This window comes from Homo sapiens, chromosome 11 (assembly GCF_000001405.40).
Source record: "Homo sapiens chromosome 11, GRCh38.p14 Primary Assembly".
NCBI classification, from domain to species: domain Eukaryota; kingdom Metazoa; phylum Chordata; class Mammalia; order Primates; family Hominidae; genus Homo; species Homo sapiens.
In genome coordinates, this window is record NC_000011.10 from 18230567 (window position 1) to 18795428 (window position 564862).

The 564862-nt window shown below is 43.8% G+C and overlaps 16 protein-coding genes, 4 long non-coding RNA genes, 1 other non-coding gene and 6 pseudogenes across 111 annotated transcripts, besides 52 other annotated features; 14 read left to right on the plus strand and 13 right to left on the minus strand.

Moving 5' to 3' along the window:
• Positions 1-788: 788 nt before the first annotated feature.
• Positions 789-6236, minus strand: SAA4 (serum amyloid A4, constitutive). The gene is made up of 4 exons (NM_006512.4): positions 6151-6236; positions 5270-5364; positions 1829-1967; positions 789-1098 (listed from the first exon to the last, which is right to left on the minus strand). Exons 2-4 carry the CDS (start codon positions 5358-5360, stop codon positions 936-938), a joined length of 393 nt encoding a protein of 130 aa, NP_006503.2. The 5' UTR covers positions 5361-5364; positions 6151-6236; the 3' UTR covers positions 789-935.
• SAA2-SAA4 (SAA2-SAA4 readthrough) lies at positions 789-18102 on the minus strand. Its single transcript, NM_001199744.2, has 6 exons — positions 18037-18102; positions 17355-17449; positions 15344-15482; positions 5270-5364; positions 1829-1967; positions 789-1098 (listed from the first exon to the last, which is right to left on the minus strand). The coding sequence occupies exons 2-6, from the start codon at positions 17443-17445 to the stop codon at positions 936-938; spliced, it is 627 nt and encodes a 208-aa protein (NP_001186673.1). The 5' UTR covers positions 17446-17449; positions 18037-18102; the 3' UTR covers positions 789-935.
• SAA2 (serum amyloid A2) lies at positions 7670-18102 on the minus strand. Of its 12 annotated transcripts, none has more exons than NR_169749.1 (5): positions 18037-18102; positions 17355-17449; positions 15344-15482; positions 9623-9721; positions 7670-9403 (listed from the first exon to the last, which is right to left on the minus strand). NR_169749.1 is itself a non-coding variant. In NM_001385667.1 (5 exons), exons 3-5 carry the CDS (start codon positions 17443-17445, stop codon positions 9382-9384), a joined length of 252 nt encoding a protein of 83 aa, NP_001372596.1. In that variant the 5' UTR covers positions 17446-17449; positions 17890-17950; positions 18037-18102; the 3' UTR covers positions 7670-9381. The 12 variants fall into 12 exon arrangements, 10 of the variants coding, with proteins under 10 accessions (NP_001372596.1, NP_001372601.1, NP_001120852.1 ...); NM_001385667.1 differs by lacking the exon at positions 9623-9721 and adding an exon at positions 17890-17950; NM_001385666.1 differs by lacking the exons at positions 7670-9403; positions 9623-9721 and adding exons at positions 14674-14949; positions 17890-17950.
• Positions 13216-13510: an enhancer, noted in NCBI's record as "tiled region #9378; K562 Activating DNase unmatched - State 12:CtcfO". NCBI's record gives its function as "activates a minimal TATA promoter and a strong SV40 promoter by Sharpr-MPRA in K562 cells {active_cell/tissue: K562}" and the evidence as "EXISTENCE:reporter gene assay evidence [ECO:0000049][PMID:27701403]".
• Positions 13216-13530: a biological region, named in NCBI's record as "Sharpr-MPRA regulatory regions 9378 and 7495".
• Positions 13236-13530: a silencer, noted in NCBI's record as "tiled region #7495; HepG2 Repressive non-DNase unmatched - State 12:CtcfO". NCBI's record gives its function as "represses a minimal TATA promoter and a strong SV40 promoter by Sharpr-MPRA in HepG2 cells {active_cell/tissue: HepG2}" and the evidence as "EXISTENCE:reporter gene assay evidence [ECO:0000049][PMID:27701403]".
• Positions 13641-13690: an enhancer, noted in NCBI's record as "active region_4492". NCBI's record gives its function as "activates an Ori minimal core promoter by ATAC-STARR-seq in GM12878 lymphoblastoid cells {active_cell/tissue: GM12878}" and the evidence as "EXISTENCE:reporter gene assay evidence [ECO:0000049][PMID:35858748]".
• RNA5SP333 (RNA, 5S ribosomal pseudogene 333) lies at positions 17823-17940 on the minus strand (annotated as a pseudogene).
• ST13P5 (ST13, Hsp70 interacting protein pseudogene 5) lies at positions 31319-32935 on the plus strand (annotated as a pseudogene).
• Positions 35698-39401, plus strand: SAA1 (serum amyloid A1). 3 transcript variants are annotated; one of them, NM_001178006.3, is made up of 5 exons: positions 35698-35730; positions 35817-35877; positions 36318-36412; positions 38629-38767; positions 39151-39401. In NM_001178006.3, the coding sequence occupies exons 3-5, from the start codon at positions 36322-36324 to the stop codon at positions 39287-39289; spliced, it is 369 nt and encodes a 122-aa protein (NP_001171477.2). In that variant the 5' UTR covers positions 35698-35730; positions 35817-35877; positions 36318-36321; the 3' UTR covers positions 39290-39401. The 3 variants fall into 3 exon arrangements, with proteins under 3 accessions (NP_001171477.2, NP_000322.3, NP_954630.2); NM_000331.6 differs by having other exon boundaries at positions 35698-35877; NM_199161.5 differs by lacking the exon at positions 35817-35877.
• On the plus strand, positions 35830-35946 carry RNA5SP334 (RNA, 5S ribosomal pseudogene 334; annotated as a pseudogene).
• Positions 46947-47147: a silencer, noted in NCBI's record as "peak1223 fragment used in MPRA reporter construct". NCBI's record gives its function as "represses an SCP1 promoter by STARR-seq MPRAs in K562 erythroleukemia cells {active_cell/tissue: K562}" and the evidence as "EXISTENCE:reporter gene assay evidence [ECO:0000049][PMID:32103011]".
• On the minus strand, positions 48104-91608 carry HPS5 (HPS5 biogenesis of lysosomal organelles complex 2 subunit 2). Of its 39 annotated transcripts, none has more exons than XM_011519864.2 (24): positions 91567-91608; positions 87185-87341; positions 81348-81458; positions 80821-80885; positions 80175-80367; positions 78380-78513; positions 75569-75781; positions 74856-74927; positions 70262-70350; positions 68226-68404; positions 66993-67151; positions 66232-66418; positions 65433-65556; positions 64454-64603; positions 62333-62410; positions 60876-61453; positions 57327-57447; positions 56969-57124; positions 56025-56144; positions 54780-54893; positions 53229-53335; positions 51384-51654; positions 49943-50076; positions 48104-49376 (listed from the first exon to the last, which is right to left on the minus strand). In XM_011519864.2, exons 2-24 carry the CDS (start codon positions 87290-87292, stop codon positions 49369-49371), a joined length of 3471 nt encoding a protein of 1156 aa, XP_011518166.1. In that variant the 5' UTR covers positions 87293-87341; positions 91567-91608; the 3' UTR covers positions 48104-49368. The 39 variants fall into 39 exon arrangements, with proteins under 39 accessions (XP_011518166.1, XP_047282280.1, XP_016872640.1 ...); NM_001440903.1 differs by having other exon boundaries at positions 48110-49376; positions 91511-91574; NM_001440907.1 differs by lacking the exon at positions 49943-50076 and adding an exon at positions 83838-83953 and having other exon boundaries at positions 48110-49376; positions 91511-91574.
• Positions 52027-52086: an enhancer, noted in NCBI's record as "active region_4493". NCBI's record gives its function as "activates an Ori minimal core promoter by ATAC-STARR-seq in GM12878 lymphoblastoid cells {active_cell/tissue: GM12878}" and the evidence as "EXISTENCE:reporter gene assay evidence [ECO:0000049][PMID:35858748]".
• Positions 52127-52186: an enhancer, noted in NCBI's record as "active region_4494". NCBI's record gives its function as "activates an Ori minimal core promoter by ATAC-STARR-seq in GM12878 lymphoblastoid cells {active_cell/tissue: GM12878}" and the evidence as "EXISTENCE:reporter gene assay evidence [ECO:0000049][PMID:35858748]".
• Positions 80261-80340: an enhancer, noted in NCBI's record as "active region_4495". NCBI's record gives its function as "activates an Ori minimal core promoter by ATAC-STARR-seq in GM12878 lymphoblastoid cells {active_cell/tissue: GM12878}" and the evidence as "EXISTENCE:reporter gene assay evidence [ECO:0000049][PMID:35858748]".
• Positions 91072-92021: an enhancer, noted in NCBI's record as "H3K27ac hESC enhancer chr11:18343185-18344134 (GRCh37/hg19 assembly coordinates)". NCBI's record gives its function as "activates a minimal SCP1, AML or CMV promoter by ChIP-STARR-seq in primed H9 embryonic stem cells {active_cell/tissue: H9 hESC(primed)}" and the evidence as "EXISTENCE:reporter gene assay evidence [ECO:0000049][PMID:30033119]".
• Positions 91072-92358: a biological region, named in NCBI's record as "BRD4-independent group 4 enhancer GRCh37_chr11:18343272-18344471".
• Positions 91159-92358: an enhancer, noted in NCBI's record as "BRD4-independent group 4 enhancer chr11:18343272-18344471 (GRCh37/hg19 assembly coordinates)". NCBI's record gives its function as "activates an origin of replication core promoter dependent on BRD2, P300/CBP, MED14 and CDK7 cofactors, and independent of BRD4, by STARR-seq in HCT116 cells {active_cell/tissue: HCT116}" and the evidence as "EXISTENCE:reporter gene assay evidence [ECO:0000049][PMID:35650434]".
• Positions 91249-91548: an enhancer, noted in NCBI's record as "active region_4496". NCBI's record gives its function as "activates an Ori minimal core promoter by ATAC-STARR-seq in GM12878 lymphoblastoid cells {active_cell/tissue: GM12878}" and the evidence as "EXISTENCE:reporter gene assay evidence [ECO:0000049][PMID:35858748]".
• Positions 91559-91978: an enhancer, noted in NCBI's record as "active region_4497". NCBI's record gives its function as "activates an Ori minimal core promoter by ATAC-STARR-seq in GM12878 lymphoblastoid cells {active_cell/tissue: GM12878}" and the evidence as "EXISTENCE:reporter gene assay evidence [ECO:0000049][PMID:35858748]".
• Positions 92001-136479, plus strand: GTF2H1 (general transcription factor IIH subunit 1). 5 transcript variants are annotated; one of them, XM_024448457.2, is made up of 17 exons: positions 92001-92174; positions 93670-93730; positions 95381-95587; positions 102494-102662; positions 105188-105380; positions 107543-107708; positions 108998-109091; positions 110695-110844; positions 110962-111041; positions 117022-117149; positions 117266-117353; positions 121315-121403; positions 121763-121880; positions 127386-127476; positions 127959-128074; positions 130049-130141; positions 135217-136479. In XM_024448457.2, the coding sequence occupies exons 4-17, from the start codon at positions 102509-102511 to the stop codon at positions 135301-135303; spliced, it is 1647 nt and encodes a 548-aa protein (XP_024304225.1). In that variant the 5' UTR covers positions 92001-92174; positions 93670-93730; positions 95381-95587; positions 102494-102508; the 3' UTR covers positions 135304-136479. The 5 variants fall into 5 exon arrangements, with proteins under 5 accessions (XP_024304225.1, XP_006718271.1, NP_001135779.1 ...); XM_006718208.4 differs by lacking the exon at positions 95381-95587; NM_001142307.2 differs by lacking the exon at positions 93670-93730.
• LOC105376577 (uncharacterized) lies at positions 118551-121313 on the plus strand. The gene is made up of 2 exons (XR_007062611.1): positions 118551-119921; positions 120029-121313. It is a non-coding gene; the product is annotated as an uncharacterized LOC105376577 (long non-coding RNA).
• Positions 153786-153845: an enhancer, noted in NCBI's record as "active region_4498". NCBI's record gives its function as "activates an Ori minimal core promoter by ATAC-STARR-seq in GM12878 lymphoblastoid cells {active_cell/tissue: GM12878}" and the evidence as "EXISTENCE:reporter gene assay evidence [ECO:0000049][PMID:35858748]".
• On the plus strand, positions 157221-157294 carry MIR3159 (microRNA 3159). Its single transcript, NR_036116.1, has one exon. It is a non-coding gene; the product is annotated as a microRNA 3159 (primary transcript).
• Positions 163292-163956: an enhancer, noted in NCBI's record as "H3K27ac-H3K4me1 hESC enhancer chr11:18415405-18416069 (GRCh37/hg19 assembly coordinates)". NCBI's record gives its function as "activates a minimal SCP1, AML or CMV promoter by ChIP-STARR-seq in primed H9 embryonic stem cells {active_cell/tissue: H9 hESC(primed)}" and the evidence as "EXISTENCE:reporter gene assay evidence [ECO:0000049][PMID:30033119]".
• Positions 163603-163692: an enhancer, noted in NCBI's record as "active region_4499". NCBI's record gives its function as "activates an Ori minimal core promoter by ATAC-STARR-seq in GM12878 lymphoblastoid cells {active_cell/tissue: GM12878}" and the evidence as "EXISTENCE:reporter gene assay evidence [ECO:0000049][PMID:35858748]".
• Positions 163957-164622: an enhancer, noted in NCBI's record as "H3K27ac hESC enhancer chr11:18416070-18416735 (GRCh37/hg19 assembly coordinates)". NCBI's record gives its function as "activates a minimal SCP1, AML or CMV promoter by ChIP-STARR-seq in primed H9 embryonic stem cells {active_cell/tissue: H9 hESC(primed)}" and the evidence as "EXISTENCE:reporter gene assay evidence [ECO:0000049][PMID:30033119]".
• LDHA (lactate dehydrogenase A) lies at positions 163997-177859 on the plus strand. 6 transcript variants are annotated; one of them, NM_005566.4, is made up of 8 exons: positions 163997-164070; positions 166253-166402; positions 168865-168982; positions 170271-170444; positions 172274-172447; positions 173128-173245; positions 174883-175006; positions 176551-177859. In NM_005566.4, exons 2-8 carry the CDS (start codon positions 166277-166279, stop codon positions 176713-176715), a joined length of 999 nt encoding a protein of 332 aa, NP_005557.1. In that variant the 5' UTR covers positions 163997-164070; positions 166253-166276; the 3' UTR covers positions 176716-177859. The 6 variants fall into 6 exon arrangements, 5 of the variants coding, with proteins under 5 accessions (NP_005557.1, NP_001158888.1, NP_001128711.1 ...); NM_001165414.2 differs by lacking the exon at positions 163997-164070 and adding an exon at positions 165785-166044; NR_028500.2 differs by lacking the exon at positions 168865-168982.
• Positions 164003-164092: an enhancer, noted in NCBI's record as "active region_4500". NCBI's record gives its function as "activates an Ori minimal core promoter by ATAC-STARR-seq in GM12878 lymphoblastoid cells {active_cell/tissue: GM12878}" and the evidence as "EXISTENCE:reporter gene assay evidence [ECO:0000049][PMID:35858748]".
• Positions 164853-164902: a silencer, noted in NCBI's record as "silent region_3191". NCBI's record gives its function as "represses an Ori minimal core promoter by ATAC-STARR-seq in GM12878 lymphoblastoid cells {active_cell/tissue: GM12878}" and the evidence as "EXISTENCE:reporter gene assay evidence [ECO:0000049][PMID:35858748]".
• Positions 165357-165858: an enhancer, noted in NCBI's record as "OCT4-NANOG hESC enhancer chr11:18417470-18417971 (GRCh37/hg19 assembly coordinates)". NCBI's record gives its function as "activates a minimal SCP1, AML or CMV promoter by ChIP-STARR-seq in primed H9 embryonic stem cells {active_cell/tissue: H9 hESC(primed)}" and the evidence as "EXISTENCE:reporter gene assay evidence [ECO:0000049][PMID:30033119]".
• Positions 181752-221497, plus strand: LDHC (lactate dehydrogenase C). Of its 3 annotated transcripts, none has more exons than NM_002301.5 (8): positions 181752-181896; positions 182143-182277; positions 184618-184735; positions 199171-199344; positions 204174-204347; positions 207962-208079; positions 215644-215767; positions 220397-221497. In NM_002301.5, the coding sequence occupies exons 2-8, from the start codon at positions 182152-182154 to the stop codon at positions 220559-220561; spliced, it is 999 nt and encodes a 332-aa protein (NP_002292.1). In that variant the 5' UTR covers positions 181752-181896; positions 182143-182151; the 3' UTR covers positions 220562-221497. The 3 variants fall into 3 exon arrangements, with proteins under 3 accessions (NP_002292.1, NP_059144.1, XP_047282890.1); NM_017448.5 differs by having other exon boundaries at positions 181752-181842; XM_047426934.1 differs by lacking the exons at positions 181752-181896; positions 184618-184735 and having other exon boundaries at positions 182188-182277.
• Positions 225290-249035, plus strand: LDHAL6A (lactate dehydrogenase A like 6A). Of its 7 annotated transcripts, none has more exons than XM_011519923.3 (9): positions 225290-225512; positions 226106-226240; positions 233395-233512; positions 235071-235244; positions 241691-241744; positions 244900-245073; positions 245818-245935; positions 247054-247177; positions 248140-249035. In XM_011519923.3, the coding sequence occupies exons 2-9, from the start codon at positions 226115-226117 to the stop codon at positions 248302-248304; spliced, it is 1053 nt and encodes a 350-aa protein (XP_011518225.1). In that variant the 5' UTR covers positions 225290-225512; positions 226106-226114; the 3' UTR covers positions 248305-249035. The 7 variants fall into 7 exon arrangements, with proteins under 7 accessions (XP_011518225.1, NP_001137543.1, NP_659409.2 ...); XM_011519922.3 differs by lacking the exon at positions 225290-225512 and adding an exon at positions 225522-225660; XM_011519925.2 differs by lacking the exon at positions 225290-225512 and adding an exon at positions 225667-225733.
• TSG101 (tumor susceptibility 101) lies at positions 249745-296376 on the minus strand. 2 transcript variants are annotated; one of them, XM_005253108.5, is made up of 11 exons: positions 296209-296376; positions 295095-295136; positions 288953-289037; positions 285533-285598; positions 284112-284275; positions 278976-279099; positions 276291-276357; positions 271920-272011; positions 253304-253506; positions 251064-251303; positions 249745-250069 (listed from the first exon to the last, which is right to left on the minus strand). In XM_005253108.5, the coding sequence occupies exons 4-11, from the start codon at positions 285567-285569 to the stop codon at positions 249980-249982; spliced, it is 1017 nt and encodes a 338-aa protein (XP_005253165.1). In that variant the 5' UTR covers positions 285570-285598; positions 288953-289037; positions 295095-295136; positions 296209-296376; the 3' UTR covers positions 249745-249979. The 2 variants fall into 2 exon arrangements, with proteins under 2 accessions (XP_005253165.1, NP_006283.1); NM_006292.4 differs by lacking the exon at positions 295095-295136.
• Positions 255572-255781: a silencer, noted in NCBI's record as "fragment chr11:18507685-18507894 (GRCh37/hg19 assembly coordinates)". NCBI's record gives its function as "represses an EF-1alpha promoter that drives an FKBP-Casp9 reporter gene in an ReSE screen in phorbol 12-myristate 13-acetate-treated (for megakaryocytic differentiation) K562 erythroleukemia cells {active_cell/tissue: K562(+PMA)}" and the evidence as "EXISTENCE:reporter gene assay evidence [ECO:0000049][PMID:32094911]".
• Positions 255572-255791: a biological region, named in NCBI's record as "ReSE screen-validated silencer GRCh37_chr11:18507685-18507894".
• Positions 255742-255791: an enhancer, noted in NCBI's record as "active region_4501". NCBI's record gives its function as "activates an Ori minimal core promoter by ATAC-STARR-seq in GM12878 lymphoblastoid cells {active_cell/tissue: GM12878}" and the evidence as "EXISTENCE:reporter gene assay evidence [ECO:0000049][PMID:35858748]".
• On the minus strand, positions 259492-260526 carry YWHABP2 (tyrosine 3-monooxygenase/tryptophan 5-monooxygenase activation protein beta pseudogene 2; annotated as a pseudogene).
• Positions 296536-296645: an enhancer, noted in NCBI's record as "active region_4502". NCBI's record gives its function as "activates an Ori minimal core promoter by ATAC-STARR-seq in GM12878 lymphoblastoid cells {active_cell/tissue: GM12878}" and the evidence as "EXISTENCE:reporter gene assay evidence [ECO:0000049][PMID:35858748]".
• Positions 299043-358168, minus strand: UEVLD (UEV and lactate/malate dehyrogenase domains). 8 transcript variants are annotated; one of them, NM_001040697.4, is made up of 12 exons: positions 358047-358168; positions 348158-348242; positions 344781-344846; positions 339648-339811; positions 335781-335916; positions 334326-334444; positions 327662-327764; positions 316314-316484; positions 314057-314230; positions 305840-305903; positions 303764-303887; positions 299043-301921 (listed from the first exon to the last, which is right to left on the minus strand). In NM_001040697.4, the coding sequence occupies exons 1-12, from the start codon at positions 358086-358088 to the stop codon at positions 301754-301756; spliced, it is 1416 nt and encodes a 471-aa protein (NP_001035787.1). In that variant the 5' UTR covers positions 358089-358168; the 3' UTR covers positions 299043-301753. The 8 variants fall into 8 exon arrangements, with proteins under 8 accessions (NP_001035787.1, NP_001248311.1, NP_060784.3 ...); NM_001261382.3 differs by lacking the exon at positions 344781-344846; NM_018314.6 differs by lacking the exon at positions 303764-303887.
• Positions 348462-348643: a silencer, noted in NCBI's record as "fragment chr11:18600575-18600756 (GRCh37/hg19 assembly coordinates)". NCBI's record gives its function as "represses an EF-1alpha promoter that drives an FKBP-Casp9 reporter gene in an ReSE screen in HepG2 liver carcinoma cells {active_cell/tissue: HepG2}" and the evidence as "EXISTENCE:reporter gene assay evidence [ECO:0000049][PMID:32094911]".
• Positions 357216-357325: an enhancer, noted in NCBI's record as "active region_4503". NCBI's record gives its function as "activates an Ori minimal core promoter by ATAC-STARR-seq in GM12878 lymphoblastoid cells {active_cell/tissue: GM12878}" and the evidence as "EXISTENCE:reporter gene assay evidence [ECO:0000049][PMID:35858748]".
• Positions 357726-357875: an enhancer, noted in NCBI's record as "active region_4504". NCBI's record gives its function as "activates an Ori minimal core promoter by ATAC-STARR-seq in GM12878 lymphoblastoid cells {active_cell/tissue: GM12878}" and the evidence as "EXISTENCE:reporter gene assay evidence [ECO:0000049][PMID:35858748]".
• Positions 357916-357975: an enhancer, noted in NCBI's record as "active region_4505". NCBI's record gives its function as "activates an Ori minimal core promoter by ATAC-STARR-seq in GM12878 lymphoblastoid cells {active_cell/tissue: GM12878}" and the evidence as "EXISTENCE:reporter gene assay evidence [ECO:0000049][PMID:35858748]".
• Positions 358036-358330: an enhancer, noted in NCBI's record as "tiled region #13786; HepG2 Activating DNase unmatched - State 1:Tss, and K562 Activating DNase unmatched - State 1:Tss". NCBI's record gives its function as "activates a minimal TATA promoter and a strong SV40 promoter by Sharpr-MPRA in HepG2 and K562 cells {active_cell/tissue: HepG2 | K562}" and the evidence as "EXISTENCE:reporter gene assay evidence [ECO:0000049][PMID:27701403]".
• Positions 358236-358285: an enhancer, noted in NCBI's record as "active region_4506". NCBI's record gives its function as "activates an Ori minimal core promoter by ATAC-STARR-seq in GM12878 lymphoblastoid cells {active_cell/tissue: GM12878}" and the evidence as "EXISTENCE:reporter gene assay evidence [ECO:0000049][PMID:35858748]".
• LOC112268073 (uncharacterized) lies at positions 359527-368981 on the minus strand. The gene is made up of 4 exons (XR_002957242.2): positions 368865-368981; positions 363875-363961; positions 359970-360275; positions 359527-359714 (listed from the first exon to the last, which is right to left on the minus strand). It is a non-coding gene; the product is annotated as an uncharacterized LOC112268073 (long non-coding RNA).
• On the minus strand, positions 364026-365838 carry MTCH1P2 (MTCH1 pseudogene 2; annotated as a pseudogene).
• Positions 368982-369222: 241 nt separating the features above from the next.
• Positions 369223-379308, plus strand: MISFA (mitochondrial sheath formation associated). 2 transcript variants are annotated; one of them, NR_038360.4, is made up of 5 exons: positions 369223-369431; positions 370526-370614; positions 372592-372629; positions 373206-373303; positions 378672-379308. NR_038360.4 is itself a non-coding variant. In NM_001355570.4 (4 exons), exons 1-3 carry the CDS (start codon positions 369363-369365, stop codon positions 372611-372613), a joined length of 180 nt encoding a protein of 59 aa, NP_001342499.1. In that variant the 5' UTR covers positions 369223-369362; the 3' UTR covers positions 372614-372629; positions 373206-373317. The 2 variants fall into 2 exon arrangements, 1 of the variants encoding a protein (NP_001342499.1); NM_001355570.4 differs by lacking the exon at positions 378672-379308 and having other exon boundaries at positions 373206-373317.
• On the minus strand, positions 375837-403776 carry SPTY2D1 (SPT2 chromatin protein domain containing 1). Its single transcript, NM_194285.3, has 6 exons — positions 403632-403776; positions 386309-386423; positions 383997-385532; positions 381748-381922; positions 380911-380988; positions 375837-379388 (listed from the first exon to the last, which is right to left on the minus strand). Exons 1-6 carry the CDS (start codon positions 403689-403691, stop codon positions 379295-379297), a joined length of 2058 nt encoding a protein of 685 aa, NP_919261.2. The 5' UTR covers positions 403692-403776; the 3' UTR covers positions 375837-379294.
• Positions 377876-378170: a silencer, noted in NCBI's record as "tiled region #7651; HepG2 Repressive non-DNase unmatched - State 15:Elon". NCBI's record gives its function as "represses a minimal TATA promoter and a strong SV40 promoter by Sharpr-MPRA in HepG2 cells {active_cell/tissue: HepG2}" and the evidence as "EXISTENCE:reporter gene assay evidence [ECO:0000049][PMID:27701403]".
• Positions 385047-386246: an enhancer, noted in NCBI's record as "CDK7 strongly-dependent group 2 enhancer chr11:18637160-18638359 (GRCh37/hg19 assembly coordinates)". NCBI's record gives its function as "activates an origin of replication core promoter dependent on BRD2, BRD4, P300/CBP, MED14 and CDK7 cofactors, with strong dependence on CDK7, by STARR-seq in HCT116 cells {active_cell/tissue: HCT116}" and the evidence as "EXISTENCE:reporter gene assay evidence [ECO:0000049][PMID:35650434]".
• Positions 402761-402940: a silencer, noted in NCBI's record as "silent region_3192". NCBI's record gives its function as "represses an Ori minimal core promoter by ATAC-STARR-seq in GM12878 lymphoblastoid cells {active_cell/tissue: GM12878}" and the evidence as "EXISTENCE:reporter gene assay evidence [ECO:0000049][PMID:35858748]".
• Positions 403777-403782: 6 nt separating the features above from the next.
• On the plus strand, positions 403783-405427 carry LOC105376578 (uncharacterized). Its single transcript, XR_931097.3, has 2 exons — positions 403783-404395; positions 405314-405427. It is a non-coding gene; the product is annotated as an uncharacterized LOC105376578 (long non-coding RNA).
• Positions 403997-404266: an enhancer, noted in NCBI's record as "active region_4507". NCBI's record gives its function as "activates an Ori minimal core promoter by ATAC-STARR-seq in GM12878 lymphoblastoid cells {active_cell/tissue: GM12878}" and the evidence as "EXISTENCE:reporter gene assay evidence [ECO:0000049][PMID:35858748]".
• Positions 418480-419200: an enhancer, noted in NCBI's record as "H3K27ac hESC enhancer chr11:18670593-18671313 (GRCh37/hg19 assembly coordinates)". NCBI's record gives its function as "activates a minimal SCP1, AML or CMV promoter by ChIP-STARR-seq in primed H9 embryonic stem cells {active_cell/tissue: H9 hESC(primed)}" and the evidence as "EXISTENCE:reporter gene assay evidence [ECO:0000049][PMID:30033119]".
• Positions 419201-419920: an enhancer, noted in NCBI's record as "H3K27ac hESC enhancer chr11:18671314-18672033 (GRCh37/hg19 assembly coordinates)". NCBI's record gives its function as "activates a minimal SCP1, AML or CMV promoter by ChIP-STARR-seq in primed H9 embryonic stem cells {active_cell/tissue: H9 hESC(primed)}" and the evidence as "EXISTENCE:reporter gene assay evidence [ECO:0000049][PMID:30033119]".
• SRSF3P1 (SRSF3 pseudogene 1) lies at positions 434364-435918 on the plus strand (annotated as a pseudogene).
• Positions 436462-436662: a silencer, noted in NCBI's record as "peak1228 fragment used in MPRA reporter construct". NCBI's record gives its function as "represses an SCP1 promoter by STARR-seq MPRAs in K562 erythroleukemia cells {active_cell/tissue: K562}" and the evidence as "EXISTENCE:reporter gene assay evidence [ECO:0000049][PMID:32103011]".
• Positions 437890-438391: an enhancer, noted in NCBI's record as "H3K4me1 hESC enhancer chr11:18690003-18690504 (GRCh37/hg19 assembly coordinates)". NCBI's record gives its function as "activates a minimal SCP1, AML or CMV promoter by ChIP-STARR-seq in primed H9 embryonic stem cells {active_cell/tissue: H9 hESC(primed)}" and the evidence as "EXISTENCE:reporter gene assay evidence [ECO:0000049][PMID:30033119]".
• Positions 467920-468421: an enhancer, noted in NCBI's record as "H3K27ac hESC enhancer chr11:18720033-18720534 (GRCh37/hg19 assembly coordinates)". NCBI's record gives its function as "activates a minimal SCP1, AML or CMV promoter by ChIP-STARR-seq in primed H9 embryonic stem cells {active_cell/tissue: H9 hESC(primed)}" and the evidence as "EXISTENCE:reporter gene assay evidence [ECO:0000049][PMID:30033119]".
• Positions 468015-468324: a silencer, noted in NCBI's record as "silent region_3193". NCBI's record gives its function as "represses an Ori minimal core promoter by ATAC-STARR-seq in GM12878 lymphoblastoid cells {active_cell/tissue: GM12878}" and the evidence as "EXISTENCE:reporter gene assay evidence [ECO:0000049][PMID:35858748]".
• Positions 468213-474219, plus strand: TMEM86A (transmembrane protein 86A). The gene is made up of 3 exons (NM_153347.3): positions 468213-468341; positions 470367-470631; positions 471007-474219. The coding sequence occupies exons 1-3, from the start codon at positions 468321-468323 to the stop codon at positions 471441-471443; spliced, it is 723 nt and encodes a 240-aa protein (NP_699178.1). The 5' UTR covers positions 468213-468320; the 3' UTR covers positions 471444-474219.
• IGSF22 (immunoglobulin superfamily member 22) lies at positions 473746-495622 on the minus strand. Of its 3 annotated transcripts, NM_173588.4 has the most exons (23): positions 495508-495622; positions 493562-493703; positions 491344-491475; positions 490969-491105; positions 489620-489719; positions 489498-489537; positions 489150-489327; positions 488049-488162; positions 487365-487527; positions 486162-486434; positions 484866-485150; positions 483934-484058; positions 483711-483852; positions 483286-483582; positions 481516-481818; positions 480089-480262; positions 479761-479889; positions 478821-479117; positions 477641-477729; positions 477238-477430; positions 476348-476647; positions 475251-475580; positions 473746-473972 (listed from the first exon to the last, which is right to left on the minus strand). In NM_173588.4, exons 2-23 carry the CDS (start codon positions 493668-493670, stop codon positions 473902-473904), a joined length of 3981 nt encoding a protein of 1326 aa, NP_775859.4. In that variant the 5' UTR covers positions 493671-493703; positions 495508-495622; the 3' UTR covers positions 473746-473901. The 3 variants fall into 3 exon arrangements, 2 of the variants coding, with proteins under 2 accessions (NP_775859.4, XP_047282786.1); NR_160413.1 differs by lacking the exons at positions 477641-477729; positions 481516-481818; XM_047426830.1 differs by lacking the exons at positions 481516-481818; positions 483934-484058; positions 484866-485150; ... (8 more) ...; positions 493562-493703; positions 495508-495622 and having other exon boundaries at positions 483711-483902.
• Positions 475915-511321, plus strand: IGSF22-AS1 (IGSF22 antisense RNA 1). The gene is made up of 3 exons (NR_186353.1): positions 475915-476583; positions 476712-476827; positions 509858-511321. It is a non-coding gene; the product is annotated as an IGSF22 antisense RNA 1 (long non-coding RNA).
• Positions 491065-491254: an enhancer, noted in NCBI's record as "active region_4508". NCBI's record gives its function as "activates an Ori minimal core promoter by ATAC-STARR-seq in GM12878 lymphoblastoid cells {active_cell/tissue: GM12878}" and the evidence as "EXISTENCE:reporter gene assay evidence [ECO:0000049][PMID:35858748]".
• Positions 497362-562155, minus strand: PTPN5 (protein tyrosine phosphatase non-receptor type 5). 12 transcript variants are annotated; one of them, NM_001278236.1, is made up of 15 exons: positions 560959-562155; positions 541373-541460; positions 535241-535317; positions 513440-513633; positions 512756-512767; positions 512426-512509; positions 511696-511937; positions 510037-510226; positions 507314-507398; positions 502990-503069; positions 502669-502806; positions 502026-502136; positions 499092-499252; positions 498887-499000; positions 497362-498461 (listed from the first exon to the last, which is right to left on the minus strand). In NM_001278236.1, exons 2-15 carry the CDS (start codon positions 541390-541392, stop codon positions 498368-498370), a joined length of 1602 nt encoding a protein of 533 aa, NP_001265165.1. In that variant the 5' UTR covers positions 541393-541460; positions 560959-562155; the 3' UTR covers positions 497362-498367. The 12 variants fall into 12 exon arrangements, with proteins under 12 accessions (NP_001265165.1, NP_116170.3, NP_001035059.1 ...); NM_032781.4 differs by having other exon boundaries at positions 512756-512863; positions 560959-561232; NM_001039970.2 differs by having other exon boundaries at positions 541373-541505; positions 560959-561232.
• Positions 500914-500993: an enhancer, noted in NCBI's record as "active region_4509". NCBI's record gives its function as "activates an Ori minimal core promoter by ATAC-STARR-seq in GM12878 lymphoblastoid cells {active_cell/tissue: GM12878}" and the evidence as "EXISTENCE:reporter gene assay evidence [ECO:0000049][PMID:35858748]".
• Positions 501024-501163: an enhancer, noted in NCBI's record as "active region_4510". NCBI's record gives its function as "activates an Ori minimal core promoter by ATAC-STARR-seq in GM12878 lymphoblastoid cells {active_cell/tissue: GM12878}" and the evidence as "EXISTENCE:reporter gene assay evidence [ECO:0000049][PMID:35858748]".
• Positions 501349-501468: an enhancer, noted in NCBI's record as "active region_4511". NCBI's record gives its function as "activates an Ori minimal core promoter by ATAC-STARR-seq in GM12878 lymphoblastoid cells {active_cell/tissue: GM12878}" and the evidence as "EXISTENCE:reporter gene assay evidence [ECO:0000049][PMID:35858748]".
• Positions 518543-519425: an enhancer, noted in NCBI's record as "H3K27ac-H3K4me1 hESC enhancer chr11:18770656-18771538 (GRCh37/hg19 assembly coordinates)". NCBI's record gives its function as "activates a minimal SCP1, AML or CMV promoter by ChIP-STARR-seq in naive H9 embryonic stem cells {active_cell/tissue: H9 hESC(naive)}" and the evidence as "EXISTENCE:reporter gene assay evidence [ECO:0000049][PMID:30033119]".
• Positions 530943-531443: an enhancer, noted in NCBI's record as "H3K4me1 hESC enhancer chr11:18783056-18783556 (GRCh37/hg19 assembly coordinates)". NCBI's record gives its function as "activates a minimal SCP1, AML or CMV promoter by ChIP-STARR-seq in naive H9 embryonic stem cells {active_cell/tissue: H9 hESC(naive)}" and the evidence as "EXISTENCE:reporter gene assay evidence [ECO:0000049][PMID:30033119]".
• Positions 531444-531944: an enhancer, noted in NCBI's record as "H3K4me1 hESC enhancer chr11:18783557-18784057 (GRCh37/hg19 assembly coordinates)". NCBI's record gives its function as "activates a minimal SCP1, AML or CMV promoter by ChIP-STARR-seq in primed H9 embryonic stem cells {active_cell/tissue: H9 hESC(primed)}" and the evidence as "EXISTENCE:reporter gene assay evidence [ECO:0000049][PMID:30033119]".
• Positions 539643-539692: an enhancer, noted in NCBI's record as "active region_4512". NCBI's record gives its function as "activates an Ori minimal core promoter by ATAC-STARR-seq in GM12878 lymphoblastoid cells {active_cell/tissue: GM12878}" and the evidence as "EXISTENCE:reporter gene assay evidence [ECO:0000049][PMID:35858748]".
• Positions 539944-540445: an enhancer, noted in NCBI's record as "H3K4me1 hESC enhancer chr11:18792057-18792558 (GRCh37/hg19 assembly coordinates)". NCBI's record gives its function as "activates a minimal SCP1, AML or CMV promoter by ChIP-STARR-seq in primed H9 embryonic stem cells {active_cell/tissue: H9 hESC(primed)}" and the evidence as "EXISTENCE:reporter gene assay evidence [ECO:0000049][PMID:30033119]".
• Positions 540062-540111: a silencer, noted in NCBI's record as "silent region_3194". NCBI's record gives its function as "represses an Ori minimal core promoter by ATAC-STARR-seq in GM12878 lymphoblastoid cells {active_cell/tissue: GM12878}" and the evidence as "EXISTENCE:reporter gene assay evidence [ECO:0000049][PMID:35858748]".
• Positions 540446-540945: an enhancer, noted in NCBI's record as "H3K4me1 hESC enhancer chr11:18792559-18793058 (GRCh37/hg19 assembly coordinates)". NCBI's record gives its function as "activates a minimal SCP1, AML or CMV promoter by ChIP-STARR-seq in primed H9 embryonic stem cells {active_cell/tissue: H9 hESC(primed)}" and the evidence as "EXISTENCE:reporter gene assay evidence [ECO:0000049][PMID:30033119]".
• Positions 545116-545410: an enhancer, noted in NCBI's record as "tiled region #5421; K562 Activating DNase matched - State 12:CtcfO". NCBI's record gives its function as "activates a minimal TATA promoter and a strong SV40 promoter by Sharpr-MPRA in K562 cells {active_cell/tissue: K562}" and the evidence as "EXISTENCE:reporter gene assay evidence [ECO:0000049][PMID:27701403]".
• Positions 562156-564862: the final 2707 nt, after the last annotated feature.

Consider the following 564862-nt stretch of genomic DNA (forward strand, 5'->3'; position numbering starts at 1 on the left):
TTTTATTGAGACAGGGTCTCACTCTGTCATACAAGCTGGAGTACAATGGAGTGATCATAGCTTACTACAGCCTTGACCTCCTGGGCTCAAGCAGTACTCTAGCCTCAGCCTCCCAAGTAGCTGGGAATACAGGCACATGCCATCATGTCTGGCTAATTTTTTTGGTTTTTAGTAAAGATGAGGTTTCACTATGTTGCCTAGCTGGTCTTGAACTCCTGGGCTCAAGCGATCCTCCTGCCTCAGCTTCCCAAAAGGCTAGGATTACAGGCATAAGCCACCACACTCAGCCCACAATGTACCTTCTCCATAAGGAAAGAGCTCACTGGGGGACAAGGCCTAGAGGCAGAGAGTGGACAGGATGCAATGAATTGGGCAGTACAAAGTCTGTATACAGAGAGGCCTGGAAACTGCAACAAAATAAACTGTGAGGCCCTGAAGAAGAAGTGGGAATTTGGGGGTAGAAGTCCAATCTGAGATACAGAGGAGACTGATGGAAGACTGCCCAGGGCTGTGCCAGAGCCATGACTCCAGCCACTCAGAAGCCCAGGATGATGGTCAGTGCTTTGCCGGCTTAGGCTTACTCAGGAGGGGAAGCTGGGGCCGAAAATGACCAGAGAAGCTTGGCTTGGGTCATGTGAGGAGCCTGCATAGTTACAGGCCAGCTGGGAGTCCTTGGTCCCCCTCAGTCACAGGCTCATCTGCCATGGTGCTGTTTATCTTCCATATGGCCTCAGATGACCATTCTTCCCAGAAAGTCTGCCTCAATGTTCCCAGTTTCCACCAACAAATTCAATTTGACAAACATTTATTGAACACCTCTAGGTGCCCTATACCAGTTCCTGGGGACACAAAGCTCAGTGACCCTGTGTCCCTGTCTGGGGGGAGAAGTGTGTGGCTCACAGCCCAGTTTCCCTGAGAGCAGAGGAGCAGGAAGCTCAGTATTTCTTAGGCAGGCCGTCAGGTCTGAAGCGGTCGGGGTCTTTGCCACTCCGGCCCCATTCCTCAGCTTTCTCGTTGGACTTCGAGTCCTCCAATACAGTGCTGCTGTTTCCAAATAAATAGCAGTCTATTAATCCCTGAAGATAGACCCTGGAACGGCTGCAACCCAAAGAAAGGAGACAGGAGATTAATCTCTTGACTCACCTGCTCACCTGAGACAGCTCCACCTGCTAACTCCCTCCTCTTCTCCCACCCAAGTAATGACTGAGAGGAGGCTGGAAAACTCAAGGAAAGGGGAAGAAAACTATCAATCTTCTTGGGCAAAGGCCTAAGTCTACTGATACTTGCGCTCTGCAACAGAGTGCTTTCCCTTTTTTTTTTTTTTTTTTTTTTTTGAGACAGGGTCTCATTCTGTTGCCCAGGCTGGAGTGCAGTGGCTCAATCATGGGTCACTGCAGCCTCGACCTCCTGGGTTCAAGGGATCTCCCACTTCAGCCTCCTGAGTAGCTGGGACTACGGTGCATGCCACCACGCCTGGCTAATTTCTTTTATTTTCTGTAGAGATAAGAGTCTTGCTATGTTGCCTAGGCTGCTCTTAAATCCCTGGGCCCAAGAGATCCTCCCACCTTGTCCTCCCAAAGAGTTGGAATTACAGGTGTGAGCCCCTGCACCCAGCCCCTGCAACAGTGTGCTTTCAAGACCTCTCCTCAGTTCTTACTTTCCCTTGTGGGTGAAAGGAGACATGTCTTCACCAGCCTTGCTCTGGCTCTGCCAGCCACCCAGACCCCAGGAGTATGTGGAGGAGGGGAAAGAGCCACAGGTTCTCCTGACTCTCAAGACAGATAGGCACTGCTGGCCTCTCACTGGAGTCCCCGGGAATCTGTGTTACCTGATGAGTTTAGCAGCCCAGACACCCCCAGGTCCTCTTTGGGCAGCATCATAGTTTCCCCGAGCATAGAGATATCTGTTTGAATTTTGGTGATTGGATATCATTATGTCCCAATAGGCTCTGCCCATGTCCCCAACCCCTGGAAAGAAAAAAAATGACAAAAATGAACCCAGTGACATACTGGAGAAATGTAGAAATGAACATTTTCCACTGATTTCCAGATTTTGGCCCTTGACAAAATAATCCTTTGAAATCATACGTGGAGATAAACATTACTTCCTGTGAACAGCTTCCCTGAGTAACTGTAAGGAAGGTGCTTTTCCATGGATTACATTGAATTGTATTGGTTGGCAGTTGTCATGCCCTGGGCTACATCTTACATGGGTCTGTGTGTGCTGTGTACAAAGAGGGGACGCTCATGTGAGGAATGCTTTTCCATGGATTACATTGAATTGAATTGGTTGGCAGTTGTCATGCCCTGGGCTACATCTTACATGGGTCTGTGTGTACTGTGTACAAAGAGGGGATGCTCATGTGAGGAATGTCACAATGGAGAATAGTACTACAGATGTAAGATCCAGGGACATTACAAGGGACTTGGTGAGAAGAGGAGGGGGCTGCACATCTACCATAGCCCATAAGAAAAATACATCCTTACCAGCTGAGTGAGGACAACTAGGACTTGAATAAATCTGACTGCTATGGGCATAAATGGCACAAGAAAGCCGAGGGAATGGGCAGTACGTGATGAGGTGGAATGACCTGAGAGAGCTTCATAGGACCTGGATAATCAGACTTATCATGAAGGGCATGAATGTAAATGTTTAACTCTCTGCCCTGACAATTAAGTGTCAGTTTCCACATTCTTCAGTTGGGGGGAATCATACCTACCTCCCTGGTGGACTAAATGAGAAGATAAAATGAGGTAACATACATAAAATGCCTAGCATATTGGAATACTTGATGCAAATTGGATTCCTGTTCCTATTAGTGAAGGGCAGTAGTGACAATAAGATACCACTATACACCCAACAGAATGATAAAAATTTTTAAAACTGACAATATAAATTGTGGGCAAAAATGTGGAACAACTGGAACTCTCATAATTGTTTTGGGTTTTGTTTTTTGTTTTGTTTAGTCACAGTCTCCCTCTGTCACCCAGGCTGGAGTGCAGTGGTGTGATCATGGTTTTCTGCAGCCTTGATCTCCTGGGCTCAAGTGATCATCCCACCTCAGTCTCCTGAGTAGCTGGGACTACAGGCACCTAATAACACACCCAGCTAATTTTTTTTTTTTTTTTGGTAGAGATGGGGTCTCACTTTGTTGCTCGGGCTGGTCTCAAACTCCTGGCCTCAAGTGATCCTCCTGCCTTAGCCTCCCAAAGTGCTGGGATTACGAGTGTGAGTCATCATGCCCAGCTCTCGTAATTGTTCATGGAAGTGTAAATTGGTACAATTTTGGGAAGCTGTTTGCTGGTATCTACGAAAGCTAAATTGACATGACTATACCTTATGACTCTACATTTCCATTCCTGAGTGTATACCCACAACAGAAACGAGGGCTTATGTACACTAAAGTACATGTACACCAATGTTTATTACAGGTTTAGCCATGATAGCATAAAACTTTAAAAAGCCTAATTATCCAATAATGTAGGATAAATTGTGATATCAGTATACAATGGAATACTATGTAGCAATGAAAAAGAACAAAATATTAATACACATGACAAATGCTGTCATGTATATTAGTATGTCGTAATGTTGAGTGAAACAAAGCCGGATACAAAAGACATATTCTGTATGATTTCTTTTATTCAAAGATCAAACACAGGGACACTAATCAACAATGATAGAGGTAAGAATAGGAGTTACCTTTCGTGAGGGTTGTTAACTGGAAGAGGGCATGAGAGACCCATCCGGGGTGTGTGAAATGTTTGACATCTTGATCTGATGGTGTAATATGGATGTTTGTATGTGTAAAAACCTCATCAAGCTATACTGTGTACTATATGTAAGTTATATATCATTTTAAAGTTTTTAAAAAGATTAGTGGAAAAATAGATGTTTGAAACAGGTCTAAGCCAGGAAGAGCTATAGAAAATGTCTATCAGTGCCTGTGTTGTTCAATCAATAAATATTTTTGAGTTCTGCTGTGGTTTACGTGTTACCAAGTTCTTTAAACCAACTCACTTGGAAAAAAGAAAAGCTGTGATAAATAGTTTTAATTGTTACTTAGGTACTGTGTTCTAAGGGATATTTCTCACTAACTTCATGTATTATTTTGTGTCTGTAATTTTGTCAAATAGTTTATCTCTGGCATGGCATGACTGTCCTTTCTCTGATGCATGCTTTATGTTCATTCTATGTTTTCCAGATCTACTAGCAAGAGTTTTCTCCAAGCATCTGACAGATTCTGTCACTGGGTGACAGAAAAACCCAAGACAGTTGTTCTCATTGGCATTGTGCTTAAAGTAACCTGGGGAGTTTTTCAAATGCTATTCCTAGTCCCACTTCACTTCTAAGATTCTGACTCAGTAACTATGAGAAGAGGCTTCAGAGTGTACTTTTAAAACAAACACCGGCCGATTTAAATGCTGGTGGACCATACAACAAATTCTGAAATACACTGACCTAAGGGAAAAGATATTCTCTACTATGTGCAGAAAAACTTAGTACATGCTACCAAAACTTTTTAAAAACTATTTATAGAATATCATTTTTAAAAGCACAAAATGCAGAAAAAATGAAAATTTATAAAATTTCAATTGAAAAATTACAAAAAATTCAACTACAAAATTAATAACAACACATGAAGTTCAAAGTATTGCATAACCTGACAAACATAGTTTTCCCATTTTAACAGCTAGTCAATAAGATTCGTTTCCCATCCAGAATGGCAGAAGTCAGTTTCCCAGCCGTATCTCAGCCCTCCTGTGGCTAATCAGTAGAAATTTGCTCTTTTTATTTATGGATAGAAGTTAGGGCTTAATTTTCATAAGCTCTGCATCCCAAGCATTGGCCATTTGCTTGGGTACAGGATGGGATTTCTCTACTCTCTGCTAGGCATGTCTCAGTCTTGGAGTATAATTGTGAACTCAGTATATTCCCTGAGGTGGATGAGCTAAATAAACATCATGCCCTGAGAAATCTGCCATCTGTAAATTTCCGCAGTGGGAGATAACCCCCTGGAAGTTTTTATCCTTCTGCACTCTACACCAAGAGTACAGGCTGGGCCCAAAGCATCTTTAACCTCTCGTCTGGAAACCCCAAGGGAGGGTGATAAATCAGACCAGCCTAGAGGAAGAAACAGATACAGAAAACCACACTCCTGCTCTGACCTCTGTGTGGCTTCTCTAAGGAGCACTCACATCCAGTGAGTATGTGGCCCCTGCTCAGAATGAATCCTGGGTATGTGCCCTCCATCCTCCAGAGTTCTTACCTTGGAGAGCCTCCTTGAAAAACGAACGCCAGCTTTCACTGGTGACTCCCATGACCAAGGAGCAGAAAACAATGCCTGTGAAAAGCCTCATTGTGCTGAAGAGAAAGAAAGACAGGGGCAGAGGATCATAAAAAAAAACACAGATCTATGTTTTGAGGACTGAATTTCTTTCCTTTTTTTCTTTCTTTTTTTCCTTTTCTTTCTTTCTCCTTCCTTTCTTTCTTTCCTCCCTTTCTTTCTTTCTTTTTTTTTTCCTATTGCCCAGGCTAAAGTGCAATGATATGATTAAGGCTTACTGCAGCCTCGACCTTCTGGGCTCAAGTGATCCTCCCACCTCAGCCTCCTGAGTATTAAGGACTACAAACGTGCACCATCACACTCAGCTAATTTTTTTTTTTTTTTTTTTGGTAGAGACAAGGTCTTGGTATGTATGTTCGGCCCAGGCTAGTCTCGAACTCCTGGCCTCAAGCAATCTTCCTACCTCAACCTCCCAAAGGATTACAGGCATGAGCCACTGTGCCAGCCAAAGGACTGAATTTGAAAGACTAATTCCCCATTTCCATTTGTTTGTATGAGAATCATAACTGCATGAAAGATTGAAACGGGTTTTAAGAAGAAGCATAAACCCTTAATTCTCAGCCCAGATCTCTAGAAAGAATAAGAGGATTCCAACGTGTTATTTGGTCTGTGGTCAATTTGTCACCCAATACAGCAGACTAAAGTCAATCAAGAAGCATTTCCTGAGTTCCTACTCTCCTCAGCACTGACCCCGTAATGAGGTAGAAAACACAGTTTCTCTCCAATTGAAATTTGACAATTATGTGAGAAAAGGATCTCAAAAGAGTCAAATAAGAGAAATTACTCCTTGGAAGAAACCTCACCTGTGGACCTTTCTCCAGATGAAATTTCAGTAAAGGCAGAGCTGCTGGTATCTTCTGGCCGTGGAGCTATAGTTGGTACCTCTGCTGGCTTTGGCATTAATGGGAGAACGGTTTTAAATCCAACAACCTGCCTTGCCAAAGTCCTTTTTGCTCAATTCTTTGGGTATTTTAAAAATTAACATATTGGGTAATAGTGTTTCCTTATCTAGAAGTAGTTTTCCAAATTGGGTCATCAAGGTATTTATTTTCTGGCAGTTTTTCTTAATTGCCACTTTTCCCTCTTTTTAGTTTCCTGTATCACAGAAGAGTTGTATTTGCAAAATCCAGTGTGGGAAGACAGAGGTCTTTCTCCACTTTCTTCTCTTTGTGTCTTTCCATTCTTAACTGTTTAGTAGGAGGTCTTCCCAAAAAATTGCACATAGATATTATGCTGTAGGAAGTGATCAATATTATTAGCAAAAGAGATGTTTGCTTGTCTCTTGTGACTTCTCTCTAAAGAATGTAAGGACACAGAACAAGCAAGACTTGACTGTACCATTCATGGGATGAGGTAATGATTCTGGGAGAATACAAGGACAGGAATAACACCAGAAGATCAAGGGTGAAGGCCTTTGAGGCATAAAAACTCTTTTTTCATATAAATATGTATTATTCTGCACTTTCTTTTAAACTTACTATTTATTGGAAGTCTTTCCATGTCGGGCTTGTTGCTTTTTTTTTTTTTTTTTTTACAGCTACACAGTATTCCATTGCATGGATGGACCATAATTTATACAATATTAATGGCTGTTTTGACAGTTATTAACCTTTTGATATTACAAATAATGGTGCATTTATTAACCTTGTACATATGTCTCTTGCACATGTACAAATATATCTCTAGGATAAATTCCTACAGAAGAAACTCCATGGTGAAAAAGTATCAGATTTTATAAATTTTTTGTTTGTTTGTTTGAGACAGAGTCTCACTCTGTCCCCCAGGCTGGAGTGCAGTGGCATGATCTCAGCTCACTGCAACCTCCACCTCCGGGGTTCAAGAGATTCCCCTGCCTCGGCCTCTTGAGTAGCTGGGATTATAGGCACATGCCACCACATCAGGCTAATTTTTCTATTTTTAAGAGAGACGGGATTTCGCCATGTTGGCCAGGCTAGTCTCGACCCACTTACCTCAAATGATCTGCCCACCTCGGCTTCCCAAAGTGCTAGGATTACAGGCATGAGCCAACGTCCCTGGCCCTAGATTTTATAAATTTTTATATGTTGCAAATTGCCTTCCATGAGGGCTGTATCAATCTCTACTCCCACCAGAAATGAGTGAAAGAACTTGGTTCCACATTGTCTCTCACACAGTATACTCTCAAACTTTTTGGTCTTTGAAATTGTGAGTAAAATAAAACTCAAAGTAATTTTAATTTACATTTCTCTTATTATGATTTTGGTTTCACATCTTTCCACATGTTTAAGAGCTATTTCTATTTTCTAGGAATTGTGAATTCATACCTTCATATCAAAGTAGTCATTTTTTACTGGTTTATTGTGTTTTTATTTATCACATTAGAGAAACTTTTTATATACAGGGAAAATGAGTATGTTATCTAGGATATGAGTTACAAATATTTTTCCCAGCTTATTTATCTTCTGATTATGATGGCTTATGTTCTGCCAAAGAAATTATTTATGTTCTTGTCTTTATTAATATTTTCTTTAGTTGTCTTCTCAATTTCATAGTATTTGAAGAGCTTTCCCTACTTTGTTTTTTTGTGGTTTTCTTAAACTCAAATGTTTTTATTTCATTCCTTTTTAAAAATTTTTTGTGGGTACATAGTAGGTGTATATAATTATGGGGTACATGAGATATTTTGGTACAGCCATGCAATGCGCAATAATCACATCATGGAAAATTGGGTATCCATCCCCTCAAGCATTTATCCTTTGTGTTACAAATAATCCAATTATACTCTTTTGGTTATTTTACAATGTACAGCTAAATTATTACTGACTATAGTCCCCCGTTGTGCTATCAAATACTAGCTCTTATTCATTCTAAGTATTTTTTTGGTACTCATTAACCATCCTCACCTCCCCTCACTCCCCCCCTCCCCACTACCCTTCCCAGCCTCTGGTAACCATCCTTCTATTCTCTATCTCCATGAATTCAATTGTTTTGATTTTTAGATCCCACAAATAAGTGAGAACATGTGATGTTTGTCTTTCTGTTCCTGAATGATTTCACTTAGCATAATGACCTCCAGTTCCATCCTTGTTGTTGCAGCTTTCCCTACTTTGGGCTATAAAAGAATTTTCCATGGATTCACCAGATAATGTTAATATTATTATTATCATTTTCCTTATTTGTTTATAAATATTTAGCATATTTGGAATTTGTCCTACCGTAATATATACAGTATGTTTTCAACATGATGTTATTTTAGATGGTCACCCAGTTGTACCAATCCCATTTGTTGAATAGTCCGTCTTTTACTTAATACGTTAACATACAACCTTTATCACATACAAAATTCTCATATGCACTTATGTCTAATTCTGAGGATTTGGTTCCACTGATCAGGTTTTTTCTATATATAAGTCAGTACTACACTGTTGTACTTATTGAGGCTTTCTTCAATGTATTAATTGCCCTCATTACTTTTTTTTCAGAAGTAGTTGGAGTTCATTTTCTATTATTTCTTCTAACTGCTAGTTTTTGTATCCACACCTTCTTGTCTGTGGTGTTTTGATTGATGTCTGGGGTGTCCAGGAGTCCTATCATACCATCTCCCATTCTCTCTTATCACTGCTCCATTTAGTTCTCCAGACCTTCTCCTGCAACCACCTTCACGAGATAGTCAATGACTCCATGTTGCTTAAGCCAAAGGTGAACTCCTCAACTGCTAAGCAGAATCTGATACTACTAATCAATATCTCCATCAGGGATTCTGGAACACCATGCTTTCCTAGTTTTCCTCCTTTCCCAACAGCTGCTCCTTCTCAGTCTGTTTTGCTGTATCCAGCTTCTCCTCCAAACTTCTTAGAGAATGGAGACACCACACTGAGCCTTCAGACCTCTCTTCAGTCTCCATCCACATGCTGAGGGAGCTCATCCATGCCTCTTAGCACAGGTTCCAAAGGCCATGGTCTTGTTAGTGGTGGTTATTTACACTGAATCTTCATTGCCTGGATCAATGCCTGGGTCATGTAGGAGTGAAGAAAAAAGGCTTCTTCCTTCACTCTCTACAGTTCAGCTGAAAATAAACTGACAAAGGCAGATTAATAGGAGAAAAAGTCATATACACGTATTTTAACATGCAAGGGGGAAAATCACAGGAGGGTGATTTCCCAATAACCCAATGGGGTACCGGTGATTATATACTATTCTTCATAGGGGAGGAGAAGATGGGGAATGTACACAAATTTTTTGAAGTCATAAATGATTATTAGGAAGAATGAGTGGACCTGGGGAATAGAAATTAACCTGTAAATGATTCTCTTGAAATTTGAATGAGGCAAATAAGCAGGTGTCATCTTTTGAAAAAGTCCATCCAGTTGTGGTTGTATTCCTCAGTCATCTTCTCTGAAATAATGAGATTTCATGGAGCAGGTGGAAGGCTATTGTTTTCTCTTTCATGGGATGCAGCCATAAGGCAGATAAAAGAAGAGCAGAGAATAGCCTCTTCCAGCATCTGCTGCCTTTCAAAGGCCTTTAAAATAATCAGCCTACCAGGGTACTGTATTTTGGGGTGACATTCCCTGGGTTCCTTTAGTCACATAGCTACTTATTTAATAAATGTTGATGGTACTGGTATAAAAATAGACACGTAGACCAATGGAACAAAATAGAGAACCCAAAAATAAAACCCCATACATATAACCAACTGATCTTTGACAAAGTCAACAAAAACATACAGTGGGGAAATGATACCTTATTCAATAAACGGTGCTGATAAAAGTGGATAGCCATATGCAGAAGAATGAAATTTTATATCTCTCATCATATATATATATACTCAAGGTGGATTAACAACTTAAATGTAAGACCTGAAACAAAAAATTCTAAAAGAAAACCTAGGAAAATTCTACCAAACATTGACCTAGTCAAAGAATTTATGACTAAGATCTCAAAAGCAAATGCAGCAAAAAAATATATACACAAGCAGGACTAAACTAAACTAAAAACTTCTGCACAACAAAAGAAATAGCCAACAGAGTAAACAGACAACCTAAGAACGGGAGAAAATATTTGCAAACTACTCATCTGACAAAGGACAAGTACCAAGATTCTACAAGGAACTCAGACAACAAGAAAAAAGGAAATAACCCCATTAAAAAGCGGGCAAAGGACATGAACAGGTATTTTTCAAAAGAAAACATACAAATGGCCAACAAAATATGAACAAATGCTCAACATCACTAATCATCAGAGTCACAAATTTAAACACAAATTTAATCACAAATTAAAACCACAATGAGATACCATCTCACACAATCAGAATGGCTATTACTAAAATGTCAAAAAAACAACAGATGTTGGTGAGGATGTGGAGAAAAGGGAATGCTTATACACTGCTCATGGGAATGTCAATTAGTACAGCCTCTGTGGAAAGCAGTATGGAGATTTCCCAGAGAACTAAAAATAGAGCTACCATTTGACCCAGCAGTCCCATTACTGGGTACTACCCAAAGGAAAATAGATCATTATATAAAAAATATACCTGAATGCATGTATTTATCACAACACTATTATTCACAGTAGCAAAAATATGGGATTAACCTAAGTGTCTTAGGTTAATCAACGAATGATTGGAGGGGTGTGTGTGTATGTCTGTATACACATATATACACCATAGAATACTATTCAGCCATTAAAAAGAATGAAATCGTATCTTTTGCTGCAACATAGATAGAACTAGAGGCCATTATCTTAAGTGAAATAACCCAGAAAGTCAAATATCACATTTTCGCACTTATAAATGGGAGCTAAATAATGTGTACACATGGACATAGAAAGTGGAATAATGGACACTGGAGACTCAGAAAGATGGAGGGCAGAAGGGGGCCGAGGATTGAGAAATTACCTGACAGGTACAATGAACTCTACTTGGGTGATGGTTACACTAAGAACCCAGATTTCACCATTATGCAATCTATCAGTGTAACAAATCTGTACTTGTACCCCCTAAATCTATAAATAAATAAATGAATGAATATTTTAAATAACAATAATAAATGCTGAATGAACACATGGAAGCACATTTCTGAACGTTTGAAATAATTCCTAATTCAATGACATGTTTAAAAATAACAAGCAGCTCAATTTGCATGTAGCATGAGGCACATTAATTAGTCATAGGAGATAAGACTGAAAAGCTTGGATACCCTATTAGTCAGGGTTCTTGAGAGACACAGGACAAATAATTTATTTGTGTATGTATGTATGTATTTATTTATTGTAAGGAATTGGCTCACAAGATAATTGGGGCTGAGAAGTCCCACGATCTGCCCTCTGCAAGCTAGAAACTCAGGAAAGTGTAATTCAGTCTGAGTTCAAAGGCCTGAGAACCAGAGCAACTGATCACGTAAATCCAATTTGAGGGCAAGAGAAGATGAGAGGAGATGTCCAACTCAAGCAGTGAGGCAGGGGAAAAGGGAGGCAAATCTGTCCTTCCTCTATTTTTGTTCTATTCAAGCCTTCAACAGATTGGGTGATGCCCAGTTGCATTGAGAATAGCAATCTACTTTATTAAGTCCAATTCAAATGTTAATCTCCTCTGGAAACACCCTCACAGACGACCCCAGAAACAATGTGAATCTGGGCAGCCTCAAACCGACACAAAAATAAATATAACAGTAGGCTGGGCTCAGTGACTCATGCCTGTAATCCCAGCACTTTGGGAGGCTGAGGCAGGCAGATCACTTGAGCCCAGGAGTTCAAGACCAGCCTGGGTGACACGGCGAAACCCCATCTCTACAAAAAATATAAAAATTAGGCAAGTGTCATGGCGCACATCTGCAGTCCCAGTTATTCAAGAGGCTGAAGTGGGAGGATCTCTTGAGCCCCGGGAGGTCGAGGTTGCAGTGAGCCATGATCATGCCATGGCACTTCAGCCTGGATGAAAGAGGGAGATGCTGTCTCAAATAACGAAACAAAACAAAACACAACTATAACAAAGAGCAATGCAATTTCCCTTTCTCAAACTTTTCTAACAGAGAGAAGCATGTTAATTCTTACTGAGGAAAACCAAGTAATTAATAAAAGGTATTTGGGTGTGCCAGAGCATAGGTATTAGGTGTGACTTTACAAATTATAAATTCCTGGGTAAACCAAGCACCTTTTTCCTTGGATACAAATTTCGATTTAAAAATTTTTTTCTTGTTTTTTTTATACTTTTTCTTCCTCTGAACCTATGGACTATATTGAATTAAATTTTTTTTCAAATTATAGATTTCAAGAAGGGGAGTGATTTGGTCCTTTACAGACGGATGAATGAATTTCTGTATCCAAATGTTGCTTCAGTTAATTATTTCTAGTAATAATATGTTGATTGCAAAGTTTTGAATATCTACAAAGACTAGACTTTGAAAGCTTGCTTTATTTGACTTTGAAAGCCATTCTTTCTCTCATCCTCCCTTTCTCTCCCTCCTGCCCCCCAAAATCTACAACTTCAGTACTTGTGACAGAAATCTAATTGTAAGCATTTACAATTGCTATTGTAATAATAGCATTACAGTCTTTTTTTACAACTTGGGGTCAACTCAGACTTTACTAGACTGAACACTAATCTCAACAGTGCATTGAGTCTGCTCCCATGAGCCAATCTTCCACGCCTCTCTCCATCTTATTTATCTTGCCCTTGCCTTGTTTTGGCATTGGCACATCTTTGAGACTCAGACTCAAACCTCCTATACCTCCTATACCTACACTTCTATTAGTGTCTTTTGATGAGAACTGTATGAGAAAGTTCTGTTGTAAATAGTTCTACTTTATATCCATACATTTTCTTCCTCCTTGACAAATAAATTTGTCTTTACTCTGTAAATATAATTTTATAACTAGTCTTCTCACCTTAGGAGTCCTCCTCAATCCTTTTTCAGAGAAAAGGGGTATGCCAGTTATCAGTTTCTTTATTTTCAGCTCCACACCCACCCCTTTGTCCTATTTGTGATGCTGGAGCTGGACCCTGTGAACATTTCTCCTTTGCCAGTTGGGCATGATGTTAATCTTCACCCATAGAGGGCGCTAGAGGGCCAAGCAGGAGATGAAGACATCTTTTCCTGTTCTTTTGTGCTTTGCTTCCTTTCAGCTCCTGCAGTACTCTTCTCCTGTACAGGACAACCAGTGGCACTTGCCCCAGAGATCTGAGTGGCATCCCAAGGCCAAGACAGTTTCCTGACAATTTCTGTGGCACCTCAGTAGGATGTCCATGATGTTTACCAGCAGCCCACTTATTTTAATCAGCTTGGGCTGCTGTAACAAAATAGTACAGCCATGCTGTGAGTTGGGGTTTCAACATATACATTTTGGCAAGATACAGTTCACTCCAGAGCACTGCCACTTCCACAGCTGGCTTCCCAGGGGTTTTGATAACCTATCTCCTGCCCCCAAGCAGTTTCCCAAATTTGTCACAGGAACCCTAGCTGCATTCCCAGAGTTAAGTTACACCCTGGGTAGCTTCCTGCCAAGTTTCATTAATACCTCAATGGAGTTCTTATATGTCAGTTTTGGCTTGAAGGACCCAGTAAACTATTTGCCATCCAATGTCAGTCTTGTGAGGGGCCCAATCTCAAATTTATACCTTCTCATATTCTGTACTCTTAGAAGTTAATGCTGCTCTCAGTTAATAATTCTTTATATTAAAATTTCCCTTTTCAAATTACTGCCTGGTTTCTGTCTCCCAAAGGGACCCTGACTGATAAAACAGTTCTTCTCTATCTGGCTCTCTCTCCACTGCCACCACTTCCACAACTTTGATCTAGTTAAGCTCCAGAAACTCAGAAAACATTCATAAAAGGAGTCGCATTACATATTTAGACTTGAAAGAAGGCAATGAAAATAGAGTGGAAGAGAACTGCATTGGAGGTATTTTTTAGATGGAGTGGGTAGAAATTCATTAATGCCTGGATTTGTAGGTGTTGCTGAGAAATGAAAGGAAGACTCGGGTGGCAGTCGCTGAGGCAGGACTTCACAATTCAATTGTCTGTAGCCCCTGCCTCCAGAAACAGAGATCACTGAGGAATGAAGAACTGAGGGACAGAGAAGGTAACAGGAAATAATTCACAGGAGATGAGAAGCCTGGGCAAGGAAGGGACTGGAAATAGCAACAATGTAACCACAAAGGTCTGGAAAAAAGGAGGTCTAATTTGTGGAAGGGTTGATGCAGGTGTCTGCACTGTGACTACTAAGAATGTCTCCTCACATCCAAACACATAGGCCTACCTAGGCTCACCCTTCATGTGGGTGTGCATTGATTTCCCTTTTGTACCAAACAGGCAGTCAGCACCAAAAGAAGAACACACTGTTTCAACAAATTCCACCTCTTAAGCATTTATTAGATGCCTATTATATGCCATATCTCAGCTTCTCTGGACATAGACCTCACTAACTTTGTATCCCTGCCCCGAGGGCCTCATAGCCAGGTCTCCTGAGAGCAGAGTGAAGAGGAAGCTCAGTATTTCTCAGGCAGGCCAGCAGGTCGGAAGTGATTGGGGTCTCTGCCACTCCTGCCCCATTTATTGGCAGCCTGATCGGCCAGCGAGTCCTCCGCACCACGGCCTGTGAGTCTCTGGATATTCTCTCTGGCATTGCTGTAGTCCAGGCAGGCAAGAAGGAGATTAATCATCAGGCCAGTGAGCAACAGCTCACCCTCCCATTCTCCCCGTTCCAAGGGAGGGCTCAGAGAGGAGCCCAGAAAGGCCAAGGAAGGAGGAGTGAAAACACTGACCCTGCCTGGGCACTGCCCCATTCAGACAGGCTGGGCACCCCTAGGCTGGATGAACAGCACCCAGAGGGGGAGGGGGAGGAATCACTCACTCCTACCATCCACTCAGACCCTCACACTGAGCACAGAGGCAGAGAGAGGGCAAGAAGAGGAGGGACCACAGCCTCTAACTTCTCCACAAGGAGCTCGTCTCCCTCCTGACTGTCCAAGGCAGGCAAGCTCTGCTCACCCAGCCCTAACGTCCCAGGAGCTCCAGTTACCTGATCACTTCTGCAGCCCAGGCACCCCCAGGTCCCCTTTTGGCAGCATCATAGTTCCCCCGAGCATGGAAGTATTTGTCTGAGCCGATGTAATTGGCTTCTCTCATGTCAGAGTAGGCTCTCCACATGTCCCGAGCCCCTGGAAAGGAAAGGAAAGGCAGAAGGGACATCAGGAGAACATAAAGACTCCAACAACACCTTAGAGGGGAATGAAAGAAGGACAAATCTTCCACTGACTTCAAGCTTTCAGCCTGTGATCATAGCAGCCTTGGATACCATGGGTTGAGAAGCACATTCCTTTATCCTAGTTGGCTTCTTCAAGTGCCCTGGTGAAGAGCCACTGCTATAGAATGAAGCTGCCTATGATAAGATCCAGGAGTGTATATGAATGAGGTGGTGACATGGAATACTGATGCTGAGAAAGGTGGCAGACACAGAGTACTTCTGCCCTGACTACTAAAGTATATATTCTTGCAAATGGAATACATGTCATTGTGACCTGAGTTCCAGTGACTGTTAGGAGCATAAAAGTCCCTAAACACTTTCTCAGTAGGCTGTACTGATACTGTGGGTTGCTTGAGGAAGCAATAGAGCAGCGGTTCTCCGCCGTGGTTGCACTTTCTTTTTCTTTTTTATTTTTTTAGACGGAGTCTCACTCTGTCACCCAGGCTGGAGCACACTGGAGCAATGTAACTCACTACAACTTCCGCTTCCCGGGTTCAAGTGATTTTCCTGCTTCAGCCTCCTGAGTAGCTGGGATTACAGGTGCCTGCCACCACGCCTGGCTACATTTTCATATTTTTAGTAGACACAGGGTTTCACCATGTTGGCCAGGCTGCTCCGGAACTCATGACCTCAAGTGATTCATCCACCTTGGCCTCCCAAAGTGCTGGAATTACAGGCGTGAGCCTTGGCTGCACTTTCTAATCACCCAGAGAGAAACTGAAAGTCCCAGTGCCCAGGCCACACCCCAGGCCAGTTTCTGCAGACTCTGCTGGGGAGTTGAAGGCATGGGTAGTTCAGGTGATGCCAAGGTGTGTCTGAGATTCATAACCATCAACCTCTGGGAGGTGGTCAGTGATGCGTCTACCTGGCAAGAGCCCTGACCTCAAGCACAGCCGGGCTCAAACCTCTGCCCTGCCACCTGCTGACTGGCAGTAAGTCCCTGGGCATTGGCCTCAGCTGCTCTAAGTCTCAGCTTTCTCACCTTCACAGAAGGGATGCCTGCCTCACAGAGTCATTCTGAAACTAGATGAGAAAATGCTGTGGTCCTTGTGGGGGCTTGAGGCACGTTAGTTCCCAGCTCTTGTCAAGAAGGCTGGAGAAGGAAGAATGGAAACAGAACAAACCAGGAAGGGAGCCCCTGACAGAGCGAGGCTAAAGAGCCCTGTACATTATCCAACTAGGAAATCGAAGGAGGAAGGAGAAAGAAGACAGAAGAGTCAACAGCCTTAGTCATACTCCTATGCGATTTATGCTGAGGGACATTTTATACCAATTGCAGGCCTTATTTTGCATCTTCTACTCAAAACAAACAGCTCAGGTGCTCCTGGAAAGGATGATTGTTCTTTCTCTGAGTAACTGACAACAATCCTCGACTCTCTAATCTGTTTAGCAGCTCCCCAGGCACATTGGGCAGCACAACCTAAGGCAGCGGCTCAAATCTTAAGGAAGCCCAAAAATACCCCGTGTGCGTTGTTACTGGATGCCCCGTCCCTTACGGCTCAGGAGATGTGTTTTTGATACACCTTGCAGCGGCTTCTGAAATGTGATCCATCCACTTAACACATCCTGAGAAGCTGCACTACGGGGAAAGGGGATATTCCCAGCAGCTCTGAAAGACTCGAGACAGGCAACCCAGCAAACCCTAGTTCCTGGCAGGCCTCAGCAACGCAGACACTAGCAACTCTGTGGTTCAAAAGCAGCCTTCCGAAAGCATCATTTTCCCCAGTTTATCAGGTCCAGGGCGATGTTTCTCTTCAGAAATCCTGCAAACCTTCTGAAGCCTTACCATCAAAAGCCTCGCCAAGGAACGAAAAGAAGCTTCGGCTGCTGACACTCAGGACCAAGGAGCAGAAAACCAGGCCCGTGAGAAGCTTCATGGTGCTGAAATGAAAGGAGAAGTCAGGCAGTCGCCCACAAGACTGGCACAGCTTCCCTTGGGACTTATATTCCGACGAGAGCCTGGTTATTTCCACTGGATCTTATTAGAGTCTCAGTGGCTCATCTAGGAAACCTTGCAGCAGGACCTCACTCAGAGCCAGAAGCCCTCGGTTCTGAACCCATCAGCCCTGAAGCCTGACTGCATAAGAGGATGCCAATGTGGCACTGATGGAGGAAGGCAGGAGTTACCACCAGACTGTCACTCCCTCAAGTAGCCTATAATTCCCCATAACGCATTTACCGTGTGTTCCCTCTGCCCCGCACAGAACTCAACATGGGATAAACACAAAGCAGGATCATTATTTTTTATTCTTAAAGCCTTTAGCACCTGGTATTCCCAGGTGTTCTCCCATCCAAGTACTACCAGGCCCGACCCTGCTTACCTCTCTAGATCAGAGGAGATAAGACACCTTCAGAATGGTATGGCTGTATGCCCCAGGATAACTATTTTTTTTAAAGGAAATGATAATCTTGTTGGGAAAGAGAAAACAGAGTAAGTTTTAAAAATCACTCCTTGGTGTGCTCCTCACCTGATCTGTGCTGTAGCTGAGCTGCGGGTCCCTGTCTGCCAGGGAGAGGTGGCTGCTATTTATAGTGAGCCTTGCTGGTCTCTTGGGAGGGAAGAAAAGCTGGATGTGGTCCCTGGGGAAAGTCCCTGCAGGTCATTTCCCCTACAAACTGGTCTAAGACAAGTTCCTGGATGCCGGTGGTTTCTTCATCCCGGGTCATTTATCCCAGTTGTGTAACCTATGGGAACAAGAGAGGTTTGCTGTGCCTTGGCAATGGACAGGGTGCTAGATCAGCTCTGCTCCTCAGCATTGGGGGAAGTGCAGCTGCAGAGATGCCAGTGGGAGCCCCGTGATGGCGGCACCTGGGCTGCTGGAAGGTGTGGAGTGAGGGCAGCTCTTCAGCCAGCTCCTGACTATACCGGTCATTTCCTCAGGATGGGCCCTGCTGGGCCACATGGCAGATGACCCTGACTGAAATCCCTGTGAGTTCATGTCTAAAGCTTTAAGCTTTAAAACGGACAGCCTACCCCTGCCACATCTCATGTGTGCCCTGGAAGCCTCCTTCCACCCCTCTGGATGTCCTGATATTTCTCAGCACAGAAAATCTCTGCTCCGCTGGCTTAGCCAATTTGGAAATGCTTTTTCTAAGTTGGCTCCTGAGCCAAGGACAATGTAGAGAGGGGGACTTTCTGCTGCCCCAGCCTAGTCCTGGAGCCCCACCTTGGGAGAATGAGAGTGTGGTGCGTTAAATAGGCAGCCCAGCTGGGGACGTGCCCAGCATCCAGGCAGGGAAGGGTGGGAGAGCTCTTGGTCTGCTGTATTATCACGGAGGGGTGCAGGGGGCATGCAGATCACTCTCTCATGAGAACATCAACAGGGTCAGATTAGCTCTGCAGAGGCTTATGGAGGAGCATGGTGGCCAGAGATGGGTCAGTACCAGAGCCCAGGGGGGCTGAGGCCAGGACATGCAGAGAGGCTGGTGGACATAGCAGCAACTCTGGTTTCTTCTTCTCCAGTCCATGTTCATACCCTGAGGGCTAGGCATTTGTAATAACAAACAAACAAGCAATTTAGAAATGGGCCAGGCATGGTGGCATGTGCCTATAGTCCCAGCTACTTGGGAGGCCAAGGCAGGAGGCCTGCTTGAACCCAGAAATTTGAGGCCAGCCTGGGCAACACAGCAAGATTATCTTAAAAAATTTTTTTTAATCTCTGAGAAATGGGTAGGGCCAGGAAGTAAAGGATGGCCAAATACTCCATAAGCAGCAAATGCGTGGCTCCAATGTGAACAATGATATTATAGACTCTGTTCTGAGACCTATGCATTGACACCTCCACCTCCCCCACTACATCTTGCCACCTTAAAACCACTGAGAGTGGTACCTGCTGGAATGGGTCCACACACACAGTCACACATATTTTAGGCAGGGTAGTTGACATCCCCAGGGAAAAAGAGCTCACAGAGAGAGGCTGAATGTTTCCAACTGGGTAGCAGTAATAGTACATCATGCTGTACATGGTACAGCACAGATCAGGTGAAAATAATAGCACATCGTGATTAACCAGGGCTTATTCCAGGGAGTCAAGAAGAGTTTCATATCAGAAAAATCTATCTTTGTAATTCACTATACCAGTAATCAAAGAAAAGGATTGTACATTTATTTTACTAGATGCAGAAAATGAATTTCATAATTGTCAACATCTACTGATGATAAGGAAAATGTATAACAAAATAAAGAGACCATTTCTGACTTGAGAAAGGATAAATACCAATATGTTATAGCAACAGTTCTCAAACTGTTTTCCAGGGAACCCTAAGAATCCCTCCTTAGGGAGGCTTTGATCTCAAAATTATTTTTAGAATAGTGCTAACACACTATTTTCATGTTTCAGTCTCATTTTCTCATGAGTACACACAATATGACAAGTTAGTTGATATGAGTGTGGATTTCCACATGGTAACTGACTTTTCAGAAGCTACCACTTGTTGAGTTTGGTATAATATAGAATAGCCACAATTATCTAAAAATACCATTAAAATACACTCCCCCATTTCAACTATATATCTGTGTGAGGCTGAATTTTCTTCATATACTCCAACCTAAATAACATATTAAAACAGGTTGGATGATGAATCAGATAGGAAAATCCAGCTATGAAAAAAAAATCAGACATGAAAAATTTTCAAAAGGGTAAAACCATAGTACTCTTCTTACTTTTTTTCTTTTGGAAGATGGTTATTTTTCATAAAAATATATTATTTATGTTAACATATAGAAGATGGATAATTTTTTGAAGAATTGATAAATGTTTAAATTTTTTCTTTCTATTATGGTAAATACTGATGAATAGAGTCCCCATAAATAAAAGTTCTTTGGGGTATTCAATAATTTTTAATAGTGTAATGGGATCCTGAGACCAAAAGGTTTGAGAATCATTGCTCTACAGCAAACATTATGTGTAATTAAGACACTTCAGGTGCATTCTCAAGAAGACCAATAAAGAGGCCACAATGGCAGGCGTGGTGGCTCACACTTGTAATCCAAGAACTTAGAGAGGACGAGGCAGGTGGATCACTGGAGGTCAGGAATTCTCAACCAGCCTGGCCAACATGGTGAAACCCTGTCTCTACTAAAAGTACAAAAATTAGTCGGGTGTAGTGGCAGGTACCTGTAATCCCAAGTACTTGGGGGGTTGAGGCAGGAGAATCACTTGAAGCCGGGAGGTGGAGGCTGCAGTGAGCCGAGATCGTGCCACTGCACTCCAGCCTGGGCAACGGAGTGAGACTTCATCATGGAAAAAAAAACAAAGAGGCCAGGATGTCTGGTTGTTACTGCCACTGTTTCACATATCCCTGAAGGACCTGCCCAATGCTAAAGAAACACAAGGAAGGTAAGAGGTGAAAGAGAAGAAATGAAACTATCATTGTTTGAAGATGACACCATCTTTTACATAGAAAACCTGTTAGAATCAAATGGCAAGCTATTAGAACTACTAAGAGAATTCAGTGAGGCTGCTGTATTCATGGCAAAATTTTAACAATTGATAGCATTTCTCTGCAACATTCCTTAATAGTTATAAAATACAGCACAAAGTAGTACCAAAAATATTAACTATCTAGGAAATAACCTCTTACAGAGAAAATTTAGTCTGTTAAAGGATAAACAGTGGCAATGTACGTCATGTCCACAGAGATTATATTTTAGCTTAGCAAAGATACCAATTCTCCCAAATTTATTTATAAATTAAATGCAATGTGAATCAAAATTTCCCACTGGAATTTTTATCAGGAAGGCAACAAATTCTTTCTTTCTTTCTTTCTTTCTTTCTTTATTTATTTATTTATTTATTTATTTATTTATTTCCTTCCTTCCTTCCTTCCTTCCTTCCTTCCTTTCTTTCTTTCTTTCTTTCTTTCTTTCTTTCTTTCTCTCTCTCTTTCTCTCTCCCCCCCTCTCTCTCTCTCTGTCTCTCTCTCTCTCTCTTTCTTTCTTTCTTTCTTTCTTTCTTTTTAAGACAAAGTCTGGCTCTGTCACCCAGGCTGCAGTGCAGTGATACAATCTCAGCTCACTGAAACCTCAACCTCTCCGGCATCAGGTGAACCTCCCACCTCAGCCCCCCGAGTAGCTGGGACTACAGGTGCACACCACTGGGCCTAGATAACTTTTTGTATTTATTGTAAATAAACACAAAAAATAAATATTTTGCTCAGGTTGGTCTGGAACTCCTGGGCTCAAGCAATCCGCCTGCCTTGGCCTCCCAAAGTGCTAGAATTACAGTTGTGAGCCACCACACCCAGCCAATAAATTAATTCTTTATGATGAATAAGTTATCTATGAAAATTAAGTCAGCTGGGTGCGGTGGCTCACGCCTGTAATCCCAGCACTTTGCCGGGCTGAAGCAGGTGGATCACCTGAGGTTGGGAGTTCAAGACCAGCCGGACCAACATAGAGAAAACCCGTCTCTACTAAAAATGCAAAATTAGCTGGGTGTGGTGGCATATGCCTGTAATCCCAGATACTTAGGAGGCTGAGGCAGGAGAATTGCTTGAACCCGGGCGGTGGAGGTTGCGGTGAGCCAAGATTGCACCATTGCACTCCAGCCTGGGCCACAAGAGCGAAACTCCATCTCAAAAAAAAAAAAAGAGAAGTTAAGTCAATGAAAAGTTAAGTCAATTAAAAAAGTAAGAGCTGTAGTGTTTAGATATATACACACACACATATATATATATTTATCTTTATATATGTATATATATCTTTTCCTTTTTTTGAGACCGAGTCTGTTTTTGTTGCCCAGGCTGGAATGCAGTGGCGCGATCTCTGCTTACTGCAACCTCTGCCTCCCAGGTTCAAGCGATTCTCGTGCCTCAGCCTCCCGAGTAGCTGGGATTACAGGTGCCTGCCCCCATGCCCGGCTAATTTTTGCATTTTTAGTAGAGACGGGGTTTCACCATGTTGGCCAGGCTGGTCTCAAACTCCTGACCTCAGGTGATCCACCGGCCTCAGCCTCCCAAAGTGCTGGGATTACAGGTGTGAGCCACCGCGCCCAGCCATATATTTTGCTTTTCATCTGCAGCTCCTGGATCCTAACTCCTTGTTATATTGTTGGGCACTTTAGGCCTCAGTAAACAGAATCTCTGTCTATGACCTTCTCCTGTCCTTCTTCCACCTGCCCAAAGCAGGACTCTAATTTGATTGTGGGTCAAAAGACTCTCATTCCAGAAAGGGCCTTGCCTCATACCCTAGAGGAAGGAATGCTGCACAGAAACGCCAAGTCTGAACAGACAAGCCTTGCTGGGTTTATACCATATGCTTTTTGTCCAATCACATTTCTTCATGGTTGCCAATCATGCCTATGTAATGAAGCCTCCATAAGAACCCAGAAGGACAGGGTTCAGAGAGTTTCCACATAGCTGAACACTATCTGGAGAGTGAACACTTCCTAGAGAGTGGCACACCCAGAGAGATCATGAAAGCTCCACGCCCCTTTCCCCTTACCTCGCCCTCCACATCTCTTCATCTGTATCTTTCATAATATCCTTTATAAATAAACCAGCAAATGTGTTTCCCTGAGTTATGTGAGTCACTCTAGCAAATTAATCGAACCCAAAGAGGGGGTCATGGGAACCCCAACTTGAAGCCAGTCAGTCAGAAGTTCCAGAGGCCCAGACTTGCAACTGGGGAGAAAGAGGGGGAGGTCTTGGGGACTGAGCCCCCAACCTGTGGGATCTGACACTGTCTCCAGGTAGGTAGTGTTGGAACTGCATTGGAGGACACTCCTGGTGTCTGCTGCTTGGTGTGTGGGGGGAAAAACCCACACCTTTGGTTACGGAGGTCTTCTGTGTTGACGATCATTGCTGTTTGAGGGCAGAGGGAATACACGGTTTGAGAGAGTTTTTCCCTGACATGAGCGAACAGGGGACATGTACTGGTCTCTGAGATGGGGGATCATGGGATCTGCCACAAGTGGGGAGACCACTGTGACCCCTGCCACAGTCTTTGGGGCAGAGGGTGTCTCGGGGGCAGAAGAAGCGAGAGTTGTTTGCAGTAGCAGTTATGTCCAAAGTGGGCGCCAGGAAAGTAGGGCTGCCCAGCTTTGAAGAGCCTCCTTACTCCCAGCCTGAATGAAACCATTTCCTGTAAAGCGCTAAGCATAAAGTTTGCCAATGGTGATCCACGGAGAAGTGAGTGTACCCCACCCCGCCATCCCACAGGGAATGTCGGAGTGATGTTGATCTGCACCTAGGGAAGGAATGGTTCATGAGATGTGGTGGAGATGCTGAGGGCCCGTGGACATCAGATCCTACCCTACCTGTGCCAGGACAAGCCATGCGCATGTGCTTCAGACCACCAGGCAACAGGAGTGTTGCATGAGGTGTGAAGCAGGCACCTGGGAAAGAGGAGTGTGAACAGCAGATGGGACACACTGGGGGCAGTCATAGGAATGAAATGTCCCAGGATGGATGCAGGCAGGTTATGGAGGACTTAGTGAGGACTGCTCTCCTGGTGGGAATTGTGGAGTGGGAGACTGGATGGAGACTGGAGGTGTTTTAAGTAGGGAAGCCAACTTGCAAGGGTGACCAGGGAAACTATGTCGGCCAAGGGTGAGACATGCACTGGCAAGACTCTCAGACAGCCTGGCTTATCTAAGCAGAATGCTTGAGCCATGCCAACGGTGCCTCGCAAGTTGTATTAATCATGTCCTTTCATTTTGTGTTTTTGGTGCTTGGCATCTGGGCCCTTGCTGACCCTAAGGGACCATTTCTCTCAGAGCTAGTCAAGTCCTAGACACAGTAAATGACTCTCCTGGGAGCATGCCTTCCATGTGCAGACCAACCAATCAAGAGTCCACACTCCCACCCACCTCCTTTATCGAGCTCTCACATCCTGGGGCACCATCCACCTGCCCTAATCACTCAAGGACCACGTCCCAAACAACTAGGGACAGCCTCCATGCCCCTGCACCCATTGAAATTATTCATGCTAGCCAATCCTAAACCTGTGTATGCTGCCACACCATTCCTTCCTGCAGAAACACAGTAAGGACTCTTCCTACACCTCCCCTACTTCCTCTGCTCCCTGACTTACCCACTTACTTCCTGGTGCAGTCCCCTGTGGCATAGTTCACTCTCTTCTTTTGGGAACTGTGAGGCTATCTTCTCAATGGCAGTCATCTCCTGAGCTGTTGGCCTTGCCATACCTAACTAATAATAAAATCTATATTCTAAGGTAAAAACAAAACAGATAGGGTCTCACTCTGTTGCCCAGGCTGGAGTACAGTGGTGTGATCATGACTCACTGCAGCCTCAAACTCCTGGGCTCAAGCAGTTCTCTCATCTCAACCTCCCGAGTAGCTGGGACTACAGGCACACACCACCATGCCTGGCTAGTTTTCTTATTTTTTTTGTAGATACAGGGTCTTGTTATGTTGCCAAGGCTGGTCTTGAACTCCTGGGCTCAAGTGATCCTCCTGCCTTGGCCTCCCAAACTGCTGCAATTACAGGCATGAGCCACCATGCCCAGATCAGAAATCTTACTAAAAATATTTCAAGGAGAAGAGAAAGCCAAAGATGTTGAATATATATATATGTGTGTGTGTGTGTGTGTATATATATGTATATATGTGTATATATGTGTGTATATATATATGTATATATGTATATATATATGTATATATGTATATATATATGTATATTGGGGCAGGCGTGGTGGCTCATGCCTGTGGTCCTAACTACTTGAGAGTCTGAGGTGGGAGGATTGCTTGAGCCTGGGAGATCGAGGCTGCTGTGAGCTGAGACTACACCACTGCACTCCAGCTTGGGTGACAGAGTGAGACCCTGTCTCCAAAAAAACAAAAAGAAAAAGAAAAAAAGATGGAAAAAGACATGAAAAAACAACAACAGAAATACCCACACATCATCAATGGGAGGGAAGCATCTTGAGGCAGCAAAGCGGGAGTGCTAGTAGAGAGGCAGATAGGGCGTTGGACCTGAGGCATTAAGGAAAGTCAGGATTTGGAGCTTACAAGTCTCTCATTGGAGATGGGATGGGGTTGGAATGAATGTCTGAGCAAACACAAAGCATTTCCTTCCCTAATGACTCCCCACCAGTCTAAAGAATCCCACATTAGGTCGAACACGGTGGCTCACGCCTGTAATCCCAGCACTTTGGGAGGCCAAGGCGGGTGGATCACGAGGTCAGGAGATCGAGACCATCTTGGCTAACATGGTGAAACCCCGTCTCTACTAAAAATACAAAAAAATTAGCCGGGCGTCATGGTGGGCGCCTGTAGTCCCAGCTACTCGGGAGGCTGAGGCAGGAGAATGGTGTGAACCCGGGAGGCAGAACTTGCAGTGAGCCTAGATCGCGCCACTGCACTCCAGCCTGGGGGACAAAACGAGACTCTGTCTCAAAAAAAAAAAAAAAAATTCCCACATTAGAGTTGGGGAAATGGGCAGTCCTGGTGGAAGTTAGGGAACAGATCTGGGACACGTTATAGCCAGCTGGACTACAGGAGGCCATAAGCTCAATTCTTCCTTGACTCTGAAACCTTCCACTGGTCCTAATGCCTAGTAATTCCAGGCCTTTCCCAGTTGTGCCAGGCTTGGAGGTGAACACATCTATGTGCCAAGAAGGAAAGGTATGCCAAGCAGGGGCTTAAGTCATCCTTATCCTCAGTCTGTCTATGAGTGGTATGTACCCCTGTTCCCCTTGCAAGATCTGCTGGGCTTAGGTCTCCTGGCTGTGAGTTCCCCATACCTGGGCATAAATGTAGTGAGCCTGAGCTCCCAAATAAGGTTGGGGGCTCCAGAGAGGTGGAGAGCCCTGTGTCTGGGAAGTGTGCCCACCCAGCAGGTCTGACCAGGAAGATACACTGCTAGGGTTATGGAAAAAGACTATGTGTCAAGGTCTCTTGATTCTCCATCTAGGCAGAGAATCATCTTTAATTAATGGGAAACTGGAAGGCAAATTACTTGGACCTGAAATTACTTTTTGTTTATTGAACCACTGTGTTGTAAATCACATCTCTCTGAAGGCAAGAGAAATCAGGGAGTTACAAAATGTTTAGGAGAACTAAACAGGACTCCCTGTTTTGCTAACTAATCAGATTGAGACAGGCTCTCTGGTAAATCTACAAATTTGATGTTGTTCAACCATAAGCAGTAAATTTCCTATGCTGGATTTTCCTGACAATGAATGTAAAAGGAAAAGGAGTCTTTTTGACAAAATATTTTATTGTTCATCTAAACTGAAAAACTTCTCTATTTTTCAAAATTGCTATACGTGTTTAAAGATGTAGATATTTGAATAGCCTAACTGGTACAGAAGGTTTAATGATGATTCCTAAGACATACCTATAAATTACTTGAAATTGAAACGAAATTTAAGAAGAATTATTGGAATTTTCCCCTTCTCAAATGAGTTCTTAGTTTCATAAATACTATACAAGTCCATAAGAGATTTGGGGTTTTGAGATGTCTTTTTTTTTTTTTTTTTTTCAGACGGAGTTTCACTGTTGTTGCCTAGGCTGGAGTGCAATGGCGTGACCTCAGCTCACTACAACCTCCACCTCCCAGGTTCAAGCGATTTTCCTGCCTCAGCCTCCCAAGTAGCTGGGATTACAGGGACCTGCCACAACGCCAAGCTAATGTTTTGTATTTTTAGTAGAGATGGGGTTCACCATGTTGGCCAGGCTTGTCTGGAACTCCTGACCTCAGGTGATCCACCCGCCTATAATTTATTACTCCCTTTTGCAAATGTTTGAAAAGGAATAAAGTGCAATATTTTTAAACAGAATGCAGAGTTCTGTTGTCCTTTGGCAATACCAGTTTCAGACTCTGAGAGTGGCTCTTGCTGTTGCCGACAGTGGGCTGATGACCAAATCCCAACATGCCCCCGCTGCGAGTCCTTCATAACCTGATTCAGTCATCACTTAGAGGCCAGCAGGCTTCAGGGAGGCGTGAGCCTCAGCCAACAACCTATAGGGGAAGAGACGCAGAACTCAATGCAGACAGGTTTGGATTCTGGTGCCTAGAGAATGCAACTTGGAAACTCTGAGCCAGGAGAAAAGGGTTCTCTCTCCATGAGAGAGTGTGGGCTTTGTGAGAAGCGACACACAGCAAACACAATTAAGAGTCCACCCCTCAGCGGGGCGCAGGGGCTCACGCCTGTAATCCCAGCACTTTGGGAGGCCGAGGCGGGTGGATCACGAGGTCAGGAGATCAAGACCATCCTGGCTAACACAGTGAAACCCTGTCTCTACTAAAAATACAAAAAAATTAGCCGGGCGTGGTGGCGGGCGCCTGTGGTCCCAGCTACTCGGGAGGCTGAGGCAGGAGAATGGTGTGAACCCGGGAGGTGGAGCTTGCAGTGAGCCGAGATCGCGCCACTGCACTCCAGCCTGGGCGACAGAGCGAGACTCCATCTCAAAAAAAAAAAGAAAAAGAAAAAGAAAAAGAGTCCGCCCCTGAATTAAATAGTTGGTCCTTTTGTGTTCCTGGTGATTCACTTGCTAAGTGGAAGAAACAGGAGGGAATCTTTTCTCCTGCCCTCCTGGTAATCCATAGCCCATGGCCTGGCTTTACTTCTGTAAAGTGGCAGGAGACCTTTTGACAGCTGAGCCATTTCTTATTTTATTTATTTTAATAAGAGATGGTAGGAATGAGCAATGATATTAGTACCTGGGGACTGTTGTTCTTAAGGAGAAACAATCTTAGAATGATTAGTGATACCCCTTGCTTTCTCTTTTCTTTCATTATACTTTTTGTACACATATTTTTCCCATTTATTTATTGGAATCTTACTGATTTATTATAAGTATAAGCTTTATGTCTACACATGTATAATCATTTTTCCCCAAGTATAAGTCTCTTTTTCATGGAGGCACAGCCTAGACCTGGTTAGCCGCCATCTCCCCTCATTGTATGCCCAATATCTATTGTAGTATCTGCTGCATAGAAGGCACTCGATGCGTGAATGGATAATGACTGATGATGAATCAATAAATAAATGGACATGTCATTGTAAAAAATTCTAAAAATCTAGAATAACACAAGCTGTTGGCACTACCTAGAAACACAGATGTAAAACTTCCTAGGTTGTGTTTCACCATGGGAACATGTCTTTGAACAAAAATGGGATCATATTCTATTGCACTCTTTCCCTTAAGAGATACTTCTCCAGGTCATTAAGTGCTCTTCCACAATATCAGTATATGGCAGAGGCAAGGTCATACCAGGTCTGTCTGAAACCAGGGCTTGGCTCTTAACTTGCAGCCATACTGCCTCCAAGTCTAGGTGGCTGGGTTTTAGGATCTGTAATGGGAACTCAGTGTCACAACCTCTACTGGGAAGGTATTCTGGTGTTGCATAACAGGACTTTCTGTTAGAGATAACCATGGCAAAATGGAATAGAGACAAAGTTCAGGTTTCTGCTGCCAGGAGCTGAGATTGCTGTGACCAATGGCATTCTCCCAAACCAAATAATCCAACCTGGAATTACCATAAACCACTCCTCATCTTTTCAAGGGGTGTCCAAGTTCCCAGAAAAGAACATTTGTTAAGGGATGGAGGCAAGGAGGTGGAGAAGAAAGAGCACTGGCCAAGGTATCATGAGTGTCCTGGGTTCTGGTCCTTGAATAAGCCATTTATCTTCTCTGCAGCTTCTCCATCTGATAGGAGTTTGGAGGCAGAGTTTTTTCTTAATGAGCAAAAGACAGTCGTGCCTAGGAGATGTGGTGTACATGTTAGAAAGAAGGGACTGGCTGTGACTCTATAAAAGATGAATTCATACAAAAACAAATTACCCTTTCCCAGGGAGAAAGTTTGGATCCAGTAATTAGAGATCTCAAAAAGTAGAAGACCTGCCCTGTGAGGCCTGTGGCCTCCAAGTTTGAATGCTGTGTGTCAGCTTTAAAAACTAGTTTCTTGCTGATAAATGTTTCATATTAAGCATGTGTTGAGAGTACTCCTTGCCTACCTTCACTAGCCACTGTTTCCTTCCCCTCCTCCCTTGTCCCTTCATTCTCTCCAGAACTTTCTGCTAACTTCCATTCTCTTCAGGACTTCAGCATGGTTGGGAGAAGATCAGAAAGGCATCCTCACTGTTTTTATTTTAGTCCACTTGACCTTTGGGGAGTAGTTCCACTGGCTCATAAGTATCAGCCCCCCATAGCACAGCACCCCACACTGAGCCCGGAAGCAATAAAGAATCCCAATCTGCTGTCACTAACCAGCACGCTCAACTGCCATGCCCTTTACTCTTCTCATCTCCCTGCTTTCACGTCACACCAACTAATTTCTCTATGAGTCAGCCTCAACTCTCCCAACACTCTGCCCACCCTTCTTCTACTACCTTCCAGTGAGCTCCTCGAAAGAAGGGTCTGCGGTGAGGATGCCCCTTTATCTCTGCCTATTTCCTTCCCATTACAAAAACTTGAAACCTGCCTTTCCCATGTTGATTTCACTTTATTCTCATCTTTACCCATGGGGTATGCCTCCTGCAATTCCTCCTAGACAATAGAATGAGAAAGAGGGGTCCTCGTCCTCTTTGCTTTCCATGACCATTTCTCCATTCTTCACCTCTGTGATGTGTCCTCTTTGAAGTCCCTGATAAATTCATTACCACCTTCTCTCCAGTCTTACTAATGTTATCTGCACAAGTGATTTCCAAACAGGAAGATTTTCAAACACTGATTCCTGAAGATCACCCCCAACTCGCTGAACTGAGACCAAGACCTCCAAGATTATGGCTTAGGAATCTGCATTTTTTTTTTTTTTTTGAGACAAGAGTCTCGCTCTGTTGCCAGGCTAGAGTGCAATGGTGGAATCATAGCTCATTGTAACCTCAAACTCCTGGGCTCAAGTGATCTTCCTGCCTCAGCCTCCCAAGTAGTGAGGACAACAGGAGTGTGCCACCATGCCCAGCTAATTGTTAATTTTTTGTAGAAATGGAGTCTCACTATGTTGCTCGGGCTGGTCTCAAACTCCTGACCTTAACCCATCCTCCGCCTCCGCCCCCAAAAGTGTTGGGATTACAGGTGTGAGCCACCGTGCCCAGCCTAGAAATACCCACTAGAAGCTTCTGTGTAGACAATCTGCTTAGTGATGTTTGGAGACAAAGTACCTCTTTATTGTATTCATTGACAAAACTCTCCAGTCCTCTCCCATCTTCATGGAAAATTTTCACAGTTCATTTACGGCCCTCTTTCCAACACATTCACTGCCAATACTCTTATTGACAATAACTGTATTGTTGAACCTTCCAGTATCCTGCATTCCCGGATCAAGGCCCCCTCAAAGCCCTGATATGCAAATATCTGGGAAAAGAATGTTCCAGAGGAAAGGAACAGCTAATCCGAGGCCCCTAGGGTAAGATGTGCCTGGGGGTTTGGAGACCAGTGTGGCCAGAGCAAAATGAGCAGGAGGAGAGAATTGGATGATGAGGTACGAGAGGAAGGAGTTAGGACAGTTTGAGTAAAGTTTGAAAACCATTATAAGGGCTTTGACTTCAACTATGAGTGGAAGTGGAATCCTCCGGAGAGTTTTGAATGGAGAGTGATAGAAGTTGTCTTGTGTTGTAACAGTCTGGCTGCTATACTGAAAAGAGACTAGTTGGCGGCAAAGGGGGAAATGTGGAAGCCAGTTAAGAAGCCATCATAACCCAGAAGGTGATGCCTAATAACATCTCTCTGGGAGCAGCGGAGAGATGATAAGGGTTTGCCTTCTGAATATGTTTTTTGACAATTAATGTAAACATTTCAAGTAGGCTGAGATTTTATTGCATATTAACAATGTCCATGTTCACTCGCGGCAGCCGCCCCCTTCTGCGCGGTCATGCCGAGCCAGCACCTGGGCCTGGAACTGGGCCGCAGCCCCCAGCTTCACCCACCACCTCCCTACCATGGACCCCTGCAAAGTGAACGAGCTTCGGGCCTTTGTGAAAATGTGTAAGCAGGATCCGAGCGTTCTGCACACCGAGGAAATGCGCTTCCTGAGAGAGTGGGTGGAGAGCATGGGAGGTAAAGTACCACCTGCTACTCAGAAGGCTAAATCAGAAGAAAATACCAAGGAAGAAAAACCTGATAGTAAGAAGGTGGAGGAAGACTTAAAGGCAGACGAACCATCAACTGAGGAAAGTGATCTAGAAATTGATAAAGAAGGTGTGATTGAACCAGACACTGATGCTCCTCAAGAAATGGGAGATGAAAATGTGGAGATAACGGAGGAGATGATGGATCAGGCAAATGATAAAAAAGTGGCTGCTATTGAAGTCCTAAATGATGGTGAACTCCAGAAAGCCATTGACTTATTCACAGATGCCATCAAGCTGAATCCTCGCTTGGCCATTTTGTATGCAAAGAGGGCCAGTGTCTTCGTCAAATTACAGAAGCCAAATGCTGCCATCCAAGACTGTGACAGAGCCATTGAAATAAATCCTGATTCAGCTCAGCCTTACAAGTGGCGGGGGAAAGCACACAGACTTCTAGGCCACTGGGAAGAAGCAGCCCATGATCTTGCCTTTGCCTGTAAATTGGATTATGATGAAGATGCTAGTGCAATGCTGAAAGAAGTTCAACCTAGGGCACAGAAAATTGCAGAACATTGGAGAAAGTATGAGCGAAAACATGAAGAGCGAGAGATCAAAGAAAGAATAGAACGAGTTAAGAAGGCTCAAGAAGAGCAGGAGAGAGCCCAGAGGGAGGAAGAAGCCAGACGACAGTCAGGAGCTCACTATGGCCCTTTTCCAGGTGGCTTTCCTGGTGGAATGCCTGGTAATTTTCCCGGAGGAATGCCTGGAATGGGAGGGGACATGCCTGGAATGGCCGGAATGCCTGGACTCAATGAAATTCTTAGTGATCCAGAGGCTCTTGCAGCCATGCAGGATCCAGAAGTTATGGTGGCCTTCCAGGATGTGGCTCAGAACCCAGCAAATATGTCAAAATACCAGAGCAACCCAAAGGTTATGAATCTCATCAGTAAATTGTCAGCCAAATTTGGAGGTCAAGCATAATGCCCTTCTGATAAATAAAGCCCTGCTGAAGGAAAAGCAACCTAGATCACCTTATGGATGTCGCAATAATACAAACCAACGTACCTCTGACCTTCTCATCAAGAGAGCTGGGGTGCTTTGAAGATAATCCCTACCCCTCTCCCCCAAATGCAGCTGAAGCATTTTACAGTGGTTTGCCATTAGGGTATTCATTCAGATAATGTTTTCCTACTAGGAATTACAAACTTTAAACACTTTTTAAATCTTCAAATATTTAAAACAAATTTAAAGGGTCTGTTAATTCTTATATTTTTCTTTACTAATCATTGTGGATTTTTCCTTAAATTATTGGGCAGGGAATATACTTATTTATGGAAGATTACTGCTCTAATTTGAGTGAAATAAAAGTTATTAGTGCGAGGCAAACATAAAAAAAAAAAGTCCATGTTCATCTCTAAATGACATCATTGTTCCAAAGCTTTTCCATTCTTCTTAACCTTCCACCTGTCAATCTATAGGAGATGACTTCTCCTACTTCACTCATGCATTGACTCCTTCAATCAATAAAAGTGACTAAGAACCTGCTACAGGTGAGGTGCTGTGTTTGGTGTTAAAGTGACAACAGTTATCTGTCAATAAGCCTGACAAGGTTCCTATCCCTGTGTTTTGTGCACTCTGGGTCAAACTCAGAAATGCAAACAGGTGGAGAGCGATGAGTTCTATGACTGGTAAAGAAAAGGGCCTGCTGGTTTCCCTCAGGATCTCTGTCCTTCATCTCAAAATGCATCTTCCTTGTTATCGTTCCTCTCCTTCCTGTCTCAGAGGAAGACCTGCTCCTGCTACACTCTGGGCAACCTTGTCCCCGTGGCCCTGTGGCCCCTTGGTTGTTGAAGTCTATGTTATGCCCTATCTTTTACCCTCAGTCACTCTCTCTGTTAACATTCTCCCTGTGCCCTGTAACCCTCCCTCATCTTTAAATAAATCCTCCTCCTTTGACCTTCGCATGTATTCAGTCATGCAACTCAACAAGCATTTATTGCACAGTGATATTCAATTTGCCACTTGCTAAAAGTCTGAACCTTGGCAGCTGAATGTGATCAGAAAAAAAGCACGACTGCTATGACTAGTCTCACTTTAAATTCATGGTCGTTGACCAAGAGCTACCATACAATCCACTACCTTTCTCAAGTTCAGTCACATTCTTCCTTTCCTAGATGTCTGCTTTCTACTTCTCTTCTCTTCTGAAACTTCCCACAACTCCTCGTTCATTCTCTTCTCAGTTGACAACTTTGCTTCCTATTTCACTGAAAAATAGAAGCAATCAGATATGAACTTCTGGCTGGGCATGGTAGCTCATGCCTATAATCTCAGCACTTTGGGAGGCCAAGGCAGGAGGACTGCAGGTTAGGAATTTGAGACCAGCCTGGGCAACATGGTGAAACTCCCACTGTACTAAAAATTTTAAAAATTACTCAAACATATTGGCAAACAACTGCAGTCCCAGCTACTTGGGAGGTTGAGATGCAAGGATCACTTAAACCTGGGAGGCTGAGGCTGCAGTGAGCCATGATTGCACCACTGCACTCCAGCTCAGGCAACAGAGCAAGACCCTGTCTTGAGAGGAGAGGAGAAGAGAGGAGGGGAGGGGAGGGCAGGGGAGGGGAGGGGAGGGGAAGGGAGAGGGGAGGGGAGAGGGGAGGAGAGAGGGGAGGGGAGGGGAGGGGAGGGGAGGGGAGGAGAGGAGGATCAGGTGAGGAGTATGCCAAGGAGTGTTTTTAAGACTTACTGTTTTCTCTTTCCCAACAAGATTGTCATTTCCTTTAAAAAGTAGTTATCCTGAGGCCTATATTCATAGCATTCTGAAAGAAAGAAAAGAAAAGAGGAAAGAAAGAGAGAGGAAGGAAGGAAGGAGAAAGAGAGAGGAAGGAAGGAGAAAGAGAGAGGAAGGAAGGGAGGAAGAGAAGAAGGGAGGAAGAAAAGAAGGAAGGAAGGAGGGAGGGAGGGAAGGGAGGGAGGGAAAGAGGAAGAAAGGAGGGAAAGAAGGAAGGAAGAGAGAGAGGAAGGAAGGAGGAAGAGAGAAGAAGGAAGGAGGAAGACAGAGAGGGAGTAAGGAAGGAAGGAAGGAGAAAGAGAGAGGAAGGAAGAAATGAAGGAAGGAAGGAAAGAAAGAAAAAATAAAAGAGTGAAAACGGACTGGAGAAGAAGAAACCACAGTTGCTGCTATATCCACCAGCCTCTCTGCATGTCCTGGCCTCAGCCCTGCTGGGCTCTGGTACTGACCACTTCCTTCCTTCCTAATTTCCTAATTGACTAGGCCAGCTGAGCAGGGCTTTTCTGTGCTGAGGAGGTAAATCTCTGGATATCTAGACTGAGGGGTGGAAGGAGCCTTCCAGGGCACACATGAGACATGGCAGGGGTAGGCTGCTAGTTTTATTTTGTTTTCTTTTAGACACAGGGTCTTGCTCTGTTAACCAGGCTGGAGTGCAGTGGCGTGATTATAGCTCACTGCAGCCTTGACCTCCTGGGTCTCCCACAATCCTTCCGCTTCAGCCTCTTGAGTAGCTGGGACTGCAGGTGCACACTACCACACCCGGTCCATTTATTTTTATATTTCGTAGAGACAAGATCTTACAGTTTTGCACAGAGTGATCTTAAACTCTTGACCCCAAGTGATCCTCCTGCCTTGGCCTCCAAAAGCATTGGGATTATAGGAGTGAGCCACTGTGCTGGACCTAGTCTGTCAGCTTTGAAGCTTTAGATATGAACTCAGAGGGACTTCATTTCAGAGGCATCTGCCATGTGGCCCAGCAGAGCCCATCCTGAGGAAATGACTGGTAGAGTCAGGAGCTGGCTTCAAAGCTGCCCTCACTTCACACCTTCCAGCAGCCCAGGTGCCGCCATCACGGGGCTCCCACTCTCAACTCCGCAGCCTCAGCCCCCTCAATGCTGAGGAGCAGAGCTGGTCTCCTGCCCTGACAGCTGCCAGGCACATCTTGTTCCCTCAGGTTGCACAACTGGGATAAATGACCCGGGATGAAGAAACCACTGGCATCCAGGAACTTGTCTTAGACCGTTTTGTAGGGGAAATGACCTGCAGGGACTTTCCCCAGGGACCACATCCAGCTTTTCTTCGCTCCCAAGAAACCAGCAGGGAAGGCTCAGTATAAATAGCAGCCACCGCTCCCTGGCAGGCAGGGACCCGCAGCTCAGCTACAGCACAGATCAGGTGAGGAGCACACCAAGGAGTGATTTTTAAAACTTACTCTGTTTTCTCTTTCCCAACAAGATTATCATTTCCTTTAAAAAAAATAGTTATCCTGGGGCATACAGCCATACCATTCTGAAGGTGTCTTATCTCCTCTGATCTAGAGAGGTAAGCAGGGTCGGGCCTGGTAGTACTTGGATGGGAGAACACCTGGGAATACCAGGTGCTAAAGGCTTTAAGAATAAAAAATAATGATCCTGCTTTGTGTTTATCCCATGTTGAGTTCTGTGCGGGGCAGAGGGAACACACGGTAAATGCGTTATGGGGAATTATAGGCTACTTGAGGGAGTGACAGTCTGGTGGTAACTCCTGCCTTCCTCCATCAGTGCCACGTTGGCATCCTCTTATGCAGTCAGGCTTCAGGGCTGATGGGTTCAGAACCGAGGGCTTCTGGCTCTGAGTGAGGTCCTGCTGCAAGGTTTCCTAGATGAGCCACTGAGACTCTAATAAGATCCAGTGGAAATAACCAGGCTCTCGTCGGAATATAAGTCCCAAGGGAAGCTGTGCCAGTCTTGTGGGCGACTGCCTGACTTCTCCTTTCATTTCAGCACCATGAAGCTTCTCACGGGCCTGGTTTTCTGCTCCTTGGTCCTGGGTGTCAGCAGCCGAAGCTTCTTTTCGTTCCTTGGCGAGGCTTTTGATGGTAAGGCTTCAGAAGGTTTGCAGGATTTCTGAAGAGAAACATCACCCTGGACCTGATAAACTGGGGAAAATGATGCTTTCGGAAGGCTGCTTTTGAACCACAGAGTTGCTAGTGTCTGCGTTGCTGAGGCCTGCCAGGAACTAGGGTTTGCTGGGTTGCCTGTCTCGAGTCTTTCAGAGCTGCTGGGAATATCCCCTTTCCCCGTAGTGCAGCTTCTCAGGATGTGTTAAGTGGATGGATCACATTTCAGAAGCCGCTGCAAGGTGTATCAAAAACACATCTCCTGAGCCGTAAGGGACGGGGCATCCAGTAACAACGCACACGGGGTATTTTTGGGCTTCCTTAAGATTTGAGCCGCTGCCTTAGGTTGTGCTGCCCAATGTGCCTGGGGAGCTGCTAAACAGATTAGAGAGTCGAGGATTGTTGTCAGTTACTCAGAGAAAGAACAATCATCCTTTCCAGGAGCACCTGAGCTGTTTGTTTTGCGTAGAAGATGCAAAATAAGGCCTGCAATGGGTATAAAATGTCCCTCAGCATAAATCGCATAGGAGTATGACTAAGGCTGTTGACTCTTCTGTCTTCTTTCTCCTTCCTCCTTCGATTTCCTAGTTGGATAATGTACAGGGCTCTTTAGCCTCGCTCTGTCAGGGGCTCCCTTCCTGGTTTGTTCTGTTTCCATTCTTCCTTCTCCAGCCTTCTTGACAAGAGCTGGGAACTAACGTGCCTCAAGCCCCCACAAGGACCACAGCATTTTCTCATTTAGTTTCAGAATGACTCTGTGACGCAATCTTCCTCTCTTGGAAGGTGAGAAAGCTGATCTTGGAAGGTGAGAAAGCTGAGACTTAGAGCAGCTGAAGCCAATGCCCAGGGACTTACTGCCAGTCAGCAGGTGGCAGGGCAGAGGTTTGAGCCCGGCTGTGCTTGAGGTCAGGGCTCTTGCCAGGTAGACGCATCACTGACCACCTCCTAGAGGTTGATGGTTATGAATCTCAGGCACACCTTGGCATCACCTGAAATACCCATGCCTTCAACTCCCCAGCAGAGTCTGCAGAAACTGGCCTGGGGTGTGGCCTGGGCACTGGGACTTTCAGTTTCTCTCTGGGTGATTAGAAAGTGCAGCCAAGGCTCACGCCTGTAATTCCAGCACTTTGGGAGGCCAAGGTGGATGAATCACTTGAGGTCATGAGTTCCGGAGCAGCCTGGCCAACATGGTGAAACCCCGTCTCTACTAAAAATACTAAAATGTAGCCAGGCGTGGTGGCAGGCACCTGTAATCCCAGCTACTCAGGAGGCTGAAGCACGAGAATCACTTGAACCCGAGAAGCAGAGGTTGCAGTGACTAGAGATCGCACCAGTGTCCTCCAACCTGGGTGACAGAGCGAGACTCCATCTAAAAAAAATGAAAAAGAAAGTGCAGCCAAGGCAGAGCACCACTGCCCTATTGCTTCCTCAAGCAACCCACAGCATCAGTACAGCCTACTAAGAAAGTATTTAGGGACTTTTATGCTCCTAACAGTCACTGGAACTCACGTCACAATGACGTGTATTCCATTTGCAAGAATATATACTTTAGGTCGGGGTGCGGTGGCTCACGCCTGTAATCCCAGCACTTTGGGAGGCCAAGGCAGGGGGATCACGAGGTCAGGAGTTCGAGACCAGCCTGACCAACATGGTGAAATCCCCGTCTCTACTAAAAATACAAAAATTAGCCAGGCGTGATGGCGCATGCCTGTAATCTCAGCTACTCAGGAGGCTGAGGCAGAAGAATCTCTTGAACCTGGGAGGTGGAGGTTGCGATGAGCTGAGATAGCACCACTGCACTCCAGCCTGGGCGACAGAGCAAGACTCTGTCTAAAAAAAAAAAAAAAAAAAAAAAAAAAAAAAAGAATATAAACTTTAGTAGTCAGGGCAGAAGTACTCTGTGTCTGCCACCTTTCTCAGCATCAGTATTCCATGTCACTACCTCATTCATACACACTCCTGGATCTTATCATAGGCAGCTTCATTCTATAGCAGTGGCTCTTCACCAGGGCACTTGAAGAAGCCAACTAGGATAAAGGAATGTGCTTCTCAACCCATGGTATCCAAGGCTGCTATGATCACAGGCTGAAAGCTTGAAGTCAGTGGAAGATTTGTCCTTCCTCATTCCCCTCTAAGGTGTTGTTGGAGTCTTTATGTTCTCCTGATGTCCCTTCTGCCTTTCCTTTCCTTTCCAGGGGCTCGGGACATGTGGAGAGCCTACTCTGACATGAGAGAAGCCAATTACATCGGCTCAGACAAATACTTCCATGCTCGGGGGAACTATGATGCTGCCAAAAGGGGACCTGGGGGTGCCTGGGCTGCAGAAGTGATCACGTAACTGGAGCTCCTGGGACGTTAGGGCTGGGTGAGCAGAGCTTGCCTGCCTTGGACAGTCAGGAGGGAGACGAGCTCCTTGTGGAGAAGTTAGAGGCTGCGGCCCCTCCTCCTCTTGCCCTCTCTCTGCCTCTGTGCTCAGTGTGAGGTCTGAGTGGATGGTAGGAGTGAGTGATTCCTCATCCTCCCTCTCTGGGTGCTGTTCATCCAGCCTAGGGGTGCCCAGCCTGGCTGAATGGGGTGGTGCCCAGTGTTTTCATCCCTCCTTCCTTGGCCTTTCTGGGCTCCTCTCTGAGCCCTCCCTTGGAACAGGGAGAATGGGAGGGTGGGCTATTGCTCACTGGCCTGATTATTAATCTCCTTCTTGCCTGCCTTGATTACAGCGATGCCAGAGAGAATATCCAGAGATTCTTTGGCCATGGTGCGGAGGACTCGCTGGCTGATCAGGCTGCCAATGAATGGGGCAGGAGTGGCAAAGACCCCAATCACTTCCGACCTGCTGGCCTGCCTGAGAAATACTGAGCTTCCTCTTCACTCTGCTCTCAGGAGATCTGGCTGTGAGGCCCTCAGGGCAGGGATACAAAGCGGGGAGAGGGTACACAATGGGTATCTAATAAATACTTAAGAGGTGGAATTTGTGGAAACTGGGTGTTATACTTTGTGGTATAGACTGCCTGTTTAGTATGAAGGGGCGATCCATGCACATCTAAGTGAACGTGGAGGCTGGGTGGGTGGGAGACGACTCCTGGGCACACAGGGCATCCTGGGCATCCCTGAGGCAAGGACATGATGAGTTCAGTGGCCACCCCCACAGGATCCCAGGGGCTTCAGCAGATCCCACCCCTTACCCCATGTGAGCAGCTGCCCAGTGAGTCTGTAGGAACCCGAGCCACATTCCCAGTGAGTTCAACTGCACCCCGGCACGTTTTGCTAGCACCTCAATGGAGAGCTCCTTGCTTGCAGCTTTGGCTTGTGGCACCCAGCAAAAGCTTCCTGCCACCCAGTGGCTACAGCCACACACTCTCCAGCAAGATTTAATCTCAGCCTTGTGAGGAGCCCTTTCCCAAATTTATTTCTTTCTGTGTTTTTTATCCCTTAGTAGCTAATCTCATGTTAGCCATTAATAACTCTCTATGTTAAACCCTTCCTTTTGTATCTGCGGCTACATTGATCAATTGTCTCACACCGCTCACCCACCCCCTCTCCCTGGTCATGCAGAGGCCTCACCAGTCATTTTATTGCTATTCCCAGGCCTCTGTGTGCCCAGATCTCTTCACTGCCCTGTCAGTTGTGTCCTGTCCCCTTCTCGACCTCCTGGCCTTGTCCTCAATGATGTTTCTATGAGGCTTTGGAAAGCCTCATCCCAAGAGTCCTGGCAACTGATACATTAGTCTCACCAACACTAGCCCCTACTCCTGATCTCATTTTAAAATTTTATTTTCTTATTTTATTATTATTATTTTTAGGGACATCACCCTGCTTCTGACTGACCCAATTTTTAAAGTTTCTCTTTATTCTCCTTAAAGAATGGCTCTCCCATTTGTTTCCCTCATCTTTCTTTTCACTGACTTAGAATTCAGGTCCAGACAAAAATTCCACTTCCTTGAAGAGCCTTCCCAGTAGCCATGAACCACACTCTGGGGCAGAGTTTGTGGCTCCCAAGCACTTTGTTCACACCTGCTCGTTCATCTTTACCCCCTCCTCTCAGAATTGGTTTTGTATGTCAGTTCCCCTGCTGGACTGGAAGCCCCTGTAACATAACTAGCATTTGAACAGTTCATAAAAACACTTTCATTTCTATTGTCCTGTGTAACTGTTCACAAGATACATTAGTCTCACTCATTGTCGTTTGACAATGTTTATTGTTCTAAAGAGAAAGCGAGATATGTAGGTAGACACAACACAATAAGAGCCTCAATACAGGCACACACTGGTGGCAGTCCAAACTCTGCTGGAATATGGAAGGCCAGTGAATAGTAACTAGAATCGCTGCCATCTTTTACACTGCAATTGCAAGACTGTGTCCTATACTTTACATGCTTTATCGGATTGACACTGCAGAGAAGCCTTTGATGTTCTCGGTTGGATAAACAGGTTTAGAGGTATGTGTTCAGGCCTTCTCCAAGGTCACACATGTAACAGGTGCAGAGCCAAGACTGCAGGCTGGTTTGTCTGACTCCAGAACCTGTGATACACTGAACAAGGCCAAGAGATTCAGCAGTGGAGACCTCCTCTCTTCTTCAGGAAGATAGGGAACATGGTAAGAGCAGTGAATTCCATAAGCATGGGACCCCGTTATACTTCATTTTTTGTAAAATTAGTTCCTTGATCAGAAGCAACGCCTTTGGGTCTCTCGCTATTGAGTTAAGTGTGGATGTGCCACTCTCCCTAGTACCCCAGAGTGTAGTTGGAGGCTTGCCTAGAGATTAGAGGTTGAGGATCCTTCAGTAGTTCCTATACCAAGCCATAAGTTGTGCTGCATCTGCAGGTAGGGTCAGGGAGCTCCGCTGAACAGATGTGGAGGACATCAGAGTGGGAGGAAAAGGAAGCAAGTCGTGTGGGGAGAGAAGACCCAGCCTGCAATGATGACTGGTTAACTACTGTTTCTTACCTAATACACACTCAGATAACAGACTAAGTCTAGGTGATAAAGCCTCAAAGAATAGCAGACTCTCCCCACTGCACCCGCTTCCCACCTCCGCCACCTTTCCACAATTCTTAGCATGGGTTCTCCTGAAAAGAAAGCGGAAACAAAGTCTTGTGTGTAGGTATTTTATTTGGGGAATGAACACGGGGAGCAGGAGTGAGACAGTGGAGTAAAACAGGGAAGAGCAAGGCCAATACAGGGACACATTATACAGCTGGCCATGCATAAGAGCCACATAACTGATGCCACTGGGACCTTCAGAGGAACATCATAAAAAGTGTCTCAGTGCTCTCCATCAGCAGTCCAAACTGAAAGGCACCTAGCAACTGGCTTCCATCTCCCTTTGGTCAAAGGTGGCCCCACCATTGTTAACTTTTCTGCATTTGTTGGCTATGCACACAAGAGTGTCCAGTGGGTTTACCTGGAGTAGGAAGTAGAAGGTCCACGGAGCAGACCCAAAGCAAGGTGCTGCCAGGTTGTACCTGTGTGAAATGAATTAAAGCCTATGGTGGAACCCATCACTGTAGCAGTGGCTGGAGAAAGGGGAGTGGGCCAACAGGTCTGAAGTAGTTGACAGGCTGCATCTGATACACAGTGCAAAGCTTTGCTTTTTGAAAGTAAGGTCTGGACACAGCAAGTTCACTTGGGAACAAAGGAATGGACTGGATCTTAGACTAAGAATAAAAGAGACAAGAAGAAACTATACTGGGTAGCCAAGATGGGGAAAGAGGCAGGGCGACTGGGAGAGACAGAGAAATGTAAACCACCATGGACTAATGAAACCTGCCATAACCCTTGTGATCCCACACAGATGCCACTCCCAGGGGGAACATGATTTGGAGCACAGTGCTCCACAAGACACTGAAGGAATTTAGGGATGCTATGGGGCTTTAATAGGTTTAGGGACATGGTGACATTCCTAGCAACAAGATTGTAACACACTACATAATCTTTTGCTTGAAATAACTTGTTTTTGTTTTCTTACAATATAGGTACTTTGTTAGAGGCTGCGGTAAAATGAGGGTAATATGATGGCCTTTATGGTTAGGGGATACAAGGAATATATGAATCTTATGCCCAATCAAACCCACAAGGTCCCCAATGGAGATAAGTTCTGAGGACAATGACCAGCACTCTATTGTTGGTTGGGGTTTGGCCCCAAACTTCAAAGCAGAACTCTGGTAAGTTGGGCTGCACTGCATGGTCTGGGATAGAAGTCTAAGAGGACTTCTTTCAAAATCAGTCTCCAACCCCTCAGATCAGAAAGGCCATTCCAGTCAGCCCCCACCAGCACTGGAGGGAGCGAACCAGGGAGCATGAGCTTGTGTTTGACTCACTCAGAGCCAAGTTCCTATTGCACACCTCATAGGCTTTTTCCAAATTAGAAAAGGACAGAAGGACCTGTGAGACCTGCTCTCCTTCACTTCCTTTAGTAGGGTAAGGCTAACTTGCTTCAACAAAGATACTCCAAAATACAGAATGTTAAGGAATATACAAATTTATGTCTCACCTAACAGTTTGTGATGAGTATTTCAGCTGCCAGGGACTTCAGCTCCGTACTGTCTTTCAGGTTCCTTCCAAGTTGTTGGCTCTACCATACTTCAGACTGACCCTTGCTACTCAAAGTGTGATCCAAGGACCAGAGGCATCAGCATCGCCTGGGATCTTGTCAGAAATGCAAAATCTCAGGCTCTACCCTAGATCTACTGTGGCAGTCAGGAGCTCCTACCTAATCTGTAGGAACTACAGCAAAAAATAAAAATAAAAAATAAGTAGGGACTTTGTTGAGAAGCCAAAACAGGGGAAAAAAATGTGGGAACCCTTGTCCATCAATTATTAAGAATTTCAAAACAGTGAAAGCAGAACATTAAACCAAGTGGGGGGCCCTCATAAGCTCAGGGTTCTGACAATTATACAGCCCTCACGTCCATGTGAGGTGGACAGAATCCTAAGGAAATTTCAGCAGGTGGGCAATGGGTGAAAAGCCACGCCAGAATTGAACAGGAACATATGCAAAAAGAGCAAAGTGCAGAACGTATGCAAGGAACGGAGGACCCAGGACAAGGGACAAACTTGGGCTCTGAAACAGAAAAAGTTTGAAAATAGATCACGGAAGGCCTTAAATGCCAAGCCCAAGGGCTTGGGCTGTACTCTGAAAACAGAGGGGAGGCGTTGAAAGTTTCTGACTGGGAAGTGGCATGACTGTGCCCCAAGAAGACAAAGATCCTGGCAGTGCATCTGCAATTAACTTCCCATGAAAGCAAGATAAACAATCTTTCTCATGGACTGTGATGCATCTATACACGAGGATGACTCTATCTAAATCTCAGAACAGTGTGGGGGTCGATGGCAAGTTGAGGGAGGTTAAATTAGTCCATTGAGCCCGGGCACAGTGGCTCACGCCTGTAATCCCAGCACGTCAGGAGGCCCAGGCAAGCAGATTAATTGAGGTCAGGAGTTGGAGACCAGCCTGGCCAACATAATGAAACCCCACATTTACTAAAAATACAAAAATTAGCCAGGCGTGGTGGTGCACACCTGTAATCCCAGCTACTCGGTAGGCTGAGGCAGGAGAATCGCTTGAAACCAGGAGGTTGCAGTGAGCTGAGATCGTGTCATTGCACTCCAGCCTGGGTGACAGAGCGAGACTCCGTCTCAAAAATAAAAATAAATTAGTCCCTTGATCTATAGTTTTCAGGTTTGGGGCAGGGTCTCTACCAATTGTATTTTTTTTTTTTTTTTTGAGACAGACTCTCACTCTGTCACCCAGGCTGTAGTGCCGTGGTGCGATCTCAGCTCACTGCAACCTCTGCCTCCCGGGTTCAAGCGATTCTCATGTCTCAGCCTCCTGAGTAGCTGGGACTACCTGTGTGTGCCACCATGCCCAGCTAATTTTTTTTTTTAACAGTCTCGCTGTGTGGCCCAGGCTGGAGAGCAGTGGTGCAATCTCAGCTCACTGCAACCTCCACCTCCCAGGTTCAAGCGATTCTCCTGCCTCAGCCTCCCAAGTAGCGGGACTACAGGAACCCACCACCATGCCCAGCTAAATTTTTATTGTATTTTAGTAAAGACAGGGTTTCACTATGTTGGCCAGGCTGGTCTTGAACTCCTGACCTCAGGTGATCCGCCCACCTTGGCCTCCCAAAGTGCTGGGATTACAAGTGTGAGCCACCATGCCTGGCCAGCAATTGTATTTTTAACAGGCTCCTGCGGTGATTCTGATATGGAGCCAGGTTTGTGAATCACCTGACTGGGTAATAGTGTGTCCGGAATTGGTGGGTTCTTGGTCTCACTGACTTCAAGAATGAAGCCACAGACCCTCTCGGTGAGTGTTTAAGTGTTACAGTTCTTAAAGGTGGGGTGTCCGGAATGTTACTTCTGGTGTTCGGAGTTTCTTTTCTGGTGGGTTCGTGGTCTCCCTGGCTCAGGAGTGAAGCTATGGACCTTCGTGGTGAGTGTTACAGCTCTTAAGGTGGAGCGTCTGGAGTTGTCTGTCCCTCCCGGTGGGTTCATGGTCTCACTGGCTTCAGGAGTGAACTGCAGACCTTCGCAGTGAGTGTTACAGCTCATAAAGGCAGTGTGGACCCAAAAAGTGAGCAGCAGCAAGATTTATTGCAAAGAGCAAAAGAACAAAGCTTCCACAGTGTGGAAGGGGACCTGAGCAGGTTGCCACCCCAGTTCAGGCAGCCTGCTTTTATTCTCTTATCTGGCCCCACCCACATCCTGCTGATTGGTCCATTTTACAGAGAGCTGATTGGTCCGTTTTGACAGGGTGCTGATTGGTGCATTTACAATCCCTGAGCTAGACACAAAAGTTCTCCACATCCCCACTAGATTAGCTAGATACAGAATGCTGACTGGTGTATTTACAGTCCCTTAGCTAGACATAAAGGTTCTCCAAGTCCCCACCAGAGTAGCTAGATACAGTGTCGATTGGTGCATTCACAAACCCTGAGCTAGACACAGGGTGCTGATTGGTGTGTTTACAAACCTTGAGCTAGATACAGAGTGCCGATTGGTGTATTTACAATCCCTCAGCTAGACATAAAGGTTCTCCAAGTCCCCACCAGACGCAGGAGCCCAGCTGGCTTCACCCAGTGGATCCCGCACCGGGGCCACAGGTGGAGCTGCCTGCCAGTCCCCTGCCATGTGCCCGCACTCCTCAGCCCTTGGGTGGTCAATGGGACTGGGCGCCCTGGAGCAGGGGGCGGTGCTCGTCAGGGAGGCTTGGGCCGCACAGGAGCCCACGGAGTCGGGGGGAGGCTCAGGCATGGCGGGCTGCAGGTCCCGAGCCCTGCCCCACAGGAAGGCAGCTAAGGCCTAGCGAGAAATTGAGCACAGCAGCTGCTGGCCCAGGTGCTAAGCCCCTCACTGCCCAGGGCCGGTGGGGCCGGCCGGCCGCTCCGATGCGGGGCCCGCTGAGCCCACGCCCACCCGGAACTCGCGCTGGCCCGCAAGCACCGCGCACAGCCCCGGTTCCCACCTGCGCCTCTCCCTCCACACCGCCCTGCAAGCTGAGGGAGCCGGCTCCAGCCTTGGCCAGCCCAGAAAGGGGCTCCCACAGTGCAGCAGCGAGCTAAAGGGCTCCTCAAGTGCCGCCAGAGTGGGGGCCGAGGCCGAGGAGGCACGGAGAGTGAGCGAGGGCTGCGAGGGTCGCCAGCACGCTGTCACCTCTTAATAGATCTAAGATTGTTTACATTTATTGTGCTGAGATGAACTGGTGGCAGTGATGGGATGTCAGTGGTTAGAGGTGAAGAGAGGAAGGTCACTTAAGTCTGCTGTAATGGGCCAGGCGCAGTGGCTCACGCCTGTAATCCAAGCACTTTAGGAGGCCAAGGCAGGTGGATCACCTGAAGTTGGGAGTTCCAGACCAGCCTGACCAACATGGAGAAACCCCATCTCTACTAAAAATAATAATAAATAAATAAAAACAACAACAAAATTAGCTGGGTGTGGTTGCACATGCCTGTAATCCCAGCTACTCAGGAGGCTGAAGCAGGAGAATCGCTTGAACCTGGGAGGCGGAGGTTGCTGTGAGCCGAGATGACACCATTGCACTCCAGCCTGGGCAACAAGAGCGAAACTCCGTCTCAAAAAAAAAAAAAAAAAAAAAAGACTGTGGCAATAGTCTAGGCAAGAAATAATGAGAACGTGAGCTGGTGGCAAGAGACAATGGGAAAAAAATGACTAATGGAAAACACCAGCAAGGTAGAATTGAAAGCAAGGTAGAAATGTACCTAGTCATTAGAAGTGAGGGTAGAGGAGGAGGAAGAGGCAAGGATGACTACTACAAGGTTTTGAGCCTTGACCAGGGCAATCACAAATTTAACACATGCAAGGAAATTATTAATTTCAATTTTCGTCTTCCCACTGTCTCTGGCTCATGTAAATCCAATGTCTATGGGTCTGATAACTACCAGGTCCAACAACGACATCCCAAACCTTTCTAACAATAGCTAACATTATTACCTATACGCTACATCACAGGCACTGTGCCCTACCATTTCCGTCTCCTTTAATTCTCACTAAAAAGGAGCTCTAACACCTCAACTCTTTCTTTGTGCTATTATCTCATCTAATCCTCAAAATACCCTGAATCAGAGCTACCATCATCCCCATTTTACAGATGAGAACACTAGAACTTAGAAAAACAAAGGAACTTCCCAAAGTCATGAAGCAAAAGAGAGAGTAGATATTCAAACCAAGGCAGTCAGCCTCAGAACACAAGCTCTCAGCCACTGTGATGCCCTGTAAAACAGCCGGTCAGATCTGTAAACAAAAGGGAAAAGGGAGGCAACCATGAATCACAATCTGCCTAGAACTTTCAGGGAAGCGAAAGAAAGATACAAGTTCTATTTAAAAACTAATACCCAAATAGACTGCAAGTTTAAATGTTTAACTGAAGGAGATTTTTTTTTTCATCTAATGTCATGAAGGTGATTTTTGTTTGTTTGCCTCGGAAAATAAATTCAAGTGACAAGATTTGTTTTTGTTATATTAGAAATTTCTCTCCATACCCTTTATCAAATGAGAATTGCTGTGCCTTGAGAAGGTCTGTGAAGAAATGATTGCACAATTGTGCCAGTTCATGCTGTCTGCTTGTCACGGGACTTCCTCTGGGCCTTCTAGTAGTGACTGTGCTGACAGTGGACAGGGGCTCTCACCCTTATCTCAGTATAGATGCACATTTCAACACAATCCAATATGGCCAAAAGGCAAATTATGCTAGTGGGAAGGTTTTCCATACTTCCCGGAATTCTAAGAATTCTCCTTTCCCTGACAATCTCTCTTTTTTTTTGGGACGGAGTCTCACTCTGTCGCCCAACCTGGAGTGCAGTGGCACGATCTTGGCTCACTGCAAGCTCCGGCTCCCGGGTTCACGCCATTCTCCTGCCTCAGCCTCCCGAGTAGCTGGGACTACAGGCGCCAGCCATCATGCCAGGCTAATTTTTTTGTATTTTTAGTAGAGACGGGGTTTCACCGTGTTAGCCAGGATGGTCTCGATCTCCTGACCTCGTGATCCACCCGCCTTGGCCTCCCAAAGTGCTGAGATTACAAGCGTGAGCCACCGCGCCCAGCCGACAATCTCTTTAACCCATATGGTTGCATCATATCTAGGAGTAATGTGTAAGTTTAACAGTGATTTGTGTCCATATTCTCTGGTTATGTTATAAATGCAAAAAAGAGTTGAATTGTTCAGTGCATCCAACACTTTACTTACTCCACACCTTTCTGCAAAATGCTCATAATAAACCTCCTGTCTACATTGTGTTCCAATGAAAACTTTAGTCATATTTTACATTTATTATTAATATAACATGCTATGTAAATGTACAGGAGCCTGACAAATGACAATCTACTTACATAATTTAAATAACACAAGTGCTTGCTGCAGTCTTTATTAGTACACAGCTTTGTTATGGCTTCTTAGAAATAATTTTAAAAAGTGCATGATTCTTGTGGGCTACTCTGTTTAGGAAAGATTACAGATAACACATTTCTAAGAATGAATTAGTCAGCTGTATATGGGTTCAGATTAGAAAATATTAAATAAATACAGGGAAAAATATTTTTAATTAGCTTAATTTATATATGAAGATATTTTATTTAATTTGTTTTTGAGACAGGGTCTTTCTCTGTCACCCAGACTGGTGTGCAATGGCACAAACACATCTCATTGCGGCCTGGACCTCCTGGCCTCAGGTACTATGCCTAGCTAATTTTTTTTATTTTTTGTAGAGATGCATTCTCACTATGTTGCCCAGGCTGGTCTTGAACTCCTGGCCTCAAGTGATCCTCCCGTCTTTACCTTCCAAAGGGTTGGGATTACAGGCCTGAGCCACTGCACCCAGTCCCATTTTACTTAAATATCAAATTCAAATCTTCAGTGTTCTACTTATTTTGGGTGTTAATTCCATTATACACCGTCTTATTTCAGTAATTTCCATATTGTGCCAGACAAGATATAAAAATAATTCAACTCCAGTCAATAATACCATCTGTCTTCATGTGACCAGGATGAAAAGCTTCTGCTCCCAACATGGAAGCCACAGTAAGAAAAGAATCTGTCTAATCCACTAGCAACAAGCAGTTAATACTGTAGTTCGGAATAATACTAGGACATTAACATTCTAATTCCAGCAAACAAGGACTGACTCTTTTCAAAATTCAACTTTGGTTAAGAAATGCTGAGTACAACTTTGGTTAAGAAACACTGAGGTCATGGATAAAGAGTCACAGATGCCGATGCCAAGGGTACAGACACTGACAAAAGTAGCCCCAATAAGATGGCAGGATTTGGGGGTGGTGTCTTTCCTTCAATAACAAATGCGTTCAGAAGGTTCAGGAGCATGATTTAGTTTTTCTCAAAATGTCATGACATCCTGCTGAATCTTCTCCCACTAGGCCTGCTGGGACCAGAGAAACCGATCGCATTTTTCAAGCATGCTTTGTATCAAGGCCCTGAAATCCCAAAGAAAAGAAACAAGCAAATTTAGTTGTCATTGTTCATTCTTCACAGAAAACTTAAAAACTACAGAGTTTCAGAGGATTCAAAAAGTTGACTGATTCTGTGCATTAAAAGACACAATGCACAGAGTGAAAAGGCAACCTACAGAATGGAAGAAAATATTTGCAAATCATGTATCTGATAAGAGGTTAATATCCAGAATATCAGAGAACTCTTACAGCAACAACAACGAAAACACCCAACCTGATTCAACATGGGCAAAGGACTTGAATAGCTATTTCTCCAAAGACAATTATATAAATGGTCAATAAGCATATGAAAAAATGCTCAACATCTCTAATCATTAGAAAAATGCAAATCAAAACCACAATGAGATATATAGTACCTGACACCCACTGGGATAGCTACTGTTTAACAAAAAACAACAACAGAAAATGACAAGTGTGGGGCTAGCACATGGAGAAATTGGAACTCTTGTGCACTGCTGGCAGGAAAGTAAAATGGTGCAGTCTCTACAGAACAGTATGGTGGTTCCTCAAAAAATTAAAAATAGAATTACCATATGATTCCAGAATTCCACTTTCAGGTATATACCCGAAAGAACTGAAAGCAGTGTCTGGAAGACATATTTGTATACTCATATTCATAGCAGCGTTATTCACAATAGCCAGAAAGTGGAAGCAATTCAAGTGTCTGTCAACAGATGAATGGATAAACAAAAGGTGGCATATATATACAACGGAATATTATTCAGCCTTAAGTAGAAAGGAAATCCTGACACATGCTACAACATGGATAAACCTTTAGGATGCTATGCTCAGTGAAAACAGGCTGGTCACAAAACGACAAATGTATTAATTCCACTGAGATGAGGTATGTAGAATAGTAAAATTAATAAAAACAGAAAGTAGAACTGTGGTTGCCAGGGGCTAGGTAGAGGAAGTAAGTTGCTGTTTAATGGGTGTGGAGTTTCAGTTTTGCAAAATGAAAAAGTTCTAGAGACTGGATGCAAAACAATATGAATAACTTAATACCACTGAGCTGAATATTTTTAAATTGTTAAGATGATAAATTTTATGTGTATTATACCACAAAAAAAAATTACTGAGACATTAGGTATCTGGTACCAGTAATTTTTTTTTTTTTTTTCAGAGTTTTGCTCTTGTTGCCCAGGGTGGAGTGCAATGGCGTGATCTTGGCTCACTGCAATCTCTGCCTGCTGAGTTCAAGCGATTCTCCTGCCTCAGCTTCCCGAGTAGCTGGGAATTACAAGTGTCTGCCACCATGTCCAGTTAATTTTTTTGCATTTTTTTTTTTTTTTTTTAGTAGAGACAGGGTTTCACCATATTGGTTAGGCTGGTCTCGAACTCCTGACCTCAGGTTATCCACCTGCCTCAGCCTCCCCAAGTACTGGGATTACAGGCATAAGCCACCGTACCCAGCCAGGTACCAGTAATTTTTTTGTTTTTGAGATGGAGTCTCGCTCTGTCACCAGGCTAGAGTACAGTGTCATGTTCTTGGCTCACTGCAACCTCCACCTTCCGAGTTCAAGCGATTCTCCTGCCTCAGCCTCCCAAGTAGCTGGGACTACAGGCACGTGCCACCACACCCAGCTAATTTTTGTACTTTTTTTTTTTAGTAGAGATGGGGTTTCACCATGTTGCCAGGATGGTCTCAATCTCTTGACCTCATGATCCGCCCACCTCGGCCTCACAAAGTGCAAGGATTACAGGCGTGAACCACCACGACCAGCCTGGTACCAGTAATATTTTTAAAGAATCAAGGACACATCAGATTATTCAGGTTAATCTGAACAGCATCTTGGTCATGGCTGTGAATGAAATATTACTTTAGCCTCTTCCCTTAATTACCACATCAGTCTCAGTCTCCTCATGTTAGTGATGGGTCGGGACTAAATGATCTCCACATCTACATCTGAAAGTCTGTGGCCTTCTACCTTCTCCAAGCACTATGCAGAGGGTAGGACAAACTGATATTACCTCTGCCTTTTCTCAGCAATCCTCAGGATATCGCAGGTTCTGGTAAACTTCTCTGACAACTCAAGGGCCAGACCACATTCCTGTAGCAGTGACCAAGCCCGATCTGGGCCCATGGCCTTAGCTAACAGAAGTGCCACATTCTCCACATTGATGGGGGAAGGCCCATCACTGAGGCTCCCATTTAGTGACTCCTGGGGGGCTGGCCTCGTGCTCTTGCTCTGTATGAGATGAAGGAGAAGCTTCCATTCCTCCACGGTCTCTGGGATCCAACCTAAACACACACAGGGAAGTGTCAGTTTGACCACTCTTAGCACACTGACTGGATACAGGAGATGGTCAAAACTGTGAAAATGTTTAATGCCAAAACGTAAAAATATTCAAGAACACAATCTCATCACCCTAACACAAGTTGTTTTCTGAAAATTTGTTGTATAAATTGTTCATGAGAAAGAGAAGCCACAAAATTAACTTTAATTTTTTTCTTTTTTTTTTTTAAAGAGAGACAGGGTCTCACTACCATGTTGCCCAGGCTGGTCTTAAACTCCTGAGCTCAAGCAAGCCTCCCACCGCAGCCTCCCAAAGTGCTGGGATTACAGGCATGAGCTACCACACCTGGGCAGCTTCAGAATTCTTTCAACCACTCAGTAATTACCCAGGGCATATCCTATGCTAAGCACTGGATATGTAATGATGAACAGAAGAGACACAATCCCTGTACTCTTGTGGAGCCTACAGTCTAGTATAGGAGACAAAACTTAAACACGTAAGTATATACTTATAAAGTATGCTAAGCACTATGAAAAAAAAGAACAAGGAAGCATCAGAGAGAATGGCTGATTCTGCCTGGAAGATCTGAGAAGGGCTCTATGAGGAAGTGACATTGAAGCAGAAAGCTAAAAGATGAGACAAGCTTAGAGGACATATGCATGGGGCCCACATAATGTGAAAACTTGGAGTAGGAGCCATCAGAAATAAGGGGCCTGCATTTCTGATAAAGGAAACATGGAAGACAATGTGACACAGGAAAGAACTTGACGAATTCAAGGAATTTTTCTTTTCCTTTTTGTTTTGAGACCAAGTCTTGCTCTGTTGCCCAAGCTGGAGTGCAGTGGTGCGATCTCAGCTCACTGCAACCTCCACCTCCCAGGTTCAAGCAATTCTCCTGCCTCAGCCTCTCAAGTAGCTGGGATTACAAGCATAAGCCACCATGCCCAGTTAATTTTTGTATTTTTAGTAGAGATGGGGTTTCACCATGTTGGCCAGGCTGGTCTCAAACTCCCGACCTCAGGTGATCTGCCCACCTCGGCCTCTGAAAGTGCTGGAATTACAAGCGTGAGCCACCGCGCCTGGCCAGAATCATCTTTAATTAATGGGAAATTAAAAAAAAAAAAAAAAAAGAGCCTAAGCACAAATTTTGGAGGAAGTCCTTGGTCTGAACCCCAGCTCCAGCATTTACAATTAGTAGCTGTGTGACTTTGGGCCAATTAACTGTCCCTTCTGTACCTCAGTTATCTGGAAAGTGGAAATAATAGTAACTATCCCCAGAGTTTGTTATCTCATTTAAAACAACATATGGAAAGCACACAGTATAGTGCCTAACACATAGTAGGCACTCATGAAATAGAAAAGTTGCCTATAGTTTATTCTTAATTGTGATTTCATAACATATCAAGGGCTATAGGTAAAAAACAAAAACAAAAACAAAAACTCCACAAATGTGACAACTAAGTGGAATCACATATTAAATATATGATCATTGAAAGGTTCACCAAATTTTTTTGTTGAGAGGTCTGGAGTAACTTCTAAAAATTGACAACCAAGAGTAACCAGTTAGGATTGACATACCATTGTCCCCTTCCATCAGGCTCATATCATTCAGATACACAATATTGGTGAAGGCCTCTCTTCTTCTCTCCAGCTCCAAACAGAGAATTAGATATCCAGGCCAGAAACTTTAAAGAGACCGAAGTTGAAGAAAGGAATAAAAGGCCATGAATTTATCTGGAGCTGTGCTGCCCAAAACAGTAGACACAGTCACATGTGGCTATTTCAATTTAAATTAATTAAAAGTAAATAACATCTGAAAGTCAGTTTTTCAGTTAATATATTCACATTTCAAGTAGTCAATGGCTACATGTGGCTAGTGGCCACCATTGGACAGTTCAGTAGAATATCTCCACTATCACAGAAAGTTCTATTAGATGACCCTGATCTAGGGAAAAAAAAAAAACAAAAAACCTAGCAACAAATGCTGACATTTGAGGCCAAGCTCCAATTATAAGGCATTTAAGCTTTATTCAATTTATAAACTTTAAAATTCAACACAAACCTAGCATATTTCTTCTCCAAATATGTAAACCTTGGAAGTCTTCCTTGACTCTTCCCCCTCCTTCATTTGCTATATCCAGTATCAGCATGTCCCACTGCATTTTCCTTTGAAATGCCCACTGGATGTGCTCCTTTTGCTGCCCTACTAATCACCAATCCACTCATATCTGAATTACTCCAACAGCTTCCTAGCTGGCCTTCTGTCTCCAGCCTTCTCATATATGACATCAGAAATGATCTCTAGAAAGCTCCACTTTCATTACACAATTTTTGCACCAAGTAGTTCAGTCTAAAAGGGTCTCTACTGATAACTAAATTATTCTACCAGCTTTCAAGGTCCTGCATGATCTTGTCACCCACCACCTGGCCAGACTCAGCCCTCATTACAATGAACAAATATGTATCAAGTGCCTACCACTATACAAATTAGATATAGACATTATGAGGGAAAAGAAAGACACAAGTTGCTATCTCCAAAAGATTATAATCCAGTTGGAGCCATAAGCCAGTATCACCAGGCAATAAATAACTGACTGAAGTGTGACATGGATAATAAGCAATGCCAGTTTTCCACGCCCTTGCTCTGTTTCTCTCACCTAACTCACCCTCTCCTGGCTCCTTTATAAATACAAATCCTACCCAGGTTTTAGGTTTTACCTCCAAAATCTCACCTCCTCCTTGAGTCCTTCACCAGCGATGCTATTGAGCCCATTTTGATCTCTCTCTTACTGTATTAATTATAAAAGTCTATCAATTATAATTGGTATCACATAATCTGGTGCTTAATTAAATACTATCTACATGCCTGAGAACTGGGGCTGGCAACTAAGCAGAGGGAGTGGAGGGGAATTAGCTAAGGCTATTTAAAAAAAAAAAAAAAAGAAAAAAGCAAGAAATTTAAATGGAAAAAAGATGTTTAATTTACTATCACTTAAAACAAAAAGGTACTTTTAAATAGCAAAGAGAATCCCCAAATATTAATGTGTATTAATTCAGACCCTTAACTATAAAGTTGTTAACTGAAATGTTTCTAACCTTAACTTCAGTTTCTAAAAAATTCTCACTTACCCACAAGACCTGCAGATGTCTGTCATTTTCTCTTTGGTTATAAAATCTGCAGGAAGTTTAATTAGATGAAGGATCAGCTGACTGTAACCCCAGGAAAGCAAGTGTGAATGAGGCCTATGAAATGAAAAGGAATCAGTAAATTAGATAGGAAATAAACTCTAGAAAATGCTTATTTATCACCTAATAGGTAAGAATAGAGTTTAACTGCATTCTATTACTACATTTTAAAAACATTGCTATTTGGCTTTTGAAAACTTAAAAATAGCTATTTTTCCTATAACCTGTTTATTTTTAAAGATTAGATACTTTAGGTAATCAAAAGCAAAAGAAATAAATTCTTTTTTCTTCTTTTAATTCTATCATTCCATCACTCACAGATAACCACTGCATATCCTTCCAGACTTTTTGCTAGGAATATAAGACAGGCATTTGGGGGTCTTTTAAGAAGCTTCTCCTGGGAGGAAACGCAAGCAATAGTTCTGACACAAGTACCAGTGTGTACTTTAATTTTATTTTATTTTTAAAGTCCTAGATCAGGTTATGTCTAAAAATTCCTTGACACATTTTTAGGAAGAAAACACATACATACCTATCTCCCTAACCCCCACACCCAGTTTTATCCTCTCACAGGCTTAATCACCAAGGTCTCTTAATGTGGGCCCATGAAAAACCTGCAGGCGGTCAGCTGTGCAAAGTTTTGCATGACTGCATTTTTCTAAAAGGAATCATCAGATTCTTATAGGGTGACCCCAAAAAATTTCAGAACCACTAAGAAATATACTTAATCTCATTACTACCATGACTTGGGTCAGTCTCTTCCATAGCTATTTCTAAAGTGAGCCCAGAATGCCATATGTGAATAAACCAGTTCCATTCCAAAGGAACACTGGAGCTTAATCCTTAGAAATAAGACTCCTAGCCAGGCACAGTGGCTCACGCCTCTAATCCCAGCACTTTGTGAGGCCAAGGCAGGTAGATCGCTTGAGCCCAGGAGATCGAGACCAGCCTGGGCCATAAGGCGAAATCTCATCTGTACAAAAAATTAGCCGGGCAGAGTGGTGTGCTCCTGTCTTCCCAGCTACTCAGGAAGCTAAGGTTGAAGGGTTTAATCACCTGAGCCTAGGAGGTCAAGGCTGCAGGAAGCCATGATCTTAGCACCACATTCCAGCCTAGGCGACAGAGTGAGATCCTGTCTCAAAAAAAAAAAGTAAAGAAAAAAACAAAGAAAGAGGACTTCTTCTGTACCTGGGATAACCTTCATCATCCATTGTGCTGGTGCTTGGTGGAGCATCAAGGGACACTGCCAAAAGCAGCCAATCCAACCTTAAAGACTCTGGTTGCAGAAGGGACTCAAGAAAAGATGACCTAAGAGAAAGTTGGGGAAAAAAGTCACCAATCTTCATGCTAAGAAAGGAAGCATAAAATGTGGGGAGTGTGAAGAAAACCTGATTAAGAGATGAATATAGAAGAAGAAATAACTTGAAAACTCTTCTGCTACAAAATGTCTAGAAATGCTGGTGACCAAGCTCCAAGATAACAAAGAAAATGTCAAAGGGCCAAAAAAGAAAAAAAAAAAGGGAGAGAAAGAGAGAGAGAAAGAAAGAGACAAATAAAAACCAGTGTGGCCAGAGTAGGAAGATCACTGAGGCCATAAGTTTGAGGCTGTAGTATGCTATGATCATACCCGTGAATAGCCACTGCATCCAGCCTGGGCAACATTGTGGCAAATGTGAACCAATCAAAAGAAGAAAGGAGGAAGCCGCTAGTCTAATAAGCCAGGGGCACAGGTCACAAGTGTTACAACCATGGGGAGACAGAAAATCAGACATCAGCCTAAAAAGAGAAGAGCTGGAACTGAGATCTATGTCAATAAAAAGGTGGCAGTGAATCTACTCACTGCAAAGACAATAAGAAGCTTATCTTCTTAGTTCAGGCCCTGAATCAAGGGATTAATTTTGCACTGATCTGAGAATCCCTGAGAGGCAGTGAAGAAGTGTGGTACATGCACATTTGTGATGTGTGCTGTGACATGTGGCAGAATGTTACAAGGCCTCCCAAATCCTCCTCTTCCATAGTATGTGCCTCAACCCCTTGGTAATTAACAGTACACAATGTGACACCTGCTTATAAAAGAGAAACAATGCCCTGTCAAAAGAAAGGAGAGTCTGCAAATATGCTCTCCTTCTCACCGCTGATCTTCAGGCCTTGATTTCACCAGACTGTCTAAATAGGCCAAAAACTCAGCAGGATGATGATGACAAAGTTGTATGATATCCGATGGCAAAATGGATGGAAAGAACTTGATTAAGGATCGAAGAGCAGACTCCCCAAACTTTTCATACAACCTGCATTTAAAAACAAAACACTTTAGTCTCTAATTTCAGTGAAATTATATAACTTGGTTACATTTAGGTTACTTATTACAAATGAAAATAAATATACTAACAGAAGCTGCCTCATATGCAAATGAGTAACATGTTAGAGACTAAAATACACAAAAAAATGCATGTGCTTTAGCTCATATAAACAATATACAGGACAACTTACCGGGTAGCATAAACAACCAACAACGGACTATCAAAAGGAACCTCGTCATCTAGTAACTTTAACCTTGTTGGTAGATCTCCTTTTTCCATCTCCATATACACAGGATTGGAACTTGCCATTTCTGAAATATAAAGCATATCCTTTTCCAAACTTTATCTCTTAGGCGGAAATATTCAATTTATGAACATGTTCATTCAGCAATCATTAGTCACGTACCTACTGTGTGGACCTATTATGTGCAAGGCCCAATATTAAGCATTACAAGAGAAACAAATAAAAGTACAAGAGATGTAATTTCTACTTTTAAGAACCTTAAAATCTAATTGGGAGGCAAAGCATATTAAAAGTTTTAAATAAGACGAAGGAACATATAATTAATACATCAGTGACTATTACTCTTAAAATAATGAGTATCTAGGCCTATATATAGCAACTGTCCATATAAGCACACATCAAAAACCAATATACATAGCTATCATCAATGCCAAGTTGCTCAGTTTTTTCTAGAACTAGTATTCCTACTCCATCTTTTAGAATTAAATTCAATGAAATTAATTTTAAAATATTTGACCTTTTTTTAAAGTTACCAGTATAGCAAATACTCATTCTCTGAAGAACAGAAGATTTGACTTTTTGGAATAGCCAAAAGTCACTTAAAATCAAGTCTGGTGAAAGGAGTGATGATCTAAAACTATTTGTGGTTTAAAAAAAAAAAGTATGAATCTAAAGTAAAGTGGGTTTTTTTCCAAGTAGTTTTCTTTTTTAGTTTTTTAGAAACAGGGTCTCATTCTGTTGCCCAGGCTGGAGTGCAGTGGTGATCACTGCAACCTTGAACTCCTGGCTGTGTGTGTGTGTGTGTGTGTGTGCAGCGACGGGGTCTTCCTACGTTGCCTAGCTGCAGTGCCTGTGTGCACACATGCGCACATGCGTGTGTGGAGAGACAGGGTCTTGCTACGTTGCCTAGCTGCAATACCTGGGTGTGTGCATGTGTGTGTGTGTAGAGACAAGGTCTTGAAACGTTGTCTAGGCTGGCATGTGTGTGTGTGTTTATATGTATGTGTGTGTAGACAGGGTCTTGCTACATTGCATAGGCTGGTGTGTGTGTTTTTGTGTGTGTAGAGACGGGGTCTTGCTACGTTGCCTAAGCTGGGCAAGTATTTTTCAACTGCCTCTGAAGACAAATCCCAAATAACAGTTCCAAAAGCTGTTTCCCATAATTATCACATCATTAGAAGGGTGAGGCCTACTCACCAGGTTCTAAGAGCCAACATTCATTTTCTGATACATGCTTTTTTAAAAAAGTCATTTTTTCCCCAGTCTCATTGTTTCCCATTTGACTGTGTCAGGCAATAAGTACTTTAAAGGAATTCAGAGGAGGAGGCCATTCAGAGGTTTGGGGAAGCCTGATGACTGCGCGGGAGCTAAACCAGACATATCCACCTAAATTCAAGTAAGCAGCCATATCACTCAAATTGCCCACCATGCTTCCTCTAGCCAGCACTGGTAGTAACAACTATCACTCTGGCTGATGGAGACTCTTTTCTGCTCTTCTGTGACTGGGTATGATCACATAATAGAGACAGATACAGTAAATTTCCAATGAGTAATAATGTCACACATTTGAACTTACCTGAGGAGAAATAGCTTGTTTCTTATTTCACACAAAAGACAATCTACCTCAACTCAGAAAAAAAAAAATTATTATGCTTTTAACTGCTATATTTGAATTAAAGCAGATCTGTAACTATAGATCCATGTTTCTAGAAAGCTAAAATATCTTTAAGTAAGATGACATAAAAATGTATCTCTATTCACTTTTGGTAATGAATGAAAAGTTGCTTAAAGTCTAAAGTATTAGAAATATGGCATCTGTTATTCAAGTAGGATTTGGAATTAAGAAAATTCACTTCTTCAAAAACATGGGACTATGGCTGCAGAAAGGGCAATGCATATAGTTTTTAGGGTATGATAGCTGGTTTCTATTATATGTCAGGATGACATATGCGACCTTCCGCCAAGGTAGATACTGCGGGCTATGCACCAAAGTCTCTGAGGCAGACATGTAAGCGAGCTCTTCACCTATATTCATTCTTTTCCTCCTGGACAGGTTACATTTCCCAGTTTCCTTTGCAGTTAGTTGTGGCTATATGACAGAATTCTCATCAATGGAAATGTACACAGAAGAGAGGTAAGCCACTACCAGGCCAGGCCTATAAGACAGCACTTTCTACATGCTTTCCCCAGACATAGCAACCCAAACATGACCACATCCCTTAAGGGAAGATGGAGCTGAAAATAATGGAAGGAACTTGGAATGCTAGAATGCTGAATTACCACCTGGGAGACAGCTACCCACTGACCTGGAATACCTGTCCTGGACTGTTACATGAGCAAGAAATACACTTCTATTTATGTATGAGTTACTTCATTATCAGATATTTATTACAGCAGTTTAGCTACCTAAGATCTCTCTCTGCCTCAGACTGCTTATCTATAAAATGGAATAACACCATCTACTCCAAACATTATTGTAAGGATGAAATGAGACAATGCTGAAAAGTGTTTACCATAATATCTGCCACACAATAAGTACCCCATATAGTATTTCTGTATTAGTAAGTTACATGAGAGATTTTCTTCTTTTAATACATCTGCATTTATAAACATTTTACTTTAACCTCAACTTCCCCAGCACTGCTCTACCATTTTCTGAATGTCATTATGAGAGAAATAAAACTAATTTCTAGGGCCAGGCATGGTGGCTCACACCTATAATCCCAGCATTTTGGGAGGCCAAGGTGGGAAGACTGCTTTGAGGTCAGGATTTCAAGACCAACCTGGGCAACACAGTAAGACCCCATCTCTATAAAAAAATGAAGAAATCAGAGGGTACAGTGGCACATGCCTGTAATCCCACGACTCAGAAAACTGAGGCAGGAGGATCGCTTGAACCCAAGGGATCAAGGCTACAGTGAGCCATGATCACACCACTGCATTCCAGCCTGGGCACAGAGTGAGACCCTGTCTCTAAAAATAAAAAATAGGGCCAGGCACAGTGGTTGATGCCTGTGATCCCAACACTTTGGGAGGCCAAGGCAGGTAGATCACTTGAGGTCAGGCGTTTGAGACCAGCTTGGCCGACATGGCAAAACCCTGTCTCTACTAAAATACAAAAATTAGCTGGGCGTGGTGGTGCACGCCTGCAGTCCCAGCTACTTGGGAGGCTGAGGCAAGACAATCACTTGAACCCAGGAGGCGGAGGTTGCAGTGAGCCAAGATGGCGCCACTGCACTCAAACAGAATGAAACTCTGTCTCAAAAAAAATAAAATAAATAAAAATTTAAAAACTAATTTCTTATAATCCAGTTGTGAATTTAACCAATGTCTGAAAGAACTATTAAAAGTTAAAATGAATGGAAAACAGAATAAAGGGTTGACCAGAACAGATGTGATTTTCTACTTAAATCTTTTTTTTAAACCCCAAAATTCAAAACTGCTAATGTTTTTTAATACGAATTTCTATCTTTGATAAGGCAATCTGAGTATTACCTTTCAATCCTTCAATAAAAGTATCCCAAACAGAAGGGCTATTACTGTAACTAAGCTTGATACTCTCCTTCGCTCTTTTCAAGTTCAGGAGAAAAAAGTACTTCTTCAGGAACTGGCAAGCCAGAATTTCAGGAGAGTACTGTTGCAAAGTGTGGTCCACATGTCCACTGGTGCTTTTGATCTTAGAATTCAATACATTCAACTCCAAACATAATGTTGTCAATTCAGCCAGGTCGTTCCGAAGACCACTTGCAATGGCGCATGGAGAACATATTTGAAACAGGTCATCCAAAGACTCCCTTGGACTCCTTACACATTCACATGCTGTTTTATCAACAGATTCTTCATTGCCTAAAGAGTCCCTTTTTTCTTTTTCATTATCTTCATCTAATATTCCCTTTTTTGATTCATTAACTAATAGCACATCCTGGTTCAATTTCATGGATGAGTTGTCAGTATCTGAAACACCTGAAAAGTCCTTCATGGCAAATGTTTTTTCTAAATGTGAAAGCCACTCCTGTAAAACCATTCTCAGAGACTCGGATTCAAATAAAACCAGAGGGTCCTGTAGCTTGGTCCTATACAAGACAGACAAGTATGAAATTCATGTGTCATGTGTTTTTCTTAAAACAAATTAATTCATGCTAATAAATTAACCTAACCAATGTAACATACTCATCTGGAATAAACGTTACTTTTCAACTCTTTAAATAAAAACTATCTCAACAAGATGACAAAACAGAGAACATAAACTTTGTAGTGTTTTACTTTTTTTTTTTTTTTTTTGAGATAGGGTCTTGTTTTGTCACCCAGGCTGGAGTGCAATGGCACAAACATAGCTCACTGCAGGCTCAAGTGATCCTCCCACCTCAGCCTCCTGAGTAGCTGGGAATACAGGTACATGCCACTACACCCACTACACACAGCTACTTTTGGTATTTGGGGTTTCATCATGTTGCCCTGGATGGTCTCAAACTTCTAAGCTCAAGCGATCCGCCCACCTCAGCCTTTCAAAATGCTGGGATTACAGTCATGAGCCACCACGCCCAGCCTACTTCTTCAATTTCAATTCCAAATGAGGCTATCTCTGCCCCAAACTGTCTCAGGACCACTACTGATGGACTCAGAAAGTCATTCCCATTCTGGGCTTGTGTGAAGGCTGCCAATCTTCTCAGTAGTTTTACACACAAAGCTAGGAATACTGGAAGTCAAATACCAAAAAATTAACATGAAGAAAATCTTATTGCTGCCAAGAATGAAAACTTCAGTGCCTGGGTTTTTCCTATTAGTCCTAGGAAGGCAACTTGGACTTAATAAAAGGAAAGACCATTTATAGCAACTTCTCTAATCAACTATATATTTCATACAAGGCCCATAAAAAACTTACAATATAATGATTCACTTCGTTTACTAAACTGCCTTGAGACGTCACTATAAAAGTTTCTCATTATACTCACATTGCTTCTGCTGTTGCTACTTTAAGCTCCTGGAACCTGTCTTCTTCTGGAGGTGGACTAGTTACCTCTTTTTCCTCCCTAAAAAAGTGTGCAAAATAACAATAACATTCACAAGAGTTAGAGGGGATCAGAGCTTTTTTTGAGACAGGGTCTCACTCTGTCACCCAGGCTGCAGTGCAGTGACGTGATCTCGGTTCATTGCAACCTCCGCCTCCCGGGTTCAAGCAATTCTCCCTGCCTCAGCCTCAGAGCTTTCTTAGACAAATATTTCTTTTTTCTTTTTTTTTTGAGACAGAGTCACGCTCTGTTGCCTAGGCTGGAGTGCAGTGGCATGATCTCCGCTCACTGCAAGCTCCACCTCCCAGGTTCACACCATTCTCCCGCCTCAGCCTCCCGAATAGCTGGGACTACAGGCACCCAGCATCATGCCTGGCTAATTTTGTTTTTGTATTTTTAGTAGAGATGGGGTTTCATCATGTTAGTCAGAATGGTCCCGATCTCCTGACCTCGTGATCCACCTGCCTCGGCCTCCTAAAGTGCGTGAGCCACCGCACCTGACCCTTGGACAAATATTTCTCATGCTTACTAACGGCAAGTATTATACTCATGTTACATAAGACAAATAGATGAATAGAAAAGGTGGTCCTTGGCCTCAAGGTGATAAGCTCCAGTAAGCTCTCATTAGAAAGAAAGGCATGCAAACAACTAAGTATAATTTAAAAAAAGAGTAAGTTGAACACCAAAGAGCAGCTCTTTAAAACAGCATTGTGATATGAAAGCAGAGAAGAAGAAATAATTTTTCTGAGTAGGGAAAGGGACATATTCCTAAGGAGGTATTATTTGTCTCACAAAAAATGGCGGGAGAATACTCTGGATAGAAGACATAGCATGAAGAAAGGTAGTGAAGTGTCAGTGTACACACTTAGTTCTCCGATAGGAGTGAAATTTATAGCACTTAGAAGGATGTGGCTAGAAAGGTAGCTAAGGTCAGATAGAAGGCTGCATTAAATGCCATGTCAAAAAATCTGTATTTTTTCTATAAACATATGGATTCACTAAGTTATTCTGAGGATTACAAATCTTTTATTTCATCTGACTGTCCAGATGCACTGGTCCCATGGGTTTCTCTCTTAATTCCTGGGTAAGTGCTGAATTTGTTTGCCTTTAATACCCAGATTCCCTGAACTATAAGGCAGAAGCCAGAGAGACAAGATACTCCACACTATGCCCAATTAAGGGCTCTGCTACAACTCTACTACACAAGGACCAGGCCACCAGCATATTATGGGAAGGTACCTGATAGGACATCAATGCCAACTGCTTGATCAACGTTGCCTAAAGAATCCCTTGTTTTCTTTTTCATTATCTCAATCTAATATTCTCTTTATTAGAGAATAAAGTATTATACTCATGTTACATGAGACAATTAGATAATATAAAAGGTGGTCCTTTTGCTATTGCTTGATGAGTCCTTGACTCATCAAATAATAGCACATTTTGGATCTTACAGGCCAGAGAGCATCAGTGACATTCCCAAAGTCACATACTAGTCATACGCAGAGCCAGGATGAGGTCTAGATCCTTGGTCATCCTACTCTTAATATAATACTCCTGTGAGATCCCAGAAGTTTGAAGAGATTATGGGGGAAGGAGGGGAGTTATGCAGGGGAAAGATGGAAGAAGTACTAAATTAAAACTCTGCTCAATAGATCTGCTTCGGGGTGATGTAATTTTTCAACACTTTGTGGAATTTCACAATTTTTATAAGCTACACAAACAATCTTCAATGAATGCAGACATACATGTGCCTTCTTGAAAAGGACATAGTCTATGGCACAGGTGTCCAATTTTTGGCTTCCCCGGGCCACATGGGAAGAATTGTCTTGGGCCACACATAAAATACACTAACATTAACAATAGCTGATGAGCTATTAAAAAAAAAAATCACAAAAAAACTCATGTTTTCAGAAACTTTACAAATTTGTGTTGGGCCACGTTCAAAGCCGTCCTGGAACACATGAGGCCCACGGGCCACAGGCTGCACAAGGTTGGTCTATGGCTTTCTTAAAACTGACAGCTGGATTCCCTAGAATGTATAGAGATTTATGTGTAAGGGCTTACTCAGTGTCTTCCTCCTTTGGGCAGGTATCTGAACTCACATCCTCTTCACATGATTGCTCATCACCCCTGAGCTCTGGTCTCACTTTCAGATCAGGGCTCGTGTGAAGGGTGCCAATCTTCTCAGTAGTTTTACGCACAAAGCTAGAAACACTAGAAGTCAAATAACAAAAAACTAACATGAATAAAAACTTATTACTGAGAAAACTCAGGTTTTCATTCTTCAGTTTTCTCCCTAATAAGTCCTAGGGAGGCAACTTGGACTTAGTAAAGACTGTTTATAGCAACTTCTCTGTTCAAATAATAGTATTTCACGTATATAAACTTACAATATAATGATTCACATTATTTACTAAACTGCCCTAAGAAATCAGTGTTTCAGCGCTAAAGAAAAGGTCTTTAACTCCAGCTGTATCTGTAATATTTCTGTCAACTTAGGCAAAGCCATGTGATCATCAGCCCCATTCTGGTCACAGAACAAAGAATTGCTTCATGTAAACTCAGCTGTTAACTAGTCACAATATACCCTTCTTAAGCAAAATTTGTATCCAGTAAGACTCAGATGAGCAGTTAAGTAGCTGCACAAAGTCTTCTCTCTTAAACTCAAATGTCAACCCTGGTCCCATGGAGTAGCTAGAAAAGAATTCTGAAAAGACTCCAAGTCTGAGCCCAAACTGACCATTAGAAAGGATCAGCTAAAGACTAATGATACGTGGAAACTATTACCATCAGAGATTTTTAATTTTTGATCTCTTGAGGGTGGGGGCACCTACATCTGCAACAACTCAAATACCAGCTGCTAAAACAGAGGGAAGCTAGACTCTCCCCAAGGTAAATGAGAAGTTAATAGCTCCATATGACAAGTTATATGGAAAACAAGAGACTTCCTTTTTCTCATTTTCCATTCTCAGCACAAATTACCTAATGTGAGAACTGAAATAAGATCAGTAATGGAATTAAATGACAAGACTAATTGGTTTACCTTTCTTTGACAGCCTGAAGAGACACAAGAGGAGATGGAGAACGAAATGGTAATGGAATGCCGAACGGGAGAAAAGTTTCATTCTTATCTGTCTCAAACATCACTGGAGCATGAGAAACATTGTCTAATGAATGGAATCAGGAAAAAAAGAAACAAAATCTAATCACGTGGGAGTTGTTTTAATCTTTAAAAAAATTCTGAAATGAATAAACCGAAAGAAATGAAGGATTCAATACCAAAATCACAACTGACCCAGAAACAAATGAGTGGAACACAGGTTTACAAAATGCATGGGATGGTCCACATAAAACACCGAGGCAGGTACCTTCATTTGCCTACTAACCCTGAGTCCCCATAAGTCAAAAAGGGAGTTTAGGATCTCTATTATTCTCTTCTCACTAGTTCAGCCACAGGAATACTCGCACATCGAAAAAGGAAGGCAATGACCCCCAAAAACTGCAGTAATTTTTCAATCCTGATGAAAAATAATTTGGTTAGTCAGAATAAAATCTTCCCACTCTTTTGGTTAATGACCTTTCTTTCATAACCTTTCCAGCATTTTGATGCATGATCAAAAACAGGCCCTAATGTTAGTCCAAACGTGAGGGGAAAAAATACTAAACATAAACCAACTCTTCTAGTAGGGGGCAGATCTGTAGATCTGGATGGAAAGTTCTATCAACATGTTAAAAATTATTAACACTTCAGAGAAATTCCGTGCACAAGATAATCCTGGTAACAGGAGCTCGTGGAAAATAATGGCTTCACATCAGGAACCAACAACAGACACATTCATCACCTTCATTTCCGTGTGAGCCACAACACTGATCTGGCAGGTCCTCTTCCTGCTGTGAGGTGAATTCTTTAAATCTCTCATCTTCTGAGAGGGTTTGGCTGTGAAGGGAGCAAGAGTCTTCATCTGACTGACTGCCTCTTCTACTACTAATGATACGATAAATACCAGAGTCCAAGATGCTGAAACTTTCCTAAAAATTAAAAGAATTCAAAAAAAAAAAAAGGTAAAAATTTCCTTTATAACGTTAATATAACTTCTGCAGAGAAATACCAACACTCAAATAGAAAGTTAATAACAACCATTATGGCTTATTAGAACAAACTGATGAGCAAGGCTTAGGTGCCTGGCAGCTGGGTCACTCCGTGTGCTAGTGGCATCAGCTGCCATATTTCTCTAGCTTGTCTTCATAAAGCTTGGTAGTGAGAATGGGGATTAAATGAGATAATCCAGACCTGCATTCAGGCTCAAATTAGCATGAAGCACCTAAAATCACATATTAGAGCAACGTAACTTATGCTGGGAGCTATATGAGTATATCAGGGAACAAAAAATAATAAACAATGACAAAACAAAATGTGGCTCCAAGACACACCTAAATGGAGGCTTCACAGAGCTGAGCCACTAGCTGAACAAAAGTTCACCCCTTCCCACCAAAAAACATAAATGGAAAGGACAACAAATTTGGGGATCCTAGAGGTAAATAAGAACAACCGAAGATGGAAAAATCTTACCCTACAAAATCCTTTAAAGGTGAGAATACTTACATGTGATGAAATGGAGCTTCTTCTACTGCTACAAGCTGAATCCAAAGGTTCAAATTTTAAGATCAATTCTTCCAGTTGAGAAATTAGATCATTGTAGGTGCCATGGTCCAGCTGAGATTTCAAATGCTCCAATTTATCTGCAGTCAAAGTTTTTCTTGCCTAATAAAACAACAGCGCAATGGAATAGCTATTTGTAGGTAAATCTATATTCAAATGGCCAATATATTGAAAGAGGTCTAGGCCGGGCACGGTGGCTCACGCCTGTAATCCCAGCACTCTGGGAGGCCGAGGCGGGCAGATCCCCCGAGGTCAGGAGTTCAAGACAAGCCTGGCCAACATGGTGAAACCCCGTCTCTACTAAAAATACAAAAATTAGCTGGGCATGGGGGCAGGCATCTGTAATCCCAGCTACTCGGGAGGCTGAGGCAGGAGAATCATTTGAACCTGGGAGGCAGAGGTTGCAGTGAGCTGAGATCACGCCATTGCACTCCACTCCAGCCTGGGGGACAAGAGTGAGACTTCATCTCAAAAAAAAAAAAAAGAAAAAAGAAATAAGTCTAATATAGAACATAAAACTTCAATGGTGCTTTAAAAAGGCTTAGCAAGCTGGAGAAAGATTTAATGAGAATTTTCTTAGGAATTAAGAATTTAAGGCCATGTGTGGTGGCTGATACCTGTAATCCCACACTTTGGGAGGCCAAAGTGGGCGGATCACTTGAGGTCAGGAGTTCGAGATCAGCCTGGCCAACACGGTGAAACCCCGTCTCTACTAAAAATACAAAAAAAATCAGCTAGGTGTGGTGGCGAGCGCCTGTAGTCGCAGCTACTCAGGAGGCTGAGACACGCGAATTGCTTGAACCCAGGAGGCAGAGGTTGCAGTGGGCCGAGATTGCGCCACTGCACTCCAGCCTGGGTGACAGAGCGAGACTGTCTCAAAATAATAATAATAATAATTTAATTAAAATTTACCATATACGCAATTATCCCCCTTAAAAACAAGTTCTGAAACAAATTTGTATGTAAATTTGATGTTTTAAATGAAAATTGTACCCTCTTTCTTACCCTCTATCCACCCCTAGATATATCTATCATGCTTTCTCTGGGCATGTATTGCTGTATCTGTAGGTCACACAGACAGGGTTAATAAAATCAAGCAACTTTGTAACACAATCTTGCAAGGTAGGAGAGTTTCACCAATCCATGGTAAAGATGTCTAGGTAAGCTCTGACTCACTCTGCTGGCAATGACAGAATTTTGGAAAAGACAGCATGTACGAGCAGCCAAGTTCCATAGGCCTCTTCTTAGCAGGCGTTCCACACAGCGCTCCACAGATATCAGGGAGAGATGTGAGACTTTCCCATTTAGGTGCAAACAGAACAATTCATTCCTACAGACAGCCACATCCTGAATATCTACGAAAACCACAGGTGTGAACATACAAAATGTTAACCAAATACCCCTTACAATTTTAAAAGGGATGCAATTATTCTAATAAATTCATTTCTTACGTAGGGTTTGGCTTGACTGAATTTCATCTCTATTTTTCTACTTGCAGTTCAATGAAGAAATCATATTTTAGAAACTATTCTAAAAAGATCAAGAATAAAAGATGTGAAGAAAGAACTATATCTCTCTGACCTAAAGTCTTATGTTTAAAAATGCTGTTTTCTGTGAAAAGGAATTGGGACATTAAAAGAGGATAATCTACATTAGAGGCCAGACTATAAGGTTCGAGTGTTACAACCTGGTCCTCAATGAATGGATTTTAACATAGTATGTAAATCAATATACAGTTCATGAGAAAATATCTGCCTTCAAGAAAATATCTGTCTTGGCAGAGTATCCTGAAAGGACTTAAAAGACTACTTTTCAAGGGACATACTTAAGAAATTTAAGCCACAAGAAAGTCACTGTTGATGAGACCAGTAAGTAATGATTTCTTTCTCTCTCTCCTTTTTTGGTTTTTACAAACATAGAAAAAGAACCAAAAAGTCAACATAACACTCTCTACTGAGCAGCAATGGTAAAAAAGCTAGATTTCCCCCACTTCTGGTTTTAACCCAAAGAATATAGAGATTGATTTTCTGTCTCAGTCACATATGATGGCTGTTGCTCCCACAAGAACAATTTGAACCCCAAACTATAAAGATACAAAATGGGAGTCAAAGTAAGACTTCTGGCAGGGATAAAGACTCAGGGCAATAGAGGGAAAAATAACCTGTTTGTTCCTTTTCAGCAGTTACTAATGAAAACTGCACTTAAAATTACTCATGAAAACTGGAAGACACTATGTTAAGTGAAATAAGCTAGGAACAGAAAGTTAAAGACCACATGTTCTCATTTATATGCAGAAGCTAGAAAAATGTGATCTCACAGAAGTAAAAAAGCAGAACAGAGGTGACTAGATTCTGGGAAGGGTAAGAGGAAGGAGAAGACAGGGAAAAGACTTGTTAAAGGATACAAAATTATAGCTAGATAGGAGGAATAAATTCTACTGTTCCATAGCATTGTAGGATGACTATAGTTAATAATAATGTCTGTTTTCAAAGAGCTAGAAGGACAATGAATGTTCCCAACATGAAGAGCTAATAAATGTTTAACATGGTAGATATGCTAACCACCCTGATCTGATCAGGGTACACTATACACTGCATGTATCGAAACATATTATGGGGTACATATTTATGTACCCCATAAATATGTACAATTATTATGTGTCAATTAAAAAATAAATAAAATGACTCATGAAAAAATAAATAGCTGAATGCAAATTCACTAATGCATGTTTGGGAAGTAACTTACAATGGGAAATATCTATGGTCAATCTTTAAAAGAAACGTAACTGGGCACGGTGGCTCACACCTGTAATCATACATGTTTGTAATCCCAGAACTTTGGGAGGCTGAGGCCGGCAGATCACCTGAGGTCAGGAATTCGAGACCAGCCTGGCCAACATGGCGAAACTCCATCTCTACTAAAAATACAAAAATTAGCCAGGTGTGGTGGTGCGTGCCTGTAATCCCAGCTACTCAGGAGGCTGAGGCAGGAGAATCACTTGAACCCAGGAGGTGGAGGTTTCCGTGAGCCAAGATCGCACCAGTGCACTCCAGCCTGGGTGACAGAGCAAGACTTAGTCTCAAAAAAAAAAAAAAAAAAAAAAAAGTCATCCCATCCTATTTTTCAACTTCTTAAATTACAAGAGAATGCTCCTACAATAATCAAATTTTCATAAGCATGAGATTAAAAATTACAAAGAAAAATATAATTACCTTTGACTTCACTCCAAAGAAGAACTTGAACATTCTGAGGAATGAAAATATAAATTCCTCTTTCTGTCCAAGTCAGCACACAATGCTCACTGCAAGAGAAGAAGTGAAGAGAATTCAAGTGTGCTAGGATACAAAAGTTTATAATTCCCCGAATTCAGATCCTTGCATTAGCTATTAAAGTAAAATCAAACTGTACAAAGAAAACACAAGAGTGATCCAGCTAATCGAGTCCTAACAACTCCTTTCTGTCTGTAACAACAGCCCACTAATAAATAGCATAAAATGATGCCAAATTGGGAAAATTCAGACACATATACTAGATATTTTCCAGAAAAAGAAAAGGGTCAGCTGGGTGCAGTGGCTCACGCCTGTAGTCCCAGCACTTTGGGAGGCCAAGGTGGGTGGATCACTTGAGGTCAGGAGTTTGAGACTAGCCAGACCAACATGGTGAAACCCTGTCTCTATTAAAAATAGAAAAATTAGCCGGGCATGGTGACATGCGCTTGTAATCCCAGCTACTCGGGAGGCTGAGGCAGGAGAATCACTTACAGGGAGGCGGAGGTTGCAGTGAGCCAAGATTGTGCCACTGCACTCCAGCCTGGGTGACAGCCTGGGTGACTCTGTCTCAAAAAAAAAAAAAAAAAAAAAAAGAAAGAAAGAAAAGGCTGGTATCTGGAAAAAGAAAAGCTTAGGGACCTTTACCTGATGTTCGTTAAAGCAGCTGAACTTTCCATACTGGACATGATACGGGCACATTTAAAACAAAGACTAACATCTTACTGCCAATCATTACTCTAGTGAGACACTTTTAAGAACAGTAATATTTTGATGTTGTTAGTTGTGTGTGCGCAACAAAAAGCTGACAACTCCTGCTCAACGATGTGCCAGGAGCTTTATTAAAGGCTCTGTCTATATTACCTAACTTTGTAGAAGCCAGTCAAGGTAGATATACTATTCTTATTAAAAAGAGAAAAAGCTAAGGCTCAGAGAAATAAAATAATATACCAAAGGCCATTCAGCATGAAATGTATACGAGTCAGAATTTATACTGGATATGCAGGATAGTCTGGCTCCAAAACCTGGACTTTTTTCCTATATAACACAGAATCTACTTCCTCCTCCACTTATCTTCACTAACCTACTCACTATTATCTGGAATCCTAACTATTCCACTTAACTGAATTCTCAAAAAGTCACAGATTCCCAAACTGCCAAACCCAATAACCCTTCATCACTTCCCATTTTCTTAACCCCAAGCAGAAGCCAACCCTGCTAACTGTTCTCTGCTTCTTGAACCTCACCTCCTGGGGCTCCTGGACACTGCATTTTCTTGGTTCTCTTTCTCTCCAGTCCTCTGGTCTGGAGGACTCATTTTTTTCTCCTCATCTTTTTCTATACTTACTCATATAAATTTATCTCATATATTTCATTTATTCTCTCAAGGCTGCTACTATTTTTTATATACCACTGGTAATCTCCACTTCCTAATGCTGTTCAGGACATTCTCCAACTTACAATGTTCTTAATCTAGCCACCTCTCAAGGATCAGAAGTTCTACTTCCCTCTGAAATCCTCCCTTACAGCCCACAACACTCACCCTATTTCTTGCACTCAACCTATTTCTTATACTCTGCTCATATGGCACTTAATCATCTACTGCACTGTCACAACTCTTACTTCTTATTGTTGTTAAACTTTTTGGACAAATAAATCATATCTCTCTAATAAATTATACTCTGAAGAACAGGGACTATATTTCTTTTTCCTTTATGTTTCCAAGAGTACTAAAAATGGTTCCATGTGGCTATGAAACTAATTGATTTTTAACAGGAGTTGGGCCCTCATGTAAGTGTTAAACATTTTGTCAATATGAAAGACCAGATCACTATCCCTACAGGAAAGTAATCTTTGTCATAAAATGCAAGAAATGGTCAGAATCTGAATCCAAAGTAAAATTGAGAAGGCTGCCTTCAAGAGTCAAAGGAGAAAAAAAGCGGGGGGGGGGGGGGTGTCAGAGGATCCCTGAGAAAGAGATACAGGATCATAATTTTGATACTGAACCTGACATTCAGCTTGGAAAATTCCTTAGGAATAGCAACCTAGATTAGATGGGGGGCTGAGGACGGGAACTTAGATAAAAGCTGATACTTGTAATTTATACATTCCTTGTCCCCTTATCCCTTCACTGATAATAAATGGGGACATAAGCCTAACAGCATTGTTTTAGAAGTTCCAGAAAGGAATGTGCCTGAAAGGAAACAAAGTACATAAGGATGCCCCCTCTGGGATTTATGGGTTGCAACAGTAAAAGTCCCATAGGGCACAGTGTACGAATGAAAAACATAAACAAACAGGAATGAAAAGAAGCCCTCCTCTTCATGTTTTCGAAAAAACTCTTTGTTGAATTCACTATCATTTGAGGGTTTTCTATGTGTCTAGCACTGCCCATGAAAAGGAGTTGACAATCTGATGCTGGGATGCATACTCATAATACAGTAAGACAGTGGCAATGATAAAGGAATGAATATGGTTTGACAACAGTACATGCACAGAAATAGGTTGTCTAACGTAAGCCTCTTTGAGGAATCAGCAGAAGTTTCAAAGTGGCGTTAATTGTTGCTTTAGCTGAGGAATAGGCAGAGCCAGATCATCAAAGGCTTTTTGTCTACCATGGTAGGGACTATAACAGCAGCTTTAAATAGCTACAGCCAAAAGAATAACTCTACCAGGAGAGCTAAGTGTATTGTGGCCCGACTACTAGAAAACATATTCTTGGGTACTTTGGGAAGCCGATGCAGGTGGATTGCCTGAGCTCAGGAGTTCGAGACCAGCCTGGGCAACATGGTGAAACCCCATCCCTACTAAAATACAAAAAATTAGCCAGGCGTGGTGGCGTGCGCCTGTGAGTCCCAGCTACTTGGAAGGCTGAGGCAGGAGAATTGCTAGAACCTGGGAGGCAGAGGCTGCAGTGAGCTAAGATCGCACCACTGCACTCCAATGTGGGTGACAGAGCAAGACTCCGTCTCTAAAAAAAAAAAAAAAAACTTGGGTAAGGGACTTCCCAATACCCCGCACATCACATCATAGTCAACAAATATTTATTAAGTATCTATCATGTGCCAGGCATTAGGCCAAGCATTGAAAAAATAATAGTCAACAAAACAGAAATAAAGCCCTCATGGAGCTTACTGTTTAGGGTAAGACATGTATAAATATTATATTAATATGTAATTATAAACTGTGACAAGTGCCACAAAGGAAGAATGCTAAAGGAGGAAGAGTTTTTAATATGCTTTATCTAATTATGGGTAAATAAATAAATGTCTTTCTCTAGTAACTTTCATGAAGAATTATGGAGTTACTAAAGTGTTATAATGTCTATAATTCACTTTTTTTTTTTTTTTTTTGAGACAGAGTCTTGCTCTGTGGCCCAGGCTGGAGTGCAATGGCACGATCTCGGCTCACTGCAACCTCTACCTTCCAGGTTCAAGCGATTCTCCTGCCTCAGCCTCCCTACTAGCTGGGATTACAGGAGCATGCCACTATGCCTGGCTAATTTTTGTATTTTTAGTAGAGACGGGGTTTCTCCATGTTGATAGGCTAGTCTTGAACTCCCGACCTCAGAAGATCTGTCCGCCTCGGTCTCCCAAATTGCTGGGATTACAGGCATGAGCCACACCCGGCCTTATAATTCACTTTTAAATACTTCAGTGTAGGAAGTATGACAAATACATGAACTGGTTTTTATCCTTACCCTTAGAGGCAATTAGTTAACACTTCAATTATTTTTAAAAATCACAAAGAGTGGTTAGTTAGCCTTTCAAAGAACTGAATCAGGTGTTCACACTCCAGTGTACCATATGACAACTTCATACAATATTTGCTGAATTTGCATCAGAGATCTTGTTAACTAGCCTAAGGGATATCAGAAGTAATTTTTTATTGATGAAATAGAGTTCAAGATATTGGCTGGAAATCATACACTGGTACTCTTGCTCTTGCAGAACAAGGTGTAAGAATTGGCAGGTCCAGCAGTTTAACAACTTTTAGGGCAGCACTTTGTGCTGGACTTTGCACCTAATCCAACTAGAAGGCTGGCTGAACTCTGACATTAGAATATGGCTGAAACTGCCTCCAGCAGATCTTTCATGCAAGCATTTGTCAGAGTACCTATAGGATAGAGAGCTGAAATTTCACCAAGCTTACAAGAACAAGTTCTACAACTATTTTTGTGCCTGCTTGCTAAAAACACATACATCTGTGTGGCAGATTTTGATCTGGGACTTGCTTTCATTATAGCATCCCATTAGGTAGGAGAGGTTATGAGGCGGTTAGTAGAGCTATCTTAGCTCCAATTGTTAGAAGTTTCTTGGCAATTATAAACTCTCCAATTGGCTTGGAAAGAGAAGTGTATTTCTAGGATCTTTCCATTCCTTTTAGATACAGAACACTTCATGTAACATAATTATTTCCTAACTTTCTATAAGTAATTTAGTGCAAAAATAACCTTAAAAAACTACTTCTGAACAAGAAACAGAGATAAAAATCTAAGTATTCTTTTTCCCCCCCAGAACTAAGGAAAGTAGAAACTTACCTAAGATGTAAGAGTTTGGGGAAAGACAAAGACTGGGAGGATCCAGCTGTATGATCATACTGAGGTTCTGATCTAGAAAGTAAACACATCTGTTAATGAGTTTATCTGTTAAAAGTATAACATAAAATTACACTTTTCCCAATATAGGGAAATTTTTGCCTCCAAAACAAATTCAAGAGCCTAACTGCATCTGCCCTTATTCGCCTGACACTAATCATAGGAGAGGTAATTATCAAAGACTTCTTTGGTTTTTCTGAATCTTTTAATAAAAATAAAAATCCAACTTCACTCTGAAAAGATAGAATAAAATCTTTTTTTTTTTTTTTTTTGAGACGGAGTCTCGCTCTGTCACCCACGCTGGAGTGCAGTGGCACAATCTTGGCTCACTGCAAGCTCCGCCTCCCTTCACACCATTCTCCTGCCTCAGCCTCCCGAGTAGCTGGGACTACAGGCATGCGCCACCACACCCAGCTAAATTTTGTTTGTATTTTTGGTAGAGACGGGGTTTCACCGCGTTAGTCAGGATGGTCTCGATCTCCTGACCTCAAGATCCGCCTGCCACAGCCTCCCAAAGTGCTGGGATTACAGGCGTGTGCCAACACGCCCAGCCAGGTATAATAAAATCTTTAACACAGATAGAATATCAGAGATTTTCACCGAACCTCTATATAGAAGCTCTTCAAACAATCCCAACCAGCCATACAAATCGTTACCTGAGAGTAATCACAGGGAGAGGTGGCAACGAGAGGAGTTTCTTGAACTGATGTGTACTTATAACTTCTCCATCAAAGTTCACTTCCCACATCCTAGAGCCTGGGCGAGCACAATATATCAGAGGTTGCTGGCCCCCAGAACATCTTCCAGGAAAGAAACAAGCTCCATATTCTCCATCTCTTTCCTTGTTTCCAATTTTCCAAAACTTTTCTCTAACATCCAGAAAGGAAGAGAAAGCAGATTTACTTACAAAAAAAAGTCAAAAACAACGGCACTACAAATCAGCATGGGCATAATAACTCCACTCACAATGCCTTCTCCTTCATTCATATTAGCAATATACTGAAAAAAACAATAGAATGGAAAGATCAAAATAGGATTCTGGCTCTGATTGCCATTAGCTATTTCTATGACAGGAAGCAAATCATTTCATATTAGTACTCAGTTTATTATCCACAGAATAAGAGGCTCAGAATTAATGTAAAGGCCCCTTCCAAATCTAAAAGGTGAGTGCTACCAAACTATTTCGTACATCCTTGAATCCTACTAATTGCTTCTAAAGTCACTTTGTAAAATGTTCTTTGGACACTCCATGGAAGCTACTAATCTAGTTCTCCAACCCTGTCTCCAAGTCACTTCCTCACCACAAACACCCAATAAACTTACTTTTTCCTCAAAAACCCAGGTCCTTCTGAAACTCTGCACCTTGGAGCATTCTGTTCCCTTAGGATTACATGAGTTAGATATATAAAAGAGCTTAGTACACTGCCTGGGAACACGGAAGGTGATAATGATGAGGGAGATGTCTCTTCCTAAAAACTCCTGTTACTTACTCTCCATGATTCCATCATTCCTCCTCAGAAACTTATCATTCCTCCTCAGAAACTTTCCTTGATTCCCATATATGGAATTACACGCTTCCTATGCTTTGCTTTCATAGCACTTATGACATGATATATGGCAATTATGTCTATTTAAACAGCAGATCATGACTTTTCAAGGCAAAGGACAATTCTTATTCCTCTTTGGTTGAATTCCCAGTGTGTAGCACAGTGTCAGGCCTACAAAAAGCACTCAATACATTATAGAGTTCCATAAACTCAATCTCTTTTATTGAAGAGTGATCTAATATGCTCTCTAGCATGAATTTACTAGTTAACCTCAGATAATTCAATAACTACTTCTGTACTTAATTGCTTTATGAATAAAATATAACATTTGCTTTACTTTAAGAACATAGGTGTAAGAGTGCTTTGAAATGTATACAGAGCTGTACAGGAAGTAGTGGTTTTATTACTTATACTCCTTATTTGGGAAATAAAATATATTTCTTCATTTTATATTTTCTATGGTACCTAATACAGTGCTAAGGAGCTGGAGGAACATAATAAATGTTTGCTGAGTGAAAAATGTAATCAATTCATTATCATTTGTATACTCATTAATCTTACTTTCTATTATTTTTCAAACAATACGTCACAGGCACAAAGTTGAGTATTTTCACATATGCTACCTTAGTTAATCCTTAACACTAAATTTACATGAAGCAAAGTCATATCTATCACTTTGGCTAGTCACTAGGAGTCTCAGCTTTAAAAAAAAAAACAAAGAAACAAAAAAAACCAAAAAACTGTTTGTTGGGAGGGAAAACAGGTTGAAACAAAAAGATTTTTTAACATAAGTATATATTTTATTATATTACACATGTCCCCAAAAGCTGAATTCTAGCTAACAGAAAGCACGTCTAAACATGTTATTTTTACAGGAGGTTCTATGATACTGTCATCCAACTTTAGTTATGAAATAGGTACACAGGTGTTGATTACACAATTCTCCCTTCTTTTGTGTAGGCTCAAAACTCTCCATGATAAATTTTTAAAAGGAGATGGTCCTGAGAAATATGATAGCTGCCAGGCCCAGTGAAAAAAAGAAATGGCCAGTGAAAATTTCCTTGCAGTGAGAATGGCTGAGAACTTTGGCATAGTGATGCATAATATTCATTTCCAGCTGTCTGCTATTCTGCTCTGGTATTTCACAGCTACCTCTAATGCACTCCTTTGCCATTCATTGTACCTCTGGCTCTATCTACCCTTGAGATTTTGATGAAATACTTATCTTCATAAAGCTCTTAATTATTTTTCATCCAATTTTACCCTTTAGTAAAATTCTATTAAAATAAAACAAATCTTGAAAACAACAAAACTCAAAGAAGACTTCCTGCTTTCCCATCTAAAAACAGGCCTTTAGCCTTCTCTCATGGCACTTAGAATATGTCTCACCAGCAACGGGCTCACGGAATACTTGTCTTAGTCACCCACTGGACTGTCTTAGACTCCTCTACCTCCTCTCTGCTCTCTAACATCAGCTTGCATACAACTGATTCCTTAACATCTGTATAGCCAGGGGCAGTGGTTCATGCCTATAATCCAAGCCCTTTGGGAGGCTGAGGCAGGAAGATTGCTTGAGCCCAGGAGTTCAAGACCAGCCTGGGTAACATGACAAAACCCAGTCTCTAAACAAAATACAAAAAATTAGCAGGGCATGGTGGCATGTGCCTATAGACCTAGCTACTTGAGAGGCTGAGGTAGGAGGATCGCTTGAGCCAGGGAGGTCAAGGCTGCAGTGAGCCATGATCACACCACTGCACTCCAGCCTGAGTGACAGAGTGAGACCCCATCTCAAAAAAAGAAAAAAAAGAAAAAGAAAAAAAATCTGTATAACTGATTGATGGGGCTTGGGGTAGATAACTTCTAAGTTCCTCCCAGTTCTAAAATTCTGCATTTCTGATGACTAATGGTTGGTCAATATACCTCTCAGTGTCACACAAGAAGGATCGAGTAAGTGAAGATATAAGTAGCCTTCCATCCAAATAATCTAACTGTACAACACAGGAGTCAACAGTTGTGATTGTCTGAACAGGAAACATCACAAAAGCAGCAGCTGCCTAAAAGGAATGTGAGAAAGAAATAAAGTTTATTTAATCATAACATACACATGCAATCTCTTCCTCTTTACCTTGTAAATGAAAATAACTTGAATAGCAAAATAAAATTTTCAAATAAGCCAAAACTTAATTTGCTTGTAAGGATATCAAAGTTTTAGTCACTTAAAAGTTGTATTAAATAATCTGGTACGTAACTGCAGAAGAGATTTCTCAAGGATCTGTTTGTGATTATCTAATCTTAGAGGTTAGAACGAAAAAGATGAAGCAAGGTTTAGAACATGTTAGTCAGGCATGGTAGCACACATCCATAATCCCAGCTACTTGGGAGGCTGAGGCAGAAGAACTGCTTGAGCCTAGGAGCTTGAGGCTGCAGTGAGCTAAGATCATGCTACTATATGCCAGCCTGGGCAACAGAAGAAGAACCTGTCTCTAGATAAATAAAGTTTTGGAGTATGTGAAAGAATTTTTCACCTGTAGATAGCACTTCTCCCTTTTAGAAAAAGACAAAATAAGTTTACTAGGGTTTCTATATTTTAGGTCCAAAATATATTAAGAATCAATTGATAACGTTGATAGGTCATGACGGCAAACCAGAAAAATATTCTGATGTGTTCATTAAAATAAAATAATTTAGCCAATAGCCAGGCGCAGTGGCTCATGTCTGTAATCCCAGCACTTTGCGAGGGCAAGGTGATTGGATCACTTGAGCCCAGGAGTCCGAGACCAGCCTGGGCAACATGGCGAAACCCTGTCTCTACAAAAGTTTTTAAAAATTAGCCAGGCGTGGTGATGCATGCCAGTAGTCCCAGCTACTCAGGAGGTTTGAGGTGAGAGGATTGCTTCAGCCTGGGCAATCAAGACTGCAGTGAGCCATGATCTCACCACTGTACTTCTGCCTGAGTGACAGAGCAAGAACCTGTCTCAAAATAAAATAAAATAAATTTAGCCAATAGTAGTTAGAGCCTTTCTTTTCTGCCAGGATCCTAAATAGAAATAAGCCAATGCAAGACAAATCCCTCTACTTCTGATGTAATGGTCGTGGAGGAGCAGGACAATGAGAAGCTGGTCTATTCTGTCTTAATGACAGACTGGAGCATTCTGTTAGGGTAACCTGAGTCTCAACCCTTCTACTTAGCCATAACTGCAGCAAGAAGCCTGAGGACCTGCAGAGCAGAGCAAAGCCAGAAGGTGTCTTCAAGATTCCATTCAAAATAAGTTATATCCATCCTGATAAAAAATATTCCTAGACCTATGAGTTTCTTCTACACAAGAAGCAGAGAAGACCAGAAGCCTGGGCAATTGGTGTCATTTCTATGTTTGTCACTTTATTCACACCAATAATAAATAGATATCTTTTCTTTCTTAATAGCCTTATACTAAAGAATGCTTTAAATGAGCCATGCAGGTGAATCAGGAAGGACTGCAATAGATAATGTGCAAAGTACTGAAGTTAGTTCACAAAAGCCATTCTGTAACGGTATTGAGCTAACAGGCCACCGTGTGTACTATATAAAAACAGGTCTCCTCAAAATCTCCAGGTTTGGACTCCGGATTAGTCTCCCAAGAAATACAGTAGATAAAATCACATCCTTTAATTGGAAGTTTTATAAGACAACACCTTGTATCTCACTACATACACAAAGAATGGGACTGCTTCTCACCTTTGCTTGTTTAGAAGTATTGAGTTTGATAGCAGAAACCTTCCCAGCATGATCACCTACAAAAACTCTAAGAATAGCTGTATCCCAGCAGAGAGCTGTGACTCTTCGGCCTTTGTGTTCTGAAGACACATACATTTGTTCCGGTTTCCCACGACGCTCTTGATTTAATTCCCAAACAACCACAAGACCTTGACTGCAAGAATTGAGTCACAGAGGCAAACGTGGCAACAGTGAACAAGGTACAATTTTGTTGCATCACAGTATCAACTATATCAAATACATATGCAACTCTTGTTCTTCAGAAAAGAGGAAGTATTATAAAAAGTCAAGGTATTAATTTCCTTGTTTTAGTCACCAAACCAGTTTAATAGGAGAAGTTAAATGATCTAAATTATCTCTGTTCCCTTTATCTTTTAAGGCCTTTGAAATGTTGTAACCTTAAATTAGCATTTTCTACAAATACTAGGATGACCAGCTGTCCATTCTGGTTTGCTGGGTACTGAGAGATTTCCTGAGACACAGGAGTTTCACTGTTAAAACCGGGACAATCCTAGGCAAACCAGGATGGTTGGTCACCCTAACAAACACATGTGTCAATTTAAAATGCATTTGAAAAAGGACAGATAGTTTTGGAACAGATTCTTACCTGGTAGCTACAGCAACATAATCATCATCATGTAAACAACAGGCGACTTGAGAAATTGCACCTTCCTAGAGCACAAAAGAAAATACATTTTTTAAATCTCAAGTTTTACATTATTATTATTATTATTTTTTTTTTTTTTTTTGAGACTGAGTCTCGCTCTGTTGCCCAGGCTGGGGAGCAATGGTGCGATCTCGGCTCACTGCAACCTCCACTTCCTGGGTTCAAGCGATTCTCCTGCCTCCGCCTCCCAAGTAGCTGGGATTACAGGCACTCACCACCACGCCCAGCTAATTTTTGTGTTTTTAGTGGAGACGGGGTTTCACCATGTTGGCCAGGCTGGTCTCCAACTCCTGACCTCAGGTAATCCATCCGCCTTGGCCTCCCAAAATGCTGGGATTACAGGCGTGAGACACCGCACCAAGCCAAGTTCTACATTCTTTTATTCCAAATGATTATTTATATTGGAGAAATTTGCATTTATGAAAGAGACTCCAAATGGTGTATGACAGAGCTGCCCTTAATCTTACCCTGTGTGAAAGAAAAAGCCTGTGCTTCCAGCCTTCTTTCTGAATGAGATGGAGTCCTCCTCCTGAACTGCCCAAAGCCAACCATTTCCGAGACACAGCTATGCTCGTGCACTAAAAACATGTGAAGAGAAGTGTGAGATAATCACAGCTACTTAACCAAATAGACTATCCACTGAAAATAAATACTGAGGATTTATGCATCAGGCTCCTTCCCTCACTTTACCCTCTGCCCATATGGACACAATATGACACTTATTCTCTAGTTCTAGAATAGTAAAAAATACTGAAGAAAGAACATTTTGTTTTTAAACTTCTAAATGAATCTCACAAAGGCTGAATAGGCTCCATTGTATGAGTAATTTTCCCTTGGCAAACGCTGGCTGTTAAGACTTCATATTTTGTGTAATTTGGCTAGGTCATTCCAATGCTGACTACAACAATGGAAGACCAAGGAAGTTACCAGAAGATAAAGCAACCAGGTTAAATATTCGTTCATTTAAATCATTTCTAATCTGTACAAACACCACAAAACATCCACAAGTCTTAGGGTAGGTGAGACTCCATCAGAGAATGCAGTGGTCATGCCGTGCCCAATACCCCGTGGTAAAAGTTATTAGTTGATTGACTAAGAGACATTCCCAATCTTCTTCAATTTTGTTGCTTTTCACCATAGAAGTTGGAAAACCTAAATATTCACCTTCCCAGTTCCCTAGTTGCCAAGGGTTGTCATGTAACTCAATTCTAGCTAATAAGACCAAGGCTGCTGAGGCCTTGATGAAAGATGAAAGGCAGAGCCTGTAGAAAGCCTTTGCCCTTTGCCCCCACTTTCTTGAGATGTTAATGAGAACAGTAAGACTGGAGACAGGACACATATTGCAAAAGCAGCTAAAAGCTAACATATGTGCAATGGTAGAACAGGAAAAATGGGAGCCAGTTATATCATTGGGCCACTACACTAAACCCAGAACACTAACCTCCTATGAGATTATAAACATCTTTACCACGTAAGCTCCTATTAATATGTTACACCATACTGTAATTTGCAGCTGAAAAAATGTCTAACTGATATCAAGCCTCAAAATTGTTACTCATATTACTGTCTATCACTTCCTATTTTCCCTTTCCTCAGATGCTAGTATCTCCTTTAGGGCAGTAGCAAAAGTATAAAAATGAAATTACTTTGGTACTGGTTATGAAACTTTGTTTTTTACCACATCATTCCTGAGTTTAATCAAAATAACTCAGAGATTGAAGGAAGTACATAGTTCTTTGAATTCCAAGGACAATCAAAACACATACTTATTGAGGGAAAAAAAAAAATAGCTCAGGGCAGTCTGAGCTATGTGAAGTATGCAGGCCCAGACAGAAATGAATATGAGATATCAGTCATGCACCCACTCTCTGCACCCACGCCTGGGGGCAATTGTTTAAAGTAATTTTGTCACTGACTAGCTGTCTCACCTGTTACCTTCATGTCACTGAAATCTGTGATACAAAGAACAATGTATAGCCAATCAATAGTTTTTGTTATTTTAATATGAGTTTTTGCTAAACAACTCAGAATCTGCCTCTTCTTTTCCTTTAAAAATCCACTTGGGCTGGACAAGGTGGCTCATGCCTATAATCCCAACATTTTGGGAGGTCAGGATGTCGAGACCAGCCTGGGCAACAGAATAAGACTCCAGCCCTAATTTAAACATTTTTATTTTTAAGAAATCCAGGCCAGGCGCAGTGGCTCACGCCTGTAATCCCAACACTTTGGGAGGCCAAGGTGGGCGGATCACGAGGTTAGGAGATCGAGACCATCCTGGCCAATAAAGTGAAACCCCGTCTCTACTAAAAATACAAAAATTAGCTGGGTGTGGCAGTGCGTGCCTGTAATCCCAGCTACTTGGGAGGCTGAGGCAGTAGAATCACTTGAACCCAGGAAGTGGAGGTTGCAGTGAGCCAAGATTGCGCCACTGAACTCCAGCCTGGTGACAGAGCTAGACTCCGTCTCAAAAAAAAAAAAAAAGGCCGGGTGCGGTGGCTCATGCCTGTAATTCCAGCACTTTGGGAGGCCAAGGCAGAAGGACTCACTGAGCCCAGGAGTTTGAGACCAGCTACAGCAACATAATGAAACCCTATCTCTAAAAAATATATAAAAATTAGGCAGGCCATGTGGTGTGGTACATGCCTGTAGTCCCAGCTACTTGAGAGGCTGAGGCAAGAAGACTGCCTGACGCCAGTTCAAGGCTACAGTGCACTGCAGTGTGCTATGACTCAGCTATGATGCCTGTGAATAGCCACTGCACTCCAGCTTGGGCAACATAGTAAGACCGCATCCCCCCTCCCCCGACCAGCCGTCTCAAAAAATAATCCACCCAGCACTTTGGGAGGCCGAGGCGGGCGGATTACTTGAGGCCAGGTGTTCAAGACAAGCCTGGCCAACATGGCAAAACCCCGTCTCCACTAAAAATTCAAAAATTAGCCAGGCATGATGGTACACACCTGTAATCCTAGCCTCTCTGGTGGCTGAGGCATGAGAATCACTTGAACCCGGGAGGCAGAGTTTGCAGAGAGCTGAGATGGTGCCACTGTACTCCATCCTGGGCAACAGAGCAAGACTACATCTCAAAAATAAATAAATAAATAAATAAATAAATAAATAATCCACTTGTAACTGCTGCTAATCAAAGTGTATATTTAAAGCAACTTTTATCTATGTTCCCAGGTTGTAATCCTCAAGCTTGGCCCTAATAAACTGTCTGCTTATATTATTTTCGCCTTTGTCTGTTTTGTTTTCTGGGTTTTTTTATTCCTTTTGAGATAGGGTCTTGCTGTGTCACCCAGGCTGGAATGCAGTGGAGCTATCACAGCTCACTGTAGCCTCAACCTCCCTGGCTCAAGCAATGCTCCCAACTCAGCCTTCTGAGTAGCTGGGACCACAGATACCCACCACCACGTCCAGCTGATTTTTGTATTTTTTGTAAAGATGGGGTTTTGCCATATTTCCCAAGCGGTCTCAAACTCCTGAGCTCAACCAATCCTCCCACTTCTGCCTCCTAAATTGCTGGGATTACAGGCATGAGCCACCAAGCCAGGGCAGCTTCTTCCTCTTAGCTTCTTCCTCTTAGGTCGACATTCTGCCCAGAGCTAACTAACTTTTGCTTTTCTCCCTAAAACGAGGGTTACACCAGACTCCCTGTTTTGGAATGACCTTAGTATAACTACATGTTATTCAAAATGTAAAGGGGTTATTGGGGCTCAGCAACCAATACCCCAAAATAGGGAGCTTTGACATGCTGACAGTTCTTAGAAGCTGCCTCAAAACCAAAGTCCCTTTAACCTTGTCTCGTTTCCACCTCTCCACCAAGCACAGAGTGGGACTCTCTCCAGAGGAATTTCCTTATCTGACCAAGAAAGCTTCTTTCCAAAGTGGGCCAGGCTCAATGGCTCATGCCTGTAATCCCAGCACTTTGGGAGGAGGCAAGAGGATTGTCTGAGGCTAGGAGTTTGGGACGAGCCTGGCCAACATGGTGAAACTCTGTCTCTACGAAAAACACAAAAATTAGCCGGGCGTGGTGGCAGGTGCCTGTAATCCCAGCTACTCTGGAGGCTGAGGCACAAGACTCACTTGAACCCAGGAAGTGGAGGTTGCAGTAAGCCAAGATCGTGCCACTGCACTCCAGCCTAGGCAAGGGAGTGAAACTCTATCTTAAAAAAAAAAAAATAGAAAGAAAGAAAGAAAGAAAAAGAAAGCTTCCTTCCAAAAGAAATGCAATTGTCCTAAACCCTTTCCCTAAGGATCTCATCAAATAACCAGGAAAAATCAACAGACCGGGAGTCATCATCATGCCCAGATAGACTTTTCATTTATTCTTCTGAAGGTAGCTCCAAGAGTTTATCTGGGGGATTTTACCTGCATAAGTCAGATTGTTCCTATGCAGCTCCATCCCTCACCTTCCCATGTCTGCCTCCCACTTGCTAGGTCTATTCATTCTCCATAATGATTTATTGCCACTCAAAACAATCATCTACATTCTCCATATCCCCACTTCCCTATGAAAGAGGGTACACACAGCCAGGCATGGTGGCTCCCTCCTGTTATCCCAGTGCTTTAGGGAAGCCAAAGGCCAAGGCACATGATTGCTTGAGGCCAGGAGTTCGATGTTATCATGAGCTATGGTCTCACCACTGTACTCCAGCCTGGGCAACATAGCAAGACCCCATCTCTACAAAAACTTTAAAAATTAGCCTGGCATGGTATCGAGTATGTTTAGTCCCAGCTGCTCAGGAGGATGAGGCAAGAGAATTACTTGAACCCAGGAGTTTGAGGTTACAGTGAGCTAGGATCTCCCCATTGCACTTAGGCCTGAGCAACAGAGACAACCTGTTTCAAAAGAAGAAAAAAAAAAGAAAGAAAAGAAAATAAGATTTTATATGCCTTTTCTCCTATTAATCTTATTTTTAGTAGCTGATTTTTAGCAAACCTTCAGAAGATGAAGAGACAGTTTTCTCTTGGTCTTTGTGAGATATACTCATTTATACCATTTTATTTTCAATCAAATATATTACTTTCTGAGAGAAGACAGCAAGAACACTAACGGGGAAAAATGAAGCAAGTCAGTATCATGGTTTCCAGGGATGGTAAATTAGAATTCAAAAGATAGCTCAAAAAATAAATCAAGAAAGAGCTATGAAAATTATACCTCTATGTAAAGTGTCAACCTAAAAGGAAGAAGTTGAGGCCAAATTAACATTGACTTTATTTGGGCCAAGGTTGAGGATGCAGCCTAGGACAAACTTCCAAGTTGCCTTGGGGAATGCTCTGGAAAACAAGAAACTCAAGTTTTCAGAAGAGGCTGTTTGTCAGGAATTCTCATTGGCTTACAGCAATAACATTGATTAGTGATTGGCTATACACTTTTGAACTATGAAGTGTACTGCATTTTATCACTACTTGGTGTCAGTTAGTCTAGTGCCCACATAGCAAGTAGCTTCAAGAGGTAATTAATTAGCTCAAACAAAAGTGATAAAACCTGTAATCCCAGCACTTTGGGAGGCCGAGGCGGGCAGATCACGAGGTCAGGAGATCGAGACCATCCTGGCTAACATGGTGAAACCCCGTCTCTACTAAAAATACAAAAAATTAGCCAGACGTGGTGGCGGGCACATGTGGTCCCAGCTACTTGGGAGGCTGAGGCAGGAAAACGGTGTGAACCCGGGAGGCGGAGCATGCAGTGAGCTGAGATCACACCACTGTACTCCAGCCTGGGCAACAGAGCGAGACTCCGTCTCAAAAAAAAAAAAAGAGTGATAAGAGACTACTGTTTCATTCCAATGCTTCTCCGGGCCTGATAAATTTTTTTTTTTTTTTTTTGAGAGAGTCTTACTCTGTTGCCCAGGCTACAGTGCAGTGGCATGACCTCGACTCACTGCAACCTCCACCTCCCGGGTTCAAGTGATTCTCGTGCCTCAGCCTCCCGAGTACCTGGGATTACAGGCGCGTGCCACCTTGCCCGGCTAATTTTTGTATTTTTAGTAGAGACAAAGTTTCACCATGTTGGCCAGGCTGGTCTTGAACTCCTTGCCTCAAGTGATCCACCCACCTCAGCCTCCCAAAGTGCTGGAATTACAGGTGTGAGCCACCACGCCCAGCCTGGGCCTGATAATTTAAAGGGGCTCACACTCCTCAGATAAAAAGTTTATTTTCTTCTTTTTTTTCCCCCACAAAAGTATGACTAGGACAGGTAAGAACACCCAAGATTCCACAAAACGTTAAGGAACTGGAGGGTAGGGGCACAGTAACAGAGAGCACGTGAAAATGAAACTGATACAAGGATCAAGAAATTCACCTTTAGACGACTGGAGTCCAGCCGCAGGGCTGAGAGTAATGGATCCAGAGATTCAAACTCTGCAAGAACATGGCTGTAGGACTCTGGTATCACTGGCACAAAAGCCATTTAGCCAGAAAGCTGAAACTTGTTGAATGATAGATACAGTATTCCTCACCTGAATAAAATCCACAAAAATATAATTTAAGAAGCCCACCATTCATTTAACATGCATTTAACAAATATGTGGGGAACATAGAGAAACATGAGAAAGTCCCCACTATACAGGGACTTAGAAAGAAAACACATAAGGTAACATCGTATGCCACAGTGTGTTTACATTGTGTCATTCCCTGACTCTAAAACTCCCAGAGTAGCAGGTACGGATTCTCAGGGCCCTCCATAAGCCTATCCCCCTGTATTATCTAACAGTGTGAGTAAACAGAATAGGTAGAGTAGGATTTAGGAAAATTGGCATATCACCCTGAGTTAAAACAGCAACCTTGCTGCTGCATTTCTATGAATACTAAATCTTCTGTCTTTAGGAGTCTCTCATTAAAACGCAATCTTCTGTAAAGGCCTCAACTTATTAACTGTTATCAGCAAACCCTACAGTTATCAGCTAACAATTTAACAGTGGTTTATAGGAATAGGCCACTAGACTTCTCTCTTCAACCGAGCAGGGGCTTAGTAAGTATGGTGAATGAATGAACAGATCTACTAAGTGAGAAGGTACAGGGAATTAGAGCACAAAGAAAAATAAGCGCTTCAACAAAAGAGACTAGATAGGACAGAATACGGATAAGAATACAAGGTAACAAATGCCAAATAACCAGTGAGGACTTTGTAAAGTAACACGAAAGTTTTTATGTGTTCACCTACTCTCAAATGCACTTTTTTGTCAACTTGCACCAATCTCCAGAAAAAAAGAAAAGAAAATTCTACTCATTAATTATAACTTTTCTCAATCACTTGTTACCTGCCAAATTTAGAAAGCCAATGAATACAACAGAAAAAGTCATGAACTGTTTATACATTCTTGTTGTTTGTTCATGCTTTACGTTTTTGACTTTTTTTCCAGAAACATATATATTCCATCACTCATTTATTCAACAAATTTGTACTGAGCACCCACCTACGTGCCAGACATTATTCTAGGTCCTGGAGATGATAAAGTTCTAACCCTCATAGAGCATACTTTCTAGTGGCAAAACGAAGACTATATTTTTTATTGCACACACATAACACAATCTTATTTTCTGCTAGTAACACTGTTCCTAATACACCTTGACCTCTGCAAGGAGAATGTTCAGGAAAAAAAAAAAGAAAAAACCCAGAAAGAAACTTTCACATGCCTGTACTCAAAATATTTGAGAATTATTGACCTAAGAAAATCTTCCCTCATTGTTTTCACTCATTCATTTCATTGAGTACCTAGTAAAGTACCAGGCACAGTGGTAAAAATAAGACAAGTAAAATAATTCCAGAAGTCAGTCAGTTTATAATACGGAGGAAAAGACAAATACCACACACACACACACACACACACACACACACACACACACATCTTATAAGGGAAACATAAGCAAACTGCTTTGTTAGAACTTTACAGGACAGAGGGATCACATTGAATTAAAGGGAACTGAAGAAAACGCTCTAAGGAAAGTAGTACTGATGCTGACTAGGCTTTTATCTCAAGGAAAAGGGAAAGGGTAGCAGGTAGGGTAGCAATAAGCAAATATATAGAGAAGAAAAAAATGCAGAATATACTAGAAGAATACAAATTTAGTCTTTGGTTGAAACAGGATACAAGCAACGGAATAATGAAAGATAAAGCTGGAATCTTAATTTGGGCCCAAGTTACAAAACACTTTGAATTTCAAACCAAAGAACCTGAACTTAACTTGGCAGGCAACAGAAAGGAATTGAAGAATTGTGTGTTGGGAGGTCACACAATTTCTGTAAAGTGCTGTGGGTGGTTAGATGCTAGAAAACAAAGACTTGAGAAAACGGGTGGGTGATATGAAAATGAGGATAAAACATTTCAATTACTCAAGAAGTCTGGTGGAAAAGGAGAAAACCTCTCTTGACGTTATTATTGGGGAGACTCTTCAACAGATTTGTAGGTAGTAGCTAAAAGTAGAGTCTAGAACGAAAGGGACTGAAGATTCAAGAAAAAGATAAAACCATGGTACAGGATCCAAGAGATGGAAAGGAATGATAATATCATAGTGTCTCTTCTACTTGTGATCTTGAAACAAAGAAACTCTGAGTAGGTCATTTTGCCTTAATCTCGGTAAAAAGAGAATGTCCTGGAAGTTATAATATAATGCGGGGGTGTGCAGGGGGACACACCTAGTAAGTTCTACTGAAAAGAAAAAAAGAATTTAACAGAAATGAGAATGGAAAATAAAAACAGCATAAGCAATGCCAATTCTCAGAGAAGCTGCTGAATGACAGTGTTAAACCAACTTCAACTTTATACTTTATGTTTACTCTCCCTGAAATGACTGCTTCCCTTCCAGATTTTCTTATCCAAACATACCCAGCTTTCAAGATCGCACATGAGCCCTACTTCCTAGAATTCTCAAGATGGAAAAAGATTCATAGGTAATTCAGTGAACATGTCCACCTAATTCAGAAATTAGTTTTGCCCTAGATCCCTGAACATTTTCAGCCATGGAAAGAAAGCACTCACTCTCATGAAGCTGCCAATTCCAGTCCTCCAAAGGGCTCACTATTATAAGGTTCTTTTTAATACTATGCTGAAGCCTGATCACTTAGAGCTCTACCATTATTCCTAATTGTATGTAGCTTCTACAGCTGAAGGGAACAAGCTGTCTCTTTCCAAAACAATCCTTCTGTATTTGAAAAGCATTATCAGGTCTTCTAAAAATTTAACATTCCCAGTTTCTTCATCACTCCTGACATGACATTTTCCAACCCTCTGTTCCAGTCAACCTTCTACAGAGGCACTGTAGTTTGCCTAAAAATGAGGTGCCTAGAACTGAGCATAATACTCCTTAAGTAGTTAGATGAGCCCAGAATAGAGTAGAAACACTAACTTCCTGGATCTAGACACTAAGTTTCTATATTACAACCTAAAAACAGTATTAGTTGTGTTTAAGTGGCCATGTTACACATTGATTCAACAGAGCAAGTGGTCAACTAAAACCCAAAGAAATTGTTTACATAAATAAAATCTTCTTAGCCAGTAGCTACATACAGTAGAACTGAGCTCAAATTGAAAGCTGCTATTAATCAAATGCAACAATGGATATAAAAAGTACCTAGAAATGTACAAACAGTATAAAGAGGAACAGCAGAATGCTGATAATTGTTCAAGTTGCGTTAAGTGTACATGAGGGTTCAATTTATTATCCTACTTTTGTCTGCGTTTGAAATTTTCCACAATAAAATTTAAAAAATATATACATAATATTGTACAAGCCTTCAACAGCTCTATTTCTTGAAAATCTGTTATCTCCTCCCTGCTTCTTTTTCCAGCCTTATTTCCCATCTTAACCTCTCTATTCTCCAACTACATTGGACTCGACTCTTTTTTTCTTTTTCATTCCATAAACTTGCTGTGCCTCCATGGTTTAATATATGATGTTTATGGAATCTTCCCCCATTTACCAAAACCCTACCTTTCTGCAAAGCTGAGTTTAAATGTTACTTCTGTGAAGGCACTCTACCAAAAACTAAGAACATAGAAGTTGGCGACAAATGCTTAACCAAAGTAAATGAAACAACTTTTGGGAGACTGGCTTGCCCAAGGATCACAGAGTTCATAAATGGTAGAGCTGAGATTAGAATACGCGTCTCCTGAATCCAAATCTCATCTTTCCATTATCGTAAAATAGTTCAGTGTTTGTTGCTCACACATCAAATGCAAACATGTTTCTCTTTTGCCCCAGTAGGTGCGTGGAGGAAGAGGAGAAAGAAGTAAGAAAGATAGCAAAAATTGAAGAAATGAGAAGGGGAAGTTGCAGACTGCCTCATTTTCACAATGGGATCTTTCTATCCAAGAAGAAATGATCAGAAAACAACTCTCTGCCTCAGACAAATGGCGACTGACTCATTTATACATTCATTCATTCAACATTCTGAGTGCCTACTATGTTCCAGGACCTGAACACACCGCTAGAGACACAGGGATGAACAAAACACAATCCCTACCCACAAAAAGCTCCTTGCCTAGTGGAACTACTACCTTTTTAACAGCAGTAACTTTAATATCTTGAGATTTCTTGAGAGGAGACCCAGTAACCAATTTTCAAAGCCAGGCTCACAGACCAGCAGCCCGGAGGTCCCAGCCCAGCTCCACCACATCCAGGGCAGTACCTCGCAGCTCTCAGTAGATCGGATCTTGTCTCCCGGCTTAGCGCCGGGGAACTCACCGCGCACTAAGAGCGGAACGTGAACTTCAGTCTCCCCTCGCGTTCCTCCCCTTCCTTGCTGACGTCATCCAGGAGAGCCGCAGACTGGAAACAACGCTACTAACGGCACTTCCTCATCACGTGACGAGTCACGCCCCTCCTTCCGCGTGGTCCCTCCCCCTCAGGCCGCGGTCGCGATTACGCTCTCTACGGCCTGCGACCGCAGGGCCGTTGCGGGCTGGAGACACGGCGCCGACTGGAACCGGAGGAGCTCTAGGCCAAATGGTTGGGCCAGCCAGGATCCCAGGACCCTTCGCCGCTCGAGACCGGAGAGAGGAAACGAAACAGGCGGGAACCCGTGGGGGAGGGAGGGAACTAGCGGAAGGTGTCATGGCGGCCGCGCTCTTGAGTCACGTGCCCAGGGCCCGCCTTGCTACTTCCGGTCACGTGCCCTCAGACTCCTCGCAGCCAGCGATGGAGGCGAGACCCCCTAGTAACAGAGGCGGTGGCTACTGCTGCGGCCACTGGGTTTCGGCCTCTTCCCAGCAGCGGCTCTAAGAAGCGCAGCGGAACTCGACCGGATCCAACCCAGTTAGTTACTTCCTGTCTAGAGTTGTAGCTTCCACCTGGTAAGTTTAGACCGAAGAATGCAGGCGGGCGGGTGGGTGGGCGGGTGAGGAGCTGACAGGCCTGGGGGCCGCTGGACGGCGTGGATTCTACCCCTGTTCCCAGCGTCGCTGTCGCCGTCCTCCCAACGCCCAAGCCTGGCGTCTTGTTTGCCCTTATCCCGAGGCGAGGAAGAGGCGACCCCTAATCTACTTGTCTAAAGGAAACCTGCTCTTAAATTGAGAGCAGGTTTACCCAAAGCCAGGATCAGATTTGGCTTATGAGAATGAAGTGGAGGCCTCTCCCAGACAGAGAAGCCCTTCCCGTCAGGAAATGTGCTGTTGAGTCTGGGATTCTGTAAGAGAAAAGCTGTCACCTTGTTGTCTGCACACCTTTTGCTTCCACCTGTCAATCTTACCTCTCTTAAAAACCTTAACACGTGCCAGTCCACACACTCCTAGTTTTGGTCATTTGATTGTCGTGTAATGATGAAAAATAGACCATGAGTACCTGGATATATGTAATTATTTTGTAAATCCCCCAGTGTTCTCAAAGGCCAAATTAAATAAGGAGGTGACTTTTCTTATTTTTTTTTAAGAGACAGAGTCTTGTTCTGTCGTCCTGGCTGGAATGCAGTGGCGTGATAATAGCTCACTGTAACCTCGAATTCCTGGGCTCAAGCGATTCTCCTGCCTAGACCTCCCAAAGCGCCAGAATTATGCTACAGTGCCTGGCCCCAAATGACTCCTAAACTCCAATTTTAGCATCAGTAAAATGGGGATGGGGAAAGAAGATATGAAAAATACACCCTTTGTCCATTTGAAGACCCAGTCTTAAAAACAAAAACAAAAAAAAAACTGAGTGGTTTGAATGAAATGTGCTTTGCAGTGAGTATTGACTCCATACAAACCAATATCCAGACTTGTGATTTTCAAACATTTTAAAGGAGTGGAACAATTTCTCCCCATGAATTTTTATCTGGAACCCAATATATAAAGCAGCATGCTCTGGTGGAACTAAATTTAAAAGGGCCAGGCCCCACCACCCCACTTAACTTCTATCCTAGAGGCCACTCCTTGGAACACAGTTTGAAAACCACTGAACTGGACTTAGGTAATTAAGCCAAAGTTGCCAACCTTAAGATTTTTTAAAAGACAAAACCAGAGCAGTTGAGATGGAGAGGTCACAACCGCAGGGAAGGTAACCTCTAGTAGCAGGCCTTGGACTTAGAGAAGGACTAAACTCTGGAGAGAACTTTGTACCTGTTAGCAGGCTTAAGTCCCTCATTCAGAAAGGAGAAAAAAGAGATGGTCTGCTATCCTCACTCAGCCGACATTTTTTTTTTTTTTTGAGACGGAGTTTTGCTCTTGTTGCCCAGGCTGGAGTGCAATGGCGCGATCTCTGCTCACTGCAACCTCCATCTACCGGGTTCAAGGGCTTCTCCTGCCTCAGCCTCCCCAGCGGCTGGGATCACAGGCGCACGCCACCATGCCTGGCTAATTTTTGTATTTTTGGTAGAGACGGGGTTTCACCATGTTGACCAGGCCATTCAGCCGACTTGTAGCAGTGCAACAGATTGGTAAGTTTGAGTCTCTCTTAGGTGATATAAAATACACATTGCAGTACAAATGTGAAAAAAAATCAAAGCAAATTCAGAGAGGGCTTTTGAAAAATACTAGGAAACTTGGTGCAGTGTGGGAGAAGAATCAGTTAAAAGTAGTGAAGCCAGCGACCAGCACCAGTCCTGGGTTGTGAATGCTTCCTGTGTGTACTGCCCTCAAGGCTTGTAACTTCTCCCTGCTGGTACCATGTGTCCTGCCCTCTGATAACCTGCTTCTCTGTGCTATTTTATTCCCTACCATCAGAATGTTGTCTGGCATACCTTGAGCTTTCCTAGCATTTTGGCCACCATTTATCTCTGCCTTATGCATACTGCTGATAGAGATGTCTTTGTGCCCTTCCTTTCTCTTTCCTGCCTTCAGTGTGGCAGTATCAGCCATTGACCTAGTAGTTCCTCTTTTCACCACTTTGATTACCAACTGATTACTCTTCTCTCAATTTTGGTAATATACTCTTGTCAGCATGCAGTATTTATTAATGGATATGAGCATATTTTCTTCTGTCATGCATCTCTGTCGCATTTTCCTCCTGCCTCTTCCCTGCACTGCTGTAAAATGTACAAGTGCTCAGTCCTAAAATTGCCACATCAGTTATTCTCCTTAATATCTTCCTTGTCTGTGAAATTATCCTTAAAACAGTACATTTTGGTCACTCTTTACATACTTATAAAGTTATTCCCTTTAATGCTGAATTGTTCAAACACTTTTGGATTGCTTGATGGCAAGCAGCATTCCAAATCTCCATTTTTGTATGCTGGCAGATATAACAGTGCTCTCTAGTAATCCTTCTTTCAGAAGATTTCTCTTTCACTTGTTGCTCCCTATCTCCTCTCCTCCATTTATCTCTTGCACATTGGAAAAGGGGATGTAGGTAATGGAAATGCAGAGGTGCAGTAATGTAAAGATTTGTATTCAACCAGTTCATATTCTTCCTTATCACTGTTGCCTTTTAAGAGCAAGATCCAGTTATTAGAATCTGTATGAGAAATGGTACATTGATCTGTGAATTGAAAACTATAGTGGTTCCCGGAGTTTAGGCAAAGATGTATATGCAAAGATTCCTTATTATGTCTTAGCAAGAGATTGTATTCTTTTAACAGCAAGATCTTAAATGATGTCATTGATACTTCTTGGACTCTTCTTATAGGCCAAACACTATATTACTGGGTGCTATATTACAGAGAACCCGACATATATGGCCTCTGCCCTCCCTTATGAAGCTTGCAATCTGTCAGGAGACGTGTACATTAAAAGAATCACATTAAAAATTATGTTGTTGTAAGTGCCATGAAGAAAATAATAGGAGACTTTAGCTGGTAACTTTGAAGCTTAACATAGACTGAAAAAAAAAATGAGTGAAAGTTAGCCAGTTGATGGGAAAGGAAGAGAATGTACAAAGGCTCAGAGCAAGGTATATGAATTTAGATTCGGACAAATACATTTTTAACTGCAAATAAATTAATGCCTTTAATATAGATCTTGCTATTTAAGGAAGTCTTAGACCATTTCATAAGTAAATAGTCTTTTAGTAAAGCGAGATCTTCATTGACCTGATCTGTTTAAATGTAGCCTACACCAATAACTTTCATAAATTTCTATGGCTCTTATAGAGTTCTCCTGGGAAGAAGTGTTTGCCACTCAAGGAATACACTCAAGAAAAACCTGGAAATCACAGAAGGCATTGTAAGATAGCTACAGTGATTCTGTTAAACCTCCTGAAATTGGTCCTTGAACAATTAAGAGGTGCTACAGATGACCAGGAAAATTTACCAGGCAAATTAGCTGTGAGACAATTGACCATTTGTGCCCAATGTTCGGTAATTTATCTCAGATTTATTTTTTAAATTTCCCCATAAATGAATTTTGATATAAATGGTTTTATATGTTATATATAAGAGGTTATGGCTGGGCGTGGTGGCTCACGCCTGTAATCCCAGCACTTTGGGAGGCTGAGGCAGGCAGATCACCCGAGGTCAGGAGTTTGAGACCAGCCTGGCCAACATGGCGAAACCCCATCTCTACCAAATGTAGAAAAATTAGCGAGGTGTGGTGGTGCGTGCCTGTAATCCCACCTATTTGGGAGGCTGAGGCAAGGGAATCGCTTGAATCCGGGAGGTGGAGGTTGCAGTAAGCCGAAATGAGGCCACTGCACTCCAGCCTGGGTGACAGAACAAGACTCCTTCTCAAAAAAAAAAAGGTTATGTTTTTCCCAGTTGCTGTAGTCAGTTCTGTCTCATGATGTATTCTCCACTTTGCAGTTTCTGTCTTCATGCATTTTTTTACCTTCTCAACTCATAAAGGTCTTTGTATTATTTTCCAATACTAACACTTTATTTGTGCCTGTAAGTCCAGTTAATTGGAGACTTGCTCTATCAGCTGTCCTTGCTCACTGCTTTTCTTCCAACTGCTGACATACTTAAAATTATCCTACTTAAGTAGGATAATGAAGTATCAACATACTTAAAATTATTTGCCAACTTCCCCGTCAGATCCTCCCCTCATCTTTCTTAGATTTTAATTCATTTTTCTTAAAACATATGTTTCCTAATTTGTATGGTTTGCAGTCCAGTTTCATATTCTACAGAGTGGGCTTTTTAAAATATGTTCTCTAACTCCCAACCTCAAGTGATCCACCTGCCTCAAAACCTCATCTCTACTAAAAAAAAAATAGAAAAATTAGCTGGGCGTGGTGGCAGATGCCTATAATCCCAGCTACTTGGGAGGTTCTGGCAGAAGAATTGCATAGTTATATGTTTATTGTAAAGAATACTAGAAAATGAATGTTAAAATAAACTATTGAAAATAGAAAACACTGTTTTCAAATTCTCACACTAGCACCCCTAACACTTTCCTGGGTTACCTTTATAAACATTTGGTTTGATAGAGAAGAAACTCTTGGGAAGACTTTTTTTTTTAATAACTGCTCTAGTATAAAATACATAATTATTATAGATCAGAAAAGAGAACATTTAAATCATCTGTATTTTTATCACCCATAGATAATCATTATTAAATTTGGTATCTATCCCTTCATTCGCATATATTTTCAGAGTAACATAGTGAAATTTCAAAGACAGACTGACCCAGATTCAAACCCAGTTCTGCTACTTCCCTGATGGTTTAAGAAAGCCTCTTGATTTCTCAGACCCAGTTTCCTTATCTACAAAATGTAACTAATAATAGAACCTACCTCATGGGATTATTAACTGGGGACTGAGATAATGCCTATAAGAAACTTAGTGCAGAACCTGACACATTATTAAGCATTCAGCAAATTCTAGATGATGGAGAATACTCTGTCACCCAGACTGGAGTGCAGTGGTATCATCACGGCTCCATCTCCCTGGACTCAGGTAATCCTCTCATTTCAGCCTCCCGACTTGCTGGGACTACAGATGTGTACCACCAGGCCCAGCTAATTTTTATAGTTTTTGTAGGGACAGGGTTTTGCTATGTTGCACGGGCTGGTCGCAAACTCCTGGTCTCAGGCAGTCTGTCCGCCTCGGCTTCCTAAAGTGATGAGATTATAGACGTGAGCCACCCTGCCCAGCCTAAATTTTAGATTTTTTTAAATTTAAGAATATGGGGCAGGCCGGGTGTAGTGGCTCACGCCTGTAATCGCAGCACTTTGGGAGACTGAGGCGGGGGATCACTAGGTCAGTTCGAGAGCAGCCTGATAACATGGTGAAACCCCATCTCTACTAAACATACAAAAATTAGCCAGCCATGGTGGCATGTGCCTCTAACCCCTAGTTACTGAGGAGGCTGAGGCAGGAGAATCACTTGAACTGGGGAGGCGGAGGTTGCAGTAAGCCAAGATCGGGCCACTGCACTCCAGCCTGGGTGACAGAGGGAGACTCCATCTCAAAAAAAAAAAAAAAAAAGAATATGGGGCCAGGCACTGTGGCTAACGCCTGTAATCCCAGCACTTTGGGAGGCCGAGGCAGGTGGATCACCTGAGGTCAGGAGTACAAGACCAGCTTGGCCAACATGGCGAAACCCCGTCTCTACTAAAAAATACAAAAATTAGCCGGGCGTGGTGGCAGGAACCTGTAATCCCAGCTACTTGGGGGGCTGAGGCAGGGAGAGTTTCCTGGAACTGGGAGGAGGAGGTTGCAGTGAGCCAAGATCACGCCACTGCACTCCAGCCTGGGTGACAGAGCAAGACTCCATCTCAAAAAAAAAAAAAAAAATTTTATGGAATCATGCCAGGCATGGTGGCTCACACCTGTAATCCCAGCACTTTGGGAGGCTGAGGCGGGCGGATCACTTGCGTCCAGGAGTTCAAGACCAGCCTGGCTAACACGGCGAAACTCCATCTCTACTAAAAATACAAAAAATTAGCCAGGCATGGTGGCACATGCCTGTAGTCCCGGCTACTCTGGAGGCTGAGGCAGGAGAATCGCTTGAACCCGGGAGGCGGAGGTTGCAGTGAGCCGAGATCGCGCCACCGCACTCCTGCCTGGGTGACAGTGAGACTCCATCTCAAAAAAAAAAAAAGAATATGGAATCAAACTACATGCCTTTTTTTTCTGTGTATCTTTTCATGTCATTAAATAGTCTTAAAACAGTTTTTTAAACTTCAAGAAGGGAAAACTCTCAAAGTCTTAAGACATCAAATAAGTCAGTTAAAAGGTGGTATCGTTTATTAAGAATTGTGATCCTTTATCATATTTGATATATGGATATCAAAATGGGATTGTAAGAAAACAAATTCTCAGTGGTGAGTAAAAATCACAAAATAATGGACTTGAATGTATTTTATGATTACATTTGTAAGGTGGGTACAGATAAGGTAAGCACAATTAAAAATGAGGAAAATTGATGTTAGGGTTGTGACATGGAATTTTTTAAATCCCTTTTTAATTAAAAGCAGTCATCTAATCGGGCTTTATTCCAGCGTTTGCAAATGCCTACATAATGCAGACTATCTCCACCTGCATGACTCAGCAGTACCTCACATTCATCATGTCCGGAACTGAATTCCTTATCTTCACTTTCAAATCTGCTCTTCCTTCTCATTAATTTCTGAAAATGGTACCACTGTGCTCATGTCAGTAAGGCTCAGAAATGGGGTATGGGCAAGCAACCATGACGCTTCCTTCAGCACTTTAACAATGTCTGTTCATTCTGCTGCTTCAGTGGTCCTCCTTGTCCCTTCCTCTCCAGTCTCTCCTGCTGCTCACAGATTAATTTCTAAAATACAAATCACTCCCCTATTCAAAAGTCTTCAGAAGTTTTCTGTTGTTTGCCACATGGGGTGGCCTTCTCCACTATATGCCTCCATCTTAACCATCCAACCTCATATCCTACTGATCTCATGAACCTTATGCTATATCCTAAGCAGATTACTCATTCCTAGAGAGTTTCAGTCCACTGCCCCAAACTATTTCCTTTGCCTCTGACACCTGTTTCCCTTTACTTTCTCTGTAGAAGTCGTCTCTTCAAGACCCAATTTATAACCAAACTATGTATTAAACAGAATGAACTGATACATATACAACAATATGGTGGATTTCAAAAAACATGTTAAGCAAAAAACTAGAGACAAAAGGAGTACATACTGTATGATTCCTTTCATATGAAATCCTAGAACAGATAAAAACTAATCTGTGGTGATAGAAATCAGAGTAGTTGCTAGAGGTTGGGGAAAAGAGATTGACCTGAAGGAAACATGAGGGAATGTTCAAGGGTGACTGAAATGTTCTGTCTCTCATTTTGGGTAACTGTAAATGGGTGTGTACTATAGTCAAAACGCATCGAACAGAATGCCTAAGACCTATGTATTTGTTGGTTTGTTAATTATATCTTAGTTTTTTAAAATGGCTTTTTAAAAATTCTGTGGCAAACATTTCTCATGGCTTTCTGAGTGAAGAAACTGCCTCTTGAGTCCTAACTTGGAACATTTTTGTGTCCCTTTTGGGACTTCATGTCGTGGGTAGCAACTGTCTGAAGCTGGTGGCACCAGTAATAAAAAGAATTCACCAAGACAGTTGTAGGTAAAGAAAGGCAGATTTGTTAGAGAAAGTAGGAAAATATGTTGCAAGAAAGCAACGTGCAGATTAGCAAGCGGAGAGCTGACTGCAAGGAGACAAAAGCTTCCAGGGGATTTTATAGGATTGTACTTTTGTTGAAGAGGGCTACATGAAGTACTGCTAACACCAAGGCTGCAGTGAGCTAACTTGCATTTTTCTATCCGCTGAGGTTCTGGTGATAAGTGGGGCACAGGAAGATTGTGAATTATTTGCACGGGAGGGCTATGTGTCCTGGACCATGAAGAAAGGCTGACTTGTAGCTTATCTGCTTTTTCTTTTTGCTTTCCCCTGCTCCCACCAGCCTGACTCCTTTTCCCTAATTAGGAGTCTACACACATTCTAATTAGTATACACTAACAAATAGCACACATATACACACTTGCTCACTGCCCTGGAAGATCTTTGAAAGCAGAAATCAACAGACGTTCATCTTTGGATAGTCCCCAGGCTCCTTGGCTCAGTACAGATTTGTTGGATAAATGTATTCACATTGACCTATTTCCTTTCTGTTCTCGGGATAGAATAGCCTGTAAAGACCTATAAAAGGGGTATCTGACTACTCATACTTGAGATAATCAACTTCAGAGAAAGTAAGGTTTCACTTTTTTCCCTGTATTTTTTATTTCTAACTCATTGTTTGAGCGAATAAGAAGTAATAATTGTTTTAATCCAGTGGTTTGTTTTGTTTTGTTTTGAGGCAGGGTTTCACTTTCATCCCCAGGCTGGAGTACAATGTTGCGATCTCACCTCACTGCAGCCTCTGCCTCCTGGGCTCAAGCGATTCTCCTGATTCTCCCGCTTCAGCATTCCAAGTAGCTGGGACTGCAGGAGCACATCCTTTTGCCCGGCTAATTTTTGTATTTTTTGTGGGAATGGGTTTCACCATGTTGCCCAGACTGGTCTCGAGCTCCTGAGCTCAAGTGATCCACCTGCCACAGCCTCCCAAAGTGCTGGGATTATAGACAGGAGCCACCGTGCCCAGCCATATTTATTAATCTTAAGAGGTGTTGGTTTGCTGGGCGCAGTGGCTCACACCTGTAATCCCAGCACTTTGGGAGGCCAAGGCGGGTGGATCACCTGAGGTCAAGAGTTCGAGACCAGCCTGACCAACATGGAGAAACCCCGTCTCTACCAAAAATACAAAAATAGCCAGGCGTGGTGGCACATGCCTGTAATCCCAGCTGCTCGGGAGGCTGAGGCAGGAGAATCACTTGAACCCAGGAGGCGAAGGTTGTGGTGAGCTGAGATCACACCATTGCATTCCAGCCTGGGCAACAAAAGTGAAACTCCGTCTCAAAAAAAAAGAGGTGATGGTTTAAGTAGTTTTTTGGGGGTTTTTTTTTTGTAACTTTATTACAAGAATTTCTGATTTCTATTGTTTTTAATCCCTGCCGTACTCCCCTTCCTAATACTTATTTTCCCATTATGTTCAAATAGAAGTTCTCAATTATTTTGGAGAACTAATGGCAGATCCAGTATTTCATTGTTCCCATTTTATTTGTTTAGAGACACAGGTCTCACTCAGTCACCCAGGTTGGAGTACGGTGTGGTGATTATAGCTCACTGCCGCCTCAAACTCCTGGGCTCAAGCAATTCTCCCCCTTTGGCCTCCCAAAGTAATTAGACCTATTTTTTGTACAGACGGGGTCTCACTTTGTTGACAAGGCTGATCTCAAACTCTTGGGCTCAAGTGATACCTCCTGCCTTGGCCTCCCAAATTGCGGGGGGTTACAGGTGTAAGCCACATCACTTGGCCTGTTTTCATTAGTTTTAACCCTCAGAAAAATGTTGCGGTAAAGCTTCACTTATTTGCCCAGGGCAAACGTAATTGTTAAATTATATTTTGGCCATTCCTCTGGGGATGAAAACTAAAGTCATAACTTCACCAGAAATGGCATATATGTGGCATTGGTGCCACAACTTTCCCCATCCTGGCCCATGGCAGACAGCACCATCAGTCAGCAGTTTTTCTCACTGAGTCCAGACAGCCACACTCAAGCCTGGAGGATTTGGGTTGGGCATTTAAGATTCTCAGAGGCAGGGGATGGAGGTGGAGGGACCAGACTCTTTCTTAGGTAACTAGTTAGGCATTATACCAATGAATCATGGCCAAGACGTGGAGAGCAGTTGAAGACATTTGAATGTTAAAAGATAAGAAATTAGCATGTGAAGTGTTAAATATTTAGTTCTCTCAGTTTTATTTATACAGAAGAAACAGACCAGAAATCAGGAAACTTTGGTGTGGTTTCAGCTCTGGGAGTGGTTCTGGGAAGTCCCCACATATCTTGCAGACTTTAGTTTCAATTGAAACAAATTTGAACTAAATAATAAATATGACTGTAATTCTACAGTTTTACAATTGTAAATATAGACTATATGAAAGACTACACATTTTCAAATTGTGTGTGTATAAGAATATAACTGAGGAAAATAAATTAATAATACTCATTAGCATATAAGTATTGTATAAATTTACACCTGTGGTATGAGCAAAATGAAATTTAATTGTAGAGGAATGATGCCGTGCAACTTTATCTTCAACTTTGAATGAGAAAAGAGACTTTCTTCTTCCCCGTTAATTTCCTACAGTTTAGATTTTATATTTGAAAGGGACTCTAGAAGTCAACAAATTCAACCCTAATTGATGTGTGGAATAGTTTTTTTCTTCATCTTTTTTTTCTCTCTTAGCACCTTCTAGCCACCATGGCAACCTCATCTGAAGAAGTTTTGCTGATTGTAAAGAAAGTGCGTCAAAAGAAGCAGGATGGAGCTCTGTACCTCATGGCAGAAAGAATTGCTTGGGCACCTGAAGGCAAAGATAGATTTACAATCAGCCATATGTATGCAGATATTAAATGTAAGTCAGCTATACTAAGTTCTGATGTATTTGTATGTCATAGTTGCTAGTAATTTTGTAAAGAGATTATATAAATCTTTATTTTATATCAAAAAATCAACTATGTAGAAATAATTACAAAATGGGGTCACTGAATATATACTGTTTTATAACCTGACCTTTTCACTTAATAACAGAACAGGTACAGGTTTACATATAATATGTAAATCTACCTGACATATAGATCTCCACACACTTTAAGAGTTGCATAATACTCCACTAAATGAATATACAATCATGTATTTAACCAGCCCTCTGTGGTTGGACACTTAGGAAGTTTCCAGAATTTTTTTATTGCAGTGTTTGCACTAATATCATTTCAAGGTTGTATGTGTAGGATACATTTCTGCAAAGAATTTCCTGTTTAATAGTTGATGTGTTTTTTTGTGTTATTGTTGGTAGGGACAGAGTCTTGCTGTGTTGCCCAGGCCGGTCTCAAACTCCTGGCCTCAAGCAACACTCCTGCCTCATCCTCTCAAAGTTCTGGGATTATGTTATAGGCATGCACCACCATGCTTGGCCAGGTTTATGCATTTAAAATGCTGATAGATGATGCCAGATTTTCCTTCACTAAAATTGTACCAGTTAGGCAAGTTGTCTGATCTTTGCTTATGTGGCCATCTTCTGTTGAGAAGACTCAACCTTATAGTGAATGTAGGTGGTGGAATCTCTTTTTATAAATTTCAGGCATGGGCTAGGTGCAATGGCTCACACCTGTAATCCCAGAAGTTTGAGAGGCCAAGGCGAGTGGATCACCTGAGATCAGAAGTTTGAGACCAGCCTGCTCAACATGGTGGAACCCCATTTCTACTAAAAATACAAAAATTAAGGGCCGGGCGCGGTGGCTCACGCCTGTAATCCCAGCACTTTGGGAGGCCGAGGTGGGCGGATCACAAGGTCAGGAGATCGAGACCATCCTGGCTAACACAATGAAACCCCATCTCTACTAAACATACAAAAAAATTCTCTGGGCATGGTGGCGGGCGCCTGTAGTCCCAGCTCCTCGGGAGCCTGAGGCAGGAGAATGGCGTGAACTCAAGAGGCGGAGCTTGCAGTGAGCCAAGATCGCGCCACTGCACTCCAGTCTGGGTGCGAGACTCCTTCTCAAAAAAAGACATATATTTCTGAGAGAATGCCCTACAAATTTCTGTTACTAGCTAATAGCCTTAGCTACTAACATTTCTGTAACAATAGACTTATAAATTAGCAGTATTAGCGTCTCTCTCAAATGGGAAGCTAGCCCCATAGCTTTGTGTAATACACACGCACATTGTGATAACCACAGTGTACAATAAACAGTATGCCCATCTCCAATTTCTCTACAATTCTTCTCAGTTATTGGTGAAAGCAGTGCATACCCAAAACTAGATTTGCACCAGAACAGTTTCAAGTTGAATATTTGAAGGAATGCCCACATCTGAAAGAAGCAATTGAAATTGATTTAGTTCTTATCATAGCTGACAAAGTTACAGAAAATTTTAAAGAATGATACAGTGAAAACCTACGTAATATGCCCCACCTAGATATTAGTTATTATTTTGCCATATTTGCTTTATTATTTGTGTGTGCACTTTTATTGCTTGTAATACCATTATCACACTGAAAACATTTTAATAAAAAATAGCCATTGTTACATTTCCATTGGTTGTCTCAGTAATGTTTATAGTTGTGGTTTTTGGTTTATTTTTTTATTTTTTTATTTTAAAAAAAACGGTATCCAATCTAGGTTCCTGTAGTTGTCATTTCTTTAGTCCCTTTCAGGGTATAGCCTTGTCAAATATCAAACATTCTGAATATTTCTGATTGTCTCCTCAAGGTTTTAATTTATTCCTGTATACCTGTATTTTTTATAAGCTAAAAGTCAGATCTAAAGGCTTGAATATATTCAGCTTAAACATTTTGTGCAAGAGTAATAACATACATAGTGACATTCACTTCCTGTTCCATCACCTCAGAAAGCATATAGTGTCAGGTTGTCTCACTTTTAATGAGGCTAAGTTTGATAACTTTATTAAAGTGGTGACACCAGATTTCTCGAATATAAAATTACATATTTCCCTTGCAAAAAGAAATGCCATGGGCCGCATTTTGCAGTCTTTTGGATCATGATAGGTCATTTTTTATTAATGATAATGTTGATTTGGGGCAGTTTGTTTAAAATACATTCAGGAAGCTTTAAAGAGGTCTGCCCTGCCCTAGTTGAATGGTAACAAAAGCCCATTAATATCTGGAGGTAGTAGCAGTGGGTGAGAAGTGCTGCATGACAAGAGTACCAAAGAAGGAAGCAGAGTGTTAGTGAGTTTGATGAGCATGCTCTGGTTGTATGGGATCATTTAAGAAGAGTGCATTCTACAAAAGCATCAGTATTGGAATAGGGCAGTTAAAGCCCAAAGGAATCCTGAATCATCTTGGGAGAAGTAACTTACTGTATGGTTATTCCCACAGTGTGAGTGTCATCATCTAACTGCCCTCATGCTTCTTTTTAGGCCAGAAAATTAGTCCAGAAGGAAAAGCTAAAATTCAGCTTCAGCTGGTCCTACATGCAGGGGACACAACTAACTTCCATTTTTCCAATGAAAGCACAGCAGTGAAAGAGCGAGATGCAGTAAAAGACCTTCTTCAGCAGCTGCTGCCCAAATTCAAGAGGAAAGCAAATAAAGAACTGGAAGAGAAGAACAGGTGGGAGGAAAAGAATAGCCTTTTGAAAGAGATACTGGGTTCTCTATAGTCTCCTAGTATGCTAATAGCTTGTTAGCTATCCCCACGTTTTTTCGGTTTTGGTTTTGGTTTTTTGTTGTTGTCGTTTTTGTTTTTGTTTTGTTTGTTTGTTTGTTTTGGTGGTGGTGGTTTTTTGTTTGTTTGTTTTTGGATTTTTTTGAGACGGAGTTTCGCTCTGTCGCCTAGGCTGGAGTGCAGTGGCACAATCTTGGCTCGCTGCAACCTCCACCTCCCAGGTTCAAGCAATTCTCCTGTCTCAGCCTCCCGAGTAGCTGGGACTACAGGCATGTGCCACCATGCCCGGCTAATTTTTGTAATTTTAATAGAGACAGGGTTTCACCATGTTGGTCAGGCTGGTCTCGAACTTCCTGACCGCCAGTGATCCACCCACCTCAGCCTCCCAAAGTGCTGGGATTACAGGTATGAGCCACCACGCCCGGCCACCTATCCTCACTTTTGCTATGATACTGTAATGTAGGAAAATATGGGCTCTAGTGTCTTTACCTTGGTGTTTAGTTTTCAGCTTTAAAATCTTACTGCTTGTTTGACTTTGGGAAACGAGAATGTGCAAACCCAGAAGCTGAATTAACTGCATCATGCTTAACATCTGCTTAGGAGCAGAACCGGGATTGGAAGGTGCTGAAGTTCCTTAATTTCTTTTCCCAGTTCTCTGTCACAGAGAAGATGCTAAGCCATTGGAAGTATGCTTATGAACAAGAAACCTAAAATAATTCACACTGAAAAAGTGAGACAGTATGTAAAATAATGAGAATTTTTTTTTTTTTTTGAGACAGAATCTTGCTCTGTTGCCCAGGCTGGAGTGCAGTGGCGTGATCTCAGCTCACTGCAACCTCCACCTCCTGGGTTCAAGCAGTTCTCCTGCCTCAGCCTCCCAAGTATCTGGTATCACAGGCACACGCCACCACACTTGGCCAATTTTTCTATTTTTAATACAGGGTTTCACCACGTTGGCCAGGCTGGTCTCAAACTCCTGACCTCAAGTGATCTGCCTGCCTGGGCCTTCCAAAGTGCTGGGATAACAGGTGTGAACCGCCACACCTGGCCACAATTTCCTTATGAATTATTCCATCACCAATATCTTTCAGGCCAGCAGTGCTTATATCTGTGCATGCTTAGCGCCATGAAAAATCCATTGCTGAAGGCGGGGCATAATGGCTCATGCCTGTAGTCTCAGCACTTTTCGAGGCTGAGGTGGGTGGATCACTTGAAGTCAGAAGTTCAAGACCAACCCAGCCAACATGGTGAAACTCCACGTCTACTAAAAAAAATACATATCTATGTATACAAAAATTAGCTGGGTGTAGTGGCGCATACCTGTAATCCAGCAACTTGGGAGGCTGAGTCAGGAAAATCGCATGAATCTGGGAGGCAAAGGCTGCAGTGAGCTGAGATCATGCCAGTGCACTCTAGCCTGGGTGACAGAGCGAGACTCCATCTCAAAAAAGAAAAAAAAAACTTCATTGCTGGAAAATTTCAAGCATACCTCCTTTTCTGCCCATTTACTTCTGTATATGAAAGAGAATACATTCAGCCTTCCATATCCAGGAGTTCTACATCCACAGATTCAACCAACTTTGGATCAGAAGTACTTGGGAAAAAAATAACAGTACGATAATTAAACATAATACAAATAAAAATATAACTATTTACCTTGTATTTGATATTACAAATAGTTATTATTATAAGATTTATAATATAAGATTTAAGTATATGGGAGGATATGTATAGGTTGTATGTAAATACACCATTTTATCTAACGGACTTGAGCATTTTCAGATACCAACAGACAGTACACTGCAGACATGGTGATCTTTGAATCACTGGGATACGGAGATGAATAAGATCAAACCCATGTCCTCAAAGGGTTTAATCTTTCCTTTACACCTACCTCCATTTATCACCACTTCATTTGTTCCTCCAAAAATGTGGGGTATTTTGCTCTTAATTACTGAAAAGTGAACTGAAGGACCTCTGCTGCTCAAACATCACAAAATAAAAGTTGTGTGTTTCAATGTTTTGTGTTGCCAAAATCTTTTTAAAATGTACCTACATGGTGTTTTATTCTAGAAGTTCAGTTATATTCAGTATATTCTGCTTTACAGAATGCTGCAAGAAGATCCTGTTTTGTTTCAGCTTTATAAAGACCTTGTTGTGAGTCAAGTGATCAGTGCTGAGGAATTCTGGGCCAATCGTTTAAATGTGAATGCAACAGATAGTTCTTCCACATCCAATCATAAGCAGGATGTTGGCATTTCTGCTGCATTTCTGGTATGTGAGCCTTCTAGATTTCTGAAGAAAATAAAAATTCAAACCCCAATATGTGTCTTAAGACCATTATTCCTTTTGTAAAACTTAGCATTTCCTTAAAGGAAAGTAATGGAAAATTGAGTATCCATGGTATTCTTCACTATTATTGAACTATTATTATTATGTTTGTTTGTTTGTTTGTTTTTAAAAGACAGGGTCTCACTCTGTCACCCAGACTGGAGTGCAGTGGCACAGTGATAGCTCCCTGCAGCCTCAAACTCCTGGGCTTAAGCGATCCTCCTGCTTCAGCCTCTCAAGTAGCTGGGACTAGAGGTGTGCACCACCTTGCCTGGCTAAATTTTCTTATTTTTATAGGGCGGGGGGCAGCTCTTTTTGTATTTCCCAGGCTGGTCTCAAATCCCTGGCCTCAAGAGTTCCTCCCATCTTAGCCTCCCAAAGCTCTGGGATTACAAGTATGAGCTATCACACTCAGCCCTCTTCCAAAATGTTTTTAAAATACATATAATTTTTTTTAAATTTATATTTCTTTTTACCAGTTATGTTTTCTTGGCCTTTGGACTTGACCCTAGCATGCTGGTAGTCAAATGGAATTTGAAAATGACTCTTTCAGAGTTTGGACTAATACTTACTTTTTCAAATATTTTCAAATGTAGGGCTTTCTGCTGCCTTTTTAAACCTTTGCCATATTTTACTTACAATACAAGGTTAAATGTATCATGACCATATTATAGAAAATGTAAGATTTGTAAACTATATTAGAACAATTGGGAATACCTTATCTGTGGAATTATGGAATGGAATTCAGTCAGTTGGTATTCTAGTGGAACCAGAATAGTATTAACACATTCAACAAAATTTTGAATACTATTTGTATGTTTGGTATCTTTTTTGGATGTTTATTAGTGAAGTGAATTAATAAGGCCTTTCCCAAAGAAGTCAGTCAGTTAATGTTAATTTAATTATTTACTAACCAAGGTTTGTAGTGATTTTTATGACTATACAAGTTTTATCTTAAAGCTCCACTGCCTCTCTGCCTTCATACTTAAACATGCCTATTTGACCATATTAGACTTCCAAAGGAGCAGATTTTATAGGTCACTTAAGACCGTGAGAAACCAGTCAGGCTTTTTTGAGTCCTGCCTCTGTGCAAAAAGTGAAGGTGAGGGACTTTCTCTGTCTATGCAGTTAGTTCAGAAATTTTTTTTTCCACCTTTGTCCAGTGTCCACTGGGACCTGAGCCATCTTTCCCTGATGCTCTAACGTGTATGTGTGTATGGGCTTTGTTTTAGGCTGATGTCCGGCCCCAAACTGATGGCTGTAACGGTCTAAGATATAATTTAACTTCTGATATCATTGAGTCCATATTTAGGACCTATCCAGCAGGTAAGAAGAATCAGTTCTTTCAGATGGTTAAAATATATGGATATATTCTATAGTATATCAGTGAAAAACAAAAAGCTTCAGATTCCTGATCAAGTGCAATAAATTATGTAAAGTACTTTTTACCCAGTGCCTGACATATGGTAGATACTAGGGGCTCAGTAAATAATGTGTTGTCATCAGTTCACTAATATGACTGCCATTCGAGTCTGTCTGTACTACTAACTCAGATCATTCTTCATTCTGCATCCAGAGTGACCTTCCTAACCCACAAATTACTTCCCGTGCAGATGCCATCCTAAAAGTATAGATTCCTTGACCCCAGCCTCAGTGATTTATTATGTGTAGACAAGGATGAGAGCCAGTGTGTCAGTCATTCTTCTGACTAAGCAGTACTCTCTTAAGCTGTATTCTGTTCTCGCTTCCCTCTTCCCCACTCTTACCCCTTTAGTCCCTTAGGAATCTCTCTCTCAGGACTCAGCTCAAGCATCACCTCCTTGCCACCTCTATGAAATCCTGGCCAGTCCCAGTGGCTCACGCCTGTAATCCCAACACTTCAGGAGGCTGAGGCAAGAGGATCCCTTGAAGCAAGGGGTTCAAGACTAGCCTGGGCAACAAAACAAGACCCTATCTCTTTTTTTTTTTTTAATTGAGACAGAGTCTTGCTCTGTCAACCAGGCTGGAGTGCAGTGGCGCGATCTTGGCTCACTGCAACCTCCGCCTCCCAGGCTCAAGTGATTCTACTGCCTCCGCCTCCCAAGTAGCTGGGACTACAGGCACGTGCCACCACGCCAAGCTACTTTTTGTATTTTTTGTAGAGATGGGGTTTCACCCTGTTGGCCAGGCTGGTCTTGAATTCCTGACCTCAAGTGATCTGCCCGCCTCAGCCTCCCAAAGTGCTGAGATTACAGGCTTGAGCCACAGCATCTGGCTCTTTTGTATCTTTCTGATGGTAACATAATTGTGTAGTGTTTATTATGTGCCAGACGCTTTTCTAAGTTCTTTTTCTATAGTAACTGATTTAATCATCACGTAAACCTATGAAGTAGAGGTACTGTTATGACCCTCATTTTACAGATGAGGAAACCAGGGTGCAGAAAGATTAAGTAATTTGCTCAGGGTCACACAGATAGAAAGTGGCAGACCTGGAATTTTAAACTCAGAGCTCAGCAAACAATGCTGTTGAACTCTATGCTTGCTAGTGTGTAAGCCGCTGGAGTGCTGAGCTGACAGTCCAGTGGATATTGAGATCATTATTACCCCACAAGCTAACACAGTGCCTTGGATTGAGAGTGCACATATATAAATGAGCAAACAAGCAGACTCAGCTCTGACTCCTGAGATTCTTGGTATTTCTACTAAAACTTCAAAACCTTATTCTTTTGGTGCAAATAAGGTTTTGTTTGTAATTTGTAAGATTTATAGAGGTCATACCTCACCTAATCTCTCAAGTTACCCTTCATATTTATAATTAGATTATAACTTATAGTATGTAGAGTTGAGAGCTTTATGGTCTAGATTTTGCTATTTGTATTTCAGTTACCTAATTTGAGAGGTTTTAAAAATGGAAATTCAGTATATAATATTTGTGGGTTTTTTTCCACAGTAAAAATGAAATATGCAGAAAATGTTCCCCACAACATGACAGAGAAGGAATTCTGGACACGTTTTTTCCAGTCCCATTATTTTCACAGGGATCGGCTGAATACAGGGTCAAAGGATCTCTTTGCAGAATGTGCCAAAATAGATGAAAAAGGTAACTGTTTATCTCTGATAGACACTGGTATTTAACTTGCCACCCTCTAGACATTATAAGTGTTAATTTCTGAGACAGATAAGACATGCTGAACTTTTTATTTTGTTGATTTTCTAGGCCTAAAAACAATGGTTTCATTAGGAGTGAAAAACCCACTACTAGATTTAACAGCTTTGGAAGATAAACCATTAGATGAGGTAAGAAGCAATAAAAGAAGTTTTGAGAGAAAAGAGTCTTTTCCTAGTCTTCAACATTGTCTTAAGCGTAGTAGACCTATTCCACTTGTGAGAATGTCAAATAAGCAAAATACTGTTACTTGAAGTGATTTATCGGAAGTGCTTTGAAATAGCGTTGTTTGCCATTAAAATTGCCTAGAAGAAATGAAATTCCTGTGTGAGTTGCTAAAACCTTTTAAAAATAAATTTCTAGCTCCCTCATCCGCAGTTCTCTAGTAATAATAAAGGCTTAATGTGATGAGTTCAGCTTTATGCTCTAGCTAACATTTAATCTAAAGAAATATGGATAAATTAATAAATAAGGAAGATAACAAACATTTGTTGATTGCTTACTATCTGCCAAACCTTAAGCACTCTCATGACCCTTATACCATGCCAACCCCAATGTTTCAGCAAGTAGGCCATCATGTATGACCTACCTACCTCAGCATCATGACCCCAGACCTACAGATTTATCTACTTGCAGAGAAAGAGATGGTTCCTGTTGTGATCAAGGATAATTTTATCACTGCCTCTGTCTTCTAGGCCAGAACTTGTCTTCCTCAGTTATTCCCTTTACTCTGAGTTTTCATTTTCTTGCTCTTATTTTTCTTCTTTTTCTGTCTCTTTTTTTTTTTTTTTTTTTTTTTTTTTGAGAAAGAGTTTCACTCTGTTGCCCAGGCTGGAGTGCAGTGGCGCAATCTTGGCTCACTGCAACCTCTGCCTCCCAAGTTAAAGCCATTCTCCTGCCTCAGCCTCCCAAGTAGCTGGAATTACAGGCACGTGCCACCACACCCAGTTAATTTTTGTATTTTTAGTAGAGACAGGGTTTTGCCACGTTGGCCAGGCTGGTCTCAAACTCCTTACCTCAGGTGATCTGCCCACCTTGGCCTCCCAAAGTGCTGGGATTACAGTCATGAGCCACCACGCCCAGCCAGTGTATTTTCAATTTATACTTTGATCATACAGTGAGTTTTTCAGGACATCACCCTTTCAGAAGTGAAGAAGAATCTATACAAACATGGCCCTCTTTAATTATCCTGAGAAAATAAAGCTTAGTGGCGCTTAGACTTACAACTTAGTATGAAAGGAAGACTTTTTTAGTGCTTTTTTTTTCTTTAAAATAAACATGATGGCATATTGTACATGTACATTTGTAACTTTATCTTCTGTTTAGTATCAATAGCTGTATAAACCATCCCATAGTTTAAAACATAGACTTTAAAACCAAACTAGCTGACTTAGATTCTGATATCTTCTAACATTTCTAGGCCCTGTTTGGTTTTTGTTTTGTTTTGTTTTGTTCTGTTTTTTGAGATGGGATCTCACTCTGTTGCCCAGGCTGGAGTACAGTGGCCTGAGCTCGGCTCACTGCAACCTCTACCTCCTGGGTTCAAGCGATTCTCCTGCCTCAGGCTCCCGAGTAGCTGAGATCACAGGCACATGCCACCACGCCAGGCTAATTTTTGTATTTTTAGTACAGGCGGGGTTTCATCATGTTGGCCGGGCTGATCTTGAACTCCTGACCTCAGGTGGTCCACCCACCTCGGCCTCCCAAAGTGCAGGGATTACAGATGTGAGCCACTGTGCCCGGCCCAAGCCCAGTTTTTTTGTTTTTGTTTTTGTTTTCCTTAGTGAGGCTAATAGTACTTGCCTTATAGGATTTCTATGAGTTAAAAGAGCCTAGTGCGTAATAAGTAGTAGGTAATAGGCATTATTGTTGTTATCTGTATTTTTAGATGCCTGCATAGTATTCCATTGGTATGGGTATATCAACATTTATATAACCAATCTTTTTACTACAAATATTGGTTGATGCCATTTTTCATTTGGTGTTCCTTCTTTCCTTCTCAATCTTCTGGTTATAGTAACTATCACAGGCTATGATCTATGGCCTCCTGAATGCATTCTCTCTATTCCATTGCTTTACTAGATATGGGGAACAGGGGAGGGAGTAAAAATAAAAATAAAAACATTCTTGTTACATAATGATGAATCCTGAATAACCATAGTCTGTCTTTGACTGCAGAGCTCTAGCTGCCTACTTGACATCTCCTCTCAGGTATTTCAAAGACATCTCAACTTCACATGTAAAATGGAATCTTTGATTCCCATCCTCATAAACGTATCTCCATGGGTATTCCCTCTCTTAGTAAAAAGCATTACAATTTGCTCAAGCCAAAAACCTGGGAGTCGGCGAGTCTCCTTGATTCTTCCTCTTCTTTTTTATGACGGGCTCACTCTGTTGCCCAGGCTGGAGTGCAGTGGCACAATCATGGCTCACTGCAATCTTGACCTCTTGGGCTCAAGCAATCTGCCTTAGGCTCCTGAGTAGCTGGGACTGTAGCACAGGCTACCACACCTGGCTAATTTTATTTTTTGTAGAGACAGGGTCTCCCTATATTTCCCAGGCTGGTCTGAACTCCTGGGCTCAAGCTATTTTTCCACCTCGGCCTCCTAAAGTGCTGAGATTACAGGCGTGAACCATTGCAGCCAGCCATGTTTTCCTCCTGTTATGTCCAGCATTCAGTGTATCAACAAGCCTCGTACAATACACCTCTCATCTGTGGGATCTACACAAACGCTTACACCCTTTCATGTTTACGGTATCATCATCTTTGGCCTGTTTGCTTGCCTTAGCCTTCTAACCTTTATTTTTGCTATCTTGTCTTTTATAGTTTATTCTCCCCTAGCAGTAATAATTATAATATAGGCCGGGCGTGGTGGCTCGTGCCTGTGATCGAGCACTTTGGGACGCCAAGGTGGGTGGATCACCTGAGGTCAGGAGTTTGAGACCAGCCTGGCCAACATGGTGAAACCCCATCTCCACTAAAAATACAAAAATTAGCCGGGCCTGGCGGCACATGCCTGTAATTCCAGCTACCCAGGAGGCTGAGGCAGGAGAGTCGCTGGAACCGGGGAGGCAGAGGCTGCAGTGAGCTAAGATTGCACCACTGCACTCCTGCCTGAGTGACAGAGTGAGACTGTCTCAAAAAAAAAAAAAAAAAAAAGGATTATAATATAAATCAGATCCTAATAATCCCCTATGTGAATCTCTTCATTATCTTCTCATTGAGCTTAGAATAAAATCAAAACTCCTACAAGACTGCTAGATTTGGCTCCTGCATACTTCTCAGTTGGGGCCACTTCTACTCATTCATGCTTTAGACATAATGACCATTCACTTCCATGCCACGCTTTTTCTACCTCAGGGCCTATGCACTTAACTGATCTTCTACCTGCTTGTTCCCTAACCAGCTTCTGCCTATCTTTAGATACCTGTTCTAATGTCATTTCTCGCCAGGTGGGGTGGCTCATGCCTTTAATCCTAGCACTTTGGGAGGCTGAGGTGGGAGGATCGTTTGAGTCCATTGTGAGACCACATCTCTAAACTTTTTTTTTTTTTAATTTAAAAATTAGCTGGGCATAGTGGTATACACTTGCAGTCCCAGCTACTCGGGAGGCTAAGGTAGGAGGATCACTTGAGCCCAGGAGGTCAAGGCTGCAGTGAACTGCGATTGCACCACTGCACTCCAGCCTGGGCAACAGAGCGAGAACCTGTCTCAAAAAAAAATAAAAATATAAATTTAAAAATTAAAAATTAAAAAGTTGCGTGCTTCAGAGAGGCTTTCTCTAACCACCCACAAATTCAGTCACTTCATCATGTTACCCTCTGTTTTATTCAATGACATTTTCCACTTTCAAAAAATATTGTGTTTACCTTGTTTTACTTGATAATTGCATTCACACTCCTCTCAGAGTGTAATCTTCATGAAGCTGACTTTGTTCTGTTTATTGGCCTGTTCCTAGCGCATGTCATGTAGTAATAATCACTTAGTAATTATTTGATACATTGATGAACAGCATATGGATCTTTTTTTTTTTTTTTTTGAGATGGAGTCGTGCCCTTTTGCCCAGGCTGGAGTTCAGTGGCGTGATCTCAGCTCACTGCAATCTCTGCCTCCCGAGTTCAAGCACTTCTCCTCCCTCAGCTTCCTGAGTAGGTGGGATCATAGGCACACACCACGCCCAGCTAATTTTTGTATTTTTAGTACAGGGTTTCACCACGACCAGACTGGTCTTGAATTCCCAACCTCAGGTGACCCACCCACCTCAGCCTCCCAAAGTGGTGGGATTACAGGCGTGAGCCACCACACCCAGCACATATGAGTTTTTTTTTTTTTGAGACGGAGTCTTGCTGTCACCCAGGCTAGAGTGCAGTAGCACCATCTCGGCTCACTGCAGGCTCTGCCCCCTGGGGTTCATGCCATTCTCCTGCCTCAGCCTCCTGAGTAGCTGGGACTACAGGCGTCCGCCACCTCGCCCGGCTAATTTTTTGTATTTTTAGTACGGAAAGGATTTCACCGTGTTAGCCAGGATGGCCTCGATCTCCTGACCTCATGATCCACCCGCCTCAGCCTCCCAAAGTGTTGGGATTACAGGCGTAAGCCACCACGCCTGGCCCATATGAGTCTCATGATCTTTCTTTCACCTTTTTAGCCTCACCAATTCCTGGACCACCGTTATTAGTGTATTGAACCATATACAGTCTCATGACACAATATGTACTACATTGCTGCTTTGCTTGTGTTTTGTTTTATTTTTAAATAGAGACAAGGTCTCACTGTGTTGCCAGGCTGGACTTGAACTCTTCGGCTCAACAGTTCTTCTGCCTCAACCTCCCAAATAATCAGGACCACAGTGCCTCTTTGCCTTTGTTTAAGCAGTTTCCTCTCCCTGAAATGTTATTGTCTCCGATCTACTTGGCAAGCACCAGTTTATCTTATGGTTCTCTGTGAACCTTTTTCGAACCCTCTTCTCCAGTAGGATTGATTAGTAATTCTCTCCAGCCCAGCTTCCCACTAACTAGTATTTAAGCTCCTATGGCATGGGGTCTTAATCAATTTTGTATCTACATGGTCTAGCAAGTAGCGTGCACTCAATACATGTTTTAAAATATAATCTCATTTTATTCTCTTTTATCCTACTTTATAGAGCTTGGAAAAGTTTATCTTGCCTAGATTAACGTTAGAAAAAGAATTTGACTCTTTATCTTTCTGAATCCATAGTCAGTGTTTTTCTCACTATATTCTATTCTTTTTATTTACTTTTTTTTTTTTTTTTTTTTTTGAGACAGTCTCACTCTGTCACCCAGGCTGGAGTGCAGTGGTGCAATCTCAGCTCACTGCCACCTCTGCCTCCTGGGTTCAAGTGATTCTCCTGCCTCACTCAGCCTCCCCAACAGCTGGGATTACAGGTGTGTGCCACCATACCTGGCTAATTTTTGTATTTTTGATAGAGATGAGGTTTCACCATGTTGGCCGGGCTAGTTTTGAACTCCTGACCTCAGGTGACTCGCCCACCTTGGCCTCCCAGAGTGCTGGGATTACAGGTATCCTGACTCTATTGCTTTTATTTAACGTTTTGATAACTAGATCCAAATTGTTCTTTAAAAGAGAAATGCAGACCACGCACGGTGGCTCACACCTGTAATCCCAGCACTTTGGGAGGCCAAGGTGGGCGGATCACTTGAGGTCAGGAGTTCAAGACCAGTCTGACCAGCATGGTGAAACCCCATCTCTACTAAAAATACAAAATATTAGCCGGGCGTGGTGGCAGGCGCCTGTAATCCCAGCTTCTCAGGAGGCTGAGGCAAGAGAATCACTTGAATGCAGGAGGCGAAGGTTGCACTCCAGCCTGAGCAACAGAGCGGGACTCCATCTCAAAAACAGAGAGAAATTCAGTTTAAGATGTATTTTGTAATGCTAAAACGAGTTAGTGCTATTTGTTAATCTTTTATGTGCATAATGTCACTTGTTTTTAAATGTTTGTTCATAAATATTTAATGTTCGTGAGAAGTAATAAAAGTCCCATCATCCAGCAAATTTTTTCAGCTAAGCGTGTCTTATAATAAGAAAAGCAGAACCTTTTTAAAAAATTTTTAATCTATTATTTCTCACAGGGCTATGGCATTTCCTCTGTGCCATCTGCTTCCAATTCTAAATCCATAAAAGAGAATAGTAATGCTGCCATCATCAAGAGATTTAACCATCACAGTGCCATGGTCCTGGCAGCTGGACTCAGAAAACAGTTAAGTATAAATGCAGAGGTGCAGTAACTGGGCTTTTCAGGATATCCAGATGGAGTTGTGGTGTTGTTTTGCTTGTGGTTTTTAACGTTAACTTTTTTTTCCCCTTTATTTTAAGAGAAGCACAAAATGAACAAACTAGTGAGCCCAGCAACATGGATGGAAATTCCGGAGATGCAGACTGCTTTCAGCCAGCAGTCAAAAGGGTATGGGCAAAAAAATATGAACCATTTGGGGCTCAAGTTTCTCCAAATACTTTATGTGACTGCAAGTACTGTATACGCTTATTTCCTGTGACTCAGTTCTTCTAACTAAGATGTTAAGCATTTGGCTTAAAGTGTATAGCATTACAAAGAGTATTTCCCCAGCTTTGGCTTGCCAGCCAACTTTCCATTGACTCTAGCCTGTTAGCCATTTTTATTGTTTTTTGTTTGTTTGTTTGTTTGTTTTCCTCACATGTACACATACATACAGATTGTTCTTATATGTGATTTTGTTCTCTGGGAATAAAATCTTCATTCAACAGAGGCAATATGACAGAAAAACCGAAGTTTCATGTATATGATTTTTCAAAGAAAGTGAATTGGCCCTCATGTTAAACCTAGCATTTCAGAGCTGAAAGTGTCTTCTCATTAAATATTGAAGAAATCATTTGAGGGTGTGGAGAAGGATGGACAGAATTAGCTGCTTGTGTATTTATTCTTCTCCTGCAACTTTGCCACGCTATTTTGTACCTCCCTTCCTAATTATGATAAAGCTTTCTTAGAGAGCAGTCAGGCAATGTGTATTAAATGTTTAAAGCTTTACACCCTTAGTTCTACTTGTGGACATTTATTTCTTAAGAAAGATGTATACTAAGATTTAGATAGAAATATTCATTACAGTATCATAATAAAGACAGTAGCAAGGATTCTGTTATCTGTGTTGCATTAATACAATAGAGATTGATGCAACTGTTCATTATTTTGAAAGCATTAATGATAATATTGCATCAAAGAGTTCACTGAACAGATTGTACAGTACAGTTTTACACACAAAAAAAATAGTTTGTGAGCTTTAAAAGGGCCTTCAAATGAATATGCTAAACGGTTATCTTTCAATAAAGAGAGTATGGGTAAGTCTTAATTTCTTTCATTTATTTCAGTAATTTAATGTTTTTGTTGTTGTTATTGTTTGTTTTTTTGAGACAGAGTCTTGCTCTGTCACCCAGGCTGGAGTGCAGTGGTGCAATCTCAGCTCACTGCAATCTCGGCTCACTGCAACGTCTGCCTCCTGGATTCAAGCAATTCTTCTGCCTCAGCCTCCGGAGTAGCTGGGATTACAGGCGTGCACCACCATACCTAGCTAATTTTTGTATTTTTAGTAGAGACGGAGTTTTGCCATATTGGCCAGGCTGGTGTTGAACTCCTGGCCTCATGTGATCCGCCCATCTCAGCCTCCCAAAGTGCTGGGGTTACAGGCATGAGCCACTGTGCCAGCCTATTTCAGTAACTTAATGTTTTTACAGGCATGTATTACCTATAAAATTAATAAAGCCAGTGAGGTATTTCTTTTTTGAACTAAAGCAAAGCTAATAATAAGTTATAGAGAAGTTAGAGAAGAAATCTATTAAGTGATACTTTCTTTGTATACTGTTGGGCTGAGTACCCTTGATTCTTGGTGGTGAACAAGTTATCAGAAATTTCTTGGCCAGGAGCCGTGGCTCACACCTGTAGTCCCAGCACTTTGGGAGTCCAAGGTGGGTGGATCACTTGAGGTCAGAATTTCTAGATCAGCCTGGCCAGCATGGTGAAACCCTGTCTCTATTAAAAATACAGAAATTAGCCAGGCATGGTGACGTGCGCCTGTAATTCCAGCTACCTGGGAGGCTGAGGCAGCAAAATCACTTGAACCTGGCAGGCGGAGTTCGCAGTGAGCTGGGATCGCGTCGCTGCACTCCAGCCTGGATGACAGAGCAAGACTCCATCTCAAAGAAAAAATAAAAAAGAAATTTATTTACTTGTGTGAATTTTTACAATACAGATGCTTCTCGACTTAAATGGGGCTACATCCCAATAAACTCATAAGTTGCAAATACTGTAAATCAAAAATGCATTGAATACACCTAATGTATGGAACACCATAGTTTAGCCTATCCTACTTTAAATGTGTTCCGAACACTTAGATTAGCCTGTAGTTGGGCAGCATTACCTACTATAAAGTGTATTTTCTAATAAAATGTTGAATATCTCATGTAACTCATTGAATACTGAAAGTGAAAAACAATGTATGGGTACTCAAAATATGGTTTCTCTACTGAATGTGAATCACTTTGACACCATCATAAAGTTGAAAAATTCCAAGTCAAACCATTGTAAGTCAGGGGCTATCAGTATTCAGTGGTAAATGCTGGCTCTAACTATTCTTCCAAGTCAGTGGTTGACTGCTGTTTATTCTATAAAGGGTTACAATTTATAGATTCTCTCACTTGTAGAATGAGAGATTCAGAATTAATAGCAGACAGAGTCCCTACCTTGATGGAGCTTTCATTTAAGTGTGAAAGTCAGGTGACCTAACAAGGCCTTGGCATAAGTTTAGGATTTGGATTGTTATGGGAGCTTGGGTAGGGACATGTCATAGGTAAGGCAACAGCAGGGGTAGAGATAAGCTTGACATATGTCAAAAATCATGAAGACATCAGTAATCCTTGAAGTTGGCTGAAAGGTATAGAGTTGAGAAAGTAGTTAAAAAAAAAAAAGTCAGGCTGAGTCTAGGTAAGGATGTGTTTCTCTGAGGTCAGATTTGTTCCTGTACCATAAAGGGACTATTTAGAATCTTAAAGCTGGAGCAATTTAAAACGTTAAGTTTTCAGATTGAGGTCAGATTTGTGACTTCATGTGAGGTCAGATTTGTTCCTGTACCATAAAGGGACTATTTAGAATCTTAAAGCTGGAGCAATTTAAAACGTTAAGTTTTCAGATTGACGTTTTTTGAGGTATAGTTAATAACCTGAATGTTCTGATTCTAGTCTTGGTAGTCAATAAGAGTTGACCAGATGAATTTCATAGCTTTGTAGAGGATGAAATATTTCAAGGCTGATTTGCACAAATGTTTACATAGATCATGTATCTTTCATAAGTAATATGTTTGTATTATTACAAGGCTGTAAAAATTTAAGCAGGTTGTTAATAGCACAGGGGGTAACAGATTAATAAAATTAATGAATAAAATTACTAAAAGAGTCCAGAAGTAAACCCAAATACGTGGAGGAATTAAGCATATGTATGATACACATGACATTTTAAAAATCAGTGGGAAAAGGTAAATTATTTTACAAATGGTGTTAGAAGCACTGATTGATAATTTTGTTAAAAGAAACTTAGATTCCCTATTTTACTCCTAATCCAAAATAAATTCTGAGTGGATCTAAGATTAAGCAAAAATTAAGCCGGAAGCTGAGCATGGTAGCATGTGTCTGTAATCTCCGCAATTTAGGAGACTGAGTTTGGCTGGGGAGGTGGTGATATGCGCCTAGAAAAAAAAAATTTTTTAAGCCACAGATGTATAAGCAAAAAGCGGGCAAAGAGGCGGAATTTTTTTTTTTTTTTTTGATGAAGTCTCACTTGTCGCCCAGGCTGGAACGCAGTGGCGTGATCTCAGCTCACTGCAACCTCTGCCTCCCGGGTTCAAGCGATTCTCCTGCCTCAGCCTCCCAAGTAGCTGGGATTACAGGCACCTGCCGAGGAGAGGATTTTTTTATAATTAAAACAAAACAAAACAAAAAAACACCAAACTGGAAGATAAAGTATTTACAACATGTAAAAGACTGTTTCCTTAATATTTAAAAGTCTTATTTTTTAAAAAGTACCCAATATAAAAATAGTGGAGAGCATAACAGATCATTCATTTGGGGAAAAAATAATAAAATGTAAACTTTCACCTACCAGATTGGCAAAAGTAAAAAGTTCAATAATACTTCATGTGGTCAGAGTGTAAGAAAACTAGTATTCTTAAGTAGTTGTTGAGAAAATTGGTTCAGCCATTTGTAGGACAGTCATCTCTAGGAAGAGAAGCTCATGGTGGGAAGACTTCATTTTTTACCCTCTGTACAGTTTTGTTTTTTCAGTCATGTTTATTGTGTAAGAGAAAGTTGTGACAAAATAAAAAGTACTGTGTTAATAATTATAGGCGAAATTACAAGAGTCCATTGAATATGAAGACTTGGGGAAAAATAATTCTGTAAAAACGATTGCACTAAACCTCAAGAAGTCAGATAGGTAAGTTTGGTCAATATTAAGCAGAATAGCTATGTAACAATTCAGTCCAAAATATATCCTACAAGTATAGCACTCATGTTTTAATCAGTTCGTCACCATCAAAGTACAATATCCTTTTCTGTTTAAAATTTAGGCTTCTCAGGAAGCAAAAATGATCAAACCCATGACAATAAATGTGGATCTTTCTGCTGTTGCTTTCTTATTGCCCTTATGGGAATTAAATTATTTTATTGAAATCTCTTTACTTATCGTTTCTTGCCTTGAGGGGAACTTAGTACTGACTGCTAAAATGTTGCAAAGACAAATGTTGAGCATCTTTACTGTGTGTGATTAGTAATTTCTTCTGTGCTAACCTGCAGGTATTATCATGGTCCAACTCCAATCCAGTCACTACAGTATGCAACAAGTCAGGACATTATTAATTCTTTTCAAAGTATTAGACAAGAAATGGAAGCTTATACACCCAAGTTAACTCAGGTAGGTGACTTCTACTGTTTGAAGGCCAGAATTCCCATAGTTCCTTCCTCAGTTTATGAGCACAAGCAGATTGAACCATACAACTAATATTTTAATTGGGCTTAAAGACATAGTTCTGCTAAATAAATTGAAAAAATCAAGAGGTAGCAAGAAAAGGTGTTTGGCATATTCAAGAGGCATCTGAAGATAAGATGATAATGAAAAAAAATAAGTTGATGAATTTTGTGATTTTTACTTCCATATACTTTTATTGGGAAAATCTCCCAGGTTTCCAAATTCTGTCTGGACATTATTCTCTGAATATTCTGCATGACTCAGGCTTAAAATATGTAAAACAGCTCATCATTGTTCTTTGTTTCTCTTCGTACTTCAGTTGATCAGCAATTTGTCAGTTCTGCCTTCAATAATACTTCTTGATTCTATCACCCTTATTTAGGCAAACCTGATTGATTTTCCATAATGCTACTGCAAGTTGTCTTTCTAAAATCACTTATTTTGGCCGGGCACAGTGGCTCACGCCTGTAATCCCAATACTTTGGGAGGCCGAGGTGGGTGGATCACGTGAGGTCAGAAGTTCGAGACCAGCCTGACCAACATGGTGAAACCCGTCTGTACTAAAAATTTAAAAATTAACTGGGCGTGGTGGCACACACCTGTAATCCCAGCTACTCAAGACGCTGAGGCAGGAGAATCACTTGAACCTGGAAGGCAGAGGTTACAGTGAGCTGACACCGCGCCATTGCACTCCAGCCTGGGCGACAAGAGCGAAGCTCCATCTCAAATAGATAGATAAATATTTAAATATTTAAAAATAAAAACATGTATTTTATCACTGCGGCTTGAAAACCTTCACTGCCTCCCTTCACTGCAGTAGTCTGAGTGCCTTTGTCTGGCCTGCAAAACTCTTTATAGTCTGGCCCCAGCCCACTACTCGAGTCTCATCTTCAGCGATAGTCTCCGCTACTCCCTTCCACACATGGCCAAGGGTTCCAGCCTAACACACTAAGCTGTCCAGAATCTTTTGATCACATTATCTCCTTCATGCTTCCTGTGCTTCGGCTTATGCTCTTTCTCTTTAGAATTCCCTTAGCCCTGTTTCTCCCCCAAGGAACTAATAATTACTCAAGACTCAGCTCCAGTTTCATTGCCTCTGGAAAGTAATCCTTAACTAGTGCAAAGAAGAATTTGTTTTTTCCTTTTCTCCGTTTTTATGAGCACTGAGGCACTGAGTGTATACCTATATTACGTTATTTATCACACATCAAGACTTACTTTTTTACTTTTTATTTTGAAATCTCAGATTTTACAGAAAGTGACAGAAAAATATGTTTTCCAACCCATTTTGAGAGAAGGTTACAGGCATAATTTCCCTTTACCCCTAAATATTTCGATGTATATTTTCAAAAAACTAAGACATTCTCTTAAATAACAGTACAATTATAGAATTAGTAAGTTAACATTGATGATGTGTTATCTAGTCTATATATCTTACTACATTTTCACCAGTTATACCACTAATGTTCTACATAGCAAAAGAAAGCTTTTCTTGGTCCAGCAGACAAGCTGGGTTTATGAGTTGTATTTATTTCTCATGTGTTTTTAGTCTCCTTTAAAATGGAATGATTTGTCAATCTTTGTCTTTTCATAACTTTGACATTGAAAGAGTACTGGGCAATTTTTTGTAGAATGACCTTAAATTTACCTAATGTTTCCTCATGACTAGATTCACATTAGGCATTTTTGCCAGAAACTCCACAGAAGTAATGTTGTATCCTACTCAGTGTGTCATATCAGGAGGCAAATGATTTGTATATATCCTAGCTTGTGATATTAAATTTTTTCACTTGGTTAAAGGTAGTATTTGCCTGGTTTCTCCACCAAAAAGTTAACTATTTTTCCCTTTGTAATTAATACATATCTTGTGGAGCTGTACTTTGAGACTATATAAATACCCCATTTGTCACCAAATTTTTTATTTTTATTTTTTAATATTATTATCTTTAGAGACAGGGTCTTGCTCTGATGCCCAGGCTGTAGTGCAGTGGCACAGTCATAGCTCCGTTCAACCTCAGACTCCTAGACTCAAGCAATCCTCCTGCCTCAGCCTTCTGAGTAGCTGGGATTATAGGCATGTGTCACCACACAACAAACTTACATCTGGTAGTTTTTTTAGAATCACTGATGATTCTTGCCTGGAAGAGCAGTTGTTAAATGATGATTTTCTAATTCCATCAGCCCTTCTATGTATATCAGCTGACATGAAAGGAAGAGCATTCCCTTCTCCTCTGTTTGTTATTTATATCAGCATGGATTCATTTATGAGTTAAACACTGTTGCTATCTTTTTTTCTTTGTTTCTTTTTGTTTTTGTTTTTGTTTTTGAGATGGGGTCTCACTCTGTCACCCAGGCTGAAGTGCAGTGGCATGATCTCGGCCCACTGCAACCTCCACCTCCCTGGCTCAAGCGATCCTCCCACCTCAGCCCCCCAAGTAGCTGAAACCACAGGCACTCACCACCATGCCTGGCAAAGTTTTTGTATTTTTGGTAGAGACAGGGTTTTGCCATGTTGCCCAGGCTGGTCTTTAACTCCTGAGCTCAAGCAATCCACTCGCCTCGGCCTCCCAAAGTGCTGAGATTACAGGCCGTTTTTTTCTTTTTCCTTTTTTTTAAAATTTTTTTAATTTTTCTTTATTTTTTTTTTATTTTTATTTTGTGAGACGGAGTCTTGCTCTGTTGCCCAGGCTGGAGTGCAGTGGCATGATCCCCACTCACTGCAAGCTCCGCCTCCCAGGTTCACGCCATTCTCCTGCCTCAGCCTCTGGAGTAGCTGGGACTATAGGCGCCCGCCACCACGCCTGGCTAATTTTTTTGTATTTTTAGTAGCAACGGGGTTTCACCGTGTTAGCCAGGATGGTCTCGATCTCCTGACCTCGTGATCCACCCGCCTCAGCCTCCCAAAGTGCTGGGATTACAGGCGTGAGCCACCACGCCCAGCCTTTTTTCTTTTTATTAACCAAGGTACAACTTAACATACAGTAAAATAAATAAATAAATTTACTTATTTATTTATTTATTTCGAGACAGGGTCTCACTTTGTCCCCCAGGCTGGAGTGTAGTGGCACAATCTCGGCTCACTGCAGCCTTGACTTCCCAGGTTCAAGCAATCCTCTCACCTCAGCCCTCCAAGTAACTAAGTAGCTGGGACTCCAGGCATGTGTCACCATCCCTGGCTAATTTTTATATTTTTGTGTGTAGACAGGGTTTCACCACGTTGCCCAGGCTGGTCTCGAACTCCTGAGCTCAAGCGATCCACCTGCCTCAGCCTCCCAAAATGAAATTTATCTTTTTAAGTCTGCTATTCTACAAGTTTTGATAAACACATGCTGTTGTGTAGCCACCAACAAAATCAAGATTTTAAAAAACCGGTTCTGTCACCCCAGAAAGTCTACCCATGCCCCTTTACAGTCAAACCCTTCCTACCCACTTCACACAGGCTCTCCTGTGTCTTTCTGACAATATCCCCGTCATTCTTAGCCCCTCCTTACTGAATGGTATAGTAAGATAGATGTTCCAGGCTTATCTTACATCTGCCCTGTCCCAGGCGTGGAATTTTCTTTTTAGCACTGAGTGGATCAAGGTAGGAACCAAGATCTGGGACCGGGCACAGTGACTCACACCTATAGTCCCAGCACTTTGGGAGGCCGAGGCACGCAGATCACTTGAGAGCTCTAGACCACCCTGGCCAACATGGCAAAACCCCGTCTCTACCAAAAATACAAAAATTAACTGGGTATGGTGGTGCGTACCTGTAGTCTCAGCTACTCGGGAGGCTGAGGCAGAAGAATTGCTTGAGCCTGGGAGGCGGAGGTTGCAGTGAGCCGAGATCGCACCACTGCACTCCAGCCTGGGCAATAGAGTGAGACTCTGTCTCAAAAAAAAAAAAAAAAAAAAATCTGGGCACTAGGTATACATTGGGGTGTCATTGTCCCTTCAGCAGAAAGCTAGAAAATACATATGTGTACATAAATGCACACATAACCAACCTGGGATTATTTGACCAATTCTTTCAATGTAGACTATAGTTGTCCAGTATCTGGCCCTTGGGCCCGAGTAGACCCACATAACTTTTGTCTTGGGGGTGGTGGTGTTTGTTTGATTTAGAGGTGAGGTTTCTGTCACCCAGACTGGAGTGCAGTAGCACTATCATAGCTTACTGCAACCTTGAACTCCTGGGCTCAGGCGATGCTCCCACCTCAGCCTCCTGAGTCACTAGGATTATAATTGTAAGCCACCATGCCCAGCTCTCCCCATGTAATTTTTTTACACTGTAGTCAATCTTTGTTTTTTTTTTTTTTTTTTTGCAGTCAGGGTCTTGCTTTGTTGCCCAGGCTGGAGTGCAGTGACACCATCTCAGCTCACTGCAGCCTCAACTTCCCCAGGCTCAAATGATCTTCTCATCTCAGCCTCCCAAGTAGCTAGGACTACAGGCATGCACCACCATGCCCAACTAATTTTTTTGTATTTTTTGTAGAGACAGGGTTTCACCATATTGCCCAGGCTGGTATCTGACAAAAGGAAAATAGGAATAAAGTGAGCTCCAATGTCCCCTTCACTCATGGTTGTCCCATACTGTACTTTTACACTAAGTTGAAAAAATGTTTTCATCCAATCTATACATGGATGGATTTCTACTCATAAAAACTTCATTGGAAAATCTTAGAGATGCTAACCCTGCACTTGCTGTTTCACAAATTATTTGTTCCTCCCTATAGCAGTGCCTCCCTACAGTACCTGGCACTTGATAGGCACTCATCGAATAGATAGGTCAATTTTTTCCTAAATGTTGATGTTGATACAGTGGGGAGTATATTTTTCCCCCTTTTGGCTATATTTATTCACTTCCTTGAAAATTAAATGACAGTTAATAAATTTCTGCTCTTTATTTTTTTTTCCCCCACTCTGTTATCAAGGGTATATGTTAGCAAAGCCAGGTGCGGAGTACACACCTGTAGTCTGTCCCAGCTACTCAGGAGGCTGAGGGAGGAGGATTGCTTGAGCCCAGGAGTTCAAGTTCAGCCTGGGCAACATAACAAGATTTTGTTTCTTAGAAAAATAAATTTAACAGAAACAAAGGATACAGGTTAACATGTTGTTTTACCTGTTTTCTTTCCTTAAACTCAATTTTACCTTCAGTGGTAAGAGTTCTCATATTAAATTGAATTGGTACTTAAGAAAGGGCTTTAACTAGGCAAAACCTTGGGAGTTTTGAGGTCCCTGTGGACTTGCCTGGCATGCCTGGGAGATTTGTAGGTATCTTCTTTCTACACGGATTGTGTTTCTGCCCTCAAGGAAAATAGTTCACTTTGACCACTGTAAATGATGTAGTATTTAAACAAAAGGAAAAGCACTTCATTGTCTGCTCTAAAACTAAAATGTTAAGAAAGAGAGGTGGCAAAAAAAAAAAAGGGAGGAAAACCAGTTTTAATGCATCTTCATTTTTTTCAGGTTCTCTCAAGTAGTGCTGCCAGTAGTACCATCACAGCACTGTCACCTGGAGGGGCACTTATGCAGGGAGGAACACAGCAAGCCATAAACCGTATGTGCCGGGCCATCTTCTACTACTTTCTGCCTAAATCAGCTTTAAAAAGCAAGCTGGGAGGAGTGCTGAACTTTTATTGGTTTTTCCTTGGAATAATCCTGGGATTTCTATTTTGTAGATTTGTTTTTATACATTCAGATTCTGAAACACATCTAGACAAGATCTTAGGTTTCAGAACCGTCTTACTATTACAAATAGTGGTACATTGCTAGTTTCTCTAATATCATAGTAAAAGCTCCTTTCTTCTCCCCTACCTCTTAGAATAAAGGGGAAACCTGAAAGTTTCTTTGAAATCCCAAGAGCTTTTAAATTTTATGATCTCTCAGCCACAAAATTACTAACTTATCTGAAAATAGCACATCCTGGTTTGGCATTGACAAAGAGTACACATTCAAATTTATTCTCTGAGTGGTCATTTTTTTCGAGACTGTATATGTTAAAATAGCTCTTAACCTATGGGCCTTGTTCTTCTTTTGCAGAGATGGTGCCAAATGATATTCAATCTGAATTGAAACACTTATATGTAGCTGTTGGAGAACTTCTACGACATTTCTGGTCCTGCTTTCCTGTTAATACGCCATTCCTAGAAGAAAAGGTTAGAACCAGTTCTGAAGACAGCCAGATAATTGTGGTAGTGACTTACAAGAAGTTTTGAAATTGGAAAGTTTTATTGAGTCTTACCATGTGACAGACACTGGGATAACTCTTTTGCATACATCGTTTCATGTAAACCTCACAGCATCTTTATGGAGTAGCTATTGGTACCCATTTTATAGATTTGGAAACTGAGATCCAGACGAGTTCCATAACTAATAATCATACAACTTAAAACTTGTATCTACCTCCAAGCCACTGTGAATAGAGACCCAAAACAAATTACATCAATAAAGTTATTTATATTTGATACGTTTTTCAGGGATAACAAAATCCAAAATAAGAACTGACAACAAATATAGCACTAGCTTTTTAACACTAAAACCGCTTTAACCAATTAAAGGACAGTTGACAAATGAAAAATGTAACATTAATAGTAATACTATAAATTGCTTTCATAAACTATGATTAAGTAAAAGATAAAGACCTCATTAAGCACAATAGGCAAACACTTTACAAGCAACTCACTAAAGAATGGAGTGGCCTAGGAAGATTAAGGGGAAATGCTCACACTTACCAGTATGCAGATAAATTACAGCTACAGTAAAAGAACATTTTGGCCAAGCACGGTGGCTCACACCTGTAATCCCAACACTTTGGCGGGGCTGAGGCGGGAGAATTGTTTGAGCCCAGGAGTTGGAGACCAGCCTGGACAACATAGCAAGACTCTGTCTCCAAAAAATACATAAATAAATTTTTTAAAAGAATATTTTTTTCACCTACTAATTTGCAGAAGAACAAAAATCTTAAAATGATCAATGTTGACCAAGTAGCCAAGAGTCCTTTCTTCCACTGCTAGTGTTTTTTTAGATGCTTTTACTTCAGCATTCAAATGAAACTTCAAATGAAATTCAACATTTAGAAATTTAGGAAATAATTAGGAATGCAAATACTTAGCTAGAGATGGTCTACCACTCTCTAAGATAGAGGAAATGGCCTAAATATCTACCAGAAGGGGGTTGGTTAGAGAAGCATTTGGTATATTCATACGTTGAAAGACAATAATTATTTTATTTTATTTTATTTATTGAGTCAGGGTCTCACGCTGTCACCCAGGCTGGAGTGCAGTGGAGTGATCTCTGCTCACTGCAGCCGCTACCTTCTGGGCTGAGGTGATTCTCCCACCTCAGCCTCTCTAGTAGCTGGGACTACAGGCATGAGCCACTAAACCGGGCACTTTGGGAGGCCAAGGCAGGCAGATCGCTTGAGCTCAGGAGTTTGAGACCAACTTGGGCAACATGGCAGAACTCCGTCTCTACAAAAATTATGAAAAGTAGCTCAGGTGATCACCTGAGCCTAGAGAGGTCAAAGCTGCAGTGAGCCATGATGTTGCCACTGCACTCCAGCCTGGGTGACAGAATGAGACCCTGTCTCTAAATGAATGAATAAATGAATGAGTGACTATTTAAATGAGTTGGGATTTTTTGTTGTTTTTGTTTTTTGAGATGGAGTCTCACTCTGTCGGCAGGCTGGAGTGCAGTGGTGTGATCTCAGTTCACTGCAGCCTCCACCTCCTGGGTTCAACCAATTTTCCTGCCTCAGCCTCCTGAGTAGCTGGGACTACAGGCGTGTGCCACCACGCCCAGCTAATTTTTGTATTTTTAGCGGAGACGGGGTTTCACCATGTTAGCCAGGATGGTCTCAATCTCTTGTCCTTGTGTTCCGCCCACCTCGGCCTCCCAAAGTGCTGGGATTACAGGCGTGAGCCACCACGTCTGGCCAAATGAGTATTTATGACTGAAAGATATTCACATTGAAGGGTTAACAATGTGATATAATTGGTATATTTTTATTTTATTTTTACATTTAAAAAAATTCTACAAGAAAAGTAACTTTCATATGTAGAAGATTGTTTTTCTGTTGGTCTCTACAGCTTGAGATTTCTCTGTAATTTATTGTTTCTCATCTTTTTTAGGTAGTGAAAATGAAAAGTAATTTGGAACGATTCCAAGTTACGAAGCTCTGTCCATTCCAAGAAAAGATTCGGAGACAGTATTTAAGCACAAATGTAAGGCAGCAATCTGATTTTTGCCTGATCTTCTTTCTCTTTGTAGTAAAATGATGAAATTGATTTTGCTTTCATGTAAATGAGTAGATACTTAATTTTCTTTTTTTTTTTTTTTTGAAACGGAGTCTCACTCTGTCGCCCAGGCTGGAGTACAGTGGCTCCATCTCAGCTCACTGCAACCTCTACCTCCTGGGTTCAAGCGATTCTCCTGCCTCAGCCTTCTGAGTAGCTGAGATTACAAGCGCATGCTGCCACGCCCAGCTAATTTTTGTATTTTAGTAGAGACGGGGTTTCACCATGTTGGCCAGGCTGGTCTCAAACTCGACCTCAGGTAATCAGCCCACCTTGGCCTCCCAAAGTGCTAGGATTACAGGCATGAGCCACTGCACCCGGCCAATACTTTATTTTCTGTTGCTCAAAGTACTGTTTTTTAATATTGAAATGTGTCATGCATTCAGAAGTATATAAAATACATACATATTTTTTAAATAATAAAATAACTGTCTGTTTACTCACCAATCAGGAAAATTAGTAGAATGTTGCCATAACCCATAGATATTCCCTGAGTGCCCCTGTCCAGTTGCATACCACTCTCTCTTCCCCTCCAGAGGTCATGACTAACCAAAGCATTTGTGATAACCATCTCCATGCTTTCCCTTAGAAAAGTTTTACAATCTGGCCGGGTGCGGTGGCTCATGCCTGTAATCCCAGCACATTGAGAGGCCAAGGCAGGCTGATCACTTGAGGTCAGGAGTTCCGAGACCAGTTCTGGCCAACATGGCGAAACCCTGTCTCTACTAAAAATACAAAAATTAGCCTGGCATGGTGGCGCATGCCTGTAGTCCCAGCTACTCGGGAGGCTGAGACAGGAGAATTGCTTGAACCTGGGAGACAGGGGTTGCGGTGAGCCGAGGTCATGCCACCGCACTCCAGCCTGGGTGACACAGTGAGACTCTGTCTCAAAAAGTTTTACAATCTATGTGTATGTTCTGAAAAATACATATTACTAATTTATTAATTTGGAAAAACTGAGTAGCAAGCACAAACCTAGCAGCGTAAGGAAAGATAGAATTGCCACTACTCATAGTAAGCAAAACTGTTCCTGGGTTCTATTTGGCATCAGCTTCCCTGATTGTTTACAGTGGGGAAAGTCAGTGGATGAGGTATTGAGAAGTGTCACTTTATGCCCAGCATTTTTAGCATTGTATTTAAAACAAGGTTAGAGCAACCACATCAGATCATTTGTATGTGCAGTTATACAAGCCCTCCCAGAGGTACCTTGGAAAGAATAGTACAGTCACGTGTTGCTTAACCACAGGGATGTGTTCTAAACAATTCATTGACAGACAGTTTTGTTGTATGAACCTCACAGAGTGTACTTAAAACCTAGCTATATAGCCTACTATACTTCTAGGCTATATGGTGTAGCCTGTTGCTCCTAGGCTACAAACCTGTACAGCATAGTACTGTACTAAATACTGTAAACAGTTTTAACACAATGGTATGTGTGTATCTAAACATAGAAAAGTTGCAGTAAAAATTCAGTATAAAAGATAAAAAGTGGTCCACCTGTAAAGGGCATTTACCATAAATAGAGCCTGCAGGACTGCAGGACTAGAAGTTGCTCTGGGTGACTCAGTGAGTGAATGTGAAGGCCTAGGACATTACTGTACACTACTGCAGAGTTTACTAACACTGTACACTTAGACTACATTAAATTTACAATATAGCTTTTTTTCTTCAATAATAAATTAGCCTTAGCTTACTATAACATTTTTACCTTATAAACTTTTAAATATTTTTAAAGTTTTTCATTCTTTGGAATAACACTTAACCTAAAACACCCATTGTATAGCTGTACAAAAGTATTTTCTTTGTATTCTTATTCTATAAGCCTTTCTCTCTCTCTTTCTCTCTCTCTCTCCCTCTCTCCGTATAGATATATATATTTTTTCTTTTTCTTTTTTTTTTTTTTTTTTTTGAGATGGAGTCTAGTTCTGTCGCCCAGGCTGGAGTGCAATGGCATGATCACAGCTCATTGCAACCTCTGCCTCCTGGGTTCAAGCGATTCTCCCGCCTCAGCCTCCCGAGTAGCTGGGATTACAGGCACCCACCACCACGCCCAGCTAATTTTTGTATTTTTAGTAGAGACCGGGTTTCACTGTGTCGGCCAGGTTGGTCTCGAACTCCTGACCTCGTGATCCACCCACCTCGGCCTCACAAAGTGCTGGGATTACAGGCGTGAGCCACCACGCCTGGTGCCTTTTTTCTATTTTTAATTTTTTTTTTCTTTTTAAACTTTTGTTAAAAACTAAGACACAAACACACATTAGCCTAGGCCTACACAGAGTCAGGATCATCACTATCACTGTCTTCCACCTCCACATCTTGTCCCACTGAAAAGTCTTCAGGGGCAGTAATGCACATGGAGCTGTCATCTCCTGTGAAACAATACCTTCTTCTGGAATACCTCCTGAAGGACCTGCGTACGGCTATTTTACAGTTAACTTTTTTATATATATAAGTAGGAGTACACCGTAAATAATGATTTTAAAATACAGTAAATAGATAAACCAGTAACATATTCATTATCATTATCAAGTATTAGGTCCTATACATAATTGTACATGCTATACTTTTATACAGCTGGCTACTTAATAGGTTCGTTTACACCAGCATCCCTACAAACGAGTGAATAATGTGCTGCTGTATGATGTTACGACATCACTAGATGATGGGAATTTCTCAGCTCTATTATAATCTGATGGGACCGCCATCATATATGCACATTATGTGGCACATGACTCTAGTTACAAATTTAAGATTCAGTATTCAATAAGTAGGATAAATAAAAGGGGAGTTTTACAATTGAAAGCTGAAAAATCATCAGCAAGATTTTTCATATTTATTTCCTAAATATTCTAAGTGGGTTTTCTTAAAATACAAAACAGCATTACTTATAATCAGATAGAAGCTTGGAGTGTCTTCTCACAGCAGGGCAAGGATGGCAGATAGGTTTCAGGTCATGTGCCTTCTCAATTGATTATAACTGCTTGGAGTGCTGTGTTGGAAAGGATGCTGAGGGCCAGGCGCGGTGGCTTACACCTGTAATCCCAGTACTTTGGGAGGCTGAGGCGGGTGGATCACCTGAGGTCAAGAGTTCGAGACCAGCCTGGCCAACACAGTGAAACCCCATCTCTACTAAAAATACAAAAAATTAGCCGGGCGTTGTGGCAAGTGCCCCTAATCCCAGCTACTCGGGAAGTTGAGACAGGAGAATTGCTTGAACCTGGGAGGCGGAGATTGCAGTGAGCTGAGATCGTGCCATTGCATCTAGCCTAGGCAACAAGAGTGAAACTCCATCTCAAAAAAAAAAGAAAAGGATGCTGAGGCCATGCATAGCCTTGCAGAAGGATATGGTGTTCATGTCTTCCAATTGATAATATAGATACTGCTGCCCATCAAACAGAATAAGTAATTTTTATAGTTTCCAGACAGAGCTAAATATTACTATCCCCCATAATGATAAACAGGTATGGCAGTAAGGGTAATTTTTTTAACTCTGTACCCCTCAGACCTAAACATTGACATGCCAAAGGAATTTAGGACTTCCTGATCTCCATCTCCATCCTCCCAGACTTGGCAAAACTTTACTTCTAAACACATAAACACTGTCCACCTCCAAGGAAACATATTCCAGAGACTTCTACCTCAAAAGTCAGTATAAGCCAGATGCGGTGGTATGCACATGTAGTCCCAGCTACTCAAGAGACTGAGGCAGGAGGATCACTTGAAATCAGGAGTTTGAGACTATAGTAAACTAAAATTGCACCTGTGAATAGCCACTGCACTCCAGCCTGGGCAACGTAGTGAGACCATGTCTCAAAAAAATAAAAAAGATTCCATATGATCCTGTTGACTTCTAGCTATGTCCATGATGAGGGCAAAATTCTTAATCTACTCAAAGATCTATAGTCCTGACCCAAGACATGACATAGCACATTGTGTGAAGCATTGAAACCATTTAGGTTTTCTGTAATCTGCTGAGTTGTATTGAACTCCTGAAATGCTGGAGTTGGAAAAACCCTAAAAATAGCAAACTGTTTCACAAAATTATGCAGAATTAACTGCAGGAGCTTTTGAAAATCAAAGATTCTTGGGTCTCATCCCAGGCCTGTTGAATCAGAATCTTCAGGAGAATAAGGCATTTTTCCAGTGTTCTGCCAAGATGTATATACGGGGCTGGGCACAGCAGCTCACGCCTGTAATCCCAGCACTTTGAGAGGCTGAGGCAGGAAGATTGCTTGAGCCCAGGAGTTCGAGACCAGCCTGGGCAGCATAGCAAGAGTCCATCTCCACTATTTAAAAAAGAAAAAAAAAAAAAACCTGGCCGGGCATGGTGGCTCAGGCCTGTAATCCCAGCACTTTGGGAGGCTGAGGTGGGTGAATCACTTGAGGCCAGGAGTTCAAGACCAGCCTGGCCAACATGGTGAAATCCCATCTCTACTAAAAATACAAAAATTAGCCAGGTGTGGTGGCTCATGGTTGTAATCCTAGCTACTCGGGAGTCTGAGACATGAGAACTGCTTGGACCTGTGAGGTGGAGGCTGCAGTGAGCCAAAATCACACCATAGCACTCCAGCCTGGGTGACAGAGCAAGACTCTGTCTCAAAAAATAAAATAAAATAAAATAAAGTTTATACTACCATCCTGGCCTTAGTTGGCTGACCAGTATTCAAATCTAGAAAATCACAGATATAGTTCAGACCCCTCGTTTGACAGAAGGAATTGAGGCCTGGAGCACAATTGTGACTTTCATATTGTCCTATTATTGGTTAATGACAGGACAGCCATTACAACCGCAGCCTTTTCACTGCCCCCTACTTTCTGTCTTTCCTTTCCACACAAAATGTGTCTGACAGCACCTTCTCAGAGGGCTTGCACATTACCTCATTGACTGGGGAAATACAGAGGAGCTCCGAAACTACACTCTGAAGTGTGTGCCAGATTTGGGTTGGAAGGATTAACTTCCCCTGCTTTTGCCCAGTTGTTAAGTGTCTTGCTGTGTTTTTCAGTTGGTAAGTCACATAGAAGAGATGCTCCAGACAGCCTACAACAAGCTCCACACATGGCAGTCACGGCGTCTGATGAAGAAAACGTGAGGTGGCCATGATGCTTACAGGTTTTGTGAGATTGAGAGAACTATGACCTGCAGCAACTCTGGAAACCTGGCCTGACAGACAAGCAGATGACCTCACAGGAGTGATAAGAAACATCTGCTCCACGCCAACTCCCAGAGCTGATGCTATTGTACTTGCACATTGGAGACTGAAAGGAAAGAAGGGACTAAATGCTGGGGAGGTAAATTAAGACAGAACCAAATGAGCTAAGTTGCAAATATATATATATACACACACACACATATATGTACATGTGTATGTACATATATATTTTAAAAGACTGTTTACTGCAGTTGCTCAGGAACTGCTTTTGATTCACATTAAGCTGCTTTCAGAAATTAAAAAAACACTTTTTAAAGGGTGCATTGATAAAATCTGAGGTTTTTTGGTTGTCGTTTTTTTCTGTGTACATTTTTTTCCTAAGTTTATGGCACAGGGTAGACCTTAAGTATTCCTCCTCCATCCTTCATTCTTCACCCTCCATTGGATCCTCAAGTTTTAATGAATTCCAATTATACCTTACATCAGCAAGTTAAAAAAAGTACTTTAAAATAAAGCAAAGGGAGACTGTTGCTCAACCATCAGGAAACAGTTGTCAGAAGACATCATTGGTTCTGTGTTTCCTACGGAAATAAGAAACGATAAATATTGCACTGAATGTTTGTGGTTTGGAGTCCCTGAATAATAAAGAGGGAATATATTTGCAGAAAGTCGCATAGGGTTTTTTAATGCAGAATTTTGTCAGAAGACAATGGCGCTGCATGTTTTTCTTTGAGTGCAAATGTACATTGCTAAGATTTTTTTAAGATGGCATGTGCTTTGAAAAGAAGATATTGCATTTTTAAGAGTTTAAAAATCTTATGAGTGAGAAATATTAAAAAAATCTTATTTTCACCTCTTTAGAAGAAATAAAAGATGTTTCTCCTATCTCCTTTTCTCTAGTATTTGACTGTTACTGTCCTTGGCGAATCGATAATCATTGCATAGTGACTGAAAAGCCTAAGTGCAAAAAAAAAAAAAAAAGATGTTCTTGTTTCTGAACTTCGTGCCATATTTTGTTCCTGATGGGATCAACTTAATGTTTAAGACTTTAGATGTCTTGTATTAAAAATTACACAAAAAAAGTAAAACTTTTTATACTTACCCTTTTAACTCTAACACATCTCTGGTTTCTCATTATGTGTGAATTTCCTTGGGTGGGCTGCCTGAGAACTGTTCATTTTATTTTAGGCCATGTTACAAACTGGTTATCCTTCATATAATGACTGCTAAGGTCAGAATCTAAGCCAGGCATGGTAGCACATGCCTGTAGTTCCAGCTACTTGGGAGGCTGAGGTAGGAGGATCACTTGAGCCCAGAAGTTCAAAAGTCCAGACTGAGCAACATAGTGAGACTCCATCTCTTTTTTTACAGAAAAAAAAAGAAAAATTTATGAAGACCTTGAACTGGTAAAGGGAAAGAAGCCACATCATTTTCTGCCTTCAGTCTTCCCATTTCTCTTTCAGATCAGTATATGTACTGGTATAATCCCTTAAAATTTACACTTTCACAAAGTACTTTCAAATGTGTTACTGCTACAGTGGGGCAAATAGAAAAATGATTGAAATAAAAAAAAGTGGCTATTGGGCAAGGCAGACATAAGAAATAGAATGTTCTGTTGAGTGCTGTGTTGAAAATTAAGTTGTAAGCTGGGCATGGTGAGTCATACCTGTAATCCAGCACTTTGGGAGGCCAAGGCAAGAGGATCACTTGAGCTCAGGAATTCAAGACCAGCCTGGGCAACATAGCAAAACCTCATCTCTACTAAAAGTAAAAAAAGTTAGCTGGGCGTGGTGGTATGTGCTTGTAGTTCCAGCTGCTCTGGAGGCCGAGGCGGGAGGATTGCATGAGCCCAGGAGATTGAGGCTGCAATGAGCTATGATCACACCACTGCACTACAGCCTGGACAGTAAGACAAAGCCCTGTCTCAAAAAAAAAAAAAAAAAAAAAAAAAATATATATATATATATATATATATATATATAAAGCCTGAAGGAAAGACTTCATTTAAAAGAGCGTTTTAGCTAAGTCTTGAAGGTTGAGTAGGATTTTGTGAGGTAGAGAAGAAAGTCATCTCTTCTAGACTGAGGGAAGAGCATGATGATGAGAAGGTTTGAAAGACTGAAATATGTTAGAAGAACAGGAAAGATGTGTTAGATTGGAGAGTTGGAAGTGACAAGTAAGGCTCAGAAAACCATGTTAATTCAGGTTGTGAATGGCCTTGTATGCTAAAGTAAAATACTCAGACCTTACCTACTAGGCATGGGAGACTTGAGAGAAAGTTTTAAGCAAGTTGCTTTTATGGGGGGGTTTTCTGGTGGTGGGGGGTTAGGCAGGGGTTAAATAACTTGGCAATTAGGACAGATTTAGAAGACTTTCTGAACAAACCACACAGGAAAGCGTCTACATTAAAATGAAGTCCTGGTAAATAGGAAGGGCCTGAGTAACAGCATTTCTACAGTGTATGTGACTAACTCACAGGGAGTGAAGGAATCAAGGGTGATTCACAGAGATAGCTGTGAATTTCATGTCTAGCTTGCACTTGAAATATTTGAGCCTTGGATACCTTTAGCAATGAACTTCAGCAGCTGTATAGGCCTTTTATGGCCCTTCACCTTCTTGCGGAAAATAATAGCACCACTGATGGTTGAGGGCTGCTGTAAACCAGCATTGTGCCAAACACTTTTTCTGCTGTATCTCCCTTCCCACAACTGAAGAAGCAAGTAGATACTACAAGATTTTGTACAGATTAGAAATGGTTTAGAGGTTAAGTAATTTACCCAAATTCACACAGCTAGTAAGTGTCAGAGCTAGGATTTACCCTAAGGCTTCTCTAGTCTGGAGAAGGGATGAGATGTCTGTGAAGTTGCAAGTTGTTATTCCGCAGCCCAGGCTTCCATTGCCTAGTTTTTCCTTTGACTCCTTTGTCATTCCTGCCTGACTCTATTCTGTGCTTTACTTGTGGCAAATCGCATCATGGGATTAGTCTGCCTAGTAGGCCCTGAGGGCTATAAAATGTAATAATGTAACAACAGCATGTCCTGCCTTAGGAGAATGAGTCTTTTCTGGAAAGAAAGTCAGTAGTGGCCTAGCGCAGTGGCTCACACCTGTAATCCCAGCACTTTGGGAGGCCGAGGCGGGTGGATCACCTGAGGTCAGGAATTCGAGACCAGCCTACCCAACATGGCGAAACCCCATCTCTACTAAAAATACAAAAAATTAGTCAGGCGTGGTGGCAGGCACCTGTAATCCCAACTACTCAAGAGGCTGAGGCAGGAGAATCGCTTGAACCTGGGAAGTGGAGGCTGTGTCGAGCCGAGATCAAGCCACTCTGCTCCAGCCTGGGCAACAAGAGCGAAACTCCATCTCAAAAAAAAAGTCAGTAGTGTTAGTCTGCTTTAGACATACTACAAAGTGGGTGAGGTACCTTGTAAAATCCACTTCAGGATGGAAAACAAAAGAATGTTTTAACATCTGTAACTAGAAAGGTAACCCCACTCATCGAGTCTGAAGAGTTTAATCCAGAAAGTGATTTCCTGTTGCATATACCATCTTTCTAGAGCTGACAGTGTCTGGAATGGAAAGCTGTGTGTTTCAAACTTAGGTTTGCTGTCTCCAGTGTCAAGACTTGCATGGGATTCCTTAGGATTACCTCTGCCCTTTCCCAATTTAGCTCCCTCAAGACTCAGCTGTTCTCCCAGTTCTTGAGGCCAGGGGAGTCTTAGTTATTTTCAGCTATTAAAATGTCCAGAACTGGAGTATTGCCTGGAACCTGGTTCAGGAGTGACCAGCCTGAGTTAGTAGTCCATCTCCTTGTTTGGGTGTATATTAAAGTCACAGAAGAGACTGGAAATCTTGTCATCTCGTGGCCACTACTGACTTTCTTTCCATCCTGGGTGGAGTTACATATGTGTGTGTGTGTGTGTGTGCATGCTATATATATGTGTGTGTGTGCAATACATATAGTGAAAACATAATTCGTGGGGTTTTTTTTTCCCTGAGTTTTGAATAGTGCTGAAGTATATAAAATAGAAAGTGTCTCTGTACCCTTACTTCCAAGTCTTTCCTGAGGTGATGGTCAGTGCATCTTCTTCTGGACATTTGTCTATGCCCTTAAATTCTTTTCTAACCTGCAACCTGAGATTTTTCTAACAAAGAGATACCTGTGCACCTGAACATGCCCTTTAAGATAATCCTTTTAGTTAGGCATGGTGGAATGCACCTGTAGTCAGGAGGTAGGCAGGAGAATCACTTGGGCCCAGGAGTTTGAGGTTGCAGTGAGCTATGATCATGCCACTGCACTCCAGCCTGGATGACAGCTAGACCCTGCCTCTTAATTTTTTTTTTTTTAATTTTTAAAAGTTAGAAAATGACCGGGCATGGTGGCTCACACCTGTGATCCCAGCACTTTGGGAGGCCAAGGTGGATGGATCCCTTGAGCCCAGGAGTTCAAAACCAGGCTGGGCAACATGGTGAAACCCCCTTTATACAAAAAAAAAAAAAAAAAAAAAAAAAATTAGCCTGGCATGGTGGCATGTGCCTGTGGTCCCAGCCACTCAGGAGACAGGAGATTGAGATGGGAAGATAGCTTGAGCCTGGGGGGTTCAGGCCGCAATGAGCTGTGTTCACGGCACTGCACTCCAGCCTGGGCAACAGAGCAAGACCCCGTCTCTAAATAAATGAATAAAAAGATAATCCTTAACAAAGGGGCTCATATCCTTAGAGAAGAATCCATTAGTGATCCTATTTCTGCCAAATTCTTGTAAATTTTGGTCCTACCCATTTGTATCTGTTTCTGACACATGGTTATTCTTTTCCTTTTTCTTTTGTCTTTTTTTTTTTTTTTGAGGTGGAGTCTTGCTCTGTCACCCAGGATGGAATGCAGTGGCACCATCTCGGCTCACTGCAACCTCTGCTTCCTGGGTTCAAGTGATTCTCGTGCTTCAGCCTCCCAAGTAGCTGGGATTACAGGCACCCGCCACCATGCCCGGCTAATTTTTGTATTTTTAGTGGAGACGGGGTTTTGCCATGTTGGCCAGGCTGGTCTTGAACTTCTGACCTCCTTCTGATCCGCCTGCTTCAGCCTCCCAAAGTGCTGGGATTACAGGCATGAGCCATCATGCCCGGCCACCTGGTTATTCTTGAGAACAGGTTATATACCTGTGCTGAATACACATCTTCAAGACTTCACATATATCAACCATATCCTTACTGCCCTTGAACATTTAGACCTACAGAATAAGGAATGGAGAGTAAGTCAAGTGTTCTGACAGCCCCTTCACAGGATTTATCCACATCCCTGCAGCAGTGGACACATAGTATAGCATGTGTCTGTTGGATGCTATACTTTGGTACTAGGCTGTTTGGGTTCAAATCTCACCTGTCTAAAACACTAGCTGTAAACCATTTGCTTAATCTGTGTCTTCATTTCTCCATCTACAAAATAGGTCTAGTAGTAGCATTTAACTGATAGGTTGTTGTGAGGATAGCTGAGATGTCTATAAGCCACTTAGAGCAGAGTCCAGCACACCACAAGTGCTATGCAAGTGTTTGCTGTAATGAATGTTGATAAGGCTTCCCCTGAGTCACGCAGTGAAAGACTGCAGCACCTTCTTGTTTTTATTGTTTAACCTTAGAAACCTAAATGGAGGAAAATTCCCTCAAAGAAAAGTAAAAGTGCTTTCTTCTGTGCCTTCATTTTCCCCACAAAACCTGTACGTATTTGATTTTCTTAGATCATCTTTACTAGATTGATTAGTAGACACTTTTTTGTGGTGACCTGCATTCTCCAAATTTTGAGCTCTTTTTTTTTTTCTTTTTGAGACAGGGTCTCAGACTGTCACCCAGGCTGTAGTGCAGCCACATGATCATAGCTCACTGCAGCCTCCAACTCCTGGGCTCAAGTGATCCTCCCAGCTCAGCCTCTCAAGTAGCTAGGACTACAAGCTCGCACCACCATGACTGGTTAATTTTTTGAATTTTTTTCATAGAGATGGGGTCTCACTATGTTGACCAGGCTGACCTTGAACTCCTGGGCTCAAGCAGTCCTCCCTCCTCAGCCTCTCAAAGTGCTGGGATTACAGGTACAAGCCACTGCACCCGGCTTAAAATTTTTTCTTTAAATAGAAGTTGGGATCAAACTTGAGTTAAAAGAAAAAGCCATTTAGAGTATGCTGAGTTAGCAGGAGAGCAACCTTAAAACTTGATTCAATAGGTGCGAAGGGTTTATCTTCAAAACAAAGTCACTAACAGGTTTCAGTTAGCATGTCCTAAATATGGTGGTTTGGCATTGTAACAGTTACATATCACAATTATAACTTAGATAAGAAGGAATTTCCTTAAAAAATACAACAGCGATCCATTTTCTTTGTCAGATGAATAAATTAAGAGAAGTCTAACTTATATGATGAAGCACTCAAGATGTAAGGTAAGCTGCCTGGGTTCAAATTCCAGCCCTGTCATTTACTAGCTGGCTAGCTGTGTGATTACTTATCTCTCCATGCTTCAGTTTTTCTTTCTCTTTCTTTCTTCTTTTTTTTTTTTTTTTTTTTTTTTAAGAGACTAGGTCTCACTCTGTGGCCCAGGTTGGAGTGCAGTGGCACAATCACAGCACTGCAGCCTCCACCTCCCGGACTCAAGCAATCCTCCCACCTCAGCCTCTGGAGTAGCTAGGACTACAGGCACATGCCACCATGCCTGGCTAATTTTTGTATTTTTTGTAGAGACAAGTTCTTGCCATGTTGCCCAGACTAGTCTTGGACTCCTGGGCTCAAGCAATCTGCGTGCCTCGGCCTCTCAAAGTGCTGGGATTACAGGCAGGAGCCACTGCACCCTCTTTCTTTCTCTGTCTCTTTCTTTCCCCCCGCCACCACCACCCCCCGACCCGACTTTAGTTTCTTAATTTGTAACATGAGCATAATAGTAGTACTTACAGATTTACCGTGAAGGTTAAATGAGCTAATATAGAATAGTGCCTGGCTCAAAATGACCGTTCAATAAATGTTCTTTCTTTTTTTTTCTGAGAATAAATGTTCTTTCTATCATTTATTACTATTACAGTCATATATCACTTAACAATGAGGATATGTTCTGATAAATGGATCGTTAGATGAGTTCATTACTGTATGAACATCACAGACTGTACTTATACTTATTCCTCCCGCCTCGGCCTCCCAACATGTTGTAGGCTATACCTCCTGGATGGTATAGCCTACAAAACATAGAGGCTATGTGGTACAGCCTATTGATTTGAAGCTATAAACCTGTACAGCATGTTACTATACAGAATAGTGTGAAGAAATAGTAACACAAGAGTATTTGTGTATCTAAACATAGGAAAGATACAGTAAAAGTATGGTACAGTATTATAACCTTACAGGACCACCCTTGTATATGCAGTCCATTGTTGACCAAAACATTATGAGGCTCATGACTCTATTATTATTACTTACCATTACCAGGCTTCAGTTCAAAGCTTATTGACTTAGGGCCAGGCGCAGTGGCTCACGCCTGTAATCCCAGCACTTTGGGAGGCTGAGGCTGGCGGATCACGAGGTCAGGAGACCGAGACCATCCTGGCTTACACAGTGAAACCCCGTCTCTACTAAAAAAAAAAATTAGCAGGGCATGGTGGCGGGCGCCTGTAGTCCCAGCTACTCGGGAGGCTGAGGCAGGAGAATGGCGTGAACCCAGGAGGTGGAGCTTGCAGTGAGCCGAGATTGCGCCACTGCACTCCAGCCTGGGTGACAGAGCGAGGGGAAAAAAAAAGCTTATTGACTTAGGCTGCCATATAACAACATTGGTAAAAAGCTGAGGTAGAGATCAAGGGAAAGAAACTCTTATTAGTTAGTTTACTACTATCTACTATCTATTAGATCTGTTTGCCAAATATTTGCCATGCTATATGACCATTCTTATTTCATCCTCAAGATTCATTCAATAATTATTAAGCTACTGTGCATCAGTATACAGCCTTCTACTTATAAAGTCTCAAATTGACTGGGTACAATGGCTCACACCTGTAATCAGCACTTTGGGAGGCCAAGGCAGGCGGATCACCTGAGGTCAGGAGTTCAGGACCAGCCTGGCCAACATGGTGAAACCCCATCTCTACTAAAAATACAAAAATTAGCTGGGCATGATGGCTCATGCCTGTAATCCTAGCTACTCAGGAGGCTGACGCAGGAGAATTGCTTGAACCCAGGAGGCAGACATTGCAGTGAACCGAGATCACACCACTGCAGTCCAGCCTGGGCAACAGAGTGAGACTCCATCTCAAAAATAAATAAACAAATAAATAAATAAATAAAAGTCTCAATTTATTGGTCAGGTGTGGTGGCTTTATGCCTGTAATCCCAGCTCTTTGGGAGGCCAAGGCATACGGATCACTTGAAACCAGGAGTTCGAGACCAACCTGGGCAATATGGGGAGACCCCTGTCTCTACAAAAAATAAAAATTAGCCAGGTGTGGTGGCACATGCCTGTAGTCCCAGCTTCTCCAGAGGCTGAGGTGGTAGGATCACTTGACCCGGGAAGTTGAGGCTGCAGTGAGCCATGATCATGCACTGTAAGGTGGACAACAGAGACCCTGTGTCAAAAGTAAAAATAGAAAGCCTCTGGTTATTAAAAAGCATTGTCCTGGCCAGGCACAGTGGCTCATGCCTGTAATTCCAGCACTTTGGGAGGCCAAGGCAGGTGGATCACTTGAGGTCAGGAGTTTGAGACCAGCCTGGCCAACATGGCAAAACCCTGTCTCTACTAAAAATACAAAAATAAGCTGGGCGTGGTGGTGCACACATGTAATCCCAGCTACTCGGGAGGCTGAGGCACGAGAATAGCTTGAATCCAGGAGGCGGAGGTTGCAGTGAGCTGTGATCGCACCACTGCACTCCAGCCTGGGTGACAAATAAACAAATCACTGTCCTAGATGATGGGCAAAATGCCCTCGTGAAGCTTACTTAAGAATAAACAGGCTTGGAGAGATGAAAAGCCCCTGCATCCAACTCGGGATTGGAGAGCTAAGATTCAAATTCAGCTCTTGAATGCAAATTCTGTGCATCTACTGACCTCTCTCTCCCTACCCTCCTCACTCTCTCGCTAACCTCCTCACTCTCTCCCTAACCTGATCTTGCAGGCTGGAAATTTTTCTTCTACCTGATATAAATAATTGGGAGCAGGAGAGCTATTTTATTTCTATCAGGCCTCACACTGACAAGCACAGATGGCTCTGAGGCTGAGACTGCTTTATTCTCCAAAAGTGCAGTGAAGGAGATGGATTACTGGATCTGAAGTCACTAGGGAGGCTTGAATTCTGCTGTTGGTACCGCTAAGCATCCATTATGCACTAGGCCCTCAAAAGAATTCAAAGGGCCATTACTGTGTTTTTTTCTCTTGGCTTTAGACTTTTCAAAAATTAATTTTGTTTTTTTTAGCAACATTTTATGTGCTCATAATTTAAAAAGTGAAAAGCACTAGAAGGCACATTTCAAAATACCACGTCCACTATCCCACTCACTGCCCCCTACCCTTTATTCTCTCTTCACTGAATCAATTACTTTCCACTCTTTTAGCTGACAGTATACCATTCTTATTAATTTTGTTATTTTCTACTGACTTTCTATTATGGTAGTTGAAGATTTAGTGTTCTTATAATACCATTACTCCTTTCCCCTCGACTCCAGGCTCCTGATATAGTTATTTCACAGTTTTTCGATAATTAATAGTGTTTACATTTTGATTATGTGAATATTGTTTAGTGGTTGAGACAGGATCCTGGCAGGATACAAATGGCACCCTTAAACTGGGTTATTTGAAGAGATTAAAGGGACAATTTACAAAGGTGTGGGCGGCATGTCCAGAAACCAAGCAAAGGCCTGATGAGGGAATGGGAAGAAGTTAACAGGAGAGAAGAGAGACCCCTGAGAAGAGGTAAGGGGCAGGGTCTGCCCATGGTCCTGCAGAGAGGGTGCAATCTCACTCTTCTTCCTCACTCCCAGTCTTCACCAGTGAAGGTGGAGGACAGGAGACACCATGGCTGTGTGGTCCATTCAGGTCAACCCCCAGAGCCCAGAGCAGTATGGCAAAGAGAAATGTAGACCTGCAAGGCAAAAAGATGTTCAGAATTACAACCAGGCAGAGTCAACTATAAAACCCTCAGCTGGGCTGGGCATGGTGGCTCATGCTTGTAATCCCCAGCAGTTTGAGAGGATCACATGTACCCCAGGAAGGTTGAAGCTACAGTGGGTGGTGATCACACCTCTGCATTCCAGCCTGGATGACAGAATGATACCTTGTCTCTAAAAAAAAAAAAAAAAAAATAGTATTTATGGGACTTTTCTCTGAGGCTGTTCAGTCTCTCCAAAGAAGGGACCTCCAGGTTTCGGGAATGTAAGCCTGGATGCCACCCTTCTGGGAATCACCTGGGGAAGGGAGCTCTCTGTATACAGACAATCTCCTATGCCCCAGCGCTCTCACCATTGTGCTTGGGCCCTGATTGCATTTCCTCAGAAAATAAACCTGTTCTCACTTAAGGTGGAGGCAGGAGGTAGCCATTTTGTTTCAGGGTGGGAATAGAAGTCTGAGAGCCTAGCATTTCCTTATAGCCCCTGTTACAGCCCCACACTTTACCCTTCCCTTCCATGGTACCTGGTACCTCCAATTCCTGAGACTGAACAGTGCTCTTCAGAGCAAATCAGCTTCCATCTCTTCACTCCCTCCCTGTGTGGGCACTTGAATTTCACTATGGTCTCAGTCTCCACTGATTTCTACTTTCCAAAGCATTGCTGGCAGACTTCTCATCTTCCAGTCCCTTCATTTTTGTGTGTTATTTTCCTATCACTTTAGTGGGGCTTGAGGAAGGAGTTAAGATAAATGTATCAGGTCAATTCATCATGTTTAACCAGAGGTCCACTAGCATTGAGTTTTGGTAATGTTTTATTTTTGTGTTTAGGCGCATGCTCACCATTTCATGACTGAAAGCCCCATAAGATGGTTGCTGTAAACTGATGTTCTCCATCCTCTTATTAGCTAGTCACAGTGCCTTGTGATATACCAAGCCAAAGTTTCCGCGTGAGCATGTCACTGTCATTCCACTACCAAGTTCTTCATTAGCCCAGTGTTTTTTCTTTTTAAAAAAAATTTTTTTTTTGAGATAGGGTTTTACTCTGTCGCCCAGGCTGGAGTGCAGTGGGGCAAACCTGGCTGACTGGAGATCAGGTGATCCTCCTTGCCTCAGTCTCCCAAGTAACTGAGACCACAGGCACATGACACCATGCCCAGCTAGTTTTGTTGTTTTTTTTTTTTTTTTTTGAGACTTGCACTGTCGCTCTGGCTGGAGTGCAATGGCACGATTTCAGCTCACTGCAACCTCCGCCTCCCAGGTTCAAGCAATTCTCCTGCCTCAGCCTCCCGAGTAGCTGGGATTACAGGCGCCTGCCACCATGCCTGGCTAATATTTTGTATTTTTACTAGAGATGAGATTTCACTATGTTGGCCAGGCTGGTAATTTTTTTTTTTTTTTTTTTGAGACGGAGTCTCGCTCTGTCACCCAGGCTGGAGTGCAGCGGCACAATCTCGGCTCACTGCAAGCTCCGCCTCCCGGGTTCACGCCATTCTCCTGCCTCAGCCTCCTGAGTAGCTGGGACTACAGGCACCCACCACCACGCCCGGCAAATTTTTTGTATTTTTTTAGTAGAGACGGGGTTTCACCGTGTTAGCCAGGATGGCCTCTATCTCCTGACCTCGTGATCCACCCGCCTCGGCCTCCCAAAATGCTGGGATTACAGGCGTGAGCCACCACTCCCGGCTGGTAATTTTTTAATTTCTGTGGAGATGGGGTCTCACCATGTTGCCCAGGCTTGTCTCGAACTCCTGGGCTCAAACATTTTTCCTGCCTCGGCCTCCCAAAGTGCTGGAATTACAGACATGAGTCACTGCGCCCAGCCTAACCCATTGTTTTCTAAAGTGTGGTTAGCACACCTCCAGGAGGTTGAGAGAGTAAATTTCAGATGAATTAACTTTTTTTAATTGTAAAACTTATATATTTTAATGTATATGTGTTTTTAAACATAACTGGCATTAGCCAGACACAGTGGCACACACTTGTAGTGCCAGCTACCTGGGAGGCTGAGGCAGGAGTTCACAGCTATAGTGCATTATGATCGCACCTGTGAATAGTCAGTCACTGTGGTCCAGCCTGGGCAACACAGCAAGATCCCCATCTCCAAAAAAAAAAAAACCCAGGTGCGGTGGCTCACGCCTGTAATCCCAGCACTTTAGGAGGTCGAGGTGGGCAGATCACGAGGTCAGGAGTTTGAGATCAGCCTGGCCAACACAGTGAAACCCCATCTCTACTAAAAAAAATACAAAAAATTGGCCGATTGTGGTGGCAGGCGCCTGTAGTCCCAGCTACTCACGAGGCTGAGGCAGGAGAATTGCTTGAACCCAAAAGATGAAAGTTGCAGTGAGCTGAAATCATGCCACGCCACTGCACTCCACCCTGGGGGAGAGAGCGAGACTCTGTCTCAAAAAAAAAAAAAAAAATTACAGTCCAAAATAGATGAAACAAACTGTCAGAACAGGAACCACAAACTCGCCTCTTCCCAAGTCATTTTCCTGCAATAGGAATATGGTTTATTGGGCAATCACCCTGTGCCAAGTACTTTTGTTTGCATTAAACCTTTCACATGGGGGCTATCATTTTTTTTTATGTCACAGACACTTAAGGCTTCAAAAGGTTAAGTGACTTGTCCAGAAGCATTCAGGCAGTAGGAACAGAGTCAGGATTTGAACCCAGGTCTGTGTGGCTCCCAAACCTGAGGTTCCCACTGCACAATGATTACTGTCTGGGACCTTCTTGCTGGAGGACAATGCAGAGCAGCTGGAGGCCCTGCTTTCTGCACCTCCATGTCCCTAGGAGAGGTGAAGAGCTTCTCTCCAAGTGGTGCAAGTAGGAGGGAGATGTCAATTTTCTGAAAGGCCTGCGCAGAAAGATAGAAAAATAGGGCTTCCTAGGCCAGGCACAGTGGCTCACGCCTGTAATCCCAGCACTTCGGGAGGCCGAGGTGGGTAGATCACCTGAGGTCAGGAGTTTGAGACCAGCCTGGCCAACATGGTGAAACCCCGTCTCTACTAAAAATACAAAAATTAGCTGGGCATAGTGGCAGGTGCCTGTAATCCCAGCTACTCAGGAGGCGGAGGCAGGAGAATCACTTGAACCTTGGAGGTGGAGGTTGCAGTGAGCCAAGATCGTGCCATTGCACTCCAGCCTGGCGGACAAGAGTGAGACTTTGTCTCAAAAAAAAAAAAAGAAAAAAGAAAAGAAAAGAAAAATAGGGCTTCCTCAGAGAGAGTCACTCTCTCTGTGTTTCCCCATCCCCTGCCTCTGGGACTTAACAAAGCAGCACAGAAACAGGCTGGCAGGAGCTGCTACAGATGGTCACCTGGGCTCCAGCACATTCCTGGTGCTCAGATTTGTGAGGGAGCAGCCTCCGAGCCACAACGCCTCATGTAAATCTCTTTGATTTTCTGCTTCATCAGATCAGTAAGAACCCTCTTCAGCATGGCCTGGCAATTTTCTTGGGAGCTTACTGAGAGGAACACCCTGTTTTCTCTGCTCTTAGAGGTAATGGCAGTTCCTGGTCTCCATGCAGGGAGCCTACCCAGCTGCTAAGCTGCTACCTGGATCTCAAGCTGCTACTTGGATTTCATTTTCTTTTTTTTTGAGACGGAGTCTCGCTCTGTGGCCCAGACTGGAGTGCAGTGGCACGATCTCAGCTCACTGCAACCTCTGCCTCCCAGGTTCAAGCAATTCTCCTGCCTCAGCCTCCTGAGTAGCTGGGATTACAGGCACATGCCATCACGCCCGGCTAATTTTTGTATTTTTAGTAGAGACGTGGTTTCACCATGTGGGCCAGGCTGGTCTTGAACTCCCTACCTCATATGATCCACCGCCTCGGTCTCCCAAAGTGCTGGGATATACTTTGGGATATACTTTGGCGTGAGCCGGCACACCCAGCCTCTGGATTTCATTTTCTTTGAGGCCTGGCTCCAGCACATATGCCCAAGTGACTTTAGGCATGTTACTTTACCTCCCTAAGACTCAGTTTCTGTTTCTGTTAAAATGTGTAATTGTGAGGATTAAATTAGATAATGAATTTGTAGGATTTAGTACATATTAAGGCTGGACGCGGTGGCTCACACCTATAATACCAGCACTCTGGGAGGCCGAAGTGGGTGGATCACTTGAGGTCAGGAGTTCAAGACCAGCCTTGGCCAACATGGTGAAACCCCATCTCTACTAAAAATAAAAAATTAGCTGGGCATGGTGGCATGCAACTGTAATCCCAGCTACTCAGGAGGCCGAAGCAGGAGAATCGCTTGAACCCAGGAGGCAGAGGTTGCAGTGAGTCAAGATCACACCACTGAACTCCAGCCTGAGCGACAGAGCAAGACTCTGTCTCATAAAAATAAATAAATAATGGCCAGCCTCGGTGGTTCACGCCTGTAATCCCAGCACTTTGGGAGGCCAAGGCAGGCAAATCACCTGATGTCAGGAGTTTGAGACCAGCCTGGCCAACATGATGAAACCCTGCCTCTACTAAAAATACAAAAATTAGCCAGGCGTAGTGGTGCACACCTGTAGTCCATACTACTCGGGAGGCTGAGGGATAAAAATTGCTTGAACCCAGGAGGCAGAGGTTGCAGCACGCTGAGATCATGCCACTGCACTCCAGCCTGGGCAACAGAGTGAGACTCGACCTAATAAATAAATTAATTAACTAATTAAATATAGGAGTAATTATTATTGCAATTCTCACAAAGTCTGGAACCATGAGGTTTTGTCTCCCAGCACTGTCTAAGAAGCACCTGTCAGCAATCCAAAGTAATTTCAGGCCAGGCTTACTGGCTCATGCCTATAATCCCAATGCTTTGGGAAGCCAAGGCAAGAGGATCACTTGAGCCCAGGAGTTCAAGACCATACTGGGCAACATAGCAAGACCTCATTTTTACATAAAAATTTAAAAATTAGCCAGGCGTGGTAGCACACGCCTGAAGTCCCAGCTACTCAGAAGGCTGAGCATGGCGTATTGCTTGAGCCCAGGAGTTCAGGGCTGCAGTGAGCTATGATCATGCTACTATATTCCAGCCTGGGTAACAGAGCAAGACCCTATCTCAGGAAAAAAAAAAAAAAAAAAAGGAAGAAAAAGAAAAGTAATTCCAAAATAGCTCAAATCCTTAGCTTCACATTTGGCCAAGTGATAGTGGAGATTCCAATGATGTCTACAACAGCACTAAATGAGAATAGCTAGAGGCCTCATTCCTCTACAGTTCACTCTGATCACAGTCCACAGAAGTTAAGGCATCTCTTCAACTCTCCCACCCTCAGTGCCCCCCAAATTCCTTTGAGGTGTTCTCTCTCTCTCTTTATTAGATTAACAGCCTAAGGACCCAAATTCTTCTCCCTGCTGTCATTCTATACAGTCTTCCCCAACATGGTATTCTTTTTTTTGAGACAGGGACTCTGTTGCCCAGTCTGGAGTGCAGTAGCGCAATCTCGGCTCACTGCAACCTTCATCTCCCCCAGGTTCAAGCAATTCCCCTGCCTCAGCCTCCCAAGTAGCTGAGATTACAGGTGCCCGCCACCATGCCTGGCTAATGTTTGTATTTTTAGTAGAGACAAGGTTTCACCATGTTGGCCAGGCTGGTCTCGAACTCCTGGCCTCAAGTGATCTGCCCGCCTTGGCCTCCCAAAGTGCTGGGATTACAGGCATGAGCCACTGTGCCCAGCTAACATGATTCTTTTTTTTTTTTTTTTTTTTTTTTTGAGACAGAGTTTTGCTCTTGTTGCCCAGGCTGGAGTGCAATGGTGTGATCTCGGCTCACTGCAACCTCCGCCTCCCGGGTTCAAGCTATTCTCCTGCTTTGGCCTCCCGAGTAGCTGGGATTACAGGCATGCACCACCATGACCAGCTGATCTCGTATTTTTAGTAGAGACAGGGTTTCTCCATGTTGGTCAGGCTGGTCTCGAACTCCTGACCTCAGGTGATCCACCCACCTTAGCCTCCCAAAGTGCTGGGATTACAGGTGTGAGCCACCGCGCCCACTGGTATTCTTGATTATATATCACAGAAGTGCAAACACCTAACTGCCCTCCAAGGAGATTTGGAAAAGAAGTTGAACATGAAAAGAACGATTATGCAAGGCTGGGCGCGGTGGCTCACGCCTGTAATCCCAGCACTTTGGGAGGCCAAGGAGGGCGGATCACTTGAGCTCAGGCGTTTGAGAGCAGCCTGGCCAACATGGTGAAACCCCGTCTCTACAAAAACATACAAAAATTAGCAGGGTGTGTTGGCTGGGCGCCGTGGCTCACGCCTGTAATCCCAGCACTTTGGGAAGCCGAGGCAGGGGGGATCACGAGGTCAGGAGATTGAGACCATCCTGGCTAACACAGTGAAACCCCGTCTCTAATAAAAATACAAAACAATTAGCTGGGCTTGGTGGTGGGCGCCTGTAGTTCCAGCTACTCGGGAGGCTGAGGCAGGAGAATGGTGTGAACCTGGGAGGCGGAGCTTGCAGTGAGCCGAGATCGCACCACTGCACTCCAGCCTGGGCGACAGAGCGAGAATCCGTCTCAAAAAAAAAAAAAAAATTAGCAGGGCATGGTGGCATGCGCCTGTAGTCCCAGCTACTCTGGAGGCTGAGGTGGGAGGATTGCTTGAACCCAGGAGGCAGAAGTTGCAGTGAGCCGAGATCACACCACTGCACTCCAGCCTGGGCAACAGAGTGAGACTCCATCTCAGAAAAAAAAAAACAAAAAAACAAATACGCAGGGGTCAGGGAAGGCTGTGAGCTTTGGTCTGCTACAATGAGTTTCAGGCTCACTCCCATGCCCTGCCTCCTAGTACTGCGGTTGGAAGCAGAGGAGATGTGCTTAGAGGACGGAGATGAGAAGCAGGAGGAACAGCAGCAGCTGCAGTTTGTATTCTGGTTTGCTTTTCTCCTGGAAACAGAATCTCTCAGAAGATACCTCCTCAGTCCTCAAAAGGGTGCATTTCAGGTTGGCTCTCCTCTTGTTGGCCCTCGCTGGCCCCCGTCTCACTCTGGAGTCTTTGATTCCACATGGATAAACAGCCCCCCTAGTTGAGAGCTCCTCAACTGCCCCAGGGGACATTTTATGGAGTTAGGGGTGGCAAGGAACTGGAATTATTGCCTAATCAATTGCAGTCTCTCTCCTGTACCCCCCAAGAGAGCAAAGTCTAAAGCCAACTCACAAACTCACATTTTCAACTTTCACCCATGCCCTGAAAAAGTGTTAACACTGGAACCCCACAGCCTACCGTGAAGAATCGATTCCACAAAGAAGGGAGAGCCTTCCCAGTCTGCCCCCTTTCAGACCTTCCTCAAAGAACTCCTGAGCTGTGCTGCCTCCCTAAGCTGTCCCCATGCGAGGATGATAGTGAGATGTGTAATGGGCCTACTGTGACAGCCAGCCCTCCTTGCAAGGGAGCCCTGCCACGGGTGCAAGCTCTGGATCAAGGCAGGAAGCTGCGGCCCATGGTTACCATGGAGATGCTGGCACAGCCTATACCCATCTGTGGTTGACAGGCAGCCTTCCTGAGGAAAGGGGAGGAATTTGGGTGCTTGAAAACCAGCTTGTGGTGGGGGTCGGGTCGGGGTTGTCTGTGACATCATGAGTTTGCAGCCAAAAGACAACTGGAGAGGAAGCTGAGGCTGGGAGCTCTCCACTGAGGTAGCCTTCAGCCGACGCTGTAGCTTTAAAAGCTGGGGTGTGGCCTCCTGCAGAGTGAGGCCAAGCTACAGAGCTGTCAACTCCAAGCAAGGGCTGTTGGAAGAAGCTCTGGTACAGTGGAAAAAACCCAGGAGTCAGAGACTAGAGGGAGAACCACACCCACAGTGCCAGGCATGTTGTGAAGGTCATGGTACATGGTGCAGAGAAGAAACCTCTAGGGTGCTTGGGAAGTTCTAGGCCCTGAGTCACCACCACTGAAACACTAGGGCGGACCAAGAAAACTTCCCGTCTCTTCTCTGAGCACGAAGTCTCCACTGTGTGACTAATGTCTGCCCTGTGGGCTAGGCAGGGTTACTGAGAGGCCCTGCAGCATAAGTGAGGCAGGGGCAGGTGTCAGGGGCTGGTGATCTCCCTCTGATTCAGTGGGTAAAGGAAGACCAAGGCTATGAGGATTTCTCTGAGGCTTTCATCCCTTCTGTGGCTAAAACTGGAGTATGAGCTCAGTGAAACTGTCCTTTGAGAGAGCCTGACGCTGCAAGTGTGTTTGTACAAAAGGCAGAGCTCGGCCTTGTACACCCAAGGGCCATGCAAGGCTAATGCAGCACCAGGGAGAGGGAGGCTAATTAGATAAAGCCCTGAAGTAGCCCTGTGAGCCAGAGGAGCTGTCTGGACCTTCCTGTAGCCTTGGGCAGGGGAGGGAGCTAGGGAGTATTTATTACTTTTGCCCTTTGAAATCCAGGAAGCAAAGGGCTAAGTACTTGCTTACTATCCTCCCAGACTGTGAGACAGGAAGTCAGAGGTACAGAGTGGTGAGTTTGAAATCCACTTGGCCACTTTCCCGCTGTGTGGCCTGGAGCAATTCAATGTTTTGTGTTTTGGCAATATCACCAGTTAAATATTAAAGCTCCTGCTTTCCTCTTCTGGTCAGGGTGAAAACACCCTGAGAGAATGCTTGTGAAAGCCACCACAGCTACACGCAAGGGAAGGACCTGATGTCCTTTATCTGGCCACAGAAGAAGCCTTCTCCACATCGGCACCGGCCCCCCACAGCCTGAGCTCCCTCCTGAGCATCTGAGGAGTTTTCTTTGACTCCTCATAAGAGAATCTCAGGCTTCCCTTCTAGCACCCTACAGAAATGAGTAGGGCTGCCTTTTCAGGGCAGTGTCCTCTGAGCAGGCTCAAAGAACAGGGCAGAGAGCCCCCTTGTCCAGCAGAACCTAATTTTTAAAATTTTTTGTAGGGACAAGGTCTTACTGTGTTGCCCAGGCTGGTCTTGAACTCCTGGTTTCAAATAATCCTCCCATCTAGGCCTGCTAAAGTGTTGGAATTACAGGCATAAGCCACTGTGTTGGGACAAGAGATATATATATATATATATATATATTTTTTTTTTTTTTTGAGACAGAGTCTTGCTCTGTCACCCAGGCTGTAGTGCAGTGGCACGATCTTTGCTCACTGCAACCTCTGCCTCCCAGGTTCAAGCAATTCTCCTGTCTCAGCCTCCCGAGTAGCTGGGACTACAGGCACCCGCCACCACGCCTGGCTAATTTTTGTATTTTTTAGTAGAGTCGAAGCTTCGCCATGTTGGCCAGGCTGGTCTTGAATGCCTGACCTCATGATCCACCTGCCTCAGCTTCCCAAAGTGCTGGATTACATGCATGAGCCACCACGCCCCGCCAAGTTTTTTTGTTTTGTTTTGTTTTGTTTGTTTGTTTGTTTGTTTGTTTTTTATTGGGAAGGAGTCTCGCTCTGTCTTGCCCAGGGTGTAGTACAGTGGCATGATCTCGGCTCACTGCAACCTCTGCCTCCCAGGTTCAAGCGATTCTCCTGCCTCAGCCTCCTGAATAGCTGGGATTACAGGAGCCCACCACCACACCCACCTAATTTTTGTATTTTAGTAGAAACAGGGTTTCTCCATGTTGGCCAGGCTGGTCTTGAATGCCTGACCTCAAGTGATCCACCCGCCTCGGCCTCCCAAAGTGCTGGAATTATAGGCGTGAGCCATTGCGCCAGGCCCAAGATAGTTTTTTTTTTTTTTGAGACAGAGTCTTGCTCTGTCGCCCAGGCTGGAGTGCAGTGGCACGATCTCGGCTCACTGCAAGCTCCTCTTCTCAGGTTCACGCCATTCTCCTGCCTCAGCCTTCCGAGTAGCTGGGATTACAGGCGCCCGCCACCACGCCCGGCTAATTTTTTAAATTATTATTATTTTTAGTAGAGACGGGGTTTCACCCTGTTAGCCAGGATAGTCTCAATCTCCTGACCTCGTGATCCCCCGGCCTCGGCCTCCCAAAGTGCTGGGATTATAGGCGTGAGCCACCGCGCCTGGCCAAGATAGTTTTTGTTAACAAATTTAACAAACACCCACCAGTGTACTGGGCATTTGGGATCCTGTTTTGGAACTAATATGGGGGACAAGAGGATGGCAGGCATAGGTTTCCTGTCGCCATAGGCATTTCTCCCTTATCTCAGGAGCAGTCCTGATCACTTCCCAAAATGGGGAGCGCTTTGCCTCTGAGTCCTGAGCATTGTAAAAATGAAGGTGTGTTGTGTGGAAGCTGGACTCACTACCGCAGAGCCTCCTTGGACATTACAGCTGGAAGAAAGAGGCCCTTTTTTTTCTTTTTGAGATGGAGTCTCGCTCTGTCGCTCAGGCTGGAGTGCAGTGGCGCTGTCTGGGCTCACTGCAACCTCCGCCTCCTGGGTTCGATGCTCGTACCTCAGCCTCCTGAGTAGCTAGCATCACAAGAGCCCACTATAGAGCCCGGCTAATTTTTGTATTTTTAGTAGAGATGACATTCCGCCATGTTGGCCAGGCTGGTCTTGAACTCCTGACCTCAAGCGATCCACCTGCCTCGGCCTCCCAAAGTGCTGGGATTACAGGCATGAGCCACCGCACCCGGCCAAGAGAGATCCTTTTATGTTTGCAGTCAAGGGTGCTGAGGCTACAGAGGGAATGCAACTGCCACAATGTTACCCAGGTGTCCATGACATAGCTGGGGTAAGAATACATGTTTCCTGACCCCCAGGCCAGTGTCCCCTATCCATCAGCTGCCCCGTCGTCTCTGTCCCGCCATGCCCATCACTGTCCTTGCCACCCAAGGTGTCAGAGGGAAAGGCTATCACAACTTTTCATGGTCCTCCCCTGCTGTGATTAGACAACAGACAGTTTCTGCTTGTGGGTGCCACTGGTGACTGTCTGGCTTGAAGGGGCCTTGGGACTCCCTCTGCAGCACTGATTTTGGGGGCCCTGGGTTTGGAAGTCACTTAAATTCTGGTGACAGTCTTTGCTCTGGAACTTCTCAGTGGGATGGGAAGCTTGAGGCCCAAATCCCAGCCAGGGAAAGAGGGAGAGAAAGGACACAGCTGCTACTTATTTCCTGGGTTAGGAAGTGGCTGGGAAGGAATCTAGAGTTTTTGAGATGGATTTTATTAGGGAACAGTGTGAGGAATGAATTCTGGAGGGAATGATGGTCCAAGCCAAAAGAGGAAATGCAGGCAGCATCTTGTGCCTGAGGATGAGCCTTGCCTGGAGGAGGAGCGGGTGAGGAGGAGGAGACAGGCATTAGGGGACCAGGGGTTGTCACCCAGGAGAACCTGAACAGTCAGGGTGGAGTCTTCTGGCATCCATTCCTGTCATCTGAGAGACAGATGGGGCTTGGGATGAGGAGAGGGACATGAAGGAGTTTCTCAGGAGCAGGTGCCTGCTCTCATGCCAAAGAGAGGAGCCTCTACTTTGGTACGTACATAGTAGGCCCTGGTATCTCAGGAACAGAGACTGATGAGGTTGTCTGCATCTTGGGCCCTGCAACTCAGGAAAGCCATCAGTTTTGCAACCACAGAAAAGGTAAAAAAAAGAGTCAGGCTGTCAGTGAGGGTTTGAAGGGACTGTGGGGCTGTCTAGGGTTGTATGAGAAGTGTATGTTCTGAACACATGTGGTTGGAGCTGTATATGGTCTGTACATGTTGTAGATCTGTATGTTGTGTATTACTAAAAAAAATCCTGGTGCCTTCCTTTCCTTACTCTGTTGCCCAGGCTGGAGTTCAGTGGTGTAAGCATGACTTACTGCAGCCTCAATCTCCTGGGCTCAAGCAATCCTCCTGCTTCAGGCTCCCAAAGTCCTAGGATTACAAGTGTCGGCCACGGGCTGGGCACAGTGGCTCACGCCTGTAATCCCAGCATTTTGGGAGACAGATCTGGGTGGATCACGAGGTCAGAAGATCGAGACCATCCTGGCCAACATGGTGAAACCTCGTCTCTACTAAAAATACGAAAAAATTAGCTGTGTGTAATGGTGCGCGCCTGTAGTCCCAGCTACTCGGGAGTCTGAGGCAGGAGAATAGCTTGAACCCGGAAGGCGGAGCTTGCAGTGAGCGGAGATCGCGCCTCTGCACTCTGGCCTGGCAACAGAGCGAGACTCCATCTCAAAAACAATCAACCAACCAACCAAACAAACAAGAACAAAAAAACAAGTGTTGGCCGGGCGCGGTGGCTCACGCCTGTAATCCCAGCACTCTGGGAGGCCGAGGGGGGCGGATCATAAGGTCAGGAGATCGAGACCATCCTGGCTAACACGGTGAAACCCCGTCTCTACTAAAAATACAAAAAATTAGCCGGGCGCGGTGGCAGGCGCCTGTAGTCCCACCTACTCGGGAGGCTGAGACAGGAGAATGGCGTGAACCCCGGAGGCGGAGCTTGCAGTGAGCCGAGATTGCGCCACTGCACTCCAGCCTGGGCGACAGAGTGAGACTCTGTCTCAAAAAACAAAAAAAACAAAAAAAAACAAATGTCAGCCAGCATACCCTGTCTCCCCCAAATTTCTTAGCCTGGCATTTAAGGCTAAAGATTAACCAGACTCACCATGTATTTTCCTGCCCCTGTGCATTTTATTCATGCTTTGTTCTCTGCTTTCTCAGCCCCTGATCTTTACCAATTAAAATCCTCTTCTAGCTGCAGCTCAGATGCTACCTCTTCCAGGAAGCCTTTTTTGGTATCCTTACCCAAATGCCCTCTCTCCTCTGAATGGCAGAGCACTTTTCTCTACCTCTTTTGCAGTAGTTACATTCTCTTATGCATTCTGACTATTAAGGGCGAGGCTGTCAGTTTCCTCCACTAAATACGAAAGTCTTCGAAGGCTTATAAGTTTGTTGTATTCATTTTTGTATCCCCAATACCTAGCACAGTCCCTTTACATAGCAGGCATTTAATTCAAAATATATTTGTTAAACAAATAAATGTATGTGTTGGGTTATGGAGATAAATGAGAAACTTGTGGGGTTTTTTTGTTTGTTTTCTGAGATGGAGTCTTGCTCTGTCACCCAGGCTGGAGTGCAGTAGCGCAATATTGGCTCACTGCAACTTCCGCCTCCTGAGTTCAAGCAATTCTCCTGCCTCGGCCTCCCGAGTAGCTGGGATTACAGGTGCCTGCCACCGCACCCGGCAAATTTTTGTGTTTTTAGTAGAGACAAGGTTTCACCATGTTGTCCAGTTTGTCTCGAACTCCTGACCTCGTGATCCGCCAGCCTCGGCCTCCCAAAGTGTTGGGATTACAGGGGTGAGCCACCGTGCCCAGCCTTTTTGTTGTTGTTGTTGTTTGTTTTTGAGACAGGGTTTCACTCTGTCTCCCAGGCAGGAGTGCAGTGGAGCGATCATAGCTCACTGCAGCCTCAACCTTCTGGACTCAAGCAATTCTGCCACCCTAGTCTCCCGAGTAGCTGGGACTACAGGCACACGCCACCATGCCCAGCTAATTTTTTTTTTCTCGTAGAGATGAGGTCTTGTTATTTTGCCTAGGCTGCTCTCAAACTCCTGGGCTAAAGCGATCCTCCTGCCTCAGCCTCCCAAAGTGCTGGTATTAGAAGGATGAGCCACTGTGCCCGGTGCTAGGAAAACTTCTTGCCCTGTGCTAGGAAAACATTTTTTCCTAGTGGAAAGAAAGTTTCCCAGTGGAAAAAAAGTTTATTTGCACTAGGAGCTTACAGTTCAGTGACAGAGACATATACAAATATGAATTAATTTATTTGGGAGGCTGAGGTAGGCAGATGGCTTGGGCCCAGGAGTTCAAGACGAGGCTGGACAACATGGAGAAACCCCGTCTCTACTAAAAATATAAAAATTAGCCGGGCATTGTGGTGCACACTTATAGTTACAGCTACTCAGGAGGCTGAGGTGGGAGGATCACCTGAGCCTGGGATGTGGAGGTTGCATACAGTGAGCTGAGATTGCACTGGGTCACAGAGGGAGACCCTGTCTCAAAAAAAAGGAATATATTGAGTGCTGGTTATGTGGGGCTCAGGTGGGTAGGGATGATGGCAAAGGAGAGGGCACTCAGAGTGAAGGAACTCCCTAGGTGGAAGGCTTGAGGTGAGAGAGTACATGGCACATTTGGAGAATGTGGTGCGTAGCCCTGGGACTGGTACATAGGAAGCATGAAGGAAAATAGATAAAACCAGAGAGGGGATGTGGGCGCTGGATCACAGGGGTTTGGCTGTGTCTTTCCAAAGTGTTTGGACTTTATTCTTGAGGCAATGAGGGGCCACCGAATGCTCTTAAGGAGGCGTATAATAAATACAAGATGAAGGAATGACTCAGCACTATGTTTTGGATGGACAGCATCCTGCAGCCAGGGCCATTTTAGGAAAATCTTACAGTGGGTGCTAAGCAGCATCTATTCTCTGAGGCCAGCTTGTCCCTTGGTTAAACCACCTCTTTATGGGATTTTCCCTTTAAAAAAATTTTACTGATACATAATAGTTGTACATATGCATGAGGTACATGTGACATTTTGATACAAGCATAAAATGTATAATGATCAAATCTGGGGAACTGGTATATCCATCACCTCAAATATTTGTGATTTCTTTGTGTTGGGCACATTCTGAATCTTCTAGCTATTTTGAAATATACAATAAGTTATTAACTATACTCGCCCTATCTAACTGTATTTTTGCACCCATTAACCAATCCCTCTTCATCCTTCATCCCCACTATCCTCCCCAACTTGTGGTAACCACCATTCTATTCACTACCTCCATAAGACCAAATTTTTTAGTTCCCACATGAGTGAGAACATGCGATGTTTGCCTTTCTGTGCCAGTTTATTTCACTTAACATAATGACCTCCAGTTCCATCCATGTTGCTGCAAATGACAGGATTTCATTCTGAAATAGCTGAATAGTATTTCACTGGGTATATACAGCACATTTTTTTCTTCTTTTTTTAAATTTTTTTTTTTGAGACAGGGTCTTGCTCTGGATTGCAGTGGTGACATCACAGTTCACTGCAGCCTGGACCTCCCTGGGTCAGGTGATCCTCCCACCTCAACCTCCTGGGTAGATGGGACTACAGGCATTTACCACCATCCTCAGCTAATTTTTTTTTTTGTATTTTTTGTAGATATGGGGGTTCACCATGTTGCCCAGGCTGGTCTTGAACTCCTGGGCTCAATCTGCCTGCCTCAGCCTTCCAAAGTGCTGGGATTACAGGCATGAGCCACCATGTCCAGCCCCTCTGCTTCCTGGGTTCAAGCAATTCTCCTGCTTCAGCCTCCCAAGTAGCTGGGGATTACAGGCATGTACCACCACGCCCGGCTAATTTTTTTATTTAGTAGAGATGGGGTTTCATCATGTTGGTCAGGCCGGTCTTGAACTCCTGACCTCAGGTAATCCGCCCACCTCGGCCTCCCAAAGTGCTGGGATTAGAGGCATGAGCCACTGCACCTGGCCAACACATTTTCTTTATCATCCATCCATTGATGACACTTAGATTGAGTTCATCCATACTTCAGCTATTGTGAATAGTGCTGCAATAGTCATGGGAGTGCAGATATCTGTTTGATATACTGATTTCGTTTCTTTTGGATATATACTCAGATTGCTGGATCATATGGAAGTTGCAGTTTTAGTTTTTTGAGGGGTCTCCATACTGTTTTCCATAGTGACTGTGCTAGGGGTTTTCCCTTTTGAAGAGGCCACATCCAAAGAACACTTGGTCAGATTAAGAATTCTGTTCTGTCCCCTGAAAGTGTTTTCTGACCTGTTCCAAGGGTTCCACATTCTTCTCTGGCTTTAGTACAGAAGTTCTACTGTTTGGATTGTATTAGTCAGGGTTCTATATTAGTCAGGGTTCTCCAGAGAAACAGAACCAATGGAAGAATATATATAAAGAGATTTATGAGGAGGAATTTACTTATGTGTTTATGCAGGCAGAGAAGTCCCATGATCTTGCCATCTGCAAGCTGGAGACTCAGGAAAGCTGGTGGTATAAATTCCAGTTCGAGCCCAAAGGCCTGAGAATCAGGAGAGCCAAGGGTCTAAGTCCCAGTCTAAGGGCAGAATACCAAGGTCTCAGCAGATACACCCATTGGCACCCACAGCCTCTTCTGAGCCTGGGACTGGTTTGGGCCCCCTAGATAATTTCTTGCCCTTTGTATGGAGTGATGTGGGACAACATCCTATAATAGAGAGAAAATCATAGGCTTTGGGGTTAGTCAGCACTGGGTTAAAGTCTCAGCCAAAATCACTTACTAGCTGCACTACCTTAGCAAAGTCACTTACCTTTCTGAGCCTTGGTTTCCATATCTGAAAAATGGGGATAATTATGCCTACTCCAAAGGATGAGTATGGGGATTACCTAGCTGGCTGCCAGCACCATAGCAGGTGCTCAGTAAATGGTATTTGTTTTATTCATATTTGTGGAGTCAAATACTGGCTGTTGTTCTGCCTAAGAAGCCTGAAGCTGTGCTTGGAGCAAGCTGTTGCTAGGTATCATAAATTAGGGGAATGAAGACTCTACCTAGTTTATCTTCACAGGTCATCTCAGAGTGCCCCAACCCAAGCCTTTCAGGTGAAAATTCTTCGTCTCCCCAGCCAACTTCAGCTCTCTGCCTTCTGCACACCTCTTCCCAGCAGCAGTGGTCACATTTGGTAGGCAGGCAGGGGCCCAGCCCTGACTGAGAACACTGTTGCAAAGACTGAGAAACCGGAAAACACTGTGGCAATCTGCCCTGCCCTGAGGTACTCTGAAGAATCAGTGGCCCACCCCTAAACTTTCCAGCTGTGTGTTTGAGGTGAGAGCCCCATTTCAGAACCTAGAGTGATCTTAGAATCTAGAGTGATGGGAAAACTGTTAGAACATGCAAGCATGCCCTGCTATTTTTTTTTTTTTTTTGAGACAGGGTCTCACTATGCTGCCCAGGCTAGTCTCGAACTCCTGGCCTCAAGCAGTCCTCCCACCTCAACCACATTGGTGCTGGGATTACAGGCATGAGTCACTGCACCTGGCCCCTTGTGCTATTTTGGAGCTGAGGTTAGAGTTTTCCGTCAAAACCAAGAAACTCAGTTATGGATCTATCTCAAAGCTGCACTGGGCTGCTGCTGTAGGTTCAGGGAGTAAGTAAAGCCATCCACCCCTTTGGGCTGAAAGTTCCAGCCCTCTAATTCCCTAATCATTTGGTCTTTCCCATGACTGGCTCCTTCCTGAGGCTATCTAAGACTCCTCATTCATTAACATTAAGTCAGGGAAAAAGGCTCTTTATAAATAACAAAAGACATTCCTATCAGAAAATTCAGGAAATTTTGGCATACTCAAGGGCTTACCAAATATATTTCATAATATACCCCACAGTGGGGAAGTATTGGTACAAATTAAAGAAGAGATGGAGGAGGGCGGGCTAGGCAATGGAATCAGCAAGAATACAGGCCCAGAGGTAAGTATGATAAGAAAACAAAAAATTGAGCTGGGCACGGTGGCTCACGCCTGTAATCCCAGCTCTTTGTGAGGCCGAGGCGGCCAGATCACTTGAGGCCAGGAGTTTGAGATCAGCCTGACCAACATGGTGAAACCCCGTCTCTACTAAAAATTACAAAAATTAGCCGGGCGTGGTGGCGCCTGGCTGTAATCCCATCTTCTCAGGAGGCTGAGGCAGGAGATTCGCTTGAACCCGGGAGGCGGAGGTTGCAGTGAGCCGAGATCAGCCCACTGCACTCCAGCCTGGGCGACAGAGCGACTCCGTTTCAAAAAAAAAAAAATTAATAATTAAAAAAAAAATCGCAGGGCAAGTGGGCGCGCTTGTAGTCCCAGTCACTTCGGGGAGCCGAGGTGGGAGGATCGCTTGAGCCAGAAGGTCGAGGCTGCAGGAAGCCATGATCACGCCACTGCCCTCCAGCCTGGGTGACAGAGTGAGACCCTGTCTCGAAAAATACCAAAAAACAAATAAACAAACAAAAAACCAAAACCAAAAAAACAAGCCACTGACAGTTCTTGGGTATGGTTGAGACTCGAGATGAGATGCCAGTGGGGTGGGCAGTAGAAAGTGCAGAATAAAATGTACATTTGAACTGAGTCACCCTGCAAGGCCTGAGAGGCCAAGGCTTCACTGTGAGTGGGAGCTGGTAGGCTTAGCAGCAGAGGGAAAAGCAGCGTCGAGTTTTGGAGGTCACTCGACTTAGGTAAGAACAGACTGACTGACTGCTAGGCATTTTCTTCCTTTCGTTCAACAAATATTTGTGGAGTGCCTATTACGTGCCAGAAGCTGTTCTGGACACTGAGAAACAGGGATGAAGAAGAAACAGATCCAAGCCTTCCTGAGAGTAACCTCCCCAGGTTTCATGGATGAGGAAACTGAAGGTCGTCCTGACTCAGGCTCATGGCTCCGACCCCGGCTTCTGTGGTTGGAGGGCAGCACCTTACTTAGACTCCCAGCGCACGTGGAGCAGTCTGCCGGTCGGTTGTCTGGCTGCGCGCGCCACCCGGGCCTCTCCAGTGCCCCGCCTGGCTCGGCATCCACCCCCAGCCCGACTCACACGTGGGTTCCCGCACGTCCGCCGGCCCCCCCCGCTGACGTCAGCATAGCTGTTCCACTTAAGGCCCCTCCCGCGCCCAGCTCAGAGTGCTGCAGCCGCTGCCGCCGATTCCGGATCTCATTGCCACGCGCCCCCGACGACCGCCCGACGTGCATTCCCGGTACGGTAGGGCCCTGCGCGCACGGCGCCAGAGGGATGGGCGGGTAGAGCCAACTGCCTCTGGTTCTGCTGGCCTCCGCTGCTCGCGAAGGGATTCCTGCTCCCGGGAGGTGTAGGAGCCGCTTTCCAGAAGCACAGCCCAGAGACGTCTGGGCGGCGGCCCACACAACGCATGTGTTCGGAGCTCGCCGCGCTCTGCTTTTGCTCTAAGCGGGAACCATGGCTTCTGGCCACGCTGGGGAACCGAGGAGGTGGCCGCACCCAAGCAGGGGTCGAAAGCCCGGGTGGATGCGGAACAAGGATATGATAGGCCTTAAGGGTGGGGGATACCTCTGGGCTCGAAATCGGCGGGCGGTGCAAAACTCGAGGTCCAGTTCTCGGAGCCCATAGAGCCAAAAAAGCCTCAGCTTGTCCGGGGCGGGTTCTTGAAAGACGGAAAGCGGCTGAGTACCACGCGGCTTGCATTTTTCTCTTGGGACGCTCGAGAGGTGGGCTCCGTGAGGGCAGCTGCTGCCTGCAGATTATAGGGAGCCCTTTGCGCATTTATTAAGAAGCTACTGGTGTATCTCGGGCTGCGCTAGGCACGGCGCATGCAAAGATGAAGCAGGCAGCATCCCAGCCCTTCCGCACCTCAGACGGTCAGTTGAGTAGGATCCGCCGGTACCAACTCCTCCTTTTAACAAATAGGGAGACCGAAAGCTAGGAGACAGTCAGGGATCTCTAAGTTCCCAGTGAGTAGGAGGCAGAGGTGAGGTGTAGAACTCGTTTTTGCATGTCTCTCGCCTCTAGACGCACCCTTCCCTCATCCCATGCCCTCCCACCTCCGCCCCTACATTAAAGGTAGCATTGGATCCCGGGGCCGTTCAGTGAAGCTAGCAGGTGTCCGCAGGAACTCCCTTCCCCCTGCCAGGCTAGAAACCTTACAAGGCTGTCTAGAAATAGCAGTGATTTGTAAGGAGAGACCCGGCTCCAGCTTGGTGACTCTGGGCTGACTGCCTGCCTAGAGGTCCTCTCGGATTTTTGCCCTTTGGAGTGGTGTCAAAACTAGACGTGATACTTTGGGGATGCAGCCTGTGATATTTCCTCCAGCGAATGCAGTGCAGGGTTGGATTAACAAGGTGGAAAGAATTCGAGGGTTCCACCAAGTAGCTATTAACTCTAGGGCTGCAGGCCTCAGGCCTTCTGCAGCTATTTCTACACTCCCTGTACTGAAACTATTTCTTCATACTGGGCCTGACAGGCCTTTGCAACAAGGATCACGGCCGAAGCCACACCGTGCGCCTCCCTCCCGGTTGGTTAACAGGCCCTGGTTTCTAGTATTGCGATTTAAAGTCTGGCGCTGGCTGCGCGCCAGACCTGGGAGGCTGCCAGCTAGGCTTCACGTTGCTGGCGTCTGCTTCGGGGCATTCATTAGGTCTGAAGTCTGAATCCCAGCTCCCTCCCTCTCACCCACTGAGCTGCATAGCTCCAGATTGCCTCTGCTTACGGGCGGGGCTTCTCAGCCTTCTGCCTTCTGGCCCGATGCCCGCTTCCCAACGGCCGGAGGCCGCTAGACTAATCGGCTTCGCCCTGCGCGCTGTAATGCGCATGCGCACGCGCACAAGTTCCTGGGCCCGCCCATCTTCCGGACTTGGGCGGGGCGTAAAAGCCGGGCGTTCGGAGGACCCAGCAATTAGTCTGATTTCCGCCCACCTTTCCGAGCGGGAAGGAGAGCCACAAAGCGCGCATGCGCGCGGATCACCGCAGGCTCCTGTGCCTTGGGCTTGAGCTTTGTGGCAGTTAATGGCTTTTCTGCACGTATCTCTGGTGTTTACTTGAGAAGCCTGGCTGTGTCCTTGCTGTAGGAGCCGGAGTAGCTCAGAGTGATCTTGTCTGAGGAAAGGCCAGCCCCACTTGGGGTTAATAAACCGCGATGGGTGAACCCTCAGGAGGCTATACTTACACCCAAACGTCGATATTCCTTTTCCACGCTAAGGTATGGGCCTTCACTCTTCACAGACCCTGTCATTAGGCCTTTCAACTCTCTTTTGGCAACCATTAGGTTTTTTCCCCTCCCTTTTTAGTCATCTCTAGTGATTTATAGTGGCAAATACCCCCAAAGGAAGTAAAATAGCTTAAAAAAATCTCTTGGTTAATAAACATTAAAGAAGCTGTAGTGACACTAAATGTTTTTCCTCCTATAGATTCCTTTTGGTTCCAAGTCCAATATGGCAACTCTAAAGGATCAGCTGATTTATAATCTTCTAAAGGAAGAACAGACCCCCCAGAATAAGATTACAGTTGTTGGGGTTGGTGCTGTTGGCATGGCCTGTGCCATCAGTATCTTAATGAAGGTAAGTGAGAGTCTACCACACTGGAAGCCCATACCTTGACCCCATCCTCTACCCCCACTCCTACCCCTAGAACTGTATTATTACATTTCATGTAACAGTATTTAGATTTATGCACTCATTCGGATAACTTTCTGTGAAACAAACTTTTGAAATATGATAATACACCAAAAGTGTATCTGAAATTAAAAAGAATCAAAGGTTGTCAGGCTGGAGACCCAGTTCCTAAAATTCATTATTCTGTATTAACATGCATGGATTGACTACCAATGAAAAGGAAGGGTCCATGATTTTAAATGAGCCAAAATTCTTTTAAAGTGATTTTTGAATTGAAAATGACAATTCAAAAATTGTCATTTATTGGTAAAATTATATGGGAAATCATAAGTTCTCCCACTCAAATCTCATTGCCCCTGTGCCTTGGATAGCAATTTTGTTATCAATTATGGAGCTAAAATTTAATTAGAAAAAAGAAATTGTGAGTAAAGCACTCCTTATTACACTATTGAAAGCTGATTTATATTTAAAAGAAATTGAGGCAGCTTACAACATTAAAATGTCTGAGGCGGGGCACAGTGGCTCATGCTTGTAATGCCAGCACTTTAGGAGGCTGAGGTGGGTGGATCACGAGGTCAGGAGATGGAGACCATCCTGGCTAACACGATGAAACCCCATCTTTACTAGAAATACAAAAAATTAGCCGGGCGTGGTGGCATACGCCTATAGTCCCAGCTACTTGGGAGGCTGAGGCAGGAGAATTGCTTGAACCCAGGAGGTGGAGGTGGCAGTGACCCGAGATAGCACCACTCCACTCCAGCCTGGGCGACAGTGAGACTCCATCTCAAAAAAAAAAATCTGAAGTTAAGATGTGGAGTGTCTAATAAAAGTAAAATGATGAATTCTGGGTTCTAAATAGAAATGGATTCAAGTGAGAAGGGACTAAAGACAGAAATGAGCTATGAAAAGGCCTCGTAACAACACAGGTGACTCTACATATGTTCTTAGGAAAGGCCACATAATACACCAACTTTTATTCCTTACCCACTAGATGAGAAATTGATGCTGTTTTCCCCACACCTACAAACCGCCTATGTTTTTTCTCTGTGATGGCCTCTGGCTCAGGTGTGGGTAAGAAGAGTAACTGACACTCATTATATTGTGGATGATTTAGGGATAGATCTGCAGCTTGAATAACTTTTGGTAACGATAGACCACATCCAGTTGTATTAAAGCTGTTATTGGTGCTCCTGGCCTGAAATGGACCTATGAACTTTGAGTTGCAACTATAAGGATATTTTTTGCCAGTATTATACACTGCACAAACCTATTTATCCATAACTGTTAGTATTGGTTCATATATGGAATCAACCAGGGAATAGTTCAGATTCCATCTCTGAAAGATGGGCGGAAATCAGACTTTTTAACTTTTTAAGTTTTTTTTTTTTGAGACGGAATCTCGCTTTGTTGCCCTGGCTGGAGTGCAGTGGCACGATCTTGGCTCACTTGACCTCCTGGGTTCAAGTGATTCTCCTGCCTCAGCCTCCCGAGTAGCTGGGACTACAGGCACCCACCGCCACGCCTGGCTGATTTTTGTATTTTTAGTAGAGACAGGCCTTCACCATATTGGCCAGGCTGGTCTTTTTTTTTTTTTTTTTTTTTTTTTTCTGAGAAGGAGTCTCGCCGTGTCGCCCAGGCTAGAGTGCAGTGGCGTGAACTCCGCTCACTGCTAGCTCTGCCTCCCGGGTTCATACCATTCTCCTGTCTCAGCCTCCCAAGTAGCTGGGACTACAGGCACCCACCACCACGCCTGGCTAAATGTTTGTATTTTTTAGTAGAGACGGGGTTTCACCATGTTAGCCAGGATGGTCTCGATCTCCTGACCTCGTGATCCGCCTACCTTGGCCTCCCAAAGTGCTGGGATTACAAGCGTGAGCCACCGTGCCTGGCCTGGCCAGGCTGTCTTGAACTCCTGACCTCAAGTGATGTGCCCGCCTCGGCCTCCCAAAGTGTTGGGATTACAGATGTGAGTCACTATGCCCGGCCAGAACATTTCTTACTAATTTCAAGTCTTGATGCTGGTCAATATCACCTAGTTAAATGAATAACAACCTAAAATTGGTGTGTAGGATGGAATTTGAGAGAGTAGACAGAGCAGTTTTATATAATTGGAAGTTATTCTAGCAACTGCCAGTCCAGTGTTCTGCTTCCACATCTGCAGTGGTGGAACTCCTATAGAGCTCGCTTCAGTGGGGAGACAGGGCTGGAGAGAGGGTCAGTGCTATCTATGTAGGGTGTAATCTGTAAGTCAGCTTTTGAAATGGGGTGCCCTCTACTTTGAATATCTCGATACTGTACTAATAAAGTAACAGAACTCTCCTATGCCAGAAATATAGAAATTTTTCATGCTCTTCTAAAAATCTAGAAGTGGCAATTTTCCATTTAACTAAAGATTTGATGTCTTTTAGGACTTGGCAGATGAACTTGCTCTTGTTGATGTCATCGAAGACAAATTGAAGGGAGAGATGATGGATCTCCAACATGGCAGCCTTTTCCTTAGAACACCAAAGATTGTCTCTGGCAAAGGTTGATTTCAACAAGTTTATATTATAATCCATGCTTGACTTAAATTCTTTTTCCAGATGGTCTCCATTTGTTGCTTAGGGTAGAGTGCAGTTGCACAATTATGGCTCACCACAGCCTCGAACCCTGGGCTCAAGCAATCCTCCTTCCACTTCATTACCCCCTCCCCCTCACAAAGAAACTGGGACTATAGGGTATGCTACCATGCCCGGCTAATTTTTTTACTTTTTGTAGAGATGGGGACCCACTGTGTTGCCCAGGCCTGTCTTGAACCACTGGGCTCAAGTGATCCTCCCTCCTTAGCCTTCCGAAGTACTGGGATTGCAGGTGTGAACCACTGTGCCCGGCTTTAGACTTAAATGTTTTATCAGGCTTGAAATCCTAGCTCTTTAAAGATTTTGTTTTAAATGCCGGGTGCAAGAGCCTGGGAACAATTTCACTTAGGTGCCTGTGAATATCAAAGTTTCAATTTCTGGCAAATGGTTTAAAATAGAAATCCAATTTGTCCATGCTATGCAAACCATCTGAATTAGAATGTAATGAGTAAAGCTTAAACCTTAGGTCTGTATTTAACCACATTGTGTTACTTACTTGCCCCCACATCCTTTCACACACGAAGTTGAGAATAGGGTAAATAAATGAGCCTGTTCAGCTAATACTCTTGGCTTGACCCTTTCACACTTAACAGCACCAGCCAAGAAACCTGAATGTGAGCCCAAATAGTGTCTATTTTGATACCTGAAAATCACTGGCCACCTTGCTGATGGGCAACTCCCTTCATCACTGGTTTAACTCTCTTGTGCCATAGGGTATCTAGAAGCAAAATATGTTTGTTAAGTGTAAAGCTGTCTCTGCTTAAAAACAAGTCCCCCTACCACCACCACCACACACACACACACACACACACACACACACACACACACACACACACACACACGAAATTGCCTGTTCCTGGGCTGATAGGACACCAGTTAAGTAGAAACAGGAGTATGGAAGAGTGTGAACGTTGAGCTTGGGGATCAAAAATTTGAGGATATGTAAGAAATTAATAGGAGAATCAAATAATAAACTTGATTTCCTCCAGCTCTCCCTAATTGTAGTTACATAAAGTTACAACTTGACTAAAACTACAAGGAAGATGTTGACATGCTCTTCCTCCATTTAAGAAGCCATAATGATAAAACTCTAAGAACAAGAAAGGTTTGTGGAGCATTTATGGAACAAATTTTTGCTGCCTAGGTAAAATTTATTCTAAAGGCCTTAATCTGGTCATTATTCCCCTTTTCTCTAGACTATAATGTAACTGCAAACTCCAAGCTGGTCATTATCACGGCTGGGGCACGTCAGCAAGAGGGAGAAAGCCGTCTTAATTTGGTCCAGCGTAACGTGAACATCTTTAAATTCATCATTCCTAATGTTGTAAAATACAGCCCGAACTGCAAGTTGCTTATTGTTTCAAATCCAGGTGAGGCTTTTGACTGCATAAAAATTGACAAGCTATAGTAAAACTGATAGTATATGATATATATATTATATATATTTTAAATATTTTGAAATATTTTAAAAAATACATTTTTAAAAATATTTTCGAATATTATTTTAAAATATATATATATATTTTGAGGCGGAGTTTTGCTCTTGTCGCCCAGGTTGGAGTGCAGTGGCGCAATCTGGGCTCACTGCAACCTCTGCCTCATGGGTTCAAGCGATTCTTTTGCCTCAGCCTCTCAAGTAGCTGGGATTATAAGCGCCTGCCACCACACATGGCTAATTTTTTATATTTTTAGTAGAGACAGGGTTTCACCATGTTGGCCAGGCTGGTTTTGAACTCCTGGCCTCAAGCAGTCCATCTGCCTCCCAAAGTGCTAGGATTACAGGCGTGAGCCACCGTGCCCAGCCACGCATATTTATTGATTCATTTATTTTTCTTTTTTTTTTTTTTTTTTTTTTGAGACGGAGTCTTGCTCTGTCACCCTGGCTGGAGTACAGTGGCTTGATCTTGGCTCACTGCAAGCTCCGCCTCCCGGGTTCATGCCATTCTCCTGCCTCAGCCTCCCGAGTAGCTGGGACTACAGGTGCCCACCACGACGCCTGGCTAATTTTTTGTATTTTTAGTAGAGACGGGGTTTCATCAGGTTAGCCAGGATGGTCTCGATCTCCTGACCTCGTGATCTGCCCGCCTTGGCCTCCCAAAGTGCTGGGATTACAGGCGTGAGCCACCGTGCCTGGTGATTCATTTATTTTTCATGTTTCATTTCCCTTCTAAGGAGATTTGTGTGTGTGTGTTTTTTGTTTTTTAATAATTTTAAAACATTAAAGGGAATACAATGCCTTTAAATGTAGTTGGAGCTTAAAATTACCTGCCCAAGATCTTGGATAAGGGATAAGTTTGTGAATAATTGTTATTCTCTTTTTTTTTTTTTTTTTTTTTGAGACAGTCTCACTTTGTAGCTCAGGCTGGAGTGCAGTGGTTCGATCTTGGCTCACTGCAACCTCTGCCTCCTGGGTTCAAGCAATTCTCCTGCCTCAGCCTCCCAAGAGCTGGGATTACAGGCACGTGCCACCATGCTCGGCTAATTTTTGAAGTTTTAGTAGAAAGGGGTTTCACCATGTTGCCCAGGCTGGTCTCAAATTCCTGAGCTCAGGTGATCCATCTGCCTCAGCCTCCCAAAGTATTAGGATTACAGGCGTGAGCCACCGTGCCCGGGCCCATAATTGTCTCTTAGTTGATAAACAGTTTATTTTCATAAAACTGTTACTATACTTTTTTTTTGAGAGCATGTCTCACTCTGTCGCCCAAGCTGGAGGGCAATGGGATGATCATGGCAGCTTTGACCTACTAGGCTCAGGTGATCCTTCTTCCTCAGCCTCTTAAGTAGCTAGGACTACAGGCGTGCACCAATATGCCTGGCTAGTTTGTTAAAAGTTTTTTTGTAGAGATGGGGTTTTGCTATGTTGCCCAGGCTGGTCTTGAACTGCTGGCCTCAGGCAGTCCTCCCACCTCAGCCTCCCAAAGTGTTGGGATAACAGGTGTGAGTTGTCATGCCCAGCCAAAACTACTTTTTGAATAATTAATGGACTTGATATACATAGTGTAGAGGCTTAAAAATATTAACAAAATTATTGGTTAGCCATGATCAATATCAAGATCCTGAAAAGCCATATATCTGGAGTAGCCTATTATTATCTAATGATCACCTAGTATCTGGTTAAGTGTTTTCTTCATAGTAGGTATATCTTTTTTGTGTGTAGGGAGAGGATAATGGGTGATTTTTATTTTCTCCTTTTTCATAGTGGATATCTTGACCTACGTGGCTTGGAAGATAAGTGGTTTTCCCAAAAACCGTGTTATTGGAAGCGGTTGCAATCTGGATTCAGCCCGATTCCGTTACCTAATGGGGGAAAGGCTGGGAGTTCACCCATTAAGCTGTCATGGGTGGGTCCTTGGGGAACATGGAGATTCCAGTGGTAAGCATAAGTTATTTTCTTTTTGTTTTTGAAAAGATTATATAAAAAGTCGATGGGCATTATATTATTCAATTAGAGCCTAATCAAATATCCATTCAGTAGGATGGAATGGTTTCCCGAAATCTAGCATTTTGTATAATTATATGTTAAGAATTGTTAAGATTGTTGCCATTTTATATGGCATTTTATGGCGAGGGGGACGGGAAATGAAATTTCTCTTCTTACCATGGATATCTTAAGACTGTAGTTCTTAGGATGTCTTCAGTCATTTAATATCACAGCTGTTTATACCTGACTTGTACTGCCTGGCCCTGAAAAGATGAGCAAATCCAAATGCACAAAAGTTATATTATCACAGTTGAAAAATGTTATGATTAGGTTCTGTATGCTAAGAAAACCCCCCTTATGTTCTCATACTATCTTTATATTTCAAATATACATGGGTTAAACATTTCAATTGGCTAGAGAAACAGGTTAGAATACAGTTAAAATTCTTAGTTTTACATAATGTAAGTAAATGAAAATCTAATCTAAAAGTGAGTAATGACTACATTAGTAGTCTTGACCATCTACCAAAATTGAGTATTCTTCCTCCGAAGATAAGAGAATTAGGAAAATGAATCACAATTACTAATCTGTTGGTACATGAAAATAAATGTAGTCTGTACTATTTCTTTTAGTGCCTGTATGGAGTGGAATGAATGTTGCTGGTGTCTCTCTGAAGACTCTGCACCCAGATTTAGGGACTGATAAAGATAAGGAACAGTGGAAAGAGGTTCACAAGCAGGTGGTTGAGAGGTAATAAATCTTTCAATTTGGCAACACAGAATATTAACATTTACTATTTTTATTTAAAAGGTTAAAATTGTAATAGTATTTGCATTTGAGAACTTTTTGTTAGAAAACTTGTGTGGTTTTTTTGTTTTGTTTTGTTTGAGACAGAATCTTGCCCTTTCGCACAGGCTGCAGTGCAGTGGCGCAATCTTGGCTCACTGCAACCTCTGCCTCCCGGGTTCAGGCGATTCTCCTGCCTCAGCCTCCTGGGTACCTGGGACTACAGGCATATGCCATGACGCCCGGCTAATTTTTTGTATTTTTAGTAGAGATGGGGTTTCACCATGTTAGCCAAAAAAAAAAGAATGTGCCTCACCTTGCAAGGCCCAGGCCCTAGGATCACTTGAGCTCAGGAGTTCAAGGCCAGCCTGGGCAACAGGGCAAAACCCTGTCTCTACAATAAATACACAAATTAGCCAGGCATGGTGGTGAGCACCTGTGGTCCTAGCTACTTGAGAGGCTGAGGCAGGAGGATCGCATGAGCCTGGGAGGTCAAGGCTGCAGTGAAGCGAGATCCTGCCACTGCACTCCAGAGCCTGCTAGCCTGGGTGACAGAGTAAGAGCCTGTCTCAAAGGAAAAAAAAAATTATTGAAATAGGGAAGCTTTCAACTTGGTGGCATTATTTACCTTTGTGGTCCTGTGTGGACCTCAGGTCTATAGAATTAAAAAATGAATCATAGCCGGGCATGGTGGCTCATGCCTGTAATCCCAGCACTTTGGGAGGCCGAGGCAGGCAGATCACGAGGTCAGGAGATGGAGACCATCCTGGCTAACACGGTGAAACCCCGTCTCTACTAAAAATACAAAAAATTAGCCGGGCGTGGTGGCAGGCGCCTGTAGTCCCAGCTACTCGGGAGGCTGAGGCAGGAGAATGGCATGAACCCGGTAGTTGGAGCTTGCAGTGAGCCGAGATCGCGCCACTGCACTCCAGCCTGGGCGACAGAGCGAGACTCCGTCTCAAAAAAAAAAGAATCATAATCTTTAGTTCATAACATATTCTTGTGATTGGTCAAGCAAGGCCCTCTTGTTTGTATTTGTTTAATTAAATAAAACCTGTGAACCCACCACCCAGCTCAAGAAAGAAACACAATATCTGTCAAATAACATTGTTGAATCAGAATTTAGTATTCTGCTGGTGTTTGGAAATAAGTGGATTCTGTGCTCTTTCCCCCAGCTATCCCTCTGTCCCCCTCACGCTCCCACTTGAGATAATCCTGAGTTAAGGATGCTATGTTATCTTGGATTTCTTTTTAAAATTCAATATTATATTTTTAAGAATTATCCAATTTTTTTTACAAGTAGCTATAGTTTATTTTTTGATAGCTGTGTAATATTCCATTGTATCAGTATACCATGATTTATCCATTCTTCTGTTGGAGGACATTGGAAAGATTGTCATGTTTTTGCTGTTACTAACAGTACTGTTAATGAATATCCCTGTACATAATATCCTAGCATACATGTGTGCAAGGGTTATTCTTGGTATAATGCAACATTGTGGCATTATTTACTGTAAAATGTGTATTAATGAAAACTTTGTTTTTCTTTCTTTCTCCCACCCTGCTTTTTCTGCCTTTACCTATGGTTTCCTATCATACAGTGCTTATGAGGTGATCAAACTCAAAGGCTACACATCCTGGGCTATTGGACTCTCTGTAGCAGATTTGGCAGAGAGTATAATGAAGAATCTTAGGCGGGTGCACCCAGTTTCCACCATGATTAAGGTAGGTCTATGTAGTGATACGCTGCATTTGAATGCTTTTTGCTGGCTTTTTAAAAAAGATTCTTCTGAGAAAGATTAATACAAGTCTTCCATTACTGACTTAAGTGAAATAAATTAATGTACCCACAGCTTACCTTTTTTGAAAGAAATGGTTGAGCTTTAGGATTAATGTCCATTAGGCCTGTTCAACACATAGATACTTGATAATTTGACTACAAAAAAGTCTTGTTCAATTATGCTGAGGTAGGTGGAAGACTATAAAAGAAATAAACTATTTCTCCATTGGGGAAAATAGAAATTATATTCAAGTTAGCATTATGTTACTATTTTTAATGACTTTCTTTTATACTATTAATTAAATCATAACTGAACACCTGGAAAGGAATTTCTACTTATCAAAGTTTTTTATTTTTTTGAGACAGTCTCCCTCTGTCACCCAGGCTGCAGTGCAGTGGCCGATCTCGGCTCACCGCAACCTCTGCCTCCCAGGTTTAAGCGATTCTTCTGCCTCAGCCTCCTAAGTAGCTGGGACTACAGGTGCGTGCCACCACGCCCGGCTACTTTTTGTATTTTTAGTAGAGATGGAGTTTCACCATATTGGCTAGGCTGGTCTCGAACTCCTGACCTTGTGATCCACCCGCCTCGGCCTCCCCGAATGCTGGGATTGCAGGTGTGAGCCACCGCACCTGGCCTCAAGTTGTATTTTAAAATCTTCATAATTAGGCCACACACAGTGACTGACAGCTGTAATGCCAGCACTTTGGAAGGCCAAGGGCAGGAGAATTGCTTGAGCCCAGGTGTTTGAGACCACCCTAGGCAGTATAGTGAGATCTTGCCTCTGTTAAAAAAAAAAAAAAAAAAAAAGGCCATGTGCGGGCAGCTGATGCCTGTAATCCCAGCACTTTGGGAGGCCAAGGGGTGGATCACCTGAGGTCAGTAGTTCAAGACCAGCCTGACCAACATGGTGAAACCCTGTCTCTACTAAAAATACAGAATTAGCCAGGTGTGGTGGCAGGCGCCTGTAATCCCAGCTACTTGGGAGACTGAGGCAGAAGAATCACTTGAACCCAGGAGGTGGAGGTTGCAGTGAGCTGAGATCGCACCATTGCACTCCAGCCTGGGCAACAAGAGTGAAACTCCATCTCAAAAGAAAAAAAAAAGCGGCTGGGCTCTGTGGCTCATGCTTGTAACCCCAGCACTTTGGGAGGCCAAGAGGTGGATCACCTGAGGTCAAGAATTTGAGACCAACCTGGCCAACATGGTGAAACCCCATCTGTACTAAACATACAAAAATTAGCCAAGTGTGGTGGCGCACGCCTGTAGTCCCAGAAGGCTGAAGCAGGAGAATTACTTGAACCCTGGAGGTGGAGGTTGCGGTGAGCTGAGATCGTGCCACTGCACTCCAGCCTGGGCGACAGAGCGAGACTCTGCCTCAAAAAAAAATTAAAAAAAAAAAGCTTTATAATTATAGAGACTGTAAGTCTTGGGAAACCTGGGAATGCATAGACAAAATGTGAGATTTTTTTTTTTTCATTTCATCTTCAGGGTCTTTACGGAATAAAGGATGATGTCTTCCTTAGTGTTCCTTGCATTTTGGGACAGAATGGAATCTCAGACCTTGTGAAGGTGACTCTGACTTCTGAGGAAGAGGCCCGTTTGAAGAAGAGTGCAGATACACTTTGGGGGATCCAAAAGGAGCTGCAATTTTAAAGTCTTCTGATGTCATATCATTTCACTGTCTAGGCTACAACAGGATTCTAGGTGGAGGTTGTGCATGTTGTCCTTTTTATCTGATCTGTGATTAAAGCAGTAATATTTTAAGATGGACTGGGAAAAACATCAACTCCTGAAGTTAGAAATAAGAATGGTTTGTAAAATCCACAGCTATATCCTGATGCTGGATGGTATTAATCTTGTGTAGTCTTCAACTGGTTAGTGTGAAATAGTTCTGCCACCTCTGACGCACCACTGCCAATGCTGTACGTACTGCATTTGCCCCTTGAGCCAGGTGGATGTTTACCGTGTGTTATATAACTTCCTGGCTCCTTCACTGAACATGCCTAGTCCAACATTTTTTCCCAGTGAGTCACATCCTGGGATCCAGTGTATAAATCCAATATCATGTCTTGTGCATAATTCTTCCAAAGGATCTTATTTTGTGAACTATATCAGTAGTGTACATTACCATATAATGTAAAAAGATCTACATACAAACAATGCAACCAACTATCCAAGTGTTATACCAACTAAAACCCCCAATAAACCTTGAACAGTGACTACTTTGGTTAATTCATTATATTAAGATATAAAGTCATAAAGCTGCTAGTTATTATATTAATTTGGAAATATTAGGCTATTCTTGGGCAACCCTGCAACGATTTTTTCTAACAGGGATATTATTGACTAATAGCAGAGGATGTAATAGTCAACTGAGTTGTATTGGTACCACTTCCATTGTAAGTCCCAAAGTATTATATATTTGATAATAATGCTAATCATAATTGGAAAGTAACATTCTATATGTAAATGTAAAATTTATTTGCCAACTGAATATAGGCAATGATAGTGTGTCACTATAGGGAACACAGATTTTTGAGATCTTGTCCTCTGGAAGCTGGTAACAATTAAAAACAATCTTAAGGCAGGGTGCAGTGGCTCATGCCTATAATCCCAGCACTTTGGGAAGCCCAGGTGGGCTGATCACTGGAGGCCAGGAATTGGGGACCAGCCTGGCCAACACAACAAAACCCCATCTGTTAAAAAAACAAAACAAAACCAAAAAAAACAAGTAACCTTGGTGGATGTCTACTCAAGTTTTCTGCACATTTTTCTGAAAATACAACTGTGACCCTTATCCAGGCCTGAAAACCATACTTGTAAAGGTTAACTGAACAACATTATTGTCATTCCCAACTCCAGGATCTTTTTCCAAAGATTCTTTCCTGAGAGCTAGTTAAGGGAAGGAATTATCTTAAAGCCTGGTTGTCCAATCTTTTGCTTTCCCTGAGCCACATTGGAAGAAGAATTGTCTTGGGCCACACATTAAATACACTAACATGTGCCAGCTGTGGTGGCTGACACCTATAATCCCAGCACTTGGGGAGGCTGAGGCGGGTGGATCAGGAGTTCAAGACTAGCATGGCCAACATGGTGAAACCCCATCTGTACTAAAAATCGAAAGATTTGCCAGGTATGGTGGCCTATGCTTGTAATCCCAGCTACTTGGGAAGCTGAGGCACAAGAGGCTGAGGTGAGAGGATCGCTTGAACCGGGGAGGCAGAGATTGAAGTGAGCCAAGATGGCACCACTGCACTCGAGCCTGGGCAACACAGCGAGACTGTCTCAATAAAAATTAAAGAAATTAACACTAATGATAGCTGATGAGCTACAAAAAAGTTCATGATCTGGATACCTGCTGCCACCTAAAGAGTCCTCACATTCAAAGGGTTGGACACAGCTATAAAGCGTATCGTTCTGTGGATTTTTAGTGTATTCACATAGTTGGCAACCATCACCAGTATCTAATCTTAGAATATAGGCTGGGTGCAGTGGCTTCAAATTCCCAGCACTTTAGGAGGCCAAGGTGGGTAGATTGCTTGAGCCCAGGAGTTCCAGACCAGTCTGGGCAACATGGCAAAAGCCTGTCTCTACAAAAAAGAAATTAGCTAGGCGTGGTGGCAGGTGCCTGTAGTCCTAGCTGCACAGGAGGCTCAGGTGGGAGGATCCCTTGAACCCGGGAGATAAAGGTTGCAGTGAGCCAAGATCCCACCACTGTACTCCAGCCTGGGTGACAGAGTGAGACCCTGTTTCAAAAAAAAAAAAAAGAATATTTTAATTAGCACAAAAAGAGGCCTGTACTTAATCCTGTAGCCTTTTGTAAACTTTGAGTCACCTTCAGTCTTTAAAATTTTTAAATTTACATTAATTTTATATTATTTGATACAATAAATTAGTCAATACCAACATGACTGAAAAATAATATTTAAGTGAAATAGACTGATTCTATTAATCTTTCATGAATTTTCAAATGCAATCTTGTAAAGTTTCCTTACTTATGGGCAAAATAAATGTTCCAGGTTCAGTTTGTACCTTCCTGCCCCAGGCAAGGAATAGGCCAACTCTGCAAAGAAACTTGATTTTTTTTTTCCATAGTAACCTTGGGAACTAAATTAAGCAGGCCTTATCCCCATCTCACAGAAGTTGCCAGTTAGTGTAGAAGCAAATGTGATGCTCAGAACATGGTTCTACTTCCTTTTTTTCCCCCACTAAAGCCCATGTTGCCAAAATAAAACTCAGTACTTCAAAGCCATGTTCTTTAAAAATTCTTTAAATTTTTTTTTTATTTTGGCCAGGTGCGGTGGCTCACGCCTGTAATCCCAGCACTTTGGGAGGCTGAGGCGGGTGGATCACAAGGTCAGGAGATTGAAAACATCCTGGCTAACATAGTGAAACTCCATCTCTACTAAAAATACAAAAAATTAGCTGGGCATGGTGGCGGGCGCCTGTAGTCCCAGCTACTCGGGAGGCTGAGGCAGGAGAATGGCGTGAACCCGGGAGGCGGAGCTTGCAGTGAGCCGAGATCGGACCACTGTACTACAGCCTGGGCGAGACTGCGAGACTCTGTCTCAAAAAAAATTATTTTATTTTATTTTGTTTTTATTTTTGGGGGTAGAGATGGGGGTCTCCCTATGTTGCCAGACTGGTCTTGAACTCCTGGGCTGAAGCCTCGGCCTCCCAAAGTGCTGGGATTGCAGGAGTGAGCCACCATGTCTGGCCCAAAAATTCTTTAGTGAGTACCTACTATGCTTTGGTAAATGTTGCAATGTACAAGAATAAATAAAGACAAATTTTGGTTCTAAAGTTACTGCAATCAAGTAAGCAAAATGTTAAGTAAGTTTGGAGTATTTGGGCAGGCATGGATGAAGAGCCAGTTCTAGTCATCTAGCATCAGTTTGGCCACTACCAAGCTGATACCTTCCTTGGCCGCCAGGGGCCTGAGGCAGGTGTAGAGCTTAAATTTCCAGTCCATCCAGGCCAGCAATCTCCCTCTCAGCCCGGGGATAAATGAGGTTGCTGTGGAGGTATAGGACCAAGTGGTTGCTGCTCCTGTCTGCTATAGGAGGCCTCTAGCTTCAGGCTAGTTGCTGGTTGAGAAAAGTGCCATAAGAGAGAGATATACAGGAAATGATGGTAGTTGACATTTGTCAAGGAAAGCCAGAGTATGTATGTGCAAAGCTGAAAATGAGGAATTAACCTTGAGAAGGGCTGGGGAAAGAGCTTTCTTGGTTTAAAGAACAGCAAAAAGTCCTGATCCAAAAAAGCTGTCCAAAGCCTAGTTGGAAGGAAGTGTATTGAGTGTCCTGAGATGATATGGGAAGTGGGGGTAGGAGGCCAAATCTTGAAGATCTAGGTTGTGGTAAAAGTGGGTTACTCTACCTGTAATGGAAAGCCACGGAAGAGTTTAAAGCAGGGTTATTGCATAATCTGAACCATATTGAAAACAAATACTGACTGGGTGCGGTGGTTCACGCCTGTAATCCCAGCACTTTGGGAGGCCGAGGTGGGTGGATCACTTGAGGTCAAGAGTTCGAGACCAGCCTGGCCAGCAAGGTGAAATACAAAAAAATACAAAAAAATTTGCCCGGCGGCTGGGCACGGTGGCTCAGCACGGTGGCTCACGCCTGTAATCCCAACACTTTGGGAGGGCGGATCACTAGGTCAGGAGTTGGAGACCATTCTGACCAACATGGTGAAACCCCATCTCTACTAAAAATACAAAAATTAGCCGGGCGTGGTGGCGCACGCCTGTAGTCCCAGTTACTTGGGAGGCTGAGGCAGGAGAATTGCTTGAACCCAGGCGGCGGAGGTTGCAGTGAACTGAGATTGTGCCACTGCACTCCAGCCTGGGCGACAGAGTGAGACTCTGTCTCAAAAACAACAACAATAACAACACTACAGGCTATTATAAGAAAAATAAATTATATTTTGGATTTTGAAAAAGGTTCAAATGCAAATACTCTACAAAAGATGGAGTAGGTTGTGTCCCCTTCTGTGAGATATATATCTCTCTCACAAAAAAAAAAATATATATGTAAATTTTTTTTGAGATGGAGTTTCTCTCTTGTTGCCCAGTCTGGAGTGCAGTGGCGCGATCTTGGCTCACTGCAACCTCCGCCTCCTGGGTTCAAGCGATTCTCCTGCCTCAGCCTCCCAAGTAGCTGGGACTACAGGCATGCACCACCATGCCCGACTAATTTTATATTTTTAGTAGAGACGGGGTTTCGCCATGTTGGCCAGGCTGTTCTCAAACTCCTGACCTCAGGTGATCCACCTGCCTCGGACTCCCAAAGTGCTGGGATTACAGGTGTGAGCCACCGCGTCCGGCCATGAGTTATAAATATTAACAATTTCTTGCTGTAAATTGAAAGCATCCTTCGCGTCTTTGCGTTTCATTACCACCCTCTGTTCTCTCAAGAGAAATTCTAACTTTATTTCAGCACTCAGTCCTGAAGTTACAGAAGTTAATAATTTTTTAAAATCCTGCAAACAATGCATGGATATCCCCGTCTTGCACACTCTTTGGGCCAGTCTAGAATTCTTCCCATCAGCATTTCGGTGATCTGGACCGCCGCCACCCACACTGCGCTCCAGGGCAGAAAAGACGCCCCATGCCCGCGCCTGGGCCGGCGGGGGGCGGAGCTTGCGTGCTGACGCATAAGAGCCGAGCGGGGGAACGTGCGTGTCTCGAGTCGCACGGAGGGCAACCGTCGACGGGCTTAGCGCCTCAACTGTCGTTGGTGTATTTTTCTGGTGTCACTTCTGTGCCTTCCTTCAAAGGTGGTGCTTTGTCCCTGTGGGTCATCTGTACTGATTGCGCCAAGCAAAGCATTTGTGAGCGTGTGGTGCTGGGGTGAAAGTGGTGGCTGGGGGCAGGGAGAAATCCAAAAGCCCGCTGGTGCCCCAGCCCTCCCATTGCCTGGTAGACTGGGCCTTGCTTTACCCTCCCCGCATCCTTTGACCAGGAAATTCTTTCTTTGGCTTCCCCCCATCCCCGGCTCCAACATTCTGCAAACTGAAGAGGTAGTTTCTTAGATGTTCAGTGTGGTTAATCCAATGAAATTGCATTATCCCTATCAGGTTCTCCAAATGTCAACTGTCAAGGAGCAGCTAATTGAGAAGCTAATTGAGGATGATGAAAACTCCCAGTGTAAAATTACTATTGTTGGAACTGGTGCCGTAGGCATGGCTTGTGCTATTAGTATCTTACTGAAGGTGAGTGAGAAGCCCATCCTGTGGCTGAAAATCAAGTGAGCACTTCAGAGTGTTGTATATGTCGATGTATTCAGGGTTGCAAGGTTAATCCCTTGAAAGCAATTATGTATCCTTTGACCTTTCCTCCCTCCCTCCCTCCCTCCCTTCCTTCCTTCCTTCCTTCCTTTTTCTTTCTCTCTTTCTTTTCCTTTTTTTTTAAACTTCTTCTTTCTTTTCCTTTCTTTTTTTTTCTGACTTTCCTTTTCTTTTTCTTTTTTTGAGACAGGATTTGTCTGTTACCCAGGTTGGAGTGCAGTGGCGCGATCTTGGCCCACTGCAACCTCCACCTCCCGGGATCAAGCGATTCTCCTGCCTCAGCCTCTTGAATAACTGGGGCCACAGGCATGCACCACCAGGCCTGGCTAATTTTTTATATTTTTAGTAGAGATGGGGTTTCTCCATGTTGGCCAGGCTGGTTTCGAACTCCTGACCTCAAGTGATCCGCCTGCCTCGGCCTCCCAGAGTACTGGGATTACAGGCATGAGCCACCACACCTGGCTGCCAATAGGTATTGTTTTTAACCCTTGTGCCCTCCTCCCTCTCTGCTTTTGGAGTCCCCAGTGTTTATTGTTCTCTCTTTTTTTTTTTTTTTTTTTTTTGAGACGGAGTCTCGCTCTGTTGCCAGGCTGGAGTGCAGCGGCAGGATCTCGGCTCCCGGCAACCTTTGCCTCCCGGGTTCAAGCAGTTCTCCTGCCTCAGCCTCCTGAGTAGCTGGGACTACAGGCATGTGCCACCACGCCCAGCTAATTTTTATATTTTTAGTAGAGACGGGGTTTCATCATGTTGGCCAGGATGGCCTTGATTTCTTGACCTCGTGATCCGCCTGCCTCAGCCTCCCAAAGTGCTGGGATTACAGGCATGAGCCACCACGCCTGGCCTTAAGTAGGGACTTTTACTTCTTTCCCTTACTGTTCGCTTTTGGAATCTGGCTATTGAAATCTGAATGAATACACTCCTTGTATATAGTTCCGTACTCTGTCACATGTGACAAAAACCCAGTTTAAATTAGGGTAAGCAGAAAAAGACGAAATATTGTTCATGTAACTGGAAATAGGGCAAAACTGCTTCAGGTACTACCGGATTCTGAAGTTCACACATATCAAGACATAGTCTTTGTATATCTTGGTTTAGATTTTCTCTGTTGGCTTAATTCGTAGAGCCTTTCTATGTGGTGGTAAAGATGGCTGTACAGTTTGTTCTTAGATTCTTGTTTTTTCTCCAACTCTACAGTCCTTACTAATGTTCTTAGATTTGCATGTTATTCTTAGAGCTTATGATTCCAAAGAAAAGTGAGATGTAATCTTCCGTCTTCCATTTTCAAACTTCATAGACATGCTTGTTTCTTATACCTGGGCCATATGTCCACTTATGAACTGATTTCTGTGACCAGAAGGAAAGGATGGAACAATTGGCTAGGTCTGGTTTTATGCCCATCTACCCTAAGCTTGGAAAACCAATGTTAATTGTACTGCACTGAAACATATGGAATGGGTTCCCATGGAAAAGAGAAATTCTATTACCAGAAAAAGGGACACTAGACAGATGAAAACAATAAGTGTTCATCAGAGGTGGTTACCTTCCTGTTTGGGCCATAACGACGCATACTAAAAGCAGCTTTAGCCAACTCAGAAATTAGGGTTAAGGTTAAATATAATAAAATCCTGGCCGGGCGCAGTGGCTCAGGCCTGTAATCCCAGGACTTTGCGAGGCTGAGGTGGGTAGATCACTTGAGGTTAGGAGTTTGAGACCAGCCTGACCAATATGGTGAAACCCCGTCTGTACTAAAAATACAAAAATTAGCCGGACATGGTGGCGGGCGCCTGTAATCCCAGCTACTCGGGAGGCTGAAGCACGAAAATTGCTTGAACCTGGGAGACGGAGGTTGCAGTGCCCGAGATTGTGCCACTGCACTCCAGCCTGGGCGACAGAGTGAGACTTCATCTCAAACAAAACAAAACAAAAAACACAAAAATAAAGGCTAAATATAATAAAAGCCTTTGAAATCATTTTATTTTCCTTGGTTTCAAACTGTTATCTGAATGGCAAAAAAAAACAAAAACAAAAAACACCCAGCTCTAAAAAGTTCTAACAATTATATGAAGTCAAACAATTTTTGCTACATCTTAATATTTACTTACCTTGACTTTCGGTCACCCAGGCTCATTGAAAAACTATTTTTATATCATTTTTCCCTATTAAAATATGAGATTCCTTTAATTATCAAGTAGCCACATGAAAATTCTTCTTATTCTCCTAAAACTTAAGTAGGAACATTTTATTCAGAACTTTTGTATATTTTAGGATTTGGCTGATGAACTTGCCCTTGTTGATGTTGCATTGGACAAACTGAAGGGAGAAATGATGGATCTTCAGCATGGCAGTCTTTTCTTTAGTACTTCAAAGATTACTTCTGGAAAAGGTTAATTTTAGTTTTATAAAGTTATTTTCAAAGCTTTTTAAAAAAGTAATAAATTTTACCAAACAGATGTCAATAAATATAAAATTAAAAATAGCACCATGCCATTGGGCCATATAATTTAATTTAGTTGATCAATTTTTTTTGTTTTTTGAGAGAGTCTCACTCTGTCACCCAGATTAGAGTGCAGTGGCGCGATCTTGGCTCACTGCAACCTCCACCTCCCAGCTTCAAGTGATTCTCCTGCCTCGGTCTCCTGTGTAGCTGGGATTACAGGCATGCGCCACCACGCCTGGCTAATTTTTGTATTTTTAATAGAGACGTAGTTTTGCCATGTTGGCCAGGCTGGTCTCGAACTCCTGACCTCAGGTGATTGGGCCATATAGTTTATTTTTATTTATTTATTTATTTTGAGATGGAGTCTCGCTCTGTTGCCCAGGCTGGAGTGCAGTGGCACAATCTCAGCTCACTGCAACCTCCGCCACCTGGGTTCAAGCAATTTTCTTGCCTCAGTCTCCTGAATAGCTGGGATTACAGGCATGCGCTACCACACCCCGCTGATTTTTGTATTTTTAGTAGAGATGGGGTTTCACTATATGTTGGCCAGGCTGGTCTCGAACTCCTGACTTCAGGTGATCCACTTGCCTCGGCCTTCCAAAGTGCTGGAATTACAGGTGTGAGCTGCGGTGCCCAGCCGGGCCATATAATTTAAAAAGTTAATTTTTTTAAAAAGAACACTTCGATATAATTGGAGCATATTTGGAAAACAGAAAGTATAAAGAAAAATTGAATCTCTTCTATTAATGACTTTATGTAGGTTTTCTAAGCTTTTGTTTTCTTTACATAACTGATGTATAAATGCTTTTAAGCTTGTCATTTTGTCTTATATATTTTCCCAAGAATATACAATCTTGAAGAGTTTCTGTAATATTATTAATACATTTATCCATATTCTTTAGTTTTCTTTCTATGTTTATAGTGAACCAGGTTTCAAGGCATAGCATGAGGCCATAGAACATAAGAAATTTAGAACTTGGCCTCATTGGTGTTAGCATCATCTGTTGACCAACTAAGAAGCCTCAGATAATTAGGAAACATAATTATTTTATCATACACTAAAGTATATGGTGCACTGTTTGGTAATGTGATTCAACAGATATACTTTCTACTAGAAGCCCTCTTATCTAACATGATTGAGATTGAAGGCAGTTACCTAATTTAAACATGCTTCTTAGAAAGAGCCATGATAAACATTTTATATCGACCTAAAACATACACATGTAGATAAAAGTTCATTTGCTGATTTTCTGGTTGTAGGGCAAGGCCTTTGAGTACGGCTCAGCTGATTAGAGTTTTGCAGTGCCTTCCCATCCCTTCCCCCTTCCCTTCCATCTTCCCCTTCCCTTCCTTTTCCCTTTCCCCTTCCTTCCCCCTTTCCCTTCTCCGTTCATTTCATTCCTCCTTTCCTCCTCTTCCCCTTTCCCCCTCTGATCCTCTCCCCTCTACTCACCTCCCCTACCCTCCCCAGCCCTCCATCCTTTCCTTTCCTCTCCTCTCCATGTTGCCCAGATTGGAGTGGCTATTTATTTACTTATTTATTTTTGAGACAGAGTCTTGATCTGTTGCCCAGGCTGGAGTGTGGTGGTACAATCTCAGCTCACCACAACCTCCACCTCCGAGGTTCAAACGATTCTCCTGCCTCAGCCTCCCAAGTAGCTGGGACTATAGGTGTGTGCCACCATGCCTGGCTAATTTTTGTGTTTTTAGCAGACACAGGGTTTCACCACGTTAGCCAGGCTGGTCTTGAACTCCTGACCTCAGGTGACCCGCCTGCCTTGGCCTCCCAAAGTGCTGGGATTACAGGCGTGAGCCACCGCACCCGGCCTGGAGTGGCAATTTATAGGCATGGTCTTAGCACACTACAGTCTTGAACTCCTGGGCTGAAGGGGTCCTCCTGCCTCAGCCTGGCAAGTACCTGGAACAACAGGTGGTGTCTTTCTGAAAGCACATCAATAATGATCATTTAGATTGCTTTAAAGTACTACAAGAAATTTAAAAGTGTTCATGAAGCAGTCTGGTTATAAAACCTTACTAAATTTTATGACTTTATTTATTTTATTTTTGGAGACAGTTTCACCAGGCTGGAGTGCAGTGGCATAATCATGGTTCACTGCAGCCTCGAATTCCCAGGCTCAGGTGATCCTCCCACCTCACCCTTCTGTGTAGCTGGGACTATAGGTGCACAGCACCACACCCAGCTAATTTTTAAGAAATTATTATTTGTAGAGATGCGGTGTCACTCTGTTGCTCAGGCTGGTCTCAAACTCCTAGGCTCAAGCAGTTGCAGGTGTGAGCCACCACGCCCAACCCATTTTTATCCCTTTCTCAAACCTAGAAGGACAATTTTTAAACAATTTGCTTTTAATGTCTTCCCAGGGATTAACTTACTTTTCATAGAAACAATTATTTTTAATATTAATTATGGAATACTTGATAGAGAAAAAGAGATTAACAATAATGTAACATTGGGAGGCTGATGTAGGAGGGTCGCATGAGGCCAGGAGTTTGAAATCAGCCAGAGGCAACATAGTGAGACCCTGTCTCCATTGTGCCTGTAGCCCTAGCTTTGCGAGGCTGATGCAGGAGGATTGCTTGAGTTCAAGGTTGCAGTGAGCTATGATTGTATCACTGCACTCCAGCCTGGGCACAAAGGAAGATCCTATTGCTAAAATATATATAATAATATAACAAACATCAGTGCATCTACCACTCAGCAAAAGAAATAAAACATTACCAAGTCAGTTGATACATTCTGTATATTCATATCTTCCTGTCCCTAAATCTCAATGTTGAATGTGGTGTTTACCTTTACCAAACATTTCTTTCACACTGGTATTTAGTGACTTATATTATCTTTAATTATATATATAATAATAAATACATAATTATATTTGGGTACAAATATGACTAATTCTTGATATGTAGCAACTAATGAGCAGAAGTACATAGACATACTAGATAGTAGTTTACTAGTTGAGAGTGTTTAGTATGTCTGGGGTATCAGTATGTTTTGTATCAGTTAATTTGGTGGATTGGTTAAATGGAGTCAAATTAAAAGAGTATTACTATTTTATTTTATTTTATTTTTTGAGATGGAGTCTTGCTCTGTCACCCAGGCTGGAGTGCAGTGGTGTGATCTCTGCTCACTGCAACCTCCACCTCCCAGGTTCAAGAGATTCTCCTGCCTCAGCCTCCCAAGCAGCTGGGATTACAGGTGCATACCACCATGCCCAGCTAATTGTATTTTTAGTAGAGACGGGGTTTCACCATGTTGGCCAGGCTGGTCTCGAATGCCTGACCTCAAGCGATCCACCTGCCTCGGCCTCCCAAAGTGCTGGGATTATAGGTGTGAGCCACCGCACCTGGCCATATTTTAAAATACTTGAAAACATATTCAACTTTCAATTTCTAATAATATGGCAGGATAAATACCTGGATTAATCTTTTGCTGTAAATGAGAAAACTCCTGCATAAAATATGAAATAAAAAAATCAATCCTTGAGAAAGAATATGTTCTTAACAAAAAAGTAAGGCATTTTCACAACAGGTACTGAATGAAGTGAGAAAACCAGAGAGTTAAGCAGAGCACTGCAGCTCTGATTGCTCTTTTTACCCTGATAGCATTTGCCAAACATGGTGGACATCAATTTTGGTTTTCACTGACTCATAAAATTTAGGAGACCAGAGACAGAGCTTGGGGATTTGGGGAGATCACCCCACAAACCTGGTGCCCTAGTGGACTAAGCCAGGGGTTACTAAACTTTTTCTGGGAAGACTCAGATAGTAGATATTTTAGGCTTTTCCAGCTATGTAGTTCCTATTATACCTACTCAACTCTGCTCTTACAGTGCAAAAGGAAGCCACAGACAATAATACATAAGCAAGTGGGTGTGGCTCCAGTGAGACTCTATTTACCAAACACAGGTGGTAGACCAGATATCGCTTGTCTGCCAACAGTAGTTTACCATTGCCAGAACTATACCGTTAATGTAATGATGATCTACAAATAATTATTCTCTCCCTGCCTTTGGGGACTACAAGTAAAATTGAATGTCTTAGACACTTTAGTGGGGGAATATACCTGCTAAGGATTTGGAACCACAAGCTGGCTCTTATTTGAATTCCAGAAAACCTTAAGCAATCAGATGGTAGCTAGAGGAAACTCACTTTATTTCAGGCCTCAAAGAACTTCCACAAATAAACTTCCAGAGAAAATGAACATCTCACAATAGAAATAATTAAATCTGCAAGAAAAGGCATGAGCAAGAACCAGCATAACAGAAACATGCCACTATAGATTTAAAAATTATCAAACACAAATTATAAAATTAATATGATTATTCTACATAAAAAATAAAGAACAGACTTGAAAATATCAGCATGAGACAGGAGGCTATAAAAACATTAAAAAAGGAACAAAATATAACTTATAAATGTGAAAAACTCAATGGAGCCAGGCATAGTGGCTCAGTCCTATAATCCCAGCACTTTGGGAAGGTGAGGCAGGTGGATTGGTTGAGGTCAGGAGTTGGAGATCAGCTTGGCCAACATGGTGAAAACCTGTCTCTACTAAAAATACAAAAATTAGCTGGGTGTGGTGGTGCATGCCTGTAGTCTCAGCTACTCAGGAGGCTGAGGCAAGAGAATCACTTGAACCAGGAGGCAGAGGTTGCAGTGAACTGAGATGGCACCACTCCACACTCCAGCCTGGGCGACAAAGTGAGACTCCGTCTTAGAACAACAACAACAACAACAACAACCTCTATGGATACAATGATAGATTAGACACATTTGAAGAGAGAAGTGGCAAATCTAAGGCAATTACCCAGAAGACAAGAAGTAGAAAATATAACAGGTTAAGAGTCATGGAGGATAGAATAATCACATTTGAAGAGATTATGATTCAGCATTTTTGAAGACCACTGAAAAATATCAACCCACAGATTTAAGAAGCCAAATAATCTCAAGAAGAATAAATATAATATCCCTACCTGGACATATTCTTGTGAAATTAGAGAACACTAAAGGCAAAAAGAAGTTCTTAAAAATTGTCAGAGAGAACATAAATTACCTACAGAAAAGGGAGAGGGTGACAATAGCAGCAGTGAAACCAGAAGACAATGGAATATTTTTAATGTGCTGAGGGAGGAGTAAGTGTCAATCTGGAATCTACCCAGCAAAAACATCTTTCAAGAACAAGGACAAAGCTGGGCCTGGTAGCAGGCTGAGGCAGAAGGATCACTTTGAGACCAGCCTGGGCAGCATAGTGAAATCTTGTCTCTTAAAAAAAAAAAAAAAAAAAAAAAAGGAGAGTGAATGAAGGTGTTTTCAGAAACAGACTGAGACAATTACTGTCAGGCCCTCCCTAAAGGAAACACAAAAGTATATATATCAGGCAAAAGAAAAGTGATCTCACATACAAGATCTGTGATGCAAGACAAAAAATGAAGGACAGAGAAAATGGTAAATATGAAGGCAAATCTAAATAAATATCAATTGTATAAAACTGTAGTCTTGGGGGATTAAAAAATTTTTGAATATAGCATATAAATATACGGGCGAGGGGTGATAGTGATGAATGAAGTAGTGTTCTAAGTTTCCTGTGTCATTAGGGAAGCAGGAAGTGTGGTGATTAACTTTGAACTTTGATAAGTTAAAAATGCACGTTGTAATTTCTTTTTCTTTTTCAAATTTTTATATTTTATTTTTATTTTGAGACAAAGTCTCACACTGTCACCCAGGCTGGGTGCAGTGGTGTGATCTCAGCTCTCTGCACCCTCCACCTCCCAGGTTCAAGTGATTCTCCTGCCTCAGCCTCTCGAGTAGCTGAAATTACAGGCACACACCACTGAGCCTGGCTAATTTTTTGTATTTTTAGAAGACATGGGGTTTCACCATGTTGGCCAGGCTGGTCTCTAACTCCTGACCTCAGGTGGTCTGCCCGCTTCGGCTTCCCAAAGTGCTGGGATTACAGGAGTGAGCCACCATGGCTGGCCTCAAATTTTTAAATAATTTTTAAAGAGGTGAGGTGTAGGTCGGATGTGGTGGCTCACGCCAGTAATCCTAGAACTTTGGGAGGCTAGACAGGCAGATCACTTGAGGTCAGGAGTTTGAGACCAGCGTGGCCAACCTGGTGAAACCCCATCTCTACTAAAAATACAAAAATTAGTTGGGCGTGCTGATGCATGCCTATAATCCCAGCTACTCAGGAACCTGAGGCAGGAGAATCGCTTTAACCTGGGAGACGGAGGTGGCAGTGAGCAGAGATCATGCCATTACACTCCAGCCTGGGTGACAAGAGCAAAACTCCATCTCAAAACAAACAAAAAACACAGAGATGGGATCTCGCTATGTTGCCCAGGCTGGTCTCAAACTCCTGGGCCCAAATGATCCTCCTGCCTCACTCAGCTGGGATTACAGATGACATGATCTAACTTCTGTGACAGCTAACAAAAGAACAGAAACCTTTAAATTCTTAAAGGTGTCTGGGCATGGTGGCTCATGCCTGTAGTCTCAGCACTTTGGGAGGCCAACGCGGGCGAATCATTTGAGGTCAGGAGTTCAAGACTAGCCTGGCCAACATGGTGAAACCCTGTCTCTACTAAAACTACAAAAATTAGCTGCATGTGGTGGTGCACACCTGTAGTCCCAGCTACTCAGGAGGCTGAGGCAGGAGAATCACTTCAACCCGGCAGGTGGAGGTTGCAGTGAGCCAAGATCACTGCCACTATACTCCAGCCTAAGCGATGGAGCAAGACTGATACAAAAAAACAAAAAAATTAGTAAAGAGAAAGAAGTAATATTAGATAAACATACCTAATGAATTAAAAAGAAGATAGAAATATAAGAATAGGACAGCATATAAAACTAAAAGTTTAGCAAGGATGACAGACAAAGTTAGTAATCAGAAATCAAGGCCGGGCACGATGGCCCATGCCTGTAATCCCAGCACTCTGGGAGGCTGAGGTGGTGGATCACTTAAGGCCAGGAGTTTGAGATCAGCCTGGGCAACATGGTGAGACCCCTGTCTCTACTAAAAATACAAAAATTAGCCAGGCGTAATGGTGCACACCTGTAATCCAGCTACTTGGTACGCTGAGGTAGGAGAATCACTTGAACCCGGAGGTGGAAGTTGCAGTGAGCCGAGATTGTGGCAGTGCACTCCAGCCTGGGCAACAGAGCAAGACTCCATCTCAAAAAAAAAAAAAAATCCATTGTATTTCTGCATGCCAAAACCAGGCAAAAGAAATCTAAAGCTATTATTTACAATATCATAAAAATAGGAAATACCTGGCATAAGAGCTTTTGTGCAGAAAACATACCACCTCATTAGAAGATGTTAAATGTCAGGCTGGGTGTGGTGCCTGTAATCCTAGCACTTTGGGAAGCCGAGGCGGGAGTATCGCTTGAGTGGAGGAGTTTAAGACCAGCCTGGGAAACACGGTGAAACCATGTCTTTACCAAAAATACAAAAATTAGCTGGGCGTGTTGATGGGTGCCTGAGTCCCAGCTACTCAAGAGGCTGAGGTGGAAGGATGGCTTGAGCCTGGGAGGTAGAAGTCACAGTGAGCTGAGGTTGCGCCATTGCACTCCAGCCTGGGTGACATGTCTCAAAAAAACCAAAACCAAAAAAAAGAAAACAACAAAAAACTCAAAGAATATATTATCTAAATAAATGAGGGGAGGCTGGGCGCAGTAGCTCATGCCTGTAATCCCAGCACTTTGCGAGGCCGAGTCAAGTGGATCCCTTGAGGTCAGGAGTTCGAGACCAGCCTGGCCAACATGGTGAAACCCTGTCTCTGCTAAAAATACAAAAAATTAGCCAGGCGTGATGGCACACACCTGTAGTCCCAGCTACTCAAGAGTAAAATAAATAAATGAAGTGATATTCCTTGTTCATAGAAGTCTCAATATTGTAAGCTATCCATTCTTCCCATATTGATTATATGCAATCCTAGTCAAAACCCCGCAGGTTTTGTTATTATTGGACATTCCAAGCTAATTCAAGACTTATTATAAAGCACTAATTATGTGCAGAGACTTAATTAGGAGACAATATAAAAGATTGTTATATAACACTGATGATTTTCTAGATAAATAGGAAATTTATGGACCTTTAGAATTGTTCTTATGGCAGTAGTTATCATTATGGAAAAAATAAATTGATACCACACACACACCCTACCTGATACCACACACAAAAATCAAAGCCAGGTTGGTTGAAGACTAAAATGTGAAAAGCAAAACTTCAAAATTTCCTTTAGAAGATAACGTAGAATATCCTTATGACCTGAAGGTAGGGACTGATTTAAACACAAAGACACAAAAAGCATAATCAATAAAGAATACAAAGTTAAGAGTGTTCACAAAAATATAATATAAAAGAGCAAAGAGACAAGCCATAAACTGAGAGAAGATATTTGCAGTGTTAACATCTAACAAAGGAATAGTGTTCAGAATAAAAATACTTGTATTAATATAATACCTAAAAAAAATGCACAGCTCAATAGAAAAATGAGAAAAGCCTTCAATAATTTACAAAAGAAGACACTCAAGTGGCTTATAAATAGGGGGAGAAAACTCAATAACCAAGCACAGGAAAATAAAAACCATATCAATATACCATTACACACCCACTAGATTGGTAGAAGTGTGATAGTAAGTGTTTGTGAGGATGTGGAACAATAAGTGCTCTCACACACAGCATATAGGAGTGTAGTAAAACCAGTTAAAAAAACAAGTTTGGCCGGGTGCGGTGGCTCACGCCTGTAATCCAGCACTTTGGGAGGCTGAGGTGGGCGGATCACGAGGTCAGGAGTTTGAGACCAGCCTGACCAACATGGTGAAACCCTGTCTCTACTAAAAATACAAAAATTAGCCGGGCATGGTGGTGCGCGCCTGTAATCCCAGCTACTCAGGAGTCTGAGGCAGGGGAATCGCTTGAACCCAGGAGGTGGAGGTTGCAGTGAGCCTAGATCGCGCCACTGCACTCCAGCCTGGGCCATGGAATGAAACTCTGTCTCAAAAAAAAACAAAAAAACCCCACGAGTTTGTCATTACCTGGTGAAGTTGAACATGAACATATCCCACAACCTGGAAATTACACTTCTAAATATAGTCCCAAGAAAACTTTTGCACATGCGCACTAGGATACATGTACAAGAACGTATTGTAGTAGCCCCAAACTGTAAACAAGTCAATGAATCCCAGTACTAAATTGTAAAATTATGCAGTGTAATATTGCACAGCAGTGAAAATGAAGAAACTACAGGAACACACATTAACATGGATAAATATCAGATACATAATATTTAGTTAAGGGAATACATGCCTTATGATTCAAAAACAGATAAAATGTACTATGTAATGCTGGGCATGGTGGCTGACGCCTGTAATCCTAGCACTTTGGGAGGCCGAGGTGGGCGGATCACTTGAGGTCAGGAGTTCCAGACCAGCCTGGCCACCATGGCGAAACCCTGTCTCTACTAAAAATACAAAAATTAGCTGGGTGTGGTGGCACGTGCCTGTAATTCCAGCTACTCGGGAGGCTGAGGCAGGAGAATCGCTTGAACCTGGGAGGCGGAAGTTGCAGTCAGCTGAGATCGTGCCACTGTACTCCAGCCTGGGTGATAGAGCCATCTCAAAACAAAACAAAACAAATAAAAAAACAATTAATATGTAATTTAAACATGCATAGGTAGTAAAGCTTTTTTAAAAGTAATGTGATTTTTTGCCAGCCACAAGAGTGGTTGATAGACATAATCTGTTAGAGGCATGCAGGGGCTTCCAAGGTGTTGACAATGTTCTATAAATTTGGGGATTTTTTTTTTTGTTTTGAAAAAGGGTCTTGCTTTGTTGCCCAGGCTAGAGTTCAGGGGTGTGATCATAGCTCACCACAACCTCAAACTCTTGAATTCCTGGGTTCAAGCAGTCCTCCCACCTCAGCCTCCAGAGGACAAATGTGAACTAGATGTTTATTGTGCAGTTTTGGCAGAGTTAATATTTTTAATTTTTTTCATTAAAAAATTATTATATTTTAGAGACTAGGTCTTGCCCTGTTAACCCAGGCTGGAGTGCAGTGGCACGATCTCAGCTCACTGCAATCTCTGCCTCCCAGGTTCAAGTGATTGTCGTGCCTCAGCCTCCCCAGTAGCTGGGATTACAGGTGTGAGCCACTGTGCTTGGCCTTTTGTGTGGTTTTAACAGAGTTGTTTAATGTTTTATAAATTGAGTGTATATTTCTTATATGTTATTGTATATGAAATATTTCACAATAGAACATTTTAAAAATACATTTTGTGCCAGGCGTGGTGGCTCACGCCTGTAATCCCAGTACTTTGGGAGGCTGAGGTGGGTGGATCACAAGGTCAGGAGATCAAGACCATCCTGGCTAACGCGGTGAAACCCCTTCTCTACTAAAAATAAAAAAAAATTAGCCAGGCGTGTTGGCAGGCGCCTGTAGTCCCAGCTACTCAGGAGGGCTGAGGCAGGAGAATGGCATGAACCCAGGAGGCGGAGCTTGCAGTGAGCCGAGATCGCGCCACTGCACTCCAGCCTGGGCAACAGAGCGAGACTCTGTCTCAGAAAAAAAAAGAAAAAAGAAAAAAGAAAATACATATTGTGAGGTCTAATGGGGAAGAGCAATGATGGAACATCGTTGATTAGCCACAATTTTTTTTTTTTTTTACTTTTTAGTTTAGAGATGGCTGTTCATGGGCACAATCACAGTGCACTGCAGCCTCTAACTCCTGGGTTCAAGTGACCCTCTTGATTCAGCTTCCTAAGTAGCTGGGACTACTATGCCCAGCTCCACAGATATTTTAAATTATCTCATATGTACAGTGAGTCCAGGTGCATGGAACATAGAGGCTGCTAAGATATTTATGGACCAGGTGTGGTGGCTCACGCCTGTAATCCCAGCACTTTGGGAGCCCGAGGCAGGTGGATCACCTGAGGTCAGGAGTTCAAGACCAACCTGGCCAACATGGCAAAAGCCCGTTTCTACTAAAGATACAAAAATTAGCTGGGCATGGTGGCGGGTCCCTGTAATCCCAGATACTTGGGAGGCTGAAGCAGGAGAATCACTTGAACCAGGGAGGCATAGGTTGCAGTGAGCCAAGATCACGCCACTCCACTCCAGCCTGGGCAACAGAGCAAGACTCCGTCTCAAAAAAAAAAAAAAAAAAGATATTTGTGGAAAGAAGGGAGTAATGTGAAATCAGTGAAATCAGAACCTATTATTAATATTATGGTGCTTATGATTAAGTTAGGGGTTTAAATAAGACATAACCATGAGAAGATAACATATGCTCTTATAAGGACTTTTTCATAATTATAGGCAGTAAGTGCTATAAAAAAATTCTGTGAAGAAAGTGGTATTTATGAATGATATGATAAATAATGAATGATATGATGGCTTTATGTCTTATTTTTATGTCAGATTTTCCAGGTGCCCTGATCCTGTTAATGCCATCATTTCCTTACCTGTTGTTTATTTTTCTTTCAAAATACAACCACATATCATTTATGAATGATATGATAAATACTTGGGGATATCTAGCAGAGGAATTGGTATTCGAAGAAGTACTTGACTAATATAATAATAATGTTAATTGCTAACATTTATTGAACATTTAATACACCCTGTTGAGTACTTAATGTATATTAACTCACTGAGTTATCTTCTTAAGAACCATATTTTTTAAAAGGCTATTAGCGGCTGGGCGTGGTAGCTGATGCCTATAATCCCAGCACTGTGGGAGGCTGAGGCGGGTAGATCATGAGGTCAGGAGTACAAGACCAGCCTGGTCAAGATGGTGAAACCCCGTCTCTACTAAAAATACAAAAATTAGCCGGGCATGGTGGTGGGCTCCTGTAATCCCAGCTACTTGGGAGGCTGAGGCGAGGTATTGCTTGAACCTGGGAGGCGGAGGTTGCAGTGAGCTGAGATTGCACCACTGCACTCCAGCTTGGGCGACAGAGCAAGATTGTGCCTCAAAAAAACAAACAAACAAAAACAAAATAACAACAAAAAAACGCTATTAGCTTGATCTTGTAGATGAGGAAGTGAGAGTTAGAGGGGTAGGCAAAGTAATTGTCCATGGTTACACAGCTAGTAAGTGGCAAAGTTGGGAATACTGGCAGTTAGACCTCAGAGCTTTTGCTCCAGACCACTGTAGTTTATGGTCTCTTTGTGGTTATATTTACAAAGAAAAATAAATAACAGGTAAGGAAATGATGGCATTAACAGGATCAGGGCACCTGGAAAATCTGACATAAAAATAAGACATAAAGCTAGTAAAGATGATTTGGAGCCAGATTTTTTTTTTTTTTTTTTGAGATGGAGTCTCGCTCTGTCACTCAGGCCGGAATGCAGTGGCACAGTCTCGGCTCACTGCAACCTCCACCTCCTAGGTTCAAGTGATTTTCCTGCTTTACCCTCCTGAGTAACTGGGATTACAGCACGTGCCATCATGCCCAGCTAATTTTTGTATTTTTAGTAGAGATGGGGTTTCACCATGTTGGCTAGGCTGGTCTTGAACTCCTGACCTCAAGTGTTCCACCCATCTCTACCTCCTAAAGTGCTGGGATTACAGGTGTGAGCCACTGTGCCTGGCCAGAAATGTCATCTAATTCCTAAGTTTGCCTTTCTAGTTAAAATCTTTATTGGGGCAGGAAAAACAACAGTGTTCATATTTCATAAGTTATCTTCTCTTTTGGATTAGAAAGATACAAGAATCACCATAAATGAAGATGTGATATTTTAAAAATTAGGTAGATTTCATTTTCTTTTCTTTCTTTCTCTCTCTTTTTTTTTTTTTTTTTTTTTTTGAGACAGAGTCTCACTCTGTCACACAGGCTGGAGTGCAGTGGCATGATCTGGGCTCACTGCAACCTCCGCCTCCTGGGTTCAAGCCATTCTCCTGCCTCAGCCTCCTGAGTAGCTGGGATTAAGATGCACGCCACCATGGCTGGCTAATTTTTGTATTTTTAGTAGAGACATGTTGGTCAGGCTGGTCTTGAACTCCTGACCTCAAGTGATCCGCCAGCCTCAGCTTCCAAAGTGTTAGAATTACAGGTGTGAGCCACCACGCCCAGCTATTAGATTTCATTTTCTAAAAGAACATGAAAAGTCGAGATGAGATAGATATAGAGGATATTTTAACTAATTTTTTACATCCACATGGTAGATAATCTTCAGCTATATAGTGCTTTTTAAAAAAGTCCAGTATGAAGCCACATGTGGTAGCTCACGCCTGTAATCCCAACACTTTAGGAGGCCAAGGTAGGTGGATCAGTTGAGGTCAGGAGTTCAAAACCAGCCTGGCCAACATGGTGAAACCCCGTCTCTACCAAAAAATAAAAATTTAGCTGTGTGTGATGGTGCATGCCTGTAGTCCCAGCTACTCAGGAGGCTGATGTGGGAGAATCTCTTGAACCTGAGTGGCAGACGTTGCAGTGAGCTGAGATGGCACCACCATACTCCAGCCTGGGCAACAGAGTGAGACACTATCTCAGAAAAAAAAAAAAAAAAGAAGACCAGTATGAGTTAGTAAGTGCTTCATAGTAGTGACATTGTATTCAACAGGTGAAACAACTGGTCATTTAGTACGTAGTTTATTTTCTTGGGTGGGTCAAGAACTTGTTTGTGATTTCAAACCCAGTCCCTTACAATATTAGAAGTAAATACATTCTCACTCTTAGACTCCTGAAACAGACACATAAATTCTCAGAGTTCTAAGTCTATTCATTTTGGTCTTTTTTTTTTTTTTTTTTTTTTTGAGACAGAGTCTTGCCAGGCTGGAGTGCAGTGGCGCGATCTTTGCTCACTTCAACCTCCGCCTCCCAGGTTCAAGCGATTCTCCTGCCTCAGCCTCCCAAGTAGCTGGGACTACAGGCATGTGCTGCCACTCCCAGCTAATTTTTGTATTTTTAGTAGAGACAGGATTTTACCATGTTGGCCAAGATGGTCTTGATCTCTTGACCTCGTGATCCGCCTGCCTTGGCCTCCCAAAGTTCTGGGATTACAGGCGTGAGCCACTGCGCCTGGCCTCATTTTGGTGTTTCTAAGAAGGCAGAGAGCTGACTTTCATTGCCTTGGGCCTTCATAACACAGGGGAATTTGGGCAAAAGGGGATGTTAGTTTCTATTGTTATAAAAATTTTTGAGGTAGCTATGTGAAATTTGGCAAGTCATAGTGACAAGGCTTCCTTCAGATTATAAAGGTTAGAAAAGTCCGTTCATCTCCAAAATGCCAGACATAAAGGTACATGGATACTTTAATATAATACTAAGAACATACAATAGAGTTTTAAGGAGTTAAGGCACAGTGGTTATGGTAATGTTGATCCAAATATAGTATTTTGTTTCCTTTTTAGATTACAGTGTATCTGCAAACTCCAGAATAGTTATTGTCACAGCAGGTGCAAGGCAGCAGGAGGGAGAAACTCGCCTTGCCCTGGTCCAACGTAATGTGGCTATAATGAAATCAATCATTCCTGCCATAGTCCATTATAGTCCTGATTGTAAAATTCTTGTTGTTTCAAATCCAGGTGAGTCTTCTCTCTTCCATTCTATTGCATAAGGATGATCTTTCCATACCATTCCTTTAAAAGAATCAACTTCATTGAGTTAACATTTATATACAATAAATTGCACTCGTTTAAAGTATATAACGCGATGAGTTTTGATAAATGTAATCACTCATGAAACTACCGCCATGATCAAGATACAAAACATTTCAGCTACCTCTGAAAGTTTTCTTGTGCCTCCTTGCAGTTCATCTCTCATTCCACCCCTGGCCCCATTTTCTGGAATTTTATATGAATGAAATCATGCTGAATGTAATTTTTTCTGCCTGACTTCTTTCACCCAGCATAATTATTTTGGGATTCATCCATATTAGTGAGTGTATCATATTGTTCCTTTTTTAGTGCCAAAGTATTCTTTTGTTTATACATTTTTTTGTTTGTGTGTTTGATATGGGGTCTCACTCTGAGATGGGGTGTCATTCAACCTCTGTCTCACTCGAGGTTGGAGTGCAGGGCGTAATCTTGACTCACTGTAACCTTTGCCTCACATTGATCCTCCCACCTCAGGCTCAATTGATCCTCCCACCTCAGGCTCCCCAGTAGCTGGGACCACAGGCATGTCCCACCACACCCAGCTAATTTTCATATTTTTGGTAGAAGTGGGGTTTCACTATTTTGTCCAGTCTGGTCCGGAACTCCTAAGCTCAGGCAGTCTACTCGCCTTGGCCTCCTAAAGTGCTGGGATTACAGATGTGAGCCACTGCACCCAGCCATTGTTTATACATTTAAAATGCTATTTTGTTTATTCATCTGTTGAAACATATTGAGGTTATTTCCAGTTTTGGGCTATTATGAGTGAAACTAACATCATAATTTGTATGTAAGTATTTGTGTGGTCATATGTCTTTATTTCTCTTGGATAAATACCTGGGAGTAACATACGTGGGTTATATGGTAGGTATATGTTTAACTCTATCAGAAATTACCAAACAGGTTGGGCATTGTGGCTCATGCCTGTAATCCTAGCACTTTGGGAGGCTGAGGCAGAAGGATCGCTTGAGCCTAGGAGTTTGAGACCAGTGTGGGCAACATAGGGAGACCTTGTCTGTACATAAAATAAAGTAAAAAAGCTGGGTATGAAGATTGCATAAGCCTGGGAGATCTGGGCTGCAGTGAGCTGTGGTTGTGCCACTGCACTCCAGCCTGAGTGGCAGAGTGAAACCTTGTCTCAAAAAAAAAAACCAAAGCAAACAAAAAAAAAACAGTTTTAAATTTTAGCTAATCCAGGCCAGGCGTGGTGGCTCACACCTGTAATCCCCGCAACACTTTGGGAGCCTAAGGCAGGTGGATCACCTGAGGTCAGGAGTTCAAGACTAGCCTGGCCAACGTAGTGAAACCCCATCTCTACTAAAAATACAAAATTAGCCGGGTGTGTGGTGGTACATGCCTGTAATCCCAGCTACTCAAGAGGCTGAGGCAGGAGAATCACTTGAACCTGGGAAGTGGAGGTTGTGGTGAGTTGAGATCGCACCATTGCATTCCAGCCTGGGCAACAAGAGTGAAACTCTGTCTCAAAAAATAAAAATAAAAATAAATAAATAAAATAAAATACATTTTAGCCAATCCAATATCATTGTGTGTGTTTTTGTTTTGTTTTGTTTTGTTTTTTTGTTTTTGAGATGGAGTCTTGCTCTGTCCCAGGCTGGAGTGCAGTGGCATGACCTTGGCTCACCACAATCTCCTTGTCGCAGGTTCAAGCGATTCTCCTGTTCAGCCTCCCATGTTGCTGGGACTGCAGGTGCACACCACCACGCCTGGCTAATTTTTGTATTTGTATTTTTAGTAAAGACGAGGTTACACCATGTTGGCCAGGCTGGTCTCAAACTCCTGACCTCAGGTGATCCACCTGCCTCGCCTCCCAAAGTTCTGGGATTACAGGTGTGAGCCACTGCACCCGGCCTGCTCTCTTCTTTTCTTGGTTAATCTTGCTAATAGTCTATCAATTTTATTTAGCTTTTCAAAGAACCAGCTTTTTGTTTCATTTATCTTTTGTATTTTTTTGTTTCAATTTCATTTAGTTCTGCTCTGATCTTAGTTATTTCCTTTCTTCTGCTGGGTTTGGGTTTGGTTTGTTCTTGTTTCTCTAGTTCCTTGAGGTGTGACCTTAGATTGTCTTTTGTGGTCTTTCAGACTTTTTGATGTAGGCATTTAGGGCTATGAACTTTCCTCTTGGCATCACCTTAGCTGTATCCCAGCGGTTTTGATAGGTTGTGTCATTACTGTCATTCGATTAGAAGAATTTTTAATTTCTATCTTGATTTCATTTTTGACTCAATGCTCATTCAGGAGCAGGTTATTTAATTTCCATGTATTTGCATGGTTTTGAAGGTTCCTTTTGGAGTTGATGTCCAGTTTTATTCCACTGTGGTCTGAGAGTGCTTGATATAATTTCAATTTTCTTAAATTTATTGAGGCTCATTTTATGGCCTATCATATGGTCTGTCTTGGAGAAAGTTCCATGTGCTGTTGAATAGGATGTGTATTCTGTGGTTGTTAGATGAAATGTTGTGTATATATCTGTTAAATCCATTTGTTCCAAGGTATAGTTTAAATTCACTGTTTCTTTGTTGACTTTCTGTCTTGATGACCTGTCTATTGCTGTCAGCGGAGTATTGAAGTCCCCACTATTATTGTGTTGCTGTCTGTCTTATTTCTTAGGTTTATTAGTAAATGTTTTATAAATTTGGGAGCTCCATTGTTAGGTGCATATATGTTTAGGACTGTGATATTTTCCTGTTGGACAAGGCCTTTTACCATTATATAATGTCCCTCTTTGTCTCTTTTAACTGCTGTTGCTTTAAAGTTTGTTTCGTCTGATATGAGAGTATCTACCCCAGCTCGCTTTTGGTGTCCATTTGCATGAAATGCCTTTTTCCACCCCTTTATGTGAGTCCTTGTATGTTAGGTGAGTCTACTGAAGACAGCAGATAGTTGGTTGATTAGTTCTTATCCATTCTGCAGTTCTTTATCTTTTAAGTGGAGCATTTAGGCCATTTACATTCAGTGTTAGTATTGAAATGCAAGGTACTGTTGTATTCATCATGCTTTTTGTTGCCTGTGTACTTTGGGTTTTTGTTTGTATGTTTGTTTTTGCTTTTTAACTTGTGTTTTAGTTTTATAGGTCCTGTGTGATTTATGCTTTAAGGAAGTTCTGGGCCAGGCACAGTGGCTCACACCTGTAATCCCAGCATTTTGGGAGGCCAAGGTGGGCGGATCACCTGAGGTCAGGAGTTCAAGACCAGCCTGCCCAACATAGTGAAACCCTGTCTCTACTAAAAACACAAAAATTAGCTGGGCATGGTCGTGGGCACCTGTAGTCCCAGCTACTCGGTAGGCTGAGGCATGAGAATTGCTTGAACCTGGGAGGCAGAGGTTGCAGTGAGCTGAGATCATGCCACTGCACTCCAGCCTGGGCAACAGAGCAAGACTCCATCTCAAAAAAAGGAAATAAAAAAAAAAAAAAGAGGTTCTGTTTTGATGTGTCTCCAGGATTTGTTTCAAGATTTAGAGCTCCATTTAGCAGTTCTTATAGTGGTGGCTTGGTAATGGCAAATTCTCTCAGCATTTGTTTGTCTGAAAATGACTGTATCTTTCCTTCATATATGATTCTTAGTTTCACTGGATACAACATTCTTGGCTGATAATTGTTTTGTTTGAGGAGGCTGAAGATAGGGCCACAATCCTTTCTAGGTTGTAGGGTTTCTGCTGAGAAATCTGCTATTAATTTGATAGGTTTTTCTTTATAGGTTACCTGGTGCTTCTGTCTCACAGCTCTTAAGATTCTTTCCTTTGTCTTAACTTTGGGTAACCTGATGACAGTGTGCTAGGCAAAGGTCTTTTTGCGATGAATTTCCCAGGTGTCCTTTGTGCTTCTTGTATTTGCATGTCTAGGTCTCTAGCAAGGCCGGGGAATTTTTCCTTGATTATCTCCCCAAATACCAAATATGTTTTCTAAGCTTTTAGAATTGTCTTCTTCCTCAGGAACACCGATTATTCTTAGGTTTGGTTGTTTATTGTAATCCCAGACATCCTGGAGGCTTTGTTCATATCTTCTTATTCTTTTTCTTTGTCTTTGTTGGATTGGGTTAATTTGAAGACCTTGTCCTCGAGCTCTGAATTTCTTTCTTCTACTTGTTCAGTTCTATTGCTGAGACTTTCCAGAGCATTTCACATATCTAAAAGTGTGTCCAAAATTTCCTGAATTTTTTATTGTTTTTTCTTTAAGCTATTTATTTATGTGAATATTTCTCCCTTCACTTCTTGTATCATTTTTTTTTTTTTATTTCCTTGCATTGGGCTTCGCCTTTCTCTGGTCCCTCCCTGATTAGCTTAATAGCTAACCTCCTGAATTCTTTTTCAGGTAAACCAGGGATTTCTTCTTGGTTTGGATCAATTGCTGGTGAACTTATGTGATTTTTGGGGGGTGTTGACGAGCCTTCTTTTGTTATATTACCAAAGTTGGTTTTCTGATTCCTTCTTAGCCTCCCAAGTAGCTGGGAATGCAGGTGTGTGCCACCACATCTGGCTAATTTTTGTATTTGTTGGTAGAGACAGTTTCACCATATTGGCCAGGCTGGTTTCAAAGTCCTGGCCTCAAGTGATCCACCTACCTAAGCCTCCCAAAGTGCCAGGGGATAACAGGCGTGAGCCACCGCACCCAGCCAGTGATTTGCTTCACTTTGTAATAAATCTGTATTTGACTCTAAAACAATTCATCTATGTATTCAGGAAAAAAAAAATTTTTTTAAGTTATGATGAATCTTTTTCTAACACAAAATTTTTCTTCTTAGTGGATATTTTGACATATATAGTCTGGAAGATAAGTGGCTTACCTGTAACTCGTGTAATTGGAAGTGGTTGTAATCTAGACTCTGCCCGTTTCCGTTACCTAATTGGAGAAAAGTTGGGTGTCCACCCCACAAGCTGCCATGGTTGGATTATTGGAGAACATGGTGATTCTAGTGGTAAGTATAAATCTATTATTATTACGTGACTACCCTTCTTATCTCTACTAGTGCTTATTTCCTTTAAAGTTTTTTCCCTGATATTAATATAGTTGTATAAGTTTAATTTTTTTGGTATTTCCCTGGTGTAACTTTTACTATTCCTTTAGTTTCAATCTTTTGCATCATTGATTTAGCTATCTTTCATAAAATAGTCCACAAAGCATATAGCTGTTTTAATAGTCAATATGAGTGTTTCTCTTATCTGTAATACTTTTTTATTTATTGTGATTTTTTAAAACAGCTTTATTAAGACATAATTCATGATATGGTTTGGATCTGTGTCCCTGCCCAAATCTCATGTTGAATTGTAATCCCCAGTGTGGGAGCTGGGGCCTGGTGGGAGGTGGTTGGATCATGGAGGCAGGTTGTCATGGTTTAACACCATCTGCCTTAGTACTGTTTTCACAATAGTGAGTTCTTGTGAGATCTGGTTGTTTAAAAGTGTGTGGCACCCCCCTCCCCGACCCCCGCTGTAGCCATATAAGACTCTCCTGCTTCCCCTTAGCCTTCTTCTATGATTGAAAGTTTCCTGAGGCCTCTCAGGAAGCCAAGCAGATGCCAGCATTGTGCTTCCTGTACAGCTTGCAGAATTGTGAGCCAGTTGAACCTCTTTTCTTTGTAAGTTGCCCAGTCTCAGGTATTTCTTTATAGCAATGTGAGAATGGACTAATACAATTCATGTACCATAAAATTCAACCAGCAAATTACAGAATTCATGAGTTTCTGGTATATTCACAGGGTTGTACTAACATCACCACAATCTAAATACAGAATCTTTTCATCAGCCCAAAATGAAATCCGCATCTTTTTCCCCTACCCTAGCCCCAGGCAACCACTAATCTACTTTCTCACTCTGTAGATTTATTTATTCCAGATTTTTCATATAAATGAAATAATATGTGATTTTAACTATTGAGGCCACACCAACCTCTCTCTTTACTGAATTTAAACATTTAGTCTCTGCTACATGGTTAGAACTTTATACTTTTTACAGTGTTCTTTAATTGTGTCATGTATGTAAATCTTCTTTCCATAATGGCAATAAACCAATTGAGAATAAAGACCATTTGTTCAAACATTCATTTATTTATTCAAAATATTTAGAGTGCCCTTTTCTTTATAATCCAAGAGCCATAATATAACAAATACTTTATTTGATTTGGACAAATATTTCTTCAGCCAGAGCCTTACTTTGACCCTGTTGGCTTGTGTTATTTTTCCTGAAGTTCATTAAAACTAATTTTCTCTGGTATATTTTAATTTCTCACATTTAATATTCTATAACTTTATTTTTAGAAAACAGTATATTCTGATTAGTATTAATTTGAACATGTTTAGTATTCTATTTAGCATGATTTTTCGGTTTCCTTCCTCTTTTTCTGTTTTCCATTGGATCTACTTTCTTTAATTTCCTCTAATACTTTGAATTATACACTTACCTTATAAATGGTTATCTATAAATTTTTAACATTCATACTTGACCTCAGATGATAAATTTATTTACTCTCCTTTGGGATAATACAAAGTTTTTTTTTTTTTTTTTTTTTTGAGACAGAGTTTCGCTCTTGTTGCCCAGGCTGGAGTGCAATGGTGTGATCTCGGCTCACCGCAACCTCCGCCTCCTGGGTTCAAGCGATTCTCCTGCCTCAGCCTCCTGAGTAGCTGGGATTACGGGCATGCACCACCACACCCGACTAATTTTGTATTTTTAGTAGAGACAGGGTTTCTCCATGTTGGTCAGGCTGGTCTCGAACTCTTGACGTCAGGTGATCCACCCGCCACAGCCTTCCAAAGTGCTGGGATTATAGGCATGAGCCACTGCACCCGGCCGGGATAATACAAAGATCTTAGAATGCTTTTAGTTTGATCATCCCCTTTTTTTGATGTTGACACCATCCTCTTTCTGTCATACATGTAATTATTAATTCCTTTTCTGTATCCATACTGTTCTTATATCCCCCAAACTAGTTATAATTATTATTATTTGAATAGTTAATACTTGTTCAGATTTATTTACAGGTTGGCCAGTTGTGTTGCTTATCTTTATTTTCTCCATCTAATTTCTTCCCCTGGATTCAATTTATTTCTTCCTGAACTCTATCCTGTTGGTGTTGTTTATATGACTGTTTTAGTCTCATCTTATTCTGGAATGACAGGTTAATTGGATGTGAGATTCTAGATTGACAGTTATTCCTCCTTGGCTCTTGTTTACTATTGAGAAGTATGGTATTAATTTGACATTCTTTTCCCTCTCATTGCTTATATTTTATCTTTCTTATCAGTCTTTTTCTTTGTTTATACTGCATTTTGCATATTGCTTAAAAATATGTATGTTGCTTAAAAATGCCTCCTATACCACACAATTATAAATAAATTCTACTACATATTTTCTAACAACCTTATAATTTTATTTCTTACATTTCCCTCTTTTATACATTTGAAACCTATTTTTATGTATGGTGTAAGGTGGTGTTTTAGGCCATTTTTGTGTTGCTGTAAAGAAATACCTGGCCAGGGCCGGGCACGGTGGCTCACGCCTATAATCCCAGCACTTTGGGAGGCTGAGGTGGACGGATCACGAGGTCAGGAGATTGAGACCATCCTGGCTAACACAGTGAAAACCCGTCTCTACTAAAAATACAAAAAATTAGCCAGGCGTGGTGGTGGGCACCTGTAGTCCCAGTGACTCGGGAGGCTGAGGCGGGAGAATGGCGTGAACCCGGGAGGTGGAGCTTGCAGTGAGCCGAGATCGCGCCACTGCACTCTAGCCTGGGCGACAGAGCAAGACTCCCTCTCAAAAAAAAAAAAAAAAGAAAAAGAAATACCTGGCCAGGAGTAGTGGCTCATGCCTGTAATCCCAGCACTTTTGGAGGCCAACGCGTGTGGATCACTTGAGGCCAGGAGTTTAAGACCAGCCTGGCCAACATAGCGAAACCCCATCTCTACTAAAAATACAAAAAAAAGCTGGGTGTGGTGGCACACACCTGTAATCCCAGCTGCTCGGGAGGCTGAAACAGAAGAATCCCTTGAACTTGGGAGGTGGAGGTTGCAGTGAGCTGAGATCAAGCCACTATGCTACAGCCTGAGTGAAAAAGAAAAAAAAAACAAAAGAAATACCTGAGGCTGAGTAATTTATAAAGAAAAGGGGTTTAATTTAGCTTGTGCTTCTGCAGGTTGTACAGGCATGGCTCCAAGATATGCTCTTGATGAGGACCTCAGGAAGCTTGCAATCATGGCAGAAGGCAAAGGAGGAGTAGATGTGTCACATAGTGAGGGCAGAAACGAGAGAGAGGAGGTGCCATATACTTTTAAACAACCAGATCTCACATGAACTTAGAGTGAAGACTCACTCTTCAACAGGAGATGATGCTAAGCTATTCATGAGGGATCTGCACCCATGATCAGACACTTCCCACCCCCAACACTAGCGGTTACATTTCAACATGAGATTTGGAGGAGACAAACATCTGAACCATATCAGGTGGCAACTTAACTTAAAAAAACAACACTGAACTCAAACTCCTGATGCCATATTGGGAAGAAGAGTTTATTTTGAGATCTGTATTTTTTAGTGCCCTTATGGAGTGGGGTGAATGTTGCTGGTGTTGCTCTGAAGACTCTGGACCCTAAATTAGGAACGGATTCAGATAAGGAACACTGGAAAAATATCCATAAACAAGTTATTCAAAGGTAATAGTACCTATTCAGTTTCTTAATGCCTTAATAGTCAGTCTTAAGAATAAATATCACGGACAAAAATCAAGTAGTTGATCCTTGCTTTTTGTGAGATAAATAACTCTAGGCTCCTGAAAACCACTAAATTCAGACTTATACATAGCTTTCTTTTTGGGGGCATTTTTCAAAAAGAAAAAGTACTTATTATTTCACAACTCATATATTTGAGAGTAATAAAAGCATAGTGATTATGAGCATGGACTTTGGACCCAGGTTGTCCAGGTTTGAAACCTGCTTCATCATTTATTAGTGATATGATATTGGGAAATTACTTAAAATATCAGAAGTTGTTTACTTATCTTCGAAATGGGGATAATTATAGAACCTACTTTACATAATAGCCTTATGGAGAGTAAATAAGTTAATACTACATGTAAAATGCTAGAACCATGCCAAGAACTTATTAAATGTTCATCATTTGAGTAGATGAAACATTAAGCTAATGCAGATGATCAGAAATCAATATGGTTTTCTTATAAATGAAGCATCTGACTCCATATATATTAGCCTTAACAGCACACAGGATTATTCTTCATGGTTTAGTCAAGAGTCAAGTTACATATTAGTAGAAGTTATAGAACTTAAAAATTGGCTGGGCGGGGTGGCTCACGCCTGTAATTCCAGCGCTTTGGGAGGCCAAGGCGGGTGGATCACCTGAGGTCAGCAGTTCGAGACCAGCCTGAACAACATGGTAAAACCCCATCTCTTCTAAAAATACAAAAATTAGCTCGGTGTGGTGATGGGCGCCTGTAATCCCAGGTACTTGGGAGGCTGAGGCAGGAGAATCACTGGAACCCAGGAGGCAGAGGTTGCAGTGAGCCAAGACAGCGCCATTGCACTCCAGCCTGGGCAACAAGAGTGAAACTCCATCTCAAAAAAAAAAAAAAAAAAAAAGAACTTAAAAATCACTTTTGGATATTCACAGCTTGGAATATTGAACTTAACAAAAACCACAAGTCTACTGTATGTATACTTAAAACAACCCTACAAAAATGTGTAAGAGGCCAGGCATGGTGGCTCACGCCTATAATCCCAATACTTTGGGAGGCCAAGGTGGGCAGATCACCTGAGGTCAGGAGTTCGAGACCAGCCTGGCCAACATGGTGAAAACCGTCTCTACTAAAAAAAAAAAAAAAAAAAAAAAAACAAAAATTAGCCAGCTGTGGTTGTGCGTGCCTGTAATCCCAGCTACTTGGGAGGCTGAGGCACAAGAATTGCTTGAACCTAGGAGGCAGAGGTTGCAGTGAGCCAATATTGTGCCAGTGCAATCCAGCCTGGGCAACAGAGCAAGACTCTGTCTCAGAAAAAAGATAAATAAATAAAATAATAGGCTGGGCGCAGTGGCTTATGCCTGTAATCCCAGCATTTTGGAAGGCCTAGGTGGGCTGATCATGAGGTCAGGAGATCAAGACCATCCTGGCCAATATGGTGAAACTCCGTCTCTACTAAAATACAAAAAAAAAAAAAAAAAAAATTAGCCGGGTGTGGTGGTGTGCCCCTGTAATCCCAGCTACTCAGGAGGCTGCGGCAGGAGAATCGCCTGAACCTGGGAGGCGGAGGTTGCAGTGAGCCAAGATCACACCAGTGCACTCCAGCCTGGCAACAGAGCAAGACTCTGTTTCAAAGAAAACAAACAAATAAATAAATAAAATAAAATAATAAAACAAAAATGTGTAAGAATTAGGGCAGAGACTAAAAAGTCATAATATAACAAGTGATCATGGGTGAGTTTTTATTCTCTTAAATGCCTTTTAGTTTTAAAAGTTTATATTATTTTATTTTTGGTTATAAAAAGTAACATGGCAATGTGTATGAGTACAGAGCTACAGTTTGGGAAGATGAAAACATTTGAGAGAGGATAGTAGTAATGACTGCACAGCAGTGTTAATGCACTTAATGCCACTGAACTGTAATTGTTAAGATGATAAATTTTACCGTAGTTAAAAAAGCAGTTAAGGCTGGGTGCAGTGGCTCACATCTGTAATCCCAACCCTTTGGGAGGCTGAGGTAGGAGGATTGTTTGAGGCCAGGAGTTTCAGATCAGCTGGGGCAACAGAGTGAGATCATGTCTCCACAAAAAATTTTAAAAAATTAGCCAGGCATGGTGGTATGTCTGTAGTCCCAGCTACTGGGGTGGTTGAGGCAGGAAGATCACTTGAGCCCAGGCGTTTTAGGCTCAACTCAAACTCGCAGAGGTATGATCACACCACTGCACACTAGCCTGGACAGCAGAGAAAAATCCTGTCTCTAAAAAAATAAATAAATAAAATAAAATAAATTAAAAAATTAACTAGTTGTAGTGTTGCATACCTGTAGTCTTAGCTACCTGGGAGATTGAGATGGGAGGATTACTTGAGCCCAGGAATGCAAGATTGCAATGAACAACGATAGTCCACTGCATTCCAACCTGGGCAACAGAGTGAGACCTCATCTCTTAAAAAAAAAACAAAAAACAACAACAACAATATTAAAAGTATATAGCCACGAATTGTTGTCTGAAATTCAGACTGTCCGACTCACAGGACATAATAGGTTTTCACCTAGCATTAAGTTTATCTAGCATGGTGAAAGGATACCAGGAAGAAAACACAGTATAGCATATCAGTATCTTCTTTAGAAGGTATTTCTTTTCTTTTTTTTTTATTTGAGATGGGGTCTTGCTTTGTCGCCAGGCTGGAGTGCAGTGGTGTGGTCTCTGCACTCCGCCTCCCGGGTTCAAGCAATTCTCCTGCCTCAGCCTCCTGAGTAGCTGGGACTACAAGCACGCGCCACCATGCTCAGCTAATTTTTGTATTTTTAGTAGAAACGGGGTTTCACCATGTTGGCCAGGAGTCTTAATCTCTTGACCTCATGATCTGCCCACCTTGGCCTCCCAAAGTGCTGGGATTACAGGCATGAGCCACCACACCCGGCCCTTTAGAAGATATTTCAATGCGGCTGGGCGTGGTGGCTCATGCCTGTAATCCCAGCACTTTGGGAGGCTGAGGCGGTTAGATCACTTCTTAAGGTCAGGAGTTCAAGACCAGCCTGGCCCAACATGGTGAAACCCTGTCTCTACTAAAAATACAAAAATTAGCTGGGCTTGGTGGCGGGCGCCTGTAATCCCAGCTATTTGGGAGGCTGAGGCATCACTTGAACCCAGGAGGTGGAGGTTGCTGTGAGTTGAGGTTACGCCACTGCACTCCAGCATGGGCGACAGAGGGAGACTCCGTCTAAAAACAAAACAAAACAAAACAACAGTATTGCAATGCTTAGGTGTAGCTTCTAGGCCCTATCACTGCTTGGGGCACACTCAGTTACACAGAAGGAAGCTGACATGGGGGCAGACTTCCCCAGCACAGGAAAGCGGCTGCCTTTAGTTCTCAACAGTTTTGTTTTTTGTTTTTTTTTAACTGCAAAAGTGGGAAATTCTCAACAGTTCTTAATGCACTTCCTGTCACATAGCCCTCAGGGTCTGCATACTTGATCCCAGTACTGCTAGTCCTGATACAATGCACAAATCAATGGTTTCATAAAATCCAGTGCTGATAACCTAGTTCTATGATAGTTAATAGTCCACATTTATCTTAACTAATTTTTATATCTAGAAAACTATGTTGCCTGAACTCAAACTCAAGGTTATCTTCCCAGTTACTTCTGGCTTTTTCGAAAGGGCTCAAATCCACTGTTAACCCTTTACCCTTGGTACCTTTCCATGACCTCAGATTATTATCTTTGTATCATATATTCTTCAGAGTTCATTTGACAAACATTTCTTCAATATTTTATAAATAGAAAAGACAAGTTAGTACATCTACAACCACTAGACTCTATAAGACACAGTAGGTAAACAGAATCCTTCACAATGTTTTGGTAATTCTTAACCAACTAGACTGTTTTTTTCCCCCCTCTATCATTTACTATCACTTGCGTCTTATTAAAGGTATTGATACACGCATTCAATCACATGTTTTATCTCTTTCTCTCTCTCTTTTTTTTTTTTTTTTTTTTGAGACAGAGTCTTGCTCTGTTGCCCAGGCTGGAGTGCAGTGGGGCAATTTTGGCTCACTGCAACCTCCGCCTCCTGGGTTCAAGCGATTCTCATGCCTCGGCCTCTTGAGTAGCTGGGACTACAGGAGTGTACCACCACACCTGGCTAGTTTTTATATTTTTAGTACAGATGGGGTTTCACCATGTTGGTCAAACTGGTCTCCAACTCCTGACCTCAGGTGATCTGCCCGCCTCAGCCTCCTGAAGCCACCACGCAGTTTTTATATTTCTAAAGCAAATGTATTTCTTTTTTTGGCCAAACTATTTCCATAAGTATCACATCAATTGAAAGTTTTAGGTCAATTTACCAAAATATCTTTTACTTTGAAAATCATTATTGGTATGTTTTATTTTCTTAAATTCTCTTAAGGGAACCTACAAATGCTTTGTTTCACCAAAAAGCTTTGAATGAGAGGTTAAATTAATCCCTAGAAAACACAATATGTATTAATATTACAGTATCTTTTCCTGTCCTTCTCAACAAAACTGTCCCTTATGCCCATATATTTTCAGCTATAGGGGCCAGGAGACCAGTCTCCAATAAATGCAGGGATCTAACTGGTCTGGAGGCACATCCATACCCCCCACCCACTAAGGAACTTGTTTTAACCGATAGCGGTTTCCAAGTGTTATGGAGCAGCCCATCTACCTCCCATAGGGCTGTCACAGTGTTGGTCTTTATCTACCCAGTCACTAATAATTGTACCACAGAGAATGGTAGTTCTTTCTTTTCTTTCTTTCTTTTTTTTTTTTTTTTTGAGACACAGTCTGGCTCTGTCATCCAGGCTGGAGTGTAGTGGCATGATCTTGGCTTACTGCAACCTCTGACTCCCAGGCTCAAGCCATCCTCACACCTCAGCCTCCTGAGTAGCTAGGAATACAGGTGCATGCCACCATGCCTGGCCACTTTTTGTATTTTTGGTAGTGATGGGGTTTCACCATGTTGCCCAGGCTGGTCTCAAACTCCTGAGCTAAAGCAATCTGCCCACCTTGGCCTCCCAAAGTGTTGGGATTACAGGTGTGAGCCACTGTACTCGGGCAGTTCCTTTTTAATTTGAGACACTTGCTTTAAGGGAACAAGGATTAAGATCACATTTCCCATTGAAGTCCTGTGTGATTTGAATACCAAATATTCCAATGTGTTTCAGATCAGTACTTATCACTATTGGTCCTCTCAACTCTGCAGTATCTAAAATTAAATTATTTGCCTCTTGATCATTTAGCAGAGGATCTATAATTATAAATAATCCTCAGGGTGCTGCTAATATTTATCTAAAAACTACTCAGCTCTTTTTACACAACAGCTTCTGATTTGCTGTTGTCTAACCACCAATTGCAGAGGAATGACATCATGATTTAATAGGATGTCCTTACTTGTTCCCAAGAGGGCATTTGGTTTACAATGTGTATCAGTTTTTGTCTTAAAGTACCATCCTTGAAACTATTTCTTCTATTTGCTCCCTTTACCCTTTCTTTTACACCAGCAATTTTATTTTCATCAGGATGGTTAATAACAACTAAAGGATTATGTTTTTAGCTATTCTCAACTTTCTTCTGTTTCTCAATCTATTTTATTAATACCTGAGAGGATAAATCTGTCATCCAGATTCAACTGGTGAGATTTGTCCCCAGTAATCTACTGTAGAGCTTTCTTTTCTTCAACTCATAGACAGTATGCTGTCAATCAAGTGCCAGGCAGACCCTCTTTCCCTTTCCTTTTACTTACCCCCGGAGTCTTGGCCGTACAGAATTGAGGGTCTAAAAGTACTTTTGTCATCAAAAGTATTGCATGGCCTCTGATAGTGGCCCTGATTTTGGACTGATAGTCAAATCATAGGACACTACTGTAGGAACAGTCCAGGCCCAACCTGCTGTGTTCAGGTGGTATATATATATATATATATATATATATATATATATATATATATATGCCTTATCTTGGCAACCAAGTGTGTTATGTGCATTCTTGGGGCTTTAAAACGGGGTAGTTGTAAGACCTCCTGATATGAATGATATATGCTGGACAGTCTTTGCTTCTTGTCCTGTATCCTTTCTAAAAGTTAAATAAACTTAGTGCTAAATTAAACCCTCTTTGTCCAGTGAAGTTGACTGTCAATCCAAACCTGAGACCACTATTTGTAGCAATGCAAATATATAATAAATATTAATTGTAGGAAATAAGGAAATTCAGACAGGCATAAAGAAGACTCACCTGTAAGCCTGTCTTGTAAAAATAATCACTATTAATAACTTGGTAGGTTGATGCAGCTCTAAAGTTTGTATAAAAATTTATATTTTTTACAAGCCAGAGATAAGAAAATGCATAATGTTTAGTATTGTGCTATTTTCCTTTGAAAATGTATCATGAATATTTTCCATATTCATTTATTATTGATTTAGTGATATATTCTTAGGAAAGATATATACACACAGCTTACAACTGTATAAATTTACATTGGCAAGCTAGTAACAATTTTTTTTTTTTTTGAGACGGAGTCTCACTCTGTCACCCAGGCTGGAGTGCAATGGTATAGTCTAGGCTCACTGCAACCTCTGCCCACCAGGTTCAAGTGATTCTCCTACCTCAGCCTCTCCAGTAGCTGGGACTACAGGCATATACCACCACACCTGGCTAAGTTTTGTATTTTTAGTAGAGATGGGGTTTCGCTGTGTTGGCCAGTGTTGGCCAGGCTGGTCTCGAACTTCTGACCTCGTGATCCACCCACCTCGGCCTCCCAAAGTTCTGGGATTACAGATGTGAGCCATTGCCCCTGGCCACTAGTAACAATTTTAAATGGTCCAAGAGATTTATATGGTAACTTTCAAGGTGATTAGTTTCTATGTTGCATATTTAAGCAACAATACAAAAAATATTAAAAGCTAGTTTCATCTTGAGTGGCACATTTGTCCTAGTATTCTGCCTTTATGATTTAAAAAAAGGGTAAATTAATTTTTACTTAAAAAAAGTAGGCTGGGCACGGTGGCTCACACCTATAATACCAGCACTCCAGGAAACTGAGGCGAGCAGATCGCTTGAGCTCAGAAGTTTGAAACCAGCCTGGGCAACATGGCGAAACCCTGTATCTACAAAGAACACAAAAATTAGCCAGGCATGGTGGCTCATGCCTGTACTGTCAAGTAGCTACTTGGGAAGCTGAGGAGGGAGGATCGCATAAGCCCAGGAGGTGGAGGTTGCAGTGAGCCATGATCACACACAACTGCCCTCCGGCCTGGGCAAGGAAGCAAGACCCTGTCTCAAAAAATAATAATAATAATCAATAAAAAAGTAATAAAGTATGTAGTGAAGTTTTATTAGACCAGTATAGAAAGTTTTGTTGCCTGTTTATAAATTCTGTAAGAAATCTATGGGAAAATTCTAATACAATTGCATTGACATGTAGATAACTTTAAAATGGATGCTTGAAGAATATTATGTTTTCTCTGGGTTGACTTATTATGAATTTGATTTTCTTACTTTCTACAACTGTAGTGCCTATGAAATTATCAAGCTGAAGGGGTATACCTCTTGGGCTATTGGACTGTCTGTGATGGATTTGGTAGGATCCATTTTGAAAAATCTTAGGAGAGTGCACCCAGTTTCCACCATGGTTAAGGTAGGCTTAAATTAAATCTTCATTTATCATTCTTTCCTTTAATATTTATTGGGTCACTACTATATGCCAGGCAGTGTACAAGATGTTGAGGATATAATAGTGAATAAAAAATACAAAGACCTTGACCTCAGGTCAGGTCAAAAAAATACAGATACCTTGACCTAAGGAAGGGAATCCTGAAAGAGAACCAGGTTTGAAGATCACATTTACAGTTTTGGACACAGTTTTGAGCCCTGGCATATAAACAGTGTGAAGCCAACTCAAACTAGCTTATGCAAAAAGAAAATTTATTGGCTTATGTAACTGAAATGCCAAGGAGGCCTGATTCTGGTACTCAGACAATATTATGAGAGCTGTCTTTTCTCTCCATTCTCTTGGCTCATCTTTTTCCTCTATTGGCTTCCAACTCATGCAGACTTTTTCCATGGGGCAACAAAGATGGGTCACAGTAGCTGCAGGCTTAGATCCTATAATACCTCTGGCTGAGAACCACTTGCGTAGACTGAGGAAATTAAGACAAGTGTAATAGCTATTTTTAGGAATTTGGTTGTGAAGGTAAGGAAAATCAGGGCAAGAAGTTTGTTTGTTTGTTTGTTACACAGATAAGATGCTTATAGTAAAGATCAAGTACCAAGGGAGAGGATGAAGACAGAAGTGGTAAGCAGAGGGGGATGCAGTCCAGAGCATAGTTGTAGGCATTACCCCTAAAAGGAGGAGGGGCAGGAGTTAACAAAAAGAGAATGTGTACTGATGCATGTAGATTTGTATATTTGACATTGGAAGCATCTGATGACTTCTCTATTTTTTTTTTTTTTTTTGAGACGGAGTCTCACTCTGTCACCCAGGCTGGAGTGCAGTCATGCGATCTTGGCTCACTGCAAGCTCCACCTCCCAGGTTCACACTATTCTCCTGCCTCAGCCTCCCAAGTAGCTGGGACTATAGGCACCCACCACCACACCCGGCTAATTTTTTTTGTATTTTTAGTAGAGACAGGGTTTCACTGTGTTAACCAGGATGGTCTTGATCTCCTGACCTCGTAATCTGCCTGCCTCAGCCTCCCAAATTGCTGGGATTACAGGCGTGAGCCACCACGGCCTGTCGATTTCTCTATTTTTAGTGAAAGGAGATAGTGAAAGGAGTAGGATAACGGGAGTGGGAGCAGAAGGTTTCATAAGTGAAAAAAGTCTAGAGAGTGGAAAGAAAGGGAATTTTGGTTGGATTATTCATATGTATATTGAAGTTAACAAGGATAATGGCAGAAATTGAGATAGACAGGGAAGACTGTGAGCCATGTGTCAGTCTGTGAATGAGATTGAATAACTAGGAGGTTAGTCCTTACAAAGGGAAGAAGAGCTGAATTAGATGATCTTCAAAAAATAGGGAGAATATGTTTTGTTTTTATAAGACCAGGGGATTAATGATTTGGAAGAACGGGGCAGGTGCAGTGGCTCACGCCTGTAATCCCAGTACTTTGGGAGGCTGAGGCCGGTGGATCACTTGACGTCAGGAGTTTGAGACCAGCTGGTCAACATGGTGAAACCCTGCCTCTACTAAAAATACAAAAATTAGCTGAGTATGGTGGTGCACGCCTGTAGTCCTAGCTACTTGGGCAGCTGAGACAAGAGAATTGCTTGAACCCAGGAGGTACAAGCTGCAGTGAGCCAAGATTGTGTCACTGCACTCCAGCCTGGGCAACAGAATGAGACTCTGTCTCAAAAAAAAAAAAAAAAAAAAAGATTTGGAAGAGGCAATAAAGAGTACACAATGGATACCACACACCCCTTCTTTTCTGAGGCTGCAGAACCTATGGGAGAATAAGCAACTGCCTCTCTAGGACTCTGGAGAAAGAGTCAGGGAAGTGTCAAATGAGTAATCAGTGAAGAAACTGAGTAATATGGGAATTTAATAGCCTTTACCGAACAAGTCAATGGACATTATATTTTAATTTAATTTTAATGTTTTGGGGAGGGATGAAGTCTTACTCTGTTGCCCAGGCTGGAGTGCAGTGGCGCAATCTCAGCTCACTGCAACCTCTGCCTCCTGGGTTCAAGCGATTCTTGTGCCTCAGCCTCCTAAGTAGCTGGGATTACAGGCACGTGCCACCACGCCTGGCTATTTTTTGTATTTTTAGTAGAGAAGGGGTTTTGTGCTGCTGCCAGGCTGGTCTTGAACTCGTGACCTGAAGCGATCCAACCACCTCGGCTTCCCAAAGTGCTGGGATTACAGGCGTGAGCCACCGCGCCCTGCTGAGTTATATTTTATAGGGAACATTTAAACATTTGACGTTACAAGCAGAGTCATTTGTATATTCTTATTTTTTCTTTCTTTCCCACTTACTTCACTTTTACTACTTCACATTTTCACCAAATCAAGGTGTGCAGAGTTTATTTCACATTAATGTATTAATTGGATTTTTTTTTTGTGTGTCAAATAGGGAATTCTCTTTAAACAATCTCTGTATTTCACAGCTGGTCCAAGAGCAAATGAGAACAAATTCTAATATATCCAGGGGAAATTATCACTAACCAGGCATAAAGCTTAAAGGGAAGAGGGTAGGCTGAGGAGGCTAGTGGCAGGTCACAGTTAGCACACAGGGCCAGGCTTGGTCCCAGGATTCAGGCAGGAGCCCTTGTTCCCAGCCCACCCAGCAGTCCTCAGATGGCATGATGGGTGGACATGAATTCTCGAATTCCAGTCTGAGGTGCCTCTTCTAGAGAGAAGAGAGATGACAGGAGGTAAAGGGAAACAAATTCTGGAAATAACCAGTAGGGAAGCAGAGGGACTTCTTCCCCTGCCACCATCAGAGGCCTTGCCTCTGATTACACCCATGGAAGCTCATGTTAAAGCTTCAAATGTCACAGAGGTGGCAACAGAATGATCAAGGATCAGAGAGGGAGTTGGAGACCAACCTGGGCAACATAACAAGACTCCATCTCTATAAAAAATGAAAAGAAAAATAGCCAGGCATGGTGGTGTGTGCTACTTGGGAGGCTGCAGTGGGAGGATTGCTTAAGCCCAGGAGGTCCAGGCAACATTGAGCTATGACTGCACCACTGCACTCCAGCCTGGGTGACACAGCGAGACACTGTCTCCTAAAAAAAAAAAAAAAAAAAAAAAAAAAAAAAAAGAGGATAGGGAAGTGAATTGCGAATTTCAGTATGACTGTGGCTGGAGCCTGGCTGAATAGAATGTGGGTTGACAGTCTGAAAAGACAGTGGCTTTCCATAGCTAGGCAGATGCCAAAGTGGAAGGAATGTAAGTAGTTCTTGGCGGGGCACCCTCAGGGATGACACTTGGCTGATCTGATGGTGCTTATGAGGGTGAGTGTAAAGTGGCTACCAAAATGAGGGAGCTGGACTATGGTAGAGGAGGTAACCAGAGAATCCCTCTGTGGGGAGAAGTTACTAGAGCAAAACAGGAACAAGGGGCACACCTTGTGCTCCTGAGTAGAGCCCCAGAGATGGTGAGAGGGAAGAATGGCTGAATAGTGCCCATGGGCTCTGCAGCATGGAAAGCTGTGAGGCACTGCTCCAGAGTCAAGGAGCCTCCCCTCTTCCTTCAACGCCATTCCTGGTAACTGTTTATAATCAGTCCTGGAGAAGAACAATGCCCTCCCTTCTCCCACAACCCCAGACTCAGCCCCAAAGAGAGGGGTAAAGAGTGATGAGTGGTAGGAGGCAGGGAAGTGTGAGGGATCTACTGGGTGTCTTTTTTTTTTTTTAACTGGGTGTCTTTTAACATTTTTTAAATTTTAATTTTTTGGGGGTATATTGAGTTTTCCTATCTTCCAAGACCAGGGAGGATAGTATGGAGGTGGTGGAGGCTGGTACCTATGCATGTAGATGTTATGTGAGTTGCCCAGGTTGTAATAGGCTCTGGCAGCTGCTTCTCGGCCTTGGCTGCAGGAATGGAGGGAATTTTGGGGCTTCTGATGGGAGGTTCCAGGGGCCCAGGATAGGGCAGTGCCATGGGGCTGCACCTGTTTCATGGCCCTATCCATGATGGGAGGTCCCAGATAGAACTCAGGCGGAGGTAGTGGATAGGAGTACAGAAGGGCAGGAGTGCATTCCATTGCAGCTGGTGATGAGAGGCACAGGCCCCACCGGGCATGTAAGAGCATCTATAGGCTCCACTGGGGGTTTACCTCTGGAGGCTTAAAATGCCACCCGTAGCACCCATTGTCCAAACTCAATGATGCTCCCTGCTGTAAAGGTATGAAGCAGAGCCTTCCCAGTCACCTCCTGCTTCACTGTTGCCTCGATGTAGTTTGGACTACACACAAGTTACTTGATTCTCATAGTACTCCTTTTGATAAAATGGCATCATGAAAGACCGCATGGCATCCTTTCCCGTGGACCAAAAGATGACCTGGTAAGGGATAAGGTAAATTGTATGTTTCTGGGTCCTTCTAAAGGCCTCTGGCATCTTCTTCATGTCACTGAATGTAAGTTCCACATGGTTATAGGACATAAGGATGCTCTTGCTTTTGCTGACCATCACTCTGCCACCCTCTGAGCGATTCTTGTTGAATGCTTTAGTCTCTCCTGTATACTCTCATTTTGATGCCCTTTTGCATAGCTGCTTTTCCATATCAGGTTATTTGAACAATATCTTATCTTGCCTTTCAGGGATTATATGGAATAAAAGAAGAACTCTTTCTCAGTATCCCTTGTGTCTTGGGGCGGAATGGTGTCTCAGATGTTGTGAAAATTAACTTGAATTCTGAGGAGGAGGCCCTTTTCAAGAAGAGTGCAGAAACACTTTGGAATATTCAAAAGGATCTAATATTTTAAATTAAAGCCTTCTAATGTTCCACTGTTTGGAGAACAGAAGATAGCAGGCTGTGTATTTTAAATTTTGAAAGTATTTTCATTTGATCTTTAAAAAATAAAAACAAATTGGAGACCTGTGACATAACTCTAGTCTCTCAAGATTAGAACGAGCAAATGGTAAAGAGATTTTCCTCTTTAAGAATCATTTATAGCTCTATTCTAATGATACCCAATCTGTACAGGTGTAAGTTATACTTCTGAGGTATGTCACATATGTTAGAGTGCCTTCAGATGTAGTAGAATATGTATAATCACTATAATACAGAGCTTTGATTCTTTTCACAAACCAAGCCCTTTTTCTAGTATTACAATTTTATCTTGTACTTTCATCCGTTAGAGTACCAGCATATTCACTTCATTACATTAGCGTCATATGTTTATGTATAATCATTATAAATGTGGCCGGGCACTGCAGCCTGGGTGAAAGAGTGAGGCTCTGTCTCAAAAAAAATCATTATAAATGCTTATTTTTAAGACCATATATATCAAAAAGAAATAAAAAGCTGAGTGCTGTGGCTCATGGCTGTAATCCCAGTGCTTTGGGAGGGTGAGGCAAGAGGATCACATGAGTCCAGGAGTTTGAGACCAGCCTTGGCAACATAGCAACACCCCATCTCTACAAAAATAAAGAAATTAGATGTGGTGGCCTGCATCTGTAGTCCAGCTACTTGGGAGACTGAGACCAGTAGATAACTTGAGCCCAGGAGTTCAAGGCTATGATTGTGTCACTGCACTCCAGCCTGGGCCACAGAGGAAGACTCAGACTCAAAAGAAGAAGAAGAACACAGAAGAAAAGCAGAAACAAGAAGAAGATACAGATGTAACTTTACGATGTAAAAAATCTAAATAAGATTGTATTCAACTCTGCAAGTATTATACTAGTCATATAAACTCAAATAGTTGATTTGGTGTCTCAATTGAAATATCACCTGGGGAGCTTATGCCATCCTCAGTTATTTGTGCAGCAGACTATTACTATGCTTGCTATGGTATAGTTATGAAATCAGTATGACATTATCTCTGCCCTCAAGTATCCACAGTGAGTATTTAGGGTACCTCAACGAATTGATTTTTGACTAATTTTTTTTTCCTTTTTGAGATGGAGTCTCACTCTGTCACCTAGGCTAGAGTGCAGTGACACGATCTGTGCTCACTACAACCTCCACCTCCTGGGTTCAAGTGATTCTTCTGCCTCAGCCTCCCAAGTAGCTGGGATTACAGGCACCCACCACCACGCCTGGCTAATTTTTTTATTTTTAGTAGAGACAGGGTTTCACCATGTTGGCCAGGCTGGTCTTGAACTCCTGACCTCAAGTGAGCTGCCCACCTCAGCCTCCTAAAGTACTGGGATTACAGGTGTGAGCAACTGCGCCCGGCTGATTATTGACTAATGTTTGATAATAGTCATTAATAGCTCCCTGTTGGTGTCTAAAGGTGAAAATGCTTCTACTGATTTATATAGTATATAGATACATATGAAGTATTTCCTTGATTCCACAAGAAATTTAAGGCAGCTATAGGAACTATACAATAAAACAAAAACTAAGAAATCAGTATCAAGGTAATTTACAATTTTTTTTCTTTTTTTAGACAAGGTCTTGTTCTGTCACCCAGGCTGGAGCTGGAGTGCAGCGGGTAATTGTGGCTCGCTGCAGCCTCGAACTCCAGGGCTCATCAGATCCTCCCACCTCAGCCTCCTGAGTAGCTGAGACTACAGGCACATGCCACCACGCCCTGCAGATTTTCGTATTTTTTGGAGACAGGGTTTCACCATGTTGCCCAGGCTGGTCCTCAACTCCTGGGCTCAAGCAGTCCTCCTGCCTCGGCCCCCCAAAGTGCTGGGATTATAGGCATGAGCCACCACTCCTGGTCAATTTACAAATTAAGACTAGAACTGGACCAATGGGAAAGATCAGAAGGTAGATATGCAGCCCCTGAGGACTCGCATGACTAGTGAAGGCTGACTCATTTGGTCAGAGAGTCATGGCTTACCCTCTGAGTCTGTTATTCTTGCTCTCTTGATAGCTTTCATTCTGGTCATCTACTCCTGATCATGATTAGTGTCCCATTATTTTATTATTTCCCCTTTTTCTTCAGCATCTTCCCTTGAATATATACAATTATTATCAGTTGAGTTAGGATGAGGGCAAGGGGAGTCTTCTGTGGGTTTTGGCTTTTTTAAAAGCTCGTTTGTACATCAAAACTTCATTTTAGGAAATTCTTGCAGAGATTAAAAGGCTGAAAAATTGATACAGTTTCTACAGGGAACATTCTAGTAAGTAAAACTGCTCTACATGTCCCCAAGTGGCTGAAAATTGGTTCTGGGTATGGGGGAGGGAGGAAAAGGTAAAAAAAAACTTAGATATTACAAGAGTTTGGCTCTCCAGAGCTCAACCTTGCCTGACAAATAAACGTATATGTATATGTGTATGTGTGTGTATATATATATATATATATATATATATATATATATATATATAGGTTTTTTTTTTTTTTTTTTTTTTTTAAGAGATGGAGTCTTGCTCTGTCACCCAGGCTGCAGTGCGGTGGCGCAAGCTCCACTCACTGCAACCTCCACCTCCCAGGTTCAAGCAATTCTCCTGCCTCAGCCTCCTGAGTAGCTGGGACTACAGGTGCCTGCTACCACGCCCGGCTAATTCCTTTCCTTTTTTTTTTTTTTTTTTTGAGACGGAGTCTCGCTCTGTGGCCCAGGCTGGAGTGCAGTGGCACGATCTCGGCTCACTGCAAGCTCCGCCTCCCCGGTTCGCGCCATTCTCCTGCCTCAGCCTCCCGAGTAGCTGACGCCTGGCTAATTTCTTTTATATTAGTAGAGACGGGCTTTCACCGTTTTGCCCAGGCTGGTCTCGAACTCCTAAGATCAGGCAATCCGCCCGCCTCGGCCTCCCAAAGTGCTAGGGTTACAGCCGTGAGCCACCGCGCCCGGCCAACTCCTTAATATTTAATTTCATGATGGGGGTGCAAAACAATTAGGGGGAACATATCTACAAAGACTCTTGAGGGAGTGATAATGAAAAAAGATTGAGAAACACTGCTCTACATTTTATAAAAATTTGTCAATATGTATTACTGTATTAGGGTTCTCTAGAGGGACAGAACGAATAGGATAGCTATATATATAAAGGGGAGTTTATTGAGGAGTATTGACTCACACAATCACAAGGTGAGGTCCCACAACAATAGGCCGTCTGCAAGCTGAGAAGCAAGAAAGTCAGTCGGAGTTCCAAAGCTGAAGAACTAGGAGTCCAATGTTTGAGGGCAGGAAGCATCCAGCACAGGAGAAAGATGAAGGCTGGAAGACTTAGCCAGTCTAGTCCCTCCACGTTCCTCTGCCTGCTTTTATCCTAGACGTGCTGGCAGCTGACTAGATGGTGCTCACCCGGATAGAGGGTGGGTTTGCGTCTTCTAGCCTACTGACTCAAATGTTAATTTCCTGTGGCAACACCCTCACAGACACACCCAGGTTCAACACTTTGCATCCTTCAATCCAATCAAGTTGACACTCAGTATTAACCATCAAAATTACGTATTATGATTCACAAATGAGAAAACAATTAGGTAAAATGTGGTGGGAGAAGTAGAAACCTTGGTTTATTCCAGACTGATTTTCAATTCTACATTTTTGTTTTTTATTTTTGAGACGGAGTCTCACTCTGTCACCCAGGCTGGAGGGCAGTGGCATGATCTCGGCTCACCAAAACCTCCGCCTCCCGGGTTCAAACGATTCTCCTGCCCCAGCCTCCTGAGTAGCTGGGATTACAGGTGCGTGCCACCACACCCGGCTAATTTTTGTATTTTTAGTAGAGACGGGGTTTCGCCATGTTGGCCAGGCTGGTCTCGAACTCCTGACCTCAGCTAATCCACCCGCCTCGGCCTCCCAAAGTGTGGATTCTACATTTAACCACTTAATAATGAATTGAGCTTTCCCTTCATCTTGTAAAAATGGTTATCAATTGGCACTGCATTCATCAAATTCTTCAGGTTTCATATCTTATTTCCAAATTCCTTTTGCATACAGAGTTTTGTTGTTGTTTTGAGACAGGGTCTCACTCCGTCACCCAGGCTGGAGTGCAGTGGCACAATTTCGGCTTACTGCAACCTCCGCCTCCCAGGTTCACAAACAATTCTTGTGCTTCAGCCTCCCAGGTAGCTGGGATTACAGGGGTGCACCACCACGTCCAGCTAATTTTTGTATTTTTAGTAGAAACGTGGTTTCACGATGTTGGCCAGGCTGATTTCGAACCCCTGACCTCAGGTGATCCGCCCGCCTTGGCCTTCCAGAGTGCTGGGATTACAGGCGTGAGCCACCACGCTCGGCCCAGAGTTTTAAAATTTTACTTTTTCTACTTTAGCTCACATTTGAGGTGGTAAAAGTTAATCTTGAGGTCCCTTTCTCCTACAGGGCTGGGGGAAAATTTTCACGTGAGAGTCAAACAGTCCTTTTCAGATACATCCAGACAAGGTTTGGTTAGAAATAAAATTACTTGGGCTCTCTGGTGGATGGGTTCTAGGCAAACAACTCCGCCCAACAGCAGAGGCCCTGCACTGCGTTGTGCCTGCAGCACCTCGTGCGCCTTCTGCAGCCGGCCAACCACCTACACCGCAGCCCGCCCACCCGCACGCGGGGGCGGGGCGGGCAGGCAGAGGCGCAGGCGCGGTGCTTCGCAGCCCGCTTCCGGCCTCACACCTGCCAAGCATCACACCTGCCAAGCATCACACCTGCCAAGCATCACACCTGCCAAGCATCACACCTGCGATGCCTGCACGAGCTGGGTGCGGTCCGCGCAGCTGCAGTAAGGGGGCGACCCGGCGTCTGTTAGTCGGCGGTTCATCTCCTTCGTGCCTCGATGAGCTTTAACGCCATTTTCCTCCATTCTCTTTCTTCACCTCTTGAGTGAGTGGCCATGAGCTGGGCTGCAAGAGTCCTGGGGAGCAGCCAGAGAGCGGGCGCCGCGGGAGCGAATTGTTTTTGCCCAAGGATGGTTCTGTGTCTCCGCCAGGCGGCATGTGACCTGCTCGGGCGCGGGTGGCCCTTCACCCCTGTGAGTGTGGCCAGAAGTACCTCTCACCTGGACCTGCGGACCCCGGGCGCAGTCCTGGAGCTGAGAACTGGAGGTTGGGGGAACAGCAGGGTAAAGGGGAGAGAAAAGGGGGTCAGCTGCGGGACGGAGTGCCGTCCCAGCTGTAGTTTCATGTTTGGTGGAGCAACCCCTGTTCCTTTCCTCTCTCTCTCTCTTAATTCCTCTTAACTGTACTCACGCTTCCTTCTCCTTCCCCTGGTCCGCTTCATGGATGCTGAGCTGCCTGGCCAGAACCTACCCAGCTTCTTTGCTGGTCAGATTTGTCGGTCTTTTGTGTGTCTGCAGCACCTCCTTCCACACGGGCCCAGGAGTTCTCTATACGCGCTCTCACCGCAGGTCTTGGAATTCCAAGCCATTTCCAATTCCAGGTCTTGGAAATGGCTGTGCAATTTGTCTTCACTGTTAGGTTTCCAAGATGGCAACTATCAAGAGTGAACTTATTAAGAATTTCGCGGAAGAGGAGGCCATTCATCACAATAAGATCTCCATTGTAGGAACTGGATCGGTTGGTGTGGCTTGTGCTATCAGCATCTTATTAAAAGTAAGTTGTGTGCTCTGCACCACAGGGTTCACCTCAGTTGGAGGCGAGGCCACAGCGTATGGTTGTGGAGGTTGTGTCCAGTTCAAGGTGGTGAGTGGGGAGCCAGTGTGAGGGGCATCAGAGGAAAAGGTGCCCTTTTTTTAGTTGTTCACCCAGAGGGCGCTCCTTTTTAAAAATTGTATGATGATATCATGTGGGTTAGAAGCATCTCTGTGAAAGTATGTTGACATTTCACTTTCACGTAATGACAATATGAGGTACCCCTTTGCTTGATTTGGAAACTCAGCTCACAAAACAAACTGGAGAGAAATAGGTGGCAGAAAAGAGTATACAAGCGTGTCAGTGATGGTAGGCAGCCTACGAGTACCAAATACAATAATCTTTTTTCATTTAAATATCTCTCTCCCATTTCCTAGTCTGTATATCTTTATTTCCCTTCGTTCCTTATTCATGTTAGGTTAGTTTTAGTGTTTAGCTGTTCTTAGTATTGATACAGCTGATAAAGTTTTATGGCTATAGACAGAGGCCAAAAAAAGATTCTGACCCCTTTCTAAGAATATTACCCTGATATGAACTTTATTACCATAAAGTTTTAATAAATCATAAGACACTCTGAGCTATACTTTTATTAATGAAATATCTGTAAAATGTTTTAGCCATCTTTTATATAACCTTTAATCCTGGCATGAGTCATTGGATTTAAAGGATTGCCTCTGGGTTTCATATCTAGATGACATAGTGACCTTATGGCACTAAGGACAGCAGCCACAGCCAACTGCTGCTCCTGCCAGCCATACAAATTCCCCATGATTCATTTTGTCCTACCTATTGTAATGCCTTTATCAGCAGTGTCCTCACTGCTAATGAAGAATACACACACGTGAAAACCAACACATCTGTGACTCATTGATTGTTTGATGGGGCCTCCACGTATTGCCCAGGCTGCTCTCAAACTCCTGGCCTCAAGCAGGAGGTCTCGGCTTCCTAAAGTGCTGAGATAACAGATGTGAGCCACCTTGCTTTGCCCAACACATTTTTTTTAACATCAGTAATAATGATAACAGTATGTTTGTATGCATTATCCAATATTACAACCCTGGAAAGTAAATATTAGACCTACTTTTTAGAGGAGAAAAAAGGAATAGACTATCTCTAATTGCATGAATAGATAAGTATACAGGTAATATATATAGAAAAGCTTGAAATAAAAGATTTATTTATCACCTCTGCTTTGAAGGGCCATTCAGGGAGGGACTGAGCCATATCCCTGGAACTCCTACCTCTGCCAGCTGCTGCTTGGCTTTGGTTGCAGGAGTGGAGGGAATTTTGGGGCTTCTGATGGGAGGTTCCAGGGCCCAGGATAGGGCAGTGCCATGGGGCTGCACTTGTTTCATGGCCCTATCCATGATGGGAGGTCCTAGATAGATCTCAGGTGGAGGTGGTGGATAGGAGTACAGAAGGGCAGGAGTGCATTCCATTGCAACTGGTGATGGGAGGCACAGGCCCCACCGGGCATGTAAGAGCATCTGTAGGCTCCACTGGTGGCTTACCTCTGGAGGCTTAAAATGCCACCTGTAGCACCCATTGTTCAAACTCAGTGGTGCTCCCTGCTGTAAAGGTATGAAGCAGAGCCTTCCCAGTCACCTCCTGCTTCTAGAACTTGAATTCTAGTATGTTGCTAACTATGGCATTTGTATATCTTAGGAAATAGGGTACACAATCCCCCTATAAAGCCTCAGGTTAAGGCTCACTTTAATCTTTCCCTGTCCTGGCCCTAGACACTGCAACTTCTGTCATTCAAGGAGGTGGTGATAGCCTAAAAACTCCTTGCTGATAAGGAATTCTCAATATGAATTGTTCAGGAATTTATTGTCAGGAATTTGTGGTATGAACCTTGTAGAGAAACAGTAATGTCTTTAAAAATTACTGAGTTTTACCATAATACATAAACTTTAATTAGTATAATGCGAGATCCACTTTTTCTTTTAGTGTTGTATCTGGAATCTAGAAGAGTGCCTCCTGTAATTGATATTTAGTAGTTGGATGAAAGAATTGCTAAAAGATGCCCATTAAAATGGAATGCACTGGATTGTGAATATAAAGATGGGATATTCTGTTTACTTTCATTTTTATAAATAAGGAAAGGGAGTCCAGAGAGATTGTTAGGATATATTTTTATAGACTTTATTTTTTAGAATAGTTTTAGATTTACAGAAAAATTGAAAGGATAACAGTTTATACCCCACATTACACCTTAGTATGGTGTGGTGGTTAATATTGTCAACTTGATTGGATTGAAGGATGCAGGGTATTGTTCCTGGGTGTGTCTGTGAGGGTGTTGCCAAAGGAGATTAACATTTGAGTCCGAGGACTGAGAGGCAAACCCACCCTCAATCTGGGTGAGCACCATCTAATCAGCTGCCAGCACGTCTAGGATAAAAGCAGGCAGAGGAACGTGGAAGGACTAGACTGGCTAAGTCTTCCAGCCTTCATCTTTCTTTCGTGCTGGATGCTTCCTGCCCTCAAACATCAGACTCCAAGTTCTTCAGCTTTTGAACTCTGAGACCTACACCAGTGGTTTGCCAGGGACTCTCGGGCCTTTGGCTACAGACTGAAGGCTGCACTGTTGGCTTCCCTACTTTTGAGGTTTTGGGACTTGGACTGGCTTCCTTGCTCCTCGGCTTGCAAATGGCCTGTTGTGGGACTTCACATTGTTATCATGTGGGTCAGTACTCCTTAGTAAACTCCCTTTCATATCGACATCTATCCTATTAGTCCTGTCCCTCTAGAGAACTCTAATACATATTGTATACCTTAGTGTGGTACATTTGTCACGATGAAAGAATGGATATTGACATATCACCTTTAACTAAAGTCCACACTTTACTCAGATTTCTTTAGTTTTTACCTGTCCTTTTTCTGTTCCATGATCCCATCCAGGATGATACCACATGACGTTTAGTCACTGTATCTCCTTGGGCTCCTCTAGGCTATGACAGTTTCTTTAGATTTTTCTTGTTTTTGATGACTGAGCATTCTGAGGAGTACTAGTCAAGTATTTTGTAGAACACCTTTCTCTTGGAATTTGGTGGGGTTTTTTTTGATGGTGAGACCGAGGTTTTGGGTTTTGGGGAGGAAGACATAGGAATAAAGTGCCACTTTTCATCACATCATATCCCGGCTACATACTGTCATGATTTATCAGTGTTGATGTTGACCTCAGTTACCTGGCTGCTTGTAATGCAGCTTAGACTTCTAGGTTGATCAGTTGTACAGTCTAGTTTAAAATGTAAAGCGCTTGGCTTTGAATTTCCAGTAATTCGAATAGAGTAAAAAGATCCAGGCTGGATCCAGGCAGTGGCTCATGCCTGTAATCCTGCACTTTGGGAGACCAAGGCAGTAGTATCACTTGAGCCTAGGAGTTTGAGACCAGCCTAGGCAACAAAGCAAGACCCTGTCTCTAAAATATAAATAAATGAATAAAAATTAAAAATTGGCTAGGTGGCCGGGCACGGTGGCTCACACCTGTAATCCCAGCACTTTGGGAGGCCAAGGCGGGTGGATCACCTGAGGTCAGGAGTTTGAGACCAGCCTGGCTAACATGGTGAAACCCCATCTCTACTAAAAATATAAAAAACTAGCTGGGCACGGTGGCATGCATCTGTAATCCCAGCTACTTGGGAGGCTAAGGCAGGAGAATCGCTTGAACCCGGGAGGCAGAGGTTGCAGTCAGCCAAGATCGCACCATTGCACTCCACCCTGGGCAACAAGAGCAGAAACTCCGTCTCAAAAAAAAAAAAAAAAAATGCCAGGTGCGGTGGTACATGCTAGTAGTACTAGCTACTTGGGAGGCTGAGGCAGGAAGCTTGCCTGAGACCAAGAGATTAATGCTGCAGTGAGCCATGAATGTGCCACTGTACTCCAGCTTGGGTGACAAAGTGAGACCCTGTCTCAAAAAAGAAAAAAGGTAAAAAGCACTAACAATGTGAATTGGATATGTGCTTAAATTATGGATGCTTGGTTATTTCTTTCCTTTTCTTTTTTTTCTGAGAGGGAGTCTCACTCTGTTGCACAGGCTGCAGTGCAATGGTCAATCTGATAGCTCACAGCAACCTCCGCCTCCCGGGTTCAAGTGATTCTCCTGCCTCAGCCTCCCAAGTAGCTGGGATTACAGGCATGTGCCCCCATGCCCAGCTAATTTTTGTATTTTTAGTAGAGACAGGATTTCACGATGTTGGCCAGGCTGGTCTGGAACTCCTGACCCCAGGTGATCCGCCCGCCTTGGCCTCCCAAAGTGCTGGGATTACATGCGTGAGCCACCGCGCCCGGCCTTGGTCATTTACTTGTTTTTTTTTTGAGACAGAATCTCGCTCTGTTGCCCAGGCTGGAGTGCAGTGGCGCGATCATGGCTCACTTCAACCTCTGCCTCCTGGGTTCAAGCGATTCATCTGCCTCAGCTTCCCGAGTAGCTGGGACTACAGGTGCATGCCAACACGCCCGGCTAATTTTTGTATTTTTAGTAGAGACAGGGTTTCACCATATTGGCCAGGTTGGTCTCGAACTCCTGAGCTCATGATCCGCCCACCTTGGCCTCCCAAAGTGCTGGGATTATAGGCGTGAGCCACCATGTCCCACCTTGATCATTTACTTCTAAGCACTAACACAAAGGCGTTATTTTTCCTCCAAGGAAAAATTTATTATGTAATAAAGATAAAAAGAATATGTAGTTAAAAGGTAATACATTTACAAGATTTGAAAGTAAGGCTGGGTGCGGTGGCTCAAGCCTGTAATCCCAGTACTTTGGGAGGCCATGGCAGGCAAATCATGAGGTTAGGAGTTTGAGACCAGCCTGGCCAACATGGTGAAACCCCGTCTCTACTAAAAACACACAAAAAATTAGCCGGGCATGGTGGCAGGCGCCTGTAATCCCAGCTACTCAGGAGGCTGAGGCAGGAAAATCGCTTGAACCCGGGAAGGTGTGGGTTGCAGTGAGCCGAGATAGTGCCACTGCACTCCAGCCTGGGCAACGAGCAAGATTCCGTCTCAAAAAAAAGAAAAAAAAAAAAAAACTAGGCTGGGCATGGGCTCACGCTTGTAACTTTGGTAGGCTGAGGCAGGCGGATCACTTGAGTCCTGGACTTTGAGACCAGCCTGGGCAACATGGTGAAACCCCATGTCTACAAAAAATACAAAAATTAGCCAGATGTGGTGGCAGGCTCCTGTGATGTGGTGGTAGGCGCCTGTTGTCCCAGCTACCCAGAAGGCTGAGGTGGGAGGATCATCTGAGCCTGAGAAAGTTGAGGCTGCAATGAGTCATGATCATGCTACTGTACTCCTACCTGGGGGACAGAGCAAGCCCCTGTCTCAGAAACAAAAAGTAAAAGTAAAATTCAGAAAGATACATACAAGGCCGGGCGCGGATTAAGGCTTGTGCCTGTAATCCCATCACTTTGAGAGACCGGGGCAGGTGGATCACTTGAAGTCAGGAGTTTGAGACCAGCCTGGCCAACATGGTGAAACCCTGTCTCTACTAAAAATACAAAAAAATTGGCCGGGTGCGGTGTCTCATGCCTGTAATCCCAGCACTTTGGGAGGCAGAGGCGGGCGGATCACTAGGTCAGGAGATCAAGACCATCCTGGCTAACACGGTGAAACCCCGTCTCTACTAAAAATACAAAAAATTAGCCAGGTGTGGTGGCGGGCGCCTGTAGTCCCAGCTACTCGGGAGGCTGAGGCAGGAGAATGGCGTGAACCTGGGAGGCGGAGCTTGCAGTGAGCCGAGATCACGCCACTGCACTCCAGCCTGGGCAACAGAGCAAGACTCTGTCTCAAAAAACAAACAAACAAACAAAAAAAAAAACAAAAAAAACCCAAAAATTAGCTGGGCATGGTGGTGCATGCCTGTAATCCCAGCTACTCAGGAAGCTGAGGCAGGAGAATCACTAGAACCCAGGAAGCGGAGGTGGCAGTGAGCCGAGATTGCACCACTGCACTCCAGCCTGGGGAACAGAGCAAGAGACTCCATCTCAAAAAAAAACAAAAACAAAAACAAAAAAACATACATGGAGAAGTCATACTGGTTTCCATCCAATCTTTCCTTAGCATCCACTTTAGGCAATTATTTGAATCAGTTTCTTGTATTTCTAGTGTTTTTTTTTTTTCAAATAGAAGTATATTTTCTCTCCTTTCTTACATATAAAGTAGCATCATAGAAATTATAGTATGAATTGATTTCTGTAGGTAATAACTGTCTGATTATAGAACTAAAATATTTTTGAGTTGGAAGGAGCCCTATATTTTAATCCATTTGCTGTGGTTTGAATGTTTGTCCCCTCTGGAACTCGTTTAAATTTAATCCTCAATGTGGCAGTATTGAGAGGTGGGGCCTTTAAGAGTTGACTGGGTCATGAGGGCTCTGCCATGGATTAATCTATGGATGAATGGGTTATCAGGGGAGTGGGAATGGTAGCTTTATAAGAAGAGGAAGACAGACCTGAATTTAGCAATCGCAGCCTCCTTGCCATGTGATGCCCTGTGCTGCCTTGGGACTCTGCAGAGTCTCCTCCAGCAAGAAAGCCCTCACCATATGGCGGCCCCCTGACCTTGGACTTCTCAGCCTCCATAACTGTAAGAAATAAATTCCTTTTCTTTATAAGGTACTCAGTTTCATGTATTCTGTTATAAGGAACAGAAAATGGACTAAGATACCATTTATTCAAAAAACTTTTACTGAGCTCCTCTGTGCCAGGTGGATGATAAGTAAGCACCAGATGGCTGGGGATGAATGACTTCCTAGTCTCAAGAAGCTCAAGGTCTGGTGAGAAATTCCTTCAGCAGAAGCACTACTTTATCACTGTGCAGCCTCAGCTGAAATTGAAAATCGGGGTGTTCACTACTTTCAGAGATTGTTCTATTTACTAAGCAGTTTCTGTTTTTGTTTTCCTCATGATGAGCTGAAATGCTCCTCTTTGTAATTTGTATTTTTTCTGGTTTAGACTTTTATATCATGACAAAATGATGAGATCATTTATTATGTTTCCTTTGATTTTGATAATTCACAAGCTAGACATAGATCACCAATATAAGAATTTTCTTTCATTCTCCAGTTAATCAAGAGATACACTCACACCCATTGGACTAACAATGTTTTTCAGGGTTTGAGTGATGAACTTGTCCTTGTGGATGTTGATGAAGGCAAACTGAAGGGTGAGACAATGGATCTTCAACATGGCAGCCCTTTTATGAAAATGCCAAATATTGTCTCCAGCAAAGGTTAATGTCATAGTTAAATACTATAAATATTCTAATATACATGAACAAGTATCTAAGAAAATCATCTTTATTTCTTTTGACCTCCCCAGTTTTTATAGATAAGGCTGGTTGCTCCCTACTCTGTACTCTCATAACGTGTTCAGATTCCTTGGGTTGTACTTTGCAAGGTTTCCCACGGCACCAGACTGAGTTCCTTGTGAGCAGCAGTAACAGCAGTTATCATGACAGCTACAATGAACTGACTGCCTATTGTGTGTGAGACATTGACCCAAGCACTTTATATAATTTAATCCTGAGCACAACTCTATTTTAGAGATGATGTACCTCTGAACTAAGGTTAATTAAAAGTGATAGGACCAGGCATGGTGGCTCATGCCTGTAATCCCAGAACTTTGGGAGGCCAAGGCAGGTGGATCACCTGAGGTTGGGAGTTCGAGACCAGCCTGACTAACATACAGAAACCCTGTCTCTATTAAAAACATAAAAATTAGCCGGGCGTGGTGGTGCATGCCTGTAACCCCAGCTACTCAGGAGGCTGAGGCAGGAGAATCGCTTGAACCTGGGAGGTGGAGGTTGTGGTGAGCCAAGATCGTGCCATTGCATTCTAGCCTGGGCAACAAGAGTGAAACTCTGTCTCAAAAAAAAAAAAAAAAGTGATGGAGTAGGGATTTGAACTCAGTTCTGTTTGATTCCAAAGCCTAAGCTCTTCACTACTGTACTTTATTCACTTGGCACCTGGGAGATAATTATTTGAACAAACGAATGAACCAACAATTTGCTATTCAAAGGTCTGTTCACACCACATCTATCTCTAAATATTCTTGCCAGAGTAATCCATATTTTGACCTCTTCATCTAAATAATACAAAAGGTATTTTAGGAGGTGAGGTGTTTTTTTTGTTTTTTTTTGTTTTGTTTTGTTTTGGTTTGTTTTTGAGACAGTGTCTTGCTATGTTGGTGCAGGCTGGACTTGGACTTCTGGGCTCGTGTGTGATCCTCTTGGTCTCAGCCTCCAAGTAACTGGGACTATAGGAGTGCACTACTGTACCCAATTTAGGAGGTTTTTGTTTTTGGAAACGGAGTCTCGCTCTGTCACCCAGGTTGGAGTGTCGTGGTGTGATCTTGGCTCACTGCCTCCATGTTCAAGTGATTCTCCTGCCTCAGTCTCCCTTGTAGCTGGGACTACAGGCATCCGCCACTGTGCCTGGCTAATTTTTGTATTTTTAGTAGAGATGGGGTTTTGCCATGTTGGCCAGTCTGGTCCTGAACTCCTAACCTCATTTGATGGACCCACCTCGACCTCCCAAAGTGCTGGGATTACAGGGGTGAGCCACTGCACATGACTTACGTTTTTTTTTTTTTTTTTATTATTAAAAAAAATGTACAAGGGAAACTTAGTGCTAATTTCCTGAAATTAAAAAGTAGTCTAGGCATACTAGAAGATTTAAGGGAACCCACTCTTTGGTAAACATAGTGTGGTGATTGAAGTGAACAGGAAGTATACTTAAATGCCAGATGTTTTCTTTCATAATCGATTGTTTATTCTAATCTTTCCTCAGATTACCTGGTCACTGCAAACTCCAATCTAGTGATTATCACAGCAGGTGCACGCCAGAAAAAAGGAGAAACACGCCTTGATTTAGTCCAGCGAAATGTATCCATCTTTAAATTAATGATTCCCAATATTACCCAGTACAGTCCTCACTGCAAACTGCTTATTGTTACTAATCCAGGTCAGCTTTGTTGTTTTAAATTTTCAACTTTTAGATTCGGGGGTACACTGTGTAGGTTCATTACATGAGTATACTGTGTGATGCTGAGGTTTGGGGTAGGATTGATCCTGCCACCCAGGTACTGAGCAAAGTACCTAATAGTTTTTCAGCCCTTGCTGCTCTCACTCCCTCCCTCTCTAGTAGTCTCCAGTGTCATTTGTTCCCATCTTTATGTCCATGTGCACCCACATGTTTAGCTCCCACTTATAGTGAGAACATGTATTTGGTTTTCTGTTCCTGCATTAATTAGCTTGGAATAATGATCTCCAGCTGCATCCATGTTGCTGCAAAGGACATGATTTTGTTTTTTATGGCTGCATAGGACAGCTTTATTTTCACTGTTCAGTGAAGGAGTTTTTGGGGGTGGGTTTAGTAACTTTGAGGAGAAAAAGAATTTAATGAATATTAAATCGTAAACCACCAGTATAATTCCAGAATCTCTGTTTTGTTAGTGTAATATGTACTTTGCACAGTGGTAATCAGTGTATATACTATAATGACTTTAAAAAATACTAGTGTGAGGCCAGATGCAGTGGCTGAAGCCTGTAATCCCAGCACTTTGGGAGCCCAAGGTGGGTGAAGTGCTTGAATCCAGGAGTTTGAGAATGGCCTGGGCAACATGACAGAACTCCATCTCTACAAAAAAATACAAAAATTATCAGGGCATGGTGGAGCATTCCTGTAGTCCCAGCTACTCAGGAGGCTGAGGCGGGAGGATTGCTTCAGCCAGGGAGGTCAAGGCTGCAGTGAGCCATGATTGCGCCACTGCACTCCAGCCTGGGTCACAGTGAGACCCTGTCTCAAAAAAAAAAAAAAAAAAAAGTAGTGTGTATGGGAAGATAATATGCTTAATCATATGAGTTCAAGGTTTATATTCTAAAGGCTGAGGTTTGTTTTCCAAATTACTGTTTGAGAAGTGAAAGTAGGGCTATAGTTTACTGCCTGACTCTCCAAAATTGTACTAGACTCCTCACTGGTGCATTTACAAGGTGGACAAACTGAAAATAGACTTCGGAGATAAAATGTGCAGGACTGCTGATAGATTATGTCTAGTGAGAGAAAGGGAGGAATAAAAAATAACTTCGAGAGTTTTTCCTTTGAGTAACTGAAGGGATGGTAGTTCCATTTAACTGGGTTGGTAAATTTACTGATCGGGTGGGAGTCAGTGAGGGAAGGAGGCAGGGATGTTACATATAGAGGGGAAAAATCAAGATACCTGAAATGATACTCAAGAGGAAATGTCAAACAGCTAGAGATTATGAGTCTGGAGCTTAGTAGTTTAGGGATATTCAAATTACTGTATTCTAAAATTATTTGGAGTAGTTTTTCTCTGTGCAGACCAACAGTGAGTGCATGATTAAGTTTATTCATTTTAATTTCGATGCTGAAGAACTATTTAACTTTTGTTTCACAGTTTTATAAAATATTCACATGGCTCCAACATCAATTCTAGAGAACAGGAATTATTCAAAGTGGTCCAGCTTCTGTCCCTGTGCCCTTTCCCCTATAGCCTCCATCCTTTTATAGGTAACCATTTACACTTTTTATGGTTTACAGCTTTTTGTTACTACATACGTTTTTCTCCATCTTCTTTCATTTTTAACTTAATATATCATGAAGCTCAACTCCATAGTAGTATTTATAAATATGTTGATTACTGTAGCTTTGTGGTAAGTTTTGAAATCAGGATGTATTAAGTCTTCTGACTATTCTTTAAGATTATTTTGGGTCAGGCGTGGTGGCTCACACCTGGAATCCCAGCACTTTGGGAGCTGAGCCAGGTGGATCACCTGAGGTGAGGAGTTCAAGACCAGCCTGGCCAACATGGCAAAATCCCATCTTTACTAAAAATACAAAAATTAGCTGGGCATGGTGGTGCACACCTGTAATCCTAGCTACTTGGGAGGCTGAGGCAAGAGAATCGCTTGAACCCAGGAGGCAGAGGCTGCAGTGAGCTGAGATCGCACCACTGCACTCCAGCCTGGGCAACAGGGCAAGACTGTCTCAAAAAAAATATATATATATACACACATATATATATATATATATATATATATATATATATATATACACACACATATATATATACACACACATATATATATACGTATATATATACGTATATATATACGTATATATATGCATATATATACGTATATATATACATATATATACGTATATATATATACATATATATACGTATATATATATACATATATATATATATATTTTGCTTGTCTGGATCTTTAGCATTTCCATATGAATTTATGTATCAGCTTGTCAATTTCTGAAGTAAAACCAGCAAGGATTTTGATAGGGATTACTGCTGATTCATTTTGGTTCTTTTGTATTTAATAAGTTGTTTTTCTCTTGCTGTTTCCAGTATTTTCTCTTTGGCTTGTAACAGTTTGACTATGATGTGTTGAAGTGTGAATGTCTTTCAGTTTATACCACTTGGCATTCATTGAGCAGCTTGGATGTATAGGTTTTTTTTTTTTTCTTTTTTTGAGATGGAGTCTTGCCCTGTGGCCCAGACTGGAGTGCAGTGGCATGATCTCGGCTCATTGCAACCTCCGCCTCCTGGATTCAAGTGATTCTTGTGCCTCAGCCTCCTGAGTAGCTGGGATTATGGGCACCCACCACCACTCCTGGCTAACTTTTTGTATTTTTAGTAGAGACGGGGTTTCTCCATGTTGGCCAGGCTGGTCTTGAACTCCTGACCCGAACTGATCTGCCCACCTCAGCCTCCCAAAGTGCTGGGACTACAGGCATGAGCCACTGCACCCGGCTTGGATGTATAATGTTTTTCTATTTGGGAAGTTTCAGCTGTTACTTCTTTGAATAATTTTCTGCTCCTCTCCCTTCCTTCTGGTCCTACCATACATGCATATATATGTTGGTGTGTTTAACGGTATCCCATAAGTTTGAGGCTGTTTTTTCTTTTTTAAAATAGTTCATAGATTATCAAAAGTTCTTTTTGTATGGCATTGAGATTTATTTATATATTTAACTGCATGCATATCTTTAGCTTTCACATAAATTTTGCTTCATACAGGCTATTGGTATAAGCATTTCCTCTTTTAAGAGTTTGATTCTTTAAAAAAAATACCAAATCCAAAATTCAGAAATGGTAGTCCGGCGCTACAAGGAAGCACACTGAAAATAACAAGCTGATGATACATTATCACATTGTACAATAGTATTTTATATTTTCTTACACACTTTCCAGTAAGTTTTTTCACATCCTGAAATGTCACGGTGTCATTTTTGAAAGGAGAGCTGTGGAGAGATTCTGATATGACTCAGAGTTGTGAAGGCACCTGGTGGAGCTCCTTCATTAATTTCTCTAACCGTTCAGGGCACTGAAGTCTGTGGGGACAGTAAGTTCACATTTACTGTTTGTGTTAAGTGAATCCCCAACCTACTTTGATTTGCACTAAAACGCCTCTACCCTCAAAGTACCGCGTCATTAAGGTTATATGATAACAAATTAGGAAAAACAAATTAAGCATCACTTGCTTGGCAACATTAACTGGCCCACCACACTCCCACCACAGATTTTAGAAGTGTACATTAGCAAAAGATGCTTCTCTATGCATTATGGCAGAAGTCTATTAAAGAATATTTAATTTATTGACTAATATTTCTAATAAGCACATTCAGAGGATACTCTTTCTACATTTTATATACTGGCTGTCTGCCATTAACAGCAGTAAAAATAAGGAAAAATAAAAAAATCTCAATCTCAAATGATTTAACAGCTTAGTTCTGTATTTGCTTGACAGTGTATGCAGTTATAGTACACACTATCAAATATATCTTCCATATCTATTTAGAAAACTTATTCTGATATTAGAACCATGTGAAGAAAGTCTTCTCCATTATTTTAGTGAGTCTGTTAAAATGGTCCACTAAGAACCATCTTCAAAATTTCAGGTGCTTCAAAAGTTAAGAGAAACAATTAACTTCATTACTCTAATACAAAACAAAAACAAAAACAAAAACTGACAACTTTAAATTAGTATTAAGCTACCAAAAATTGATACCACTCAGGAAAGATTTTTTCCCCCCCGAATGATAATTTTATTTATTTTTTTGAGACAGAGTCTCTGTCTGTCACCCAGGCTGGAGTGCAGTGATGCAATATCGGCTCACTGCAATCTCCGCCTCCCAGGTTCAAGCAATTCTCATGCCTCAGCTTCCCAAGTAGCTGGGATTACAGGCATGTGCCACCATGCCCAGCTAATTTTTGTATTTTTAGTACAGATGGGGTTTTACCATGTTAGGCTGGTCTTGAACTCCTGGCATCAAATGATCTGCCTGCCTTGGCCTCCCAAGGTGCTGGGATTATAGGCGTGAGCCACCGCGTGGCACTGAATGATAATATTTAGCTAAAATTTTAGTGAAAGAAAAGGCAATTCTGAGAGCAATCTGGGTAGAGAGGGGTTTCTCAGGCGTAGGTACTAATTCCCATGCAGGACTGCCTTCAGATGCAGCTCCCGTGTCTCCACAGTCCTCAAGGCCTGGTTTTGGTGGTTCTGTAGTAAAGGCTTCACACATGTGTAATATGTATAGGTAGCATCACTACAAAATGGAGTGCAAGTTCAAATCAGAGTTTTAAGGTCAGGAAAAGTAAGTATCATTTAAATGAATCACCAGAGACACTTTTAGAAGTTCTTAAGTTCCTTTAGAAATCTCCCTTTCAAGGATGTGCCAATTTTTATTTTGGCAAATCATGGATAAAAACTAAATGTATTAATAGTTATGATGATTGTGGTGCTATTTTTTAAACATTACTAACTTTATAGCAATACTCACATTTACCTATTTACCTAGCACACTTTTTTTTTTTTTTGAGATGGAGTCTTGGTCTGTTGCCCAGGCTGGAGTGCAGTGGCGTGATCTCGGCTCACTGCCACCTCCACCTCCCGGGTTCAAGCAATTCTCCTGCCTCAGCCTCCCAAGTAGCTGGAATTACAGGCGTGCACTACCACGCCCAGCTAATTTTTGTATTTTTAGTAGAGACGGGGTTTCACCATGATGGCCAGTCTGGTCTCAAACTCCTAACCCCAAGAGATCCGCTCACTTCAGCCTCCCAAAGTGCTGGGATTACAGGCGTGAGCCACAGCGCCTGGCCACATTTCAACAGTGTTTTATTTTCAGTAACTGACCTACTGCAGTCTATTTTCAGACTTTTAGTTTATATATGATATTTTATTATGCTGATATGAATGTGAAATTTTAAAAATTAAAACAAGCAATTAGTAAGGGTTTCTTATTTATGTTAAATATTAATTTATCTTACCTAAGTGCATAATTTTGTCCATGTAGTGGTAGAATTGTAAAACTAAACTTTAGAAGTTTTTTTTTTTTTTTTTGAGAGAGGGTTTTGCTCTGTTGCTCAGGCTGGAGTGCAGTGGCGCAAACTTGGCTCACTGCAACCTCCGCCTCCTGGGTTCAAGTGATTCTCGTGCCTCAGCTTCCCAAGTAGCTGGGATTGCAGGCGCACACCATCATGCCCAGTTAATTCTTGTATTTTCAGTAGAGCTGGAGTTTTGCCATGTTGCCCAGGCTGGTCTTGAACTCCTGGCCTCAAGTGATCTACCCACCTTGACCTCCCGAAGTGCTGGGATTACAGACGTGAACCGCCACGCCTGCATACAGATCTTATTTCAGTTACAAAAACACACTGTTGACATTATTTTAATATAGCATTTTAGTTTATTACTGTGGAAATGTGGAGCACAAGACATGACAAATACTAGGTATTAATTTCAAAACTGTTCAGAATGAGGCTGGGCGTGGTGGTTCACACCTGTAATCCCAGAACTTTGGGAGGCTGAGGCGGGAGGATTGCTTGAGCCCAGGAGTTCAAGACCAGCCTGGGCAAAATGGTGAAACCCTGTCTCTATTAAAAAAAAAAAAAAAAAAAATTTTTTCCAAAAGAACAAAAATCTACCCAGAATGGCTTATGAAGGTTTGTAATTGTTGATTTAAGAGTATTTAGGATTTTTTTTTTTTTTTTACAAATTAAAAAGTTCCAGTAACTATTTACATGAACTAAATGACCAAATGGAAGTGGAAAATGGAAAATTTAGAGGGCAGTACGGTAAGGGAGGGGATGTAAAATAATACAGGAAGATAACCTAAACAATTGAAGATCAAAGATTTAGGAAAAGTTTAACCTTTTCTTCAAATCTATAGTCATTTACCTAGAAAATGCGGTTGGGTACCCTGGGACACAGCTGAGTTACTTGCTCTGTTTTCAGTTTACCAATTAAAACAGGTCACATTCTCTGTTCCAGACCCAGGGCCTGGCAGAGGTCCCCCAATCCCCTTGAGTTTCAGTGGCAGTTGACGAACCTCTTAAGGCCCAGGATGACTAACCGAGGTTCTTCACTTGACAGCTTTATGTATGAGGAAACTTAAAGACATTTCTACCATACTTCTCTCCATCTCAGGTATTAGAATGAATGCTTACCATTTAAAATAGTGGTATGATCAGACTGTTTCAGTATCACTTTTTACCATCAATGGATATTAAACAGGGAACAGAAGCTCTAACTTTTACATTAATGGAAATATTACCTGTTTAGAAAACACTGTTTCAGAGGACAAAAGATGTCATCTTCATATCTTTTTAAAGTGTCTAATTTCTACTATTTGAGTACTTAAATCTGCCATAAAAAATATGGATTTACAAAAAAGACAAATTAGAAATTATGTCCTTCACAGAGATCCACTACAGGATTCTGAATCTTAAATTGTCTTCATATGTTTAGGATAGAATTTGATGCATTTATTATTTTTAAAGTATGAGTTATTACATAAAGCTAAGTTAAAAGTTCAACCAAATGGAAAAGGTACCAACAAATGCCTAAAATACTATTCTAATCATCTAAAACAAGAACAAATAGATTTTTCAAATAAGAGTTGAATCAATATTTATTTTAGACACTTCATTTACTTGAAAGCTGCTACTTTATTACTTAAAGACTGAGCCTGTAAGAAAATAAAAGAGGTTTAATTCAAATAATATGAAAGTGAACTCTTTACCTTACCTGTTTTTCCCCAAATAATTTTGACTTCATTAATGGAAATTTATGTGAATGGCTCTAAAAACCACCTATTTTGAAACTGCAGAAATAGCAGGACAATCACTTTGTAGAATGATTTGTGAAATATTGTCCTACTACACTTAAAAAAAAAACCCAACACATTTCCTCACTTACGAGTATTTTCTTATTTTTGATATTGCAAATTCTATACATAGAACACCTCTTCATTGTCCTGCTGAAACCCTCAGAATGTAGAGGTGGTTCAAAAGTAATTTATACCATTTTTACCCAGGCTTTGTAAACATGTATCAAAGAGATAGCAAGGTATTCAGTTTTAGTAAACAAAATAATTGCTCCTATAGTAGCTCCTCAAAGTCCCAGGCAAGTAGGCATTAGCAGTTTTCTATTAGATAATTCTACCATCTCCAAATAAGGACTTTGGTCTGTTTATAAAAACTAATTGATAGATGAAGGTAGGTAGGTAGACAGACAGACAGACAGACAGACAGATAGATACAGGCTTTTGCTTTGTTACCTATGCTGAAGTGCAGTGGCACAACCATAGCTCATTGTAACCTTGAACCCCTGGGCTCAAGTGATCCTGTCTCAGCCTCCCAAGTATCTGGGACTAAAGGTGCATGCCACCACACTTGACTACTTTTTACATTTTGTAGAGACGCGGTCTTGTTATGTTGCCCAGGCTGGTCTCAAACTCCAAGTCTCAAGTGATCCTCCCACCTCAGCCTCCCTGTAAGAATTGGGATTACAGGTGTGAGCCACCGTGTCTGGCCTTGGTTTATTCTTGGTAGTTTTTTTCTCCCTTGTCCTATTGCATAACCTAGAAGACTCTCCAGTATAATGTTAAACAGAAACAGTGATAGTGGGTATCCTTGTCTTGTTTCTGACTTTAATGAAAAGGCTTCTAAGTTTTCTTCATAATGTATGTTTGCTTTGGATTTTGATAGATACCTTTTTAAGATAAAAAGCAGTTTCCTTCTGTTCCTAGATTTAGTTTTATTTTTTAATCCCTGAATGAGTTTTCCTACAGTTAAAATGATCATATCTATCTTTTTCTTTAAATCTCATCTGATGTAATATGTTGACAGATTTTTTGATATTGAACCACCTTTGCATTTCTGGGGTGAAGCTTCTTCTTAAAGTATTTTTCTTTCTCATTTTCTTTTCTTTTTGAGACGGAGTCTTGCTCTGTCGCCCAGGCTGGAGTGCAATGGTGTGATCTCGGCTCACTGCAACCTTCACCTCCCGGGTTCAAGCAATTTTCTGCCTCAGCCTCCCAAGTAGCTGGGATTACAGGTGTCCACCACCACGCCTGGCTAATTTTTTTATTTTTAGTAGAGATGGGGTTTCACCATGTTGACCAGGCTGGTCTTAAACTCCTGACCTCGTGATCCACCCGCCTCGGCCTCCCAAAATGCTGGGATTACAGGCGTGAGTCACCACGCCTGGTGATGACGTATGTTTCTTTTCTTTTCTTTTTTTGAGACGGAGTCTTGCTGTTGCTAGGCTGGAGTGCAGTGGCACGATCTCGGCTCACTGCAACCTCCACCTCCCGGGTTCAAGCAATTCTCCTGCCTCAGTCTCCCAAATAGCTGGGACTACAGGCGCGCACCACCATGCCTGGCTAATTTTTTTATTTTTAATAGAGACGGGGTTTCAGCATGTTGGCCAGGATGGTGTCAATCTCTTGACCTCAGGTAATCCACTGGCTTCGGCCTCCCAAAGTAATGGGATTACAGGCGTGAGCCACTGCACCTGGCCTCTGATGCTGTTTTAAAAAAATATATTTTTTAGGCTGGGCATGGTCACTCATCTGTAATCCCAGCACTTTGAGAGGCTGGGGCAGGAGGATTGCTTGAGGCCAGGAGTTAGATCAGCCTGGGCAGCACAGCAAGACCCTGTCTCTATTAAAAAAATAATTTTTTCCTACTATTCAATGCTCTTTGCTTCCTTCTATTTTATGGTTAAAATAACACTTGTCATTGATTTTTTAAAAATCTTTGTTTTAAAAATGCATTAAAGAATATAAACTAGGCCAGGCACGGTGGCTCACGCCTGTAGTCCGAACACTTTGGGAGGCCAAGGTAGGTGAATCACCTGAGGTCAGGAGTTTGAGACCAGCCTGGCCAACATAGTGAAACCCCACCTCTACTAAAGATTACAGATGTGAGCCACTGCGCTCATCCCTCTCTTCCCCTCTTAACTATGCTTTTTGTTGAAAATGGGTTATTCTCTAAGCAAAATTATTTGAAAGACTTGATAAGAGAGTATTTGTTTATTCATATTTCTCAGAATTTTCTGTGGAGTGAACATTCTGTGTTTCTGCATACCAAGCTGTGCAAAGTATCAACGAAAAGGTTTTTCATTACTTCTATTTGGTAGATATTCTTAAGAGTTGGCGTATAGCTGGGGTTGGATAGAGAACCATGTTTCTTGCCTCCTCCACAAAACATCAGATTTACTAGTTTTAAGTTAGGTAAATCTAAAAAACATATCCTTGTAGATGAGGACATTTCTTGATATGAACTTTTTCTTCTTAGTGGATATCTTAACTTATGTAGCCTGGAAGTTGAGTGGATTTCCCAAAAACCGTGTTATTGGAAGTGGTTGTAATCTGGACTCTGCTCGTTTTCGTTACTTTATTGGGCAAAGGCTTGGCATCCACTCTGAAAGCTGTCATGGGCTGATCCTTGGAGAGCATGGCGACTCAAGTGGTAAGCCTGAGGCACGATTGAGCCTCTGAAATATCTATTTCCTATCAATCATACAGACATTTAATGTAAAGTAGCTCCTGGGAGGGGAGAAAAGACTTTATTCCACTTTAGGCCCTTTTAGTAGCGTTTAATTTTTACCACACTTATTTTTAAAATAACCAACAAAAAATACAGATTTGAAAAATGTGAGATTGATACTATAATCCTACATATGGATGGCTAGGATTATAACGCTTTTCTTAAATAGAGAACTAAGTAACATGATATAGTTTGTATTTAATTTGGGACACTCTAGTTCAGAAAGGTCAGCAGTGTACTTCATGTAGTAGGCAGTCTTCAGATTAAGGGATGGGTATAACTGAAGATATAAGAAGGAAGAGAAAGAGTGCTGTGGTAATAGCAGTCTTTTTGTCCCCCCTTAGTGTCTTCTGGCTAAAAACCTTTGAAATCTATTTAATGTAAACCTTGGCTATGGAAAAAGACTTAAAGGGAGAAAAACTAGAACTTCCTAGTGGAAAGTTTAAAACTGCAATTTTCTTATTTGGAGAATCTTTGCCAAGATAATAGAATTGTGGATCCCCATCTGTGGAGATCTAGATTTAGAATATCTGGAGTGGGGCTCAGATATCGGAACATTCCTAGTTGGAAATCACTCAGGGCAATTATAACAGTTTTGCTGAGGTCAAAAACCAAAACCCTGCTAATACCATGTAAGAAGTGGGATTTTGGGTGTCTCTTTCTTAGTTCCTGTGTGGAGTGGTGTGAACATTGCTGGCGTCCCTCTGAAGGATCTGAACCCAGATATAGGAACTGATAAAGATCCTGAGCAGTGGGAAAATGTCCACAAAAAAGTGATTTCCAGGTAATATGCTAGTTTCACATTTTCAGTACCTTAGAAGTTGTGAGCCTGAACTCTGTTAGAAGGTTGAGATTAGTCCCTTAAATATATGTTGTTGTATTTCCCATATTTTTATTTGCACTTCTGCTTTTCTGTGTGATCATATTCACCAGATTATAAATTCTTCAACAGTCAGGAACTGATTCTGTGTTGCTTATTCCTGAGCCTAACCCAGTATTGAGCACATGGTAGGGGCTCACTTGTTGACTGACAATGTATTTTTTCAAACACTTGCTATATAGTGTTTATTGTAGTGGTGGAATTGATTCCATATTAATTTCTGCATCTCTGTACTTGTAACTCAAATGTTTAACCACTGTGGCAGGGCATGGTGGCTCATGCCTATAATCCCAGCACTTTGGGAAGCTGAGGTGGTAGGATCACTTGAGCCCAGGAGTATGACACCAGCCTGGGCAACATAGGGAGACCCCATCTCTGCTGAGGTGTGGGAGGATCACTTGAGCCCAGGAGTATGAGACCAGCCTGGGCAACATAGGGAGACCCTATCTCTACAAAAAAAATAAAAAATTAGCTGAGCATATGGTGGCTTGCTTGAGCCCAGGAGGTCGAGGTGAGCTCTGATGATGCCAATGCACTCCAGCTGAGACCCTCTCTCAAAAATGCATATATATGGCCGGGCGTGGTGGCTCATGCCTCATGCCTCTAATCTCAGCACTTTGGGAGACCAGGGTAGGTGGATCACTTGAGATCAGGAGTATGAGACCAGCCTGGCCAACGTGGTGAAAACCCGTCTCTACTAAAAATACAAAAATTAGCCACGCATGGTGGCGCATGCTTGTAATCCCAGCTACTCAGGAGGCTGAGGAGGGAAGATTGCTTAAACCTGGGAGGTGGAGGTTGTAGTGAGCCGAGATCACACTACTGCCCTCCAGCCTGGGTGACAGAGCAAGACTTAAAAAAAAAAAAGAAGAAAGAAAAAATGCATACATACTACAAGTAATTTCTAGAAGTTGTTGATGGAGTCACTGCAGTTTTGTGGCATTGTTAGATACATTGCTACAAAGTGGAAGTTCAATGACAAGTGCATCTTAACTTATGTTTATGGTTTCTTCTATCTACAGTGGCTATGAGATGGTCAAAATGAAAGGTTATACTTCTTGGGGCATTAGCCTATCTGTAGCTGATTTAACAGAAAGTATTTTGAAGAATCTTAGGAGAGTGCATCCAGTTTCTACCCTAAGTAAGGTAGGACATTCATGTTCGAAAAATCATTAACTCAACATAAAATAGGGGGGTAAAGAACATTTTTGAGGCACTCTGGTTTTGGGTTTGATCTCGTGGGAAGCACCTCTCTTCCTGAAGTCTGTTCTTTGCTGCTGAAGAGTGGGGAGATTGGGGAAAGAGCCTATCTTTGTAGACCTTTGTCCTGGTCTAGTGTGACATTTCTTTTTATTAGATAAAAGTAAGTGTTTTGGCATCTTTATTATTTAACTAAGTGAACTGATTCTACCAGTATCTAGAAACATTGGGAACCACTATGGGCAGACCTTGGTACCTTTGGAGTTGTTCTCTTACAGTTTCAGTTATGTCCAATGATGAGATCTAAGAAAGCAGCACTAGACACAAAATAATTAGCAGTTAGTCTCCTGGGGAAAGGGGAGTTGGGGCATGGGTGAGATCCCTCTGCTAGTCTAAATGGGAGAGGTTATACAACAAGACAGATCTAGATCACTGCAAACAAAGTCATAGGAATTTTGAAGTGGTCTCCTGATAGGAAGTGGTATGGAGTAAGGAGATGAGGAAAGAAGGGTGAGCCCCAGCAAACATGGCAGGAGGCTGGGGCCTATATGGAGAGATGGTGGGTTGAAACTGAACAATAAATATGTCTAATCATGTTTTAAATTGTTTTCTGTCGGCCGGGCGTGGTGGTGTGTGCCTGTAGTCCCAGCTACTTGGGAGGCTGAGGTGGGAGAATGGCGTGAACCCGGGAGGCGGAGCTTGCAGTGAGCCGAGATCGTGCCACTGCACTCCAGCCTGGACGACAGAGCAAGAGTCCGTCTCAAAAAAAAAAGAAAAAAGTTCTCTGCCTTGGTACTCTGCCATAGTTCGTACTATACCAATCTGTTATTCATTCACCTCCCAACTGTTGTTTCTCATATTGCAGAACTTTGTTAAAAAAGGAATAATTTTTAAGTCTTTACTTTCAGGGCCTCTATGGAATAAATGAAGACATATTCCTTAGTGTCCCATGTATCCTGGGAGAGAATGGTATCACAGACCTCATAAAAGTAAAACTGACTCTTGAAGAGGAGGCCTGCTTGCAAAAGAGTGCAGAAACACTTTGGGAAATTCAGAAGGAGCTCAAGCTTTAAAGTTGCTTAAAGCTAATTCTGTAGATTGAAGATGAAATAGTAGTTATGGAATTGTATATGTCAAACTTTTGAATAAATTTGAATTTCTAAAAGTTGGAAAAATAGAGGAAAGAGTGACCTATTTAGTATAGCCTTCCAGCTTTTTTTTTTTTCTTTTTTGGGAGGGTCTCATTCTGTCACCCAGGCTGGAGTGCAGTGGCACAATCATGGCTCACTGCAACCTTGACCTCCCGAGCTCAGGTGAGCCTCCCACTTCAGCCTCCAGAGTAGGTGGGACCACATGCGTGTGCCTCCATGCCTGCCTAATTTTTGTATCTTTTTGTAGAGATGGGGTTTTGCCATGTCATCCAAGCTGGTTTTGAACTCCCAAAGTGCTGAGATTACAGGGGTGAGCCACTGTGCCTGGCCTTAGCTTTGATTTAGTATCCAGATGATAGATGACACTTTTTTTTTTTTTTTTTTAAAGTGACGGCATCAAAGATGTTTTTGGTACTTCTCAGTACTTGCCTTGTATGTATACGTAATTGCCATCTGGTCCACAAGAATGTGTTTACTGTGTTACACAAATCCTGATTCTTTTCATCAGGTGCATAGTAATTCTTCTCTATGGCTTAATACCTATGTTCATTTACATGCTATCTCTACAATGTAAAAATAAAAGTGTATATATATACACACACACACAGAGAGTAATCTAAATGTTCCTAACACTAGATAAAACATTGATTTGACCTTGCTGTTTTTTATTCTTTGAGTGCATTTTAATTTTTACAGAAAAGGCCTTAAGCTGTAAACCGCTTGGTGACAACAGATTAAATTGGTCATTCTTCTCTTGGGAGTAGAGTGGGCTGCCTAATTATCTTAATAACATCCCAAATTGGAATATACTTTTCTTTGTAGCCTTGTAGCCTCATGAGCTTTCTAGCACTCTCATTTTGATCAAGAACATTCTATTCTGGATGAGCTCTGCAGGACATACAGCAGCTATATAGTTCATTGGGTGGTCACAAACTTGGCTACAGAATCACTCACCATGAAGACGAAACTTTAAATGACAATAAAAGCAGGGAGGCAATGGTACACTATCTTTCCCTTTAATCCTAAAGTTATCAGGTATATAGTTTGGACCTGCCACTCTGCTCCTTTTTGATGAAAACACTTATGGTTCAGTGAGGCCTAGAAAGGAAACAAATTTAGTAGGGTTGGTAGGAGAGCATCTCCTTGGACCTTTCACAGATAAGTTACTCAAATGCTTCAATTTCAAATATTTCAAAATTTAGATTTCTATTTGGTATATCCCCATGTTAATTCACTTTATATGCTGTAGAATAATACTAAATTTCAACTTAAGATGGATTTTATGCCTTTTTTGCTAAATGAGAAGTTGGGCTTACTAAGGTTTCATGGATCTTTCCTAAAGTCCAATAAAGGAGAGAAAAATTATGCAACAAATTTTATTTAGCAGTCCCAACATTCAGCACAAAAAGTTTACAGAGGATAGAAAGTGCATTAATAAAAGCCAGTCTTTACCAAAAGAAAACAGAAAATATATTATTGATTCAAAATATTTTACACTTGAATGATAAACTGCAATAACTTATTCTGGGCACCTACTGATAAAAGGAAGAGAAGAATACTTTAAGAAGAGCTCAACCTCCAGCTGGTATCAGAGAAGTCAGTAGAGGTCACTGAGACCGGCAGTCTTTCTTGCTTTTTGCATTAGTGCCCTCAGCTGGAACTGTTTACGGGACAGAAGACGTACATGCTGGGAGGGGAGAAAAGTTTGAATAGTTTAGAATGGCTTTGATTTAGGCCCAGGCATAAAATAGACAATTTGTAACCTAGATGGGATCTAAGAACCCTAACTCATGACCTGCCAACCTTTGGAATGAATACCTCATTATATGTGGCTTTTAAGCTGCATATTATAAAGGCTTACTCAACAGGGAAAGCATTACATTGCAGGATCTGGCTCAGGAGTTTGACCTACACTTTCTTTTCCTAAGCCATGCCACTCAAGCAAGAGATTGTACAGAAAAAGAGTCCTCTCTTGGGTCTCTGGTTTATATCCAGCCATTCATGTGGTTGTACCACTTCTGAGGCACATGGTTTGGCCATTCCCCCACAGTGAGAGGAGATAGGCAAGATCAGCACATGACCTGACCAGGCTCCAGCTACAGCTGGATCAGATATCCCAAGGGTGGCTGCTATTATCCCTAAAACCATGTTCTCCATGACCCAAGAGACAGCAGTAGCCAAACTTCGCTTACTAGATTTTCCTCTGTACAACAGCATTAAGCTTGAGACAACTTTCATACAAGAGGGCTTGAAAGGGCAGCCTGATACTTTGATGTGGGAAAACTGGTCTAAAGTTATATAACTCTAAGAAAATTAACAGATAAAAAATGGAGGTGGCACAATCAGTGATCTCAATTTAGGTGGTATGACCTCAAAGAACCAATGGAAATCTGATCGTACCTCCTGATCCACCCAGGCACAGAAGAGTTACACTCATCTTAATGCTGCCTGTGGGCAGAGAACTGCAGCCACCAGCCCACTTCTCTTCCCCTGCTCAGACCAATCCTCAGTACTCTGTAGGTAAAAAGATGGTGCAAAACCCTACATCTCATTTAGTGTTTTTTGGGAAGATAAAGAATCTTAATCCATACTACAAAGAAACTCTCTTGGTTTGTGGTTTGCAAGGTCAGTGCCTCTACAACCCAAGTTAAAAAATCTTGGAACGTAAAATGAAGAAATACCTTCAGGAAGACATCCAGGTCTATCACGCCCCTTCTCAAGGCTTCTCCCAAGTAAAAGATAGTGTCTTCAATAGCGTTTTCTTCTGCATACAGATTCAGGATCTGTTTGTATAAGGGAGCTGTGGGAATGATAACTTCATCGATATCATTGTTTTCAGACTGATTTTCCATTTTTTCCAGAGCAGAACTGAGTTCTTCATCCTTCTTTTTCAAAAGTTCTATGTTTTTATCAACCTCGGCCTGAAAACAGAACAGTCCAAGCATTAATAACTGTACATAATTATCCACTTGTCAGACACCTACAACACTTCACAGGAAAAGACAGGCTAACAACCATGTTTAAACAACTCATGGATGAGAATAATGTTTCAAATAACACCCTGGTCAAAGGTAGAGGAAAAGATGTGATCTACTATGCTGAGTGAAATAGAGTAATGATGGAGATATCCTGAGGTGACAGCACTTTCAGTGACAGTAACAAGCTTGTCACCTGTCAGCGACAAATGATACTGCAAACTAAGCCATCAGACAAGATACTTTCCAGCAGAAGGTTCCTTTACATAGAAAATCATAAGAGGTTTTTCTTCCCAACAAATGGGCACCTGCCATAGGAGAGTAACTTTCCTCAGTCTATGAAGAGGATTCAATGCATAGAGGCCCAAATGTCTGCATTCTAATCACAAAGTATCACACGCAGGTGCTGGTTGTAGGCTCTGAGTTGTATTGGTGTCACTTTCCTGAATTCTAAAAATTGGCTACTTCGAGGCTCATTTTACAATCTAGAACCACTTTGTAAGGCTAATGGGTACATACAAATCACTTTCCACAAAGCCCTCAACCTTCTAAGAATTCTTTACTATTCCATCAAAAACACACATTTACTGGAATAAATTCTCCCTCATGGGGATGAAAATGGAGCGTGAAATTGGCACTTCAATTATGCTGATGCTTCCACTTTATCATCATTAAGCAAAGCCATAGGGCTGACTTACACACGGACTGTCCAAGGCATAGCTGTCTGTTATGAGAAAGCTTAAAGAGCTGAAGGTTGCATATGCTATGTTTATATGTAGCTCTTTAGCCAACCAAGTATCTCTGGATTATTGAGAAAGTTCCCTGAACATACTTTTAAAAAATGGCTCACACAACCTTTGGAAACAATAAAATAGTACTGTCCTTTTAAGTCTGCTCCTAAGATGTGCAGATCTTTATCATGGCTTAGAACTCTCTAAACTTATTTCCTAGTAACTGGCAACATCAAGCACTCAAACAGTCCTCCTTTGGGTTAAAACATCCTTTGCCTAAAACATTTCCTAGGGCAAAGGTGTGATAAGGTTTGGCTGTGTCCCCACCCAAATCTCAACTTGAATTGTATCTCACAGAAAGGGACCTGTGTGCGTGTGTGTGTGTGTGTAGCAGGGGGTGGGGAGGGATGGCACGCAGGGGTGGTAATTGAATCATGGGAGCCGGTCTTTCTATTCTCGTGATAGTAAGTCTCACAAGATCTGATGGGTTTATCAGGGGTTCCAGCTTTTGCTTCCTCCTCATTTCCTCTTGCCACCACCATGTAAGAAGTGCCTTTTGGCTGGGCACAGTGGCTCACTCCTGTAATCCCAACACTTTGGGAGGCCAAGGTGGGTGGATCACCTGAGATCAGGAGTTCGGGACGAGCCTGGCCAACATGGTGATACCCCGTCTCTACTAAAAAATACAAAAATTAGCCAAGCATGGTGGCAGGCACCTGTAATCCCAGCTACTCAGGAGGCTGAGTCAGGAGAATCGCTTGAACCTGGAGGGTGGAGGTTGCAGTGAGCCAAGATTGCACCACTTCACTCCAGCCTGAGCGCAAGAGTGAAACTCTCAAAAAAAAAAAAAAAAAAAAGGAGTGCCTTTTGCCTCCCACCATGATTCTGAGGTCTCCCCAGCCATGTGGAACTGTAAGTCCAATTAAACCTCTTTTTCTCTCAAGTCTCGGATATGTCTTTATCAGCAGTGTGAAAACGAACTAATACAAGGTGCAAACAAAATGGTCTAAATATTATACCCCTCCCAATCTAAGACCAAATGCCAAACATAGGCTCCACTGTAAACAAAGGTATAAAAAATTACATTCAAATGTTTAAAGATGCCTATAATTTTCTGAACTCCTACTATGCCCACAACATCCAGGGAACATATAGAACACTCTGCCATGGCTACAATTCAATCCAAAAATTTTAAGTCTTTAATGAGTCACTTACTACTTCTTGATCTAAACGGGTAACCATCTCTTCCAGTTTCTGGTGACCCTTTTTCAGGTCTTCTTCTGTTCGTTTCAAGGCATTGAGCTCTGCCTGGGCACGATCCATTTCCTCCTTCATCCGCCATCTCAGTTTGTCACTGACCGCAGAGATGAGAGAGGCTCGGATGGTGTCCTCGCTGATTGTGCCATCCCTACTGGGACCTGCAGGAAACAGAGGCAAAAAACACTTGCTTACTTCCCAAGTTCCTTCTATTTGTCTCACAGGAACCTTCAGAAAAGGGGGCAATATGAACCGACACTTTCAAAATGTGAGGAAAGAAAAAAATTATGTTACCAGTTTCATGAGAAATAATGTAAAAATCTGAGTTGATTCAGAAATACTTGCCCTACAAGAGATTACTATTAATCCATGTTAAACCCAGTTTCCCTATTCATAGCCCAAACAATTAGCTACAATTAGTTATTTTCTCAATGAGACAGAGGCTATGTCCCTACCAATTACAATTATTCCTAAATAACCAACAAATGGCACAATAATTTCCACTAAGGAAAAACATTTGGTGCAGGCCAAGTCCAACATCAGGCTTCGCTGCTAAGCTGAAGGAGACAAGTGCCCACTGTAGAGGCCAGTGAGAGGACTGAGAATGGGCAGTTTCCCTAAACGAATGTACAGGTTAATAAGGCTTCCCTCTGTAAGACTTTTACTACTTCACCCTTTACCAACAGGACAGAACAGATGAACAAAAAAGAATGACATCCAAAAAATTCAACAGCTGATAAACTGTTTATTCCCAGATTCTTTACTATTCTCTTCCAAATGTCCCTTCCTAATCAGTATATTATATCATTTCCATGCATATTTCAGATCAAATAAACATCCTCTGGATATTTTCTTCAAAAAGGTCCCCTTTCTAATATAAGTTTGGGTATTCTTTATGACTATCAGTGTTCTTCAGTTATTGTCCCAAATCAGCAAATGTGTAAATGGCATTTTGACTTTTAATTATGTTTGATTATAAAATACTACGTGAGGACGTTAAGTATATTTAACCTTAATTGCCGCCTTTTTTTTTTTTTTTTTTTTTGAGATGGAGTCTCACTCTGTCACCCAGGCTGGAGTGCAGTCGCATGATCTCGGCTCACTGCAACCTCTGCCTCCTGAGTTCAAGCGATTCTCCTGCCTCAGCCTCCCGAGTAGCTGGGAAGCAAACTTCCTGAAGGGCCTTGTGAATTACCTGGGTCTTCTAATTACCTGTTAGATGATCCTGCTTTTTACCAAAACCATCAACAAACTCTGTCAACAAACTCTAAGCCATTCTAAACTAACAAAAAAGTTTAATGCTCTCGAACATCAGATCCCATCTTCTCTCTACCATTAAATTATGGTGAAACCTAATCTTTGCCAATGATCTTTCCTCCATTAACCATAATTCCCAAAACGTCAGCACAACAACTAGAATCTGCTCTCTCTTAACAGTTATCACTATATTTATTAGTTTAATAACCTATTTTCTGAAGGAAAGGTCTCTATAATCCTTATTATGCAGCCTAAATACTAAATGTTAAGGGTGGCAAACTGTTGCTGAATGATCTCCTGAAATCAACAGAATTGGTTATCTTCTAGGAGTCCTAGAGAAAAGGCCTCAGATGGTTAGAAGTCCTTAGAATGTGCTTTTTTGGAAACTTCCCTTCTCTTGTCTTCTGCTGCAATGTAGAAGAAGGTAATTATTAAAATTGTTTATAAATATATGAGCGCTCTCCAAAATAAATGGTATGGTGGTATTAAACCAAATGAAAGAACTCATCAATATCTCTACCTGAAAATCAGAAAAATGAACTGCTGAAGCTCTACTGCTTTGAAGGCATGTGGTTGGAAACAGTGCTGAAAAGTCATTAATAGAGTAAAATATTTAAAATTATGGATTTCATTAACAGCAACAGGAGGCAGCCAAATGCTGAGGCAGATGGGGTGGGTCCCCGGTGAAACGCCACCTTCAAGCCAAAAACAGCCTGAAGGCTGAAAGATTGGACTGCTGGTCCCGGATGAAACCCCTGACCTAGAGTGAGAACTTCTATTCCTGTTTGCCCACCCTTTCCCATTGATTCTTCCTCAATAATGCCTTTTAACCAATCAAATGTTGCCTTTTCCAATACTACCTATGGCCTGCCCTTCCCCTATTCTGAGCCTGTAAGAAGCCGCAGGACTCAGCCACTTAGAGGGGACTTTCCCACCTTTGGGTAGGGGAACCACCCCTGCATCCCCTCTCCAGTGAAAGCTCTTTCATCAGTCAATAAAACTCCCTGTCTTGCTCACTCTTGATTGTCAGTGCATCCCCATTCTTTGTGGGCACAGGACAAGAACTCGGGAACCAGCGGGTAAGCCAGACTCGGCCCAAGTGGGCCGAATGGGAGGGCTGTCTCTGGCAGCAGGTAGCATGGCTGAGGGAGGCCCAGGCAGGGTGTCGCTCGTCAGAGGTCCCTGGCTTGCAGAGTGACTGAGAAGAAAATCCTGCATCATCAACACTATCACTGCTTCACTTCATTCAAACAATTCTGCCCAACCAGCCACCATAATTCAGGGCTAAGCCCCTTCGGCAGTTAAATTCTTTAAAAATTTCTTATGCAGCCAAAAGACACATGAAAAAATGCTCATCATCACTGGCCATCAGAGAAATGCAAATCAAAACCACAATGAGATACCATCTCACACCAGTTAGAATGGTGATCATTAAAAAGTCAGGAAACAACAGGTGCTGGAGAGGATGTGGAGAAATAGGAACACTTTTACACTGTTGGTGGGACTGTAAACTAGTTCAACCATTGTGGAAGTCAGTGTGGCGATTCCTCAGGGATCTAGAACTAGAAATACCATTTGACCCAGCCATCCCATTACTGGGTATATACCCAAAGGATTATAAATCATGCTGCTATAAAGACACATGCACACATATGTTTATTGCAGCACTGTTCACAATAGCAAAGACTTGGAACCAACCCAAATGTCCAACAATGATAGACTGGATTAAGAAAATGTGGCACATATACACCATGGAATACTATGCAGCCATAAAAAATGATGAGTTCATGTCCTTTGTAGGGACATGGATGAAGCTGGAAACCATCATTCTCAGCAAACTATCACAAGGACAAAAAAACCAAACACTGCATGTTCTCACTCATAGGTGGGAACTGAACAATGAGAACACATGGACACAGGAAGGGGAACATCACACATCGGGACCTGTTGTGGGGTGGGGGGAGGGATAGCATTAGGAGATATACCTAATGTTAAATGACGAGTTAGTAGGTGCAGCACAACAACATGGCACATGTATACATATGTAACTAACCTGCATGTTATGCACATGTACCCTAAAACTTAAAGTATAATAAAAAAAAAAAAGAAAAAAAAATTTCTGTTCCCAAGGGAACATCCAAATTCTTTAACAAAGAATACTACCATAATTACCATAATTCAATCTCCTGGACTTGCTTTGGTTTCCATTTTTGGCAGGGAGGGGAAAACTGATTTATAATTTTGGTCTCTCACAACAAATTCAAAGGATTAGAAAAAATGTAAAATGCAATATAATTTGAGAAAACTTTACTAAAACACCTTAACACAAGGAAGAAAAAACATTAGATCGTTTCTGTAACCATTAAAATTTTTTTTCTAGTAGAGAGGTAGTCTCACTATGTTGCTCAGGCTGGTCTCAAATTCCAGGCTCAAGCTATCCTCCTTCCTCAGCCTCCTGGAGTGCTGGGATTACAGGCATGAGCCACTGTGCCTGGCATCCCACCTATTTGCTATTGCAAAAAACAAAAACAAAAGAAACAAAAAAACCTCAAAGTATAGGAATCTGCTATAATTCCTGGTTTGTAACAGGAGTGGTGGCCCAGCTCATGCTTCAGTGAGCATACATCCTCCTTTTCCATTGCTCCATGTTGCCCATCTCATCTTCAAATTACAGTATTAGGCAGGAAGCTTTTGGTAGATCTTTTTTTTTTGTATTTGGGTATTTTTTGTTTTTAACTGATAAAATTTTTATTTCACTTTTGAAGTTTTACACTTTTCCTGATTATTCTGTGTAAGGTGAAACTGGAACTGTTTAAAAGACATACACAAACCTAGTACATCAGTAACAGGATTTTTCTTTTTTGCTATACTATTTTCACAACCACAGGTGTGCTTGCTAGACAATATAACCATCACAGAAGAAAACATTAGGCAGAATACTGGTTAAGGAAAAACAAAGCAAGAAAAGAGCTACCAGATATACAAACAGGCTTAGCTCCACATTCACTACTGCATTTTCAAGGGCCAACTATTAACTGCACATTTTTGTTCAGTTAGAAAGGAGGGATTTTTGTTTTTTTTCTTTTTTTGGTTTGTTTTAAATCAGTGCATGAGGTTTTCTTTTCTCATTTCAGCAGATGGACAAACAGATGGACTCTACAGCTAGATGGAATGTTAAAGGTAGAGGGGTGATATTGTGAGACTGATAGGCCTATTATCAATTCTCTCCACTGCAGTGTCCACACAACTTCCCTGAATATAGGGTCTCGTTAAAACACATCTGAGAGTTGAGCTGGATAAGTGCACTTGGGAGACCTGGTGAGGGGCACTAAAAAGCATGATCAGGGCCAGCCTCAATACAGGGAGAAGTCAGGGATATTTAAAAATACTTTTTTGATTCAGATCCTGGTATGACTAAAGAGCAACACCGTGTTGAGAACTGGAGGAAGACAGAGCTCTGGTGCTAGAAGTTCTTCTCAAGTCTTTAAAGCCAGGCTTGCTCACCAAGTTGCTCACTAATGTCTCTCACCCCTGCCCATATACAGCATTAAAAAGTGAACAAAAGACAGGTAAAGATAGAATTCAAAAAGCAAAAAAAGGAAGGAAGCAGAAGGACAGAAATTTAGAGAGGAGGGAAGGGAAAACCAAAGTCAACAGTCAAAAAGGATGATGGGGGGCCGGGCGCAGTGGCTCACACCTGCAATTCCAGCACTTTGGGAGGCCAAGGCGGGTGGATCATGAGGTCCAGAGATCGAGATCAACATGGTGAAAACCCATCTCTACTAAAAATACAAAAATTAGCTGGGCGTGGTGGTGCGTGCCTGTAGTCCCAGCTACTTGGGAGGCTGAGACAGGAGAATCGCTGGAACCCGGGAGGCGGAGGTTGCAGTGAGCCGAGATCATGCCACTGCACTCCAGCCTGACAACACAGCAAGACTCCATCTCAAAAAAAAAAAAGGATGGTGGGAAAGAATGTTTTGATTTCAAAATTTAAAAGCCCCAAGCCAGGAAATTCAGTACTCCTCAAGTGAAAGGCAATCTCTACAGAACATCATTCTATTTTTTTTTTTTTTTGGAGATGAGGTCTCCCTACGTTGTCCAGGCTGGAGTGCGGTTATTTCACAGGTGCAACCACAGGGCACTGCAGCCTTAAACTCCTACGCTCAGGCGATCCTCCTGCCTCGGCCTCCCAAGTAGTTGGGACTATATGCCTACACCACCATGCCTGACTCAGAAGATTATTCTTAAAGGTATTATCCAGGAAACAGATAAGGTCATTCATAAAACACATGGCTTTTCTTTAGCTCAGTGTTAACAATGAAAATAGATTCCATTATTGAAGCACAAGTTGCAAATTGGTAACAAAGTGAACACACTGCAGTAGAAAAGGGGATTTAGTCAGGTGTGTTATATGAGCACTTGGACTTTTCAAGGTGTCATAAGCCAGTTATCTGCCACAAAGAATTTAAATTTCAGGATTCGAGTTTCTTCAGAGGAAGACACTGTGGACATCTGTGGTCATGAACTTTTGAGTGGCAACAGCCCAAACAGGTCAAGTGTCTTTAAGTGCCAAACAACAGGCAGCATTACTATGAATTACCATTAAACTCAAATGCCAAATGATGTGTGTCTCACTCCAGGTTCTAGCATCATAATATAATCTCTATAACCTTCTGTACAACTTTACAATGGAATTGTATTTCAATGATTCTGGTATCAGATTAAACTTTCCAAAAAGTTACACATAATTCAGGTCTATTTTTTCTACAAGTAAGAGTTTTGCTAAATTACAAAACCCCATAATCACAGTGTTGAATTAAAAAAAATTAAACACACAGTAATCCTGTCAATGTTAATCAAAATCAAAACTTCAGAATGCCGTGGCATTTATGTGACCAATCTGAGTTTTAGAATACAAACACCAGCTGTTTATCCCATGAACCATTTTTGCTAGGCTGAGGCTGTGAAAAATCCAAAGTCAACATACAATTATTTTTTACCACACAAGGGATATACGTGGAGGGTACAGAGTGACATTGAACAGATTACAAAGCACAAGAAACATTACTTCTCTCCCTCCCCAGCATCTCCTTCATCTTCCTGGTTTTCCGATGTCCACAGAGTAACACTGTCCCAAGTAATTGCATGATCAGAGTGCTGTCTTTATAAGACTCTTCATTCAGTGTATCCAATTCAGTAATTGCTTCATCAAATACTGTTTTTGCCAGGCTGCAGGCCTTTTCAGTAGAGTTTAGAATCTCATAGTAAAAGACTGAGAAATTAAGTGCCAGACCAAGTCAAACTGGATGTGTAGGCTGCATTTCTTCTTTCTTACTAATTTCAAATGCTTCCTGGTAAGCCTGCTGGGAATTCCACACAGTGGTTTGTTTGTTGTCTCCAGATGCCACTTCAGAAAAATACCTAAAATAATCTCCTTTCATTTTCAAATAGAAAATGGTTGTATAGAATTGAGAACAAGATATTTGTCCAACAGCTCCAGAACGTCATTGCAGATGTCCTGCAGTTCTGCCTCTATCTTCTCATGCTACTCTCTCCCCATCTGCTGCTGTTTCTCATTCCTCTGTTTTCTGCTCAATGCTGGAGAAGACATGCCAGGAAAGCAGCGGGCACCAACCATGTTCTTGTAGGCAACAGAGAGCAGATTTCTCTCTTCGTTGGAGTATTCATGCCTCGTTCTGTGACTGCCTTCGTGACTACAGCCATATCATCATAGCGCTCAGCCTGCTCAGTGAGTTGGCTTTCTGTACCAGCTCACTTTTATCCAGTCGTTCCCGTGGGAGGGCTGCAGGGGACGAGGATGCTTCTGAGCAAAGCTCCAAGTGAGGTGACCACTTCTTTCCCAAGCCCACTCCTCTGGCAGCGGTGGCGGTGCCTGCCGTGGCTGCAGCGACGGTAGCAGCAGCTCCTGTATTCGGATATTTTTAAAGTTCAAGCAAAATAAGGCAAAATGCCTTACAGCTTGGTTCTGTGTAGTAAAGAATTAACTTTACCCAGAGAGGCCACGCCTTTGCCCTTGGCTCCTGGAGGTGATGTCTAAGCCCTCAGAACTTCCTGACTAATTAGAGTGTTCTTTATCTACACCAGACAGTCTAACAGTGTGATTTATGGGGGGGTCTGGGCCATGCAGTGATAGGTAACAGCTCAACCTCTGGAGGAGCTGGAGACTAAAGGTCAGCCTCACAGGCAGTCAATGGTGTCTATATGACCAAGTCCTGATAAAAACTCTAGACCCAAGGCTCAGGTGAGCTACCTTGGTGGGTAATACTCCATGCATAATGATACATACTGTTACTGGGAAAAGTCAGCACTGCCTATGACTCCACTGGGAGAAGACAACTAGAAGCTTTGCACTTGAAACTTTCTGGGTTGCCCACGTGTCTTTCCTCAGCCTATTTTAATCTGTATCTTTTGCCATAAGTCATAACTGTGAGTATAATAGCTTTCAGTGAGCTTTTAAAGTCCTTCTAGATAATTATAGAACTTTAGGGTGGCCTTGGGAAACCATGAACTTGCAATGAGTGTCAGAAGTGCAGGTGGTTTTGTGAACTTCCAAACTTTACAGGTCCTTAACTAAAGAGTATTTTCTTACCTAATCAAGAACTTGCTCTTCATGGCAATTTGTAGAATAAGTCGGTCTACTTCAAATGAGGCCATATAAAAAGGCAACACATCTTTCCACACTCACTGAACATACAGATTAAAATACGTCAGAGAGTGAGCTCTCTTTCACAGACTTAATATGAATTAAAGTCTTAGCTGTTCAGTCATCTGGACAGAATTTAGACCGAATAAAAATCTCTAATTTCTTATACTGTACTTAAAAAGTCCTTTAAAGAAAGTGAAAAAGAGCCAATTTCTACAAGAGTTTGGTTTAGAATTTCATATCCAAAGGATGATTCATGATATGATGACTATTGAAGATTTCATTAAGTCCCCAGTTTATAGTAAGGCTGCATTAGCAAAAGGAATTTTAAAACCTTTCTAGAAGAACCTGTCTTATAATCTATATGAAATATTATGATGGTTCTTGTGAGACAGGAAGGAAAATCCTTCTCCCATAGATTACGTACCTAAATGATATGTCTATAATTAAGCATTCAATCACATGCAACAGTGGTGGTATTCCATTCATTGGCACAGAAGTTATCAGAACTAATGAAAACTTAAGAGTCTTTTTATAGTTAGTGAATTTTTCACACATAAACACATCAACATACTTTGTTAAAGCTATTATATCTGGTCTAATGGGTCAAATTATACTGATGCTAAATTTTTAAATCCTTATTTTTAAAAACACACATTTAAATCCTGGAATTTACATTCTGTTTCTCTTTATAGAATATGTTCAGGCAAATGCTACCATAATACCACCAAATAAGTCCTTGCCAAGACTTTCCAGCCAAAGTCATTAACCCTCAAAATAAGAACCAAGCCGAGGCAGCAGTCGCTTGGCCTATAAAGGTCACAGTTCACCTGAGGAAGTTACAAACACCAAGATTAGACCTAGTCTTATCTCTATCACACATAGACTTCACTGTGAAGTATATCTAAACTTTAAAAAATCGAACTACTTTGTAAAAAAAAAAAAAGGAATTATAACTAAGATCTGAAATAAGAAAGTAAAAAAAGAAAAACCCAGAGTTTTTCAAAGAAGTAAAAGAAAAACTCATCAAAGTTCAAAATTCGATGAACCATGCCACTTTAAGATAATGTTTATGCAAACAAATAAGAAAAAAGATTTGGTGGAAGATTCTCATCTACTTTGTGAACACTTACCAAACCAAACTTTCTTCTCAAACATCTTAGAAGAAATTTGAATATTCTCTATACCTGCTATAACAAGAATAAGAAGAGTTTTTGGCAAACTGCCATACCCCAAGTCCCCAACACACTGACCTTTTTACTCAAGCAGAGTCAGATTTCAAAAGTGCCCTTCTACAATTCCAGATTAGCAGTTGAAGAGCTAACAGACTTTGAGTAACAATCTTAAGCAAAACTTCCTTTAAATGTCAGGTAGGATCTGATCTCCAAACTTAATCCTTAGGAAATAAGATATAATTTTTCTAGTATTAGGAAACCAACACTCTACACTCAATGGACCCAAAAATTCATTGAATAATTTATGCAAGTATATTCACAGTGCACTAGTATACACTACCTGATTTAAAGCCACTATTTAAACACTTAAGACACCCGGTTTCATTTATCTCCTAAGAGTATTTACAAACGATCACTACTTCCTGGAACTCAAATGAAGCTATTTTATATTAGAGAAAGAATCCATAAGCCCAAAGTAAACTATAACTCAACGATAATTTTTCTGACCTCACCCTTAATCAGCAAAAGTAAACTACCTGCCCAGCATTTTTACTCCTGGATGTTACTTGCTCAGGCCCACATAATGGTCCTAGGTCTGGCATCTGTGCTACACAGCAAACTATGGAGCCCAAGTAATCCCACACAGTAGCTTACTGACCATCTATTTAGAAACTAGACCGAGAACATATGAGGATTATTTTTCTTTCATAATAAAAAACAAAAAACAGGTCTATCTCTGAAGAAGGAAGAACATTTCAGACAACTGTATGAGCAAAGGAGTTCTGATCTGTGCTATTAAGTGCAAACACTGCAAATCCATTACATGGCTTACAAAAGTCCTTTTTATTTATAGTGTATGAATATGTAAGCTTCTAATACTACTTACAGGCTTTGTGCAGGCTATGGAGCTTTTCTTCCAAAGAAATTAGGGGGCCTCAATTTATCTTTTAAACACTCAGAAAAATGCGCTTTACTTGAGCTCTAGAAAGTTTCTATCAACACAATCAATAAGAAAAAATTTAAAGAAAGCTATCAGCAGGTTTACACTTCTTGAAAATAAACACACACCACAAAAAAAGTTTAAATTCATTTACATAAAAATTAAAGTTTTCAAAAGTGAAGGTAAGTAGGTATAAGTCTTGCTAAAATGAGACAGCAAAATAATAACTACTCCAAAAAAGAAACAGTGTGACAAAATCATTCAGCTATCATAGTAAGTCATAAAAGATGAAAGATGCTACCTGGTAGGCATAAGCACAAAAGCCAATAAATCTGAAGGAGAGTTAAAATTCTATTCTTAAAAAAATGAATCAGAATCAAAGTAATTCCATTAAAATTAACGTTTTGTGAAAAGACTAATTTAAGAATCTATTATGTTAGAGGTATTCTATAGGAATAACGACAGGAAGCCAAATGAATCAGCTTCTCCTACCTTTCCTTTACTAACAAAATAAAAATCATTTGTTAACTTACACAATAGCTTTTTTAAAAGCTTTCAAATCTATCATTATTGCTTTGAATTTCTGTTATCATTATTTCTGTTATCATTATTGCTTTGGCAGAAAAGGATTTAACATTTAGCAGACTAAACTCTCAGCATTTAAATTTCACTCATGACTCACTGACTGTCCAGGATTGGAAGAAAACGCTACTTATCCTGAAGATGAGGCAGTTATTCCCAAAGGAAGTCTGTGAAAGGTGTGGGGAAGAGGCACCCAAACCTGCACACAAGCAAGCGTGCACTAGTAAACCCACATGGGCTGGGTGCCTTGGGTGCCATATCCTGAAAGTACAGTTTCTGTAGGCCAAACACTTAATCTAGGATGGCCAGAGGGAAGAACAGCATTGGATAAGACAGTCAAGAAAAACTTGTCATGTTTACTAGCTTCTGTCCTCAAAGAAATATTAACAGGTAAGCTCTCTTATTTTTCTTCACCTTTTCCTTTCTTTATCTAAATATTCAGTATGGACTAAAGAGTGGAAACTACAGAAACACATCATTCAGCTGCAGCATTTTCAGGGTTTTCCACTCCCACATTTTTAAACAACACTTTAACAAAGGTAAAACTGGTCCCTGAATCTCTGTTAATAGCACCCTTCCAAACTTACTGTTTCTGATCCTTGTTTATTTGATTTTTAGGAACAAAATCTTAAAATGACATTTTTAAAACTCAGAGGTTGAAATATACAGTATTTATGAAGTTTTACCAAGAAAAATTCTGTGGTAGGTATTGGCTTTAACCGGGAATAAACACCTACTCTTCAATTTTACTATTATTAAACTGCAACTACTGAAAGGTCAAACTGTGTATATGTTAAAGGCCTAAAGCCTAGGATTCAGAGCTATAAATCAACTACAATCATCTATATAGCTTTTTAAAATAAGTCAACCTTCAAAAGAGAACTTTCACCACTGCTGAGACTGGAGTAAGGAATCACCAAAGCCTTTTAACTTCCTCTTTTTTTACCAGGGGCAGGGGTGGTGGTTGTGGTAGAGAAACTTCATGGTGGCTCACCTGGTGCCCATCCATACCCACTATTTTTCAGGGATCTTGTATGTGAAACTGATTAAGATAGGTATAGTCAGTTTATGTTTTGCTCCTACAGTAACAGGAAAAAGAATCTTTGTGTTAAGTTTCAATGCATACTACCAGTTAGGTTTTTTTTTTTTTTTTTGCTACATGAATTGGTTTGTTCCTTCATTATTCACCGACTACCACCTCCTCATTCCCCTAGTTAGTTTTCAAAACACTATGTAAACTGAGGTTGAAGATGTCTATAGCACTCTGATAAAAGGACTCTACATAGATCAAGGCTGAGGCAGGAGAATGGCGTGAACCTGGAGGGCGGAGCTTGCAGTGAGCTGAGATTGCATCACTGCACTCCAGCCTGGGCAACAGAGTGAGACTCCGTCTCAAAAAAAAAAAAAAAGTACTCTACAGAGATCAAATAAACCTGGAGATTCTGGCACAAGCACAGCTGACAGTACATCCTCCAAAGGGAGGGGCCAATTAGTCCACTGACATTCCTCACACATAAATTCACAACATATGGAAGTGTCACTGAGTGGAACACCATTCTCTTCTGGGTACCATACTATATACTAATATTTTTGAACATCTGGTAAATTTTAAATCTTTCTTAATTCAGATTACACCATAAAATTAAAATCCAGGCTGGGTGAGGTGGCTTATGCCTGTAATCCCAGCACTTTGGGAGGCCGAGGCAGGTGGATCACCTGAGGTTAGGAGATTGACCAGCCTGGCTAACATACAAAATACAAAAATTAGTGGGTGTGGTGGCACATGCCTATAGTCTCAGCTACTCAGGATGCTGAGGCAGGAGAATCACTTGAACCCAGGAGGCAGAGATTACAGTGAGCCGAGATCATGCCACTGCACTCCAGCCTGGGTGGCAGAGCGAAACTCTGTCTCAAAAATAAAATAAAATAAAATAAAATAAAATAAAATAAAATAAAATAAAATAAAATAAAATAAAATAAATCTACAGAGTGAAACTGCTAAGTTTCAAAAAGAACAAGGGAGCCTAGTGCAGTGACTCACATCTGTAATCCGGGAGGCCAGCACGGGTGGATCACTTGAATCTAGGAGTTCAAGGCCAGCCTGGGCAATACAAAAATTAGCCGGGCATGGTGGTATGTGTCTACAGTCCTAGCTACTCAGGAGGCTGAGGTGGGAGGATCACCTGAGCCCAGGAGATGGAGGTTGCAGTGGGCAGACAGCACTGCTGCACTCCAGCCTGAGCAAGAGAGCAAGATCCTGTATCAAAAAACAAGGATAGCGCCAGGTGTGGTGGCTCAGGCCTGTAATACCAGCACTTTGGTGGGTTGAGGCAGGTGGTGAGGTCAGGAGTTGCAGTTGGAGATCAGCCTGGCCAACATGGTAAAACCCTGTCTCTACTAAAAATATAAAAATTAGCCGGGTGTGGTGGTACGCTCCTCTAATCCCAGCTACTTGGGAGGCTGAGGCAGTAGAACTGCTTGAACCTGAGAGGTGGAGGTTGCAGTGAGCCAAGATCGCGCCACTGCACTCCAGCCTTGGCGACAGAGCGAGTCTGTCTCAAAAACAACAACAACAAAAAAAACAAGGATAAATAACCAAATTCATTCTTTCTCATGGCCTCAGTAACAGAATAACAGCCCAAATCGTGACCATTGATATACTGAGAAAATGTGACTGTGGACTCTAATATCTAAATGATACTTTTATGTTTCTGCTTTCCTTTAAGTCTAAAGTTCAACAGACTACTAAATGTTCAACTAATGAAATATGATGAAAAAAATCAAATCAAGTAGGTAAAGATCAAAGGGTAGAAAAACAATATATATTAAAGGATATCCTAAATTATCATAAAATAATTTGCCTCTAGCCTATATGCCTAAGACAGTACTCTTGAAAATGTAGAGTAAAATATTAGTTGATTTGATTACCCGTTCAAAAATCATAAACATGAGATCTGATTCCACATATACCATTTTCCACACATTTCTATTCTTTGGATATATGGAAATCATCTAAGCTATAAAAAAATGCTTCGTACCTAATGTAATGAAACAAGTTAATATAAAAAAGATCTTTGTAAACTAAGGTTCTCTACAAATCAAAAGGATTATACTATTATTTCAATGAGAAACAGGGTGACAAACAGCACTATTCCTATTTTATTGATAATGCTGAACCAAAATAAGAGAGCTTCACCAGATTTAGTGTGCTTTGCTTATGGATTAAAGACCTTTTATCATTTAGGTTTCTAACTCCAATCATTTCATTATATTGTAGTTACATTAATGACAAATACATTTTAATAAATCAAAACCACACCACTGGAACCTGAATAGTGTGTATCAATGAGAAAAACGGTGGAAATAACCCTTTATGGGGTGGGGGGATGACATTTACATCAGACCTCAGGATGGTTACAAGTTATCAGAAAACATAACAGAAAAATAAACTTCACAAGATTCTATGTTCATTCAGGAACTCAGCAAATCTCTTCAACAGCAAACTTCTATATACCAAGCACTCTTCTGGATGTTGAGTGTGTGGGTGGGGGGTTGGAGGGGGGATTGGTGGTGGTGGCAGCAAATTGGTAAGGATAGGCCTGGCTGATCCATGCACAGAAATAGGCCGTGGACAAATCCTAAGACAGGAGACCAGTAGGAGATGAGGTCAGAAAAGTAATGGGGAAGAGGGCAGGATCATGTAGGGCCTTCTGGGCCCAAGAACTTTGGACTGAACTCTGAGTGAAACAGGAAATCACTTGAAGGTTTTGAGCAGAGGAGTGATACAATTTATTTATATTTTATTAGGATCACTCTAGCTGCTGTGTCAAAAAAGAGAGATGTAGGGGGACAAGGAAAGAAGCAGAGAAATCTTGTGGAAGGCTTTTGAAGTAAATTAGATGAGCCATAATGGTGACTTGGATCAGCACTGGATATGATCAGATTCTAGATATATTTTGAAGACAAGAGGATTTCCTGATGAGGAGTCAAGGATGACTCCAAAGAGTATAGAGTAGGTAACAATGGAGATGGGGCAGGTGTTAGGAAGATTGAGAATTCGGTTTTGGTTGAGTTTGAGATGCCTATTAAACATCCAAGTAGAGATACTGAAAAGGCAGCTGGATATAACAATCTCGAGTTCAGGAGAGAGGTATAGGTCAGAGACATAAATTTGAGAACTGGGGGCACAGAGATGGTATTTAAAGCTATTGAACTGGTGGAAATTATCAGGAGAGTGAGGATAGAGAGTGCCAAGGAGACTAAGCCAGGGTCACACCAATGTTAAGAAAAATGGAAGAACTTGCAGAGGAGACTAAGTATGAATACCCATGAGACAGGAAGAAAATAAAATGAGCATGGTGTTTTGGAAAACAAGAGGAAAGTGTATCAAGGAGGAAGTAACCAACTGTGTCAAATGCTGCTGATAGGACAAGTAAGATGAGAATAGTAACTATCCATTGGATGTAACCTCAAAAAGTTATTGGTAATCATGACCAGTTTTAGCAAAATGGTATGAGAAAAAGTCCAAAAGGAGGTTTAAGAGAAAAACGGAGAAGAGGTACTGAAGATAACAAAGAGAGTTACTTCAAGGAGTTATTCAGAGAAGAATGAAGACATCCAATAGTGGTGGCAGGAAAAGTGGAATAGAGAAGAGGATTCTTTTTTAAATATATATATATAAAATATATATATTTATATATGATATATAATTATATATTTATATATTATATATATTTTATATATATTTATATATATCATATATATTTATATTTATATATTTATTTATATATATTTATATATTTATATTTATGTATATTTATATATGTTTATATATAAATATGTTTATATTTAAATATATATATATATATATATATTTTTTTTTTTTTTTTTTTTTTTCCTGAGATGGAGTCCCACTCTATTGCCCAGGCTGGAGTATAGTTGTCTGATCTCAGCTCACTGCAACCTCTGCCTCCAGGGTTCAAGCAATTCTCCTGCCTCAGCTTCTTGAGTAGCTAGGATTACAGGCGTGCGCCACCACGCCCGGCTAATTTTTTTGTATTTTTAGTAGAGACAGGGTTTCACCATGTTGGCCAGGCTGGTCTCCAACTCCTGACCTCGCAATCTGCCCGCCTTGGCCTCCCAAAGTGCTGGGATTACAGGTGTGAGCCACTGTGCCTGGCCTAAAAAATTTTTTTAGATACATAATATTTGTACATATTTACGTGGGTACCATGTGATATTTTGTTACCTGCACGGAATGTAATGTTCAAGTGAGGGTATTTAGGGTATCCATCACCTTGAGTATTTATCATTTCTATGTGGTAGGAACATTTTAAGTCTTCTAGCTATTCTGAAATAGACAATACATTGTTAACTATAGTCACCCTACTCTGCTATCAAACATTAGAACTTATTCCTTCTATCTAACTGTATGTTTGTACTCATTAACCAACCTTTCTTCATAAGCCCTATCCCACCCACACACCGTTCTTAAGTCTCTGGTGTCTATCATTCTACTGTCTACCTCCAAGAGATCAAGTTTTTTGGCTCCCACATGAGAACATTTGATATTTGTCTTTCTGCGCCTAGTTTATTTCCAATTCCATCCATGTTGCTACAATGACGTTTTCATTCTTTTTATGGCTGAACAGTATTCCACTGTGTACACATACCTCATTGTCTTTATCCATTCATCTGCTGATAAATATTTAGGTTCACTCCATATCTTAGCTAGTATGAATACTGTTGCTATAAATATGGGAGTACAGGTATTCCTTTAATATACTGATTTCCTTTCCCTTGGATAAATACCCAGCAGTGGGATTGCTGAACTGTCTGGTAGTTCTAATTTTAGTTTTTTTAGAAATTGCCATACTGTTTTCCATAGTGGCTTTAATTTACATTCCCACCAACATTGTATAAGTTCCCTTTTCTCCTCATCCTCAATAACATTTGTTATTTTTTTATTTTTTGTCTTTTTAATAATGGCCATTCAAACTGGGATAAGATTATATTTCTTTGTGGTTTTTATCTGCATTTTCCTGATGATGAGTGATATTGAGCATTTTTTCATATACCTGTTGGCCATTTGTATGTCTTCCTTTAAGAAATGTCTATTCATGTTCTTTGCCCACTTTTTAATGGTTTGTTTTACTGTTGAGTGGTTTCAATACCTTGTATATTTATTAGTTCCTTGTCAGATGGGTACTTTGCAAATATTTTCTCCCACTCAACAGGTCGTCTCTTTACTTTGTTGACTATCTCCTTTGTTGTGCAGAAGCTTTTTTTTTTTGAGACAAGGTCTCGCTCTGTTGCCCAGGGTGGAGTGCAGTGGTGCGATCTCAGCTCACTGCAACCTCCACCTCCCAGGTTCAAGCAATTCTCTTGCCTCAGCCTCCCAAGTAGCTGGGATTACAGGGGTGTACCACCACGCCCAGATTTTTGCATTTTTAGTTTTTAGGAGAGACGGGGTTTTACCATGTTGGCCAGGCTGGTCTTGAACTCCTCACCTCAAATGATTCGCCCGCCTTGGCTTCCCAAAGTGCTGGGATTACAGACGTGAGCCACTGCATCTGGCTCACAAGCTTTTTAATTTAGTATCATCGCAGTAGTCTATTTTTGTTGACTATGCTTTTGAGATATTAACTATAAAATGGTTGCCTAGGCCAATGTCCCGAAGGGTTTCCCCTATGTATTCTTCTAGTAGTTTTATAGCTTTGGGTCTTACATTAAGTCTTTAATCCATCTCAAGTTGATTTTTGTATGTGGTACAAGATAGGGGTCCAGTTTTCATTCTTCTGCATATGGATACCCAGTTTTCCCACCACCATTTATGAACAATGTCTTTTTCCCAATATATGTTCTTGGCACCTTTGCTGAAAATCAGTTGGCTGTAAATATGTAGATTTATTTCTAGGTTCTTTATTCTGTTCCATTGGTCTGTTTCTGTTTTTATACCAATACCATGCTGTTTCGGTTACTATAACCTTGTAATATATTTTGAAGTCAGGTAGTATGATGCTTCCAGCTTTGTTCTTTTAGTTCAAGATCACTTTGGCTATTTGGCTTCTTTTTTGGTTCCATATACATTTTATGATAGCTTTTTCTATTTCTATGGAAACTGACATTGGTATTTCGACACAGACTGCACTGAATCTACAGACTGCTTTGGGTAATATAGTCATTTTTACAATATTAATTCTTCATGGGCATGAAATGTCTTTCCATTTGTTTGTCTCAATTGGACTCTTTAAGGCTTTTTTAGGGCATGGTTCTCTGTGCTGATGAGTCATCCAGTAGAGAACAAAACTTGAGAGGAAGGAACTGCTGAAGTGATGCCCCTGAGTACATTAGAGGGGATAAGGTCTAGTGGAGAAATCAGCTTTAGATAGAAGCAAAGATAACCAACTTATGGTAACAGGGAGAAGGCAGATATGGTGGTGCAGGTAGTGGGAGATAGGCATAGGTGAAGGCTGGAGTCTAAAGAAATTCTCTCACTGCCTTAGTTTTTTTAGTTGAAGAAAATTATATTTCAGGTAACGCTAATAAGCAAACACAAAAAGCAAAAACTACTGGTCTTCAATCATTTGTCTGATTTGACCTGCTCATATTAACCCATTTTACTTTCTTCTCTTAATGATGGTGATCTGTTTTCACATATAACCAAGCTAGGAAAATCTATGTATCTGCTAATAGTTCAACACATGTTTGGCTCACAAATAAAACTATGTGATCAAAAGAAAGATTGATGAGTTAATCAGATTTATTTTCATGCCCTGGTAGAAGGTTCATTTATATGTTAAGTCATTTACTTCAAGTTTAAGATTATAGTACATTATTATAGGTTTTCCTCTAAGAAGAAAGAGTAGTCCAAAATTCACAAGTGAAATGTGCTTTTCACAACAGGGAGTTAGACTTTGCTTATATGGTGAAACACAAGTTTTCAAGGGTACTTACCAACAGTGGTCACAGGAGGCTGAGAAGGGTACTGAGAACTTGTTGTGGCAGGATATGGACCACCAGGTGGGTAAGGACAGCCTGGGTAACCACTAAAGACAAGAACAAAAAACATTTAACATTTAAGATGACCCAACCTTATAGTATTTTGAAGAACCCCATTCAGGAAGTTAAGCTTGACATATGGTTGTTTTACCAGTTGATGAATTTATAGTCTTGGAGCTGCAAGTGTTTATTCAAGTAAAGCTCTATGGAAATTGTATTAATGACACTGCATTTACTCTTAAATGGCTAAATGCTCTTGCTTGGTCCCAGTTATATGAGAGTCACCCTCATAGCAGCGGAAATGTAACTAGAGTATTTCTAAGGACAATCCAACAGCATCAGAAGCAACAAGTAATTTGTGAGAGAACTTTTCCGATTTCTCAGTCTGTGGGAAAATGATACTATTTAATTTGTACCTGTGGCTTATTGGTAACCTTTGGGGATATTTAACCCGAAAACACTTGTCTTTAAATAGTTTTTTTCCTCTTTTGATAACATTCGTACCAAACTCATCTTTAGTTTAAAAAAAAACCTTTTTTCTCACTTTCTGGACAGTTTCTGTCATTCATGTATTCGTATCAAAGTCAGAGGAACTTTCCTTAGAGGTATTCTACTCCAATCACCTTTCCAACAATCTCTTATCTACACACATCATTTATAACATCCCTGACAAATGGTCATCTTTCTCTATTTAACATTAAACATCATTTCAATATAATTTATAAATAGGAGTCCTAAATTTGCATTTTGGAAGACACTCAACTATTTGGAGACTCCTAAAACTCGAATATTTGAGAACTTCTAACATTTTTCCCTCAAGCTTCTCTTCTTCAGGTTAAATTTTTTTTTTTTTTTTTTTTGAGACGGAGTCTCGCCCTGTTGCTCAGGCTGGAGTGCAGTGGTGTGATCTCAGCTCACTGCAAGCTCCACTTCCTGGGTTCACGCCATTCTCCTGCCACAGCCTCCTGAGTAGCTGGGACTATAGGTGCCCGCCACCACACCCGGCTAATTTTTTGTATTTTTAGTAGAGACGGGGTTTCACCATGTTAGCCAGGATGGTCTCAATCTCCTGACCTCGTGATTCACCCGCCTCAGCCTCCCAAACTGCTGGGATTACAGCTGTGAGCCACCGCACCCAGCCCTAACTATTCTTAATTCCTTTAACCATTTGTCTCAGGACATGATTTTCAGATCTAATTGCTTTCCTCTGAATGCTTACTAGTCAGTGTTTCCCTTACAACGAAGAAGAAAATTAGAATAGGATGATTACTGGCCACCTGGTTAGTTAGACAATAAATCTCAATTAATCCTATTTTAGCTATAATTATCAATTCTATGACATTTGCCTTTTACAAGCGCATTAAAATTACTGATTAAAAAGAGCTAGCCCAGGCTGGGTGCAGTGGATCACACCTGTAATCCTAGCACTTTGGGAGGCTGAGGCAGGTAGATCACTTGAGTCCAGGAGTTCAAGGCAAGCCTAGACAACATGGCGAAACCATTTCTACAAAAATAGAAAAATTAGCTAGGTGTAGGGGCACACACCTGTAGTCCCAGCTACTTGGGAGGCTGAAGTTGAAAGATCACCTGAGCCCAGGAGGTCAAGGCTACAGTAGCTGAGATTATGCCACTGCACTCCAGCCTGGGCAACAGAGTGAAGCCCCCATCTCAAAAAAAAAAAAAAAAAAAAAGCTAGCCTAGGACACTGGAGCAAGAGCTCCTTCTGAGTTTATCGTCAATAATCCTTTTTCAATGCAGTGGTTCAAAGATTCTCCTATTTGTATTATCAGCTTCCACTTTATAACTTGTCCTCAACTAAGTTTTATATATGACTTGCTGAAGATTCAATGTAATCATGGTACTTCTCTTATATATCAGTATAAAAGCAAAATCAGACAAAAAAAAAAGAAAGCATTTTTGTTCCTAGTGGACACATGCTGGAGGCTACTGAACACAGTACTTTTGTTTCTAGTCTCTTCAGTAATCCATGCTATAATGCTGTAAAGAAATGTCAATCCTACTGAAATTTCTAAATCCACCTTTCTGAAAACTGGGATAAACTGCTCTTTTTTTCTGGAGTTTCTCCCATTTTGCATACCTTTGCAAAGATAATGTGATCACATTGCTGAATTTTTTTGTAACTTGGTATAAAACTCTTCTAAGCCTACAGATATTAACTTCAGAGAAATCTCCATCTGTAGCTTTATTGTTCAGAAGTCCATTTCCATAGTGTACCTTCAACAATTATTCCCTCTATGTCCAAAGCTGCTTTTTACTAGCAATTGTTCAGTAGCCTTGTAATTTCAAGGCTTCAGGTAGGATTCCATTTCTAGAACTTAATCAGAAAATTTAGGGCCTCAAGAAATCTAAAATGAATAACCTGCTTATATATTACTACCAAAGGAATCTTTCTCTATTGTCCCTGACAAATGTTCTTCTAATCTCTGCTTACCTATCCAAAGTGACAGAATGCTTATTACCTTCTAAAAAGTTGTGAAATTAAGACAACCCAGAAATGAAGTGTTTGCTAAATTAACTTTCAAGATCCTAGATATTATATATGTACATATATATATTTACCTATGACATGTGTTCAGAAATCTGGCTGCATTTATCCATGAGGATTATGACTGGGTTATATGAAACTAAGAAGACTTAGTAGAGTTAAATTTTCCTTGCTAATTGTTAGAGCAGCTGGAAGTCTCATCTTGGCATCAGTATATGCCAATCTTTTTTTTTTTTTTGAGACAGGTTCTCACTCTGTTGGCCAGACTGGAGTACAGTGGTGCAATTACGGCTCATTGCATCCTCGATCTGTAGGCTCAAGTGATCCTTCCACCTCACCCTCCCAAGTAGCTGGGACTACAGGTTCACACCACCATGCCTGGCTAATTTTAATTTTTTTTGTAGAAATGAGGTCTACTATGTTGCCCAGGCTGGTCTCCAACTTCTGGGCTCAAGCAATCCCTACCTCGGCCTCCCAAAGTGCTGGGTGGGATTTTAAGTTAGCCCATAGACCACCTTTGGAGAGTACTCCTAGATTACCACTGAAACAAGTACACATTTAAAACATGGGTTAGTAATTATTTATCATTGACTTTCTAGCGTGTGTTAACAGACTGATTTCATTGTTAATTTAATTTAGTTACCTATGTTATTACTAAATGGATAATAAAGGTTGATAGTACAGGTAGTCTATGAACTGAATAAGTAAATATCATGCGACAAGTTTGACCCCATTATCTGAACCATTAATTGATTCCTGCAATGTATAGAAAAGATAGGTTGTGGGGTTTTGTTTGTTTGAGAGAGAGTTTTGCTCTGTCGCCCAGGGTGGAGTGTAATGGCGCGATCTCGGCTCACTGCAACCTCTGCCTCCTGGGTTCAAGCAATTCTCCTACCTCAGCCTCCCAAAGAGCTGGGATTACAGGCATGTGCCACCATGCCTGGCTAATTTTGTATTTTTAGTAGAGATGGGGTTTCACTCTGTTGGCCAGGCTGGTCTCGAACTCCTGACCTCAGGACCTCAGGTGATCCGCCTGCATCGGCCTCCGAAAGTGCTGGGTAAGATTACAGGTGTGAGCTACCACACCCGGCCTTATTGCTAGAATTTTAAGGTGTGTGTGTATAATTTGAAAGGAGTTTCTTTCAATCTACAGAAAAGCAGCTCCTGGGCTGCATTTTTATTTTAAAGAGGAAAGAAATGGGTTGAGTAATGACAGTGATCTCAATTGGTTTTTGATCTTGAAGTCCTTTTAAGAAATTTGTATATCTAGTATAGATAGCTGAAATATTAAATGGAATGCTAGTTATAATGAATTCAGCCAAGGGGAAAAATATTTTATAATACTCTCTTCTTTTAAAAAAAAAAAAATACATAGGCTGGGCATGGTGGCTCACACCTGTAATCCCAGCGCTTTGGGAGTCTGAGGCAGGCAGATCACAAGGTCAGGAGTTTGAGACCAGCCTGGCCAACATGGTGAAATCCTGTCTCTACTAAAAATACAAAAATTAGCCGGGAATGGTGGCACAGCCTGTAGTCCCAACTGCTAGGGAGGCTGAGGCAGGAGAATCACTTGAACTGGGGAAGTAGAGGTTGCAGTGAGCCGAGATTGCGCCACTGTACTCCAGCCTGGGTGACAGAGCAAGACTCCATCTCAAAAAAAATAAATAAATAAATAAATAAATTCCAGGAATAAACCAAGTTTTATCTTCCACTAAATTGCAATTAAATTTATTTTAATGCCCTAATTAGCAAATTATTTTGATTCTAGATCTAATAGAAGAATTTGTAATACAATTATTCAAAAGAACGTTTTTCATTACCTGGGATTGGGAGGGTATCCGGATGGGTATGGAGAGATTCCACCTGGCATGCCTGGCATGTAGGAAGCTAAAAACAATTTTTTTCACATTGTAAAAATAATATACAAGGCCTGAATATGTAGGCTACTGAATAAGATATACATCACACTGTCAATACACAGCAAAATTTCACAGTTAAAAAATCCAAATCTCAGCACCAAAACAAAACAAATACCTCTCCCTTTCATAATCCTGAAATCATTAAACATGAATTACAATACTTATGACAATCCCTACCAAAAGAACTGGCAAACAGGTCAACCTGGTCAGCTTTTAAAGTTCTCAAGAAGTCTATTACCTAAGAGCAAGTTCAATTTCAAATTTAGAGGAAGGTAATTCTGGCCTTCTTCGGTCCAAGGTTAACTTCTTAGAAAGTAACTTCTTTATTATATCTAATAAATCTTTTGATATTTCTTTTATAACTATGTTGGCCAATTAGCACAGCTGATTTTGTTGGTTTAAAGACTTCAAGAGACTTCAAACTACTATGAGAAGTCCTATACAAAACTTACATTATCCAGACTGTTAAAAACTAGTCTAGGTGACAGAGTGAGACCCTATCTCAAAACAAAGAAACAAACAAAACAAAAGCTTAGAAATACTAGGGATAAAAGGTTAAAACCCAGCAAGCTTAAAGAATACTTTATACATTCTTTAAAGAGAACGTGAATGCCAAAGAACTAAGATCAGTGGTGCCAAGAGGCTAATCAACATAGAGGAAGAAAAAGAGAAGTTAATCTTGAGCTTAACTGACAAAAAAAAATAGTAAAGAATCTGCTCTAGAGTGTTTAACATGACTTACAGTGACTGAGTACAAAATTGAATTGCAACAGTAACAATAGTATGGTCTCTTTCTTGAATACTGCACTTCCAATGTCAATTTAAAACTCAAAGAAATTTAGGAAAAAAAAAATGTTGCAGGCCGGCCGCGGTGGCTCACGCCTGTAATCCCAGCACTTTGGGAGGCCGAGGCAGATCACTTGAGGTCAGGAGTTCGAGACCAGCCTGGCCAACATGGTGAAACCCCGACTCTACTAAAAATACAAAAATTAGCTGGGCATGGTGGTGGGGGCCTGTAATCCCAGCGACTTGGGAGGCTGAGGCTCGAGAATCACTTGAACCTGGGAGGCAGAGGTTGCAGTCAGCCCAGATCATACCACTGCACTCCGGCCTGGGCAACAGAGCGAGACTCTGTCTCAAAAAAAAAAAAAAGTTGCTTAGGAGACTACCTGAATTTCTGAAAAGGTTACCTTTGTCATAGCGGTCACTCGCTATATTATCTGAGCAAATAAACAAAGGTAATGAGACTAGGAAATATTTGATATCTTTTTTTTTTTTTTTTTTGATACAGAGTCTTGCTCTGTCACCCAGGCTGGAGTGCAGTAATGCGATCTCAGCTCACTGCAACATCTGCCTCAGCCTCCCGAGTAGCTGGGACTACAGGCATGCACCACCACACCTGGCTAATTTTGTATTTTTAGTAGAGATGGGGTTTCATCATGTTGGCCAAGCTGGTCTTGAACTTCTGACATCAGGTGATCCACCCCCACCTCGGCCTCCCAAAGTGCTGGGGTTACAGCTACCACACCCGGCCAAATATTTCGTATTTCAAACTTAAGCAAGATACTCTACTCTTGGGCACTAGAGTCAACAGAATTTAATAAGATAAAAACAAATTTCTAATCCAAAGGAATTACCAGTACCTTTACTAAAAGAAATAGTAATCCTAAAATCAAGCTTATTCTGGGAAGGTAGGGAAGGAAAGAGAAATGGGTTCAAAAATTCTTTCTGTTAAATTCCCATTCAGCTTATAAACCAAGATGTTCCTCAGGAAAGAATGGATTAAAAAGGAAAAAGTATAATTTTCAGCAGAAGAAAAATGAAAGCACATATAATTTGTCTTGTAAGATAAACAAGTTTGGTTAATTATAATCTTAAAGAAAATTTACCAAAAAAAAAAAAGTCACAGCTCAAAACACAGTGAAATCAATGCAGATTTAGTAAATTCAAAATAAGTACAACCAACTCACAATTATTCAGAGTGATTTTTAAGTATCAGTAAGAATTATTCAAGAAAATAGAGATAACAGAGATAATATATTCCAATTAGGGGAGAAGCAACACTCTCTCCATGCTCCCACCACTCCACACAAGGTAAAATCATGAATTGGCTGTACGAAAGAGAAGAAAGCTAAGAGCTAGATGTCCAATTGTGTATACCCAGAATAGCTGAATGTGAACGCTTCAGTTGACCTTAATCCTTATCTACAACACTGATTTTGTAGTTGCAAAGAGAAAGGAGAGGTCAGACTACCTTTCAAGTTATATGTGCTTCCAAGCTGATCAAATAAGGCTATTCTGCAGCATGCATAATTTTAAAAATTCTAGCTCTATTCTACACTTTCTCCTCCATTTTGGAATCCAGCACAACCATTCTTAGATTTCTACCTACAAATGGAAGCCCAAATGCCAGTCTTTGGTGGGAATCTGTACATGCAGATGTGGGGCCTCAGAATACTTCCAAAAAATCCACTAGCTTGATAAACTAAAAAGCAAAGAAGTCATTATTTTTCTTTATTTTTTTACAAAGGTTTCTGTTCTCTTTTGTTTATATGAGTTTTAAAGTAAAATCTCAATTCTACTTACTATTTGGTGGCCCCGTTGCCTGGTATGGCGGATAGGATGCCGAAATAGGACGAGAGAAGACTGGAGGTTCATCTCCAAATACCACAATCATGACCTGAATAAGCCCCAACAAGTCTGACTGTGGCTACAAAATGAAAAAAAATTCAAGTCAGCTACAGAGTTGCTTTTCAGTAAAAAGAAAAAGGTTAGCCATTTCTCATCGGTTTTCAACTCAGCTTGATAATTTTCTTTGTAGGACCCCAATCATGAAAATTTCATTTAATTAATTTATTTTAATAGAGTTAAGTGGTTTTAAACATGATGTGCAGCAAGGTTCTTGCTTCAAGTATATAAAAATAGCACTAGTTAAAGCAGCATATTGCAAAATTCATAGAGTTTTGTTCTTCATTTGACTCCACAGAACTAACAAAAATTTATTTTATTGCCACTGTACAATGTATTATAAGTATACTGGTACAAATTTAGGGATGAATATGAGCAACAGTCACAATATTATTAAAGGCCATTAAAAGACATCAATGATATCTTGGAAATACGTGTTCTTAAAATTAATTTTTATTAAAGATATTATGAACTCTGAAATTACAGGTAGATTCTAGCCAAGTGAGGTGGTTCACACCTGTAATCCCAGCACTTTGGGAGGCCAAGGTGGGTGGACTGCTTGAAGCCAGGAGTTTGAGACCAGCTGGGCCAACATGGCAAAATCCCATCTCTACTAAAAACACAAAAATTAGCCGGGTGTGGTGATGTGCGTCTATGGTCCCAGTTACTCAGGAGGCTGAGGCAAGAGAATTGCTTAAACCCCAGAGGCAGAGGTTGCAGTGAGCTGAGATCACACCACTGCACTCCATCCTAGGCGACAGAGCAAGACTCTGTCTCAAAACAAACAAACAAAAAAATTATACGTAGATTCTAGCTTAGAAATTGCTAGATTGTAGTACAAAGGGGTGAATTGTTAAAGGATCTTTCCTTCCAACAATGACAAAGAGATTCCTATTTTTTCATAAGTTACTAAGATTTTCTCTCAAATACCTATTGAGCACTGGCCAGGGGTGGTGGCTTACACCTGTAATCCCAGCACTTTGGGAGGCCAAGGCAGGAGGATCAAATAAGGCTATTTTGCAGCATGCATAATTTTAAAAATTCTAGGTCTATTCCAGTACTTTCCCCTCCATTTTGTAATCCAGCTTGAGCTCAGGAGTTTGAGACCAGCCTGGTCTCTACAAAAAAATTAACTGTACATGGTGGCATGCGCCTGTGGTCACAACTACTCAGGAGGCTGCAGCGGGAGGATCACCTGAGCCAGGAAGGTTGAGGCTGCAGTATGACTGCGCCACTGCACTCCAGCCTGGGTTAGAGTGAGACCCTGTTTCAAAAAAACAAAAACAAAACCCAACAACAACGACAACAAAAAACAACAAAAGAAATATCTACCAACCACTAATTAAGCTGTGCTAGACAAAGTTGTTCAAAATGGCTTATTTGATTATTCTTCTTTTACTCCTTAATCTATTTTGTGTATATCTCATCTCACGTACTTCATTCATAAGTTCACTGAGTTCTGAAGAATTACTCAATCACCTTGATAGGCTAACCATCTTCATAGAAACTACTTTTTACACCCCTCCTCCCCCCAGACAAGGTCTTGCCATGTTGCCCAGCTCAGACTTGAACTCAACAATCTTCCTGCTTCAGTCTCCCAAGTAGTCAGGATTACAGGATTAGGATTGGCACTTCTTTTAATACTCCTGACAGAAGAGTTCAGTGGCAGTTTTCACCTTTTCCAAAGAACCAAACTCACCTCATTTGTTCAATTTTGACCTAACTCATGGAAGATGACAATTAATAACATTTCTCAAAGCTTTCTGTGAAAACTTGCTGATATCTACTTTTCCAATATTTTTCTTGTGTTTGCCTGTAAATTTATATACTGAGACTCGGGGTGTTATAAGCACAGTATCTGTGCAACACTCACAGATACTGTGGCTGGTGTGTGTGGGGATGGCCACTGAGACCACATGCTTTCTCAATTTTTCGGCCCAACAAAATTCCTTAACTAAATCATAGCCTCATGTAAGCCTCATGCATGTAGGTGAAATATAATTCACATCCCATAAACTTTCTCCTTTTAAAGTATACATTTCAGTGGCTTTTATTATTTCACGAAGCTATGCAACCATTACCACCATCTAATTCCATAATATTTTCATCATCCGAAAAAGAAACCCTGTACTCATTAGTAGTCACTTCCCGTTTCCCTTTCCCCACAGCCCTTTAGCAACCACTAATCTACTTTCCATCTCTATAGATTTGCTTTCCTAAATGTTTCATATAAATGAAATCATACAATATATGGCCTTTTGTGCTTGGCTTCTTTCACTTGGCATAATGTTTTCAGAATTCATTAATGTGGTAGTATGAATCAATTCTTCATTCATACATTCTTACAGTTTTGTCAAGGTAAGTTTTAATTATCATACCATTCCTTTTACACTAAATTCTTTGAAGAAAAAAATTAATATCTATGTTAATATCTACTTCCAGGCCTAATATAAAGCAACAGGTTAAGAATTCAAACTGAGGCGAGGCACAATGGCTCACACCTGTAATCCCAGCACTTTGGGAGGCTGAGGCGGACGGATCACCTGAAGTCAAGAGTTCGAGACCAGACTGGCCAATGTAGCAAAACCCCATCTCTACTAAAAAATACAAAAATTAGCCAGGTGTGGTGGTGGGCGCCTGTAATCCCAGCTACTCAGGAGGTTGAGGCAGTCTCTATTCTACTGAGTCCAGTCTGCTACTAAACCCATCTACTGAGTTCTTAATCTCTATTATTCTATTTTTCAGTTCTAAGATTTCCACTTAGTTTCTTTTTAATAAAATTTACCATCTTGTCCTCTATTTTCTTGAATGCACTGATCACAACCATTTTTAAGTCTGTGTCTGATAACCAAGTTACCTGTGTGTTTGTGGGGGTGGAGTGGAGGGATGTCCCGTTTCTATTGTCTTTTTTTCCTCTTGGTTCTCTTTCTTGGTGTACTTGATAAATATAAATTGTATGCTAGACATTGTGAAAAATTATAGAGAGTCTATATATTATCTTCTTCCAGCAAGGGTTCACCCTATCCTGTGGCAGGCAGACAGTCAGGATCAGGGACTGAGCTGATTGAAGGACAGACAGATTTTTTTTTTTTTTTTTTTTGAGACAGTCTCTCTCACTCTGCCACCCAGGCTGGAGTGCAGTGGTGCGATCTCGGCTCACTGCAACCTCCGCCTCCCAGGTTCAAGCGATTCTCCTGCCTCAGCCTCCGGAGTAGCTGGGATTATAGACATGTGCCATCATGCCTGGCTAATTTTTATATTTTTAGTAGAAATGGGATTTCACCATGTTGGCCAGGCTCGTCTCAAACTTCTGGCCTCAAGTGATCCTCCCGCCTCAGCCTCCCAAAGTGCTGAGACTACAGGTGTGAGCCACCCCACCCAGCCTCAAGGACAGATTTTTATAAGGCTCATTCTACCTCTAAGTTCTCCCTCCTAAGATGTGTTCTTCCAGTGGTGCCAACTAACAGCCTAGGATGTTTACTTGTTCCCCTTCTTGATAAGGTACTGAACTCCAATTGCCTCCTCAACCTAAGACTGCTGAAAACTTGGCTGATTTTCAGAGGCGTTCTGCTTAGTTTTTTTTTTAGCATCTTATCTTTGAAGCTCAGGAATTCAACATATCTCTTAAGGTGGGAAAATTCAGAGTATCTCATCTTTTCTTTTCTTTTTTGGAGACAGATCTTGCTCTGTTGTCCAGGCTGGAGGACAGTGATGCAATCATGGCTCACTGCAGCCTCGAATTCCCAGGCTCAAGTGATCCTTTCACCTTAGCCTCCTGAGTAGCTGGGGTCACAGGCACACACCACCATGCCAAGGTTTTTTTAAAATATTTTTTTATAGAGATGGGGTTCTCACTATGTTGCCCAGGCTGGTCTCAAACTCCTGAGCTCAAGCAATCCTCCTGCCTCAGCTTTCCAAAGTCCTGGGATCACAGCCATGAGCCACCATCCCCAGAGCTACTCACTTCTTTATGGCTTTTCTCCCAAATCTTGGATCTAAAAGTCCTAGTTACTTTGGTAGACAGAACAGCAACTTTTGTCTTTTCAGCCCTCTGAGACTGCTAGAGACTCTGCAGGTTTCTCTGCCTCTTAGCTAAGGCCCTTTGCCCAGATTCTCAGCCCTTCATCCTTCATCAAGAATAAGTAAGTAGGCTGGGCATGGTGGCTTATGCCTGTAATCCCAGCACTTTAGAAGGCCGAGATGGGTGGATCACTTGAGGTCAGGAGTTCGAGAACAGCCTCACCAACATGGTGAAACCCCACCTCTACTAAATACTAAAATACAAAACTTTTGTATTTGGTGGTGGGCGCCTGTAATCCCATCTACTCAGTAGGTTGAGTCTACCAAGCTGAATTGCTTGGACCTGGGAGGTGGAGGTTGTAAGTGAGCTGAGATTGTGCCACTGCCCTCCAGCCTGGGCAACAGAGTAAAACTCTGTCTCCAAAAAAAAAAAAAGGAATCAGTAAGTACCCTGGGGGAAAAGTTATTGGCAGAACTACCTCATCTCTTTGCTGTTTTCTTCTCTACAGAATCTTGGCCATACATGTCTTGATTGCCTAAACAGCTTTCCAAAGCCTTCCAACAGGTGTTGTTTGTATTTTCTCTTGCTTTTCTAGTTATTTTTCATAGGAACATTAATCTGTCACAGTTACACTATCAGACACATAAACAGAAGTTCCCTACTATTATTCTTGACAGAAATGCTTTGAGTAATCAGATTTGAATTCCATAACTACCTCACCAGGATACTATTTTTTAAAATGCACTTCCCACTATGTGAATCCTGCCTATTTTAAAAAGGTTCAACTAAAGCCAACAAAATATTGAATATAAGTATTCTGAAAATTACAAAGCTCTACAGAAACCCATTTCTTTTAGTCAGCCTTTTCTAATTTACCCTCAACTCAGTGATTAGTCCATTATCTGAACTTATCTATCCTACCTCGAATCCTCCTTGAGTGCTAAAAGAAAGCAGATGCTAGTGAGCAAAATATATAAAACATAACTAATTCACAGAACACTATGAATACTTACGTGTTTCCATTCATGTAGATAAGGAAGATATATCTTCCCATTTGCATCAACATGCTTTCCTGTTTTAATAGTCATTGAACTAGTAGGCTTAACAAAACAGATAGGGGGATTATATGGGTATGTGTCCAGTAGCCATAGGCATATTGGAATATTGTATGTATTACCTGAAAAAGAAATAGAAACTTCAGTTACTCTATTTTTATTATTTTTAAATTGAAGAATGGTTAAAGGAACAGAGGTTTAGTCTAGATACAATTTATACATATATCCGCATCCCCCCCATTCCTATTTCCCCCAGCAGAATTTATTTCCTGAGGGCAATAGCAAAGTCAGTAATCTTAAATTTTACTCAGTCTTCCCTAAACTTATACTTGCTTTATACAATGCTGATACTCAATTAACTGTTTTTTCCCTCTGTTTATTATGAATGGTTGACTTATTAATAGTGGCTCAAATGTCACTTCCTCTGTGATCTTCCCATGTGGCCTTGTTCTCCTCTGTAATCTCATAGCACTTTTTCATTTTATAATTCTATAGCAGTTACAGAATAGTGTAAATATCTATCTGTTCCCTTTGTTTCCCCTATTAGTGGAGTTCTTCCAGAAGAGGTACATCCTTTATTCATCTTTGTAGCCACAGCTCCTATCCTTATTGCCTTATGAATAGCAGGTACTATGTGAAATCAATGGGTAAAGGACATAGGTCTTAGCTAATTACAAGGAATAATTAACAAACAGAGCTGTCCAAAAACAAAATGGTCTCTCATTAAGCTAAATGCTTCCTCACCACTAAATATTTCAGCAGAGGGTGAAAGACAGGCTAACAGAGATCAATTATCTATCATTAGCATTATCACCAACATCACAACCATAAATAACAGCTACTTTTAACTGTCTGCTTATTATATTCCAGGCTCTGTGCCACGTCCTTTACATTCATTATCTAATAAATGCTCACTTCCCCCAAGTTAGGTACTATTATCCAAATGTCAAAGATATCCATATATAACATGTAACAAAACTGCTAAGATTATAGAGCAAGAACTCAAACATAACTCTGTCCTGACTTTGAAGCCTATATCTTAGCTTCCCATTGTCAGGAAAGTTTGAATGGTGTGGGAGGCTGAACTAGGAGGCAAGTAAGATCCATTTCTAGTTCTACAATTATTTGATTCAGTGAAACATTAAACTCCTCTGGTGAACTTAGGCACTTATTTGTTCATATATCTTGGTAAGGAAGTTTTAAGAAAGCTGAAAATGTTAGGTGTTACTGCCAAATGAACTTCAATTTGAATAGAAGTTAAAATCTATATCAGCATCAAAGCCCTGAGAAAGTAGGTTTAATTTGGTTATAACTCTTTGGCAACATATTTATTATGTATTCAAAATGCATCTATGCTGGAAACCTAATAAGACATTTACCTCTATAAGGCACAGGGATTGTTCCAGTGAGGTTCATTAGTTCCCTGGAACTGCCATCGTTAAAAACTGAAAGGAAAGAACAATGATTTAATCATGAGCATTTTTTAAGATACTCCCATAAGTTATTCTTTCAGAAAGACTGGTTAAAATTCATCATTATCCTTGAAAGGGGCTGACCTGTCAATGTATCATCCATCCTGTCCAATAACTAACAATTCTTTGTTGATTCACTCAATGTCATTGATCAGCTCTTTTTTGTTTTTTTTTTCAGAGTCTCATCCTGTTGCCCAGGATGGAGTGCAATGGCGCGATTTTGGCTCGCTGCAACCTCCACCTCCTGGGTTCAAGCGATTCTCCTGCCTCAGCATCCCGAGTAGTTGGGATTACAGGCACGTGCCACCACACCTGACTAATTTTTTGTATCTTTAGTAGAGATGGGGCTTCACCATGTTGGCTAGGCTGGTCTCGAACTCCTAACCTCGTTATCCACCTGCCTTGGCCTCCCAAAGTGCTGGGATTACAGGTGTGAGTCACTTTTAAAACTATTTAAAAATCACCATCGGCCAGGCGCGGTGGTTCGCGCCTGTAATCCCAGCACTTTGAGAGGCCGAGGCAGGTGGATCACCTGAGGTCAGGAGTTTGAGACTAGCCTGACCAACATGGAGAAACCCCATCTCTACTAAAAATACAAAATTAGCTGGGCGTGGTGGCACATGCCTGTAATCCCAGCTACTCGGAAGGCTGAGGCAGGAGAATTGCTTGAACCCAGGAGGCAGAGGTTGCAGTGAGCCGAGACTGTGCCCATTGCACTTTAGTCTGGGCAACAAGAGCAAAACTCCACTGCAAACAAACAAACAAAAAAACACTATCAAACAATACCATACTAAATGTTAACCTACTGTCTTTCTATTTTAGAGATGTGCAGACATTTATCCCTAGTCGCTCACAGTTATTTATTTATTATTGTTTTTTGGAGACAGGGTCTTGCTATGTTGTGCAGGCTATCCTCAAACTCTAGGCTCAAGCAATCCTCCCACCTCAGCCTTCCGTGTAGCTGGGACTACAGGCGTGCACTACCATGCCCAGCTTTTTTTTTTTTTAGAAATGGGGTCTAAGTTGTCCGGGCTGGACTTGAACTCCTGGACTCAAATGGTCTCCTGGCCTCAGCCTCCTTAGCCAGTATTAAAATGAAAAAAAGAAAAGTTCATAGCCAAATATAAACAATTTCTTTCAATCTGTATTTCTCATACCACACACATTTTTCTATCTATAATTTATGTCTATAATTAATATGGCACATAGTTTGTATTGGACAGCTATTATTTCTAACAATAATTTGGAATTAACACTATACCCATAGAGGAAAGGTTGTAATGTGCAGTACAAAAACATAGAACTATAGCCATCTACTGTGTAATGTTTGGGTCTACAATGGACTGCACATAAGAACACTGGTCCCATAAGATTATAATACTGTATTTTTACTGTAACTTTTCTACGGTTAGATACATAAATACCATTGTGTTACAACTGCCTATGGTATGCAGTACAGTAACATCTGGTATAGGTTGTAGCCTAGGAGCAACAGGCTATGCCATATAACCTAGGTGTGTAGTAGGATATACCATCTAGGTTTGTCTAAGTACACTCAATGATGAAATTGCCAAATAATGCATTTCTCAGACCATATCTCTATCACTACAAAATGCACGACTGTACATTCTTGACCTTTGTTATTTTACTTACTGTTGACGAATGTAAGCTATACCGCAATGTATTCTGATTTTGTGCATTTTAAAAAAGAAAACCACCTTATATAAATTTGGGGCTTTGTTTACTCTAAAAGTATTTGTTAACAATGATTTACACTTAGTCCAGCCACATGAAACTATACAAGACTTTATAATGGAGTCTTTGTCAGTTTTGATAAATGTATTTATTCTTTTATATGCAGTAAAAACTATAAAATTCTAGCTCCAACCATTTTTCTCCCCACTGAAGCCATTTAAAAACTAACTTTAATTTTGGTAATGTGAGGCCTTTGTAGTTCAAAATACCATTGTACATATAGTATGCAGACAGAAATAAGGTAGGCTGAGATGAGAAGGAATCGTGTCCTAGGTTTGGAAGAGGACTTTGGGTTCATGTCTTTATTGTTCAGGAAATGCAGAACTGATTGCCCCTCTGTTGCTTCCCACCTCTCTTCACCAGTTTCCTAATGTTTTCAAAGCCTTGGAAGCAAATGAAATTTAGAAAGTCTCAGCTACAAAATTCAGTTCCTTGCTTTCAGAGCTAAGGGACTCACAATGGACAAGCAGCAGCATGGGTTTTCCCTCGGCCCTGGCATATTATTTTCAAGGAGACAGGGTTGAAGAAATTATGTTAGGATTTGGTAGGGACAGAAAAGACTATTTTAAAATAAGGAAAACTCCAAGCGTTGTCTTGCCTTACAACTTTGTCTCAATAGAAAGTAGAGACAAACTGTTATGCTTACCTACTCTACAGAATTAAAGACCACATTAAATAACATTTTCCTCATCTATAAAATGAAAGGGACAGTCCAGAGTATAGTTTCGCAAAATGTGTTCCTGAAAATATAAAGAGACACTATGGGGGCAGGGAGGTTCAGCAGTTAAATAACTTTAGGATGTATTATACAATATATTCTTGCTCGTCTCGGTGATACACAACACATTAGCATACTAAAGGCTCTGATAAATCTTCATGCAATGAAACTCAATTTTGTTTAATCCATAAGTTGCTCAAGCTTAACTATAGAATTCTGCCTCTACCCCTGTTCCCAGCATAACTAAGGGTCTACAGACAACACTTTGGGAAATGGACTAAATTATCTTTAACATCCCCTCCTAGGTTTAAATTTGCATAGTTCTATGTTAGAGGTTTTGTTTTTTATTTTTTTGAGACAGGTTCTTGCTCTGTTGCCCAGGCTGGAGTGCAGTGGCCCGATCTCGGCTCACTGCAACCTCTGCCTCCTGGACTGCCTCCTGGACTCAAGCAATCCTTCCACCTCAGCCTCCTGGGTAGCTGGGACTACAGGAGCACCAGGCCAACTTTAAGTATTTTTTTGTTGAGACGAGGTTTCACCATATTGCCCAGGCTGGTCTCAACCTCCTGGGCTCAGTGGTCCACCCACCTCAGCCTCCCAAAGTGCTGGGATTACAGAAATGAGCCACCACATCCAGGTACAGTATTTTTTTTTAACATAAAAAACTAAAACTAAAGAAATATGAAATGTTTTTATTAGATCTTCTAATTTGCTACCCTCCAACAGTTTTATTAGGCGGTGGTGCAATCCCACAATTGAAAAATCCACAAACCTCAAATGGAAAAAATTACAATCATTAACAAAGAGAGTAAACTCAAAGTATAGAAATTGCTATTTTTACTGCATAAACTCACCATATGAATCCAAAACAGGTTTGAGATCTTTGTATAGAGTAATAACATTGACAGTTTCACGTACAGTTAGGTCTCTGTATTTGTACTGAAAAGCAAAATCGCATAAGAATTTAGTTTAAAACCAATGCATATATTTTACAGCTGGATGAATTTTCTTAAAATCTCTTCCACTAATTGTTAACATTAATGAAAGCCTGAAAGAACCTAAAAAACCCATAATACTATTATCACACTAAAATAATCACTATTTTCTTAACATCAGTAAATATCTATAGTCTCAAGTCATGTTTTTTATGTTCTCAGTTTGAATCAGGATCCAAATAAAGTCCACACATTGCATTGGTTAAAACGTCTCAATAATTTATATTATTTAACTCACCATTAATAGCTTTTTAAAGATATAATTCACATACCATATAATTCACACATTTAAAGAGTATAGTTCAATGGTTTTTAGTACATTTGGAGTTGTGTAACCACCACCATAATCAACTTCAGAACATTTTCACCATCCCTAAAAAGAAATCCATACCCTTTAGCAATCACCCCCCATTCTACTTGTCCCCAGCCTTCATCCTAGACAACCACGAATTTACTTTGTCTCTACAGATTTGCTTATTCATACAATGTGATCTTTCATGACTAAATTATTTCACTTAGCATGTTTTTGAGATTATCCACGTTGTAGCATTTATCTGTATTTCACTCCTTTTATTTATTTTGGAGACAGGGTCTCGCTCTGTCGCCCAGGATGAAGTAGAGTGGCACAATCACAGCTCACTGTAACCTCGAACTCCTGGGCTCAAGTGATTCTCCTGCCTCAGCCTCCCAAGTATACAGAACTACAGGCATGTGCCATCATGCCCAGCTAATTTATTTTTATTTTTGTAAAGACAGGGTCTTGCTATGTTGCCCAGGCTGGTCTCCAACTCCTGACCTCAAGCAATCCTCCTGCCTCAGGCTCCCAAAGTGTTGGGATTTACAGGCACGTATGGCCCACTTCTTACTGAACATTTTATTCACCTACTGTTCAGCTGAAAAATACTTAACTGATGGGCACATCTCTTTTTTGCTCCTTAGAATTTATTTCTTAAAGAAATTTGTTCATTTGTCCTACAGAGGCTCTCACAGTTTGGAATGTGTTAATTGTATCCCTTTAGTATAGTTTCATAGATATATGTTTCTGTGAGTTAGTTGGATCTAGAGGTTATTTTCATGATTACAAAATTTCCGGCCAGGCGTGGTGGCTTACACTTGTAATCCTAGCATTTTGGGAGGCCGAGGCAGGCGGATCACGAGGTCAGGAGTTCGAGACCAGCCTGGCCAACACAGTGAAACCCCATCTCTACTAAAAATACAAAAATTATCTGGGCGTGGTGGTCCGCACCTATAATCCCAGCTACTCAGGAGGCTGAGGCAGGAGAATCGCTTGAACCCAGGAGGCAGAGGTTGCAGTGAGCCGAGATCGTGCCCTTGCACTCCAGCCTGGGTGACAGAGCTAGACTCCGTCTTGGAAAAAAAAAAAAAAAATTTGCTTTTATATTTTTCTCCTCTTCTCTGGTAAGATCACTTCATAGAGGATAACGTTTTTTCATCATGGAGCACAATATATCTGAGTATCTCTGTGATATCAGCAACCACTGATGCTCAACGTCTAGAGACCTGGTCTCTTCAAATCCACTCCAATTAGGCTTCTACACTCAGCATTTCACTGAAATTGTTCATTAAGGTCACCAATAACTGCCACATGATATGTAATGACCAATTCTACCTTTGTCTTACTTCACCTGTCAGCAGTATTTGACCAAGCTGATTCAGCAATATTTGACCAAACTGATTCCTTTTTTTTTTTTTTTTTTTTTTTTTTTGAGATAGGGTCTCACTCTGTCGCTCAGGCTACAGTGCAGTGGTATGATCATGGCTCACTTCAGCCTCAACCTCCTGGACTCAAGTGATACTCCCACCACCGCCTCCCAAGTAGCTGGGACTACAGGCATGCACCATCACACCTGGATAATTTTTAAATTTTTCATAGAGACAGGATCTCACTATGTTGCCCAAGCTGTTCTCAAACTCCTGGAAGTGATCCTCTCAACTCAGCCTTCCAAAGTGTTGGTATTACAGGTATGAACCACTGCACCTGGCCCCTTCCTTTTTTTTTTTTTTTTTTTTTTTTTTGAGACAGCATGTGGCTGTCACCCAGGCTGGAGTGCGGTGGTGTGATCTCAGTTCACTGCAACCTCCACCTCCCAGGCTCAAGCAATCCTCCCATCTCAGCCTTCCAAGTAGCTGGGACTACAGGTATGCGCCACAGTGTTTGGCTAATTTTTGTATATTTTTGATAGAGCTGGATTTTAGCATGTTGCCCAGGCTAGTCTTGAATTTCTAGACTCAAGCAATCTGTCCACCTCAGCCTCCCACAGTGTTGGGATTACAGGCATGAGCCATCATGCCCAGCTCCCTTTCTCTTAAAACATGTTCTTCATTTGATTTCCAGGACATCAACTGTTCTCCTGCACTCTGTGCCTGTGCCTTCTCAGTCTCTTTGCTGGTTCGTTCTCTTATCCTAACCAATTATTATTGAGCACAGGCTAAGTCCTTGGTCTTCTTCTCTATCTAAACTCATTCCTTTGATCTCCCTCATGGTTGAAAATTAATTTATATGTTGAAACCCTTAAATTAAAATTTTCCAATCTTAACCTCTTCTCTGAACTCCAGAAAACATATATACAATTACCAATTTGACATTTCCCTTGGATATCTAATAAATGTCAAATTGAACATGACCAAAACTGAACTCCTCATCTTCTCCCCAAATTTACTTCTCCAGTGTCTTCCATATGTGTATACATACATATCCTTCCAGGTGCTCAGGCCAAAAACCATGACATTATCCTTGATGCCCTCTCTTTTCTTCACATCCACAGCAAATCTGTCAAAATATCCTGTTAGCTTTGCCTTCAAAATACATCCGGAATCTCCACAGCTACAGTCCTGGTCTAAGCCACCAGCACCTCTCACCTAGATTACTGCAACAGCCTCCTTACGTGTCTCTGCCTCCATCGTTAACCCCCTACAGTCTAGTCTCAGCATAGCATCTAGAGTAATATTGCTAACAGCTGAAACACAGCAACGGCTTTTCATCATACTCCAAGTAAATGCCAAGGTCCTTACAATGGCCTGCAAGGCCCTCCAAACCTCCCATACCATTGATGCTGTCTAGACCCATACCACCACTTTCCTCCCTTGCTCACTCCAGTCTAGCCACCATACCCTCCTTTGTTGTTCCTCTATCATGCATGACAAACTTCTGTCTATGAGTCTTTGCATTTGTTTTTCCTTCCTTCTGAAATGTTCTTACCCCAGATTGTTCCAGGTTTGTTTTTTTCTTGACAGGATCTTGCTCTGTCACCCAAGCTGGAGTACAGTGGTGTGATCACAGCTCACTGCAACCTCAAACTCCTGGGCTCAAGTGATCCTCCCATCTCAGCCTCCCAACCAGCTGGGATTAGAGGTATGCACCACGCCTGGCTAATTTTTTTATATTTTTAGTAGAGAAGAGACAAGGTCATGCTATGTTGCCCAGGCTGGTCTGGAACTCCTGGCCTCAATGTGATCCTCTAGCTTCCGCCTCCCAAAATGTTTGGATTTCAGGTGTAAGCCCCATGTCAAGCACACAGTTTCTTTACCTCTCTCAGGTGAGCTCAAGTAGATTTTTTCAGAAAGACCTCTCTTTACTATCAGATATAAAACGGTGACTCATCCCATTTCCACACCCTAGCATTCCCCATTTCTTCCCTGCTTTATTTTCTCTAAAGCACTTATCACTTTCCAACGTACTTCTTGATGTATTTATTGAGTTGTTTATTGCCTTCTATAAGAATTTAAATTCCAGAAGCACAGTTTCTTTGTCTGATTGTTCACTGTTGCATCCCTAGAACCTAAAACAGTGAGGGACATATCAATCTTTATTTTATTATTTTTATTTATTTATTTGTTTTTGAGATGGATTCTCGCTTTGTCACCCAGGCTGGAGTGCAGTGGCGTGATCTCAGCTCACTGCAACCTCTGCCTCCCAGGTTCAGGCAATTCTCCTTTCTCAGCTTCCCGAGTAGCTGGGATTACAGGCGTGCGCCACCATGTCTGGCTAATTTTGTATTTTTAGTAGAGATGGGGTTTCACCATCTTGGCCAGTCTGGTCCAAAACTCCTGACCTCAAGTGATCCGCCCACCTCAGCCTCCCAAAGTGCTGAGATTACAGGCATGAGCCATTGCACCTGGCCAATTTTGTTATAGTTTAAAATGTTTATTTTTTACTTTTTGAGACAGGTTCTCTGTCATAGCTCACTGTAACCTTGAACTCCTGGGCTTAAGTGATCCTCCTGCTTCTGCTTCTCAAGTAGCTAGGACTACAGGTGCAAGCCACGAAGTCTGGCTGATTTTTAAATTTTCTGTAGAGACAGAGTCTAGCTATGTTGCCCAGGCTGATCCTGAACTCCTGGCCTCAAGTGGATTCTCCCATCTCTACCTCCCAAAGTATTGGGATTACAGGCATGAGCCACCACACCAGGCCCACAGTTTTCTTCTACTCATTTAGCAGTGACTGTGCCTCTAGAAATGCTGTAGATAAACTATGTAAAAATATAAGTGGCTGTATGTATGAAACATCTAAAGTGGGAAGTTGTTTCTGTAAAAGAAGAAGGACTAATCTGGTATAAATATATCTGTTAATTGCAAAAATAACAGAGAAAGGTGTTGAAAGTTATGTTGAAGTTGGGAGCTAAGATAATGCTCAAGGGAAAAAAAGACCTTTTATAATAAACACATAAAACATAAGGCAGGTGGCCAGAGTACCATGATGTGTGTGGAGAGCCTACAATCAGATAAAGAGAAAACAATAATGACCTTCACCCTAGCTATGTGTTCAGGGTCCTGGCTAACAATTCTTACATCAGACCACACCAGCTGAAAGGAAAACATTTGAAGCCCTTCTTTAGGAGGAAGGAGCCCCACAACTGCTTCTATTACTTTACTTCCTATTCTTACCTGTCTAAAATTCATAGGTTGGACAGTACTAATGCTGATGCTCAGAATCGTCATAATCACATACAGGAGTCTCAATTTTCCAGATATTGAGTCAAGGACCAAAAGGCAGGTAGGATGCCCTCTCCCACCTCTTCCCTACCTCTGTTTTTGTTTCTAAAGTAATCACAGGTTGGGTGGAGGGGAAGGCAGGTAGAGGTATAAAATATCTTCTGAACATGCCTTGCCTTTGTCTTTGATGGCAGGTTTCTCTAGGGAAGCTTAGGAAACTTAATTAGGGTATAAAAAATAAGCTAATATTTGAATATTCTTGCTCTTTATATGAATATACATACATTAAGGAATAAATCTTTTTTTTTTTTTTTTTGAGATGGAGTCTTGCTCAGCCACCCAGGCTGGAGTGCAGTGGCCTGATCTCGACTCACTGCAACCACCGTCTCCCAGGTTCAAGCGATTCTCCCATCTCAGCCTCCCGAGTAGGCTGGGATTACAGGCACCCGCCATCATGCCCGGCTAATTTTTGTATTTTAGGAGACGGGGTTTCACCATGTTGATCAGGCTGGTCTTGAACTCGTGACCTCAGGTGATCCACCCGCCTTGGCCTCCCAAAGTGCTAGGATTACAGGCGTAAGCCACTGCGCCCAGCCCAAGGACTAAATCTTAATGACTATGCTATCAATTTAAAGATCAAAAATGTCATGGAGGCCAGGTGTGGTGGCTCACGCCTGTATTCCCATCATTTTGGGAAGCCAAAGCGGTGGATCACTGAGGTCTGGAGTTTAAGACCAGCCTGGCCAACATGGTGAAATCCCGTCTCTACTAAAAATACAACAATCAGCTGTGTGAAGTGGTGGGCACCTGTAATCCCCAGCTACTTGGGAGGCTAAGGCAGGAGAATCGCTTGAACCTGGGAGGCGGAGATTGCAGTGAGCCAAGATCGTGCCACTGCACTCCAGCCTGGGTGACAGAGCAAGACTCTAAAAAAAAAAAAAAAAAAAAAAGAGTCATGGAACAGATACTCTTCAGTTACATACTATGTAAAACAATATACCGTTTTTTTCAAAAAGTGATATATAAAAGTTACAACATGGATCTTTACCTGGGTCACAATCTTCTATGGCTTCCCATATGTCTTCTATAACTAAGGATAACAAGTTTATCAAAACAAAACCAAGAAGCCTAAAATATACGATTACACAACCAATATATGCTTTATTTTGAAAGCTGTCATTTTCTCCTTAGAGATTATTTGGTCTTCAATCAAGAACTATGGGGGCGATTTAACTGGAAAAAGTCTGTTTTTAAAAAAGTTTTACACATAATAGTGTGTTTTATTAAAAATTGAAACCGCTTAAACCGCTGATTGCTACCATTCTTGCTTTGACAAAACTATCCCAAGCTAACACGTTGAACTGGTCAAGACTCAACTCTCAATCATTTTACATAGTTTTGGAAAATTACAACAAAACATAACAAAAGCCATTCCACTCTGGTGTGAGGTGCCACGTTTGAAGTAATTATATAAATAAATCATGGCTTTAAAATACAAAATGCTTAACTGCTTTTTTAAAAATTGAAAAAAAAAACACTAGTCTTGAGCCGTGAAGATCATAAATTAAGCTCAAAGCAAATAAATACGCGTTATAAGAAGCATACACTTAAAAGTAGTTACTCTTAGAAAATCCCTGAAATGGTAATGGTATGTATTTCACCTGGGGCAGTAAGGGACTGGTATTTTCGCTTCTTTTCTGGAGAATACAAAACTGAAAAGGCCACACTCTCTGCGGGTCGGCAAAAGAAAGGCTAAGACTGGAGGATCCCTAGATTGGGACAGGAGTAGAGGATTGCCTCAGATCTACAACTAAGTATGATCCCTTGTTTGTGTTTATAAAAACAAACGAAAAACTACACTGCCCCACAGACAGCTCCAAACTCAGTGGAAGAGAGGAGGGCGGGTGGGCGGCAGGTGTCAGGTAGCCTCCGCTCCACGCCTTTGTTGACTGTCGCCGTCCCCCACCCTCCCAGCTCCCGTACGGGGATTCCCGCACCAGGCGACAGGCGCCTCGGGGCGGGGTTCTGAGGAGGTCGCTAAGGACTGCACCGGGGCTTCCGGCCCGTCTGGGAAGCTTGCTTGGCTGGGCCGGGACGGACTCGACAGGGCGCGGAAGGGAGCGGTGGGCGCGCCCTGGGAGGCGAGCGCGTCGCAGCCTCACCTTGGACACCATTTTCTTGAGCTGGCTCTCCGACACCGCCATGACGGCCGCCTGGCGACTCCCTTCCCCGCAGGCAGAGGGTCAGCCGCTGCTGGGCTGCCCCAGACCGTCCCACACAATCGCACACCCCCAACCCGGCCTCAAACAACAGGAAGTCGGCACCACTACACCACTTCCGCTTCCACTACGTCACTTCCGGGCCGCCGTCCTGCGGGCAAGGGTGGACACCGTGTGGGATTGAGAGGGGCCTGGTGGGGTGGGTTCCAACCAACCCGCCCCTCGAGTGCCGGAATCAGCAGGACGAATCGGGTCCCAAAGATGTGGGCAAGACTGTTCCGAGGGTCGAAACTCTGGTTCAGGATAAGATTAGCAGGTATTTCACAGAGTCGACTTAAGGAAGCTAGTGCCGGAGAGGGAAGAAGTACGAAGGGCTTGCCAGTGAGCCTTAATGACTGATTGATCAAGTGGGAGGGCACTGCACTGGCGGTCAGAGAACTGTTCTGTCACTGACTTGCTCTTGTGATAATGGTAGGCTAGTGCATTTCTAGCTCAGGCGCAAATTTCTCCCGACTCTAAAGTCATACACTTGCCTTAGATGATGCCCAGTGGTCCTCTAATTAATGATTTTTTTTAAGCTTAAAGACCTTCATACTATACGTTGGCAAGGGTAAAGTGTAGAGCCTTTGTTTCACAAGAAGCCAGATAGTAATTTCTTCTCCAGGAAATCATTCCGTAAGTCAGAATTTCTCCTCTGTACCCACCCATAAATGATAATACAGGCCGTATTTTACCTGGTGCTGTATTTGTGTACCTGTCCGCTGTCAAAATCCAAGCCCTTGAAGGCAGGCTTCCTTCAGATCTTCATTGCCTTGCACAATGCAAGGGTAGGTACTTCCATCTTAATTGAATTTTTACTTCCCATAAAAATTCTTCATGGTGACTTACATTAGTCATCATTACACATCACCGTCAGTTTTGTAAGCACAGTGTCATTCAAGGTATTGTAAAATTTTGAGTTTGATGATGTGTGACAGTTTCAATTATTTTAGTACAGCCCTAATGAGAACAAGGCCGTAGTATTGATTCCCTTCAAAGTTGGCGTCTAAGTGAAGGTCACATTCACAAGGAGGGCCTAACTGAAAGCATGTGGAAGCATCATTATAAACTGTTGCTAACACGCACAAATAAAGGCTATTAATAGGTATTGTTTTTCTTTTTCTTTTTCTTTTTTTTTTTTTTTTGAGTCACTCTCACTCCATCGCCCAGGCTGGAGTGCAGTAGCACCATCTCGGCTCACTGCAACCTCCGCCTCTGTTTTTCAGCTCCTTAGTTAAGCATACAGCTCCAGTCAAACCAAACTAGAGGTCTGTCTGTCCTTCCATTTTACTTGCTGTTTTATGTCTTTTAAAAGCAAGAAGGTTTTCAAACTGTTCTTAAAGCCACGGCTTAACCAGGAGTCCCTTTAATTAGAGCAACTGTACCTTTGTGAGTTGGAGGAATGCCAGGTAATATATATTATTTATATATTTTATAAATGCAACATTTATAAATATTAAAATAAATTTTACATATATATATATATATATATATATATATATATATATTTTTTTTTTTTTTTTTTTTTTTTTTTTTTGAGACAGAGTTTTGCTCTTGCTTCCCAGGCTGGAGTGCGATAGTGTGATCTTGGCTCACTGCAACCTCTGCCTCCCGGGTTCAAGCGATTCTCCTGCCTAAGCCTCCCGAGTAGCTGGGATTACAGGTGCCCACCACCACACCCAGCTAATTTTTTGTATTTTTAGTAGAGACAGGATTTCACTATGTTGGCCAGGCTGGTCTGGAACTCTTGACCTCAGGTGATCCACCCGCCTCAGCCTGCCAGAATGTTGGGATTACAGGCGTAAGCCACTGCGCCCAGCCCATTTATATATTTTTGTTGCCCAGGTCATGGTGCAGTGATGTGAACATGGCCCACTGCAGCCTCGACCTCCCTGGCTCAAGTGATCCTCCTGCCTCAGCCTCCCATGTATATTGGGACCACATGCGTGTGCCACCATGCCCAGCTAATTTTTAATTTCTTTGTAAAGATGAGGTCTTACTTTGTTGCCCAGGCTGGCCTCAGAACTCCTGGGCTCAGGTGATCCTCCCACCTTAGCCTCCCAAAGTGCTGGGATTACAGGTGTGAGTCACTGTGCCCAGCAATATATTGTTTAAAAAAGCTTTCTTGCTGCATGTTTACTATCAGTCTTTTGCAATCTTTTAGGGTCAACACTATACCTCAATATAAAGTGTTAACTTCTTATCTATTTCATTGGAACCATGGAGGATTGAATGTGTGTGGGGAAAATGTCTTTGTGGTTTTAGAAATATGCAAAATCAGTTAATTTTTTAATGTGAAGGTAATAGTAGTTGAAATGCTTTTGAAAGTTGCTTGCCATTTCAACACTAAAGATGAGTTTTTTTCCACTCATTAGGCATTTTGATTTCTATCCTCACGTATATTAGTGGAGAATTTTAAATCCTCCGATTATCACAGATGAAAACACAAATAAGCTGATGGTGCACCTGCAGTCCCAGCTACTCCATTGGCTGAGGCAGGAGGATTACTTGAGCCCAAAAGTTTGAGTCCAGCCTGGGCAATATAGTGAGAACCTGGCTCAAAAACAAAAAGATTTAAAAAGTTTTCTTGCTAAAAATAATTTTTAAAAGTTTGAAAATGATAAAATCTAGTCTCTTCATTTTACACAAAATAACTAAATATCCTGGGTACTGTGTGAATTATATGAAAAAAATTCCTTAATCTGAATGTTTCACTTAATAAATGAAGCATCTCCTGGTGATTTTAAAATCAGTTTATTTTACTCATTATTCTTAATATTTAAGGAAAACAATGTAAAATGGGAAAAAATGTATCTTCTGCTACATCAAAAAAGCATTTTAATCCAAACCCCACTAAAAATTATAACAAGCTCTGCATGATTTCATAAAAATGAAAACATGAAAGTTAACAAGCATTGAAAATGCCAAATTATCACAAAATCATAGGGAGGTGGTGGTGGTGATATTGCTTCTTGACTTACACTGGGATTTACAACATGATTACTAATACACTTAACACTCAAGGAAATATCTGATACAGAGAATTACTTCTACATTGTGGCCTTCCAGAGGGCAAAGACTATTATTCATCTTCGAATAGTCAAATTCTAACACAGTATTTGGAGTAACAGTAGGTGTTAAATAAACATTTGTTGTATTGACATGTTCCTTTTATAATTAATGTAATGATTTCTTGGTAATTTATTATACAATATTTTCTGGTTAGATTATTGTTCAAAAGCATATTACATATTATCTAACTTTAATTAGATATCAAATATTAGAAAAGGCTAGTTTTAAAAACACAAGAAATAGTTCTTTCAGTTTTACTTTCCTATTTCATAAAAAAGGACAGTAAGAATACATTGTTAGAGTAACATGAACTAATTCACGTGCATATTGAAATTAGATAGAACTAAATGCTTTTCTCTTCAAATGTCCAAGGTTTTTATTCAGTTAACTCTGGTTGGAATCTTTCCAAGCATATTAAATAGTTTTCTGCTTTCCTAACATGGGTTACTGAATATAATTTCACCTTTTCTTTATGACTAAAGTTCATCATTATAAGCATTCCTTATTACACTAAAACAGCATTAGTTTGCCTATTTCCTCTTTACTAGGATGTGTCTGCCCTTATAAACCCTCCTAACTCCATCTGGATTAACCTATTATATGCTTGCTTTATTTTTATTTTTTTAGAGACAGGGTCTCACTCTGTTGCCTAGGCTGGAGTGCAGTAGCATGATCATAGCTCATTGCAATCTTGAACTTCTGGGCTCAAGTGATCCTCCTGCCTCACCCTCCTGAGTAGCTGGAACTACAGGTGCACATCACCACACCTGGCTAATTTTTAAACTTTTTTTTTTTTTTTTTGAGACGGAGTCTTGCTCTGTCGCCCAGGCTGGAGTGCAGTGGCGCGATCTCTGCTCACTGCAAGCTCCACCTACCGGGTTCACGCCATTCTCTTGCCTCAGCCTTCCGAGTAGCTGGGACTACAGGCACCTGCCACCACGCCTGGCTAACTTTTTGTATTTTTAGTAGAGACAGGGTTTCACCATGTTAGCCAGGATGATCTCAATCTCCTGACCTCGTGATCTGCCCGCCTCAGCCTCCCAAGGTGCTGGGATTACAGGCGTGAGTCACTGCGCCTAGCCCATGTTTGTTTTTTATAAAAGCATGCCCTTACATGAGAATGAAAGTAATCCTTTCATGGTGTACAGGACCCCAGCTTTAGGGTCTTTTGATAACTATTTTGGCTATTAAGCCTTTTCCCCCTTTTAGTGCCTAGAAAAAGTAGAGGTTGTATGGATAAGTGCCCCTTAATAGCCAAGACTTCTTGAGGACTAAACCTCAATTTCCTTTTATAAAATGATGATGGCAATAGTCCCTACCTCAGTGGTCTGTTGTGAGGATTCAGTAAAATAATAAAGTGCTTATCATGCTGCCTGGTATATATGAAGTGTTGATGTTAACTGTTACTATTAGTTGTATGTCACAATAGTAATAATAAGCTATCTTTCACATAAGAAAATATTGCTCTTGATCCATCACCAAAGTGTGTGTACTCTGAACTGTATCATCAGGAGAGGTTAAAGGATTTGCTCAGAACAAATAAAAAACCTCTCCCTATTATGACCAATGTTTTTAATGAAAATCTCATATTTTGGCTTTAAAGTAAGGTGCTTGGCTTTCATTCATAATCTATTTCCACTAAAAATATATATTTGCTTATGGTTCCACTAATATCACAATTAGTTTATGAGATGTTGGAGATCTTGTAATACTCCAGGAAGAGGTTATGGAAAATTTCATAAAGGAAGTCCCACTGGAAATTAAAGTAAACTTTTAATGCATATATTTTAAAAATTCACTTTCCATTTTACTATTTTAAAGTGCATGTAAAATTCTTTTCCATTTTTTGGTAGGTAATTAATTTGAAGAAGGGAAATACAATGCTTTACTATTACTACCAACAGGATTTTACACAAGAAACATTAGTAACTTAAGCTGTGGATCCTGTGAATGTACAACTGACACAGATTTTGTAAATCCATACTGGGCCTGGAACTTATGTTGATTATAAAAGTCAAAGGGTAATTTTCTTTTAAAGATATATTACTTATAAAATATTCCCGAAGTATGAATTGTGCTTTTAGTTTAGGATATATGATTTAAATTGATGCACACTGCAGATGAATGTTTACCCCTGCTGTAGATTTAAAGAACAGCATAGATATCTCAAGAACCCCAAATAAAATTAATTTTTCCCCTCCTTGTATAACTCCTTAAGGATTTACATCACAAAGCTAATCAAGAAACCCTCTACTTTAACCAAGCAGTTTGTAAAAGTAAGTAGCAGGATACAGAAATCCTCAAACCTATATATAGGTAAAATTAAATGACTTTTCCCTTTAGGTAGAAGTCCAGCCTCTCAAATTGCATTTGAGAATCAAAGTTTTAACTGTTGTTGGAGACTGTGGATTGAGGATGCACTGCTTTGGAGTTTCTCAGTAACTGTATCTTCTTTCAGTGTGGTTTTGATAACTTCAGATACTCCATTGGTTCCAAGGATGCAAGGCAAACTTAAAAACACTTCACTATTTATATCATAATATCCCTGAAATGAGAAAAATAGGGATTTAATAGAACTAAATCATTGCAAAGAAGTTAATACAAAAATGCATACTTTCTTGCTTTCTTAACTAGGACAAAGTGATACAAGTTGGACTTAAAAAAATTTTTTTGTTCATTTACTTATTTTATTTTTAGAAGTCCAGACCTCACAATCATTCATTGATTCTATAAACTTGTTATCATTTCAGAAAATTTTTGAGAGATGGAAGCAACTTGGTCAGACACCCACTTTGTAGAGAAGCAAGCTAGCCCCCCCTGCAATATGGGTAGGAGGTTGGGGGCTAAGAAAAAAGATAGTTAAGAATGTATTTCCTGGGGAGGGGCATGGGATGGTCTCTGGGCACAGTCATGACAATAGCTTCTTTAAAAAATAAAACAACTGGTACCATAAGAGTGTGTATTTGTGGGGTACATGTGATATTTCAATATATGCATATAACATGTAATGATCAAATCAGGGTAATGGGGCTATCCATCACCTCAAACATTTATCATTTATTTGTGTTGAAAACATTCCAAATGGTCTCTTCTGGCTATTTTTTCTTTTCTTTTCTTTTCTTTTTTTTTTTTTTGAGATGAGGTCTCTCTATATTGCCCAAGCTGATCTTGAACTCCTAAGCTCAAGTGATCCTCCCACCTTGGCCTCCCAAAGTGCTGGGATTACAGGCATGGGCCACCACACCCAGCTTCTTCTAGCTGTTTTGAAATGTACAATAAATTATTAATAATCACACTCACCCTACTGTGCTGTTGAACACTAGAATTTATTCCTATCTATTTTTGTACCCATTAACCAACTGCTTTTCATTCTATCCCCCAACCGCAGCCTGTGGTAACCAACACTCTACTCTCTACCTCCATGAGATCAACTTTAAAAAAAAAAAAAAAAGCTCCCACGTGAGTGAGAATATGTGATATTTGTCTTTCTGGCACATAAATCTGGGGTGACTTGGCTGGCTGAGATGATAAATGACAGTCAGAAGAAATTTATGGATATATAAACACTATTTGGGGGTTACATGAGTAAGAATATGTGATATTTGTCTTTCTGGCACATAAATCTGGGGTGACTTGGCTGGCTGAGATGATAAATGACAGTAAGAAGAAATTTATGGATATATAAACACTATTTGGGGGTTACCAAAAATCACATGAGGGTGAGAAGGCAACCTGATAGAAGTCCACACTTTTTTTGTTTGTTTGTTTTCGAGACTGAGTCTCGCTGTGTCACCCAGGCTGGAGTTGCAGAGGTGCTCACTGCAACCTCCGCCTCCCGAGTAGCTGGGATTACAGACATACGCCACTATGTCTGGCTAATTTTTGTATTTTTAGTAGAGAGGGGTTTCACCATGTTAGCCAGGCTGGTCTCAAACTCCTAACCTCAAGTGATCCACCTGCCTCGGCCTCCGAGTGCTGGGATTACAGGCGTGAGCCACTGCCCCCAGTCAAAATGTTATCTTTGGAGACAGGGATTCGCTGTGTTGTCCATGCTGGAGTCCAGTGACATGATCATGGCTCACTGCAGCCTCAACCTCCCAGGCTCAAGAGATTTTCCCACCTCAGCCTACTGAGTGGTTGTCACATGCCTGGCAAAGTTTTGTTTTTGTTTTTGTAAAGTTGGGGTCTCACTATGTTGCCCAAGCTGGCAGACTTCTCATAGCTAAGCAGGATAGGGCTTAAACTAAACTGCCTTCTCCTACCTGTTACTCTAAAAGCTGGTGATACTGAAGACACCTGGGGTTAGAGTATGAATAATGATTTTGTTAGTTTTGTATTAATAATATCTAAGTTTAAAATATAATAAGAGAATAAGAATAGCAATTACCTTTGCTAAAGCTGATACAGAATGCACTTTCTTCTTATTGTTTACAATACTGTCAACCATGTCAGCTACTGATAGTCCAACAGACCAGGATCTTTGACCTTTTACTCTTAGCAGTTCCATGGCTCTAGGTTACAAAAATACGTGATCTCAGAAAATGCATAAAATATGCACATTTAGTTTTACATTCTGGCTAAGGTATTAATTAGATGTTTCTATGACAGAAACAAGAGTTATGCAGCAATTGTTAGGGAAGCCTATAGATAATCTAATCTAATGTTTATTTAAACTTTTCCTAAGATGTCAGATAGGCAGTTCAAAGAAAATACAAATGGCCTAATAACATAAAAAATGTTCACTGCCATTGATATTTAACCAATATGAATTAAAACAATAAATACCAATTTGCCTATCGATAATTGGCAAAAATTAAAAAGACTGATAACTAATTTGGAGAAACTGTAAACAGGCATTCTCATAACTGCTATTGAGAATGTAAAGTGATCTAACCTTTTAAGAAGAAGATTTGGTAACGTCTGATCTAGAAATTCCTCTTCTAGGCATTTATCTTACAGCAGTATGCTCAAGTGTGCAAAGATGTACATAATAAGCATGTCTGCAATATTTGGAAACAACTCATCAAAAGAGGACTGGTTAAATCACTACCAAGCGTAGTACCATGTAGCTTTTGAGAAGAATAAGGTAGATTTACATGTACAATGTGCAAAAATGTCTGAGATTTCATCATTAAGGAAAGAAATGAAGTTGCAAGATAGTATGGATAGCATAAATCTATATTATTATACATTTGTAGAAGCATTGAAAAACAATTTTTTCTTTTTAGAGACAGGGTCTCTGTGTTGTCCAAGCTGGTCTCAAACTCCTGGGCTCAACTGATCCTCCCATTTCAGCCTCCTGAGTAGAAAAAAAATTTTTTGGACATGTGGACACTAAATTGTTAAAAATGGTTGTCTCTGAAAAATGGAATTACCTTAGCTTTTTCTTTTAATATTTTATAGATATCTGCAGTATCTGAAGTTTTATAATAAGCATACATTCTTTTATAAATGATAAAAATACATAAACACTTAAATTTCTTCCTTTTAAAAAGTATAAATGCAGGATTGTATAATCAGATTAGAATGAATTATACCATACACTAATCTTCTCAAGAAAGAGAACACTTTTTCCAGTTGTTATATTCTAAAAGTCATAAGCTGATGGCTTTGAAAGCTAAAGATCACCACCTCTCAGACTTCAGGAAAATGTTATATGACGGTGAAACAACAAATGCCATGAGTATAAATTCTGTGTAGAGTCCTGCCTATGCGGTACAGACCCCTGGAAGGCCTCTGGATAAAAGCAAAAGATACAAGGATCTGTGTGTTACACTTTTTTTTTTGCCTGAACATATAATATGGCTTATCCATTCATATTAGACTGATTTCCAGTTCTATTTGTGTGTGATTAATAGATATTCATTTTTAAGTGGTGTGGACAAATTATCTTCTACATTAAGAAAATTGTTGGCCTGGCACGGTGGCTCACACCTGTAATCCCGGCACTTTGGGAGGCCAAGGCGGGTGGATCATGTGGTCAGGAGATCAAGACCATCCTGACCAACATGGTGAAACCCCGTCTCTACTAAAATACAAAAAATTACTGGGCATGGTGGCGCATGCCTGTAATTCCAGCTACTTGGGACACTGAGGCAGGGGAATCGCTTGAACCCGGGAGGCGGAGGCTGCAGTGAGCCGAGATCGCGCCACTGCACTCCAGCCTGGTGACAGAGTGGGGCTCAGATGTTTAGGTAGAGAAGCAGTAAATCACTGTCTACAAATAACATGTTTTACCATTTAAATGTCAACTGTGTTATCTGAAAAAGCTTGCAAAGCACTCTTAGATCTACCTTCAGATAAGAAATCAAAGAATATAAAACACTGCTCCTTTATACTTTTGGGTTTGTCCATATTAGTTTTGTTTCCAGAAGCCTGGTTAAGTACATACTGTATAAATAGCTGTTAGCTATGAAGTAAATGATTTTTCGTTGGATAAATGCAAATTTCCAGTCAGTGTTACCTGTTGGACAGCTGCACTTGAGAGGTATGACTCACTACTTCTTCTTGGCCACTCCATGTGAGCACTAAAATTAGATGAAGAATTAATTATGTTTTGCCAGTGACTCTTTGGATTAAGATGTGATAACAGATCTTTTGGAGTCAAGGGTACCTGTGCTAATATTTATATAGAAGTTTTCTCATTTCTAGCAAGTTAGATTTTTCCACTGGATAACAATGAATGTGCTGTACCACTAGCCCGAGGTGAGGAAAACTCTGAACTACAAAAAACATGATCCCCAAAGTCTGCTTGCAGTCTCCTTACCTGTTTTCTCTCATCAGTAACAGTTCTGCAAGGGCCATTTTACTATCTAAGTAGAAACCTATAAGCACTTGACATTTGTTCTGCTGAGAAATGCACTGAGACTAATTTCACCAGGTAGGGAATAATCTGGTCACCTATTTTGGGCTAGAATTTCCACAGCTGTTACAGAGGCAGAGAATCCTGTTCCTTTTTTTTTTTTTTTTTTCAGATGGAGTCTTGCTCTGTCGCCCAGGCTGTAGTGCAGTGGCATGATCTTGGCTCACTGCAACCTCTGCCTCCCGGGTTCACGCAATTCTCACGCCTCAGCCTCCCGAGTAGCTGGTACTACAGGCACATGCCACCATGCCCTGCTAATTTTTGTGTGTGTGTGTTTAGTAGAGACAGGGTTCACCATGTTGGCCAGGCTGGTCTTGAACTCCTGACCTCGTAATCCACCTGCTTCGGCCTCCCAAAGTGCTAGGATTACAGGCTTGAGCCACCACACCCAGCACCAGGGTCCTGTTTTCTAAAAGAATCTTCTGGGTTACCCATTTCCTTTTACTACATCATTTACAAAAACAATTCAAAACTTCAAAGCTGCATACACAGACTGGAAATTTCTTTATATATATATATATTTTTTTTTTTTTTTCTTTTTCTTTTTGAGACGGACTCTCGCTGTTACCTAGCCTGGTGTGCAATGGTGTGATCTTGGCTCACTGCAACCTCCGCCTCCCGGTTCAAACAATTCTCCTGCCTCAGCCTCCTGAGTAGCTGGGACTACAGGCACCCGCCACCACACCTGGCTAATTTTTGTATTTTTAGTAGAGATGGGATTTTGCCATGTTAGCCAGGCAGGTCTCGAACTCCTGACCTCAGGTGATTCACCCACCTTGGCCTCCCAAAGTGCTAGGATTACAGGTGTGAGCCACTGCGCCTGGCCAGACTAGAAATTTATATCACACTTTAATATTATTATTATTATTATTATTTGATACACAGTCTTACTTTGTCACCTAGGGTGGAGTGCAGTGGCACACTCTCAGCTCACTACAACCTCTGCCTCCTGGGTTCAAGCAATTATTCTACCTCAGCCTCCCAACTAGCTGGGATTACAGGTGCCTGCCACCACACCAGGCTAATTTTTGTATTTTTAGTAGAGACAGGATTTCACCATGTTGGCCAGGCTGGTCTTGAACTCCTTACCTCAGGTGATCTGCCTGCCTTGGCCTCCCAAAGTGCTGGGATTACAGGCGTAAGCCACTGAGCCGAACTGCACTTTAATATTAAATTGAAGTTGCCAGTAACATTTTGAAACCTTTCCAATGTTCACCTGTTTCTCATCTGTGTGAAGAGATTGTTTGGTACAAATCTGTACATATTTGAGTAGGCAAAACAAAAATACTTGTGGCTATAGAATAATATGTTTAAGATACAAGAATTCTAAACTACATTCAAAATTAGACCACTTAGTCATGTGTCAGCAACAAAGGACCCCATATGTATCCAGATGCCTCCCTTCCTCAAACTGATTATAAGCTCCCAGAGTGCAGGGACCATGTATTATTCTTTTGTGTTCTCTTGCACATATTCTTTTTTTTTTTTTTTGGAGACGGAGTCTCACTGTGACCCAGGATGGATTGCAGTGGCACCATCTCGGCTCACTGCAACCTCCGTCTCCCAGGTTCAAGCGATTCTATTGCCTCAGCCTCCCAAGTAGCTGGGATTACAGGTGTGCGCCTCAGACTCCCAAGTAGCTGGGATCACAGGTGTGCACCCCCACGCCCGGGTAATTTTGTATTTTTAGTAGAGACGGGTTTTCACCATGTTGGGCAGGCTGGTCTCAAACTCCTGACCTCAAGTGATCCACCCGCCTTGGCCTCCCAAAGTGCTGGGATTACAGCTGTGAACCACCATGGCTGGCACCTCTTGCACGTATTCTTTACCATGGTGTTGGGTACACAATCGAGGAAAATACAAAACCTCTCGCATGATTCATAATTATATTTGGTAACAAAGGGGAAAACATACTTGCCATAGTTAAGTTGAAAAACAGAAAAAGGGCCGGGCGTGGTGGCTCACGCCAGTAATCCCAGCACTTTGGGAGGCCGAGGCGGGTGGATCATAAGGTCAGGAGTTCGAGACCAGCCTGGCCACCATGGTGAAACCCCCATCTCTACTAAAAATACAAAAATTAGCCAGGCGTGGTGGCGCATGCCGGTAATCCCAGCTACTTGGAGGCTGAGGCAGGAAAATCGCTTGAACCCAGGAGGCGGAGGTTGCAGTGAGCCGAGACCGTGCCACTGTGCTCCAGCCTGGCAACAGAGCGAGACTCTGTCCCCAACCCCCCCAAAAAAGAAAAAGAAAAACAGAAAAAGTTTTATAAGTTTTTTTTTTTTTTTTTTTTTGAGACAGTCTCGCTCTGTTGCCCAGGCTGGAGTGCAGTGGTGCAATCTCGGCTCACTGCACCACCTCCCAGGTTCAAACAATTCTCCTGCCTCAGCCTCCCGAGTAGCTGGGACTACAGACGCCAGCCACCCGCCCGGCTAATTTGTATTTTTAGTAGAGACAGGGCTTCACCACGTTGGCCAGGCTGGTCTCGATCTCCTGACCTTGTGATCCACCCGCCTCGGTCTCCCAAAGTGCTAGGATTATAGGCATGAGCCACTGCACCCAGCCAAAAGTTTTTGTATAAGAAAAAAACACAAAACCATGAACTGTTATATGAAAAATATAAATACATATGGACAACTTAAGGGATTTTTAAAATGTTTTACTTAGATAGAAGGGTGATAGGTGGATTACTTTAAAAATTTGTTACATTGGGCGGGATGTTTTGAAAATTGTGTTTTGGCATGAATGTTTTACTTAGATAAAAGGGTAATAGGTGGATTACTTTCTTTAAAAATTTGTTACATTATTTGTATGAACTTACTTAACTTGGCAAATTAAGGAAGGCTTCCTGGGAGAGGTGGCACTCAAGCCCAATCCTAAAGGGTAAGCAGGAGTTAGCCAAGTGAACGAGTTCAGGGAAAGGAAGCAGCAGTTGCTAAGTTAAGGAGGCATGAGAGTGCATAAACCATTCAGTAAACTGCAAGTCAACCACCTGACTAGCATAGAATGCCTGGGAGAATGGGAGACGATGAAGCAGGAAATAGACCTAAAGGTCTTGTATGTCATGTGATTCCTCCCTAGGCTGTAGCTGTCACTTGTCTCTGAAATACTTGAAGAGGATATTTTATTTACACAATTGTTACTCTTATATCTGTTTCCAAATCCTAATGTTGCTTTACTTCAAAGAGTTATTTTACATGTTTTTTGCCAATTTTCTATTCATCACCATCTTGCCAATCACTGTAATAATAGCTACCATTTGCTGAGCGTTTGCTGTGTGCCAGATACTGTACTAAATGCTCTAGATACATTATCTTAAGTGACAGCAAGGAAGAGCACAGCTTCAGAGTCAGATCAGGGTTCAAATCTCAGTTCTGCCCTTCACAGATATGTAACCTTGGGCAAATTACTTATCTCATTGAGCCTTAAGTTTCCTCATACATAAATCTGGAAAACCACTACCTCCTTCACAGAGTGTTTATAAAATTTAAATGAGATATGCAAAATATTTAATACACATAGTAGGTACAATAAAAAATAATTATAATTGCAGTTACTGTGATGGTATCACTTATGCAAAAGTCTAAACAGTTGGTATCTATACATGAAACCAGCAGAGGGAGCTTCTAATCCATTTCTGATACCAGGACCAAGGTAAATATACCTATCCATGGATATAACTAGCTCTTCAAGAAGAGTAGAAGACAGAATAAAAAGTGATCAGATGGTACTTCTAGAAGGCAGACAGGGAGATAGACTGGGGAGAACTACATAGTTAACTTCAGTATCAGTAATGTTCTTGATTGAGTATGGATTCATACGTGCTCAGTTATGTTTTAACACTGGCATTATGTGTGTCAAATATTACATAATACTACATTTATGTGATCTCAATTTGCATGCACCTACATCTCTCTATTTCTAGTTCCAATTTGAGACCTCAAGACAGAATTACCACATCTCTTCCCTGTGGTTTTATCCTACTTCCCTTGGACCTCTCTCAGAGTACAGCCTTCCAGTCATTTCCAGTATTAGACTCAAAGTTTCCTAAAGACAGGGTCAGGTTCTTACACATCTATATAGTTCTAACAGCAATCAACACAGTGTTTATTGAGCAAAGCAGGTGGCCAATAAATGTTTCTGAAAATAAATTCCTACATTTGGGATAAAAGGTCATTTAATCAAATACAAACTGCTTTTTGGTAGGTTTTAAATTGTTCCTCTGAAGAGCTCACAATTAACTTCTATTAGATTGTTTTTTTCCTTCACCCAGATATACTAGGTTAGGGTAAGTGGTATATTTATCACATCACATCAGCCTGTATTTTCTCTTTATGAGACTTAAGAAATTAATACAACCATATTTCAAACATTCTTACTCATTCAATATTTATTGTATATCAACTATTCCTCAAAACTTGTAAATTAGAGAGGCTGGTTAAGTAAATTATGGTATATCCAGTAGTTAAAAAGAATGAATGAGCTCTATGTTACTGTGCAATCATTCCATAATCATTGGTAAGTAAAAGGGCGAGGTGGAGAATGATGTATGATGTCTATTTCACATGTGTGCTTGTCTATACACAGAATATTTCTGGAAGATTATAAAAGAGACTGATAACTGTGATTGTCCCTAGGAAGAAGGATTGAGTGTCTGGCATCTAAGGGAGACTTTTCACTGCATATCTTTTTGTACTTATTTTTCCAGTGTGAATGTACTACATTTTCAACTAAAATAACTTAATAATTTGCACTTTAAATAAGGAGAAGGTCACACACAAAAATCAGATAAGAACAAGCAGCAGGACAACAAAAGTAACATGATGAGACAAGATGTAGTTTATTACCTTATAGATTGAAATAGCTTTAGCTCAAAGGAGTGAAGAAATCACTGTGAAGTGATGTGATCAGGAAAAAACCTTTATCATATAAGGGATGCTTGACTTAGACCTTGAAAGATGTCAATAAGATGGCCGAGAAGGCAAAGGGATTACAAGGGAGGTAAACAAAGTGAGTAAATGTCCCTGTGGCAAAGCTGTGGGGTGGGCCTGGGAGACACAAGACCTGGGTGCTAGTCCTTTGACCCTAAAAGCTGTAGGCTTCCACGCAGGTCACTTTTACAATGCCTGCATTCACTGGCTCCCTAAAACAAAATGTAATAGATGGTCCCTTCCAGCTCTCTAATAACGTGGCTATCTCCCTAACTATAATTGGGAAGAAAGATTAGGGTTATATTTTGGGGGTCCCTGAGTGCCAAGCAATGCAATTTAATGGTTTGGTCAGAGGAAGCCTCTGAAAGTTTTTGAAAATAATAACATGTTTTAGGAAGATTGAATTAATATGTGAGAGCACACAATAAACATTCTATAAGTTTTGAGTAATATTATTATTATTTTCACATCATTTACCGGGTAGACTAGAGGGGAAGAGGCAAACTAACCATGAGATGTGCAATAACCAGGCAAGCAAGAGATCAACATGGACCAGAGGGTTTGGTCTATGTTGGGTTTTGAGTTTGAATGAGCCATGAATTTCAAATGTATTCAAGTAATGAATGAATGGAGACATTCATTACTTGAATACATTTGCTCCAAGTTCTTGTTTGCTACCCTTTTCCAGGGTCCTGTTGATTAGTGTGTAGTGTCAGGGAGCATTTGGAGCCTCAAAAGTATTTTTGCTCAGTCATGCTGTCGGGTTTTTTAAGGGTTTATTGTATAGCCTGACTCATTCTAGCACTGAGCCTTCTAGTAGCCAGTGCAGATTTTTACAGATTTAAAATACTGTTATATTTTATTAAAATGCTTTTCTTAAAAATTATATAAATACTACATATTTTTACTACACAGAAAACTATAAATTTTTAAAAGTTACCTCTAACCTAGATATCATCAATGTTAATATTTTATTTTAATGGCATCAAAGTATAGATGACACTTTAAATTCCAAGGAAATAGTTTTGAGAGGGTGATTTGCTTTGTGGAAATATGGTTTGACATCTATTTAACTTTTTAATGTGCATGGTCTTTCTCTAACTCTTCAATTAAATTATTACCTCCTCACCGGCAGAGGAGTTATTTTCTTTTCTTTTCTTTTTTTTTTTTTTTTCTTTGAGACTAAGTCTCACTCTGTCGCCCAGACTGGAGTGCAGTGGTGTGATCTCGGCTCACTGCAGCCTCCGCCTCCTGGGTTCAAGCAGTTCTCCTGCCTCAGCCTCCTGAGTAGCTGGGACTACAGGCACGTGCTGCCATGCCTAGCTAATTTTTGTATTTTTAGTAGAGACGGGGTTTCACCATGTTGGCCAGGATGGTCTCGATCTCCTGAGCTTGTGATCCATCCACCTTGGCCTCCCAAAGTGCTGGGACTACAGGCGTGAGCCACCACACCCAGCCCAGAGAGGTTATTTTCTATATCATGCTCTACCTTGCAGCACTTACATGCTGAGTGAAGTTAACAGTAAGTACTTCAAATGATGAAGTAATGACTAATTTTCCCCAGATCACTTTCCAGCTCTTCGATCGGGTATTCACAGATCTTCAAAATGTAATTTCAATTAGATTTATCTCATTGAAACCTTCTGCAACAACTAGTCCACATTTTTTATCCCATGAACATGCCATACTTAACTTCGTGCTTTTGCCTAATTCTGATTTCCCATTCCTGGAGTGTTTTTCCTATTGTTCACTATCTATTAAAATCCTATTCATTCGTCCAAACTCCAGTTCAAACTCCAGATGGCCTTTATAGAATTTTCTCTAGTCATTTCAGCCCATGTTAAATGCTCACTCATAAGTATCTAAGCACTGTAAGTGTATAGTACTCACTTTGGCACTTACTCTAATAGTATACTATTATCTTTATTTTACTCATATACTTAAATGAACAAAATCAGGGTGAACAGCACTTAAATCACTGACCAACCTGGCTTTATAGCAAGAGAGAAACAATAAAAGAGTAAGGGAAGAGATTCTCAAGTTAAATAGGGAAAGCATTCTTTTGAAATAGGAAAAGGAGCTTTCCAATACAGGAAACTGAATGCCTTCTGTGGGAAAGAGCAAGTGGCTGGAGAAAAAGGCCATAGGGATAAACAATGAGTGAAAACTCTGTTTAAAAAGAAGCAGACAGAAGGCATGTATCTAGGGAGAAGGTCTGAACTTGGGAAAGGTAAGCAAGGTTGAAGGGTGGGAAGAGTAAAGGAAAGAGTTCTATATATGCTTTAAGGTTTATTTAAATGTTTCTTTCTGGAAAATTAAATTTTTAAATTGATCCTGAACTCTGAAATTCAATTTAAAAATATAAAATCCTACTAAGCGGTCTTGTCTAACCTTAAACTTACAGAAAAGTAATTACAACGAGAATGACACATATGAGGAATTTATTCACAATATAGGGCCTGTTATACAGAAGGCACACTCAAATGTGGAACAAAGCCAATTAAGCCCACAATTCTGGAGTCCTCAGATATATGTGAATGCCATGACCACTGGCAATTTTGGTTGTAACTAATAATAATGTACTTCTTTTTTTAGCGATGGGGTTTCACCCTGTCACCCAGGCTTGAATGCAGTGCTGCGATCATGGCTCACTGCAGCCTTGACCTCCCGGGCTCAAGTGATCCTCCCACTCAGTCTCCTGAGTAACTGGGACTACAGGCATGCACTACCGTGCCTGGCTAATTTTTTATCTTTTTGTAGAGATGGGGTCTTGCTATGTTGCCCAGGCTGGTCTTGAAGTCCTGGCTTCAAGCAATCCTGCCTTGGCCTCCCAAAGTGTTGGAATTACAGGCATGAGCCACCACACCCAGCCTAAAAACGTACTTCTTACCTTTGTCTTCTCCTTGCTCGCCAATAACCCATACTTCTTTGCCTGAAGTCTGTGCCTTCAAAACATTTGTAATAATATACTGTAATCTCTGTGAATCCAGATTACATCCAATTCCGATCACTCGATTTGCAGGAAATGTACTCAGTTTCCATGTTACATAGGTCATGATTTCCACTAAATATTGCATACAAGGTAAAAAATGTAAAGGTTAAAAAATATATACTTCTAGCCTAGCTCACAAATATTTATTATTTTAATAAGTATATTAGGTCCTCAATGCACTGAGGCATTATATGTATATATATACACACACACATATATACATATATATACTATATATATACACATATAATACACACATACATACACACATATATATACACGTATGTATATATACGTGTATATATGTGTGTGTATATCTATCTATATCTATATCTATATCTATATCTATATTTTTTTTTTTTTTTTGAGATGGAGTGTCGCTCTATCGCCCAGGCTGGAGTGCAGTGGCACGATCTCGGCTCACTGCAACCTCTGCCTCCCGGGTTCCAGCAATTCTCCTGCCTCAGCCTCCCGAGTAGCTGGGACTATAGGCACCTGCCACCATGCCCAGTTAATTTTTGTATTTTTGGTAGAGACGGGGTTTCACCATGTTGGCCAGGATGGTCTCGATCTCTTGACCTCATGATCCACTTGCCTCGGCCTCCCAAAGTGCTGGGATTACAGGTGTGAGCCACCGCGCCCAGCCCATAACATATTTTTAATGTACATTAGAAACACTAACAAGGTTTCAACAAGATACATTTTACTGTGTTTTGTTTGTTTGTTTGTTTGTTTTTTGAGATGGAGTCTTGCTCTGTCCCCCAGGCTGGAGTGCAGTGGCATGACCTGGGCTCACTGCAACCTCTGCCTCCCAGGTTCAAGGGATTCTCCTACCTTAGTCTCCCTAGTAGCTGGGATTACAGGTGTGCACCACCACACTTGGCTATTTTTTGTATTTTTAATAGAGGCAGGGTTTCACCATGTTGGCCAGGCTGGTCTCAAACTCCTGACCTCAGGTGATCCACCTGCCTCGGCCTCCCAAAGTGCTGTGATTACAGGCGTGAGCCACCGTGCCTGGTCAAATTTTATTGTTAAATATAAATTGTCAGGGGTAGAAAATAGATAATTCCTAGAACAGTTAAGTGAGGATAAAAACTGGTACAAAAAACTAAAAAATAATTTCTTCTTATTGATCGAGTTTTCTTTTACATCTATCTATCTTAAACTGAATTTCTATCTTTAAATTAAAATACTGATTCATATGCCACCATGATTCAGTGTCGCATTATGAATGAAAACACAACTACTTTTTTCTTACATTCCAAAAGCATGTCGAGAATTAAAGAGATCAATGTCCCTCAACAAATTACTACAAAAAAACAACTGAAATGCATACAATACCTCTACATTGGGAACATTTAAAAAAAATCTGTTCACCAATTTGAGCCCAGTACAAACTAACTCTTTGAAAATATTTCTATTTTTGAGTACGACAGTTCCAAAACAACCTGCAAAATACAAAATGTTAAAAATGCACTCTGGCATGCTAACATTTTTGATACTTCAGAATTAACAAAATATCATGCATATAAGTCATTGCATTTTTCTCTTGGGAGTTTAAACATCTTCTCACTGAGGAAGGTATGGCTTAGAACCTAGAACATAATATCATATTTCATTAAAAAATTGTATGCTGGAACCTTCTAGATAATGTTAGTCATAACAAGTAACTGGTTGCCAGAATATTACACTGTTTATTATATAGGCAATTTTGCTGAATATTCTAGCCATCTCTTTATAATTTAAAGGCTTTTTTTGTTTTGTTTTTTATTTTGTTTTTGTTTTTTTTTTTTGAGAGAGTCTCACTCTGTCGGCCAGACTGGGGTTCAGTGACACCATCTTGGCCTCACTGCAACCACCATCTCCGGGGTTCAAGCAATTCTCCCACCTCAGCCTTCCAAGTAGCCGGGATTACAGGCACCCGCCACCATGCCTGGCTAACTTTTGTATTTTTGGTAGAGACGGGGTTTCACCATGTTGGTCAGGATGGTCTGGAACTCCTGACCTCAGGTGATCCGCCCGCCTCAGACTCCCAGTGTTGGGATTACTGGTGTGAGCCACTGTGCCAGGCCCTAAAGTTTTATGGTTTTTATCAGTAATGGCAATTCTACTGATGTACTGGACCATCAACTTAATTTAAAATAAAGCATTTTACCTGGTTGAGATGCAACGAGCAGGACACTGTGTTGACTATAATGTCCCAGAGCTGGGACAAGGGCTCTGAACATATCCACATTGCTCTGTACCACATCAAGGTACGACTGAGAACTACCCAAAGAGTTGACTGTGAAGATCACCACCTTGGAATGAGCAGAGGCAGACAAATCTAGTGAATGAAAAGAAACAGTCTGAGCTGAAGATACAGGCTTTAATCAAGTTCTAGTTCACGATTAAAAGGTTGTTCTTTTCAACAAATAAGAGAGCTTTTAGGCACGCCTCCCCATAAATCAACCCCAGATCCACAAAAGCATATAAAATGCGGAGGTTTGCCTCCAAAAAGAGGATTAAGAGTAAGTGTTGACTGGGTGTGGTGGCTCATGCCTGTAATCCCAGCACTTTGGGAGGCTGAGGCTGGTGGATCACTTGAGGCCAGGAGTTCAAGACCAGCCTGCCCAACATGGTGAAACCCTGTCTCTACTAAAATATAAAAATTAGCCAGGCATGGTGGTGTGTGACTGTAGTCTCAGCTACTCAGGAGGCTGAGGCAGAGATTCAGTTGAACCCAGGAGGTGGAGGTTCAGTGAGCTGAGATCTCGCCATTGCACTCCAGAGTCTCGTGACAGAGTGAGACTCTGTCTCAATAAAAAAGGAAGAGTGTATCCCCAGGGGGGAAGATAGCAATAGTAATAATCAAAATAAATTATGGGATCTAAAACCTACAAACAAGAACTGAGTTTTTTATATAAATTACAATTTTTAAAGGAAAATAAATATTATGCTATAGGCAAAATGAACCTACCATCAATTACACCATTGGTTCCTAAACTGTGAGCTTAGGTGCCCTAAAGTTCCTTGAAAGAAACTCAGAGGCCATCAGGGAGGAGTGGAAATAAGTAGGAAGAAGGCTGGTAAGTATAGCTCCAGGCCACTTACTTTGGCCTATCCAAGCAGAATAGTGGTGCTTTTTAAAAATCTGTTTTACTTATTAAGGATTCTACTCTAAAGAGTAGTTCAAAAATCTCTAAATTAAATATCTTGGCTTTTTTTTAATAAAGAGACAAGGTCTCACTATATTGCCCAGGCTGGACTCAAACTCCTGGGCTCAAGTACTCCTCCTGCTTCTGCCTCCTGAGAAGCTGAGACTTTACCACACCTGCCTCTTGGATCATTTTAAACTGACTTTTCTTATACAGAAGCCCAGCTGTCCTTGGATAACTACTTCTTCCCATGGGAACTACAGGTAATCAACTGTTATGACTTAGGAAAAGCTAGTCTATGGAGTTCACTCTGACTCCAGAGCACCTTTGACCCTCCAGCACACGTTATGCTGTTACAACTATATTACTCTCCATTGCACAGTGTGTTTTACAGTAAGTACATGCCCAAACCGTGGCCAGATGTTACCAACATCAGAAATAAGAGAACCATAATAAAGTAATTAGAATGGCATCAGTCCAGTCAACATTTACAAATGAATATTAGCCTCCCAGGGAGACAGTAGACTCCATGGTTTATATTCCTAATTAAGCCTCTAAGGCCATCTTTCTTTTTTGTTTTTTGAAATGGAGTTTCGCTCTTGTTGCCCCAGGCTGATGTCCAATGGTGCAATCTCGGCTCACCACAACCTCTGCCTCCTGGGTTCAAGTGATTCTCCTGCCTCAGCCTCCCAAGTAGCTGGGATTACAGGCATATGCCACCACACCCAGCTAATTTTGTATTTTTAGTAGAGACGGGGTTTCTACATGTTGGTGAGGTTGGTCTCGAACTCCCAACCTCAGGTGATCCACCCACCTCGGCCTCCCAAAGTGCTGGGATTACAGGCGTGAGCCACCGCACCTGGCTAGGCCATCTTTCTAAACAAGTTTCAGAAGGAAACACTTGTGCAATGTGTCCACTGGGAGATGCATTATCTAATTTTACTTCCTATTCTGATACAGTTCTAGTGATGGTAGATCTAAACACTAAGTCCTAGATTTTAATTATGGTTCTTCATGAGTCCTCTTAAGTAATTCCTATGTTGTAGGATTCACAGTAGATACCTGGTGATGAGTCAAAACCTCAAGAATTAGAAGACATTAGAACTGGAAGGGATATACTTAACAATTCCATATGTGTCAAACACTGTTCTAACAGTTCTCCATAAATTTATTTGTTTAATCTAATCAACAATACACAATGGAGTATTTTACAGATGAGAAATCTGAGGCACAGAGAAGTTAAATAAACTGCTCAAAGTCATAGAGCTGAAGTGTAGAGCCAGAGGTTAAGCCCATGCAGTCTGACTTCAAAGTGCTATTAAACACTATGCTACATTTAGAAACTTAGTCCTACACCCTCATAAGGATGAGGAAACTGTTATGTGGAGAGGTTAGGTGGTCTGTCCATATTATGAAATATTAGTGGACAGTTCAATTTATAACTCTACAATCTGGCCCCAGGCTATTGTGATTATTTCTTTTCTTTGCTCCTTTAGCTTCCTCATCTTCAAGGTTGACTTAGGAGTAAACATAGTAGTGGCTACCTAATATGATTTCTTTTCTTTTTTGTTTTGAGACAGGGTCTCACTCTGTTGCCCAGGCTGGAGTGCAGTGGTATGCAATCTCAGCTCACTGCAACCTCTGCCTCCCGGTTTCAAGTGATTCTCCTGCCTCAGCTTCCCTAGTAGCTGGGATTACAGGTGCCCGCCACTGAGCCCGGCTAATTTTTGTATTTTTAGTAAAGACAGAGTTTCACCATGTTGGCCAGGCTGGTCTCGAACTCCTGACCTCAGATGATCTGCCTGCCTTGGCCTCCCAAAGTGCTGGAATTACAGGCGTAAGCCACTGTGCCCAGCCCCTAATATGATTTCAAAAGTACAAGAAAGCCTTCCTACTCCCAAAGATTTTCCCATCAAGCTCTCGGGCCTTTTAATCAATTCCTCTGAGTTTATTTTTTATTTATTTAATTTTTTTTTTGAGATGGAGTTTTGCTCTTGTCGCCCAGGCTGTAGTGCAATGGTGCCATCTTGGCTCACTGCAACCTCTGCCTCCTGGGTTCAAGTGATTCTCCTGCGTCTGCCTCCCAAGTAGCTGGGATTACAGGTGCCCACCACCATTCCCAGCTAATTTTTGGATTTTTAGTAGAGATGGGGTTTCACAATGTTGGCCAGGCTGGTCTTGAACTCCTGACCTCAGGTGATCCACCTGCCTCGGCCTCCCAAAGTGCTGGGATTACAGGTGTGAGCCACTGTGCCCGGCCTCCTTTGAGTTTAAAAGCCAGTATTTCTTATATTTTAAAGTTTTCTTTTAGACATGGGGTCTTGCTATGTTGCCGAGGCTGGATTCAAATCCCTGGGCTCAAACAATCCTCCAGCCTCAGCCTGCCAAGTAGGAGGTACTATAGGTGTATGCCACAGCACCCAGCTCAGTATTTCTTTAAATTCTCCTACATAAACTTGTGATGCAGGCTGAATTGGTCTATACTCATTCCCTAGAATATCTACCTAATTTTCCTGATACTGGCTTTTGCTCAAATTCTCACTGCACTCACCACATGTTTGACAAACATCTGCTTAACTGTCTACATCAAACATATTACAAGCTCTGGGGGAACAGGGATTATTTGTTTCTTACTCATCTTTCCACCTCCAAGATCTAGTCGCATAGCAACTGGAACATTTCCCCCAGCTTTCTGCCAGTCCAAATCTCTCCAATCCCAGAAGAACCAGCAACTATCTCAATCCTAATCAGTTGAAAGCAATCTCTGTCTCCACCCAACTTCGAGTCCTCACTGTCTGGACCACTCTCTTGGCATTAATCACATAGTGCCTCCTCACTCTCTTGTCATGAATAACTGTTTATATATTGCATGTGTCTTTTTATCTAAACTTTAAGCTGCTTCTGACCAAATAGAGTCTTCCATTTCTATCAATCTCTTGCAGCAGTTCTTAAATGCTAGGCTAGGTGCCTAAGCCTAACCTGGGAAGCTTAATAAAAATGCAGATTAGCCCATGTTCTGAAGATTTTACTTAAATATATAAGGGGAAATAGCTTCCAGAATGCAAACCCCCAGATGATTCTGATGCACAGCCAGGTTTGGTTAGCATTGCTCCACAGGCAACTAAGTTCCTTGTACCTGGCACTCAAAATCTTTGACTTTTCAAGTCTTCCCTTACAAGTTGATGATTTAACAAGGGAAGAAGATTATACAGTTATAAAGAGAATTAGAAAGAACTTTAAGCATGATTATTAAAGCTATAAATTACAAGGTTAAGGATCAGGATAGGCCGGGTGCAGTGGCTCACACACGTAATCCCAGCACTTTGGGAGGCTGAGGTGGGCGGATCACGAGGTCAGGAGTTCAAGACCAGCCTGGCTAAGATGGTGAAACCCTGTCTCTACTAAAAAGAAATTAGCCGGGCGTGGTGACACGTGCCTGTAATCCCAGCTACTCAGGAAGCTGAAGCAAGAGAATCGCTTGAACCTGGGAGGAGGAGGTTGTAGTGAGCTGAGATCGCGCCACTGCACCCCAACCTGGGCAACCGAGTAAGACTCCATCACAAAAAAAAAAAAAAAAAGAGGATCAGGATAAAAGTTCATTCGACAATAATGAATTCAACAAACCCCTACTAAGGTCCTGTCATGTCACAGGTAATGTGTTAGGCCCTAAGAACACAAAAGTGAACATGATATTGTCCCTACTCTATATATCACACAATGTAGTACAAGGGTTAGTAAGGAGGGCTTCAGAATGAGACCGCCTGGTTCAAATATGAGTTGTCCCACTTAGACATTAGCATAATGCTAAGTTTCCTCCCATGCCAAGAACTCAGTCAGCATCTGTGTTACCAGGACACAAGCCTCTCACCTCTTTCCCATTTCTATAGGTAGCCCAGAAAAAACTATATCCTTCCTGCTAAGCCAAGGTCTACAACCTAAACCAAAGGCTGGTCACAGTTATACTAAGGGATGATCAAATCAAGTATGTCAAAAGACCCAGTAAATAATATTTCATGCTTTAATATACTACTGTTCTCGGATTATGAGGCCAATGTTATGATGAATGAAATATGAACTCATTTTAAAACACTGCTGATTATTTAAAATACTGAAAGACCAGGTAACTCTGTATCAAATAATGATGGGTAAATACCGTGCAGACCTACTGAAATATTCTAGCTACTCTATCAGTCTGAATATACTGAAGACACTACACATATTTTCATTTATCTGGTATATCATTAAGCCATTCTTACGGTACTAAAAATTATTGAATATACTCTTTTCAAATTATTTAATATGACCCAAAATTTTAGAAATGTGTGTTCTCTCATACTAATGATAATGACCCTTAATCTAGAAAACTGTGCTAAAATTATAGCTATTAAAAATCTTCCTGAAGGCTAGGTGCAGTGGCTCACGCCTATAATCCCAGCATTTTGGGAGGCCAAGGCAGGTGGATCACTTGAGGCCACGAGTTTTGAGACCAGCCTGAGACAACATGGTGAAACCCCGTCTCTACTAAAAATACAAAAATTAGCCAGGTGTGATGGTGTGCACCTGTAATCCCAGCTACTCAGGAGGCCGAGGCAGGAGAATCACTTGAACCCAGGAGGCGGAGGTGGCAGTGAGCCGAGATGGCACCACTGCACTCTAGCCTGAGCAACCGAGCGAGACTGTCTCAAAAAATGAAAATAAAAATTAAAATTAAAAAATTAGGCTGGTCACGGTGGCTCACGCATGTAATCACAGCACTTTGGGAGGCTGAGGTGGGCGGATCACCTGAGGTTGGGAGTTCAAGACCAGCCTGACCAACATGGTGAAACCCTGTCTCTACTAAAAATACAAAATTAGCCAGGTGTGGTGGCACACAATTGTAATCCCAGCTATTCGGGAGGCTGGGGCAAGAGAATCGCTTGAACCCAGGAGGTGAAGTTTGCAGAGAGCCAAGATTGCACCACCGCACTCCAGCCTGAATGAGTGAGACTTGGTCTCAAAAAGAAAAAAAATTAGGCTGGGCGTGGTGGCTCACCCCTGTAATCCCAGCACTTTGGGAGGCCAAGGCGGGTGGATCACGAGGTCAGCAGATCGAGACCATCCTGGCTAACATGGTGAAACCCCGTCTCTACTAAAAATACAAAAAGTTAGCCAGGCATGGTGGCATGCGCCTATAGTCCCAGCTACTTGGGAGGCTGAGGCAGAAGAATCACTTGAACCCAGGAGACAGAGGTTGCAGTGAGTCGAGATAGCGCCATTGCACTCCAGCCTGGGTGACAGAGTGAGGTTCCGTCTCAAAAAAAAAAAAAAAAAAAAAATTAGCCGGGCATGGTGGCGTGCTCCCGTAATCCCAGTTACTTGGGAAGCTGAGGCAGGAGAATAGCCTGAACCCAGGAAGCGGAGGTTGCAGTGGGCCACGATTGTGCCACTGCACTCCAGCCTGTGCATCAGAGCAAGACTCTGTCTCAAAAAAAAAAAAAGAAAAGAAAAAAGAAAATACAGTCACTCATATGATGGAATATTATGTAGAACGTTTTCAAAGAAATAGAGTTACTTAGAGCTATATGTACTGTTAATAAACATCTTCAAAAGTGTAGAATTAATTCCTTAATAAGTTAAAGATCAAATTACCATATAATCCAGCAATTTCACTTTTGGATATACATCCAAAAGAACCAAAAAGAGGTATTAAAAAAACTGGTACATGAATGTTCATAGTAGCACTAGTTACAATAGTGAAAAAGTGCAACCCGATGTCCATTAACTGATAAATGGATAAATAAAATGTGCTATATCCATACCAAGAAACATTAGCCACAAAAATGAATGATGCACTGACACGTGCCACAACATGGATGTACCTTGAAAACATTATGCGAAGTGACACAAAAGTCACATACTATATGATTCCATTTATATAAATTAGCTAGTAGAGGAAAATCCACAGAACAGACAGATTAGTAGTTGCCAGAACCTGGGAGAAGGGAAAATGGGGAGTAACTGCTCAATGTGTACAGAGCTTCCTTTTGGGGTGGTGAAAATGCTGGAAATTAGTGGTGATAGTTGCACAACATTGTGAATGAGTACCTAAAGTCACCAATGGTAAATTTTATGTTATGTGTATTTGGGCACAATAAAAAGATAAAAGGATTTAAATATATATACTATTATATGCAAAAAACAAGTGCAAAATCAATTCCCTCGGTCTGACTCCTAAAGCAACTACTCTTAATAGTTTCTTTTTTTTTGAGACGGAGTTTCGCTCTTGTTGCCCCCAGGATGGAGTGCAATGGCACGATCTCGGCTCAATGCAACCTCTTCCTCCAAGGTTCAAGCAATTCTCCTGCCTCAGCCTCCTGAGTAGCTGGGATTATAGGCATGCACCACCACATCTGGCTAATTTTTGTATTTTTAGTACAGATGGGGTTTCTCCATGTTGGTCAGGCTGGTCTCAAACTCCCGACCTCAGGTGATCCTCCCGCCTCGGCCTCCCAAAGTGCTGGGATTACAGGCGTGAGCCACTGTGCCTGGCCATTTTTTTTTTTTTTTTTTTTGAGACAGAGTTTTTACTCTTGTTGCCCAGGCTGGAGTACAATGGCACAATCTCAGCTCACTGCAACCTCCGCCTACCAGGTTCAAGCGATCTTCCTGCCTCAGTCTCCTGAGTAGCTGGGATTACAAGAACCCGCCAGCATGCCTGGCTAATTTTTTGTAGTTTTAGTAGAGATGGGTTTCCACCATGTTGACCAGGCTGGTCCTCAACCCCTGACCTCAGGTGATCCACCCGCCTCGGCCTCTCACAGTGCTGGGATTACAGGCATGGGACACCGTGCCCAACATCTTAACAGTTTCTTAGTATTTCTCCAGATTGTCGGTATATACACAAGCATAAGTGTGTATGTATGTATCTGTATGTAAATTTTCATGCTCATATGTATATATGTATATCCCTCCCCAAAATGTTATAGTAGCTATTAAAAAAGACATCAAATGATCAGTCAGCTGCAGTCATCTATGTGTGTTACAATGGGGCATTACTAAAATTTCCAAATGAGCTTTAATTCCCCGAATTATTGATGTACTTCGCCATATCTCAGAATATATTCATGAGAAGTCAGTTAACATTACATTTAAAATTACTTCATCTAAGGATGGTTGCAGTGGCTCATGCCTGTAATCCCAGCATTTTGGGAGGCCAAGGAGAGAGAACGGCTTGAATCCAGGAGTTCAAGACCAACCTTGGCAACATAGTGGGACCCTGTCTCTACAAAAAATGAAAAAATTAGGGCCAGGTGCGGTGGCTCACGCCTGTAATCCCAGCACTTTGGGAGGCTGAGGAGGGTGGATCACGAGGTCAGGAGATCAAGACCATCCTAGCTAACATGGTGAAACCCCATCTCTACTAAAAATACAAAAAATTAGCTGGGCATGGTGGTGGGCACCTGTAGTCCCAGCTACTCGGGAGGCTGAGGCGGGAGAATGGTGTGAACCCGGGAGGTGGAGCTTGCAGTGAGCCGAGATCGTGCCACTGCATTCCAGCCTGGGTGAAAGTGCGAGACTGTCTTAAAAAAAAAAAAAAATTAGTCAGATGTGGTGACGCATGCCTGTGGTCCCAGCTACTTGGGAGGCTGAGATAGGAGAATCACTTGAGCCTGGTAGATCCAGGCTTCGGTGAGCCATGATTCTGCCACTGCCCTCCATCCTGGGCAACAGAGTGAGACACTGTCTAAAAAAAATAAACAAATGAATAAATAAAATTACTTCATCTAATAGTAATTAAATAAATGCTATCAGAAATATACAACCAAGCTGGGTATGGTGACGTGCACCTGTAGTCCCAGATACTTATGAGGCTGAGGCAGGAGGACTGCTTGAGGCTAGGAGTTTAAGACCACCCAGGGCAACATAGCAAGACCCTGTCTCTGCAAAAATGAAAATAAATTAGCCAGGAATGGTGGCACATGCCTGTAGTCCAAGCTACTTAGGAGGCTGAGGTGGGAGGATCGCTTGAACCCAGGAGTTTGAGGTTACAATAAGCTATGATGGCACCGCTGCACTCCAGCTTGGACCACAGAGCAAGACCTTGTCTCTAGAAAAAAAAAATGTACAACCACAATTAATAAGGGGAACATGAATGAAAGTTACCCCAAGATGATATACACTCATTCAACATTCAACAGATAATTACTGACTCCCTACTTGGTGGCAAGCACCATGCACTACACATCTATTCCAAGGATTCTAGTCTTTCAATTATCTGAAGCAATACCTATTGATGGTTGATGAGACACACAGGAAGAAACAATTTCTTCAGTCCTACGTGGCCTCACAACCTCTAGAGTCCATATACTGAAGAGTCTCCTAAAGTGATTTTGAAGAGTTAAGAGGTCCTTTAAGAACTTCAGTACCTGAAAATCACAGGCACAAGAGAATATCCAGTTCCCCAAAGAACTTCTACATGAGACCTACAAAAAAGATCCTTAAAGCAACTATGGTACTCTTTCCAGAGAAGGAAAATGAACTCATTGTATCCTACAGGCAGCCGAAGGCTTACTAAAACTTTTACACCTAACTTTTACAACTGATAGGTATAATTTCAACTTTTCTGACTACCATTCCTTAGTTTATTGAGGCTTGTAATACTGTATGTCTTTATATATTATTTGGAAAATATTGTCAAGGAATAAAGGGGACCTAAGGAAAGGCAAAGGAAAGCCAAACAACTATAGCATGTTATAATCCGACCTTACCCATAACTTGGTAGAAAGGCTTTAGGAAATGTTTATTCTAGTTCAGTGGCCTTTTTTCTTTTTTTTGGATCATGCATCCTTGGTAAAATACTTTCAACTCCACATCCCCAAATACGGTATTTACCTACATAAATATGTCTATACTAATATGTTACGTACATTATAAAATACATGCAAATTTTTTAATTAAAAAATGAGATAGGGCAGGGTGCGGTGGCTCATGACTGTAATCCTAGTACTTTGGGAGGCTGAGGCGGGCAGATCACTTGAGTCCAGGAGTTCAAGACCAGCCTGGGCAATAAGGCAAATCCTGTCTCTACTAAAAATACAAAAATTAGCCAGGTGTGGTGGTGCATGCCTATAGCCCCAGCTACTTGGGAGGCAGAGGTGAAAGGATAGCTTGAGCTGGGGAAGTGGAGGTTCCAGTGAGCTGAATCATGCCACTGCACTCACGCCTGGGTGACAGAGTGAAACCCCGACTCAAAAAAAAAAAAAAAAAGAGAGAGAGATAGAAAATTTAACATTTCAAACGTTTTGTTTTTGTTTTTGTTTTTGTTTTTTTGAGACAGAGTCTCACTCTGTCGCCCAGGCTGGAGTGCAGTGGCGCATCTCGGCTCACTGCAAACTCCGCATCCCGGGTTCACACCACTCTCCTGCCTCAGCCTCCCGAGTAGCTGGGACTACAGGTGCCCGCCACCATGCCCGGCTAATTTTTTTGTATTTTTAGTAGAGATGGGGTTTCACCATGTTTGCCAGGATGGTCTCGATTTCCCGACCTCGTGATCTGCCTGCGTCGGCTTCCCAAAGTGCTGGGATTACAGGCGTGAGCCACCGCGCCTGGCCCACTCAAATGTTATTGACACAGAAAATCTTTTTATTATTAAAATTTATTTTAACAATATATTTTTAGTGCAATGAATGTAAACTGAATTTTTTTTCTTTTTTTCTTTTTTTTTTTTTCAGAGACAGGGTCTCGATATGTTGCTCAGGCTGGAGTGTGGTGGCTATTCACAGTCACAATCCTAGTGCATTGCAGCCTTGAACACCTGGGCTCAAGTAATCCTTCTGCCTCAGCCTCCCACGTAGCTGGGACTACAGTCATGAGCCACCACACCCAGCTAAATTTTTTTTCTTATTCTTGGTTTAGCACTTTGCTATATACCAAAAGGTAGGTATTATTTCTACTTTATAGATGAAAAAACTGAAGTTTGAGAGATTATATAATCTGACAAATGTCAGCACTATTATGGCAGAGCAGGGATGGAAACTTCTATCTGTAGAACTCTAAAGCCAATGCTCTTAACCAATATATTCTAAGAAAAGAGGCAATCAGAGATAAATTTATTTTGAGGTATAAGTCAAAAACAAAGAATAACTCCTTCTGACCAATCTGAATAAATCTGAATTATTTGCTCATTTGATTCCTATTAATATAATCAGTTAAAATCCCTGAATGACTCTTTGGGTAAGTCATTTAACTTATTTCAATCTTAGTTTCCCAATATGTAAAATGAGAGACTTGGACAAGGTGATCTTTAAGGTGCTTTTCAGCATTAACATTCTAGGAGTCAAAAATGAAGATCTAATAAGGCATACATCTTTAAGCAGAATAAACAGACCTTTGCTGATCTCCACATTAGGAAGGTTGAAGATTTCAAGGTCCATCGTGGCTCCTTTAGTCCCTTCTGAGAGGTCTAAGAGGACAAGCCTGTCTGCAATACCCTGTACAGTAAGAGAAAGAACATTACACTGAACATGGCCAGTGACTCAATTTAAATTCATTCAACAATGAGGACTAAAGGACAATAAACAGGCCTCATACACTGTCTTTTAGTGTTAAGAAGAGTAAGTAACACAATAGCAATAAAAGTGACATGCAAGCAAGAAATTATTAACTTTGGCTGGGCTTGGTGGCCTGTAATCCCAGCACTTTGGGAGGCCAAGGCAGGCGGATCACCTGAGGTCAGGAGTTCAAGACCAGCCTGGCCAACATGGCGAAACCCCACCTCTACTAAAAATACAAAAACCAGCCAGGCATGGTGGCACATGCTTATAATCCTAGCTATTCAGGAGGCTGAGGCAGGAGAATCGCTTGAACCCAGGAGGCAGAGTTGCAGTGAGCCAAGATTGTGTCACTGCACTCCAGCCTGGGCGATAGAGCGAGACTCTATCTCAAAAAAAAAAAAAAGAAATTATGAACTTCAATAAGTAATCCTTTAGGCTTGACTACTAAAAGCTTTAACAGGGCTTAACTCACAAGTCACAGATTGCAGGTTTCTTTTGAGAACAGCATTTCACTCTTGTCGCCCAGGCTGGAGTGCAATGGTACAATCTCGGCTCACTGCAACCTCTGCCTCCTGGGTTCAAGTGATTTTCCTGCCTCAGCCTCCCAAATAGCTGGGATTACAGGCATGCACCACCATGCCCACCTAATTTTGTATTTTTAGTAGAGACGGGGTATCACCATGTTGGCCAGGCTCATCACAAACTCCTGACCTCAGGTGATGTGCTCACCTTGGTCTCCCAAAGTGCTGGAATTACAGGTGTGAGCCACCGTGCCCAGGTCTGCAGGTTTCTTTTTCTTTTCTTTTCTTTTCTTTTTTTTTCTGAGAAGGAGTCTTGCTCTGTCGCCCAGGCTGGGGTGCATTAGCACGAGCTCAGCTCACTGCAACCTCCACCTCCCAGGTTCAAGCGATTCTCCTGTCTCAGCCTGCCAAGTGGCTGGGATTACAGGCGTGCACCACCTCACCTGGCTATTTTTTATATTTTTGGTAGAGATGGGGTTTCACCATGTTGGCTAGGCTGGTCTCGAACTCCTGACCTCAAGTGATCTGCCTGCCTCGTCCTCTCAAAGTGCTGGGATTACAGGCATGAGCCACTATGCCTGGCCCCTGCAGGTTTCTTTTAATGGGATGAGTTAATAAAGATGACTTGGTGCACTCAATACTTCTGCTATTGCTCTTGATTTATGTTTTCATTTTGATGTTATCATTTTCATTCTGAAAGTGCTTTTGGGTCTATTTGTGTGTCTTATTTCTAGTAGAAAAGTTAAAAAAATAATGCCAGCTTTTTCTTAAAAAAAGTATAATAGCTATAAAATCTAAAATCAAATCCTATTATCATGCAGTACTCTCCCCAGAGATCTCATGGAAAATACTCCACATGCCTGTAAATAGGGCGGCACAGTGGGCTGACTGTAAATAACAGCATGGAAACTCCTAAAAATCAGTTTACCTTTATGGAAGGTCTTTCTTCAAAGTAGTAGGAGACTTGAAGATATCTCCTATTTTAGGATTCACGGGCAAAAGTACCCAAAGATCTACCAGACTATCAGACAGAAAGTGTGATGGTAAAGAAAACAACCCTGGCTGGGCACGGTGGTTCACACCTGTAATCCCAGCAGTTTGGAAGGACAGGATGGGCATAGGCTGGAGTCCAGGAGTTTCAGACCAGCCTGGGCAACATGGCAAAACCCCGTCTCTACACACACACACACACACACACACACACACACACACACACACACACACAGAGAGAGAAAGAAAATAACCCTGCTACACTATGTATTAGCTATGTAACACCAGGACAGTCACTGAATTCGGCCTTACTTTATGAGGTTGTAAGGATTAATTATGTGACACAGGGCTTGCATATAGTAATCCCCTCTAAAACATAGTTATTAATTTTATTGCTAACCATACCCATAAGGAAAATGCAAAGAAAACTATGAGTTACCATTTTCATTTATAAGGCACAAAAAAATCCAAAAGTTTAGCAGTAGTTGTAGGAAAATAAGTATTCTTACATATTATGGGTATGGGAATAAACTGGTATAATTAATAAAAGATAATTTGACAATTTTCTATCAAAAATTTAAAACATTAACTTCTTGAATCCATCAATTCATTTATAGAAATCATCCTACAAATTTATCAGTACATGTGTAAAAGAGTACAATATTAAGGATATTCATAAGACTAGGAACAACAAAACGTTCATCAGTAACAACGAGACAATATAGTGGTTTATAGCAGAGATTGAAAAAGTTTTAAAATGTCACCATGTAATCAATCCGTGAAGCATATATTATCACCAGGGATTTTATTAAAATGCAGATTTTGGCCGGGCATGGTGGCTCAGCCCTGTAATCTGAGCACTTTGGGAAACCAAGGCAGGTTGGTTGCCTGAGTTCAGGAGTTTGAGAGCCCCGTAGCCAACATGGTGAAACCCTGTCTCTCCCAAAAATACAAAAATTAGCCGGGCCTGGTGGCGCATGCTTGTAGTCCCAGCTACTCGGGAGGCTGAGGCAGGAGAATCTCTTGAAGCCGGGAGGTGGAGGTTGCAGTGAGTGGAGATTGCGCCATTGCACTCCAGCCTGGGACAGAGCGGGACTCCATCTCAAAAAAAAAAAAATGCTGATTTTGTTTCAGTAGGTCTGGGAAGGGTCCTGGATTATGCATTGCTAGCAAGAACTCAGGTGGTACCAATGCTGCTAGTTTGAAAGCCACACTTTGTTTAGTAAGGATCTAGAATACAGGCTCTGATAAACAGATTACCTGGTCTTTAAATTCTCGCTTCATCATTTATTAACAGTGTAATTTGGGGCAACTTGGGTAACCGCCCTATGCCTTTGTTTCTTCATTTGTAAAATGTCAGTAATAACAGTACCTAAACAAAGGGTTGTTGTAAAAATGAGTCAAGTGGGCCAGGCACGGTGGCTCATGCCTGTAATCCCAGCACTTTGGGAGGCTGAGGCTGGTGCATCACCTGAGGTCAGGAGTGAGTTCCAGACCAGCCTACCAACACAGTGAAATCCCATGTCAACTGAAAGTACAAAAATTAACCAGGCATGGTGGCACGTACCTGTAATCCCAGCTACTTGGGAGGCTGAGGTGGGAGAATCGCTTGAACCCGGGAGGCAGAGGTTGTGGTGAGTCAAGGTCACACTACTGGCCAGGCACGGTGGCTCACGCCTGTAATCCCAACACTTTGGGAGGCCGAGGCGGGCAGATTGCCTGAGGTCAGGAGCTCAAGACCAGCCTGGCCAACATGGTGAAACCCCGTCTCTACTAAAAATACAAAAATTACCCAGGTGTGGTGACGGGTGCCTGTAATCTTAGGCTAAGGAAGGAGAATCACTTGAACCCAGGAGGCAGGAGGTTGCAGTGAGCTGAGATCACGCCACTGCAATCCAGCCTGGGGAACAGGGCGAGACTTCGTCTCAAAAAAAAAAAAAAAAAAGTTTGCGCCACTGCACTCCAGCCTGGGTGACTGAGCGAGACTCCATCTCAAGAAAAAAAAAAGAGTCAAGTGTTTAGACAAGTGCCTGGTACCTAATAAGCATTGTGTAAAGGTTAGTTGCTGCTGCTACCACCACTACTTTTGTTGCCACTATTATGAGTACTATCACTGTTGCAGTCATAATAGTGGCCTATGAATATTGTACTTTGTATCAAAATATTAACGTCTAAAAAGAAAAACAGAATTTTTTTTTGAGACAGGGTCTCACTGTGTCGCCCAGGCTAGAGTGCAACTGCACAATCGCAGCTCACTGCAGCCTCAACCTCCCAGGCTCAAGCAATCCTCAGCCACCCAAGTTGCTGGGACTACCAGTGTGCACCACCACACCTAGCTAATTTTTAATTTTTGTAGGGTGGAGGCAGTGGCTGACACCTGTAATCCCAGCACTTTGGGAGGCTGAGGCAGGCAGATCACCTGATGTCAAGAGCTCGAGACCAGCCTGGCCAACATAGCGAAACCCCCTCTCTACTAAAAATACAAAAATTAGCTGGGTGTAGTGGCACACGCCTGTAATCCCAGCTACTCGGGAGGCTGAGGTAGGAGAATCACTTGAACCCGGGAGATGGAGGTTGCAGTGAGCTGAGATCATGCTACTGCACTCCAGCCTGGGAGACACAGCGAGACTCCATCTCCAAAGAAAAAAAAAAAAATTTTTTTTGTAGAAATGGGGATCTCGCTGTGTCGCCCAGGCTGGTCTCAAACTCCTGGGCTCAACTGATTCTCCTGCCTTGGCCTCCCAAAGTGCTGGGAGTACAGGTGTAAGCCACCGGGCCCAGCTGAAAAACGGCAAATTTTCCACCCAGACAATTCACAGACAAATAATGACAGTGAGATTCTTCTAACAGTTTAAAAACATGGCCAGGAGCAGTGACTCATGCCTGTAATCCCAGCACTTTGGGAGGCCAAGGCAGGAAGATAGTCTGAACCAGGAGTTCAAGACCAATCTAGGCAACACAGGGAGACCTATCTCTACAAAAAAACTAAAAATTACCTAGGTGTAGTGGCACACCCCTGTGGTCCCAGCTACTCAGGAGGCTGAGGTGGGAAGATCTCTTAAGCCCAGGAGATAGAGACCGCAGTAAGCCATGATCATACCAGTGCATGCCAACTTGGGCTACAGAGAGAAACCTGGTCTCAAAAACAAAAATGAAAAACCATGACTTTCAGACTTTCAGATGCCTTCTTGTGCTTACCAAAAAAAAAAAAAGACAAATAATTACAAATAAATAAAACTTAGTACTGTTAGGGATGTCAAAAATCAGGTTGATGTGCATGTTATTAGCAGCATAAATTAGTTCTGCCTTTCCAAAGAGCAATCTGGCACTATGTCATAAGTGCTATAAAAACCATTCATGCCCTCTGACTCACTAGTACTATTTTTTAAAATTATGTACAACCAGGCCGGGTGCAGTGGGGCATGCTTGTACTCCCAGCACTTTGGGAGGCTGAGGCAGGAAGATTGCTTGAGCCCAGGAATTCAAGACCAGCCTGGGCAACATGGTGAAACTCTGTCTCTACAAAAAAATACAAGAATTAGTGGGGATGGTTGCTGGCGCCTGTAAGCCCAGCTACTTGGGAGGCTAAGGTGGGAGGATGGCTTGAGCTGGGGAGGTGGAGGGTGCAGTAAGCTGAGATTGCACCACTGCATTCCAGCCTGTGCAACAGAACATGACCCTGTCTAAATAAAATAAAATAATGTATGACCAAATAAAAATTCAGATGAGAAAACAAGCAACTTGAAATGTTTATAGAAGCATTTATTTAGTGACAAAAGACTGAATACAACTCAAATTCTAATTAAGAGGTAATAGCAGGCCAGGTACGGTGGCTCACACTTGTAATCCCAGCACTTTGGGAGGCCAGGGCAGGTGGATCACTTGAGGTCAGAAGTTCGAGACCAGCCTGGCCAACATGGCAAAACCCTGTCTCTGCTAAAAATACAAAAATTAGCTGGGCGTCGTGGCGCATGCCTGTAGTCCCAGCTACTCTGGAGGCTGAGGCAGGAGAATCGCTTGAACCCAGGAGGCGGAGGCTGTAGTGAGCCAAGATTGTACCACTACACTCCAGCCTGGGTAACAGAGCGAGACTCCACCTAAAAAAAAAAAAAAAAAAAAAGAGGTGATAGTGTATTCAAATGGAGGGTGAAAGAAATAAAACTACAGCATGCCAAAAGTTGGCATATTTAACTCTGAGCAGCCAGCTTTTAAGATATTCTAGCTCCATGGATATAATTTAATTATTTGCTGCAGTAGAACCCACCTCCAAGACATATGTGAGTCTTAAATGGAAAGGGAAGAATTTAGATGGCAAAACAATCAAATATATATAGAAAAGAAAAACTAATGCCAGCCACCAAATAAATATATAGAGGTACAGCTATTCTATTCAGGGCTACATCTCTCAAATGACAAAAGACATGCTGTTATCATGATACTAGGCTCTGGAGGGAGGCAGGCAGGTCTTTTGAACCTCTCTGGAAGGGCATTTAAGCTTTCCTGCAAACAATTTATGCAGACACTAGTAAAAAGGACTGATGAAAAAAACAAACCCTAAACTAGTATTAAATATCAACTCAGAAACTGTGATCCTAAAAGAAAGTAATTATGTAAGAAAAGGCCATCTTTAAAAAAAAAAAAGCCAATTTTAGAAAGAGCTAAAATTACTACATTAAATGAGTTTAATTAAAGTGGCATGATTCAGAAAATACAAAAGAATTTGTGATTAAGTCATATGAATGTCAAATTGAGCTTTCCCTTGGATGAGGATAAGCCCATTGTTCAAATCACTTTTTTAAACCTACTAATTAAAAGGCAACATCACTGATGAAAGCTTTCAACTTTTTTGTCAACTTACTAAATATATTTTAAGCCAAAATAAGGTTTTCCCACGACAAAATGAAGGCATTTTTTGGTGTGTAAAACACAACCTGCCTAGAAGTGTGGCACTATGATAGATGTATTTATAACCACTATGTTTACATACCTTTGCTGAAATTGCTAATGTGCAGGCAATACCGAGTTCTCCACCTCCAACCACAGTAATTTTATTGACTGTTTTATTCTCATGATTTGCCCAGCTCTTTGAATTTGTATCTGAAACACCTAGAAAGAAAGGTGAATTATCCTGAGAATTCAAAAATATCAAGAATTTTTTTAGGATCTTTAAAAAAAATATATAGCAGGCTTCATAGCTTAGAGAGAAAATATGGTGCTAGTCCATAATGGGCAAAAAATACTACTGAACAAATGAATGCAAGGAAGGCAGACGTTTCCTATTAAATAGTCGACTAAATAGAAATTATCCTTCTAAAGAGAATGTATCTTTCTAAACATTTTTAAAATATTGTATAAGACTCTAAAAAAGTAGGATTTCCATAATTCTGAAAAATATTCCAACTCATTGCTCTGGTCTACAATAAAAAAATATGTCTAACACCTTACCAAATGTTTCAAACATAGGTATTTGCCTTTATTCTTGATGAGAATCATAGATATTCTGATCCAATATATTGAATAAGCCAACAAGCCACATATACATATCATGAAAAAAAGTTTGGGATCATTAATATACAGCAAGTGGTTTTGAACAAGAATTGTTTTATCTGTTTAAGACCAATTCTTTACACTTTAAGAAACCTGGCCAGGCCCGGTGGCTCATGCCTGTAATCCCTGAACTTTGGGAAGCCAAGGCGGGAGGATCACCTGAGGTCAGGAGTTCAAAACCAGCCTGGCCAACATGGCAAAACCTCATTCTTATCAAAAATACAAAAATTGGCTGGGCATGCCTGTAGTCCCAGCAACATGGGAGGATGAAGCAGGGGAATCGCTTGAACCCAGGAGGCAGAGGTTGCATGAGCCCATATGGTACCACTGCACTCCAGCCTGGGTGACACAGCGAGACTCCATCTCAAAAAAATAAAAAAATAAATAATATTTATTGGAATTACATGGTAATACCCTGTGATAAAGGCAAAGGAATTACTTTTTTTTTCTTTTTTTTTTTTTTTTGAGATGGAGTCTTGCTCTGTTGCCCAGGCTGGAGTGCAGTTGTTCAATCTCAGCTCACTGCAACCTCTGCCTCCCGGATTCAAGCAATTTTCCCACCTCAGCCACCCAAGTAGCTGGGATTACAGGCACCTGCCACCACGCCCAGCTACTTTTTTTATTTTTAGTAGAGATAGGGTTTCACCATGTTGGCCAAGCTGGTCTCCAACTCCTGACCTCAGGTGATCTGCCTGCCTCAGCCTCCCAAAGTCCTGGGATTACAGGAGTGAGCCACTGCGCCTGGCCTGAGGCACAGGAATTTCTTATTTCAAAAACAGATGTACATACGCACACAAATTTATTTATAAAAATCAAGTGGCAGAAAGTAAAGGAGTTTAGTGAGAAACTGGTAACTCATAACTCTCAAGATAATCTGCCTGACAAATATACAAACCTTCAGTGATTTTTGCAATATAGGCTAGCAAGTCTACCTGCCGTGCCTCATCAGATGATGATAGAGAATACATGGGAAGTTCCTCTTGAAACTTGGCAATCATTTCTTTAATTAATCCAACAATGACAGATTTAGGCTGTAGAATACACAAAAAACAGAAAAGTTACACAAAAATTTTGCTGAAGAATACTACCTTTGTTGAGGCAGGAGTATTACTTGAGCCCAGGAGTTTCAGATGCAGTGAGTTATGGTTGCACCACTATACTCCAGCTTGGGCAACAGAATGAGACTTCATCTCCAAACAAAACAAACAAAAAATCTTTTTTAACCTATACATTCTTTTAGAGTTAGTCAAAAAGAAGCATTCAATCATGTTCTCATTTTTCAAAAATCATCATACACATTATATGATACTTTTAACTGTTGTAATGCTTTTCATGAAAAATTACTGAATACTTTTAACTGAAAAATAAAGGAAGAAGAAATGCTAATTCAACATTTCCCAAAAGTAGAAAAATAGCATGAATATGCTTAATAGCCGAATACCTAGGTTTAGGAACTCTCCTTTTTTTAACTTTTCATTTTGAAATAATTTCAGACTTACAGAAAAGTTGCAAAAATAGTACATATACTCTTCACCTAGATTACTCAAATGTTAACATTTGATCACATTTGCTTGTTTAGTCTTTCTCTCTCTAGTTTTTCTGAACAAACTGAACAAGTAAACTGCAAACATGATGTCCTTTTACCCCTAAGTACTTTAATGTATATTTCCTAAAAGAAAAAGACATTCTCCTTTTAACCGTTATCAAATCAGAAAATTAACACTAATAGTATCTAATCTGGTACTGTATTCTTTTAATGTAATTGGTTAAGCAACCTTGATGAAATTCACTAACCTTTCTGAGCTTCAGTGTCATCAGTAATACAAAGTGAATAATAAATCCCAAATGGTTGTTATGAGCAATAAATGAGTCAATGAATGCAAACTATACGCCGTGAGTGTAAAACAGATGTTTATTATTATTCCTGGGAATATTTAGTAGTATGCTCATTTAAAAAGTGCTTAATTTCTCAGAGTCTGAGTTTCACTATTTATAAAGTAAGAAGAGGCTATTAGGGCCAAGAATTCAAATACCTTTGGGGACCAAGCAGGTAACGTTAAATGTGTGAAGCTGGCAAGTACAAGAAAATCTGGAGAGACGGTTATTGTGGCAAATTGGAAACAGCATGCCAATAGGCATTCAAATTTACATTAAGAACAAAACAAAACAAGGTAAAACAAAACGAACTGTGCTGTTCAAACAAATTCCATAGGCCTAACGCGGCCCTCTGAATCTCTCAGAGAAATTGCAAACCCTGGCCTAGATGACCTCTAGATTCCTTCTAGCTCCAAAGTTCTATAAAATTATGCTACATAATTATAATTCCAACTGCATGTGGAACTTAAAGGTGCTGCAGTACTTTTAAATAGGGCAATTTAAATAATGTAATGTCTTTTTAAGACTAGTTTTAAGTGGGGGCACTGTGGCTCACACTTGTAATCCCATCACTTTGGGAGGCTGAGGTGGGAGGATGCCTTGATCCCAGGAGTTCAATACCAGCCTGGACAACATAGGGAGATCCTGTCTGTACAAAAAATTTTAAAATTAGTAGTGGATGGTAGACCATGCTTGTAGTCCCAGCTACTCAGAAGGCTGAGGTGGGAAACTCACTTGAGCCCAGGAATTTGAGGGTACAGTGAGCTATGATTGTGCTACTGCACTCCAGCACGGGTGAAGACAGCATTACCCTGTCTCAAAAAAAGAGACTAGTTTTAGCTTATAATAAAGAGGCTCAGAACAGTAAAATAAAATCAGAACTGTCTAAACTAAAATTAAACACAACTTTCACTAGATTATAAGACTATCCCCGAGGATTTATTAAACAAACAAAATTATGAAAAGAGATGCCAATGAAAACCAGAGAGAAGAAACAGGATACATGAATTCCTGCAACATGGTACAGATGTCAAAATACTACTCGAGGATAGTTTTGTTTTGTTTTGTTTAAAGAAGGGTGTAACAATGGATGGAGGAGAGAAACAGACAATTCAAAAAGGAAGAAACGTACGATTGATAAGTAAATGAAAATGATTTCAATTTCTCAAATAACCAAACAACTGAAAATTAAGAGTAAGATCCATTTTTGTCCTTCCAACTGACAAATTTTTATTATGCCCCATTCATCACATTTAACTGGCAATCTTATTTAAATCATCAGGTAATGCAAATAACATAAATGTTCACAAAGTAAAATGTCAACTCCTACTACTGATAATCCGAAGTATGTCCTTTGTTTTTTCTATTTCTTTTTTCTTCTTTTTAAATGTTTTCTATATAAAAATATAGAAAACCATAAAACAAAGTAAAATGCATCTACAATTATACACCTTTTTATAAGCTGTCTATAAAATAAAAAGTGATAATCCTAAGGCATTCTTTACTCCAACCTCACTGGACTCCAATATACCCCTGTCCTCCAGCCCTACTAGCTTTCTGGTACATATAAACATATTTTTTTTTTTGAGGCGGAGTCTCGCTCTGTCGCCCAGGCTGGAGTGCAGTGGTGCAATCTTGGCTCACTGCAAGCTCCACCTTCTGAGTTCACACCATTCTACTGCCTCAGCCTCCCAAGTAGCCGGGACTACAGGCGCCCACCACCACGCCTGGCTTATTTTTTGTATTTTTAGTAGAGACAGGGTTTCACTGCGTTAGCCAAGATGGTCTCGATCTCCTGACCTCGTGATCCACCCGCCTCGGCCTACCAAAGTGCTGGGATTACAGCTGTGAGCCACTGCACCTGGCCTCATATAAACATATTATAAATTATCCTTTTATACAGATTTTTAATTATTTACAAAAATGAGAGAATACTATACATCTGTCTAAACCAATGTATAGAAGATAAGCAAAGGTTTGTTTTAAGGATAATACCTTCTATTAGAGAAAAGGTACTGTAAAATAGGTACCCTCCTACACTGATTTCTACTGATTATAGAAATGTATCATTTTGTGTACCCTTTTGGAGGCCAATTTAGTAATATATAAGAAAATCTTGAAAATATTGAAAACCTTTGGACCAATAATTCTACTCCAAGAGATTTATCATTACGGAAGTATCAAAGATATATTAGATATATACAAACATTTACATTTAAAGATGTTCATCATTAAATGTCTTACGTTAGGGCAATTTGTAAATACAATACGCAATATCCTTATGCTGTCATCAGGTAACCATTAAAAACCATGTATTTTGAAAATGGTTTAACATGGAGAAATGCTCAATATAATGGTCAATGAAAAATGCAGAATACAAAATTACATAACATGAGGACATAAAACAAATACTACAGTTATATAGATCAATGTGGATGACTTTTTAAAACTTAATATTGGTTAAAACAAAGCATGTCACAAAAGATTACATACAGTATGATTCAACTTATATGAAAGTCAAAAACAGGCAAAACTACAAATAAATATAACATAAAAATCTGTAATAGGAAGGGACTTGGAAATAATGCCCCAATCACTTGCTAGTAGCTCCTCCTGTACTTTCTCAAGTGGGAAACGACTATAAAAAGACAGGGAGCAAACAGTTGGCTCCAAAACCTGGAGGGAGCAGCTTTGTACAGGCAGTTGTCATCAGGGTTCTGGGACTTGGGTAACCCTAGAGAGCTCAATTTCAAATTACTTCCAAAGACTACATGAAGAATATCATTGAAAGAAAATGCAGTATCATACTTATTTGTACCAGCAGAATCAATGATAGGTATTTAAAAAAAAAAAAAAGCTTTCTGTAGAAAATCCAAATTGATCTTACATGGCTCCAGTTTTGGAGATAGGGCAAATATATTCTGCCTTGAGCATCCACATGTTTTCCGACTAAGATTCCCATATTTGCAGTTGGCTTCAAGAAGCAAATAGGGGGAGCGAAAGGGTGAGAATCCAAAATCCAGAAACGAATTGGTATGTTATATGTATTACCTATTTGAGACAAAAGAAACATATCTTCAAACAATAATAAAGCACACACATTATGATATAGCTAGGCGGCATTTTAAGAAATGAGTAGGCTGGGGTGGTGGCTGAAGCCTGTAATCCCAGCACTTTGGGATGCTGAGGTGAGCAGATTGCATGAGCCCAGGAGTTTCAGACCAGCCTAGGCAACATGGAGGAACCCCATCTCTACAAAAAATTTTAAAATTAGCTGGGTGTGGTGGCACACACCTATAGTCCCAGTTACTGGGGAGGCTGAGATGGGCAGATGACTTGAGCCTGGCAGGTGAAGTTTGCAGTAAGCCATGATTGTGTCACTGCACTCCAGCCTGGGTTACGGAGTAAGACACTGTTTCAAAAAAAAAAAAAAAAAAAAGAAAAGAAATGAGCAGTCTAGTCAGGTTTACATATAAAGGATTAATGTTAATCAAGGCCTATTCCCCCCCATTTCATCCACATTCACATTGGAAATATGTTCCTATTAGATCACTGGTATAACATTTGAGTAAGTTTAATTAAAACAATGGCCAAATCATCCACCCTGCCTCTCAAAAAAAAAAAAAAAATCAAATTTTCAAAAATGTTTACTAATATAGCCAGAGTGGCAGCCCAAATCCTGATGGAGTCACTTCCTACATTAATCACTACACATTAAAGAAAAGGAAAGAAATGTCTATTGAAGGCCGGGCGTGGTGGCTCACACCTGTAATCCCAGCACTTTCAAGGTGGGTTGACCACTTGAGGTCAGGAGTTTGAGACCAGCCTGACCAACATGATGAAACCCCATCTCCACTAAAAATTCAAAAAGTTAACCGGGCATGGTGGCAAGCACCTGTAATCCCAGATACTTGGGGGGCTGAGGCACAAGAATGGCTTGAACTCAGGAGGCATAGGTTGCAGTGAGCCGAGATTGCGCCACTGCACTCCAGCCAGGTGACAGCGCAAGACTCTGTCTCAAAAAAACAAAACAAAACAAAAAATGTCTATTGAAGGTATTCCCCTGGTTGATCAAGGATCTGCCTCCACCAATGCCCCTCCCCAGCAGTATTCTTGCATTTTAACAGCCCATGACTGGCAAAGCACCTGGTGACTCAGATTCCTGTGTCTAAACGTTAAGATTTCACCACTAGTTCACTAGTCTCTTCTTCCTTCCCTCTTTCCTATCAGCAAATACCTTGACTCCTACCCTGCACATCTAGCTTTTAGTAATTCAGCACTGAAGAGTCCGAACTCCTGGCACAAAGTCCTCAGATTTAAAGGAATTATATCATAAGAACATAACTTAAGTTGGATGTAAACAAAGTTTAGATAGGTGTGATCTTAAGATGATACATTGGTAGGCCAAAATGGGAGGACAGCTTGAGTCCAGGACTTCAAGACCAGCCTGGGCAACAATGCAAGACCCTGGTGTGGTAGCACATATCTGTAGTCCTAGCCACTCAGGAGGCTGAGGCAGGAAGAATGCTTGAGCCCAGAAATTTGAGGTTACAGTTAGCTATGATCACACCACTGTACTCTAGCCTAGGCAACAGAGCAACACCCTCTCTCTTAAAAGAAAAAGAACAGCCCAGGAGTGATGGCTCACGTCTGTAATCCCAGCACTTTGGGAGGCCAAGGCGGACAGATCACGAGATCAGGAGATCAAGACCATCCTGGCTAACACGGTGAAACCCCATCTCTACTAAAAATACAAAAAATTAGCCAGGTGTGGTGGCGGGCACCTGTAGTCCCAGCTCCTCAGGAGGCTGAGGCAGGAGAATGGCATGAAACTGGGAGGCGGCGTTTGCAGTGAGCCGAGATCGCGCCACTGCACTCCAGCCTGGGCGACAGTGCGAGACTCCGTCTCAAAAAAAAAGTAAAAGAAAAAAAGATTACATACATCTCTAAAAAATGAGTGTTTGAAGAAAAAGTATCATTATAACTTAACACAATGTTGGCTGTATAAGAAATAATACCAAAAATTTCTAGAGGTAAACATAAGGTAATATTAACAGAAGTTCCATGCAGATGGGAGGATAGATATAGGCTTCACTTCATCCCTTCCCAAATGTTTAAATTTTTTTTAGCATAAGCATGTATAATCATTACACTAATAAAACTAGTTAACTAAAAGAGAGTAATAAAGGCAGACAAGGCTGGGCGCGGTGGCTCACGCCTGTAATCCCAGCACTTCGGGAGGCAGAGGCGGGCGGATCACCAGAGGGCAGGAGTTCAAGACCAGCCTGACCAACATGGAGAAACCTCATCTCTATTAAAAATACAAAATTAGCTGGGCATGGTGGTGCACACCAGTAATCCCAGCTACTCAGGAGACTGAGGCAGGAGAATTGCTTGAACCTGGGAGGTGGAGGTTGCAGTGAGCTGAGATCATACCATTGCACTCCAGCCTGGGCAACAAGAGCAAAACTCCATCTCAAAAAAAAAAAAAAAAGGCAGACAAATAATAATGGCCACATTTACTGAGCATACACTGGCACACACTATATGCCAGGCACTATGCCCAGAGCTTTACTTACTGTAATTCATTTAAGCCTTACAACTCTGAGGTGGGCTCTACTATTGGCCCATTTTACAGATGAGAAAGATAATATACATTCTGACCTTCTGATCAGCAGGAAATAATTAGTGTGCATTCACACTGAGTTGATATAATTCCAAAGCAAAGGAAAAGTGTAATGCAGGAAAAAAAGGTGGGGGGAGCACCTGAGGAAGACCCCAGCATAAGAATCAATGACATAACTCAATGACTGCAGGACAGGCATAGTGCCAATCAGCGGGATTTTACCAATGGTATTAAGATAACCTTTCTGCCCTCATGTTACCGCCCTACTCTGTATTAGAAACCGAAATGCTACTAAGCAGTAATTCATTTAAATTCACAAGCTCCTCTGTTAATATGCAACTACCCTTGAAAACACTGGGGTGGGTTAAGAATTAGCCTTTATCTCTCAGAATGAATCACCTTAATCAGTTTCCTTCCCTCTTCCTCTCCCTTCCTCCTTTCCCTAATACCCTTCCCTTCCCTTTCTTTTCAACGTCTAACCAAGATAAATTCAGAATACAACTTAAGGGGAACAGGTCTGAGTAAAATTCTCTACACAGCCAGGAAACAGTCTAAAAGCTTGGCAGGGAAGACCAAGGAAAGAAAAGAAAAATCAACTCTATGCCTGTTCTGCCTACTTCACTCTGCAATCTCTGCATGGATCCCATGGCTAGCTGCATTCATCTCCATCCATTCTCCTATGCATAAAAACAAAATGAATTCCTACACATTTCCTGAGTGCCTACTATTGCAAAAGGAGGTATCATGGTGGGACATACACAGAAGCAGAACAAAACATGAGTGCATCTCTAGCAACAAGTCATGACTGGGGGTGGGGAGTGGGGAATTAAGGGGGTTTGTGATAATCCAGGAGCTACCACAAAGAAGCACCTACTTTAAAAGAAGTCCCCGCAAATGCAGCTTCCTAGTGTCTTTTGGGCAATGTATTCTCATTGTACAATGCTGAACTCTTTTTAAGAGATCAAAGTTACGCTGTTCTCTCCCTATTTGGTTTCCAGATCTTTCTCAGCCCCCCTTTCAGTGTATCTTCTGTTTCAAATGCCCCAGTAAGCCACTTATTCCTAAGCCCTTCAGTCAATAATCAAACTAACTCCACTGTTCAACAAATACCAAAAATGTCCTTTAAGCACATAACTGTATATTAGTGATTATGGATGTTATTTGTCCTGGGATTATTTGCATTTCAAAAGAACAGTGAACTTTTATTGAGACTGAGTCTCACTCTGTCACTCAGGCTGGAGTGCAGTGGCACAATCTCGGCTCACTGCAACCTCTGTCTCCTGAGTTCAAGAGATTCCCCTGCCTCAGCCTTCTGAGTAGCTGGGATTACAGGCACGTGCCATCAGGCCTAATTTTTGTATTTTTAGTAGAGATGAGATTTCACCATGTTGGCCGGGCTGGTCTTGAACTCCTGACCTCAAGTGATCTGCCCACCTAGGCCTCCCAAAGTGCTGGGATTACAGGCATGAGCCACCACACCCGGCAAGAACAGTGAATTTCTAATGGTGAAATTTCAGGCACCACTTCAGATAAATATTTGGAAACAAAGATTCACTGGTGTTCTTAAAATCATACTATATATAAGCAACCTCTTGTGATTCTTATCTGAAAGGTTAGTCCTTGATGAACACAGGAGAAGTAGGTCTGGAAAAATGGGAAGAGTTAAGTGTAAGAAAAGTCAGTGATTTGTTTTCTTTTATTTTTGGGCAAACACTTAGCTATTCTAAACTGCTAGGTCACTCTAAAATGTGTTCCTTTCTTTGAGCTTTAATGGCTTCTGTGTTGTAAAATTTTCCTATTGGAGTCTGAGTTTCAGGCTAACACTAGCTATGTGATCTTAGGTAAATCAGACCAGGCTAAGATTCAGTTTCACCTATGGAATGGAGATAATGCTATATCACATAGAGAGGAAAGGAGGGGAACAAAATATAGGTGTAATGAAGAAAAAAGTAACTCTCCCCAAGGGCAGGCCTATGTCTGTCTTGCTTTCCTTTGTACCCTGGAGCCTTTCAGAGTAGTGGTAGTAGGGGGTTTGTGATAATCCAGGAGCTACCACAAAGAAGCACCTACTTTGAAAGAAGTCCCCCCAAAATACAGCTTCCTAGTGTCTTTTGGGCAATGTATTCTCATTGTACAATGCTGAACTCTTTTTAAGAGATCGAAGTTACGCTGTTCTATTTGATTTATCTAGTTGATAGTAAGTATTTGTTGAATTGAACTGAACTTGTTGACATTAATACAGGCCTTCCTTGACTGGAACAGATCCAGTAAGGTTCTGTATAGGTCATATATCTGCAATAATACTTTAAGAATGTTATGGCATAAACAAATTTAAGTTATTAAATGAACTGCTCTTTTAGAAAACTCACACATTTTTTCAACTTCCACACTTACCCTGATACATCACAGGAATTGTGCCAGTAAAATTCAGCAGGTCTTTCTGAGAACTATCTTTAAAAACTAGAAGAAAAAAAAAAAAGCCCCAAAATGTGCAATCAGAAACAGAAAGAACTGTAGTAAAGTATGTAAGTGTGCACATGTGTGTGCTCATGAATATACACACACAAATACACACACAATCTCTAAACATAATCTAGGAATCGGTAAATCTGTCAACAAGAGGAAATGACTAGATGTTGTTTACTTAGAAAGCAGTAAGGGTAGCTGAAAGAATACAGGACTTTGATACTGAAACCCCAAGTTCTAGGGCCACCTTCCCCACTTAGAGGAATGTGACTTTTGGTGACTTTAATCATCTTTGATCTTCAGTTTTATCATCTATAAAATAAAGATAATAAGACTGCCTTACAAAGTTGTCATAAGGATCAAATGAGAAAATTTGAAAACTTAAGAAGTACTATAATATGTGGGGCCATTATTAAATAATTGTCAATGTCAGTTGCAAAGCAGTTCCACTCCTCTCACCTCGGTGTCAACACCTACCTCCACTACGCCCCCTCAGCAGGAAGAAGCCAGAGTGATCGACGGCCTTTTCCCATTTTCATTAGCCAACACCTTAAGATTAAGGTGTTTTAAAAATCCAAAGGGAGGGGTTGAAATTGCCTTTGCAAAATTATGACTGAGACAGCAAACAAGATCTAACCTAACCAACTCCGTCTTCCTTCTAACCTTTAAGCTGTCCTTGTTCCTTCCTGGGCATAGGCTGAACTCACTTTGGGAAGAACTTAATTTATAATTTATAGTTTAAAACAAAGACAATAACAGCCCTTTCCCAAAACAAACTTCCTTCTTGCCTGGGGACTAGACTGCCTTTGTAAGACTAACAAATTAGCCACAAAATTAAAAATTATGGTTTATGGCCGGGCACGGTGGCTCACACCTGTAATCCCAGCACCTTGGGAGGCTGAGGCAGGTGGATTACTTGAGGTCAGAAGTTCAAGACCAGCTTGGGCAACATGATGAAACCCCATCTCTATCAGCCGGGTGTGGTGGTTCCCAGCTGCTCGGGAGGCTGAGGCAGGAGAATAACTTGAAGCCAGGAGGCAGAGGTTGCAGTGAGCCAAGATCACACCACTGTACTCCAGCCTGGGCAACAGAGCGAGACTCCATCTCAGAAAAATAAATAAATAAATAAATAAAGTAAAATAAAATAAAAATTATGGTTTAGTAATCATGCACCTGGAAGCTTACAAGATTCTGGTCCTCCCTAAACTGCTCCTAAGATCAGTGCTTGAGATATTTTGCAGGCCCTACACTTGATGGATCAGCTGGCACCACCCAGATTGATAAACTGGCTCATCTGATCTTGTGGCCCCAACCCGGGAAGTGACCTAGAGCAAGAGGACAACTTCAACTTCCCATGATTTCATCTTCTACCTAACCAATCAGCACTCCTGGCTCACTGGCTTCCCCCCACCCACCAAGCTGTCATTAAAAACTGTTCTCACAATGCTCGGGGCGACTGATTTGAGTAACAGTAAAATTCCAGGTCTGGCACAGTGGCTCATGCCTGTAATCCCAGCACTTTGGGAGGCCAAGGTGGGTGGATCACTTGAGGTCAGGAGTTCAAGACCAGCCTGGCCAACATGGTGAAACCTCATCTCTACTAAAAATACAAAAATTAGCAGGGCGTGGTGGCATGCGCCTGTAGTTCCAGCTACTAGAGAGACTGATGCATGAGAATTGCTTGAACCTGGAAGGGGGAGGTTGCAGTGAGCTGAGATCGTGCCACTGCACTGCAGCCTGGGCAAACAGACAGTGACTACGTCTCAACAAACCAACCAACCAACCAACCTCCAGTCTCCCGCAAAAACAAACCAAAAAACAAAAAACAAACAAACAAAAAAACATTATCGCATGTAACAAAATCAGTTATAGTCACTTTTAGAACCAGAAGAAAAACTGCCAGCATTGCTTTCTAAAGCAAACTGTTAGATCAATAATTACCTTCTTTGGTTTCTCTAATTTCATTATTCTCAACCTCTTTTCAACATTCATATCTCTGAAAGTTCAACTTTCCCATCAGTAACTGGGACACACTGATAGAGAATCAACGCCCTAATCTCAGGATTGAGTACAGGAAACACTATCTCTGGTTTCAAACAATCAAACTACCTTGGAGGGGGGCCTTTGGGCCCTCATGAATGAGACTAGTGTCTTCATAAAAGAGCCCATGGTCGGGCACAGTGGCTTACGCCTGTAATCCCAGCACTTTGGGAGGCCGAGGTGGATGTATCAATTGAGGTCAGGAGTTCGAGACCAGACTGGCCAACATGGTGAAACCCCATCTCTACTAAAAATACAAGAAAATTAGCCGGGCATGGTGGTGGGTGCCTGTAATCCCAGCTACTCGGAAGGCTGAGGCAGGAGAATCGCTTGAACCTAGGAGGCAGAGGTTGCAGTGAGCTGAGATGGTGCCACTGCACTCCAGCCTGGGCGACAGAGCAAGACTCCATCTCAAAAAAAAAAAAAAAAAAAGAAAGATTAAGATAATAAAGTAAAATATTTCTTAGAAAACCAAATTCTTACTATTAGGTGAACAGAATAACTAAAACTGTTAATGATTTAGAATCAACCATATACATATGATAGGCCGAATAAAGGTCCTTTAAAGATGTCCATATCTAACCCTTGGAACCTGTGAATATGTCACCTTACTTGGCAAAGGGATTTTTTAGATGTGATTAGTGACTCTGATCACTTGGCTAGCCTTAAAAAAATTAAGGAGTCTGAGATGAAGAAATTATCCTGTATTACTGGGGTGGGTCTAATCTAATCACATTGGTCCTTAAAAGCAGAGAATCTTTCCCAGCTGTGGTCAGAGGGCGATTTGACTATAGAAGAATGGTTAGAGACATGCAACACTGCTGGCTCTGAAGATGGAGAAAGGAGACCAAGAGCCCAGGAATGTGGGTGACCTCTAGAAACTGAAAAAGGCAAGGAAACATTATCTCCCAGAGCCTCCAGAAACAAAGGCAGTTGACACCTGGATTTTAGCCAAGTCAAACCTCTAGTTTACTTTCTAAGCTATAGAAATTTGTGGTGGACTTCTTGCCTACAGAATTATAACACAGTAAACGTGTGTTTTTTAAAGCCACTAAGTTTGTGGTAGTTTGTTACAGCAGCAATAGAAAACTAATACAAGATACATTGTATTAATTTAAGCTTTCTCAGAAATTGCAGGTCATAAAGTATAGCTGAAAATCAGAGGATAAAAGAGAAAAAGAGAAATTACAATTTTGCAGCTCTTTAGGACCAAAAATTAGTAGTTCAAATAATGCAGCATTTAAACTAGAGGATATGATTCTTACCATAGGTGTCCATGGAATATTTGAAATGTGGGAAAAATACATTTACATTCCTTAGTTCTTCCACAGTTAGGTCCCTGAACTTGTACTGAAAAGAGAAAAATAAGCATGGAGTAAGAATAAAGCTGTAAGCAAAAGAACAATTGCAGTTAACTTTTTTTTTTTGAGACGGAGTCTCACTCTGTTGCCCAGGCTGGAATGCAGTGGCGGGATCTCAGCTCACTGCAACCTCCGTCTCCTGGGTTTAAGTGATTCTCTTGCCTCAGCCTCCTGAGTTGCTGGGATTACAGGCGCACGCCACCACGCCTGGCTAATTTTTTGTATTTTTAGTAGAGGCAGGGTTTTGCCATGTTGGTCAGGCTGGTCTCGAACTCCTGACCTCGTGATCTGCCTGCCTCGGCCTCCCAAAGTGCTGTGGTTACAGGCGTGAGCCACCACGCCCGGCCTGCAGTTAATATTTAACTGACAATTTACGGTGTGGTAGGCCCTGAGCTCTGCAAACAAGAATGGTATTTGATTTAATCTTTTTAACAACAACCCTACCAGGTAGGTAGGGCTTTACAACTGCTCTATAGGAGCAGGAGAAGAAAATGAAAGCTAGAGAATCAAAGTAACTTGCTGAGTCATATAGCAAGTTAAATAGTGAAGCCCGAGCTCAAATCCAGGACCAGAGTCTTTAATCTCTAAATCAAACTGCCTCCAAATACCTCCAGACAGCTTAAATGATGAGGCAGAATGGATCACCCCTCTCACCACTATGCAGGATCCAACCGTCTTTTTGGCACGGCTCATTCACTTGAGATACCTCGACTTTCCCCTCCCACCTTCCTGGCACTGCATCCTGGGTTTCAAATGGAAAACAAAAGCATGCAAGTTTTGTAGTCAGGTGTGTGAACTGCCTCTTCATTTATCCAGATGTCTTCTCAGAGATACTGACTTGGTTGTCTTGTGGGCAAAATCATTTAAATTCTTTAAGCTTATTTTCTCATCTGCAAAAATAAATAATACTTACCTCTTACACTAGTGGTTAGGTTTAAATGAAAGAAAATAAGTATATTAAGAGTTTACCATTCTGAAAATGGATTTGAGACAACAATTCCTTTTACAATGGTATCAAAAAGAATAAAATATTTAGGAATAAATTTAACAAGGTACAATACTTAGACTCTGAAAACTACAGAACATTGTTGAAAAAAATAAAATAGACCAAAGTAAATGGAAAGCATCCCTTGTTCACGGACTTGAAGACTGTATTGTTAAGATGGCAATTTTCCTCAACAGATTCAACATAATCCCTATCAAAATCCCAGCTGGCTTTTTTTTTTTTTTTTTTTTTTTGGCAAAGATTTACAGTCTCTAAAATTCATTTGGAAATTCGAGGGACCTAGAATAGCCAAAACGATCAGGAAAAAGAACAAAACAGCTGGTGGATTCATACTATAATCAAAAGACAGGTTATCATCAAAAGGAGAAAATAACAAGTGTTGGAGAGGATGTAAAGAAATCAGAACTCTCACACATACACCACTGCCAGTGGCAAAATGATGCAGCTGCTTTGGGAAACAGCCTGGTAGTTCTTCAAAAGACTAAATACAGAGTCAGGGTTACTACATGACTGAGCAATTAATTCCACTTCTAGGTATACACCCAAGAAAAATGAAAACGGGTACCTACACAAAAACTTGTATGCAATTGTTCATAGCAGCATTATTCATAATAGCCAAAAAGTGAAAACAATTCAAATGTCCATTAACTAATGAATGAATAAAATGTGGCATATCCATAAAATGAAATATTCAACCACAAAAAGGAATAAAATGCTAATATATGCTACAACATGGATGAACCTTAAAAACACTATGCTAAGTGAAAGAAACTAGACACAGGAAGTGCCTGCCTCTGGTCTTGGACAAAGACTGTGCTTCCCAGAAAAAAAAAAAAAAGAAAAATTAAAAATAAAAGAAATGAGACACAAAGGCTATATATTTTATGATTCCATGTATATGCAATATCTCCAACTGGCAAATACATAGAAACACAAAGTAGACTAGTGGAAACCTAGGATTGTGGGAGTTTGGGAGAAAATGGAAGAGGATTGCTAGTGGATCCTGTTTCCTCTCTCAGAGCCTTAAGTTGTTCACCTGCAAAAAAGATACAGCTCGCCAGGCGCGGTGGCTCACGCCTGTAATCCCAGCACTTTGGGAGGCTAAGGTGGGTGGATCACCTGAGGTCAGGAGTTCAAGACTAGCCTGACCAACATGGTGAAACCCCATCTCTAATAAAAATACAAAATTAGCCGGGCATGGTGGCAGGCGACTATAATCCCAGCTACTTGCGAGGCTGAGGCAGGAGAATCGCTTAAACCCAGGAGGCGGAGGTTGCAGTGGGCCGAGATGGTGCCATTGCACTCCAGCCTGGGCAACAAGAGCTAGACTCAGTCTCAAAAAAAAAAAAAAAAAAGATATAGCTCTACTGCCTACAAACTTCAACAGGTGTGTATGAAGGTCTTACAATTAACATATGTAAAAGTGAGATAATAAACAAAATATGTATACAATAGTAAGTACAGGCAGGAAACTACAAATTGACACAAAGAACATCTAAGTTAGAGAAAGGCCTCTGGAGAAGCTGAATCTACATTTCAGCCTAGAGTCTAGAACAGTATAGAAAATTAGTAGTTAAGCCAGGCATGGTGGCTCACGCCTGTAATCCCAGCACATTGGGAGGCCAAGGCAGGCAAATCACTTGAGGTCAGGAGTTCGAGAACAGACAGGCCAACATGGTGAAATCCCGTCTCAACTAAAAATACAAAAATTAGCCAGGCATGCTGGCATGCACCTGTAATCCCAGCTACTCAGGAGGCTGAGGCAGGAGAATCACTTGAACCCGGGAGGCAGAGGTTGCAACGAGCTGGGATCACCTCACTGCACTCTAGTGACAGAGCGAGACACTGTCTCAAAAAAAAAAAAAAAGAAAATTAGGGGGAAAAGGGAAGGTCATTCTAAGATGGGGAAGAATTTGCTAGAAGAGAAGCCTGATTATAAACAACTTGAGAGCAGGAATCGTCTTTCCCTCATTGTTCTAGCTCTTCACAGTACTTAGTACAGGGTATGCCTTTGATAGAATTATGTTTTTTGGATAGGAGTTAGCAAATAGGCAGATTTATATGAGTAGAGTAGACATAGAAAGTAATTATGATCCACAGCACTGAGCATCAAAACTAAGAAATGATCAGTATTAACTATAACAGACTTGTTTAGTCTGTTGGGCAAAATGAGTCCTAGATTCAGTGCCCATGATTCAGTGTAAACAAAACTGAATGAAGTCACCTCAACTCCAAACACTACACAAATGTACAAAAGGCTGCATTGTTGTCACCTGGAATATACATATTATCAACAAATATAATTTGTTTCATTTTCCACTATTTTTTACATCCGTAAAATCATTGGAGAACATGATTATTAATAGCTATATAAGGCTACACTAGAATTGATTTAATTGCAAAACTGCTACACAAGTTTCTCAAAGGCAGCAAAAGCACTCTTCTCGGGACTTAAAAACCCAAATGTTACTATTAGTTAAATATTTCATTTGCTGTTTTGTTTTGACACCCACCACCCACCCCCACTCCCGGCCCGAGCCAAAAAGTACCTGTTTTATCTGTCCCAAGGAAAATATTAGCTTTTTTTTTTTTTTTTTTTGGAGACAGGGTCTCACTATGTCACCCAGGCTGGAGTGCAGTGGCACAATCAGGTGCGTGCCACCATGCCTGGATAATTCTTTGGTATTTTTCGTAGAGATGGGTTTCACCATGTTGCCGAGGCTGGCCTTGAACTCCTGGGCTCAAGGGATCCACCTGTTTCACCCTCCCAAAGGGCTGGGATTACAGGTGTGAGCCACCACACCCAGCCTTATTTTCACTACATATTAAACAGTGTATCTTCTTAGTGTAATATTAAGACAGATTCCATACTGGTCCTCACCACTAAAAATTCTGCATAACATTCTCTAAAGAAATGTGTCTCAAGCAGTGCCATGTGCTTAAAGGGTACAGGTACTTCACTAAAGAAGAAAGTGGTCCAAGACATTCTAAAAGTAATACAATTACATGGTTATAAAAATTAGTAAGACTGAAAAATTGAGTTTAATAAAATTTTAAATTTGCCTGCTGCACTACAGTGTATTTATTCAGAAGACTGATATTTCTTTTTTCTTTTGAGAGGCAGTCTCACCTTGTCGCCCAGGCTGGAGTGCAATGGCGTGATCTCAGCTCACTGTAACCTCCATTTCCCGGGTTCAAGCAATTCTCCTGCCTCAGCCTCCCGAGTAGCTGGGATTACAGATGCGCATCACCACACCTGGCTAATTTTTTGTATCTTTAGTAGAAACAGGGTTTCACCAAGTTGGCCAGGCTGGTCTCGAACTCCTGAGCTTAAGTGATCCACCTGCCTCAGCCTCCCAAAGTACTTGGATTACAGGCGTGAGCCATTGTGCCCAGCTTTTTTTTTTTTTTTTTGACAGAGTTTCACTCTTGTTGCCCAGGCTGGAGTGCAGTGGCGCTATCTTGGCTCACTGCAACCTCCGCCTCCCGGGTTCAAGCAATTCTCCTGCCTGAGCCTCCCAAATAGCTGGGATTACAGGCACCCGCCACCATGTCTGGCTTTTTTGTGTTTTTAGTGGAGATGGGGTTTCATCGTGTTGGCCAGGCTGGTCTCGAACTCTTGACCTCAGATGATCCACCTGCTTTGGCCTCCCAAAATGCTGGGATTACAGGCGTGAGCTACCACGCTCGGCCTAGAAGACTGATATTTCAAGAGTATTCTTACATGACTTTGCTCAAATGTAGGACACACTGAGGAATAATAATACTTTGTAGTATCATTTATTAAAAGAAGTTTTTAGCAGGAAGGAATCTTTATTAAGTCCAGTATTACTTTTTTTTTTTTTTTTTTTTTGAGACAGAGTTTCACTCTTGTTGCACAGGATGGAATGCAATGGCGCAATCCCGGCTCACCGCAACCTGCACTGCCCAGGTTCAAGCGATTGTCCTGCCTCAGCCTCTCGAGTAGCTGGGATTACAGGCATGCACCACCACACCCGGGTAATTTTGTATTTTTGGTAGAGACGAGGTTTCTCCATGTTGGTCAGGCTGGTCTTGAACTCCTGACCTCAGGTGATCCACCCACCTCAGCCTCCCAAAGTGTTGAGATTACAGGTGTGAGCCACCGCAGTATTACCATTTTATGAGTGAGCAAATCTAGGTTAAGTTGCCTCTCCGAGGTAACTCAGCTGGAGGAGCAGAAAATAGGAATTAGGGAACTAGGTAATTTCTCTAAATGTAACACTTAATATAAACGAAGGAATATACTTATTGGCTGGGCATGGTGGCTCACATCTGTAATCCCAGACTTTTGGACAGTCAAGGACAAAGGATCACTTGAGGCCAGTAGTTTTGAGACCAGCCTGGGCAACACAACAAGACACTGTCTCTACAAAAATAAAAACAAAAATTGGCCAGATGTGGTGATGTTGCCTGTGGTCCTAGCTACCTCCAGAGGCTGAGGCAGGAGGATCACTTGAGCCCAAGAGTTTGAGGCTGCAGTAAGCTATGATGGTACCACTGCACTCCAGCCTGGGAGACGGAGCAAGGCTCTGTCTCTTTAAAAAAAAGAAAAAGCACACGCTTTTTGCAGAATAATAAGTACTGGTGAATTGACCCACCCACTTATGATACAGAACTGTCTGACAAAGCTTTCTGCCATAATGGAAATAATCTACACATACATTGTCCAATATGATAGCCACAAACCACATGTGGCTACTAACAATTGAAATGTGATTAGTGATTTTATTCCTGTTTTTAAAAAATGCTTATTTATATCTTTTGCCCAATTATCTATTTACTTTTTTGTTTGCTTTGTTTTTTTGAGACGGAGTCTTGCTCTGTTGCCCAGGCTGGAGTGCAGTGGCGTGATCTCAGCTCACCACAACCTCCACCTCCCGGGTTCAAGCGATTCTCCTGTCTCAGCCTCCTGAGTAGCTGGGACTACAGGCCCATTGCAGGATGCCCGGCTAATTTTTGTATTTTTAGTAGAGACAGGGTTTCACTATGTTGGCCAGGCTGGTCTTGAATTCCTGACCTCGTGATCTGCATGCCTCAGCCTCCTAATGTGCTGGGATTACAGGTGTGTGCCACCATGCCTGGCCTATTTATTGGTTCTAATATTGATTTGTAGGCATGCTTTATATATTTTAGATACCAATACTTTGTCAGTTATGTGTGCTACAGATAGCTTCTCTAAGTTTGTATCTTGCCTCTTCACTTTCTTTAATTTTCTTTTTAAAAAAATTGAGATAGGGTCTTGCCATATTGTTCAGGCTTGTCTCAAACTCCTGGACTCAACAGATCTGCCTGTCTTGGCCTCCCAAAGTGCTGAGATTACAGGTGTGAGCCACCACACCTGGCTGCCTCTTCACTTTCTTCATGGTGTCTTCTGTTCTTAATTTTAATACAGTTGAATTTGTCTCTTATTTGTGTATTATTTTAAAACGGTTTGCATATTCTGAGCCTATAACATTTATCTTTTTAGGTTTTAAAGTTGTCTTTTACATTTAGGTCTTTAATCCACTGGAAATTTTTATGTTTGGCGTAAGGCAGGGATACAAGGTACAATTTCATTTTTCTCATGTGGATATTCACTTGTCTCTCCATTCTCCTTTCGCCATTTATCTGCAATGTCTTCTGTTTTATATTGCATTTCCAAACATGTGTGACTACGATTCTAAGCCCTTTAGTCTGTTTCACTGGTTAGTCTATTCCACACCAATGCCACACTAAATTTTACTTGCCGTAGTACTGATATTTGGTAGAGCAGGTCCTCAAATCTATCATCTATTCTTTCCTTCTTTATTATTATTATTTTTTTTTTTTTGAGACAGAGTATTGCTCTGTGGCTCAGGCTGGGGTGCAGTGGCGCATTCTCAGCTCACTGCAACCTCTGTCTCCTGGGTTCAAGCGATTCTCCTGCCTCAGCCTCCCAAGTAGCTGGGGTTACAGGTGCCCACCACCATGCCCAGTTTTTACATTTTTTAGGAGAGACGAGGTTTCACCATGTTGGCCAGGCTGCTCTTGAACTCCTGACCTCAAGTGATCCGCCCACCTCGGCCTCCCGAAGTGCTGGGATTAGAGGCGTAAGCCACCACACCCAGCCCTCATATCTATTTTTTTTCCATAATAATGTCAAGGTTATCCTTGGCCTTCTGCTCTTCTGAATGAATTTTAGAATCAGTTTGAAGTTTCCAAGAAATGCATTGACCCTATAGATAAATTTGGAGAGAACTGACAATCTTCACATCTATGAAACTGGGATATCTATTTAATTAGATTTTTTACTTTCTCCATAGTTGCTTAATTTTTTAATGTACTGATCACTTCTCCATCGATTTTTTCTGCAACAAAATTATTTCTAAGTTTTAAAAAATTTTAAATTCATTTTTTTTTATTTTTTTGAGATGGGGTCTCCCTCTGTTGCCCAGGCTGGAGTGCAGTGGCACGATCTTGGGCCACTGTAACCTCCACCTCCCAGGTTCAAGTGATTCTCCTGCTTCAGCCTCCCGAGTAGATGGGATTACAGGAGCGGGCCACCACGCCTGGCTTATTTTTTTGTATTTTTAGTAGAGATGGGGTTTCACCATGTTGGACAGGCCGATCTCGAACTCCTGGCCGCAGGTGATCTACCCGCCTCGGTCTCCCAAAGTGCTGGAATTACAGACGTGAGCTACCGTGCCTGGCCTTACATTTATTTCTACTTTTTAGAGACACGGTCTCGTTCTGTCTCCCAGGCTGGCAAGCAGTGGCACAATCATAGCTCTCTGCATACTCAAACACCAGGGCTCAAGCTATTCTCCTGCCTCAGCCTCTCAAGTAGCGGGGACTACAGGCATGAGTAACTGTGCCTAGACTAAAATTATTTCTAGATATTAAACAATATTATTTGCAGACTGCAGTGAATGGTCAGGAAACTTCATATATTTGCTGCACTGACTTGTTTCTGATTGGTTTCCTTAATTTATACAGCCAACAAATACTTATTAATAATAAGCTACCCCAGCCTGGCCAATATGACGAAACCTCGTCGCTACTAAAAATACAAAAAAAATTAGCCGGGCTTGGTGGTGGGCGCCTGTAGTCCCAGCTACTCAGGATGCTAAGGCAGGAGAATCGCTTGAACCCAGGAGGCGGAGATGGCAGTGAGCAGAGATCGCGCCACTGCACTTCAACCTGGGTGACAGAGCGAGACTCCGTCTCAAAACAAACAGTAATAATAATAATAAGCTACCTATGTGCCAGACTCTATGCTATGCACTGATGGGGAAAAAAAAATCCTCTACTATTCTACTCTCACCCTTGAAAAAACCATTGTCTCTCTTCTTTTCCTTCATTCCAGTGCCACCAAAAATATGCTCTATGTTTGAATCTTAACTTGAACAATTCTTCCCATCGGACAATCCATCATCCTCTGCACATTAAAACTTGAATGGTTCTTTTAATTTCACATGCTCTGAAGAGGAGACAGAAAGGGTAGCATTATGATACTTCTCTTCCTACAAGATCTGCACCTGTCGCAGTAGATAAATTCATTCAAGTCACTTACATAAACAATTTCAATCTTAGGACTTCAAAACCTCCCACGGGTATGTAAACTGCCCCAACAAAGAAAGAGGCAAGTATAACAAAAATGGCATAAACTATGGTTTCTGCATTAGGAAGTCTTAAGAAGCATTAAGAATTATTTAAGGCCGGGTGCGGTGGTTCATACCTGTAATTCCACCACTTTGGGAGGCTCAGGCGAGTGGATCACTTGAGGTCAAGAGTTCGAGACCAGACTGGCCAACATGGTGAAAACCCATCTCTACTAAAATACAAAAATTAGCCAGGCATGGTGGCACGCGCCTGTAGTCCCAGCTACTTGGGAGGCTGAGGCACGAGAATCGGCTTGAACCCGGGAGGTGGAGGTTGCAGTGAGCCTAGATCGCACCACTGCACTCCAGCCTGGGGGACAGAGCAAGACTCTGTCAAAAAAAAAAACACAAAAAACAAAAAACCACCTTAACTAGGAAACTGGTGAAAACTAGTCTTCTTAACTAGAAAATTGGCGGGGATTCCCTCAGATTGTACACCGGAAACTCAGGCTAGTCAGGTCTCAGAAATATAGGTCAGATTTCTAGGTCGGCCCGCCTACTCCCCAGCCTTCCAACATTAAGATCTCTCCAGGGCCTTCAAGCTCTGTCTTCATCTCTAAATCTACTCAGGTCTTTCATTCACTGCACAGTTACTTAGTACCTATGGTGTTGTCAAACATAGTGGCTAGAGGAAGGGAATACAAAAGCACAATGTCTGCAGTCAAAGGGGCTCACAGCAAGATTACGGTTTGTAAATACATAATTACTCCACAATGTGATAATCGATATCTTTCAAAACAGAAGGGTTGATTCAATCTTACAGGGAGTGACTGAGTTGGGTCTTACAAAGGATGAGCTTTGCAATTCAAGAAAAAAGAAAAAAAAGGCAGACCATTTCAGCAGAGAGAAAGAGAGAAAGGCGTGGTTAGGCGTGTGCTGGGAGCTGTTTGAGGTCAGTGAAGCTGGGGGTATGAGGAGGGCTCGCACCAGGTGGAGGTTGGGAAACCTCAGAGTTGCGGGAGAAATCAGAATCCAGGTCCCCTCAGCCTCCCTGGGGCCGCGCCCCATAGCCGGTTTCAGACCAGCCGCCCCGGCTCCAAGCCCCACTACAAGCCGGGAAACGCAAAACGGAGGCAACCTGGCCAAAGGCAGAGGCACCCCCCGCAAGACCCTGAGGACCCAAACTGGCCCAGCGGACTGCCCGCACCTTGCCAAGCAGCCGTCTCAGGCCCTCGCAGTCGAACTCCATCTCCAGGCCGGTCCCGAGCTAGGTCCCAGGACTCCAGCCCCCGGACCTTCTTCCGGACTTGCTGCAGGACGGAAGCCGCTGAGGACCAAACTTCCCGGCGGTCCAAGGCCCCGCCCCTTCCCAGACTGGAAATTCCACCCGCATTCAACGCCCCGGGCTCAGCCGCGGCTGCGCCCGGAATCCGGGGCCTCTCCTTCGTGACCCCGGAGTGGGCAAGTGACGAGGGCACGGCCAGAAACGCATTGGCGTCAAGGAAACCACGACCCATCTTCCTGGAAGGAAACTTGGGGACACTTATGAAGAGAAGACTAGGAAGGACCGGAGTAGAAGCACTAAAGGAGGTAGAGGCAACACGCGGTGTTCTTGAAGAGTTTCCAGACAGATGTATTAAATTCCACAGTGTATCAGGAAAGAGCAAGACCGAAAATTGCAGTTGAATTTAGGAAGGAGGCGGTAATGGAACTTCAGAAGCAAAATTTCAGGGAGTAGAAAGGAAAAACAAAGTCAGGAGGAGCCTTGCCGGAGAAGCGGAGATAGGACAGCCCCAGCATGAGGGTGGCTTAGCACGGGGAGAGTGGTTGCTTTTTTTATTTTTTTTAGGGGTGCCATAACAATGTTGGTGGTCAAAGAGAGGAGAAATCCAGGTGAACAAATAGTTGGAAAACAAGAGAGGAGGGAGATGGGTGGATAAGGTCATCTGGAGAAGGTGGGTGAAGAAGAGATGCAGGATACAGTAATTTTCTGGCGTTGTTTGATCTCCTTGGCCCATGGCTGACTTACCTGCCCTGTATCCCTGGCCTGAGCCACTGAAGCGAAAAGTCCCAGGAGCTGGATATTGTAATTGTCAAGAGGTTGGACATATAGGAGAGAGATTGTATTTATAGGAAGATCTGAAGGGAGTGCTGCCCTGACTCAGGAGAAGAAGCTGAAAAGCTGGAAGGAACATTCATTCAGAAAGTTTTTGTTGAGCATCTACTACTTGCCAGCTATTTTTCCAGGTCTCAGGATACAGCCGTGAACAAAATACACTCAGATAGCTGATGTCTTAAGGGTGTCATTCCTTTATTAGCAGAGAGAGAGCAAAACAATAAATGTAATAAGTAAATTATTCAGCATGTCAGAAGGTTGATTACGTGTTGTGGAGAATAAATTCTGAAAAGGGTAGGGAGATTGGGGTAGGTCTCACTGAGGGGTGAGGGAGTAAGTGTTACGAATCCGAGTGCAGACAAAGCAGTAGCCTAAGGCATGTGCCCAGGGAGGCTCAACACAGCAAGGAGGCCAGTGTGGCTGGAGTAGAATGAAGTAAGATGGGAGTGGAGACAAGGAGGCTAAGTCAGGGAAATAAGACGGGGGAACAAGTGGTTTAGAGAAGTGAGTCTTCTAGTGTGAGCCCCAGATCTGCAGCCTCAGGTGCTGGGAGTTGTTAGAAATGCAGATGCTAAGACCTCAACCCCAGCTTTATTCAATCACAGGCTCTGGGGTTGGGGACCAGCAATTCTCTTTTAACAATTCTTCCAGATGATTCTGATGGGTGATGAAGTCCAAGAACCACTGTGGGACTTTGTAGACAATTGTAAGGACTCTGGCCTGTCCCTGCCCTCCAGCCAGAGACCATCAGGAACACACCTGTGCTTAAACAAGTTGAGTTCATTATTAATAGTTCTTGCAGTGAGGAAGCAGGTGTTGTGGAGGACCATTGGGACAGCTTGGTGAGGGTGAGAGAACCTATTATAGAATTTGGGCGATTTGCGGGAGGGCTCAAGAAAGCCAGGCTTCACCCTGGATTGGGTGCTGTCAGAAAGCAGGGACATTTCTGTGACTAGGTATCTGAATAAGTATTGTCTATAAGATGGACAGACTAGAGTGAGGATAAAGCTATACCTAGTAAAGAAGCAGCAGTCACTCATAATAGCAGAGAAGGACGTTTGGTATTTCATGGCTTGCACAGTGACCTTGCTCTCTTGTCTCTGCTTAGACACAATTTTGAAATGGCCTTGTTGTTGTGTCCCTTTTTTATAGTCTGACTGACCTTGTCTCATGTTGGTGTTCTGTGAGATTATGTCCCACAGAAGAATAACTGGGCCAAGCTGTGAGCATCAGGCCAGCTTCTAACAACCCTGAAGTCTAGCTGTGTCAGACCAGCTCTCAGATGTCAGGGCCTGCCTCTTCCTTTCTCAGGCTTTTAATCTGGGAGAAAGAGAAAGCCACTGGGAGGTTTCGAACAGAACAGTGACATGATCTGACTGAGCTTTAAAAAAATATTAATAACTCTGCAGTGTTGTGAAGAGGCAGTAGTGTCAGGCAAGAGTAGGCCAGAAGACAAGGTAGGAGGAAGATTACAGAGAAAAGCTGATAGAAGGGCTGTTAAGTGCATCTCAGCCAGATCTAACCAACCTTAAAACAGTAGAACTGCCAGGGGCTCCAAATTCTAATAGATCCTGCCAGAAATCCGTGGTATAAGGAAAAGATACCAGTTAGCAGCAAGGCCAGAGCAAGATTCTTCCATCTTTTATGAAAGAGCCTTTTATGAAAGAGGCCTTCCAACCAAACCAATTCTCTTCTGGTCTAGTCACTATGCACACTTTATGCCAGAGAGAGTGTGAGTGAGTGAGTGTGTGTGTGTGTATGTAGCATTTCCTTTGTGGAAGGTATACTGCTAAGAGTTTTATGTGCTTTATCTCCGTTCATCTTCATAAGACCCTATGACCTGGATAGAATTATTACCTCAATTTTACTGATAAGAAAATTGAGGTGTATTGTTATATTACCTATTTTACTTGTTTCTGAGGTTCTGTTGAATAAGAGATGTATTAATGATAGCTTTTGGGGGGAGAAGAAAACTACAAAATTAAACATACATACTGATTTTAACACACCTATTTGAAAAGAATGTAAATGTGAAATAGAGGATATGTATATAATTGTCTCCATTTTACAGATAGGGAAACCAAAGACTAAGGTTAAATTACTGCAGAAGATGATGTCAAAGACTGTCTTCCTAAACTACATGTTATAGTGCCTCTCACTGTGGGTGAAATTGTGATGACACTTTGTGATTAATAATAGTCTAGGAAATCAGCCAGGTGTGGTGGCTCATGCCTGTAATCCCAGCACTTTGGGATGCCCAGGCAGGCGTATCATCTGAGGTCAGGAGTTCGAGACCAGCCTGGCTAACATGGCGAAACCTCATCTCTGCTAAAAATACAAAAATTAGCTGGATGTGGCGGCAGGTGCCTTTCATCCCAGCTCTTTGGGAGGCTGAGGGAGGGAGAATTGCTTGAAGTTGGGAGGCAGAGGTTACAGTGAGCCGAGATCTTGCCACTGTATTCAGCCTGGGCAACAGAGTGAGATTCCATCAAAAAAAAAAAGGTCTACAAAGTCTGAATTATGTGCTTATATTGCTATGCAGTTACAAGAGAAAGGCTGTGTAGTACTGAAATTGGCTTTTTTTTTTAAGCCTCTCCCTTGACTTCCATCCTGACCACCAGGCTACCCTCATCTCCTGAAACTGGTGCTATTAGATCCTATAATCCAGTTAGGCTGAAACATTCACTCTTCCCCAAGTACATTGTCTTCTTCCTTGCCTCATACCTTAGTAGCTGCCAGGAGTGTTTTATTATACTTTTGTACCTGTCTACCTCCATCTCCACTCCTCTTTCTGTCCTCAGATACTGTAAGGCCCTGGCAAATAGGGGTTGAATCTCATTCATCTCTATATTCCCAGTGCCTAGCATAATTATTTATGCATATATTCCTTCTTATATGTAGAAAGCCAGATATAAAGAACCTGCAGTGGAAAGTTTGCAGAATGAATGAACGTATAAGGTGATCAATGCCTTAAGGAGAAGAAGGTATAGTGTACTAGTTCTCAGCCTTATCTGGGCTTCAGACTTTTTTTTAAAACGTCTGTTGAGACCGGGCTCAGTGGCCCACTCCTGTAATCCCAACACTCTGGGGCTAAGACAGGAGGATCACTTCGGCCCAGGAGTTTGAGACCAGTCTGTTTTGTAGACCCAACTCTACAAAAAATTTAAAAATTAGCCGGGCATGGTGGTGCACACCTGTAATCCCAGCTACTTGGGAAACTAGAGCAGGAGGATCTCTTGCGCCCAGGGGGCTGAGGCTGCACTGAGCTGTGTTTGTGCCACTGCATTCCAGCCTGGGTGACAGAGCAAGATCGTGTCTCAAAAAAAAATCTGTTGAAGATATAGACCTGTCCCTGTATACATACTCATGTATACAGTTTGTTTTGTGTCCAGTTTCTGGAATGTTTGTAGATTTACTGAAGTCTGCTAGACCCCAAGTGTCGTTGGTGGGATCATAATTTGCTACAACCTTTGGGCAGAGTAGTCTTGGACCTTTGACCCCATAATGCCACATTGGGAATCTGTCTTACAGAAATAAAAGTACTCAGGATATATGTACAAAGATGTTAATAATGTTAAAAGGGGCAAAAATGTCCCAAACTAAGAAATGGGAAAAGTGTATATGCTGCATCTTTGTAAGTTTTAGAAAAAACACAAAAATGGCTTGTTTAAAATTAGAGCTTGTTTTTTTTTTTTTTTGGTGCTGTACTTCTGATCTCTCTTTATACCCTTTGTTGCTTTCATGATTATTGGCCCTAGCAGACATATTAGGGGACAAAACCTTGTTATTCCAGATATCACACATATATGTATTCTTATCATATACTTCTTTTTTTTTTTTTTTTTTGAGATGGAGTCTTGCTCTGTCGCCCAGGCTAGAGTGCAGTGGCACAATCTTGGCTCACTGCAACGTCTGCCTCCTGGGTTCAAGTGATTCTCCTGTTGTAGCCTCCCGAGAAGCTGAGATTACAGGTGTGCACCACCATACCTGGCTAATTTTTGAATTTTTAGTAGAAACAGGATTTCACCATGTTGGTCAGGCTGGTCTCGAACTCCTGACCTCAGGTGATCCACCCACCTCTGCCTCCCAAAGTGCTAGGATTACAGGAGTGAGCCACCGCACCTGGCCTATCATATACTTCTTAAATGTATAGAACTTAACTGTTGTGTTCATTGACAGCAATTTTGTATCTCAGGTCATTCTTCCTGAAATATCCTTTGTAACAACCTATGTTTTTATGATATTGTGAATTAAAACTGCAATTTTTCTTAAGCTAATTCTTTTTGTAAGGATTTTATTTTATTTTATTTTATTTTATTATTTTTTGAGACAGAGTCTCCTCTGTCGCCCAGGCTGGAGTGCAGTGCTGCAGTCTCTGCTTATTTCAACCTCTGCCTCCCAGGTTCAAGCAATTCTCATGCCTTCACCTCCTGAGTAGCTGGGATTACAGGCACCCGCCACCATGCCCAGCTAATTTTTTGTATATTTAGTAGAGATGGGGTTTCACCATGTTTGCCAGGCTGATCTCGAACTCCTGGCCTCAGGTGATCCACCTGCCTCCTCCTCCCAGAGTGCTGAGATTACAGGCCTAAGCCACTGCACTGGGCCCGTAAGGATTTTATACAGCCTCTGCATTTTCATACTGTGTCTAAACTTGCATACTCTTTTTTTTTTTTTTTTTTTTTTTTTGAGATAGAGTCTCCTCTGTCACCCAGGCTGGAGTGCAGTGGCGCAATCTCAGCTTACTGCAACCTCTGCCTCCCAGGTTCAAGTGATTTTCCTGCCTCAGCTTCTCGAGTAGCTGGAATTACAGGCATGCGCTACCACACCCGGCTAATTTTTGTATTTTTAGTAGAGATGGGATTTTGCCCTGTTGGCCAGACTGGTCTAGAACTTCTCATCTCAGGTGATCCACCCACCTTGGTCTCCCAAAGTGCTGGGATTACAGGCATGAGCCACTGCACCCAGCCTGAACTTGCATACTTTCTTGTCATCTTTTTGCTTCCCTGGTTAACAAGAAAAAAATTGGCCATGATTAGAAATTTGTTGAAGAAAAAAAATTTTTTTCACCACCAATACATTTATTCATTTATTTGCAGGAGATGGGGTCAAATCTTACCACTAACTTTTTTTTTTTTTTTTGAGACGGAGTCCCGCTGTGTTGCCCAGGCTGGAGTGCAGTGGCGCAATCTCAGCTCACTGCAACCTCTAACTCCTGGGTTCAAGAGATTCTCCTGCCTCAGCCTTCCGAGTAGCTGGGATTATGGGTGCCCACCACCACGCCCAGCTAATCTTTTTTGTATTTTTAGTAGACATGGGGTTTCACTATATGTTGACCAGTCTGGTCTCAAACTCCTGATCTCAAGTGATCCACCCACTTCGGCCTCCCAAAGTGCTGGGATTACAGGCGTGAGCCACTGCGCCTGGCCTTATGAACTTTTAAGCTAGGTAGGACTAGACACACTGATCTGCCTAACCTCTGGGTATTTATCCTGCACACAAGGCATCACCAGTAAATACATGAGCATTAGATGAGGGGGATGCATTCTGACTAATCACATGATTAGCTATTCAGAGGAAGATACTGCCCTTGTATCAAAAGTAGTGTTGAGAAAAATAAAGGCAGAGCCTAGCATTTGCCTCCTAGCACAGGCTGAAACATGCTAGTGGCCTTGTGCAGAAGAATGATGCTTTCAGCTGAGCTGCAAGATAGGAGCTGGACCAACTGGGGGCTTGGACAGGGGTGGGATCTGACCTGATTAGGCTTTCCCCATCCAATCTGGGCCTCCAAAAGCCGTTCTCTGGCCCTCTGGACAAGGCAGACTCAGCAAATCTGGGAGGTATGGGGATTCTGCCAATTCCCCACCTAGCCCCACCTCCCCCAGGTTTGGCAGGCGATCTAATCCCCAGGGTGCAGCCCCACCCCCACCTGACCCCACATCTGGACAAACACATGGCAAATATGGAAACTGAAGCCCAGCTGGGCTGGAGCACATCTGGTTGTTGCTGCATTGGAGTCATCTTGCAGATATCCTGAGATAATCAGGCCTCACCCACAGTGGCCATGTTGAGACAGCAGTTGTTTTTTTTTAAAGATGATTCACGTTGCTCCAGGCGAAAGCATGATCCTGATGACACGTGGGGAAAAGCAGGCTGGAGCCTCAGAAGAGCTGGCCCTGCACACTCAGGTACTTACAGCAGTAAATCCAGGATTTGAACACCAGGGAGTAAGGAGAGGGCCCAGCCTGCGGCCTGCAGTTGTTCACAGCCATGAGGCTGCCAACTGGCAGGAAAGGGTAGGTCAGCATGCTCACTGCGATCTCCATCACAAACTTGGTGTAGCTTTGGATGGTCAGGGCCTGGCCTAACTGGGAACCCCGATTCTGGTCATTTCTCAGCCCCTCTAGGTGTCACTCACTCTGTCATCCGCCAGGTGGGCATTGATAAAGTGGGCCAGCAGGTTATAGCCTCACAAGAAAACTACTTCACCCGGGACATGAGGGATCAAGCCAACAAAGAATCCCAGTGGCCCTTTCTCTTTGAAAATCTTCCCAGTGGAGCTCAGCACACCACTGTACTTAACCTCCCATCCCACAAATTAGACCATGCAGCACATCAAGATGGCATGCAGGGGGTGGGCCAACATACAGGACGCACACTGCATCATCATCCCCTAGGAGGTCTCCTTCACTGCTTGCTTCAGAGAAGTCTTCATATCCATCCTTATTGGAAACCTGCTTGATTTCATCTGGAGGGAAAACCTTCACGCTGCCCCTGGTTACAAAGGAGAGGGGTCACATCAGTTGGGGGCTCAGACCTCGGAACAGCCCTGTCTTGCCATCCATCACACCCATGCCCAGTGCCACAAAAAGCTTCAGTGGTCAGGGAGTTGTCTTCAGGACCCAGGACCCAGGACCCAGGACCCACCATCCATTCTTCTGGCCAAGGGTAGCATGGATGTGCGTGGGCAGTCTCGACCTTCATTGCAAGTTCCTGCTCCAGCTCCTCTGCTTCTGCCATCTCCGTGGCACTACCACAAGCCCAGGGCCAGAAATTTTAACAATCACAGCATTGTTTATGATGGTAAAAATTGGGAAAAAAATCCTAATGCATATTATGCCAGTTATTTATTGCCTTTCAGTTCCAAATCCATCATTTATTGCTTGCTCTACCATAATGAAGCTGGGCCCTGTAAGCATTTCTTCCTCGTTAGTGGACAGGCTAACGTTTTGTCAGTAGAGGGCCTTCAGAGGATACTACAAGAGGAAGGGCTTTCTCTTCTTAGTTCCAGTGTGTGTCTATTCGTGATTCTGTGTGGCTGCCAGTGGCATATATGGGGACTTCTAGTGGCACTCACCGTGTCAAGTATCAGTGGCTCCACTGCGGACTTCTTCCACACCTGTGTCACTGAGACAATTGACCAGTGAGTTCCACAAGCACCCATTGCCAGCTTTAGCCTGCAGCAGCTCATTAGACCTCTACCGTCCAGTTGGTCATGTCCACAACTCCTCCAACATGTTTTGGATCTCAGCCCTGGAGGGGAGGGGACTATTCCAAATTTATTTCTTCCTTGGGTACTTTGCCTCAGCCCTAGAGGTAGTGGCTGCTCCCTATATATGCTATTCCTGTAATATGTAACACTTTCTACCCCTTCTATAGTCGGTCACTTGCTCCTAGTTGATAATTCTCTTTATTAAAATTTTCAAATTACTGTCTGGTTTTCTGTCTCCTGACTGGACTTGACCTACTGTATCATTGGGAGCAAGATGAAATAAACTAGAATATTGTGCAAGAATTAAAAAAGAATAACCTAAGCTAGGCACAGTGGCTTATGCCTGTAATCTCAGCCCTTTGGGAGGACGAGGCAAGAGGCTTACTTGAGCCCAGGAGTTTGAGACCTGCCTGGTCAACATAGCAAGACCCTGCCTTTACAAAAAAAAAAAAAAATTAGCCAGGCATGGTGGTGCGCACTTGTAGTCCCAGCTACTTGGGAGGCTGAGGTGGGAGGATTGCTTGAGCCCAGGAGTTCAAGGCTGCAGTGATCTGTGACTGTGCCACTGCACTCCAGCCTTGACAACAAAGCAAGACTGTCTCCAAAAAGAAGAACATACACTTCTGCTTCTGCCTGTGAAGGATCAACTGTTACAGAAATTACCTTCTCTTCATAAATAGAAAATTGCACAAAACATGAAATAATTGTTTTCAGATCTTGTACAAGAGACAGCACAAAACTGTGTACTTTGAGAGAAAGGAAACCAGTGACGGTGAGTCCTACAATTGCTCCAGCCAGGAGGCAGTTTTCAGACTGTGGCACAGAAAGGAGTTACCCAACTGAGCATTTCACTGAGTTGAAGAGAAAGATAGCAAAATACAGCAGAGGCCAGAATTTGCAGGATGGAGTGCTAAGAAGAGGGATCTCCATGGAGAAAGCTCTGTAGATTTCCACAGGGGCCCTTATAAGTCTTTGGCTGAGTTCTGTCTGCACATATATGGGATAAAACTCGATGAGGCCTGGAAAAGATCCACCCAAAAGCAGTCGGCCAAACACTTCTTGGAGTTCCTGAAGGGCAGGGAATTGTGGAACATTCCACAGATTTGGAAGATCTATGCCGGGCACAGTGGCTCACACCTGTAATCCCAGCACTTTGGGAGACTGAGGCGGGCGGATCACCTGAGGTCAGGAGTTCGAGACCAGACTAACCAACGTGGAGAAACCCTGTCTCTACTAAAAATACAAAATTAGCCGGGCGTGGTGGTGCATGCCTGTAATCCCAGCTACTCAGGAGGCTGAGGCAGGAGAATCACTTGAACCCAGGAGGCGGAGGTTGCAGTGAGCCAAGATCACGCCCTTGCACTCCAGCTTGGGCAACAAGAGCAAAGCTCTGTCTCCAAAAAAAAAAAAAAAAAAAAAAAAAAGCTCTAATACAATCAGCCTCAGAGAAGGTGCTCAGAGAAAATGGTCATTAACTCAGCAGTGCGGATATTAACCCTAGAGTAAAGGCTGCTCCTGGCCTATCATAAAGCTTCAAACAAGCCTCAGAAGAATCAAACTGATCGCAAGTAACTTAAGTGCACCTTAGAATAAAATTTAACACTGTTGAATACAACAAAATCCAGCACTCGGCAATAAAATTTACCATGTTCAACATCTAATCAAAAGTTGTAAGACATTTAAAGAAGCAGGAAATATCACAACAGGCCAGGCGCGGTGGCTCATGCCTGTAATCCCAGGACTTTGAGAGGCTGAGGCGGGTGGATCACCTGAGGTCAGGAGTTCGAGACCAGCCTGGCCAACATGGTGAAACACCATCTCTACTAAAAATACAAAAATTAGCCAGGCGTGGTGGCGGGTGCCTCTAATCCCAGCTACTTGGGAGGCTGAGGCAGGAGAATCACTTGAGCCCAGGAGGCGGAGGTTGCAGTGAGCTGAGATTGCACCACTGCACTCCAGCCTGGGCGACAGAGCAAGACTCTGTCTCAAAAAAAAAAAAATTGTAGAGATGAAAAATACATTAAATGTCCATGATGTTGTAGCAGAAAAGCAAAAAATATCTTTGGTGACCTCTGAGAGGGTGTCTAATAGTGGGGTGGGGCTAGAAGTCAGAATGTAATGCATGGAAGAGGCGTAGATTGGAAAAAGCTTTGAGTATGGACCACTTGTTTAGGAAGTTTGGTCATAAAAGGAAATTAAGAAATAAGACAGGGAAGGAGCCACAGTATCATCTGGAAGTTTTTTTGAGGAAAGGACAGGGGTACCTGTGGCTTCATGATGGCCAAGAAAAGAGAATCAATGGAGAGGAACTAATCCAAGGTGATGAAGATGTGGATATACCATCATGCTGAGGATCCCCTTGACATGGGGAGAGGAGGTTTTGCAGGGACAGAAATAGAGACATCTGTCTCATTTACCTGTAATTCAGTTTGTTTCGTTCACATGTCGTACACCTAGCAGCAAAACACCTTTCCAAATCTCTGCCTCTAGTGTAAAGAGCCCAGCTGCCCAAGAGGCAGCTGAGTCCTAAGTCTTGGCCCTGATCTGGAGCATCAGCTATGTGCTGTAGTGCGGGTCACTTAGGCTGTAGTCTAAGCCTTAGTTTTCTGATTAGTGAAATGGGGTTAACAATAATGCCTACTTCATAGTGTTGCTGTTTGCTGCTCAGCTGCTGGTCTGGGGGCAGTGTCTCTGGTGTGTTTTGAGTCTGGGCCATATGGTCAATGATGTCACAATGCCCTACTAGATTTCAGCTTCTCCACTAGGGAGTTGTGGATCCTTTGGAGCCAAAGACTCGAACAGACATGCGAGACCTCTACCAACTGAAGGTTTCGTGAGCGCACTCCTTTGCCAAGATCTTGGTGAATAGTCTTTCACTGTGCAATTTTATCTTAGAAATTGTTTTACGTTTGATCATGATTGTGCTTGGCTGGATGTTTTTTGTTGGACTTGTGTGTTACATGGGCACGTTTCCAGAGTTGATGGTAAGTAATGGCTCTGCCTGTAAATCCCTGGTGGTCAGTCCTGTGCTGGCTCATCTTCCTGTCTGGGTTTTCTGACCAAATGGGAAAGATAGTTGAGGTCTCACCACTAACTGGAAGTCAGAATGTGATGGGAACAAAGTTAGTGTCCCAGGCTACCGGGCTACTTCCCATCCCACTAGGGACATCCTTTTTTATTTTTTATTTATTATTATTATTATTTTTTGAGATGGAGTTTTGCTCTTGTTGCCCAGGCTGGAGTGCAGTGGCGCGATCTCGGCTCACTGCAACCTCCGCCTCTCAGGCTCAAGCGATTCTCCTGCCTCAGCCTCCTGAGCAGCTGGGATTACAGGCATGCACCACCACGCCTGGCGAATTTTGTGTTTTTAGTAGAAACAGGGTTTCTCCATGTTGGTCAGGCTGGTCTCAAAGTCCTGACCTCAGGTGATCCACCCACCTCGGCCTCCCAAAGTGCTGGGATTACAGGCATGAGCCACCACGCCTGGCTGGGGACATCCTTTTTTTTTTTTTTTTTTTTTTTTTGGAGACGGAGTCTTGCTCTGTCGCCCAGGCTGGAATGCAGTGGTGCGATCTCGGCTCACTGCAAGCTCTGCCTCCTGGGTTCATGCCATTCTCCTGCCTCAGCCTCCCGAGTAGCTGGGACTACAGGCTCCCACCACCATGCTTGGCTAATTTTTGGTATTTTTAGTAGAGACGGGGTTTCACTGTGTTAGCCAGGATGGTCTAGATCTCCTAACTTCGTGATCCGCCTGCCTCGGCTCCCCAAAGTGCTGGGATTACAGGCGTGAGCCACTGCGCCCGGCCAGGACATCCTTTTAAGTCTTTTTTTGTTTCCCCCTCCCTTGCATATATAGCTGTACTTGTTTCAAAGCACTATGGAATTTGCAAGGGGTCTGCTGGAGACCGTATTTGACTTGCGGATTGCAGGCCAAGTGGATCAGTGGTTATTGGTAGGAAGGGGGACGGTAGGGATTGGTGGGACCTTTTAGCAGCCCTTCTGGTCACCACACAGAGTGGTTACCCACTGGGCCAATGAGTAGAGCCATCTCTGCCCTCAAATTTTCTTTCTGATTCAGCCTCCAACTCTGAAGTGGCAGGAGAGGTGGCCTGTTCAGGAGAGCAAAACACAACTGAGGAGGCGGGCTTTAGGTGAAGATCTGCTGCAGTAAGTGGGTGGTCAGGTCTGGTGGGTTGGATTCCTCCCTTTCCAAAGTACTTGGTAGCACCCTGAAGTCTCAGTGGAGAATGTTTATTCCTCTGGAAAATATAATAAACTGTGGAAGGGGAAATGATTTGGTGAGTACTGCTGAGGACAGCAGGCCAAAGTTGTCTATTAATAACCATGTCTCATAGGTGTTGTTTTGAAGACTGTTCCCATCTATTATTTTTCTCCTCACAACACTGTAATATATTATACTATTAATAGCATTCTTTTTTTTTTTTTTTTTTCTGAAACAGGTCTTGCTCTGCCACCCAGGCTGGAGTGAGGTGCAAGCAGTCTTCCCATCTCAGCTTCTTGGGTAGCTGATCCTCAGGCACATGCCACCATGCCTGGCTAATTTTTTTTTTATTTTTTTAGAGACAAGGTGTCACTATGTTGCCCAGGCAGGTCTTGAACTCCAGGCCTCAAGTGGTCCCCCAGCCTTGGCCTCCCAGAGTGCTGGGATTGCAGGCATAAACCACCGTGCCTTGCCAGGACCAGCATTTTTAACGTCCCTTTTGGCAGATACTGAAACTGGAGTTAACATTGAACTTGGGTTTAGGTCCTAACTTTGTGACTTTCTAGCTACGTGACCTTGGGAAAGTTTAATTAGTTTCTTTGAACTTCAGTTTCGAAGTTTCTTCTGTACAACAGGAGATATCACTATTTTTGTGAAGATTATATTTGGGAATTAATGTAAAGCATTTAATGCAAAGCTCAAAAATTAGCATTTAGTAAAATACTAACTTAACAACAAGCAAATAATGAACCAGTCAACAAAGATTTACTGGTGACAGTGACCTCAACTATTTACCTGAGGCCACACACAGTAGCTCGTTGGTAAAGGTGGGATGCGAGCACATTTCTCTGTCTCTGGACTTCATAGCCTCCCATACTCATTCCACTAGACCAGCCTGCCTACAGGAAACACTAATGGCAGTGCCCTTAGCAGACCAGCTCCTGGGTTTCTTAACGTTTCACCCCATTTCATTCAGACCTGTTTTTTTTCAGAGCTGTGCCTATTGTTAGAGAAACTTAACTCGGAGAGTTTTAATAATATACTGATTACAGGAGCAGAAGGTTTTTTGGAAGCTACTCCAGAAGTTAGGGGTGTTTAGCCCCAGCCCCAGGTATACTAAGAGCAGGACTTGATGGTTGGGGTTTTTATCTCCATCTGCCCCAGGATTTCTGTGAATGCATTAGCCCAAAGCAGTCAGAACTTTGTGGCAGTCCTGACCAGACCACTTAAACTATTCTGTGCCTCACTTTCTCCAGCTGCGAAATGAGTAAACAGACAGCCCATCTTCCTTCTCTTCCCTTCTCAGGAAAGTTGTAAATAGGCTCACCCTACATGTTAAGAGTTTAACTGTACCATTTTATAAAATGAAAGATTTCTTTTTTGAACAGCCTAACAATAGCATATTAAGTTATTTGCTCATGGCATACCTAGCCAGCTAATTCTCTTAATGAATCCAGGCTTTTTTTCTTTTGCATAGCATCTGATTGCACAAAGCCAATAGTTAAACATTTTGGCAGGTGACGAGTTAATGAGTATACTGCCAGCTAGGTCCAAATCACAGACACACCAGAGCACAGGGCCCTTTTGATAAATTTTCTTTAACCCAACGCATCTAGCACCCTGGCCAACCATCCCATAGGTGCTCATGCTGACTGGGTTGCCAAGGTTACAGGAGCTGATATCATAATTGGTGTCTGAGCTCTGCCCCCCTAAATGGCCATGAGGAGCCACTTCAATTCAGACTAGGCCACGAAGCTCCTTAGTGAGGAGCTGCCATGCTGGGCCATCCACCATCTGGATTCCTACGACTCAGGGAATAGAACACTGCACCTTCCAGAAGCACTTGTTTCTTCGTGGGTACACCACCAGCTGAGAAAGAAGCCTCATGATGATTGTTGTCTTATGGATGCTTCTCATTGCAGGAACCATGTGGAAGGGATATAAATATCCCCCAGGAGGGGTAAGTGTACCTTCAACTTTGTTCTCTATTCCTACTTTGAAATGTATTCCCGCCCCCAAAACAAACTAAGTATGAAAATCCAACTCTAGTAACATTAGAAACAAATACTTTTATTATTTTTTTAAAGTTACTGTAGCTGTTGGGAGGGTTCCCATTTTCTTTCACGTGATCTTTAAGGCCCAGAGTCAAAGCTTTCTGAGTTGGGCAGTCTTGTCTCTGTTGTGCTAATGGACATTTTGTATGCCCAGTCTTTGATGCCATTTCCTAAGGATCAGTCCACTTCAGAAATCCAAACTTCTCTCTTCCACAAGTAAACACTAGTCTGTAAAAGGGATCTGGTGGCAGATGTCTCTTTTCTCTCTCCTCCTGCTAGACCTTGGAATTTCTGTCTTTTCTCTGCCTCTTGTCAGCTCCCCAGTGCTAAGCTCCCCTTGCATCCGGGATCAGAGGCATTAGGTGAGACAGAATTGGAGGTAACCTCCCCTGCCAGTCCTTGCCTGGGAGGCCAAATGCCTAAGCCCCCACACTAGAAACCACTAGGCCTGCATGACACACACTTTCTTTTTTCCCCCACAGACTCCAGTGGAAGTAAGCAAGGATGATCCTGGTGAAGTAATGCAGCTGTGAAGCTCACCTGACCAGCTGTACAGTTCCTGTTGTTGGTTTCACATAAAGTAATTGCACATTATTTTGTCATATTTTATGTTAAGAAGTTACCGCACTTTTTTTTTTTTTTTTTTTTTTTTTTTGAGACAGAGTCTCGCTGTGTCGCCCAGGCTGGAGTGCAGTGGCGCGATCTCGGCTCACTGCAAGCTCCGCCTCCCGGGTTCATGCCATTCCCCTGCCTCAGCCTCCAGAGTAGCTGGGACTACAGGCGCCTGCCACCACGCCTGGCTATTTTTTTGTGTTTTTAGTAGAGACGGGGTTTCACCGTGTTATCCAGGATGGTCTCGATCTCCTGACCTCATGATCTGCCCGCCTCGGCCTCCCAAAGTGCTGGGATTACAGGCGTGAGCCAATGTGCCCGGCATTACCGCATTTTTTAAGATGAATGAAGACTTAGTATTCTGTTAGCTTGTAACAGAGAGACAGAGGGTGGGGAAGTAGTTGAGTGGATGGGAGACAATTGGGTCCTTCTGCTACATGGTCTCTAAGACTGGCATTAAGATACCTAGTTTTGCCTGGCGCGATGGCTCACACGTGTGATCTCAGCACTTTGGGAGGCCAACACAGGTGGATCATCTAGGGTCAGGAGTTCAAGACCAGCCTTGCCAACATGGTGAAACCCCGTCTCTACTAAAAATACAAAAAATTAGCTAGGGCGTGGTGTGGTGGCACGTCTGTAGTCCCAGCTACTCGGGAGGCAGTGGTTGCAGTGAGCTGAGATCGGCCACTGCACTCCAGCCTGGGTGACAGAGTGAGACTCAGTCTCAAAAGAAAAAAAAAAAAGAACCCTAAGCTTATACCATGTGGGGTAAGAAACTCATTTTTAATATTAGGGTTAAATACTGAAGTATAATTATCCTAATCCTTAAAATAACCTTCTGAAGCTATTAGCCTCATCTTACAAAATGGCAAAAATGAAGTTGAGGGGCATGTTTATCTTGCCAACACACACAGCCCTGGGCTGCAGAGTCAAGATTAAGATCCAGGCCTTCTCCCTTCACACTTTCATGTGCCAAGGAAAAGAGCCAAACAAGAGACTGTGGGATATCCAAGATCTTGCTGTTTAAATGTCTCCCTCACCTGAAAACCCAAGAAGTTAGGCCAGGCGTGGTGGCTCACACCTGTAATCCCAGCACTTTGGGAGGCCGAGGCAGGCGGATCACTTGAGGTCAGGAGTTCGAGACCCGCTTGGCCAACATGGTGAAACCCCGTATCTACTAAAAATACAAAAATTAGCCAGGTGTGGTGGTGGGCACCAGTAATCCTAGCTACTTGGGAGGCTGAGGCAGAATTGCTTGAACCCGGGAGGTGGGGGTTACAGTGAGCCGAGATTGCACCACTGCACTCCAGCCTGGGTGACAAAGCAAGACCTTGTCTCAAAAAGAAAAAAAAAAAGAGAAAAGAAAACCCAGGAAGTTGCCTGATAATTCTTTTTCATGACTACTGAAAAGATGGGAGCCTGAGAGAGACCTAACAGGAGTAAATACTTTAAAAACAAATTGTATGGAACTGTACCCATTCTGAGGATGACTGATACAGTTCCAGTATTCAAAAGAAGTATACCTTTTCCAGCAAAGCAGATCTTTTGTTTACATAGAAAACATTTTGTTATTTGGGAAGTTTGCTTAACTATTTGTAAGTGGCTCTTTGCAATTAATGGATTACCTTTTTTTAATGGAAAGAAAATAAATTCAAAATCCATAAGCAAAACTTTAGTAATTTCTGACTCTAGGATACTAGCATCTTCTATTTCTTATGTGATTTAGACTCAACATTTTCCAGTGAGTTAAGTACTTACATCCTCTGGCTGTATAGCTCTGCCCATTTGCCTCGTAATACATTTTTTTTTGAGACAGTCTCGTTCTGTCACCCAGGATAGAGTGCAGTGGTGCAATCTCGGCTCACTGCAACCTCCACCTCCCAGGTTTAAGTGATTCTTATACCTCAGCCCCCTGAGTAGCAGGGATTACAACGCACGCCACATTTTTGTATTTTTAGTAGAGACGGAGTTTTGCCATGTTGGCCAGGCTGGTCTCGAACTCCCAGCCTCAAGTGATCCACCTGCTTCTACCTCCCAAAGTGCTGGGATTACAGGTGTGAGCCACTGTGCCCAGCCTGCCTCATATACATTTCTAAGGACTCCTCTTCTCAGCCATCTCAAGCTGCTTTTATCATAAGAGATAGGACCCTGCTCATTTTGACAAGAGGAACCATATACCCAGCTGTGTCCTCCCTCCATTTGAGTAAACTTCCAAAACTTGAGCCACTAAAAGATTCCATTGCTCTGACCACCTAACAGTTCTCCCAACATGGGTCAGAGAGCAGAACAGTTCTCTAAGCTGGTAGGGGGAGAGAAGCTCTATCATGTTAGAGCAGACATGAATGTGTAAGGGAGAATAAGCAGAGGAGTGTGTGCAATAGGCAAACCATATCTCTGAAGTGTGATGAGTATACCGAGGTTTCTAGCTGGAAAAATGTTCAGGGTGATGAGATAAAGAATATCTCAAAGTTTTAATCAATAAATGCAAACCAGCAAAAATATCAATAAAATATTTTTAATGCCTACAATTTCTTGTATACATAAATTGCAAAACTTTCACCTGTATATGCAAAAGTATATTCTCTTGCAGGTCAACAGCACCAGAAAACAAGCTAAGCTATCTAAAAATTTTTTTAACTTGATTTGTCCATTGTGTAAAAGACAGGATGGATTTAATTACTCCAAAGAAATCTCTATCTCACTCTTAATCATACACTAAACGTCTGAATATTTAATCACATCCACTCAGAAAATAAATAGTAGTCTAATATATTCAATACATTGAAAATAAAACAACCAGTCTCTCTTCATATATTTATTCTCTTTCCAAACATGTTTTGGTCTCCTGCTATATCTCAGAAATTTACCAATAGCTGCTTTTAAGTTACAAAATACAAAACAACAATTTATTTCTTGGAGAAAATCTTGGGGATTACATTAAAAATGAAAATTTGAGTTCCCACATTCTTTTTTTTTTGACATGGAGTCTCGCTCTGTCACCCAGCCTGGAGTGCAGTGGTGCTATCTTGGCTGACTGCAACCTCCGCCTCCCAGGTTCTAGCGATTCTCCTGCCTCAGCCTCCCCGGTAGCTGGGATTACAGGTGTGTGCCACCGCACCCGGCTAATTTTTTTATTTTTAGTAGAGACGGGGTCTCACACCATGTTGGCCAGGCTGGTCTCGAACTCCTGGTCTCAAGTGATCCGCCCGCCTCGGCCTCCCAAAGTGCTGGGATTACAGGCTTGAGCCACCATGCCCGGCCAGACTTACTTTTTTGTTAACGGTCTTTGAACCTTTTCACGGCACACATGTAAGGCCGCCTGTGACATGTGGTACCCTGGCCTCCAACTGGACACAACTGCATTTATAGTTTAGCGAAAATACAAAGTTCTGAAAGTAGCCTTAAAAGAAGTGCCCTTTGCTTTGACATAGCAATATCAAAAGCAAGTGGGACTGTGCAATCAGAGCCATGAGTTTTATGAAAACTACTTTCCTTTCACATCATTTGTTAGAGAATGCCACACCCATGATCATGTAACATTATTACAATCATGAAATATTACTACATTCGTGATTAACATTACCCAAAAGGCACATCTTCAAATGTTGAATTAAGAAAATCCAAAAATCAAAACAGTAGAGAATACATTAAAAATCAAGCATTTAATTTGTAAACCTTAATGAAATAACAGCCTACTCCAGTTTCTTCAAAGGTTTGTGAGCTTTTTATAAGAGTGGTCAGGAAGTGCAGAAAAACAACATGGAAGACAGGATTTGGAAACAAGGCCAAAATTTAAAAGACTTAACCTTTTTTTTCTTTTAAATGAGCCACAGAAGTGCTCTTTTATAATGTTGACGCAAATCAACATTTATATTATAGAAATGCACTCAGAAGTAACAGACACACAAGGTTAAAACCTGATTCTTCCCACTAAGTTCTGGAAATTTATTCTAACATAATGGTGCCTTTCTGTACAAAGAACTGTACCATATCATAAATTTACTGCTAGTAAACTTTAAGCCACCAGAAATCTTTCAGCTGTGACAAGCACTTGATTGTAATGACAGATTTCAGAGTCTGAATACTGAAAAATATATATATCCAATAAAAAATTTTTGAAGGGGGAATAAAAGCACATAAATGGCAGCAGAGGAATTGATGTTCTAAGCCTGTTTTATTACATGGGACATCACACTACCCTTAATTTCACTGAAGGTATCTGAAATGGGTGAGATGAAATCAATAGGATTTTCTGCTACCATTGTAACAGTTCTATATGTAGTTACAAAGGGTGTTATTCCTAGTGATGATGACACCTTTCATGGGATTCAACTTAAAAATTAAATCCTTGCACTTTCAAAGTTTGAAACTCAATTCAAAATGAGTCCGTCTTAAAAGCCTGGCTCATATGGTCCCATTAAGGGAGGCTAACAATGGTAATCTATAATACCCAAACTTGAAGAATAAAGACTTTATGGATAAAAAGGAATAAACCAAAATATTTGGGCTGTTGAAGTATAAGGGCCTGTTGTAGGACAATCCCTCCTACTTCCTAATCCCCCCCATACAATGGCTTAAGATAGCCAAAACGTTTATTGTAGAACGTTTATTATTCCTACAAGCTTATGTCTCACTTCCCCTAAGCCTCTGTACTTACAGTCAAGGACAAATGCTCTCTAGCATCATATCTCATTTTCTGTTGCTGACAGTTCTTGAGACTTGGCTTCCTTCCAGCATGATCCTAAGTCAGCCTGATTGGAACTGCTTGGACTTGAAGGTTAAGGGCTATTAAGTCCATATTTATGACTTTAAAAAGGGTAAAAATGAGTTTCCACAGCTCAGTAAAATAACGATAACAGGGAACATCCCTTCCTACCTGGGGAAAAAAATCTCTTCACAGTGCATAGTTTGAAATCAAAGTGCAATATGGGCAAAAAGAGAAGGTGGTGCTCTCGATACCATAAATTTAGTTTTTGGTTTTCTGCCATTAATATTTGCTAACAAATTCAAGCTAAAAAATGAAGTCATTAATGTCAAGAGGTATGAGGGCACCTTGGGATTTCAAAATATCTTTATGATGGGGGAGGGGAGGAGGGGAGAGCCTCACATGTTACTTCCTTATTTTATAAACTATTACTCTTTCAAATCTAATGTTTGAATAAAATATTTTTTCTTCGATATAAAAATGAATTTTTTTAGATAAAAATCAATCAGCACAGTGACCTTGTCTTACACTAAAGCCAACATAACAGTAAATCTGAAAGGAAAACTTAGAAAAGAATATTATACTGTTATAACCTGTATTTTAACTTGAAAATTTTTTCATTAATTCCTAGCCACCTAAATTAATGAGTAAGAATGCTCAGCATCCAATCCATGAATACAGAATTTATTCTACTTTGTACTTCAAAGTCACAGGATGACATCCATATGATAGTTATAAATTCTACTCTACATTTTCAAGTTCTCAATCCATAGATTAGGACAAGTCACTTTATTGCTGGCAACATTCATGGAAGGTCCAGGTTTCTCATAAAAAGACTAAGTTTGATTGGGAGCAGGGCAGTGCCCTACTCACAGATCAGCAGAAGAATTACAGAAATCAAGAGACAACCTTTTTTTTCCTTTCAAAGTAGCAAAGGAACAATAAAAGATTGGCTGACTGGTGAGTGGCCCCACATTAGAGTGCATAGCTCATCAGGATCAAGGCTGGCATCTGTGAACAGTTAACTTCATAAGAGCACAAGTGGGCATTATATCATCTGCATTACAGATTTCACCCTGGAAAATATCTGAAAATATTTTATGCTCAAATGACAGCCTGCAAATGACAGTATGCATTCCTTCTCCTTGAGTACCCAAGTATAAATCTAAAATGATAAGGGGGCTTCTTCAGTCTGAAGGCAGGAAATCCTTGCAGCAGAGCAGCTCTAGAATTTCACAAAAATAAAAGCAGCAGCTAACGCCTCTTCAGCTTCTTGGCCCTTCGACGTTGCATTTCTTCTTCTTCACGTCTCATTTCCTCTAAGTCCTCTTGCATACCCAGTCTTAAGCTGCCAAAGAATTTTTAAAGGGTATTTGTCAATATACATGAGATGACCACTTTCCTTAAAAAGAATGAAAATTCCAACTGGGAGCTCACATGGATTGTGCTGATGCTCTCAAAATGCCTCAAGGCTTTACCACTGAAAACAAACTAGCAGGGATATTTTTTTACCAGGGGCCACAGACTCAAATTGTCGTGGGAAAAAGAACTCACACACCACAAAAACCTTACTATTTCCATTAAAATAATAAAATATAGGTTTATCTCAATAGCTTTTAAAAATAAACAGCAAGAAGCATTTATTCATTAACTAACATTCTATTCTTGTTCTCTTCCAACACTTTAGTTTGAAATTTTATGGGCAAGAGGGAGAAAAAGATATAGTATTCTGGCTTGAGACTGAAGTGAATTATTTACCTATAATAACATTATGGCCGGGCACAGTGGCTCACACCTGTAATCCCAGCACTTTAGGAAGCCGAGCCAGGCGGATCACCTGAGGTCAGGAGTTTGAGACCAGCCTGGCCAACATATGGTGAAACCCCATCTCTACTAAAAATTACAAAAATTAGCTGGGCGTGGTAGCGCACACCTGTAGTCCCAGCTACTTGGGAAGCTGAGGCAGAAGAATCGCTTGAACCCGGGGAGGTGGGGGTTGCAGTGAGCCGTGACCATGCCACCGCACTCCAGCCTTGGCGACAGAGCAAGACCCTGTCTCTTAAAAAAAAAAAAAAAAAAAAACAACAATACTATAAACAAAGTAATTACTTTTTACCCCAATAGAGAAAGTATCATTAGCTTACTATCAGATAGCCAAACAGAAATCAGAGGAAATGTAATATACCTACATCCCTGAGGCCAGCAATGTTACAGGTTACCAAGATTGAGATGTGTCTGATGCAGAAAGAAAAGCAAGAATTTGCTACAACAGGATTAGGGAAAGCATCTAACATTTACTGTGTATCCACACATGTGAGGCACTGCACTAGGCATCTTGTACACGTCTTAATCCTCATTATACTTAAATGAGTAAAACAGTATATTCTCATTTTACAAAAGAAAATAGGCTGGGCATGGTGGCTCACACCTATAATCCCAACACTTTGTGAGGCTAAGGCAGGAGGATTGCTTGAGCCCAGGACTTTGGGACCAGCCTGGATAACAAAGCAAGACCCCATCTCTTAAAAACAAAACAAACAAAAAAAACAGTGATGGTCCAGTGCAGTGGCTCATGCCTGTAATCCCAGCACTTTGGGAGGCTGAGATGGGAGGATCACTTGAGGCCAGGGGTTTGAGACTAGCCTGGTCAACATAGCGAGACCCCATCTCTGTTAAAAAACAAAAAAACAAAAACCAGTGAAAAAACAGAACTGTTAAGGAATTTGTCCAAGGCCCCACAGCTAGTAAACAGGATTGGAATCCAGAATTCTCTGGCCCAAAGCCCCAGTTCCCAATGGTGCAATTGTAGCAATAAGCAGAAAGGAATTTTTAGGACATTTTTGCACAAGTATGCTAAATTTTATGCTTACCTCTTTGCTTCTTCCTTCTGCTGCTCTTTCCAACTACTTTCCATGTAACGTAAGGCATAATCACTTTCATCTTTGTATCTGATAAAAGGAAATCAAAATGATAAAAAGAGAAAACTTCAATTTTCTAAAGGAACTACGTCCTCTCATTTAAAAAATCAATATCTCCTTTAAAACTAAATCAAGCACACATTTAGAATTATTCCTTGCTTGGCAGCGAGTGAGGGGAGTGGAGGATGGATAGGTTTCTGAAGTAAAGACAAGTTTTAGATAAGCCCTTATTACCCTCAGAGGGCAACTATTCTGAAGCTAATGTTCATGAAGGTACCAATCCTACAGTGCTTCCTCAACTCACTCACCTACATTTACTTGATAATTTATATTAAAATTTGAAAGCACAGTATATATGAAAATTATTTTATATATAATAATCTAATTTGAGCTTCATGACCATCATGAGGTGGGGAAAGACTTTAGACCAGAGGAAACTGAAGCAGTTGAGTTAACAGACTGACCAAGAACATACAGCTTGTTTTTTCAAGAGCCAATCTACTTCTACTACACTAAGCTGCTTCCATCTCACTAAATATATATCTTATAAGAATAACAATTTAAAAGGGTTATTTTTTGTTCCTCATGCAAATAACTACAGAAACTATTTTGAATTAAATATAAAATATTTAGTGCTAAAAGAGTACGTTTATTTAAATAACAATCACCCAAGGGTTCCTAATTAAGAATTGTATTCAGTGCCTCCACTATTAGTTTATTACCCCATGACATGAATTATTCAAAATAAAAAAAGGATGTCATAGTTATCTGAATCTTCTTTAGTCTTACTTTTTTCGGTCATAACCAAAGATTTCTCTAATGTGCTTGGATATTTCTTCCTGAGGCTCTCCTTCATCTTCAATAAAATCTTCCATTTCAGAGTCGTATTCATCATCATCGTCATCTTCCTCTTCATATTCTCGCTGCCTTTTGTAACCAGTAGGGAAGGGAAGCCTTTGAGGACCTAAGAAACCATTATTTATAAGAATATTACAATTTAAAATAGTTCCAATGCAGTTCTATGTAAACTGAAATTGTGAGTCATCATTAAGATGGTATCCTTTAAAACCAGAGCAAGCAGGCTGGCCCTTAGCGCAGAGCCATCATCCTTGCTGTGTCATGGTATCCAGAAGGAACAGAACTCCTGTTTTATCCCAGGGCTTACCAGAAATATCTTGTTACATTTTCTAGCTTAGTAGTGCCAATATTTCTGAATTTATAAGATCAGTAAAATTTCTTTCTTTCTTTTTTTTTTTTTTGAGACAGAGTTTCACTTGTTGCCTAGGCTGGAGTGCAATGGTGCGATCTCGGCTCACTGCAACCTCTGCCTCCCAGGTTCAAGCAATTCTCCTGCCTCAGCCTCCCGAGTAGCTGGGATTATAGGCATGTGCCACAACGCCTGGCTAATTTTGTATTTTTAGTAGAGATGGGGTTTCTCCACGTTGGTCAGGCTGGTCTCGAACTCCCGACCTCAGGTGATCTGTCTGCCTTGGCCTCCCAAAGTGCTGGGATTACAGGCGGCGCCACCGCGCCCGGCCAAAATCAGTAAAATTTCTAAAAATAAATACAATTTACAAACCTCCACAGAATCATTAACTTTTGCCAAGACACCAAAAGTAGCAACTACCATCTACTATAATCACAATTTCATTTAAAAATTTAAAGTTGAATGAAGTATGAATGACTCTCAGAATTATATTGTTCAAACTGAGTAAGTTTGACTGTAGGAAAAACTCACTACATTATCCTTATTTTTGTCATTTTACCAAAAGACTGATAAAAACTTTGCAAAAGACAGGCATTGATCAACAGCCCAGGATCTGGGAACAACTACTTTCTAGTTTTTGATTACAGACACTTCTTTTGTTCTTCTACGGTTGTTTTTAATATGCATGGCTTGTCTCCCTAGCTTAGTTTCTCAACCTTAGCTCAATGACATTTCGGACCAGATAATTCTTTGCTGTCAGGGGGCTATCCCATGCATTGTTTGTCAGCAGCATCCCTGTCCTCTATTCAGTAGATGCCAGTGGCATCCCCCATCCCCAGTTGTGACGATTGCCAAAAGTCCCCTGGAGGGCAAAATTGCCCTTGTTAAGAATCAATGGTCTAGTTGAACTAGGAAATTTAAAACAAGTAATTCAATCATTGGTTCCTTTTTATATTCTCCGTGGAGCCTAACAAGTGCTTTAATAAATCTCTATTAGCATAAAGCAAGTACGACCTAGCAGCTAGCAGGTGCCACCAATGATCATATACCTTGGGACAGCAGATTCCTGAAGGATCAGTGTTTAGGATCTTGATACTAACCATTATAACAAGCAGAAACACAAGTACAATCTAAAAACAGTTCCTGGCACATAATGGGTGCCCAAGAAATATCTGCTGAATAAGCTTCCGATTATACCCTGATCCTTGAAGACAGGTCTCTTTAGTCCTCAGGAAAAAGTAGATTAATTCATCCATTGCAGCATACATATGTAAGTCACGTACATTCACCCTGAATGTTCACAAATCACAAAGCTAAGTTTATCACACTTAGGGACATTTCAAGGGTGAACACAGAGATCCTAGACAAGTCTCTTTCTAAAGACCTTTCCAAGCCATTAAAGGAACTCTCAGCAGGGAATAGTGACTCATGACTATAATCCCAGTATTTTGGGAAGCTGAGGAAGGCGGATCTCTGAGCCCCGGAGTTAGAAACTAGTATAGGCAACATACTGAAACCCCATCTCTATAAAAAATAAAAAGTTAGCCAGGCATGGTGGCACACGCCTATAGTCCCAGCTACCTGGGAAGCTAAGGTGGGAGAACTGCTTGAGCCTGTGATTGTGCCTGGGCAACAGAGCAAGACCCTGTCTCAAAAACAAAAAAACAAGGAACTCTCAACCACAAGGCAGATAAAACATCACGATTCTATCAACACTACAGCACATTAAAGGACAGCACATGAGGGGTTCAAAGGGTCCCTGATAATATAAAAACTCTTTCCAATTTCCTAATGACAAATATATACTCTTTCGGGTGAGGGGAAATTTTACCTTGGGCAGCTCTGTAGCCAGATAGGGGAGGCTTCATTCCATTCATCTGTCCATTGCTGGACCGGCTAATGATATTCTTGGAAGAAATTGTTTCGGAGACAACAGTGCACTTAGGCTTTATAGTGGGACCTGAGCTACTAACTGTTTGCCCAGGTCCCAAGCTGCTCACTGGTCTTCCTGGGACTGAATTACTGACAGTCCGTCCAGCTGGAATTGAGCCACTTATGGATCTCCCAGGGCCACTGACAGACCGCCCCGGGGGGCCCAAGCCACTCACTGGTCGTCGAAGTTCATGTGGACTGCTCACAGGCCGGCCAGGGCCACGAGAGCTGCCCAAGGGTCTTGCAGAACTAACTGAACCACTGATGGGTCGCCCAGGGCCACCTGAGCTGCTTGCAGGTTGTCCAGGGCCACATGTACCACTGACTGTCCGCCTAGAGGGATTTGAGTCATTGGTTGGCTTCTTGGACCCACTGATTGATCGCTCAGGTCCTGAGCTGGAGCTGCCATTCTGGCGCCTAGGCACAGGGCCAGAACTAACTGTGGGTCGAGCAACCCCTGTGCTGGGCTGCCCAGGGGCTGAGCTAGAGCTGCTGCCTGGCTGCCTGACACCTGGACTCTTAGCCTTATTGTGTGGGGTGACCATGGGCCCAGGCCTGGAATGGCTAGGATGGGACAGAGATTTTTTGGCTTTGTGCTCAACAGCAGATTTCTGAGTCCTGCTAGCAGAAGTCTTTGGGACACTTGGTGAAGAGGTGCTGGAATGAGGCTTTCCAGCTCCATTAAAAACAGGTTTGTCGTGGCCCTCACGAAGTGAGGGTTGGGAGCTATTGCCAGATCCTGCCTTGATCCTCTCTCCTGGCATGGATTTGGATGAAGACAAAGCGAGGTGTTTCTCATTGGCCATGCTGGGTCTTGATTTCTTCTCAGCATGAGGAAGGGGCATTCCTTTGGAAGAAGGATGCCTGTCTCCAGAACCTTTGCTAAGTTTTGTGCCCACACTTTCTTTCTGAGAGGGTGCCTTTTTGGACACAGTTGGAGGTAGTTTTCCATCTGTCTCAAGTTTTTTTCTCCTATGCTTTCGTTCAAGGAATTCTCGCTCCCTAAGTTCTTCTGCGGTCATAGGTCGCTCTTCTGATTTCTTCACTACCTTGATTTCCACTGGTTCAAACTGCTTTTTCTCAGCCAGCCTGAGTAAATCAGTGAAGTTCATGGGTGGTGGGGCACTTTTAAGGGGGACCTTTGGTTTGCTTTCAACTTTGGGAGGTTCTTGCTCTTCCTCATACTCCTGCTCTGACTCTGCGTGATTGTACTCGAGGAATTCATTCTCTTCTTCCATTTCATACTCTCGGTCGGTTCCTTGGCTGGTATGGCTTTCTGTTGCCTGCCTCTTCTTTGACTTTTCCTCAATAGGAATCCCATTGTAACCATGGAAATTATCCTTTGTCCTCTTGGCCATAGCTCTTGCTTTCTTGTCATGTTTGAGCTCAATTCGCTTTTTCACTAGTTCCTCTTTTCTCCTTTTCTCCTCTAAGGCTAAAAGGGACAAAACAAGAATATGTTATTACTTCGAGATCTCAAGATTGCAGTATGCTCAAGTGAAAACACAACGTTCAGGTTACAGTTTGAAGACATCTAGGAATCAAATGAGGAAGTCATGTGAACAAGTATCAATTGAGTCATCTTTACATAATGAGTGGGAGACATATGGGTTTTTCTATATGACTAAGCAAGTGGGAGACTTGGTTTTCAGCTTTAAATATACAAAATACTTCAAACCAAATACATTACCAAGTTAAGAGAACATTAGTATCCACTTAGTAGTTGTTATTAATTATGATTCAATGAATACTTAAACATATTGAATCAGTTTCTTTGTATTTGCATGAAGTAGAACTATTCGAAATAAAGACTTTAAAACTTATCTCTATTTTAGCCTTTTAGATAGCATTCTGTTAATAAAAATTAAAATACAAAATGGGTAGAAACACTTTCAGAACCAAGATTAAAGAAAGAATGGAGTTCTTACTGGGGACTTACTATGGCCAATTAGAAGACATGGCTACTAACCCCCAAAAAGCTGTTACTTCAAGGGGAGAAAAAAAGAAAACGTTTATACAAATGATCGAGGTAACATATGTAAAGCCATGAATACAGTCAGTTAACCTGGACACACACACACACACACACACACACACACCCTCCCAAATCTGTTGGCCTGTTATGTTTTTATAGACAGCCACTGGTTTAGTACAAGCTAGATGGTGAAGATGGAATACTTTAAAATTGAGAATAAGGCTATAGATACATACCTTTTCGTCTCAGCTCCTCTTCTTTCCTTTTAAGAAAAGCTTGTACAGCTGCTGATTGGACACCTTTAACTTTTGGGTCTTTTTTTGGAGGCCCCACTGCCAAACTATACCTTTTCTAAAAACAAAAACAGTAAAAGTTAGAAGCAATTCAACTTTTAAAATACATTATTAGGTATAAGGCACTGTGCCAGGTAATAAGAGGTATAAATGTTAACTGTGAAACCTATTCTGAATAATTGAGAGATCATATAACCCATAATAAAGCTTAGCTATAAAATTTCAGACTATTTATTACGTATGGTGATTTTGGGGTACAAAGTTTCCATGTAACATCCCAAAATAATGCATAAATGAACAATTCACAGAAACACTGTTTTCAGGCTATTTTCCAAAAAAGAACCTGGACTGGGTAACTAAATGAAATCACCACTTAGAAGAATCGATTATTTGTGTTTTAAAATTCTGATTTAGGCTGGGCTCAGGGTCTCATGCCTGTAATCTCAGCACTTTGGGAGGCGGAGGCGGGCGAATCATGAGATCTGGAGTTCGAGATCAGCCTGGCCAACATGGTGAAACCCCATTCCTACTAAAAACACAAAAAATTAGCTGGGCGTAGTGGCGGGTGCCTGTAATCCCAGCTACTCAGGAGGCTGAGGCAGAAGAATTGCTTGAACCCGGGAGGCAGAGGTTGCAGTGAGCCGAGATTGTGCCACTGCACTGTAGCCCGGGCGACAAAGTAAGACTCCGTCTCAAAAAAAAAAAAAAAAAAAAAAAAATCTGATTTAGGCCAGGTGCGGTGGCTCACGCCTATAATCCCAACACTTTGGGCGGCTGAGGTGGGAGGATTACCTGTGGTCAGGAGTTAGCAACCAGCCTGGCCAACATAGTGAAACTCCGTCTCTACTAAAAATACAAAAATTAGCCGGGCATGGTGGCGCACATCCGTAATCCCAGCTGCTTAGGAGGCTGAGGCAGGAGAATGGCTTGAACCCAGGAGGCAGAGGTTGCAGTGAGCCGAGATTGCGCCACTGCACTCCAGGCTGGACAACAGAGCAAAACTCCGTCTCAATCCATCAATCTATAAGTAAGTAAGTAAGTAAGTAAATGTATAAAATTCTGAGTTTAAAAATAGCCTGCCTTAGAAAGAAGCATTTCAAAGTCCAACTTTTCAAACGAACAGAAAAAACTACTCCTCACAACTATTTTCTCTCCTGACTACTCCAGATGATTTCCTAGTAGAGACTCATAGCTACATGTTTTATTTTGCTTAGAACACGGAAACACTGAGGTTTTACTTTGACCACACACAAAGGCTGGGGCAAACCACAGCAAAAAAGCATTTCAAAAAATCTATGCAATAAAGGCCCAATTCCCAGCAACCTTTAACTGTAGCTCTTATGTTCACTAAATGTTAATTTGCCTCACAACCTCCTTTTTAGACAGGTTCCTATAACACCCAAAAAAAGCTTACATTATCCTGGCACAGATGAAGTCTCTGGACCTCAGTTTTTATATAACTGCATCAAGAAATTACTAAACTCAAGTAATGTTAATTTGAACTATAAAAGGAAAAATATTTCCACTTTATAAGTACCTATTATGAGAGAAATATGACGAACATAGAGCTAAAATAAATTCAGACCAGGGATGATTCACCTCTACGACCATTCCACATTAAATCCAGGAAATAAGATTTTTAAAGTATCCTCCTTTTTTTGTTTTGTTAGGCAGATGCATTCTCATCTAACGTACCTGTTGCTGTGGCTAGCAGAAAAAGAAACATGTCCAAGAACAAATTGAGACAACTTAGGAACAACTTAGGAACCAAAAAAGTATTCCCAAATATGTATGAAATTCTTGGAGGAAAACCAAAAGATATGTGCTTACTATAAGGCTGCCAAATACGACGTATCTTGAAACAGGCTGGAAGTTTCAACTAAATTAGTCTGCCAACAAAGCAGCTGGCCAAGGAAGCAGGCTCTAATTCAACCTGAAAATCTTGCATGATAGCAATGCTGAGAAGTGACATATCCCTAATAGAGAGAAGTCCCAAGACAGCATCCAGATTTCTTTCCCAGTCACCTTGGCTAGGCCATAGTGAGATCCTTTAAAGTCCATATCTTTGTAAATTTAATTTTAGACTCTTTCCATAGTGGATAGGGGCTCAATATTTAAAGGAGAAAAGGGAGAAAGAAAGGGAGAGGAGAAAGGAGAAGTAATACTGCTAACCTAACTAGATATATATAAAATTGCCCTTGTTTACAAGAAAAGAACCACAAACATAGGTATTAATCACAAGGAGCTTACATTTTCATTGTGGAAAGGGCACCATGAATATGATTCAAATGAAGACATACAAAAAACTCATAAGCAGAGGCACACACTCACTCCACTCCATCCCATTAAGGGATTTGGAAGCAGAAGAAGGTGGATTTTTTTTCACTAACACTTAAGATTTTCCTGGCCAGGCGCAGTGGCTCAAGCCTGTAATCCTAGCACTTTAGGAGGCTGAGGCGGGAGGACAGCTTGAGCCCAGGAGTTAAGACGCCAGCCTGGACAACATGGTGAGAACTCATCTCTTTAAAAAAAAAAAAAAAAAAAAGGCTGGGTGCAGTGACTTACACCTGTAATCCCAGAACTTTGGGAGGCTGAGGCAGGCGGATCACAAGGTCAGGAGATCGAGACCATCCTGGCCAACATGGTAAAACTGCATCTCTACTAAAAATACAAAAATTAGCTGGGCGTGGTGGTGCCTGCCTGTAAGCCCAGCTACTTGGGAGGATGAGGCAAGAGAATTGCTTGAACCAGGGAGTCGGAGGCTGCAGTGAGCCAAAATTGCGCCACTGCACTCCAGCCTGGTGACAGAGCAAGACTCCGTCTCAATAAACAAAAAACAAAAATTTCCTGTCCCTGTCCATTATATAGCTCATAGAGTTACAAAGCCCCATACAAATCAAAGCCCCATGCAAGGTTTTCCCCAAGAAAAATGCAAATACATATATTAGCATTACTTATTTTAAACAGGACTGGTTTGCTGTCCAAATAACCCAGCATTGAGCACTATCTAACATGATTTTGGGATAGATATCTTTCATCTTAACCTGGGACTGCAAGAGATAGAAAGTGGGATATGACAAACCGAAAAGCTGCTCTTGACTGAATACTGGTATCCAAAAGGGAAAACATCAGTGTCAATGGGGCATAGTTTAATGCAGTGTTCAGTAAGCTTCAGTCATTTGCATACTACCTTTATGATTTTTGCCTTTGTGGTATACTACCCCTACCATTACTTACTAATTTAAAAAAACATACAGAGTTGGCCAGGTGCGGTGGTTCACGCCTGTAATCCCAGCACTTTGGGAGGACAAGGCGGGCAGATCACTTGAGGTCAGGGGTTCGAGACCAGCCTGGCCTCGAACTCTGGTGAAACCCTGTCTCCACTAAAAGTACAAAAATTACCCAGGCATGGTGGCTCACGCCTGTAGTCCCAGCCAGTTGGGAGGCTGAAGCACGAGAATCACTTGAACCCAGGAGGCAGAGGTTGTAGTGAGCCAAGATCACGCCACTGCATTCCAGCCTGGGCAACAGAGTGAGACTCGGTCTCAAAAAAACAAAAACAAAAACATCATGAGCCGTTATTATAGCTTTACCTCAGCAATAATATCCACAAAATGACTGACTTGAACAACTAGTTATATTTTTCCAATTCATATAAAAATACATACTATTAAGCCGGGCACGGTGGCTGACACCTTTAATCCCAGCACTTTGGGAGGCCAAGGCGGGCGGATCATGAGGTCAGGAGATTGAGACCATCCTGGCCAACACAGTGAAACCCTGTCTCTACTAAAAATACAAAAAACTTAGCCAAGCGTGGTGGTGGGCACCTGTAGTCCCAGCTACTCGGAAGGCTGAGGCAGGAGAATGGCGTGAACCTGGGAGGCGGAGCTTGCAGTGAGCCGAGATCGCGCCACTGCACTCCAGCCTGGGCAACAGAGCAAGACTCTATCTCAAAAAAAAAAAAAAAATACTATTAAAATAAAAAATATTTTATTTGTAAAAAAATGTAGAAATATTTTAAATGGTATATTTGTATACCATTTATATCCAGGCCCTATATGTGCTGCTCTTTAAAAACACTGACTGAGGCCGGGCGTGGTGGCTCATGCCTGTAATGCCAGCACTTTGGGAGGCTGAAGCGGGTGGATCACCTGAGGTCAGGAGTTCGAGACCAGCCTGGTCAACTTGGTGAAACCCCATCAAAATACAAAAATTAGCCAGGCGTGGTGGTGGGCACCTGTAATCCCAGCTACTCTGGAGGCTGAGGCAGTAATTGCTTGAACCCAGGAGGTGAAGGGTTGCAGTGAGCCGAGATCGCACCACTGCACTTCAGCCTGGGTGATTGTACTCTACCCTGGGTGAGAAGAGTGAAACTCTGTCTCAAAAAACAGAAAAGAAAAGAAAAGAAAAGAAAAGAAAAGAAAAGAAAAGAAAAGAAAAGAAACACTGACTTAGGGAACAAAAATACAGGAAAGGCATAAAAACAAGGAAGGTGGTGTTCAGGAACTCAGATTTGCTTTGAAAAGAATAACAAAGGCTACTTTTAGCTTTTTTTCAAAGTATACACCTATTCTCATCAATTTATATGTCAACTTCAAATTCTGCCTTTTTAAACACCTCTAATCATTAAGGATACTTAAGCTGGTCTCACATTTAACCCAACAACTTTGCAGTACTTGTTGTACTGTCCTTATGATGCAGCAGAAACTCAATAAATCTATACAATGTCTATTTTGTTGATCTTCAACAACTTAAAAAGCTAGCAGTAAGGCAAGGTCAGCACTGCTTTAATGAGGCTTAATCTTGTTTATATGAACTGAGCCATAATCAATTAATTTCTTATATCCTCTGTAGCTTAAAAATGTACTCAGGTCAGGCATAGTGGCTCACACCTGTAATTCCAGCACTTTGGGAGGCTAATTCGAGAGGATCGCTTGAGCACAGGAGTTCGAGACCAGCGTGGGCAATATAGGGAGACCCTGTCTCTCCAAACAATTTAAAAATTAGCTGGGCACAGTGGCATATGCCTGTGGTCCCAGCTACTCGGGAGGCTGAGGCAGGAGGATTGTCTCAGCCAGGGAGGTCGAGGCTGCAGTGAGCCATGGTTGTGCTATGGCACTCCAGCCTGAACAACAGAGTAAGACCCTATCTCAAAAAAAAAAAAAAAAAACCAAAACCAAAACCAAAAAAACCTCAACAGCACAAATACCAATAAGATATTAAAACACTCTTAGACAAAGTTTAGGTTCACAACCTAAAAAAAAGACTGGGTCACTCGAGATCATCTTTATATTTTTGGAAATATCTTTGAATGGCCAGGTATGGTGGCTCATGTCTGTAATCCCAACACTTTGGAAGGCTGAGGTGGAAGGACTGATTGAGCCCAGGAGTTCGAAACTAGCCTGGGCAGCATAATGAGACCCCCATCTCTACAAAACATACAAAAATTAGCCGGACATTGTGACGCACGCCTGTAGTCCCAGCTACACAGCTGATGTGGGAGGATGGCTTCCGCCCAGGAGGTGGAGGCTGCAGTGAGCCATGATTGTGCCACTGTACCCCAGCCTGGGTGACAGAGCAAGACTCTGTCTCAAAAATAAAATCTTTGAGATAAAATTCATATACCACAAAATTCATCCATTTAATGTATACTATTAAATGGTTTTTGATATACAGTTGACCTTTAAACATGGTAGCATGGGATGCCACCACCCTGTGCAGTAAGAAAAAATTCCGGCTGGGCGCGGTGGCTCACCCTTGTAATCCCTGCACTTCGGGAGGCTGAGGCGGGCAGATCACCTGAGGTCAGGAGTTCGAGACCAGCCTGATGAACATGATGAAATCCATCTCTACTAAAAATACAAAAAATCAGCTGGGCGTGATGGCACGCACCTATAATCCCAGCTACTCAGGAGGCTAAGGCAGGAGAATAGCTTGAACCCAGGAGGTGGAGGTTGCAGTGAGCTGAGATCGCGCCACTGTACTCCAGCCTGGGCAACAAGAGCAAAACTCTGTCTCAAAACAACAACAACAACAACAACAACAACAACAACAACAACATTCCATGTATAACTTTTGACTGCCTAAAAACTTTACTAACAACTCAAAGTTGACCAGAAGCCTTACTGATAACATAGTCAATTAACATACATTTTATGAATCCTGATATACTTTTTTCTTAATTCTTTTCAATATTTCTAGGCTATGTTCATCTGCAGGTTTTTTAAGTTATCACAAATTTAAAAAAAAACTTATTGGAAAAAAATCCATGTATAAGTGGGTCCACACAGTTCAAACCTATGTTGTTGAAGGGTCAACTGCATCCACAGAGTATAACCAACACCACCATCTGATTCCAGAAAATTTTAATCATTCTCCCAAAAAATCTCTTAGCTTTAGCAATGACTCCATGTTCTTGTCTCCCCTCAGCCCCTGGCAAACGCTAATCTACATTCTGTCTCTATGCATTTACCAATTCTGGACATTTCATACAAATGAAATCGTATAATATGTAGCTATGATGGTTAATTTTATATGTCAATTGGACTAGGCTATAATACCCAGTTATTTAATCAAACATTAAGCATTACTGTGAAGGTATTTTGTAGATATAATATCTACAATCAGTTGACTTTAGGTAAAGAATACTACCCTCCATAATGTGGATGGGTCTCATCCAATCATGCCAATGAAGGCATAAGAGCAAAACCCGAGGCTTCTAAGAAAAGGAGTTCTATCTCAAGACTACAGCATGAACTCCTGCCTGATTTTCCAGCCTGCTGGCCTGCCCGAGAAATTTCAGACTTGTCAGGCCTCCATAATCAATTCCCTAAAATAAATCCTACTGGTTCCATGGAGAACACTGACAGATACAGTGGCCTTTTGTATCTGGCTTCTTTCACTTAGCATGTTTTCAAAGTTCATGTTGTAGCATGTATCAATATTTCCTTCCTTTTTGTGGCTGAATAATATTCCATTGTATAGATATACCATGCATTATTTTTATATTCATCAACTGAATATTCGGATTGTCTCTACTTTTTGGCTATTATGAATAATGCTGCTGTGAACATTTGTGTACAAGTTTTTATGTGGATGCACATTTTCCTTTCTCTTAGGTATATGACCACAGATCTTTTTCTCATTGAGCAGGCAAGACCTTTCAAAAGGGGGTTGCAATAGACCCTGGTATCAAAAGATGTGTTGTAATGGAATATTTTAAAAGACAGTTCCCCAGAGGGGCAGCCCAGTGGAGAAACATTTTTAAAAAGAGAGGAAAAAAAAAAAAAAGCTTCAGGCTGGATTACATTATATTCTATTTAATAACCCAGAAGAACTATTTGGCACTTCCCCTCGCATCACATGGTCATATTTAGCTCTAGCAGCAGCACATCAGGATGCATCCATCAATTCTGAATCTGAGTCAAGGCACCAGGCTGCTTCATTGTTTGAGCTTCATGGAAAGCAGCTGGACAAGAGTTTCTTTTATCCTAAGCATATCCATTTTATTACACTGCAAGCCAACTCAGTCATTCTGCTACACCCCAATGAATGATCCACCACAGTGAAGCTTGTCATTTAAATACAACATCAGAGATTTTGCCAAGATTTGTAACTCTGAAGCCAAGAGCTTTAGAAAATATTAAGCCACTTTAAAACATATCTGTTCCTTGCATTTAAACTGTATCATCTAAGCCAGATTAAGAAAATAAGGAGACATTAGTCTAGAAACATGTGTACACCGACTACTGTATGTTATGTTGGAATCGATAGTCAATCCCTGGCCAGGCGTGATGGCTCACGTCTGTAATCCCAGCACTTTGGGAGGCTGAGGTGGGTGGATCACCTGAGGTTGGGAGTTCAACACCAGCCTGACCAACATGGAGAAACCCCATCTCTACTAAAAATACAAAACTACCCAGGCGGGATGGCGCATTGCCTGTAATCCCAGCTACTAGGGAGGCTGAGGCAGGAGAATTGCTTGAACCCGGGAGGCAGAGGTTGTGGTCCGCCAAGATCGCGCCATTGCACTCCAGCCTGGGCGACAGAGCGAGACTCCGTCTCAAGAAAAAAAAAAGTCAATTCCTCCATGAAAGCTGTTCTTTACCCAGGAGATAACATATTGTTTCGACTGTAGAAAATATAAATTTCTTGATGGCTTTACATAAGAGATTTATAACTGGTTAGAATTAGGAGTTAGGAATATTCAAAGAATGCTGCATCCTTAACTTTAATAATCACCACAGTTTTTAAAAATTTTCTCAGAACATCAGAGTCAGAGAAAGAAAGTAGGCCTGGAAAACCAATGGTTCCATTAGAACTGCTTAGCTGGATGGCTAAGAGGATAAAAATTAATAACCTGCCCCAAAAGATGCTATTCATAATTGCTATGGAGTTAAATGTAAATTTTACTGTTATTGTGTTTACAAAAACATACCTGATTATAAAATGTAATAATATCAGATAGGTGTCTCATGGAGTCTCCAGTCCAACCTCTATGTTAGAAATGGCCCAGAACACCTGTGTATTTACTGGCAATCACACGGTTTATAGCAGAGTCTGAATTAGAATCCAGATCGCCTAACTCAGCCCCAAAATATTCTCACTACAACACATCTCATTTTTTTTTTTTAGAAATACATAGGGTCTTGCTTGATTTGTCACCCAGGCGGCTGGAGTACAGTGGCATGACCTTGGCTCACTGTGGCCTCAAACTCCTGGGCTCCAGTGAGTCTCCCACCTTAGCTTCCCGAGTAACTGGGACTACAAGCACACACCACCACAACTGGCTATTAATAATTTTTGTATTTTTTGTAGAGATTGGGGGGGGGGTCTCACTTTGTTGCCCATGATGGTCACTTCTAATTTAACTCCAACACTTTCTTTTTTTTTTTTTTTTGAGATGGAGTCTCGCTCTGTTGCCCAGGCTGGAGTACAGTGGCGTGGTCTCGGCTCACTGCAACCTCCACCTCCTGGGTTCAAGCAATTCTCCTGCCTCAGCCTCCCAAGTAGCTGGGACTGATTATAGGCACCTGCCACCACACCCAGGTAATCTTTTGTATTTTTAGTAGAGACAGGTTTCACCACGTTGGCCAGGTTGGTCTCGAACGCCTGACCTCATGATCCACCCACCTCAGCTTCCCAAAGAGCTGGGATTACAGGCGTGAGCCACAATGCCTGGCTCCACCACTTTCATCTCTAGTTTTTAATTTAACTCCAACACTTGGATCTCTAGTTCTAACCTCCTTTCCCTAATTTCCACCTGCCTCTTGGATAATGCCAGTACTTCAGAAAGGTCTACAACCAAACTTCTATCTTATCCTCCCTCACCTTCAGACTCTACTTCTGTTAACCATGCTGGCACTGTCCTAAACAAGCTGTAAATATCCTTCTGCCTATCAGTTTCCAAATGATTTTGGTTCAGCCTTTACATTTGTCTCCCATCAGACTCTACTGTATACTAAGAATGTCATTAAAAAACAAAACAAACAAACAAAAAAAAAAAACAGAGTTACTGCCTAAGGCTGGAGTTGGGGATAGGGAACTGGATGGGTTCAAGCTGTGTAGGTAACAACCTTCCTCACTATACCATCCTCAGTACACGCCCCTCATTCAACACAAGCTCATGATTAAGAGCAAGAACTCTGGAGCTAATCTGCCTGGATTAGATTCTCTGCTCTACCATATCTAGCGTTAGCTCTGTGACCATGGGCAAGTTACGGGCCTCAGTTTCCTCATTAGTAAAATACTGCTCATTATATGGTTATTATGATGATTAAATTAATATATAAAGTGCTTAGAACAGTGCCTGGCACAGAGTATGCACTATAAAGGTTAATTGTTATTCAGAAAGAGATTATCTTGGTAGTGATGGGGAAGGGAAATAACAGAACCTCTATGGGAAAAAGGTGAACAGTAGTTTCTAAAAGACCCTCTCCCTAAAACACTAGTTGAGAGGTACTGCTCTAGGCTAGAAATCCAACACTGCCCCAGACATGAGACAAGTCATCTTCAGATCTGTGAAAGAAAATGGAGAGTCTATTTGGGGCTTCTAAAGGTTGTTCAGCCCTGAGGAGGTTGACTTTGGAGACAGAGTCTTGGAGCATGACCTATTAATTAATGACCTTTTGTTTTAAATTAACTTCCTTATTTTTTTGTACCAGGCTCAGACCACATGGCTGAGATAAAAGACCCTTGGCCAGGCATGGTGGCTCATGTCTATAATCCCAGCACTTTGGGAGGCCGAGGTGGGTGGATCACCTGAGGTCAGGAATTCGAGACCAGCCTGGCCAGCATGATGAAACCCCATCTCTACTAAAAATACAAAAAAAAAAAAAAAAAAAAATTAGCCAGGCGTGGTGGCACATGCCTGTAATCCCAGCAAAGACTGGAAGGCTGAGGCAAAAGAATGGGTTAAACCTGGGTAGCAGAGGTTGCAGTGAGCCAAGATCATGCCATTGCACTCCAGCCTGAGTGACAGAGCAAGACTCCATCTCCAAAAACAACAACAACAACAAAAAACCCTTCACCGGGCGTGGTGGCTCACATCTGTAATCCCAGCACTTTGGGAGGCCAAGGCGGGTGGATCACTTGAGGTCAGGAGTCCAAGACCAGACTGGCCAACATAGTGAAACCCCATCTCTACCAAAAAATACAAAAATTAGCCAGGCACGGTGGCTCACGCCTGTAATTCCACCACTTTGGGAGGCCGAGGGGGGTGGATCATGAGGTTAGGAGATCGAGACCATCCTGGCTAACACAGTGAAACCCCGTCTCTACTAAAAATACAAAAAAAGTAGCCAGGCATGGTGGCGGATGCCTATAGTCCCAGCTACTCGGGAGGCTGAGGCAGGAGAATGGCGTGAGCCCGCGAGGCGGAGCTTGCAGTGAGCCGAGATCATGCCACTGCATCCCAGCCTGGGCAACAGAGCAAGACTCCGTCTCAAAAAAAAAAAATACAAAAATTAGCTGGGCATGGTGGTGCATGCCTGTAGTCCCAGCTACTCGGGAGTCTGAGGCAGGAGAACTGCTTGAACCTAGGAGGCAGAGGTTGCAGTGAGCTGAAGTGGCATCACTGGACTCCAGCCCAGGCGACAGAGCAAGACTCTGTCTCCAAAACAAAAAAAACCTGACTGAGATAAGAGACCCCTTTACTATTACACCCTTAATGTGGAATGTTAAATACACCCTTCCCAAAAAAGAAACACTGCCTACTACCGAATTGCTGCAACTATGCATTAACCTTGTACAGAAAATACTGAAATCCTGTTAAGCTTCCCCAGACCTTGCCTATATAAAAGATTCTCAGATCTCTCCCTTTTGGAGTACTCCATTTGGCTATTATGAATAATGCTGCTGTGAACATTTGTGTACAAGTTTTTATGTGGATGTATGTTTTCCTTTCTCTTAGGCATATGATCATAGATCTTTTTAACATTGAGCTAGCAAGACCTTTCAAAAGGGGGTTGCAATCAGACCTTGCTATCAAAAGATGTGGTACTGGAATGTTTTAAAAGACAGCTCCCCTATCCCATAGGGGTAGCCCAGTGGAGAATCATGTTTATAAAGAAAAAAAGCCACAGGCTGGATTACATTATATTCTATTTAGTAAGGCAGAAGAACTATCTGGCACATAAGAGAATGCATACATCCTGAAATACACACATTTTGAAATTTTCTGCTGTAGGATTATCTGTCTGCTTTGTGGAGTCTGCGTCTTCCCAGGTAGCCATCCTCAAACTGCACTCAAATAAGCTCAATATCATATTGCCAGGACCTCGTTATTAAGGTTAACAGATCCAAGGGTGGGGAGCAATCCAGTTACAATCCATTATAGATCAAACATTACCTGCAGAAAAAAGACATCTACAAAAACTTTTTGTTGGCCCACACTGTTCTTTAAAAGAAAATGTAACTACTATGCAAATCGTGGGCTTTTTTTAAATACATGGAGCTTGGCACCTATCATTTTTTATGCAGACTACTTCAAGAATTTACATTATCTACCTGGCCCCTGAAGACATCTGAATTTGCTGTCCTAGTTAATGTCCTGGGCTCTTACTTTCACTACCTATGGTTCTTATCCTTAAGGGGCTATAGGCAGACCCCCAAATTCTGGTATACCTGGTACCACATGAAGGTTTGCCCTTTACCTTTCGGTTTGTGGCAGTGGAGGTCATACCAGAGCTTCAGCAGCTTTTCTGGTTGTTTTTCACAGTCTCACTGGGAGAAAGACCATATAAGTTGGCTTATGCTTTACAAGCCATCAATTATAGCTATGTGATGGCCCGGTGTGGTGGCTCGCGCCTGTAATTCCAGCACTTTGTGAGGCCAAGGCAGGCAGATCACTTGAGGCCAGGAGTTCGAGACCAGCCTGGCCAACATGGTGAAACCCCCATCTCTTAACTAAAAATACAAAAGTTAGCTGGGCATGGTGGCGTGCGGCTGCAGTCCCAGCTACTCAGGAGGCTGAGGCAGGAGAATCGCTTGACCCCGGGTGGCAGAGGTTGCAGTGAGCCCAGATCGCTCACTGCATTCCAGCCTGGGCGACAGAGTGAGACTTTGTCTCAAAAAAAAAATTATAGCTATGTGAAACCTGTAAGAATCCACATTCTAAGCTCTAGTATTCTACCAAAACAAGTTAACTACTTTGTTTTTCCTACTGGAACCCAGGGAGAAAAATCAAGTGCAAGTTTACCAAAAATATCTTTTCTCCTTTATATATAAACAGAGCCAGTGACGACAACTTGTTTCATCACCTTGATCAGCAGTTATTATATATTCAGTTTTCCACTGGGAAATGACAGTGTGCCTACTATTTCTGGGCCTGATGCAATCCTACCTTTAACATAAAAAACTATTTGTTAAAAATTAAGAAACAAAAAAATGATGATTAGGGAAATACTCATAGCTTCTCAAGACAGATACAATAGGTAGCTTTAAAAAATAAAGCTCTGCCGGGCACGGTGGCTCACGCCTGTAATCCCAGCACTTTGGGAGGTCAAGGTGGGTGGATCACAAGGTCAGGAGATCGAGACCATCCTGGCCAACATGGTGAAACCCCATCTCTACTAAAAATACAAAAATTAGCTGGGCGTGGTGGTGGGTGCCTGTAATCCCAGCTACTCGGAAGGCTAAGCCAAGAGAATGGCTTGAACCCAGGAGGCGGAGGTTACAGTGAGCCAAGACCATGCCACTGCACTTCAGCCTGGTGACAGAGGAAGACTCTGTCTCAAAAAATAAAAATAAAAATAAAGCTCTGGCCGGGCATGGTGGCTCATGCCTGTAATCCCAGCACTTTGGGAGGCCGAGGCAGGTGGATCACGAGCTCAGGAGATTGAGACCATCCTGACCAACATGGTGAAACCCCATCTCTACTAAAAATACAAAAATTAGCTGGGTGTGGTGGCATGCGCCTGTAATCCCAGCTACTTGGGAGGCTGAGGCAGGAGAATCGCTTGAACCCAGAAGGTGGAGGCTGCAGTGAGCAGAGATAGCGCCACTGCACTCCAGCCTGGTGACAGAACGAGACTCGTCTCAAAATAACAACAAAAAGCTCTGCAAAGAGTCTGAAAGGCTGAAGTGGCTGTACAGGTGTTTGGATTTTAGTCTAATCATCGCTAGTCACTGGATTTCCTTACCATAGTAAAGGTCTGACCCAAGAACTCTGAAGACTGAAATTCTGAGCATTAGCTCTGATAGGTTCCAAATGAAGGTGGGAGAAGAAGTTGGCGAACAGGGAAAAATGAACCAATCAATAGAGAGAGATGCAGCCTAGTTAGTTATTGCAAAGCCTCTGTGGTTCTCAGATCAATTAATCAAGTAAATTTATAACAGCAGGGTGTGTATAGGGCAGGGAGGGATGTAGCTGTCTTTTTTTATTTTATTTTATTTTTCTTTTCATTTGAGACAGAGTCTCGCTCTGTCACCCCGGCTGGAGTGCAGTGGCACGATCTCCACTCACTGCAACCTCTGTCTTACTGCAACCTCCGCCTCTCAAGTTCAAGCCATTCTCCTGCCTCAGCCTCCTGAGTAGCTGAGATTACAGGTGTGCCCCACCATGCCTGGCTAATTTTTGCATTTTTAGTAGAGACGGGGTTTCACCACATTGGCCAGGCTGGTCTCAAACTCCTGATCTCAGGTGATCTGCCCACCTTGGCCTCCCAAAGTGCTGGGATTAAAGGTGTGAGCCACAGCACCCAGCCAGAAATAAAGCTGTTAATTGATACGATAGTCCCCAACTCTCTCTTTGTTTTTAATAATTGTGAAAATCATAGACATAGTGTACAGGGTAACAGATTATTAGAAAGCAAGTATCCTTTTAAGCTACCATCGAAGTCAAGAAACATTTCAAGACAGGCCTGGCTCAGTGGTTCACACCTGTACTCACAGCAGTCTGGGAGGCTGAGGTGGGCTGATCACTTGAGGCCAGGAGTTTGATACCAGCCCTATCTCTACTAAAAATACAAAAAAATTAACTGGGCGTGGTGGTGCACCCCTGTATTCCCAGCTACTCAGGAGGCTGAGGCAGGAGAATGGCTTGAACCTGCGAGGCGGAGCTTGCAGTGAGCCAAGATTTCGCCACTGCACTCCAGCCTGGGCAACAGAGACTCCATCTCAAAAAAAAGAAAAGAAAAGAAAAAGCTTTATTTCTTTTAAAATAGATAACAAAAAAAAAAAAAAAACCACCAAACACTTTATTTCTTTTAAAATAGATGGCAAAAAAAGAAAAAAAGCTTTATTTCTTTTAAAATAGATGGAATAAATATGGGGAAATGTTAATATGCTAAATACGGGGTTTGGGTATATTAGAAATGTGTTAACATTCCTTATGTTTGAAAGTGTCCAAATTACTTTAAGCTGATAAGGAAAAAGTAAATAGAACAGTTAGATGAATCAAGTTAAAGCAAATCAAGTAAAGCATGAAATTTGGCCGGGTGTGGTGGCTCACACCTGTAATTTCAGCACTTTGGGAAGCCGAGGTGGGCGAATGACTTGAGGAAGGAGTTCAAGACCAGCCTGGCCAACATGGTGAAACCCTGTCTCTACCAAAAATACAAAAGTTAGCTTGATGTGGTGACAGGTGCCTGTAGTCCCAGTTACTCAAGAGGCTGAGACAGGAGAATTGCTTGAACTCAGCAGGTGGAGGCTGCAGTGAGCCGAGACCATGCCACTGCACTCCAGCCTCCAGCCCGGACGACAGAGTGAGACTCTATCTTAAAAAAAAAAAAAAAGAAGAAGAAGAAATTTAACTACAGTCTTATCCTATTCCTCAATAGTTTCTTTTGTGACTTTAATTCCACATAAAAAGATAAGAATTATAATGCTGGTAACTAAATCAAACTTCTAGGCTTACTAGCTTTGGCGGGGAGAGGTCAGAGAATGCATGATTCATAAAATATATGGCTATATTATCTATTGATTTTTTTTTTTTTGAAATGAAGTTTTTCTCTTGTTGCCCAGGCTGGAGTGCAATCGCACGATCTCAGCTCACTGCAATCTCCGCCTCCTGGGTTCAAGCAATTCTGTCTCAGCCTCCCAAGTAGCTGGGATTACAGGCGCACACCACCATGCCCGGCTAATTTTTGTATTTTTAGTAGAGATGGGGTTTCATCATATTTGTCAGGCTGGTCTCAAACTCCTGACTTCAGGTGATTCTCCCGCCTAGGCCTCCCAAAGTGCTGGGATTACAGGCCTGAGCCATTGCGCCCATCTATTAAATTTTAAATTACTTTTTTCCCCTTTTTGATTCTTCTGTTATTCCAATCATAGATAATGCATATATTATGACATATACACATATTTTGAAATTTTCTGCTTTAGGATTATCTGTCTGCTTTTCTCCCAGCAGCTACTGGCTTTCAGAATAAGAAATGACTTAGTTCTGATTCTTCCACAGAACAGTACTGGGCATCAAAGCTAGTACTATCTTTGACCTTTACTGAAATTCAATAAGATCTAGAATGAAATACAGACCAAATTATGCAAAGATGAATGGTTACTAGACCCAATATTGATTCATCTGGAAAATTTACAGATGCTTCTAGAAAGTAAATCTGTTGATCTGGGTTTCAAAGGTTTGAGTCTATACCTTCAACATGCAAAGCTTATGACTCACGGCTTAGAGGAATGGTTATTCAGAGTTCTTGGGATAAGGGATGGCTGTGTGTGTGTATATATACATATATTTATAAACATAAATATAGACCTTTTTCAGATCAATATTTTCAAAGGGATAAAAGAATGAACTAGCCTCAGAAGACAAAAAAAAGCTGCAGAAGAGAAAAAAACGAATATTGCAATATACGAATATCTAGGAAATGCAGAGCACTTCGTCGGAGCTCAATAAATTCTAGCTGAATTGACTTTGAGAGCCGTTTTAGTTCTATACCTCACTGCTCAAACCGCAGGCATCACCATGCAACTTATCGGTTTACAGCTGTGCTGTGGGTACCATCTGAAAATCTGGAAATGATTAGCTTATGCAAAACAGCCATAACCCCCAGAAACCAGGCGCTCTCCACCACTTTACCATTTAAGTCTTACACCGCTCTTGCGACTGTAAGCGAACTGACAAACATCTACTGACCAAATGGGACCTAGATTTTAAACAAAGACTGAAATCTGGAAGGCTACAAGTAAACAGAAGCTGAAACTAGCTCACCTATTCTGTTGGCCAAGGATTTCGTGGAATCTGCTAAACTTCTCTTCCCAAAAGATGATACCTATCCCCTGGGAGGTGATAATTTAATCACCTCGGTGGCTGAGTGGGTGGGGCCGAGTCAGAGAATTCTTTCAAGAAATCGCTAAACGTTTGACTTGAAGATCGATGAGAAGCCAGCCAAAAAGCTATCAAGCCAAGGACCCCAAACCCCCTAACTCCCTTACATACATATTTCCTTCCCAATCTCTAGGCTGAAGTTTATGTGGAAGCCAAAAACTACCAGCGCTAGAATCCACAGCGTGCCAGGCACAGCTCACTCACGGCTTTCACGCAATTCTAGCTACAACACCCAAACCGCAAAGTCCCTGTTGCAGGGGTAAATAAGCCGGCGAAACCCATTCACAGGAAGGCTCCCGCGTCTCGTCCCAAGCTCTTTTCTCCCGAGTTCCCAAGAGTATAAACCCAAGAAAAGGAAATAAGGCGTCCGGGTCTTTCCTCTCCCGGAGCCGATAGGCGGCTGCCCAGAAGTTCCATGGGCCACACACATTCCGAACTTGGAAGACTAGGGTCCCCTACATTGATGCCCCAGCTGCTACTTACCGGCACATTGTTGACACCTTGTCCCTTGGAAGCTATCATGAGAATTTCTCTGAAGTCCATGTTGGGCCGAGGCGGGAGAGACTGGGCCAGGCACTCGGAAAGGACTGACAGCGCACCTAACCGAGGCGCCCAGCTACAGCCAACTGCACTGCCTCGGGAGCCCCACTCCCACCCCGCCTCTGCGGGACCACTTCCGGCGCCTTCCTATGCCGTCTGCCCGCCCCCTTCCCTCCACGGCCTATATCCTTTCAGGGCCGCCACAGCGCTCGCGAGTCCCTGCGTAACTTCCGCTTTTAGGCCGAGACACGTACAAACGTGATACGTGGCTGCTGGCGTCGACCCGAGGGGCAGGGACTAGGCATTTTAGCAACCAAGGGGGTGTGGCTAAGCGAGAGAGCGGCTTCCCTGGTGGCCCGGGCGCGCGGTCTTGTCATCTTGTTGCTCCTTGTGAGCGCTGGGTAGAGAAAGTGAGGGGGTAGAGGGTTTACTTGCCAGGCCTGGGTTCTCTGGGTGTCACGGGTAGGCGCTTAGATCCAAAACGGCGGCGCCACAACAGCTGAACAGACGGATCTCGAGCCGGGGTTTGGGCTACTTGTGTCTAGGCGCTCGCGAAGCTGCGCAGGCGCACACAGCAGCGCCGTGGTCCTGTCTTGGATGCCCATTACTCATCAAATTCGGCCACATGCCGTGCGCTTACCTCCTACTCAGATGCACGCGTGCCGGGGATGGGGGCACGCGCTTACTTCTTTTGCCCCGTTTAGAAAGTAAGTTTTATGTGGAGCAGCCAACCTGTGTTTTTGCTCAGGCAATGGATTAAGGAATTTCACATACAGACCCAGCCTTGACATAACTTTGGTGTACTGATGAACATATGCTTCATATTCATATTCATTGGGATCCTAGTCCTGACTTCTTTTGGAGAGTTATCTTGGATCTGTAAGGTCATTTCGACTTAGCAAAAACACTGAAAATAATTAGGCAAACCTGGGTCTGCAAGTGGGAACCCGCCAGGGGATTGATAGCAAACAGGTACTCGGGATCTTTTCGGTGGGATGGAAATGCCTCCAAACTGGATTGTGGGGATGGTTGCACTATACATGTACTAAAAATCGTACACTTAAGACGGGTGAGAATGATACAGTATGTAAATATGTCAAGCTGTTAAAACATGCTAGACAGGCCGAGCGCGGTGGCTCACGCCTGTAATCCCAGCACTTTGGGAGGCCGAGGCGGGCGGATCACGAGGTCAGGAGATCGAGACCATCCCGGCTAAAACGGTGAAACCCCGTCTCTACTAAAAATACAAAAAATTAGCCGGGCGTAGTGGCGGGCGCCTGTAGTCCCAGCTACTTGGGAGGCTGAGGCAGGAGAATGGCGTGAACCCGGGAGGCGGAGCTTGCAGTGAGCCGAGATCCCGCCACTGCACTCCAGCCTGGGCGACAGAGCGAGACTCCGTCTCAAAAAAAAAAAACAAAAAACATGCTAGACAAAGCTGCTGGCTCTTACTCTTTGATGGTTTAATGCTGCGAACGTAATTCAAAATCAAAGCTGTTGGAACTTTAAGTTATTTTGCGCCTTAAAAGAATGTTATTATGGAACCTGAGCTACATAACAGGCAGCTGCGTTTGTTCCTCTGATTATAGATTAGCCTTTCTTTCCTACATCGTTTTGTGAAAACACAGGGAGAAGACAGCCATGTACAAACCAAGGAGAGAGACCTCAAGGTAACCACACCTTGATCATGGAATTCTAGCCACCAGAATTGTTAAGACAATAAATGTCTGTTGTTTAGGCCACCTAGTCTGTGGTACTTTGTTATTGGCAGCCCTAGCAAACGAATACACTGGCATATGGTGTTTTCAATTAATGCCAACCATCATTTCTCAAGGAAGCTCTTCCTGAGCTATCTCAGGGCCCCTTTTATAAATTCTTACAGCCCCCCAGTATTTCCCTTCATGCAACATTTTACAGTTTGTAATTACATATTTGTTCTTTTTTTTTTTTAAACTATTGGCTATATCTGTGATAGACAGAGCTATGAAAATGGGCATAAGCCTATTTTACCCATCACTATTTCCATCACCAGCACAGTTCCCTGCTAATGCACATAAAAGTTGCAACAAAGATTTTTTGACCAAATTAATGAATCGATAAGTGGAAAGCTCCCAAGATTCAATATTGTAGTACTTAGCATACATTGAGCCATTACTATATGCTTAGTGCTTGACATGGATTATCTGACTTGATCATGAGTGTTGTATAAGGCATTTCCTGTTACTGTTTTATAGATGAAAAGCTGAAGCTTGAAGAGATGAAATTAGACTTATACTGTACCATTAGTCAATCGGAGAGCCAAGACTAGAACCCTTAGATTACCCAAACCAGACTCTATATTTCAGTTAGCCCATTTGAACTGGTACAAGTCTATGTACATGGAGTTATAATGTAAAAAAGGGCTTGGATTAGGTAACTAATACCTAGTTAGTCAAAATCAAGAACAACTGCTGGAGGTGGGAATGAGGTAAGGAATGAGAGGAGCAATTTTCCTGTATCCTTGTAAAACATTCTATCATCGAGTTCAGCAAATACTTCCTGGGAAACTACTACTGTGTGCCCAACCTTATGGATGATACAAAGAAAGACCCATATCCTGCCTGCCTGATCAGAACTTTTAATTCTTGTGTGAACACAAGTAACAATTATGTAAAACAGAAAGTGCTAACTGTATTAGGGATACAAAGTGTGGGGAATAGCGTTGCCAGATTTAGCAAATAAAAATGTGGACATCCAGTTAGGATCTTGCTCTGTCACTCAAGCTGGAGTATGGTGGTGCAATCACGGCTCACTGCAACCTCGACCTGGGCTCAAGCCATCCTCCCACCTCAGCCTCCCAAGTAGCTGGGACCACAGGTGTATGCGACCACGCCTGGTTAAATTTTGTATTTTTTGTAGAGATGAGGTTTCACCATGTTGCCCAGGCTGGTCTTGAACTTCTGAGCTCAAGTAATCTGCCCGTCTGGGATTCCCAAATTGCTGGGATTCCCAAATTGCTGGGATTATAGGCATGAGCCACCATGCCCAGCCCATCCAGTTAAATTGGAAAGACATACACCAAAAATCATTTGTTGTTTATCTGAAATTCAACTTTAGGTGTCTTGTATTTATCTGGCAACTCTAGAAGTGTTGGAATTCCAGCTACAACATTACATTTAGAGAGTGTGAAAAGCACATTAAAGGGTTGAAAGAACAAGTAGTGGGTGTATTTAGGAGAATGCTAGGAAATAAAGGTCAGAAAAGTAAGTGAAGGTCGGGCGAGGTGGCTGACACCTGTAATCCCAACACTTTGGGAGGCCGAGGCAGGCGGATTGCCTGAGGTCAGGAGTTCGAGAACAGCCTGGCCAACATGGCAAAACCCTGTCTCTACAAAAATACAAAAATTTGCTGGGCATGGCGGTGGGTGCCTGTAGTCCCAGCTACTTGGGAGGTTGAGGCAGCAGAATCGTTTGAACCCGGGAGATGGAGGTTGCAGTGAGCCGAGATCATACCACTGCACTCCAGCCTGGGTGACAGTTAGACTCTGGGCATGAGGAAGGACAGGTGAGTGTGATACTTCAGGATACTTGGTGATGAAGAAAAGGCGAGTGATATGCAATAACCAGGGTGGTGGGTAGAGGCTGTTGGTAAAAAGGTAAACTCGGGTAGTATGAACCAGAAAGAATGGAATGAACTGGGTCTTTGCCAACCGCAGGTCCAGGCTCTGCTGTGGAAGGGCTGTGTGTCCTTAGGCAAGTTTCTGTTTTGTACTTTTTGATGTATGGCACAGTATTTGAATATAAGGTTTGATGTAAAAAATTTTCAAACAAAAAAATAACATAAAGCTCCCATCAGCCTCCCTCAATCTCATCTCCCTCCCTAGAGGATATTACCATATAAAGTTGCTGAGTGTGCTTCTGAGATGTTCGTGTACACAAAATTATGCCTAATGTACAATATATAATGTACATATATAAATGTTCTATATATATATGTAGGATACATAGAACATATAATATTAGCATATCAATATAAATCTAGGATATGTATCTTTGAAAACATGTAACTTGGTTGTGTGTCCTTGGTTTATTTATAGAAATACACACACACACATACATATGTATATGTGCTGTGGGCTGAATTGTGGTCCCCTCAAAATTCATGTATTGAAACCCTAACCCTAACCCCCAATGTGAATATATTTGGAGACAGGGCCTCTGAAGAGGTAATTAAAGCCGGGCATGATGGCTCATATCTGTAATCCCACCACTTTGGGAGGCTGAGGCAGGCTGATCACTGGAGGTCAGGAGTTTGAGACCAGCTTGGCCAACATGGTAAAACCCCATCTGTACTAAAAATACAAAAATTAGCCAGGCATGTAGTCCCAGCTACATGGGAGGCTGAGGCACAAGGATCACTTGAACCTGGGAAGTAAAGGTTGCAGTGAGCTGAAATGGCGCCACTGCACACTCCGGCCTGGGTGACAGAGCAAGACTACATCTCTAAAAAAATAATAATAAATAGAGGGGCAATTAAGGGCCGGGTGCGGTGGTTTATGCCTGTAATCCCAGCACTTTGGGAGGCCAAGGTGGGTAGATCACCCAACATCAGGAGTTCGAGACCAGCCTGGCCAACATGGTGAAAACCTATCTCTACTAAAAATTAAAAAATTAGCCAGGCATGGTGGTGCACACCTGTAGTCCCAGCTACTCAGGAGGCTGAGGCAGGAGAATTGCTTGAACTTGGGAGGTAGAGGTTGCAGTGAGCCAACATCACCTCACTGCACTCCATCCAGTCTGGGCCACAGAGCCAGACTTCGTCTTAAAAAAAAAAAGGAAAAAAAAAGAGGTAATTAAGGTTAAATGAGGTCACTGGGATGGGGCCCTGATCCAATAGACCTGGAGCCCTTATTGGAAAAGGAAGAGACACCAGAGTTGCACATGCCCAGAGAAGAGGCCATGTGAGGACACAATGAGAAAACAGCAATTTGTAAGCCAAGCAAAGAGGTCTCAGAAGAAACCAACCATGCTGACACTTTAATTGTAGACTTGTAGCCTCCAGAACTGTGAGAAAGTAAATTTTTGTTGTTTAAGCCACTGGACTGTGGTATTTTGTTACGGCAGCCATAGCAGATTCAGACAATATGTAACTTGGGTTTTCTCTTGTTTCAATTTAAAATATGTCTTATAGCTGTTTTCATGTCAGTACAAATTGATCTACTTTGTTTTGTATAACTACTGCATCATATCATATTCCATCCTTTTTTTTTTGTTTTTTTGTTTTTTTGTTTTTTTTTGAGATGGAGTCTGGCTCTGTCACCCAAGCTGAAGTGCAGTGGAAGGATCTCGGCTCACTGGAACCTCAGCCTTCTGGGTTCAAGCGATTCTTCCGCCTCAGCCTCCCGAGTAGCTGGGATTATAGGCGGCCCCCAACACGCTCGGCTAACTTTTGCATTATTAGTAGAGATGAGGTTTAACCATGTTGGCCAGCTGGTCTCAAACTCCTGACCTCAAGTGATCCACCGGCCTCGACCTCCCAGAGTGCTGGGATTACAGGCGTGAGCCACTGTGCCTGGCCCAGAGTATGTATTTAACATAGTTTATTTAACCACAGGACTATTAATGAATTGTAAGGCTGCTTAAAAATGTTTATTATCATGAACAATGCTGCCATGAATGTCCTTGCACATGCTTTTTTGTGCAAATACTGATCATGTTTCCCTGTGTTAGATATTTAGATACTTAGAAATTGGATTGGGGGGATGAAGGTATGTACATTTCAAATTTTAATAGCTACTACCAAGTTGTCCTCCAAAAAGGGCATACCAATTTAGATTCCCACCAACAATATATTGGAGCTATTGGAGCACCCTTTTCTCTATACTTCATCAGATCTGGATATTATTAAACTTAAATTTTTGTCAATTTCATGGGTGAAAAATATCTCCTTGTTGTTTATTTTGCATATCCTTGATTACCAGCTAGCATCTTTTCTTATGCTACTTGATAATTTTTTGGGCTTTTTTCTTCTTTAAATTGTTCACATCTGCAGTGGGTATTTTGATTTCTTTGGCATCAATCTCACTGTCTCTCCCATCATACGGCAGAAATTCCATCTGGGTGGGATGGACCCCATTCCCAAACTCTAGGGTAGCACCACCAACCCCTGGCTATAACCTAATTAATATAATTTAATCACCATTTCCCATGATTAAGTCAAAGAAACTATTCTATCCAAGCCTAAATCAGGCAGGAACAACATATCCCTCAAACAGTAGACATAATGCCTAGGGTCTACAATCCTTTTTAAGGGAATAAAAAATGTTTTAATTCCGTTTTTTTGTTTTTTTTTTTTTTTTTTTTTTTTTTTTTTGAGATGGAGTCTCGCTCAGTGGCCAGGCTGGAGTACAGTGGCACGATCTCGGCTTACTGCAACCTCCTCCTACCAGGTTCAAGCAATTCTCCTGCCTCAGCCTCCCAAGTAGCTGGAGTTACAGGCTCGTGCCACGACGCCCAACTAAATTTTGTACTTTTAGTAGAGACAGGGTTTCACCATGTTGGCCAGGATGGTCTCCATCTCTTGACCTTGTGATCCTCCCGCCTCAGCCTCCCAGAGTGCTGGGATTACAGGCATAAGCCACCATACCCTGCCTAAAAACTTTTTTTTCTTTATGGTTTGACTCTGGGAAAACCTATTTTATTTTTTACCAAGTATGTCAACAAAAACAGTTAAACTCTGTAAAATATCTGAAGATATTTATTCTGTGCCAAACACGAGTGACCATGGCCCATGACACAGTCCTCAGGAGGTCCTCAGAACATGTGCCCAAGGTGGTCGGGGTACAGCTTGATTTTATACATTTTAGGGAGGCATGAGACATCAATCAAATACATTTGAGAAATACATTGGTTTGGTCCAGAAAGGCAGGACAATTTGAAGTGGGCAGAGGGTGGGGAAGTGGGGAGACAGTGCTTCCAGGCTATAGGTAAATTTAAACATTTTCTGGTTTACAGTTGGTTGAGTGGGCCAGGCATGGTAGCTCACGCCTGTAATCCCAGTACTTTTGGAGGCTGAGGCAGGCGGATAAATTGAGGTCAGGAGTTTGAGCCTGGCCAACATGGTGAAATCCCGTTGCCACTAAAAATACAAAAATTAGCTGGGATTATCACTGGATATGGCGGCACACGCCTGTAATCCCAGCTACTTTGGAGGTTGAGGCAGGAGAATCACTTGAACCCGGGAGGCGGAGGTTGCAGTGAGCCAAGACTGTGCCACTGCACTTCAGCCCGGGTGACACAGCAAGACTCTGTCTCAAAAAAACAAAACAAAAAAACAAAAACAAAAACAACAAAAAACACCCAAAAAATTCCAAACAAACAAAAAACTTATTTTTAGGAGTATTCTATCCCTCCCCACCCTATATTCCCCAGGTTGCCACCTCAGAGGCAACCATTCTCAAGTCCTCTTGATGCTTCCCTCTTATTCAAATTTGACATGTCTAAATAGTATCTTTATTGTTTGCTATGTCTTGATTTTGCAGTCTTATTAATTGATTTATTTTAGAGATGAGGTCTTGCTCTGTCACCCAGGCTGGAGTGCAGTGGTGCAATCATGGCTGCAGCTTCAAAGTCCTGGGCTCAAGCGATCCTGCCACCTCAGCTGCCACAATAGTTGGGACTTGATGGATGACATCTCACTGTGCTAGATAAGGATGTAGCTTTCTCATTCCATCCCTGCCTACCCTACTCCTGTAATCTCTCAACATAGATAATGCCACAGTGTTTTAGAAAGACAGTAGTCCACATGTACAGTATTCTTATGTAACTATTGTTTACTGTTGAGGCACATAGTATACTACAAACATGTCTCCTTTTATGTACAACTCATTTTCTTAGAATCAATAATTGCCTTGTTTATTCACTTGTCGGTTTTCATGGACCTGCTCCTAATTTTCTCCACATGTTAAACATTTCTGTCACATGCCTAGCAATAACATTTCCTTTTTTTTTTTTTTTTTTTGAGAGACAGAGTCTTGCTCTGTTGCCCAGGCTGGAGTGCAGTGGCACGATCTTGGCTCACTGCAACCCCTGCCTCCCACGTTCAAGCTATTCTCCTGCTTCAGCCTCCCTCCTGAGTAGCTGGTAGCTGGGATTATAGGTGCCTGCCACCATGCCCAGCTAATTTTTTTTTTTTTTTGGTAGAGGCAGGGTTTTACTATATGGTTGGCCAGGCTGGTCTCGAACTCCTGACCTCAAGTGATCTGCCTGCCTAGGCCTCCCAAAGTGCTGGGATTATGGGCATGAGCCACTGCACCCGGCCCCCACTGAACTAATAATTATCGTGAGTGTGGAGTTTATCATTTCCATGCACGTGTTTATACTTTTACTACATAGTATTCTTTAGGTTTAAATTAGTTTGAGTTAGGGCCAGGTACAGTGGCTCACTCCTGTAATCTCAGCACTTTAGACAGTTGAGGTGGGTGGATCACTTGAAGTCAGCAGTTTGAGACCAGCCTGACCAACATGGTCTCAACATTTCCGTCTCAACTAAAAATACAAAAATTAGCCAGGTGTTGTGGTGGGAGCCTGTAATGCCAGCTACTTGGGAGGCTGAGGTAGGAGAATCGCCTGAACACAGGAGACAGTAGTTGCAGTGAGCCGAGATTTGGCTGCTGCACTCCAGCCTGGGTGTCAGAGTAAGACCCTGTTTCAAAAAAATAAAAATTAGTTTGAGTTAGGTTTTCTGTCATTTGCAATTAAAGTAAGGATACAATACTTTTTGAAGAGGAAAAGGAGGAAGAGGAGGAGGGAGAGGAGGAGGAGAAGGAGGAGGAGGAAGAGGAGAAGAAGGGGGAGGAGGAAAAGGAATTCAGTAGGACTGAAGTGCAGAGATGTTGAGCGCCATGAAGCATGAGAAGGGTCCTTTGGACTGAGATTTGTAGTTAATTGTTGATTTCCTAGACAGTAGTTTCAGTAGAGTATGGGAGGGGGCAGTGCAGAGCCCAGGTTACAAGGGGAGAAGAGTGTCAGGCCTCTGAGCCCAAGCTAAGCCATCATATCCCCTGTGACCTGCACGTATACATCCAGATCGCCTGAAGCAACTGACGATCCACAAAAGAAGTGAAAATAGCCTTAACTGATGACATTCCACCATTGTGATTTGTTCCTGCCCCACCCTAACTGATCAATGTACTTTGTAATCTCCCCACCCTTAAGAAGGTTCTTTGTAATTCTCCCCACCCTTGAGAATGTACTTTGTGAGATCCATCCGCTGCCCACAAAACAGTGTTCCTAACTCGACTGCCTATCCCAAAACCTATGAGAACTAATGATAATCCACCACCCTTTGCTGACTCTCTTTTCGGACTCAGCCCACCTGAACCCAGGTGAAATAACAGCCATGTTGCTCACACAAAGCCTGTTTGGTGGTCTCTTCACACGGACACATGAAACATTTGGTGCCGAAGACCCGGGTCAGTGGGACTCCTTCGGAAGACCAGTCCCCTGTCCTCACCCTTACTCCGTGAAGAGATCCACCTACGACCTCGGGTCCTCAGACCAACCAGCCCAAGGAATATCTCACCAATTTTAAATTGGGTAAGCGGCCTATTTTTACTCTCTTCTCCAACTTCTCTCACTATCCTTTGACCTCTTTCTCCTTTCAATCTTGGCGCCACCCTTCAATCTCTCCCTTCTCTTATTTTCAATTCCTTTCATTTTCTGGTAGAGACAAAGGAGACACATTTTATCTGTGGAGGCAAAATTCCGGCGCCAGTCATAGACTCGGGAAGGCAGCCTTCCCTTGGTGTTTAATCATTGCGGGGACGCCTCTCTGATGATTTACCCACGTTCCATTGGTGTCTGATCTCTATGGGGATGCCTGCCTTGGTCATTCACCCACATTCCCTTGGTGGCAAGTCAATTGTGGGGACACCTGCTTTGGCTGCTCGCCCACGTTGCAGCCCAGGGCTGCTCCCCAACCCCCCTCTCCGTGTCTCTACCCTTCTCTTTAAACTTGCCTCCTTCACTATAGGCAACCTTCCACCCTCCATTCCTCCTTCTTCTCCCTTAGCCTGTGTTCTCAAGAACTTAAAACCTCTTCAACTCTCGCCTGACCTAAAATCTAAGCATCTTATTTTCTTCTGCAACACCGCTTGGCCCCAATACAAACTTGACAATGGTTCTAAATGGCCAGAAAACAGCACTTTTGATTTTTCCATCCTACGAGACCTAGATAATTTTTGTCAAAAAATGGGCAAATGGTCTGAGGTGCCTGACATCCAGGCATTCTTTTACACGTTGGTCCCTTCCGAGTCTCTGCTCCCATTGAGACGTGTCCCAAATCTTTCTTCTTTCTCTCCTGTCTGTTCCTTCAGTCTCCACCCCAAGCTCTGAGTCCTGTGAATCCTTCTTTTCTACGGACTCATCTGACCTCTCTCCTTCTCCCCAGGCTGCTCCTCACCAGGCCAAGCCAGGTCCCAATTCTTCCTCAGCCTCTGCTCCCCCACCCTATAATCTTTCTATCACCTCCCCTCCTCACACCCAGTCTGGCTTACAGTTTCGTTCCACAACTAGCCCTCCCCAACCTGTCCAACAATTTCCTCTTAAAGAGGTGGCTGGAGCTAAAGGCATAGTCAAGGTTAATGCTCCTTTTTTCTTTATCTGACCTCTTCCAAATCAGTTAGCATTTAGGCTTTTTTTCATCAAATATAAAAACCCAGTTCATGGTCCATTTGGCAACAACCCTTAGACGCTTTACTGACCTAGACCCCAGAGGAAGGCCGTCTTATTCTCAATATGCATTTTATTACCCAATCTGCTCCCAATATTAGAAAAAGCTCCAAAAATTAGATTCCAACCCTCAAACCTCACAACAGGACTTAATTAACCTCGCCTTCAACGTGTACTGTAATATAGTAGAGGCAGCCAAGTAGCAATGTATTTCTGAGTTGCAACTCCTTGCCTCCACTGTGAGACAAACCCCAGCCACATCTCTAGCACAAAGAACTTTCAGATGCCTGAACCACAGCTGCCAGGGGTTCCTCCAGAACCTCCTCCCCCAGGAGCTTGCTGCAAGTGCCAGAAATCTGGCCACTGGGCCAAGGAATGCCCGCAGCCTGCGATTCCTCCTAAGACGTGTCCCATCTGTGTGGGACCCCACTGAAAATCAGACTGTCCAACTCACCCAGCAGCCACTCCCAGAGCCCCTGGAACTCTGGCCCAAGGCTCTCTGACTGACTCCTTCCCAGATCTTCTCGACTTAGTGGCTGAAGAGTGATGCTGCCCAATCGCCTCGGAAACTTCCTGAACTATCACGGATGCTGAGCTTCAGGTAAATCTCACAGTGGAGGGTAAGTCTGTACCCTTCTTAATCAATAGGGAGGCTACCCACTCCACATTACCTTCTTTTCAAGGGCCTGTTTCCTTTGCCTCCATAACTGTTGTGGGTATCGACGGCCAGGCTTCTAAACCTCTTAAAATTCCCCAACTCTGGTGCCAGCTTGGACAATATTCTTTTATGCACTCCTTTTTAGTTATCCCCACCTGCCCAGTTCCCTTTTTTGGTCGAGACATTTTAACTAAATTATCTGCCTCCCTGACTATTCCTGGACTACAGCCACATCTCATTGCCACCCTTCTTCCCAACCCAAAGCCTCCTTCGCATCTTCCTCTCATATCCCCCAACCTTAATCCACAAGTATAGGATACCTCTACTCCCTCCTTGGCGACAAATGATGCACTCCTTACCATCCCATTAAAACCTAATCACCCCTACCCTGCTCAACGCCAATATCCCATCCCACAGCACGCTTTAAAAGGATTAAAGCCTGTTATCACTTGCCTGTTACAGCATGGCCTTTTAAAGGCTATAAACTCTCCTTACAATTCCCCCATTTTACCTGTCCAAAAACCGGACAAGCCTTACAGGTTAGTTCAGGATCTGTGCCTTATCAATCAAATTGTCTTACCTATCCACCCCATGGTGCCAAAGCCATATACTCTCCTATGCTCAATACCTCCCTCCACAACCCCTCCATAACCCATTATTCTGTTCTGGATCTCAAACATGCTTTCTTTACTATTCCTTTGCACCCTTCATCCCAGCCTCTCTTCGCTTTCACTTGGACTGACCCTGACACCCATCAGGCTCAGCAAATTACCTGGGCTGTACTGCCACAAGCCTTCGTGGACAGCCCCCATTACTTCAGTCAAGCCCAAATTTCTTCCTCATCCATTACCTATCTCGACATGATTCTTCATGAAAACACGTGCTCTCCCTGCTGATCGTGTCCAGCTAATCTCCCAAACCCCAGCCCCTTCTACAAAACTACAACTCCTTTCCTTACTGGGCATGGTAGGATACTTTCGCCTTTAGATACCTGGTTTTGCCATCCTAACAAAACCATTATATAAACTCACAAAACCAAACCTAGCTAACTCCATAGCTCCTAAATCCTTTCACCACTCCTCTTTCTGTTCCTTAAAAACAGCCCTAGAAGCTGCCCCCACGCTGGCTTTCCCAACTCATCCCAACCCCTTTCATTACATAGAGCCAAAGTACAGGGTTGTGTGGTAAAAATTCTTACACAAGAGCCGGGACCATGCCCTGTAGGCTTTTTGTCCAAACAATTTGACCTTACTGTTTTAGTCTGGCCATCATGTCTCTGTGCAGTGGCTGCTGCCACCCTAATACTTTCAGACACCGTCAACATCACAAACTATGCTCAACTCACTCTCTACAGTCTCATAACTTCCAAAATCTATTTTCTTCCTCACACCTGACACATATACTTTCTGCTCCCCAGCTCCTTCAGCTGTACTCACTCTTTGTTGAGTCTCCCACAGTTACCATTGTTCCTGGCCTGGACTTCAATCCAGCCTCTCTCATTATTCCTGATACCACACCTGACCCCCATGACTGCATCTCTCTGATACACCTGATGTTCACTCCATTTCCCCATATTTCCTTTTTTCCTGTTCCTCACCCTGATCACACTTGGTTTATTGATGGCAGTTCCACCAGGACTAATCACCACATACCAGCAAAGGCAGGGTATGCTATAGTATATTCCACATCTGTCATTGAGGCTACTGCTCTGCCCCCCTCCACTACCTCTCAGCAAGCCGAACTCATTGCCTTAACTCCAACCCTCACTCTTGCAAAAGGACTAGGCGTCAATATTTATACTGACTCTAAATATGCCTTCCATATCCTGCACCACTTTGCTGTTATATGGGCTGAAAGAGATTTCCTTACTACACAAGGTCCTCCATCATTGATGCCTCTTTAATAAAAACTCTTCTCAAGGCCGCTTTACTTCCAAAGGAAGCTGGAGTCTTACACTGCAAGCGCCATCAAAAGGCATCAGATCCCATCACTCAGGGCAACGCTTATGCTGATAAGGTAGCTAAAAAAGCAGCTAGCTTTCCAACTTCTGTCCCTCACGGCCAGTTTTTCTCCTTCTCATCTGGTCACTCCCACCTACTCCTCCATTGAAACTTCCACCTATCAGTCTCTTCCCACACAAGGCAAATGGTTCTTGCACCAAGGAAAATATCTCCTTCCAGTCTCACAGGCCCATTCTATTCTATTGTCATTTCATAACCTCTTCCATGTAGGTTATAAGCCACTAGCCCGCCTCTTAGAATCTCTCATTTCCTTTCCATTGTGGAAATCTATCCTCAAGGAAATCACTTCTTCGTTGTTCCATCTGCTATTCTACTACTCCTCAGGGATTGTTCAGGCCCCTTCCCTTCCCTACACATCAAGCTCGTGGATTTGCCCCCACCCAGGACTGGCAAATTGACTTTACTCACATGCTCGAGTCAGGAAACTAAAATACCTCCTGGTCTAGGTAGACACTTTCACTGGATGGGTAGAGGCCTTTCCCACAGGGTCTGAGAAGGCCACCGTGGTCAATTCTTCCCTTCTGTCAGACATAATTCCTCAGTTTGGCCTTCCCACCTCAGTTTCTCAGGCTCTTGGTATTCAGTGGCACCTGGTTTTACCTCAAACTGCCACCCTTAAGTCTCTCTTTAAGTGGATAGAAGATCTTCAGTGACAAAGTACACTCCAATACTTTCACCGTGATGAAGTCCTATTCTTTACTTTTATACTCACTCTTATTCTGGTTCCCGTTCTTATTCCACCCTCTACCTCTCCCAGCTATCTCCACCACACTATCAATCTCACTCTCTCCTAGCCATTTCTAATCCTTCTTTAACAAACAGTTGCTGGCTTTGCATTTCTCTTTCCTCCAAAATTGCTGAGGCCTCAATTTACTCACTGCTGAAAAAGGAGAACTTTGTATATTTTTAAATGAAGAGTGTTGTTTTTACCTAAATCAATCTGGCCTGGTATATGACAACATAAAAAAATCTCAAGGATAGAGCCCAAAAACTTGCCAATCAAGCAAACAATAACATTGAACCCCTTTGGATACTCTCTAATTGGACGTCCTGGGTACTCCCAATTCTTAGTCCTTTAATACCTATTTTTCTCCTTCTTTTATTCGGAACTTGTGTCTTTCGTTTAGTTTCTCAATTCATACAAAACCGCATCCAGGCCATCACCAATAATTCTATATGACAAATGCGCCTTCCAACAACCCCACAATATCACCCCTTACTCCAAAATCTTTCTTCAGTTGAATCTCTCCCACTGTAGGTTCCCACACCACCCCTAATCCTGCTCGAAGCAGCCCTGAGAAACATCGCCCATTATCTCTCCATACCACCCCCAAAAATTTTCGCCGCCCCAACACTTTACCACTATTTTGTTTTATTTTTCTTATTAATTTAAGAAGACAGGAATGTCAGGCCTCTGAGGCCAAGCTAAGCCATCATATCCCCTGTGACCTGCACGTATACATCCAGACTGTCTGAAGTAACTGACGATCCACAAAAGAAGTGAAAATAGCCTTAACTGATGACATTCCACCATTGTGATTTGTTCCTGCCCCACCCTAACTGATCAATGTACTTTGTAATCTCCCCACCCTTAAGAAGGTTCTTTGTAATTCTCCCCACCCTTGAGAATGTACTTTGTGAGATCCACCCCCTGCCCACAAAACACTGTTCCTAACTTGACCGCCTATCCCAAAACCTATGAGAACTAATGATAATCCACCACCCTTTGCTGACTCTCTTTTCGGACTCAGCTCACCTGCACCCAGGTGAAATAAACAGCCTTGTTGCTCACACAAAGCCTGTTTGGTGGTCTCTTCACAGGGACACGTGAGACAAAGAGAAAATGAGATGAGAAACAGCGGGGGCAGTGAGCCAAGGCCACCACTGGGAAGTCTGGCAATAAAGGAAAAATGTCAGGACAGTAGTGTGAAAGGGAAGCTGGGTCCAGGCAAACTATCCTCAGAGGAAGGATGAGAGCACACACGCAGGCTGAAGGGAAAACACAATAGTAAGTGTCTAAAGTGGCTGGGTGCGGTGGCTCATGCCTGTAATCCCAGCACTTTGGGAGGCCGAGGCAGGCTCATCACTTGAGGTCAGGAGTTCGAGACTAGCCTGGCCAACATGGTGAAACCCCGTGTCTACTAAAAATACAAAAATTAGCTGGGCGTGGTTGCTTGCACCTATAGTCCCAGCTACTCGGGAGGCTGAGGCAGGAGAATCACTTGAACCCGGGAGGCGGAGGTTGCAGTGAGCCAAGATTGCGCCACTGCACTCCAAACTGGGTGACAGAGCGAGTGTCCATCTAAAAAAAAAAAAAAAGTGTCTGAAGAGATAAGAGAGAGGCCATAAGAAGTAAACTCCAAGATAGTTAACCGGCACTGTGTGTGCAGGGACCAATTCTTGTTTATCTCCGTATCTGTAGCCACTGGCACAGGGCCAGTCTTATAGAAGGAGCTCAGCAAATGCTAGTTAAATGAATGCATGGAGAAGGGAGGGACACTTTTCCTTAGAGAAAAGCATAAAGAAAGAGGAAGGATGAAAACCAAGATACTTTGAAATGGACATGCAGCCATCACATGAGATAACTTTCATTTTCTTAATCAGGTAAAAGACAAAACCATTTGGTGAAAGCAGGGACTGAGGAGAATGGGTCTGGCTGGTGACGAGAGCTCCTTGGTGCCTTGAAGCAGCAATTCCAATTTTGAGATAGAACATTCAGACATAAAACCACCAGTACACAAAGTTATATGTACAAGGACATTTATTGCAGATTTATGTGTATTGGCTAAAACCTAGAAACAACCCGGATGCCTTCAGTAGGTAAATGATAGAGGAAAACTATAGCATACTCCACCCATGCAACATGGCAGGTAGTGTCTCAGTCTGAGTAGAATCAAGAGAGAAAAACCACTTAGTAATTCAAACAGAGAAGTTTAACATGAAGAATTATTAACTATAACAGAAGATTGGAGTAATGAGGGATTGACTAGTAAGAAGTAGAATTCTAAAGAATACAGGAAGCAGGCTGCGTGCAGTAGTGGCTCATGTCTGTAATCCTAGCACTTTGGGAGGCCGACGCAGGTGGATCACCTGAGGTCAGGAGTTTGAGACCAGCCTGGCCAACATGGTGAAACCCCATCTCTACTAAAAATACAAAAAACTAGCGGGGCATGGTGGTGCATACCTGTAATCCCAGCTACTCTGGAGGCTGAGACCAGAGAATCGCTTGAACCCAGGAGGCAGAAGTTGCAGTGAGCCGAGATCGTGCCGTTGCCTTCCAGCGTGGGCGACAGAGCGAGACTTCGTCTCAAACAAACAAAAAGGAAGCGGTTAGGTTAGGAAGCAACCACTAACCCCATAAATGAGATAGAAGATCCAAGGAAGACCTACGGCTGAGATCCAGATCTTGTTGGAACGGACATGGCTGTGGCTCACTAAGTGACAGAAATCAGTAGAACTAACTGGAAATCCATCCTCTGAAACGTGTTAAGTATCTGTCTTCTAGGGTGCTGGGGAAAGCTGTTCACAGGGAGATGTCTCACTGTAGGAACTCTTTTATAAAAACTCCCTGGGGGAGAGTACCGGGAGGAAGCTGCGGCTGCTGGTGCACGAACCGCCATGCATTGCAGGAGCCAGAGGACTAAGACACCAAGTCGCCTGCAAGGAGACGGCCAAGGAAGCACACAGGAACCAGGAAGCAAGAGACTCTCCTTCAATGTCTGTAGCGCCCTCTACTGACAAAGCCTCAGCATCACTTGCAAAGGAAAATATTTAAAGGGCCCAGAACTGTTATTTACAGAGCCATCAAAAAGGATGAATTTGGAAGAGGCAATAAATTGGCAATGGGCACATAAGGTCATACACACAATGACACTTATTGCAGGATTTTTTTGTAATGTTTAAGCCCTAGAAATAACTTGGGTGTTCTCAATAAGAGAATGATTGACTAAAATCATGGTATACCCATCCCACTGGATATTGTGGCAGCTACTTAAAATATATGTTAGAGCCATATCAAGTGCTCTAGAGGGGCTTCTGTGAGCTTTGGCAAAATGAAACCAGAAATTTCAGAGGAAAGCCTATGATTTTTTTTTTTTTCAAGAGACAGGATCTCACTCCATCACCCAGGCTGGAGTGTAGTAGTGAGATCATAGCTCACTATCACTTCAAATTCCTGAGCTCAAGCAATTCTCCTACCTCAGCCTCCTGAGTAGTTAGGACTATAGGTGTGTACCACCACACTTGGCTAATTTCTCTATTTAGTATAGAGATGTGATCTCACCGAGTTGCCCAGGCTGCTGGAACTCCTGGCCTCAAGCTATCCCCCTGCCTTGGGCTCCCAAAGTGCTAGGATTACAGGCTTGAGCCGCTGTGTCTGGCTGATTCTATTTTTGTAAAGTGAACAAGAATTAAACCCTTATAGATAATTAGGTATGTTTGAGCATGAAGAATAAGCAAGGAGAAAGCGGGTGAAGAGGAAAGAACGAGTGAGGTAAGAAAAAAAAAAGTTCCCAGCAAAAATACAAGGATAAAATAATGGAAAACTAGTACAAAAGTGAATTAAAAATACTTGTTGCCAAGTGTTCTTTATACAGCAAAAATGTAGAGATAGCTTAAATGTTCAGCTACAGAGAGTTTTTTTTATTTTATTTTTTTATTTTTTATTTTTGAGAGAAGTGTCACTCTTGTCCCCCAGGTTTGAATGCAATGGCTTGATCTCCGCTCACTGCAACTTCTGCCTCCTGGGTTCAAATGATTATCCTGCCTCTGCCTCCCAAGTAGCTGGGATTAAGGTGCCTGCCACCATGCCTGGCTGATTTTTGTATTTTTTAGTAGAGATGGGGTTTCACCATGTTGGCCAAGCTGGTCTCAAACTCCTGACCTCAGGTGATCTGCCCGCCTCGGCCTCCCAAAGTGCTGGGATTACAGGCATGAGCCACCATGCCTGGCTATAGGGAGTTTATTAAATTAACTGTGGTATGCACATGTGATACTCTATAACCACTAAGAATAATGTTGTACATGAAATAGTGTTTAAGATTTATATTAATAAGTGAAAAAATTAGGTGATAGGTGAAAAAAATAATAGTGTAGTATAAGCTCATCTATTTACATGTTTTTGTTTTTGAGATGGAGTCTTGCTCTGTTGCCCAGGCTAGAGTGCAGTGATCTCAGCTCACTGCAACCTCCCTCTCCCAGGTTCAAGCGTTTCTCCTGCCTCGGCCTCCTGAGTAGCTGGGATTATAAGTGTGTGCCACCACGCCTAGCTTATTTTTGTATTTTTAGGAGAGACAGGGTTTCGCCATGTTGGCCAGGCTGGTCTCAAACTCCTGACCTCAGGTGATCCACCTGCCTCAGCCTCCCAAAGTGCTGGGATTACAGGTGTGAGCCACCCCACCTGGCCTATTTATATGTTTATATATGTGTAGAAATTGCCCAGATGAATCCACTCCAAAATGACAATGGTAGTTATTTATGAGCGTAAGATTGTGCGTATTATTCCCTGCCACTTTTGACTTTTAAGAAATCATTTGGCCGGGCGCGGTGGCTCACGCCTGTAATCCCAGCACTTTGGGAGGCCGAGGTGGGCGGATCACGAGATCAGGAGATCAAGACCATCCTGGCTAACACGTGAACCCCGTCTCTACTAAAAATACAAAAAATTAGCTGGGCGTAGTGGTGGGCGCCTGCAGTCCCAGCTACTCGGGAGGCTGAGGCAGGAGAACGGCGTGAACCCGGGGGGTGGAGCTTGCAGTGAGCCGAGATTGCGCCACTGCACTCCAGCCTGGGCGATAGAGTGAGAGTTCGTCTCAAAAAAAAAAAAAAAAAAAAAGGAAATAATTTAATTGGAGTATAACAAACATACTAAAAATGAACAAATTGAAAGTATACAGATAAATTTTCACAAATTCAACACACTTCAGTAAGCAGATCACAAAAAAGAGCATTATCAGTACTCACAGAAGCCTCTTTCTGGTCATTACCCTTACTCCAAGGAAAAGCACTATCTTGATTTCTAACAACGTAGATTTGTTTTGTCTAGTTTTGAATTTTCTATAAATGGAATCAGGCAGTATATGTCTTTTGTGACTTCTTTTGCTCAATATTATGTTTGTGAGATTCATCTGTATTTCTGTGTGTAGTTGTAGTTTATTGATTCTCATTGTGTGTAGTATTCACTGCCTGAATATATCACTATTTTCTGTCGATGGATATTTGGGTTGTTTCTAGTCTGGAGCTATTATGAGTTTGGTGCTATGAATCTTCTTGAACATGTGTTATGGTGAATATATATACATGTTTATTTTGGGCATATTTCCTCCTTTTATTTTATTTTATTCTATTTTATTTTATTTTTTTTGAGACAGAGTCTCACTCTGTCGCCCAGGCTGGAGTGCAATGGCGCGATCTCTGCTCACTGCAACCTCCACCTACCGGGTTCAAGCGATTCTCCTGCCTCGGCCTCCCAAGTAGCCAGGACTACAGGTGCCCACCACCATGCTTGGCTAATTTTTGTATTTTTAGTAGAGATGGGGTTTCGCCATATCAGGCTGGTCTCAAACTCCTGACTTTGTGATCCACCCACTTCGGCCTCCCAAAGTGCTGGGATTACAGGCGTGAGCTACCACACCCGGCTCCTCCCTTATTTTTAATGAGAGCAAACATTTATTGAGTGTTCAATATGGGTAAACCTTAGAAGGTTCTAAGGACTTTACATTTTAGTTCATTTGATACTTGCAATTTATAGCCATGCGTGGTGGCTCATGCCTGTAATCCCAGCACTTTAGGAGGCTGAGGTGGGTGGATCACCTGAGGTCAGGAGTTCAAGACCAGTCTGGCCAATGTGGCGAGACCCCATCTCTACTAAAAATACAAAAATTAGCTGGGTGTGGTGCAAGACTCCTGTAATCCCACTACTCAGGAGGCTGAGGCAGGAGAATCACTTGAACCCGGGAGGTGGAGGTTGCAGTGAGCTGAGATCACGCCATTGCACTCCAGCCTGGGCGACAAGAGTGAGACTCCATCTCAAAAACAGAAAAACAAACAAAAAAAACCTTGCAATTTTTGAGGCTAGAATTATTTCTCTCTTGATTAAGAAAATCTTAATCTTTCTTGATTAAGAAAATCAAGGTACAGGGATGTTAAGCAACTGGCTCAAAGTCACACAGCCGAAGAGCAAGGATTTGGATCTAGGCAGAGTCTGACTCCAAACCATGCAGCATTAACTACTTTTTATTTTTTTTTAGATGGAGTCTCGCTCTGTCACCCAAGCTGGAGTGCAGTGGCACGATCTTGGCTCACTGTGAGCTCTGCCTCCGGGGTTCACGCCATTCTCCTGCCTCAACCTCCCAAGTAGCTGGGACTACAGGCACCTGCCACCATGCCTGGCTAATTTTTTATATTTGTACTAGAGATGGGGTTTCACCGTGTTAGCCAGGATGGTCTCGATCTCCTGACCTCGTGATCTGCCCGCCTCGGCCTCCCAAAAGGCTGGGATTAGTTGTGAGCCACTGCGCCAGGCAACTGCTAGTTAACTACTATGTTTCAACTTGTATTAACCATGCTTTCTTTTCTTTTTTTTCCCTTTTTTCTTTCTTTTCTTTTTTTTTTTTTTTTGAGGCAGAGTCTTGCTCTGTCACCCAGGCTTGAGTGCAGTGGTGTATAGTCTTAGTTCACTGTAGCCTCAAACTCTCCCAGCTCAGGTGATCCTACCACCTCAGCTTCCCAAGTAGCTGGGACTGCAGGCATGCACCACCATGCCTGGCTAATTTTTGTATTTTTTTTGTAGAGATGGGGTTTCACCATGTTGCCCAGGCTGGTCTTGAACTCCTGAGCTCAAGTGACCCACCTGCCTTGGCCTTCCAAAGTGCTGGGATTACAGATATGAGCCACCACATCCAGCCCCCCTCCCTTTTTTAAAAGAAGAGAAAGCAAAGAAAAAAGGCTTTTAAACCTCAAAGATCCTTATTCTGCTGCCTTCCTAGAATCCGTAGACAGGAATTCAACTATGAACCTGAATTGACTTTAGGGGAATATCTCTCCAGCCTAGAAAGAGAAGCACCTGGAATTTTAAAATAAGAATCATAGACTTTTGGGTTTAAGGATTTTGAGAAAGCCGGGAACGGTAGCTCATGCCTGTAATCCCAGCACTTTGGGCAGATCGCCTGAGGTTAAGAGTTTGAGACCAGCCTGGCCAACATGGTGAAACCCCATCTTCACTAAAAATCCAAAAAAAAAAAGGACTGTGAGAAGCTCTGACATGTGATCACTTGGCTCTGTGCTCAAACAACCCCAAGGATGAAAGTGTCTTTTCTTTTTCTTCACCTAAACCTCCCGATTGCTGGGACTACAGGCATACGCCACCATGCCAGACTAATTTTTTTAATTTTTTTTTTTTGAGATGGAGACTTGCTCTGTCGCCCAGCCTGGAGTGTAGTGGCATGATCTCTGTTCACCACAACCTCTGCCTCCTGAGTTCAAGTGATTCTCCTGCCTCAGCCTCCCGAGTAGCTGGGATGACATGCATGCACCACCATGCCTGGCTAATTTTTTGTATTTTAGTAGAGATGGGGTATCACCATGTTGGACAGGCTGGTCTTGAACTCCTAACCTCGTGATCCTCCCGCCTCGGCCTCCCAAAGTGCTGGGATTACAGGTGTAAACCACCTCACCTGGCCCCCCCACCACCTTTTTTTTTTTTTTTTTTTTTGAGACAGAGTCTCCCTCTGTTGCCCAGGCTGGAGTGCAGTGGTGGGATCTTGGCTCACTGCAACCTCTACCTCCTGGGTTCAAGCTATTCCCCTGCCTCAACCTCCCAAGTAGCTGGGACTACAGGCATCTGCCATCATGCCCGGCCAATTTTTTTTTTTTTTTTTTTTGAGACAGAGTCTTGCTCTGTTGCCCAGGCTGGAGTGCAGTGGCATGATCTCAGCTCACTGCAAGTTCCGCCTCCTGGGTTCACACCATTCTCCTGCCTCAGCCTCCTGAGTAGCTGGGACTACAGGTGCCCGCTACCATGCCTGACTATTTTTTCTATTTTTAGTAGAGACAGGGTTTCACCGTGTTAGCCAGGATGGTCTCGATCTCTTGACCTCGTGATCCACCTGCCTCGGCCTCCCAAAGTGCTGGAGATTACAGGCATGAGCCACCACACCCAGACATGCCTGGCCATTTTTTTTATTTTTAGTAGAGACCGAGTTTCACCATGTTGGCCAGGCTGGTCTTGAACTCCTGACCTCAGGTGATCTGCCAGCTGCTCGGCCTCCCAAAGTACTGGGATTATGGCATGAGACACTGTGCCCAGCCATTTATTTTATTTTATTTTATTTTTTTTGAGACACAGTCTTACTCTGTTGCCCAGGCTGGAGTGCAGTGGCACGATCTTGGCTCACTGCAACCTCTGCCTCCCAGGTTCATGCGATTCTCCTGCCTCAGCCTCCCAAGTAGTTGGGACTATAGGTGCACCCCACTATGCCCGGCTAATTTTTGTAATTTTAGTAGAGGTGGGGTTTCACCATATTCATCAGGCTGGTCTCGAACTGCTGACCTTAGGTGATGTACCTGCCTTGGCCTCTGAAAATGCTGGGATTTACAGGTGTGAGCCATCGTGCCTGGTGTATTTTTTTTATTTTTAGTAGAGATGGGATCTTGCTATGTTGCCCAAACCAATCTCAAACTCCTGGGCTCAAGAGATCCTCCTGCCTCAGCCTCCTGAAGTGCTGGGATTACAGATGTGAGACTACACCTGGCCAAAAGTTTCCTTTTCTCACCACTGAAAAATTCTTACTTCTCTTGGGTCAAAAACCTCCCTCTGCCTCCTTCCATCCTTTCTTTGCTCCAGGAGCTGTGCTCTGAAGCCACCTGCTCTGGCTGTCCCCTCTTCTGTCTTCTGTACTTCCTATACCCTTCCCCATCACCATATAAAGACATCTCCCTGTCTCACTTAGGTCTTCTTGTTACTGGAACGGGTCCCAATCCAGACCCCAAGAGAGGGTTCTTGGACCATGTGCAAGAAAGAATTCAGGGTGAGTCCATAGAGTAAAGTGAAAACAAGTTTATTAAGAAAGTAAAGGAATAAAAGAATGGCTCCTCCTTTGGCAGAACAGTGGCATGGGCTGCTCAGCTGAGTACACTTATAGTTACTTCTTGATTGTATGCTAAACGAGGGATGAATTATTCATGTATTTTCCGGGAAAGGGGCAGGGATTTCCGGGAACCAAGGGTTCCTCCTCTCTTTAGACTATATAGGGTAACTTCCGGATGTTGCCATGGCATTTGTAAACTGTCATGGGTCTGGTGAGAGTGTCTTTTAGCATGCTAATGTATTACAATTTGTGTATAATTAGCAGTGAGAACAACCAGAGGTCACTTTCATCATCATCTTGGTTTTGGCGGGTGTTGGCTGGCTTCTTTATGGCATCCTGTTTTATCAGCAAGGTTTTTGTGACCTGTATCTTGTGCCAACCTCCTATCTCCTCCTGTGACTAAGCATACCTAACACCTGGGAATGCAGCCTAGCCCCTATTCAAGATGGAGTTGCTCTGGTTCAAAATATGTCTCTGACATTCTCATCACTGAAACTACCTTTGTACAAATTATAACTGAGAAAATTATGACAGTGAAAGAGATCTGACCTAACTGACTCTTTCTTGCTTCTAACCTCCAAGCTGTCCATGTTCATTTCTAGGCGTAGGCTGAACTAACTTTGTGAGGAACTTAGTTTATAGGTTAACTTTAAGACAAAGACAATAACAGCCCTTTCCCAAAATAAATCCTCTTCCTGCCAGGTGATTAGACTGCCTTTGCAGGACTAACAAATTAGCCACAAGATTAGAAATTATAGCTTTGGAGTCCAATAGCTGGAGGCTGCAAGATTCTAAACCTCCCCAAATTGCTCCTGGGGGTATTATCTTAGGTTACAGTAAAACCTAAGATCAGTGCTTGAGATAGTCTGCAGATCCTGTACTCGATGGATCAGCTGACACCACCCAGATCAATAAAATGGCTCATCAGGTCTTGTGGCCCCCACCCAGGAACTGACTTACTGCAAGAGGACAGCTTCAGCTCTCTATGATTTCATCTCCAACCTGACCAATTAGCATTCGCCACTTCCCGAGCCTCTACCCACCAAATTATTCTTAAAAATTCAGATTGATTGGTTCCAAGATGGCCAAATAGGAACAGCTCCAGTCTACAGCTCCCAGCATGAGCAACGCAGAAGACAGGTGATTTCTGCATTTCCAACTGAGGTACTGGGTTCATCTCACTGGGGCTTGTCAGACAGTGGGTGCAAGACAGTGGGTGCAGCCCACAGACTGTGAGCCGAAGCAGGGCGAGGTGATGCCTCACCCAGGAAGCGCAAGGGGTTGGGGAATTCCCTTTCCTAGCCAAGGGAAGCCATGACAGATGGCACCTGGAAAATCCGGTCACTCCCACCCTAATACCATGTTTTTCCAATGGTCTTAGCAAACGGCACACCAGGAGATTATATCCCGCGCATGGCTCAGAGGGTCCCACGCCCACAGAGCCTTGCTCACTGCTAGCACAGCAGTCTGAGATCGAACTGCAAGGCGGCAGCGAGGCTCGGGGAGGGGCACCCGCCACTGCTGAGGCTTGAGTAGGTAAACGAAGCCACCGGGAAGCTCGAACTGGGTGGAGCCCACTGCAGCTCAAGGAGGCCTGCCTGCCTCTTTAGACTCCACCTCTGGGGGCAGAGCATAGCTGAACAAAAGGCAGCAGAAACTTCTGCAGGCTTAAATGTCCCTGTCTGACAGCTTTGAAGAGAGTAGTGGTTCTCCCAGCACAGAGTTTGAGATCTGAGAATGGACAGACTGCCTCCTCAAGTGGGTAGCCTAACTGGGAGGCACCTCCCAGTAGGGGCCGACTGACACCTCATACGGCCAGGTGCCCCTCTAAGACGAAGCTTCCAGAGGAAGGATCAGGCAGAAATATTTGCAGTTCTGCAGCCTCTGCTGGTGATACCCAGGCAAACAGGGTCTGCTGTGGACCTCCAGCAAACTCCAACAGACCTGCAGCTGAGGGACCTGACTGTTAGAAGGAAAACTAACAAACAGAAAGGACATTCACACCAAAATCCCATCTGTACGTCACCATCATCAAAAACCAAAGGTAGATAAAACCGCAAAGATGGGGAGAAACCAGAGCAGAAAAGCTGAAAATTCTAAACATCAGAATGCCTCTTCTCCTCCAAAGGAATGCAGCTCCTCGCCAGGAATGGAACAAAGCTGGACAGAGAATGACTTTGACAAGTTGAGAGAAGAAGGCTTCAGAAGATCGGTAATAATAAACTTCTCTGAGCTAAAAGAGGATGTTCCAACCCATTGCAAAGAAACTAAAAACCTTGAAAAAAGATTGGATGAATGGCTAACTAGAATAAACAGCATAGAGAAGACCTTAAATGACCTGATGGAGCTGAAAACCATGGCACGAGAACTATCTGATGCATGCACAAGCTTTAGTAGCCGATTCGATCAAATGGAAGAAGGGGTATCAGTGATTGAAAATCAAATGAATGAAATGAAGCGAGAAGAGAAGTTTAGAGAAAAAAGAGTAAAAAGAAATGAACAAAGCCACCAAGAAATATGGGACTATGTGAAAAGACCAAATCTACATCTGATTGGTGTACCTGAAAGTGACAGGGAGAATGGAACCAAGTTGGAAAACACTCCTCAGGATATTATCCAGGAGAACTTCCCCAACCTAGCAAGGCAGGCCAACATTCAAATTCAGAAATACAGAGAACGCCACAAAGACACTCCTTGAGAAGAGCAACTCCAAGACACATAATTGTCAGATTCACCAAAGTTGAAATGCAGGAAAAAATGTTAAGGGCAGCCAGAGAGAAAGGTCGGGTTACCCACAAAGGGAAGCCCATCAGACTAACAGCTGATCTCTCAGCAGAAACTCTACAAGCCAGAAGAGAGTGGGGGCCACTATTCAACATTCTTAAAGAAAAGAATTTTCAACCCAGAATTTCATACCCAGCCAAAAGAAGCTTCATAAGTGAAGGAGAGATAAAATCCTTCACAGACAAGCAAATGCTGAGAGATTTTGTCATCACCAGGCCTGCCTTACAAGAGCTCCTGAAGGAAGCACTAAACATGGAAAGGAACAACTGGTACCAGCCACTGCAAAAACATGCCAAATTGTAAAGACCATCGAGGCTAGGAAGAAACTGCATCAACTAACCAGCAAAATACCCAGCTGACATCATAATGACAGGATCAAATTCACACATAACAATATTAACCTTAAATGTAAATGGGCTAAATGCTCCAATTAAAAGATATAGACTGGCAAATTGGATAAAGAGTCAAGATCCATCAGTGTGCTGTATTCAGGAGACCCATCTCACGTGCAGAGACACACATAGGCTCAAAATAAAGGGATGGAGGAAGATCTACCAAGCAAATGGAAAACAAAAAAAAGCAGGGGTTGCAATCCTAGTCTCTGATAAAACAGACTTTAAACCAACAAAGATCAGAAGAGACAAAGAAGGCCATTACATAATGGTAAAGGGATCAATTCAACAAGAAGAGCTAACTACCCTAAATATATATGCACCCAATACAGGAGCACCCAGATTCATAAAGCAAGTCCTTAGAGACCTACAAAGAGACTTAGACTCCCACACAATAATAATGGGAGACTTTAACACCCCACTGTCAACATTAGACAGATCCACGAGACAGAAAGTTAACAAGGATATCCAGGAATTGAACTCAGCTCTGTACCAAGCGGACCTAATAGACATCTACAGAACTCTCCACCCCAAATCAACAGAATATACATTCTTCTTAGCACCACGTTGCACTTATTCCAAAATTGACCACATAGTTGGAAGTAAAGCACTCCTCAGCAAATGTAAAAGAACAGAAATCATAACAAACTGTCTCTCAGACCACACTGCAATCAAATTAGAACTCAGGATTAAGAAACTCACTCAAAAGTGCTCAATTACATGGAAACTGAACAACCTGCTCCTGAATGACTACTGGGTACTTAACGAAATGAAGGCAGAAATAAAGATGTTCTTTGAAACCAAGGAGAACAAAGACACAACATACCAGAATCTCTGGGACACATTTAAAGCAGTGTGTAGAGGGAAATTTATAGCACTAAATGCCCACAAGAGAAAGCAGGAAAGATCTAAAATTGACACCCTAACTTCACAATTAAAAGAACTAGAGAAGCAAGAGCAAACACATTCAAAAGCTAGCAGAAGGCGAGAAATAACTAAGATCAGAGCAGAACTGAAGGAGATAGAGACACAAAAAACCCTTCAAAAAAATCAATGAATCCAGGAGCTGGTTTTTTGAAAAGATCAACAAAATTGATAGACTGCTAGCAAGACTAATAAAGAAGAAAAGAGAGAAGAATCAATTAGACACATAAAAAATGATAAAGGGGATATCACCACTGATGCCACAGAGATAAAAACTACCATCAGAGAATACTATAAACACCTCTACACAAATAAACTAGAAAATCTAGAAGAAATGGATAAATTTCTGGACATATACACCCTCCCAAGACTAAACGAGGAAGAAGTTGAATCCCTGAATAGGCCAATAACAGGCTCTGAAATTGAGGCAATAATTAAGAGCCCACCCACCAAAAAAAGTCCAGGATCAGGCAGATTCACAGCCGAATTCTACCAGACATACAAAGAAGAGCTGGTACCATTCCTTCTGAAACTATTCCAATCAATAGAAAAAGAGGGAATCCTCCCTAACTCATTTTATGAGGCCAGCATCATCCTGATACCAAAGCCTGGCAGAGACACAACAAAAACAGAGAATTTTAGACCAATATCCTTGATGAACATCGATGCAAAAATCCTCAATAAAATACTGGCAAACCAAATCCAGCAGCATATCAGAAAGCTTACCCACCATAATCAAGTGGGCTTCATCCCTGGGATGCAAGGCTGGTTCAACATATGCAAATCAATAAACGTAATCCAGCATATAAACAGAACCAACGACAAAAACCACATGATTATCTCAATAGATGTAGAAAAGGCCTTTGACAAAATTCAACAGCCCTTCATGCTAAAAACTCTCAATAAATTAGGTATTGATGGGACGTATCTCAAAATAATAAGAGCTATTTATGACAAACCCACAGCCACTATCATACTGAATGGGCAAACACTGGAAGCATTCCCTTTGAAAACTGGCACAAGATAGGGATGCCCTCTCTCACCACTCCTATTCAACATAGTGTTGGAAGTTCTGACCAGGGCAATCAGGAAGGAGAAAGAAATAAATGGTAATCGATTAGGAAAAGAGGAAGTCAAATTGTCCCTGTTTGCAGACGACATGATTGTACATTTAGAAAACCCCATCATCTCAGCCCAGAATCTCCTTAAGCTGATAAGCAACTTCAGCAAAGTCTCAGGATACAAAATCAATGTGCGAAAATCACAAGCATTCCTATACACCAATAACAGACAAACAGAGAGCCAAATCATGAGTAAACTCCCATTCACAATTGCTTCAAAGAGAATAAAATACATACCTAGGAATCCAACTTACAGGGAATGTGAAGGTCCTCTTCAAGGAGAACTACAAACCACTGCTCAATGAAATAAAAGAGGACACAAACAAAGGGAAGAAAATTACATGCTCATGGATAGGAAGAATCAATATCATGAAAATGGCCATACTGCCCAAGGTAATTTACAGATTCAATGCCATCCCCATCAAGCTACCAATGCCTTTCTTCACAGAATTGGAAAAAACTACTTTAAAGTTCATATGGAACCAAAAAAGAGCCTGCATTGCCAAGTCAATCCTAAGCCAAAAGAACAAAGCTGGAGGCATCACGCTACCTGACTTCAAACTATACTACAAGGCTACAGTAACCAAAACAGAATGGTACTGGTACCAAAACAGATATATAGACCAATAGAATGGAACAGAGCCCTCAGAAATAATGCCACATATCTACAACTATCTGATCTTTGACAAACCTGACAAAAACAAGAAATGGGGAAATGATTCCCTATTTAATAAATGGTGCTGGGAAAACTGGCTAGCCATATGTAGAAAGCTGAAATTGGACCCCTTCCTTACACCTTATACAAAAATTAATTCAAGATGGATTAAAGACTTAAATGTTAGACCTAAAACCATAAAAACCCTAGAAGAAAACCTGGGCAATACCATTCAGGACATAGGCATGGGCAAGGACTTCATGACTAAAACACCAAAAGCAACGGCAACAAAAGCCAAAACTGACAAATGGGATCTAATTAAAGAGCTTCTGCACAGCAAAAGAAACTACCATCAGAGTGAACAGGCAACCTACAGAATGGGAGAAAATTTTTGCAATCTACTCATCTGACAAAGGGCTAATATCCAGAATCTACAAAGAACTTAAACAAATTTACAAGAAAAAATCAAACAACCCCATCAACAAGTGGGCGAAGGATATGAACAGACACTTCTCAAAAGAAGACATTTATGCAGCCAATAGACACATGAAAAAATGCTCATCATCACTGGCCATCAGAAAAATGCAAATCAAAACCACAATGAGATACCATCTCACACCAGTTAGAATGGCAGTCATTAAAAAGTCAGGAAACAACAGGTGCTAGAGAGGATGTGGAGAAATAGGAACACTTTTACACTGTTGGTGGGACTGTAAACTAGTTCAACCATTGTGGAAGTCAGTGTGGTGATTCCTCAGGGATCTAGAACTAGAAATACCATTTGACCCAGCCTTCCCATTACTGGGTATATACCCAAAGGATTATAAATCATGCTGCTATAAAGACACGTGCACACGTATGTTTATTGCAGCACAATTCACAATAGCACAGACTTGGAACCAACCCAAATGTCCATCAATGATAGACTGGATTAAGAAAATGTGGCACATATACACCATGGAATACTATGCAGCCATAAAAAATGATGAGTTCATGTCCTTTGTAGGGATGTGGATGAAGCTGGAAACCATCATTCTGAGCAAACTATCGCAAGGACAGAAAACCAAACACCGCGTGTTCTCACTCATAGGTGGGAATTGAACAATAAGAACACTTGGACACAGGGTGGGGAACATCACACACCAGGGCCTGTCATGGGGTGGGAGGAGGGGAGAGGGATAGCAGTAGGAGATATACCTATGTAAATGATGAGTTAATGAGTGCAGCACACCAACATGGCACATGTATACATATGTAACAAACCTGCACATTGTGCACATGTACCCTAGACTTAAAGTATAATAAAATAAAATCAAATAAAATTCAGGAGCCATTTCATGGAAGCCGGGTGAGTGAGAGCATTGGTGGGTGTTGGGCCGGAGGAAAGCAGGAAGGCCCATCGGAGCATGTGGATTTGAGCCACCACATTTTTTAACCCTAGATCTCGAAATGCATCGTGATTCCTGTCCGTTGGACTGAAAGGTTTATGTAGGCAATCTTGGAAACAATGGCAACAAGACCGAATTGGAACGGGCTTTTGGCTACTATGGACCACTCCAAAGTGTGTGGGTTGCTAGAAACCCATCTGGCTTTGCTTTTGTTGAATTTGAAGATCCCCGAGATGCGGCTGATGCAGTTCCATCCCCGAGAGCTAAATGGAAGAACACTATGTGGCTGCTGTGTAAGAGTGGAACTGTCCAATGGTGAAAAAAGAAGTAGAAATCATGGCCCACCTCCCTCCTGGGGTCGTCGCCCTCAAGATGATTATCGTAGGAGTAGTCCTCCACCTCGTCGCAGATCTCCAAGAAGGAGAAGCTTCTCTCACAGCTGGAGCAGGTCCCTTTCTAGAGATGGGAGAAGAGAGAGGTCGCTGTCTCGGGAGAGAAATCACAAGCCGTCCCGATCCTTCTCTAGGTCTCGTAGCCGATCTAGGTCAAATGAAAGGAAATAGAAGACAGTTTGCAAGAGAAGTGGTGTACAGGAAATTACTTCATCTGACAGGAGTATGTACAGAAAATTCAAGTTTTGTTTGAGACTTCATAAGCTTGGTGCATTTTTAAGATGTTTTAGCTGTTCAAATCTGTTTGTCTCTGGAATCAGTGACACAGAGGTGTAATTCTCTATGGTTTGAAATGGATCATATGAGGCATGTAATACCAAGAATTGTTACTTTACAATGTTCCCTTAAGCAAGATTGAATTTGCTTTGAACTTTAGTTACGCATAGACTGACAATAAACCTCTAAACCTGCCCAGCAGAAGTGTGATTTTTTTTTTTTAATACAGAAGCAACTGGCAAAAATTGAACTAAGATTTACTTTTTTTCCGTAGCTGGGATATAGGATGCAGCTATAGTTGAACAAGCAGTCTTTAAAAACTGCTGTGAAACACAAGCCATCAGGTAAAAATAAACGCTGCACTATTAAATTACAGGTTTTTGAAAAATCCAACTCACTTTCATCCTGGGCAGAGGTTGCCTAGTTGGTATAGAATCTGTTAAGTTTCAAGAAAGTTTGCCTTTGCTTTAGGTCATAAGTTACTTATTTGATTGCTGTATATGAATACATGGCTGTTCGTGACATTTTTTATGTGCAAATTTGAGATTTCAAAAATGTCCTGCCAGTTTAAGGATACATTGTAGAGCCGAACTTTGAGTTACTGTGCAAGATTTTTTTTTCATGCTGTCATTTGTAATATGTTTTGTGAGAATCCTTGGGATTAAAGTTTTGGTTACAAATTGTTGTTTAACTTGAAAGCCTGTTTTTCCTTGCAAACTCAAATCTGTGAGCTGAGCTTGGTACCAAGTCCAGGTATAACATTCCTATTGGAAGCCATACTTATATTTTCTCGTAAAGTGCTTTTGAATTAATAAAGTATTAGAAAAAAAAATTCAGATTGCTGAAATTTTGGGGAGATTAATTTGAGCAATAATAAAATTCTGGTCTCCTATACAGCCAGTTCTGCATGAATTAAACTCCTTCTGTATTCTAATTCCCCTGTCTTTTCTTTTTTTTTTTTTTTTTTGAGACGGGGTGAAAGCAAGTTTATTAAGAAAGTAAAGGAATTAAGTAAATTATTAAGAAAGTAAAGTAAAGGGAGTCTCGCTCTGTCACCCAGGCTGGAGTGTAGAGGTGAGATCTTGGCTCACTGCAAGCTCTGCCTCCTGAGTTCAAGCAATTCTCTGCCTCAGCCTTCTGAGTAGCTGGGATTACAGGAGCCTGCCACCACGCCTGGCTAATTTTTTGTATTTTTTGTAGAGACGGGGTTTCAGCATGTTGGCCAGGCTGGTCTCGAACTCCTGACCTTGTGATTTACCAACCTCAGCCTCCCAAAGTGCTGGGATTACAGGCATGAGCCACCACGCCTGGCCACAGTTCCCCTGTCTTGATGCATCAGCTTTGTCTAGGCAGCAGGCAAGGAAAACCTGTTGAGTCGTTACACTGCCACAGCCCCCAAATGAAACAGTTATATATGCTTGAGTTTTCCCTCCTCCCCTGGGCACCCTCTGAGTTATGAAGGTTCCTCCTGAAACCAGGGCCACATAAAGTAAGGGAGGAGACCATCCCTCATATTGTCTTATGCCCAATTTCTGCCTCCAAAGAAAGAAGAAGTAAAAACTAGAAGAAGTAAAAGGCAGAAATGAAATCCACAGGCAGACAGCCTGGCACCGTGCCCTGGGCCTGGTTAAAGATTGACCCCTGACCTAACCAGTTATGTTATCTATAGATTGCAGACATTGTATGGAAAAGCATTGTGAAAATCCCTGTCCTGTTCTGTTCCGTTCTGATTACCAGTGCATGCAGCCCCCAGTCACGTACCCCCACCTGCTCAATCGATCACGACCCTCTCATGTGGACCCCCTTAGAGTTGTGAGCCCTTAAAAGGGACAGGAATTGCTCACTCGGGAGCTTGGTTTTTTGGATATGTGTCTTGCCGATCTCCTGGCCGAATAAAGCCCTTCCTTCTTTAACTCAGTGTCTGAGGGGTTTTGTCTACAGCTTGTCCTGCTACAAAAGGAGCACATTATTTCAGTCAGCACTGTGCTGATCTGTGTTGACTCCCAGGATGGGAACAGGACAGTATTTCCCAAACTTTAATCATTTCAGAAGCTGCCTTATGACTTTTGCCATTTCCACTTATTATCTGTACTATTCAATCCCTTTTCTTCAGGTTTTTAAAGATTAAATTTTTTTTTCATTTTTTTTTTTTTTGAGACGGAGTCTTGCTCTGTCGCCCAGACTAGAGTGCAGTGGTGCGATCTTGGCTCACTGCAAACTCTGCCTCCTGGGTTCAAGCGATTCTCCTGCCTCAGCCTGCCACTGCACCCAGTTAATTTTTGTATTTTTAGTAGAGATGGGGTTTCACCATCTTGGCCAGGCTGGTCTTGAACTCCTGACCTCGTGATCCACCCGCCTTGGCCTCCCAAAGTGTTGGGATTACAGGCGTGAGCCACCGTGCCTGGCCTTAAATCTGTTTTAAAAAGAAATCTGGGAATTCACTATCACTCGACTTAAATAGAAGGCAACTGTAAAAACATATGCAATAAAATGATTAAGTTCTGACTAGATACAGTTTTAAAAGAAATTAGCAAAGTGTTTGGAGCTAGGATTCAAACCCAGGATTGAGCCAGAGACAAGGTCTTAACAACGGTGATTCATGTACCGCCTAACCGTGCCATTTAGGAAACCACTGGGGAGGAATGTAGTAGAATGGAACTTGCTGAGAATGAGAGCCAGTGAGGAATGGTGGAGGGTGGGGACTGAAATTTAATGGGAAGCCTTGGAATAGGGTTGCCAGATATATTACAGGACACTCAGTTAAATTTGGATAAAAGTATGTCACAACTAAAAAGGTACTTGCTTGTTTGAAATTCAAACTTAACGGGAGATCCTGCATTCTTATTAACTAAACCTGGCAATCCTAAAAACTTAACGGGAGGTCCTGCATTCTTATTAACTACACCTGGCAATCCCACCTAGGAATCAAGGGCATGATTCCAGCAGGAAATTTATCCTCAGGGAGAGGCAGGCAGTAGTTGCGTCTGTGAGGCCTGTGGTAAGACTAACCCCTGTCACTAGGCAGCAGTAGAGAACCGAGCAGAGCAGGGGGAGGGGCTGATAGTGGGGAGAGAAGAGCGGACGGGTGTGGGACTTTGGGGCCGCTCTAGGTCCTCATGCAGAATCTCAAATCAAATTAGCAAAAGACAGGAACAGGCAGCTCACAGACAAACAGCTTATACATGGCTAATAAACAAGAAAAGACGGGCTGGGCGCAGTGGCTCACGCCTGTAATCCCAGCACGTTGGGAGGCTCCGGCAGGCGGATCACCTGAGGTCAGGAGTTCGAGACCAGCGTGGCCAACACGGTGAAACCCCATCTCTACTAAAAATACAAAAAATTAGCTGGGCGTGGTGGTGGGCACATGTAATCCCAGCTACTCAAGAGCCTGAGGCAGGGGAATCACTTGAACCCGGGACGCGGAGGTTTCAGTGGGCCAAGATCGTGCCATTGCTCTCCAGCCTGGAGGACAAAAGTGAAACTCTGCCTCAGAAAAAAAGAAACAAAGAAAAAAAAGAAAAAGAAAAAAATGCATAGTCCTACTCATAATTGAATTAGTCAACCTAAAATGAGTTCTTTTCCATCTCTCAGATTGGCAAAAATTTAAATATGAAAAAGATTACTAATACTGTGTTGTGGAAGTGTGAGAAAATACTATGTAGAGCAGAGACTGGTCACAGAAATTCAGGGACTGGAGTTTTTAAGGTTAATTTGGTGGGTAGAGTCTCAGGAAGTGGGGAATGCTAATTGGTCAGGTTGGAGATGAAATCATAGGGAGCTGAAGCTGTCCTCTTGCGCTGAGTCAGTTCCTGGGTGGGGGCCACAAGACCAGATGAGCCAGTTTATTGATCTGGGTGGTGTCAGCTGATCCATCGAGTACAGGATCTGCAAACTATCTCAAGCACTGATCTTAGGTTTTACTGTAACCTAAGATGTTATCCCCGGGAGCAATTTGGGGAGGTTTAGAATATTGCAGTCTCCAGCTGCATCTCTCAGACTGGCAAAAATTAAAATATCAAAAAAGATTACTAGTACTCTGTTGTGAAAGTGTGAGAAAATACTATGTGAGTAGAGACTGGTGCATCCTCTTTGGATTAATATCAAAAGAAGAGATGCACATAGCCTTTAATCAATGACGTAACTCCCAGGGATTTATCAGACAGATTTACTCTCCCTTAGATGTGGAGACATAAGAGGTTGTAAGTGCAACCTGGAGCTGGGTTGCTAGTCCATAAAGCACCTTGGATATCAATGTCGACTCCGCCAGCTGTGATGTCACTTGACCAATGGGAGGAGAGAGGGGAAGCGCTGGCTTAGGGAGCTGAATGTTGTCCACTCCCTCTCCCTGCCCTCTACAGCTTTTTCCCCCCAGCTGTGGCTGCTCTGGGAAGCAGAAGTAAATATTGATTTTTAGAACCATCTAGACCTGATGTCAAATCTGGTTCTGTCACTTACTTGCTGTGTGACCTTGTCCTAGCAAGTTCACCTCTCATTTTATTTTATTTTATTTTATTTTGATATGGAGTCTCGCTCTGTCGCCCAGGCTGGGTGCAGTGGCGCAATCTCCGCTCACTGCAAGCTCCGCCTCCCGGGTTCACGCCATTCTCCTGCCTCAGCCTCCCAAGTAGCTGGGACTACAGGCGCCTGCCACCACGCCCGGCTAATTTTTTGTATTTTTTGTAGAGACGGGGTTTTGCCATGTTGTCCAGGCTGGTCTCAAACTCCTAACCTCAGGTGATCCACCCACCTCGGCCTCCCAAAGTTCTGGGGTAACAGGCGTGAGCCATCACATCTGGCCTCACCTCTCCTTTTCATTCATTTGATGATACATGTATTCAAAAATATTTATTGAGAATTTACTACTAGGCACTGCAATTTTGTGGTGAACAAGACAAAGTCTCTTTATCTCTTAGAACTTTCAGGCATGCAGGGTTGTTGGGGAGACACAATAAACAAGAAAACTAATAAATGGTGTAATATGGAAATGGTAGTAGATACTAAAAAGACAATAAGATAAGATGGTTGGGTATGGTGGCTCACGCCTGTAACCCCAACCAAGGCAGGAGGATCTCTTGAGCCCAGGAGTTTGAGACCAGCCTGGGAAACATAGTGAGACCTTGTCTCTACTATAAACAAAAAATTAGCTGGTGTGGTGGTGTGCACCTGTGGTCCCAGCTACTTGGGAGGCTGAGGCAGGAGGTATCACCTCAGCCCGAGAGGTGGAAGCTGCAGTGAGCCGTGATGGTGTCACTGCATTCCTGCCTGGGCAACAGAGTGAGACCCTGTCTCAAAACAAAAAACAAACAAAAACAATAAAATAAGATAAAATGATACAGTGACCAGGGATGTTGCTTATATGTAATAGGAGATGACAATTCTGTTTCACAGGGTTGACATCAAAATTACATAAGATACTACATATGAAGCACTTAGCATTGTGCCCGAGACAGGGTATTAATTATGGTAACAATTACTGAATGTTTGTAATGTGCTAGACACTGTTCCAAGTACTATGGGTAGACTAACTCATGTAATGACCTTGTTTTCCAGATAAGGAAACTGAAGCACAGGTAGGCTGAATTACTTGCCTAAAGTCAGGGAATTAGCAGAGGATAGAACTGTGACATTCTGGCCTCAGAGCCTACAGTTTTAACTGTTTTATTAAATATTAGTGTCTGTCTGTCTTTCATATCTTGATTAAAGGGGGCTGGAGGGCCCCGAGGAGGGCATGCTCAAATCTGTAGGAGGTGTGGGGGTTGGAGGCCAGGTGGAACCTAAGGCAGCTTGTGGAGCAAATGCAAGGGCACTGGAAGGTGAGTCACCATGTAACCTGGTGATGCTACTATATGACAAGAAAGTGAGAATTGAGGATAATGGAGTTATGAGATAATGGAATAAAGAAGGTGTCTTACTTGGCTCAGGCTCTGGCTGCGATAACAAAATATAGTTGACCCTTGAACAACATGAGTTTAAACTGTGCAGGTCCACTTATATATGGGATTTTTCCCCCATAAATACACTGAAAAATTTTTTTGAGATTTGCGACTATTTAAACATACAGATCAGCCAGGCATGGTGGCTCATGCCTGTAATGCCAGCACTTTGGGAGGCCGAGGCGGGTGGATCACCTGGCATTAGGAGTTTGAGACCAGCTTGGCCAACATGGTGAAACCCCATCTCTACTAAAAATACAAAAATTATCCAGGTGTGGTGGCGCATGCCTATAGTCTCAGCTACTTAGGAGGCTGAGGCAGAAGAATTGCTTGAACCCAGGAGGCAGAGGTTGCAGTGAGCCAAGATTGCGCCACTGCACTCCAGACTGGGTGACAGAGTGAGACTCCATCTCAAAAATAAAAATAAAAAAATAAAAATAAAATAAAAATACAGATGAACCATGTAGCCTGGAAATAAATATAAAAAATAAGAAAAAGTTAGGTATGTCATGAATACATAAAATACATGTAGATATTAGTCTATTTTATCACTTACTACCATAAAATACACACAAATCTATTATAAAAAGTTAAAGTTCATAAAAACATATACACACATAGACAGCACATGGCGCCATTTGAAGTCAAGACAAACGTATGTAAATGTAAAGATGCAGTATTAAATCATAATTGTATGCAATAACAGTAGGATATATTATACTACTATAATAATTTCCTAGCCACTTCCTGTTGCTGTTGTGGTGAGCTCAAGCATGGTGAGTACCCACTTAAAACAGTGTGTGACGCTGATCTCTGAGTGAGCAAGTGAGTAGTTAATCTCTCCAGGAAATTATACATCACAGTAAAAAGTGATTTCTTAGGGCGAGCGAGGTGGCTCACGCCTGTAATCCCAGCACTTTGGGGGGCTGAGGTGGGTGGATCACCTGAGGTCAGGAGTTTGAGACCAGCCTGGCCAACATGGCGAAACCCCATCTCTACTGAAAATACAAAAAATTAGCTGGGCATGATGGAAGGCGCCTGAATTTCCAGCTACTTGGGAGGCTGAGGCAGGAGATTTGCTTGAACCCGGGAGGTGGAGGTTGTAGTGAGCCAAGATCACGCCACTGCACTCCAGCCAGGGCGACAAGAGTGAAACGCTGTCTCAAAAAAAAAAAAGTAATTTCTTCTTGTTCTGCTGTTTTTTCTTTTATTTTTTTTGTTTTTGTTTTTGAGACAGAGTCTCACTCTGTCACCTGGGCTGCAGTGCAGTGGCGAAATTTCTGCTCACTGCAACCTCCGCCTCCTGGGTTCAAGCAATTCTCATGCCTGAGCCTCCAGAGTAGCTGGGATTATAGGTGTGTACCACCTCGCCTGGCTAATTTTTTTTTTTTTTTTTTTGAGACGGAGTCTCGCTCTGTTGCTAGGCTGGAGTACAGTGGTGCGATCTCGGCTCACTGCAACCTCCGCCTCCCGGGTTCAAGCCATTCTCCTGTCTCAGCCTCCTAAGCTGGGACAATAGACATGCGCCACCATGCCCAGCTCATTTTTGTATTTTTGGTAGAGATGGGGTTTCACCATGTTGGCCAGGATGGTCTCAATCTCTTGACCTCAAGTGATCCACCTGCCTCGGCCTCCCAAAGTGCTGGGATTACAGGCGTGAGCCTCCGTGCCCGGCTAATGTTTGTATTTTTAACAGAGACGAGGTTTCACCGTGTTGGCCAGGCTGGTCTCAAACTCCAGACCTCAGGTGATCCACCTGCCTCAGCCTCCCAAAGTGCTGGGATTACAGGCGTGAGCCACTGCGCCCGGCCGCTTTTGACTTCTTTTACGACATGGACCTTTCTGTGATACAGAGACTGAAACTAAAGCATATGGTTGGAGAAGGATTGGTATTGTATAGACAAAAAATTTAGAGAAATGAAAAAGCAAAAAAGACAAATTACAACGTATTTTCATAAAGTTTCACCAAGTGTGCCTGCCTCTCTTGTTTCCCCTTTCACCTCCTTTAGCTTTGTCATCCTTGAGACAACAACACCAACTGCTCCTCTTCCCCTACCTCCTCAGCCTACTCACTGTGAGAATGATGAGAATGAAGGCCTTTATGGTGACCCTCTTCCACTTAATGAATAGTATATATATTTTACCTTCCTTATGATTTTCTTAATAACATTTTCTTTATTCTAGCTTACTTTGTAAGAATAAAGTATATAATACATATAACATACAGAAGATGTGTTAACTTACTGTTTATGTTATCGGTAGGGCTTCTGGCCAACAGTAGGCTAGTAGTTATGTTTTGGGGGAGTCAAGAATTATATGTGGATTTTTGACTATATGGTGGGTTGGTTCCCCTCACCCTTGCGTTGCTCAAGGGTCAACTGTATTATACACTGGATGGCTTAAAAAACAGACATTATTTTCTCACTGTTCTGGAGGCTGGAAGTCCAAGATCGCGGTGTCAGCATAGTTGAATTCTGGTGAGGGCTTTCTTCCTCACATGGTTTGGGGTCAGGGGAGTGAGAAATCAAAAGAAGCTTTCTGGTGTCTCTTATTATAAGGGCACTAATCCAACATGAGCACCCCACACTCATAACCTCATCTAATCCTAACCTCCTCCCGTAGGCCCCATCTCCAAATACCAGCACATTGGGCATTAAGGCTTCCACATATAAATTTTGGGGGATCACAATTCAGTCCCTAGCAGAGGGGATTGACAGGACCTGTGGAATTTATTGCCAGAATCATCTGGATCCACAAATCTCTCCCTGGTCAGGAAGATAGCAGATGAAACACGATAGGAAAAATATCAAGTCCTGAATTTAGATCCAGAAAACTGTGAAGTACAGGATGGAAGAAAATATTTTGGAATTTAATTAACTGCAACCTCAGCCTAAGGCAGCAAGGACAATGTGACCATCAAAAGAGCTGACTCTTCCCCTCTGGTCACATGCAAGCACTATTTTTTTTTTTTTTTTTTGAGATGGAGTCTTGCTCTGTGGCCCAGGCTGGAGTGCAGTGGCTTGATCTCGGCTCACTGCAACCTCCGCCTCCTGGGTTCAAGCGATTCTCCTGCCTCAGCTGGGATTACAAGCGCGTGACACCATGCCTGGCTAATTTTTGTATTTTTAGTAGAGACGGGGTTTCACCATGTTGGCCAGGCTGGTCTTGAACTCCCGACCTCAGGTGATCCACCCACCTCGGCCTCCCAAAGTGTTGGGATTACAGGGGTGAGCCACCGTGCCCAGCCTCTCATACCACTTTCTAAGGTCACGGCTTAGGTAGCTTGGTTGCCATGTCCAAACAAATCTTGCCATCTGCAACCTTCTTCCCCAGATATTTCCCAACAGCCTCAGTTGTCCTATTGCTTGTGTACTTTATGAAACACTGATATATTAATTTTAACTATTACCTAACTTACTGCAATACATTAGGCCTTTGTATAGATAGAAAGTGTCAAGGGTCAAGAAAAATGCATGAAATAAAAATTAAAGGCTGACCCACTGTGCTCGGCCAGTGATTTATATTATATTCTTTATGCTTTATTATGCTTTCTAAAGTTCTCATAATCTGTATATACATTACTTTTTTTTTTTTTTGAGGTGGAGTTTCCCTCTTGTTGCCCAGGCTGGGATGCAATGGCGCAGTCTCGGCTCACTGCAACATCTGCCTCCCAGGTTCAAGTGCTTCTCCTACATCAGCCTCCCAAGTAGCTGGGATTACAGGTGCCCGCCACCACACCTGGCTATTTCATTTATTTATTTATTTATTGTAGTTTTGGTAGAGATGGGGTTTCACCATGTTGTCCAGGCTGGTCTCAAACTCCTGACCTCAGGTAATCCACCCACCTTGGCCTCCCAAAGTGCTGAGATTACAGGCGTGAGCCACCACGCCCAGCCTATGTTACTTTCATAACCATAAAAGTTCTTTATAATAGCCTGTAAGGCAAAAAATATTTCCCCTAAGTTTTGAAAAGGGCCATACTGCAATGATAGAATCATGATACTGGAAGGAACTGCTTAAAAATCTTTTGAATGGGTCTTCATGCCTCCCCTCCACACTCCACTGTCACTACTCCAGTTCAGATCTTCTGCATTCTTTTTGTGGACTATTGCAACAGCTTCCTAATTGCTCTCCTTACCTCCAGTACTGACTATGCCCTCCCATTCTCCACATTGGTTGCTGCTGGAATGATCTTTCTACAATGAAAATCTGATAATTCACCTCCTATCTGAAAATCTTCATGGCTCCCATGAACTTCATCGCAAAGTTGAAACTCTAGCAGAGCAGGCCCACCACAATCTGGTCCTCAAACACACACCTCTTCCTGCTTCCTTGCCCACCATTCTCCCTGGTACCCTAAGCTCCAGACACACCTAGTCATTTTCTGTCACTCCTCTGCATCTTTGCACACATGTGATATTCTGGCTGGTAAACCCTGCCTTTTTTTTTTTCTTTTTTTTTTTTTTTGAGATGGAGTTTTGCTCTTTGGCCCAGGCTGGAGTGCAGTGGTGTGATCTTGGCTCACTGCAACCTCCACCTTCTGGTTTCAAGCGACTCTCCTGCCTCAGCCTCTGGAGTAGCTGGGATTACAGGTGCCCACCACCATGCCCAGCTGATTTTTGCATTTTTAGTAGAGACAGGGTTTTGCCATGTTGGCCAGGCTGGTCTCGAACTCCTGACCTCGTCATCTGCCCGCCTCGGCCTCCCAAAGTGCTGGGATTACAGGTGTGAACCACCGTGCCCAGCCCCAACCTTGCCTATCTTTTAAGCTATCAGATATCCCTTCCCTAGGAAGCCTTCTCAGATATCTCTCTCTGAAGGCAGCATTAGCCTTTCTTGGTACTCAATCTATTTACGGATTTATTGATTCTTATGTCTGTCTCCCACATAAAGATGCACCTCCTTAAAGACTGTTATGTGTTAACTTTTAAATAAATGCTCACATGTGCAAGGCCCTGTGGTAGGCATTGGCATATCAAAAAATAAATTGTTTTCTTGGCTGGGCGCGCTAGCTCACGCCTGTAATCCCAGCATTTTGGGAGGCCAAGGCAAGTGGACCACTTGAGGTCAGGACTTTGAGGCCAGTCTGGCCAACATGGTGAAACCCCCGTTTCTACTAAAAATAAAAAAATTAGTTGGGCGTGGTGGCACGTGCCTGTAGTCCCAGCTATTCGGGAGGCTGAGGCAGGAGAATTGCTTGAACCTGGGAGGCAGAGGTTGCAGTGAGCTGAGATTGCACCACGACACTCCAGTCTGGAAGACAGAGTGAGACTCTGTCTTAAAGTATATATATATATATATAGTTTTCTTTGCCTCTGCCCAGCACCTAGCACATGCTTATTCGATGAATGGCTCAATCAATGAGTTATTAGCACAGAGGTTCAGACTTTGGTGTGCATATGAATCACTTCAAGAGCTTGTTAAAATACGGATGTCAGGGCCTCACCCTAAAGCCCTGGCATCAGAACTTGTTAGGTGAAGTTTGGTCATGTATATGTCTAACAAGCTTCCCAATGATTCTGATGCATTCCAGTTTGTGAACGTTGAGAAACCCACTTATTTTCAGAAAAGGCCATCCCTAAGTCATTCTAGGCAGTTAAAGGCCCACTCTGAGTTTAAGTTTCCTCAAAGGAAGGAAAGCACAATTTTTTTTTTTTTTTTTGAGACAGAGTCTCGCTATATCACCAGGCTGGTGTGTGGTGGCGCAATCTTGGCTCACTGCAACCTCCGCCTCCCAGGTTCAAGCAATTCTCCCGCCTCAGCCTCCTGAGTAGCTGGGATTACAGGCACATGCCACCACACCCAGCTAATTTTTGTATATTTAGTAGAGATGGGGTTTCACCATGTTGGTCAGGATGGTCTCGATCTCCTGACCTCATGATCCGCCCGCCCTGGCCTCCCAAAGTTCGGGGAATATAGGCATGAGCCACCACACCCGGCCAGGAAAGCACTATTTACTCAATACTTATTAAGTGTCAGGTGCTGTATATTTAGGTGCCTTATATACTTTTCTCATTTAATTCCCACAAAAACTCTCTGAGGGAACTACTTGTCTCCCGATTTCAAAGAAAATTGAGGCTCAGAAAGATTCTGTCACTCGCTCAGGAGAAATTGCTGTGGTAAGAGTCTAACCAGAAGTGGTTGGCCTCCAGAGCTGTTTCCGTGGCCCCAGGCTGCCTCCCATACCTGTCACAGCCAATGCCTCTCTGCTATGTGCCTTGTGTTTGCTGTCCCCAAATACCCACCAACAAACTAGTGCTGGTTCCTGATAGTGCTTTCACCAGGCCTAAGAGAAATGGGAAAAATAAAAGTAATGCAACTCTTTTTACTAAATGATTGACCTCAATTCTGAGATTATTTTCTTCATTTTTATGGTTAAAATGTCTTTTATTTCATAAAGTGATGATGATGGTAGTGGATTGTTTCCTTTTTTAATGTCTGTACTTGGTAAAATAAAAAAAAGTAGGGAACACTAGTTTGGCATCAAAGTTTTGTTGTTGTTGTTGTTTGTTTGTTTGTTTTTTTGAGGCAGAGTCCGGCTCTGTCGCCCAGGCTGGAGTGCAGTGGCGTGATCTTAGCTCACTGTAACCTCCTCCTCCCAGGTTCAAGCAATTCAGCTGTCTCAGCCTCCTGAGTTGCTGAGACTACAGGCGCACGCCACCACGCCTGGCTAATTTTTTTTTTTTGTATTTGTATTTGTATTTTTTTTTTTTTTAGTAGAGAAAGGGTTTCACCATGTTGGTCAGGCTGGTTTCGAACTCCTGATCTCAGGTGATCTGCCTGCCTCAGCCTCCCAAAGTGCTGGGATTACAGACATGAGCCACCACACCTGGCTAGCATTAATTTTTTTTTTTTTTTTTGAGATGGAGTCTCGCTCTGTTGCCCAGGTTGGAGTGCAGTGGCGTGATCTCGGCTTACAGCAACCTCCACCTCCTGGGTTCAAGCGATTCTCCTGCCTCAGCATCCAGAGTAGCTGGGACTACAGGCGTGTGCCACCACGCCTGGCTAATTTTTTGTATTTTTAGTAGAGATGGGGTTTCACCACGTTAGCCAGGCTGGTCTCGATCTCCTGACCTCATGATCCACCCGCCTTGGCCTCCCAAAGTGCTGGGATTGCAGGTGTGAGCCACCGCACCGGCCAGAGTTTTTAAAAATGATTCAAGGCTGGGCTTGGTGGCTCATGCCTGTAATCCCGGCACTTTGGGAGGCCGAGGTGGGAGGATCACTTGAGCTCAGGAGTTCAAGACTAGCCTGGTTAAGACAGTGAGATTGTTATTTTAGGTAGCTAGTCAGGCATAAGCAGGGCAGGAGGGGCTCCCTGCTATACCCCTGCCATACGTATACCACGAATGTCAGGTGACCATCAGGTGATGGTCAGGCAATTGTTAACTGGCTCTTTAAAATAATAATTGGTCACAGCCAACACCAGGAAAAGGAAGAATACCCAAAACTGGTCATCAACAGCTTTCTGATAAGATCCCAGGAATTGGGCAAGTTGGCTCAAGCATGCACATTAAGAGGCAAAATGGCGGAGTTTAACTGGTATATGACCTTCCTCTAGGAATGCTAGACTGGCAAGGGAAGAACACCTCAAGTGAGCATGTGTACAACTTCAGTAAACACACTGCACATGCTCTTCTTCCAAGCGCTAGCAGGCCACTGCACATGCGGACAGCTTACCCCAAGGAAAGAATCAGGGGAGAGGTAAACTGCAAGACCCCAGAAATATGCAATGTATAAAACCCCAAGGTGGCCAGGCACGGTGGCTCATGCATGTAATCCCAGCACTTTGGGAGGCTGAGGCGGGTGGATCACCTGAGATGAGGAGTTCGAGATCAGCCTGGCTAACATATGAAACCCTATCTCTACTAAAAACACAAAACTAAGTTGGGCGTGGTGGTGGGTGCCTGTAATCCCAGCTACTCAGGAGGCTAAGGCAGGAGAGTTCCTTGAACCCGGGAGGCGGAGGTCGCAGTGAGCCAACATTGCACCATTGCACTCCAGCCTGGGTGACAGAGCAAGACTCCATCTCAAAACAAAACAAAACAAAACCCCAAGTCAAAAGATCAAATGGTGTGCTTGATCTCTCGTCTCCTGCCTGGCCCTCTTCCACGTGTACTTTACTTCCTTTCATTCCTGCTGTAAAGCTTTTTAATAAACTTTCACTCCTGCTGTGAAACTTGCCTCAGTCTATCCTTCTGTTTTATGCCCCTCAGTAGAATTCTTTCTTTGGAGGAGGCAAGAATTGAGGTTGCTGCTGGTAACAAGACCCCATCTCAATTAAAAAAAAAAAAAGAAAGCAGAAAAAAAACCAAGCTGGTTCAAGCTGGGCTTGGTGGCTCATGACTGTAATCCCAGAGCCTTGAGAGGCTAAGGTGGGAGGATTGCTTGAGGCCAGGCGTTTGACACCAGCTAGGACAACATGGCAAGACTCTGTCTGTAAAAAAAGAAAAAAAAATTGACTGGTTATGGAAATCCCAAAAGGTGGTTATGACTGCTTTTTTTTTTTTTAGACGGAATCTCGCTCTGTCTCCCAGACTGGAGTACAGTGGTACAGTCTCAGCTCACTGCAACCTCCGCCTCCCAGGTTCAAACGATTCTCCTGCCTCAGCCTCCTGAGTAGAAGGCGGGTGCCCGCCACCACGCCTGGCTAATTTTTGTATTTTTATTAGAGACGGGGTTTCACCATGTTGGCCAGGCTGGTCTCAAACTCCTGACCTCAGGTGATCCACCCACCTCAGCCTCCCTAAGTGCTGGGATTACAGGCGCAAGCCACTGCACCCGGCCTATGACTGCTTTCAATGCAGTCTCACTTCCACAGTGTGAGCGTTTGCTCGGCTGGCTCTGCTGCAGCAGGTGGAGGTCACTTAAAACATTTCCCAGTACAACGGAAGTTTAGGTGCTTGTTGCAGGGGCTGTGTGTGTGTGTGTGTGTGTGTGTGTGTGTGTGTGTGTGTCTAGTAATAAGCAGAAAGGTCGATTTTTCACTTCTAGACGGATGGGGAACCTCTCTGCATCCTCACCTTGAGGTTGGGAGCCATCAGGGCTTGGGATAGGGAAAGGAATATGGTCACAATTCCAGCTTTTTTGTTTACTGTTTAAACCCTATTGTAATACATGAGTGTTATACACTCCCAAAGCCCCGTCTTCTCTGAATGGGAGGCAGGAAGCCAAGGAAAGGGTTGGGAGAGGGCCGAGGTAACACAAATCAAATAACTCTCCTGACCACTGCACAGGGTGCCTCAACCTCATTGCCTTTTGCTCCGCTTCTGGTCTGTTGGGAGGAATCCCCCTGAAGGCCTGGCAAGCTCTCGCTGTCCCTGCCCATTTTTCTGGTCTTGCGAGATTGTAGGAGAGCGAGGCAGGGTGGAGGAGGGAAGCTGAGGCCGTGGTCATTGTGTCAGCCTCTCCTGCCAGCTGGTGGGCTCCATGAAGACAGGGAAGGTCTTTGTTCATGTCTATGTCCCAGATACACCCTGGCCTGTTGTAAGTGGGTGATAAATACCAGTTACATTAATTATATAGATATATATTTTTGAGACGGAGTTTTGCTCTTGTTGCCCAGGCTGGAGTGCAATGGCGCAATCTCAGCTCACTGAAACCTCCGCCTCCTGGGTTCAAGCGATTCTCCTGCCTCAACTTCCTGAGTAGCTGGGATTACAGGTATGCACCACCATGTCCAGCTAATTTGTATTTTTAGTAGAGATGGGGTTTCGCCATGTTGATCAGGCTGGTCTCCAACTCCTGACCTCGGGTGATCTGCCCGCCTCGGCCTCCCAAAGTGCTGGGATTACAGGCATGAGCCACTGTGCCTGGCCTAGTAACATGAATTAATTATTATATCTGAGGGAGGCTAACTAGACGAAAGGTCTGGGGAGATGCGTGTCTGGGAAGATGGGGTCTCTGAGAGAAAGCGATAGGGAGGTCTGCTTTGCCCTGTTATCCCAAGACTGGTCCTCAGGCATTGATGCTGAGGACAGAATTATTAATTCAGGGTCCTGGGGCTTGGTGGGTGGGATCTTCTAGGTTTTTTTTTCTTTCCCTTAAAGACCATTCTCCTGCGCAATCCCCAGACACTTCTTTCTTATTTCTACTTCGTCCTACTAACTTCCCAACATGGAGGAAAAAGCAGCTCAACGGTGCACCCTCGAGAGCTTCAGGTCTGGATGGGGTGGGGGTAAAAGGGACTGGAGTCAGTGAGAGGGCTATACTCAGAGACCACAACACAAGGACTTCATAAAAACACTTGGACCTCACAGAGTTTGCAACTCTGAAACTTGGGTGTTGGTGGTCATCTAATCCCACACACCTCACTGAGAGGGATTTATCCTGGGGCATCCCTGGTATTGAACCCTGTTAGAAGACTCTTGGTTTGGCAGCTTTATAGTTAGAGAAATCCACTTGTGTCTCAAGGCCTGATGATGCCCCCATCAATATGTCAGAAGCATTTGAATCAGAGTGACTCCATCTTGAATAGAGGCTGGGTAAAATAAAGCTGAGACCTACTGGGCTGCATTCCCAGGAGGTCAGACATTCTTAGTCACAGGATGGGATAGGAGGTTGGCATGTCTGGTATCACAAGATACAGGTCACAAAAGCACTGCTTATAAAAGAGGATGCAGTAAAGAAGCCAGCCAAGGCTGGGTGTGATGGCTCATGCCTGTAATCCCAGTACTTTGGGAGGCCGAGGTGAGTGGATCACTTGAGGTCAGGAGTTCAAGACTAGCCTGGCCAACATGGTGAAGCCCTGTCTCTACTAAAAATACAAAATTTAGCTGGGTGTGGTGGCAGGCACCTGTAATCCCAGCTACTTGAGAGGCTGAGGTGGGGGAATCACTTGAACCCAGGAGGTGGAGGTTGCAGTGAATTGAGATCACACCACTGCACTCTAGCCTGGGCAACAGAGTGAGACTCCGTCTCAAAAACATATATATAAATAAAGAAAAATGAGGAAAAAAGAAGAAGCCAGCCAAAACCCACTAAGACCAAAGATGGTAATGAAAGTGGCCTCTGGTTGTCCTCACTGCTCATTATAGACCATTTATAATATATTAGCATGCTAAAAGACACGCCCATCGTGCCATGACAATTTACAAATGCTATGGTAATGTCAGGAAATTACCCTATATGGTCTAAAAGAAATTGCCTGCCCCTTTCCTAGAAAACTTATGAATAATCCACCCCTTGTTTAGCATATAATCAATAAATAACCATAAGTATTCTCAGCTGAGCAGCTCATGCTACTGCTCTGCCTATGGAATAGCCATTCCTTTATTTTTTTAACTTTCCTAATAAACTTGCTTTCACTTTACTCTATGGACTCGCCTGAAATTCTTTCTTGCATGAAGTCTAAGAACCCTCTCTTGGGGTCTGGATCAGGACCCCTTTCTGGTAACATCTTCCTGGCAAACCATGAAGGGACTATACTGAAGAGACCCTTGACACAAAGGAAAATTGTCTGCGCAGCACCGATTGTCCGACTTTGGGTGAGTGGTGCGGTTCATTTTACCTGGGTAAAAAATGGGATTGGGTTTGAGGCCCAACTTAGGAAGGTTAGAGTTTTTCCTAATATTTAAGGGGTTAGAGGTCCCCCTTGGTAAAGTCCCTCTTGGTTAAAAATGAATTTGGCACTGTGGGATGTTAACCGCTATTCTCATTGAACTAATCTTCCTTGTACTCTTTGCTGACTATGGTGGGTGTCAGAATTTGGCACATACAGGATCACTGGACATGAGGAGCTTTTTTCTCCCCAAAGGGGCACAGTTGACAACTGAAGGGACTGCTGGTAAAGATCCCTTCACGATGTGTTGCTGCAATGGGTGAGTCTTTCTCTGCTCTCCCCAATGTTCTTGCCTTCCCCACCCCATCGCAGGCAATGCTTTTCTGTCTCTCTCTCTCCTTTCCATTTCTTCCCACCTTTTCTGTCACCCAGGGCAACTGTCCACTCTTCCATCTTGCCCAGAGACCACGTGTTGAAACTCCTGGTTGGAGGTCATTCCACCCTACTTTGAGTGGATCAAACATGACAGGGCCCAACCTGGGGCAAGTTTGAGCCTTGCCAGTTTGATATTGGGTACTAAGCAGAGTGGCTAATGTCTAGGTTTTATCACATGTATTTTTCTTTTTCTTTTCTTTTTTTTTTTTTGAGATGGAGTTTCACTCTTGTCACCCAGGCTGGAGTGCAATGGCGCGATGTTGGCTCACTGCAACCTCTGCCTCCTGGGTTCAGGCAATTCTCCTGCCTCAGCCCCCATGATCCACCTACCTTGGCCTCCCAAAGTGCTGGGATTACAGGCGTGAGCCACTGTGCCGGGCCTGTCACACGTATTTTTCTCTGGCTGGAACAGAAAATGTAAATTGGTTACCCCATGCAACCCCTTGAGCAGCATCTTACAAAATTGAGAGGCTTTTTGCCAGTCATTCCATAAAATGGTAAAAGATGATTCTCCTTTGTAAGGTGGCTTGGCTCCCATAGCTATGGTGCAGCAAGCCGGGCCATCAAAGTCTAAGAGAAAAAGGGAACCCAGAAACCCGGCATCCTGGCAAAAGGGTAAGAATTTCTTACCAGTCAGACTTCTGGCCTCTCTATGCAAATCTGTTGAATAAATGATAAAAATCACTGTTTGTCTCTCTTGCAAGGGAATTGATTAATAAGAAAATGGATTTCTGGGGCTAGTCTTAAGCTGTAGTGAATCTGGTGTACTTTGTGCTATGAATTTGTCTTTGCCATCCTGTCATGAAAAGGTGTGCCATAGAATAAGATGTGGGCTTAAGACCTCTATAAACCTGCTACTCTAGCTGGCCCAGCAAACTAGTCAGATAGAGAAGCTTTGCTGCAAGTCCTTGAAACAAATAAACAAAAAAATGGGATAAGGTTTCCTTGTTATCTTGTTTTATGTCCTTCGGTGCTTGACCTTGTAACCAGGTGGTAATACTTTATCTTGTTCTCTGCCATCAAGAAGATAGGAATTTTGGAGTTCATGTCATAGTTTGCTCTAAAAATTATCTTGAGCACTTAAAAGCCTTTGCAAGCTCAAGACTGACTGCTCTAGGCTCCTTCTGGGAAGAGCAGTGGAAACAGCACAATGCTGTATTTAGTAGCTAAGGCTTTGTCTTTTCACAATGGCAGCCTGGGTTCAATTCCTGCCTGAGAGAATGAATCCTTTCTGGTCTGATATCTGTGTGACCTTTGCCACTTATTGATTCTCACAAACAACTTCTGACTTCCCTTCTTGAATCTTCCTTCCTCTGAGTTACCTTTGGAGATTCTAGATTTTGTAAAAACTACTAACCACCTCTTTGAAAATAGCTTGTACACTCGTGGTTAAGTCGTAACCTTAGTTAAGGCTTATGGGAGGTTACCTTTGGTAAAATTCAAAAGCCAGAAATATTGGCTGTTTGTCCTGGCTAGAGTCTGCTAATAAGAGATTTGGTTAAGTCAGTTTAATTAAAAGCAGATATCCAAGCTATACATATATTTAAAAGGCCTTTGTGTTTTTCTTCTCTTCTTGGATCTTATTTTCCCGAAGAAAAGAAAATTTTTTTCTTCTCAGTCGACTGAACTGTTTTTCTCCATTTTGTCTTCTTGCCATTCTTGATGCACACATGAGAGGAACTAAGATAGTTTCTAACAGCCTGGGACTCCTTTGGAAAAACAGAGGCACCACATTCCCATGCCTTCTTATAAGCATGTTTTGGGAAAAACCTCTGTTTTCCTCATGAAACCCCAGGAACTGAGAGTGGAAAAATCCCTCTCAAAATCCAAGGCTTTGTTCTGTGTTGCATTGTGTTATCTGATGATTTTGATGTTTGGGGGTATCAGAAATTACTTCGCATTATAAGAGAGCTTTGGTGTGTAATAACTAGGCGGGAAATATACTTTTAGGGATGGCTAATGGCAGTTATGGGGGAATACTTAGCTATTTGCATGTTTGGATTAGAGAAGTGTGCTCGTGGCTACCAGGACGGTATGGAAACGTCCCCACTCCTGGACTGAGAAATAAGACTCTCACGGGGGATGGGCTGATTACAGAATGGGCTGATTGGCTTTGGGTTGCCTTGAAATAAAAGGCACTGTAAAATCATTGCATTGTCTTATTTTGTAGTGTTTCTTTCTTTTGGAGATCCAGGATCCACTATAGATCCTTGATTTTTGAGATCTGTTTTACCTTCCAGCTGTGTTTGCTTATTACGCCCTAGAAACTGCATGTTTTCCTGGCCCTGTTCCTCCACGGGCCTCACCCTGAAGCCAGCAATCTAATTAAGAAACAAAAACTGACAAATGAAAAACTCTTACAACTACTGAATCTTCTGTCCGTCTATGTATTACATACGTTGTGTGTGTGATGTTTATATAAAAGAGCGCTGATTTGGCTTAAAAATAGCATTTAAATCAAATATTTTGTCAGAAAAGTAAAAACTGTAATGTCTTAGTTTATGTGACTTTAGTCATCTTTGGGAAATAAAGACAATTGTAAAGATTATTGCTTAAAAATGTCTTCATAATTCAGACATTTGGTCTAAATTAGGCAGACCAGATATTAGGCTTGCTAAATTCTTTAAGGTTATAAGCTGCTTCTTTGCCATTTGAAAATTGTTCAACTTACCTACTTTGGAGCCGTTAGATTCTAGATAAGGCCTGGGGATATGTGGAGTTAGCCTCGTCCCCTAGCATACACCAGAAAGAGTCAGACCTTATCTGCATCTCTGTCTAGTGTTCTAGGCTCCCCACTTGGTACATAATTAAAATCACCAGGGTTTTCACCAAACGTAAAAGTTTCTAAGAGTTCACAGTGTAACATGTACTTGAAACTACTGGAAAAACAGTTTTACATGCAAGGTGTGTACGGAAAGTAGAATGTGCTTTTGGTAAAAGATTATAAGAAGGCATGGTAATGTGGATTTTTTTTTTTTGCCTAGTTTAGAGAGTTAAAGGATTGTTTTAAGTTAGATAGGATAAAGCTGACTGTTTAAGCAAATTGTGGAAGGTTTGTGAAAGATTAACCTTGTAAAAAATTCTGTATGTGAACATATTGGCTAAAGTTAAAGGGATATTATTCAATTTTTACATAAATCGAACATTGGACTAAAAGCACAACAGGGCTGAGCGTGGTGGTTCACACCTGTAATCCCAGCACTTTGGGAGGTCGAGGCGGGCGGATCACCTGAGGTCAGGAGTTCGAGACCAGCCTGACAAATATGATGAAATTCCATCTTTACTAAAAATACAAAAATTAGCTGGGCGTGGTGGCATGTGCCTGTAATCTCAGCTACTTGGGAGGCTGAGACAGGAGAATCGCTTGAACCCAGGAGGCGGAGGTTGCAGTGAGCCGAGATCACACCATTCCACTCCAGCCTGGGCAACAAGAGTTAAACTCCGTCTCAAAAGAAAAAAAAAAGCACAACAGGGTTTTCTTAGAGCATTGATCTGCTCTTTAATAGAAAATTAAGAGTTATCAAAAAGATTTATGAGAATCTTACCTTATGGTCAAACTGATTAAGATTGGATATTATTTGTCTATAAGGTTTATTGTCTGTGCTTGGGCCCGGCATGGTGGCTCATGCCTATAATCCCAGCACTTTGGGAGGCTGAGGTGGGTGGATCTCCTGAAGTCAGGAGTTCGAGACCAGCCTGGCCAACATGGTGAAACCCCTGTCTCTACTAAAATACAAAAATTAGCTCAGTGTGGTGGCACACGCCTATAATTCCAGCTGCTCGGGAGGCCGAGGTACGAGAATTGCTTGAACCCAGGAGACGGAGTTTTCAGTGAGCCGAGATTGCGCCACTGCACTCCAGCCTGAGTGACAGAGCGAGACTCTGTCTCAATTAAAAAAAAAAGGGGGGGCCAGGCACGGTGGCTCACACCTGTAATCTCAGCACTTTGGGAGGTGGAGGCAGGTGGATCATGAGGTCAGGAGTTTGAGACCATCCTGGCCAACATGATGAAACCCCTTCTCTACTAAAGATACAAAAAATTAGCTGGGTTGGGTGGTGCCTGCCTGTAATCCCAGCTACTCAGGAGGCTGAGGCAGGAGAATTGCTTGAACCTAGGAGTTGGAGGTTGCGGTGAGCTGAGATCATGCCATTGCACTCCAGCCTGGGTGACAGGGTGAGACTGTCTCAAAAAAAAAAAAAAAAAAAAGAAAGAAAGAAAGAAAAAAAAAAGAATTGGGTTTGACATTAATGGTATGCTAATGCAAAGGTGAGATTTGGCTATCTCTTGAACAAGATTTTCATGTAACAGTAAAAGATAATGAAATATTTTAATTTGCTTTTTGAATAAACTACAGGAAAAATACGGGAAAGAAAAGAGACAGATTGTCTGGAAAGCTAAGTCTTCCCTCTATCAATGAGTAAAGCTTTTTGCCTTTTTGAGTTATCGTTTTGGCTAAATAAATGACTTAATGGAGACCTAGGATTTGATTTTATAGCATCAAGTGTTTCAAACCTTTGATATTTGACTTTCAAACCTTTGATATTTGGCAAAGTTTCCAAAATCAAATGATTAATTATATCTTTTTCTGACCTAATTAATCCATTAGATATTAGGTCCCCTAAAGTCCAAAAATGACATATTTGGCTTATTTGGTATATTAAAATCATACAGGAAGCACTGTCAAATATGAAATGGTGTTTTGCTTTTTTTAGACTGTATTTGTATAAATGTTATTGGTGTGCATTCCAAAATTATGATAAACTCTTATAATTCTGATATGACTTAGTGTATGTTATCAGCAACAATTATGATTGTTATGTTAAATTAAGGTGTGCCACAAAGATAAGCAAATTTGCTTGTCAGTTGTGTCTTTGACTATGGCTCCCCTAAGACTTTTTGTTGTCCACAGATAATTGTCTTGTTTTGATTCTCTTTAAAAGGTGGTTTATTTATTATTATTATTATTATTTTTTGAGACAGGGTCTCACTCTGTTACCCAGGCTGGAGTGCAGTGGTGTGATCTCAGCTCACTGCAACCTCTGCCTCCTGGGTTCAAGCGATTCTCCTGCCTCGGCCTCCTGAGTAGCTGGGACTACAGGCACATGCCACCATACCCGGCTAATTTTTGGATTTTTAGTAGAGAAGGGGTTGCATCTTGTTGGCCAGGGTGGTCTTGAACCCCTGACCTCAAGTGATCCACCTGCCTTGGCCTCCCAAAGTGCCGGCATTACAGGTGTAAGCCACCACACCCGGCCTAAAAGGCATTATATAATCAGCTGTAGGACTATGACAGATGCTCTTGAATGCAGGTCTCTGATAACTGTGGAAAATGGACCATTAAAATAGAGAGGAAGAAACTTCCAAGACTCTCTTGAAAAACTAATGTGTACATAAATATTGAGCAAAGCAGGGGTTAGTTGCATAGACTGAACTAATACAAGAACAAAAGAATCTTTTTATGACTTTTTGCTTAAAACATTTCTGATCCTTTCTGTTTTTTCAGAGTCAAGAAAACTTTTCTTTTGAGCTATTTGTAGCTTTTAACAAAAATATACTCTTATGAGGAAAATTTGGAGCATACATCTTTCTCTCTACTTGATTGCTCCAGAATTTGAAAACTTTGTGATAATTCTTAACTTATGGCAATATAGTTACTTGCATAAGTGCAATAGGAATCTGCTTTCTTTTATAACAGGACACAATTGGAGACACTGGTTATTTTACCAAGGCTTTGACTGGAATGGCATGCTTTCTGATACAAGCAGACTCCTTTCAGGAATCAAAATTGACTTACAGAGCCAATAAAAGCCCCTTGGGAAAACTGGCCTCATACCTTGTATACACAGTCCCTGTACAGGGTTCCTGACTTGTGGCAAGTAAAGAATGTCACTTTCTGACTGGCCAAGTAGCTCTAAGTTATCTTGGGACCTCAAGAGGTATGAAATTTATCCAACTCATGGAGCTATTTCATGGTACAAACCCATGGCTGGGCTCAAGGCTTTAAAAACTGAGATTCCTTATGGAACAAAGTTCCATCAAAGCCAATTTAAAAAAAAGAGCCTATGTGGGCCGGGCGTGGTGGCTCACGCCTGTAATCCCAGCACTTTGGGAGGCCGAGATGGGTGGATCACGAGGTCAGGAGATTGAGACCATCCTGGCTAACACGGTGAAACCCCGTCTCTACTAAAAATACAAAAAAAACTAGCCGGGCGTGGTAGTGGGTGCCTGTAGTCCCAGCTACTTGGGAAGCTGAGGCAGGAGAATGGCATGAACCTGGGAGGCGGAGCTTGCAGTGAGCTGAGATCGTGCCACTGCACTCCAGCCTGAGGGACGGAGCAAGACTCTGCCTCAAAAAAAAAAAAAAAAAAAAAAAAAAAAAAAAAAAGAGCCTATGTGGCAAATAATTATTCTGGCTGTGCTTTATGCAAATAATCAGGCCAAGTATATACAAGGAAATTGGTCCCATTATGATTTGTTTTTAATAAAAATAGGAGACTAGAGAAAGAAAAAAATATGTTTCCACAACTGTGGTACACCTGTTATTTTTATTTATTTATTTTTGAGATGGAGTTTTGCTCTGTCGCCAGGCTGGAGTAAAGTGGTGCAGTCTCAGCTCACTGCAACCTCCGCCTCCCGAGTTCAAGCAATTCTCCTGCCTCAGCCTCCAGAGTAGCTGGGACTACAGGTGCGTGCCACCACGCCCAGCTAATTTTTGTATTTTTAGTAGAGATGGGGTTTCACCATGTTGGCCAGGATGGTCTCTATCTCTTGACCTTGTGATCCACCTGCCTCATCCTCCCAAAGTTCTGGGATTACAGGCATGAGCCACTACACCTGGCCAGTACACCTGTTATTAAATTCTCATCTCATCAGTTGTTTTTGAGTGTTTTCTGCAATTTAGACTGACCCTGCTTATTCCTGTGAACCAACCAGTGATCTCTGACTGCAGCTCAGAAGAAACAAGAGGGGTCTGGGTGCAGTGGCTCACGCCTGTAATCCCAGCACTTTGGGAGGCCGAGGCGGGCGGACCACGAGTTTAGGAGTTCGAGACTAGCCTGGCCAACATAGTGAAACCCCGTCTCTACGAAAAACACAAAAATTAGCCAGGTGTGGTGGCCCGCACCTGTAGTCCCAGCTACTCAGGAGGCTGAGGCAGGAGAATCACTTGAACCTGGGAAGCGGAGGTTGCAGTGAGCCGAGATTGTGCCATTGTACTCCAGCCTGGGTGACAGAGTGAGAGTCCATCTCAAAAAAAAAAAAAAAAAAAAAAGAAATAAGAGGGATGGGTAATGTCAATCTTTGGATCTAATTCTGGCATGAATCTAATTCTGATTAGAATTAGCTAGCAACTCCATATCAGCTTGGTTCCAACAGTTGCCCAGTTCATGGAAAGCCTTCTTATTTAGTTTACTTGGGATAGTTTTACTTATTTTGCTTTACTATTGTGGAATATATTGCTGTTGTACTCCTTGTGTAGGAATGCAGGATAAGCTTAGTCAACATTTTCTTAAATTGAATACTTATTAATCTTCTAGATTTCACCTTTTGTCGGAACTCAGAGTTATGAATGGCCCTCAGCATACCAGTGCTTTCTGACTGAGCTCCTCTCTACCCTGGATACAAAAGATCCTAATAGAAAGGCAGGAATATCGTCACCCTTATTCAGCCTGAAGAAGCTGCAAAAGATGGATTTTTGTCCCTCTACAACCCTTAGAATTAAGGGTCCACTTATAAAGGGGAGGGGAGAAATATGTCAGGTATTAGAACCAGAGTGACTCAGGCTGGGCACAGTGGCTCACGCTTGTAATCACAGCACTTTGGGAGGCCGAGGCAGGTGGATCACTTGAGGTCAGGAGTTTGAAACTAGCCTGGTCAACATGGTGAAACCCCATCTCTACTAAAAATACAAAAATTAGCTGGGCGTTGTGGTAGATGCTTGTAATCCCAGCTACTCAGGAGGCTGAGGCAGGAGAATCACTTGAGCCCAGGAGGCAGAGGTTGTAGTGAGCCAAGATTGTGCCACTGCACTCCAGCCTGGGCGACAAGAGCGAGACTCTGTCTCAAAAAAATACAAAAACAAAAACAAAAAAAACAACACCAGAGTGACTCCATCTTGATTATGGACTGGGTAAAATAAGGCTGAGACCTACTGGGCTGCATTCCCAGGAGGTCAGACATTCTTAGTCACAAGATGGGATAGGATGTTGACAGGACTGGTATCACAAGATACAGGTCACAAAGACGCTGCTGATAAAACACGATGCAGTAAAGAAGAAAGCCAAAACCCACTGAAACCAAGAGGGCAACAGAAGTGATCTCTGGTTGTCCTCAATGCTCATTATATGCTAATTATAATACATTAGCATGCTAAAAGACATTCCCACCAGGGCCATGACAGTTTACAAATAAATGCCATAGCAATGTCAGGAAGTTACTCTATATGGTCTAAAAGGGGGAGGAACCCTTAGTTCTGGGAAGTGCCTGCCACTTTCCCAGAAAACCCATGAATAATTCCTCCCTTGTTTAACATGTAATCAATAAATAACTATGAGTATACTCAGTTGAGCAGCCCCTGTCACTGCTCTGCCTATGGGGTAGCCATTCTTTTATTCCTTTACTTTCTTTTTCTTTTTCTTTTTTTTTTTTTGAGACGGAGTCTCGCTGTCACCCAAGCTGGAGTGCAGTGGCGGGATCTCTGCTCATTGCAACCTCTGCCCCCCTGGTTCAAGCGATTCTCCTGCCTCAGCCTCCTGAGTAGCTGGGACTACAGGCGTGTGCCATCACGGCCGGCTAATTTTTGTACTTTTAGAAGAGACGGGGTTTCACCATGTTAGCCAGAATGGTCTTGATCTCCTGACCTCGTGATCCGCCCGCCTTGGCCTCCCAAAGTGCTAGGATTACAGGGGTGAGCCATCGCGCCCGGGTTTTTTATTTTTATTTTTATTTTTATTTATTTATTTATTTATTTATTTTTTTGAGATGAAGTCTCATTTTGTTGCCCTGGCTGGAGTGCAGTAGTCTGAGCTTAGCTCACTGCAATCTCTGCCTCCAAGGTTCAAGTGATTCTCCTGCCTCAGCCTCCCAAGTAGCTGGGACTGTAGGCATGCACCACCAAGCCCGGCTAATTTTTCGTATTTTTAGTAGAGACGTGGTTTCACCATGTTGGCCAGGCTAGTATCCAACTCCCGACCTCAAGGGATCTGCCTGCCTTGGCCTCCCAAAGTGCTGGGATTACAGGCATGTAATCCCATGCTTGGTCTATTCCTTTACTTTCTTAATAAACTTGCTTTCACTTTATTCTATGGACTCGCCCAGAATTCTTTCTTCCATGAGGTCCATGAACCCTTTTTGGGGGTCTGGATCAGGATCCCTTTCCAGTAACAAATACGCCAAGGAAAGGAAAGAAGAGTAAGTATCTTGTGGGTAAGGGGCTATGCTGGATATGGTAGATGCATCAGCAAACTTCCTTTCACGCCACCCCTTCCAGGTTTGCTATTTTATAGAAAAGGAAATTGAAACTCAGAGGGTTAAACAATTTGCCAAAGCCACACGGTAGATGAAGAGCCTTAAACCCATGTTTGCCTGGCCCCAAGCCCAGAGGCTAACCGGATAGCCCGGAATGTCCTTAGGGACACTGCTCCACATATTATCTCAGGACAGCATCAATATTTAACCCTCACCAAGGGTCTGGAAGAGAAGTTCTGCTAAAATCTTTGTCCTTTTCTTAAGTGCCTCCAGGAGCGGACTCTGTGTCACTGACCACGTTGGCCACTCCAGGGTTCACCTCCCTGACCCAAGCGGGCTCCAGCATGACAGAGGCCTTCTAGAATGGATTCTAGGCTGCTGATAACTGTAAGCAGAAAGGGCAGAAGGGACCTGGAGGAATGCCTGGGCTGGGGTTGGGTATGTGGAGCCTCCCACAGACCGTGGGCCATGGGGCACACAGTCAGTAATGGTGATGGGTCATGGTCATTTATCTTCAAAGCTTCTGGCCCACCACAATGGGGAAGCAGAACCAGCACCTGCCACCTGTTCCAGAGGCAGGGAACGAAACCACAAAACCCACAGATCATCTGTGAACATACACTTCTCTGGGTGTGTCTGTCTCTTTCCCTGTGAGTATACTTGGAACTAGGTATATCTGGGTGTGCCAGATACATTCTCAGCATATCTATTTATCTGTGTGTTTGTCTTCTTCCTTCTTTTCCTTTTTTCCACCATTCTCTTAAATGTTTGTCCCCAAAGTGCTTGTTCTAGTCCTCTTCTCTACTCCCTCAAGGCTCCTCTCTGGTTCATCACATCCATAGACTTTCAGTATGGTTGAGACTTCCAAATCTTCCCTGTGAGCCTGAGCCCTAGTTTTGTATCCAGTTCCACCCAAACATTCTCCACTAGGCTGACACACACATTCAGCTCACTCCTTACAACTCAACAACTGACGCCCTCACACTGTTATCAGAACATCTGACCTTGTCACACCCTCCTTAACATCTCTGATTTCTTCGACATATCTGCAGGTGGGGTGGGGGTGGAATCGGGTATGTGTGGTGACCCTGAGAGTTGGTTAAAAGTGCTCTGGAGGCTGGGTGCAGTGGCTCACACCTGTAATCCCAGCACTTTGGGAGGCCGAAGCGGGCGGATCATGAGATCAGGAGATCGAGACCATCCTGGCTAACATGGTGAAACCCCATCTCTACTAAAAATACAAAAAGTTAGCTGGATGTGGTGGTGGGCGCCTGTAGTCTCAGCTACTCGGGAGGCTGAGGCAGCAGAATGGCGTGAACTGGAGAGGCGGGGCTTGCAGTGAGCTGAGATTGCGTCACTGCACTCTAGCTTGGGCGACAGAGCGAGACTCTGTCTCAAAAAAAAAAAAAAAAAAAAGTGCTCTGGAGGCCTGAAACAGAAAAGAAATTAGCTGAGATCCAGCATCAGGTTGGGAATAAGATAATCAGTTTAGGGCTGGATTATGATTTCAAGCAGGACAAACTAAGTGAGGAAAAATATCCTGTGGCAAAACAACAGAGGTCAGAGATGAAGGAGGCCACTGGGTGAGAAGAAGCCCCATGGGGGAAGCGAGGCAAGCTCAGAATGATGATGGGTCATCATTTCTGTGCATTGCCCATGTCGCTGGTGGATGACAGCGGGCACAATTAGAGATGCTAAGGAACAGAGGACAATTGGTTTAGTGTCATCTACTATGTCAAGTCTAAACTTCTTAGTAGAACCTTCATTTTTATTTTTATTTATCTATTTATTTTGAGACAGAGTCTTGCTCTTGTTGCCCAGGCTGGAGTGCAGTGGCACAATCTCGGTTCACTGCGACCTCTGCCTCTTGGGTTCAAGCGATTCTCCAAGTAGCTGGGATTGAAGGTGCCCACCACCACACCCAGCTAATTTTTTTTATTTTTAGTAGAGACGGGGTTTCATCATGTTGGCCAGGCTGGTCTTGAACTCCTGACCTCAGGTGATCTGCCCACCTTGGCCTCTGAAAGTGCTGGGATTACAGGCATGAGCCACCGCGCCTGGCTGAGTAGAATCTTCAAGATCTGAGTTGGCTCATGCTTCTTCAGTTTCACCTTCTCACTCCCCAGCTCGAATCAGTACTACAGATATTTCCCTGAATTCAGTGTGTCTCTTGTGCTCTTATGTACACATGCAATTCCCTCTGCCTAGAATGGCATATACATTGGTGTCTGCTCAATAAAGACTAACTCGTTCTTCTAGATTTAACTCTAGCTCCTGCAATTGCTCCAGGTGTAATTTATAATTCTGATGTCTTTTTTTAATGCCACCTGTGACACCTTCATACTTCATTAGGTCAGCTACCACATTGAATAATTGTTTACTTGCCTGTCTGAAATGAACTGTGAGCTCCATAAGGATAGAGAATATATTTTACTCAATATTTTACACCCCAGAACCTAATACAGTGGTTAGCACATATTAGGTGCACTGTAAACATTTGTTGGATGAATGAGTGAGTGAATGGGCTCACAAGCACAGGGAAAATTACAAAGCTGTGTGAAAAGGGCCATGCCAATAGGTTGGAAAGGAAGAAATGCCAGTTCCTACCAAAAGGGAGAAATGCCCATTTTCAGGAAGCCTTATCCCACTTTCTGCCTCCTGCAATATGCAATTCAAAATAAAAACACTAGTAAATAGTAAACACTAGTAAATAGTAAATGAAAATTTACTTTTGAAACAACAAATCTCAACCATATGAATGAAGTCAGAATAAGCTCTTTCTCTTTGGGAAGAGGGTGGTGCCCTTGCTTTGTGGGTGCCTATATCAGCCAGGGTACTGGCACACTCAATAATTTAACTGAAGAGAATTTAATGACTATTTGCAGAGACGAAACTAGCCATGGGTGAGGAGGCACCTAAAGACTAGCAATAGCACTGGGCACAGTAGCTCATGCCTGTAATCCCAGCACTTTGGGAGGCCGAGGCGGGTGGATCACCTGAGGTCAGGAGTTCGAGAGCAGCCTGACCAACATGGTAAAACCCCATCTCTACTAAAAATACAAAATTAGCCGGGCGTGGTGGCACATACCTGTAATCCCAGCTACCAGGGAAGCTGAGGCAGGAGAATCGCTTGAACCCAGGAGGCAGAGGTTGCAGTGAGCATAGATCACACCACTGCATGGCAGCCTGGGGGACAGAGCAAGACCCTGTCTCAAAAAAAAAAAAAAAAAAAAAAGACTAGCAACAGCAGGAAACTGTTGCCACCCCTGGCCTGAAGGTATGGGGAGGGAGCCTGGGGCTGTAGCCATGGAGAAGCAGGCCACAGCCAGAATCTCAGCCTGGTCCATCAGGCCTCGTCCATGTTCTCATCTCCTGCCTCTGAATTTCATTGGCTGAACTCAGCCAGAAGCCAGGGCCCTGGTGATCCCTGAAGATACAGTCCATAGAGCTCAGGCTCCCAGGACAGGGTAGAGAAGAGCCAAGAATGAATCTAGGTGGTGGGAAGGCAAATGGAGAAAAACCGGCATTGAGGGGGGATGCCTCTGCTTTGTAGGCGACTTGTGTATATGATTAGTTTGCCTACTGGGTAATCAAGCACTGAGTGGAACCCTGTAGATGGGAGTTCTAAGTCTCATGTTTTGTATTGTTAGGTATTTGTATGTGCAAGCTTCTTAGAACTGGTGCCACTAATTAGTAGGTCTTGGGTGGGGCAACGGCATCTATGTTTTTAAAAGCTTTCCAAGTAATTTTGATAGGTACCACTTGTTGAGAACCACGGATATAGTCCACCTTCTCATTTTTATAGAGAGGCAAACTAAGGTCTAGAGAAATGAAAAATGCCCTGACTTGGCAAATTTCTGTTTGAGAACTATCCCTCAGGTGATGTTAGAGGGTTTGGCTGGAAAACTGGAATATTTGCACCTTCTACTAGCCCATTTCCTCCATTTTATTCATGAGAAATCTGAAGCTCCAAAGATGGAATGATGTGCTCAATTATACACCACAGTAGTGAGTCATGGAGAAGGAAGCACTAGGACTAAGAATGGCATTTCTAACTCTCAAGCCAGTGTTCTCTCTAGGCAGCACACTTGGTAGAAATGTGTGTGTGTGTGTGTGTGAGTGACAAAGCCCTGGGGCAGCAGTTATAGTCCTTCATTCTGGTAAGGTGCTCTCCCCAAAGCCCCTAACTGGAAAGAAAGAGGAGTAGGCAGAGGTCATTGACCCTTAGAACTCTATGCTGGAGGGGACTGGAGGGGATGGGGGGAAGATCTGGGTGACTCCTGTCCCAAGCCTTGACTCTCACTCTTGTTGTACTGGACTCTGAATCTCTGGTTGCCAATTCTGTCACCAGAAGAGGACTATCACCCCTCTGAATGGGTGTTGGGACTTTAGGGAAAACTGGGTAGGATCCAGAAGGAAAAGGAAGAGACCCATTGTGGGAGGGGCTTACAGGAGACTTCAGCCTGTCGGTCTCTGCCCAAACAGCACAAGGCTCAGGACCAGCACAAGGGCCTGTGTCACCATGCCAGGATGTTTGAAACTCCTTTTTGGCTGCTAATTAGGGCTGGTCACCCCTTTCCCATCAATTCCCAAAGCCTGACACACAGCTACTGCCCTTCTACAGTAGCTTACAGACTACTTGCCCATCCTTTGAGATACAGCTGAAATCTCCATCTCCAGGATTGCTAGACTTAAATTTCCTAAAACCAGCAGCCCTTCCTCTTCCCCAACCTACACATGTCAGAGTTGGGTGGAACCTTAGAACTCACCCGCTCATCTTCTAAGTGAGGAAATCAAGACCAGAGAGGGGAAGTGATTCACCCAATCTAACAGCATGGAAGTGGCAAAACTGGGACTAGATTTCAGTCCATCTGGCCACCTACCTCTCCATGTAATTCCAATGATTCTGAACATGCACCGCTCTGAATGAGCTTGTGTTCCTTTAGTCTACGTAAAATCAACATTAAATCCACTTGGGACGTATTTTTGGCAAAGTTAGCTCACGCTTCTTTGGGTCTGCCTGTCTGTCATTCTTGGGGTGCTCTTGTATGTGTGGCAGTGGTCTCTGAGTTGTAAGAGGTGTGTGCCTACGGCCAATTATCTGTGTTTGTTTCTATATTAGGGTCATGGGTCTACGAGCTGCTGTAGAGTCCCTGTATATGTCTCTTTTCTTACATGGAGCATATATGTCAATTTGTGGTTGTTGGTTTTGGATCTGTGTACTTGTTGAGTGCTTAAGGGTAATTATGATTCTGTATGTGTGATGTATATGCTACGATTATGGGTCCATGGCTGCTGCATACCTATATACGTGCCGCTTTTCAAGTCGAAGGTTGTGTGTTTGCTGATGATTTGGATGTGTGTTTGTACACAGTGAAGGTTGTGAGTCCAATTGCAATCGTATCGGCGTGGACTGCATGTTTAAAGGCTTAAGGGAATCTGTCTTTGCCTTTTGCTCCCGGGTTATGAGAAAATGTATGTGGCTGTGCGTCCAGGACAGCAATGTGTTTGTCTCTCAGCCAAGCTCAGTCCTCACCCAGGCACCGGGGTCACGGTCACGTTCACGTTCCGTGGACGCCTTGGCACGGCCTCCCAAGGGGGCGGGGCCTGGGGGGTATCCGCCTTCTGACCCCTGGGAGATGCCTCCTTTCTCCGAGCAGCAGCCGGGGGCCTGGCCGGCGCCGCCAGCCGGGCCCCGCCCCCCCGGCTCCCGCCCGCTCATTGGCCCTGGCAGCGGTGACGTCACGGGGCTAGCTGACAGAACCCCGGCGCCGGGCGCTCGGGAGGTATTGTCCGTCCCTCCGGGCTTTGTAGAATCGTCGCCGGCTTACCTGGCCGTGGGCGCGTCCTGGCCGCTGCAGCCCGGAGCAGGGTGCCAGCCGCCGCCGCCGCCGCCATGGTGTCCCCGGTCACTGTGGTGAGTGAGCGAGCGAGCGAGCCAGTGCCCGGCGCGGCTGGAGCCCACCGGCCTGGCCACCGGACTTCGGCAGGCCGAGCTGCCGAAGGGGCCGAGGCGGGGCGGGGGTCCCGTGGCGGCCGGAGTCCCGCGGCGGGAGGCGGGCGCTGTCACCGCCCCCCGCTCCTCAGACTCGCGGCGCCCCTCCTCGCGCGCCCCCAGCCCGCCCGCGGAGGGAGGAAAACACTGGCCACGTGACTCGGAAGCGTGACTTTGTTGATCTCCATGTATTTGGCGCGGGTCGGCGGGGTCGCGGCCCGGGAGAGGGAGGGGACCGCTGCCGGCCGCAGAGTTCCGCGTAGGCGGACCACAGGGAGGCGTGGGGGCGGGGGATGCTGGGAGGATAACAGGGACCTCCTGGGAATGCCGTCCCAAGTTTGTTTCCTAACCTTCCTCATTTTGTAAACAAGTTGGCGGACGCCCCTGAGTCTAAGAAGCGCTGATAACGCGCTGGGGGAAAAGGGGGCATTCTCTATGACATCCCCTGCTTTTCAGACTTTCTCAACTTGAACCTTTTGTTTCGTCTCCCCATCCTCCTTATTCTACTACTGGGTTCCCTATAACTGTCAGGGTCTCTCCAGCTACTGCCAGTATCTCCTTCTAGAAAATATGGGGCTGGGAGAGGCCATGGAGCGGAGGTTAATGCTCCCAGGGGCTGGCAGGTGGTTGCTGGGCATTGTGGGCCTGGGCATCCCCTCCAGCCGCCTCCTCTGACCATGCCCCTACCCTGACCAGCCTTAATTTCCATGGGAAGTGGAAGTCATCTCTTCTCACTGCTCTTACCTCTGGCAGAACAAGGAAAGGCTTGGACCCTGGAACCACCCATCCGCCTCTTCCCAATCCTCCTCATCACAGTCTGATCAGTCCTTAGGTACCTGGTCGTCTGGACTCTGAGTGTTTCCCAAGTCCTGTGCTGGGCAGCTCACCTAGCCAGAGACACAATCGCTTTGGGCAGAGTGTGGGTGTACAGGGAACTCCAGCTGCTCCATATCACCCTCAATGGATCTGTTAGCAGCCCAAGGAAAGGAGTTTCAAGGATCACAGATTCAGAACATCGCTGCAGCCCCCTCCCCCAGCTTGGACTCTGCCTGCAGTGGCCTTGGGTACAACCTTTCTTTAGCTGCCCTCTGCTAATCCGGCTGAGACCAAGTCAGCTGCTCTAACTTCCCCCTCTCAGTTCCCCATCTCCCAGCCTGTCTGCTGGCTCCAGATCAGAAGCTGGGAATAGAACCTCTCCCCCCTTTCCTGCCTCTTTCTGGTGTGGCTTGAGTTGCTCTTGTTCTCTGGGAAATGAGGCTGACTGACACACACCCTCCCTTCCCCCAATCCTTGAAATCTTTGGTGTTTGAAGGACAATTTTCTTGCTCCCAACTCATGGGTCCATTTATCTAGCCAGCATCCCTAGCATAGCCCTCCTTGCCCTTGATGCCACCTTCAGGCTGGGGCAGGTGGAGTGGAGGCTGAGGAACAGACTGGTTGAGGAGGAGAGAGGCTGTGGTGGCTGAGGTGATTGCCATTGCCTGCTTTCCCACATTCCTGGCACACACCTGGTGTTGCCAGGGCCCTAAGGCTGCACCCTGGCCCCATGCTGAGGATCACGAGTTGGCCAGTCAGGGTGTCTCTGTGGTTTCCCACTGACTTCACTCCATTCCAGAGTGAACAGCTGGGGGCTGTTGCTGGCAGAGAGGAGGGGCTAAAGGGGCCCTGAGGAGGGAGAAGGAGGGGGCAGGAAGGGAGAAGCACACTAGGCTGCAGAAGGGTGCCCCTCCTAATATACTGAGCCTCAGGGCAGTAATGGGTTTGGCCACAACCTGCTGGCTGGTAGAGGCAGGCCAGGCTGGGTTTCTCTGTGTCAGTCTTCTCAGGTTGGGGGTGGAAGTGAGGTGGGGGTATGGATGGGAGTGTCTCTGGGGTGGATGCCTAGGCTGAGGGTGCTGGCTTTCAACCCCCAAGTTCTGAGTGCTGCCCTTGTCCTGTGTCCTCCAGGTGAAGAGTGAAGGACCCAAACTGGTGCCGTTCTTCAAGGCCACCTGCGTGTATTTTGTGCTCTGGCTGCCCTCATCTAGCCCATCGTGGGTCAGCACCCTCATCAAGTGCCTGCCTATCTTCTGCCTCTGGCTCTTCCTTCTGGCCCATGGCCTGGGATTCCTGCTGGCCCACCCCAGCGCCACCCGCATCTTTGTGGGGCTTGTCTTCTCTGCTGTAGGTGACGCCTTCCTCATCTGGCAGGACCAAGGATACTTCGTGCATGGTCAGTGGCCATAGTAGTTGCCTGGGAGGAGTCCTGGGGCTGGGGGATAGAGGGTCCTGGGCTGTGGGCAAAGATTTGGAAGAGGGAGTTCTTGAACCAGAGTGTGGGGAGCCTGAGGGTTTCTGAGGCCAGGGACTGTGAGGGTCCTTGTTAGGGGATGACCTCGCAGGGGAACTAGTGATCAGTTCCAGAGTCCTTCAGGGGACTGGGGTGGTGGTCTTTAACTTTAGATCTTCCTACCCCTGTTATCCCAAAGCAAAGCTGCTGGGTTATCCCAAACACTCCACTCCATCGCCACATCCATCCCTACCCCCACCCTGTTACTCATTCTTCATCAAGCTTGCCCTCAGCTGCCTTTGCCCCTCTTACCCCCAGGTCTGCTGATGTTTGCTGTGACCCACATGTTCTACGCCTCGGCCTTTGGCATGCAGCCACTGGCTCTTCGGACAGGTCTGGTGATGGCAGCGCTGTCGGGCCTGTGCTATGCCCTCCTCTACCCATGCCTCTCAGGTGCCTTCACCTACCTGGTGGGGGTCTATGTGGCCCTTATCGGCTTCATGGGCTGGCGAGCTATGGCAGGGCTGCGGCTGGCCGGGGCAGACTGGCGCTGGACAGAGCTGGCAGCTGGCAGTGGTGCACTCTTCTTTATCATCTCAGACCTGACCATCGCCCTCAACAAATTCTGTTTTCCTGTGCCCTACTCTCGGGCGCTTATCATGTCCACCTACTATGTGGCCCAGATGCTCGTCGCCTTGTCAGCTGTCGAAAGCCGGGAGCCTGTGGAACACTACAGACTGACCAAGGCCAACTGAGGTGCCAGGGTCTGGTCACCCCTCTCTCCTCCTGGGGCTGGGGCCCAGATCCTGGGGACCTGCAGGAGCTGGATCAGGATGGCTGCAGTGCCAGCCTGGGGCAGCAGGTACTGCCTGAGGAATTTGCAAGTTCGTGTGGGGAGGCTGGAAAAGGATCTCCCTAGCAGAACTCGTGGTTCAGGACAATGCTGAGAGCTAAAAGAGCCAGCCTAATATCAGACTGGAGCCAGAAGTAGACATCTCCCCACCTCTACCCTATCAGGACTTTCAAAACCCCCCTGGAAGGTGATGGTGCTCAGCTTCTTGACACCCCCCCACCCACTTCCCCTACCAGGTGGAAGAGTCTGACTCCATGTGTTATGCCTAGGACCAATGGCAGTGCTGGGTTCACCCACTCCTCCCCTTTTTCATCTGCACAAAGTTGAGGGAAACGGGAGAATCTGTGCTGAGAAGACTCAGACCCAGGAGCCCCTTTCACAGGCCCCTAGTTGGGAAGACTGGATGAGAGTGGAGCCTCCGTTTCTTTTCCCTCTTCTATCCTTGTTACTTGAACAATCTCAGTCTCTAAGTGGTGGGTGGGGACATGAAGAGGTGTGGGTCCAGGTTAGGCAGGAGAGAGAACTTCTTTGGTCTCGGAGTTTGGGGTCTCAAGAATTCAAGTAGCCCCATCTCTCTCTCGGGCAAGCCCAAAGCTCAGGTCCCATACGCTACCCTTAGATCCTATCCCCAGGGCTAGGGTGAACCATGCCAAAGGAAGGGGCCAGCTTCTCTGTGTGTGTGTGTAGCCTGTCTCCTAGTCTGCCTATGTCTTTCTCTGCTATATGTTTCTGTCCTGCTGTCTGTCAAAAGTCTCACAGAGAGAGGGCCTCAGGGAGCTGCTGAGGGGTGCTGAGCCTGGCTCAGGGAGCTGGGACCCCTCCCCTCCAACACACATACTCACAGTGCTTTCCTCCTTGTCCCTCCTACACTAGGAGCAAGAGGAGGGGGCTCCAATGACACTCCGGGGTTTTAAGACCCAAGGCACATTCAATGCAAGGGGAGCAAGGATGGGACAACTCCATCTTCTGCTGCCCATGTGAAAAATAATAAAAATCAAGAGCCATTGGCTGCCCTGCTTGTGGGCCTGTGTGGCACATGCCTATCTTGGAGAGGGCATGGGGGCATGGTGCCAGAGGCTCTGGCTGTCCTCACAGCCTAGTCACAGTCCTGGGCAGTGCATCTTGGTGCCAGGCTGGCTACCTGGCTCTGGTGACACTGTGCCGGTTGGAGTGTGTCTCACTTCCCTGGTGTGGGTGAGGATGTGGTTTAGGAGGATGGGGGATGAGTGGTATTTGCCACTGTCCAAATTTGTCCTTGATGTACTCCCCTGTGCACAGGTGCCCAGCACCCTTGGTGACCTTTAGTTACCCAGTGTCATCTATTGCTGCCCACCTCCTCCCCTCCCCACTTGAGACCTGCTGCTTCCTTCAAAATGATCCAGATTCCCTTCAAGCATCTCCCTCATCCTGGACTCTGGGCTTAGTTGAACAGCTGGGAGCAATGGGATTAGATTGGCTGATTCATTCATTAGTTGTAAAGCCCTGGCAGAATAATACATCACTCTGCTCCAGGAGCATTTGTAACTTAACAGACAATGCCCTAACCCAGAAGTAGAAAGGGAAGCCTTGGGTGGTGGTGGATATGCCATCAGTAGAGGTGTTGCTCATTTGTGGGGATGTGATTTAGGAGACTCAAGTCTCAGGGGTGGTTGGATGAGTCAGTGATTTCCAAATTAGTTTTTACAGAGATTCCTGGTAAGGGGGTAGTGAAGGAATAATGAGAGAAGGCAGGCTCAAAGACCTCCTATCCTTATTTCAAGTCCAGTAGCTTCTTAGGTTGTGTTTTTTTTTGTTTTGTTTTGTTTTGGAAGGATTCCACTGAAAAACGTAAGTTTGAAACTTAGTGAGCTGGATGATCAATCCCTTCTAGCTCTGAACCCTGGACACTAAAGAGGGAAGATCTTGATCCTTTCAAACTTCAGAACTCTGAACACAGACCTACCTAGTGTGAAGAAATGGGAGGGAGCAGGATGGAGAGCAGGATGAAGTCAGCAGGACTTGCCCCCAAGCTCTGAGGGGAGGGGGAAAGTGCCATGTAGATGTGGAGGAGGGGAAGGGAAGACCAGGCCCAGTCACAAGAAGGCTGGTCACTGCCTTGTGGGTGGGTTTGGACTAGGCTTTCAGGGGTCCAGGTCTGGGATTCCCTATCATGCAATCACATCCATCCCCTTGGTCCCTGCTGTATATCACCCTCAGGAACGGGAAAGGATGAGTTACGTTTATTGCCCCATCCCTTCACTGAATGTTTACATTAACAAACACCAGAGAGCAAACTGGGCTTCCTACACTGGGCCATGCAGAGGACAGGCCAAGAAACTCCACATCATAACAGCCTCCTGATGCCTGGGCTTGGCTGGAGCTCACATGAGGTGCTTTGATTTCTTCTGCAGACTCTCGGTGATGGATGCTACAACTGACTTATCATCTTTGTCTGAAAGAGCAAAGGAAGTATTCGTTATATTAATGATGCTGGCGACCAGGGAAATTCCAAACTGCTGGACTTCCTATGCAGGAAACCAGGAGCTGGACCCTGGGACCCTTAATCTTGGGTTGGCAGAGTGTGAAGGGGCAAGAGCTGCCATTTATCTAGCACTTAATATTTGCCAGACATTGTGCCAGGCAGTTGTGTACTGTCTCATTTAAGCCTCATAGTCCTATAAAGAAGATGAGAAAACAGGCTCAATGAGGTAGCTTACTAAGGTCACATGGCTGGTCAGTGGCAGAGCCAGGGCCCTGGGCCCATTTGCTGTGCTTACAAGCAGATTTGAGTTATCAGGGATCTCTTTAGCTGTGGAATGAAAGCTGGATAGCACCCACAGTGCCTTCCCTGGCCTAGTTCTTTTACACAGCTCAGCAGCCTCTCTGGAGATATTGTCTCAGTGCCAGACACTTAGCTAAGCACTCGAGAGACAGAGCAACAGGACAAGGTCCTTTCCCCAAAGAAAGGTATCTATAACTGGATAAAAAAGGTCTGTAACCATGGAGACCACAGCAATGGAGTGTCATGGAAGGTTCAGGAGTAGCAGAAGGTGAGATGAGAGGTGGGGGAGGGGGAAACCTTCTTGGTTTGGGATTTTACCATGAGAGGAAAGCTGGGGGAAATTTAAGCAACAGAAAGCAAGGCAGGCCAGCTTTGCATTTAGAGTTCATGCTGCTAGCTGTGTGGCTATGAAGACAGTAGACTGGGAAGGAATAAAATGCTTCCCCCTATGTGTGCACACATGAGTAGAAACATGGCATGCATGTACAAAAGGGAGGGTTCCCTTCGCTCCTTCCCTTGTTTGTGCCCCCCACCGGTCCTTATCCTAGACCAGTTTTAATTTTTATTGCACATCAGAATCACCCGCAAAATTTTGTAAACATATAGGTTATTTCCAGAACCGTGCCAGAGAGATCGTGATTGGTGAGTCTGGTTGAGTCCTGATCACCAGTATCTTTTTTCTGAAGGCAGGTCTAGGCTCACCAAGAGTTGCAAACCACATCTTATCTAGGGATTGAGAACTCTCATGTCTGCAGGGGCCAGGCATATAACAAATGACATCGAAAGGATGGGAGAGTGGTAAGAACTGTGGCCAATTAAGAATGTTTGCACCACCTGTTGGCAGTCAGATTAAAAAACGGTGCCAGCCAAATAGTTGACCAATGGCCCACAAGACCAGCCTTTTGCGCCTCTCCCCCTCCTCGAGGCCGGACCCCGCGGCGCCCTCACCATAGACGGTGAGCGTGCAGCTGCTGCGGTCCTTGCCCAGCTCGTTCTCCACCAGCACGCTGTAATCGCCGCTGTCCTTGAGCGTGCAGGTGGGGATGACGAGGGTGCACACGCCGCTGGTGGAGTTGTACCAGAACTTGGAGTTGGCCGTGATGTTGACGTCGCCCTTGTAGAGGGTCACTGTGGGCCGCGGGTTCCCAAGGAAGGCGCAGGTCATGGTGCAGTCCTGGCCGCGGAGCACCGTGTGTGGCTTGAGGGGCGTCACGAAGCGCGGCGCGTGGCGCCAGTCCTTCTTCTCGTAGGGCTTGAGCTTGGCGCTCAGGTCCTGGACTGCGCGGGCGGGGCGGGGCAGGCCGTGAGGGCGCCCCAAGGCCCCCACCCACCACCCACGTCTTACAGTTCAGCTTACACGGAACCCCGAGGACCTAGGCCACATTCCCAGCGCCACCAACTCTGGGGGCCCAATGTTACACTGGTTCTTAAGGGCTCCCCACCCGCCCCCAGGCCTCCCCCGACCCCCCAGCCCCGTCCCCAGCCACTCCAGGGTTCTGCCACCCAAACCACGCTTTCCCACACCCCTGGGGCCGAGATGTCATTCCAGCGCCAGCTTCCTGGACCCGGTTATTCCCAGCCTTTAACTCCGCCTCCAAGCTTCCCCTACGTCATATCAGCGACCACAGTCTCCCCTCTTATCCCTTTAGCTCCTCAGTTCGAGTTTCCCGACGCGGCCCCCACCCTTAACCCCTAGCCTCCAGGGATCCCAGACATCCTCCCGGCTCCCTAGAGCCCTCCCCTGTTCTCAGCCCCGTTAGACCCTCCCCTCAGAGCAGAACGCGTTTGCGCTCTATGTCCCTCCGCAGCCCCTCCACCGTCCTCTCTGCCCCCAAAGGTACCTCCCCACCTCCACTTTAGTCTCACCCCTAAGTACCCCGAAGAAAGCCAATATTTCCTTCTCTCCGCAGCGTCCCAGATATTAACCGTTCTATCTCAATGGTTTTCAGATTTTATCTTGCCTCTTGGGTACCCTTTGGGACCCTTATGTCATCCCCACCATCAGGGCACCCAGACTTAACCCTAACTGCAAGTCCCAGACTCACTCTGGTCCTTATTGATGAGCCAGGTGTCCCTGGAGTCAAGTGGCTCACTGTCACCGATTTCATTCCGAGCCACCACTCTGAAGTAGTACTTCCTGCCTGGGAGCAGCCCCGTCACTGTGTACTTGTTGCTGAAGACACGCTCGGCTGCCGTGTACCAGGTGGCTGTGCTTGCATCCCGCTTCATGATGATGTAGTGAGCCTCACCGTCCTCCTGCACATCTGGGCTGTGGTTCCAGGTCAGAGTCACTGTGTTGGGGACTTCCTCAAACAACCGTAGGTTTGTGGGGGGCCGAGGGAAATCTGGAAGAGTTGGAAGATCTGTCAGCGACCTTGGGGCACCTGAAGTATTATGTCCCCACCCCAGCCATCTGCCAAGTCCGATGGAAGATAAGATGGGGCAAGTCTCAGGCAGCTGGTGTCTTGGAGTCGGAAAACTATTTCTGAAGTCTGCTCTGCCATTTACTAGCCTCGTGACCTGGGGTAAGTTACTTATCTGAGACTTCTTTCCTCAATTGCAAAATAGAGCTGACAATGACTATTTCGTAGAAATAGTGGGTAAAGAGACTGGCATGTAGTTACTGTTCAGTAAAAATGAATCCATTCCTTCCTTGGGGGTTTAGAGCTTTATTTTAAAGCTTCCAGCTCTCTTTAAGCAGTCACCCCAATTTTTAATGGATTCATCTCCATTTGTCCCTCCTGCCCCTCCACCCATTTCTACTCTCTCTGCCGACCATACTCTGTATGATAAAGTCTTGCTCTGTGGTGTCAAAGAAATCTTCATGGCCCTAAGGCATGACTTTCCTGTGGTAGGAACTCAAGCGGCACTGGGGAGCTGTGCTTTGGAGAGTGTACAGGGATGGGTCTTGGAGGCCTCTGCCTTCTCTCCATACCTGCCACGCGCACATGGATGTCATAGCGTGCTTCTCCAAACTCATTCTGAAGCAAGATTCGGTACACCCCTGAGTCAGAGCGCTTGGTGCTATTAATGAGGAACTGGGAGTGGTTTTTGCTCTTGGTAATTGTCTCTCGGCCCTTGGTGGGAACGCCATCTTTCTGCCAGATCACGTCAGGTGGTGGTGAGCCCTGAGTAGTGACAGGAGATGGCACAACTGGTCACACAGATGATATTTGGGGGCAGGCCTTCCTCCATTGTCGAGGAGTTTCCTGCCAGGCTGTCGCACTAGGGGTCTGGTGAGGGGCAGAGTCAGAGTCAGAGTCAGAGACTGTGATGGCTACAATAGCCATCTTGGTTATGTGGACAGTGTATGGAGGTCAGGGTCAGGGACAACTCACAGAGAAGGCTGCATGGATGCAGAGGGCTGTCCCAGCGCGAACCACCATGTGACTCTTCAGCCGGGCACTGAGGTCAAACTTGGGTGCAGCTGAGATGGAGGAGACAGAGGTGGAGGCATGGATCTGTCTTTCAAGAAGACTCTGCTTTAAGCCTCCTCATCAAAGCCTTCCCAACCTCTCCTCCTTTATGCCCCCACTACAGGCCATACAGACATCTAGCTGCCCTGCAACCCTGTGAAGCATTTATTTGTTTTCTCATCTGTCTCCTTCTACTAGTACGCAAGACCCTGGAAGGCAAGTCCTTGTGTCTTGTTTCTATAACCCTAACACCTCCTTTTGAAATTGCCATTGCAACAATTATAACAGCGAGAAAATTATGACAGTGAACGAGATCTGATCTAACCAACCCCCATCTTGCCTTTACCCTCCAAACTGCCCTTAATCATTCCTGGTTTCAGACCAAGCTAATGTTGGGAGAGACATTTAGTTTATAGCTTAGATGATAACAGTCTTCCCCCAAACTAAATCACCTTTGCGAAGCTAATGAAAGGCCACCAGGTTAGGAGGATGTGAGGAGCCTGAATTCTGCTAAGGTGTAGACATAAAAGATTACCAGCCATTATTCCAGAGATCACAAGATTTGCAACTCCCCAGCTGCTCCTGCAAATAACATCACTATTGTAGAGCCTAAGATTGGTGGTTGAGATGTCTTTTCAGGTTTTTGCATTTCTGACGACTGATGGCTCCACCTGGACCTGCTCTCCCTCCACCCCACAAGTCCTGAGGCCCCAGTCAGAAGCAGGCTCCCTGGACTTTGAATTTTCGGGGAATTGATTTGGGTAATAACTCTGTCTCCCATACAGCATGGCTGGCCTTGTGTCCATTAAACTCTTTGTTGCAATGCTGTGGTCTCAGTGAACTGGTTTTGCGTGTACAATGCGCAAGAAGAACCCATTGGGTGGTTACACCTTGACACACAGTAGATGCTATTTGGCACACAATGATTGATTTAGTAGGGGTGCCCCTGAAGTTACCCCTAACTTTGTCCAGGCACAACAACTATGGATGACTTTTTCATGATCCTAGCATCATCCAATTTTCCTGTGGGATGAGGCCCCAGAGGAGAAGGTTTGGAGGTACAATGTTGGGCATGAATCCCCAGCCCTCTCTGTGTCCTCACCTGGTGGTGGCATGGCACGGACCCCCTTGTCTAGCTCCACAGGCTCCCCAACCCCAGCCTCATTCACAGCCCGGATTCGGAAGAAGTATTTCTGCCTCTCGATGAGTCCTCCCACTGTGTAGCAGGTGCCTGAGATGGGGATCTTTGTGCACTTGGACCACTCCTTTGTGTCTTCAGCCCTCATCTCAAGGATGTAGCCAGAGGGTGGGTCTCCCTCTGCAGGCTCCCGCCAGGCCAGGGAAATGCTGGAGTTGGAGGAATCAGATACATGCAGGTCCTGGACCAGGCCTGGGGGTTCTGGGGTAGAACAGACATGTAGTCAGCCCCTCCAACTCATCTCCACTCAATGCCTTGCTCACTTCCCACACTCAATACTCCTGAACCCCATCCTTCACTACTTCTAGCTCCAGATCCCTCAGTTAACACCCTTAGTACCTAGCCTTATACACTCAACCTCCAAATTCAAATTCAGTTATCTTACTGTTTTAACACTTTCATCCTTAAACTCAATACCCCTTAAATTCAACATACCCCACATATTCAAAGCTTCTGTATTCAAAACCCCAGCCTTTAACCCAACCATCTCCACCACATCCACTTCCAGGCAGTACCTTCACCTTGCTTCCTAAATGCAACACCCTCCAACCATCTACCTCACACCCTTACTCAACCCTCAGCATGCCTCTCCTACCTCACCTAACTAGAAATACACGAAATTTAAAAAACGTTTTTGCACCCCACCTCCTCACTGTCCCTGACTCTCAATCTTTATTTGCTGGCTTTCTCTTGTGTGTGAATCTTGTCCCTCTATGAGGCTGGCAGTTTCCAGAGTGTAGAGACTGTGATACCTCGTGTCATACTTTCCCGGGGAAGAAATTCTTTCTCTACTTTGAATGGGCTAATTCCATTATGTGTCAGGACCTGGCAGCCGCATACTCACTAACAGGATCCTTGGCCACTACTGAGCTGGATGGCACACTGGGCTGTCCAGGGCCTGCCTTATTTACAGCTATAACTCGGAATTCATATTCTGTGTCCTCCAGGAGACCATCCACAGTGCACTTGGTGCCTGAAATGGGAAGATGAGGGGTCGTGAGGCCAGAGGCATCCATGGGGTGAGAACAAGAGTGAGAGACATAGAAGAGGAGGTCATGGGATGTTGTTAAAACTTCCAGAAGAGTTGGATGAGGGACTGTGTCAGTAGTTAATGGGTCCACTCAGCAAGACCTCCTTTGGTCACTCCTGGGCCTCTGTTCCAAGGACCTCACCCTGGATGGGGTCCTTGTTGACTGGCACCCACAGGTTGCTGCCTTTCTTCCTTCGTTCTACAATGTAGCCGAGCACTGGGGCTCCCCCATCCTGGGTAGGGGCATTCCACGTGATGGTCACGGCTTCTTTAGTCACATCAGTCACTTGAGGCTGGGAGGCAAAACCAGGAGGCTCTGTGGGGGAAAGAGAGAGTGCAAAGGTTAGGAGGGGGAGCATGTAGATATTTGCCCACCTCATGCTGACTTCTGCCTCGCCTGCTTAAATAAACTCAAACCAGTGATTCTTTTTTCTTTTTCCTTTTTTAGAGACAAGGTCTCACTCTGTTGCCCAGGATGATCTTGAATTCTTGGGCTCAAGTGATCCTCCTGTCTTGGCCTTCCGAAGTGCTGAGATTACAGGCATGAGCCACAGTGCCTGGCACAAATGATTCTTAACTTTGCTTGCACATTAACATCAAGTGGGAAGTAAAAACAAAAATGAAAACAAAACAAAAAAAAAACCACTGACAACAACTAGTGTCTGGGTCCTGCCTACCCATATTCTATGCCTGGTGTGAATGGCAAGTATTATTAGCATTATTAAAGAAACCAAGTGATTCTAATGTATAGCCGACATTGAGAATCAGTGACTTAAACTTTCCTACAGTGTGACCCCCAATCCCATCATTCTCAATCTACTGTCCTGACATGGAGATTTGGAGATCAGTTGGGAGAGGTATAGCAAGTAATTCATTTGCAGTAATAATAATATTATTATTTTTGAGACGAAGTCTCACTCTATTGCCCAGGCTGGAGTGCAGTGGCATGATCTCGGCTCATTGCAACCTCTGCCTCCCAGGTTCAAGCAATTCTCTTGCCTCAACCTCCCGAGTAGCCAGGATGACAGGAGCCCGCCACCACACCCAGCTAATTTTTGTATTTTTAGTAGAGATAGGGTTTCACCATGTTGGCCAGGCTAGTCCTGAACTCCTGACCTCAGGTGATCCTCCCACCTCGGCCTCCCAAAGTGCTAGGATTACAGGTGTGCGCCACTGTGCCCAGCCTGCAATTATAATTAAAATGCCAATGTTGTCAAGGATTTTCTGTGGAGAAAAAGAGTGGTTTCAAGGTTATCCCTAAAGCAACATCATGCTCACTTGGATTCTGGGATGACTTCTGGGATGGAGAAAGAAGTGGAGTCAGTTCCCCAAAGTTGTGCACGTCCTGGGTATACCCATGGGAGTGTGTTGTGCATGTGATATGACTGGACAACGTTGACAATTCCTGCCCAAAATGATGTTCTGTTTTTACTCTGGAATCGGTCTGTCTCATGAGACAGCCAGAGAGATGTTCCTGTGGAATTCCCCACAGATCAGTGTTCCTTCCTGGCTTAAGGTCTCCATGCTGACCCCTGGGTTCCCCACTGAGCACCAGGCTATCTCACTGACCTATGGGATTTCCTGCAAACACTTCTTCTGTCTCCAGTGGGTCACTCACACCTTCTGAATTGACTGCCAGGATACGGAACTGGTAGGCTTTTCCCTCTTCCACCTTGTTGGTGGAGAAGTTGGTGACTTTGCCGTCCACCTCGCCTATCTTAATCCAGGACTTCTTGCCAACTGCCCTCCGTTCCACTATGAACTGTGTCACAGGTCGTCCACCATTGTCCTTTGGGGCCTTCCACTTCATGTGCACACAACTACCTGAGAGCTCCAGGAACTCCACCCGGCCCTGTGGAGGCTTTGGACGGTCTGGGGACAGAGAACAGCTTCAGAATGGGGCTTTGGAACAAAGGATCAGAAGGGCCTCCTCCCACTCACCAAAGGTCTGCCCAGACTAGGGTATAGCTGGATTTTGAGCTTTTTGGATCCTTTGCCCCTCCCTGTGTCCACCATCCCTCCTTCTAAGACTTGCCCAAAGAGTTTGATCCTTGCCCCCGTGAGTTTCCCATCTGCCTAGCAATGGGTAGACTAGAGACCTTAGGGGCCCCTGCCCTTAGCTGATCTCCCTGTCCCCTTCCAAACAAGTTCTCCCCCTCTTCTGAGCTTTGAGAACACCAGTACTTGCTGGTACCACTGTTTACCTTACGTTATAATTACAGTCTGTCTACCAGTTTCACCCCTTTTGGATTGAGGAACTGCTGGGGATACTTCATCTCTGTGTACACAGCAGTGAGAACACAGAGCAGGTGCTCAGTCTTGCTGCTGAATTGAATTGAAACTCAAACTTTCCCATCCCAGAGCTCGATGGAAATGCAGGTAGAGGAGGTGGTGATGGCGTGTACGTGGCGTGTTGAATATAAGTACATTCAGGCCAGCTCCTCTTCTCTTTTCTTATATCCTCATGTTCAGACAAATCCCAAATCCCATTCCCAATCCCCATTCCATCTTTCCCACCTTATTTTATCTCCAGCTCTATCTGACCTCCCACCTCACCCTGTTTCACTTTCAAACTCACTACTCTTTCCAAACAACCTCACCTCCATCCCTAAATCCCACCTCTTTTTTGTTGTTGTTTCTTTTTTTTTTTTTTTTTTGGTGACAGAGTCTTGCTCTGTTGCCCAGGCTGGAGTGCAGTGGCCTGATCCTGGCTCACTGCAACCTCTGCCTCCCAGGTTCAAGCAATTCTTGTGCCTTAGCCTCCCGAGTAGCTGGAATTACAGGTATGTGCCACTACGCTCGGCTAATTTTTGTATTTTTAGTAGAGACCGGGTTTCGCCATGTTGGCCAGGCTGGTTTCGAACTCCTGACCTTAAGTGATCCACCCGCCTTGGACCCCCAAAGTGCTGGGATTATAGGTGTGAGCTATAGGTGAGCTATAGCCACCGTGTCTGGCAAATTCTACCTCTCTTTCACCTCATTTCCATCTTACCTCCTATCAAGTTTTCCTCTTCAAGTCAATAACAATACTTAAGTAACATCTGAAAGTATATTATGTCCTGTGTTCTTAGCTGTGCACTTTAAATTAACTAGAAATGGATACTAGAAAAAAAATCACCCTGTTCCAGGTAAGAAGCTGAGACTTAGGGAGGTTCACTCGGCCAAGAACTGGCTGGGAAGTTAGGAAGCGGGCTTCTGGCTGCAAAGCCAGCCTTCTAGGCCCATTCCCAGCCCAAACTTCAACTCTAACTCTGGCCTCCTACTCAGCCTGCCTTCTGCCCTGAGTCTGGGCAGCAGGTGCCCTCAGCTCAGCCCAGCCCGGACTGGCCCTGCCCTGACCCAGCACACTAAGGTGCAGAGTGGCCGTGGCTGAGCCGTGGTCATTCTTGAGCTTGAGCAGGATGAGGCCGCTGTCTTCACGCACACAGTTGGAGATGGTGAGCAGTGCCTGGTCTTCCCCGCGCTCCATGGACACGCGTTCCTCCTCCGTCACTTCCATGCCATCCTTGTACCATGTCACTTTGGGCAGTGGTTTTCCCCGGAAGGGGACCTTGATGTGGGCCGTGTGGCCTACCTTCACAGTGATGGCGTGCGCAGCCAGTGCCTCCAGTACTGACGGGTCGATGGTAGGAGGATCTGTGGGGCGGGGCGGCAGGGAAGGCTTGAGCATTGGCATGGAGGAGCCCATGGGGCGGGGGAGAAGCCATGAGCTTGTAGGTGGGCCAGGCATGGTTGAGCTTTGCCTACCTTGGACAGATCCATACCTGCGATGAATACAGAGGCTTCACTTTCCGTGCCCTTGGCCCGGAATGTGTACTTGCCCTCGTGCTCAGGGCCCATACTGGGAAAGATGAGCTTGTGCACTGCACCCTGCTTCACAATCTGCATGCCTGGCAAGTCCGTGATCTGGGGGTCAGGGGTGGGCCTGAGTGTGAGCATAGGCCAGGTCTACCTCCTTCACCCCCTTCCCTGGCCTCTGCTTCAGACCTCCTTGCCATCCTTCAGCCACACACCCTCCACCTTCTCGTCATTCAGCACTACACACAACTCAGCTGGGCTCCCAGTGGCCGCGTGCACGTCGGACATCCCGCTCTTCACTGTGGCCAGACGCTCTGGGGAGAAAGGTGGGCAAGGGACTGGCTCAGGATGTTGGGGTGGGAGGGACTTCTGGGAAAAGGGCTGGTAGCGATGGTCATGGGACTGGTCAGGGGTGCTGCGTCAATCAAAATAATTTATGATGAGCAGGCGGCTTGCCAATGTGGTCAATAGGTGATTAGGGGGTGGTCAGTGGGGGGAACTGGAGCAACACATGGGAGGGGGATGGGGAAAGGTCAGTGGCTTGGGAAATGGTGACCAGGAAAACTGGGAGATGGCTAGTGGGGAATTGATTAGTGGAGCGTGGTCAGCAGGGACTTAGGATGCTGGGTTGGAGAGGGAAATAGATGGTGAAGATGCAGGTGGTTACTGGAGTTGGGATGTTTAGTTGTGGTTACGCTAGACTGTGGGATACATAGACTGTGGGATACATACATACATGTCATTGGGGGTTGAGGGTAGCCAGGGTCTGCGGAAAGTGGTTTATGGTTAGGTAGTAGGAGATGGTCGGGATCAAGACGTCTGGGATATCAGGGTTGCTGGGGATGGTTAGAGTCTGAAAGTGAAGGATGAAGTCAGGAAATTTGGGATAGAGTCTGGAAGATGGGGGGTGATCAGTGTCTAGGAGGTATAAATGTTTAGGGCATGAGAGGTCAGAGATGGTCAGAATTTAGGAGGTGAGGGTGATCAGAGTGGGGAGACACAAGTTGGTCATGGTCTACAGGAGGGTTGGAGTTAGTGGGAGGGGGGCAATTGATGTCCACTGTAAGGGAATGCCAGGGTCAGGGGGATTGGTCAGTGGGGATTGATAGGGCGGGTGTTACCCTCCACAGTGACGATGGCAGTACTGTAGTATTCAGTAGGGTCTCCATCCTGCATGGCCACCACAGTGTACTCGCCACCATCACTGAGCTGTGCATCCTCAATGATCAGCTCTGCTCGCTTGCCCTCATGGTTCATGCTGTACTTAGTGCCATGCATCAGCAGCTGCCCATCCTTCTTCCAGCGCAGTGTCACATCCTTGGATGTCAGCTCACACTCCAGGCATGCGCGACTCCTCTCTTTCACACGTACATTTTTGAGGTTGCTCACAAACTTGATGGGGATGCCTGTGGACAGACAGACACTTGGGCCTGCTCCCAAACCACGACATCTTTTTTCTGCAGCTATAGAGCCAAAAGCCCTGTCCCTCTTTCTGTCCCCAGAAAACACAAGAACTTGTGATGCTGAATGTGTTTGTGTGTAATATGTGACTCACAGAAGTACCCGACAGGGAGAGTCTCAGCTCTGGCCCTGACTTGCTAGTTGACTGTATACAACTCATTTACCTCTCTGAGTCTCAGTTTCCTCGTATGTAAAATGGGGTGAGAACTTTTACAGTGCTCAATATCTCTAATGCCCCCTTGGAGCTCCAACCATACCTGCATTGTCTTTCTAATGTCTGGACATTTATACATGCTATTACCTCTGCTGGGGATGTTCTCTACTCTCCCTCATTCTTTGAAAGCAGTATTACCTCTGCTGGGGATGTTCTCTACTCTCCCTCATTCTTTGAAAGCGGAACTCCTTTTAGTTCTTGGTAAAGCTCGGACATCATTTCATTATATCATTTCTGATGTTGCCAGGTGATGCCTTTTCTTTGGTCTTCTACAGCCCTTGTGTCTCCCTCCATCACAGCAATGATGATTCCATGTGATATAGATTCCAGGTGCGGTTCAGATGTGTGACATGCTCATTGGTGTACCTACATTATGTGCGAACTCCCAAAGTAGTTGTGATAGCAGAATGTAAGTAGTCCAGAGTGACACAGATGTGCTGTAATATATGACATTAGAGACATAGACTAATACTTTCTTGGTCCATGATCTCACAGCTGATAATAAGACCCAGTGTGTCTTGACTCGTGGAATAATAACTGCTATTCTAATTTCATTTTCATACCTGCCTCCCCTACTAGACTAGGGGTTAACAGAGAGGAGATCCCCCTGTCTTTCCAGTACCTACCACAGGGCTTTGCAAAAAGGAGATGGATGGATAGATGGATATATAAATGATGACTACCTGCATGGAGGTTGCTGTGCCATAAAGCCCACCCCTTAGGCTCTTGCCCAACCACTCACGGTCAACAGTGAGCTGGGCCTTTTGTACCAGGTTCCCCGCCTCAGCAGAGAACTCGCCGCTGTCACTGAGTCTGGCATCCTTAATCTTAAGCGTGTGCGTCAGACCATCTTCGGACACCGTGATTTCATACTTGTCATCCCTCTTCAGCTCCTTCCCATTGAACTTCCACACAAAGTTGGGCTCTTTCTTGGAGAGGCGGATCTCAAACACAGCTGTCTGGCGCTCTGTCACCTTCACAGGCTTCATCTCTCCCAGGAACTTCAGTGGCTCATCTGCAGCAAACAGTAGGAGTGGTAGTCATTGGGCTGGTCCCTCCTGAGGGGTGGAGTGGTGAAGAGGGCACTCACATGTCACTGGCCTCCTGTAGCCCATGGCTGGGGGAAAGCACCCTGCCTTTGGTTTTGTTTTCGAGCCCTTCTCTCCTGGAGTCCCCTCCTATGATATTCATGTGGTCTTCTCCCCAGTAATGGTAACAGCAATTTTAAAAGCACTTATGTGGTTTTAGATATGTTCCAGGCACCATCCTAGCCATACTAATTCATCCAATTATCACATAGGTAGATTCTATTATTCCCCATTTTGTAGATGGGGAAACTGAATCAAAGAGAAGTTAAATAACTTGACCTAAATCACAAAGCTCATAAGTGGCAGAAAGCGGGATTTGACCTCTAGTAGTTTAGCTCCAGAGTCTGCGTTCTTTTTTTTTAACTTATTTTTTGAGACAGGGTCTTGCTTCATCACCCAGGCTAAAGTGAAGTGCAGGATCATGGCTCACTGCAGCCTCAGCGTGCTGGGTAGCTAGGACTACAGGTGTGTGCCACCATACCTGGCCAATTATTTATTTATTTTTGTAGAGATGGGGTTTCACTATATTGCCCAGGTTGGTCTTGAACTTTTGGTGTCAAACGGTTCTCCTGCCTCAGCCTCCCAAAGTGCTGGGATTACAGGTATGAGCCACCACGCCTGGCCTAGAGTCTATGTTCTTAATCACTATGCTACACAGCCCCAAGGCACTTATTATCTCATAGTCCTCTCCCTTACATCTGATGCTTCCTCCCTCCATTGACTCCCATCCCCACACAATCCTTTCTTGCACAGTCCCATAGTCCTCTCTTCAATATCCCCATGGATCCCAACCCTGGCCATTCCTCTCTTCCAACCCGACATGTCCTCCTTGTGCCCTTGCATGCCCCCACTCATACCCAGCACTGTGAGCTCTGCACTCATCCGCTTATCGCCCACGGACAGGCTGTAGATGCCAGCATCGTTCATGTTCACGTTGCTAATAACCAGCATGTACTTGGTGCCCATCTGCTTCACATCGTACTTGCCCAGGGAGTACTGGATCCTCAGTGGCTCAGTACCCTGCCTCATGGAACAGGTAGGAAAGCTGATGAAGGGCTTTAGGAGGAAGCTTCCAGAGGTCTCCATTCCCCAGCGCCAGCCTAAGCTGGAGGGTGCATGTCCAACCCTCTAAAGACAGAGATCCCTATGATCTCTATAGCCTCATCATCTGGTTTGGTGGGATCCAAGATTCCTGCCTCCCCACAGGCCTCCTCACAGGCCCGAGCTCTTAATATGCATGAGTTCATTAGATGCTTTCCCTTAGAGGCACAGATCTTCAGTGACCTTCAAGACTGTCTAATCTAGCCTTTCAATTTAAAGATGGGTAGACTGAGGCATAGAGAGAGGAATGTGACTCTCTTACATCACACAACAAAGGGGTGAAACAGTTAAGAGTAGAGCCCAATTCCAGCCTCTTTCAACCATACCAGGAGGCATCCTCTTGATGGGATGGAAGAGAGGCTATGGCTTATATACAGTGAGAGAAGGGGGTAGAGAGGAAGAGATATTGCCAAGGTGGACCCTGGCTAGGCATCCCCCACCTTGATCCATATCATCTTGACATTGGGGTCTTTCAGTTCCATTATGCAGTCAAAGACCACTGTGGTGTCAACCTTGGTCTCTTTGTCTTCCAGGGGCTTCAGAATCCGGATGGCCTGAGAGATTATGATAATAAAATGACAAGTGTCAGTGGTACCCAAAGCCTGCCCAGACTGTGTCCTCAATCCTGGAGAAACTCTTAAGCATGTGGGGAGAAATGACTAGGCTCATTAGATAACAACGTGCAGTGCTCCAGTGATCAACTGAAAGATTTAGGAGGAGAGGAACATTACGGGGGATGAGTAAAAAACCATCATTCATGGAATAGTCACTATGTACCTGGGCCCATTATATAGATTCCCTAATTCCAGTGTAGAGGCTTAATGAGTTGGTTGAGTGAACCAATGAATGACAGCAACAACACAAAAACAAATGAAAGAAGGAAGTATAATTTTCATTTTGTAGATGAGGAAACTGAAGCTCAGAGAGATGCCCAAGTTCACACAGCTAATAAGGCAGTACAACTGGGATTTGTTTGTTTGTTTGTTTTGAGACGGAGTCTTGCTCTGTCACCCAGGCTGGAGTGCAGTGGCGTGATCTTGGCTCACCGCAACCTCCACCTCCTGGGTTCAAGCAATTCTCCTGTTTCAGCCTCCCAAGTAGCTGGGATTACAGGTGTGTGCCACCACACCCAGCGGTTTTTTTTTGTTTTTTTTTGTTTTTTTTGTATTTTTAGTAGAGACAGGGTTTCATCATGTTGGCCAGGCTGGTCTCAAACTCCTGACCTCAGGTGATCCACCCACCTTGGCCTCCCAGAGTGCTGGGATTACAGGCGTGAGCCACTGCACCCAGCCTAGAACTGGGATTTGAATCTCGGTCTATCTGACTCCAAAGTCCATGCAAGTATGTTTGGGAGTGGTGAAGACAGAAGTAGAAGGAAGGTGACTTGTGCTCCCTTGCTGCTTTCACAGTGGAGAGTACGCCTCTGAGTATGTGTGTGCAGAACTGGGGAGACCTTCTTGCTGAGAAATACACAGGCACTAGCACTTTGGGTGAAGCCCTGCCCCTAGCCTGCAGGCCCCTGCTCCCTGCAGGGTACTTACCTCCACCTCTACTTTCTTCTTCATCTCTTTGAGCTTCCTGAGCAGCCCCCGAAAGTCGGTGAAACCATACTCCATGCACACCTTCTCAAAGTCTTTCTTGGGCACTTTGGACAAAATCTCCAGCATCTCTTTCTCATTTGCCACCTTCTTCTGCTTCTTCTTGGGAGCAGGGGGTGCCCTAGGAGAAGGAGGAAGGGACTAAGCTTGTACACAATGCCTCTCCAACCTTGAGAAACCCCTCCCTACTCCATGGATTCTTGGAACTCAGGGCCTTGTTGAGAGGCCTTTGAGAGGCTTTGGCCTGGATGAGGAGACAATATCTTGGGCAGAAGGACCTGCCAGCCTCACCTCTTCTTCAGCATCTTTTTGAAGTCCATTTTCTCTTGACCTGAGGATAGACAGAGGGACAGGTTCAGACAGGGGGAGTCTGGTCCCTAAGAAGAAAGGCCAAGAGGAAGGGGCCAACTCACCTTCTGTTACCAGCAGAGATACGGTATAGATGGCATCTGCATGGTCATTGCTTGCAATGCACTTATAGTTGTCAGAGTCATCCGAAGTCAGTGGCTCCAGCTGGATCAAAGTCCGGCCATTAGTGGGGGAAGGAAAAGGAACCACAGGGAGACTTTCTGTCAGATAAGGTAGGAGGCCTTTTTTTTTTTTAGGGGACAATAGGAACTGACTGTTGGGTATATGTGTGGAGGATTGAGCAGCCTGTATGATTTGGAGGTACCAGCTAGCAGTCAGTGTGAGTATGCATGTTTGTAGCCTGATTCCATAGCAATAAAACTGTCTGCTTCTCCATCGGACTCTCCCCCTTGGCTGTGAGCTCCCAGAAGGCAGGGCTTCCCCTGCCTTGTAACTCTATCTGCAGTTTCTGGCATCATCTGGCTGAGACTTCATTTAATACAATTTACTCCTCTGTACCAGACACTGGGCTGAGCCCCAGAAGGAACAGTGGTGAGTAAGGCTGACTTGATGCCCGTCTGCATGGTGCTTGCAGAAGCCTGCTAGGCTCTCAGAAGCCAAGGCTCTCAGAAAGTGTCTGCTGAATGAATGAGCTTGTGTAAGAGGTGGCCATCAGGGGGACTGGGGCAGCTCGTGTGTGCTGTGGGGGGCTTAGGGTCCAGTGATGATGGGTCTTTGGGAGCAGACTACTTCTGTCTGTGGGGAAAAAAGGAGGCTCTTTGCCTTTCACAACGGGAAATCGGGTCAGGACCCGAGTGATTATAGGATCATAAGTAATTATAGGCCTAGATCTCCCCGTGATCCATCCCTCCCTTTCCTCGAAGGGCCTGGAGCCAGGGGTTACAGCTGGGTAGGCCCAGCTCTCAGAAAGTGATCCAGAAGCTGGTTAGACCTAAGGATGGTCGGTCCTTGGGGAGGGTTCAGCTGAAGAGCCCGGAGCCCCTGACCCTCACCCCTACTCTACGGCGAGTCCCTCCGGCACCTCGCCACCCACAATGGTCCCGCCCTCCATGGCTACGCCCACCGTCTTGGTCCCGCGTTCCTTTTGGCTCACTCGCCTTGTGGACACGCCCCTTCGCTTCCATTGCGTCCCGCCCCGCCACGTTCTGGCTCTGCCCCTGCTCTGCTCTGCCCCGGGGGTACTTTGGGTCCTCTGCTCATTCCGGCAATATCCCGGTTCCTGACTCGGCCTCTCTTATCCTGCCGCGCCTCTCGGGCAATGACAGCTGCTTTTCCCACTGCCCGGCTCTCGGGCCGCCGTTAAGGCTCTCATCGGTGAGAAGACTGGCGGCCCGCCCTGGGGGTCCCTGCCTCTGGCCTTCTCGGTAACTGGACTTGGGCTTGGCCCCCGCACCTTCAGCACGTGTTCCTTGTTAATGCTGTCGTAGAATATCTTGGCGGACTCCTTGATGGGGATGCCGCTCTCCCTCTTCCAGGAGATGTGGGGTTTGGCGTTCCCCTGCACCCGGGCTCGGAACACGGCTTTGTCCCCTGCGATGAGCACAGGACGCGTTTTCGCCTCTTAGCCACCAGGCTAGAGCCTCTGCCACCCTCTGCCGGCTCTCTGCCTCCTCCCAGACACCTGGGCCTGGCCCCGGGCAGGGGAGGAACCCTCGGCCAGGCTCTGCCAGGGTTTAGCATTGGAGGTCGTTGGGGTAGGACGGAGGGTGGGGGCACTCGATTAGAAAGCGAAGCACTGGAGCCCGGTGAGCCACAGGCAGCAACACACCCTCGGGCGCGGTGACCGGTTGAGGCTTCTCCACGAACTCAGGGACGCTGTCGCCCGCAGGGATGTTTGAGCTCCGGGTCACTAAGCTGAAGAACTCCACTATGCTCGAGGACTTCCTCCTCACGACCTCCTCTGTGGGGGCAGGCGAGAGGTCAGAATGGGCTCCAGGTAGAAGCCCAGCTCGCGATGGGAGGACAGAGCTTTCTTGAGAGGACGGTGGAGCATGGGAACAAAGAGCATTTAGGGAAGTGGGAGCAGGACCAGCTACATGGGGAGAAAGCAGGGTGAGTCGATGGGCCATTGTGTTATGGCAAGTTTCAACCACTAGGGGAGGCGAACTCCTTTCCCACACCTCAGTGGTCCATTACCTTTATGGGGCCACAGCCCTGAGTCCTAATTTTTTTTTTTAAAGGAGGCTTCTCTTTTGGAATTTTCTTGGTCTCTTAGGCTTCTCTCCTGGAAGTCCTGGTCCCCCAGTAGCATTAAGAGGGGCTAGGCCTGCTTCTGCCTGGGAGGTCTGCAGCTTGGCTGAGCTCTGCTCTAGATTTTCTCCCTGCCATTCTGTGGGTTCAGCATTCATTGCCTTGGGAGTAGTGATTCTTGAGTGAGGGACAGGACACGACACAGTCCCACTCCAGTGGAGCTATATATGGGAATATCCTTATCTGAAAGCACATCTTCAATGTGGAAATATAATTTTATATTTGGAAAACAAAAAAAACTGTTTTTGCAGTATAAAACTACAGACAATCTTCTTGGCTGGTGAGTTATCAATTCACAACAATTGCTCTGAATCATGGAACACTTTCCTTGAGTCAGGAACTGTGCTAGGCACATATCAGAGATGATTTTATTCCATCTTCACAGCATCCCACTGAAGTAGGTGCCTTTATTATCCCACTAATCTGACAGAGGGGGAAAAGTGTGTTAAGAAGCTCTCATGGCCTGCTTTTAAATACTAACAAGAGGTCTCAAACAGGCAGAGTGCAGTGGACACCTGGCCTGCAGATGTCTTTTATGTGACCTCCACAATGTTTAAACAAAAAAGTAGCCCTACATCTGAAAGAGAAAGATTTCACATAAAAATTCAGATTTCTGGATTCTCAACACTGAACCTGTATTCCCATATGGCAACAGTCAGTGGGAGGTGAATAGTGGCTGCCCCTTTAGATGGGATATACAGTCTCTAGTTTACCCCAGTCTTTTCCCCACATTTATGTTCCCTGCCTGGGCCCTGTTGGTCAGTGGTCTACAGCTTTGGCTGCACATATATAATCCATGGAGAACTTTATAAGAAATACCTGATTGAATGGTCTGGGGTGAGACTCAGGTACTGCCATATTTTTGCCCTCCTCACACCCCCTGCACTAAGGTGACTCTGATGTGCGGCCACAGCAGAGAATCACTGCTGTAAATCACTTGAGTTTGGAACTTCTGGTCTAGACCATAGGCCTTGAGTCCCAGCTGTTCCACTTGCTCTGCCTCACTGGCCAGGAGGTGTTGGTTGGTATAGAGTGTTTATCTGGCCTTGACCTCTGTGCACGGAGGACTTTGAGGGACTCTATCCCTTTGAGGCTTTGAGGGAGGGGCAATGACTGTGAGAAGGGGTATCCAATGTCTTGGCCCCCGGCCATCTTTTAATCTCTTTCCACTAGAGACGTGACTAAAACACTCTGTTCAGCTCTGAGACCATTTCTCAGCTTTCCCTTGGATCTGCCCTCTTCCAAGTCTGGCCCCAGAGGGCTAAAAGCCTGGAAGGTAAGGTCACCTTCTTGTTTATGTGTTCACCTTCTTTCTCCACTGGTAGCCCCAAGTCTCCTATTTCTTAAGTGGAGCAGGGTCAGCATTACTGATATGTAGATAAGGTGGCTACCTTCCTAATTTCCCCTATGCCTGAAATTCTACCTTTGGAGATAGAATCTGTTCACCTATGGCTCTGATCTCCTTCAGCAATTAAGAGTTTATCAATCATTCACACACATCCACATGATTGATCTTTTCTAAGCTGTTTTCCTGGAGATCTGATCTGTGTTGAACATCCAGCTGGCTGAAGCTTTAACAAAGCCAAGATTAGAAGCACACGTTGGGTGGGGGTTGCTGTTGGTATTGTGGGCTCCAGAGGGGCCCATTAGTGGCAAAACTGGGGCCACCCAAGGGATGGGTGTGGAGGAAGAATAGCTGCCCTTCCCGATCCCTTCCCTGCCCCCATTCCACTTGCCTCCCACGATCTTGGTTGTCTGGGAGAAGGTCTGCACGTGGGTGGTGGAGCTGGAGAACTCCATGGACACGTGCTCCTGCAGCATCTGCCGGCTGTGAATGGTTGTCATGGTGACAGCAGGCGTGGGCACTCACCTGTGAGACTGGGGAAGAGGATGAGGCCATGAAGGACAAGACAGGGAGTAGGAGGGAGATTCAGAGATGTTATGTGTGTGTTCAGACATAAGAGGAGATGGAAGCACACAGGAGAGGGCCAGGAGAGCAGTCGAGCTCTCTTTTCTTCATTTCCTAGCTTCCTTTTCCTGGTTAGTTACCAGACCCAATAGGCCTGTCCTCTCACTGAGTAACTCCAAACTATTCCAGGGTCTCAGAGGGAGAGGTTATAGGGCTTAGACTTACCCAGCCAACCAAGTAAGGCCTGGAGGGAGTTGAGGATACCTATTGATAGCTACATGGCACTAAGGAGGCAGTGCTGGATGTTTCATCAGGAGGGAATGCAGTCAGACCTAAGAAAGAACTTCCTGACTAAGCCATACTGGAGTGGGCTTTAGAAGGAAGCTGTGTCTCTTATTCCTGGGCCCTGGGGACCCCGGCACTGGTGGAATGCTAAAACAGATGACAAAACATCACTACAATTCTGCTTGTGTTTGCGACATGGTAAAGGCAAAGGTTTAGTTTTTCTTACATTTTTCTTTGAACTGGTAATTCAATCACATAGTTAAAGAATAAAACAATATAAAAATCCATATGGACAGGCTCCCTCCCACTCCTGCGTCTATCTTACAACCTTCCCCATTGCAACAGGTAGCCAGTCTCTAGGCTCCTTCTAGACCTCCATCATGCAAATAGGAAAACTCATGTGTTCTTATCATCTTCCTTTTTTTTTTTTAATTAAAAAAGCACATAAGGTAGCCCATTATACACACTATTCTGACCCTTTCTTTTTTCATTTAATGTGTCTTGGAGATTTTTTCCATACCAGATGATAGCGTTTCCTCATTCCTGTTCAGAGCACCATGTTTTCTCAATGTTTTATTTAACCAGCATTGCGGTTTTTTTTGGGTGATCTCGGCTCATTGCAACCTCCTCCTCTCGAATTCAAGCCATTCTCCTGCCTCAGCCTCCCCAGCAGCTGGGTTTACAGGCACGTGCCACCATGCCCAGCTAATTTTTGTGTTTTCAGTAGAGACAGGGTTTCATCTTGTTGGCCAGGCTGGTCTCAAACTCCTAGCCTCGATTGATCCGCCTGCCTTGGCCTCCCAAAGTGCTGGGATTATAGGTGTGAGCCACTGCATGTGGCCAGCATTGCAGTTTTTTTGTTTTTGTTTTTTTGAGACAGAGTCTTGCTCTGTTGCCCAGGCTGGAGTGCAGTGGCACGATCTTGGCCCACGACAACCTCTGCCTCCCAGGTTCAAGCAATTCTCCTGCCTCAGGCTCCCGAGTAGCTGGGACTACAGGCACCCGCCATCACACCCGGCTAATTTTTTGTATTTTTAGTACAGATGGCGTTTCACTATGTTGGCCAGGCTAGTCTCGAATACCTGACCTCGTGATCCGCCCACCTCAGCCTCCCAAAGTGCTAGGATTACAGGCGTGAGCCACCGCGCCTGGCCCAGCATTGCAGTTTTTAAAGTCCTATTTCGTATATGAGGAAACTGATGTCTGAAAGAAATGACCTGTCCAAGGTCACTCAGACTAGACTCCTAGCTTTTGACTCCAGTCCAGTGGCGTCCCAGAGGGCTCCAAAGCCTTCTTTAACCCAGGTAGTTAGGGGTTAAACTCTATTCCCTCTCTCCACCCCCTAATATATCTCTGCCTGGGCTGCTTCTACCTTTGGGTTCTGAGACTACTCCCCTGTTCCTATTCCTGCCCTCTACCCTATAGTCCCCTCTGGGCTCAGAAGGTGGTCAGCTTTGTCCCCTTCCTGAGGGAGGAGGGGAGCCTTACCTTCAGCACTGACCAGTCCCTCCCAACACTCGAATGCTGTGTCCACGGCTTTGGAGGCTCAGCTAGTGCCTGGACTGTAGGGTGGCCCGTCTCCTTCTTCCTTTGCCCCAACAGTGAGGCTACCAGTGTCATCTGTTCCTTAAATGTCTGGCCCCCTGGGGGCGATTCCTTAGTCAGGCTCTGCAGCTGTCTCAGCTAGATGGCACACTGCTTGGTTGTGGGGGGAGGGGGAGGGCGGTGGAGAAGGGAGGCGGGAAGCAAAGCTGGATCCAGGCTGGGGGAAACACTGAAGGCCAGGCGGGAAGGAGGCTGAGGGTGGCAGTCCAGGGGTACTTTTTTTGTTCCCTTGTGGTACAGGTTTTGGCTCTCACTGCTGCTGGGTAGGACCTCTCTGAGCTGAGGGGCTCAGGGTAGTGTGTGTGCACAGGCACACACTCAGGTACAGGTGCATGCATAGTCCAGCAGGGCTCAGGGAGCAAAGCAACAGGTCTGTATTTTCCAGGGACTGGGACACGGTGAACTGGGGAGGGCCTCTGGGATCTGCTGCGTTGCTACACAAATCCAGGGGTTCCCATTCATGTTGCACTCCTATGTGTGGTTCATACACAGCCTGAGTATCTTTACAAGGCCACCCTGGGGAAGAACAGGGAAATGTTAGGTCTCCTTCCTCTTCCCACTTCAACAGCCCAATCTCCCTAATCTGGGTAGAAGAGTAGGAGGGCCCATCCTCCGGGGGTTGTGGGGAGGTCTCTGCTTGAGGGTGACTGGAGAGTATGGCCACCTCTTCTCAAGGACTTCCATCTGGGCTGCTTCAGCCACCTGTTGTTTTCTTTTCTTTTCTTTTTTTTGAGATGGAGTCTCTGTCACCCAGACTGGATGCAGTGGCACGATCTTGGCTCACTGCAACCTCTGCCTCCCAGGTTCAAGCGATTCTCCTGCCTCAGCCTCCTGAGTATCTGGGATTACAGGCGTGCACCGCTACGCCCGGCTAATTTTTGTATTTTTAGTAGAGATGGGGTTTCACCATGTTGGTCAGGCTGGTCTCGAACTCCTGACCTCATGATCTGCCACCCCTCGGCCTCCCAATGTGCTGGGATTACAGGCGTGAGCCACCGTGTCCAGCCCACCCTGTTGTTTTCTCATCATCTGTAGCACACCCCGCATGCCTGGACCCTGGATCCCACCCAAGGTTCTGGCACCTTGTAAGGACTTGTTGGTCAGCACCCTTGCCCTGGACCCCTCCTTCTGCCCTGGGGTGACCCCCACCTGCCAGCAGTGGCATCATGGCTACTTTTGCTCCATCCCAGGGGGGCAGGGGACAAGAATAGAGCAGGAGTGTCCAGGATGGCTCAGGATCTCAGCCCACATGCAGATTCCCTGGGCCCCTTGGGAGGAGCTACTCTGAGCCCAGGCCTTACAAGGGAAATTACTGGGCTGCAGCTGCTGTTGGGATCTGTGGAGCTAACATGGGATAAGAGTTTGGCCAACAGGGAGGGGCCTGGGTGTGACCTGAATGTCTCCTTACCCTAGCCTTGGCTTCTCTGGCACATCTGTTGGAAATGGTGACCTGCCAGCCACTGTGCCTTCCCTGGAAGCCTTCCACACCTGTCCTTGAGGCTCCCCATGGCCCAGAGCATGTGTCAGGGCCAGGGCTGAGGCTGTGTGAGAATCCTGCAGAATGTTCCCAGTTTGGCTTTACAAATTTGGACTCGCTCCATACTCCCAGTCTCCACAAGGGGCTCCAGTGAGCAGAAGGGCCAAGCTCACTGTGCTCATGCTGGGGAGGGGCACAAAGACCCAAGTACAGGAAGGAAGGCAGTGGAGGGGAGAGGCAAATCACACAGACCCAGGAGGTTAGTTTTGCTCAAAATGCTCCGTTTATTGCTCTATTCAATGACCACGAGCGAATTATAAAAAGACACCAAATGTCTCTGTCTGCCGTGGGATAAATATTTAAAGTCAGCAATAAAAACACGTGGCTCCAAGATAATACATGTTGCCAAAGAGTCATGCATGCCCTCCTGATGGGCTCTCAACACACGCATGGACATGGGAACACACGCAGAGCAACACGCAGTGAGACTTCTGGGAAGGCTTTCCCACAGTGACACAGAAAAATGTCTCACGTAGATCTGGGCTGAGTCCCCACCCAAACCTTGAGCTCCCCTCCCCTCCCCAACAGGGCCTAGATCCTCTGGGTTCTCCATGCCCCATCTGCCCCCTACCTTGCCAGTGCCTCACAGGCTGGGCACCCTCCTGAGAGCATCTGACACCCAGAGGCCACCCTGGCTGTGATGCCCACTCCAACCTAGAGAACTCTCCCTCAGCTGAAAGCTCTCTGGTGACCTTCTGGAGCTCCCCATGCCTAACTCCCCGTCATCTGCCTTTTGGGAGAAGTGCGGGTGAGGCCGAGGCAGGCAAGTCCGGTTGCTTAGGGGCTGGAGCTCATTACCCCTTCCTGGCTGAGGAGACACAGTGTCCGGTACAGAGGGCAGAGATGGATGGACAGACAGAACACATTGCAGCAGGACACAAAGTGTAGCACGGAAACATTCTGGATCAGGTATTGATGGAACCATCGTTAAAAACTGGAGCCCGGGGTCTGCGTGGTGTGGGTCAGGCCCCGGGGCCCCAGGCCTGGCCTGGCATGTCCCTTCCCGACCCTGCCCCCCACTCCCCAATATGTACAGTAGGAAGAGCAATGCTGGAGGGTAGGGGTCAGGCCAGGCTGACAGAGGACAGAGGGAGCTGACTGAAGGGGAGGAAGCGGGGAGCAGGCCCAGGACCCGAGGCAGGGCCCTGGGTGAGGGCCGAGACTCAGGCTGGGCAGTGCCCAGAGAACCTTGTAGGAGAAGCGCAGTCATTCTGGGGACTGGTGGGACAGCTGCTTTTCGTAGAGGCTCATGACGTGGTGCACAAACTGGTACTGCTCGCATGTCTGGATCATGCCGCCCCTGCCCGGCAGAGATGCACAGTGGGGGCAGGGTCGTGGAGGGATGGGCTGTGGGAGGTGCCCCAAAAGCCATGGAGTAGCAATCACTTGCCAGGCCTTGCCCCTGTGCGTCTTGGAGAGACCAACCCTTGCCAACCATTACCCTCTGCCCCTTCCTATCAGGGACACAGATGACATGTCCTACCACTTTCGGCCTCTGTCCTTTTATCCACCAGCTCTGCTTTTCTTCCCTCTTCATCTGGCCCCCCACTGTCTGGATCCTGCCCCTCTACCCAGCTGTCCTCGCTACTCCTTGTCTGCCCATCAGTCCGTGCCAGTGTTTTCCATCTGCCCCTCACCCCCCGCCCATGCACATGTGGGTCTCTCCCTCTACCCGCTCGGGGCTCTAGCTCCCTTGTGTGTCCCCACTCCCGCCCGTGGGCTGACCTGTCCTGACGGAGCTGGCACGTGGTCTTCAGGATGTCCACCACACCCTCCTGCCGCAGCTGCTGGCAGCAGATGCTGGTGGCAATGAAGCAGCCGGTCCTCCCAATCCCTGCACTGAGGGCCGAGGGGACCGGTGGGGTGAGGGGCAGGGCAGCCCAGCGGGTGGGGGGCTGCCCCGCTCCAGTGGCTGGCTGGGAGGACCCACCTGCAGTGGACGATGATGGGGGCACAGTGGGGCCCCTCCTGCTGGGCTGCCTCCTCCACCTCCCGCACCAGGTGCAGGAGTGGGGGGGCCCGGTCTGGGGTCTTCTGGTCGGGCCAGGATGTGAACCAGTAATGCTTCAGGCCTCGCTCCTCAGTCCCACTCTGTCGAGGAGACAGAGGCCCACCCCAGGTATGTGTGAACTCTTTCAGCTCACAAACCAGCCCAGAGATAGAGATGAGATGGAAGGAGGAAGAACACAGGAAGAACACTGAGAGTGGGACCCCTTCACCCTTCCATCTAGGCCACATTGCCCAGTGGCACCAGACACAGACCCAAAGCCAGCTTGGTTTTGGGGGTTGGTCAGCAGCGTTGGCATGGATCTTGCCTTTGGTCCTGCCCCAACAACTTCAGGATCATCCAAGAGGGGCCAAGAGCCCCTTCTCCAATTTATTACTATCTCCAGGGTTCCTTATCTTAACAAATGGTCCCCCAGTCATCCCTTTGTCACATAACCCAGCCCCGGGACTCTTCTTCGCCTCTTGCTGTGCCTCGCCTGCGCCTGCGTGACTCGCCTCTATCTTAGTGCTGCAATTAGTGCTGCAAGTTTTACCACCTCTTCACACTCCCCGCTTCACTGCCACCTTGACCTTTATCATTGCTCGAGTGTGGGAGATTTCTGCCTCATCCCCAACTGTCTCAGATCCACAGAGTCAAAATAGTCTGTGTACAACACACATCTGGACATGCTGCTCTCCTGCTGAAAACCTGTGGCTTTGGACTGAATGTGTGTGTCCCCTTAAGTTCACATGTTGAAACCAAATCCCAACATGGTGGTATTTGAAGGGAGGGCCTTTGCGAGGTGATGAAGTCATGAGAACGGAGCCCTCACGAATGGGATCAGTGCTCTTACAAAAGGAGCTTTCACTCCTTCTGCCACGTGAGGACATGACCCTGGAAGTGGGTCCTCACCAGGGTCACGGTGCCTTGATCTTGGACTTCCCAGTCTCCAGAACTGTGAAAAATAAACCTGTTGCTTACAAGCTACCTGGTCTATGGTATTTTGTTATAGCAGCCTGAGCAGACCACAACATCCTTCAATGTCTCTCACTGCTCTCAGAATAAGACCCACTCTCCTCAGTCCTTCACCTGGCTAGGAAGACAACTGCTACAGGGCCTGCCCTTCCAGACACACCTCCTGCCCCTGCGTACTTGTACTCAATGCTCCCACACTCCAAAAGGTTTGTAGGTAAAATCTCAGCAGCACACACAAACACATGTGCACACATACATGCACACAAGTGTTCCATCTTCCATGTCCTTACTTTTATTATTTTCTCACTGGGAATGTTCTCCTGACTTGTTTGCCCCTGGTCAACTCTTACTTATCCTTCAAGACCCCATTCAGCACCACCATGTACAGGAAGCCCTCCCTGAGCACATCAGCTGGCAGAGTGTCCTTCTTTTATACATATATATATACACACACACCTATATATATATTTATATTTTATATATATTTTATATATTATATATTTATATTATATATATTTTATATATAGGTATAATAGGATATGTATATCATATATACATACATATATGATATACATATCCTATATTCATCCAATATAACATCATATGATATACATATCCTATATTCTATATACCTATCTCTAGCTCAGTACTTACCATCTTATACAATGCTTCTCAAGGAAAGAGTCCAAGCTTTGGGAAGCTCTGTGTTCACAGTATCCAACCCAGAACCAAGCTCAGGCCAGGTGCTCGTAATGTCTTATGGACAAAAGTAAATTCCCTCAAACTCCAAGATGCCCTGGTTCTTCCCTCATCATCTCCATGGCATTGAGAAGGTGAGCAGCCCTGCCTCATCTCAGCCTGTCTTTCTGGGGAATTTCTACTCAGGAAGCCATTTTCTCAAGTCCTGAGTTACCTGGCTGTGACAGTGACCACTACTTCTGCTTTTCACTTCCTGGCCCTTCATGCCCTCCAACAAGACCTGGATCTTAGAGCTGCTTGTGGGGGCACTGCTCTTGGGGGCTGAGATGCTCTCGACACCCTACCTGGCCCCTATTCAGTGGGAGAGGGAACAGCTCAGAGGGCCAAGTCTCCGGTCTTGTGCTCAGTAACCCCTGTGGCTGTCAGCATCAATGAACTTCCTTGGCTGCTCCTGGATAGGGCATCAGCTTCCTGATGCCTGGTTCACCTCTTCCAGCCTTTGGGGTTATTACAATTACAGCCTTCCCTAAACATGGGTCTTATTTCTCACAAACAGAATCCACTAATCCCGATTTCAAAGGAACAGTCTCCTCTATTATGCTGATCCTGGAGGAAGCACAACTTCAGGGTGGGAGGATACCTTCTCCCACTCTTCTGGGCTGTTTTGTATTGCTCATATTTTGTGTGTCTTCCTTTTTCTTGCTGTTTTCTGTAACCACAGCCCCCTGTACAACCCCAAAGCAGCAAAGAGTGCCTGCCCTCTTGTGGACAGATTGGGCACTACAGGCCAGAAGCCCAGGATCCCAGGTGAAGAGATGTTTCTAAGGAGGATCTCAAAGTCATGATGAACCCTCAATTATAAGCACAGTGCTGGAGGCTGCTGAAGTCCCCTCATCCAGACAGTCCTGGCCTTGGGTACATTTGAAGCATAGCTAGAATGCATTATGAATGACAGAGTAGAGAGACAGAGAGAGCCCAACAGCATGAAATGTAACTGAGGACTGGGAAATGCAAGGGGTTTGATTCTACCTCTGGCTCCCAAGTCCATTCACCTCTCACTCATCCGTAATTATCAGAAAATCTGGGAGTGACACTGGCTTTTATGTCAGTTACAGTGGACTTGGGGGACCTGTTCTCTGTGGAGCCCCCAGTTAAGCCCCTACACTCATCCTCAGCTTCACCCAGCCCTGCCCCAGGCCTCACCTTGAGGGAGATGAGTCGCAGCCGGTAATCCTCCGTGTGAATGACTTTCTGCACAGTGATCTCAACACCGTCGTACGCCACCTGCTCCTCCGGCCAATACTCGGTGCATTTCTGCAGGGGCCCAGATCAGGCTGCCATACAATCCTGTTCCCTTCCCACAACTCTCTACACTCTCTTCAGGGCCAGCGGAGAGATACACAAGGGCAACAGGGTTGCTGCTACAGAGTGTTGGGTTCAAATCTCAGCTGCAAACTCTATAAGCTACTTCCGTTTCCTGAGTCTCAGTTTCTTCCTCTGGAAAACAGAAGTGCTACCCATCTGAAGGACTTTTATGGAGATTCGGTTAAATGGGCCCTTATGGGTACAGGAGTAGCCAACATCTGTCCTGGCAGGCTGGGAGGCAGCAGAGTGCTGTGTTTAAGGTCACGGGCACTGGAAGTGGAGAGGCCACCTCCAGGCATGCCTCTATCTGTGAAGCCCGGGGCAAATGACTTAACCTTACCGAGCCTCACATCTCCTCATCTTGGCAGCGGAGTGAACACCGCCGACCTCTTGAGATTGTCATAAAGATTAATTTGAGAACAAGATACTTAGTGTAGGGCGCAATGTAGCAGACACTTAGAATGGGGACGGGGGTCCCTACCTCGTTCATCTCCTCGATGTTGGTGATCATGACAATGATGGGCGTGTGCTCCTGCCACACCATGCGCCAGAAGTCGGCGACCGTGCTGACGATGGGTCCCTGAGTGGCGATGTACACCTTCTCCTCCCCACCATAGCCCTGCGGCCAGCCAAGTCCAGGCTGTCAGGGTCAGAGGCAGTGCTCCCAGGACCCCATCCCCACACTCAGGCTCTTCACAGGAGCTGGCAGGAGCCAGACTGGTGTAGGGACAAGGCTGGAGGATGGATCCCATCGACTCAGGCCTCCCCTTGAGCAAGAGGCCGTCAGGGTGGGAATACGTACCCGGATGTAGTTGGCATTGATGTAGGAACTCAGAGGGTCGTCAGGGTCTGGTGAGGTCAGACACACTCTGCTGTGAGGGTCTGGGGTGGTGGGAGACAAGTAAGGCTGGAAACTGGGCCCTCTGGTGCAGGACCCACTTGCTCTGGCCTATTCCAGCATACCCACACTTCTTCTGCGACATTAGCAGTTCTTCCTTCCCTTGCCCAGCAGCAAAACATTGACCCATTCATGGTTCATTTTGTAGGTGAGGACTCAGGATGAGGAGGAGGGTGGAGAGAGAGGGGGGTCCCCGGGTCTCTACCTCTGTCTCTATCCTTAGCCTGTGCCTCTTAAGTTGCCCTATACTCACTGCATCTTAGCTTCTGGAGAGGAGACAGCTAAGTCAACAATGGAATTACCTAGGGAAATTCCTGTACAGATCTTGTTCAGCAAGAGACAGCTAGCTTGAGTACACACTGTCATTGACTTGCTGTGTAGGCTTGTAAAACACATGGCCTTTCTAAGCCTTAGTTTTCCTATCTGTCAAATGGAGGCAAAGATGCCTACTTGCTTGGGCTGTTGGGAAGATGAATGAGAAAAGAGATGTGAAAGTTCTGTGTAAACTGTAAAGTGCTTTATAAATATAAAGGGCTGTTAAGATTCGGGAGTAGAAAGTTGACGGAGGCTATTAACATGAAAACGATAGTCTCCTCTATCTGGATTAAGACTGTGGGGTCTCAGCCTCATGTCCACATATGCAAAAAGGTTTTTTTTCCTTTCAATTTATTCACATGTCAAATCCCATAGTAAAAGGGTCTCTGTCACTCAGCTGGAGTGCAGTGGCACGATTATGGCTCGCTGCCGCCTCAAACTCCTGGGCCCAAGTGATCCTCCTGCTTCAACCCCCTGAGTAAGCAGGACTAAGCCATGAGCCACTGCACCTGGCTAAATTTATTTTTTTATTTTTATTTGTTTATTTTGGTAGAGATGAGGTCTTGCTATGTTGACTAGGCTGGTCTCCAATTCCTGGCTCAAGTGATCCTCCTACCTCGGCCTCTCAATGTGCTGGGGTTATAGGCATGAGCCACTGTGCCCAGCCCCCACTCTGCTCTTCTTCCTGGAGTAGATTTTGTTTTGTTCCAGCTACAGCCTCTCTGCATTGACTATTCTGTCAGCCTGCAGAGGCCAAGACTGAGGTTGTATGGGGTAAGGGGGAAGCTGGCTGGGGCCCCAGATTCCTGGGTTCTGGTTTAGTTTTGTCATCAGCTCACTTGTCCAGGCCTCAGTTTCTTTCCTATAATAGGGAGGACTGGACTAAAGGCACTTCCAGTGTGCACATTAGGAGGCTCTCACAGGCAGTATAGGGGAGTCATTAAGAGTCTACACCGCTGAGCCAGAGAGGCTAGGTTCAAATCCTGATTCTGACTTACTAGCAGTGTCAACATGGACAATTTACTTTATCTCCCTGTGCCTTATCTGTAATCTGGGGATGGTCATTCCACAATGACCTTGCTTATCTTGTAAAGGAGTTAACTTTAACAACTAGAGTCCTTATGCCAGTAACTAGGACCAACACGAAGTATCAGTTGCTGTTATTCCTGACATTATTACAAGTTCCACAAGTTAAAGGATAAAAAGAAGGATCCTAAACCCAGTAGGAGAAATTGGGGAGGTAAAGGGCACAAGCTTCGCCTCTTTAGCCCAACCCCAATGTCTAAGGTTTTGGCAGGTGATTTGGGGCAGTTCTTGTGAAGAGGGGGTGTAGAGGGTGGCAGGGATGGAGAGGAGACAGGGTAAACGGGAGGGGGGCTTTTGGGGGACCTGCAGCAGAGAGGGGCAGGAAGCTCTGTATGGGCCGTCTCCCTTCTCCTTGTCTGCAGGCAATGCTGTTCTGTCAGATTCACGTGCACAGTGCAGGGTAGGGAGTGGTGAGTGGTGAGGCTGGAGAGGAACCAGGCGACAAAGGGTCTTATAAACCAGGCTTAGAAAGCTGGATTTAGGCCGGGCGTGGTGGCTCAAGCCTGTAAGCCCAGCACTTTGGGAGGCTGAGGTGGGCGGATCACTTGAGGTCAGGAGTTGGAGAGCAGCCTGGCCAACACAGTCAAACCCTGTTCCTACTAAAAATACAAAAATTAGCCAGAAATTGCTTGAACCCAGGAGGCAGAGGTTGCAGTGAGCCGAGACTGTGCCACTGCACTCCAGCCTGGGCAGCAGAGTGAGACTCTGTCTCCCCCAAAAAAAAAAAAAAAGCTGGACTTAAACCTGAGGATTACGAGGGTGACAACAATGATGGCATTTAAGGAAGAGAATGACACAATTAGATTTGTTTTGCCTCATTTTGGTGACAATGGTAGAAGATGGAGAGGAGAGTGTGGAAGCCAGAAGACCAGTTAGAGGTTTACTGCAATGATCCAAGTAAGAAGTGTCAAGGATCACAGGGCTGTCCAGCCTGGCACGGCTCCAGGGGGCACTTATGTCAATGTAGTCTATGTAAATTGTGTCCCCTGGAATTGGACAACATGAAAGCCCTAACCTCAAAAACATCATTTGGCAGTGAGGCTGGAGAAGAGGATGTAGATTTGAGAGATATTATTCATTCATTCATTCAAATAGGTGCAGACCCCGGCATGGTGGCTCATGCCTATAATCCCAGCACTTTGGGAGGCCGAAGCAGGCGAGGACAGCTTGAGGCCAGAAGTTTGAGACCAGCCTGGTCAACAGAGCAAGACCTCCATCTCTACAAAAATTAAAACAGTCCAAATAGGTGCAGAATGTCTACCATGTGCCAGGCAGCACTGCTTTGATGCTTGGGACACGGCGGAGAAGGGGACAGAAATTGCTCCCAGCATCTTGTTCTCAATGCTGCCTGTGGGTTACTGTTCACTCTGACTGTAACTGTGCATGGACCTCTCTCCCCCGCTAGGCTGGAAGCTCCTTGTGCACAGAGTCTGTGTCCTATTTATGTCTAAATCCTCAGCCCCTGGGGCAGGAGCCGAGGAAATGTGTGCCCAGTGAATGAGAGAACAAACCTCAGCGCGTCCTGGATCTCAGAGGCAGCCTCTGCTCAGCCTCACCTGCCCTCTGCACCCCCCAACCCAGTCTCTGAGGGCACAGGCTCCATTCTTGCTGGACACAGACAAGATTCTTTATTGGGCTCGGGGGCCTGGAGGCTCAGGGCATGGTTGGAGGCAGCTCAAGCCTCTTGGAATGCAGCGGGGACTGCATCTGCACGGAATCCTAGTCTGCTCCCACCTTCCCCCAGTGGCCATTCTGAGCAGCCAGCAAAGTCCAAGGTTCTAGGATACTCGAGTCCCTCCCTCCAGGTAGGGCTGGGATCGGGGAGGGCAAGACGAGGGAAGAGGTGAGCATCCCTGAATAATGCATCCTGGCCTTAAATGGCTCTTTGTTTAACCGGAACTACCTAGAGACTGTGTAACCATAGCAACTACAAGTCGATATTTTAAAAGTTAAAAATAAGTCATGACATCTTACATGTTGTTGGAGATGCTGATGGCAAAACTGCTTTTTAAAAGCCTCGCTACTCCACAAACTGAATGGAGTAGGTTTATGGGGATTCACTTTCAACAAGTCAACGCCCAAGCTAGCCCTGGGGACTGGGGTCAGAACTTGGCGAGGGTGGCAGGCTCATCGAGGCTTGATAAAAGTTATCTGAAAATGATACCCCAGGGCTGAAAGAGGAGCATCAGGTCACCTGGTCTAACTGCCCCCAAAGGAGGAAAACCCCTTTCAGACCTTCTAGGGGACTGCTCGTGCCGCCTCACTTGAATATACTGAGTAATGGGGAGCTCACTCCCTGACAGAGACAACTCATTTGCCTGTGGGAGTGGATGTCCCTGTTAGAGGGCTTACAATTCGACCACACTCCACACAGTGTAGACAGAGAGCCTGACTCTGGGATCACAGAGGCCCAGGTCTGAAATTCAGCTCTGCACTTCCTAGCTGTGGGACTGCAGGTGAGCCACTTAACCTCTCTAAGCCTTAACTTCCTTTCCTTAAAATCTGCCCACTCTGAAAAGAGTTTCGGTTACCACAGTGTGGCTAGGAACTGCTGTCATTACCACCCTTTCTCTTTGGGTTTCTAGAGGGTCCAGCACAACATGTGGCCAGGCAGGGCAAAGGACCAGAGAGTGCTGTGCGAGGAAATGTACTCGCCTCTGGCCTCACCAGGGCAGCGCTTCCCTTCAGCCAGCAACCCCCAGCCCTCTGTCCCACCTCCTCCAGTCCTGTCACCCCTAGAGGCCCAGCTGAGGGTCCTCCTCAGGGTGAGGGGATCCCCAGGTGAAGCTGAGCCTGCCCCCATCCCTCTGGGACAGTGAGTACTCACTGGGAAGTATGGTTTTGTACCGGTTCTTCCGCACCAGCCCAGGGATGTCGTACTCTTTCGGATCCACAAAGTTCATGGGGATTTCCTGTGGAAGGAGGACACGGGGTGTGAGCAGCTATGGGCCCTCACAGATGTTTGAATCCAGGGGCTGCTGTGCCCCCAACTCCTAGCCCAGGGGCTGGCTTGAGTGCACGCATTCATTCAACAAACATTTACTATTAAGAGAGTTAGTGCTCACGACGCATTCAGAACAGTGCCTGGCACATGCTGAGTGTGTAATAAATATGATAATGACTATTGTTTATGGAGAGCCAGCCTGCCATATATAGACAGTCAATAAATAGCTGATGAATGAAGAAAAAGACAAAAAGTGACCTGGCCAATGGCTGCCTTCTTCCATGCTCCCTGGGCAGCATTCCTCCCTGGGCATCCCTATCTCGGGACCTAGGTTCGTGCTGCTTGCTCTGTGGTAACACACACCCCATCCTCATCTCATGTCCCGCCTCCTCTGAGAAGCCTTCCCTGATTCTCCAGAAGGAGAGAAGCCTCTTTCTGAGATCCCAGGAATATCTGCACCTCCCAACCACTGTCTGTGTCCAGAGCTCTGAGTCTGAACTTCTCTCCTGGCATGTGAGGGCTTCTTGAATCTGGCCTCTCTTTACTTCCAGTTAGGCCTGTTTCTCCCCTGTTGTTAATCTGCTGTTCTCAGTCCTGCCTCTGAGTCTGAGCTTGTGACGTTCTGCCTCCTGAGGGCGCTGGTCTCCCCTACCCCCATCTCTCCAAGTTGTTCCCACCCTTTAAAGTTCACCTCTGCCCGGGCGCGGTGGCTCACGCCTGTAATCTCAGCACTTTGGGAGGCCGAGGCAGGCGGATCACAAAGTCAGGAGTTTGAGACCACCCTGGCCAACATGTTGAAACCCCATCTCTAATAAGAATACAAAAATTAGCTGGACCTGGTGGCGGGCCCCTGTAATCCCAGCCACTAGGGAGGCTGAGGCAGGAGAATCGCTTGGAACTGGAAGGCGGAGGTTGCAGTGAGACAAGATCGCACCACTGCACTCCAGCCTGGGCAACAAGAGTGAAACCCTGTCTCAAAAAAAAAAAAAAAAAAAAAGTTCACCTATGAGTCTGTCTCCTCCTGACATCTTCCGGGATGACTCTCCATGCCTCTTGCCTCTGCATTTCCTTCCAGTCTGTCCACCAGCTTAGCCCCTGACTGCACCTAACTTCACACTGTTCATTGTTTTTGGACACACTAAGTATGGGCTTTGTAAAATGAGGATCATCACACTTTCCAGGATTGTGAAAATCAAAATAAAAATACAACACGTGCAAAACTGCCCCCAGAGTGGGTGCTCAGGCCACGCTCCTTCCTCAACAAAGACCCACCGGACAGGAAATGAGGTAGAGGATGTGATTCTTTCTCGAAGGGGAGATGATGGCAGTGGGAGCTCAGAGAAGGAGCTGAGGCTGGGGTGGTTAAAGAAGGCTTTCTAGAGGCATCTGGAGTGAGTGATGATGTGAGCAAAGGCACAGGAGGAGAAAGGCACGGACGAGACTGGCCCAGTTTGAAGTGGACAGTCCCTGCAGGGGTGGGGCATGGGGCATAAGGCTGGAAAAGGAGGCTGGGGCCACACGAGGTAAGGGGTGCTGATGGTGTATGCAGGTGGTACCAAGTTCTGGAGAACTTGGAGCAGCAGATCAGATGATGATGGAGGTCTTCTCACAGGGGAGAGCTACCCGGTCCAGACAGGCCCAGGGCGGAGGCCAAAGGAAGGGAGCTATGAGGGAGGAGGCACCTGCTTCTGTACCCCTGTGGCTTCTACCAGGAGGAACTCACCCCAGATACTCTTGGCCTCTTGCCTTTTCCTGCTCACAGAAGTGAGGAGTTACCTGTTTGGTGAATTTGGTTGAGGAATGGAGCTTTGGAGCCTCAGCCCCTTCCTTCCTCCTCCTCTCAGGGCCCTCCTGCCAGGAAAGAATTATAGGGGTGCCCCCATGCGGCAAGGTCCGAGATGTGCCGGCACCCCTGTGGAGGGTGGAAAGTGCATGTAATTCTGGGTCTCAGTATCGGGAGGCTCACTCTTGCTGTACCCTGCTAAGCCACATTTCCAACCTGTATTTTATTGACAACAAAGGTGATATTGTAATCTCCTATGCCTTAGCTCTTAACTGGCTGAGCACTCAGGCAGGTAAACAGGGGTGCCATTTATTGAGCCCCTCAAAGTCCAATAGGAGGCAGCTGGAGGCTGCTGCAGAAGCCAGGGTGGAGGTGATTAGGACCTAAGCTAGGGCCCCAGGGGTGGTAACGAGGGGAGGCCACTAGAGAGATTTCAAAGGCAGAAGAACAATGCTCGGCAGGAGGAAAGTGGGAAAACAGAAGAGTTAGAAGTGAAGGTTCTCTGTGGCTTTCAGAGCACAGCACTGGGCAATAAAGACTTAGCATTGTCACTGTACCTCCATCACCTGGCTGGGTGCTCTGCACATGTTATAAGTCTCTTTAATCTTTGCAACAATTCTATTATTTTCATCCCCATTTTCCAGATGAGGAAACTGAAGCTCAGAGGGAAAGCAGCTTGCCCAAGATGGTGGGAGAGCTGATAATAAAGTGATACTAATCTACTGCAGATGCTGAGTTCCAGGCACCACGCTCCACCACCTGGGCAGGTGGATGATTGACATGGGTCTGCACACAGTGGGGCGACCGGCTCAAGGGAACTCACAAAGAATTCCGCCTGCAGCAGGAAAGGGTCCAGGGCCTTTTCATGAAGCTCTTCTGCTTGGAGGACACGGGAGGCGCTGAGCAGGTACTCGCGGGCGGACTCCTCACGTGGGGACATGAGATAGCCAAAGCCCTCCTCGTTGCAGCCCGGAGTGCACATGTCCAGGGTCAGGGAGACATTGGAACCCCTCCTGGAAGGACCAGGAAAGGGAGTGTGAGCCTCAGGGGCAGAGGGACGGGCATGAGCTGGGGTCTCCAGGGCTGGGAAAATGAGGGAGGGAGAGATCAGCTGGGAACAGGGTGGGGTTGAGGAAGAGGAGTGGGAGTGTGACAAGACCCCCTGACAAAGAAGCGTGAATCTCAGCCCTGAGGCATTGGCCTGACTCCCTATCTCCTGCCTCCTGCAGTGGAGATGTTAACTTAGTGGGGATTTGGGGCTCCAGTTCTAAAAGTTCCATCCAAAGCTACCCCAACATGGCCTTACCCTGGACTCTCCTCCATCACCGTTGGAGGAAGTTCTACCCTGTGGTCCCCAGGAAGCTCAGAGAGGGGACACCTGCCTGAAGCACAGAAGCGGGGCTTGGGCCCGAGAGGATGGCTCCAGACCCTCCCCACTGCAGTCCCGGGCCCAACAGCCCTGGGATGAGGCTGCTGGTGAGTCAAGGACATATTGTCCAGGAGAGGCCAGGACCCCCGCTGTCAGGAAGGAGGGAGTCCCAGGAGCAGCACGGTGGCCGCAAGGATGTCTACAATGGGCAAACTCTACTATACTCAGAGTCTCAGACACAGGACAGGATGGGGCTTCATTACATAGAAAGAGAAACTGAGTCCCCATGAAGGGCCAAGAGTTGTCCAGGCTCTCCCAGTAAGGGGGTGGCAGAGCTGAAATAAAAAGCTAGGTTTCCTGACTCCACACCCAGTGTTCTTTCTGTGACATCACATGGGTAACTCAAATTTGGTGTGATCTGGCTCACCCACCTAGACTCTGAAACGAGGGTGTCTACACTTCTCAAAGTGTGCTCTGTGGAACACTATGAGCTACCCTATAAAAACAGGTTCTAATTGGGTACCCAGGTACATAAAGATGGCAACAATAGAAACTGGGGACTACTAGAGGAGGGAGGGAGAGAGGCGGGCAAGGGATGAAAAACTAACTGCTGGGCACTACGCTCAGTACCTGGGTGATGGGATCATTTGTACCCCAAACCTCGGCATTATGCAATATGCTCAGGTAACAACACTGCACATGCACCCCCTCAATCCAAAATAAAAGTAAAACAAAAAAATAGAGTTCCGTGGTCAAGTGACTTTGGGAAATGCCACATACTGCCCCCTTGCTGATTTACAATGAACATAAGCATGTTAAAGGCCCTGACAAGTCCTGCAGCAAAGAAAACCACCCAAACTTACTTGAGCATGGGAGAGTGTGTGTGAACATGTGTACACCTATGTGTGCGTGTGCAGTAACAGTATTTCTCAGCATTCATCTTGGGGCACTTTGATCTCTATGAATGACCTGGATAGCACATGTCTACACTGGCTAAGCTATAAGGCCAGCTCTGCCCTGGGCACCAGGAGTCAGAGTCAGGCATCCACTCTTCTGATCAGGAGCTAAGAGCTCAAGGGCCCGTGGAGCCCACCCCTCCTCCACCCCTCCCACCTCTCCTGCAGACCCATGGACTTGACGGTGAGTGAGGTGGGGTCAGCCTCAGGCTTGATGTCCATCACACAATCAAACACAGGAGTCTCGGGCACCGGGTCGAGGTCCAGGAAGTCATCCTCGATCTTCTCCTCCATCCACTCTGAGTAGGTGAAGGAGGGCTGGCGGCTCACTGACTGGCGCCTGTCCTCAGGGGGCAGTGGGGTGGGTGGCTCTGGGGGTGTCCTCAGGAGGTGCCACACCTGGTTGGGGTGTACAGCATCACAGATTTCGGACCACGCTGGCTGCCCCCCGTGTTCCTGGAGTGCCCATGGGATTGACGCCCCCCCACTCCCTCAGTGTGTCTAGAGCAGCTCTGCTCTCCTGGGAGTTGTCCACAAGGCACTGCCCCTGGCCTCGATGGGAGGCTCCATGCCCACTCTCCTTCCCTGCCCCTCCCTCTCCCAGCTCTCTGTTTCTTGTGGCTTCAGGCCTTCTCAGTGGGGCTTGGGAGTTCCTACACCAGTCTTCTCCCTGTCTCATCCCCTTTCCTTAGCCCAGATCACTGCAAACCAATTTTCGGAAAGAAGGAGGCTCTTGCCCCAGGCTGGCACACTTGTGCAAAGAGATAGGTATCCCTCCTTGCCCCACCCAGAATGTCCAGCCTATAAGTCAGATGGGAGCTGGTAGAAATCCAGGCCTCAAGGTCAGAGGAGGACAGCCTTGAGGTTGGGGTCAGGAGGCGCCTTACCAGGGTGGTAACGAGGACCAGGCCCACGGACAGAAAGACCAGCAGCAGACTGGGGACTCCCCACGTCCCAGAGTCAAGCCAGGCCTGGGGAACATCAGATAAACAGGTCAGGGTGGTGGTGGGGGCAGAGTTCTCAGCTCTTGCAATGATGACAAAACCAAGATTCTGAAAATCACGTCCCAGGTCTGGGATGGGGAGCAGGCAGAAGAACTTCAGGGGCTTGGAAGTATCTTCTGAACTCAGAGAAGCCCAATCTGGAGGTTGGGGAGGGTGGGACTAGAGGCCCCCAACAGATCCCTGCTACCCTAGGACTCCCCAAAGCTTACTTACCGTGGGTTCCAGCTGTTTCAGGAGCGTCAGCAAAGAGGAGACGAGGTTTGTGGCGTTCTGTGACCAGATGTGGCCATAACCGCTGAACCAGAGCACCCCACAGGCAAGCTGGGGCACAGGGGAGCAGGCTGAGTATGGAGCCGGCCCCCTTCCCCCGTGTTCCCCCAGCAGAGCTCACCTGCAGCCTCAACCTGGCCCTGCATGGAGGCTCCTGAACCTCTAAGGTCCAGACCGGGCAGCTGAGAGCAGGGCCCCGGTGCTGCGTGCCCGGGGAGGCCTCAGGACTCTCCTTGGAGAAAAGCTGACTGAAGGGAACCAAGAGAAAGCCCTTTCCAGAGAGGACCTCACAAATATGTACATCAAAAGAGTAGTCTCCTAGAAAGGCCTCCACAGACAGGAGTTCTCAGGAGAACCCTGTACGGCTGGGAGCTCAGGGGTCGGGGAGGCCCTGTGTTCTGGATTCTTAGGTTAGGGAGGCAGGGTGTGAGGTCTCAGATGCTGGTGCGGTAGCTCAGAATTCCAGCCTTCCCCTTATCCCAGCCTTGAGGGCTTGGAGCTCCTGAGGAACACCAGGGAGGCCCCTTATCCTCCTGCCTTCCAGGTGGCCATCCTGGGGAGGAAGTGGGAGGCTGGCCCTCCACCCACCCTCTCTCCAGACCCTTGTGAGGCCTGTGCCATCCTTACCAGGAACTGTGAGGCAGCGAACAGGCACAGGCTGCTCCTGACAGTGAGGGAGTGGCTCCCAGCGCCTCGAGGTGGTGGCTTCTGAGCTGGATCTGAGGGCGGCGAGGGAGGAGGGGGTGGCGGCATCTCTCTCTGTGAGTCCTGGAGCCCTTCAGCCTCGTCCAGTGCCTCCATCACTATCGGCTGGGGGAGACCTGTGGAAGATGGGCCATGCGGGCCGATGACTCCGGCCCTGTCCACAGGCAGGGCTCTGCCACCCCTTTTGGGGTGGCTGTGGCTGCCTCTCAATCTGGGATCAGTCAGCGTGGCTCCACTTCCAGCAGTCACCCTCGATTAGCAAAGCAATATTCACCTACCTTCGTCAGAAAGAGCTAAGTGTGGGTGGACAAATTATTTCTCTTTTATTTCTCCAGTAACAGAGTTAAAATGGCAGGAGGTTTTCCAGGGAGTTAATATAGTTGTATTTACGCAGCTTCATTCTTTTCCATTTCTTAAGGAAACAAAAAACAACCACCTCAAACTCAATTAAAAAAGAAGCAGCAGCAGGAAAAAAAAAAAGACATGGCATAACCAGGCCATGACCCTGAGCAACCCACCCATGCCTGCCCTGTGGATTTTTGTCTCATGTGGGCCATGCCCTAACTGGGGCTGGAGGCTAGACTCTTGACAAGACCACATCCATGTGCCCCCACCCCATCTCAAGACTCCCTGCACGATGAGAGGGGCTGGGGGCAGTTAGGGCGAAGTGCCGGAAAATCTTGGTGTAGCAGAATTGATACCAGATGTCTGGGGCCAGTTCTGGGTCTGTCCCTAGTGACTCCGGAGAGTCACTCCCTCTCTGGATCTTAAGTTTCCCCACCTGGAAGATGGGGTTTGGGTTCAACCCTAGTTTTTCTAACTGTGCTTTACAGAGCCCTAGTGTTTTCTCAGGTGCACAGGGGCTGAGGCCCTATGTCTGCCCCTCAAGGGCAGAAGCTCTGCCTGTCCCTGTACCATATACTGGATTTCTGCTAAGATTATTTCAAGGCAGAGTTCTGCTACTAAAGAGTCTGAATACCATTGGCTTAGATCTGAGCCCCTGGCTATAGCATGGGGATTCTAGCTGCGGCCACCTCAGTGAGTCCCAGATATTGGAGGTCTGCACCCAAACTCACAGGATTTAGTTTACTGTCAAGAAAAGAGGGACCAAAACATGGATGTATACAGTGTGACAGCTGGGAAGGGGCTGTCTACATATCATGCTGTATATGGGACAATGGACTTGGGTGACAACAGAACCATGTGGGCCCAGCATAGCCGTTTGTCCATGAGCTGCTCGCTCACTTGACAAACATTTACTGAGCACCTCCCATGGCCTGGATCAAGACTGTGGTGCAGAGAACCCGGTCCTGGAGCTGTGTTTGTAGCACAGGCTCCTGCTTCCCAGCCGGGCCCATTTCAGCTTCACTCCTTGCAGTTCCTCAGGTAAGCCCGCCCCCTATGCTTTGACATGCTGTTCTCTCTGCCTGGAACATCCCTCCAACACTCTGTTCCCCTCCCCTGCCTCCCACACACTTTGCCAAGGTAACACCTATTCATCTTGTAGACCTCAATCAGATGTCCCCTGAAGTAGGTCCTGCTCTATCACATACGAGCACCCCATGCCTCTCTTTCATATCATCATCATCATCAGCAGCAGCAGCAATATGCCTGGAATGTGCAGGGGCCCTTCTCTGTGTGCCTGGGTTAATTTTTTAATTCTTCACAGCACCCCTATGGAGTTGCTACTACTATTATCCCCATTTTACAGAAAAGGAAGATGAGGTGCAGAGAGGTTAACAGAGCTGCCCAAGGTTGCTTAGCTGGTAAGGGTAGAGGTGGCTTCAATCCAGGGCAGTCAGATAGGCTTCAGGCTACATTACACTTGCCATGGGTTGTAAAATAATTTTTGAATATCGTCTCCTCTACCCACCAAGAAGTTCCATGAAGGCAGAGTGGTATCAGCTTTGTTCATCCTCATGTCTACAGCATGTAGCGTAAGTCCTGGTGTGTAAGGCTACAATAAATGTTTACTAAATGAGTGAATGATGATGGGCAAAGGACACTCTTTTACTCAGTTTTTTTTGCCTGATAAATGGAGATAATAATACATACTTTGAAAAGCTGTTATAAATATAAATATATATATATATATATATATATATATATACATTTTTTTTTTTTTTGAGATGGAGTCTTGTTCTGTCACCCAGGCTGGAGTGCAGTGGTGCAATCTTGGCTCACTGCAACCTCCGCCTCCTGGGTTCAAACAATTTTCCTGCCTCAGCCTCCGGAGTAGCTGGTATCGCAGGTGTGTGCCACCATGCCTGGCTAATTTTTGTATTTTTAGTAGAGACAGGGTTTCACCATGTTGGCCAGGCTGGTCTTGAACACCTGACCTCAAGTGATCCACCCACCTTGGCCTCCCAAAGTGCTGGGATTACAGGTGTGAGCCACTGCGCCCGGCAGCTGTTATAAATATTTTAGATACTACAGACGAAACACCTAGCATAGTGTTCAGCATTTAGTAAGTACCCAATAAATGGCAGATTATAATGCTAACACATAATTAATTCTTGTCTTCAAAAGGCTCCAGTCTCGTGGCTAAAACAGACCAGTAAAGACATGTTTACAATACAGTGCATTAAGCAATAAATCTAAGTGCCAATGGAGTCTAAGAGGGTCACGAGAGGGTATCTACCTTTGTCCATGGAGGTTATAGTTCCTGACCACCTGAGCAGTCAGTTCAGATCCTGGGAGCAAGGTGAAAAAGGAAAAGCTACTGCTAAAAGAAGGATCACGTGGGAAGGCAAGAGTTGCTACTATTGATAAGCAGGGGGTTGATTTCTCAAGGGGCAAGGTCTCTGCCCACACACAGTTGACAGGTGATGCCAAATATGGAACGGTGGGAAGGGACAGACCCAGGGGTTACCTGGCTTCTGTGCCTTGGTTCTGCAGAGCACATACTTGGACCTTGGGCAATCCCTTCTTCTCCCTGGGTCTCAGTTTCCTTATCTGTAAAAAGAAGGGCTTGAACTAGAATTCAGCGCTTCTTAGATGTTTCTGCAAACCTCAGAGGAGAGGGAACATGGGACTATGGGGAATAACATGATCTTGGACTTGGCTGCATTTTTTTTTTTTTTTTGAGACAGAGTCTTGCTCTGTCACCCAGGCTGGAGTGCAGTGGCGTGATCTCGGCTAACTGCAACTTCCACCTCCTGGGTTCAAGCAATTCTCCTGCATCAACCCCCTGTGTTGCTGGGACTACAGGCACAAGCCACTGCGCCTGGCTAATTTTTGTATTTTTAGTAGAGATGGGGTTTCACCATGTTGGCCAGGCTGGTCTTGAACTCCTGACCTCAGGTGATCTGCCTGCCTTGGCCTCCCAAAGTGCTGGAATTACAGGCGTGAGCCACCGCGCCTGGCCTGTATTAAGATATATGGGTGTTCTGCATTCTACACTACGATATATTTGTACTCGTTTTGATATGAAAATAATGTGTTTTATTTCCCTCTCCTAAAGCTCTGAATCACAAATTTTGCTTCAGGAAGATGTGTGACATTTATCCTATGGCTTTGCCCTCAGGGATACATGCACCCCAGTCTGAGAAGCATGAAATTTGCCTGCAATAAAACATTATGCAGCCATTATAAATGACTCTGCTGATGAATATTTGATAACATGGGAAAAAATTTTGATGGTATGGACTAAGAAAGGCAAGGTTACAAAACAGTATAATCTCACTGACCTTAAAAATTAAGAAAGTACAAATATGTCTATAAAAAGATAGCAAATACCTGATGTGAGATTAGAGGTTAACATGAGATAGAGATCATAGAGCATGGAGCAGTGAACTCTTGGCACACAGTAAGTGCTTAATAAATGTTGTACACAGTAAATGGGAAGACTAAAGCCAGGTAGTAACACCAGTTCTTTGGGGTGGGGTGAGATTAGAGGTGATTTCATTTACATATCCTCAATTTCCTCTAATAGATAAATATATATGTGTGTGTATACATACACAGACACATGCACACATGTATTTCTAGTGAGAAAAATATTTTTTTCAAAAAGATCAAAGTTCAGAGTTGATATCAAGAAGCCTAGTCAGGATTCTCAGGTTTCAGGCCTCGACTCCCACCTGTCACATCTAAATGCATACACTAGGATGTAAGAGATTGACAGAGTATGCGAGGCTCTGTGAGACCCACCCAGCAGCAGAACAGCCACTCCAGAGGCAGGTCCCTCGGATAATGTGTGATCATTACTTTTGCATATGAAAGATAGGTTAACTGTCTTGCACATTATGGAGGTGGTAGGAAAAACTGTAGGCTCATAGGGCCCTAGATGTGTAGCTCAGAGAGGGGGAGGCTTACAATTTTTTTAAGACTACTGGTCACCTGGCAGCCCTGGGGACCAGATGCATCCAACTGATGGGTATTTACTGGGCAACTGGTAGATGTACATCTTTCAGAGCAGGATTTATTTAGATATTTTTCTGGGTAGAAATCTGACTTTTTTTTAATCCAGCAAGATATGTTTCAAACACACTCTATATTCTGCACATAATTTTTGGGGAGATGCATGGACCTCAGGTTAAGAACCCCTGATCTCGGGGGTGGGCAGTGGATGTCTGTGATGGAAATTGGTGTTAGTTTCAAAGATGGAGAACTGGGCTAGGAGCCTGCCACTCTGGTTTTAGTCTCTGCTGATTTGTGCCTGAGTCCAACACACATTTATTAAGCGCCGATTATACGTCAAGCACTGGGAACACAAAGATTCAATGTCATGCAATTCAGAAAAGTATTTACTGGGGGCCTACTTTGTCAAGCACGGGCTAGGCTCTGGGGACACAGCAGTGAAGGAAACAGCCTCCACTTGCACGGACCACTGTGGTCCTAGGCCCGTTTGTTCTTTTGGGCTCTGTCCTGCTCCTAGAAATGACGTCAGCTCTTATCCTTTCCCTGCCCTCTCCTTTACTCACTATCTTGTTCTGGGAATAATACCACCTCACTGGGCTGGCTCTCTGCAGTTCCCAAAGTGCCTCTGCATACGCAATTGCATTTGCTTCTTTTGACAGCCCTATGAGGTAGACACGATCATCGTCAGCCCTGTTTTGTCAGTGAGAGGCGGCTGCTTGTGTCAAGGGCTGGCTTTTCAATAGTTCACAGCGAGGTAGCTGCTTTGCCACGCATGAAACCCTGACTCAGAGGCAGCTTGCTGACAAGTGATTTAACATTGGGCTCCTCATGGACTCACCTCTTGCACAGGATGATGGGATTTTCCAGGCAAGAAAAATCAAGGCTTAGAGAGGTTAAGTGTCTTGGCCAAGTAAGTGCAGACCTGAGATTCAAACCCAGGGCTTTCCAGCATCAAGTGATGTTTCCATTTTGCCATGCCGCTTCTCAGTAAAGGGTCACTGCAGCAAGGCAGGGAGGTCCTATGTCTGGGGTCGGGGGAGGGTGGGGGGCAGAACCTTGAACCTTAATCAGCTGCATGGGGGCCACGGTGCAGATTTTGTGCCTGGTCCCCAGCTGATGAAGCCTCAAAGTATACATGTAGTATGGAGGGAAGGAAGCAAGCCCTGGAAGGCAAAGCTCAGTATCCCAGGCCAAAGCTGTAGGATCCTGGGTAAGGCATGCAGGCAAATGGCCTTCAGATTTCACCTGGGGCACAGGGAAACGCTATGATCCCTCTCCTGTCACCCGGCTCCCAAATCCCACCATTGAACTCTGCAGCTACTCTGTGCCCTGGAGCTGGTGCCGCCTGAGCTCCAGAACTGTGGCTGCTCCTGTCAGTGACTCATTCTTTGAGCTCCCAGGCTGCCAGCCCACCGGAACTGGAGTGGAAGGCTGGCTCAGTCTGTTCCTGTTTACATGAGAAAGCAAGCTCTGTCCCAGTTAGCTTTTCTTCCCTTCCCAATGTGGCCAGCGGTCACAGGGAGCCCTACCCAAAAGAACATGACACTCAGACCTGCCTGGACTTCATGAATTACCGGCTGTCAGAGCCTGATGGGCCCTGAGGGATATCTGGTTCAGCCCATTAATTTCTCAGATGGAGAAACAGGCCCAGAGAGCGGAAGTGGCTTGCCCCAGGTCCACAGCCAGCCAAGGGCAGAGCCTGAACGTTGAAGACTTACCGTGTGCTGGGTGCGGTTCCAAGTGCTTTACATGTAGTAACACATTTAATCCTCACAACAATCCCAGAAGGTAGGCGCTGCTCTTACCTCCATTTTACACATGAGGAAACTGAGGCACAGAGACGTTAAGTCTTGGCTGAGGTCTGCTAATAAATGGGTAGAAGCTAAGACTAGAACCCAGGCAGACTGCTTCCAGAGCCCATGCTATTAGCCACACACGAGATGAGACTAACTCCCTACTCCTAGGACCAGGCATTCTGCCCGCCACACCACGTCATTGGTAACAAGTCTCCAGCACTCCCACCCCTCAACCATCTGGGTGATGATGCTGGGCTCCATGGCCTGTCAACTGTGTCCAAAATGCCACCAGTAGACACTGACTTCTTGTTCATAGGATTGTTGCTCCTATCTCATTGTGGGGATGGAGGGCGATATAGGAGCGGTATGGGTGATCTTGGGCAATTTCCCAACAGCTCTCTCCTGTGAAGAGATGAATCCACAGGGAGGATTTGCCCTCCCTTATCCTCCTATCCTGCCAGCTTGGAGCCAGGTACATTGTCAGTCTTATGCTGTTCAATAGTCACAACTGTGCTGCAGGTTGACATGATTGCCCATGTCTTACATGGGGAGCCACTGAGGCACAGAGAGGTTAAGTGACTGGCCTGGGATCACATAGCCAGGCAGTGACAAAACTGGACTTGAACCCAGGTTGGTGGGTCTCCACAGTCTATGATTTTTCTCTTACTCCACAGAAAGGTCTGGAAACCCACAAGGGGGATTGGTGGAGCAGGTTTGCCTACCTGGCCTATTTTGAGGTTTTGCTTGGGTAGGTCCAGAATCAAAGGAGGTACTGCTAGAGGAACTGAGAAGGGCGGAGTGGTGGAAGAGTCTAGAAGGAATACACCCAATCAGCTACTTCTGCCACTGCAATATCACACCCTCAGCACTCCCGTGGGCTCTGAGAGGAACAGCCTGGCCTTGCTGGGCACTGCTGTGATCTCTGTTCTCACTGGGAGAGGCTGGAGGTGGCTCCCTATTTTCTGCTACCTTTTGTGGGTGTATAGCAGGCAAAGTAGGTGTTAGAGGATATATGGTGCTGAAGAGCAGAGTCCCTGAAACACGGCAAACACTAACCAAGCACTTGCTCTATGCCTGGCTCTTCACTAAGATTATCTCCTGCCTTAAAGATGTTCTATGTTTCAACCTCAACACTGACCGATAGGACTCCTAGTGAGAGAAGCCCTGGAGGAAAAAATTTCCAGCTTCTCCCAGCAAAGGCAAAAGCAAACAGGTGGTGGATTTGGAGTTCTGGGAATTTGTACTGGCTCTCTGCAACCCCTCCACCCTGTTAGTCCTGCTCATCAGTGAGCAACACGACCAAGAGATCCACGCAAGGAGGAGGTAGGAAGATGATAAGGGTTTGGGCCAGCAGCAAGTCCATCTCGGATGGTAAGCTGGCTGAAGGCAGGGCCCAAGTCTTGTTAATCTCCACACTCTCCAGGCAGGCAGGATGGGCGTGGGAAAAGGAATCAAATTTTGACATAAGAAGATTCTGGACTAAAACATGGGTGCTCACCACTTATCAGCTACATGACTTAGGCCAGTTGTTTAACTTCTCTGTAACTTAACTCCTGTGGTGGTCTTAAAATACGTCTGTAATTCTTCACCATTTCTCCCATCAATAGGTGGCATCTATGTGCCCTCTCTGGCTGATTGCCCTGATGGAGTGAAGGTGGCAGAAGTGATGTTATACGACTGTAAGGCTAGGTTATAAGAGTCCATGTAGTCACTGGGCATGGTGGCTCACCTGTAATCCCAGGACTTTGGGAGGCCGAGGCAGGTGGATCACATGAGGACAGGAGTTCGAGACCAGCCTGGCCAATATGGTAAAACCCCGTCTCTACTAAAAACACAAAAATTAGTCAGGTGTGGTGGTGTGCGTCTGTAGTCCCAGCTACTCAGGAGGCTGAGGCAAGAGAATTGCTTGAACCTGGGAGGCAGAGTTTGTAGTGAGCCAGAGAGCGCGCCACTGCACTCCAGCCTGGGTGACAAGCGCGAAACTCCGTCTTAAAAGAGCAAATAAACTTGCCTCATAGGACTTAGAGGATGCTGTGAATTAAAACATGCAAAATGCTTAGCCTGCTGCCTGGCACATGGTGAGTACTCAATAAATGGGAGCCAGAATCTAGAGATGATGGGGAAAGGGGAGAGTGAGGGAGAGGCAGCAGTAAGGATTTCCCTTTCATCTGCCAGATGAGCCCCCCAGGAGGACAATGGGTGCCCCACCTGGACATGGGCAGGGGCTTTGAGGCTGCTGGCTGGCAACTGGGGTCGGTGGATGGAGTGGGCATGGACTGGGGGTGGAGGAGTTTTGTCTCTGCCAGATAATTAAGTTCAGAATGCTAACAAGCTTTCAAAACAAAACACAACTCAAGTACTCTTTGGATGGGATATAATAAAATGGTTCTATCTGAAATTGCAAACAGCTTTGTTGCTGCAAACAAAGGCTCAGTTCTTTGTGCCTCTTTGGCGTGGAGGCCCAGAAGTACGAGGGTGAAAAGGGTCAATGAAACTCTGAGGGTGTTGCTTCCCCCAGCAGCTGCCCATGCTGAGAACTAAAAGAGCTGACAGCAGAGGCCCTGCGGCAGGGAGGTACCAGAGGTCCCCAGTGCCTGAGACTTAAGCACAAATGCTTGGGGAGGAAGGGACAGACTTGAGAGAGCATCTTGCTCCATCCTCTCATTTCAAAGATGAGAAAACTGATGAGATCCAGAGAATAAGAGGCAAAACCAGGACTGCCATGCTCATCTTTAAGCCTCTAGTTCAGCTCTCTCATTAAGCTAGCATATGAAGTTCAACAGGGATTGCCTGTGGATATCTGGAAAGTCTAAGGCTTGAGGCCCCATGGCAGTGGAAGGCTGGGTTCTGGCTTGGGGTTCTTTGAAACATCCTGTTAAATGCCCTCAGAGGTCTAGGAAAATCCAGGTGACAGGAAGTGAACTCTTCAGCCCAAGGTCCCCCCAGGACAGCAGGGCAAATCCCAAGCCTCCAGAGGCTGCCAACCATCAGATGGTCTTTGCAGCCTGGGAGGCTCACACCATGTTCTCAAGGTGTCAGGGGGCCTGGACTCTCTGGCTGTGTGATCTTCGGCATCCATCTCACTACCTCAGGGGGCCTTCCAAGTGTCCCGTAAATTCAAAGAGTGGGACTAGGGGTCTTTTAGGGTCCTTCTATCTCTAAAGATCCACTGTTACTTAAAAATAAATCTGAACCTCTGCTTTAGTTTAATTCAATGGCTTCCCTTTGTTCTTAGGATAAAAACCAAAATCTTTGCCCTTGCCATGGCTAACAACAAAGGACCACCATGCTCTGGCCCCTGCTTACCTCCCCAGACTCTACCCACACCTTCTCCTAGTTTTCTCTGCTCTGGCTTCTTCCAGATCCTCTGTTGGAACCAGTATGGGAAGCAGAAAAGTCTGGAAACTGGTGGTTCTGCCCTAGGATGTTAATGTCAAGGAAATCCTCACACAGTCCCCAAGGGAGCATGTAAGCCAGTGTTCTCTCCTGTGCTATGTGTGGTGGGGGTAGGGGAGTAGAGACATCTGCAAGCCCATGGCTGGGGAGCTGGTGGGCCAAGTGTTCAGGGACATCTTGGGGAGTGCTGTGCAGCCCTTAGGAGCAAAGGATCAGAGTACCATGGCACCGTGGGGGAACTCAGAAACACAGTGTTGAGTAAAAAGAACAAGATTTAACACAGTACAATATGCACAATTAAAAATATAGACACAAAAAACATCACCCATTCTGCAAGGGCGCATGGCAACAAAAAACACACATTAAACACATTACCTGTTGAGAGAGGGGGCACAGCAGTGGGACATAAAAGGAAGTAAATAAGTGAATAAAACTAAAGAGAGAGCCAGTATGGCCCACTGGAGATAACAGGACCATGCACTGAGGAGTATGATGGAAGATGCTCTAGAAATTCTTGAAAACCACCTTTTCCTCTCCAAGTAAACCCAAAACAAAACCACCGAGTTGGAAGTTGAGCCAAGGTCCAATGGGGGAAACAACGAACGGAAATTGAGGGCCCTTCACCCTGTTTGCATCCTGGAACTGGGAGAGCTGGAGAGAGAGAAACCCTGGCTGTCTGGGAATCAACAACTCCGAACGGAGAAAGACTCATGGACTGAGCTGCAGCACAGCCGACTGTCAAGGAGACCCCTGAATCTCCTTTCCTCCGAGCTGGTTCACCAACATGACCTCTGAGTCATGTTCTTGGCTTTCTACAGGGAGAGGGGAATTCCATGCCTTGGTGGCTGTCTTCAAGAATAACCAGCCCCATTAAGATCCCTAGGGTTGGGTCAGCCCCATGTTTCCACCTGCCAAGTTGAACCAATCAACCCAAAGGGTGGTGACTCAACTCAGAGGGCCCACTCTCTCACCAGCTATCACTCTTGCTTGGCAAGGATTAATTAGTATTTTGGAGTGGCCAATCATTTTTTCTTAATGATTTTAGAAAATACGAAGACCTCCCCCTACAATAAAAGCATAAAGCAAAACCAAGTCATCCATACTCTTGCCTCACTGAGAAAGGCGTTGTTTTCCTTTTGATGTACTTTTCTCTCATTGTAGGTGCACTTTTACCTCGTGCATCGTTTTGTACGTAGGCATATCCTGAGACTATGCCTCTTTGGATTACAAGGATTCAACTTTTAAGCAATATGGCAGACAGCCTCCAAGGTGGCCCTCAGTGAACCCTGCCTCCTGGTCTTCACATCCTTGTGCAGTCCCTCCTACGTGGTACCAGGGTTAGTCTTCATGACCAACAGCACACAGCAGAAGTGAAGGCATGTCACTCTAGGATTAGGTCCTAAGAGACTGTGACTTCCATCTTGGACACACTCTTGCTCCCTCGTGTGCTCTCTCTTGGATCACTCACTCTGTGGGGAACCAGCTGCCCTGCAGTGTGGCCACTGAGGCAGCTCGTGGAGTGGCTTGTGTGGCGAGGTACTGAGACCTCTGGCCCAGAGGCTGCAAGGAACTGGAGCCTGCCAATCACCTGTGAGTGAGCTTAGAAGTGGATTCTTCAGCCACAGTCGAGTTTGGGGATTATTGCAGCCCTGGTCAACAACTTGAGATGTTGTGAGAGATCAGGCCAGACTGACTTAGGCCATGCGGCTAAGTCATTCCTGGTTTCCTGACTTAGAAACTGTGGGGGATAAGGAATGTTGTTTTAAATTACAAAGTTTTGGGGGTAATTTGTTATGTAGCAAAATATAACTAATGCAAGCGGTTTTATCCCTTCCTCAGGTAATATGGATTTTCATAGCAGGCTGTATTCCCAATGAGGAGAGACAGGCCTAAGAGGATGCGGGTTGCCCTGCTTCTGGATACCAGGACCCACTGGGAGGCTAACTCAAGACTGGCAGAGGGTGGCACTGGGCTGGGTAGAGGACTGATGCACAATTCCAAATGGTCTTGCTTGTGATTGATAAGGGGTTTGCCTCAAGCTAGGTGATGTTCAACAGGGATATGGGAAAAAAGATGATCTTTTTTGGGCCTGACGCGGTGGCTCACTCCCGTAATCCCAGCACTTTGGGAGGCCGAGGCGGGCAGATCACAAGGTCAGGAGTTCGAGACCAGCCTGGCCAACATGGTGAAACCCTGTCTCTACTAAAAATACAAAAACTAGCCAGGCATGGTAGCATGTGCCTGTAATCCCAGTTACTTGGAAGGCTGAGGCAGGAGAATTGCTTGAACCCGGGAGGTGGAGGTTGCAGTGAGCCGAGATCGTGCCACTGCACTCCAGCCTGGGCGACAGAGTGAGACTCTAAATAAAAAAAAAAAAAAAAAAAAGATGATCTTTTTCAATATCTAATAGTCACGTCAGGCACAGCCCAAATAGGGCTGAGATGGGGTAGGCTAGTGACTGGTCCTCAGAAGAAGGATGCTGTATGCAAAGCCTTGTCTTGTTTAGGAAAATGGTGTGCAATGGGAAATTCTGGGCAGGCTTCTCATCTGTATTTTAAAAGGCAACATTACCCCAGCTGACATCTGGCTTATGTCTGGTTCAGACAGCCTAGTTCCCTCTTTGCTGATAACTCTTCTTGGTCCCTTACATCCTTCACTTTTTTTTTTTTTTTTTTTTGAGACAGATTCTCACTCCGTCACCCAAGCTGGAGTGCAGTGGCATGATCTCTGCTCACTGTAACCTCTGCTTCCCGGGTTCAAGTGATTCTTGTGCCTTAGCCTCCTGAGTAGCTGGGATTACAGGCACAAGCCATCATGCCTGGCTAGTTTTTGTATTTTCAGTAGAGACAGGGTTTTACCATGTTGGCCAGGCTGGTCTTGAACTCCTGACCTCATGTGACCCACCCGTCTCAGCCTCCCAAAATGCTGGGATTATAGGCTGAGCCACTGCACCCAGCCCATCCTTCAGGTTTTAACCACTTGGAATTAAAAAGAAACAGCACCGGCCGGGCGCGGTGGCTCACGCCTGTAATCCCAGCACTTTGGGAGGCCGAGGCGGGCGGATCATGAGGTCAGGAGATCGAGACCACCCCGGCTAACACGGTGAAACCCCGTCTCTACTAAAAATAAAAAAAAAATTAGCCGGGTTTGGTGGCGTATGCCTGTAATCCCAGCTACTCGGGAGGCTGAGGCAGGAGAATTGCTTAAACCCGGGAGGTGGAGGCTGCAGTGAGCCAAGATCGTGCCACTGCACTCCAGCCTGAGTGACAGAGCAAGACTCCATCAAAAAAAAAAAAAAACCAAAAAACAAAAACAAAACAAAAAGAAACAGCACCAAGGTCCTAATAAACATCCCCACCTGTCCCACACATCATTTTCATATGTGTGTGTGTGAAATTCCAAAGTTTAGAGATGTAAAGTGATTCATGCAAGATCCAAGCTCAAAAAGGGCGGAGTCCAAATTCATTCACATCCAGGGCTTCTGAATCCGACAATAAGAAACCATAAAAAAATGAGCTGTGAATAAGACTTTATGGTTTACAAATCCCCATTCCCATCCATTGTCTCACTGAATTCTTATAACTACCATGAAAAAAATTGCTTTTCTCATTTCACAGTGGAAATGCCTCATGGGAGGGATGGAGCAGTGCAGGGTTTGTCCAAGCCCATCAGTGAAAGGCAATGCCCAATACAAGGGCAGACACACTCAGCACTGTCTTTACACCCAGGAAAATGTCCCTCATCCTGATCTCACACTTTGAAGGGCCCTGCTCCAATCCTCCATCAGGTATGCTCCTCCTCACAGGTAAGGAGTCCAGGGAACCAAAGGGACATTCTCCCTGTAAGGCCACATATTCAAAACCCCAGATTCCCTGGTCAAATGCTCCTCAGCCTGATTCCTGGACCTGGTGGCCCTCTTTTTTGACTGCTTCATGAGAGTACACTGTGCTGTGTGTATTCCTAGAACTGGCTAAGGTGACTGTTTGCAGAAGGTGTGTTTGGAGCTCAGATGTGTGGGCTGGGGTACCCATCTACCCAAGTGCTCATGAGTGTCCTTGTGGTGCTGGACAGAGCAGGGGTGGACTGGAGACTGGCTTTCCCTAGACCCCATATTTTGGTGCAGAACTCAGAATTCTCTATTTGAACCTGGCTTTTAAACTCCCTACAAATGAATATTCGTCAGAGTGGAAGGACAACATATTTCCTTTCAAAGCTTATCAGCTTGCTTTCGAACAGTTAGCTATCTAGACATAACATATACAGCCTTACAAATGTTAGGGGTGGGACTGCACACAGCTGTGCTCTTTGAAGTAGCAGGGAGGAGAGCCAAAGAAAAGAGAAGAGCAAAAGAGCCGAAGATTTAAGCAACAAAGGGTCAGTAGCTCAAATAGTGGAAGGTTGGGGAAAAGAATGAGACATGGGATGAAGGCCAAGGGGAGGAAGCTTTAGGAGAGGATGAAGCTAGTGTTAGGAGGAATGTGAAAGCTTATAAAGAGGATGTGCTGGTGGATGAAGGATGGCCACAGATTCTCTGCACTCCTCCTATCAAGAGGTGGCATTTACTTCCCATCCCTTGGATCTAGGCTGACCCTGTGACTGGCTTTGATCAACAAAATGTAGTGGAGTGACATTGTGTAACTTCTGGAGCTGGGCCTTAAGAGATCTGAAGCTTCTTTTTTGCCCCTCTTAGAGTGCTCCTTCTTGGTAATCACATAAGAAGTCCAACTACCATGAGACCATCATGCTGTGAGGAAGCCCAAGGTAGGAGCACTGAGGTGCCAGACATATAATAAAAGCTTTCTCCGACATTCTATCCCAGCACAGAATGAGGTGTGTTCAGCTGAATGAGTGACCTCAGCTGATGCCACATGGAATGGAAGAATCACCCAGCTAAACCCTGCATGACCCTCCAAGTCATGAGCAAATAAAATGGTTGTTGTTTGAAGCCACTAAGTGTTGAGATCGTCAGGCAGCAACAGACAACCAAAACAGATGCTGAGATCTGAAATGAAGAAATGAGCTTCAATGGAAGGATGAGTTTTTTTTTTTTTTCTTCAGATATAAAGAATTCCTGAGAGCTGGGGTGATTTGTCCCTGAGCCAGACCAAAGAGAAAGGTAATGGCATCTGTCACTGCATATGTTAGGAGTACGATGGATGTCCATTTGTCTAAAAGGGCATTGGCATCAACCTTTGAAGATGCAGGGGACTGGACCAGATGCATTCCTTCTTTCAGTTGCAAAGACTCTCTTTAAGTGTCATCACACATCCAGGCAACTCCCTAGAATATGAGAACTGTTTCTATCCTGGTGAAGGAAAACGGAGGATCATTCTCCCCACCAACCCTGGCCCCTTAAATATGTAAGCATAAAACACTCCTGCCTGTGGCTGTGCTGGTTCAGTGAGGTCTCAGACCTGTGGTGGGGAGTCAAGAAAGGACCACCAGATACACTACCCCACTCCACTGCTGTAGAACTGGCCTGGACCTGACGCCCGAGCCCCAGGCACAGGAACACAAAGAAAGAAAAAACACAAAGGAAAAAAAGGTTTTTTTTCTGTTCACATTCCATATCCTGGAACAACCATCACCGTCACTATTAGCTATCATTTATAGAGCACTCTGTAATAAGCACTTTACGTCCATGAACTCAATTAATCCTCACAAAATCTCTGTGAAGATGTCATCATATTACTACCCTTATTCTAGAGTGAGGAATTTGGAACTCACAGCAGTTAGATAATTTACCACAGGTCATGCTGTTGGTCAATAGCAGAGCTGGGATTTGAACCCAGCTGCCTGGCCATAGCACCCCAAGGCCTAGCTAGATGGGCTCCATCCTGGTGTCTGAGAATAGTTAGCCTCTACTATTGCTGACCAGTGGGCACCTGGGATGGTACTTCTTTTCTCAACACAATGGCATCGTTACAGAATACTGCCCAGTTAGTGTTCTTAGCACATCCAAATGGTGTTTCGTTTATACTTTAATTATCCATTCTGAAGACTCAAGTAAAAAACTCATCGTACCATCAATGACAATAAATATCTCTAAATGTATTTGAAGTCTTGAATGAAAACAGAACCATCAATTCAACAAAGAAATAAAAATCAACAGAACCTCTACCACTGAGTGTTGACAGCTACCGGTGACATCTCAGCAGTACTACTACAACCAGGTCCATCTTCTGGAGGTTTGTCCATTTGGGCTTCTGCACCTGCCCACAGACCAGCTTAAACCAATATAAGCACCACTCTGGGGAGCTTTGTGAAAACAGGGGCTAGCAGATCAGGGATGAGGCCCATTATGAGGTAAACCTGCTCCTTAAAATGCTTGACACAGCAGGTTCCTGAAGACATGAATCGAGACCCTATTCATGTTCTAGGTCACTTCTTAGAGGAAGCCTTCCCTGACCCACCAAGATAGGGTTGCAAAATGGCTGTACCCTTCCATGGCACCCTAAACTCTTTAGGAGCAGGGACCATGTCTGTCTTGCTTGTCACTGTATCACCAGTGCCTGGCAAGCATGGAGCATGGAGTAGGTGCTCAATAAAATTGAGTGGATAAAAGAATCAGGCTGCCTTTTCAACTGCCCTTGTTGGCTACTGGTCCAAGACCTCATCTGTGGCATGGTAGGAAGGCTATGAAAGCTATGACTTGTTCTTTCCTGCTGGTCAGAGATAGGCGCTGCAGGATTAGGGTGACAAAGCTTTCCTTGATTCAGGCCTCCAGCTCCTTTACTTTAAAAAGTGGCACTCGGGATGGGCAGTGGCCTCTTGCTGAGACCTAGACCTTGTCCTTGGCCCGAAGGAAGGGTCCACTTAATACCCACAATGATACAGAGCAGAGTGCCTAGGGCTGGGTTGGGGACAGGTTGCAAGACATCAGGATCTAAGGTGAAGAGTAGGTCTCAGAATCACCAGCCCAAGAGGCCAGTTGTTCCTACCAAAAGTGCAATGGCCTACTCAGGCCTTCAGCATACTCATGACCTTGCATAAAGCCAGCTAATCATGACACACTGAAATCTCAGGTTGGTAGGGATTGTCATGGCTCCAGCCAGCTGCCCGCAGGAAGGCTCCAGGAGTACTTTGTTCCCAAGAGCAGCGTTGTCCTTAGACCTGGGCCCTGTGCCCCGTCTCTTCTGTCCATGGCACTCCCCATGAGCAGAGAAGTCCATAGGGCTCAGGAGATATACTCAACTAGAGTCTGTTAGCAGCTGGTGTCCATGTTCCCCTTTCCAGGATACACTCTAACTACTAGGACTTCAGGATTTCCTGCCCAAATGGCTTGAAGCCTGCATGGGTCTCTTGCTCAGGTACATCCCTGTGAGGGTAGACACTGTCTCCTGCTTACGCATCTTCAGGTTTGAGGGGTGGCCAAGGAGTAGCTATTAGGGTGGAGTGTGGACCAAGCTTGAACATACAGACTGGCCTGCCCACATGCATGCACGCAAGCAATGGCCCTTGCAGTGCAGGACTGAGCAGGGGTGGTATACTGCGAGGGTCTTTATTGGCAGTCTGACCTTGGTCCCTGCAGGCCTGCCCACGAGTCTGCATGATGATGCTGCTGAGAGCAACACCTGGTGATGTTGCTCTATTCCATGTGCTGGCCCCCACTGGCACCTACTGCTGCTTTATCTACCTCCTTCTTCTACCTTGTACCTCCGCGGCAGCTGCTGGGAGCTAGGACTATGCTGGGCTAGGCCTGTACTGGTGCTGGATGGGGGAAGGAGTGGAGTCCCCAACATTAGCAGTGCCACCTGGTGTCTTGCAAATGTGAACACCTACACATAGAAGAAGAGAGATTGTGAGTTTGAATGTACCAAAGTGTTTGGGTGACTGTGAGCAAATGAAGTGAGCAAGAAAGGAAGAGTGAAAGAGAAGAGGAGGGTGACCACATGAAAAAGGGTGTGTGCATGAGGGAGAAGAAAAATACATGTGTGCACATGTGCACAGGGGTGGGGAAGGCAGTGGGGTAGACACTCACTGCCCCCACAGTACCGGGGAGCTGGGCATGACTGAGAGCCTGAGAAGAGGACAGAGAATGGAGAGGGAGAAAAGGAGTCTGCCTAGTCATTTTCAAGAGTGTGCGTGAAGAAGGGGTACAGTAGTGGGAGAAAGAGAAAGACACCTAAGGAGGGAATGAGAGAGCAAGCACATCACCAGGAAGCATGCAGAGTGGAAGCCGCGGGATGGAGGGATGGAGCTGAGAGAGGTGAGTGTGCAAGAGGAAGGCATGCAGGTGTGTGAGCCTGGAGGTGTGCGTCCGCCCCTGCAGGGCTGTGTGAGACAGAGGCAGGCCACGTGCCCGGGTGACTGTGCGTGGGAACATGCATGTGCATCGGGGAGCATGTGGCTATGACAAGTGAGCACAAACACGAGTGTGCGAGAGCACATGTGGGGGGTGTCCCAGGGGCTGTGAGGCAGCATGCCTGGCTCTGGGGCATTGGGGGGAGCTCCCAGGGAGTGTTGGTGATGCTGAGGACGTTTCCACCAAGAAAGCTCTGATGGGACTGTATGACCTGTCCTGTGTTGGCTCAGATCTGGGTGATCGTGGTGGCTCGGAGTGTTGGCCATGTTGCCCCCATCTGAAGGTGGGTGTGGGAACGAATGAGCCACCAGGCATGGCTGGCCCTCACTCTGCCTCGCCTCTGGGTAAGACAGAGAGTGGAAAGAGTACTTGAGGGCTGGATTTTTATACCATCATTATGCAATTGCCTGCAGTGCTCATGGGCTCCTTCTAAAGGCCTAACACTCCAACTCTCTTGGCCTACAAACTCCCATTTCCTTTTATGTCCAAGTTGCAGTACAGGTCAGTGTCCTTGACAAACATTTGTGGAAGTCTACTCTACACCAGGCTCTGGTGTAGAGTAGATTTCCACAAATTCAATGTGAATTTACCCTATTCACAATGTCAAACCATTCCCCAGTTCTTTCCCATCCCCCTCTTCATGGCTTTAATTGTCTTCATAGCACTTACTACTATTAACCATACTATGTGGCATGACTTACTTATTTTATTTGTTGTCTATTTTTCCTTAATAGCAAATGTCTGTACAGCATTTGCTATATGCCAGGCACTGTTCTAAGCTTTCTGTTAATTCACTGAATCCTCTAACAACTCTGCACAGCAGTGAATATTGTTCTTGCTATATTGTGAATGGGGGGTCCAGAAAGATTCAGTAGCTTGTCCATGATCATCTACTGGTAAGTGGTGGGGCCAAGCTGAGGTCCAGAGTCCCTGTTCTTGACTAGCACATAATACTGTCCTGGGAGGGTGGGAACTGTTTTCAGTTTGGATTTCTGTTCAATCTCTAGTGCTTACAACAGTGCCCAGCACATGTAGGTGCTCAATCAGTAGTGACAGAATGAAGAAATGAGTGAATACATGCTGGACATGGAGGATGCAGAAATGAAACAGAGAGGTCCTTGCCTTCAGAGAGCTCATGACCCCATGGAGGAGGCAAATAATTACTGCAATCCCCTATCAGGACAGCATCGTGGGAGTCTAGAGGGTCACACAACTTGCTCGGCCTCTGCAAGCAGGACTTCCCAGAGGAAGGACACAGATAGGGACAGGCACAGGGACGTTGTCTACCTCCTCCAAACTCCTGTCTGGAACAAACGCACCTAAACTCTTTCTGCCTCAGTCCACAGGGTGCCAGAAGATGACAGTGGCTCCATGGGGACAACAGAGGCAGAACAAGGTAGCGGTGACGACACGGGCTACTGAGAGAGACTGCCTGGAGTGAATCCTCCCTCTACCAGCTAAGTGACCTTGGACAGACTGCCTAAGCTCCCTGGGCCTTGGTCCTCTCATCTGTAAGAAGGGGTAGCAAATGACACTGATTTCCTAGGATATTCCATGACCAAAACTCTTCTATTCTACACTGGTTGCTTGCTTTTGGGGAGAAATGGGAGAGAACATTGGGATTTAACCTATTATGCTTATTACTGCAGCCTCTCTGCTGCGGCTTCATCCCATTTTGCAGAAGCAGCTCAGAGCTGAAGTTGTCCATGAACTTTCCTTAGGGAAGGGACTATGTCTGTTTTATTTACCTCTATATATCTAGCACCTAGTACCTGAGACCTAGTAGGTGCTCAATAAGTACTTGAGTGAATGACTGAGTGGTTACATTTATTTATTCCCCCAGGACACTTGTGAGGATAAATATTCATATTGCTATTGTTTCTGCTCACAGATGAGGGACTGGAGCTCCAGCAAGGTTAAGTGACTTGTGCATAAACACACAGCCTGAAGCAGAACAGGCGGACTCAAACGCCAAATCCCATGCTCTTTCTTCCTCCACACCGTGCTACTCTCTGGACTCCTATTCATCCTGTCCTATTTTCTGCAGATTTCTTCTAGTCAGTGGTGCCATCCCTGATTGTAGAGTCATCTCCGAATTCTATGACTCATATCTGAATCACAGAACTGTTTAATAGTTGAAGGGGACTTCTGATGTCATCTGGACCTCCCATCCATTGTGGAAATTTCCTCTCCATTGTCTATCTATCTAGTACTTGAATGCCTCCTGTGACGGAACACGCATTTCTTCCTCTGGAATTATTGAGTTCTATGACTGGACCACTTTTAGAGTCAGAGAGTTCTGCGTCTATGGGCCAAAGGCCTGTTTTTAATTTCAATGCCTTGGGCTTACGTCATCCTAAGATACACAGAATAGATCTGCTGCCCCTTCCGCAAGACAGCCATTCAGATATTCAGGAAGTTCTCACATCTTTTCAGAGAATTCTCTTCTAGACAGACGGTCCCATCTTAGACCGTCTCAACAGGCTGTCCCAAGTGTTTTGAGCAATGGCACCCCCTACTGGTTAAGGTATGAACTGCATCAAAGGGCTTCCTCAGGAGCTGGGGCACTGAGTGTGGTGTGAATAAAATACCACTTATTTTGAAGAGTCATCGCTTTAGACTCATACCTGGTTGTTTCCAATGTCTATCTTAAAGAGTATCACGTGAAGACTCCATTCTAAGGTTCCTTGCCAATCATGAGGTCTCTGAAAAGCTACAGGTTTGGAATTTCAACGTTAGAGTTCAAAAGACTTGTCTTTGTTTTGTTTTGTTTTGTTTTGTTTTTTTGGAGACGGAGTCTTACTCTGTCGCCCAGGCTGGAGTGCAGTGGCGCGATCTCGGCTCACTGCAAGCTCTGCCCTCTGGGTTCACGCCATCCTCCTGCCTCAGCCTCCCAAGTAGCTGGGACTACAGGCGCCCGCCACCACGCCTGGCTAATTTTTTGTATTTTTAGTAGAGACGGAGTTTCACCATGTTAGCCAGGATGGTCTCGATCTCCTGACCTCGTGATCTGCCCGCCTTGGCCTCCCAAAGTGCTGGGATTACAGGCATGAGCCACCGCACCTGGCCCAAAAGACTTGTCTTCTAACAAAATGTTCAGAAGGAGAGATATGAAAATATATGCTATGTTACAGGATTATGGCGATTTTTCTTTTTTTATTTGTATTTATTTTCTAATATTTTGACAGTTAACCTTTTGTTATAAGAAGGAAAAGAACAATAAAAACTTATAAAAAAATGTAAAACTCTCCCCCCACCCCTTCTTTTTCTTCCTTCTGAGGCTGTTTATCATGGCGTGGGTCATGGGGCTACAACTGGGACGAGCTGCCACCCTGTGGGCAAGAGTGCCTTGGTAATATCTCCACGGTGGCTGCAATGGCTTGGCTCCCTGCAACTGTGGTCAACTGGACTCAAGCAGCACAGTTTCACCCTCAAGCCGGGCTTCTCAACAGGGAGGTCAGGTAGTTCTCCACATCCCCCACCCCATCCTTGGCTCATGCTGCCTTCAGGTTTTGCTTCCTACCCTTACCTCTTGAAGTCAGCCCAGCCCTGAATGGTCAGTGGTCATTCCCTAGGAGCCCTGTACTCCTCAGCTCTTCGTCCTTCTTTTCACTTCCTAGCACACCTTCAATTGCCTGCTCTTCCCTCCATGTGAGCCTAGAGCAGCTCCAAGTGATAACAGGTCAGAAGGCATCAGGGATTAGAAAAACAAGTCCCCATTTAAACGAAGAGCTATGGAGCAGCTGCATGGATATTCTTGCGCAAGTTCACAGCTAGCTAGGCTTTACTCCAGCCCCAGCTTCAGCCGGGGCATTGTCTCTCCATTCTGAGGTCTGGGAGGAGCTGGGTGCTGAGAAGACTCACCCGGTAGCCTCTCACTGCAGCACATGTCCAGGGCCCCTCCCTCGGAGTCATCAGCAGCGTGGTTCTCTCTCTCACTCCTGCAGCAGGATGGAAAAGGTAAGAATATGCTGTTGAGCCAGGATCAAGACAAAAACCCTGAGCAAAGATAAGAAGGCTCCCTCTCCTGTATTCTGTATCCCTTTGAATAACCCCACCCCATCAAAGGGACCTGAGGAAAATACCAGCCTGTTGAGGGGTCAAGCTGCAGAGGCAGGAGCAGAATTTTGCAGGTGTCTTCCTTGTGGAATCAGTGGCAGCAGTATCATCACAACCATCATCATCATCATCACCATCATCATCACCTCTACAGTAGGAGGATTTACTATACGCAAGCACTTTGCAAACTTTATCACATTAAATCCTCACCATGACCTCATGAATGAGGGATCATTAAACAGGCTCAGAGAGGTTAAGTAACTTGCCCAAGGTCACACAGCTCAATAGAATAGAGATGAGTTTGAAATTATGACCTAGGACTCCAGGCTCATGCTCTCGCTGTTGTGCCATTCTGTCTCCTAGTTCCAGTAGTTTTGAACCATGGGTGGACAAGAAGAGGGCTCTGAGTAACCCACAATCCTGTGTCCAGCTCTCCAAGATATGCAAGTCCCCTCTGCCCCAGGCAGTGAAAAGTGGTATGCAGAACTCTTCTCCAGAATAGCTAGAAAAAGTAGTTACATACATGTTTTGTATAGTCTAAATGTTTCCTTCCTGAAATCAGAGAACCCTCTTTCTAGCCTATTAGGGCACCTTATAGGAGAGTATGGGGGTCTAGTTTTTCTCCTTTACCTGGCAAGCTGGAAAAATGTTGCTGGAGATCAGCTAGACCCCATGAAGCATCTTGAGAGTAGACATATCTTGAGGGCAACCACTTGACTCACAGGGGGTCCCCTACCCTGGGAATGGCCTGAAATGCAGCGTGGGCTCCAGTGGCCTTGTCTGCCTTTCATGTCTCTGACCCTTGGCAGTAGCTGATGACTGATCCAAGGCTGAACACACAAACCAGCCTGGGTCAATCAGATCCTCTCCCTTGCACACTGAAAATGCATTCTGATGCATTTTGCTGGTGCTGAATCATGGTAGCCACAGTGCCCTGGAGAGAAGACCTGCTGCTGAGGGCCTGAGAGCTGCCTTGTTCCCATCTGTACTGAGTCTTGGACAATATGCCCTTCAAGACCATAAGATGGCCGTGGATCCTTCCAATAAATCCCCACATTTTAGCTTACGCCAGTGGGATGTGATTTCTGAAACTGGCAACCAAAAGAACCTTTGACATAGCCTTGCTAGCATACTTTCAGGAATTCCAGAGGCTCAGCTGCTTCTCTGCCCCCAAGTCCTGCTATCCTGCTTCTTGGACTGGCCCTAGGGCCAGTTTCAGGCCCAATTCCAGATTTTAAATAATTAAGGGCAGAGAGGTCAGGTTCAGGGTGGCCCTTCTCCCTCTGATATCTTCTTTTTCAACTGGCATTATATCATTTTATTTTTTTCCTCAACCCAATTGCCAGGGTCTCTGAGAATCACAAGTCCTAGAGCCCAGCACTCCTGCAGAGAGGAGGTCACTTCCTTCAAGGTAACTTTAAGTGCATTCTTTAAATGTCTCTGGAGTCCCTCCACATTTCTCCCTCCCCATCTTGGTCCCAGCCACCATCATCTCTTGCCTAGATTGCTGTGGCAATATTTTAACTGGTTGCTGGCATCCACTCGGGCTGGCCTCCAAAACATTCTCCACATGGCTCCAGTGCTTATGGCACAGAAAATCTGTGCAGTTTACAAACTGCACAACTGGATGTGGAAGTCCCCTCTGCCCCAGGCAATGGAAAGTGGCATGGTGAACGCTTCTCCAGAAGAGAGGAGCTAGAATCAATTCCTCAGAACTCAACGTTTATCACATAACCTTTCTTGAAAAAATATTTTCATGGCATCCTTATTGTACTTAGAACAAAGAAAAATCCTTTGGCATAGTTCATAGATGTTGGGTGGTCTGGTCCCTGTGGATCCCTCCAGGCTTACCCTAAGTCCCTCTCCCTCTTGACCTCTGCACTCCAGCCACACTGGGAAGGCTCTTTCCTCACAGCACCTTCCACATGCTTTTCTCTCACATGGTATGCACTTGACACGGTTAGAAATGTCACTGTAATATATGCCATTATTCAACATCTGTCTCCATCATTAGACTGTGGCTTTCATGAAGGCAGGGTCCACTATTTCTGTTTTATTTACCATTGTATCTTCAAAGCCTCGCACAGTGCCTGGTTCGTAGTAGGATGTTCAATAAATAAACACTTATGGAATAAGTAAATGTTGACCTGACGTTCTTGAGAAAACATTAGGAATCTCAAACACAGCCATCATCTGAGCTGCTTTGTGGACGGGTCTTTGCTAAGTAGCTGGGAGCTCTCCTCCACAGCTGTTGTCCACAGAAGTCAGAGAATCACAGATCTGGAAGGCCTCTCATTTTACAGAGGAGAAACTGAGCCAGAGAATGGGGTCTGACTTGCCCCACATTTTATACTGAGTTGGTGGTGGCCACAGGGATTGTGTTTGAGAGCACCCACCCCCAACCTTCCAATCCTAAACTTGTTCTTTCCTTACCCTAACGAGCACCTAGCTGGATGGCAGCCCATGAGGGCTGACCCCTGGCTGGGTACAGAAAGGCACAGTATCCAGATACCTCTGGAAGGGGACCCATGTGTGACTCACACCTGCTTTCACACCTTAAGCCTCTCAGGCCCCAAGCTGTGTTCAGAATAGCTCAGTGCTTCATGTGTGCAGTGGACTCTATAAATAAGCTTCCTAGAAAATGACTAATTTCATAACCAGAAAAGCAGAACGAGTAGCACCTCTTGACTGCAAAGGAAAATGGAGCAAGAGCCTCTGCTGCTCTTCCCTGTAGTCGAAGGACTCCAGGCAACCCCAGCCACAGCCTGCGTGTCTAGACTGTCCAGAGGAGGGTTTAATTAGCTTTCCAAAGAAAATACATGGCCCATTCAGGCTGGATGGGGAACCCAGTCTCTGGGCGCTGCCTTCCTCCCTCCCCACCAAGAGCAGAAATAGCTGCTTTTATTGGATTGCTAAGGCTCCTGCTCTCTCCTTCCCCACTTCTATCAGCCAGGCAACAGGAACAGAACACTGGCCTGTGACAACAGCAGCCACTTGCTGGGCTGCCCCCACCACTGCTTCCCTTATAACCAGAGACCACCAGGGATGAAGGGACTTGGAAATCACCCAGCCTGCCCCCACTTCACTGATGGAGGATGTCCCGGAGTGAAAGTAGCTTCCCAAAGCCATCGTCGCATTCAACAGGCGTGTGCTGAGCACCTCCTGTGAGCAAGGCCTGGAGCTGCCCTAGGAATACAGTGATGAATAATCCAGGCCCCTCCTTGCAGGCTCCCAGTCTTCTCAGGGAGACAGACATGCAGACACGACTGTACCCTGATGCCTGCTTTAATTGATGTATGCATGTGACCATCCTGGGGAAGGCTCTGCTCATTTGTGGGAGGGGCAAGGGGAAGAGGAAGTCTTCTCCAAGGGGGAGACAGGAGCTGGTTTTTTTTTAAATTAATTAATTAATTAATTTTTGAGACGGAGTCTCACTCTGTTGCCCAGGCTGGAGTGCAGAGGCATTATCTCAGCTCACTGCAACCTCTACCTCCCCGGTTCAAGTGATTCTCCTGCCTCAGCCTCCCAGTAGCTGGGATTACAGGTGCCTGCCACTATGCCCAGCTAATTTTTGTATTTTTAGTAGATACGAGGTTTCACCGTATTAGTCAGGCTGGTCTCAAACTCCTGACTTCAGGTGATCCTGCTTGCCTCAGCCTCCCAAAGTACTGGGATTACAGGCGTGAGCCACCGCGCCCGGCCAGGGACTGGTTTTTAAAATATGTTTTTAGGTGAATGGGGGGTTGGGAAAAGGATTTCTTGGGTAGAGCAAATAGAAAGAGCAAGGCATGGAGGCCCAAGATGTGTGGAACATCTGGTGCCATCAGAAGTAGGCTGGTCAGTGGGATGGAGCAGCAGATGGGGGCTAGGCCTCAGCAGAGGCACGTGGGCAAGAAGCAGCCTAGAAGACAGGAATCCTGCCTCCTGGGGTGGCGGGGGAAGCCCTCTTCCACTTGATCATGTGGCTTCCCTGTGGCTTCCCTGCACTGAGAGTGATGCTGGCTCTCTCACACCTGGTCTGGCTGGGTAGGTCTGTAACACGAAGTGGGGGAGCAGCAGCTTACGTTTAAGGAATGGACTTTAGACCCAGCTGGTAGCGTCCGATCTGGTCTGAAACTACTCTTTTTACTGTGCTAAAATTCCCATAGCATAAAATTCAACATTTTGACCATTTTAAAGGGTACAATTCAGTGGCATTTAATACATTCATAATGTTGTGCAACCATCATAATGATCTGCTTCCAGAATATTTTTGTCACCCCAAAAGGAAATCCTGTACTCATTAAGGAGTCACTCCCTGTCCTCCTCCCCACAGCCCCTGGCAACGGCTTATTTGCTTTCTGTCTCTATGGGTTTGCCTATTCTGGATATTTCATATAAATGGAATCATAAAATATGTAGCCTTTTGTGCTTTTGTGTTTGGCTTCTTGCACTTAGCAAGTCCGTAGCATACATCAGTACTTCATTCCTTTTCATGGATTCCTTTTCAAGGCTGAATAATATTCTACTGTAGGACAGACGATGTTTTATTTATCTATTCATCAGTTGAACATTTGGCTTGTTTCTACCTTTTGGCTATTTGTGAGTAGTGCTCCTGTGAACCAAACTGCTCTGTTTCCACTCTCCTCCCATCACGCTTGTGGTTTTGGGCAATCCTTTCTGCGCTCTGGGTCTGAGGCCTCACTTATGAAAATATGGTGGTCAGACTCCAAGCCTGTTGTAACTTGAAGGTCATCACCTTCCTCTGCTCGTTCGTATGTGTGAAGGTAATGCGTTGTGCAGCTACGCCACCAGTGCTGGGTGCTGGAGATCCAGCCTAGACCACCCACCCCATTTTCTAGAAGTTCACGGCCAGTGCAGAAGATACAGAACAGCTGCTGCCGTGGGCTGGGTGAAGTGTTCTAACAAAGGCACCGCCCCTCTGCCTGGGGGGTAGAGTGGGGGATGGGGGGTGCTATTAGGAGACATCCTGGAGTCTCCTAACATGAAGTCCCAGCTTTGCCCAGGACTTATGCAGAGAAAGAGCTGGCTGGTTTGCTGAGCCAATCAGGGAGCCTGAGCCTGCTTCCAAGGTCGGTGAGGAGCAAGGGGGAACTGGGATGCTGAAGCCAGGATTCCTGGGTGTGAGGCTGAGCCAAGCCCAGGCAGACATGCCCTCTATCCTGGGCTTTGTGCTCCTGGTACCCCGTAAATACCCCTCACTGTCAACGTGGAGCTCCTACCACCCTCTTAAAGCTCCAACCCCACCTGACATCTCTATTCGCTGAATCAAACCTGTCCATTCCTCCCTTCGAGCCTTGTTTGTGCTGTTCCCTCAGCCTGGAAGATCCTTTTCCCCTTTTGTCAAATCTTACTCATTCTCCAAGGTGCGACTCAGGCGGTGCGTCTTCCACGGAGCACTCCCTGATCTCTCAGGAAGAACTGCGTCCTCCCACTTCTGGGCTCCCCCACACACCTGGTTCATATGTCCCTTTGTCTCTTACTTTGTTCTGCTGCTATAGTTAGCTGTGTATGCACCTGCCTCTCCCACCAACTTCCGACTCTGGAGCATCCTCACCCCCTCAACCACCTCTGCATCCCAGGTGTTTAGCACAGGGCCTGAGCCTGTTGATGTACACCTTAAAGGCCAAATGCAGGGTAGTGGCAGGGTCTCAGGGTTGGTAGCTTTAGGGGCTCTAGGAAGGCAGACTCCAGCTAGGAGCATCCCAATTAAAGAAGATGGCCAAACCATAGCCAGGAAGAGGCCCATAATGCCATCCAGATTTTCATCAGCACGTTCAGCAGGCAGGGGCAGAGGGCATGCTGGTTTCATGGAAAAGGAATGATCAGGCTGAACACCTCATGAGAATGGGTCACGTGTCCCAGAGCATCCAGATGGAGAAGGCTTGGCCTCCTCAGTGGGCGGGTTGCAGGGGGACGGCGTAAACGCTCACTCACCTGGCTCCCTCATAATTCATTCCCAAGGTGTCTGGATGGGGAAGGGTGCCATCTTCCAGGGCAGGAAGCTTTCTCAGCAAAAAGCAAGCTGGTGATATAAATGAAGGAGAGAGGGCAGCTTCAGATCATCCAGCTGGGAAAACGGGGCAAAGAGAGATTAAGTGACTAGTCTCAGGTCACACAGTGTGCCAACAATTTGCTTTCAGGTAGTTAAAATCCTGATTTCCTTCTGGGAGTCACCTTTCTCCTCCCCTGGTGCCCTGCTTGCCTCTTGCTACACAGACAGCCCAGAATCAGAACTCAGTATTTATATCATACCCCAAAGCCTTCTAATAAATATCTTTTCTGCCTAAGTTACTCAGAGTCCTCTTCTGTTGCTGGCAACCACAGAACCCAGACTGATGCGTGCAGCAAACTCGTGGAATGAATAGGCTCTGAGCCCAGGACTCCCAATGCTTAGTTCACTGCTATTTCCGTCCTGCCAAGCTGCCTACCCTCCTTGCCCAGCTGTCCACTGTCCAGCCATCTGTCCTCACGTCTGAGCAGACTGCAAACTTGAGTGTTCTGGATCCCAAACACAGGGTCTGAGTGTTCTCTGCTTGGGATGTGCCCAGACAAATGACTTCCCTTCCATCCCTCCTCTTCTCTGAGTGGGAGAAGTGGGTGCGGGCATGGCAGGGACCCCAGGGAAGGGAAGATGAAAAGTGCAGGGTAGGCCCAGCCTGCTGAGGGGCTCGGGCAACAGTTGTCCATTTTTCATTTGAGTCTGATTCAGGGATTGGACCATTCATTTGTTCAACCCGTTTACTAAACACCTGCTATGTTCAGGCTACGTGTGGGACCCTGGGAATACAATGAACGACAAGCATCTCATGGGGGATGTAGGTAAGAAGAAAAGGCAATGGTGACACAGGTGACCCGTGTGCGGGGAGACGAGCAGGGTGCCCTGGGAGTGCCAGCCAGACCCCTAAGGAGGCAGAGGACTCAGGAGACGTTTGGTACCCAGGAAGGGCCATCTCTGGTGAGATGTGAAAGAGGAGTGGGGGTGAGAGGCCGTGGGATGAGACAGGAGGGGGTGGGGTGCTCCAGGTAGAAGGAGGGCATGTGGACGGGCCTGGAATTGACACAAAGCAGGACACATTCAAGGACTAGAAAGAAATGTAGTCTAAAAGGGGAGTGTGGAAAGGGGGTGAACCGCTCACTTGGAATTTTTTCCTTTTCCCTCCCCTTCTTTCCAGAGAGGTAAGACAGACCTATATTCCCTTGGGAGAGGCGGCTTGGCTGCAGGACCAAAGGCCAAGTTCCTGGAGGAGCTATCCTTCCAGTCTTTGTTTTGTAAAAGCTGGAGCACCTGGGGGCGGGTGTCTCTTTGTCAGGGAGGTGGGGGTGTGAGGAAGGGGAGGGGGTCTCCGGGCCTGGGAAGGTGACAGAGCCCATCAGTTTCATGACTGGTGCCTGGTGTGTGGGTGGGTGGCACTGAGTGCATAGAGAGGGCTGGATCTCAGCCTGCAGGGCTTCCGCTGCACCCCACACGGCGTCCTCCCGACAGAAGGCACAGAGTCTGCAGACCCAGAGGGGCTCTTCAGTGGGGCTGGGGTATCTCAGCTATAATCAGTGTGGTTTCCTTGAAACATCCCTGGCATGGGGGTCACAGCAGTGGGTCAGAGTCATTCCAGTGATGGCTGGGATTGAATTTCCTACCAGATAGGGATGCTGGGGAGCTCTGAGTCTGGGCTAATTTCATTTAAGGAGCATAATGAGACATTTCTTCCATACCTGATATTAAGGATTAAAAAAATCAACCAGTTCTAAGAATAGATTCTTGGCTTGGGAGGCAGGAGACCAGCCAAAAAGGTGGGTGTGTCAATCAGGTAAGAGATGGGGCATCCTAGCCTGGGACTGCAGCTGGGGACTGCCCCCTTGCTGGGCCACCTGCTCCAGTCACTCTGATTTCAGACCGTAACTGCCTCCTCATCACCCCCGTGACCATGAAGGACATCCTTCCCTTCACCCTTTGCTTACGTTGTCTCTCTTGCCTGGAAGGCCATCACCTCTTTGCACCCCTCCTTAAAATCAAACTCAGACTTTAAGCTCCAGCTTAATCTTGAATTGCTCTAGGAAGCCTTCCCTGGGGATAGGTCTTCACTCTGCTCTAGTCAAACTGTGTGGCTCTAGGAAAGTGTCTTTATCACTCTGAGCCTTAAATTTTTCTCATATGTCTAACACGGATGACAACACCTTCCACACAGGATGGCGGTGAAGATCACCAGTGAATGAGAAAGGTGAATGTTGACTATCATGGTGACTGGTGAACAGCAGGTGCTCAGGATCTGTGCAAACCACCAACAAAGGCACAGCAGAGAAATGAGGGTGGTGGTGGTGGGGAAGCAGGTGTAGACAAAGGGCTCTGAACAATGCCAAGTTGTCTGGGGCAGCCTTTGGACAAGAGAGGCATCCCAGGACCATGTGCCCTCCCTCGCTGACAACAGAAAGGCGTTGCTGGGCCTGCAGGTGTCTGTGGTCTGGTCCAAAGGTCCAGTATGAACTGAATTTACCAGCTTCCCCCTGTACTCTGAGGAGGAGGGGGCTGGAGGGGGCTTGAGGAGCCCTCGTCCTGCCAAATTCCTAGATTGGGTGGGATGGGAGCAGGAAAAACACACACAGATTCTTTGCTGGCTTTGGCCACCCTGCTGGGACCAAAGTAGCAGGGGCTAGCTGCATAGGCAGCATTGAGAGAGACCAGGGGCTCATGATTGAAGCCAACACATTCTGTCCTAAATACATCTTTGGGGTGGAGGGTCAGAAATTCACAGTGATTCAGCTCAGACTCTGTGGACCCTCCCAGCCTCTTCTCAGGGCCACTTTGGCTTTCTTTTAAAATCTACACTTTTAAAATTTCATGGTCAGGTTGGTGAGGATGGAAGGGAACAGGAGGAGGTGATCTGAGAGAGAAAGGAAGCAGGAAAAAGGGCAGAAGCAATCTTCGGACCACCTGTTCAGTAACATCTTAGCTCCCGACCGAAGAGGATAACAATGACAGTATCTTCACAACAGAAAGGGCAGCTGTCACTACTGCACCCGGACCACACAGGCCAGGAACTGCTCCAGGGCAGGTGTTAGCAAACTCAGTCCTCACAGCAGCCCCTGGAGGAACGTACTAACGTTTCCTGCATTTTCTAAAGGCGGAAATGGAAATTCAGAGAAGTAAAGTGACCTGCCTAAGGCCACACAGCTAGTTATCACAGAACTTCCCCCATTGCCCACATTCCTAACCTCTCTTTCACTTTTTAGCTTTTGGTAAGAAAAAATATTCCGCAAATACAATAGGAAGAGACAGCATATCATGGCAGTTGCTTTCTATATGTTCTTTTAAAAAATCCTCACCATAAATCTATGTGAGTAGCATGTGATGATCACCATTTTTACAGACGAGAAAACTAAGGCTCAGGGGGTGAAGTGACCCAAGCAAACGAGTGAAGGAGCAAGAGGGAGATCCCTGTGCCTGTGTCCTTGCTTGGGATCACTGCTGTTCTCCCCAGAAGAACGACTGGAAGTCCTGCGCGGGACCACGACCTCGGGTTTCTCCACTTGAAGCAACAGCCCAGGAAGCAGGCCTTGGGAGGCTAGCTTGCATGGGGAGTTTGGGAGGCTGGCTTGGGTGGGGAGCCTGTGTTGGTGGCAGCTGTGTTCCATCAGTGCCATGACGAATACACTCACTGGCCCAGGGCCCAGAAGCCATGGGCTCTAGTCCCAGGCTACTGTGTGACCTTGGGCTAGTCATTTCCCTTATCTGAATCTCAGTAGCTCCAAATGAAAACCAAAGGGCCTGAATGAGATGACCTCTAAGGGCCTTTCCTTAGAGGTCAGGCTTCAATTCCAGGCCTGTCAGGTTTAACGAGGCAGAGGGTGGAACGGCAGTGAACCAGCAGAGGGCGCTCACAGCATCAGGGAAACAGGCCTTGGTCCATGGAGCCCAACCTGCAAGCATGTCCGGCCTGAGCCAATTATTAAGAGAGTCCAGGTTCAGCTGTGATTTGATGCTGTGGATGGTCCTACCTGATTATAAATGGTGCGGCGGTCACGGACCCAAAAGATAGAAAGGCAGGATTTTGGAGTTCAAAGGTTATCCGGTCTGATCCTCTGTTCTCCAAGACTCTGAAAACATTGCATTCTGCTCCCTCTCCCTGCACCTGCCCCCAGGTATGCAGTTTAATTTACCGGGAGAAAACAGGCAATCACAAATGCAAAGGTGTGATCACACTTCTTGTGGGCGTCTTCTGGTATTTCCGTTCAGTTACATGCTTGCTCCTACCTATAATGCTTTAGGATGCACTTTTTCCTCCACTGGAAAGCCCCCTTTTCCCTTCTCTGCTTGGAAAATTCTTATTTGCCTTTTAAGACTCTGTTCAAATGTCACCTCCTCAATAGAACCCTCCCCAACTCCCTTAGGAAGAACTGGGTACTCCGTCTTCTGTTCTTACCCCTCCATACGGTCATTATCTGTTGATGCCAGTCTCCCAGCCTCACACAGAGCTCCCTGGACATAAACCTGTGGTCTGTGATTACCGCAGCTTCCTTTTATTGCAGGCTTATTGTGTGCTGGATGTCGTGCCAAGCACTGCACACGTATGACATCATTCACCTCTCACTAGAACCATATGAGGTAAAAAGTCATCCTCCACCTACACGTGGAGATTGGGACTTGGAGACACTAAGTCACCTGCTCAAGGTCATATAGTTGGTATGTTGCAGAACCAGGCTTCAAACTCAGTTTATCTCAACCCCAGGCTTTATTTAAATCACTAGGTTTACAGCATCTGATATGGACTTTTCTGCTTCCCATGTCCAATACTGTATCTGGCACCAGGCAAATGTTAAAAAAAATGAAAAGTGGGGTAATGTTTGAGCATTTACAAATGGCTCATTAAAAACACCATAAAGGGCCAGGCACGGTGGCTCATGCCTGTAATCCCAGAACTTTGGGAGGCCGAGGTGGGCAGATCACCTGATGTAAGAAGTTTGAGACCAGCCTGACTAACATGGTGAAACCCTGTCTCTACTAAAAATACAAAATTAGCCGGGCGTGGTGGCGGGCGCCTGTAATCCCAGCTACTTGGGAGGCTGAGGCAGGAGAATCACTTGAACCAGAGAGGCGGAAGTTGCAGTGAGCCAAGATTGTGCCACAGCACTCCAGCCTGGGCGACAGAATGAGACTCCATCTCAAAACAAACAAACAAACAAACAACACCATAAAAGTAGTAAACACATAGGCTTTGGCTCTGGACTCCCCCAGTATGAATCAAGGCTCCCCCACTGGCTGCCTGATCTTGGGCAAGATTTTGACTTCTCTGTGCCTCAGTTTCTTCATCTGTGAAGCAAGGATAAATGTGTCTACACTCCAGAGGGTTATAATGGAGATTAAATGAATGTTGATCTTCACACAAAGTTTTTACATGAGATGCATGGAAAATGTGTAGATCAGGGCCAGGAAGCTCCTAAAAATGTTAACTGTCATCATCTTGTGTTTCAGGCTTTGCCTGTTTCCCAGTTAATATAACTTTTCTCCTCCCACGGATAAGGTCCATGAAGACTCTGGGATGAATCTTGCGGAGTGCTGGTAAACCGGTTCTTAACTTTCTCTTTACTGGACCTGAACTGCTGTATCACTGGGAGCAAGATGAAGTAAATGAGATTATTATGCAGGAATTAAAAAAAGAATAATGTAGGCCAGGCATGGTGGCTCACACCTGTAATTCCAGCATTTTAGGAGGCCAAGGCAAGAGGATCACTTGGGGCCATGAGTTCGAGACCAGCTTGGGAAAAACAGTGAGATCCCATCTCACCAAAAAATAATATGTGAGCGGAGCATGGTGGTACACACCTGTAGTCCCAGCTACTCAGCACGCTGAGGCAGGAGGATCGCTTGAGCCCAAGACTTCAAGGTTGCAGTGAGCTATGATCGCACCACTGCATTTCAGCCCAGCTTACAGGGCGAGACCCTGTCAGAAAAAGAAAGGAAGAAAGGAAGGAAGGAAGGAAGAAAGAAAGAAAGAAAGGAAGGAAGGAAGGAAGGAAGGAAGGAAGGAAGGGCCCTGATTTGTGCCCTCTGCCAATTTTCATGGTGTAAATGCTCCCACCATGGCTAATTTCAAGCTATGATTGTGAAGAGTCATGCTGCCAGTCTCAGCAGAGGTCCAGAGTTTTGCTCAATCTGTGCCTCAGTTTCTTCATCTTTAAAATAGAGCAGCAGTAGGACCTAACTCAAAATACTGTTGTGAGGAGTAAACCTGAAGCTCTTAGACGAGCACATGGCACGCTGTATGCTCTGTGTTAGCCAATATTACTGTTAAGAGTTTCAACTCAGTCTCACTGTTGCTTATCTGGCTTGGACACTGACCCAACCCCAGCAACTGGCCTTCTGCTCTGATGGGCAGAGTCTCTGCCTTCTAGGATTAGGCCTTGTCCACTCTTGCAGCTCTCCCTTCTCCCTCTGTGACACAGTTTGGATATTTGTCCCCACCCAAATCTCATGTTGAATTGTAATCCCCAGTGTTGGAGGTGGGGCCTGGTGGGTCACGGAGGCAGATCCTGCATGGTTTGTGCCATCCTGACGAGAGTTCTCACAAGATCTGGTCTTTTGAAAGCATGTGGCACCTCCCTCAACTCACTCTCTTGTTCCTGCTTTCGCTGTGTGATGTGCCTGTACCCTCTTTGCCTTCTATCTGATTGTCAGCTTCCTGAGGCCTTCCTAGAAGCCAAGCAGACACCAGTGCCCTGCTTCCTGTACAGGCTGGCCATGTGCCAATTAAACCTCTTTTCTTTATAAATTACTCAGTCTCTTGCACTGCTATAATGAAATTGCTGCATTTCTTTATAGCAATGCAAGAACAGTCTGATACACCCCGGAACTAGAATTCTGGCCTAGCCTGTGTTGGTTACACACCCACCCTGATCACACATTATTTCATGCCTCTGGTTTCATCCCTAGACTTCCCTCATGCTGCCCTGGGCCTGGGCTGCCCATGCTGCTGTCCCTTGCTCCGGATGGTCCATGATGATCCCTTCTGGCATCTGCTCCGCTCCTCATTGCTTACAAGGCTCCTTCTCATGGGGCTGGGATGTACTTACAGAGGGGAAAGCTGAAGTTCAGAGCTCAGTTTGCTCCCACCTGCAACTAGAGGGGCCCCTAGCTCCTGCCACACCCTGCTGTGAGCTCCAGCTTCTCATCAGGGCCCCTACCCTCAGCCTGATTTAACCCTTCTGTGCTCAGGCCTGGCTCACGTCATGGCAACCTGGGAAGATCTTGGCATCTTCAGGTTTGGTGGAAGAGTCTAACTGAGTCAGAAGCAGGGCCTGGAGGGGAAGACACAGCGAGGCTGGGTTTGGAAACATTAGCTGGATTTGAGGCTCTTTTGCAAGGAAAAAAAAAAAAATAGAGTGTAAACTAGGAAAAAATCCCAGGTGGGACCAAGAGTCAAGGTTGAAAGGAGCCTGACCTCTTGAATTCAAATTTAATAAATAGCAGCTGCAGACCTACCATATGCCACATGCTTCTCAGTACCTTATTTCATTAGCTCTTTGAGACAACCCCATGAAAACATCATTATCTCACTCTGCAGGAGCTATAGGCACTTAAGAGAGGTTAGGGACTGACATGAGAGCAGGTACGTGGTCTCCCTGGTCCTGGGCCAAGGATGGCTGATTCTCTCCTTTCCCTGTGCCAGTGGACAGCTGGAAACCTGGGCCCAGGGCAGGCTGTCAACAGAGGTCCTCAGTCACGGGCTGAATTCCTCAAAGCACGACAGACTGACCATTCTGAGATCACATATTGTAAGGCAACCCTGGTCCTCCGGGAAAAGGATGAATTCAGAGGCAGAGAGACCTGGCTAACATGCTGTGCTCTGCCACTTTCTCCACAAGGGGCCTTGGGTCGGTGTCCTAACCTCTCTGAGTCTCAATTTCCTCCCACTTAACATGGCACCGATGAGAGCTGCAGGGTTGTGATGAAGCCTGGGAAGCGAGGGCTGTACATAGGGAGAGCTTGGCAGTCCTGGGCAGGCCTCCTTCTCCATATTCCTGCTGACCTGGCTCGAAGCTTCACTTCCTGTCTCCCTCCAAGTCAACCTCACACAGGAGACACTCCTGCTCTTTGTACCAGGCAGTGCCATCAGCTACAAAGGTCTGCTTCCTATTTCCTCAGGCTCTGTCAGGTGTTCCTGGAGCTAATGAGAACAATGCAGGTGACAGCAGCTGGAGGATGAGAGGGGTCTTCCCAGCAGAACCTCCTCTGCCCTCTGGAGAGCTCCAGGCTGTTTCCAGGTCCCCAAGTCAGACCCAGAGCCCTAGGAAAGGGCGGGTAAAAGAACTGGAAACTCCACTTCACAGGATTTCCCAAATCCTCCTCTGCCATGACATCCGCCTGCCCCAGCCATGCTCCCTCCTGCTTTTCTGCCTTAGTCTCTCAGCTCCTAGAGCGGCCCCTAGCTCCTGCCACACCCTGCTGTGGGCTCCAGCTTCTCATCAGGGCCCCTGCCCCCCGCCTAATTTAACCCTTCTGCACTCAGGCCTGGCCAGGAAAGGCCTTCCTGCTCCTCCTCTTTGTGCTGTGGTTTCCAGCCCTTCCAAGGCCCACCTCAGCCCAGGTCTCCTCCAGGAAACCTCCCTAGTGAGTCTAGGGTGTGTTGACCTCTCCTCTGGCTCAATCCTTCCCCCAGCACTTTTTGTGACTTGGAAACTGGTAATGAGCCACACCCTGTCCCGGGCTGCTCCCTGGCTCTCTTGTCCATAACTTTGGCTTCTGTAAACTTCCCAGGCTGACAAGGGGCAAGGGATAAAACCCCCTCTTTATCCCCCACGACAGAAAGCCCAGTGCAGAGGAGAAAAAAACATGGAAGGCAGGTCCAGCTCTTTCCTTTACACTCAGATTTGGAAGGAAGATGGGAAGGAAAGACCAAGTGGGAGAAAAAGAAGAAAGACATGAGTGGAAAGGAGTGAAGGAAGAGGGAAGGGCTGCTGCATGACACTCAGTACCAGGGTCATGAGAGGACAGATCAGGCCCACGATCCAGGTGGCCTTGAATCATGCTTTAGGGCTCTCACACTCTGATTATGCAACTCCTAGGCTTGACACAGAGACCTCTTTGAAAACCTTTGGAACTCACCTCCTCCAGGCAGCCTTCTGAGATTGACTCTGATCTTTGCCGCACCCCCCCGGCCCCGCCCCGGCCCCCTTGACTCCCTGAGCTGCGCTACTTTGCACTCATCCATGCCACTTCCCATGATGCTAGGTCCTCTGGGGAAGGGATGGAGGTCTCTGCCTCACTGGCAGGAAGTCAGTTTACATTTATCATCTGTAGCCAGAGATCAGACTGTCTTTTTTTGACCACTTTTTTTTTTTTTTGAGATGGAGTCTTCCTCTGTCACCCAGGCTGGAGCGCAGCGGCGCGATCTAGGCTCACTGCAGCCTCCGCCTCCCGGGTTTAATCAATTCTCCTGCCTCAGCCTCCCAAGTAGCTGGGACTACAGGAGCCTGCCACCACACCTGGCTAGTTTCTGTATTTTTAGTAGAGATGGGGTTTCACCATATTGGCTAGGGTGGTGTCAAACTCCTGACCTCAAGTGATCCACCCGCCTCGGCCTGGTGCTGGGATTACAGCCATGAGCCACCATGCCCAGCTCCAACTTTATTAGCTCCAGGGGGTGGTTCAGAATATATTTTGTATTTTAAACCCAGTTTGTCTCTAAGATAATCTTACTATAATCTTATATCAATTTCTTTAATATCAGGCTCTGTACTGAGCCTTGGGGGACACACAGATAACTAAGAGCCAGTCCCTGCCCTCCACCCAGCATTCGGCCTAGTGAGTTGAGTGAGAAATGCATTAAAGGCCCACTGAGGCTGTCTTATGGGAGCACTCAGGAGGGCACAAAAACAGAGTCTGGGAAGCTGCACAGAAGAGACCCGAAGGACAAGCAGGAGTTCACCAGATACAGGGAGGACATTCCAGGCAGGGAACACTGCAGGGCAAAGGCCCGGAGAGGTGAAAGCACAAGGTATGCCAGGCAGACGAGGCAGCTCAGTGTAGCCACAGAGTAGACGTAAGAGGGACTCTTGTCACACAGCAGACGGCTTCATGAATCAGCCTAAGACACACTAACTTTGACTCACAGGCCATTTTTTCTCAGGGGGACAGAGGCAGGTATTGCCATGCTAGTTGGCATTTAGAAATCTGTGTGTGTATTGGGGGTTAGTGGGGAAAACGTGACAACGTGGATGGATCTCAAAAACTATGTCTTTTTTTTTTTTTGGAGATGGAGTCTCGTTCTGTCACCCAGGCTTGAGTGCAGTGGCATGATCTTGGCTCACTGCAACCTCCACCTCCCAGGTTCCAGGGATTCTCCTGCCTCAGCCTCCCGAGTAGCTGGGACTACAGGTGTGTACCACCATGCCCAGCTAATTTTTGTATTTTTAGTAGAGATGGGATTTCACCATGTTGGCTAGGCTGGTCTCGAACTCCTGACCTCAGATGATCCACCCGTCTTGGCCTTCCAAAGTGCTGGGGTTACAGGTATGAGCCACTGCGTCTGGCTTCTTAAAAACTATTTCATGACACAAAAGAGCATGTACTATATGATTCCACTTATATGACGATTAGGAACAGACAAAATCCATCTACAATGATAGAAATTGGAATAATCGTTATCTCTGAACTTTTGCGGGTGATGGAAATCTTCTGAGTCTTGCTCTTGGTGATGGTTATATGAGCTCATGCAGTTGTCAAAATGCACTGAACAGAACACTTAAGATCTATACATTGGACTGCTTGTAAAGTAAACCTGAAGAACATGTGTGAGCATTTTTGGTTGTTATAATGACTGAAGGGTGCTCCAGGCAAATATATAGGAGATGGGGCCAGGGATGCTTTTACATCAAAGAACTCTCCCACCCAAAGGCCAGTAGGTCCCTGTTGAGAAATACGGCTGCAAGCTATGGGGAGCCACAGAAGGATGGAAACACCAGAGACTTGGCCACATCTGTACTTTGGTAAGACAGGGCTCTGTGGTGGTGGGAGTATCTTGGGACAGTGATGTGGCACAGAAGGTGGATATATGATTTTCACTGCCACTCCTAGGCCTCGTATTTGCCTAACTCTTAGCCCACTGGCCTGATGCTGCCCCGAAGGGGCCCCAGGAGGTCCCTCTGAGGTACCTCAGATGCTGACCAGCTAGGGAAGTAGCAGAGGCAGCAGATGGCAGTGGGAAATGGCAATGCCTCACCCCCAGCCTCCCTGCCTCATGATAAGCAGCAAGGATGATAGAAGTGATCATCTTCCTCTGAAGTGGAGTCTCAGTGAAGGGGTCTCCCTGAGTGTCTAGAGTCCCTGGAAGCAGGGCTGAACGCTACTGCTGCTACTATAGGAAAGCACTGTTTTACATCATGGGCTAAAGAAGAACACAGCTGACTTGCGTGAAAATACTCACCTGACCCCTGCCTTCGGAAAGCCTTCTCTGACCTCCGTCCTGGGCAGGTGTCTCTCCTGTGTTCCCACAGCCCTACAGAGCACAGTTACTGCCTAGGTTTAAATTCTGGCTCTGACTCTTGCTGTGCGTACCTGAAATAGAGTTACTCAAGCTCTCTGTTTCCTCACCTGCAAATTGAGGATAACAGAAACCGTCTTCACTGAACTGTCACCAAGATTGAGATAATGTAGTAAGCACTCAGTAAGAGTGAGTGCTTATGATGAGCCTAGAATGCATCAGTACAGACCACTGTTGCCAGGTGACTCCTCTGGCACCTCCACTAGACATTAAGCTCCTTGCGGGCAGGGTCCTTGTGGTCGTGTTGATTGCTGAGGGCCTTGTGTCCACCACAGTGCCTGGTACAGTAAATACTTGCATGCTTGAATCAATTCCACCCACTAAGATCTCTCCTGAGAGCTTTCTTTTTCCACCCACAATGCCTCTAAATCACAACAATTCTTCAGAAACGGAGTCAGACTCATTTGTATTCTGTTCCCTCTTCTCTCTTCTCTGTTACCTCCATGGCCATGCAGAACCCAAACAACATTTAGTTTTTAAATTAACAGCTTCTTCCTGGACTCTCTATTCCTAAGACTTCACTCAGTGGTCTTCATACTGGGCACACAAAAATCCTTTTTAAAAAATGCACCCTGCACCTCTCAAAAAGTGAAACACAGAATGATCATACGATCCAGCAATTCCACTGCGAGGTATATACCCCAAAGAATTGAAAGCGGGGGCTCAAACAGATCCTGGCACACCAATGTTCATAGCCGTATTATTCACAATAGCCAAAAGGTGGAAACAGATGAATGGCCAAACAATGTGGTATATCCATACAATGGAATATATTCAGCTTTGAAAATAAATGAGATTCTGATATATGATACCACAGAGACGACCCTTGAAAACATTAGGCTAAGTGAAAGAAGCCAGACAAAAAAAGACAAACATGATGCCACTTACACGAGGCACCTAGAATAGGTGAATTTATGGAGACAGAAAGTAGAACGGAGGTCACCAGAGGCTGGGGGAGATGGGAATGAGGAATTAGTATTTAATGAGTACAGCGATTCAGTCTGGGAAGATAAAAAGATTCTGGAGATGGACAGTGGTGATGGTTGTATAACACTGTAAATATACTTAACGCCACAAAATTATACAGTTAACATTGGTTAAAATGGTAAATTTCGTGTTATGTGTATTTTACCACAATTTAATAAAAGCCTCCCACACCAAACAAACAAAACACTGGAAGGACAGACTTCCCTCTGAAATCTGACAGAGCTGCATGTCCCTCTGCCACCCCTAGGGCTCTGTGACCTTGACCCCCTGGCCCATGATCTATCTTCCTCTCCATCCTCTCCTTGGTTCCAACTCTTGGGTTCCCTGTTCTTTTTCTTTTTTTCTTTTTGAGACAGGGTCTCACTCTGTCACCCAGGCTGGAGTGCAGCGGCGCTATCTTGGCTCACTGCAACCTCTGCCTCCTGGGTTCAAGCAATTCTCATGCCTCAGCCTCCTGAGTAGGAGGGGCTGCAGGTGTGCGCCACCATGCCTGGCTAATTTTTATATTTTTACTAGGGACAGAGTTTCACCGTGTTGGCCAGGCTGGTCTCAAACTCCTGACCCCAAATGATCCCCTGCCTCAGCCTCCCAAAGTGCTGGGATTACAGGCATGAGCCACTGCACCAAGCTCCCTGTTCTTTTTCTACTCCAGACGCCAGGGCCACGACATGTTCTTTTCCTTGCACCCCTCTTTAACCACCTTGATCCCATCATATCTCTTGAGGGTGCTTCAGATGGATGCTTTGAGACTCTGAGATGGAAAAGCTATGTGCCTGGAGATGCTCATTATTGACTATGTGCAACAATAAAGACATAGTTAAATAAAGCAGGGGTCAGCCAACCAAGTATAAACAGAGAAGTCATGACAAAATGTTAAGTGAAAAATGCAGGCTATAAACCTATATGTGGACTAATTTCAACTATTACAAAATACAGATTTACAGAAAACATAGAATAGGGCATATAAAATGATGGTTCATCTTACGTTTGTTCTCTAGCATGGAGTATGGTTATTTTCACAACTGTAATTTATAATTTATACCAGACAACATCTTTAGGCAGATGATGAAATACACACATTGTTAGTTTTGCAAGAATCTTCAGAATTGATTCCAGATGCCCATATGCTGCCACCATTGAGGCCCACAAATCCCTCCCGAAAGGCTTGCAGAGGAATGGGAGGCGAGGGGCTGTTTCATGTCGACTCTTCAGAAAGACACTTCAGGACTTGGTGTGTCTCTCTAATGACTCCAACCAACTACCTCACCACAAAAAAGGAGGGCAATTTAGGGTCTTTATTTTGCTACTGGACTAACCAGGAAATTTGGCTGTGAACAGTTTATCCCTTACATTAGCCCAAAGTTAGGAATTCCCATGATGCTTGTTCCCTTACAAATCTGCAAACAGTGGATCTCCCGCATCTGGTGTGAGGGGATCCCCTCCCCATCCAACATGCTACACCCCAGGTATAGAAACTTGAGTCACGCTTGCTTCAATGGGGACAAAGGAAGGAGGGTGGCTTCTGTTCCATGTGCTGCAGCACAGTGGGAAAAGCTTTTCTCAGTCTAAGAGTTTGGAAATTACTGAGTTTTGCCAGACACCGGTGGCCATGATGCTCGTTCCACATCTCACCAGATGCAGAAAAGATGGAGATGATGTTAAAGAATGGGGGGAATCTATTTTTTTTTTTTTTTCTTTGAGACGGAGTCTCGCTCTTTCGCCCAGGCTGTACTGCAGTGGCTCTATCTCGGCTCACTGCAAGCTCCGCCTCCTGGGTTCATGCCATTCTCCTGCCTCAGCCTCCTGAGTAGCTGGGACTACAGGCGCCTGCCACGGCGCCTGGCTAATTTTTTGTATTTTTAGTAGACACGGGATTTCACCATGTTAGCCAGGATAGTCTCGATCTCCTGACCTCATGATCCGCCCACCTCGGCCTCTCAAAGTGCTGGGATTACAGGCGTGAGCCACCGCACCCGGCCTAGAATAGGGGGAATCTTATTTTCCACAATCCCCTAAGATAAGGAAGAGCCTTTTGGTGATAACACTGCTTAAAAGAGAAAAGAGTTTCTAGTTTTTGTTTTTCTTTTTTCCCCTTGAGATGACCTGAGTTTCTACCTTCTACATATGACAGGTGACAGACCTGTGGCTGCAGATGGAATCTGGACTGGGGGTCCAGAGATCCTGTGATTCTAAGACTGAGCCTGCATGTCACCTAGCCCCTCACATGGTCCAGCCAGTTTTCCCATCTCCACCTGTAGATCCATTTCAACAACTGATTAGGTGCCCGAAGCATTTATATGTCTATAAATAATTTCTCCCTCCCCACTGCCTTCTCTTTTTGGGAATCTGTCAGTTTACTGGAGATGATAGCATCTTGTCCTGCAAATATGGGTCTTTGTGTTAGAGATGAGTTTCCTTAAAACCTCTATGAAGGAAATGGTTGAGAGTGCAAGAGAAAATTTGAAATGAAGCCAGAAGGATGTATATTTGTGCGGGGAGGAGGATGAAGAAAGACCAAAAATGTTATTTTCATTGTTTTACAGTCATTTCAGGTACGTTTTACTATTTCGTCTTAGTCAACAGCAGTGTTTATAATATAAAGCCATACTGAATAAAATATGCAGACTTCACTTAAATTTTCATACTTGAGTGACAACACAGCATTCAAGTTATCTGAGCTTTATTATTTTGATCATAGTACAGATTACTATACCCTTACTATGGTATAATATCTTTATTTATTGGTTCATATAAGTCTAAGATATGCAGTCTCACACATAAATGGTCATTTCCAACATTCATTCATTCATTCATTCATTCACTCATTCAACAATGATTTACTGTGAAGGGCCAGGCTTGGTTTGCTAGGCACAAAGAATATAAGGTGAATAGGATATGTGTTCTCTTAGATTCATTAACATCATGCAGCTTCTCATTCTTCAGGTCTATAGGCCCTTACATGATTGGCTCTGCCCACTCTCTCACCTTTTTCCTTATCACTTTCCCCCTTTGTCTGTCTCTTACAGGTACACTTCAGGTTCCTTGAAGACACCAAGCTATTGTTACCCCAGGGCCTCTGCACCTGTGGTCTCCTCTTTTTAGAATGCTGTTCCCCAGGTCTCCTCTTCACTCAGGTCTTTGTTCAAATATCACCTCCTCAAAGACAATTCTATTTAAAGGCAGATCTCTTTCTCCATTCTTCCTCCCAGTCATCCCTCTTCCTACTTAATTTTTCTCCAAAGCACTGCTCACCACCTGAACAATTTTATCTTCTGTCTCCCCTGGTAGAGCTTGGGCAGGAAGTTCGTCTTTTTAGCAACGTATCCCTAGGGGCTAGAACAACCTGGCATGTAACAGATGTTTATATGTATTCAGAGAATAAATGAATGAATGAACTGGTTCTTGATAGTTTAGGGTGCTTGATGAACCAGCTTTTCAGGAGGGCTCATTATGGTCCCTGGTAGATTCATAGTCCCTACTCCTAAGCCTCCCACTCCTCCTCCTATTGGGCTGTGTCTGTGAATGACATCCTTGGCCATTCAGCCTCAAAGCCTTGCCATCACTTATTCTTCCCTCCTGTTAGTGCCTACATCCAATCAGTTACCAATTTTAGTGACACTGTGGCCTCTTGCATCAACTCCTTTTTCTAACCATTCTTACAACCACCCCCAGTCCATACTCTCTTTATCTCTCACCTAAACCATTGTCATCATTTCCTACCTGGGCTTCTGGCCAGCAGGCTCTCCACATCCAATCTGTTCTCCAAGGGGTAGCCAGAGTGAGTTTCATCATGTTACGGTTTGATTATGTTTCTCCCCCACTCAAAAACTAAAGACTCCCAACTCCTTAGCTTGGCAGTCAATGTCCCCCCAATAACCTCCATCCCCTTACCCAACCTTCCTTCTCAAGTCCCTTCTTTTATTCTTTTTGCTCCAGTTGGAATGAACTGCTTTCCAGTTTCTGTATATATCCTAGAAGTCCCCATGCCTGTCCATCCTCTGCTCATGCTATTTCCACTCCTCGAAATAGTTTTCTTCCTTTCTTCTAACGTACAAATCATTCACCCAGTTTAAATGCTACTTGGCTTCTCCAAGAAGCCGTTACTGACCTGTGAGGAGAATAAAAGTCCTCTTTCAACTGTTTTTAAGGGGTTATCCGCCTCTCTTTTAGGGCAAGTCTAGGGAAAGGACAGGCAATACGACACAGAACAAAGAGTTCAGAATCTGGAGTCAGATCATCTGAGCTGGAGGCCTAGCTCTCTGGATCTGAGACTTTTGAGGTATGCACCCTTAGATAAGTGAAAATCCAAGCCTTAATTTCCCTATCTGCAAAATGAGGATGATAACACTATTGTCACGGATGTCTTATGAGGAGTAAGTGACAGAGTATAGGAAGAGCTTTTGACACTACATACAAATTAATTATGAAATTCTATTACGCTAACGTACAAAAGGTTGAATAAACAAAAGTGTTGATCCTCCCAGGGAGTTTTCACAGATGTTTTATGCTGGCTGAGCCTGAAGTCCAGGAATAGGTCAGGGGGAAAGGAATTTTTTGAGGGAGGAGGACTTTGAGGCCTTAAGAATCCCATGTCCTTGGATGATCTGAAGAAAGGAAGAAGTATAGGGTATATCCACAAAGCTGGAGTCCTAGTGGAATTACTAGCTACCAATTCCTGAGCATTTTCTATGTGTTAGGGACTGTACTAAGTACTCTACATACATCATTCTTGAGTCAGAAATTATTCCTTCATAAAGCAAAAGAAGCCCATAGCAGTTACATAAATACGTGCTCCCACCCCACCGCCAAATAGTTCATAACATCATCAATCCAATGATGTTATTTTTTTGGATGGAGAAATTGAGACCCAAAAGGGTTATATACTGACACCGTACAGCCAGTGAGGAAGAGACTGGGACTGGAATCCAGATCCCTTCACTCTCAAGGCAGAAATCCCTACATGGCAAAAACCCAGGGGCCACCATTCATTATGAAGTCTGTGTAAACTTCATAGCCAATGCCATCTACATGGACTACACTGTCAGTGGCAGCCCCTGAAGTTCTGCCACTTGGCCACCCTGGCTCAGCTCCATGATGAGCTGCTCACCCCCCTCAAAAAGGAAGTTCTCGATGGAACTGGAGACTATGATTCTAAGTGAAGTAACTCAGGAATGGAAAACCAAACATTGTATGTTCTCACTCATAAGTGAGAGCTAAGCTATGAGGATGCAAAGGCATAAGAATGACACAATGGACTTTGGGGACTTGGGGGAAAGGTGGGAGGTGGATGAGGGATGAAAGACTACACATTGGGTTCAGTGTATACTCTGGGTGATGGGTGCACCAAATTCTCACAAATCACCGTTAAAGAACTTACTCACGAAACCAAATACCACCTGTTCCCCAAAAATCTATGGAAATAAAATAAAAAAAGGAAGTTCTTGAGACCAGAACCTCAGGTCCCTGGAGACTGAACACTGCCCTCCTTGCCAACTATTCCATCCAGTCTCCTCCAAGGTGACTGACTCCATCCCTTCACCATCCGTCTATGCTTGTACTCCTTCAACACATCTCTCGGGGCACCCTCTCTGCACCAGGCATCAGGCTCAGCTCTGGGGACACCTGGCTGCCCTTGAGGGAGCCGCGTGCTGAGAAACCACCCGAACCTGGTGTGATTGTAACTCAAGCTTCCCCAGCAGCTTTGTCAGCAGCACCAAGAGGCTGCCCTTAACGAGCCCCAAGGAGAAAGAGGTGGGGACCTCCGCAAAGGGATGACTACAGGGGCCTGGTTGGAGTAGAAGATCTGGCCCTCAAGCGGGAGGGAAGGGTGACTGGGAGGGCATGCAGTCAGGACACAGTGGAGAAGAGGACGAATCCTGGGATGCCACATCACCTGGTCCAACTGAGGACACTCAGGCTCAGTGTGTCCTGGGTGGATCAGGACTAACGCCTGGGAATCTGATCTCAGGTCCTGGGCTTCTTCATTCTCCCAAACGAATCCCAAACCCGGAGTGTTTGAGTGTTATGAGAGCTCTCCTTTGAGGTTGAAGGAAGCAAATTAAAGCCCCCTCTCCCCTTTTTTTGGTACCATAGGTAGGGAAGGTAGAAAATGAATGGCACCTGCCCCTCCAAGTGGGGCAGGGCTGGAATTACACACTTTCGTGGTACACTCAGGTGAATTTTGGGGTTCTGGGGCTTCAATGTGGGTGGGATCTAGTTGTGTAGGAGGGGAGCATGAGTATGAAAACCAGGAACCCTAGATTCTAATGAAAGCTTTACCACTAACTCTCTGGTGACCTTGGTCCGCCACCTTACTGGGCCTCAGTTTCCCCATCTGTAAAATGAGAAGGTTGAATAAGTTCCCAGGATTCGTCTGGCCCTGATCTTCTAAGCCCTGTGATCCTTGATAAGGTAAGCCTCCCAAGGCTCTGACCCGGGCAATCTCCGGTTTTGCAGGAGCCTGGGCCTCAACCAGAAACAAGCAGCATGCTGGGGGAGGGGAGCGCGCTAAGCTTGTATTCTAGGGGAGGGTGGGACGCGGGAGGCTAAAGCTAAAGGGTCGGTGGAGGCGAAGCAATGGGAAGGCTGGGAGCCGCGCTTTAGAGGCCAGAAGGCTAGCGGCGATTTCCAATCTCCCTCAGGGGCTTCAGGCTCCGGAGAGGCGATGCAGCCCAGAGCCGCGCACCAGCCTCCGCCGGCCGCAGAGGCTCAGACCCCAAACCACTATCCCGATTCCTCCCCGGAACCGCGCACGGGCTTCGTGGGGAGTGGCTGCCGCTCCCTCCCGGCTACCAAGCGACAAGCCCCCTCCTCTGCATGGGGGACCCCTCCCCCAGCATGCGGGCGCCCAGAGCCCCACGGGGGCGTGGCGGGGGCGGGCGCCGGCTCCTCGGCCGGGAGGGCTGGAGAAGGTGTCAGTTGCGGGGCCGCCCGAAGGAGGGACCCGCGCCCTCCACCTTCCGGCTCCGCACACAAAGGCGCAGACGGAGGCGCCGCACTTACCGGCCAGAGCGGGCTCCGGGCGCCGGCGAGCAGGCGGGCAGGCTGGCGGGAGGATGCGCGCGCGAGTGTGCGTGTGTCTGCGTGTGTCCCTGCTTGTGTCTGTGCCAGTGTGTATGCGACGGGGGCCGCGCCGAGCTCTGTGCGTCTGCGTGTGCGGGGGCGTCCGTCCTTCGGTGCCTCCGTCCTTCGGTCCGTCCGCCTGGCGCTCCGTCCCGCGCTCCGTGCGCGCTCCCTCGCCCGACCGCCTCACCAAATGCGCTTCAGCTGCAGAGTCGCTGGCGCAGCCGCCGGGTGGGTTTGGCACCCCCCAGCCCCGGCTCCGCCCCGCCCCCGGGCGGGCTTCCGCCGCTCGCCGGGAATTGCGCAGGGCTGGCGGGGCGGGGGACCGGGAGAGCGGCCTGCTCCCGGGGCACGAAGGGGGCCGGATCACAGACCCTTAACCCCTGACCTCATCTCAGGTGCCTCCCTCTCCCGAGCAACTCTGCGCGGAGTCTCCGCAGTCGTCGCCCCCATGCCAAGGTTGCTTGGACAAGGAGGGCGGAGGAGTGGGAGCAGCGCATCCATTTCATTCATGATTTTTTCTCCTCTTGGGAGCCCCGGGTCGGGCCGCGCGGCTACGGCAACTGCCAGAGGGACCCCGGCAGGGCCGTGCGCGCTGAACCTGGGACGGGACAGACAGGCAGACAGAAGGAGTAGGGGCCAGCGAGACAAAGGGGGCAGAGTTGGGGGAGGGAGTCGGCTCATTGGGGGCATGCCGTGGCGCTCCCCGCATGTTGCCAACACCTGCGCAAGTGGAGCGGCCCCATACTAGGGCGCATGCAATACCAGGTGCCGAGGACTCGTTCTAGGACGCTGAGGAGGCGTCCTTTTTCCCAGTTCTCCCTGTTCAGCCTCTGGGGAGCTAGAGCGAGTGGACAGCCCCTCCCTCCACTGAGTCTTGCCCTCCTGACGTGCGGCGCGGGGCACGCACCTGTTTTGGTTTTCTCGTGGGCACCAGGGGCCCGGACGAGCAGGGAGCTGCCCATGTGCCCCACAATCCTGCCACAATCTTCCGTATTCTCCAGGCTGCTAGTGCGCTGGCCAGAGGTTTCCGGCATTCCATCCCCATGGGGGCTTGAGGCTGTGGGCTGCACACAGGGCAGGGATCCTAAACTCCATTTTTTACACGGGGAATCAGAGGCGAGCCACCACGTAGCTACCACCCTGGTTCCAGCCACCATCCACCCCCGCCCCCCGGGATTTCCATTATAGTCTCTTTACTGGTCTCCCAGCTTCCACCCTTGGCCCCCTGCAGCTGATTCTCTACACAGCAGTCAAGGCGATCCTTTAAAATTTAAGTCAGAGCACGTCGTTCCTTTACTGGAAATCCTACACTAGCACTCCATTTCATCCAAGGGAAAGTTAAAGGCCCCTCATGACCTGCAAAGCCCTTCAGGAACTGGCTCCTTTTTAGCTCTTTAACCTCTCTTTCTACCACCCTCCCCCTTCTCCCACGCTCCAGTCACATTGGCCTTTTTAATGCATCATCGGCGTGGCAGCCCTGTGGCCTCAGGACCTTTGCACTGCTGGTCTGTCTGCCTGGAAACTCTTCCCTCTGATAGTCACACGGCTACTCCTTTACCTCTTCAAAGTGTCACTCCCCCCACCCCCCCGCCCCCGAGACGGAGTCTTGCTCTGTCGTCCAGGCTGGAGTGCAGTGGCTCCATCTCAGCTCACTGCAACCCCTGCCTCCTGGGTTCAAGCGATTCTCCTGTCTCAGCCTTCCGAGTAGCTGGGACTACAGGCGCCCGCCACCATGCCCAGCTAATTTTTGTATTTTTAGTTGAGACGGGGTTTCGCCATGTTGGCCGGGCTGGTCTCGAACTCCTGACCTCATGATCCGCCCGTCTTGGCCTCCCAAAGTGCTGGGATTACAGGCGTGAGCCACCCTGCCCAGGCTCAATGTGTCGCTTCTAAGATAATTGCTGTAACTATCCTGTTTAAAGTTGCTGGCCCTCCCTCCTCATTTTCTCCATGCAGCTATGACTTTTATTTCTGTTCCCTGCCCCTGAGGCTCACTGGCTTCATTGCCAGCTCCCATCTCAATCCCCTCCCATCCCAATCCTTCAGCCTCACCTCACTAATCTGTTTTTTAAACAAACCCTGTGTTTTCCTGTCTCTAGGCCTTTGTTCACGTTGTCCCTGTTCAGTCTGGAATGCCATCCCTCCCATGTCTTGACTAATTTTTAAGGTCCAGCTTAAATACCACCTCCTTCTCCCCACATTTCCAGGGACACTCAGCTCTCATTACTTTCTGTCTGCTGTGATAGTGGTTCCTTCTCTTTTTCCCCAGGTGCACTATGAACTCCTGGAAAGTAGGGCGGGGTGTCTTCCCTTTCCCCAGTTCCCAGCACAGAAGGGCCCATCAGCACATGTTTGTGGATCAACGGCACTGATTGGGAGGCCCTAGGCTGGGCCTCAATTGGTCTTTTTTTTTTTTTTTTCCCCTAGGAAAAGACCTAGAGACCTAGACCCAATTAGGTCCCTGTGTTGCCCTCAAGGAGTTTCCTGTGGGGTGGGGGAGGATTATATATTGGGTAAAAAGGCCATACTGCTTGGGTTGTGTGGAAGTGTGAGTAGACATTTCAGCCTGTACGCCAGGACCTGCTCCCTACCCCCCGAGAGCATCATCACCATGGTTCGGCATGAGGCTGATTTCTCCAGGCTGCATCAGTTGAACAATAGCAGCTACTATACATGGGCACTTTAGTATGTGCCAGGTAGTGTTTTGTGTTTTCTCAAGGCACTGCTCTATTGAATCTTCATGACATCTGTGGGAGGTAGGCCTTTTGACATCCCCAATTTCAGTAGAGGAAGCAGAAGGAATAAGTGAGTTACTTAAGGTCACTTAAGAGGTGTGTGTTTCAAATTCAGATCTAGCCAGTTCCATAGCACGTGGTCACAGAAGCAGGGATGCCTTAACATGAAAGCCCTTTGGGCTGATGGAAGGAAGGGGAGAAAGTAGGGCTTAGAGAGCTTCAGTGGCATCAGCCTGGCCCAGATTCTTGATGTCCCCAGCTCAGGGGTCACAGAGTCATGGTACTCCAGGTGCACTGGGGCCTCACAGGTTCCTGTCAGTGCTGCCTCTGATGTCCTGTGGTGGAGGCTAATGGCTGCCCTTGTAAAGGCAACTTCGGAAAGCTAGCGGTGCCTCGCAAACATTCCTAGCTGTGTGCTCTGGGTTCAAAGCCCAGCCCCAGCTGTCACATGTGGATAATAATGCCCATCTTAAAGGGCTATGGGAAGGAAGAAGTATGACAATACCTCTAGAAAGTAGTAAGGCAACAGCAACAACAAAGATCTTTCTTCTTTTGTTTCTTGTATTGAGTTTCTGTCAGATAGGGATATACCTAAACTAGTCTCCTCACCCTGTTTCCACCCTATACACCCTCTTATTGAAGAGTGTTACCCCAGGGTGCAGTTCAGGAAGGAAATCTAGCATTTTCTGAGGGCTTTAAAAATAAGCTATCCACGTTGCTTCCCTGCATTCTCTCGTTTGATCTGCCAAAACACCTTAGGAGGGACTGCTATTACCAAGGAGGAATAGGAGGCACAGAAAGGTCCAGGGGCTTTCCCAAGGCCACAGAGCTCACTAAACGAGATTCTAGCTTATGTCTGACTCTGTTCACTTAACCAGCACCCTGCCAACACACGGAAAGTGACTGCTTTGATTTCCTTTCTCTTCTCTGATGAGGAAGAGTCCTGTGAGGCCCATGGCAACGAAATAGTTGTGAGGTTGTGACGACTTAGGAGTCTTCTTGAGCCGTTTTGTGTAACTCATTTACCCTTTCATGATAGAGGGAAGAAGAGGGATTTAAGAAAGAGGAGATGGGGAGAAAAAGATGGTCTGAGAAACCAGAGAGTG

Coding starts and splice junctions, on each gene's coding strand:
- SAA2 (NM_030754.5), bottom strand. CDS start 17,445: ATGAAGCTTCTCACGGGCCTGGTTTTCTGCTCCTTGGTCCTGAGTGTC. Junction 15,483..17,354: donor CCTTGGCGAGGCTTTTGATG/GTAAGGCTTCAG, acceptor TTTCCTTTCCAG/GGGCTCGGGACATGTGGAGA. Junction 14,950..15,343: donor TGGGCTGCAGAAGTGATCAG/GTAACTGGAGCT, acceptor CCTGGACTACAG/CAATGCCAGAGAGAATATCC.
- SAA1 (NM_000331.6), top strand. CDS start 36,322: ATGAAGCTTCTCACGGGCCTGGTTTTCTGCTCCTTGGTCCTGGGTGTC. Junction 36,413..38,628: donor CCTTGGCGAGGCTTTTGATG/GTAAGGCTTCAG, acceptor TTTCCTTTCCAG/GGGCTCGGGACATGTGGAGA. Junction 38,768..39,150: donor TGGGCTGCAGAAGTGATCAC/GTAACTGGAGCT, acceptor CCTTGATTACAG/CGATGCCAGAGAGAATATCC.
- TSG101 (NM_006292.4), bottom strand. CDS start 296,250: ATGGCGGTGTCGGAGAGCCAGCTCAAGAAAATGGTGTCCAAG. Junction 279,100..284,111: donor ATCTACATGAATGGAAACAC/GTAAGTATTCAT, acceptor TTCATTTTGTAG/CCACAGTCAGACTTGTTGGG. Junction 276,358..278,975: donor GGCAACGGGGCCACCAAATA/GTAAGTAGAATT, acceptor AATTGTTTTTAG/CTTCCTACATGCCAGGCATG.
- LDHA (NM_001165414.2), top strand. CDS start 165,982: ATGGGTGAACCCTCAGGAGGCTATACTTACACCCAAACGTCGATATTC. Junction 168,983..170,270: donor AAAGATTGTCTCTGGCAAAG/GTTGATTTCAAC, acceptor CCTTTTCTCTAG/ACTATAATGTAACTGCAAAC. Junction 173,246..174,882: donor CACAAGCAGGTGGTTGAGAG/GTAATAAATCTT, acceptor CCTATCATACAG/TGCTTATGAGGTGATCAAAC.
- TMEM86A (NM_153347.3), top strand. CDS start 468,321: ATGGTGTCCCCGGTCACTGTG. Junction 468,342..470,366: donor TGGTGTCCCCGGTCACTGTG/GTGAGTGAGCGA, acceptor TGTGTCCTCCAG/GTGAAGAGTGAAGGACCCAA. Junction 470,632..471,006: donor CCAAGGATACTTCGTGCATG/GTCAGTGGCCAT, acceptor TCTTACCCCCAG/GTCTGCTGATGTTTGCTGTG.
- LDHC (NM_002301.5), top strand. CDS start 182,152: ATGTCAACTGTCAAGGAGCAGCTAATTGAGAAGCTAATTGAGGATGAT. Junction 182,278..184,617: donor CTATTAGTATCTTACTGAAG/GTGAGTGAGAAG, acceptor TGTATATTTTAG/GATTTGGCTGATGAACTTGC. Junction 184,736..199,170: donor AAAGATTACTTCTGGAAAAG/GTTAATTTTAGT, acceptor TTTCCTTTTTAG/ATTACAGTGTATCTGCAAAC.
- MISFA (NM_001355570.4), top strand. CDS start 369,363: ATGATTGTGCTTGGCTGGATGTTTTTTGTTGGACTTGTGTGTTACATG. Junction 369,432..370,525: donor GCACGTTTCCAGAGTTGATG/GTAAGTAATGGC, acceptor TTTCTGATTCAG/CCTCCAACTCTGAAGTGGCA. Junction 370,615..372,591: donor TTAGGTGAAGATCTGCTGCA/GTAAGTGGGTGG, acceptor TTCTCATTGCAG/GAACCATGTGGAAGGGATAT.
- SAA2-SAA4 (NM_001199744.2), bottom strand. CDS start 17,445: ATGAAGCTTCTCACGGGCCTGGTTTTCTGCTCCTTGGTCCTGAGTGTC. Junction 5,365..15,343: donor TGGGCTGCAGAAGTGATCAG/GTAACTGGAGCT, acceptor CTTTCTCTTCAG/CACAATGAGGCTTTTCACAG. Junction 1,968..5,269: donor TTTCAAGGAGGCTCTCCAAG/GTAAGAACTCTG, acceptor TTTTCTTTCCAG/GGGTTGGGGACATGGGCAGA.
- IGSF22 (NM_173588.4), bottom strand. CDS start 493,670: ATGACAACCATTCACAGCCGGCAGATGCTGCAGGAGCACGTGTCCATG. Junction 491,106..491,343: donor ACCGGTCACCGCGCCCGAGG/GTGTGTTGCTGC, acceptor TGCTCATCGCAG/GGGACAAAGCCGTGTTCCGA. Junction 483,583..483,710: donor AGCCTCTGTATTCATCGCAG/GTATGGATCTGT, acceptor CCCGCCCCACAG/ATCCTCCTACCATCGACCCG.
- UEVLD (NM_001040697.4), bottom strand. CDS start 358,088: ATGGAGTTCGACTGCGAGGGCCTGAGACGGCTGCTTGGCAAG. Junction 339,812..344,780: donor AATTCCTGTGATGTATCAGG/GTAAGTGTGGAA, acceptor TGTCTCAAATAG/GTAATACATATAACATACCA. Junction 316,485..327,661: donor TAATGTGGAGATCAGCAAAG/GTCTGTTTATTC, acceptor TTCATTCACTAG/ATTTGTCTGCCTCTGCTCAT.
- SAA4 (NM_006512.4), bottom strand. CDS start 5,360: ATGAGGCTTTTCACAGGCATTGTTTTCTGCTCCTTGGTCATGGGAGTC. Junction 1,968..5,269: donor TTTCAAGGAGGCTCTCCAAG/GTAAGAACTCTG, acceptor TTTTCTTTCCAG/GGGTTGGGGACATGGGCAGA. Junction 1,099..1,828: donor TGGGCTGCTAAACTCATCAG/GTAACACAGATT, acceptor TTTGGGTTGCAG/CCGTTCCAGGGTCTATCTTC.
- LDHAL6A (XM_011519922.3), top strand. CDS start 225,523: ATGAGCTGGGCTGCAAGAGTCCTGGGGAGCAGCCAGAGAGCGGGCGCC. Junction 235,245..241,690: donor GCTTATTGTTACTAATCCAG/GTCAGCTTTGTT, acceptor TTCACTTGACAG/CTTTATGTATGAGGAAACTT. Junction 241,745..244,899: donor CATACTTCTCTCCATCTCAG/GTATTAGAATGA, acceptor TTTTCTTCTTAG/TGGATATCTTAACTTATGTA.
- SPTY2D1 (NM_194285.3), bottom strand. CDS start 403,691: ATGGACTTCAGAGAAATTCTCATGATAGCTTCCAAGGGACAAGGTGTC. Junction 386,424..403,631: donor AAGGTGTCAACAATGTGCCG/GTAAGTAGCAGC, acceptor TTTTGTTTTTAG/AAAAGGTATAGTTTGGCAGT. Junction 385,533..386,308: donor AGAGGAGCTGAGACGAAAAG/GTATGTATCTAT, acceptor TGTCCCTTTTAG/CCTTAGAGGAGAAAAGGAGA.
- PTPN5 (XM_017018435.3), bottom strand. CDS start 541,392: ATGAATTATGAGGGAGCCAG. Junction 507,399..510,036: donor TGCTGCAGGCGGAATTCTTT/GTGAGTTCCCTT, acceptor CTCCTTCCACAG/GAAATCCCCATGAACTTTGT. Junction 502,137..502,668: donor ACATCGAGGAGATGAACGAG/GTAGGGACCCCC, acceptor GGGCCCCTGCAG/AAATGCACCGAGTATTGGCC.
- HPS5 (XM_011519864.2), bottom strand. CDS start 87,292: ATGGCTTTTGTGCCAGTGATACCAGAGTCCTACAGCCATGTTCTTGCA. Junction 57,448..60,875: donor TTTTATTGAAGGATTGAAAG/GTAATACTCAGA, acceptor TTTATATTTCAG/AAATGGCAAGTTCCAATCCT. Junction 50,077..51,383: donor ATTGCTGAGAAAAGGCAGAG/GTAATATCAGTT, acceptor ATCTGTTGACAG/ACACTTGAATTGCTTCCACT.
- GTF2H1 (XM_024448457.2), top strand. CDS start 102,509: ATGGCAACCTCATCTGAAGAAGTTTTGCTGATTGTAAAGAAAGTGCGT. Junction 117,150..117,265: donor GCAGCTGGACTCAGAAAACA/GTTAAGTATAAA, acceptor CTTTATTTTAAG/AGAAGCACAAAATGAACAAA. Junction 117,354..121,314: donor TTCAGCCAGCAGTCAAAAGG/GTATGGGCAAAA, acceptor TAATAATTATAG/GCGAAATTACAAGAGTCCAT.